Here is a 576716-nt window from a genome sequence, read left to right on the forward strand (position 1 = left end):
AATATTAATTATTACAAAACTAGCAAAACTATATTTAATAAAATTATTAATATTTTTTATATGGTATTCAGTTGGAGCTGCCTGACAGCTTAACTTGTCAAGGCTGAACCCTCGGTCTGATTTTTGCCAAGTTTCCCCTCTACCAGGACCAATACTCAGACGGACTAGGCTATGGTGCCCACATGAACACTGTTTTTTATTAGTATTGTGACGTGGTAGTTTTTGAAAAATACCCATATTCCCTTGCTTCTGAGAAAAGGAAGCATTGTGAAAATCAGCAGCTCCATCAGAATTTGTTTGAAATAGTAGTGCAGTAGTGTCATTACTAATACTGTCTACTCGAAATGATTTTGTCATTTAAGTGCTATTCTGATTACTCCTGTCTTTTACGTAAGATTAGAGTCCTAAATGTCAATTGTCGTCAAGTCTTAACAAAAATAGGCTGTTTAGTAGTAGTTCAAGTTAATTTCATTTTTTGTTGTTAAAAGTATTTATTGATCATTACGTTCATATATCCTTAAAGAAAAAAGCCACTTTTTTTTGTATGTTCAACAATTTCTCGAAACTAGCAAGTGTATCCTAATGATCGATCTCAGCGTCTTACTTTCCATAGTCATTTTTATAGTGAATATTTAAGATTAAAGTTGCCTTAGACTTCTATTACAGTCTCTTACAAGATTCACTTTTCGGTGGCAAATGCAATGCTTCACAACGCCTACTTTCTACTTGTAAATTTTGCGAAAATGAAGCTGGAATTAGATTATTTATACCGTTGTTACAAAAGAGGCATTTCTTATTATGGCAATGTAAAAACCATATTAAAATAAGGTTGTCGCCACTCATTTCTACTCAGTGAATCTACTAGTAATTTTCCTCAAAGTATTGTCGCGCGCCCACCAAACCGGAACGCGCGTGTGGGACACGCGACGTGTGACTCGTTCCCGACATAACTGTCATAATGACATGTGTTGCGCTGCATTCTTACAATGTTTACGAACACAGCGCACTATTCAAATATTAGTCGCAACGTTTGGAGATTGAGAAAAAATATATTTAAAAAATATGTTTGTCCTTATTTCTGTCGGATCCATAATAATATTCCCTACGTCGTACATGATGACGATGTTTCTCGTTAGCTAATAGTAAGAGTGGCTACGGATCATCCTGGTTAGGGGCGGTCCATTAATTACGTAAGGCAAATTTCGGGGTTTTTCAACCCCCCCTCCCCCCATGGTAAGATTTTTGTATGAAAATCAAAAATAAATTGTATGGCGCGTAAGAAATCTCAGACCCCCCCTCCCCCCATAAACCCTTACGTAATTAACGGACAGCCCCTTAGCAAAAGGCAAACTGATCGACACCAATAGTATTAATGTCTAGCCATTCCCTTGCTCAACACATGGCAAAAAAGAAAATCTTAAAATTAATCGAATGGCCCACTACAGGAAAAGATTGCTACACTTTACAAATTATAAATTTTGAAATTCTGAAATCACAACAAGCAGGCCACACTACTCCAATATGCAAAATCCCTCCACGGGCCGCACAAAACCTGGTTGAGGGCCGCAGTTTTGTGACCACTGTTTTGAACTCTTATGGGAAGTATGCACTTCAACAGAAAAGTAATCGCCTATCTCGATGCGTAGGAAATTTCTTGCAAGAAATGATCAAGAAAAGCATTTTTCTTTGATCGCAGTACGCAGTTGAAAAGAAATGTCATTTCAAATGGAGCTCACCGTAGAAAATTTCTTGACCAAATAGAAAAATCGTTCATATTATATTGTTGAAATTGTATGTCTGATTTGCTGTAAAAAATTCATTCAAATGGGTCAATAAATAACTGAGATCTGGCCTTCCATAGTTGACCATTTTGTATGGAAAATCAAACAAGTTTCAAATGTTTTGTCCAATACTGTGTAGGGCCGGATCCTATTCTTGGCACTTTTGATTCACTTCGGCAGTGGGGTTTTTTGAAAGCTACTCAGCTCATATTTGGTCACATAGGCGTCGTATTGAAGTGCTTCTAATTGCAAATTTTCAGACAAATCGGCCGAGAAAAAACCCTCGTGCCAAAGTGAATCATGGAAGTGCCCAAGTAACTCTGCACCCTACTTGGTAGAATGTTCGGAAATATGTCTTTTCCTTTACCTGATTGAAAGTTTTGTAACTAACAGGCTGAATGAATGAATAAAATTACAAAATTCTTAGATGAGTTTCAAAAGAACACCTTAAGAACTTAGGAGAAGTATTCCTTAAAACACCTTGAGAAGTATTCCTCAGTAGTAGAAGACATTACTGTGGAGTTACATGATATGTTCTAGCTATTTTGATAGGGACAGTTCTGAAGAACTGATTGTGTATTTTTACATGGACCCATCTGCACGCAGACTCCTGAGAAGATAACTCAGGGAATGTGAGGATGCCGCACAACCAACTTTGTACTCACCCAAACCCTTCCATGTATTGTAGATGTGTACCGAATACACAAACCCTAAGGAGCCTTAGCATCAGAAACTTTTCTCCTCGGAACCTCCTTGCGGTACTTATTCGGGGAGGTGCCAGCATAGACTTAAAGAGTGCCAGAGTGATGGTGCCAGTGCATATATCACTTTAACACATCCTAGCCGGGGCCTTCCTTAGCCGAGTGGTTAGAGTCCACGGCTACAAAGCAAAGCCATGTTGAAGGTGTCGGGGATCGATTTCCAGTCGGTCTAGGATCTTTTCGCAATGGGAATTTCGTTGACTTCCCTTGGCATAGAGTATCATCGTACCTGCCAAGCCAGCCACACGATATACAAATGCGAAAATAGCAACTTTGGCAAAAAAAAAGCTCTCAATTAATAACTGCGGAACTTTTCATAAGAGCACTAAGCAGAGAACCAGGCTCAGTCCCAGTGAGGACGTAATGCCAAGAAAAAGAACATTCTTGCCGTTTTAAATATTGTTATAGAGGACTAACCTCGGCAGGGCTAATCCTCTGGCATAGGCGCTGCCATTCCAGCATAATTTGAGTGTTTGTACTTACTAGATTACCATTGATTTTCACCTACTTACCTGTATCGTTATCGTTGGTTGGCTGTATTAGGGATTCACCGGATCGGGCATTCATGGATGTATTTGGTTACATTCTCCAGCTCATCCAGGTGCACAACAAAAATCCGTAGGCTTCTCTGCCATTGTACTTCCATCCTCCTGCTATGGGGAAACTTCCCCACTTCCCCCAATACCTACGTTCGGACTTGTATTCCAAATCTGTTCCTTCCATCCTGGATGTGAGTGGCACCGGAACCTTCTGCTTCCGAACGAGGAAGGTGATGGATCCGAAGAAAGTGTCCGAATTTACAGCTACTGCGACCGAGATGAGCCGTACCTGTTGAAATTGAAACGAAATATTAGTATCTTACGTGTAAAACTCGTTCTAATGAGATTTTTTCCAATAAAACTTACCAAAAGCCGCAACGAAACTCAAAACAACACGAACTGCAACGATTGCCACATCGACCGCCATGATGCGCAAAACAAACTATGGCAGTGTTGCGAGACTTACTATCGCATCAATGAGAGATGCAAAATAACATTCGAATCTGTGTAATATGACAACGTTCGTCGGAATGACTTGGTTGCAGCGGTTTGTGTGTAATATTTCTATATTTTAGATGTGAATATTACGCAAGAACCATGTAATGAGAAATGATAATCTTGTTTCCGTGTAATTTCAGGGCGATGTAATATAACATCAAAAATATGCTATTATGCATCTGATTTTTGCTGTTACATCGGATTTTCATTACATCGGATGAATTACATCGATGCAAATTACATTATTTTTTGCTGTGCATAGCGTTGTTAAATAACATGAAAATCCATTCAAATGCTCAGAAGCAACGAGTTACACACATGGTTACCAATGGCTTTTAGGGCGAGATCAGAAGTTGTGCGAGGAATTACACACTTGGTTACCAATGGCTCTTTGGGGCATTTACCTAAATTTTGCGCATTAATTTTGAAAAATCTTTTATGGAGATTGTCCCTTTTGTAATGTAAGGCGAGGTATCGTTTACAAATTATCGGCAACGGCAACACTGCACTGAAACGTCACCGTCCCGCTCGCGACAGCCAGACGCCAATCATCATCATCATCTGTCATTGCCGTGCGGAATGAACGCGAAAGTGAAAAGATTTTTGTTGCACACAGTCCGGTTTCGGGTCGCGTAAAATGCATCCCAAAAGTGCATAAAAGTAGTGAATTTTCGTACAAAAAGTGGTGCATTCTGTTTCCCGTATGCAAGTGAGTAGTTTGGAAGTGGAATTGAGCCGTTTACGGTGGGATTACGCAAGAGAAACGCATTTCAAGAGTGGGGCCCAAGCGTACTCCGTTGTGAAGGGGGATGAAAATTTTCGCTGCTTCAAACATGGAGGATTGATTACGGTTTCTGAATGCGAATGTGTTTTGTGTGCAAATCGGCAAGTGAAAAGCCGTAAAATGTTCAACTAGCGTAATAATGTGTGGTTTTGGGTGGTGCACAACAAATCGTTACTGATTTTACCTGGTGGATACGAGTGGCAAATGGAATTTGTTTAGTTTGGTCAAATTTATGTGTTCGAGGGGCTTCGCAAAGGGGCACTCAGTGAAACATAACCTTCAAAGTGTAGATAATAGCTGTGTTCAACGAGCTGCTCGAACTTGGTTGCAACCACTTGCGAGTCAGCTTTTGGTGTTCATTGAGCCACTCCAACCTACTTCGAGTCGCTCGGGTTTGTGTTCATTGAGACGAGTCCAACCAACTCCGAGTCGCTCGAAACAGGTTGGAAGCTAGAGTCCGAGCTAGTTCAACCAGCTCGCAGTAGCTCGTGTTTTTGACGTTTAAAACGTAAACATTGAGAAAAAAAGCAAAATTCCGAAGCGATACGGATTGTTAAGTGCGCGAATTTTTTTTTTTTACGTGGAATTCCGGTAAATTAGTAAAAAGAGTAAAAAGAGCGTTCATTGAGAAAGCAGCTTGGAGTTGCTCGAAGTAGCTTTGACAGTTATTTGTTGACAAAAAATACGAGCTAGTACAACCAACCACGAGCAAGTTCGATCAAAGTCATTGAACACAGCTAATAATCCTTGAGATGGAAATCTCCGATTCCAGTGTGATTGTTTAAGAAAAACTAAATATTCATCTAATAAATTAATGCTAGCACAGAAACTGAGTAAGTATTATTTTTTATGTTCTTCTAACAATATGGTATCCTTGACAGAAACATGATATTTTTGTGAAAACAGGGATGTTATGAATACAACAATATAAATATTTACAATAAACAAATTAAAAATTTTAATTATAGGTTTTATAGAAACTAAGGTAGGGTCAAAAATCGAATGATAAAATCTGCTGCATTGTGTTTGCATCGTCTTAAAACTTTTTATCTTGGTTTTGTAGGAAAAAATATGAAAACCATGAAAATACATATGTTTGTATTTATTATCGATTGAGCCACTATATTAGCACTATTTCTATATTCTATTTCTATAGTAGGACTTCACGGCGCAGGCAAAACACATATCAAAATTATAGTTGATTATCATTCTATTAAAAATGGTCAAAAGATTTCGATTGATGTTTAAGAGTTATTAAATCTTTCTTTATTCATTTTAAATCTAAATACATACTCTCCAAAACTCGATGTTCAAGAGACCATCGACTTATAGAGTTATCGAGTTATGGAATATATCAACACAAAAAATCCTGAAATCGAAGAAAAAAAAAATTGTATATTAGGGTGCCGATACCAATGGTTGTAATGTACCAGTAGATTGGACTATGGAATAAAATGTACATTTCTCGATAAAAACGACATGTGTTATTTTTGGTGGATAGATCGCCTCTAGTTTAGTCGATTTGCCAAATTTCGGCTTTTAATTCTATCAAATAGTCATATAAATAATTAAGTTTACGCAAAAAATTTGCTCCCTTGCACCAATAGTTGCCGTCGTGTTCCAGTAGTGGATCAACGGATGGAAGCAATTTTTAAAATGGATGTACTTGTACACTGAACTCAATCTCCAATTGGAATTTATGTGCAGCACCCATAGATTTTTGCAATCAAGCTTGGCATTTGCAATTAATTAGTCACGCACATAAAAAACAAAAGTTTTGTCACGCTCATTTTTAAATGCAGTGCACACATAAAGCAAATGCAGGTGCAACTTATTTCAAACGGTCACGCTAATATATTTTATCTGTGATCGCGAGTAGTAAATAAATGAATTAGTCGAAAAAATTTACGATTTTTCTTTTTGTAAAAAAATGATGATGAAAATCAAATACGCATACAGTAATACACATTTATTAAGGAGAATAAAAGTTAATACATATTCTAACGGGATCCAGTTAGAAATCCACGAAATAGTAAATTATCTGGTCGTGTTGATGTTAGCAGCTACGGGGATGATACCAACAAGAGCTTGGGAGTCTGTACGAGTGCTGCTGGAGAATGTGGGACCACTGTGTTCTTCCATTGCGTCCAGCGCATCGCATGATTTAACCAATAGTCATTGCATGAGCGGGATACATGTTCATTGGAGTTCATCGTCTTAGAATTTGATTCCGACGCGATTGCATTTTTTTGGACAGCTGTAACATAAAAAATAGCTTATTAATCTGTAATGTTTCAACCATTTTATAATACTTACAACTTATTCTTGCTATCCCAGATATAATACACTGAACATCCACATATTTGGCTGAAATGCGATGTGTATTACTGTTAATGATAATACTTTGGGAAAACTCGTACAGTAGCAGCGAAGAAATAAGATGGCGATACATTTTTGCAACCGTTGGTATACAAGTTTGTGCTCTTCAAAAATATTGGCAGCTTAAATAGGTTGTACTAATGTAACCTTTATAATGCATTGCAATGCTAGTGGTATATACATGCATAGACTTTGAAATTTATTGTCCACAAATAAAATTTAAAAGTGGCACATAAAAGATTGTTGGAGGCAGAAAACCTGCTTCTATATGGTTTTCGCACATAAATTATAATGGAGTTTTAATATCAGTGTAGGGTGCCAGTGCCATTAGTGGACTACCTAAGCTATAAAAAATCATAACAAAATAACGAAAAGCCCTAACTGAGATCTTTTGACGTTAACAGAAAGATTTCAACCTCTACTATATGGGAAAAATATAAAAAGAGTGATAAAACTTATTTTTTAACATAAAATCGCTTGAGCCACTATTGGTACACGTGTTCCAGTAGTTGCGCTATTGCTCCAGTAGTAGACGTTCGGGAATGATACAAGGAATTTTAAACAAAATAGTAAATTTTTACATAGGTTTAACATTTTTCCCTCGGAACAGTAACTAATATCTTTCGAATGAACCATTAAGATCATATCTGGGACTTTTCTTCATTTTTATACATCCATTTTAAAAACTGCTTCCAACCGTTGATCCACTACTGGAACACGACGGCTACTATTGGTGCAAGGGAGCCAATTTTTTACGTAAACTTAATTATTTATATGACTTTTTGATAAGACAAAAAGCTGAAATTTGGCAAATCGACTAAACTAGAGGCGATCTATCCACCAAAAATAGCACATGTCGTTTTTATCGAAAAATGTACGTTTTATTCCATAGTCCAATCTACTGGTACATTACAACCATTGGTACCGGCACCCTACCTACCAATACTTTTATGATCACTTCTGAAAGAATTTTAGGCTGACAAAATGGGGAACCTGACAAAATCGGGTCATTTTATTTTGTTCCTGTTTTTAAAATTTTGACGTGTTACATGGTTACATGGACTTTCCAAAGGGCGACGGACATGGACGTAGCCAGTTTTTTATCAGGGGCTCCCCCTCCCTTACATTGGTAATATCGATTTTCAACACTTAATAAAAGGTATTATCCCCTCTGGCTACGCCCATGCGTGCATGACATCAAACATCATCATCAATTTTGATGTAAACGTGGTTAAACATGACTATAACAAATTGTTGACAAATTTAAATTAGGCTGACAAAATCAGGTCAAAAAGCAAAAATCGGGGTAGACAAAATCGGGGGCTGATAAAATCGGGTCATTACTTTGTTATAAAAACTCTTATTTAAAAACTTTTTTTCAAAATGCTTAGAAAATCATGTTATTTTTACTGACAATTGATATTTTTATTTTCATGTTTTTCAACTGTTATTACAATTTACAAATAATTATTCACCTTAAGACATAATTTTGTTCAAGTTTCTCCGAATTAGAATGGCTATTAAATATATATCGAGTTATGGAGAGAAATTTACCTCTCAGGTGACATCGAGTTATGGAAATATCGACTTATAGAGCACAGTGTATGGAACTATGAAGGGACTGAAAAATCCATAGAGTTATAGACTATATCAAGTTGTGGAAGTTCGACTGTAGTTTCTTAGTAAGGATACTATACATACAAAAGGGGCTTAAATTCCAAGCAAAACTTTTTATTTCGATTATTTAGTTTTTGGACAAATTCTAGGTATGCATCAATGATACCTATATAAATAGCACCTGACCTCCATAACAAAAAATGCAATATATTTAGCAAAACAGTCGTTAATGCTACTACAGTAAACGTCCACTTTAAACGATAATTCATAAATCTTGACTTTTTTGCCTAGTGCTGTCCGTAATTTAGAAGGAAAAGGCAAGGGCTGAAAGCCTTTCTAATAAAGACTATAGAAACCAGTATTTCCCGAAAAGTCCCACTTCGGATATACAGAAGCTAGAATGGAAACATGACAAAAAAAACATGATTAAAATGTTACAGTGAACAATCCCACAATTGTTGAGAAAATGTTTTTCTCATTCGATTGGAATGTTTTATCGTTTAATGTTATGCATCAATGTAACAGATTCATAACCATTTTGTTCTTCTAGAAAACTTGTTATTTAAAACAACTAGAAAGAAAAGATGAATTCCTGAATTACTCAAATTCTCGAAAATCGAATTATAATCTTTGATTTTTATGTAGAATCGCGCGCTTATCAATACATGCGATCGTGTTTGTATGTTCGGTCAAAAATTAGCAAAATACATTTTGCCGAAGTTTAATTTTCTCTGTATCCCTGCAAGTAGCGGTCAGACAGCAAAATAATAGTGACTTTAGTGACTAGAAATATAAAAAAAGTTATTAAAAAGTGACATCATAGCTGCAAACATTAGTCCAAAATATATGTTTATAAACGAAAATATGGTACTTATTATCAGGAATTTTCCCAAATCTACATTTTATGTAAACATTAAAATAAATTTGCTAAATTTGCAAAACATATCACCAAGCCACAATAGATACGAACAATATCAAGGGACAGAGTATGCCTTGAAAAGGTCACGTAAATTTTGAGCAGGGTAAATAAAAACTAGCCATTTTTTATTCCTTGTTGGGTATTTAATTCACTGCGACCATTTAGATCTATTGTGACACAAAAAATAGGCATAAAGAGGCATTTCAGTTTTTTCACGCCCACTTTCCTCCGAAGTTTGTTATCTTGAACTTTCCAAATTAAGCCAAACTGAAGGCAATATAGGCAGCACATAGACTAAATCACGAGCAACACCTTTGCAAGGACAAGTTGGTTGAATATGTTGATCGGCATTCGGTGGAATTCGAAATGTGGTTGGATCAGGGCATAATAAAACCGGAATAGAACAGTAGCTTGAAACTTCAGATCTTAAATTCCATTCAGTAGAAAAGAATTCTTAGTAATTCCGAATTCATTAACTCCGAAGAAAGAAACTCGTGAACGCATTTATGGAAAAATAATTCATCACTATTGGCTTATTCGCCAAAATTCATTGAAGTTTTATGTATGCCATAGAATGGCAAAAAAACAAAACTGATAAAAAATCTTTGCGCTTTCCTATTGAAGTTCCAGGAGTTCGACGGTAATTAACTAAGAATTATTGTCGATATCCTCAAAAAATGTGGATAGATTTTTTAAACGTTTCTGTGGAATTCCTTGCATAATTGAGAATTTAAAAGCAGCAGAAGAGAAAATGCCAGTGAGAATGTTGAAATTATCGCTCTTTTTCCTAGGTAGCTCAGAAGCTTAGTTCGTTTCTTTTACCACGAAATAATTAAATCAGGTAAATATTATGCCATAGTAATTAGAAAATGCTAGAAAAAATCTAGTTATCGTTCATTATTTGAAGTATCTTATAACCCATATCACAAAAAACTAAAAATTAACACTTTTTTTAATTGATTCTTGTTTAACCACCCTTAACCTTTCGGTCGTCGCGCGAACTTTTGTAACGCGAGTAGTCGCGCGTTGTACTTTGTACAACACCCTTGGTTTTGCGAATATCCCAGGAGTCTGACCACTTAGAAAAATGACGTCTTGGGCAAAGTTGTTCAGTAGCTCAAGGGCTATCATCATTTTAGCCAAGAAATTTGGGATTTTGCCATTAGGCGGCGCTAGCGAGCATGAAACTTTTGTTTCGCAGATCTCAGGATCCTGACCACTTAGAAAGATGGCGTCTTCGGTAGAGTTGCTCAGTAGCTCAAATTCTTTCTTTGTTTAATCCTTAACGTTCGAGATTTTGTTAATAATGAAAGTAAATAATAATAGTTCCTGAGCTTCTAAACAACTTTGCTGAAGGTGCCTGTCTAAAAAGTCAAGATCCTGCAGTATCCGCAAAACAAAAATTTAATGCTCAATAGCACCGCCTGGTGGCAAAATATCCTATTTCTTGGCTCAAATAATGATAGTCCTTGAGCTACTGAACTACTTTGACAAAGACACTATCTTTCTAAGTGGTCAGGCTCCTGAGATATCTGCAAACAAAAGTTTCATGCACACTAGCGCCTCCTAGTGGCAAAATTTTGAATCAACTAGCTCGAACAATGATAGTCCTTAACTTACTTAACAACTTTGCCGAAGAAGCCATCCTTCTAAATGATCAGGATCCTGAAATATTTGCAAAACAAAAGTAAAACTTCCATGCCCACTAGTCGTCAAGCTCCTTATTAAATGAGGTACCATCAGATAGCGCTTCACCTCCAGAACAACTTTACTAAAGACCCCAAGTTTCTATATCATATGGATTTTGAGATATACCGATTTAAAACTGTGGTTTACTCGAACTGTACATAGTGCGTTAATTATTATGCGACTTTCATGTACATTTATTGATTTTACCGCAATATAAAGGGTCATACTGTACATAAAAACTGTCGAGTATTGTTCTTAAGAAGATTCTTGAGGAATACATTTCGGTTTGGAATCGACAGATATGTTTGTGGCAAAATGATAGCATTTAAATCACAACGGTTGTACAAAGTACAACAGCGCGACAGCCCGAAAGTTAAAGAAAAAAGTCAATTTCCTTGTCTGTTCAACAATTTCTCGAAACTAGCAAGTGTACCCCAATGATCGATCTCAGCTTCTTACTTTCCATAGTCATTTTATAGTGAATATTTAAGAGTAAAGTTACCTTAGGCTTCTATTACAGTCTCCTACAAGATTCACTTTTCGGTGGCAAATGCAATGCTTCACAACGCCTACTTTCTGCATGAAAATTTTGCGAAAATGAAGCTGGAATAAGATTATTTATACCGTTGTTACAAAAGAGGTATTTCTTATTATGACAATGTAAAAACCATATTAAAATAAGATTGGCGCCACTTATGAATCTTAGTGAATCTACTAGTAATTTTCCTCAGAGTAATATTCCCTACGTCGAATATGATAACGATGTGTCTAGCTAGCTAATAGTAAGAGTGGCTACGGATTATTCTGGTTAGCAAAAGGCAAACTGATCGTCACCAATAGTATTAATGTCCACTTCGAATAGATTAATTATTTGAAATGGGCATCAAATCTATCAATGACGCAGAATGTCCGTTGGATCACATCCGAGATATTATTGCGTCTATGCCATATAAATTATGACGCGGCTTTAAGCAAAAAATGCAAAAATGTGATACCACCACTACAGGTTACGCCTTTGGTGATCTATCTATCTGACACCCACAGGTTCTACAGGTATTCCTGCCAAGATTTTTCGACGACGGGCTTCAGGGTATTTTTCGATGATTATTCCAGAGCTATCGCAGAGTCTCCCAGTAATTTGTACTACAGAAATTCCTACAAAAGTTTCGCAAATGGTTAGTGCAATTCCAGATTTTTTTCAGGAAAGCCCTCAGAAAACCAATACCGATAGATAAAGTGTAATTTTCGACGAAAAATTTAAAACTATTTACAGTGAAACCTCCATGATTCGATATTGAAGGGACCATCGACTCATGGAAATATCGAGTCATGGAACAGCAATCCTTTGGAAAGCTGATTCTAGGGACCATCATAGTAACCATGAAGTTTTGTTTTTAGTATGGTTCCATGAGTCGATATCGAGTCATGGAACATCGACTCATGGAGGTATCACTGTATCTCAAAATCTTATAATCCTACACAAAAACTGTCTTCAGCAAACTTGTTCATCTCGTTAAAATCTACAACTTTGCTGAAAATACCATGGAGCTATTCCTTCAATTTGTTTAGTTATGTCATTTATAAAAAATCGTCAAAAAATAATTTTAGTCAAACCGTTACTGCTTTTCAATTTGTGATTGGAAAAATCACTCAAAAATATATGTTAAAATACAATTTATGTCTGATGTTCTGCCAGAATTTCATTCAAATTGGTCCATAAATAACTGAGATCTAGCTTACCAAAGTTGGTTATTATGTATGGAAAATCGAAAAAGTTTCAAATGTTTTGTCCAATACTGTATATTTCTTCGAAAATTCTGCTCGAAGTTTTTCAGGAGTTCCTTCTCAACTTATTTCACTGGGTGTCGTTTTATGATTTTTCCAATAATTGTTCAAGCAATTTATTGAGAGAACCCCCCAAGACTATCAGGTCATTGTAGAAGCTCTATCATGCATGAGTTTATCAGATATTTCCCAAGATGTTTTATCAGAGATTATATACACAGCTTTTGGATCATTTCAGGAAACATTTCCTTAGCATTTACTAAAGCAATTTTTAGAGAAATTCATTGGGAAATTCATGGAACAATCTCTGAAGGAAGCCCAGGAGTAATCTCTGGGATAATTACTGAAAATATCGTTAGAGAACTTCCTGATATCTTTCCTGAGCTCCATTGATTTTCGACGAACTTGGGACAAAACGAATCAGAAGAATACTAATAAATAATAAATAACTGATGAATTATCAATTTACTTTTGAAAACCGTCTAAAAAATTTTGAAAAATTTAGTACATTTGCAACAATGTTTTGGCAAGTAGTTTTTACAAACACGCTTTTTTCATGAAGGAATTGTCGATCAAAGTAATGGGAAAGAAAGGGATAACATCTTGAAGAATTGTTGAACGATATTCTACAGAAGAATTATTGGATACATTCCTGGGGGACTCGGGAGTTCATCAATGAATGTTTGCCCTTTACTGGAATATACCTGATTTGCTGGTATGTCTGAAACATACTTTTGGGAACTTGTAATCAGAAGACACAGTGTGTTTGCTTAACTTAGGAGTTCTTTAATCATGAACAAAATGCTAGAGTAATCTGGTGTTATTCCCTAAGAATTTCTTACTTTTTGGTTTCCATCTAGTCTCTTTTTGCTTAATTTCCCATGATTTCTCGAAGAATGCCTAAAAGAATTCCTTCACAATTTGCTTTGAAATTCTCACATGATCTCCTCTAGAAATTTCTCTTGATATTTCCTCCAGAGATTTTTCCGGTTATTCCCCTACTCATTTCTTCAGTTAACCCTCTAATACCCAAATTTTTGTTTTCGATCTAAATATAATTTTTCGTTATCTAAAGTCATTCTAAACACGGTTTGGGCAATGATTTATTTTTCTTCGCAAATTTATAAATTTTGGTTTTTGATTTTTATTATTTTTATTTTTGAACATCCCTATCCTTTTCAATTTTTCTTGAAGCCTCTTCTGGTTACTGATTTTTGACAATAATAAAAATTAGAGTTTTTACTATACTTTTGAAAATATGATTTTTTCAATTTTTTTCTGGAACATTTTTTATTTTCCGTGTAACTAACGGAAAAACAGATTTGAAATCATTTCAATACCATCAGGCTCTTCTTCTGTGATAGGTTGGTCGTAGAAAAATATAAAAGGTACGATTTTTTATAATACACGTTAAATGAATCCCAGGCATTTGAAGATTATATAAGAATACAATTTTTCAAACAATTTTCAATAATACAAAAAAGTTTCAAAAATCATAAAAAACTTTTCTTATATGCATGTTATGAGTCAAGGTTTAAGCCAAAAATAAAATCATTTCAATTTCCGAGCTACGAAAAAATACACAAAATTCCAAAGTGTACCCAGTCTAAAGGCGGGGTTGGGTATTAGAGGGTTAATGCTCCAGGGAATCTTCCAGAAATTTCTACAATATTTCTTTCAGGAAAATTCATAAACGTTAATTCAAAAGTTTTTTTAATAGATCATTTTGGGATTTTTTCCAGTAATACCTACAAGAATTCCTCCAGGTGTTTCCAGTAATTCTTCAACCATGGGAATCCCTTCAAAGAATACCACACGGATTCAAACACTTCTAACCTAAATCTGTTGTAACATTTAGCAGAGTCTTCCAAAGATTTCTCATGTTTTCTTTTGTACATTTTCATGGGTTCTTCCAAAGATCATTTATTATTTACGTCCGTAAATGCTACAGCAATTGGTCTTGTAATTTCTCCGATTACACAGCGTAACAAAAATGACATTTTCGCGTGTCTCAATGATCAAATTACATAGCGCAACAAAAACGACATTTTTGGGTGTTCAAGGATTAAATTATGTGTCTCTAGTAGATTTGGGGTCGCTGAATCTGATGCCGTTTTCTGAAATGTCCCTGCACGTCACAATTTTTAGCTACAGATCGCCAAAGTTGTATAAACACTGGTTTAATTGATGTTTACATAAAATTTAAAGTATGATTTATATTACTACTCATTTTTATAGTTTGCACTACCGTAAGAACTACACGACATTCACGAGACTTGACGGAGACAAAACATAACACTTATCGTTCTTACAAATCGTCAAAAAGTTTTAAAAATTACCTTTTCGTCGACCGGTCAGAGCAGAATATAATAATTTTCCAAACCATCAAAAATAACCTTTGAGCTTCGAAAGTATTATGAACATTGTTGATAAGTATTGTTTAACACACAAAGTTTGGATTCTGAAGCCAAATTAGCCAAATGTTTGCCTTGCCATTCAAGCTGCTAAACTTGCATGTAAGTTGGCTAAAATCGTCAAATTCTGCATTTTCCAGTGGCGACTCGTAACCTCACTTTTTACCTGTTCTACGACTCTAAAAATTACTATTTCGGCAAATTAAGATTATAAATCGAAAATTTAATTATTGAAATCGTCTTTTCTAACAAATCTCTACTCATTACATGAAAATTTGTTGCTGAAATTAAAGAATTTCTATTCGTGGAACAGGTAGATTTGAGGTTAGGGAATCGCCCCTGGCATTTTCAACAGTCAATATCTTAAAAACTAGACGTGCTACGACATTTTTGAAAACGGTAATAGTCTCAAGAACCCTAAATTAAACAAATAGCGATATGTTGATGCTTGAGACAAAAAAGTTTTATCACTATATAAAATCAATGTAGGAAATTTTTCAATAAAGTTCTGAAAAAAAAAATCCTGTAGAAAGCCCAGGAAGAATCTCTGGAATAATTCCTGTAGATCCCAAGGGAATTCTCTGGTTGAAGTTTTCAAGAAATCCTAAAAAAATGGAAATAATTCTGGAATAATACAAGGTACTGGTTGAAATTTTGAAGAAGTGCTGAACAAACATTTTTGTAGAGCATCCTAGGATAACCTGTGAGAAAAATCACTGAATGAACTTCTGGATGACTAAGGACTTTGTTTAGAAATTTCTCAAAAATATTTAGAGTTATTTCTGTAAGCATTTTCAAAAAAAGATTGTTGAATGTTTGAACGTATTCTGAACGATAATCTTTGATCAATTTTAGGGAAATCCATGGAAGAATCACTTCATACATTTCATTAAAAAATCAGCAGAGCAATGCTTGAAGCAAACTTTGGTCAAACGAATTATTTGCTGATAAAATTCCTAACGAAATGACTGAGTAATTAGAGTAATGCCTGGGAATACCCATAGAAATTCTTAAAAGTGCCCTCAAAAAATGTTTGGCTGGATACTCTGAATAGTCTTTATTTTTAAAAAAACCTAGAAGTATTCCTTGGTTCCTTTTTGGTCTCTTGTGAGGCTTATAAAGTACCTATTCCTCATCGTGTACCTTACCTGTCAAGAAATAATAATACCAGTTAGAAGAATAAAAAAATAATACTTTCTAAGTTTTATAGATCTAGCTACAGACTTACTACAGACGTATGTTTCCGTATAACTGATCACCATCATTGTTGAGGTCCGTTCTAAAAAGTTGGAAATAATTATTTTCAGGGATCCCCCAGCATAGGGTAATTGGCGTAAAATGTCGGTTCACTATAAGTTTAAAAGCGCATTAGATTTCGATACCATCACTTTCGATGGGTTGCACATTTCGGTGGCGGACCTCAAGAAGGCCATCATCCACCAGAAGCGACTCGGGAAAACGATGGATTTTGATCTCCAGATTACCAATGCGCAAACCAAGGAAGGTAAATAATCGCTCTTGAGCGTAAAGTGTGGTGATTGGGTTGGACGAAGGTGTTAACGAGATATCTGATTGTCATTCGACAGAATTCAGCGAAGAAGCTGCACTAATTCCGAAGAACACCTCATTGATCATAGCGAGAATACCGTTGAAGAATGCCCCCAAGAAGAATTGGGCTCCGAAGGATGACAGCAACCAGCAACAAGCGGTGTCTTCGAGGAAGGGTCACGATAGCGCCTCGGCGGCGGTTCAGTCCAACGTGGATCTGTCGACGATGAGCGGAACGGAGGAGGACAAGATTCGCGAAATGATGTTCCAGAGTACGGCCGAGTACGATCCAACCAAGTGAGTGATGATAGCCTAAGGATACCTAACGGAAATCTAGACTTAGAATTTGGAACAAGGCAGCAGTTTTGTCCTGGAACGGGTTCAATTTGTATATTGCAGCATTTGTTTTCTGTCATTTGGGATTAAGGTCCTCGAATAAACGTAAACTCACATTTTAACTTGCAGTTGTTCATGTAATTAATCACTTACATTCACATTTCACTTCACATGTTTTCAGACGTCTGCTTACGAAATAATCAACGCCACACATTTTTGGGGCTATCTGGTATATATCTACGTGAGACATTTTTAACTATTTCCCCACAACTTTTTGTGTCATTAGTAGACGGCCCTTGATGAGGAAAAGGTGTATATTTGTAATACAATAAACTCTCTATAACTCGATTTTGAAGGGCCCATCGAGTTAGGGAGGTATCGAGTTATAGAACACAAAGCACTGGTTTTACGATCCAAGGGACCATCGCAATAGCCATGAAAACCAACTTTTATTATGGCTCTCTAACTCGATATCAAGATACAGAATATTGAGTAAGGGAGAGTTGACTGTATATCAAAATAATATCATTACAGGGCTGGTAGCAGGTTCAAAATCTCTATTTTAATGGAAGGACTTTGAAGTCTCTTTTTTGATCAAAATGGTTTCATTTTGTCTTTTTAATTAATGCAGATGGAAATACAGTCATCTCTCCCTTACTCAATATTTCGTATCTAATTGGTAATGATTTCTCCAGAGTTTTCGTCTGGACTTCTCCAGACATCCATCCAGAAATTCCTCTAGAGATTTGATTTTTCACATATCCTTTCAGAAATTGAAGCAGAAATTCCTCCAGGGATTATTTAATGAATAATTAAAGGAATTTCTTAAGAATTTGCTCCTGGAAATCTAACACAACTACCTCCAGTAATTGCCACATGAATTGCTCGGAAAATGTTCCAAAATGTTATTCCAGGCATTCTTTTTGATTTTTCCACCGATACCTCCAGTAAGTTCCAGCAGTTTTACAAGATTCCTACAGTTCTTTTAAAATGTTGAAGAAATTCGTAAAGCAATTATTCAGAAAATTCTACAATAATCCTTCAAAGGGTTCTTACGCCGATTTTTCCAGTTATTGCTAGAGACATTTTCATATAGAGTCCTTCATGGATTAATCCAAGCTTTGTCTCAGAAATTGCTCCAAATTTTTCAAAGGATTATTCCAGGAAATCTATACAGAACTCTTCCAGGAATTCCTTCTTCTAGTATTTTCTCCAATAAAATTTATGGAATCTTCAAACACAGACAAACAGACGTAACACTCTCATCATAGTCTAACGGTCAAAATGATCTCAGCATTGTCAAACTCAGTAAGGTTATGTTTTTGGTGCAATTAAGAATTCTGATCATTCCTATACAATTATATATTCTGCAGAGATTGCGTCTCTTTTTTCTAGAAATTCCTCCAGAAAATCCTTCAGGATGTTATCCTGATATTCGATTGATTATATTTTTAATAATTATCTTAGCATTCATTTTTTCATTCAAGATACATCATTGGAATTCTAGAGATTTTTTTAAGAGGTTAATTCAACAGTGCATCTGGAATTTCTACATTTTTTTTCAGAGATTACTATAGGAATTCTTTTAGAATTCTGCGGAACACGTTTTTGTCTCCAGTATCAAACTACCTCTATTTACTAAATTAAGGGTTGCTGAATCCATTGCCGTTTACATAATTATCATAGCACGTCTGGTTTTTGAGATATTAGGTGTTGAAAATGCAAAAATTGACTATTTCAGCCAACTTGCATGCAAGGAAGGAAATTTATTTGCTTAATTTGCCACAGAATTCAAACTGTATGTGTATAACAATACTTATCATCAAAGTTCATAATACTTTTCATGCGGAAAAGTTATTTTTTGATGGTTTAGAAAAGTATTGTATTTTGCCATATAAGAGTAACGAAGAATTTTGTATGAAGACTGCAAGCATGTTGAAAAAAATCGGTTAAATCTAAATTTAATCGTGAAATTTCAACCAAAAATTATCTAAAACGAAAGTTTACGTCCTCTTTTACATGCTTGGTGGATTAGATCACAAAAAAGTTTGATAAAATATACTTTAAATTTTAGGTAAACATCAACGAAACCAATGTTTTATACAACTTTGACGACCTGTAGCTAAAAATTGTGACGTGCTGGAAAATTTCTAAAAACGGCATCAGATTCAGCAACACCAAATCTACTAGAGACACATAATTTGATTCTTGAGACACGCAAAAATGTCATTTTTGTTACGCTGTGTTACCTACTGACCGTTCTTATTTAATACATATATTATTTTACACAAAACCTTTGACTATTTTCTAGAGACATTTCTGGAAAAAACCATGGATAAATTTTTTGAATACTTCCTTGGGAAATTTCTAGAGTAATGCGGATTGATTGGCATTTCTAGAGTAGATTATCATCGATATCTTGATCAAAGTTCATAACGGAATTCATTAAAAATACTATTAAAGAATCAATAAATTATTTTTTTTGGGAATTCTTCGGAGTATCATTATTGCTAACGTTTATCTACTTAATAATTTTGGAAGAGAGAAAAGTCACTTTGAGAAATTTCCTTTCGAAATCATTCTCAAATAGACACACACCTATTTATCTTTGCTAATTCTTCGGAGAACAATACATGAAGAAATTTTTGGGCAAAACCCTGAATAAGTTTTTGATGAAATTACTGATAACAATCTTGAAAATAATGCATACGGTCAATACGAGCAATAGTACTTGTATGTTACGAATAATTAAAAGTTAAAAGTGTCCATAGAGTAATTTTTGGTTTAATTCTCTGTAAAATCTTATGAAAAGTTAAGATTCTTTTTTGGTCTCTTTGTTTTTGTTTCTGTGCGGGTTTTAATCTCTCATTTCAAGCATGGGGCCTCTATAGTTCCTATTTGTAAGAAACTCATTAGATAACAGCCCTGCATTATGACGGCTACACCAATAATCGTTTTTGTTTCAATTGATTGGGATGTAAAACTAAGCAGAAGAAAAAAAAATAGCAGGTAGTCTTATATGGGATGAGAAACTTTGTCAAAAGCATCATTATTCGAACCGTTTTCAGAAAATTTTCCTCAAGTAATTCCACCAGGGATTTCAACAGTAAATCCTCCTAGTAGTCCGTCAAGGATTAAAGGTGGTAAGCTCCATTGAAGTTAATACGCGATTGGCGTATTAACTTCGATGGAGCTTACCACCATAAGTCTTCCATTAGAAATTCCTCCAATAACTCCACCAGGGACTTCATTAGGTATCTGTCAAAGATTCTTCTAGTAATACTATCAAGGATTTCCTTTAGTGTTTACCAGGAATTCCACGCAGGATTCCTCCACAAATTCCACCAGGAAACTATGGCAATGCTATCAGGGGTTCCTCCAGGGATTTCATCAGTGATTCTACGAAGAATTTCAACATTAATTAATCCTTTAATTCTAATGAGGATTTCTCTAAGTATATTACCAAAGATTCCTCCATGGATCCCTTGAAGAAATTCACCAGGGAATCTACTATGTATTCCACAAGAGTGTGTTCCAGGAATTTCACGTGACATTCCTTTAGAAATTCCACCTGGAACTATTCCAGACATTACTTTGACATGGATTTGATTAAGTTTTTTACTAGAAATTTTTCCAACAATTTTGCACAGGATTCGTCTTGAATCTCCATCAAAGATTCTTTCAAAATTTTATCAGGTAGTTCTTGAGGTTTCCGCCAGGAATTTTACTAGGGAGTTCATTTTGATCTTTCGACATTGACGCTTGCTCCTTGGCAGTGCGTCAAGAAAGCCCGAGCAGTCGTCAGTTGTTTTCCCTCTCGGGTCGCGCGCCTATTTTCTCTGAGTGCCTTTATATAGCCGAGCAAACGAGTTAAGCTGAAAGTGGATTGTTGCTGCTCAGTCAAGGATGACGGATCAATTGGTGAGCTCATTTCATGCTACTATTTCTAATCTATAAAATATGTATGACTGTACATTTAATCGTTACAACGGTGGGACGTAAATATGATTTTTCAACAAACTATGAATGGTTCGTCACTGTGAGTGTTGACATATGAATTATTTATGTTTAATTTGTTTTTTTCAAAACATCCCTTTCTTTTTACCTTTATTTTTGTAATTAAAATAAACTTTGAATGGTTCGACACTACAAGTGTAGACTTGCGAAATGTTCACTTTATTCAACAAACTTTGGATGGTTCACCACTGTAAGTGTCGGCATAAGAGTATAAGAGTGTTCTATGATGTTCCAGCCAATCGAGTTTTTTTGTTTCTTTTCAAATGAGTAAAATATAATAACACATGCTTTCGTCCTGACAGCTGTATGAATGTTACATTTAGGTATTTGTTCAACAAACTTTGAATGGTTCGTCACCTCAAGTGTCGGCATAATTTTCCTCTACATAGAAATTGTTCACATCAAATGAAATTTTTTTTTCCTTCTTTATCATTGAGACTTTCAGCCTCTCATATAAAATGAAAATATTATATTTACATATAAACATATTTATATCTGACCAATAACTATTTATCATGGTCTAATCACTTATCAAAGTGAATCCTTTGACCCAACGATCCTCCCCATTAACAAACATCCCTCCCAGTAACCTTTGTGGAGATGCAGAGGCAACCACGGTCTCCAAATAGCAAAGGTTACACACTAACATTTCTTCCCTCAATCCCACCTGACTGCAAGGACGTGGCCGGCGTCGTTATCGACCTTGTATAAATAGAGGCACTGAATTATGCACACTGAAGAAGATTAAGGCCACTCCCAGCCGAACTTCTAGTTGATTCTTTGTGCATTTTCACTGACTTCGGTCAATCACGGAATACCAACCATTGATATGTGTAGTCAGTCTAAGCTAAGCTATTCCGCCAGGAATTCTACTAGGGTTTCCTCCCATGAGAGATTTGAAAAGATTCCCACATCTATTTCGCAATTCCACCACGGATTCCTCGGAAAATTCCACAAAAGATTGCTCCTGGAATTCCTTTCTAGAGATTCAATTTGGCATTTGACCAAAGATGCATGCAGTATTCCCACCAAGGATTCCTCCAGAAATTCTATCGAAGATTCTTTCAATGATTTCTTCAGGTATTCCACCAGAGTTTACTCCAGAAATTTCAACAAGTATTTCGCCGTAAATTTCACCAGGAATTTCTTTTTCAGTTCTACCAAGGATTCTAATACATATTTCAAAAGGAACTTTTCTCAAAAATATCTCTAGGATTTTATCTGGGATTCCTGCTCGAAATCCTTCTGGAATTCCTTCCATGATTTTTCCATGTATATCTTTAGGAAACTACAAGAATCCCTAAAGTAGTACTTCCAGAGATTCCATCTGAAATTCCTGAAGGGGTACTTGCACGATTTCTTCAAGCGATTCAGGTAGGCTATATTCCATAAACTGCTTTTAAGGTATCCTCCATTGTATTTTTCAGATATTCTTACAAACTATTCTTCAGAGATTCGTCCAGGGATTTCTCTTGACATTTCTCCAGAAATGCCTCTAAAATTACTCAAGGGATTCTTCCAGTTACTTCGTCTGGGATGTCTCTCAGAGGTTCCTTCAAGGATTTCTCCTGTGATTCTTTAAAACATCTTATTTGGTGTCGCTAGAAATTTATCTTTGAATACCTCCAAAATATTCCCCGAAAAATCATGCAGAGATTCTATGGGTTTCATGGCACCAACCAGGGCAGGGAAATATGTCTTTATACCTAGTTCCTGTATAAAATGTATGAATACGATGGTTGATATCTGCAAGTCGAGTCTAGTACATAACACTGAAGACAAGACGGCCTTACAGTGGACTTTTCTGTGTTGGTAAACATTGACACATTATCAAACACCATCCATAAAACAAATTTGGTTTTATGTTTTAAATAACTGATTAATCACGAGTTGAAAAGGTTGCAACAATGTACCACCCTGAAATTGTCATGACAATTTTGCTTTTAAGGCCGCACGGGACGTCATCATAATCACCCTATCCATTTCAAGAAGCAAATCTCAAGAACCACTCCATATATCGATGCGAAAATGTATCACTATGATTCTATATATGTAGTGCACAACCCGATAAATTTTCAGCTTCATCGGTTCACTAAAACTCGAGATTTGCTTCCACAAAGTTTTGATAATTATTGTTAGAGTGAGACGAAAGATAGGGAAATTAACACGGTCTCCCGTGTCCCCTTAATTGTATCCCTATCCGCAAAAGTTGGGACAAACGGTTGTGAGCGAGCTTGCTTTGTTGTTTGTGTTTTGTCTGTTTTAATGACAATTTGATTTACTGGAACTAAAAAAAAACCTGGGACAAGTTCATCACATAATGCTGATAGGGATTCTTCTAGAATCCTGAGCGGATTGTTCTTAAAATCTTGGTGAGATTAATATGCATAACAAAAACGTTAAAATTGTTTGTTTGGGCAGGGCTGCCTAGCTCATAGAGTATAATGCACACACCTTGAACCAAACTACAATCAGTAATTTATCTACCTCTAATGAGGGTATCCATGTATGTATGTATGTCAAAACACAAATTTTACCCGCATAAAAACGGTTAACTTTCAATCAATCCAATCCAACAACTGTTACCTTGTTACTCTAATAAATTCATGTTCACTCATTTCCTCTACTGTACGTAAAACGAATCAAAATCTAGTCATTTTGTTTATTTTATTTATCCTCTAACATTTGCCATTGCTTGGGATAAGGTTTAAACACAGGTAATTTCATCTAAATGCTTTATTGTATGCCATAAAAATGTGCCAACGGGTTTGAAAATTCCGTTCTAAATTGTAATTTCTTATTTGTGTTCACCAGCTATCAAAAAATACGAGGAGCTTCTCAATCTGGTGAGGTTCCCATCAACTACAAGTGCTTTCGGTGCAACAAACCAGGACATTGGATTAAAAATTGTCCTCTCGGTCCGCTGGTAAGATTTTTGCTTCAACTTGCTGAGTCTGAATTAGTTACAAACTTCGTTTCATTTTCTTGATTAGCCAAAAGAAGCAATGGAGGGCAAACGTAATACCGGAATCCCTCGCTCCTTCATCGAACGGGACAAGGATCCGGAGAACAACCCGATCATTCAACCATCCCAAGTTCCACCGGAGGAGAAGCAAGTTATCCCGGAAGACTTAATATGCAGTATATGTAAGGATCTGTTCACCGACGCGGTCATGATTCCCTGTTGTGGCAGTTCGTTTTGCGATGAGTGCGTTCGCACGGCTCTGCTCGAATCGGAAGATAACGAATGTCCCGATTGCAAGGAGAAAGGTTCCTCTCCGGGATCGCTTATCCCCAACCGGTTTCTGCGAAACTCGGTCAATGCCTTCCGAAACGAAACAGGCTATACGAAGACAGTGGTTCAGAAAGGTATATTACAGAAGTGCGGTAATGTAGGATTTGTGCTTATGATATTTCTCTTACAGTTGCATCAAACAAGCAAACAAAACCGGCCGAAGATCCTTCTAATGCTTCGGTTGAATCAATGAGTTCATCGACCAATATTACGTCCGTTACGGGCACATCAAGCGCAGATGTTGATGGTGAACAAAATCCGGAAGAACGGGATGATAACGAAAAGCGCGATACCGGTGATCAACTTCAGGAGAGTTATGAGGATGTATCTCAACATGGAGATATCGATTCCCCACCAACAGACGATAAAGGTTAGTTATAATGATAAATAGTAAAAAAAATAACCTAATTTTAACATATTCTATAGTATTTGACAATGAATCGGATTACGAGGATAATATAACTGTGACGGTGCCGCCCGCTCACCTTCAAAGCAGAGGAGCTTTCCGAGGACATTACAATGGACGGCAGGCTCACCATCGACACGATACTCCTCCGGTTGGTCGAGAATACCCTCCGCAGTATAGCCGAGGAAACAGCGATAGCGGTGCCAGTCGGACTACGGAACAACATGCCACGGAGGAAGCCGGTTCACGTACACCGACGGTGGAAGACAAGGAAAGCAGTTATAATGTTGTACCCCCAACCTCTACCAAACACGAGTATGACTCACGGTCTCCAGATTACCATCAGTCGGCTTCCAGAGGTCCTATGCCAATGCCGCCTCACACTCATCCTCCGCATCAACAGCCTCCCCCCATGGGTGGCCATCCACCTGCTCATCCCAACTATATGGGTCCACAGCCGCACCCAGTACCGGCTGGGCCATATCCGGGACCACCACATGGAGCACCTCATCCTTATCCAGGAGGGTATGGGATGCAGGGTGGATATCCTCCTCAGCGTCCGTATGACCATCATGGCGGAATGTACCATGGCGAACGCCCAAGAATGATGTATCCCCCTCGTGGAGGGTACGGCCCGCATCCACCACACATGAGACCTCGCCATATGGCACCTATGGGACCCGGAGGATATCCCGGTGTGCCCAACGTTGGCCCTGGGTGAGTATCTATAACATATGTGTATCTCTAGTAAATATGGGATCGCTGAATTTGATGCCGCTCTCAGAAATGATTCAGCACGACACAATTTTGAGCTATAAAATAGTGATTTTATTATGATCACTAAAAATGTAACTATTATTTATCATAATTTTTAGTGTTCTAATTTACCTATGCTGAAACTGAGTGCTTCGTGAAGCCCAAGGTGAAAGGTTCGTTTTGCGTCGCAGGAGAATTTTTTCTTTCGAGTTAGCTTAATCGTTATTCTCGTTATTCGCTAGCCGGTATGCTTTAGGTGACGAAATTGAAGTGATTTGTAGTTCCCCTGTCAACGATAGATCATTAATTCTCGAAAAATTATTCAAATAGTCTCAAGTAAAAAAGTGAACAAACTTACTTTATCGGTCCTTCGTGTTTCGCAGACGAAATTCTAAACGTTCCGCTCTTACCCAACTAGATTTTTCACTTCTAGAACGTTTAATTGCGGAATTACCGCTCCTAATTTCGCTCACTGACATTTTAAACCTATTTTGCGAAAGAAATTTTTGTTAGTTAGTATTTTGAATGATTCTACTTCAGCCATGGTTACATAACATGCAATTATGTAATCCAAAATGTATCAACAAATATGAATAAAATGGCAGTGAGCGAAATTAGGAGCGTGCGCGAAATATGGTAGCATCACGGTACAAAACGGCGTAAGTAAGAATTTCAACTTTCGCAACCCAACCGCTACTTAGACCGCTCCGTTGTATAGAGAGGCTTAGTGACTTAACCACACGAATCAAAACAAAACACTACTTGAGCTGATTCTACACTGATACAAAAACGTCGTAATTAACTGAATGAAACGGCTTATCATTTCGTTATATTATTTTTGTGGGAAATAATAGAAACTGCCTAGTTTTTGAACGAGTGCTGATTGTATGCAAAGTTTAAGCGATGTACACGGCAAAAAAAATGTTAAAAAGTTGATTAATTTTAAAACAGCTGTGATTCTTCTTAATTAATATTCTCAAAACCGCATGAAAGTTACTTACGTCGATTTGAAAAAGTAATCGAGAATTGGTGAGCTCATTTCATGCTTCTATTTCCAATGAGTGAAATATGTTTACACACATCTTTATCGTGAAAACGGTATGAATATTGCATTTACATATTTCTCGACTACTTTTTCAAATCGACGTAAATAGCTTTCATACGGTTTTGAGATTGTTAATTATGAATAATCACAACCTGGCTTCTAAAACTATTTCAAAATAAATCCCCTGTTTAACATTTTTTACTTTCGTCGTTTTGTAAATCCTGAAATTAAACGTTCTAAAAGTAAAAAATCGAGTTGGTTTAGAGCGGAACATGTAGAATTTCGTCTGCGAAACAAGTAGGATCGATAAATTAAGTTTGTAAACTTTTCTGACTTGAGTCTGTTTGAATGAGTTTTCGAGAATTATTCAAAAAACGATGATTGGTTGGACACTCCCAGTGTCGACGTACTATAATTCACATTTTACATCAGGTATCAGGAGTCACAACTATCACACACAAATGAGTCAGCACGCTGAATATTTGCCATGTGATAGTTGAGTCGGCAGTGGCCTGTCAACGCTCTGACCAAGAGACTGCAATTCTGCTTTGACAGATTTGTTAAATACTTCGCCACCCTTGGAGATGGCTCAGTAATATACAATTTTGTTTGACGACATGACTCCAAACTATTCCAATATTGCTTGTGCTGAGTTGCCGCCCAAGAGTTTATCTTAAGCTTCACCCAGCACTTCGAAATTGGAATAGCCGGCTCAGGGCCAATGAAGTCATGCGATGCTCCATCGCGAGCTAGCTCATCAGCCAATTCATTTTCAGCGATGGAAGAATGGCCAGGTACCCATACAAGGTTTACAGAGTTGACTGAATTCAGTTCCTCAATTTGAGTTCGACATGCGATAACAAGCTTCGACCTTGAGTTGGCCGAAGCAAGAGCTTCATAGCAGCCTGACTATCTGAACAGAAGTATATGACTTTACCCATTACGCGCTGTTGAAGTGCTGATTGCACTCCACACATAAGAGCAAATATTTCCGCCTGAAAAACGGTGCAGTTTCTACCAAGTGAGTAAAACTGATTCAGCCTTAGCTCACGAGAATATACTCCTGCACCAGTTCTACCTTCAAGAAGGGAGCCATCAGTGTAACATACTATATTGTTTGATATACTTCTTTCCAAATAGCCAGACGTCCACTCTTCCCGTGAAGGGAATTGTGTGGTAAATGTCCTGTAAGGAAAGTGACAAGCAATTGTGAGATCACTTGGAGCAAGGACAATTTTGTCCCAATTCACCAAAAGTGGAAACAACGAAGTGTGAGTAGATCTACGATTTACTGGATTTTTCTCCAGTAGATCCAGTACCCATAAACGGTAAGAACAAGAAAGTGATTCTTGTTTAAGATATATGTGTAGTGGCGCAACGTCGAAAATGGCCTCAAGCGCTGCTGTGGGAGTTGTAGAGAACGCACCAGACATCGCCATCAAGCACATCCTTTGGAGATGGCCCAATTTTGATTGGATTGTTCTCACTTCGCCCTTTTGCCACCACACAAGACATCCATATGCCAATATTGGTCGAACAACTGTTGTGTAAATCCATTTGATATATTTGGGTTTGAAGCCCCAAGTTTTACCAAAGGTTCGCCGGCATTGACCGAAGGCCATGCAAGCTTTTTTGACTCTGAAATCAATGTGAGGTGTCCATGAAAGTTTGGAATCTAGAATGACTCCGACATACTTTACTTGATCAGTCACATTAATCTCAGTGCCAAAAAGACTTAAAGGTCGAATTCCATCGCGGTTTCGTCTTTCCGTAAAAAGAACAATAGATGTTTTATTCGGATTAACCGAAAGGCCATATTGGCGACACCAACTCTCGACTACCTGAAGAGCACTTTGCATCAGGTCGAATAAGGTGCTTATGCACATACCAACTATCAGAGCTAGATAGTCGTCGGCAAATCCATATGTTGGAAAACCGCAATTATTGAGTTGCCTCAATAGCGTATCTGCTACGAGATTCCACAAAAGTGGTGAGAAGACTCCCCCTTGGGGGCATCCGCAGACACTCAATTTTCGAATCGCTGCTTGACGCAATGTCGAGAAGAGATGTCGGTTTTTGAGCATTTGATGAATCCAATTGGTAATCATTGTAGGTAGCCCATGGTTTCGTGCGGCTTCCAATATGGCATCGAAAGACACGTTATCAAAGGCACCCTCAATATCCAAGAAAACACCCAAGCAGGATTGTTTCTGAGCGAATGCTTTTTCGATATCGTATACAACTTTGTGTAAAAGAGTCACAGTGGACTTTCCAGATTGGTAAGCATGTTGATTCACATGAAGAGGCATGTTTGCCAAATAAACATCACGGATGTGATGATCGATAATGCGTTCCAGACATTTCAGAAGAAAAGAGGTCAGACTGATTGGTCTAAAACTCTTCGCTTCTTCATACGACGCACGTCCTCCTTTCGGGATAAACTTTACAGTAATATCACGCCAGGATCTGGGAATGTACCCGGTAGCAAAACTGCTTACAAGTAGTTTTTTCAAAACATGTTTGATAAACTCAAATCCCTTTTGGAGCAGAACAGGATAAATCCCATCCGCACCTGGAGATTTGAAAGGAGCAAAACTATTAAGTGCCCATTGAATCGATTCAGTAGTTACGATACATCCGGGGAAGTGTGTATTGAATAAACATTCTAAAACTTCTTCATCGGAAGAAGTAAAGTCACCATTAGGTAAGCGAATTTCGTTCACTTGGAAATCCTTAGATTTTGCAAGGATTTTGTTCAGCCGACTGACTTCACTCAAACTGGAAACATTTGTACAAAGGTTTTTCCAGCCGGATCGTTCAGCAGAACGAAGAGCCTTCTTGTAAGCTTGGCGAGCCGACTTGAACGACTCTGATCCAGCTGAACGGCGTCTGTTCCAACTCCTTCTACATTGTTTCCTGAGTCTAATCAGATCGGAATTCCACCATGGGGTCCCTCTTGTAGTCTTTACAGACCGCAGAGGACATGCTTCTTCAAAAGCTTCCATTATGTAGGATGTTGTAGTATCATCGGCATCATCCAGATCACTTGGATTTTCAATGGACGGATAATATCCATGAAATTTGGTCGCAACCAATTCAATATAGAGTTCCCAGTTTGTTGACCGGGGATTCCTAAAACGCAAAGTCTGCGCAGTTACATTTGAATGTTCAAAGAAGATGTAGCGATGATCAGATAATGATTCCTCATCTGATACATGCCAATTCGTCAACTCGTGACTGATTCTATTCGAGCAGTTATGTCTAACACTTCTTCTCTATTAGAAACCATGAAGGTTGGGCGATTGCCTATGTTAAGTAATCCAAGGTCTGTACTACTTAAGTATTCCATCAGACTGGAGCCTCTCAAATTAATATCTGAGCTGCCCCAGATGATGAGATGAGCATTGGCATCACTGCCCACAATCAGCGGAAGGCCTTTTGTTACGCAGTGTACGACAACTCGTTTGAAATCATCCGTTGGGGATGGTTCATCATGTGGTAAATATACCGAACAATAGACGTATTTCCTGTTGAGGTCACCAACAGAAACATCTCACAGCACATACATCCCTGGTAGTTAACTCAGAAATGAGTGTAGCAACGATTGCTTTATTAACGAGCACGCATGCGCGGGGCATGGAGCGCGAGTTTGCCATTTCAAGTTTGCTGAAAGTAGCAAAAACTGGGTCCACAAGGTTACCTAGATAGAAGTTCCCTCTACGAAAGTAGGGTTCTTGAACTAGCGCCACTTGGGCTGCACCATTTTGCATGAGTCTGCAAAGATTCATCGTAGCTGTTCTTTTATGCTGAAGATTGATCTGAGCTACCGTAGCCACTACCCAAACTAGGCAGGATTAAGCTTTTTGCAATCTCAGCACGAAAAAGACCAGCAACGAAAAAACCAGATCGGTATCTATTTAAAGTCGCCAAAGGCGAAAGAGCACAGAATACACTGTGTAAAACGCATAATGCGAATCCATATAGGTGATAATTTAAATTAAATGTGAACATATTCATAATCCCACCCTTATTTAGCCTCAGGATAGAGACTGAAGAAGGGCAGCCGATTATCTCGGAGAAACACAAGGTCACCTGCACCATTGCTCCGGGTAGTACAGGAAGGACTCAATACTGTGGAGGGCGCCCTGGTACCCCACAGGCTCCGTTAGCGGTTAGGTTTTATTTAAACCCCCCTAACCATTCATTCCTAGGCACGGTACGCATCACACCGTAAATTAGGGGTCACCTGTGAGGTGGACTTTTACCACCGGAACAGGCAGTCCGTATTGTTAATTCTTAGCCAGTTGAAACAACCGCTACCGACACTACGCGGCTATCTAGGCTGCTCGGGAAAAGGAGGTTAATATTGATGATTAACTCCTGACGTGCCCAAGCAGCCGGCAAACATTTCATGCTTCTATTTCCAATGAGTGAAATATGTTTACACACATCTTTATCGTGAAAACGGTATGAATATTGCATTTACATATTTCTCGACTACTTTTTCAAATCGACGTAAATAGCTTTCATGCGGTTTTGAGATTGTTAATTATGAATAATCACAACCTGGCTTCTAAAACTATTTCAAAATAAATCCCCTGTTTAACATTTTTTACTTTCGTCGTTTTGTAAATCCTGAAATTAAACGTTCTAAAAGTAAAAAATTGAGTTGGTTTAGAGTGGAACATGTAGAATTTCGCCTGCGAAACAAGTAGGATTGATAAATTAAGTTTGTAAACTTTTCTGACTTGAGTCTGTTTGAATTAGTTTTCGAGATTTATTCAAAAAACGATGATTGGTTGGACACTCCCAGTGTCGACGTACTTTAATTCATATTTTACATATTATATATTGATGAATAAGAATACGAGAAGAGCTATCCATGATTTTTTGCTATTATTCAGCTCCATATGGGATTTTTGCCCTTCAAACTTCTTAGAAAATGAAAAAATAAAAATAAAAGAATAAGCTCATAAAGGATTTGTTCCTTCAGCAACTTCCTTCTAGAAGGTTTGAAGAATGAGCTTTCATTATGAGATAACATGTGCTTACATTCTGTTACTAACGTGTTTGGATCATTTTTCAAAATTGGGCCACCTTCAAACACCCCCGAAAACTATGAAAATTTCACTGAACACTAATTTCATCGCCAGATATAGGACATTAGATATTCAAACATTTCTATAATTTTGAACCGCTTTATTGCTCAAGCTCTCAATTAAAACCAGTTGCGTAATGATTATCACGACATCTTATAATTAAGTGAAAGAAAGTGCCGTTTCTTGACGTGATGAAAAACAACAGTAATTGCAAAAAATGTTACATATTCGTCGGAAATAACTATGAACACATACAATTTCAATTAGGTGGCAAATTTTGCTTAAATCGCCATACAAGCTGTGGGAAAACGTAATTTGGCATACAGTAATTTGGCATAACGGTCGTTTGGCAGAAAAGTCATTAGGCATAATGGACGTTTGGCATAATCATTGAAAACGGAGTTGAGAAAATGTGTTTGAGGATACTACCTTTCTTATTTCCGCAATTTGGTGGTTTGTGCGCACCATTGATAATCTGACAATGCTGCTATGGCATTATAATTGTTAACATTTTCATAGGTGATTTTCCCTTCTTTCGATCATAGGTCGTTCTTTTTAATTACGTTGTTAAACTAGTGGTTTGCTTTGTGAGAATTAACATTTTCATTGATAGTTTTCCCGTCTGTCCTACGTACAGTGTTGACATTCTTACTGCTAACATTGCCATCGATGATTGTACCTTCTTTTGAACATAAGCTGTTCTTTTAAGTAGCTCTATTTATTTTTCTTATTTTCTTGTGTTTTATGCCAAATGTCCATTTAGCCAAATAACTTTTATGCTAAACGAATTTATGCCAAATGACTTTTTGCCAAACGGGGTAGCCCACACGCTGTAAAACGTGTATGCAAGGTAATTGAAATCGTTAAATAATGCATTTTCAACAGCTAATATTTTCAAAAAATAGACGTGCTATGATATTTCTTAAACGGCAGGAAGGATTCAGTAACCCTAAGGTCAATAGCGTTATTTTTATGCCCGAAACAAAAAAAAAGTTCCGCAGTGTATTTCTAAGCAAAAATATGTTTGTATAATCACATCCTTATTTAAATTTACTGATACACAGCGTGATTGATGATCCATTGGAGGCATTCAACCGTATCATGAGGGAAAAGGAACGCCGCAAAGAGCAGGAAGCCAAACATGCCAATCGACATCGTTCGCCTCACGTGGATCGAAATCGACGGTCCCGCTCATTCGACAACAGTGGCAGTAGCAATCGCCGGGGAAGATCAACGGAACGTGAACGGCGACGATCACCACGAAGTGGCCGTTCTCCGGATAGACGTCGAACGCCCGAGGAAAAACACGGCGACAAACGGGAACGCGAACAGGATCGTGATCGTGAACGTGAAAGAGATCGGGATCGAGAACGTGATCGTGATCGCGATCGGGAGCGCGATCGCAACGGAAGGCGTAGGAATCGTTCCAGTTCGTACAGCTCCAGCGGATCCAGATCTTATTCGAGGTGATTGATAGCGAAGCAAAAATATCCATTGTACAATGCAATAAACGTGGCTAATTTTAAGATCTAATTGTAGATCACCCGCAACAAAGCGTGGAAAGTCTCCGAAAAGGCGTTCGAGGAGCCCCTACCGAGAGCGTCGTTCGAAAAGCCGATCGAAGTCGTTCGACGACAGAAGGTAATGGGAGATTGGGATTATTTGACAAAGGACAAAGCTGTAACATTTGTCATTTTTATTTCAGACACGGTAAACACGGCAAGGACAGACGAGAGGAACGTCGCGATGAACATCGTGGCGAGTATCGTGACAACAGAGAAAGATCACCCGGATACAACTCTCATTATCAAAGGTACGTGATAAATAAATATTTTATTTTTTCAATACACACAAAAAAAATTGTGCGGTAAAAACTACCATTTTAGGGGGTTAACTTAAGCGCTCGCACCGGCAATTTTCAGCAGACTAGAAATGCGCTTGATTTTACCATGTCTGTTGTCGAAATCAGATTGTTGTAAATTATTTCTGACAAATGCACCAGTAATGTGGTGGGATGTGCCGTAAACATGGTAAATTGGTCTGAAATTCCATGGTAGTTTCAAGAATGGGCGTAGTCAGCTAAAATAGTAATTTTTACCACAGAAATTTTTCCCGTGTACTTTTCTGAGTTTATTCTGTTTTATGAAACTTGTTATGATAGTTGCATTGGTTGTTTTATCAAATTATTTGGAACAGTTAGGAGTCGTGAATGAATCGCGTAATAATAAGTAGCAATAATTTTAGGGGCTGCAGAGGGTTATCTTGCCTAACAGGCCGATTCATATATTTATTATGATTAGTTTATGGAAAAATTACCATAAGGGTGGAAGAAAGGATTTGGAAATCCAAAAAAATGAGACTGCGTGGTTTATGGACGTAACACTTAGAACAACTCACGATCAAAATCATTGTCGCGAGGACATGTACGCCCAATGCTAAAATCACTGTCTTTGGCCGATGGACAAACAGATGGCGGTAGTGTGCAAACGTCAAAAACAAACAAAAATTATGCGAGCGCTGCGGGGGCGGATTAATCACCTACCATTTATTTGAATCCACCGTTAAAAAGGTGGTCGATGGCCATTGCTGAGAGTGTGACGTATGTCTGTGGTCCAAGTGTCAGAATTCTTGAACCGAGTGAATTTAGTACACCGGTGGATAAGACCATTTGCAAATAAACTTTGGACGATCATCCAAAACCACTTGCATTTTCGGTAAAAAGCGAGATGTCATTATGTTATCCATCTTTCAATGAGTAATATTATGTTCCTGTGATGCACGTAACAGCCTAATTTTGTTTATCGTACCAATTCGGTTTAGCTAGCGTTCGTCGAAAATCGGTGGATCACTTGTGCTACCATGGAAAAGAGAGGGTTAAATGACAATTTATTCAAAACCATTTCGACTAGACAGTGCAGTAATGACCAGTGGCGCGGGAAGTGGGTAGGCCAGGTATGACATGTACTACGCACAAAAAGCCCAGATATCCCGAAAAACGATGAACGTCATATTTGAATCTTCTCCAAGGGTTTTCCCAAGAATTCCAGGACCTCCACCTGTTCATGTGAATTTCTGCAAGTGTTCATCCACGTTTCCTCCCAGGAATCCAAAATTCCCTGAGGGGTTCTTCTGACAAATTTATTATTTTTTTTATAGGATTTTACCCAGCATTTCATTCAAGTATTACTCCTGCAGTTTTTCCAAGTTTATTAAAGTTTTGACACCAGTTAATATTCTTCTTCTTCTCCGTGGCATTTACGTCCTGACTGGGACAGAGCCTGCTTCTCAGCGTAGTATTCAAAGAGCACTTCCACATTGATTAACTGAGAGCTTTCTTTGCCAAAGTTGCCATTTTCGCATTCGTGTATCGTGTGGCAGGTACGATTATACTCTGCCCAGGGAATTCAAGGAAATTTCCAATTACGAAAAGATCCTGGACCAACCGGGATTCGAACCCAGACACCTTCAGCATGGCTTTGCTTTGTAGCCGCGGACTCTAACCACTCGGCTAAGGAAGGCCCCACCAGTTAATATTACACATTTTTTTTTTTCCAAAAGTTACTCCGATCATTCGTGCGCAAATATCTTGTCATTTTATCTATGACATATTGAAGGATTTTATCTATGAAATCTACTAAAACTTCGTCAAAAGTCCAGGAGTTCTTTCAAAGATCCTTGTTCAAGAATGATGACTATAAAACTTACACTGGTTTAACCAGAAGTTGCCTTATGATTTTCTTCAGAAATTCACTACGGATTTATATTTCTGAACAAAATTTCTTGGTATTTCCCTGGCCACTCCTGGAAGTATACTTTAAATATAAACTTTTGAAACTTACTTTAGAAAATCTTATAGAATCAGTGTAGAAATTTCTGTAGAGATCTTAGAAGAAATCTCTGGAGCAATTGCTGAAAGTATCTACAGAGAAATCTTAGGTTCAAATCATAGGAAATCCCTAGAAATTTCTGGAGGCGTTTCTGAAGAAGCTGTTGATTGAATTATAGAAGATCAGAAATCTTTTAGCATATCCCAGGGAAATCGATGTATGAATCACTGGATACAATCTTGGAAGAGTCAGGACTTTCTTTAAAAAAATCTCAATGATATGTTGGAGGAATTTAGAAGATTTCTGAAATAATCTTAGGAAAAAAATCCTTTTCTGTGGTACTCCTTGGGTCAATCCAGATTGAATTCTTGAGATATCCTAAACGAAATTCTTGGAGAAAAAATGTTCGTGGAGAAATTCATTGGAAAATAATTGCTAAAATGTAGTCCTTTAGAAATTTCCGGAGTTAGATCATAACATACCTGGAATAATTGCTAGGAAAGATCATAAAAAAACACATACACAATACTAGTAGTAATACTTGTCGTAAGGTCACGAGGAATTCTCAAAAAAGGAGTCTCAGATCTTAGATAAATATGTGCTCTGATGGTAATACTTGGTAAGAATTAAACTCTTATCTCCTGACTCTTATTCTCACTGAGAAGACGTATAACTTTTTCGCAAAACTTTACATCAATTTGTCCATTTAATCCAATTGCAAAGTATATGCAATGTTTAGCTTTTCGGTAGTTCGGTAGTTGTTATTTCCATGTGTTGAAAATACCATATCAATATCAAATTAGGGTATCCGTCCTATTATGGAGGACTTAAGCACGGTCTTGAAATTTTAGTATTTTAGTGTCCAAAACTCAAATATTGTACTATTTTGCAATGTGAACTGTTAAAACTATCCTTATAAGAGTATAGTAAAGTAAAAAAATAAATTTTGGAATCAAACATACATTTCTTTAACATAAATCTGAAGCTCTTCCTTTGTCCTATTATTGCGGTATTTCGTCCTATTATTGCGGTAGTGCTGCCCTATTATTGCGATATACCAAAAATCATAGATATTATTTCATTCAGTATACAGTCAATGTCCCATAATGTTCTAGCATTGAAATTATGCTCCTTACATGTTAATGACACTTCCCGGTATTGTTAGTTTGTGTGACTTTGGACATATCTATAAAGAAAACTTATTAATTACTTTATGTCACGATTCGAAAACAAATCAACTGAATCGAATGTTTTTCTGTCGGTATCGTCTCCTCTTCCGTCGTAGCTGGACAATGTTAATATAAATAGACAAGGTTCTTCTATCTGATACCACTAGTCTCTATAGATTAAATTATTTTTTTGACTCAAATATAACCATAATTTGCTTTTAAAATATGTTTCACTAGTTTTCACCAATCCAATGCAATTTTAATAGATTGCTTCCTTGCGATCATCTTGTATCTTAATTTTTTAACGCATTTTTGGCATGTGTTCCGATTTTTAATCAGTTTACGTGATTTTTCGGTAAAACATTGTGTTTATTTGCAATATATTTGTAAATAAGAGCAACTACAGGGTAGAGATAAAAAGAAATCTGTTGTTTGACTAAATAAATGAATGAATGGCACAAAATTATGTCACAAGATAGTATCCTAATAATATAATTTATGTTTCCAGCATTTACATTTAAAATGTGATTTACAGATACCGCAATAATATGCAAAAAGCTATTTCCATTGTCCTATTATTGCGGTATATGCTTTTTCTCAAAAATACAAAACATTTATTAAAAATTCAATATCTATCATGCAACTACATCCATATTGAACTGATACAGCCGCTGCATTATAATTGTTTTGGTTCTAAACATAAAAAAATCACGCTTATGAAAACCTGTCTGTAGATAGAGGGACTGGTTAAAAATATAGGCTCTTCTTAATGAATAATTTAAAACTGTTCTTCCAACGATCAAAATCGTTTAATTTTCAAAGCATTTATCTGGAACTTTGAATTACTTTGAATTATTGGTACCTACTTTGAATTCCTTTTCCTTTTTAAAATTGTTCGTAGGTTTTAAAGCAATTAGGGGCAATGGGGCAATATGAGCCACCCCGGTTTTGACCTCAATTTAATGTCTAGTGTCATTATGATCTCCTAAGGATTGCTTCATACAGCTACCACAATAAAAACCGTAAGAATATTTGTTTTAACACTCAAGATATTTACAAAAATGTACAAAAATTGTCCTTTGTCACGAAAAGCTTATAATTTTGGCAGTTTTTAATTAAGCCTATATTACAATTATATTTATAATTATGGTAAATTTTACCAATCCATTGAAACTTCTGATCATAATGAACAGTTTGTGAGCGAAATTAGAATTGTTGGTAAACACAATTATTGAAAAACAATATACAGTCACCTCTCCACATCTCGATATCGAAGGGACCATCGATATAGGGAGAGATCGAGACAAAGAACAAATTTTTGATGAATACTAGATTGAAAAACACTCTGTTGCCAAGAAAGTAATACACAAACAGACGTCATCTTGCGCTCCTAATTTGTTTTGAATCCCAAAACTTTGGTCTAGTAACCTTCGATATTGGTCATATCGACATACGGAGAGAAAATCGAGAACAAAAAATCAACAGAAACGCATCGAGATATGGAGATATCGAGATACGGAGGATATCGAGATATGGAGAGTGAAAATGTATGCAGACTGAAGGGACTTATGAAATCATCGACATAGGGAGAGATATCGAGTTGTAGAACATCGAGATGTGGAGAGTCGACTGTATTACAGATGAAGGGGAGGGACTGTATTCAAGATGAAGGGGAGGGGCAAAATGAGCCAACTAGATTTAAGCAAAACAAACGATGTTTTGAACATAAAAATGCATTGCCTAAATATACCAGATTATTTTTTTTTTACTGCATAGTCATCTTTATGCACCATTACAAGTGGAACACTTTGTTAGAAAATACGTTGAACCAAGTATCGCAATTTAGTATGAGTATAACATGGTCTGTTCACTATGCATTATGTATCTTTAAAAAATGAGCCGCCAGAATGGGTCTACCACAAAAGGCCGAATCACAAAAGGCCGAATCACATAAGGCCGAATCACATAAGGCCGAATCACAAAAGGCCGAAAGCACAAAAGGCCGAAACATACAAAAGGCCGAATCACAAAAGGTCGAATCACGGAAGGCCGAAATTTTAAAATAAATCTTAGTGAAAGCCACAAACATTCAGCACATTTTTCTATAATATTATGAACATTTTACAGTAGGGTAAGCGGGACAAGATGCACAAGTAACATTACTAGCTGAATCAGAGTGTATGGTTAGTGTTTTTTGGGTGTGTTAGCTGGTCTATTCTTAGCTGAAATTCTATTGAAGCTTAAGTAGTCGTGCTGTTGTATTTTGTACAACATAAGTGTAAAAACCTCGCGAAAACTGGAAGGGTATACAGTGCCTGTTCGATTTTGGCAACATGCCAAAAATTTTCATGTTGCCTAAATTGAACTGTTCCTAAATTTAATGGTTGTTTTTATTAAAACTTGTATCACCGTAATAATGATCACGAATTAACTTAACCTATTTTGAATATGGTAAGCCTTAAGAAAGCCCACAGAAACATTGAAATTGACAGGACTTGTGACTGACCATGATTCATTTTTGTGTACATGGATTTCCGTGTTGCCAAATTCAAACCGAGTCAAAATCGAACGGGCACTGTACGATGAAAAGTATTCTTAGTAAACTTAGTATTCTTATGATCACTTAAACACTTGCTATACCCTATCTCAGCAATCATTCTCCTGCTTGTTGCGTAAAAGACTATGTTGGCCTTATACCGGGCAAACGCTTGCTGTGCGAACTCGCTGTCGCTCGTCGGACCTAAAAATGGAAATACATCCTCTGTTTACATTATACCGGGCAAACGCCTGGATTTGCTATTTGCATGACACCGAATAGATGAACATACACAACCTTCGGATATCGGAGACTTCGGCGCATCAGTTCCTCAATCCTCAATGCGGCTTGGCCGCATGTAAGTTTTGTACTATTTACTGACATGACTGCATTTAAGGAAGCATGGACTTGTTCTTTTCATATCCTTATTCTTTAGGTTTGTAACTTTAATTCGGCCTAATTTGGCTTTTTGCGATTCGGCCTTATGTGATTCGGCCTTATGTGATTCGGCCTTTTGTGATTCGGCCTTTTGTGATTCGGCCTTTTGTGATTCGGCCTTCTGTGCATTCGGCCTTTTGTGATTCGGCCTTCTGTGCATTCGGCCTTTTGTGGTAGGCTAGAATGTATTCGGCCTTTTGTGATTCGGCCTTCTGTGATAATCCCACCAGAATCAATAATTTTAAGCAAACCTAATATAATTTCCTTTCTAATAATGTATTCTTCACCACTAACTCTTCTCTATACTGTTTTAAATAAAAATCATTCGATTGAATGGGGTGGCTCATACTGCCCCATATGGTTGGTGACTACGTAGAAAAATATGGTTTTCCAAAAAGTTCCTAAAATAATTTTCAAGCTGACGTTAACATCACAGATAACAGATGTTCAAGTCCGATTACAAAGCTGTGTAAGACAATAAACGGTAATTTTATATGGCAATACAAGTAGCAACACTGTGGTGGCGCTGTTATGCTAAGTTCCCATGACGATGTGAGTGGTGAATATGAAATACTTCAAGATACTTATATTCACCACTGATTGACGCAATACGCTGTGTGGCGGCGCTAGTGATTTCAACGTATTGAAATTTGAATCTTTACACAGATTTCCAGACGATTTTTGTTCTAGCATAGACATCTGTTATCTGTGTTTACATTAATTATCGACGTAACATGGAAGATAATATTTTATAGTACAAGTCACTTGCAATTAAGGTGACACATCTCGGAAATCAAACATGGCAGGTACAATGGCCGGCTTGTGCCCCTACTCACGATTTCAAAGGCACTAATCTGTTGAAATAATGAACGTACAAGATCAATCTTCTTATTTTAGCTTTGTGCTAGTGCATTACCCCTCCTATAATCGGCTTCGGATTGGCTTGCACTCTTATTGCCCCACCAAACGCTGCAAAATAATCTTGAAATTATACCGGGCAAACGCAAAAAAGAAAAACTTCCTCTGTTTGCGTTATGCCGGGCAAATGTTTAGATTCGCTGTTTGTATGACACCCAATCGATGTTATGCACATCCTTCGGATATCGGAGACTTCAGCGGCCTTCTGCCGCCACCATTTATCTATCCCCAATGCGGCTTTTTACTAATATGATCGTATTTAAATAGGCGTGGATAATAATCAAGCCTTATTTTATAGGTTTGTAAATTGAACTCTAATTCGGCCTTTTGTGATTCGGACTTCTCTTCTCCAATTCGGCCATTTGTGGTAGGCTAGAATGTCTTCGGCCTTTTGTGATAGTTACATATAAGCTCCCCTTTTATTAGAATGTCTAAACATATTGGGCCTTTTGTACGTCGGTCTTTAGTGATTAGGTCCCATATCGCCCTCATGTGAGAGAACTGTTCGAAATATCTATTAGGTATGCGAAGTCAATTACACAAATAGAATATCCGAAATACATGTTCTTAGTTTTTTTAGAACTTCTAGAATTAAAGGATGTCGAATATTGTTGTGCTTAATTGTTATATCTTTTGTCCAGCAGCTACCGCGGCCGCGGAGGTAACTACAGAGGTGGTCCACGTGGTCGTGGCAGCAGCCGTGACAGTGGCTATCAGTCTCACTTCCCCCGGGGCTATGATCGTGGTCACCCGCAAGGGCCACCGGTGCAGGCACCCCAGCACGATCAATACGGCCACCCAATGGGACCGGGAGTACCGAATGAGTACCATCACCATGATCCGACACATCACGGCCATGGCGTACCACCGGGAGTGGTCGGAGCAGCCACTATGCCCCCACACGGTGTACCCCCGGCAGGGCACTATGCACCACCGCCTCAACAAGCGATGCCCCCGAGCTCGGCGGTCCCAAGCAGGTACTGTGCCTTATTTGTCTTTCATTTGTCTAGTACAACCATTATTGTCTTGTTTGCGTTTGCGTACCGCTTTTGGTGCGCTTCGATGACATTGAGGTATCTGAGCGCAAAGCAGTTGCTATCGCGCGTGATGACAATAGTACCTACATTCTTTTAGTTATTGTGTATCAATCATTATGTGGGGTGGAAGCGATGGTTTATCGCACTGGGATTTGTTGCAACACTGTTTAGCTATTCAAAGTTTAATTTTGTGCAGAATAAATAGTATATAATGTTTGTGCCATAAATTGTATACGAATCACAATAGATCGCTGCACAAAATTAGACGATGTTCTAAATGAATTTGCAAATCAATGTCTTAGTAAATTAAATGTTTACTGAAACATAACTGTCATAATGCAATAGTCGCATATCTGTATTGTACGACTCCGTATGATAAAATAAAGACAGAATTGTATTAGTGTTTAAGTTTACCAATAGACTGATAATTAACACATTTTTAGGGAAATTATTGTAATCGAGAAATTATTTATATGGTGCACGGTTGAAACGCGTTTCTTTAGGGAGCAGCTACAAATTGCTTCATTACAAGCCCCATTTTTTGAATGTTGAATGTGAAGTGTCGTAATTCTGCGAAGTGAATATGAGAAATTTAGAAGAAATTAAAAATTATACAGAGCTGTAGGTTTGTTTGTCCAACTGTAATGTATGACAGTAGGTCATTGATCTCAGAATTGTTGGCATTCGTAAAAGTTTGAACTAAATGCAAAGGATTAGGCATAGTATTTTTTTAAACACAACAAATCTTCAACTTGGAGATAACCATACAAAATTCACTGAAGCGCGCTGCTCGTCAATCTCGGCACCTTTGACAGCAACATATTGATACGGTACATAGGCTGAGCTTGAGAAACGTCATTAATCCCTCTACCGGCAGCTTCATTTTTTACCACAACAAAATATTCAAATCGCGATAGCTTTTTTGTTTTTCAATTTATAAGTTCTTCAAAAACTCTTCTAGTTTTAGAATCTGTGTCGATATTGATCATTGGTCATCTGGATCCGAAGATATCCCAAAATTTCTTGGAGGACCGACGCGTAGCCATTACTCTCGTAAATATCTCAAGCTACAGATTTTTTATTGTATTTGGATATTCACTCGTTGGCACAATATATTGATAAGAGTATTTTGTGAAAAAATGAAGCAATTTGGTGCAACCGTATTTGACTAATGAGCATTTATGTTTCTTGTACCATGCTATCTTTAAAACTTCATCCTCATATCGTAATTTTCAAATTTCTCCAAGAATACTTAACCGAATTGTATTATTTGTCCAGAGTAACTTCTTATAACCTGCCATTGTATAGCCCACATCTTATTTTTTTGATAAATTGACGTAAAACAAAATGGCCGCCAAAGACATTTTATATGGAGAATGTCGGTCCTCCAAGGGACCTTGGAATATCTTCAAAACAATATCACCAATGTTTAATATCGACACGGATTTTTAAACAAGAAGAGTTTTATAAGAACTTGTGAAAAAATGGTGCCAAAAAGTCAAGGAACAAATAAGTTATAGCGATTTCAATATTTTTTTGCGATCAAAAATGAAACTGCCGGTAGAGGGGTTAATTAGATTGAGAGCTTTATGATATTAAATTTGTTTAACCCTTTCTTTGCAACTGCTTTATTCGCAAATATAACTGCCAAATTGGCGTTGGCAATGTATTTCATGAAGTATTGACGCGACTGAGTCCATTCGAACAAGTAGTGGGACACATTACTTTATAATAATGGCGGTATTGTAATCCGGGGTAACAATGATCAGTTGTTTTGTGTATTTGCATTTTTTTCATATCTGGCATCTAAAACTCGCGAAGTAAAAATTTTTGAAAGTTTTAGCATTTTTAATAACACGTTAAATTTGGTAGTTTGGGGTAACATTTATCGCACATGCAAAGGATGTGTACCGTAAAGTACCCATATTTCGCGCGAGTGCAGTGAGCAAAATTAGGAGCGTGTCCGAAATATGCTAGCATCACGGTAGTAACATTAAAAAAATTAACCAAATTCAAGGCCTCTGAAACCGAAAATTAAGGCTAAACTTAAGTAATTTTATTCTCACGATATTTTAAAAGTCAAAACATTTTCAGCGCAATACGCCTAAAGGTTGGCATTTTCCTGAGAAATTATAGTTAAACTGCTTATAAATCAAACTTGTACTCATGTTTATATTTTGAACAAATTCAAATTTTTCCTTGCTTATATTATGTATGCAACTCATAAAATTCGGTGAAGTCATCCACAATCATGCAAATTATTGTTTTGAATAGTTATAAAATGGACGCAAAAACAAATTTCAATTTCCTTGTAATGCTTATTTTTTATAAGCTCAACATTATAATATTCAAAAGCGTCATTCATACATACAAATGTTTCAATGAAAAATGTGTATTTCGCTCATTCTGATAAATGAAAACTCGTTTTTTCGGTACCAGAATATGAAGCAAACGAAAAGTGCGGTACATACACTCCTAAGTATCCATGCTGTTGTTAGCATTCAGAATTAAATTATTTCTTCCATTTCAGCTTTAGCATTCAAATATCAATAATATACAACGTTGTGTTGTACGCACCCGTTATCAGACATGATTTTACCCAACCCGAATATTTCCCTGTAAGATACGCCTTTCAACCGATGCGCTAATGAATAGTTGATCGAACAATGTTATTGTTACTTACTATTTTATTTTCCTTGACTAGTATTAATGTGTTTAGAAATGATGTTATAAAAGTGTTATTGTAATTGTAAATCATTAAAAGTATCCTGTCGAAAACTGCATCAACTGTATTGATTCATTCAAACATAGTTTAGTAAGTTTCAAATAGTTTCACAAAACCTAATCTGTGATATAGTTAAGTGCAACAATTTTGCTAAATGATCACTCTTCTCACTCTCATGGATAATCTACCTAAAAAGATGAAAATCAATCAATGTTTACATGTCAAAATTGTCCAGAACACAAGAAAAAAAAACTTTTATACTATTTTAATTTTAAGAAAATAAGAGAGAGAGAAATAATTAAAATATGTTTGTGTTGATATGTATTTTGCTTTATGCATTATGTTTGATTATGGCTATACAGTGTATAAAGAATGGAAATTGTATGTTTTATAATATCATGAGTGTACAAATAGCCGCACATGGTCCTATTTCCGTTCACTAGTGAGAAAAACAATTTCCCATAGATAAATAAAAGAACTTGTGTATTTCCGGCAGTGTTTTACTAGGTACTTGTCATTGGGGTTTTTGTCTACCAAATCGTCTTGTGTATGACAGTAAGATGCGCTTTTATGCAGAAAACGTTAATGCAAATATTGAGAACAATAGGGTTTAGGTACGTTATGTAGGTATAAATGACGTTTGGCATTAAATACCATGTAGGAGGAGCAATTTGGAAATAGTGTCAACTCTCCATAACTTGATATTAATCGAATTAGGGTGGTATCGAGTTATGGAATACGAAACCAGTGCAATTTCGTTAAAAAAATAATAGTAGTTTACGGAACAAGATACATGATGATGATTTTTACAGCACGAGTCGTAAATTTATCCTACGAGACTTGTCGAGTAGGATAATTACGACGAGTGCTGTAAAAATCGAGTTCTGCAACGAGTTACGTACAACATTTTTTGCAATTTCGTAGAAGACCACTTGAGGGTATCAGAAATTATATCGGAATGCATCCATCATTATTTTACAATTTCTGAAAAATTGTTGTGTAATGATTCATTACGCAACCCAAAACAGTTGCGTAATGAGAAAGCGTTGTGTAATGAACCATTACAGCACTGGTTTCAGTTGCGTAATGACTATTCTCGCACTGCATACTTCAGTGCAGGAAAGTAGGCCGTTTTATGACTGATTGGCGTGATGAAAAACAGCCTATTTAGATGAGAAATTGCAAACAACATATTTCACTATGGTTCTCTAACTCGATATTAAGATACGAATTAATGAGTAAGAGAGAGGTGACTGTAATATTGGAATATAAATATGCTACTTACGGAAACTTTCAAAAAAATACACTTATCATTGGAGAAGGGAGAAGATACTTTTAAAGAAAATGTTACAGTGCATGTTTTGAGTATTGGAAAATGGGATTTAGGACATTTGGTCGAATGACGTTTGGTCGAAAGACATTTGGTCGAATGACGTTTGGTCGAATAAAGAGAACATAGATTATTTAGTAATGGTTGTTCGAAAAATCGTTCTGATCAACAGACAATGAAACAGAATCAGATTTTTTACACAATGGATGATCTTAAGTTTATTTTGGGCTGAAATTCTTTTCACAAGGAAACAATAACGAATCTATCTACATGACAATTATTACCTACGCTTTACAACATGGTTAGTATATGTGTTAGTGTCTGTATAGTATAAATTATTCTTGAACATAATATTGTTCGCCACGTTATATTTTACTCAAATTTGTAGAGGTTCAAAAGTAATGGTGTCTGTTTATTGGAAAGAAAGTTGAATTTATTCTTTCAAAATATTCTTATTCTTTGGAATATAAATATTTTCCTCGCTGAGCTCTTGGACAATTAAAGATTATTTAGTTTATTATTCTTTTATAATGTCATCGTTCTTCATATATAACTGCTGATCTTTATCCAATGACAATTTCCAGTGAGAGTGTGCGGTACGTTTGCTACCAATCAAGTTTTACAGCGTGACCGAGGGTGTGGCTTGATTTCGATTGGATAATAAGTTGATAATTATTTCCATCGAAAATAATCACACAAGGGAATTATGTTTATCCAGTGTATCGCGTGAGGTGGAACTAATCGGCTTAGTTAATAAAAGTTGACTTCAACCTACTCACAGAAGAGGCCTTAATGATGAAAACAACATCAAGTAACGTCAACAACGCAAGGGATCAATCGATTATGTGTGGGAAACATGATGATTAACTGGAATCTCAAAATATCGGTCGTACCATATTGAAGGATTAAAGATTGTTCAAGAAATAACAGTGCACCAATGCAGACTTCTTGCCCTGTATCATGCTGTCCTAGCATATGCAACCTCCAGTAATGGTACCAAACATGCTTTCCCCTTATTCAATGACTCAATCACTGTGTATTAACGTCAAAATGAAACCATTCGACCAAATGTAATATCGACTAAATGTCATTCGGCCGAACGTCATTCGACTAAATGTCATGACAGACGGAGGAGGGGTAAAAAAACACCAAAAATAATTAACGTAATTTTTTAACATTCCCATGTGATATGATTGACAAGAGCCTCAAACGTTTTATTGACTAGTCAACTATTTTAGAGTTGTACAACTAAAGTATTGTTAGTTTAAGTGCTTTGATTGAAAATTATTAAGTGTCAGCAATGCATAAATTCTTGGCGGTTGAAAAGTACCATCAGTGCACCAGTATCCGCTCATGTTCCAGTAGCCCGCTCACACCGGAAAAAGATAAGTTTAAACAAAGTAAATATGAAAACTATAGCCACTAGACGGTTCAAATCGACAAATTGAATCATACTGTGCACAATCTTTTGCGTATTTACCCAATTTACCTTACTTTTTAAACTCGTGAGCGGGCTACTGGAAGATGAGCGGGTACTGGTACGTTGACGGTATTTATCTTCAAAACCTTAAAAGTCAAATTTTTGGCCAAACTCCTCTTGCATGTAATCGTAAAAAAAAACAGTCTTAAAAATAAAGAAAGGATTGTTTATAAAAACATTATAAACTAAAATGCAAGTACAGTGTCCGTTCGATTATATCAACAGACCAAACATTTTCATGTTGCCTAAATCGAACCGTTCTTTTTATGAAATTTTTATCAACGTAATAATGACCACGAATAAAATTTACCTATTTTGAACATGGCAAGCGTCGAAAAGGCCTACAGAAATGATGATATTGACAGGACTAATTTTCTTCTGTATATTTTCGTTTTGCCAAAATCAAACGGTTATGTTGCCAAAATTCAATCGTGGCAAAATCGAATGGGCAATGTAATAAATATTTCCGTTAAGGTGAAACATCTCGAAATCAAAAAATGGCCGCCATCATGGCCGACTTGTGCCCCTACTTACGTTTTCGAATGCACTGAACTGGAGAAATAGTTAGCAAACGTTTCTGATCTTCTTATTTTAAGGTTTCTGTTAGTTCACAAAGCTAAAATAAGAAGTGGACTTCATGAGATTTGTGCCTTTGAAGTTTTAATGCAATCTTCGAAGTTGATTTCAAACTGTTTCATCTTAAAACGGTAATTTAGCGATGTGGAGCATCGCTAGCTAGCATATTATATTTTCTTATGAAGATTGACCCTGAGATAATATTGGACCGCTTAAGGAGACACGGGAGACCGTGTTATTTTACCTATCTTTTGTCTCACTCTAACAATTATCATCAAAACTTTGTAAAATCTCGAGTTTTAGTGAACCGATGAAGCTGAAAATTTATTGGGTTGTACACTACATATATAGAATCATAAGGATACATTTTCGCATCGATATATGGAGTGATTCTTGAGATTTGCTTCTTCAAATGGACAGGGTGATAATGATGACGCCCCGTGCGGCCTTAAGCATTTCGCAAAAACCAAGAAAAGTAGCCTACTTGTTTCGCATCATCTATTGCTAGAATTATGCCAATCGTCCATTATGCCTAACGTCTATTATGCCAATCGGTAATTGTTTCGAACGTACATCATGCCTAACGTCCGTATGCCTAACGTCGTGCACCCGTTTCATATTAAGTCGTCTTACCCGGTCATTATTCGTAAATATTTTGTTATCATTTGGATCACAATAATATATAAAGCTTTTTTTCTTGGGTTTCTGCTCTTGTTACAACTCACACAGAATATTGCATAATATTTGAACATTTTGCCAGTTTAAGTATGCTGTCTCCCAGCGAGGTAGTAATTATTACAATAGGTTACGAAACCTGAAATACAGTTTTTTAATGCTATAATCTTAAAAATCATCAAAAATTTTTAACCTGAGCGGAAATAGGAACACTTAGAGGCATTATTAATTACAATAACATCATTTTCTTAGAAGTTTTCTAAATCTATTTCAATTGGCCACTGTGTGATATGAAGATAATTGAAATTCACGAAACAGTTATAAATTGACAAATATTTGATCACAAAATGTGTCTTGAATGAGCAATATTTGGTACGCTGATATTGAAGCAGTTTTTTTTTAATATTTTTAATGTAACTACTGCAGTTGGGCAAAGCGTGAAACATAAATACTTAACTGTGTTTGATTGATCAAATGTCATTACATTGTTAAATCAATATTTTTATTAAGTGAAAAAAAGTTGCATATTTTTCTCTTTAAGATAAATAGATGTTTACAACATCAAAACTGCTACTCTTCGTATAAACGTCCCATGTATATAGAACATCTCATGAAGTACATGGGACGACAGTATAGTACAGTAATAATTTAAAAGTACAGTGATGAACACTATTTCCTTTCCATCTTTAGTTTATCGAAATCAATATGTTGAAATCAATCTTCCCATGGACAAAACCGATGTTCAACTTTGGTTCAAACCTTGCTACTTGCGTTGACTCGCGAACCTCGAACGTCTCTGTACCAGTGTACCCGGTTAAACTACAGTGAATCTATTAGAGTGAATAGAGTGACTGTAGGTTAAACCCGGTACATTTGTAGTTCGGTTGAAATATCGGTTCAAACTTTGATGCAAATAATGGCACAAAACAGACAGACCGAAAACTGTTATCCATACTATCCATGCGGATAAATTTCTACTAACATTATATGGAATTTCTTGGTAAAAATCGCAAGAACCTTGAGGCTTGAATAATTGTCTTACTTAAGCAGATCAACTAAAATCAATATTTTAGGTAAATTTAGCGCTAACTTTATGAAAAAATGAAGGATTTAACTAGACCATACAACAAGACACGATAAGTAGAAATTGATAATCGTGTATTTCAACTGTTTTCTGTCTGTCTGTTTTGTGCTATCGTTCTCAACCCCGGATGCAAACCAATTTGTATCAAAATTTGGATCGCGATTGCAAACGAGGTACAAATGAACCGGAATTCGAACCGGTGTTTACCTTATGTTTGGGTTTAGGTTCAGGTTCGATTGTTTGAACACGAGAACAGAGTACAAGGAGAGTACGAAACCACCTGAACCAACGTGTTCGATGTTCATTAGGGAAGAATGATTGAAATAAGTTTAGTGGCCGACGGAATTATTTTTTTTTTTTTTCAAATATCCGGGAAACAAAGTAATGAGTTAAATTGAAACAAACCAGGAACAAAATATTTGTTATTAAAATTTTAATCTTAATAGTTATTGTATATTTGAAGTTTTTGAGGTAAAACAAAGCTATTCATTGTAAGAGCGATTTATAAAATGTTTTCACATTACTTGAAATAAAAAAAAAAAAAACAAGAAAATATTGTATGATTCATTATACCTGTATATTAACAAAGTTTCCATCGTAATGATAAGGGTTCCAACAATAGACTGAATGTATGTTCACAGGTATAAAATTGTACCAAAAAGATATTTAACTGAGCTAAATATGTATAAGTGATCGATATAAGTGAGAATTGTAAAATTTACCACCTTTGTACATCAAGTAACGGAAAAAAATTGTATCATAGAGAGAGTTTAAAAGTTTACCTCCCTTCATTACAATTGTCCAAGTATCCACTTTCTCATGTTGTTAAAGGGATATTCCTAGGTATGTGTGCAGAATATTTCAAACTTCAAACGCAATTTCAAACTTCACACTACATTCTTCGTCTTGGAATTACGTCCTCACTGCTTTTCAGCTTCCACAGTTATCAACTGAGAGGTTTCTTTGACAAAGTTGCCATTTTCGCATTCGTGTGGCAGGTACGATGATACTCTATGCCCAGGGAAGTCAAGGAAATTTCCATCACGAAAAAAATCCTGAACCGACTGGGAATCGAACCCAGACACCTTCAGCATGACTTTGCTTTGTTGCCGCGGACTCTAAGCACTCGGCTAAGGAAGGCCCCAAACACACTACATGTTAGTGGTAGATTAAGAGCTAGCTCCGATCCTAAATATAATCCAAAACTAAAACCTATCAGATTTCAATGCCATGAAAAAAAAAAAATGAAAATTAATCGCAAAAGGTTCCCCGTTTGAAAGCAAGTTTAGGTATTACAGGTCTTATATTTCATTATGAAGAAGTATGTGCTAGGACGATATATGATTGAAATATTTATCCTTTTGTTCCTGGTTTGTAGACATAATTGGTGAATGTCAATTACAGTTAACTAGTTGAAGTATACATCGATATCGATTCATTCAAACAGGATACTTTTATAATGAATAACTAAAATGTAATTCTTTAATGAATGTTCGAATCCTCTGAGCAGAATCTCAAATAGAGAAACTTTAAAGTAGATGGAGTACCGTGTACCTTTTAATTCCGCTCCTAAATGCTTATCTTTGACAGATACGCGTATTTCGACTACCACTTGCAGTCTTCTTCAGTGTCAGTTACTCGTATCCACAGTTCAGTGTCAGAAGAAGACTGCAAGTGGTAGTCGAAATACGCGTATCTGTCAAAGATAAGCATTTAGGAGCGGAATTAAAAGGTACACGGTACTCCATCTACTTTAAAGTTTCTCTAAAATGTAATGTTCGATTGTAATCATACTCATAAAAATTCTCAATTTGATACAGTTGTTGTTAATAAAAAAGTAAAAAAAAAATACATGTAATAGTCATCATTACTGAGATACTGTTAAAATAATTTTTATTTAAACTATTTGTAGAACTATTTCAAATATGAAAAATCTGTGATATTTTTACCAAAAGTTATATACCTTAGACCTTTTTTCATCAAAATTTCTCAATATTTTACTGAATGCAAAGGAATTTGAAATAAACCATTGTTCTATAGTATTAATTACCAAAATGAGAAAGATGTTTTTCATATTGTAAATTATAAGATAAGAACTTCCACGGGGAAGAAAAACCTGTAACTTGTGATAATGTGTGATATTTATATTTAAAAACATATGTATAATGAAGAGTTGGAGAAAGCTAATGCCATAAAATATTGCTGAAAGCTACACGATCGGTGCTCCTAACGGATTGAGCGAGGAAACTATCACGTGAAAATGAGATTACTTTAACTCGAGTTGTGCTGTATTGCATCAGCAACGCATCCTCGAACCAGCTTGCTGCATGATCCAGTAAATCGTGGAGAACAAACGTTAATACATTCGACTTTCATGTAGAGCAAAAAAATGTACAACTACATATCATTGTCAATCAAAGCACTGTAATACACTGTAATGATCAGCAATAAAGGCAATCGTGTGAGCAACCACCACCAAGAGATGTTTGTCAAATGATTCTAATCTCCACGTTTAACTACTAACGATCGGCAGCTGGAAGTTAGCAATCACCGAGATGGAATCGATGGATCATCCTGAGCACGCGGAAAAGCAGAATCGACGGGACATTAATTGCTTCGACGTTCATTTATCTCGATTTCATTTGAAAATTTCACAATATGTCTCATGATTTTTCCTAGATAAATTTATCAAAAGAACGTCGAAGATAATTAATGTCATGGACAGTACCAGAAGCAGCTACATCAACTTACGACCGTTGATCCGAAAATATCCCTTTGCAATGTTGTTCGTCAAATAGGTCTGCCTCTTTTTGCCTGACACTTCTTCTCTTGTACAGTATCGTATCATCTTTCAAAATTAAAACTGCCATCGAAATTCTACATACCGATACAACTGTTTGATATCACACATGGTTTTGATCATTTGAATTGGGTTTCATGTATTTCTCCTTGACATTACGTCACTGGAAAAAAGTTGCTTCTCAACTTACTTTTCTGTGAACACTTCCACAGATAATAGCTGAGAGACCTTGAGTCATTCAGTGTTTTTACCTCCGGTAATTTCGACAGCAATTGCTCTAAAAAAATTCTCATGGGCTATCTTACGATTTTCCCAACAGATTTTTTTCACTGGCGTTTCACTAATTTCTGCAGTATTTAGTCTAGGAGATCTTCCAAAGATTTTGACAGAAGAATCCACAATGATTTATCACAAAGTTTTAGAAGGGATTTCCGGAGCTCCTACGCTGATTTTTTTCAGTTATTCTACCACCAATTTCAATATGGACAGCTTCAGTTTCTTTCAAGATTGCTCCAATAAATTCCAGAGAATATTCTATGAAATCTATTTAGAACGCTTCCGGAAACTTCTCAATAAATTCTCTCAGGAACTTCTCTCAAAGTGTCTTTTCTAATTTTTCTAGATATGTGTTTAACATTTCATTCAAGAATTATTCCTGCAGTTTTTTGTTTTCAAATATTTTTCGAGTAATTTTTCAATCAAAATGTCCATAGTTTCTTCTAAAGTTCAATTAAGGTTTCATAGCAGCAATACAACAATTATTCAAGTTATTCATCCTATATTACCTTAATGAATTGTAACAAACTAGCCAAGGACAAAAAGCGACTATTTTCTCAGGGATTCTATCCTATGTTTTTCAAGGTATTCCTTTATATTATTTCATGCATGTACACCCTATAAACATTTTGAAACTAAATCAAAACTTCCTCTCTTGTAGGAGTTCATCAGGAATTTCTACAGAAACTTCATCAAAGATTACTTCGGGACTATATTAAGAAATACCATTTCCTTGACTATTCCAGATGCAACTCTGAAACATTTCCTGGATAAATTCTTTGAGAATTTCCTAAAGATATTTCTTCAAGAATTCTGAAACTATCTTTGAAAAAAAAATCTGGTAGAAATCTCAAAGAGGTCCAAAATGAAAGTTTTTGGAGGAAATCCTAACAAATTCTTGGAGGCGTTACTGATTTGAATTTTTGAAGCTGCCTTGAACTAAACCGGACCCAGATAGCCGTGGGTACGAATCCCATAGGTCGAGGAGGTTTTTTTTTTACTTTATTTGTGTGAATTTTAACTCATCCGGCGAGTTCTTCACTCAATTTCCGGAGTAATTTCTGAAGGTATTCTTACGAAATTTGGTAATTCAAATCTTAAAGAAATCCAAAACGATAGTTTTGGAGGAAATCCTATGCAATCCTTGGATACATTTCTGGAAAAAATATTGTCTGGAATCTTGAAAATGTCTTGAAAGAAAATTTTAAATGAAACACTAGGAAAATCGATAGAAGAATCAATGGATGAACTCCTAGAGGATTTAATACTTTTTTGAGAAATTTCTGTAAAAATATTTAGAGGAATTCCTGGAGGCATGTCTGAGGTATTTTCTAGAAATTTCTTGGATTGAATTGAAACTTTGGAGGAATTTCTGAGGATCTCCGTAAAAGAATCACTAAATGAACTCCTGAGACAATCTTCAAGTATCACACCATCCCTGAATAGTTTCAAAAATAACCCCAACACAGTTTCAGGAATAACTCCAACAACAAATTGTCCCCTTAATGCTACAACTAGGTAACGCGAAATTTGAAATTTTTGACTTCAAAACATTATTCTCAATTAGATCTGCAAAGCAAAATATCCACAACTCATAAGCGTTTGATTCAAAATACATAAATTGAAGTTTATTTTTCAATCAAATTCTTTACGATTAACCAGCACCTTGTAAAACGGTCATATTTTCAAAGTTTCACATCTCAAAATTGTGATTGCAAGCTTCCAAAAATTTCTCCAAGATTTTTCAAAGGAAATATTACAGAGAATTATCAAACATCTAGGAGGAGCTCCCAAGCAAGTTTCTTTCGGATATTTTTCCTTGGATTCCATTAGCTATTTCTGCAGAGACTGCTTCAAGATTTATTGCAGAAATTACATCATTAGGTATTCCTGGAGTTAGTGCAACGATTACTCCAAAGACATCTCTAGTGAAAAAGGATTGGACGTTACTTCTAACCCTTTTCATAAATGTAGATTTTCTCTACAAAATTACTTGAAACTTTCGTCCAGACATCTTCCAATTTTTTTTTATAAAAACTACTCTGAGCACAAACAGTAAGTTCCCTAAGAAATCTTTCAGAAGTTAGTTCACAGATTATTAAGATTTTTCCTGAGAAAGTAACTCGGGGAGTGTGGGAAAGCCGCCGGAACCATCCTACGATATTACTTTGGGGCACTTTAACACATGTAGTACACATGTTTATTGTTGGAGTTATTCTACGAGTGGCGTGGGTTTATTGTACGAGTGGCGTGAGGTAAGAATTGTCGTTGTCGTAGCGAGGGGACAATTCTCGACTCTAATGAAGTGACTCGCCATGTAAATCAAATGAAGGTCACTTCACTCGAGTCGAGAATTGTCACCTCGCTATACGACACCGACAATTCTCGCCTCACGCCACTTGAAGAATAAACACAAATGGTAGAGCTAGAGACTAGAGGGGACCAGCTTCGGCAGGGCAAAATCTGGTCGACTGCAGATGATTAGCCCTGCCGAAGCTGATTCCACCATAATGTTAGTTACAGCCGTAGTTACTGCATTCCAGAATAACTCGGCACTCGCACAAATTCTCTTGATTATTTTGTCCGGGGACGTGTCCCTTCTCATGTGCGCGGAAACACCAACACAATTGGGCACGCAGGAGATTAACAACTGGCGTTTCATGCTTGTGCAAATGCAAATTTGTATCGTGGCAATGTTTCACGTGGTCTGAATCGATATTAGGACCCCTGGAAGTTCTAACATCGATGACATCGGAAAAATGTCGGCCGTCCACCAGAGCATGGTCGATTTGGTTGCAAATTTCGCCGTTTGGGGTTTGCCAGGTGTGCTTGCGGATATCCTTGCGTGCGAAGTACCGTTTTGTCTCAAATTCCGAACAGACTCATATTCCGAACACTCGGTTTTTGTATGGCGATGTGGTTGAAATGTTTCACTGAAATATGTCACCACATAACAAGAAAATGGCAGTCAATTGCAATTCAATTATAACGTCTCAAATATAATTTATACCGCAGGAGTAGTTATGATGCTCTAGTTAAACTAAGTTTGAAACCAGTAGAGCAAGCTCAGATAAATTTATTTGCGAAATTATTCATTTGAATTCGATTTATTCGTGCTGTTCGGAATTTGAATCAAGGTGTTCGGAATATGAGCCAGAATGAACACGGTGTTCGGCATTTGAATCAAAATGTTGTTCCATACTTTTACGTAAAAACAATACTTAAACTAATTGAATCAACATTATTATCGATACACCCAACAACTATCAGTTAGACTTTTCGAAGAAATTGATATTCACACGAATATCAGCCAATTTATGCCAATCAGATGCATTTGAAGTCGCTGTTATACGCATAATTGTCCCATGTTACTTTTTGTGCATTTTGACTTTTTGTCATTAAACAGTTTATTTTTACGTATAGTTTTAGAAAACACACACCAATAATTTACTTTGTTCGGAAACTCAATGAAAAGCAAGCCAAATCTATTTGTCCCATTGTTGAATTTCTACGCATAACTGTCCCACTACTGTATTTCTACGCATAACTGTCACACTATACAATTCGCTGCGCTGATCTCGAACAAAATAGTCAGTAGGCAGTTTTGAATTAGCTGGTGTTTGGGAAAATCGTTTTGAACACCTTCTTACGTTTGCTTTACATCCCATGTGGAACACAACCTGTTTTATTTTTTATTTTCGAGTCCATGGCTTGCGACAAATCAACTTCATGATTTAGCGAACCAAGTCTAAATAAAAATAGTTCGAATGTTTTTGGATGACTTGGCCACATGCTGGGTTGTTCCGAATACCGGTTCATTGGTGGAAGTGGCCATATTTTATTGGCGAATCTGAAACCTGGCTTGCGACATATCAATTTTCATGAATTTGCAAATCATGTCTAAAGGTGGTTCAAATATATTTGAATAACTTGACCACATGTCGGATTGTTCCGAATTCCCGGTTCCCTGGGGGAAATAACCTCTAAACCATCGGTTCTGAAACCTAGCTGGCAAAATCAAACTACATAAATTCCCAAATCAAGGCTAAATAAGGGTAATTCAAAGGTTCTTGGATAACTTGATAACATGCCAGGTTGTTTAGAGTACCCTGTTCTCCAGAAGAGGTGGTTATTATATTGGCGATTCTGAGACCTATCTTGCGACACATCAAACTTGATGAAGTCAAGAAGAAGTCAAAGTCATGTCAAAAGAAGAATAGTTCAAGAGGTTTTGGGTGACCTGGCCACATACTGGGTTATTCTGGGTAATTGGTTCTTCGATGCAAGTGGCAAATATGTTGATGGTTCTGAAGCTTTATTTGCGATGTATCAAAAATCATGATTTTGCAAACCAAGTCCAAAGAAATGTCAAATCGTGTGAAGATTTATGTCGTGAATTTTGAGTTAAATATTTACTCCGCAAAATAACCTTAAATTCACAGATGAGTTTCTGTCAAGCCTGCAGCTGGAAGAGTCGATATATTAATTTATAACATCTTATAAACTCTCTAACTTACTCATCCACTCTTTCTCTCACTAACTCATACATTGTCTCATTATCACACATACAGAAAACTATGCTTACCATCCCAAACTATAAAATCGTATTTCTTCACTTCCCCACACGTGGCTCCGTTTGGCACATGTCACTTGAGCCGTCATTAGGTGACTTAAGATAGTCTTGAGGATATACGTACGCTACACTCGGTACAATCCATACCGTAAGAACGGTCATCTACAGCATTACGACTAGCACATAGTTGGTCACTAATATCAGTGGGACTGTTATGCGTAGAAATTCACCAAAAACCCCGTATTTCTAGGCATAACAGTCCCACTTTGAATTTCGTAGCTAAATTTACTTTATTCCCATAATAAAAACTCTTGACTCTAATGAACACGCTATTCTTTATACTGTTGTAAAGATTTTAATTTAATTCACCACACACCTGGTCAATACGAGGCCTAAATGTGTTAAAATCTTTAAACGCGTTTTTCTCGATTGCATATTTTGGAACATGGGACGATTATGCGTAGAACGGCAGTGTTGGCCTTAAGTGTTCGGAATATGAGTCAAAACGGTACGTGCTACTGATGGCAGCAAAGTTCACTAAACGTAGGCCGTTTTTGTTGGTAACAGAGTGAAGACTCTCCGTACCAATGTCCTCTCTTCTGACCTGCGCATTAGCGTCGCCGATGGCAAATTTCACGTCGTGTTTTGGGCATTCGCCATAGGTCTTGTCGAGACATTCGTAAAACGCGTCCTTCACGTCATCGGGTTTGTCGTTAGTCGGTGCATAGACGTTGATCAGGTAGTTGAAGAACTTGTCCGAATCCTCAATACGCAGATCCGTCGTTGATCGGCTTCCACCTAATAAGGCGCTTCATCTGTTTCCCGATCACTATGAAGCCGACACCGTGTACAGCTTTATCGCCACCGCTATGGTAGATGTTGTATTTGAATGTGGTGTTAGCGACAGAGTCTACCATTCTGAATTCACGTTCTCCAGATCTCAGTCAACAAACTTCCTGAATAACAGCCAAGCACACGCCTACTTTTCGCAATTCACGAGCCAAAAGGCTCACACATCAATACGTAAACAATTTATTAGTTTTATTTTGTTCCTATGTTATGCGTAAGCCGAGTAAATTTAAATTTAGAGAAAATTTATCTCTCCCCGGAACCACCTTACGGTATTTCTTAAAGGAGACCCTCTTGATTACCTTAGAACCTCATAAAGGATGTTTCAATTAGCCACAAGCGTTAAAACCGTGCAAATATCTGATTCTTTACTTGATATATTCACGAAAATATGAAAATGTGTTGATCCTTCGGAAATCTTATAATCTTTCTACAGGATTATATGGAAATTACTATACAGACATTTTGAATGATGTTCCAAACACGCTAACACTATAATGTAAGTACAAACTTATCTTCTCAAAGTTGTAAACTCATTGTTCAAACCATAATAAATAAAGTTTCCGAAGGGAAATTCTGTCCGAAGGATGGAGGAAGATCAATTAGATTATTTCATTTAATGTGAAATTACGCTTCAGTAAACATCTGCCAAATTCACAAACAAGATTCGCTCAAACATGTTTTTTTTTCTTCAGCAACTTTCTTGGTTATGGTTTCGAGAATGAGTATTTACTATAAAATGATAAAATTGAAATTATATTACAGTTTTGACATATTTAAAACGTTGAATAAAAATTCTTCATATTAATTTTTATATATTGCAATTTTAGAGAAAACTTTCCGTTTTACGGTCCAACGAAAAGCTACCGCAGCTGTCACATCACTGATTTGTACTGGTAAATCATCAGTAGGCTTCAACGATACCTTGGATACCGTCTTGATGATTGCTTCTTCTTCTTGGCATTAACGTCCTCACTGGGACAGAGCCTTCTTCTCACCTTAGTGTTCTTATGAGCACTTCCACAGTTATTAAAAAGCTCTCAGTTCTGTGCCAAAGTTGCCATTTTCGCATTCGTATATCGTGTGGCAGGTACGATGATACTCTATGCCCAGAGAAGTCCATTACGAAAAAATCCTGGACCGACCGGGAATAGAACCCAGACACCTTCAGCATGGCTTTGCTTTGTAGCCGCGGACTCTAACCACTCGGCTAAGGAAGAATGATTGCTGTTTGTTGCTATTTTCCATACCGTTGTTTCTTTCAAGCATACTATGATTGAATTGTTTGCTTTAATGATAGAATGATTTCGAAGCCTGCGGTAGAACTCGGCGGCTACCCAAAACCTGAAAATTTTCTTAATAACCGAAGATCTACATTGGGCGGTATGAATAAAAAGCGTTGAACTTTACTACATGTAGCATCTACTCAAAAACAAAATCCACGAAGTTTACTACATTTTTGGTATGAATAAAAAACCTTTCGAACATATAGTACTTACTTCTTTCGAACATGAGCAGTGACTGATGCTGCACGTTAAGAAGATTCCATTCAGAGTGCAGAGTGATGCTGCACGTTAAGAGTATTCGTTCAGAGTGACACTAAAAATCAATAAAATCATGCATATATGCAAAATTTGTCGCTTATTTACACGACAAATGATGTGAAAATATGAATATTACTACATTCCCGCTTATGCATCGCGTAATTGATTATGAACACAAATTCATGTAGGTTATGTAATTTTACACGATTTGGAGTATAAATTTGCAATAACCATTCCCTTTATGTGCATGTGAGTTTTATAATGATATGACAACAAGGATTTTTCTGAGAATTTTGGAATTTTAGCTAGAAATCTGTATCCTATGAAGGAATCTTTTACAGCAATTGTGAAATTATAAAGTTCCTAACATTTTCAAGATTCCAGTATTTGATGAAATAGCGGTAGAATTTTGAGCTTCATCTGTGAATTAAAATAAAACAGCATGTTGAACTCCGATGATGGATATTGATTTCTTAGTATTTCTGTGGTATTATCGTTATTTCGGAAGGTTTCCTGGTAGTAGCCCTGGAATTCTTAGAAATAAAAATTAATTTTCACAATAGTGGTTGAATTAAGGATTTTCTTTTACATTTTTACATTCAGACATTCAAAGGTTTATCCAGCTTTTTACGAGCGCTAATAGCTGCCGCAAATAGGCTCGCTTTCTGGTAGGGATTGGTCGATATGACGTTTGGCTTAGGTCCGTTCAATATAAAACGACCCAAGCCAAACGTCAAATCGCCTAATTCCCACCAGAAAGCGAGCCTATTTGCGGCAGCCATTAGCGCTTTTAAAAAGCTGGATACTATAATAGAAGATTTCATTTGAAATCTCAACGGAACTGGAAATCAAAGGGATCTAAAATTTACAAGAATTTCAAAAATTCGGACCAGAGTTTGTAGGAATCTCACTGCAATCTCAGAGATTCTTACAGAAATACCGTCTTGAAGATACCCGAATAATTTCAAAAGATTAATAGCCAGATCAAATACCGGATTTACAATATTCCCAAAAGAATCCCAGAATGGCTTTCAGAATTCCAGAATTGTTATAACAAATCTAGAATGCCTATCGAAAACCCATAATTACTATAGGGATTCCAGAATTCCAAAGAAAATCAAAGAATCTGGGATGTCAGAATTCTTACATAAATTAAGAATTACTTTATAATAACCTGAAACCCATCCGACATCCGAGAATTCTAAAGAAGCAACATAATTGTCGTAATGTCAGATTGAACAATAATCGTAATGAGTATCTTCGTACCTGCCACACGATGTTCACATGCAAAATGGTCAGTTGACATTGAAAGCTCTCAGTTAATAACTGTGTAAGTACTCATAAAACACTAAGCTGAGATTTAGGCTCTGTCCCAGTTGGGACGTAACGCCAGAAAGAATAACAGATCTCTCACATAATTTCAAAACTCATTACTCAATTATTTTCGAAATATCAAAATTTATACGGAAATCTCAAAAAACCTTTCGAAATATCAAAGCTGACAACGTTTTCCCATGATATTTACTCAAATTTTAATTATACCATTCATTTCAACAATCTCAATGCATGAGTAGCAACCTCTTATGTTAACTACCAGTAGCTTTGTAGTAAATGCTACCTTTATTATTAGCAACGCGTTGTTTGTAGTAAGTTCGAAAGGTGTAGAAAGAGAAATGACAAAAACTCAAAATCTCTTCCTTAGAGAGTCCAAAATACGACCGGTACCCTATAGTTTAGGCCAAGAAAAAAACCCTGTCGAAGTTTCAACTCAATCCACCAGCTGATGCATTTCATTTAAAGTTTGTATGGGATATTTGCTACGAACGCATTGCAAATTGACCGTTTCGATACGCATGTTAGTTGATTGCGTTCAGTTGAGCTCAGATTGACAAACGTTCTATTTAGTACTCTAATGAATATAATTGTAGATGGTTGTAAAAGGATTAATTTTCATTGCTATTTCATTAAACAATAGTGAATTGTTTGATGATCGCTGCTATAACCATTATCGACGCGATATGATAATATTTAGATTATCAATTCTGCTCGGGTATCCATACCCACTGAAATAATCCGCTTTATGATCCTACAGTTGTCTATGATCTATGCTATGTTAGGGTTGATATAGTCCTTCCTGGGATCCCAGTGTGCTCGAAACACTCAATGTGACCAGGATCTTACTGATGTACCGGTTGTTAGTTTGAGTTAGGGCGCAGCTCGCTTTGACAGAGTTGCTTCTGGATTAGTGTGGTTTTTATGGCAGTTCGTCAGGGTCCACTGTGAACACATCATGAGCAACTTCGTAACTAAGAGAGCCCCGGAGGGAGGGGGTTCATTAAGCCCCAAGACTTTCGACTCTGATGTCCTCTGGTCGTGTTGTATGAATAAAACAACCAATGCGTAGTCCGTATATTAGTCTGTTTGTACTATAATATATCCGAGGAATTCTTAATGGAACTTTACAGATTCATTAATATATCAGCAATTTTCACAAAGGTTGCTACAAAAATCCCATTTGCCCAGGATTCCAGTGAATTAAAAGAAAATTTCTCCTGAGTTTTCTCTAGGAATTTCTTTAACATTCCATCCAGGTATTACTTCAGAAGACTTCTCTATTTTTCAAGTAAACTTTCCACGTATTCGTCAAACAGTTCATTTAAGGTTTCCACTAGAAAATCAAAGATCCTTGCAGTAGTCCTTTCCTAATGAATTTCATCACATATTTGTCAAGAAAATACATCAACAATTATTTTAGAGAAAAAAGCAGTTCGTTTCTTCATCAAATTTTGAGCAGAAAACTTGGAAAAAAACCCATGGAAGAATGGAAACTTATTGTTGACTTTTTTTTAAATAATTTCTAGAAGAATCCCTGACGAAATTTGTGTACTAAAACTTTGCAGCAAAAACTAGGAAAATATTATATACACGGGTAGAAATCAGAATGCAAAAACAAGATTCTAACTCATGATACCGTGATGCTACCATATTTCGCGCACGCTCCTAATTTCGCTCACTGCCATTTTATTCATATTTGTTGATACATTTTGGACTACATAATTGCATGTTATGTAACCATGGCTGAAGTAGAATCATTCAAAATACTAACCAACAAAAAATTCTTTTGCAAAATATGTTTAAAATGTCAGTGAGCGAAATTAGGAGCGTGCGCGAAATATGGGTAATTTACGGTATCATGATTCTAGTGTGTTTTCATCTGATGAAAATACACCATGATTTGGACTCATGATATCATGAGTCAGATTGCCGTAACGCAACACACGCGTTAGGTTTTTGATGCTGATTGCTCAGAATCATGATTCAAATGCCAAAAATGCTGAGTCGCGCATCCGTTTATGACCGACAAAATAAAAAAAGTTAAAAATAGCATACACTGAGATTCGAGCCAAGAACCTTCCGATTGTAAGCCACGTACTGTACCACTCAACCGCTTCGTCATCTTGGATTAAGAGTGATCGATACGAATGAGATGAAAGTGCGCCGCTTAGTGTTTTCACACTGGATGTTACGCTTATGAGGAATCATGATTATGACTCCAGGAACCATGATTTGTGATCCTGATATTATGACCTACCCAATTTGTAAATCATGGTGTGGGGATCAGATTTTTATCCGTGTACTGGTTGAAAGTCTGAAGTTCTGAAAAAGAGAATTCTTGAAAACAACGGAATTTGGAAAGGTATCCTGCACGAAAATTTTGGAAACAATTCTGTCATCCTGCATACATTTCGACTTTTCCTCACAACGGTTTTGGTACTTCTCGTTTTGGTACCCATTTTCTGGTCGGGTTGCCCTAACTTGCACCTGATTTTCGAGTAAACGGCTCATGTGCTGCTAGTGCTTGTTTCTGGCAATTAAATATTTTGCGTTTAAACGTCGAATTTGATGACGCTTTTCCTCTTTTCGACATTTCGTTGAATGTTTTTCACATTAGTGAGGTATCATTGATGTCCCCCATCCAAAAAATCACCTGTTTTGTCAGTCCCAAAAAAATCAAAACAAAGACACTGGACGCCATGTTGAATCAATGTTGGGTAGCTAATTATTGGCTCATTTCACCACCCTGATATGAGTACCTTTTACCTTTTAATTCCGCCATAATAGCTTATCTTTGACAGATGCGCGTATTTCTGGTAGTCTTGTAACCTTCTTCAGTTACTTACAGGCTACAAGTGGTAGTCAAAATAAGCGTATCTATCAAAGATAAGTAATTAGGGTGGAATTAAAAGATACATGGTACCCAAATCTAGAGTTTCTCTATTGAGATTCTGCTCAGAGGGTTCAAATAAGCATAAGTATAAGCATAGATGACCGCATACTTCGTAGGTGCTATTCCGTGATTGACCAGAACAATCGAAGTTGTACAGAGATTAAATGAATGGGGCTTGGGATTAACTTACCATTCTCAATGTGCACAAATCGAGAGCTCAAAATCTAAAAGTCAATGACGACGCCAGTCACGTTCTTACGGTCATCGGGGAAGGGAACGTATGTTAGTTAGACAACCGTTGTTACTAGAGACCGAGATCACCTCTGAATCTCCACAGTTGTCATGGAAAGGATATTGGGTTAGTGCAAGGCTGGTAGCGAGTCACTTTTTAGTGACTTGGTCACTTTTTTGAGGCCAGTCACTTTAAAGTCTCTTTTTTTAAGCCAATCCAACTAAAGTCACTTTTTTCATCAAAAAGTCACTTTTTTCAACTATTTTGAGCTAATTTTTTGGGAGAAAATTTTGAATCGGCCTTCTTAATTTAGGCTAAGTTTGAAGTTAGCAGGGTGTCTACTACCTGAAAAATCCTGGAATACCTGGAATTATCAGGGAATTTTCATCAACCTGAAAAAAAAAACCTGGAATTATCAGAGGATCTTGGATATACGCAGGAAAAAAAACCTCGAACCAGTAATTATTATGGCAGAATATGTCCTTTTTGTAACACAACGCTGTTACAACTTGAGGTATTAAGTCAATGCACTTTAAGTTATTTTTAATATTCCGAATAACTTGTTTAAATAAGGAAGTAGGACTTATGATTGCTAAAATGGGAAAGGCAAATACGATTCCCAGTTCTAGTTGGGTATCTTTCATGAGCATAAAGGCTTGGATACTATTTCAATGCATATCTCTAAAAAGTGTTTATTGTTAGTTAAGGTCTCTAAAGACATTATAATCAATATGGTATCTAAAGTCACTTTTTTGCCATAACCCTCTCTTTCCCATGGTAGCTCCAGAGCTCAATTTTTTTGACGAACTTAAGGCAAACCGAACCAGAGGAATACTATGCATTAATTTCTACAGTCAACTCTCCATAACTCGATATTGAAGGGGCCATCGAGTAAGAGAGGTATCGAATTATGGAACACAAAACCAGTGCAAATGCGATCCGAGGGACCATCGCAGTAGCCATGAAAACCAACTTTTACTGTGGTTCTCTAACTCGATATCGAGATACGAAATATCGAGTAAAGGAGAGTTAACAGTAGATTATGATTCTATTCTTATCAGATTAATCTAAAAGTCAACTAACTTTTTGAATAGTAAAACTATTGGCAAGCAATCAGTTTACTATTGTAAAACAACCAACAAATTTTAAACTGATTTTGAAAAAAAAAACCCTTTGAAATATTGTTTTTTGAATTACTTTTTATAAAAACGCTTTTTCATAAAGCAACTGTCGATTAAAGTCGTCGGAAATAGATGGTTAATCTGCTTGCAATGAATTCTGGTGCAACATTCAAGAGGCTCCAGAGAAACCTTCAGAGACTATTACGTAACTATTTATCCAGAGATTCCTTCTGGAATACTTTCAAGAACTCCACCAGGAATGCCACCAGCAATTTTTCAATGGAAGTTCAGAGGAATTTCTTCTCAATTTTATACTAAAAATTTTAGAGCATTCCTACGCTACTACCTCCCGTAATTTTCACAGAGATTACTCTGAAGAAAAAATCTCAGTATTTCCTCCAGATCACTGATTCTTTCACAGATTTCTTCAATCGCTACTTCTTGGATTCTTCCCACGTGCCCTACAGAAGTTTTTCCCCAAAGGTTTATTATAGAGTTTTCGAAAAAAATCGACATTTTTATAAGAAACCCTACAATAATTTATAATTTTTATAAGGATTCTCTCAAAAATTCATCCATAATTACTCTCCGGAATTTCTCAAAACTTACTTAAGGTATTATTGGATAAAATATTTTCCAAGAATTGCTCGATGAATTGCATCTGGGATTCCTCTAGAAATTTCTCCAGCATTTCTTCAAAATATTATTACTGCGGCTCAAACACTTCACTGATATTTTTTCAAATACAGTTTCCAGACCTGCATAGATACTTTAAAATTTCATTCAAGGTTCCACACTAGTTAATACTACAGCAATTATTACAGTTATTGCTCCGACCATTGAAGGATTAATATGCTTTTATTATCATAGCAATTTATCAAGAAATATATTCATCAAGAATTCGTAAGATCCAGTGATCCTCATAGGTATTCATCATTATAACTCACACAAGTTTCATCAGAAATTACACTAAGATTTGTTTAAAAAATTCCTCGTGGATTTTTCAAAATATTTCACAAAAAAATTGAATAATTTTTAAGTTTGTTTTTTTTTGTTCGTGGTTTTTCTTTAAAAGGAAAACAGATAGAATACATGAAGGTATATAAACGATTCTAAGAAAAATTACATAAAAAGTTCGTAAAAATCACAAATCAAACTCCTGAAGAGATCTTCGGAGTATTAAGAAATTTACGGCGAAACGAAAATTTACTTGTCGTAATTTCACGAGGAAGTCTTAGAATGTGAATACCTTCCATTAAACTTACTGATGGAAAATTTATTTCTTAGTCGGCGTTTAAAGGACGCGGTTTAAGCAGTATTCCAATCAAATTCGATCTTCTGTCATCATTTTTTATTTCAAATATCGATTAATGCATAAAAATATTGACCTTATTAGGAGTTAAAATGGAAATGTGAAATGACAAATATTTTAATTTTACAAATGTTTCAAATTCTTATTAAAATTTACAATATAAAATACTTTGGTAATATAAAAGACACAAAACTTTGAAAATATTGAAAATCTACTAAAAAAGGATTATTAACGTAAATATAAACTACCCTGTTTGAAAAAATTCTAGGCGATATCTTGTAAATTTGAAAGCACAATAAAAATATCTTAATATGGTACTCAACTAGACCTACTACCTGCAGAAGATCACATGGAATATTCCCTATCATAATTGATATTGATCGTAAAACAGTATACTAGAATTGAAATAAAATTGATTACGGCTTGCTTTTCAAGTCACTTTTAGTCACTTTTTCGAGAATAGAAAGTCACTTTTTAGTCACTTATTTCTCAAATTTGGTCACTAAAATAACTTTTTTCGGTACCAATTCTTGCTACCAGCCCTGTTAGTGGGATAACGTAGATATCTGGAAGTCACCAATGTTTGGTGATGCGTTCCATGATATAATCACGCCTAACCGGTTCGCGATATAATTCAATAATCGCATTGTACGCCAAACAAGTGTTTATCACTCGCCCCAGCAAGAGCAAGTGACACGATCAATAGATCAAACACTAGGGTTTCGTTCTACTTCGTCGTTAGAGCTATTATTCGTCGTATCAAACTTTAAATGTTCCATTACGGCGGGTTTTCCAACTTACCTGCAACATAGATTCATTTTCCGAATGTAATTTTGTGAAAACTTTTATGATTCGTCCACCTGTACACCAAAAATGCGATGAAACTACTGTATTTCGATAAATAACTTCAGTTCAATTATCCACTTTGCACTTTTTCACCGAAATCGCATGGACGAACACGATTTGAGAGAAATGCTAAGCGATCGACATCAGTCACACCACTTTCGAACACAAGTTTCTTCCCGCCCCCGTGGGTGACTTACTTCGCCGGGCACTTATTTTCACTATGGAAAACCTTCGTACTTCTTCACTGAAGGATTTCATTCCAATCACACGCCGTAAAACTTCAATTAATCACCAAACTTCACGAAATTTCCTCAACCGCCGCGTATAATTGAGAATGTAAACAAAGTTCAATCCGTCGTACTGAGAAAAAAAAAGCTTGTGCGCATCAATGTGTGCGCGACGCTCGACGTAAAAATACGGTTCCTTTGATTGTGTTGTTTTCGCTGTACTGTGAGCAAATGCCATAATTGTACGGTCAAAAGCAATTGTGTTCATATGTTTGGGCTGAATTTTGATGACGAACAATGAATTTTAAAGGAAATTAGTATATTCCATCATGCTGAAGGAATGGAGGGAGATGCCCGTAGATCTATATATTCTAGTAAAACATTTTATTATAGCGTTGATATATTGTGTTTTAACCACTCAATACATCACAGTGAGCCGTAAGTTGTGGGACGAATCTGGAAACTGATTGCGACGGAGTTGAAAACGATACGACGGATTGAGAATACGATAAGATGCATTTTCTTTGCATTATTTCCAAAAACAGATCAAGATTTATCAAAATGTTATTGTACAATGCTAAAGCCGTTTTGAGAAAAATTGTTTGGCATCGGTTTGTATCAGCATCATTCACTGCAGTACTGGGAAAATTGCAGCAGTCACTGATCAATGCTTAATACGATGGATACTAGCACATCACCCTACTGACACTCGAGGCACTTTTTCATTTAACTACGCAAACGACGCGCGACATGTTCACTCCTGCCCTCATTGCCCGCCCCGCAGGGGAAAGCAACATGGTCGGAGGCTCAAACACTACTCATGCTGCTCAGAGGGTTCGAATACATTAATGACCCTCTTCATTAAATGAATTCCTGAAATGCTGTATTCGGCGATTTAGAGGATCTGACAAAATTACTTGTTGAATTTTCTAGCTCTAATCGAAATGCTTTGAATAGTGGTTCAAATGCTACTCAAGAAAGTGTTCACTTTTTTCCTCTTCATCCTTGCAGTGGATTCTTAAGGAAAAGCTTCAAGAAGTCTTCTTGTGATTTCTTCATTGACTCCTCTGGGCATCCATCGAAGTGATTTAATGATTCATTTCTCTCAGGAATTCAAGCAGTGATTTTTCAAGGTATTTCCACTGAATTTTCTCCAGGCAATCCAACGCAACTACCTTCAGTAATTTTCACCGATATTACCTTCAGTGCACCAATATCCGCTCATGCCCCTATTCCCGCTCACCAGTGTAAAAATTGATTTTTAGTGTCAAAACCAACATTTTTCGCACGGATATATTCCAGCAATATTAACAACGTTCAAATGAAGTTGTCTTACATTATTTTCATTTGATAAAATAATTCTTTATAATGAAGACACAAGACCTCGTGAGCGGTTATTGGGCCAATAGGTATTTTTGTGTGTTCCAATAACCACTAATGCAAAAATTAAACAAAATTTTAATGAAATTTCGATTTTAATTACAGTTTGCTTTATTGCAGTAGTAGCTATGGGTTGACTATAACAAATATCAGGATAATTGTTAACATTTCTTTACAAACAAAACTTGATATTGACAATGCTCTTGAAAGTTTAACAAATTCCATTTTTGAAGCCAGGAGCATTGCAATTCCAAAATGTGAAGTTAAATTTGAATCCGTGATTATAGACGATGATCCTAAACTTTTGATCCGCCTTAAAAACGTGAGGAGAAAGCAATTTCAATGCAGTCGCGATCCTGCTATGAAAATTATATGGCAGGATTTGCAGAAAGAAATCGAGGAACGCTTTGCACAATTAAGAAACAAAAATTTTGAAAATAAGATTTCTCAATTGGACCCTGGCTCTAAGCCCTTTTGGAAATTATCTAAAATTTTGAAAAAACCTCAGAAGCCAATACCGGCATTGAAAGAGGAAAACAAATTATTACTAACCAATTGCGAAAAAGCTCAATAACTTGGTATGCAGTTTGAAAGCGCGTTAAATTGAAAATCAAGTTACTCAGGACTTCGAAAATATTCTCAATCAAGAGAACGTTTTCGAAAATGCCTGGGAGACTGATTTGGAAGAAGTGAGAACTATGTATTATTAAAAAAAAATCAAAAATATGAAAGCTCCTGACGATGATGGAATTTGCTACATTCTCATCAAGGAATTTCGAGAAAGTAGCCTATCATTTTTAATTGATATATTTAACAAATGTTTTCAATTAGCATATTTTCCTGACAAATGGAAAAATGCTAAGGTTGTTCCAATTTTAATACCAGATAAAAATCCTGCAGAAGCTTCTAGCTATCGTCCAATCAGTTTGTTTTCCTCCATCAGTAAACTATTTGAAAAGGTCATTTTGAACAGAATGATGGCCCACATCAACGTAAATTCAATTTTTGCCAATGAACAGTTCGGATTCAGCCATGGACATTCGACCACTCATCAACTCTTACGTGTAACAAATTTGATCCGTTCCAACAGATCCGAAAGCTATTCTACTGGTCTTGCTCTTGCTCGGCAAAATCGCTTCCTCTTTGCCTCGCAGAGGAGTTTCAATCAAGCCTGGCTGCATCTTCCTCGCTCATTTTTCTTTGCCTCTCTGCTTAGCATTTTTTCGCTCCCTGGTCTTGCTCTTCTAGACATAGAAAAAGCATTCGACAGTGTTTGGCATGAATGTTTGATCGTAAAATTAAAAAAAACTTTAATTTTCCAACATACATTGTTAGAATAACACAGCGCAACAAAAATTACATTTTTACGTGTCTCAAGAATCAAATTATGTGTCTCTAGTAGATTTGGGGTTGCTGAATCTGATGCCGTTCTCAGAAACTTCCCAGCACGTCACAATTTTTAGCTACAGGTCGTCAAAGTTGTATAAAACATTGGTTTTATTGATGTTTACCTAAAAATTGAAGTATATTTTATCAAACTTTTTTGTGATCTTATCCACCAAGCATGCAAAAGAGGACTTAAAATTTCGTTTTAGATATTTTTTGGTTGAAATTTCATGATCTAATATAGATTAAACCTTTAATTGAATAAATAGAGGTATTTTGATGCTGGAGACAAAAACGTGTTCCACAGTGTAATTCAAAGTTATCTGTCAAATCGCACGCTTTAGGTTAATTATCAGAACTCCAGATCTGAAAGACTTCCTGTGAGAGCTGGTGTTCCCTAAGGCAGCATTTTGGGACCAATATTATACAATATGTTCACATCTGACTTACCTGAGTTACCTCTGGGGTGTCAAAAATCCTTGTTTGCGGATGACACAGGCCTCTCCGTCAAAGGACGAAGTCTGCGTGTCATCTGTAGTCGATTGCAAAAAAGTTTGGATATTTTTTCTTCATAATTGCAAAAATGGAAGATTTCTCCTAATGCTTCCAAAACTCAACAAATAATATTCCCACATAAACCAAAAGTTCTTTATTTGAAACCTTCAAGTAGACTTGCTGTCACGATGAGAGGGGTTCCAATAAATTGGTCAGATGAAATTAAGTATCTAGGGTTCATGCTAGATAAGAATTTAACTTTCAAAAATCACATTGAGGACATTCAAGCCAAATGTAATAAATATGTAAAATGTCTCTATCCCCTTATTAATAGAAAATCAAAACTTTGTCTTAAGAACAAGCTTTTGATATTCAAACAAATTTTCAGGCCAGCCATGTTGTATGCTGTACCAATATGGTCTAGCTGTTGTAATACCAGGAAGAAAGCTCTGCAGAGAATTCAAAATAAAATTTTGAAAATGATTCTGAAGCTTTCTCTCTGGTATAGTACCAATGAGTTACATAGAATATCCAATGTTGAAACACTGGAACAAATGTGAAATAAAATAATTAATAATTTCAGACAAAAATCGTTACAATCTTCTATTGCCACGATTAATGCGTTATATGTTTAGGTTAAGTTAGGTTAAGTAAATTGAAAAGGTTTTTTTTTTCTCTTATAAGCAGGTGAAATTAACTCACCTGTAAAAAATCTGAACTGCTACGGCAAATGAAATGTGTTGTCTAACAACTCAGAACACCTAGGTATAGAAATTAATGTATTGTTTGGAAATAAACTAATAAGATAAGTAATTAAAAAAAATATCAGGATAAAAAATATAATTCGAAACAATGCATTTTTTAGTAAGTTCGTCACGAAATCTTAGATGTAGTAACAAATGCGATTAAATATTTTTTATGAAAGTTTTTCAAATTCTTTTTATTTTGTCACTGATTACCTATGCTATGAGCCATACTGTGACATAAAAATTGATTGACATAAGTATTGATTGACACAATAGTTATTTTATAATATACATTTGAACACATAACTTCCCTTAAATTAGCGGAATCTGGTGCACTAATGCACTATGGCCTCTTATGTCTAAAACAGCAGATTATAAAGATCGAATGTACTTCGGAGTTTTTCCCTCTAGATATCAGTATTTGGGCTATATTTTCATAATCGAAAGGTTTCAAAATATTCTATCGGTGAAATTTTTCCAATACATTTTGTATGAGCTGAAATGTGTAGGAAAACGTAATTTCCGTTGATTTTCATAGGCTGTATATGAAAAAAATAGATAAAACATAGAAAAAAAATCAAAATTTCACCGATGGAATATTTTAAAACTTTCTGATTGTGAAAACATAACCCAATTACTTAACTTTAGCGGAAAAAAATCCGAGGTACATTCGATTTGCTTAATCTGCTGGTTTAGACATAGCGTGTGATGGTACTCTGAGACTATTACAAGATTTCCCTCAGGGAGTTTTCTACTTATTTTCTCATAGATTTCTTCAAAGATTCCTATGTGAGTTCTTTCAATTATTCTACAGGTATTAATCCAGGAAATCTTTTAGGGAAATATTAAGAACTTTTGAAGGAATTTCTAAATAAATTCGACAGGTTACATTATACATGGTTACTTCTGCAATATTTCCATACATTTCTCAAACAATTTCTAAAGTAAAAAGCTATGGATTCTCCGAAACTTTATTTAAGGTTTCACACCAGCAAATACCACAACAGTTTTTCCTGTAACTTCCCCGATAATGCCTTCATAATTTTTTTCAATCATTTCGTTCGATTTTTTTCAAAGAATTCCTTTAAAAACTCCCGGTGGATATATTCCAGGAATTCAATTTATTAGTTTTTTTTATTCTTTTTTAGTTTCAGATTCTCTGAAAATTCAAATCTCTCTGTTTCTGTTTGGATTACTTTTGTTTTCTTGGTTCCTGAATGGTATATTTTTGATTCCTGTTTGAAGTATTCCTGTCACGAACCATTAGCTAGTTTTATCTTTTCGATTGCTTTTCGAAAATTTTGATTATTCAACTGAGATCGAACATTTGACCCATTTTCAATGTATTTTATGAATTTGTAAATTTGTTTCGAGCTAAACCAAACATCGCGAACAATGTTTCCTGATTGTGACAATAACAAGTTATTTCGCTAAAGTCAAAGAAGAATATCATGAAATCGTCATAGTCGGCAGTCGGCATACATTATTGAACAACATTGCATTTGGGAAATTACCAAAAACGTCTTTGAATCTTCCGCTCGTCGTCGTCCTCTCCTGCCTTTTTAGAGCTGATGGATACCTACCGATGATGCAAGGTAATAATGATACAGTTTAGCTCTAATAAAACTACAACTGAAGTACTGCTGGCAAATCCTGCGCAAGATTTGAAACACTACTGGATTTGAGTTCACGTCACTCTATTTTTTTTTTATTCATTCCTTACATCTGCTCTAACCTAATTCACTCTTGCTAAGTTGGTCCTTTTCTTTTTGTTTTCTTTTGTCTATTTCGTTCTACTTCTTTAGGTATCCACCACGTGAGGCTTCTCGCCCATATATGGGACATCCAGTCAAAACAGATGCCATGGGTTATTACGAGCAACCTCCTCAACCAGTTCCGATCCAACAGCCGACTCCTTTGGTCAGCTCAGAGCCTCCCCCACCAGGATTTGAAGAGCAAGATAGCTGGTCCGGTAAACAGGAAACAGAATACAGAGCACCAACTACCACAGTCCCAGTTGTCAAAGCACCGGAGGAAACTACCTATGATTACCATAATACGCCAAAAAGTCATGACCATGAAAGGGCCCATACTCCTGTCATACGTGACGACAGACACGAACACACTACTCGATCGCATTCTAGGGATAAAGAAAGTAAGAAAAAGACCCGCGACGAAAGCACTGATCATCACCGTAGGGAAGAAAGGCGAGCTAGGTCAAAAACGCCGGACCGCCATGAAAAGGAAAAACTATCCAAACGCGGTGAGCACGAGAAAGAGAAAGAGAAGGATAAGAAACGCAGTGAAGCAAAACGGTTGTTAGAGAAAGAACGAGAGCGTGAACGGGAAAGAGAAAAGGAACGGGAGAAAGAGCGCGAAAAAGAAGCGAAACGCAAGCAAAGAGATTCTAGTGAGGAGGATAAGAAAGATAAGAAGAAGGAAAAAGAGAAGAAAAAGAGGAAGAAGGAAAAGGAAGCAGAGAAAAAGAAACACAAGAAAGAACGGAAAGAGAAGGAAAAGGAAAGTCGATCGAAGGAGAAGAAGAAGGAGAGAAAAACGGTTGAAAAGGAGGAGGCAGACAGTTCACAACAACCAGCCACGCCGAAACATGCTCCAAAGCATCACTTCGATGATAACGCAGCACCTTCGCCACACGAGAGGCGACAACCAGAAGTTGATACAACCCAAGAATATATCGGTCAAGAGTTTGAAGATACCTTTGTCGAGCCAGATCGGTCTCAGAACATTAGTAAAACGACTTCTGAAGGCGACGATGCTGCCTACCGCGAGGAACCTTCCAGTAGTCATAATCAACAAGATGAAATGCATTCGCCACAGGTTGATAATAACCACGATCACAGTGATCTGTACTCGGATATTCCAGACAAATATGAAGAAGATCAACTGGAAAAATCGGTGCTCGAGAGCCACATTGGAGACGAGGACATTGAGCTGGTTAACAGTACTGGCGTAGGCAGTACGGAAGACCATCTACCGGAAGATATCAAGCGATCGGATTCGATTTTGGATCTCCATGCTAATGTGGACTTCGAAGCCGACTTGGAAGAAGGTGAGCACATGTCTCCGCCAAAGTTCATCGGAATTCCGGAACTTTCCAAATGGGAAATGGAAGAAGATGGAGCCGTCATCTCCAGTTCGGAACGGAAAACTTCTTTGGATGACCATGGCATTAGTGTCAAATCGGAAGAGCCATCCGGTAAGGTGACGAACGAGGTGCTGAAGCGAGCTGAGAATGCTATTTTCACCCGTGCGATTGCCGCTATTCGACCGATTGAAATCAAGAAGATCAGCGTAGATCGACAGAAACTGTACTCGAATGATATTGCGTTGGATGAGGAGAAACCGACGCTGGAAGTCAAAGTTGAGAAGCAGCAGGATGAGCTTAAGCGATTCCAGGTAAGTGATGGATCATTTTTTATTACAACATTCATAACATCATACAAAATATAGGCATTGAGCTACATTATTCCTCATTTCTCATGTCCGTAATTATCCTCTCCATTTCCGCCGTAGGGGCTTGCTTTATAGTTAAATGCAGTTTTATGATAGTCCTGGATTGTACGGAAACATTGATTATTCGCAATAGATATATGAAACTTTATTACTTACGGTGATGAATGGTCTGGGCGGATGAAGCGAGCCCTGTCTAGTGTGTAGAATGCCATAAGCAAAATTGTCATACTCGCGATGGTGCTGTAAACCATGTTATGATTTTCCTTTTCGTATTCGCTGAAATACAGCACGGCGGCATCAAGGACATAGCGAACCGCAACTGTGGCTACCACAGTTTGAAACGTTGAAAAAAAGTTAGCCTTCATGACTAGCTAGTACAAAATAAAGAGTGATGACAGCATTCAGAAAAAAAACAGTGAATACTTGATGTGGCATGCAAATAATGAAATGCAAAACGGTACTTTTCAGTGCTACTAAAACAGTACTATTTTGTCTACTATTGATCCCTTTAAATCCCTTGTTTGGACCCGTGCCTTTGATTTTTCGTTGGACCCGTTGACGAAAGCTAGCTGTGGTAATCCTTCTTGGACACCGTCTTGAGAGAAAACCTTTTGGCAGGTCTCGACTTCTTTCGTTTATTCACTAAACATGGTTGCAACTACAAACAAAAGGAAGGGTGAATCTCTGAATTCACAACTTCTTTCCAAAAAAGTGGGATTTGAAACTGTCATTAAACGTGGCAAGAATGAAAGAAAGGACGTTTCTCCGGAATGCGAACTTTTTTCCAAGGGTGAAATGGATAATCTTGATAATTGCATCGAAATGAGCAATCAGTTCGATGCTCTAAATAAATTTTTCGAACACTAAATCGAAGCAGTCTCTAGCCCAGGCTCTTAGCTTCAAGTGAGGAAGCAAAGAGTGCCGCCTATCGTGGTCAGTTGTTCCGAAATTGGGTGATTTAGGCAGGAGATCTTGAACTCTATTAGGGGAATAAAGGTTTCCTTCCAAATCGCAAAGGAAGGAGACTGTCGCGTTTTGTCGGAAACTCTTGAAGATCGCGAACTTCTTCTCAAACATCTTGAAGAGAAGAAGCACATTTTTTTACTTTTGACGAAAAAACTGAATGTTTGTTCAAAGTCTTCTTTTTTATTTATCGTAACGATCGACTTGATGGGACATGTAGGGGAGTTGCAATCATCATTCATAGGCGTACAAAACATCAACTGTTTTCGTCATTTGAAACTAAAGTTTTTGAAACTTCAGGTGTTTCAGTTGAAACACAGCTTGGTAAATATACTTTCATAGCTGCCTATTTGCCTTATCAATGCTCTGGACATCAAGTTAATTTGCTCCAAACTGACTTGCGAAAATTGACTCGCAATGAGTCAAAATGTGTTATCATTGGTGAATTTAATGCCAAACATCAGTCATGGAATAATTCTCAAAGTAATTCCAACGGCAGAATTTTATTTGATGAGTGCTCTTCAGGATATTTCTCAATTCAATACCCTGATAGCATTACATGTTTTTCCTCTTCTAGAAATCCATCTACGATTGATTTGGTCTTAACCGACTCTAGCCATCTTGTAGCCACTTAGTAACTCATGCTGATTTTGATTCTGATCATGTCCCTGTTACGTTTCAAATATCCCATGAAGCGATTCTCAATCCTATCAGCTCCACTTTTAATTATTTTCGAGCCGACTGGAATATATATGAAACATATATTGACTCTGATCTTGATGTTAACATTTCTTTACAAACAAAACTTGATATTGACAATGCTCTTGAAACTTTAACAAATTCCATTGTTGAAGTCAGGAGCATTGCAATTCCAAAATTTGAATTCGTGATTATAGACGATGATCTAAAACTCTTGATCCGTCTTAAAAATGTGAGAAGGCAATTTCAACGCAGTCGCGATCCTGCTATGAAAATTATATGGCAGGATTTGCAGAAGAAATCAAAAAACGTTTTTCGCAATTAGGAAACAAAAATTTTGAAAATAAAATTTCTGAATTGGACCCTGGCTTTAAGACCTTTTGGAAATCATCTAAAATTATGAAAAAAAAACCTCAGAATAGCGGCATTGAAAGAGGAAAACAAATTATTACTAACCAATTGCGAAAAAGTTCAAAAACTTGCTATGCAGTTTGAAAGCGCGCACAATTCAAGTTACTCAGGATCATCGCAACAAAATCAAGTTACTCAGGACTTCGAAAATATTCTCAATGAAGAGAACATTTTCGAAGATTCCTGGGAGACTGATTTGGAAGAAGTGAGGACTATTATTAAAAAAATCAAAAATATGAAAGCTCCTGGCAATGATGGAATTTTCTACATTCTCATCTAGAAACTTTCAGAAAGTAGCTTATCATTTTTAGTTGATATATAAAACAAATGTTTTCAATTAGCATATTTTCCTGACAAATTGAAAAATGCTAAGGTTGCACCAATATTAAACCCAGACAAAAATCCTGCATAAGCTTCTAGCTATCGTCCAATCAGTTTGCTTTCCTCCATCAGTAAACTTTTAGAAAAGGTCATTTTGAACAGAATGATGGCCCACATCAACGAAAATTCATTTTTTGCCAATGAACAGTTCGGATTCCGCCATGGACATTCGACCACTCATCAACTTTTTCGTGTAACAAATTTAATCTGTTCCAACAAATGTGAAGGCTATTCTACTGGTCTTCCTCTTCTAGACATAGAAAAAGCATTCGACAGTGTTTGGCATGAAGGTTTGATCGTAAAACTAAAAAACTTTAATTTTCCGACATACATTGTTAGAATAATTCAGGTTAATTACCAAAACTCTAGATCTGAAAGACTTCCTGTAAGAGCTTTGTTCCTCAAGGCATCATTTTGGTACCAATATTATACAATATTTTCACATCTGACTTACCTGAGTCATCTGTAGTCGACTGCAAAAAAGTTTGGATATTTTTTCTTCATACTTACAAAAATGGAAGATTTCTCCTAATGTCTACAAAACTCAACAAATAATATTCCCACATAAACCAAAAGCTCTTTATTTGAAACCTTCAAGTAGACATGTTGTCACGATGAGAGGGGTTCCAATAAATTGGTCAGATGAAGTTAAGTATCTAGGTCTCATGCTAAATAAGAATCAAACCTTCAAAAATTACATTGAGGGCATTCAAGCCAAATGTAATAAATATGTAAAATGTCTCTATCCCCTTATTAATAGAAAATCAAAACTTTGTGTTAAGAACAAGTTTTTGATATTCAAACAAATTTTCAGGCCACCCATGTTGTATGCTGTACCAATATGGACTAGCTGTTGTAATACCAGGAAGAAAGCTCTGCAAATTATTAATTATTTTATTTGACGTTTGTTCCAATGTTTCAACATTGGATAATCTATGTAACTCATTGGTACTATACGCGGGAGGAAGCTTTGGAATCATTTTCAAAATTTTATTTTGAATTCTTTGTAGAGCTTTCTTCTTCTTCTTGGCATTAAGTCCTCACTGGGACAGAGCCTGCTTCTCAGTTTAGTGTTCTTATGAGCACTTACACAGTTATTAACTGAGAGCTTTCTCTATGCCCAGGGAAGTCAAGGAAATTTCCATTACGAAAAAATCCTGGACCGACCGGGAATCGAACCCAGGCACCTTCAGCATGGTTTTGCTTTGTAGCCGCGGACTCTAACCACTCGGCTATGGAAGGAAGGAATGCAGAGGACTCCTCGGGTTCTATAAAGCAAGTAACACGTCAACATTTCCCTCCCATTCCCAAATTGACCTGCATTCGAACGCAGCCAGCTCCGGTATTGTTTGTTATAATAATGAGAGCACCTGTATTTACACAATGAGGATGCTACTGATTCCAAGTAGCGTCTGTTGATTCCCTGGTGTAAGTACAGCTGTTGTTGCAATAACGGAATAGCATCTGCGGGCGGTCAATCATGCTCATGCTCATGCTCATTTGTGTTCCATGTCTCGATATTGCTTTCAATATCCACTAATTGAGGAATGAATGTTAAAAATAACGTTTCATAACCTCTGTGTAGAATAAGGAACATAATTAAAAAAGGGTTCCTTATTATGCGCAAAAATATAAAAATAAGAAGAAAAATAAGCTACAATACTTTACCAATTATGATACAAATAAACTTGCGTCTACGTACCAAAAAACTCAAATATTTTGAAATTAGCTCCAGCTGAAATTGATGCTCCAAATTCTGAGATGATCCAATTTGTGATTCAGTTGGATTGTGATTGGTCTTTTTAAAATAACGTTTGTTCAAACTGGATAGAATTTTACGCAGCGAACTGGACTATCAAAATTATCACATTTTGCCTTATGAAAGGTGGAACGATTATTGCCATACGAACGCTTTATGTGTCTATTTAGCATTATCCCACATCAAGGCGTCGATATGTGCGTGGTGTACGCACGGGCCTATCGATCGCAAGGTCCTTGGTTCGATTCCAGGTTGCCGCGAAAACGTTTTTTTGCTTTAGAATTCTGGTTCCAAAGGCACATTTATGAATTTCAACCCGATTTCTCTTTTCATAAGGGGTTTCTAAGTATTTCGATTTTCCTCAGTGTTCAGTTTTGGCTATCAAATAGTGCCACGGGAAAAAATTCTGTGGTAAAAATAACTATTTTAGCTGACTACGCCCATTCTTAAAACTACCATGGAAATTCAGACCAATTTACTATGTTTACGGTACTCCCCACCGTATTACTGATATATTTGACACAAGTAATTTACAACAATCTGATTCCAACTACAGACATGGTAAAATCAAGCGCATTTCTGGTCTGCTGAAAATTGCCGGTGCGGGCGCTTAAGTTAACCCCCTAAAATGGTAGTTTTTACCGCACAATTTTTTTGCGTGTGAACAAAGCAATGAAATAAAATTAAACTAATTACGCATAAAAAATTTCATACGAAACTTTCAACCGATCATCTCTAACAAGTGTCAAGTATAAAATAGTTTTCACGGTTAATCAAACTTAAAGGCTGGTTTGCTACTGACAAGAAAAGGAATCGCCTATCTCGATGCGTGGAAAATTTCTTCCAAGAAATGGTCAAGAAAATCACATTTTTCTGATCGCAGTACGCAGTTGAGAAGAAATGTCACTTCAAAGGGAACTCTCTGTAGGAAATTTCTTGACCCATTCAGTCAAGGAATTTCTTTACTTTTCTTGAGCAAAACAGCATACTTAGCTTAAAAGATAAGTACTTATAATCAAGCTGCTATGATGTATTATCACCCTCACTCTTGTTTACGGCGTATCTAACTTTCGATCGAATCCTATTCGTTAGAATCCACAGCTTACTTGATTTTGCTGGCGTAAACGAGAATGAAAAACAGTTTTCGAGAACGTAAACAAGAATAGGGGTGTATATTTCCTTATTTTCACAATTTCAAATCGACTTATTCCGAATTAAAAAAAAAAATAAAAATTATCAATGGCAGTTCATTCGGGTCTACCACAAAAGGCCGAATCACAAAAGGCCGAATCACATAAGGCCGAATCACAAAAGGCCGAAAGCACAAAAGGCCGAAACATACAAAAGGCCGAATCACAGAAGGCCGAATCACAGAAGGCCGAATCACAGAAGGCCGAATCACAAAAGGCCGAATCACAAAAGGCCGAATCACAAAAGGCCGAATCACAAAAGGCCGAATCACAAAAGGCCGAATCACAGAAGGCCGAATCACAAAAGGCCGAATCACGGAAGGCCGAAATTTTAAAATAAATTTTAGTGAAAGCCACAAACATTCAGCACATTTTTCTACAATATTATGGACATTTTTACAGTAGGGTTAGCGGGACAAGACGCACAAGTAACATTACTAGCTGAATAAGAGTGTATGGTTAGTGTTTTTTGGGTGTGTCAACTGGTCTATTCTTAGTTGACACACCCAAAATAAATTTTATAATGGAAGCTTAAGTAGTCGCGCTGTTGTATTTTGTACAACATAAGTGTAAAAACCTCGCGAAAACTGGAAGGGTATACAGTGCCTATTCGATTTGGCAACATGTCAAAAAATTTCATGTTGCCAAAGTTGAACCGTTCCAAAATTTAATAATTGTTTTTATTAAAACTTGTATCGCCGTAATAATGACCACAAATTAAATTTCTTCTTCTTCTTCTTGGCATTACGTCCTCACAGGGACAAAGCCTGCTTCTCAGCTTAGTGTTCAATGAGCAATTCCACAGTTGTTACCTGAGAGCTTTATTTGCCAAAGTTGCCATTTTCGCATTCGTATATCGTGTGGCAGGTACGATGATACTTTATGCCCAGGGAAGTCAAGGAAATTTCCATTACGAAAAGATCCTGGACCGACCGGGAATCGAACCCAGACACCTTCAGCATGGCTTTGCTTTGTAGCCGCGGACTCTAACCACTCGGCTAAGAGGTTCCTTCCAAATTAAATTTACCTATTTTGAATATGGTAAGCCTTAAGAAGGCCCACAGAAACATTGAGATTGACATGATTTGTGACTGACCATGATCCATTTTTGTGTACATAGATTTCCGTGTTGCCAAATTCGAACCGAGTCAAAATCGAACGGTTAAAAGTATTCTTTGTAAACTTAGTATTCTTATGATCACTTAAACACTTGTTATACCCTATCTCAGCAATCATTCTCCTACTTGTTGCGTAAAAGACTATGTTGGCATTATACCGGGCAAACGCTTGCTGTCCGAACTCGCTGTCGCTCGTCGGACCTAAAAATGGAAAAACATCCTCTGTTTGCATTATACCGGGCAAACGCCTGGATTTGCTATTTGCATGACACCGAATAGATGCTATACACAACCATCGGATATCGGAGACTTCGGCGGCCTTCTGCCGCCTCAGTTCCTCTATCCTCAATGTGGCTTCGCCGCATGTAAGTTTTGCACTGTTTACTTACATGACTGCATTTAACAAAGCATGGACTTGTTCTTTTCATATCCAAGCTTTATTTTGTGATTCGGCCTTTTGTGATTCGGCCTTTTGTGATTCGGCCTTTTGTGATTCGGCCTTTTGTGATTCGGCCTTTTGTGATTCGGCCTTTTGTGATTCGGCCTTCTGTGATTCGGCCTTCTGTGATTCGGCCTTCTGTGATTCGGCCTTTTGTGATTCGGCCTTCTGTGCATTCGGCCTTTTGTGGTAGGCTAGAAGGTATTCGGCCTTTTGTGATTCGGCCTTCTGTGATTCGGCCTTTTGTGATTCGGCCTTCTGTGATAATCCCGTTCATTCAACGGGTCTAATATAAAAAGAATTATTTTAATCTTAGTGGGCCACACAAAATGAAGGCACACCTGATGTGGCCCGCGGGCCGTACGATGAGCAGTCCTGTCTTAGGGTGTCCTTCTTGCCTCAGCCCCCTAGACCTGTAATCCTGTATATAAATCCTAATTTGTTTCAATCGTTTCTCCTCTCAGGTCACGGTTCCTACCAACAACGATAATGCAGAGCGTTCCGTTGAACTCAAACCGGACGTTGGTAAACTGGAGAGCCGTGCTTCACCGATACGGGCTTCCATCAAGGAACGGCTCGGAAGCAAAATCACCGAAATTCGCGGCAGCAGTTCGAGTACGTATTCCCGGTCTCGCACGCCACCGCCCTCCCGAAAGGTAAAAGCTTCGTCTTCAACTATCGCCACCTCCATGACTAAGGTAGAACAGTCGAGAAAGCGTACCCGAAGCCGGTCTGCAGAACGTGCCGGAAGCGGCAGTAGGAAGCCTCGCAATGATCGCGAGGACCGCCATCGGGAGGAGATTCGTATCAGTAGCAGCAGGCGACAGGATTCCGGAAGGCGTGTGGTTGTAGCGGTACGTGAGCCGAGCGCAGAAAAGCGGCGGGAGCATGAACGTAAAGATCGAACCGATAAAAGTGATAGGAGGAGCAAAGATCGAACAACTAAAGATGCAAGTGAAAAGATTGCGAGGAGAAGCCGTGAACGAAGTCGTGACCGGCGACGAGATAGATCCAAAACGCCACCCAAGCGAGAACGTGAGAAAGATCATGAACGGGATCGCGAAAAGGATCGTAGAAGGGAGCGAAAAGAAGACGACGAGCGGCATAAGAAAATCGAAAGCCGACCCGACAAAACTGGTAGCCACAGTCACAAGGAAGAAAGGAAACCTCACCCTGATCGCAAACGATCCGAAATGGAAGTTGACCGCCGGCATCACGATGTCCCTTCAGATGATAGAGTTCGTCGAGATGAAGGTTCCTCCAGAAGGGAAGAACCGCGTAAACGGTTACCAGAGGAACTTACGGAAAAAGCTTTGGAAGTACCGGTCAAGAAAGCGAAATCAGACAAAGTGCCCAAAGCTATGCGAGATGTGGCCAGTTCGAGTGACAGTAGCAGTTCGGATTCCGAATCGTCCTCATCGGACTCGAGCAGCGAATCGGAGGGTGAAGTGTCCAAAAAGCGTAAGAAGCGAAAGCACAAGAAAGAGCGCAAGCGTGCCAAGCGATCGGCCTCAACCGATTCGGATGAGTCTGCCAGTAAGAAGAAGAAAAAGAGCAAAAAATCTAAATCAAGCAAAAAGAAGAAGAAGGACCGGAAACACCGGAAGGAGTAAGGTGCCACAGTATTTCATTTTGGTGTGAATTGTACAGGAGAAAAGGCACAGCTTGGTTTAGGATCTGCATCAGTCAGGAAACATTTCGTTAGGAACAACTGTGTGGACTTAACACCTAGACTTATCTAAGTTATTTCGCTTTTGATCATCGTAAGTGTCCAGGAGTTGCTGAAATCAATGAGATAGAATAAACTGAATTCGATTTCGTGTACATGTTAAAACATCCTGTAAAAGCAGTTTCGTTGAGTAAGGAATAAAAATTCTAGAACTGAATTGAAGTTGATTTCTTTCTTTGATTTGAAGAATTCATGTTGTTGAATATAGTGCATTTGTCTTTTGGACTTTTATTTGAAGCAGTATTTCTTTTTACAATAGAGTATAGCTCGGTTCTGGTAAGCCTACATATGTAAAGATATTCACAATTTTGCTATTTAACACGATACATCGTTATCTCAATCACGTTTTTGTTACCCCATCATATGTCGCAATATTTTTTTAATGAATGCCAATCGTTACTATATCATTTTGTTTTGTCTTTAGTCATAAGTATTTTTTTTTCAATCTTGTTACATATTGATTCTAGCTATATCTCGCACTTTTGTATTCTGTAGATGTAATTCTGCACAATTTGTTGAGGTTATTAGTAAATTAAAGCAAAGAATTCCAACGTGGTAAGTAAAAAAGTATTCCTTGAAACAGTGCATAAAAAGCGCATCTTGGATACTAGAAACAGAGGACCAAATCCCACTTTCGTCATCTGCATTCTAAGAAGGATTCTTCCGTGACTTTGGACTTGCAATCTTACTGAAATATTCCGTGACAACTGTACTGCCCATACTCACATAAGAGTCCCATATTCTATGGGATTTCCTATATAAATGGGACTGTTATGCGAGTATGGGAAGTGTATTGCCATATGATATATGAATGCAAAAACGGTAACTTCGGCAATGAAAGCTCCCAATCAATAACCGTGGAAAAACACACAGATGTTATCCTAGTAAAGCACACATAATAAAACATCTATGAATATTGGAAAAAATCTAAGAGTATTCCATGAAGATTCATACAAACATTTCTCTTGAGAAATCGAGATGGAATGCTTGTAAAATCTCGTGAAGCATCTTAGTTGGCTCTGGAAATTCCTACGTGTCTCCTCCACAAGGTATGGACCAGTGCATGAGTTCAATATTTGACGTTTGAGCGGTGCCGTGGTATTTATGTGGCCATGGTAACGAGTGAATTTGGCACCGCTCAAACGTCAAATTAGTGAACTCGTGCATCGGTCCATTCATGAACTGCTTCGCAGAATGGACCAATGCACGAGTTCACGAATTTGACGTTTGAGCGGTGCCGAATTCATTCGTTTCCTTGGTCACATAAATAACACGGCACCGCTCAAACGTCAAATAGTGAACTCGTGCATTGGTTCATGGATCAATGTACGAGTTCACGATTTTGACATTTGAGCGGTGCCGAATTCTCTCGTTTCCATGGTAATCAAATAACAAGGCACCGCTAAAACGTCAAATGGACCGATGCACGAGTTCACTATGGACCTATGCAAGGGTTCACTATTTGACGTTTTAGCAGCGGTGCCGTATTATTTATGTGACCATGGAGACCAGTGAATAGGGTCTGTGAAGCTTCTTCGTTGACAGCTTTAATGATAATAATTAGCACCAGAGACACGGCCTGCTTATTAACATCCAGATCTACCACATCTCCTTTTGTTTAACACAAGTTATGCTTTTCCCGTATTAATCAAAGCAATTAATTCATCAGATAATTAAAGCAACAATAGTTCACTTACCGTCGGACGGTATATACAACATTGGTCAACTGTGTTCAATATCTTTTGCGCTACTTGGCCCAAATAGATCGCATCGCAATGTATTTCAGGAAGTTACTAAACTTTTGAGTCAACTCATTCACTTATATTGTCATCCTTTTGTTTCTGGGCCCAAACGATTGCATCCGCTGCTACGAAAGATTTTCCCAAGATCCAATCGTTCTGATTATATTTGTCTACGTCTCTACGTGAGGCGAGCGTTCACATTTTCGCCGAATACTACGGATCGTACCCGTCGCCCTTGTAGGCGAGCATTAGACTTTCCACCGGATCCAACAGTTCGAAACTGTTGCTTCGGTTGCTCCCTTCTAAGGCAAGCATTCCAGATTCCTCTGAGCCCAACAGATTGTATTCGTTGCTGCTGCTTCCTTCTAAGGCAAGCATTTCCGCCGGACCCGACAGTTCGAAACTGTCGCTGCGGCAACTCCCTTCTAAGGCGAGCATTTCAATATTGACCGGACTCAACGGATCGTATCCGCCCCGGTTGCCCCCTTCTAAGGCGAGCACTCTGTTTCCTTTTCTGCCGGACCCGACAGTTCGTAACTGTCGCTATGGCTGCTCCCTTCTAAGGCGAGCCATTTATTGCTATAAGTTCCCTTTTAAGGTGAACTTATTTTATGACAGCCTGACCCGACGGATCGAATCCGCCGCTTAGGCAACTTCCCTTCTAAGGTGAAGTTTTCAATTTTTACTTACATATAACGTCTTTTTCCTTTGAAGCAAACATCATACTAGAAGAATTTGGTGTCGTCAAATTAAGGAATTCTCGTTTGCAATATACATCGTAATGGTCCAAACTGCTGCTGTTTTCTTCACTTACTTCCTTCCTCGCTGTATAAACCACGATATAATCCAAAATCTGATGGCCATTGCAAACGAAACTGGGTTCACTCGTCGCCAATGTGAAGCTTCTTCGTTGACAGCTTTAATGATAATAATTAGCACCAGAGACACGGCCTGCTTATTAACATCCAGATCTACCACAGGGTCCTAAAGCCCTGTCCCGATTTTAGTGCCAAACGCTCAAGTTTAGGCCAAAAACACATGTTTACTCAATTTTCCAATGTTTTCCGTTGGTTCAAGTCCGAAAAACACTTTTTTATGTTTTTTTTAGATTTTGTCACACCCCTTGGCTTAAACTCAAATGTTGTATGAATTTTGTTTTCCGTGTCCCTTCCGAAATGTCAGATAGGAACAACCCCAGTGTTAAAACTAAAACCCCTGTGGTGTTTTTGTCCACTAAGCGAACGTCAAACATGATCTCAAGTGTCAAGGTTCATTTATGGACCCAATTTTAAAATTAATGTTTAAACATGATATAGCCGTTATTTGAGCGGGAAAAATTGCTAAAGTAGTTGAAGTAACATGCTCTTTCGTGTTGTTGAATAAAAACAAGATTTTATCAAACATTTTAGGACCCAATTCGGCACCGCCCAAACGTCAAATTCGTGAACTCGTGCATCGGTCCATTTGACATTTGAGCGGTGCCGTGTTATTTATGTGACCATGGAAACGAATGAATTCAGCACCACTCAAACGTCAAATTAGTGAACTCGTGCATCGGTCCATAGTGAACTCGTGCATTGGTCCATTCTCAAAGAAAGCCTTCAAGAGTTCTCCCAGAGATTCATCGACGATGTGATTCACCAGTGATTCCTTCAAAAATTTGTCTAGAGATTCTCTCTCAAGGATTCGTCCAGCAACTCTTTTAGTGATTTACAAACCATTGCATTGACACGTCCAGTAGTTTGTATCTGACTGCAGAGAAAACTTGACTGATCAGGTAGAAATCTTGCACAAAACTGATTGATTGCTATGCTAACATCCCCCTTACTCGTAAAGTTATGAAACCTCAAGCCTCTTCCTATCTTCAATGTGATTCGGACCATTTAATGCTTTGGTAAGAATGTCCCCCGTTGTTGAAGTTAGGAAGCCAAAACTTAATGGTTTTGTCTTCGATTTGCACTCGAACGTTGTGATGCCTGATATCAATGTATTTGCTACGTGCCGAGTAGCCAACTTCAGGTTCCTCCAGGTTTACAGCACTCTTGTTGTCGCTATGGATTACCAGAGCACCGTTCGCCTCGTGAAATTCGCGAAAAAATCCTCTCTATCACATGGCCTTTTGTGTCGCTGTAGACAGAGCCATGTACTCCGCTTCGGTTGTCAAAACTGCAACGGTAGATTGCCTTTTCAAATTCCAGCTTACAAGGCCACCACTTTCCAGGGATGTGTACCCGCTCACAGATCGCTGTGTATCGGGATCGCTACCCCACTCTGCGAAACTGTACCCATGGGAATTCGTCTCTTCGGTCTTTGTATACGTCAGCCTCTCGTGCTTCGTATCCTTTAAGTAGCGCTGTCCAATGCGCAGGTTCAGGGTTGCTACAAAAGCTGCTGATCAGACATACCGCATGACTGATGTTTGCCCTGATACACTGCGCAACGAACTGTAATTCTCCTACGAGCTCTCTGCAGGGAATGTTCTTCATGTTCTTCTCTTCTTCAGTTACAGGGCACATTTCCTTGGTAAGGGGCTGTCCATTTATTACGTAAGACATTTTTCGGGGTTGCTAACAACAATAATGGTGTTCTTTTGTCCTTGGGTACATACTAGAGTGGTTCAAAAAATCGTTTTTGCTCCACACCGCTCATTCGATTCTAGATCAAATTTGAGTGTCCTCCCAAAATTTTCATTTGCATGAAAACTGAGACGGCACAAGCCCTTCAAAGTTTATATGGAAATTACTATGGGAGCTCTTGATGATTAGAGCTACGTTGAAATCGTGAAATACATTCATCAGCTACAACTTTGCCGAAGACCATTTTCAAATCGGACGCCTCATTCATAAGTTATTGATTTATATCCATACACAAATTCTTCAGCAGTGCTCATTTAACTTCTGAACAGGCAACATTGCTGCACTTGGCGCGAAAGATAGCACGCACAAATCATGGCTACTATGTTTTACTGCATATAATCAGTGATGCCTCCACAACAGCCCAATAATTATAGCCAAAGTTTTACAACTCATTCAAAAACCAATAACTAATTACTGGGGCGTCTGATTTAAAAACGGTATTCGGCAAAGTTGTAGCTGACTATTGTATCTTACAGTATCAACGTAGTTCTAATCCCCAAGAGCACATGTGCAAATACTATGACCGATTGAATGAATTGTTTGCTTTTCCCATAGTAATTCCCATATAAACTTACAAGGGCTTGTGCAGTCTCAGTTTTCATCCGAATGAGCTCAAATTTTGGGAGGACACTCAGAATTTGATCTAGAATCGAATGAGCGGTGTGGAGCAAAAACGATTTTTTGAACCACTCTAGTACATACGCTATCACTTTTCAATCAAATACTCGGAGATGGGATAGATCTGGCTTCTTGCCTGAAAACGTATCAAGCGTGTTGCTGGACTGCCCTTCGTTGGAGATCGGATCGCTAGCTAAACTGCCGTGGATGCAGCATCTACCCAAAACCATTTTTCAAGCCCCGAATCCGCCAACAAACAACGTGCCTTCTCCTAAATCGTACGATTTATCCTCTCTGATGATCCGTTCTGCTGTGGGTTGTACGGTACCGTCCTCTCGTGCCGTATTCCGCTCTTATTCAAGAAATCTTGAAATGCTTTTCCAGATACCGTTTTGTCTCAAATTCCGAACGGACTCATATTCCGAACACTCGCTTTTTGTATGGAGATTTGGTTGAAATGTTTCGCTGAAATATGTCACCAAATAACAAGGAAATGGCAGTCAATTGCAATTCAATTTTACCGTCTCCAATATAATTTATACCGCGGGAGTAGGGATAATTCTCTAGTTTGAGACCAGTAGAACGAGCTCAGATAAATAAATTTGCGAAATTATTCATTTGAATACGATTTATTCGTGCTGTTCGGAATTTGAATCAAGGTGTTCGGAATATGAGAAAGACTGAACACAGTGTTCGGCATTTGAATCAAAATGTTGTTCCATACTTTCACGTGAAAACAATACTGAAACTAATTAATTTAACATTATTATTGGTACACCCAATAGCTAAGAGTTAGACTTTGAGAGGAAACTGAAATTTACACAAATATCAGCCAATTTATGCCAATCAGATGCATTTGAAGTCACTGTTGGCCTTAAGTGTTCGGAATATGAGTCAAAACGGTACTCCTGTTCGTTATCCGTTCAAAAACAATTGATTTTCTTCACCGTCTGGTTCTCCAAGTAGGCCTTGAACTTTTCAAATGCAGTGAACGCACCCGCTTTGGATTTCAAAAAATACAAAAACGTCATCCTGGTAGCATCGTCGATGAACGTGATTCAATACTTGCAACAGCCTTGTGATGCTTTCTAGATTGGTCCCCACAGGTCCGAATGGATTACCTCCAGCATTTCCTTCGCTCGAACATCACTTGACTTGAACGGAAGCTTTCGGTGCTTGCCTTCCGCGCATGGTAGGGGAAGGGGTGGTAAAATGAACACCTTAAGGAAATCATCTTGTTTCTGATAGAAAAACGAGAAATTTGTATAGTTCTATCGCATAACATAAAAAATAGGGATGTAATCTATAGCAGCGACATGGATTCAGAAAAAAATAACTTAATTTTCACATATTTTCATCGTTATCAAAAAGCGATACAAATGTTCATTTTACCTGCACTATGTGGGTAAAATGAACAACGGTAGGTGGTAAAATGAACACCATGCAAAAAACGTGAGCAAAACAAATATTTCTCGATTACTTTTTCAAATCGACGTAAGTAACTTTCATATGGTTTTGAGCAAATTAATTCAGAAGAATCACAACCTGTCTTTTAAAACTGTTTTAAAATTAATCAACTTTTTAATTTTTTTTCGCCGTGTACATCGCTTAAATTTTGCATACATTAAGCTCGCGTTCAAAAACTAGGGAGTTCCTGTTATTTCCCACAAAAAAAATATTACAAAATGATAAGCCGATTTATTCAGTTACTTTCGACGTTTTTCTACCAGTGTAAAATCGGCTCAAGTAGTGTTTTGTTTTGATTCGTGGTTAAGTCACTTTGTCTCTCCATACAGCGGGGCGGCGAAAGTAGTGGTTAGGTTGCGAAAGTTGAGAATCTTACTTTCGTCGTTTTGTAAATCCGGAAATTAAACGTTTTAAAAGTGAAAAATCGAATTTTTTCAGAGCGCAACGTGTAGAATTTCGTCTATGAAACACGTAGAATCGATAAAGTAAGTTTGTATACTTTTTTGACTTGAGTCTGTTAGAATAAGTTTTCGAGATTTCTGAAATTTTTCATTGCCCCACCGAACATACATCTATTAATGATTGTAACCCACTTAAAAAGAATTCTAAAGGTATCAGATTTGACATCATATCATAACGATATTCATCTCACTGAAAAACTTCAAGTCTTCCGAGCTAAAAGTTACGTCAGTTCTAATTACCAAACGTGGTTTTCTAAAATCTTAGTTTTCGTTGATATTTTCACTTCAATTGACCTACGTATCCACTCGAACACTCAGATTTATGCTCTAAATCTTCCATGCGTGATAAAAAATCATCGAAATCTGTTTTTTCTCGGTAACAGTCACGGTGTTCATTTTACCACCCCTGTTCATTTTACCACCACTTCCCCTACACAAATCTACATAGTGGTACCACTGATTTCACCATCGTAGTCAACCGCTTGACACTGTCAACGTTGAGATGCGCCAGACGTCGATGACACAGTTCCAAATTGGCTCATGGTTTTGCGACAAACGATTTGTTCCGTGCAGAGGCTCGTGCGCCACTACACATGCCTTCTAAGTGTAGATTTCACTCACGGACAACAGGTTAATCGCAAGGTCGTACCTTCCATGTCGGCTTGCAGCTGCACGTTTCCAATAGTCGCCACGGGAATCTCTTAAGCAGGGTTGCGATGGATCTTCTTCGCCAAAATTCACTTTTCATTTTTGCGTCACGAAGAGCATCGCAAAAAGCGAACGGATGCAACGTCGAAGAAGCAAAATGAACACACCGATAAGTGGTTCGCGAAGCCTCTCCCCTCGTAGGATTCATTTATCCACGTGCTGTTCATTCTCGTGATTCATTGCAAGGTTGCTTCTTCTCGTAAAGTCAAGCAAACACTCCACGTTAAGCCAGCTCCACGCAGCGCATGTGTTAAAACTACACAGAATGAGGCAACCAATGCAGAACTGGCTGACTGAGTGAAAATTCTGAGTAGGTCGCACTAATTAAGTGAGTTGCCGACGTTATCGCTTTCGGCTGTCCGAGATCGATGGAAAGGGAACTGTCAATGATATCCCGCGTGGCAGCAAACAGTTGGCCGTTGGTAAGATGGGGAGCTTTCTGAGATGTTTTCTAGCGAAAAGCCGGAAGGTGGTCGCAAATGCGAAAGTTTTTTCCCCATTTACTGCCGCTTCGGCTATTCAAATAAAAAAAATCTCTGAAAATCTTTAAAATTGGAATGTTTTTTTTTAATGTTTTCAGAAGCAAAACAAAAATGGAAACGAATTCCGCATTCCAAGCGTTCCTCCTCTGTGCGAAATTCACTCATTCAGTTTTGTTTACCACCGTTTGCACAAAACTGTGTACCGCCTCTTTGCACAGAATCTGTGCAGCACGAAAAGAGGCCAATTTTGTGCGCTCGGCACTCATTTTTGAGCGCAGCAAGTTTAGCGTGATTGTTGCAAGCCCACATGAAGATGATCGAAATCTCGATTACTTTTTCAAATCGACGTAAGTAACTTTCATATGGTTTTGAGCAAATTAATTCAGAAGAATCACAACCTGTCTTTTAAAACTGTTTTAAAATTAATCAACTTTTTAATTTTTTTTCGCCGTGTACATCGCTTAAATTTTGCATACATTAAGCTCGCGTTCAAAAACTAGGGAGTTCCTGTTATTTCCCACAAAAAAAATATTACAAAATGATAAGCCGATTTATTCAGTTACTTTCGACGTTTTTCTACCAGTGTAAAATCGGCTCAAGTAGTGTTTTGTTTTGATTCGTGGTTAAGTCACTTTGTCTCTCCATACAGCGGGGCGGCGAAAGTAGTGGTTAGGTTGCGAAAGTTGAGAATCTTACTTTCGTCGTTTTGTAAATCCGGAAATTAAACGTTTTAAAAGTGAAAAATCGAATTTTTTCAGAGCGCAACGTGTAGAATTTCGTCTATGAAACACGTAGAATCGATAAAGTAAGTTTGTATACTTTTTTGACTTGAGTCTGTTAGAATAAGTTTTCGAGAAATGAATATTTTTCTGTTCTTCGCGAAGAGCAGGCGGCGTGGATCGTACCGTTCACATTACCAAGCGATGGAAAATCACCCGATGATAGCGTCGGGAGAAACAGCGATCCGAAAATGAAACACGAACGAATGAAGCGCCCGAACGGTTGTTTGTGTTTATTCACAGATTCTGTTTTGATGCCTACGAAAATTCATCGTGCCTCGCGTTTCCAATCGTTGTTCAGCAACATTGTATTTCCCACGTGAATGCATGCGGATGGAAGCCGCTTGAGGTTCGCTTGGGATCTGCACATATGTCGCCCTCTTCAGAGTCCAGGATGCAGTCTTCTTTCTGATGTACCGGCTTGTGCAACACTAGCAACGCCGCCTGCTTATGACACTCAAAACCTGAGAGAGACTCGCGAAGAGGAAAAATATCAACGTCATATGCAGCCCAGATTCCGCTGTCACGAAACGTCAAATGCAGCCCGTCGTTTTTAAGGCTGAAAAAGTGAAAAGTTTTGTATTCAAAATAAACTGCTATTCAAATCCTCAGTCAGCGGTGCAGTTCTTCCAAAGATGCTGATAAATGTAACCACAAGGCTTGCTATTTCTAATGTCTGCTACGTTTGCTGGCATGGAATTTCACTCAAAAGGCGCAACGCAATATTTTTTTGCTGCGATGTTCATGTGAGAGTTTGAACGGCTTGCGCATGATTGATGAAAACACAGAGTGGAATAAGAAAAAAACTCAGCAATCGTAGAAAAAGAAGACCGTCTCCGCGAGTCTCGTCTCAGCTCAAAACCTCCGACTGCCTTGGATTTTTACTGACATTCAGATGCGAAATGTCCTAGCTTGAAACATCGAACGCTGGACTTATCCTGCTTGCCGATGCTCTTCTTGTTGTTGACTACCAGCAACGCTCCGCTAGAATCATCGCATCTTGCATCTTGATCACTGATGCCTGACGCGTCGAGCCCCATGCTCAGGGGTTCATATCGCCTTGGTAGCCCCATAAGCAAAACCAGCGAAAGCCACTCGTCGTTTAACTTGAATCCGATTTCTCCGAGCTTGTGGCAAAGTGGACATTATCGTTCATGTACTCCTATACTCGACGAACAATTTTCAAGTTCCAACCGAGTTCTTCTGCACTTCTGGAAAGCTGTCTTCAGGGTTGACCATGCTTATTTTGCTGTTTTCGCCTTCTGCACCAAGCTGTAGTGGTACGATGCAATACTGAGGCAAAGATCCAAATCCACCTGGGTGCCCTCCGAAGCTCCAAATCAACCTGCCCGCCACGTTCCATCGCGGTTCATTACCATACGCATGGCAAACGCCCACAAAACGTAATTATCCTGTCTGTTCAATTTTTGGACCGAGTGGAGTGACATACCACCACCATCCGTTTGTCCGCCCCCGGTTTGAATGTCTCCACCACCGCCGATTTGATTTCCAGAACCAGCTGGATTTCCTTTTCTACCGTTGTTATGTCTCACTCCGCCCATTTTCTCTTGATTTACAATTCAAATCTTGAAGGGAAAAATGCTTTAAGTGGAAAAATACTTGCGGCTTGTTTATTGGCCGTTACTATGGCTACTTCGCTAGCTGCCCATAACCTGAAAGCAGAGAAAACTTGGCTGGTCAGATAGAAAGCTTACAGAAGAATGATTTATTGTAAATTATGAAACGCAACGCTTACTAAGCTAACAATATCCTTCAGGAAAACCCTCCAAGTTTAACTAAAAGGTTTTTGGAGAAATTTGTCCCAGGAAATCCTACTAAAATTCCTCCATAAGTGCCCACGTTGATTTTTTCCAGTAATTCTTCAACCCATTTCGGTTAGAATTCCTCAAAAAATTTCCCAAAGATTACCTCTGGAATTACTCTAAAAATTCCTCCAGAGAGTATTCTAAGAAATCACCTACAAAACCTTTCGACTTACTTAATAACCACTCCTGGGATTCCTTCCAATGATCTTCTAGGGTATCTACGGAAGTAATAAATTTATCCAGAGATCTCCCACGGAGGTTTAGGAATTTCATTTATAGTTTTCTCTAATGAATCATTGATTTTTCAACCATGGATTACTGCAGCAGAGTCTTCAAATATTTCTCCAGTACTTTTTGAAGTAAATTTCCTATTGCATCTTCAAAAAAGTTCATTTAGGATCTCCAGCAGAAAGTGTTACAGTATTTATTGTTGTGATTATCCATAAGCAAATTTCTGCAGGGATTTCGTGAGATTTCGTGAGATGGCTTTCAGGGATTACTCCAGGACACCTTGCATTACACAGAGGAGCATTTCTCTACATTTTGGCATGGTAATTGACTTGGTAACGCTGTGTAAATAATTAATTGGTACAACCCAAAATCACTTTTTTTGAGGGTCCAAAATATGACCGTTACCCTAATAATATACCGTCGGCATTGAGAATAAGAAATTGAAAAACAGAACGTCTTCAAAGAATGTTACGGATGCTTTTCATAATCCTTTTCCAACCAATAAGAACCTAAGGCTGAAATTTGCAGCTAATATTGGCTTTTATATTTGATAGATTGGCGCATCAGTCAAGAGTTGCCTCTTCGATCACATCCATGTTGGGAAATGAGAAATGTTGTCTTCTTCTTTGTCTTGGCGTTACGTCCCACCTGAGACAGATGCTGCTTCTCAGTTAATGACCACTTTCACGATTATTAAGTATGTAAGAACTTTCTGAGCCTATTGACCATTTTTACCTGTGTATATCGTGGGGCAAGCACGGAGATACTCTATGCTCTGGAATGACTAGAAAATTTAAAACCTGAAAAGATCCTTGACCAGCTGGTTTCAAACACGAAACCTACAGATTGGCTGCGCTATTACGCTGCAATAACCCAGGTATATGCAAATATTCCTTAACATTCGCAATTTATGTGGTGAATTTGTGCAAAAACTTCCTAGTTTTTCAACTGACGATTGTGTTCGGTAACTTTTCATTGATGTTACGCATTCGTTTTATAATTATATTTTTTTTGATTATATCTCCTGATTTTTCATCTATCGATAGGGGTGTATGAAATCAGATTTCAATATAAAAGCAACTATTTTTTGGTTGTGACATGGCTACAAAAAATCATACTGCTGGTTGATAATCGTGTTACTGGTAATGATTACAAAGCAAAGCTACAAGACTAGATAGTTATTGTTTTTCGTTAATCCTGGCACCTTATGTGCCTTTGTGTCTGCGTGTGTATGATTGTATTTTAATATATTTATTCGCTGCCGTTCACTTGCAATTTCTACTTGTTAAAGTTTGTGTACTAATATAGTAACTTATGTAGCATATCAGTTAAAAAGTTTGAAATTCAATTTCCGTAACATTAAAATAACAGCATTAGTATCTATATAGTTCTGCAATAAATAGACTTAGCTAGGTGTTTCTTCCCATTAAATGAGGTCATTCAAAGCCTAGTGACCTTCAGAACTAACTAAAAACTAAGCGAATATCCTACATATAGATTCCATTATGTGTACGTGGTGCCTAAACTAAGTAAAATAAAGCTTGATCTGATTCACTGTCATGCTGCCCGTAAGGTTTTTGAAACTGTCTTCATATCACTGCTGGAATGTTCCATTTTATCGATTCGTTTCGTAGTTTGTCCTACCCATACGAATTAATCTACGGCCAATGCACACTTTTCATGGTCCAAATGGCCGATGCACTCGATCGATGGATGATGTCCCGAATCCCACATTCCTGGTCCGCACCTTTTACACAATCCAGACAGCGTGCAGGGAATTTTGAGGAATTGTCGGAACTGATGCAGCAAACCACGGGCCTTACGCAGAATCAGCTGTCCGTCCATGTACATAGCTGGAAATAGATAAAAGTGTGAAGTTATGAAATTTACCTCCTTCCTATCAAAAAGCAACTCTCACCTAAAGAACTAAAATGCAATAGCATCTCGTCAGTTCGCAGGTCTTGAGCAATTACGTCGTCGGCATAGACCGCGATGATAGCCAGACAGAGGAACAGGTGGAAGTAGTCGGTCAAATAGTTGGACCAACAGGCTTCCCACATGCGGATCGCCACGGCCTCGGTGAACTCACGTTTGAAGCATCTGTAATTTGAAATAATGAAAATTATATGATGAATTCATGATGTAAAACTACAATTCCACTTTACTTACAATAAGATCCAACGATGGCAAAATAGTAATTCCGTGGCATCGGTATGTTTTTGTAGGTGTTTGTAGAAACTAGGAACCATAAGTCGTATCAATTCCCTCAAATAACACTGCAAGAAACGACAAAATGTACAACAAATTAGTTACGCTCGATGATCTTTTCAATAATAAGTAACGATTAGTTCAAAACTTCTTTTTCAACAGATCCCGTCAATTTGTTTGTTTCGCGCATGATATAAGACCGGTAGTACGGACACCAAAATGGACTATGGCCGAGGATTTGCAAGCACTTATTGTGTTTGGACGTCATTTTTATGTTTTTAATCATTTTTAAATATACCTCATGTATTATATTACTATGATCCTTAATTGGAATTGAACTAAAATTTAAATTTGCTTGACTTTTATGATGTCAAATTGGCTAAAGTCAAAAAATAGAAAAATGTAACAATGAAATAAAGTTCAAAGTTCATATTTAAGGAACGCAATATGTCCCAAAAGTTATGCACCATCTGAAAGCTTATGGTGCAACACTTTTATCAAGCATGAGGATGGAAAAAAATATTTGGTTGAAGTTTTATTACTATTCAATATTAAACTTTAGTAATTTTGATAATTTTGAACATGAAAAACAACTCTTGTCGCGTCATGTCACCGCCATTTCAAATATTGCACATCAAAAAGCATCCTTAGATCTAACAAAAAACGTTTATTTTTTTTTCAGAATTTTGCTGATTTCAAGTTAGAGCTATTTTAATAATTCAATATTTTACATTGCACGATTTTTTGCACGATATTCTCCGTACAAAATTATTTTAAAATATGTTTAACCACTCTTCATACACATTTGATACACAGTTTGATTAACTCGGTCAAATACAAACAAAATTTGCGCTTTCAGCCAAATTTTATGGCATATAGAAATATTTCTAAGAAAAAAATATTGTTTAAAAAAAAAGTTACGTAACATTCGAAAAACCCCTTCTGAAACAATAAAAACGCCAAATAGCATATCCAGATTACATATTTCATCAAATAAGGCGATAAAACTAGTTTTGGCCAAACTTTATTTTTTTCCGACAATTGTGCACTGGTTGATACAAGAAAGCGTAGAGCGTATCGATGTAGGCTAAGTGTAGGACCAAGTAGGGGGACATGGGGCAAGAAGGACACCCGGGGCAAAAGTGCCACCTCTAATTTCACGTAGTTCAAATTAATTTTTTGATGTTTAACGCAGGACAAGAATACATTGAGTACTAATTGTGGGTTGTGTAAATATTACAGTTAAAAATGTTTAGTACAAAAAATTAGAAAAATGTGTTAGACTCACCAACGAGAAAAATGCGAAATATTATAAGAATGTAAGACTGGAAAACAAGGATTGACACTCAATGAAGACAAAACATATTGATTTTACCGCACAGTATCGATGATTTACAATTGTTTAATATAGCTGTGAGGAATTTTTTTCGAAAAAAATCTTTTGACATTAAGTTTAACATATATAAAAACAGTTTGTCTTATGGGGCAAGAAGGACACCGCTATTATCTCATATAAAATCGAATGAACTTTTATTTTTCTTGTTTAATATTGCATTAAATCAATGTTTCCTACTAAATAAAATCAAAACAAACCATCTTGGACATTCAAATTGGTTTCTGATTATTTTTACTATTATTGTTACAGTCAAATGAGATGAGAACTAAATTAATTTCGTAAAATTACTGTTTAACTATAAGTCAACTTTTATCCCTCAGTTTTTATCTTTACTTACTCTAGAATGTATCGTTTAGGCGGGGGAATAATAATATACAAAATTTGTGGCATTTTGCTCTGGTGGTCTTCTTGCCCCATACGAGTGGCACTCTTGCCCCGTGCCTCGTCGAAAAACCTCATAAGAAGGGACATTTTCAAAAATCTAAAATCAACATGTGTTTCTTATATTTTTGAAATCTATGGATAACATCATTTAGAACAAGTGGTGAATTTGCCCCTACCCTGGAATAATCTTCAAAAACTGTGCTAATCAACCATGATTTGAACCTATATATCTTAAGGTGTCCTTCTTGCCCCCAGCCCCCCTACACAATGATTTGGTGATACGGAATATGAAATCTGGGAATTACTCCAGGAATCTCTCCAGTTTGCTGACATACTCAAAAAGGATTTCTTCCAGAAATTCGTTCTTTTTCTTCTAAGCTGTACGCTATTTTTTGCTGTTTAACCCTCAAAAGACCGAGACGAACCTTGATTTTTTAAATGACTGCAATTCGCAGAATAGCTGATCAATTAAATTGAAATAAATTTTGGAATGCAATTAATTTGTCTTCCAATCCTTGGATGAGATATTCCCCTGGCCCCTCCCCATTTTATATGTGATGAAAAGCGTGGATACGAGGGATCCAAAATTGGCGTCAAACGGTTATCTCAACATCCAAATGAGCTAGAAAGCCGGTGTTCCAAATGAGCTAGAAGGTTGGTATCTTAGACAAAGTTATTCATCAGATCAAGGGCTGTCTGGCTACGAAAAATCTAGTTAAGAATTCATCCGCTAGGTGGCGCTAGTGACAAATTTTCATCAATGGTCTGTATCTTAAGATCTTTATCAGCTAGAGGGTTGGTGTCTTCAGCAGAGCTGTTCAACAGACTAAGAGCTATCTGGCGGTTAAAAGTCTTGGGGATTTTGGGATTTTGGGCGCTGAAAAAAAAACTTCGATCATCTCTATCTCAAAGTGTCTTCGGCAAAGATATTCAATTCCAACCTTCTAGCTGATAAGGATCTTAAGCAACAAAATTGTTGCACATTGTTGCTGATTTGCTACGGGTATGTGTCCAATCAGGATTTGAAGTAATTTCAAATTTTATCAGCGTTTTTAGGTAGTCAGCTTTTGGCACACCTCTTAGTTGTTTAACGCATTGGTAATAATTTCTTGTCGGCCATACATTGGCGCAAAGTCTAAAAAAGGAACCAGGAGATAAAAGGTTGCTGTAAGTATTTTTCAATGGTTTTCTAAAGGAATTTCAAGTAGGGGAACTGTGGGTAAAATGAACAGGGGGGGGGGGGGGTAAAATGAACAGGTTTGTGTTCTACGGTTATTATTCTATAAATCTATGCAAAACATAGCACCATCCTTAATACTCAGATTAAGAATCTATTTCGACAACTCAAGCACGATCTAGAACTGTCAAAAGCTGGATAAGTAAACAAAAACAAAGTACGCCTCTTGGTTTTCTCATGTGATGTAAATTTTCACTCTTGGAATTTAAGGTTTTTATAACTAAAATCATCAAAAATCTATTGGACTGCGTAGCACATGATATCTTTAAGGTTTTAATGATAAGTAGACGGAAATTGAAAGTATTTTTATCTTTTAAATTCTTAGAACAAATGATTTGAATATGTTGATTCTTTAGGGGTAAAATGAACAACTAGAGATGGAGGTAATATGAACTACATGGCAGGGCGAATATTACCGGATTTTATTTCAGATGCCGAGAGTTTTCCGGAGAAAATACAAAGACAGACATCGGCAGCCATCGAAATGGTCGCAGCTAAACGTTCCATTGATTCCAGAATGTCTGTGAGATATGCATTGTTCATGTACCAGATGCCGAGAATTATACCGCAACCCGTTCAAATTAAATGGTGTTCATTTTACCCCCACTGCATGCTCATTTTACCCCCAGCATGTGTCCATTTTACCCCCAGTATATGTTCATATTACGCCCATTGTATGTTCATTTCACCCCCAAGTATATGTTCATATTACCCCCGTTACATGTTCATTTTACCCACATGTTTGGAACATTGACTCTATGGAAAGAAATTTTCAAAACTCTAATAATGTTGATAACATTCTATTTCCATCACAATATTTCAACTTGTTACATGGCATAAACATCCTTCTTCAATTCTGAGCTATTGAAAAAGAATCTGACAGCTTCATAAGCAAGAAAACATGAGAATTGCTTAGGGTGTTCATTTTACCCCCAGTTCCCATATTTGCTCAAAGATTCAGATATTACTCCGAAGATTGTTTCAGGGTAGGATATATGGATAGATTTCTTTATTTGAAAGATTTGCAGCACGAGGCTAGCTCATTGCTTAAATTTCTTCAGTAGTTCATTTAGTGTTTATTTCTCATGGAATCCCTTCAAGATTTTTTACGGAATTCACCAAATAATTTTGTTTCGGATTTCTCAAGAACACAACCTGGTTTTTTGGAAAAAAAAAACACGGAAAGTAACTCAGAGATCAACAGGAATTTCTTTAAAGGTTCTTTCATATGTTTTCCAAGAAAGCCCTAAATCCTCCATGATTCTTCTGGTAATTGTCCAAAGTTGCCTCCAGGGTTTTTCTTAAAAATTGTACTTAAGAATTTCATTAAAGATTTCAACTAGGAATTTCTTAAAGGATTGTTACTAGGAATTTCTCTAAGGATATCTCCAGGAATTACTCAGAGATGTTCAAAATGTTCGAAAAAGTTCGTGAGGTATTTTTAAAGTAAATATTTATAACCTCTGTAAGTTGTGTAAGTTTTTAAGTCACCCTTCATGAATAAGGGTTACTAGAAAAACTCATAGACTCTTGGGGAAATTTTAGAAGAGTTTCTAGTTAAATTGTTAGGATAATTGAAAAAAACGAATCAATTAAAATTCTGGATAATATCCTACAGCATTTTCTGAAGGAACATCGAATAGAATCCCTTAAAAAAAGGGTAGGATTTTCCAGAAAAATGCTGCAGTCTCAATTAGTATGAAAGCTAAAATACACTTTTGTAAACTCCATGGGATTTTTTGAAAAATGTTTGAAAGAACTGCAGTTGTAGTTCTTTGATGAAATTCTGGAGAAAATCCGAGAAAACAAAACCCAGAGAAATTCAATGATGAAACACAGGATCGAATTTTAGGAATACTTCGGAGAGTTCTAAACAGATTTTTTGGAGAACCTCTTTAGAGTTTCCGTGGATAAAATGACATAGAAATTCCTGACAGTATTCTTGGCAAAAAATCTCTGAACATTTTTGTATTTAAAAACTCTGGAATCAATTTTTGTGGATTTTTCTGGAACAAAATTTTGTAAAAACCTTTGGAAGAAGAGTAACAACTGGAAAATTCGGTTGAAGGATTAATGGAAAAATAAAATGGAAGTTCCAAGATAGTGCTTGGAAATCATTTTCAAAGTAATTCCTAAGCAAATTACTGGAGATAGTAACGTTGAAGTTCTCGAGAATTTCCTGGAGCAAATTCTGGAAAAAAATTCAAGATATTCATTGAAAAATCGCGTGAAAAATATCTGATAGAATTGGTAGAGGAATATCTGGAGAGATCCCTGTAGAAGTCCCTGCAAGTATTCCAGATGAAATCTCTGGAGAAACCACTAGGAAATCGAAGGAACAAATTTCTGTATTTCCAATTCATATATGATTGTTTGTAAGAAAGCAATATTATTTTGTTGATAGTATTTAACAAACTATTGCTTGAAAACTTGTTGTTCGAAAAATCACGTTATTTTTATTGACAATATTTTCATGTTTGTCAACTTTTATTACAACTTGCCAGTATTATTCACCTCCAAACAAGAATTAGGCCAAGTTTCTCCAAATCAGAATGATTTTAAAATAGATATCGAGTTATGGAGAGAAATTTACCTCTCCCGTGACATCGACTAGAGGAGATATAGAGTTATAGAAATATCGACTTATGGAGAGAACGATGTATGGAAATTTGAAGGTTTCAAAAATACCATCGAGTTGCGGTATTTGAAGAATTAGTTGAAAAACATATATGAAAAGTCTCGTAACAGTCTCTGAAGGTTTCTCTGGAGCCTGCATAATTTTGCATCAGAATTCACCGCAAAATATGGAAAAAGAGACTTTAGATATCATTTTCGCTAAAAACTAGAGACTTTATCAAAAAAAGTGACTTGCATTAAAATAGAGACCAAGTCTCTAAAAAGAGACCTGCAACCAATCCTTAAATTAATAAATTGATTTTTTTACATTTTACAAAGAAAGTTGTTTAAATTCCAGATTGTTTGGGAGTTTTGACGCGAAAATCCTTGGTCATGAACTTATTTTACCATGAATTACTGGCTCAAAGAAATTTTCTTAATTGTTATCAAAATTCCCTGAGAATTCCAGGTTTAATAAAATTCCCTGATAATTCCAGGTTTTCCTGGTAGTAGACACCCTGCACCAATCTCCTAGCTGATAAGGATCTCGAGGTAGACAAGATTGGAGTTTTCGTTTTAGTAGCATCACCTAGCTGATGAATTCCCAATCAGACTCTTTACCGTCAGGTAGACCTTGAGCTGCTGAACAACTTCGCCGAAGACAAGTATGGATATTGAGATATCCGTTTGAGGTCAATTTTGGTTCCCTCATTTCCACGCTTTTTCCGTTGCCTAGAAAAAAGAGGAGGGGTGAGGGGGATGTTTCAGTGAACATTGTTTCACCCAAGGATTGTAAGACCAACTAAACGCTTCTTCTTTTCTTCTTGGCATTGCGTTCCAATGGGACAGAGCCTGCTTCTCAGCTAAGTGTTCAATGAGCACTTCCACAGTTAATAACTTAGATTCTTTGCCAAAGATGCCATTTACGCATTAGTATATCGTGTGGCAGGTACGATGATACTTTTTGCTCAGCGACGTCAAGGAAATTTCCATTACGAAAAGATCCTGTACCGACTGGGAATCGAACCCAGGCATCTTCAGCATGACTTCGCTTTGTAGCCGCGGTCTCTTACCACTCGGCTAAGGAAGGCCCCAACTAACTAAACGCATTTACTTCAAAATTTATTTTAAATTAGTTGATCTACTGGTCTCCGAATGGTGGCCATTTAAAAATTCAAGGTTCGACTCGTTCTTTTAATGGTTAAACAATGAATTTAAGAAAAAATGCATGTTATCTGAGTGCTTGTGAACTTCCTGGAGGAATCAAGAGAATACTACTTCGAGTAATCTAGGTTCAATTTTCTGGAAACATTCTTGTATAAATTTAAAAAAATACAAAAATACAATACCATAAATTAAAATCTATGGTGAGTTTTTTTTTTTTGAATCTCTAGTTCTTAGATGTCCCCAGTGCAGTGCAACTCTGGTTGAAATTTCAAAAATAATTGATGACCTGCCTACTTTCATGGTTAGTTTGCTTCTTCTTCTTTCTGGCGTTATGTCCTCACTGGGACAGAGCCTGCTTCTCAGCTTAGTGTTCTTATGAGCACTTCCACAGTTATTAACTAAGAGCTTACTATGCCAATGACCATTTTTGCATGCGTATATCGTGTGGCAGGAACGAAGATACTCTATGCCCTGGGAAGTCGAGAAAATTTCCAACCCGAAAAGATCCTCGACCGGTGGGATTCGAACCCACGACCCTCAGCATGGTCTTGCTGAATAGCTGCGCGTTTACCGCTACGGCTATCTGGGCCCCTGGTTAGTTTGCTGTAAAGGCTGATTTTTTGTTGAAAGAGAATTGTTCAAGAAATTTCCTCTCGTACCCATGAAGAACTTTTCTACAGTAACAACCATTTGAATGAACATATCTTTCCATCTACGTACTGTGACATATAAAAAACGATTTCTTAGATGAACCCTTGCCTGAATTTTCCAATCATCAAGATAGGCCAAACATTAATAACAAACATCTTTGTATTGTTTCATAAATCTTACCAAATTCCTGTCGATGTCGTTGTCAGTTGGCGTGCAGACGAAAATAGCTCGTTGCATAAGTCCCACGAAGCACCAGAAGGTCTCCGATTCGTTTTTTATCTCGCACAGAACGGGAGCCAGTAGATCGCTCATGCCTTGGGTATACCTGCGTGGTACAGTAAACATTTAGAACTGACCGTAAACCAATTTATAACTGTCACTTACGACATTCCGGGATTGTAGAAAGCATAGTTCAGCAGGATATTCTTCATGGTATCGATGTTGGGGTTGTCATCTCCAGCAAAGAATGGATTTCCACGATCTGTCCGAACTACGTCCTTCTCGATCACACATTGTACCGTGCGCCAGAATTGCGCCTGAGCTTCCGGTGACATCGAGTACAGCCGTCGTCTGGTAATTTCCTCGTACTCTTGACGCCGAATTTCCGCCAGTGCAGCTCGATCTTCAAATGTCGAGTTAGTGCTGTAGCAGTGCAACAGGAAAGGCCAAACCGTTTTGCGTAGACTCTTTTCCAGTCCACCAAAGAACACGCATTTCCGTAACTGTAGATCATCCTCTATTTGGCCTTTCTCATTCAGCAGCGTCCCGTAGAAATAGTCTGTTGTGATTTTGTTGACCTTCCCTTCCTCGGGGTGCAGTTCGGCTTTTCGCACTTCCGGTCGACATACCATAAACTGTCGATAAGGAAGGTTCGGTTCATCCTGGCCTGGAGCCAGCTTGATGTTGTGCAACAGGCAGTGCCACTGGTGTAAGACTTGTGCTAGGTGATCCAGGCCACCATGGTGAAAATGAAGGATCTTGTACTGGGACTCCCTGGATGCGATCACCAACTGGCCGGATGTGCAGTTCTCATCGTTGAAGAACAATCGAAGAGCACGCATCTGACTCAGGTCTACGGAAAATCTGAAATCATCAAAATGAGAAATGTTGTACAGACATGGTTGAAGTAATTCGATATATCATAATTGTGACGTTGGATAACGTCTTACGGCAACATACTGGGGTACAATTTCGAAAAACGAAAATCGCTCGCGCCACGTAAAGTGGTTAGATTTGGAGTGTTAATAACTTACACAGTTAAAAATAATGAAGATTACACGTCATGTAAACTTCATTTCTGCCATGTAAACACAACGTCATGTAAATTTAATTCTGAAATCATGTAAAAGTGTGTTATATGTCATGTAATCACTCAGGATCCTGCTGGATTACATGACATGTAATTGAAGTTTACATGACATATCATGTAAATATCCATTATATTCCACGCTCCAATTATGTGCATTATATGTCTCAGAAATTTACACGTTTCGTTCGAACTGTGTACTAAGGCCCGGATAGATTTTCAAGATTCTTGCACCAATCTATTGGAAATTTTTCTACGAATCGACTCCAATAATGAAAACTATTGATTGTCATGATTAAACTATTGAAACATTGATAAATAGCCAGGCATGTTATATTTTTCATAAACTTTTTTTTGTGTATTTCTAACACAGACATCATTGAGCGATATCTTAGCCACTTTTGTCATGCAAAGGGAAACGCCCCTTTCGGTCTTCTTCTTACTCTATCCCCTATCGGAATCAATTTTTCACATTCGTCGCTGCTGCGGGATCCGTGAAATCGCTCATCATGGCCATGGGTATCCAGTTAGCCCTTCGAATTCGTGGAGAACGCGTCCAGAAACCTTGAAAATTGCTATCGGAGGAGTGAGCGAAAACAATGACGGACAAGGGAGTACAAAATTACCGATCGCATTTTAAAGTAATCGTTTTCGGTAAGCTTTTGGTGTGTTTCTGTCTAAGAATGGAATGAAAACCAGGTTTGATCGACGGTGACTAACCCCAACCGTCCTTTTCAGGACGAATATTTTCATTTTGAATGAGAGTTATGAGATTTTTCCACCGTGAACATTACTGGATGTTGGATGTGATTGATACAGATTCCGGTCAGTCATTTGCATGGAATCACTCATCACGGCCAAATAATGCTTTTCGAGAATCACAGTGCCAAGCAATAAATTTATCATCGTACGCGCGCGGGGCAATCGTCGACAGTGTGTGCATGAGTCGGATAAATTGCAAACGGCATCAGAATGAAGATCCCGGTTCGTCTCGCATTTAGCGATTATTGAATCGTCGCTACCTCTATGCATTCAAGAGAGATCAGTATCAACTTGTCGAACAAAGCGCACAAAACCGGACCTCCTTGGCAAACCACTTCCCTGCGACGGTTAAAAACGTTTAAAAAAGCTGCCTTGCGGCGGTTTACTAAACACCGCACAGTTCCACTAAGAATTGCTTATGTTAGGCTCAATCATAAGTATAAATATGCCAGTCAGCGGTGCTTCTCCAGATATCAGCACAATATCCAGCGAAATTTGAAGTCAAACCCAAAGCGCTTCTGGAAGTTCGTCAATGAGCAACGAAAAGTATCGGGACTACCATCTGCTATGAGGTTCAACAGCATCGAAGGCACGACTCCACGCGAAATTTGCGACATGTTTTCGGAAAAGTTTGCAAGTGTGTTCTCAAGAGAAGATTTAACTGCGGATCAAGTTGAGCTCGCCGTCAGCAACGTTCCCCGGTCATCTCATGCGATTGGAAGTTTTGATATCGATGAAACTATAATTACCAAGGCCTCATCTCATATGAAATCATCTTTCAACCCCGGACCGGATGGATTTCCTTCAGTTCTTCTAAAAAAGCACATTGACGTTCTAGTTACTCCGCTTCTTTTCATCTTTCGGGCATCGATTAGCAGCGGTGTTTTCCCATCTTGCTGGAAGATTGCTCACATGTACCCAGTGTACAAAAAGGGCGATAAACGTGACGTCAATAATTACCGTGGAATCACATCCCTATGTGCCGTCTCGAAGCTGTTTGAATTGGTTATTATGGAACCCCTGAAGGCTCATTGTCAGCAGCAACTGAGCGAGGATCAACACGGATTTATGCCAGGGCGATCAACTGCATCCAACCTTATTTGCCTTACTTCCTATATAATGGATAGTATGGTTCGCCGTAATCAAACAGATGTGATATACACGGACCTAACTGCAGCCTTTGATATGGTGAACCATGACATAGCAATCGCCAAACTAGACAGGTTTGGAATCAATGGCAGGTTTTTGCAATGGTTTCGATCTTATCTGACAGGTCGAGAATTGAAGGTCGTTATTGGTGATTGTCAGACTGCTTCGTTCATGTCTACGTCAGGAATCCCTCAAGGAAGCCACTTGGGGCCTTTAATTTTTCTGCTTTTCTTCAATTATGTCAGATAAAGGTCCCCCGGTTGTCTTATGCAGACGATCTTAAGATTTTTCTTGAAATCCACTCTATCGAGGATTGCGACCTTCTCCAACAACAACTCTCTAGTTTTGCAGATTGGTGTACTATCAATCGCATGATTGTTAATCCCACGAAGTGCTCTGTGATCACTTTTTCCAGAAAGAGAAGTCCAATCCATTTCAGTTATCAGCTCATGGGTGCAGAAATCGAACGTGTCGACCACGTGAAGGATTTGGGAGTGGTCTTAGACACGACCTTAACTTTTAATCAACATGTGTCTTACGTGGTTGGTAAGGCGTCACGTGTTCTAGGATGCATTTTTAGGATAGCTAAAAACTTTACTGATGTGTATTGTCTTAAATCACTGTACTGTTCCTTGTCACGTTCTGTTCTAGAATACTGCTCGGAGGTTTGGAGTCCAAACTACTCCAATGGAGTCGAGCGTATCGAGTCTGAGCAACGGCGATTCTTACGCTTCGCCCTCCGTAGGCTACCGTGGAGAGACCCTTTCCGCCTCCCCAGCTACGAGAACCGTTGCCGATTGATCGATCTTGAACCCTTGCACGTTAGACGCAATACTGCCAGAGCTTTGTTTATCGCTGACTCTCTTCAAGGTCGACTTGATTGCCCCACTATTTTGGAGCAAATCAACATAAATGTTGCACCCCGTACACTGCGCAACAACCTCATGCTCCGCTTACCGTTGAGACGAACCAATTATAGTATGCACGGAGCTATTAATGGTCTGCAAAGAACATTTAATCGGATAGCCTCAGAATTTGACTTTGGCACTCCCCGACGCACACTTCGCCGACGTTTTTCAAGTTTTTTTGCAAACGCCGCTGGTGATAGTTGAATGTTTTGTGTAGTATTGACTTGTGTTCACTTTAAGTTTAATTTGACCTTTTGTTAGTATTAAGACTAGAATTAAGTTGACATCATTGGGGCTGTTGATTGCCTGTTGATGTATTAAAGAATAAAGAATAAAGAATAAAGAGCTGAAACTAATCAACAACAGCTTTGTTGATGGTTTGATTTGGTTAAAAATTGTCGATCGAATCGAAATACGCCCACAGAGAAGACTGCAAAAAAGCTACCGCTGCCCCACCCGAGCGACGGAAACCTTGGTAAAACTTTTTTTTGCCATTTCTCGCCGTTGAAAACTAATCATACGAAATTATAATTGATACCTAAATAAATAAATTAAATAATTATTTAATACTAATAAATGAAATGTCTGCTTGTAGCTCTTTTACGTGGAATGCATTGTTGTGGCCCTGAGAAGGGCCGTTTTGTTTGAAATTGTGCTCAATTCAATTTAAGCGCGTACGTCACGGATACGACGAGCCAGCTGGATGTTCTTCGGAATGATGGTGACATCGCTTGGCGTGAATCGCGCACAGGTTGGTATCCTCAAACAGACCGACCAGATAGGCCTCGCTCGCTCCCTACAGGGCCGAGCTCTGGAATCGCAGATCGGTCTTGAAGCCCTCTGAGTAATTTCATGGACCAGGCGCTGGAATGGAGAACATGGAGTTCGCGGACTTTATGGCGAAGTAGCTCCACCTCAAACTGGCTTCGGATTCAACTAAAGCAACCAATCTTAGTGGATCATGCGTGAACCTAACGTTCACCCGGAATATTTGTTTGCAGAATAAGAGTCACCGCTCATGCTTCTCCTTCCATCGACCGGTTCTATCCGGTCTGGTGTTGAAGTGTTAACCGAAGCAACCAACCAACAAACCAAACGGCCCTTAAAGGGAAAAAAAGTCAATGGAAAAGAATTATTTTGAATTAATTTCTCCAAATTTACAAGCACAATGTATACACTTAAACATAATTTCTTCAATTCAAATTCCTAAGCTTCTGAATACATGTAAAGTGATTATTTTGAATTAACACCAAATAATAACACACAATGTCAATAGAATTGACATGCAACATACACCGGGTTCCCCCGTTGGTTTGACCACTTTTAATCTGAATACTTTTTAATTTGTACCCCGCTAATTTGCACATCGTTCAGATTGAAAATCTTTCATACGTCATTTAGCTCATGGAACGGAGTAAAGTTAAAAGGAACACTGTCGAACGGAACGCAGAACCAAATCAAAACAGTGAAAGAGGTAACCAGAAACACGTTTCTAGGGTGACTACACGCAAACAAATTCGGTATAATCTACCGAATCCATGGTAAATTTAAGAACTGCACCAACGATTTTCAACCGACTACAAAAATCTGTTAAGTTTACTATAATCTGATGAAAATCACTGAGCAGTGCAGTAAATGTGACTATGTCCATAGTAACTTTGACTACACAGCATTGTATTTCGATCCGTGACGCCCACCGTACAACACAGTGTGGTCAAAAGTATAATGCCAAGCTTGTCAAATCTAGAATGTTTCTAGTCATAAATACTACAACTGTGGTCAAACAAACAGAATTAATTTTCTTGTTTAGTGATGTTGACTATGTTTTGGTAGAGTTAACAGATTAATGTAGTCGGTTGAAAATCGTTGGTGCAGTTCTTAATTTTACCATGGATTCATTAGTTTGTACAATAAAATTCATTTCAGTGTAGATGTTCAAATTAAAAATGAACCTCGATGGATTGCATGAGGTACCGTTCAAATTAGCGGGGGTGTACGGTAGTGTGAAAATTAATTGGATTTTTAGCAGTAGAAATATTTGATAAGTTCGTGACGGTTTCAAGCCAGGAAATTCAGTTGCTATCCGTCTCTCATCCAGACAACACGTTTTTATCAGTTCGCTCATTCGATTCTTTTGTAGTTTATTATTTCTGCAACCATGCCAGTGACAAGGAAAAATTGCATTGTGCTGGACACTTCGGTTCTACCAAAACGACCTAGCGTCGCCGATATAAAGCAGTTTTTAGACTGCGAGTTGAAACTGGACATGACGGTGGTGAAAAGCATCCAAATGCACAACGTGAAGCACGTAGTTTATTTGGCCATACAAAGTGAGGAGGCAGCCGCCAACATCGCTTCAAATCAACACTTGAAACGTTTCATGAGTTGCGAGGGGAAACGGCTCGCAATCCCGTTGCCGATTTACATCGATAGCTGCGCTGTCGATGTCCGTCTGCATGATCTCCCGGAGGAGATCGAAAATCATCTCATTGTCAGTTTTATGCAACAGTATGGTGAAGTGATATCTATACGAAACGACGTCTGGAGAAGCTACTTCCCGGGCCTCAGCAACGGCGTGCGTATAGTATGCATGAAACTAACCGTACCAATCCCGTCGTACATCACTGTGTGCGAAGAAACGACACATGTGTCGTATTTTTCGCAGACACGCACCTGCCGGAACTGTGGAGCTAAGAACATCCAAAGCTACGGTGTTCTGAAGCGGCAACATCTAATAGTCACAAACAGCAGTCCAATAAAATGAACAATCGTCAAAGCCAGCCACCGCTTACCGAAAAACAATGGCCATCTCTATCCAAGCCGGAGACTGTGGGTAAAAGTAGTACGAAACAGATCAACAATAAGCAGGAGCCAAAACGACAGAGATCAGTTGACTCGGATACAATCAGCACCAATGCCCCGAAACGTGGCGCGCCGCCTATCACCCTCTCCAGCGAAAGTGATAGCAACGAGGCTGTTTCTGATGTCCCCCCCGCTGCCCGACGAACTGGCTTGCGACGTGGTTCATACTCGCATATTGATGACCCTGTTCTTCGGCAGCAATACATCGAGGAGGAAAATCAAAGGATAGAGGAATTATATAGGCAAGGATATACAATTTAATTATAATTTTTATTAAATTGATTTGATTATTCGGCTCCGTTATGCCTAGTGCGCTTGAGCCTGCCAAATAAAGAAATGAAAAAAAAGCCAGGAAATAGAAGAAGCTAACGTTATCCAACGTCAACTTTTGTGAAAGACAATTTACACCGTCTTCAGCCAAAGGCTGCACAGACTGAACATTCACGAACATTAGGCAACGGACAACACGGAACACCCAGTAGTCCAGTGATGAATTTTTCGTTTGACGAAAAGTTTCCACCGACTGGAGCGGGAATCGAACCCACGCTTCGTGGCACTCACAATACGCCTAAACGACTGACGCTGCTAACCGCACGGCCACGAAGCCCACAAAACTTGGCGGTCGTATCTCGGAAACAACCTCTTACTTTTTTTCACCGTCCTCAGCAAATCGGACTGTCGAGATCCAATAACTGGGATATCGGTATAATTGTAAATTCCGAATCTCGATACTATATTTTCCGAGATTTCGTCGAATGTAACTTATGGTATGCGTCAAAACGTGGAACAATACAGTAGTGTAGTTACTGTACCGTTCTCAAGAAACGCGGAAGTTCTACCAGAAACTGACAGCTGTCCGTAAAGGCTGCGTCCAGCGAGCCGATTATGCCGGATGTGAGGGATCGAAAGGTGGAAGCAACACTACGAGGAGCACCTGAATGGTGCATAGAGCACAGGCACGAGGGACACCCATTTAACAAGGCCGCTGGCAAGGATGGTATCAGAGCCAAACTCATGATGGGCCCGGAGAGGTTGGCTTCTTGCCTGCGTTAGCTGATAGTCAGAAATCGTAAGAAGACGAAACAATTAACGGAAGAATGGAAGCAAGGGGTCATAAACCACTGTTATGCAGCCCTGCAGCTGTTTTGACAGTCAGTCTCGGAAACGAAGACTGACGTGGTATTCCTATCGGACCCAAACCGGATATATCAGCCAACAGCGGGAACTGGGTGGCGGATAGGTCTCAACAGCTAGCAGCTATAGGGACGACAGGATGATACTCAATCCAAGAAGTAGTCTCTACATATCTCGAATGACGGTTTTGCGATAGCAAAAATCAACGGCGTGTTTTATTACAGTTGCTACGCGTCTTTAAGGTGGTCGATTGAGGAATTTTCCCACATGGTCGACAAGATGATGGCCGAATTAGATGATCAGTGATAGCTGGTGACTTTAATGCATGGGCAGTGGAGTGGAGTAGCCGCTGCAAGAAACCAAAGAGGCCAACTATTGTTGGAATCCCTGGCCACGTTAAATGTAGAGCTGGCAAATGTGGGTACAGTGAGTAACTTCCGCTGAAATGGTGCAGAATCGATTAGCGACGTGACGTTCTGTAGTCCTAACCTTTTAGCTACCATGAACTGGCGCGTTGATGACAGTTATACTCATAGCAATCATCAATCGATTGGCTATAGTATAAAACCAGGCGGGTGGAGGGCAGTGCGATGTAACTCGATCCAAGCCCGAGGTTGGAAAACAGCGCACTTCGACGGCGAAGCATTCACTGAAGCCCTGAGGCGCGAACGGAACACTCTGGACCTTAACGGTGATGGTTGCTGTGATATCTGGAGCGTGTGATGCTTCCATGCCGAGAAAGGCCCCTCCTAGAGAGAACAGGCCGCCGCTGTAGTGGTGGTGCGAATCAATTGCAAATCTTCGATCAACCTGCATTCGGGCTAGACGAATGCAACGCGCACGCACAGAAGCACAAAGAGAAGAACGCGGCGCAGCATTCAGAGAGGCAATGTAAGCTCTCAGAAAGGTAATCGAGAGTCGAAAACGGGCATGCTTTGATAGTCTATGCCAGAGTGCAACTTCGAGTCCATGGGGCGACGCCTCCATAGTGGTAATGGCTAAGACCAAAGGTGCCATAGCACCCTAAGAGAAGTCGCCTGAGTTGCTTCGATCGATAATCAATGTACTCTTCCCGCATCATCCCACAAGCCCATGGCCCCCAGCGCCGTATGCGGCAGATGAAGGAGAAGAAGTTGCGAGAGTGACAAACATTGAGCTGGCCTAAGTCGTGAAATCATTCGTGTCAAACAAGGCACCGGGACCCACTGGTATCCCGAATGTTCCTTAAAAGCGGCAGTGAATGCGGATCCGAACATGTTCAGAACCACGTTGCAACGCTGCATTGATCAAGGAATCTTCCCGGACGTATGGAAGCGACAGAAATTGGTGCTACTATTAAAGGCTGGGCAAACAACCAGATGAACCGCCGGCGTATAAACCTATATGTCTACTAATTACGACGGGCAAGTTGTTGAAGAGGTTGATCCTCAACAGCTAGCCAAGTACACGGTAAATGCGGACGGCCTATCCAACAACCAGTTTGGATTCAGGAACAACAAATCTACTCTGGACGCTATCAAGTCGGTCGTTCAGACAGCTGAGGTGGAAATCAAGCATAAAAGGAGCTGCATCCGTTCCTGCGCGGTTGTCACAGTGGATTTAAAAAATGCGTTCAACAGCGCAAGCTGGGAAGCAATAGCTCGCGCACTTCACCGCCTCAAGATACCGGTGCAGTTGTGTAAGCTTCTAGAAAGCTATTTTGATGGTAGGATTCTACTGTATGGCACAGAGGAGGGGAAGAAAAGCGTTCGAATTACCGCGGGAGTACCTCAGGGTTCAATCCTGGGCCCGCTGTTATGGATTGCGATGTACGATGACGTTCTGAGGCTGCCCCTTCCGACGGGTGTCAAAATTGTTGGCTTTGCCGACGATATCACTCTAGTGGTCTATGGCGAAACGATGAAGGAAGTAGAGTTGACAGCAGCGCACTCTATTTCCATAGTTGAGGAATGAATGAAGCCTAGGAAACTCGTCACAAGACTGAGGTGATGACCGCAAGTTCGAGCAACGTGCACTTATCTCGATAGGCGATTGCACCATAGAGTCCAAGCGATCTATTAGGCATCTTAGAGTATGATCGATGACATGCTTGTTTCATGCTGTGACACGTTGAATATGCCTGAACTAGAGCATCTACAGCTATAGCGGTGCTATCGAGAGTGATGTCTAACAGCTCTGCTATAATTGCCAGCAAACGAAAGCTCCTGGCAAGCGTGACGCTATCCATACTAAGATGGTTAAAAGCGCTTAGAACGAGCAGAAACCTCAAGCGGTTGGAAAGCACGTACATGACATGTGCTTAAGAGTAGCAATGTGCATACCGGACGGTATCCAAAGAGGCCGGTGCAGCATAGCCGGGATGACGCCCATCGGGCTCATCATCAAGGAAGATATTCAATGCCTCAACCAAAGAGGTACCAGTAAAGTTCGCATCGCGTGTAAACAGGCAACGCGCAGAGATTGTCAGCAGGAATGGGATAACTGCACTAAAGGTAGATGTACCCATCGGGTAATAAAAAATGGAAAAAAAATATTGTACAATATTTTGTGCCTACTGTTAAGTACTGTGCTTGAAGGTGTCTTGGGGAAAGACGGACTAGTTAGTCGAGATACCCACGATTTTAAAAAGGTTCGATAAGTTCGTTTGTTCGCAAACGGCATGGATATTATTGAAAGAAAATTGAAAATGGTACCTGAAGCGCGACATGATTCATCTAAGAAGCAGTGAAACGTTTGAGAGCGATACATTCCAGGTGGGGGATGAGTTCGTCTACTTCGGATCCTTGTTGGCGACTTACAACAACGTTAGTAAAAAAATGCGAAGACGCATTATCGGTGGAAGTAGTACCTATTTACTATGAATTAAAAAAAACTAAAATGTCACATGCACAAAGCGATAATAAGACCGATAGTCCTATGCGGCCATGAGACTTGCACCATGCTGGAGGAGGAACTGCAAGTCTTTGAGCAACGAGTGCTATGAATTATCTTTGACCGTGTGCAGGAGAACGGTGTAAGGTGGTAAAGAATGAATCACATATTCGCCTAACTATACGGCGAACCCAATATCCTGAAGGTGATTAAAGCCGGAAGGATGTGCAGGGTAGGACATATTGTAAGAATACCGGACTACAACTCTGTAAAAACATGTTTGCTTGAAATCCAGTCAGAACAATAAGACTTGAGGTGCAGTGGTTAGGTGGATTGACACAGATGCACCAGGACCTGAAGTGAGGCGGCCATGAACCGAGTTAACCTTGCATTAAGGTGAAACATCTCGGAATCCAAAGATGGCCGGCACAATGACCGCCTTGTGCCCCTACTCACGTTTTCAAAAGCACTAAACTGGAGAAATAGTTGACAAACGTTTCTGATCTTCTTATTTTGAGCTTTCTGGTAGTGCACAAAGCCAAAATAAAAAGTGCACTGCTGTTGAATCCTTTCTTCGCGAGATTTGTGCCTTTGAAGGTTTGGTGCAATCTTAGAAGTTGATTCCGAACTGTTTCACCTTAAGGGAAAGTTACACATAGTGCATTCAGGGTCAAAAACGACATGGGTTACATCCATTTATATGAAAGATATGGAACTTTAGAATGGTCATAATCATTATCAGCAGTTCATACACATTTATATAACGAAGGTTCAAAATTCATATTTTTTTCATTCCGATTTACAAGAGCACCAAGAGGACCAACATTTAGATTTGGCCGGATTATTCCGGAACCGGTTCCGGTAGGGTGTGATGTGGACATTTTCAGACCATTATATAGTTCCATAATGCGACGGCTCAAAATACACAATTTTTCATCAAGATGTAAATGAACACCATACCAAACATCTGGCGTTAGCGGAATTTGGGGCACGTGTGCCACCTTAAGCAAATTGATCTCTAACTTTGCCTAAAGCTTATAAAATGCACCAATTTAGCCTCATGAGGTTAGTTTCACATCTTTTCATAACCACTGTGCCATTTAAAAAAAAAAACAATTTCAAAAAGTATTAGTTTTGGAGCTTCTCAAATATCATCCAAAATAACCTATTTTTCGACATTATGGGGCAAGTGTGCCACCCATATGGGGCAAGACGGCCACCGAATGAACATCGCATGTAGAATTAAAGAATTGTTATGAAATTTCCTTTATTTCCTATTAATATTACTTAAAAAACAGACGCTAATCGATAATTTAAAAAATAATTTTAAGTTTACCGTAATAAGGGGAGGCTTCATAACAAGGTTCAAAACATGCGTAACTCCCTATTTCTCAATTCGAATTACTAAAATGGTTATTTTTGTCTCCATTCAATACAATATATGTATTACCCTTATATTATGGCGAATATGTATAATATTAAACTAGATCAGCACTAAATAATGGTAAAACAATGATGTAGATATGAAAAACGGTACTTAATAAGCCGAATAACATGTTATTATTGAATATTTTGAGAAAAAATCGCTTCGGGGGGCAAAAATGTCAGTTATTCCCCTACTATACTGCAGAAACTACTACTGGTGCCTCATTTTAGTTTATTATTATGATTTTGTTGATATTGTTTACATTTTTATATATTTCACTCCAATAATTTATGTTTATCAAATAGGTGGCACACTTGCCCCAATAAGTATACATTTCAACCAAACTGGATTTCGTGTGTAAAACTTAATACTTTTTTCGTTCAAATGCCACAATAAGTTACACATTTGAATAGTTTCACGATGTACAGTACGTTATAAAAATCTGTTAATAATTTATCTTTCACCATGCTATTTAGAAACAACGAAATCTTATAAAAATCCACTCAAATTTGGTTGTCTTTGCTCAAGTAGATGTAAATACGTGAAAAATAGAGCAATTTTCATCATATTTTGATCATTGTATTGTGAACTATAAGGGAACATATTGTTAAGCTCAAAGATAAAATATGTATTGTAGTTTTTATAAAAAGCAGGGGTGGCACACTTGCCCCAAAGTCCGCTACGTCCCAACTGTAACAGAGCCTGCTGCTCAGCTTATTCTTGTTATGGGTATTTCTACACTTATTATTGAAGAGCTTGAAGAGTTTAGAGATTTCACAAGGAACTCCTGCAGCAATGTCTATAGTGATTCCTTCATATATTCCTCCAGTAAAATTTATACTGGGGTTCCAGGAATTTCTCCCAGAAACATTCAAGATCTGTTTCGGGAGTTCTTTCAGGAAAGCTCCGAAATTTCTCCAAAGATTTTTCAAGCGATTTCTTCTGGTCGTCCTTCAGAGACTCCTCTAGAAAATTATCCAAGGACTCATGCAGAGATATTGTCAAGGTTTTCTCCAGGAATTTCTCCAGAAGTTAGACTAGGACAATTTATTTAAGGATTACTCAAGATATTCCTCTAGTGATTTCTACGGAATTTACTCTGAGGATTGCACCACGGAAACATATAAAGATATCCTCAAGTAGTCCGCTCAAGATTCTTCCAGGAATTATTCCGGAGATTTCTTCCGGGATTCCTCCCCGTCTATTTATGAAGGTTTCAACAGGTATACCTGTCATGTCGTGGTGAAAAATAGAAAAGGGATAATAATAACTACACTAATCCCTACCGAATTGGCTGTGTAATGCGTACGTACTTAAAATCTGAAATGTTTTCTGTTTATTTTGCTTGAAATGTTATCAATCTTTTAGCAGTTACTAACGAAGAGTCGCTTATGGCATTAATTTTATTAAACTAAACAGCATTAGGAACTGCGCATAATAAAGGGCGATTACGCTTAAATTTGTTTTACCAAATTAGGATGGTAGTGTTGTCTAATAACACAGAACACCTAGATATAAGAAATGAATGTAATGTTTTAAATGATACAATTAAAGGAATTAGAAAAAAGAAAAAAAGGGCGATTACGGTACCCAAACTTCCCAGGCAACATCGCAAGCTGAATAACAGCTTATTAAGCTGAAAGGAGGCTGTATAAACCGCATTTTAGCTGAATAAGCTGTTATTCAGCTGTCATTGTTACTTGGGTTGAACCACGGACGTTGCACACTGGGTCAGAATCGAAAAAAACGCGGAAACAACCTGTAATTCTTCGGAATGAAGAGATAGACGTTTGGTGTCTTCAGCGAAAATGGTCCTTTTAATGAGACCGATTTTTTTTAGATAAAGTCATCTATTTTTGTATTATTCGCATAAATGGCTCATATGCCATTTCGGTCAAATGGCATTTTAGGTGTATGGTTTCTTCGGCAAAGTTGTTCATTGTTTTATGCTGAAAATTATTGCTGAAGACGTCACATTTCCAAGGCCTACTGTTTTTAAAATATAGACATTTTTTCTGAAAATGGTGCTAAAAACCGTAATATTTGAGTTTTGTTTATATTTTTTCACATAAAATGCCATATTTCGCCTATGACTATGAAATGTATTGGCATAAAGCAGGTCTGGTACAAATTTGGTGGTAAAAATAAAATTTTGTTTGATTTTTCAAAGAATATTTCCAAAAAACAGAGATTTTGCGAATAGGCCATTCTTGCGATCGGGCAATTCCGGGCAGGTGTTTTCATCGCCATCCACTTACGAAAGGTCAGAGCATTATTGTCTATTATTTTCTAGGATATGATATTCGATATATTTTTTCTAAGCGATCTGGAAGTATACTAAGCTTATAAAAAGTTTCAAAATTATTATAGCAGTTTGCCAATGAAAACAAAAGTTCATAATAATAATTAACATCTTTGCGGTTTACTGGTGGTTACATTAACTTAAATATTTATTACATACATTGATTATGTATTTTCTATTCGCAAAAATGCCATAAGCGCCAGATTCATTATGTCAAACAATGTCGTTCGATTCTATATAAAGTTAGCTATATTTTTTTTCTGAAAAGTTTATCGTTATTTTATCCTGAAAATAATTGCTAAAGATATCAAATTTCCGAAGCCTACTATTTTTGACAAACAGACAAAATTTTAAGAAATTTTGTACAAAATATTAATTGTTTTGCTTGTAATTTTTCAGTTTTAATACCACATATCAGCTAGGCCTATGTCTTTTCTTGGCATGAAATAGAGCTCTTTGTTTGTTTGATTATTTTACGGAAGTTTCAATAAAAAAACAGGGTCATTGTGTATAGGCTACAGGGTGTCCGAAAATTATCCGAACAGCAAAATTTAGGGAAAGATGATCTCGCATTTGAAACAATGAAAAATCAATGTCCATGTACCTTTTATAATACATCTACATGCTAACACAAAATACAACTTTAAATCATTTTGAAATGAGTGCTTGTTACTGAGAAACATAAGTTTAAATTTTTCGGGGACGATTTTCCTGAGGGCCGCTAGTCATACTGGAGATGTGTTATCCCTAAAATCTAAAAAAGACGAATCCAAATGTCCTATTATCATTTGAAGTAACCTACAGTTTAGTGGCTTCAAGTTTGACTGGAAATAGAAAATTATACGGTTCAAATTCAATGAGTTCTATGGACATTTCTCTTCCGTCATAAAGCTCGAAAAACAACTCTTTTTAAGACACCTCAACACATTTGGCTTGGTTTGACAAATATTTGAATTCGTAAATGTGTCAAACTTACACCTTAAGGATATAATAAGCTAATGGTTGAAACCATGCAAGGATATTGAATTTATCATGCTTGATTGTATAGAGACAGGTCTTCAAAGTTTGTACGGATAATTTGCGGACACCCTGTATTCTTGCGATCAGTCAAGTTTGGGCCGGTGTTTTTATCGCTATCCACATATCCATTTTCGCCAAGGGCATAATGTTTAATATATTTTTTCAATGCTATCTGGAAGTTGACTAAGCTATAAACATGCTTGAAGTAGAAGTTTTCCAATCAAAAAAGCTCCAAATAATGATGAATATTCTTAACTATGTCAAACCTTGCACAGCTTTTCTATGTTGGACAGTTATTCATACCGCGTGCTCGTAGCATATTGGATTTCAGCCAATGATTCCAAAACGAAAACTTATCGCACAGATGCATTCACTCTAATCAAAGACGAAATAAAGACTATCATTTCGCTTCCATTTGCCTAAAATTTGATGGCAGGTTAGGTAATATACAAACATATAAAATACTGAGAGTGTAACAAACAAACGAGTGCAAGTGTAACACAAGCTTGCCAAACTTCGGTACTGAGCGTAGTAGGGAGAAACAGAATATAGTACTCAAAACAATTTTATCAGTTTTTCAAAAAATAGTGGGCTTTGGAAATTTTACATCTTTAGCAATTAATGTCATAAAATAACGATCAAATTTGCCGAAGAAATCATATACATACCTTAATTGTCATTCGACCGAAATGGTTTGATATGAGTCTGGCGCTTAGGTCATTTTTGCGAATAGAGCAATGTAAAGGCATTGTATATAACACATATTTGATTAAATTTAGCTACCAGTGAACCGCAAGAATGTAATTATTATTTTGAAATTTTGTTTTCATTGGAAAACTGCTTCATTGTGATGTAGAATAATTTTTAACCTTTTTATAAGCTTAGCATACTTTCAGATCGCATAGAAAAAATATATTAAATATTATATCCTAGAAATTAAAAGACAATAATGCTCTGACCTTTCGTAAGTGGATAACGATGAAAATAACTGCCCGAACTTGCCCGATCGCAAGAATGGCCTATACGCAGTATCCCTGTTTTTGGAAATATTCTTTGAAAAATCAAACAAAATTTTATTTTTAACATCCAATTTTTACCAGACCTGCTTGATGCCAATAAATGACATAGTCATAGGCGATATATGGCATTTAAATTGAAAAAAATACATGCCAAACTCAAATATTACGTTTTTGAGCACCATTTTCTCAAAAATTGTCTATATTTTAAAAATAGTAGGCCTTGGAAATTTGACGTCTTCAGCAATAATTTTCAGCATAAAACAATGAACAACTTTGCCGAATAAACCATACATCTAAAATGTCATTTGACCGAAATGGCATATGAGCCATTTATGCGAATAATACAAAAATATATGACTTTATGTCAAAAAATCGGTCTCATTGAAAGGACCATTTTCGCTGAAGACGCCAAACCTCTATCTCTTCATTCCGAAGAACTACAGGTTGTTTCCGCGTTTTTTTCGATTCTGCCCCAGTGTGCGTTGGGAACACCAGCCGCTAACTCTATACACCACACCATCAGTTTTAGTGAATGAACATATGGAAAATGCACCATGATAGTAGCTCAAGTTACATGTTATTTAATTGCGTAGAGAGTTGCAGGACCCTCAAATGTAACTTAATTGAACCAATATTTTAGGAAACAGCTTGAATTGAATTGAAATTGAAGTTACAATTTTCAAACGTTTCCTTCCCTTAAAGCATAGAGTAATTTATAGCTCATTGACACATATCCTGCATACCTTCTACATTTCACTGGCGCCTTCCGGTTCACGATCGGCGATGCCGATGCACTTTCCGGAAAAGCCAGATTGTGCTTGTACGCCAACAGCTCCGGAGACATCCAGTTGGGATTGTTCTCATCATTCGACGATATCGACAGCGAACGCATGAACCGCTCGTTGTGGGGCATTGCCGCTTCCGGTGGTGAAATATCCACGTTCTGTATGTGAGGACTCGCGATCGTAATGTTCACCGAGGTGACCGAGGCTTGCGAGGCCAGTACTTTTACTACGGTGGTTGTTTTCGATTCGTCCGATTCGATCAATGGCTGAAGTTCAGTTTTCAATTCCTGCTCTTCGGCCGTTTCCTCTACAACACTGGCATGCGTCTCGGAAGTAATAATTCCTTCATCTTCGTCATCATCGTGAACATCTTCACGGCTGTATTCGTTGCTATTGCACAGACTGGCCTTATCTGAGTTTGAACTAATACTGATGGTTTCCGAGTAATCCGAACAGTTCATAGATTTGGTATCACTTGACGCTTGCGCCAGAGTTTCGTTATAGGGCTCGAGAAAAGGATTAGTGTTGGCAATTTTTATGGTAGTTGTAAATGGATTTCCATCAGATTTCTCTGGATGATACTGGACCGTATCAGGTTTCTGTGGCTGAGCATCTTTTTGTGAATGCTGCTGAAGTTGCTGGTGTTGCTTCAGTTTGTTCTCGTTAAAACTGTTCGTTCGAAAGAAACCACAATTTTCTACTGTTGAAGGACATTTGCGTAAGGTAGAATTTGGAATCCATGTAAGAAACAGTGTAGGTCTCTTGGCATTGTTATACTGATCGATGAAGGTTTTAGTAGTAACAGTCAAATATCCGGGGTAATGTAAGATGTCAGACTCCTGGCGAACGACCGCTGGAGGATGGACGCAAATGTTGTTCTTACAGAAGAGAACTTCATTGTCTTCGTAAACGAGTTCATTACTTTCCTCGCCATCATCATCACTACCCATGATGTAGCTTGACGCACGCTTCAGTATGTTGACAATCGGCATCTTGGAATTTTACTCTGAAAATAAAGAAGAGGAATATTGTAAAATAGTTGTAAAATATTAATAGCATGCATAGTAGACTGGTTCTTAAATAAAAATTGTAAATTTCAATGGGGTACCCCCTAGATATGTGCCTTAGGGTAAGAAAAAAGCTCGCTCAAAATTTCAACTAGGTTGGTTACTCTACCAGCTGGCGCATTCAATTCGAATTTTGTATGGGATATCCGTCACAAATATATTGGAAATTGACCCTATGTCACTGTTTCGTTCCGTGTGGTTGATCGCGTTCAATTGACCTCAGAATGGTAAATTCACTAGTTGATACCCTAATGAACGTAATTGCAGAAGGTTGTATCTTAATTTAAGCTCATTTTCATTTACATTTCAGTTGTTGAAAGTTAGGCTTAGATCAGCATTACCGTACAATCGTATGCGCCTTGTGCAGCAGCTCGCCCGTCGGCATAGGTGGCTATGATGCGCTTAGTAGCTGTGTTGAATAAATACAGAGCTGTATTTCATAAGTTTTGCAAATCTACATCAGATGATTAAAACAGCAACTTTCTCAATTTTAATCATGATAGAAGATGCTACAATATTGTTCGCTATCGTTAATCATTAATCACAAAAAATCAAAAGTTAATCATTAATCACTAATCATAATCATTGCAATTTTATGTTTTAATCATTAATCATTAACCCCTCTACCGGCAGCTTCATTTTTTACCGCTAAAAAAATATTGAAATCGCGATAACTTTTTTGTTTCTCGATATTTCTGCACCATTTTTTCACAAGCTCTCAAAAAACTCTTCTATTTTTAGAATATGTGTCGATACTGATCATTGGTCATCTGGATCCGAAGGTATTTCAAAATTCCTTGGGGGACCGACGCGTAGCCATAACCCACGTAAATATCTCAGGCTACAGAATTTTTATCGTATTCGGATATTCACTCCTCGGAATGATACATTAATGCGAGTATGTTGTGAAAAAATGAAGTAATTTGATGCAGCCGTCTTTGAGTAATAAGCATTTATGTTTCTGGTACCACGCTGAACAAATAAAGATCTTGAAAACTCTATAAAACCTCATATCGTAATTTACAGATTACTCCAAGAATACTAAACTGATTTGTATGATTTTTTGACAGTGGCTCCTTATTACCTGACATTGTATAGCACACATTTTAGTTTTTTGATAAATTGACCAAAAACAAAATGGCCGCCAAAGACATTTTATATGGAGAATGTCGGTCCCCCAAGGAACATCCGAATATCTTGAAAACTAGACCACCAATGATTAATATCGACACGGATTCTTAAACTAGAAGAGTTTTTTGACGTCTTGTGAAAAAATGGTATAAAAATATTGAAAAACAAAAAAGTTATCGCGATTTGAATATTTATTTAGCGGTAAAAAATGAAGCTGCCGGTAGAGGGGTTAATCATAATCATAAAGATCGTTAATTTTATTCAGTAATCATAATCTTAATCATAAGTCAAACATTTAATCAATCATCAAACAAATATTGAACAAATTTTAACATATTTTACAACATTGCCTTCTAATGTATAAATAAATTTTGCATTTCTTATATCTTGTGGCACGAACAATGAGAATTTATGCCCAAAGAACGTCGAAATCCAATCAAGTACAGCACGGCTTTGCTTTGTATCCGAAGACCCTTAAATATTTCCTCCATGTAAGACGGTGCATTTCTTAGTTGTATATGATCCGAATCCGAAGACGCGGTTGGAAGGTTGTGAGTTGCTGTTTATAGGGGCAGATCAGAATATTTCGACCTAGCACTAGTTTTTTGGCCGTTCATAAGATTGCTGTGTACTTTGTTTGAAAATCCCAAAAATTGGCACAACATTTTCAAATCAAAAATTAGTTCTTTTCCCCTAGTAGGTGGTATTTCTGTCAATACTTCCTCGCTGTTTTTGTTCACGTTTGATGTTTGCAATCTAACATCGCCTGCAGAAATCCACTGAATGTAGCAGTTTTCTTCAATAATGAGTAAAGCCATTCATTTTCATGTTTATGGCTCATTTGTTACACACGTCAAGGCGTGTATGTAGCATCCATTCATTACGTAGCCCTAAAAATTGAGTTCAAGGAAAATGCTCTTTGTATGAACATTTTCAAAATTTTGTTTGAGTCGCACTGTATGAGCCTACCCCCTCTCCTTTCGAGCATTACGTGATTTGTTGACGGTGCCTTAAGAAGATGCCATTTAATTATTACTTTTATTAATAATCATTGATTAATCACTCAAAAGCTAATGATTAATCATTCAAATGCTAAAGTATGCTCTAAACGCCTTGCAGTATGCAACAAACAAGTTATACATTATATAATGATGATATAATTTTTCCCTCGATTAGCAATAAATCTGATATAAAATCTTTTGAACTTCGTTACAGCAATAATATTAATCGCAAACCATTTTTACTAAAAAAATATTGATTCAAATCAAGGAAGGGCGAAAATTTCTTTAAAACAATGTTTGAAATTTTTTTTCAGTTTTTCATAAAGATCTCGTTAGGAAATTCCTAGCAAATGTTCAAACTGATTTCGCCCAATATTTCTCCAAGAATTGGGTTGTTTAGTGATAAAATATTTGTAGTGTTTTGTAGCCTGTTCGAAAGATCACATTTTCTAAGTATATCAAGTATATCGAAAAAGATTGCAATTCATAGATATTTTAATTTAAACAATGACAGCTCGCGCGAAGCTAAATTTGCCGGGGGTGATTCAAAAGTGATTTCCATACTAATATCGAACGCGTTATTAAAATAGTTTCAGGGCACGGACAATTTTGAAATTTTGGGTTCTGGTTCAAACTTTAATGTAGATTCAGAAAATACAAAAAAAAACTGGATACTCCTAAAAAAGCCAATTCTTCCGAAAAATCTAATATGAAATATTTTAATAATTCCCTTGAGAATTAATTCAATAGCTTGGTTTGCAAAATTCATGAAGTTTAATATATGGAAAGCTAGGTTACAGAACTACCAATATAGTGCTTCACTTTCATTTTGGAGGAATTTTTGGAGTATGAATAAACAACTTATTGAATTTTTATATTTCGCTTTTCAAAAAGAATACCAAAGGCGAACAAATACCATTAAACTTTTATATGTATAATTATAATATAATCACTTGATTAGCAGTACATTAGTGTATACCGGGGTTTGCTTGCCTTACTAATGATTTTTTTCAACACCAATATGTTGAATACTTTCCCCGGGAAATCGACAATCCTTAACAATCCTTATTCAAGTTTATCATTAACGCCTGAAACTTCCGCTTAAAGCTCAATAATTCATGAAGTTGGATTTGTCATGGTGGTAAATGACTGGACAATGCGTACCATTGGTACTTCGCGTACCTGCAGGTATAAAATAGACCCCATTTGTGGTCCTTAGCCTCTTGTCCAGTAACTCCTATCCCTACCTCCCCGTGGTGCCGCCTGGGATACGAGTAACCGTAGGGAAGATCGGGTAACCAACCCTGGTGGAACCTTGGTCGTATGCTGACAGGGAAGGGGGGCTCCTCTCTTCTGAGGGTGTAGCTTATCAGAGCGTCTGTTCTCCATGTTAGGGGCGACTCAAAACAGCGTCAGTTCTCCATGTTAGGAGCGGCTGATCATCGTCCTAGTGCCAGCGTGGGACTCTAAACAGTGCTGTGCACGATGATCCTCCGGCGAGACAGGGGGTTGGTGCAGGCCTTACAAGCCAGCCGTAAAAATCATCAGTACAGGAAGCATACAATGTAAATTCGCACCGGAACAATCGGCATAGACCCAGGTATCGAAAACGGACTAACGATTGGAAACTCGGATCATGGAACTGTAAGTCTCTCAATTTCTTGGGAAGTACCCGCATTCTTTCCGAATTATTGAGGGTCCGCAAGTTCGACATCGTAGCGTTGCAGGAGGTTTGCTGGAAAGGGTCGACGGTACATACGTACAGGGATGGTTATACCATCTACCAGAGCTGCGGCAATAGACATGAGCTGGGCACAGCTTTTATCGTGATGGGCGAAATGCCGAGGCACGTGATTGGGTGGTGGCCAATCGACAACAGAATGTGCAAGTTGAGGATCAAAGGCCGTTTCTTCAATATCAGCATAATCAACGTGCACAGCCCTACCTAGCAAGTGACGATGACGATAAGGACGCTTTCTACGCGCAGCTGGAACGTGAATACGACGGCTGCCCAAGCCATGATGTCAAAATCGTTATCGGAGATCTCAACGCTCAGGTTGGCCAGGAGGAGGAATTTAGACCGATTATAGGGAAGTTCAGCGCTCACCAACTTACGAACGAAAACGGCCTTAGACTGATTGATTTCGCCGCCTCCAAAAACATGGCCATACGTAGTACCTACTTCCAGCACAGCCTCCCGTATCGGTACACCTGGAGATCACCCCAACAGACTGAATCACAAATCGACCACGTTTTATTTATTTATTTATTTATTTATTTATTTATATATTTAATCGCAAACATCGATTCGGACCACTACCTTGTGACGGTTAAAGTGCGCCAACGACTCTCCGTTGTGAACAACATTCGGTACCGACGCCCGCCCCGGTACAATCTGGACCGACTCAAGCAACCCGAAGTCGCAACTGAATACGCGCAAAGCCTTGAGGCAGCGTTGCCGGAAGAGGGAGAGCTCACCGAAGCCCCTCTTGAGGACTGCTGGAGTAGTCTCAAAGCAGCCATAAACAACGCAGCGGAAGGTGCCATTGGGTTCGTGGAAGCAAATCGACGGAACGGTTGGTTCGACGAGGAGTGTCAGACGATTTTGGACGAGAAGAATGCAGCGCGGGCGATGATGCTGCAGCAAGGCACCCGTCAAAACGTGGAACGATACAAACAGAAGCGAAGACAGCAAACCCATCTATTCCGGGATAAAAACCGCCGCCTGGAAAAGTTGGAGTGCGAAGAGATGGAGCAGTTGTATCGTTCTCAAGAAACACGTAAGTTCTACAAGAAACTAAATGCATCCCGCAAAGGCTTTGTGCCGCGAGCCGAAATGTGCCGGGATAAGGATGGAGGTATCTTGACGGACGAACGTGAGGTGATTGAAAGGTGGAAGCAGCACTACGATGAACACCTAAACGGCGCAGAGGAGGAAGATCAAGACAGCAGGAGGAATGGCTTCATCAGTACGGCGGATGAGGGAGACGTGCCAACTCCCACAATAGGTGAAGTTAAGGATGCTATCAAACAGCTCAAGAACAACAAAGCAGCTGGAAAGGATGGTATTGGAGCGGAACTTATTAAAATGGGCCCGGACAGGTTGGCCACTTGTCTGCACCGATCGATAGCCAGGATCTGGGATACAGAACAGCTACCGGAGGAGTGGAAGGAGGGAATAATATACCCAATATACAAAAAGGGTGACAAGTTAGAATGTGAGAACTATCGAGCAATCACCATTCTTAATGCAGCCTATAAAGTGCTTTCCCAGATCATCTTCCGCCGTCTATCGCCACTGGCAAGCAGATTTGTTGGAAGTTATCAAGCCGGATTTGTGGACGGGCGATCGACGACAGACCAAATCTTTATGTTGCGGCAGATCCTCCAAAAGTGTCGCGAATATCAAGTCCCTACGCACCACCTATTCATCGATTTCAAAGCGGCCTATGATACCATCGATCGCGAAGAGCTATGGAAGATTATGGACGAGAACGGTTTTCCCGGGAAACTGACTAGACTGATCAAAGCAACGATGGATAGTGTACAGTGCTTTGTGAAGATATCGGGTGCTTTATCGGACACGTTGAAACACGCAAAGGACTTCGACAAGGCGATGGTCTTTCCTGCCTCCTGTTCAATATTGCGCTAGAAGGTGTTATGAAACGGGCGGGCTTCAACATGCGGGGCACGATCTTCAATAAATCCAGCCAGTTCATTTGTTTCGCTGACGACGTGGACATTGTCGGAAGAACGTTCCAGGTGGTTGCTGAACAGTATACCAGGCTGAAACGTGAAGCAGATCGGGTTGGATTGAAGGTAAATACGTCGAAGACGAAATATCTGCTGGCTGGAGGAACCGAGCACGATAGAGTTCGCATAGGCAGACGCGTGACGATCGACGGGGATGAGTTCGAGGTGGTGGACGAATTTGTCTACCTCGGATCATTGATAACGTCGGATAACAACTGCAGCAGAGAAATTCGAAGACGTATCATTGCCGGAAGTCGTGCTTACTATGGACTCCACAAGACCTTGCGGTCTGGTAAACTTCACTTCCGTACTAAGTGTACCATGTACAAGACGCTAATAAGACCGGTACCGTAAATTCGGGTGTAATTGATCATTAGGGTGAAATTGATCACCATGTCACGCGATTTTATTTCTTACTAATAGTGCACCAAGCTCATTACAACTTATAGGAAATGAAAAATGTTTGTCTTAAATAATGACTAATTGTGTATAGTGAAGTTTTTTGTGCCACAGAATGTTTATTTCTATGAAAATAATTTAAAATTCTAGAATAAGGTTTAGTGTGAAATTGATCATCATCTATAAACTTCTAGCTCTAAACAAGGATTTGGACATGGTGTAAACCTGAAAGTTTGTGAGGATGCTAACAATATATCTCCAAAACAGATTTTACTATCAAAACTCTTACCAATTTGATCGTTTTGTTGAAAAATTCAATTTTCTGCAACAAAGTAGGGAAATCCTTTGGAAATTGCCTACATTTAGGCGTTTTTTGCGGTATTCCTGAAATTTAATTATTGATTACTTCCATAAATATTGTCTTGTTAAGAATTTGGCAAGCAGATTTGAATTCAGGAGGCCCAAATTAAGTATGTAAAGTTGATTTCGAAACTAACAATAATCACATTGACAAGTAATCAATTTCACCCCGAAATGGGATTCCCCGATTTTTAATTTTAGACCAGATTTTTGGCACTAACATCACATTTGTTGAAAAATTTCGGTACATGAGCCAATGAGGTTCACCGTCGTACTTGCTTTCCTGCATTTAGTTGTATGATATTGATAACAGTTTAGAAAGCATACCAAGAAAACAGTGAAAAATGATCAATTTCACCCGAAATTACGGTAGTCCTCTACGGGCATGAGACGTGGACAATGCTCGAAGAGGACCTGCAAGCGCTAGGAGTTTTTGAACGACGTGTGCTTCGGACGATCTTCGGCGGAGTATGTGAGAACGGCGTATGGAGGAGAAGAATGAACCACGAGCTTGCGCAACTCTACGGTGATCCCAGTATCACGAAAGTCGCCAAAGCTGGAAGGGTACGATGGGCGGGACACGTTGTGAGAATGCCGGACAACAATCCCGCAAAAATGGTGTTCAACTCAAATCCGGCCGGTACAAGACGAAGGGGAGTGCAACGAGCTAGGTGGTTTGACCAAGTGGAGCAAGATCTTGGAAGTGTGGGGCGATCGAGAAATTGGAGGTTAGCAGCCATGGACCGAGTTAGTTGGCGTAACATTGTGACGCAGGTCATGTCTTGAAGGACGTAGAGCCTGCAAAAGTAAAAGTAAGTAATGGATTTGTCACAAGCTACGCTTCACAGAGCCGATATATTGAACACTACCTCTAGGATACTGGCTCTTGAATCAGAGAAATTAATCACGATTTGTGATTGAAAACTGTGATTAATTTGCCATAACGAAGTTCAAAAGATTTTTATATAGGATTGTTTGTTAATCATGAGTAATATTCATCATTATCTAGTGTAAGTATATAACCCACTGGTTGCACACTTCAAGTTGTTTAGTGCATATTTTCGGGTGTTTAAACATTGAATGATTAATGATTAATCAAAGATTAATCATAAAAATAATAATTAAATGACATGACATGCCCAAAACACCTTTAAGTATGCAACGAATGCATCACACTCTTTAAAATTTATCGGTACACTTATGATTAAAAACTGAATCAAATAGCTCTCATCATGAATTCGTAACTATCGTAATTTACGAATCGATACCCGCAAAGACAAACTGCAATCCTGCAACATTACATATACTTCGCATATGGATTATGTTTTAAACATGATGTGAAATTTGCGATAAAATTACACGCCTTCTCGGTGAGAATCGAACTCACGACTCCCTGTTCACTAGATAGCGGTGTCCACATTATAAAATGAACAGTCCTAAATGTAACTTTTGTCAGAATACTTCTAATTATTCGTAGCCGGGACTTCTAATATGGGTTACCATACCACGATTCTAATTCTTCTAACTAATATGGGATCACGATTTAAGTTTTTGAAATTTTTTTCTCTATTATTTTATATATCTTTGCAGATTTTATATATTTTCCACATTAAATTCGTGATTTCGAGCCAATTCATCAATAACATTGTCTCTTTTTGTTGATCTCATAACTAATGCTATGGCATTCTGTTCTTTTTTTTGCATTCCAAAAGTTGTACGAGCCACAGCTTCATAGGGGGCGGTCATAAATACAAAATTCGATAAAATGATCATAAATTCTTGAAATTTTATACGTATTCGTGTTCTACATGCAAAATAATTCATCAGCTAAGAAAGGGATGGATTAATATGTACACACTAGTGTAGGACAAAATTTAGATTCTCGCTCCAGTCCACTTTTTGATTTGCATTTAGGTCCCATAACAACTGTGCAAAATTTCAGCTCTATCGGTGAAAGTATATTTACGCGCCAGCCGTTCAAAGTTTGTATGGGATTTACTATGGGAAAACTTACTTTTGCAAAGAAAAATCGCCACAGGTCGCCCATTGATCTCTATAAAAATTCTGGACGCAAATCTCGATAGGTATTTCTACGATGAAAAACCTTGCCGAAGACAATGTAATACGTAAGACAATTAATTAACTTTTTTTTAGCGTGACGAAATCATAACTGTACATTTCTAGGCACACTCAGATTGTTTTTACGAAAATTGATTGACAGCAGCCTGGATGCTTGTTTCTATCTAGTTCGCTTCCTCCAGGTTTACAACTACAATTTGTTATGAATCAAGTGTTCTGGTAAATTGGATATACGTCACTTAGGTGGCTACCACCAATCTGGTCGCAAACGGTCGCAGCTGCATTTATGTGCAAAATGTAATGTGACTATATAGGTAACATTCATAAAAGAACGCATGAAGGGATTCGGAGGGGAAATTTATATTATTTTTTCGGCTCAGTACATGTTTGTAGAATTTCGAGTTTATTGAATAAGGGTTGTAGGGGAAAAGCACTAGTACTACAAGTAATCTGTGCCAATTTTCGGATTTCCATACAAAGTAGACGCAATGGGTCGAAAATTAGGGCTAGATCTTTTAGGGCTAGAGGTACTTTTCCCCTATATAAGTTATCTTATTTCCAAAAAAAATTACTTATTTTCAATGTAGTTTTTCTTAGACATCGACTGAAATCTTATTGAAAACCATTGTTATTGATAACGTACTTGTAAAGCATCGTATACATTTCTGACAGGGTTATGAAAGTGTTGAAAATATTTTGATGTTTATGATTCATATCTGCACTTAACTTGTCTCACCAAAACAATCCTTATCGAAACGTAAAAGCAATAATTCGGCTCAAATGATTATTGAACCTTGTTTTACAAGTATTTAAGATTATATAGTTGAACAAATATCATGAATTCGTTGAATTCCAATTTTCAGATTTATGTCCTATGGGGGAACCACTGTGGAGCGATTTTATTCGATTGCTTCGAATCGATATGTACGTCTTTACATTTTAAAGTAAGTCTTCGTAAGCTAGTGGAATGTATTTACATCTTCTTCTTGGCATTACGTTCTCATTGAGACAGAGCTCAGCTTCTCAGCTTAATGTTTAACGAGCACTTCCACAGTTGTTAACTGAGAGCTTTCGTTGTCGAAGTTTCCATTTTCGCATTCAACGCAAGTCAACAAAATTTCCATTACGAAAGGATCCTGAACTGACCGGGAATCGAACCCAGACACCTTCAGCATCGAATTGCTTTGTAGACGCGGACTCTAACCACTCGGCTAAGGAAGGTTGATCCCTCAAATAATCATGTACTCAAATACGTACTCAAAGCTAAAAATCGATGATTTATCAATCATATTACTGCAATGGTTGACATACTGTTGTAGATTAACGCAGGAAACTGGATGGAACCCACTAGCCCGTTTAGCAAGATGGCTGCGTCTAATAGCTCTATAGCTCATTTAACAACTTTTTTTCTAAGATTTTCACCATTTCGACATATTGAAATTTGAAAATAATATTGAACAAATTGTTTGAACTATCGTTTTTTAGGTCCCACTTGCCTCGGGATACCTTACTTTTGTGCCATGAATATCTTTTACTAACCGTAAAGTGATGTTTGACTAAAAATTCACACTAGATGTTAATCAGATGTTTGCCCATAACATGGTTAATTGTAATGTACTCGAATAGAACAATTATTTGCAAAGGTAAAATGTGTAAGCTTTTTTTTAGATAATATAGAGCTGGAACTTTCGTTCCACTATGGTCAAAAATTGGTTTCCAAACCTCCGAACCTGTACAGAGGGTTCGAATATGTGAAAGCGCTTATTGAAGTTTTTTCATGTTAAAAATGTTTTATATGCTTGCCATCACTTACTGAAATAATGACCCCTGAAGTCAAACATAAAGACCAAACTCTTAAAAATTATTTGCTTTTTAAATTACTTTAGATTTAAAAACACCTTGAATCACGGAATACTCCTAAAGGTAGCCTATTTCATTAGGAAACACTGCATTCTTCATAATAATTCAATTTCACTGAACTAGAAATACCTACTTGAAATGTTTATAAATTTACGCATGAACAAAAAACTTTTTTATTAGCTCATAAATACATGAAAGCGAAGAACTATTCGTGCATTGAAAATATACTATCAATGAATGTTGATTCGAGCTTCTTTATAGGAGGGACATTCCAATATATGTTAACCCACGTTTTACGATATGAGACAACAAAGAATTTTCTGAAAAATGAAAATGAAGTTTTGAACATGATTCTCAAGTTAACTTCCTGGTATAGAACTGATGAACTATAGAAAAAAAATCCAGTCCAGTCAACTCTCTATAACTCATTATTAAGGGATCATCAAGTTAGGAAGGTATCGAGTTATAGAACACGAAACCAGTGCAAACAGAGATGCATTTTGAACAAATTACTTGAACAGAACATGAGCAGCGAGCTGAAAAATTTAGATATCAATGGCATCTAGATTCAAAATTATACACGTTGCAATCAAGCATGCTAAATTAGCATCAATAAATTGATAACGTGTTTCCATATTTGTGTGATTTCTGCATGTAGTAAACTAAAGCCAATGTGAACTTTGCCTACGCGTTCAATGGCTCAGAACTAGAGTTACATATTTCTCAGGAGCATATAGGGTAGGTGTACCAGTTATGGCCACAACTTTCACAACTTTGATACCGATGGCGAGCCGTAGCGCCGAGCAGCGCATGAGACGAGTCTCCCGAGAGCACATCACCTAGCGCGCGCTTTTAGAATTTTCGTGAGCCTACTTCTAGCGCAGCACACTATTTAGGATTCCGATGAGCTGAGAGCAGTGTCTGCATATTTCAATATACAGTCAGCATCGCCGATCCTCAGTAGGATCCGTCATCGTTGAATTCTTCTTTGTGTGAATGTTTTTTTGACAATACATGCACGAATCTGGTAGAACGTGCATTCAGTTTTTCAATTACTTTTTCCCCACTGATTCTCATCCACCTACTGACAGCAAATTCAATTCCGCTAGTGAAAAATATCATTTCCTTCAGAATACCCCATAAAAACATTCGCAAATTGCAAAAGTTGTATTTTTTATTAAAAGACAATCATGATTCATCAACTGGAGGCATCACATTGCCGTTTTCTTGAACCAGTAATATAAAATTCATTTGTATTTTTTTTATTCAATTTTCAATTTCAGTGCCTCTAGGTGAAATTGAATTTTGAAATGACACCAAAAGTGGGTGAAACTGAATGTGTGCGTGTGTTGCACCCACTCTCTTTCTCGTCGCATTCGCACTCGAAGTCAGGTTGGCTTCTTGCTAGCGGAGTTTGTTTTTGTTCGTTTTCGCACTGATCGGGTATCATTCGGCTGAATTTTTACGACACTGGGTGTCTAAAGGGCCTACATGATATGGTCGTAGACTTGCGATCCAAAAGTTACAATTACGATCCTCGTTGAAAACTTTTATAATCACTTCAATTATTGCGCTGAATTTTAAACAGCACATGTGACGGAGCGCATGAGACCGCAGTGAGACACATCTCAAGAAGGCGCATCAGAAAAGGCCTCACAATGTACAGAGCGCCCGTGCGCTTGCAAGCAGTGAGGCTCCTGCAACTAAGGCTACAGCACGTGCACAGTAACTCTACTAGGAACATGAAATTGAACAGATCATGAGCAAGAGCATGAGCAAATCACGGTGTCTCTGGTAGAAAACATTAATATAAAAAAATCAGTATCGCTGAAACACCCACCAAATGAAAGCTTAGGCTTTCCCCTTTCATTTGAGACCGGTTTGAAAATGTTCTATCGGGGGGTCCTGAACATTTTTTTTTTATTTTAGTAAGAGACACGTACCATAGGTGATCTTCTTCCACCAATAGTATGATACAATGAATCCCTTGTACCATATGACAACTCAATCGAACCAAAGAAGGCCATGACAAATATTTCTGAACAAACATTTGAAAAGGGCTGGAGAGGTCTTGAGCTTTTTTTCAGAAACGTTGCTGTTCAGCCCTTTTTAGCTCGCCCATGCAAACTAACACCACTATCGGAAAGATTAGTGTTAGCTCTTCCTGATAGTAGTATTGGTGAGCGTGATCGAGTTGAATTAGGCTCAACAGCATCTTACAAAGCCATTGTTTACCAATGTCGATGTGCCCTTTTAAAATTTTTGTTCAGAATTCCATAGAACAAGCTTGTTTTTGTTTTGGCAGTGTTGCTTTTCAGTTGATTTTAAATTCAGTAAATAGTAAAATTGTATATTTTTTTTATCAAAATTTATTTATTTATACAAACTGGTTAGTTGTAAATAGTATAAATAACTTTAAATAAAGTTATTAATACTATTTACAACCAACCAGTTTTGTATAAATAACCCGGTCCCGGTAACCCGGTTGTATGGACCCGGTCGGTCTAGGATCTTTTCGTAAAGGAAATTTCCTTAACTTCCCTGGGCATAGAGTATAATCGTACCTGCCACACGATATACGAATGCAAAAATGGCAACTTTGGCAATGAAAGCTCTCATTTAATAACTGTGGAAGTGCTCATAAGAACACTACGCTGAGAAGCAGGCTCTGTCCCAGTGAGGACGTAATGCCAAGATGAAAGAAGAAAGAACTTTAAATAAAAAAAAAATGTTTAGAGATTTAAAAGATTTTCAATATTTAGATTTAATTGTATGCTATTGTCTTAACATTCAAATATATTTTCATAAGATATTGCTTTTTACGATTAGTAATGAACAAAGCGTTTGAGAAAACATTTACTCATGGATCATTACATTACAAATGGTTTCACAGATTGCACAAACAACTAAATTGGCATCAATGCACGGAGAGAATGGAAAATTCTATTTAATATATTTTATATGCGCTTGAACTCTTTTGTATTTTTTATTCATTTCAATGCTTTAAAAACCGATTAATTATAAGCTTTTCTATGCATAATTTAGCAATATTATTTGCCGATCATATTGATCGTATGGTTTTGCTCTGAGGACTTGGTAAAATTTGCACGTTGCACACTTTCACTCGCTTACCAGCAACATTGTGAAAATTTCCTCTCTTGAACGGGTCAAGTGTTAACGCGGTTTTGCTGTATCAAATAAACAGAAAAAAACATACTTGGTAAGTTGATTCTCCAGACTGCACTTTCCTGATGTGAAACCATATATTACTTCCTGCACCATCCCTTTTCCTCAGAATATGATCCCGTTCTTCTGGAATTCTTGGAGATAAACCATCGTTCACAAACGCAAAAACTTATCCAGGAACGCCACCAATTGCATCCGCACTACTTCGTGGGAGGATCCACCATTTATCAAGCATAACTTCCGATAACGATCTTCAACCTACAACGGTTTTCTTCGCACCGTGATTGCGAAACATGAGAATAAAACTAGTTCAATATGGGAATGCGGGAAATGGATCTCGACAAAAATGAAAAAAACACCAAAAACAGACAAAACTACACATGATTTATATGAAAATAAATGCGCTTCATGCGAAAATTCACATTATTTAGTTTTTCTGGACTTTGTTTACCATGATTAAGGAAAATGGCTTTTTTATTCATAACACATGATTTTAGAACTTTAATCTTGAAATACATAATTTACGAATAATCTTTCACCAATATAAAACCCGTTTATACTAGCCAAGCATAATTCGCTAAAATGCATCGCAATGAGTGAATAGACCGAATAGGGTTTTAGAATGGTATTTATGCCATCTAGTATAATATTTTCTTAGCGTGTGGTAGGGAAATCGGCGCTGCGTTATAACGCTGCATTGCTTAAGTTGTCGCGTTTTAAGGTGGTATAGCGAAAAATTGGTGCTTGGGTCGCGTGCTTGGTCGCGTAATAAGTTTTTAAATTCATTGTTTTGGGTCAACATTTTGGTTTGCTGATTAGAGGTATGCCCGTTAATAATTACAATAAATATATCCCAATTTCACACCTATAAATAAATATATATGTACACTACACTCTGTCAGAAGACCTGGAACATGAAACTGAAAAGCCACGAAGACAATCGTTCGAAGATTTGCGTATTGTGTTTAAATAATTTGTGTCTGCAACCGTTATCAGCAATAGTGGTTGATATTAGTGAACAGCACATTCTTTACAACATCAGGATTAAAGTCTGGTATTGTCCTACAAAAATATGTCGAGCTTGCACGTTTATTCGTTCAGTAACCAATTTAAACTTTTGAATATAGCACTGTATAAATATAAATACAAATTAAAACCTACCACTCGAAGCATGTAATGATATGAGAATAACAATCTCACCAAAACTGAAGGGAAAACGTGGTAGACACAGTAATGCAAAAAGTAAATGCCAATTGAATTGGTTAGTTGGCGAATCTACATGGTTTACCACCCAAAGTGCAACATAAAAAAAACATTTGTTCGCTGATTACTTGTTTTTGATTAAAAAAAAAATGTGATTTGAGCACCAGATGAACGTTGCAGTTGAGCAGCTGTCTAAGGAGTTTGGATGCTGCAATCGCCCCAAACATCGCTTTCAAAATCATTAGACTTAACTAATCAGTTAAGGGGTTTTTAGAGGTAACACATCTGCACTTTGATTTGAACGATAATTAAAACTGGAATATATTGTAATAACCTGAATTAAAACCTGTAATATACTGTAATAACATTCAGGTATTAGTTGATTATGTGACGTCCAAACAGGGGGGTTGCCCTGGGCAGTTCGATCAGCAAGCGATGGAGAAGGGTCCTTTAAGGTTACCCTCTCGATTATCGAGCATAATTCCGACGTCATCGGGAGTCAAGGCCGATGTAAGGATAATGGCGTAAAAATACTGTTGCTGCTTGCTGTTGCTTCTGGCGTTCCAGAAAATATGGCAATATTGGGAAAATTTGGAAGACACTGTTGCTTTTGAATAATTTTGGCTGCTTCATTGCTGGAGATTTGAGAATCATCAATCTGTTTTGCGTAATAATGGGAGATAGTTCAACATTTCCTTGCCCATACTGTACCACACAAAAGATCTATCCAATGTAGCTGCTCATCCACAAATATTGTCGGGCGGTAGAAAGCTAGAAACGATTTCTCACCGAAGTTGGATTTTTCTCTAAATCTATGCAAGATACCTAACTTCGGAAGTGGTGCATTCGGATACACTCAATTCCGCCCTACTTCCGAAGTAGGGTATCTCGCATAGATTCAGTGAAAAATCCAACATCGGCGAATTGCATTTTCTAATGATTGACCGAATTTACAATACTTGGTCACATACGCGTCCGCGAAATGGAAAAGTCTCGGCTCGGACCATAAACTGGCGGAGCAGTTCTTCAATTATATTTACTATCCACTGTTCCACCCGACGAACAAATTGCCCACCACCTTTCTTGCATATAACACTAGGTGTTGTAAATCCAATAGGGATTGAATCCTGAGAAAATTGAGAGAATCTCTCACGTATCGTATACTGCTACAACTTTGATCAGTTCGGGGGGATAGTAGTGCATGATAAAACCCCTCTAAACATGCTCCAAGCCTGGGGGACACTATTGCTATTGGAAGTTCGTGGATTGTTTATCGTGCCAGTAAAGAAAAACACCTATCCCCAACGGTAAACAAGCGAGAAAAATGGATTTTATCATCGCGCTCTCTTTGGGGCTCTCGCTCGCTGCTTCCATTTATCAGACTTGTTACACCTTGCGATACAATGACGATCGTAGACCGCAACAGATGGGATGTTTTTCTTTGCTTGCTTTGATCGTGCTTCATACTCAAATGAGAGCGAATTCTGCAATGCTTGTCCAATTGACAAAAAAGTATAATACATTGATCCAAATAATGTCGAAGAATGGGTAAGCATCAGCAGTTTGATTGTGTGATTCAGAAAGATGACCTTAAAATTAATTATTTTATCACAGCTGTGATAATGTGCACAGGTGAGGATCATCAGTTGCCAACGCCACAGCAAACGTGGCATCACCAGCTGAAACTGTCAGAAGCTTTTGAAAAATCGGCATGTTTTGGAAGTGAAATGGGATCCAAGCTTGCTAGAAATTGTAATTAATCGTACTGTTCTGTAAATTATCTCTTTTCAATGAAAAAATGTATTTCAGGCGCTTGATCATTTTGATCAGGTACATAAAAGTTGTTTTCAAATGAGTCTGGATGACGATTTTGCAGAAAAGGTTGAGAACTTTTCAAAAACGTGGATTGCTTACCCAATAACTCGAAGTTCACAGGAAGTGGTTTGAGCGAATACGAGAAACAAGCCTGTAAACCGTGCATTTTGATCTTCAAGTTACTTGGAATCATGTTAAGGTTCCGGAGAACTCCGAAGCATATGATCGACAGCTTCTTTGAGCTGTAGTAATGTACAATAGTGAGCATTTGTAGGCCGTAATAACCGTATTTACTTTATCGATATGTCGTGTTTGTAATTGGTTTAAATAGAATGGTATAATGCTAAATCCTTCTAATTAATTGTTTAACTATTCGTAGTAAAATGTCTCATGGCTACCTAGATAAACATGAAAGAAAATGCCTGTGTGAACCATAATTTAGAAAACAGTACAGAAAAAACGGCATTGTACTGTTTTGAAAAAAATGTTCAGGACCCCCCGATAGAACATTTCCAAACAGGTCTCAAATGAAAGGGGAAAGCCTAAGCTTTCATTTGGTGGATGTTTTAGCGATACTGATTTTTTTATATTAATGTTGTTCTACCAGAGACACCGTGAAATGCGATCCAAGATCCAAGTAGCTCTGAAAACCAACTTTTTTAGTGTTTAAAAAATGAGATGACACTTGATCCTCCTTTAAAAACATGTACTAACGTGAAAGTAACTGAAATCGTTAAAATACAATAAAACTGTGGTTTTATACAATCAAGGCCTTAAATTAAAGAAGTCTATTAAAAAATATGACATTGGCTAAATTTATCTAGTAAATAGATTTTGTTTTTAATTTAGAGAACTTAATCCCTCTTTTGCTGAAGCCAAACGAATTAATTTTTATATAACACATTTTATCATTGCTTCTTGCATTGATACAAACTGCTCCTCAAACATTAGATCATCTAATGGATTTTCAGCTCTGACATTTTCTTTCGTAAAGACGAATATTCCATAAAATTACTTTCAGTAAGACGGTTTTAGATTCCGAAAAAATAGGGTGGAAAATATTTTGAAAAGAAAATTAAAATCGCAAAATTCTTCATAATAACTGATTATTCTTTATTGATACTAAACATTTCTTTGCTGATTATACCACCGCATAGACGTGCTAATAATAAGCTTTACTAGTTTATGCGAATAGCAAAACAAATTCCAGCATATAAATGCGCGTAAAATCAATACACGATAACATCGAACGGCACCCAGGCAAATACATTTCTACCAGCTCAAGGTCGGTCAAGTGGGAGAAATTTTCAGGTTTATGATTTGATGCTTGATTGTTTGACGATATTCAACGTTTGCTAGTTGGTTCTATTGTACATAAATTCGCATATATCGATATTTAATGACAATCAACCTCACTACCATCAAAACTCAGATATTATCCTCTCTAGGAAGTATAAGTTTTATATGTGGGACGGGGGATACAATTTTCACTTTGGATGTATTTGCTAACTAGTTAAATTTACATCATGCATTGATGCAAAACTCGCAAAAATCACATATACACGTTTTTTGCAAACAAACAATAGAAGATGAATTTTTACTGCTCAAACTAGTATCTATTCGGATGCCAAAAGCAATGGTGATTTGTAATAAATGTTATCGTTTTCATGATATCGTGTCATAATATACTTTTTCTATACACACCTTAGAACATTATCGTGCCAACATTGACTTACCTTATGGTTAGATATACAGTTGACTGATCTTTATGGTTGGATGTTCTGCTGTTTAATCCACAGGTTTGGCATACAAGCGGACAAATTAACACTTTAGGACGAATGTTGCTTTAAAATTAATAATTTTTAGCTCCTCATTTCATAGTAATTGTCACACTTCTGAGAAGGTTATATTAGCCACTACTATGGCTGGTATACAGACAAACTACACAGGGCTTATGTGGCCTTTGCTCGCTAGAATAAATTCAATCTCGTTTGCATTTTCTTCTTTCACATTCTCGTCGAACTGAGCTTACGCTGCATAATCAACCTTCAAATATCTCAAACACAATACAAACCGATCAATCTTCAATTGGCAGGGTTTCAAAACTACAGCCCGTTTTTGCTCACGCGATTATTGATTAATTTTTCATGTTCACTTTCGTCACTTTGCATTCTCTTCTCGTCCCGGGTGAAGCGAACGGCAGCAATTGGGACATCTATGGTGCAAGATGATAGGCATTCCACTCTGACTGCCACTTAGTGCATCATATCCTTTGACATTTGACCGTATGAAATACAATGCGCATGCCCCACAACTGTCTGGTGTAAATTTCATACAATGATAGGAATGTCTTGATTTCAATGCGATTTTGAGATAAAATTAAGTTGTAATAGAAGTGAAAGCCGATTTTCATACAAAATGCTCAACTTTGTCGTGCTAGAACTTTGGTTCCCTATATTATCGATATGAAAATTTGACACAGAACCACAAATAATGCTCAATTTCATTATCACAAAATTTTTGAAACAACTGTTTAAAAAATTAAGCACCATTCGCTCGAAATAACAGTAGTTTGATTAATTAAAATGTTTGCGGTATTTTTAGTTTTGATTATTTTCCTTGCTCATTGTTTTAACTATTTCCACCCAAGATGCGAATGTGAACAAGCCAATTTTTTACATGTTTGTAGCTAAAAAGTTTTTTTTTTAACAGAAACTAATATTATTTTGAGCGATTTCACCTTAACAGCTGCATCGAAAAATTTCAAATTTTGTTATAGGGGGATGTACCAGTATTCGTTACTCTAATGTTTCCTTTGTCTATAAATAAATCAAACGACTTTATCTTACTGTAAAAACGTTAAACGAAAGCTCTCAATCCATTTTCAACAGGAAAAATATAAAAATCTCAGAAACTTTGTTTTGTATTGAACATTGGGATGGCGAATACTGGACCATTTGCACCAGGATTCGCCACGTTAAACTCGGTTCCTGAATTCGTCACCTTGATTTCTTATGAAGGGTTATGAATCAGGAACACTATGGCAAAACAAGGAGCAAACATTTTATGGAAAATGATTTTTTTCCTATTGTTTTCTGAGCAAATTTTGAGGTTTCTAAGAATGTTTCCGTATCATATAAAAGCAATTTAACGAACACTAAACAATTGGCAACCACTTGTGTCGTAAAACGGTATATAATCCGGGGTGGCGAATACTGGTACAGTCACCCCACACAGTTGAATCACCCACAATTTATGAATCAGCTGAATTATGTTTGTTGCCAATGAGGATGTGTTTTTAGTCAATTTCGTAAGAACCACGCCTGTAGACGGCTATTTAGAAGCGATGTTTTGAAAGGTTAATACTGCTAGAACTTGATGAATTTTAAATGTTATACCTGTACAAAATCAATTTTCAAAATCAGATTTTGTGATGGGAGTTCGAAAAGTGCATGACATGGCTTGGGGGCCGTTCATAAATCACGAATATCAGACAAAGTAGTACAATTCCGTAAAGGTGAATAAATTGTTGTAGTCAGTGTAGTTGTTCTGAAGAATTAATGGCGTACTTGATATGCGCCTTCTTTTTCTTATTGTTTCTGGCGTTACGTCCCAACTCTTCTTCAACTTGCTTCTCAAATGATTATCAACTAAATTCTTCTACAGTTATCAACTGACAGCATTATTTTATTATTGATCATTGATCTAAAATTGCCTTTTTCCAACTCGAAAACATCCTAGACCGGCGGATATCAAACGCACGACCCTCAGCATGGTCATGATAAATTGCTACGGCTATTGGGCTCTTCCAGGTGCTACCTGATCTTGTTTGCTTCTGCAGAAGGACCAGGGGCCCATTCACAAATTTCATACCGCTGATGGGGGTGGGTGGGTGTATTCGTGATGTTACGGCCCATACAAAATTTGTAGAATATTCATACAAAAAGCGTTACGAAGGGGTGGGTGGGTGTTTAAAATTACCATTTTTAGCGTTATGAAATTTGTGAATAAACCCCATAGCTATCCAGTTAAAAAAGCACCGGTCTGCATACCTTCTGATTCGTATTGATATCAGGTGTATGTCATAACTTTTTGCGATCGAATTTGTTACACGTAAGGTGATTGAGGGCATAATGATCACACGGCGCGAAATTGACACCCCCTTATTCTCCAAGAATTTGCATAATTTATCAAATTTTCGTCCAATTTTTCAGTTTCAAATTGGTTTATAAGCAAGGTGGTTTAAGAATCTGTATTTTGAGAACAGTAACCAACCTAGAACATTTTTTATTGCCAATGTGAAAGAGGTGGAGCTCTTCTGCATATCATAACGTTTGCCACTAATTTATTATATCTTCTTCTTTTTTTCTTCTTCTTCTTCTTCTTCTCCTTCTTCTTCTTGGCATTAACGTCCTCAATGGGACAGAGCCTGCTTTTCAACTTAGTTTTCTTATGAGCACTTCCACAGTTATTAACTGAGAGCTTTCTTTGCCAAAGTTGCCATTTTCACATTCGTGTATCGTGTGGCAGATACAATGATACTCTAAGCCCAGGGAAGTCAAGGAAATTTCCATTACGAAAAGATCCTGGACCGACTGGGTATCGAACCCAGACACCTTCAGCATAGCTTTGGTTTGTATCATCCAACAACAGTGCACTGGTTCCGGGTCATTTGGCCGAATGCCGTTTGGCCAAAATTGAAAATAATTGACGATAGATAATAGTTAACATGAATTTTTAATGAATTTCAAAGAACAATTTATTCTTAAAGAAGGATAAATCAGCTCTTTAGTATTAGTTCAAGAAATAGTCAATGCTGAAAGAAGAGCCAGCGTTTTAGCTTAGTGTTTAATGAGTAGGTACTTCCACAGTTATTTATTAACTGTGAGAGATCGCATGCTCGCTACATACGAAGGGGACACGTCCCCGGATAACATAATCCAAAGAATGTGTGCGGATGCCGAGTGCTGGAATGCAGTAACAACGGCTGTCACATTACGCGCCGACCAAGAGTTCGCTGCAGAGGATTAGCCTTGCCTAGGCTGGTCTTTTGTAACATTGTTTAAGTCGATTAAGAGAACCATTTGCCTAGGCTAATTCTGCTAGAAAAACCCTAAGGTGGTTCCGGAGAGAAAAGGGTCTGAGGATAATGGTAATGTCTGTGCTTTCAGAGCCTGGGCTGGCACACTCCCCGAGTTATCTTCTCAGCGGTATTTCTGAAGGCTTCTTCATTCTGGTGTTACGTCCCCACTGGGACAGAGCCTGCTCCTCAGCTTAGTTTTCTTATGAGCACTTCCACAGTTATTAACTGAGAGCTTACTATGCCAATGACCATTTTTCCATTTTTTGCATGCGTATATCGTGTGGCAGGTACGAAGATACTCTATGCCCTGGGAAGTCGAGAAAATTTCCAACCCGAAAAGATCCTCGACCGGTGGGATTCAAACCCACGACCCTCAGCTTGGGGGTCATGCACAAATTACGTTACGCTCCAAGGGGGGGGGGAGGTGGTCAAACCAAGCGTGACAAGCCTTACAAAATTTTCGAAGGACTCATACAAAAACGTGACAAAGGGGGTTTGGAGGTGTCTAAAAAGTCGAAATTTAGCGTGACATAATTTGTGTACCATCCCTTGGTCATGCTGAATAGCTGCGCGTTTACCGCTACAGCTATCTGGGCCCCAAGGCCTGAAGGCTTCTCCCTTGTAAAAAAATGCTGAGGGTCGTAGGTTCGATTCTGCGTTTATGTCGGGGTCATGACATAGAACTTATTGTGGGGACTTCGGCGTATTTTCGGCATTTTTGTTCTCGTCAGAGGGAGTTTTATCCAGAGCGTTAATGATTAACGGATCGCAATGATTAATTAAATGATTAATGATTAAATTCAACTTAATCTTGATTAATGATTATGATTCATGATTAAAATTTTCGAAGTCATGATTCATGATTGTGATTGATGATTAAGCCGATGTATGATTAATGAATATGATTATTGATTAAATTAAAATTTTAGATGATTAATGATTATGATTAATGATTAAACTCAGTATGAATAGTGATTATGATTAATGATTATGATAAACACTTACGTGCCTAATGTCAAATTTGATCAAAATTTTCAATTTTAAAATAATACTTTTTTTAATCATCATCTATCTTATTTATACTTAGAACGTCGCGACCCATTGTGAGCCCGCACTATACAAATCTCGTCCAGCATGTGTGTGGTCTTTCTATACCTAATAACTAACGCGCTCTCGGCTACTAGGCATTCGATGATAGAAAGCGTTGTGTTTGGATGAGCATCTTATTTTTCCGAAAGAGGTTCACTTCGCGAAAGAGTACCACGTGATTATTGAGTTGAAATAGAATTCAGGATAATTTCTCAGTCCATGAGTTCTCTCGTGGTGTAGGTGTAACGCGCCCTATCTAGTGAACAGGGAGTCGTGAGTTCGATTTTCGCCCAGAAGACATGTAACTTTATCGCAAATTTCACATCAGTCATTGGGTTTTCCCATTTAACCCAATTGCGAAATATATATATAATGTTAAGTTTTACTACAGTTGTTCAAAATTTCAATTTGTTTTTCAGTCGGCTTCTAACGAAATTCCGTAAATATCAGTCTTGCTGTTTGTCTTTAGAACATGATGAGAGCTATTTGATTCAGGTTTTTTAATCATATGTGTACCAATAATTTTTCAAGAGTGTGATCCATTCGTTGCATACTTAAAGGTGTTCAGGGCATCTCATATAATCTAATTATTGTTTTTTTATTACTCTTTGATTAATCATTAATCATTCATTAATTCATTAGCTTGCGACAAATCGTTTTAAATGGATGTTTCAAGCGTTATTAGTAAACTTGAACATACGACGGTATGTCAGGTTTGTCGATTTCCCGGGGAAAGTATTTAAAATATTGGTAAAAAACTAGTTGAATTTCAATACTTAACTTTATAGAAGAAAGAACAGTGTAAAATTAGTAAGGCGAGCAAACCCCGGTAAACTCTAATATGTTGCTTATCTTGAGATAATATGTTTATTGTACATATAAAAGATGAATGGCATTTTCATGCCTTTCTAGTGATTTTCTATTTTTTTTTTTTGTTAAGTGAAATATTTAAATTAAATTAGTTGTTTAATCATACTCCAATAATTCCTTCAAAGTGAAAGTGAAGCACTATATTGGTAGTTCTGAAACCTAGCTCTCCATATATTAAACTTCGTGAGTTTTGCAAACCTAGCCATTGAACTCATTCTCAAGGGAATTAATGAAGTAGATATTTGATTTTATGGAAAAATTGGCTTGTTTAGGCGTATTCAGACTTTTTTTTGTATATTCTGAATCTACGTTATAGTTTGAATCAGAATCCAAGAATTTTCCATGCCCTAGAACTATTTTAAACTGTTTAAATAAATTGTGATGTAGTTAGAAAAATATGATCTTCCGAATAAGCTTCAAAACACTGTAAATATTTAATCACCAAACAACCCAATTCTTTGAGAAATGCTGGGCGAAATCAATTTGAACATTTGGTAGGAATTTTCTAACGAGATCTTTATGAAAAACTGGAAAAATATTTTTTCAAACAATGTTTCAAAGGAATTTCCGCCCTTCCTTGATTTCAATTTAGATATCAATGAAAACGGTTTGAGATTAAAAATTGGGTGTAACGAAGCTCAAACGATTCTTATATCAGATTTATTACTTTCTGTCATTTAAGGTGAAGATGAATCGAAGCCAAAGTTCAAATTTTCAAGAACACGGATCTGGAGAACCAAACATCCGTTTGAGCTGAAAACTTAATCGATTGGTCACTAGCTGGTGGTGACCAATCGATTAGGTTTTCAGCTCAAACAAATGTTTGGTTCTCCAGATCCGTGCTCTTGAAAATTTGAACTTTGGCTTCGATTTACCTTCACCTTAATCATTGGCCTTTGAATAAATAACCATTAATCAATGATTATTAATCAAAATTATGATTAAATGGCATCTCCCTAAGGCACCGTCCACAAATCACGTAATGCTCGAAGGAGGAGGGCTTCGTGAACAGCGAGGAACTATTAACAGAAATACCATCTACTAGGGAAAAAAGACTTATTTTCAATTTTCATACAAAGTATACAGAAATCTTATGAACGGCTAAAAACCTAGGTTGAATTTTGGTGATCTGCCCCTATAAACAGAAATTCCTCATGTAGAATGGTACCACTCACATGCTTCCAACCGGGTTTTCGAATTCGGATCAACTACAACTGAGCAAGACGGTGCTTCTTACATGGAGGAAATATTTAAGGGTCTTTTTTAACTCGTATGGTAATGTCCTTGGATACAAATCAAAGCCATTCTGTGCTTGGTTGGATTTGGAACTTCCTTGGGCATAAACTATAATTCTCGCGTTCAGTATCATAAGGGCGTAACTGCAATGATCGATTTCTCTTAATCGATTTTGTCTTTAGCAAATTACTCGGCTGGGCAACTGACATGTTAAATCGAAAAATGTTACCAATATCGATTGACTTTTGTGTAGTAGTCCAAAGAGAGAATCGACGAAGAGACATCGATCACTGCAGATACGCCTATATGATACTAAACGCAAGAATTGTTCTTGTCACACGATATAAGAAATGCAAAATGTATTTATACATTAAAAAGCAATGTTGTAAAATTTGTTAAATTTTGTTCAATGATTGATTGATGATTGATTAAATGTTTGACTTATGATTAAGATTATGATTACTGAATAAAATTAGCGATCTTTATGATTATGATTAGTGATTAATGATTAAAACATAATATTGCAATGATTATGATTAGTGATTAATGATTAATTCTTGATTTGTTGTGATTAATGATTAACATTTTTGATTAATCTTAATCATTAATCATGATTAAATTAATGATTAATCATTAACGCTCTGGTTTTATCGGTCAAACCATTTACATGTTCAATAACGCAAAAATGATCATTTTCGACACCCACCCACTCATTCGTAATTCCTTAAGCAGTATGAAATTTGTGAATGGGTCCAAACTGTAAATATAGTTTTAGAAAAACAGCCATGACGAAAAGAACAAAGCTTCCGCAAATACAAGGCACCCTATTCAATCGTATTGTATAAAGCCGATGTTGAAACTGAAATAACAAGTATTTAAATACTATTCTTACAAAATTTCTTCTGGCAGTCCCTCTATATTTTGAATTACTATTGAAGAAACTGGAGAGGGCTTCCTTTTTTTGTGAGATTGTTTATCATTTCAGAATATTTATTAATTTTTTACTTAGAGTGTTGACAAATTTGCTGAATATTTAAAAATATTTAGTTTGGAACCTCCAACTAATAAATATTATATTTTTTGTCAATTACTTGATAAATGTAACGCTATTTGAAATCATTTTGAAAGCAATTTAAGGTAAAGATGCATCGAGGCTAAACCTCAAATTTTTAAGAGCACAAATCAAGAGATTCAGACAGCGATTTGAGCTGAAAACTCAATCGATTGGTCACACACTGGTGGAGACCATTCGATCAAATTTTCAGCTTGAACGGCTGTTTGGTTCTCTAGATTTGTGCTCTTGAAAATTTGAGGTTGGGCTTCGATGCATCTTAACCTTATAAAAAGTGTAAGCTAATGAGTTTTGATTTTTTGTTAGTTTCTTTATTAGTATCATTTTATACGTCACATTTATTCCTTATATCTAGATGCAGTGCCGGATTTGGGCGTCGGGGGGCCCGGGTCAGATCTATTGACGGGAGCCCTTAGCACAAAATGAGTGGGAACGCTAAGCATAGGAAAATTAAGTATTGTGAAAATAGAATATCCGGAAACTCCAAACAATTTTAATATGTATTACTCGAATTTGACTGTACCCATATCACTCCGTGAATATTGCATAAAATAAATCCTCTGTATAAAATACTTGAAAAATCGCATATAGCACATGATTAGATTAATTTTTGACTGAATCGTTCTCAACCAAGTTCAATGGATGTTCCACTTGAAATCAAGACTTATGATTAATTGAGACTTGGATAACAATAGCAAATATTACATTCATATTTTTTTCTATTATACTGCAGATATTTCCAATAAATGCGATTAAACGACAGTCAATATTGAAGCAATAAGTAAATTGTTTAACTATTTTATTTTATTGTGTAGAAATTTACTGACTTCCTACATTTAATGTTAAAAATGATCCTATCGCGTTTGTATTGAACAGTATGCTTTGAAATGCTCAATTTGATTTTCATAACAGGAAAGGAACACACGATTGTCTAACTTTAATAGTCAGATATTTTACTAGTACTAGTGGACAAGGAGCAATTGCTTTTAAGAAGCACATAGGTTTCACTCTCGGTCAACTAACAACTTCCAGAATTAGCTAGTATGAGCTTTTTCCAAGGCTCATGTCCTAGTCCCTTGCTTTATAATTTCAATGTTCCAGATATTCACAAAAGTTTTGAAGAACTATGCACGCTTCGACAAATTGCAGATGATGCTATAGTTTCTGTAATTATTTAATTTCTGTAGATTTTGTTCAAATTTATGGTATATTTGAAGCACAAAGCCATGAAAATATTCAAACAATATCAGAAAAAATCTGTCACAAATGGAAAAAAGGCCAGTAAAATATGAAAATATCGAATTTCTGGTATAATTTCAGGTGTGTTTGATAGAATAGTAATTTCAGTATCCCGATGGTAAAATCAAGAAAATGTATGAATTAGCGAGTATCTTTATCTTATCAAGATCATTCCAGGACATAGAGCACTGTTATTTTGACAATATCGGTTAAGAAAGCTGTATATTAACCCGAGAAGAGTATTAATCGGGGGGCCCGGGGCATTTGCCCCCTCGGCACCCCCCCAAATCAGGGCCTGTCTAGAAGTTCTGTGTTAGGCAACATATTACATTTAATCCGCCGTAGAAATTCACCATATGAAATTGAACACGTCGTTGATTTTTTTTTAAAATAGTTCAAACTAGTTTTACCAAATTAGAATAATAGTGTTGCCTAATACAGACTTCTGGAAATGATATACGATACATGGAAGCTCTGGAAGGATTTAAACATTATTCTACTGTTTATTATGTTATTTATATTTCAGTATGTTTAAAACTCCCTGGATTTAAGATTATATTATCCAAGGAGTGGTGTTTTTTTTCATATTTAATTATATTATAATTTATTCCAAAACTTTTTGAATCAATTATAAATAAAAATGTGTTTAGCCAAATAAAACATAGAATAACGAATACAAAACATGGTTTCTATAAAGGTCGTTCTACTACAACAAACCTTTTGGAATTTGTAAATTACACTTTGAATGCAATGGATAGAGGTAACCACGTCGAAGCACTTTACACCGATTTTAGTAAGGCATTTGACAGACTAGACATTCCTATGTTGATTTTCAAGCTCAATAAAATGGGAATTGCGATGAGACTCCTCAACTGGATTGAATCTTATTTAACAGATCGCCAGCAAATAGTTAGATTTGAGGGAAAATTGTCTAAACCTGTTCACGTTACATCAGGAGTTCCCCAAGGTTCGCATTTAGGTCCATTGTTATTTATATTATTTGTTAACGATATTTCATATGTGCTTAAACATCTTAAAATTCTTATTTATGCCGACGATATGAAACTTTATATGGAAATCAATAGCAACAAAGACAGGGACATTTATCTGAAAAAAATAAGTATATTTGATGTATGGTGTAGCAAAAGCTTACTTCAATTAAACGTCAAAAAATGTAATTTAATCACATATAGCAGAAAACGGAATACACAACAGATTACTGTCTCATTAGGAAATCAAATTGTTCAAAAGTGCGATAAGATTAGAGATTTAGGTGTCATATTAGATTCTAAACTTACCTTCACTGATCATTATAATACGATTATCCATAAAGCTACCAATATGTTGAGCTTTATTAAGCGTTTTAGCTACAATTTTCGGGATCCATATACGATTAAAACCTTGTACATTGCTTATGTAAGATAAGTTCTAGAATATTGTAGTATTGTGTGGTCCCCACATATAAAAACACATGGTGATAAAATCGAATCAATTCCTTAAGATATGATACAACATAGAATTAAGCAAACATGTAGTCTACTATTGATTGACGAAAATAAATAAATATTATATTGAAATTTTAATCAGAAAACATTTTAAAATGACTTCCAGCACTTGAGAGATGAAAGGGGGTTGTACGAAACTGTGACAGGGCATGAATTAGGTATTGGAAAATGCGTGACAGGACAGAGGAGGAGCAAGGTCTAGAAATTCCGAAAAACAATAGCTGTCATTTTTTTTTTAATTTTCCCTCATTGTATATTGTAACAGCACAGAGCAAATGTTTAAAACAGCATAATAATTTATATGTTTAAGTTTACAATGGAACAATGTTTTGAAATTATAATTACCATTAATTTATTAATACAGCCATTAATAAACGAAGTTATAACTATTGGAGGTTTCCAGCACAGTGAGATCTGTAGCAACTAGGGCGACTTGTTTCATTTTCGGCAGCTTTGTTCTCTTCTCCATGAGTGACTTTCTAGAGTTATGAGCACAGACAAACAAACGTAGCACTTAGTACGAAGAGCATTAAATTTACGCCCAATTTACACCATAATCCTTTGCTGAGCATGTTGCACGAAACACTGTTACACATCCTTATTGGGATAAAATCTGCTTTTCTGCTGTATATTTTGTGAGCACTTCATTGTTTATTATGTACCTGTAAATCGTGTGCCAAGCACGAAGATATAGATAAACATACTATTTGTAAGGCCTTTGGCCCTGGTATATATACCATGGTACAAGTTGTCAGAAAATTATTCCAAGGCTCTCTTGAGTGAAGACAATTATCAGTATTAAACTCATTTCAAGATAAGTGTACCATGGTACGTATACCACAAAAGTGTCATAAGTTTAAGGTTGATCAAACTTCAACCCTAATAAAATTTAAACCATAGCTGTGCAGTGCTGGTAGCGAGTCACTTTTTGGTGATATGGTTACTATTTTTGACCTGGTCAATGAAAAGTCACTATTTTCATCATAAAGTCCCTAAAGTCATTATTTTTACAAAACCTAACGCTTAAGTCACTACTTCCGTGATTTGAAGATAATTATATTTATATTAAGCTTTACAGCTACTATAGTCTTGTTTCACTGAAACAGCAAGACGTAACGATTTTCCTTAGTCGAAGGATAAACATTATTTTTAGACTTGATATCTAAAATTCAAGAAAAGGAAACATTCCTGGCGATTTGTCTGAAATTTGTTTGTCGAGGTTCAGGCGAAATTTTTGGTGAAAACACAGGTAAAATTTGAGGAATATGGTAAATTGCCTATTATTGCGCAGTTAAGGAAGCAGCTTCAGTAATTTGGCTGTCAAATGTGTCAGAACCCCTTAAACTTAAACTGAATTTCACTCAAAACCAGAAAATATAATTGGCAATCAGATTTTCCATCGAATTATGTGCTTTTTAATTGATTTGATATTCTTTTTTTTCACATTCACCCTTCCCAAAAACCTATTTTTGAAAACTTATTGAAACAGACTCAAGTTAGAAAAGTGAACAAACTTACTTTATCAATCATATGTGCTTTGCAGACGAAATTCTACATATTCCGCTCTAAACCAACTCGATTTTTCACTTTTGGAACGAATTTACAAAACGGCGTTAGTAAGATTTTCAACTTTCGCAACCTAACCATTACTTTTACCGCTCCGTTGTATGGAGAGACAAAGTGACTTAACCACGAATCAAAACAAAACACTACTTGAGTCAATTTTACACTGGTACAAAAACGTCGTAAGGCGGCGTCCATTTATTACGTAACGCTAAAATTGGAAATTTTTGACCCCCTCCCCCCCCCCCCTCCGTAACGCTTTTTGTATGAAAATTTTTAAATTTTTGTATGACCCGTAACGCTTCTGCCTACTCCCCCCTCCCCCTAGAGCGTTACGTAATTTGTGGATGCCGCCTAAGTACGTTGAACGCGAACTGATTGCATGCAAAATTTAAGTGATGTACACGGTGAAAAAACGTTAAACAGAGAATTCGTTTTAAAACAGTTTTAGAAGGCAGGTGGTGATTTTTCCTAATTGATTTTCTCAAAATCGTATGAAAGTTACTTACGTCGATTTTGAAAAGAAATCGAGTATTGTTGCACACTTCTAAAGCATTCGCATCCTATTATTGCATGTTTAACATAAATAATTAAAAGTCCATAAGAGTTTGTTTCAGCAATCACTCGAAGAATTTCTCGTAGTATTCCTCCAAAGATTTGGTCTGAAATTTCCTTTCAAGATTTGTCAAGGAATTTTTCTCAGGTTTTTTTTTCTGAAATTTCTCTCAGAACCCTTCCAGATTTTTCTCCAGTATTTGTTTCAAGAAAAAAAGATTTTCTGACTATATAAGATTTTACCAGTAATTTATCTCCAAGCCTTCCTTCAGCATTTCATGCTAAGATTGTTTTCCCGAATATACTCCTGAGGTTCTTCCATTACTTTTTCAAGATTCTTTCCAGAAATATGGCTAGTGATTGTATTTGTATTTCCTACGAAGGTTTTCCAAAAATTATATTCACGAGTTTTTTTTTCCCTAGGATTTCTTCTAATAACTTTGAAGGAATTCTTCCAGACATTAATCTAACAAAACTCAGTTTTCTCAGAGCTTTCTGCGATTTTTAACAGTACTTCCAGAAGTTTCTGGAGATACCATTAGAGAACATTGGAAGTACAGTAGAAAATTTCAGAAGAATCCTTGGAAAATCTCCTAGAAAAACTCATGGATGAATGCAGAGGCGCGTCCACGTTCGAAACCATGGGTAGGACAAATGTTGGCAAATATTTTGAGCACAGTGAGCTAAATAATATATTTTACCCTGGACTGGAAATTGAAAGTTACTATATTTGAGAGGCTCAAACGCAAAGAGACATTTTGGTCGGTTTGGAATTAAGTTGAGTTAAAAATCTACTATTTGCAAGTGAAATTATCAGTCAATTTTTCCACTCAACAGAAACAAAAATTGTTACAAGATGGACATGTTTTTCTTCTATACAATTTGTATAGAATGAAAAATTCCTGAAATAATTTTCAAGTAGATTTTATCAAAACTAGGTTTTTTCACTGACATCACTTTGCTTCTAACCTCCTCATTTTCATTTAGTGGTTATTTCCAAAGGAATTTCTCCACGAATTTCCTAGGGATTTTCTCCAATAATTTTGTTTGGAACGTTTTAAGAATTTAACAATTTCTCCAAAGATTATTTCAGAAATCATCTGTAATCATCCAAATATTTTGTGAGCAGAAAGTGCTTATTCCTCCAAGATTTTAACCAGCAATTCATTCAACGATTTTCTTGGGACATCTTCCAAGATTCCACATCTTCTAAAATTCAATCAATAACTTCTCCAGAAATTTCTAGGGTTTCCCTTTAAAATTGCCTTTAGAAATTTATAGAAGAAAACCAGGGATTTCTCTAAAGATAACTTCAGCAATTACTCCAGAGATTCTTTCTACAATTCCTCCAGTAATTATTTGAGAAAGTTTTTTTTTCATGTATTCTTTCATTATGTGTCTCCTGGGAAATGCCAAGGATTTTTTTTCTGAATAAGCTAATACAATCGAAAAAAATCAATCGAGTCTCGGAATAGTATTTTGCAGGATTTTTTCAGAAATTTTTCGAAAAACTCTGAACAGAATATCTATGGAAATTTGTGCAGGAATTACTGAAAAAAATTGCTGTAATATAAACTGGTGTGAAAACTTAAATAAATTAAAGCATGGTAATTTTTAGAGAAACTAAAAAAAAACTGCGGGGTGTGGAGTGGATGAAATGATGACAAAATTCCTAAAACAAAATAGATTTGTTCGAAGCATTGAGGGGTGGCAAATTTTGATTTTTGGGAGAAACTGTGGATGAATTCTTGAAGAAATCCACATGAACAGGCGAAAGAATTCTTGCAGTGTTTCTTAAGAAAACACCGTTCTCAAAAATCTGAGACATTTTTTTTTTCAAGAGCCTGTTGAACTCTTTATGGTCTCTGAAGGTTTCTTCGGAGTTTCTATAATTTTGCAGCAGGATGCAAGGCAAGCACCATTTTGGTTAAAATAAATACTTTAGAGACCCTCAAAAATAGAGACTTTTCAAAAACTTGCATTAAAATAGAGACCAAGTCTCTGTAAAGAACCCTAGTCCTGTCTTTAGGATCATTCATTGAATCAACTTTTGTTATCATTAGGGTCAGTGTTCCCTTAGTAGACAGTCCCCTCTATAGTCGCACTAGTGGCTTTTTACGGCCGTTTTTGCTATAAATCATTTCAAAATATTTTTTGAGCTGAAGGTCAGGAGCTATTTATTTATGTACCATTGATACACAGCTTGATTTTGTTCAAAAAATGATCGAAATAATTAGTTTTGCTTAAAATTTGAGATCTTATGCGCCTATAGTAAACCTATTGTTCCTATAGTAGCACTACTGAGAGAAACTATTTTTTATTATACGAAATAGTTGAAGAATTAAGAACTTTTTTGAATTAAGCTTTTGATCTACACTTTAAAGGAAAAATATAGAAGTTTTGTGAAAACACGGTTTGGATTTGTATTTGCCAACGCCGTGATGCTAGTGCTACTATAGATACAGATGATGCAAATATCAAGACGCTAGCATTAGCGTAGTACATGTCCTACCTGTCCTACCCACTGCCCGCGCCACTGGAAGAATGAATACCTGGATGAACTCCTGGAGGAATCCCTTGTGAAACTTCTGAATGTCCTGAAAGAAAACCTGGAGGAATTTTCAGGAACTCTCAAAGAAGAAAATCCCTGGAGAGACTCTTGGAGAAGTCCATAGATGAGATCTTGAAGAAATATCTGGAGCCCTGTAGAAATCCCTGGAGAAACTTCTAGAGGAATCCAAGAAGGATCGCCCGGAGGAACCCTAGGAGAAAACACTGAAAAAAACCCTGGAGACCCTTCTGAAGAAATCCCTTAATGAACTCATACAGGAATCACAGAAGAAACTTCTAGAGGAATCTTTGGACACATTCCTTGCGTCCTGGAGATTCTTGAAAGAAATCACGGAGAATCTTCTAGAGGAACTCCCTTGTCTTAGAGGAATCTCTAAAGAAACTCCTAGAGTTATTACTGAAGAATCTCATGGAGGCCTTGAGAAATCCTTGGAAAAGTGCCTGGTGAAATCCCTGGATGAACGCCAGTAGAATTCTCTGTGAGAACTTCATGAGGAATATAAGAAAAAAAAACTCCTGAAGAGACTCCTAGAGACCTGGAGGAACTCCTAGAGGAATTCCTCAAACAATTCTTACAGGATCCCTGAATGGGCTTTCGGGGGAATTCTTGAAAAAACTCTTGAACACTGCTCCGAAAGCACTTCAAGGGGATTCCCTGAAAAAAAAAAAAACTCCTAGGGGATCTCGGATCTCTATGAGCAATCTCCTGGCGTGCTAAACAATTCCTGAAAAAACTCAACGAACTCCTGCTGGACCCGCTGGAGTAGTTTCTGGAGGAATCTTCGTAGAATCTTTTTATGGAATCCGTGGAGAAATATCTGGAAGCATTCCTGCAGGATCCCTGAAGGAATTGATGAAGGAACTCCCGTAATAATCACGGGAGGAAATTTTGGAGGAATTCCTTGAAAAAAAAATACACCTGAAGGAATCCCTAAATTAATCTCTACAGACACTCCTGAATGTCAGGAGGAACTTCTGGATGAATCGCTTAGAGGTTTGGAGGAATCCCTGAACGAACTCCTGGAGAAATCCCTGAAAGAATCCGTGGAAAACATCTGAAGGAATCTTTGAAAGAATTCTTAAAGAGACTCCTTAAGAAATGTCAGGATCAGCTCCTGGCAAAATCTCTGGATGAACTCCTTGAGGAATTCTTTGAGAAACTCATGGAGCTCTGGAGGAATCCCTGAAAGAACTCCAGAAGAAATCCTAGGATGAGCCTTTGAAGAAATCCTTAGATGAACTCCTGGAGAAATCCCTGGAAAAACTACTGAAGGAATTCCTTGAAGATTCCTGTGAGAATTCAATCAGAATTTCCTCCAGACAGTTTTTGAAACATTCCTAAATCCAGGGATTCTTCCAGAAGTGTATCCTAATGGGAAGTATGCACTCCAACAGAAAAGTAATCGCCTATCTCGATGCATGGTAAATTTCTTGCAAGAAATGCTTTAGAAAAGCATTTTTTTTATCACATAATGCAGTTGAAAAGAAATGTCAATTCAAATGGAGCTCACTGTAAAAAAATTCTTGAGCATTTCTTCCGCAGATTTTTTTACTTTTCTTGAGCGGAATAGCATACCTAGCTGAAAGGAATTTTTCAGAGATTCCACCAGAAATTCCTCTTGAGATTTAAAAGGAATTCTTCTCGTTGTTTTTCAACAAACTGCTCTTCTGCCCATAACTGCATGAGAGTAACTTTTGAATTTGTCTATTTGGAGATAATACCGCTGTAACCCTCAGCGTAAGTACATTTGGCCGCCATAATAAAATTTACAAGTTTGTTCTGGAAATTAAAAAAAAGTCCTTTTTCCGCACTATGAAATGTAGCAACATAACAGTCACACTGGGAATGTGGACGGTCTTCATTAGGAATTTGTACAGAAGTTACTTTAGTTTTTTTTCGGAAATATCAGAGATATTCCTGGAATAATTCCTGGATGAATTGTTTGAAAAAATCTTAAAAGGAATTGTTGGAATCTCAAAGAAACCCATAACAAAAATTCCATAGGAAGAAAACAGAAATTCTTCTATAAAATCAGTAAACAGTAATCTTTGAAATGATATTTGAAAAAGAATTACTCCAAAAAAATCTTGGAAGAAATCCTAGGAACATCGACGGATTTTAGATTTGTTTATGAAGTTAATGGAGGATTTCCTGAAGAAATTCCTGATGTTAAATTTGTGGAATTTTAACTAAAAGCTTTCTTTTCTTTGTATGACAGGTACGAAGAGACTCTATGCCCTGGGAAGTCAAAAAATTACCACCACGAAAAGATCCTGGACCGACTGGGAATCGAGCCCAGTTACCATCCGCATGGCTTTGCCTGGCAGCTGGGACATCATGACTAATCTAAAGAAGAATCTCAATTCTTAAAGGTAGCTTGAATCAAAATCTTGAAGGAATTTCTAGGGAGCTCTGTAAAAATACTAAATGAGCACCTTAAGAAATCTTCGAAGTAATATCTGAAAAAATATAGAGCAGATACCTGAGTTAATTTCTGTAAAATTTCTGAGATGTCAGAAGGAATTCATAAAAAACTCTTGGAAACATCTTCAGAGAAATGTCTGGTCAAATTAACAGATAAATATTTATAAGAACATTTATATCTACTTTTTTTGGTTTCTGCTCATTTATTCGATTCTTGTATGCTCTCGATTTGGTCATTTTTTCAAAGCATGTTTTTATTTTCTTATTGTAAAAACACTTAGTCACTTAGACACTAAAAAGGAATTCTCTGAAGAATTCCTGTACAAATTTTATGGATTTCTGGAATGTATTCTCGCAGGATTTATACAACAGCTTCTTATAAATTTATAAAAGCGTTAAGTAATTTCGTAAGATTTAAAAAAAATAGTATACTATAGGAAATGCAAAAAATACAATCAAGAATTCGTGGAACAACTCTTGTAAATTTTGAACAGAAACTTTTGAATAAAATTCCATAAAAAATCAGGACTCTTTGAATCTATCCTTTTGGAATCCCCAAGACAATTTCGAGGATCATCTTCAAATTCTTGGAATTACGTCCTCACTGGGGCAGAACAAGTTTTTCAACTCAGTGGTCAATGCGCACTTCCACAGTTATTAACTGAGAGATTTTTTTGCCAAAGTTAGAGATAGTCAAAGATAGTCAAAGAAATTTCCATTATGAAATGATCCTAGACTCATCAGTAATCGAACCCAGACACCTTCAGTATGGCTTTGCTTTGTAGCCGAGGACTCTAACCACTGAAAGGTAAAAACAAATCATTGAAATCTTGAAAAAAAAAACTCAAATAAAATTTTCAGCGCTTTTGTAACGAACGCAGAGAAAACTTCACAAGGAATTTTATAAGTTACTAAAGGAGAAATTCATATATGAGTGTTAGGATTCAAGTAATAACTCCAGAAGCTATTTCCTAATAAATATCAAAAGTAGCCTATGGAGCAATTTCGTAAGAAACATTAAGATAAAACTTACAATAAACCTTTGAACAAATTTATCAGAAGATTTGTAGTAACACCAGAAGGAACCCTGGGAATTTAAAGAAAAAAAACTTGTTGAAGTTTATAAGCAGTTCTACATCGAGCTTCAGGAAATCTGAATGTGTGTGTAAATAGAAAAATGAAGGATTGCGAAAATCCCTTATCAATTTTCCAAGCGAATATTCAAGAGAAACTTCTTGAGTACTTCATAAGGAACTCTTAAAAGAATTCCAGAAGGTTATTTCTAATAAACTTCAAGAAGAAATCTTAAAGAAACTTAAAGCTTAAAGAATACATAACTACAAAATCATGTCTTAAGACTTCCCAAAATGATCTTCTACAGAAAGAAACTGGAGCAACAACAGAAATGCAAATTAATAAAAAAATATATGCAGTGAATTCGTGAAATTTCCTCATGGAGGAATTGATAAGAAGCTACTGATGGAACATCTGGAAGGAATTTTGAAAAAATTGCAAGCAGAACTTGAAAGTAAATATTGGAGAAAAAAATTAGGGAATTCCAAAATGCCAGAAATAATTTCTTAAGTAATTTTTAAAAAGCTCATGACAAAAATCGGAAGGATCTCCCAAAAAAACATAGTTCTCAAAGAAATCCAAAAACAAAACATTTGCAATAAATACAACAAAAACTTCAGGAATACTTTCATAAGGTACTTCTCGGGGAAATTTATCAAGATCTCTGGAACAAACTTGGAAAGGAACTTCTCAAATAATTACAGAAGGAATAGGAAGAGGAGAGTTCTAATTTCATTGATTCATAGAGGTATACATTTCTGAATCAGTATAACCACAGTATCTGTATTTTGTAATAGCCTCTGAAGATTAGGAGTTGTCCATAAACCACGCGGTCATATTTTTTTTTTTGATTTTCAAACAACAAACCATGTTTCTTTTTCTGATGAGAAGTAATAATGTTTGAAATTATTTTAATAATTTATTTTAAAACCGACACATAATTTGACCACTGTCTTTTACACGAGTTCTGTAACTCGACCTCTCCCCAAAATCGATAAAACGAGTAGTTCTTCCAAACTTGCATACTTTGATTCCTCTGTATGTCGATACCTTTCTTACTCGATGTTCTTTAAATCGATACTATTTCAGTTTCGTAACAAGTTATCCTCTCTAACTCGATATTTTTATGAAAAGTTTCAGATCTTATCCAATGTGTAATAAATTCCATAAATCTGAACATTATGATTATGATGATATTATTAATAATAATATGATGGTTGATTACCTTTTTCAGGGCTACAAAATTGAAATTTTTTGAAGTTTGTTCTAGAAGTGTCACGTAAATAAATGTGTTTAAATTTTACTATTTTTTGTGGTAACATTACTTTTATCGATGCGTTTTGTCAAAATAATGTCAAGTTCGAAAATTGGAAATATATTTTTTTTATCTCTATACCACCCTAACTCAATGGTCCCATAAATATAGAGTTAGAAAAAAATACTGTATTATGTGAATCACTTAATATAATCATTTGAACATGAAGAAGAATCTGCTATAGAATTATCGAAGCACCTTGCTAGTGAAATAAGCTTGAAAACCTTGCAATTTCTACAGGACGACCAGCAGAGAAATTCCTTTGTGAAATGCTTGCAATAATTTCTAAACGAGGAATCTAGAAATTATAGAAGATCTTGAAAATTAACATTCCTGTTAAATATTTGAATAGAACTTTCGTTTAACATAACAATACTTTCTCGAATATTTACCATCATATCGATCTTTTAATCTAGAATACTAAAATTCTAGATATGTACCCAAGTATGTACCAATATAATATTTTCTTCAATATTTTCTTTTCTTTTAGATCGGTACGAAAAACATGAACGAGCTCCATGAATCAATTTGCTGAGGGAATCTAAATACATCATCGAGTGCATTCAGGCTTGCATTTGGAATGGTCCACTGCGGTTCCTCGGATTTGTCAATTGAAAGTTGTTCAATACAACAACAAAAATTTATTAAACGATGTAATAAAAAAAAACTTGATGATTCAAATGATTTAAATGTAATATTATTCTATTCGAAACATATTTTATCTTTTCATCATCAAATTTTGTTCAATGGTTGATTAAATTGCTTTGATTAATTTATTAATTCAATCTGCATTGGTATCACTCGATTTCAAATCATAAATATGACATAAAATCTAAAAAGGATAGAAAAGCAATTTTATCAACCATTGAGCAAAATTTGTGATCGCTTTTTTCTCTTAAATCGCTTAGATTACATACTGCTTATATTACATCGCATCGATTACATCGTATTATGTACGTTGAAACTATTACATCGGAAAAATTACATTGGTCGCATTTATTACACCAGTAGGCCGCGAGTACGTCGGGCTGTGTAATATAACACGATCAAGGGAATGACTTGGTTGCAGCGGTTTCGATGTAATATTCAACAACTTTTTTTGCTGTGTAGGGCAAACCTCGGCAAGGGATCGCCGTATACTGTACGCAGTATAGGCAGCGCGCGCAAACAATAGAGATAGAAAACTTTTATATCCGTTATTTAAGGTGAAACATCTCGGAATCCAAAGATGGCCGGCACAATGGCCGACTTCTCCCCCTACTCACGTTTTCGAAGGCACAAAACTGGAGAAAAAGTTGGCAAACGTTCCTGATCTTCTTATTTTAAGCTTTCTGCTAGTGCACAAAGCCAAAATAAAAAATGCACTGTTGTGGGATGCTTTATCCGCGAGATTTGTGCCTTTGAAATTTTAGTGCAATCTTAGAAGTTGATTCCAAACTGTTTCACCTTAAGTTATTAAAGAAATTATTTTAACTAAGATCAACTGTCGGATGGTATAAATAAGGGAACTAGATGTTACTCGTATGTAAGTTAACAGTAAAAGAGATCGAGCCTCTGCTCGCAGCTTCCTTTATTCGGACTCACAAAAATCTCAACAATAGTACATGTGTTTGTGTGTACAACTAATATTCGATGTTGCAATTGCAACCTATCGTTTTAAGGGGAGCATACACCACCAAAAACTATAGAGAACGGATGTCGCTGGTGCTCCCTTTGTTATTGAAAAATGGTGCAGTTTTTGAAAAATGTGTCTATAATTCAAATAAGTTGGTTTATTTTGCACACGTTCTGTTGAGAAGTGCTTCGTTGAAGCCCAAGCAGAAAAATTGTTTTATCGTCGTTGAAGTGTTTAGTTTTTTTTAGTTTGCACGTGTTTGTGAAATGAGCATACTGATTGAAGTAGAGTTTCGGATGGTGAAACGGCTGGTTTCAGAAAAAATGCGTCTATAGCAGAAATAAGCTCTGCATGCATTCTGCTGGGCAGTTATAGTTAAAGCCCAAGTAGAAGGTGAAGATGCAACGACGCCGGACCTCAGATTTTCGGGAGCACGAGTCTAGAGGGCCGGACAGCGGATTGGACCGGGGGCTGGATCGATTGATCACTCGCTGGTGGTGACCAATCGGTCAAGTTTACAGCTTGAGCCGCTGATTTGTGCTCTTGAGGGTTTGTTTTTGTTTTTGCGTCGTTTTTGCACGCGTTCTGAGTGCAATCGAGTTCAGGTTTTCGCGTTGCCAGAGTGAAATTTTGATTTTGGGAAATGAGCAGGATCCAAAGATGGCCATCACAATGGCCGACTTGTGCTCCTACTCATGTTTTCAAACACACTAAACTGGAGAAATAGTACGCAAACGTTCCTGATCTTCTTATTTTAAGCTTTCTGATTGTGCACAAAGCCAAAATAAAAAGTGCACTGTTTTTAGATGCTTCCTTCGCGAGATTTGATGTTTCAGTGCAATCTTGGAAGTGTTATTCAAAACTGTTACACCTTAAGGGGAAGATAAATCGAAGCCAAACTTCAAATTTTCAAGGGCACAAATCTGGAGAACCGAACACCCGTTTGAGCTGAAAACTTAATCGATTGGTCACCCCCAGCTAGTGATCAATCGATTAAGTTTTCAGCTTAAACGGATATTGGTTCTCCAGATTTGTGCTCTTGAAGATTTGAGATTAACCTTAAACCTTAAAGTAGCTTACAGCTGCTCAATCAAGGATGGATGATCAATTTGGTGAGCTCGTTTCATGCTTTTATTTTAAATGTAGGGGAAGTGGTGGCAAAATGAACAGGGGTGGTAAAATGAAAATCATGCCATTTGCCGAGAAAAAACAAATTTGATTGAATTTTTATCACGCACGGACGATTTAGAGCATAAATCGGTGTGTTTGGGTTGATACGGAGGTCAATTGAAGTGAAAATAACAACGAAAGCTAAGATTTTAGAAAACAGACAGAAACGCGTTTTTTGCAGTCGAGTCTAGTACACGTATAGGCCTTTTCATGTGACAGGTCCGTCTATGCATTTGTGTACATCGGTAGAGGACCGGTGCTAACACGGGCCTGTTATTTTCATAGAAGAACTGTCAAAGAGCTTCTGGATCAGCTGGTAGAAAACGTCATGTGAAAAGGCCTATAGTACTAAATTCAGGTTTTCATTAGTAATCCTTTATGAGAGAGATTCGGGGAAGCTGACATTTCTGTCAAAGTGTGAGCCAATCGAGCAGCGAGAACTGTCAAAGCGTGAGCCAAACGAACATACGTTATGTTTGTTTTGAATTTTTCTTGAGGAGTAATGTAATCCTCTTGAAATTATTTCGGTTAAAGTTGTTTTGCATAGAGCAAACACATGAAATATTTTATGTTTTTGTGTTTTTGTCAATACAATATTTAGTTGGTGATTTTTTCTGCTGCTAGTTAGTTTAAAAATGTATTTTTAAGATCTAGAACGGAACAAAATGCACTTTTTAGCAATGAGGAAGTCATGTCCGTGTTATAATAATATTCTCGACGCCGAGCAAACTCAGCACTGATGGTCTGTTGCCAAATCATTCCATTTTACTTCCGCTTATCTCTTTATAAAGGATCACTAGTTTTCATCTACTCATTTCATGAATTTCTCATCGAATCCCTTTCATTTCTCAGGAGATTTATTTTAATTAAATGCATGTAAACGTTTGTCCAGAGATACATCTGCACGAGAAAAAATCCTGTGGTAAAAATTACTATTTTAGCTGACCATGCCCGTTCTTAAAACTACCATGGAATTTCAGAACAAATTACTATGTTTATGGTACATTCTACCATATCACTAGTACATTTGACAGAAATAATTTCTATAAATCAGATTTCGAAAACAGAAATAGTAAAATCAAGCGCATTTGTGGTCTGTTCAAAATTGTCGTTGTGAGCGCTTTAGTTAACCCCCTAAAATGGAAGTTTTTACCACACATTTGTTTGCGTGTGAGAACACATCTAAGAGTTCAATTAGAGTGTCCTTCTTGGATCATTTCAGAATTAACATTAGCAACTTCTTCAGTAATATAAATACATAAGCTAAATCCTAACAGTAATTTTATCAGAAGCTTCTGCTTCCATCATTCTTCCAGAAATTCCATTGGATCATGGAAAAATATACATCATAAATTCACAGGGATATCATTGGATATATTTTAAATTAACTCATTACGTGTGGTAAAGATGGATAAATTATGGGTGAAGTAATGAAAAAACCCACGTGCTCAGCTAGGATTTTATCCTAGGACTCTTGTATGTTAGACGAGCGCTTTACCAACTAAGCTACCGAGCAACTTGGTGACCCAATAACTTAGAAGGTTACAAGTCTCGAATTCAAATCCCCACAGATCACGCAGACCCTTCTTTTCATAACCCATATCCATCTTTCTCATGTATACTACACACGCAAGCAGAGCGAGTGCGATTTGTTTATTGTTCAAACTGTTTGCCTATCATACCTACTGGATATAGATTTGAAGGAATCGCTGCAAATATAAAACGAAAAATGTGTATATTTATTAGGGACATTGTTCAAAATTCCTCAGGAGAATTGGTTTGTTAAGGAGTATCGAGTCTATTGCATATTCTGATTCTACGTTAAAAGAGCCAGAATCCAAAAAGTTTCAACATTTTCCGTGCCCGGAACTATTTTCAAAACCCGATTGAAATTAGTATGGATACCACATTTGAATCACCCCTCGGTGAATTTTACTACGGGACGAACTGTAATTATGTAAATTGAAATGTCATTGAGATTGAAATATTTATTAATCATTTATAATATCAAAATCTAAATATTAAAGCGCAATAAAATAGTGTTATAATTAGAAAAATGTACTCTTTCGATCAAGCTACAAAAAAATAACTTTTTAAGCTAAACAACCCAATTGCAGGAAACAATTTTAGATGAAACTATTCTTAAAACTTTGACGGAATTGTTAATAATGTTGATCGCTCTCGCTCCGCAGTCGGCGTCATCATAGCAGGCTATTTTTCATCCAGGCAATGAAGCGTGTGCAGAGTAGCCCATTCATCTACGCATAGTAAACAGCCCAATACGATTGTCATGGCTAAAGTAGGCACCGTGAAGCTAGACTGTGGCGCGCTTTGTGGAAAGAAGAATGAATCATCACCCTGCTATTCAATGTATATTTAGTGTGCTTATCATATCCCTCACCGAGCAGGAACACTGCCTCGGTGGGAGAAATAAATCGTCAACAGTAGTAAACAGCGTGTTCTTTCTCGTCACCCGGAGTCCAATCGGATTAATATAAAACACACACTGAGACGGAATTCAACTCAATTTTGGGTTGTTTCAATGCAATTCCGTAGTTGAGCCCAATAACTCAATTTTGGCTAAATTTCCAAGGTCCCCACTAGGTAGTTTGGCTTTAATTCCATTAGAAAAATATACTCAATTTTGGGTTGATTTAACGCAAAATTGAGTTCTTTCGACCCCGCGTTGAAAATGTATCCCATTGGTCACCACCAGCAAACAAGTAATTTGATTGATTTTCAACGCGAACTATTGTCAGATTCTCCAGTCTTGTGCTCTTGAAAATTCAAAGTTTGGCTTCATTATACAATCACCTTAAGCAAAACTAAATATCCATATTAATATGATTTTCTACCTGAGCCAACTTCCAGGGAATTTTTTTTTTTAATATGAATCATAAAGATTGCTAAAATAAATCAAACAACATCTCTTGTATAGCCATATGAATATTAACATAAATCAGTCTCTTAAGGTGAAACATCTCACTGTTGTTGGATGCTTTCTTCGCGAGATTTGTGCCTTTGAAGTTTCAGTGCAATCTTGGAAGTTGATTCCAAACTGTGTCACCTTAAGCAGAGGTCGAAACAGTACTTTAATATTTTTTATGGAAAATGTAATAATTTGCTACACGCATGATAGGTTTCTAAATTAACTGCTACAAAATTGTGACTATTGTAAAAGTCTTTCTTTGCGGAAGTTTATCGTCCAAATTGTTCCCTGTATCGGGAACATGTATTTTTTGTGATTAATTACTGTAGTTTCATGTTTTAGAGTAGTGTTTGATCCTTCGACCTTGACGCTTGCTCCTACGGGGCGGCGATGAGGGCAAGATCTCGGGTCGCGCGCCTGAGTGCTTTTATATTGCCGAGTGGAGCTGAAAGAGGATTGTTGCTGCTCAGTCAAGGATGACGGATCAATTGGTGAGCTCGTTTCATTTCTAATTTCTATTTACATTTACAACTATTTCTAATCTATAAAATGAGTATGACTGCACATTTAATCGTAAATATGATTTTTCAACAAACTATGAATGGTTCGTCACTGTGAGTGTCGACATAAACTCTGATTCATGAATTATTATTAAAAAATTTACCTAAAATTTTACCTTTATTTTTGTAATTAAAAAAAAACTTTGAATGGTTCGAGACCACAAGTGTAGACTTGTGAAAGGTTCACTCTATTCAACCATCTTTGGATAGTTTGTCACTGTAAGTGTCGGCATAAGAATAAGAGTGTTAGGAATGTTACATTTAGGTATTTGTTCAACAAACTTTGAATGGTTCGTCACCTCAAGTGTCGGCATAATTTTCCTCTACGTAAAAATTGTTCATATCAAACGAAAATATAATATTTACATATAATCATGTTTATATCTCACAAATAATTATTTATGATGGTCTAATCGCTTATCAAAGCGAATCCTGTGACCCAACGATTATGGCCAATCCCAGCCGAACTTCTAGTTGATTCTTTGTGCATTTTCACTGACTTCGATCAATCACGGAATGGCAACCACTGATATGTGTAGTCAGTCTAAGCTAAGCTAAGCTAAGCTAAGCTAAGCTTAATTACTGTAGTTTCATGTTTTATACAAATCAATGATTCAATACATTTTGGGGCACAAACATTTGACAATTCTGGGAACAATATTTTAATCAACCCAACATATTGATAAAATACGAAAAAAATCTAGAACGTTTGTCAATTCTTATTGCACTTTGAAACAACGGATTTTTTTTTCAAGGTAAAGATTGAAGCCTTGAAGTTTTCAAATGACAATCACCTATTTCTGTATGTCTAGTTTTGAAAAGGAAAAAAATATAATTTGAATAGTATTCTGTCAAAGCTTTAATTTTTTTTTATAATATAAAAACTAAATGCATGGAACTTAATCCATTTTATGAGAAATCATCAATTTATGTCCATCATTATTAAGAATTAGGCTTTAACATACAAGTAATGCATGTAGATCTTCCTTAAGGTGAAGATGAATCGAAGCCAAAGTTCAAATTTCCAAGAGCACGGAGCTGAAGAACCAAACATCCGTTTGAGCTGAAAACCTAATCGATTGGTCACCACCAGCTAGTGATCAATCGATTAAGTTTTCAGCTTAAACAGATGTTTGGTTCTTAAGATCCGTGCTCTTGAAAATTTGAACTTTGGCTTCGATTCATCTTCACCTTAATGATTAAGTTTGTCATGAGTCATTGTTTCCAATCAATTCAAAATAGCGTATCTTTCAAAAGATTAGCGATTGAGGCGGAATTAAAAAGTACAATACCCAAATACACTTATTTGATTTCTTTAAGAAGTACTCGTTTAAGTTCATGAGAAAAAGTATTACCTCGACATTTGTGGGGCCCTTTCTCATTTTAAACCACCATCAGTTGTAGCTATACAGTAATGCTAGGATGTAAGTACACCGTTTATATGCAGAAATTGTAGCTTCAGTACCGTTCTGATTCAAATACCAGACAGCTTCAAATTCCGGACACTCGACTTTGTAAGATGATTGATACCAATTGAGCAGAGTGTTACGTTTGTTTGTCTGTGGATGAGTGTTTCCTTAACTAGCAAGGAATTGGGATAGGTACACATTTCTAGACGATGGACTATTTTCCAAAGGTTACAAGAAAATGTACTATCGTTGAGAAAGTTGAATAAAACAATTTAAACGTTAGCGTAGGAGAAGTTTTTCACTATTACAAATAATGTTGTTTAAAGCTAAGTATGCTGTTCCGCTCAAGAAAAGTAAAAATTTCTGCGCAAGAAATGGTCAAGAAATTGTCTACAGTGAGCTCCATTTGAATTGACATTTCTTTTGTACTGCGATCAAAGAAAAATGCTTTTCTTGAGCATTTCTCGCAAGAAATTTCCCACGCATCGAGATAGGCGATTACTTTTCTGTTGAAGTGCATACTTCGCTTAAATCGTTAATTTGCAACTTGTTGCACGAGCAACTAATTCCAATTTGAAGTATTTTTGTGCACCCCTAACGCAAAGATAAATAATACACCACCTATTTTACTTCCGTAAATATTGCGTAGACAGGCGTTGGCTTATTTTTTGCACAAGGACACAATTTCCGCATATTACAAACAGGACACATTTTTTTCGTTACATTTTATTTTTTCTACATTTAAAATAAATTCCAATCACAAAATAAGCTCTGGCACAAGTCATTAGGAAGCAATAAAATACACTTTAGCATAAACCGCAAGTATCACTCATCCTCCATCCACTAACATGGCATCGTATCGTATCTAATCTAGGGCGAAATGTTCATTGAAATGACTTTGGTTATTGGTGCGGTCGATGTCTCACTCAATCACTCATCGGTCACGGTATATCACTGACTTATCATTCGGCCAAATTCTACGAATACATAAAGGTTGAATTATTATAGTTCAGTAATGTAAATTTCAATTATGCACAAAAAAGATAAGCGCTTACTTGTTAGCGTATTGACTATTATGAATACACCTTTGGTGATAATATAGATTGTGGCCGCCGGTAGTTTCACTAAAATTGTAAGCTGGTCGATCAACGATCGGGCTGGACGGGTGACCACATCCAACATTGTCAGCTTTCACGTGTGCGGTTGTGCCTCAGTAGGACTATACTGCTATATCCCGGCTGTGGATGCGGGACTGTGCTTGAACTTGAACTATAGGCGGCAGTGGTGATTGACTAACTAGTATGTCATACTGTGGGCACCAAACCGTCTTATTTGACACTGGATAAAATAGAACCAGCCCACAAATGGGGATTGACCTTCGCCGTAAAAGGTTTTGATAAGCGATAATGCGGGTGCTGAGCTCAGTTTGGAAGGTGATAGCAAACTGAATCGTAATCTTACTTTTTCAAGATTCGATATCTGCTGTAATGTACTGCGTTGCAAAAATATTGCTTTGGGGTTTTAATGTAATGGATCGGTAATCAACTGAAAGCTTTTCGTGGTTCTGAAAACCATGGATTAGGGGGCTTGTATTTGTTCGACTGCCATAGGATTTGGTGTATGGAAAACGTTCATAAATATTATGAAACAAAATATACCGACTATCAATCGTTTCGGATCAGATATTTGAATTAAACTAGAAACTAGTTAAGCAAGAGCATGGACAGAGATGACCGTAGATTTCGTCGTTGCTACTCCGTGGTTGAACAGAACAAACAAAGTTGCACAAAGATTCAATGAATGGGGCTTGGGATTAGCTCACCATTCTCAATGTGCACAAATCGAGAGATCAAAATTAAAAAGCCAATAAGGGCTCCGGCCACGTCCTTAGGGTCATCAGAGAAGAGAAAGAATGTTAATTAGACAACTATTGTTACTAGTTACCATCGAGGGATCCCGAACATTTTTTTATTTTTTATTTCTATTCTTTAGAGTACATTACATTATATTTTAATGTAATCATTGTGAAATAAAATAAAATAATATAATAATAACAATAATAATAATAACAAAATAAATAAATATTAGGTTATATTTTGTAAAAAAAAAACAAAACTGTCCTATGTGATTTTGAGGATTTAATTAGCCATAGTACACGTTTTTGATTGGTCGACTGTTCGACACTTATCAGTACTGTGGAAGTGTATTGAGCCGAACACTGTTTCCTTTCATGGTTAGAATACATTAAATTTCTTCTTCTTTTTCTTCTTCTGTCTGGCATTACACCTCTGCTGGGATATAGCTTGCTTCCCAGCTTAGAGTTCGTCGAGCACTTAGTTATTAATTGATAGTTTTCCATGACAATCAATCATTAGTGCACACGCTATGTCTAAACCAGCAGATTATGCAAATCGAATGTACCTCGCTAGAGTTCAGTATTTGGTCTATAATTTCATAATCGTTAGGTTACAAAATATTCTATCGGTGAAATATTTTCCATACATTTTGTATGGGCTGAAATGTGTAGGAAAACGTGATTTGCATTAATTTACATAGTCTGTATATGAAAAAATAGCTAAAAAGTGGAAAAAATCAAAATTTCACCGATGGAATATTTTATACCTACCGCTTATAAAAATATTACCCAATTACTGAACTATAGCGAAAAAAAATCCGAGGTACATTCGATTTGCATATTCTGCTGGTTTAGACATAGCGTGTGCATTTGTATTTTGTGTATAGGAACCAATGAACCATATGAGTGCGATCTTGTCAGGTTATTTTTGTACTGGAATGAGTTGTCTGCGAATTCCCCCGGAAATCGTCTTACACGATAAAACAAAGACCCAAAACGATAATTTTAGTAACAAAGGTTTTTTTTATAAATTACTGTCTGTATTGGTTTATTATGTGGTTCATAAAAAGTAGAATTGATCAACATTACAAAAGCGAAAGGAAAAGGAATATGCCTAAACGCCCTATACCCCAAGCCTTAGAAAAAACTTCAAAATTCCTCATTATTGAGGCACCCTAGAGCAAGTGACAATCCTAGGACTTTTTTTAATAGTATTGAAATGATTTTGATGTTTTCAATTTAGAATTTCAAAATTTAACAAGAATGTAGTGGAAGGCATTTCCTGTTCAATCAAGCTTTAAAAATAATTTCATCGTGAAAGTGGTTTTCTGAAAAATACAACAGCAATATTACAATCTTCACAATTACTGCAGTAATAGAGTCCTAAAGTCCTGTCCTAATTTTAGTACAAAACGCTAGAGCTTATGCCAGAAACACGTGTTTACTGAATTTTTGAAAGCTTTTCGTTGGTTTACTGCCAAAAACTTTTTTTTCTGATTTATGAGACTTTGTCAAACCCCTTGTTATAAACTCAAATTTAGGGTGTATTTTGTTTTCCTTGTCCCTTCTAAAATGTCAAATAGGAACCACTCCAGTTTTAAAAAGTTGAGCGCCTGTGGCGTTTTTGTCTTCTTAGTGAATGTCAAACAAAATCAAAAGTGTCAAGGTTCAAATTTGGACCAATTTATTAAATTGAATTTTAATTTTGATATAGCTGTTATATGAACAGCGGTTATATGGGGGCCTTTCTTAGCCGAGTGGTTAGAGTCCGCGGCTACAAAGAAAAGCCATGCTGAAGGTAGACACGGACGTCAAAATGTTTCACTCGCGTTTTTTTCTGCTGATGTTGATAATTGGTTTTTGCAATTTCTCATCGTAGGAATAGGCTGTATTCCAGCACGCCAATCAATCATGAAACGGCTTACTTTCCTGCACTGAAGCACGGTAGACAGAAGAAGGTAGGCTATTCCCACGTGTAAACAACGATTTTCCATCAAAACATGTGTCGTCATTCCTATCGTCAAGCATGAGCCCTTGAGGATAGTAAAGGAGAGCAGGCCTTGCTTTCTTTTGCACTCGTTCGAGTTTGCGATAGGAATGACGTCACTGCCAAATGTCATTTTTCGGAGTATAATACCTCGCTTCTTTTTACAGTGCACTGAAGTATGCAGTACGGGAATAGTCATTACGCAACTGAAACCAGTGCTGTAATGATTCATTACAGCACTGGTTTCAGTTTCAACGCTTTCTCATTACAACTGTTTTGAGTTGCGTAATGAATCATTACACAACAGTTTTTCAGAAATTGTAAAACGATGGTGAATGCATTCCGATGTAATTTCTGATACCCTCATGCGGTCTTCTACGAAATTGTAAAAAATGTTGTACTTAACTCGTTGCAGAACTCGATTTTTCAGTACTCGTCGTAATTAGCCTCGTAGAATGGACGACTGTAAAAATCATCATTCTGCAACTTGTTCCGTAAGCTACTATTAGTGAATTTAGGCTGATTGTGATTCGGAGTGCGTTTTAGTCCTTTGCATTCCTAATAAGATTTACGTCCGGAAAAGAGTTGTTCTTGAAGCCCAAAATAAGCGAGGTCGGGTTTTAGCGTTGTCGGAGTGAATTTTTGTGTGTGTTTCGCTTATGGCTGCCACGGATAGATAATTAATTTGGTGAGTTCGTTACATACGTTTATATTAATGGTTAATTACTATGAAACAAATTTGCATCATGAAAACGATAGGAATGTCACCCTTTATGTATTTAAACAACAAAATATGAATGGTTCGTCACTATAAATGTCGACAAAAACTCTTGTTCATTACAGAAACAACTTTGAATGGTTCTACATTAAAAATGTCGACTTACAATAGGTTCACGTTGTCTTTAATGTCTTATGAGTGACTTTTTGAACTGAGGCTGCATGAATCGTATCACTTACTACCAAAATGAATCCTGATTATGTAGCTTTTAAACCCTCCCCACTAACTTCTTCCTGTGACAACCATGGAGATGCAGAGGTGATCTCGGTCTCTAGTAACAATGGATGTCACACTCATAATCTTTCCTTTCTCCGGTGACCGTAAGGACGTGGCCGGCGCCGTTATTGACATTATAATTCTTAGGATTCTCGAAAGTGTACATTGAAGATGGAAAGCTACTTCCAAGCTACATCTGTTGGTTGTTGCACAAGGAATTGATAATTCTGGTCAATAACGGAGTAGAAACTACGAATTGTACGGTCATTAATGCTTAAGATTATGCTTAAATAAGCGATCGATGGAAATTTCGTCATTACGTCTGTTTGTACGTGATAAAAAAAAATGAAGAATCCGTCATCGTAATCATCGAAACTTTAAAAGCAGTTTTTCTGTTCAAAATTGAAAATTATTCGATGAAAATGGTTTACTGTGTTTCACTTTGAGAACAGAATACAGTGAAAAACCGCTTTTTTTGAAATCAATGACAATTTAAGGGGGCAGGGCCTTAAATCAAGGGTAGACGGCGGGGCATAGTGAGCTTAATTTGTTGAATTTTATGATGTCAAGTTTGTTGCTATAGTTCCAAGAGAATGATAAAATCAACCCGTTAATTCAGGACGAAGTTGTGAACTCCACATATCACCTCAAGAGCCTCAACAACGGTGTGCTAGGGTTTCAAATGTATTTAATGATTTCATCAAAAATTTATCCTTCTTTTAAACATAAGCTATTCTTCTATTCTATTCAGAGTTTGAACGGAAGGCATCGGGATTCACGATTTGTGGTTTTGTGCATTTTAAAGCAAGCTTGAAAATAAGAAAACATAATTTCAATAGAAATAATTCTGGATAAATCCTTTACGAAATGCAATTACCTGTAAAATCCACGAAGCAAAACTTGAAACACCACGCTGCTGCCACCATATATTTTCGGTAAACATTTCAAGAGTAATTTGACGTTTAGGATCGTTAGTTTTCCGTATGATATTTCAGTCGATAGTTGAATGATTTTTGATTAGGGGCATGGTATAAAACAAAATCCGTCAATTATTGGATGTTACTCATTTCTGGTGTCTTAATTCAACTGTCTACTTATTGTCATACGGAATCACAGTAAAAGTCATTTCAGGATTGGATGATTTTTGTTCAGTAGTCGGTGAATGTGTCATATTCTTCAATAGTCATTCAAAATAAGGAATATGAATATTTACGACCATGTGTATTACAAATCATTCAATATAAGGAAGAAGCTTTCGTTCAGTGTAGTGTAGTGTACTTTGTTGTAAAACTAAGTTCGTAGTTAAAATTCTTTCTACAGACAAGTTTGAAATTAACTTTTCTTTAATCTTTCTAAGATTGAAAATTTGGTTTAAATTGTTTGAAAATAACATTTCAGAAGAGTTTTGAAGTTATGGCATAACAATTTTCTAAACTCAAGGGGGATAAAAACTTTTTATGATTTCTGTAAACTAAATAAATTTTAACCAAAACTCCGTCAGTGCTCGAAAATATATTTTTTAGATTGAATCCTGCAACAAAAATGAACGCTATTGTTAGAACAATTGAATTTTATAGAAAAAAACATTGAAAAACTAGTATTTTTAATCATTTCACCTGAACAACGTAATATAGCACTTGAGCAATCAAACAGAGCATTAAAATTCAGTTTTGAATGTTGTATGTTTGAATTTTGATAGGTGTATGAATATGGGATTGGGTGAATTTTAGACACAAATTCAATACTTTTCCATTAATCCAAAGATGAATGTAAATGGAAACATTTTATGACTGTGAAATAATAGATGACACCTATGGCCATCAATATAGATAAAGCAACTCAATATACCCTGGGAGGGAGGCACCAATACTACACACGAAATGTAGAACAACGTTTGTTTGAACTGCAAGATAACTCCAGCTTGCCAACAACAATCAAGGCAGGCTTGGGGAAAACCGCTAGTTTTCTTTTGTTGTGTACTTTCGATCTTTCCTGACAAACATGGAGAAAGGGCCACAGTTTTCTATGCAATAAATAATAATTTTCATTGGAAAAAGTAAAACGATGCGTTTTTTAATGCTTTATATTCAATCAGTTGGAAGGTGCTCACGTGACATTACTTACATTTTGTGTATGAATTGATTTTCATTCAATTTTTGTCACTTTTGATGAAATGCGAAAATGTGTTTTAATCAGTTACGCGCTTTTCCCACGTAAGTCCAATGTTTGAGATCTGGGCTCACAGTGACAGTTCGTGACAGCGGAATCTCGGCTCACTATTTTTTTTTTCTTCTTTCACTCTTTCCTACTCTTTTACTCTCACACCGAGCAGGTAGGAGGGAGCTCTGCTGTTAGTGAGGCTAGCGCCTGCGAAGAGGGTCAGTTTGTCTCAGTCACCATCTGATACTGACCAACCCCCTGAAGAAAGCGCTAGTTCTTGAAGCCTACCACCATCTGTGTGGCGCTAGTGCTGGAGTAAACAAATTTAGGCTTTGCCCTCATCAAACCCCGTGCGGAAGCGACAAATGTCGTATGAGAAAAACATTATACTATTGATAATCGTTTTTCGTTGTGCCTAATAAAATGTGGCTAAGGGGTCTATTTTATAAGTCGAGTCGATCAAAATGACTCGACTGGAGTCACTGTCGACCAAAAATTTCACTCGACACGGCCCTGTCACTCGAGTTTTTCGACAGTTGTCACTTTATGTGACTGGATTACTATGGGAGTCGACGGGTGACATCTGAAATATGCATGCTTGCTTTGATCGAAAATGAATACAGACGAGTCACATGAATCTGCTCGATTTACAAAATAGGCCCCTAAATTACCTAGCAATTACAGAAAAGCTGGATAAAGTAATACGCACTCAACACAAGATTCATAGGTAAAATATCAATGTCGCATTCGAAAACGAGTGTGTCTCGTGCCTAAAACGGTATTTTTGGTCGAGCTGTCAAATCAGCACCTTCTCCAGCACCAAATTTTTGGCTTCACTTCAGTTGTTCGTGGATGACAGCCGTTTCAGTCCTGTGATACTGACGGAGGATGGATGTGCTCCCCAAAGCACAATCCTCCGTGAAGCGTCTTCTGGTGACTGGACGGGTTTTTTGTGGAGGGGCTGGGAATCGAATCCATGACCTTCCGCTTATGAAGCGAAAGCGTAACCTCAAGGCTACAGACCCCCCGACTCGGCTCACTATGACGTACAGAAATTTTGTATTGGTTTCTCCCTCCCAGAATATACCTATCATTTAATAGTTTTTGACTTACTTGATGTGACGCAAGTGTCCTGTACGAATATGAAATTGGGCCACTGTAATTTACTCAGTATAGTTTGAGATTTTATCAAACATGTCTTATCGAACCCATAATGGCGTTGTTTTGGTTTGGACTGGATAGATTATTTTAGATATGTGAGGATGGGGAGAAGAATATTGCTTTTACCTTAAATTTTAATTTTCGATGAAAAATCCACCTGAATTTTTTTTTCTAATTTAGATGTCAGTATTATTATTTTGTATTTGAGTGATTCCAAGCAACAGCACCAAAATTTGGTAAATTTTTTAATTCATTTTTTTCTATTGAGCTGAAACTTTGCACAGTTTTCCAGTTCCATCTAAATCGTCATTTTCCGATATCAAATCTTCAAGTTGAGTCACGACTAACTTTTCAAAAGGGTGTATGTGAAAATGGTTCAAAAATATTCAAAAAGCTGCACAGCAAAAACGGTTCGTTCGATTGTTAGACAACTAAAGAAACAAAGTTAGACAACTAAATAAAGATTCCAAAAAAATACACACAGTAAAAAAATTTTTTTTGCATTAAAAAACATAATTTTTGACACAAAAACTCAAATATCTCAAAACCCTATCGGAATACCAACGTAATTTTTTGAGGGAAAACGGTCCATTATATTAGCTATCTACCATAAAAATTTGGTGATGGTAAACCAATAAAAAGTTATGACATTTCGAACATGTCACAATTTTCACATTTCTGGACAAACATTTGAAAAGGGCCCAAGAGGTCTTGAGCCTTTTTTTAGAAACGTTGCTGTTGAGCCCTTCTTAGCCCGCCCACGCAAACTAACACCACTATCAGAAAGATTGGCGTTAGCTCTTCCTGATACTGGTATTGGTGAGCGTGATCGAGTTGAATTGGGCTCAACAGCGTCTTGCAAAGCCAATGTTTACCAATGTCGATGTGCCCTTTTGAAATGTTTGTCCAGATTTAGTAGAAAAATATTTTTTTTTTCGGTGTAAATTATTACGGGAACCGCAGTTTGTTGCTGATTTTATTGTTAAGGGCCTTGCGTGAATTAAACAAGTCGTTTTCATGTATTCATTAGTATTATGTATATTATATGTATAAATATTATGTATATGTATAAATATTATGTATATGTATAAATATTATATGTATATGTATATATGTATAAATTAAAATGAATTAAATAATTTTTTTTTTACCAGGATATTTTTTTTTAGAGTATGATCGATGAGTTTCTAAATGTTATATATAAACTTTAAAAGTTTTGGATTTGGGTATGCGTTATGAGATCATGAAAACATTTTATTAATACTTATTTATTTATTTATTGTTATTCAATTTTTTTACAATATCGAACACTTTTGCATCATTATCAGTACAGTTCGAGTGTAGTTTTGCTTTAATTTTATTTTCTGACAATGGAATGAAACAGTGAAATTTTTGGGTTCCTTGGATCGTTTTCGCGTTATTATATTGCTCGCTGAGCTCTGATGCCGTTAATTCGTGCTCTTCAGTAGTAGTAAAACAAAATGATAATTTTGTTAAATCTTCTTCTTTTCTACGATTCGCCCAATCAAATAGTTCTTTTGCAGTTTTAATTGGATGCTCACGTTCTTTGGTTAAACTTGCTCTTGGGGCCATGCGCTTTATGGTTCCTCCAATAGCATCACAAGGACCTTTGCCATGTGACGTAGCAAAGAAATGCCATTCTGCATCAATTCCGTACTTTGATTTAAATTGACATAGGCTCGAAAAATTCTTACGGTTTTTGTACTGCGATGCTGCTCCATCAGACATGAAATATATCTTTCTGATTTCTTTATCCTTATCAACACGTAAAAAGTTAATCATTTTGGCAATGAACAAATTTACAGATACTGAGTCGTGTCTTAAATCTTCGGAAATTACAATAAAACTAAAATGTTCAATTTGCGTACTTCCATTGAAATAAATAACGAATGGATGAATTGTAGCTTGTTGTACGTTCCAGTGATGGGACTGCACTTCATCTTGCAATACAAAGCTATAGTTTTCAGAAAAATCACAAATGACTAAAATTCACCATCTTGTAATGTATTTTTCGTATTTTTTAAAAAGCGGGATTGCTCTGTTTCAATAAAATCGTGAGGAATTAAACTTTCTAATTTCAAGCAAAATAAATGACACAAACTCATCTACAGGTTTTACAATAGTTTCTAGGTCACACCTATCCGTGGTCACCCATTGCTCAAATGATAACTGATCAATATAATTTTCTTCAAACTCAGCGAATAAAGTATTTTCCAATGATGAAGAATCTGGACAATCCGAACAAGATCGTAGATAGCAATTTGATGTTGTATTTTCACACAAAAGACTACACGGGAAAAATTTCTGTGGTAAAAATTACTATTTTAGCTGACTACGCCCATTCTTGAAACTACCATGGAATTTCAGACCAATTTACCATGTTTACGGCACATCCCACCACATTACTGGTGCATTTGTCAGAAATAATTTACAACAATCTGATTTCGACAACAGACATGGTAAAATCAAGCGCATTTCTAGTCTGCTGAAAATTGCCGGTGCGAGCGCTTAAGTTAACCCCCTAAAATGGTAGTTTTTACCGCACAATTTTTTTGCGTGTACCAGTTAACATTTTAATATCCTTTGATTCTTTTCAAACTATGTAAGATTAGGTTAATATTTTTGTGTGTTGTGCACACACAAACATTATGTGTTCCTGAATTGGATAGAAGCTTGCATTGCCTTGGACGAAGGCTTGCAAATGAGGTAAAACCTACCTTAATATTTTCGTTAATTTCCTTGAAGCGTGTATACGCTTCTTTCAAAGTAGTCATCATTAATCGTTTTTGGATTGCTTGACGCTTTCCATCTTTTTTTACAGATACATAATCTTTTTGGCCAGGCATAGCTCTACTTACTTCATCGTCTTCAAAATATTGAATTATTTTTTCTTTTGTCTCATCTGTTAATGAAGTACTCGACCTAGCATTTTTGGTTGCAAGACAGTTATTTTTGAATTGTTTTGCCTCTTTTGCTGTATTTCTATTGGTTTTGAACTCATCAATGGCGTCTTGAATAGACCACGAGCTTGGCAGCATCGACAAAATCAATAATTTTTCTTTCCTTGTCGTGGCTAGATTCGAGAACCTTTCCTTCATATTCATAATTACCTCATCGTAGTCTGTATTTTCCACATCCTCAGGTCCTAATTTGAAGAGGTTTCTTCGTACAGCTTCGTTGATTTCACGGTATTTTTTCTCGGGATAATTGACGTAACCCATCTTCGTCCATTTAATCGGAGTCACTTTTATTCCAGCTATCCCTTCGTTGAAGCGTTCGATGTTGACCTTCTGGATGCACTCATCTTCTGATTGATTTGTTGAAACAGATGTCGCTGATGGTACCGTGGCAAGACTATCTGCACTTGGTACTTCTGGTAACTCCTCAGTTGTTGTCGGTGCATCTAGTAATTCCTCAGTTGTTGTTGTTTTCGAACTTCCTGCAATCTGATCCACCGATGATGTACAGATTGCCCGTTTGTCAACGTTTAAACGGCAGGACGTACAAATGCGTAAATTTGTATTCAATGTAGACATTGGAGCATAACCAGCCGCTTTCAGTTTATCTATGGTGCTTTCGGTGAGATTTCGTAGCTCTTTCGAACACTTTTTTTCTGCAAACGGCCTGCAACAGTTGAGAAAGCGACTACTCATGTTGCTCGTTAGATTTTAATAAACAAAATCACTTTTAAGTTTTTACTGACTAGTTTGGTGTCGTTTGCTTGACTGAAGAAAAATTTTACAATTAAATCTTTTATAACCATAGTGGTAGTATATTTTTAGCTTTTTCGTGAGTTCATGTTTTTGATGTTGTTGAAGTTACTCGCTTTCTCCCAAATATGATAAACAAAGTCTATTCTCTACCAAGGCGGGTCTATACCCAGGTGTAATCAGATTTTAACTTTCTGGAGAAAACCAGCGCCGAGAAAACCGACCTGCTTTACGTATACTAGATCACCTGGGTATAGACCCGCCTTGTTCTCTACGAGGTAAACTTTTTGCAGGTAAACTAGTCGTATACCTGTATAGAAAACTTTTTTTGTAGCTTTTGTCTTCAATATTAGATTTCTTATAGGTTTCTTTTATCAAAAGGTTTCAACACTATTGAGAGAATTTTTCTTCAGTTACGTACAATAAAAAATATAACACTATCAAGACTTTAGATCACAACACTGGATCGCGTCTAACTTTCTAATAGATGCTATAATAGTTATGAATAATTAAATAAAATATCATGAAAACAACTTGTTAACCTCATGTGGTACCCTAAACAAAAAATTCAGCAACAAACTGCGGTCCTAAAAAAAATTAACAATGAAAAAAAAAATTTTTTTTACTTAGTGTCAAATTTGTGAAATATTTGAAATGTCATAACTTTTTTGTTTATTGGCTTACCATCACCAAATTTTTATGGTAGATAGCTAATATAATGGACCGTTTTCCCTCAAAAAATTACGTTGGTATTCCGATAGCGTTTTTTAATGCAAAAAAAAAAATTTTTTTACTGTGTGTATTTTTTTTGGAATCTTTATTTAGTTGTCTAACTTTGTTTCTTTAGTTGTCTAACAATCGAACGAACCGTTTTTGCTGTGCAGCTTTTTGAATATTTTTGAACCATTTTCACATACACCCTTTTGAAAAGTTAGTCGTGACTCAACTTGAAGATTTGATATCGGAAAATGACGATTTAGATGGAACTGAAAAACTGTGCAAAGTTTCAGATATTTTTGAAATGGTCGATCAGAATCGACTTGCATGCCTCCGTGGAATCCCTCATTTCTGTTTATTTGCTGTCAACTCATCTAACAGTGAACAGTGCTCTTCAAATTAGCAAAATGGAAATAAGGAATATATGATTGATGATTTATAATTATTCATTATTGTAATTGTTGAAAAATCTAAGTGTTGTAATATGTCAGTATCAGAGATACTTAAAAGAGAGATTTTTGTTCATATTCAAATGCCATTTCGATCGAGAACAGTTTTTCATTTATGCCAGCAATACCAAGTACCGTAATCCGGGGGCAAATTGATCACTAGGGTGAATTTGATCAACTCGGTACGGATTCTTAATACTTCGTTGGCATCACATACATTCAATGTTTTCTAATTTATAGATGTCTAATGATGATTTTAAACTACTTTATTTTTATTATGGTCAGTTTTGCATAGAAATATTCACAGTTTTTGAAGGTGTAATCAATACTGTTGGAAATGTTGGTACTAAACAATCTGCTGGTGCTAAGCCTGCATGAAAACTTTGAGTGTTAAAAATGTTGTGAAAGCTTCAGTGTGAACTGCTGAAATCATTTATAGTATAACAAGAATAGTTAGAAAAAAGACACCCACACGTTAATGCTTCCAGTGGGCATTTTGCCCTTTGGAGGAAGCACCACACTAGACAACGGACTAGCATGCTCATAAACCCGTTTATTGTTGAATAACGTGCTTATTTCAAAGGAAATTGCATACATTTAGGCGTATTATGCAGATTTACTAAGTTTAATTTTGCAATAATATGATGATATTTACAAGTTGTAAGAAATTGGAAACGGTTTTCGATTCAGGAGACCCAAATGTAGTAGAAAAGGAAGTTTTACTTTCTAAAATATGCTTTATTATATAGTGATCAATTTCGCCCCAATGTGACATTTTCAATTTTTGATATTACAACTAATTTTATGATATGTTAAATTTTATTTCATAAAAAATCGATTACATAAACTGATAGAGATCATTGAAGTACTGATTCTACCAAAATAAATTTGACAATTTGAATTCCAAAGGATAATATTTAAAAAAGTTGTGAAATAATGATCAATTTGCCCCCGGATTACGGTACACATTCTTTCACCACATTTAATGATAAAGGATGTTCTGAAGTAGTTATCAACTGGAGAAAGCAATAAAATAATTTAGAAAACAAAAATACTGAATAACAGTTTATCAATAAATCAGTTGTAATTATGACAGAAGGAGCGAATGAAATAGGGAGAGAAAAATAACTCAAAAGTAAGTTAAAAATACTCAAATATGGGTTTTCCGTTTTCTCCGTGTAGGCCACTGCACTGTTTTGATTTTGCATGGGATTTTTACTTTTACTGGCCTTGTTGTTTACAAATCTCATGTAACAGTGAAACAGAGTTTATGAATGGAGAGTTGCGCGAAGAGTGATACCAAATCTACCTATCGAACTGTCAAACCGTCTACCTATCGAGCAGACCAGCAAAACAGATAGGGGCTGTTTTCGAAGACGAAGAAGAACAACCATTCAAAGAAGTCTCTTCGCGCAACTCTCCATTCATAGACTCTGCAGTGAAAGAGATAGGAAGATTTTTATGCAGAGCGGGGACGGATCTGGTGTAGGGGTTAGAACACACGCCTCTCACGCCGAGGACCTGGGATCGAATCCCATCCCCGAGATAGTCACAAAAAAAATTCTGTAACGACTTCCTTCGGAAGGGAAGTAAAGCCGTTGGTCCCGAGATAAACTAGCCCAGGGCTAAAAATCTCGTTAATAAAGATAGAAAAAAAATATGCAGAGCCCCAAAGGCCGTTTTAGTTACTGTCAAAAGCTGACTACAAACGCAAAACGAAAACCTCTGCTGCTATCAGCGCTACACTGAGGCAAAAATACTTAGGTTTTCCATACATCAAAACTTATGAACCAGCCAAATTATGGTTTCATTGCACGCTTAAACATTTCGAAAATGGGATCATAACTTTCATAAGTGAGAGCTTTGAATTTTTTAATAACAATTACTTGAAATAATTATCATAGCAATCGCTAGAAGAACAACTTCGCTTTCGATGTTGGCTACAAGTTAATCGTTAACTGATCACATGTTATCAAAACATGTCGATTTTTGAGCACGCCTGAAGTAAAAGGCGAATAATATTATCGATTGATAATTCGAATTAAGTCATTATCATTGCGTTTATTACCGAATTTCATTGATTGACTTATGAAATTTATTACTGAAATTCTTCACCAAAATCATAAGTAAAACTTAAAAATTTCAACAGTAATCGTTGTGGCGCCAAATCATAATTATTCCTTAAGAAATTATTATGTTTTTTTGCCTCAGTGTAGCAGAGAAGTGAATAGGGGTGATCGGGGCAATATGGGCCGCCTAAGGAAAACGTCATGGAATGCATAGAAAAAACAGCAAAAATTATGGTTTAAATGCAAGTGACTTGTACTATAAAATGTTATCTTTCATGTTACGTCGATAATTAATGTTAACATTAACTTGCAAATTATTTCAGGAAGTTTTTGCAACACCATGTTTTTCTACGTGGTCACCAACCATATGGGGCATTATGAGCCACCCTACGGGGCAGTATGAGCCACCTCATTCAATCGAATGATTTTTATTTAAAACAGTATAGAGAAGAGTTAGTGGTGAAGAGTACAATATTGGAAAGGAAATTATATTGGCTTTGCTTGAAATTATTGATTCTAGCAGCTTATTTTTTAAAGATACTTAATACATAGTAAACAGACCATGCTATACTAGTACTAAATTGCGATACCCCGGTCAACCAGTCAGTGATTTTCGATAGCGATCGATATAGATTCGTTTTGAACCGTTAGCGATCGCCATCGTTGGTCAAAGATCTATAAATAATTATGAAGACTGGTTGGTCGGGACTTGATTCAACATATTTTCTAGCAAAGTGTTCCACTTGTAATGGTGCATAAAGATGACTATGCAGTAAAAAAATAATCTGGTATATTTAGGCAATGCATTTTTAGGTTCAAAACATCGTTTGTTCTGCTTCAATCTAGGTGGCTCATTTTGCCCCGCCCCTTCATCTTGAAAATAATATATTGTTTTCCAATAATTTTGTTTACGAACAAATCTAATTTCGCTCACGAACTGTTCATTATGATCAGAAGTTTCAATGGATTGGTAAAATTTACCAGAATTATAAATATAATTGTCTTATAGACTTAATTAGAAACTGCCAAAATTATAAGCTTTTCATGACGAAGGACAAATTTGTGCATTTTTGTAAATATCTTGAGTGTTCAAATGAATATTCTTACGGTTTTTATTGTGGTGGCTATTTGAGGCATCCTTTAGCAGATCATAATGACACTAGACATTTAAACACTGTTTATGAGGTCAAAACCGGGGTGGCTCATATTGCCCCGTATGTTCATATTACCCCCATTGCCCCTAATTGCTTACATTTACACTGAGGCAAAAATACTTAGGTTTTCCATACATCAAAACTTATGAACCAGCCAAATTATGGTTTCATTGCACGCTTAAACATTTCGAAAATGGGATCATAACTTTCATAAGTGAGAGCTTTGAATTTTTTAATAACAATTACTTGAAATAATTATCATAGCAATCGCTAGAAGAACAACTTCGCTTTCGATGTTGGCTACAAGTTAATCGTTAACTGATCACATGTTAGCAAAACATGTCGATTTTTGAGCACGCCTGAAGTAAAAGGCGAATAATATTATCGATTGATAATTCGAATTAAGTCATTATCATTGCGTTTATTACCGAATTTCATTGATTGACTTATGAAATTTATTACTGAAATTCTTCACCAAAATCATAAGTAAAACTTAAAAATTTCAACAGTAATCGTTGTGGCGCCAAATCATAATTATTCCTTAAGAAATTATTAAGTTTTTTTGCCTCAGTGTAGGAAATTCTTCAGTCAGTGCTGAAGACTGTTTCTTTAACTACCGCTAATGAGCTAATTATTTGTATATCAGTTGATTTATCATTCTTAAAGAAAGTTGCTTCAATATTAATGTGTATTTCGATAAATAAATAAGTTGGTGTGAAAAGCGGGGAATTAGGAAATGCATTAGGAAGGGTACTTTAAGGTAAATAACGACTATGAAGACTTTCAGATTTTTTTTTTATAAATTACTATTTTTTAGCGTAGAGCCAGCATATGGCCAATGAATACTTTTTTGCAGAAAGCAAACACGTCTTTCGTTTTAAATCTTATCATTCATTGAGAGCATTGATTCTACGGTTTATGGACACCGGAAGGGTAGCCCAAAGAAATGCCAGATGGACATCTTGCAAAAAGGGGTCTCACCAGCGTCGGATTTAATAATTAAAATGTGTATTATGGTCTTGCCCCGCCTACCCTCATGTCAGTCCGTTTTGCTTTTATAATATTTTTGAACAAATTAAGTGCTCTCGTATCGGCGTTTACTAAGATTATGCGAAAAAAGGCAGCGTAATCAGAGTGTCTACTCGTTTACTGAAATGAAATTCCCTGATATTTCCAGGTTTTTTCCAGGTCTTAAGAAATGATTCCAGGCTCAAGAAAAACTTTTAAATTCTGATGGTTATTGAATTATAAATTTTGAATAAATTTGAATTCATTTCTAACAATAGGTCTTAAATGGCTTCAAAACACTAAAAACAACTAAAAACAAAGATTTCTTTAGTTCTTTAGTGATTATTTTCCAAGGAATTCCCCCTACAATTTCATTTTAGAAACCTCAAGAATAGAATATGGATTTTTTGAAGAAGAACCACAGAAAACACCTCAGAGATTTCATTGGGAATTCCTCCAAAGATTCCCCAACAAAGACTTAAGTTCTCAAGACAACGATTCTTCCATCGCTTTCTTTTGGGCACTCTCAAAAATACCCGTTTGGAACATCTAAAAACAGTATCTTCTCCAGAAAGCAGGTTTTTCTTAGAATCACCTACAACATTGATTTTCAGGAATATCTTTGACATTTCAACTTGAAATTTCTCTGTGGATACTTTCTGAATGTACCCTAGAGATTCCTTCTAAGATTTCTTAAGAAATTACTCCAGTAATCCTTTGAGATATTTCCCAAGTAAGTCTTCGAATATTTTTTCAGGCATTTTTAAAAGAATATCTCTAAAGAAATTGCATGCAAATTTTTCAGAAATTATTAGTTAAATGTTTGATAAACACCTGGACGAGTAATATTTTAGAAGAAAACCTAAAGTAAACTCCAATGAAGCTTGTGTAAGGTTCAAAGTACATAACTCTTGATGAACAAGGATCCCCGAAAGAGCTCCTAGACACTTGAGGAAGTTTGAGAAGATTTCCTAGATCAATCGTTAAGATATTGAAAACAAAAATCAATCGAATAGCTTATCCTGTAGGATTTTCAGAATTCTAATTCCTTGAATAACATAGGAAGGAATTTCCAAAGAAGTTTGTATGAGAATGATCGGAGTAATTATTGGAAAATTTGCAGTGGTGTTAACTGGTGTAGAACCTTGAATGAACTTTAGAAGATCTCAAAGGTATTTTATTCGAGAAATTCATTGGAAAATGTTGCGATGAAATTCTGAAGAAACTCCTAGAAAAAAAATCAATAGGAGCATTTTGATGAATCGACGATCCAGTTTATTGGGAAGTCCTTCCTTTCTGATAGTTTTCCTCGAATAACCCCTCGAGAAACTGTTGGAACGATTCCTGGACAGTGAATCAATTGTCACCCAACACGCAGAAACAAAGACATTGTCACCTCCTATTCTTGTTGCAACAATTATTCCGCAACATGAGTTTATCATCACTTGAACAGAATATGACAAAGATCGATCACCACGTGCGCAGCGATTTTCTGGGCTTCGCATTGCAATTTTCGAGAACTTTCTCCGAGTTGGTAAACATTGACACATTATCAAACAGCATCCACAAAACAAATTTGGTTTTGTGTTTAAAATAACTGATGGATCGCGAGTTGAAAAGATTGCAACAATGTTGCGCTCTGTGATTGTCATGACAATTATGCTTTTGTTTGTGTCCTTTTCCGCAACAGTTGCGACAAACGGTTGTGAGCGAGCTTGCTTTCTTGTTTATTTTTCGTCTATTTTGATGATAATTTGATTCACTGTTCCTGGAAGTAACCATAAATGAACTCTAAAGGAATTAACATGAAAAAGCGTAGGAATTCTTGTGCGATTTCTTGGTAAAATATCTAAAGCATAAGCATAAGCATTGATGACCGTACAATTCGTAGTTGCTACTCCGTGATTGACCAGAATAATCGAAGTTGCACAAGGAACCAAGAGACCAGTGGCGATTCCCCAACTTCAAATCTACCTGCCGATTTTATACAACCAATTTGCGTCTATTAAGTGAAGATTTGCTAGAAAGGAAGATTCCGATCATTTACTATTGGCTTTATGATCTCAATTTGTCGAAAAAGGCATTTTTAGATGCGTAGAACACGTAAAAAGTGAGGTTACGAGTCGCTTATGCAAGAGATGTAGCTTGGGAGTAGCTTTCCATCTTCAATGTACACTTGCGAGAACTCCAAAAATTGAAAAGTCAATAACGGTGCCGGCCACGTCCTTACGGTCATCGGAGAAGGGAAGGAATGTTAGTGTGACATCCATTGTTACTAGAAACCGAGATCACCTCTGCATTTCCATGGTTGTCACGAGAAGGAGTTTTGTTAGTGGGGAGGGATCATAGCTGCATGATCAGGATTCACCTTGGTAAGTGATGCGATTCATGCAACCTCTGTTCAAAAAATCACCTATATAGCACTATAAAGGCAACGTAAACATATGGTAAGTCGACACTTTTAGCGTCGAACCATTCAAAGGTTATTTTTTATAATGATAAAATCAAATAAAAGGAAAGGTTTGGGATTTTTAATGTTAATGTACAAGAGTCTATGTCGACAGTTACTATGAGGAACTGTTCATATTTTGTTAAAACAAGTTATTTAAGTAACATTTCCATCGTTTTCATGCTAAATATAAGTTTTTTTTTTCAATATATTGTACATTTAAAATGAAAGCATGAAACGAACTCACCAAATTGATCATCAGTCCTTGATTGAGCAGCTATAAGCTACTTAAATCAGCATGGTCATTTCACAATAGCAAAATATCACTCCGGCGATGCGAAAACGTGAACTCGATTTGAACTCAAAACGTGTGCAAACCAATAAAAGAAAAGAAAAATCGACGACACAAAAATAAACGATTTTTCTGGTGAAGATGAAACGAAGCCAAAACTCAAGCGGTTCAAGCTGAAAACCCAATCGATCAAGTCCCCAGGCCGATCCGCTGTCCGGCTCTCCAGATTCGCGCTCCCGAAAATCTGATGTTCGGCGTCGATGCATCTTCACCTTCCGCTTGGCCTTTAACACTTCAGTCGTCGCGCTGTTGTATTTTGTACAACACTGTTGAAAAAACCTCGCTTTTCGTTCACAACTGCAGCGTGGTGGTTTTGACGGTGGAAAACCGCGCGACGACTGGAAGGTTAACAAACCACTGCCCAGCAAAACGCATGCAGAATAATCCGTTTTATTTCCGCTATAAGCACTTTTTATCAAAAACTGCACCAGCCGTTTCACCAGACGAATTCAATAATTTTCTCTTGTGCGATTCCTTGGTAAAATATCTAAGCGAATTTCTTCAAAACTATGGTGGGTTTTCTTGAAGAAATTTCTGTATATGAATGTTTGGAAAATTCTTTAGAGCAACAACTGGAGGAATCGATTTAAGAATTAGTGCATAGTTTGGGATAATTTTCGAAAAAATAAATCAAAGAAATAAATTAAAAAATTACGGGAGCACAATCTGGAGAAATTCCTCTAAACATCCTTCGAAAATTCGGTGGATGAATTTCTGGGATAATTGGTAGAGAGAACTCTATAAAAAAAATCTCGAGAACATCTTTGAAAGTATTCCAGATCAAATCTTTTGGAATTACTGGGATATTTCTTGAAGCTTTTCCTTGAGGGATCTGAGAAAAAATCTAGATGAGCCTATTGAATATTCGCATTATAGTCTCTGAATGTTACTGTGTAAAATTATGCATCAGGATTAATTGCAAGCAATATAATGAATATAGTGACTTAAGAGACAATTTTGTTCAAAACATAGACTTTAGAGATCTTCCTTCAAAAGAAGAAATTTTTTCGACTTGCATTATTGCGGGGAAATTTAAAAATTTGGATTGCCTCGCGGAAATAACGCGCAGCAAGCAATCCCCGCACAGTGCAAATGAACCACAGCAAGCATTGCAATTCTGGACATGCTTTTTTGATTCGTTGACATCATAAAGGTTTGCAATATAACGATAGCTAATGTGCAGCCCATCATTTAGGCCAACATGTTTCCATTAGCATGTTGATCGTATTTATAACTGTAAAGGCCCGAAATTACTCAAACTATCAGACTCAAAATATTCAAATCCAACAACATATATTAATTTTTCAGCTATGGGCTCCTTGCATGTGGTTCAACCCTGAGAGAGACTCGCGAAGAGGAAAAATATCAACGTCATATGCAGCCCAGATTCCCCTCTCACGAAACGTCAAATGCAGCCCACCGTTTTTATGGCTGCAAAAGTGAAAAGTATTGTGTTCAAAGTAAACTGTTATTAAAAACCTCGGTCGGCGGAGCAGTTTTTTCGAAAGTTGCTGATAAATCTAAGCAGAAGATTAATTATTTCTAATGTCTGCTACGTTTGCTGGCATGAAATTTCACTCAAATGGCTATTTATGATTCGATGTGATGCAAACTTAATAATTTTTTGCTGAGAGGTTCATGTGAGGATTTGAACAGCATGCGCATAATTGGTATGCGCATGCGCATAATTGGTATGCACAAAGTGGAATAAGAAAAAAACTCAGCAAACACAGAAAAAGAAGACCGTCTTCGCGAGTCTCGTCTCAGGTTCAACCGTGAGTTCAACATAACTATCGCGGTTTCTATGTTAGACGGTCTTCACAGTTTGCCGTAGTTTATGGGATCAGAACTGCTTCCCATGTTAAATTGTGGGCAATCTTGTATCTCCATCATTAACATTTCTTTGAACGTAGTAGTAATGGCAGGAGTTCCATGATGTTGATCCGATAATTCGAAATCCAATATGCTATGGGTACGCGGTGTACGGTTTTGTAGATTTCCCAGATGCTACAAGTCTCCATGTGTATAATTTTAATCTAAGTGACGCCCATCAGCGTCTCACATGTAGAGATTGTTGACTCAATCCAATGCCTGGAATTTTTCGTCAAGGTTTCGAACGGAATCTGTTGAAACCATCAAATTTATCCTGACAGCTAAAGTAGCATAAACAAAATTATTGCATTTCTTAGTCAGCGGTAACTATGATGATTTTAACGGAAAATTTAGCGATCAACAACTGAGGATTTTCCAGGAATCAATTTTTTTCTTGCAACGCGTAATAAAATAGACACCAAATATCTTAAAAGAGAGGTTTACCAACACTGCAAAGGAAATAAAATGATTTTTTTTGTATTTCATTAGAATTTCTACAAGAAACAGGAATGCTTAAAATATATTCTGAGATCGGGCTGAGATCTGACGAAAAAGGTCTATTCAGAAGTTCCATTAAAAAGTATTCATTTTACTGGTGTATGCGTGAATCTTTTACATTAATCAAAAAACACTGCGGAACATTTTCTTTGTTTCAAGCATCAATATACTGCTATTTACTTAAATTATAGTTACAGAAACCATGGTCATTCTCAAAAATATTTTCTAGTTTTTGAGATATTGAAATGCATTGTTTAACGACTACAGTCAACTTACATGCAAGAACCAGCTTATATGAAGATTTATTTGCTTAGTTTACTACAGAATTCAAAGTTGATGTGCAAGAGAATACTTTTCTACGAGTTTCATGATACTTTCAAAGTTTAGAATTTATTCGTTGATGTATTAGAAAAGTATGGTATCTTGCCATATATGCCATATAATAGGAACGAATAATTTTGTGTGACGATGGCGGCATGTTGAAAAAATCGATTTATTCAACATTTATTCGTGCATTCAAACCAAATCCTACATAATCCTATTCTGGTGATTATTGGTGGGATAGATCACTATATACCAATCATAGTTTAACTTTCAACATTAAAAAACAGCATTTTATACTACTTTGAGGATCAGTAGCTCAAAATTGTAATGTGCTGGAACATTTTCATTTGATCTTTGAGACACGCAAAAATGTTATCTTTGTTAAGCTGCGTCATATTGAAATCTTTAATCATGCAGATTCATATCCTGCAACAAACAGACATTTTTTTCCGGAACTACGAATAATCGATGATTATAGTACTTTATGACAAATATATGGTGCATTATTTGAGAGCATTTCACGGAAAACATCCAAGTTTATTAATGAACAGAATCGTTCAAGTAGCATTTTGAAGAGGCGCAGCCGATATTTTTTATATTAAAATAAGTGTGCAAAAATAGTTTCGAAATAGTTAATCGTGAACATATTCAACCATGAATTACTGTTTCAAAATTATTTCCCTGAGTGTGGCCAAAATTCCCTGAGAAATCCAGGTTTTTTCCAGGTTGAATAAAATTCCCTGAGAGTTCCAGGTTTTCCAGGTTTTTCCAGGTAGTAGACACCCTGGTAATCCTTAAAAGTTATAGGGCAAAGCCAAAATTTGTCAGAGAATCGACCAAGAAAAAAATGAACTGATTTAATTTCTTGGAAAGGAGTTTCGGATGTGATCACTAAAAACAATAAACATTTTAAAACTGAACTCATAAGTAGGTTCAACTACTTTGTTGAACGGAATACCTTTATACAATCGATACAAATATACATATTCGATGAGAAAAAAAAACTAACATCTTGCGATCCGCTTGATCTGCATAAGTTTGAATTGTACAATAAAATCTATGCAGCACTCATGTTTGCTATCCATTTTGTTGTGTTGAACACTAGTTACTAAGAATTAAAAAAAAGACAAAAGGAATATTGCCAGGTGCTCTGCTCAGTCTCCCTTTTATAACATAAATAACAATTAATAAGACGGTTTCAAAGCCCAAACAGCTTAAATTAGTTAATGGTTGAAAGATTCATCTTCAAGCTCACAATGGCGCGGACATTGTTGTGTGTGTTTGTGTGTGCTTTAAAACCATACAAATCCAATAAACTTAATTTGTTCTGTACATTACACGACCTCATTAAAACAATTATTCAATTTATATGTGTGATTGTAATTCATTGTGAGTGCAGGTGATCAAAACCATTCCATTTCAGCCATGTGGGCATGGATAATCCTTTAGAAGTGGATTCAATGCCGACAACTACAACAATATTGTCTCTCTTTGTGTTCGTGTAGTGTGAAGTGATAAAAAGTGTATCAACGAAACATTCGGAACTATTGCACAGCCGAATCAGTAGCCATCCAACGGTTCTATACCGTGTTCTTCTTGTTGGTGTTGTATTAGCCCCCTATCGCTGAGAAACGTGGCCTCACACAAGTGACACTGCAGCACTCGAACATCTCCGTGGGTATTCCTGTGCGCTTTCAAACTGTCCGATCGGGTAAAGCTCTTTCCACAAACGTCACATTCGTAAGGTCGTTCACCGGTATGCGTTCGCAGATGGATTTTAAGCGACTTTGGCCAAGCGAACTCTTTCTTGCAAATGTGACATCGATGCTTCGATTTGGGGTCCGATGGTTCCGAACCAACACCACTTCCTATCACTCGAGATATGTTGTCTTCGTCATGCTCATAGCTGTTGTTGTTTTCGTGCTCTTCGCCATCCTGATCTCGTTTGTGGCCACCCGGTTCCTCCTCACTAAAGTAAAAGGAGTAAAATATTAGATGCAATTCCGATGTATTTAAGAGGTTTCCAACTGAATTTATGACTTATAATTCCTATACGCTAGGAGAAGTTGTTCACTTACATTGAGGATACTTCGCCTCAGATTTTCATACGACCGTTTTTATGAAATAGATTTTGAAAGAGAACTCTTATGAAAACCATACAATCTTATTATTATTATTATTATTATTCGGTAGCGATAGGGGTAGTACTGGCACTCTTAATCTGCCCTAAGCTCCTTCCCAGCATTTGCTTTTATAAGCCTCTATTGCGTTCATCACACAGACGTTCCTAAGCAATGTTGCTCAAATGGTCACTGTGTACCCTAGCAGCAATCAGCCCTTACCGTAGTTTTGCAGTCTAGTAGTTCAGACAACTATTAAACTATGATAAGGCCTGAAATGCTACTAGAGTGGTTAAAGTGAAGAACAAAATAGTTTTATTAAAAGGTCCTCATTCCCCATTTCATTTCGCCACTCACTATCGTCACTTTTATTTTCGACACTATCGCGTTTATCACCGATTATCACTCATCAACTTTCGTAATACACTTCAGATATACTTTCCATTATATCACTTTTCACATCACAGCATTTTCATATAAATTCATTGTTATTAGCATTTACCATCTGTTAGCATTACTAAGTAATTAAAAGATATTCAATTTAAATGACTCATTATTTTTGTTGCTGTAGAGTCATTACTATTCAAACTACAATTTAGCACTATCAACAAAGTTACAGTAAAACAAAATCACTTCGATCCATTTTTCTGCGCTCGCTGTCATTATTAACACTTTTATCATGCATGTTTGAAGAACTAGACAATAATGTTTATATTCAGAGAAATGATTGCAAAATGTATTATGGCCTTTATTAAATTAGTAAAGTTCACATCATTATACTATCAGAATCACTTCCAATTTTATTTTCAAATTTTTATCACCCTAGATTTTATTATAAACACACTATTAGCACCAACACAATCACTAAATTTAATAACAATAAGTGTTACGCGCAGTTCCACCAAACACCCATTCTTATGTTGCATTATAAAACGATTGATCACACGTTAGCTTCGAAACTTAACAACCATTACTGATTAGTACAAAGGATGCTACAGCTCCTCGTGATAAACGAACTGAGTCATCAACAACCAGCACTGGTTTATAAGTAACGAATGAGCCCTGGCGGTCCCTCCGTTCGAAGAGGACCTGATAATATGCCGAAACATATTAACAGATCCTCCGCCTGAATGCAGCCGTTTCATAAATCATGAACCGTTAGAGGTGTGCCAAAGTATTGGGAAGGTGATATGTTTCACAGACGGGTATTATTATGGTGCACCTTCTACTTTGGCACCGTCAAACCCTGTGATCGTGGCCAGGGAAAAACCATACAATGAACCATTATGGTCAAGAATCAACTACTTAATTGGCGTTAATGGACGAGTAAGTAAACTACGCGCTCTCCGCCCTAGACCTTCGCGGTTCGATACCAGGTCGCGACTTTTTTTTTCAATTTTAAGTAAATATTTCATACGATGTGTACGTGTATTTTCATATCATGCAATTCAAAACTTTTTCTATTTGATAAAATGTTATAGTAGATTCATATGATTTTCGAATTTGGAGTACCCTCGGTGTAGAATCAACTTATCGTTGAGAAAAAGTAGATTTTGTATGAAAATTGCCAAGTATTTGAATGACAAGTGAATTCTAGCCTATAGAAATTACTCTGAGCAATGATGATCATTGATAATTCAAGACACGGATGTAAGTGAAATTATGGTCAGTTTTCAGTTGATTATACAACATCTACTTTTTCCTAGCTTTTCATACCTATTTTCCGATATTTTAATGTAATTTTCACATAATTCGTATAAATTTGGCTTGTTTCTGAAAAACTTCAAAGTCGATTGTTTCAAAACTATTTTTTTTGTCACTTACACCTCTTATTTTTTGATTATCTTAAGATTGACTAATGATAGACGGGGCAATATGAGCACCCCAACGGATGAGCTCGATTTAAGATGATTATAGAACGAAGCCAAACCTCGAATCTTCAAGAGCACAAGTCTAGAGAACCAAACCGCGCTTTGCGTTGAAAATTTGATGGATTGGTCACCACCAGCAATCGATCCAATTTGTAACGCAATCGGTCGTTGTCAGATTCGCCAGATTTGTGCACTTGAAAATTCAAAGTTTTAGACCTGGGTCATAGTGTCTAGGAAACCAATTAACCTGAAATTCGAACTACAAAGGGAAAGTGGTGTAAAATTGAACAGGGCTGGTAAAATAAACGCCGCGCCTCTTATCGAGGAAACCCAAATTTCAATGAACTTTTATCGCACACGAATGATTTAGACTTTGAAGCAAAAAATCAACGAGCACGAAGATTTTAGAAAACCACGTTTGAAAATTGAAACACTGATGTAAATTTTAGCTTGGAGATCTTGAGGTTTTTCAGTGAGGATCTCTGTAATATGATGTCAAATTGGATACTACTAGATTTCTTTTTGAATGGATTATAATCATATTATGGAGGTCTTTTTGTAAATGCAATGGAAATTCAATAAAAAAAAATGCTTTGCTCACGTATTTTGTACGATGTCAATTTTCTCACCAATTGTTGTTCATTTTACTCACATAGTGCAGGTAAAATGAACATTTTCCATCGTTTTTTGCTAACGATAGAAATGTGTAAAAATTTAGCTATTTTAGTCTGGATTCGTGTCGCTGCTTTAGACAACATTATAAATTTGTTATGCAACAAAATAATCACTTCAAAATGGTTTAATCTGATGAATTATTTTTTTTGGATTACATTTACGTAGTAATTTGATTTGTTAGTTGAAATTTTGGCCGTCATATATTTTTTTTTGTTATTTATCATAATTCCAAACAATTTATTTGAAAACATTGATGAGAACGCCAAACAAAGCGTGCTTGACTTGCCCCGCTTATTCCTACACTCAAAATAATCCAAACGTCAAAGCTACGTGAAAAATCACGTAGATTCGTCTTTTTTTGTCTTTTTATTATATGGCTCATTCTGTGTTATGATGGCGTCAGTCAACAACAAACTTCAAGAGTAAGCGGAGTCAGCTATTTTATATATTATTAATTATATTAATCTAAAGGTAAATTTTGTTCTTGTCGCTGATAATCTAATATTGAAGAAAATTGTATTGTTTTAAGATAACAATTGCATCGCACCTACCGACATGGATCGAAATTGAACTGACAAGCGCAGTGATGAGAAAAGTACTGGAGCAAACATTTACCGCCTCTACATTTACATCTTTCTACACGACCATCAAAATCCAAAGCAAACCATGACCGTTCAAAACCAAAAAATGTCACGGCTCTTCAAAACTGTAATCTTCTTCTTCCTAACGTTTTTCAACCCCGAATGCGAAATGACTCGAGCACAGTGGTGACACGATTTTTGCGGTTTTCGGGGTTTTGCATTTTTGCTCGATAAAGGTAGCATGAAATTGAACTTGTTTATATGTATCGCAACGGAATGATTGTGCTCTTGCTGTTAGAGCCAATAGATTTCAATTAGTTGAAAACACTAGCGAAATATTATTGATTGAATGATTTAACACTTTTTTCAATCATTCACCTTGGAATGGCTGCCCGAAAACGGTCATAGTGGAGAGACAAAAACAGTCAAGCAGTGTGTGAACCGTTGGCAGCGCAACGCCTGATGGTATTGATGCTGCTGCTGCTTTGTGTTTTGGTTGAATGACAGAATCGATGAACTGTGGTGAATTGTGGTCACAATTCCCAAGACTGGACAAGCGGCTTTGGTAGTCTGGAGTTAGACGAGGATGTTTTCCTCGCCGAAAGTCAAACGTGTGTAAATCATCCATCTATGCGTTTTTATTATTGATTTACTTCATTTGTCACATTCTTTCATTGATACTGGAAGGACACCTATAAACATCTGGCAGAAGAATTCATTCTCGAAATTCCCGAAATTCGCACCCAACTATCAATTTCTATAGCAGTGACATGAAAACTCAGTGTTCCGTAACGAGAATGTTTGATCTCTTTCGATCAGCTAATAAAAGTTGCATATTATTCACTTTAGTTCCATATCGTTTTATTGCAAAATTATGCATCTTCAGAAAACAGTGCAAAGCTAAGCAGATTACATCTATACCGATTTCAGTTGAATTGTACTGGAAGTTTTATTTAGCTTCCATCAATTCCTTTGGTGAATCATACGAAAATTTCACGTAGCTCTTACGCGGCTCTCTGATAGAACGAGACTAGTTCATGGGTTCATCATTTCATTCTGTGTCACCTATGATTCACGTAAGAGGTACGTGAAAAGTGCGATGGAAAAAACCACGTATGTTTCCACGTAACAATGACGTTTGGATTATTTTGAGTGTACTGATTACTTGATTATTTGAAGGAATTAAGAGCAGGGCTCGTAACGTTTGACCTTATACTTGAAAATAGAGGCCGACAAGGAATAAAAAAGAGACCGTAAGGGAACTAAATAATACCATACACATTGAAAAACTTTACACAAGAATCAGGATAGTTTCCATAATATTTTTCAAAATCCGGTCAGACATTTTTCTATGATTATTTTTTTAGGAGTTACAAGTATTAGGGTGCCGGTGTAAATAGTGGATTACCTAATCAAAAAAAAAATCTTAAAGTCATAACGACAAGTCTTAAAAGAAATCTCGTCAGTAGATTTCAACCTATACTATATGGGAAAAATATAAAATGAAAGACAAAATCAATTGTTGAGCATAAAATCACTTGAGCCACTATTGGTAGACGTGTTCCAGTAGTTGCGCTAGTGCTCAAGTAGTAGCGTTCGGTAATGATGTAAGGATTTTCAGACAAAATAATTGATTTTTACATATGCCTCACATTTTTCCCTCAAAGCAGCAACTGAAATCTTTAAAAAAAGCATGAAGATCATCTCTGGGACTTTTTATACATAAGTTTAAAAAACTGCTTCCATCAGTTGGGCGAGTACTGAAACACGAAGACAACATACTACTGGTGCAAGGGAGCGAAATATTTGCGAAAACTTAATTATCTATATGACTAAGATAAAAACCTGAAAATTGGCAAATCGACTAAACTAACGGCGATCTATCGACAATAAAATATTTTTTTTTCCGGGAATTTCATCAGCAGCTAATGTAGGTATTCGCCTGAAGAATTCAATTATCGATTCTATAGCGGATTTTTAAAGAAATTCCCCTATAAAATTAGCTCAAGATACTTTTAAGAATTCAATCTGGATATTTTAAGGATAACCCAAGTAATTACTCCTGCGACTACGCTATAAATTTCTTCAGGAATTCCTCCAAACAAAATTTGTTTATTTATTTATTTGAAACACATCAAAAGGCAAATTGTAGCCCCAATGATGCCTAAAATATATATAAAACAATCAGAAGACAAAAACTTAACAAAATCACTAACAGTCAAGAGATAAAACTTAAACTAAACTCTTCGTTCTTCAAAAAATGATAAAAACCTTCGGCGAAGCATCTCTCGGGTGGAATTGAAGTCGAACAATGATGCGACTTTATTGAACACTCGCTGCAGAGCCCTAAGTGCTATGTGAAGTCGGTAGTTTGTTCGAGTTAGAGGCAATCTCAGCATGACGCTGTTCCGAAGGGAGCGTGGACGGGTATTTAGATGGACTCGCTCCAGGATTGTCCCACAGTCGATACGACCCAGTAAAACGTCTACAATAGTTAAAGCTCTGATTGTATCCCTTCTGTTCCGGAGGAGGTCCAAGGCTATCAATTGGCATCGACTCTCATAGCTCGGCAAGCGGAATGGATCTCTCCAAGGTAGCTTACGGAGTGCGAATCGAAGAAACCGGCGTTGAACAGATTCGATCTTTTCTGCGCCATTATTATAAATAGGACTCCAAACAGCGGAACCATATTCCAACGTGGAACGCACGAGAGAACAATAGAGTGATTTTAAACAGTAAATGTCGGAGAAATTCTTGGCGATTCTAAAGATGAATCCCAAAGTCTTTGACGCTTTACTGACGGTATACGAGATATGCTGTTTATACGTTAATTGTGAATCATGGAACACGCCCAAATCCTTGATGTGATTCAAGCGTTCAATTTTCGTGCCAAGCAAACTATAATCGAACGTGATTGGTTGTTTTTTCTGGAAAACGTGATGATGGGGTACTTGTTAGGGTTAACCATCATTCCATTCAGCGAGCACCAACTGGCGAAACGATCGAGTTGCTGCTGTAGGTATAAACAGTCGGCAACATAACATATCCGTAAAAATATTCTAAGATCATCTGCATTGCATACGATAAGCGGGGGCCTTTGATAACGATATGAACGTCGTTGACGTAAAGTAGAACAATCAGTGGTCCCAGGTACTTCCTTGTGGTATACCGGATGTAGCGTGAAAACTGTCTGAACTGCAATCGCCTATCATAACTCTTAGCTGACGATTGGTTAGGTAAGAGCCGAACCAGCTCAGAAGATTACCACAGACGCCGAATCTGTCATGTTTGGCAATAGCAATATCGTGATCCAGCTTGTCAAAAGCGGCCGACAGGTCAGTATAAATAGCGTCAGTCTGCACTCGAGCGATCATACTGTCGGTAATGAAAGTGGCGAAGCACGGTAGTTAGTGGTGGTTGAGCGGCTGGCGGTAAAGCCGTGTTGATCGGAATCGAGCAGGAGCTTGCAGTGAGAGAGCAACGGTTTCATTGCAACAAGTTCGAATAACTTCGAAACAGCACTCAAGGACGTATTACCACGGTAATTATCTACGTCGCGTTTCCTTCCTTTTTTATGCACCGGGAACATGTTTGCCACTTTGCAACAGGAAGGAAAAAAACCCGGTAGAAAGAGATAATCGCAATAAACAGCAGAGCGGCGCAAGCAAGTTTCCGATATGCTCCTTGAGAAATGCTGAGGGAACTCCATCTGGTCCAGCATGGCTGGACGATTTCAACTGCGAAGCGGCCCTAGATACAGCATTGACTATACTCTCCCCGCTGAATATTCCATTCCATTCCATCAAAGAAGGATAGTCCGATTCTTTGCGCTGCTCATTTACGTACTTTCAGAACGATTTTGGTATGCGTTTAAATTACAGTTCTGTGCTTCGCTGGTACAGCAAAAAACAGTGGCGACTGATACTCGTAGTTGACTCTCAGATAGTAGCTTTGCAATGAAGATGTCCGATACTGTGTATACCTCCTTAGAGCTGCTCTCCTACTGATTTCAATATTCGCAATTCGCAAGTTTGCCTTGGAGGGCAGGAGACCTGATGGAGAACTCTCTTCGGCACGTGTCTATCTATGACGTATGTCAAGATGTGAGAAAAAGTTATCGCAGAAGTATTAATGTCTCTGAGATCGAGAACGTTATCCCAATTGATGTCGGCCAATACAGCTGCTATGCTACGGTGATCCGCCTAAGAAAAGTCATATGACACACAAGCAGGACAGTTGTCGAAATCATGGGCCTGGTTATTCTCAACGGCAATAATCAACAGAGGATGATGCGGTACTGCTTTTATAAGCTCACAGCCTGAAAACCTGGTCTTGCACAGAAACAAAATAAAGATCCAGACAACGATTATTTTCGTTGACCACGTAGTTGATTTGTGCTAGTGTGGCTGCGCTGTAACTGTCTAGACGACTGACTACACAATCATGCATAGAAGAGTGTACAGGGTTTGGATAGAAGAAGCCGCTGTGAGATGATATCTACGAACTGCCTGGTAGAATGAAGTCGCCCAAGATGAAAATATCGTCGACGGGATTGGCGGCTTCCATTGCAGTGATGACTAAGTCACAGTGCGCCTTGTTCGATAAACTTCGCTTTCAATCTGGAACGAACAGCTACGAGTACGCCGCCTCTCGTGAGCTTCCTGCTGATGTTAGGATTACGATCGCAGCGGAACACTTCGTAATCAGTTCCGAACACCTGACTAGATAGCGTTCGCGAGTCAAGCCAAGTTTCTGTCAGGACGATAATGTCGAAGCAGGAATCCGACACGGCCATTCGGTAGTCGTTTACGCGCGAGTTCCAAAGATTCTTTCACAAATTTTCCTAGATATGCCTGGAGTTTATCTAGTGATTCTACAATCGATTCCGCTAGGAGTTCGTCCAAATATCAGTTGAGAACATTTTGAAGAACTTACTTGCAGAGATGTCTCCACTGATTTCTGAGGATTTCCCTCAGAATTATGGTTAAGTTTTTTCAAAGATTCGACCTCTCTATGGATACCTTCAGAAATTACTTCAAAGATTCCTCAAAGGATTTCTTCAAAAAGTCCAGCGGAAATTCTCTGAGAGTGCCACAGATATTTCTTTCCAAGGACAATGTTTATGACATCATTGGAGAATTTTCTGAAAAAATCCTGAACGTGTTGCTATAACAAATACTCTAGTAATCTCTGATAAAACTTCTGATGAACTCTTACAAGGATCTACCTAACTTTTGAGGAAGTCTTGAAGGTTTCTGTAGATGAATTGATAAGATAATTATTGAACAGCAATCAATGAACAGAGTCCCTGATAAAACTTGTGTAGATATTTCCGAAATGATTGGTGCAGTATTTGCTAGTGTGTAAGCTCAAAAATAATTTTGAAGAATCCATGGAGTTTTCACTAGGAATATTACACGAGAAATGTTTGAAAGTTTGCAGGAATGTTGAAGAAATTTCTAGATAAACTTCTAGTAATAAGTTGGTGATTCACTAGTCGAGTTGAATTGAAGAATTCCTAAAAAGCTCTTAATCGATTTCCAGTAATAATCTTTTGAAAAGTTTAGCAATTCCTAAGATAACCTGTAAATGAATTCACGAAAGAATGCATTTGAAAATGGCTGGTGAGTTAATTGATAAATCAGCTTAGAAACTTTGCATCAAACCCTTGGTGATTATATTGAAAAAACTTCCATGTTGCTTCTACTTCTCCGACGTTTCGGCGTATATTTCGCCTTCTTCAAGGGTTAAGACACCAATTTTCGCTGCCTCCAAGACTGATAGGGCCGATAAAACTTCAGAAAGAAATTTTCTATTAAGTCTAAAAAGGCATGTGAGGGTAATCATTCATTGCTTCTGACTCAAATGTTTGTTGGAAACCCCTTGGATGTTTTCAAATATGATCTTACCCTTCCTGTCCATCCTCTTCACCTTCGCCGTCGTCCTCGTCGTCATCAGAGTATTCTTCTTTCACCATCACTTCAATGACCTGAAAATACGAAACATATGGTCAGATTTCTCAATTGGCTAACAATCATAATTTCAACATTGAAATTCAACCACTGAAACACCCCTGTTTGGATGCCGAACATTACCACTGCTCACCTGTTCATCCTCACTCTCTTCGTCTTCCTCTTCTTCTTCGACTTCCTCTTGCTGTTCCTCTTCGCCATCTTCTTCGCCCTCTTCCATCACCGTTCCACCGATATCCATGCCCGCTTCGTTCTTCATATTTAAAAGCCCCTTGAAACTCGCCGATGGTTCCACCTGTTGCATAAGACCATCGTTCGATCCCTCGTCTGACGAGAAGTGACCATCTCCCGTGACTTGCCGTTGTCTCATGAAGGCTTCTTGTCGATGGATCTTTTCATGTGTTTTCAAATAGTCCGATCGTATAAATGCCGCGCTGCACATATTACATTTGTACGGTTTCTCTCCGGTATGTAACCGTAAATGCATCTTCAACGTCACGGCAGTTACGAAGGTCTTATCACACTCAGTACATTTGTATCGGCCATCATCGGTTCGCTGAAATTCCAACCTTTCCGCAAGGGCATTCGTCATTGGGCTGATGGGCGATTTGGTTTTGGCCATCCTACTGGAGTAGCTCATATCAGTAGTAGAGTCGTCATCGTCATCCAGAACCTCACCATTCGCTTCGGCCAACGCCTGCCGGTGGCGTTTAGATTTGAAGTGTTCTTTCAGATAGTCGACCCTATTGAACGAACGATCACAAATGTCACAAAAGAAAGGTTTTTCCTCTGTGTGCGTAAGGGCATGCTTTCGCAGTGAATCACTGTGGGTGAATACTTGATCACAGATCTTACATGCATACTGACCATCGCCAGCGTCCACAAAGTGGTAGTTCTCTGGCGTCAAACCTGCCCGACCAATTGTGGGTTTTTGCGGACTTGTGGAGTCGCTGCTATCGGACATCCCGATGCCTGAGAAGGAACCCTTCATCACGACTGGTGGCATTACCATCGGAGCGCCGCCATCTTTCCAATGGATTTTCATGTGCCTCTCAAGGTAATCCGACCGGATGAACGATTCCGAACAATGGGGACATTTGTAGGGTTTCTCATTGGTATGTATCCGATAGTGGATGCGAACCGTTTGCTGATGGGAGAACACTCGTTCGCAGGCAGTGCACATAAACTTCCCGTCGTCGGTACGGATGCAATATTCCTGTTGGTCTGGGGGTTTCCTCTCCTCTGGCGGTTTGAGCAGTGAGATTCCAGTGGACTGTGGACGCGCACTCAATGGTTTAAGCAGAGATATCGAAGGCGGCACCGAAGTGCTGGCCGTGCTGGCGAACGTTGGTGCGTTGAACGACAGGTTGGACGTATCGATGGCTCCCGGTGCACCCGGATCTTCCCCGTTGTCCTCGATGTGCTTCTTAAGATGGTTCTTCAGGAAGTCCTGTCGCATGAATGCCAGGCTGCACAGGGGGCACTTGAACGGGGTGATCCCTAGCAAATGAGGTGAAATATAAGAATTAGACTTTATAACGGTACATTGAGTAGTGAAGGGAAACCTTATGTTACAGAACAGTCTTTCAGCAGAAAATGACCTAATTTGCCCCTTTCCCAATTATACTTTGATTGTACGTAAGCCTCTCTTTCTCATAGCTCCAGAGTAGACCTGTTCATATTTGAAAAAGTTTCTGTAAATCTCCCGGTCAAGTAGTATTCTGAATTATCATGCTAAGAACATCGTCTAGTCAAATTTTCAGTTCATTTGATGAAGATTACGGTATGCTTCAAGTTAAAAATGTGTTTTTGGGCTTATTTCAAGGTTTGAAAAATCATAACTGGCTTGTGGAAAATCAAGACCACTTGCTATTACCACTATTTGAAAGCTTATTTTATTATGTTAAAGTTTGTCGAAGACGCTAATAAGATTAAATTGAGTTTTAACATTATTTGATCCAGATTTGTTCGCCACAGTACCCAAAAATCACAGTTTTCTCAATTTATATGGAATAAAAACACACATTGACATTATTTCTTCAAGTCATAGTCAACGGGAATCAAACATAATAAGCCTATGAATTCATTGACCATCAACTGCTTACATGTTGCTTGAGGCAATAAATTACAAAAAATGCCCAAAGATCGAGCAGAGCATCGCAACCTGATGAAATTTAAATCGTGCGTGACACATGTACCGACGAATGAATGAATTGAACAAGTTAGCATTGCTTTTTCTTTCCAATTGATGATTGTTTTGATCGCATTTCACCGACCATTTAGAACGATTCGAAAACAATCATCATCATCGACTGAAAAAAGGCAGTGCTAACGTGTTCATTTTTTATGTTCTTTGAAGCTCACGGTGGTGCTTTTGGCTCACTCTCAGCGGATTTACAAATGATCTTCATAATTATCTATTTTTTACAATTTATTTTCGTAAGATAAATGGTAACTTTGAACGGGATTGACTTTTAGATGTGCATAGTCATCATGTCTGGAAATTTAAAATCTGAAGTTTTCATACAGGTATGCTTTCCAGAGAAAACACTCCCCGAAAATAGAGATTTTCAAGAACCTCGAGACACAAACCTCAACCAAACTATGTTAAAACATGCTCCAATCATAAAACCGTGTTCGACAAAAGTTCGTAGAATTCGATAAACTACTGTGTACAGGTATTTCCGATAAGGTTTGGTGTGTCTTTCGGTAGTTATGATTTTTTATAGCTTAAAAATAGCCCAAAAACACATAATTGATTTGAAGCACACCTAAATTTACTCTAAATTGAATGAAATTTCGACCAGAAGTTCATTCCGACTTGTAAAATTGAAGTATTGGTTGACTGGGGAGTTTCCAGACATTTTTCAAAAGATGAATAGGTCTACTCCAGAGCTACATCAATTTTCGACCAATTCGGAACAAACTGAATCAGATGAATATTGTGCATCCCGATGAAATTCAGAAAAAGAACTTCGCTTAATTTCCTCTTCTTTACAAACGAACTTAAGCTAACACACGATAGACTCATCTTGGCATCCAAAGAAAATATTTCTGTTTTTATTTTGGACACACCAATACATTTTGGACCCTCAAAGTATATATTTTGGACCCCCGGTGTTTTTTATCGTTTGGCGACAAAGTCCACGACACTGGTTGTATAATATGCTTGCCCATAGTCTAATCAATCGATTGACAATGGAAACCCGAAGAAATTCTACGCCTTTAGTCCAGAAATTTGAAAAAAGTTTTTGTTTACATTTAAAAAATTTCTGACGGCTTTAATTTCTGTGTGTAACGTGTTGTAACGGTTGTATGGATGAACCGATCAAATCCAATTAATTTCAAATAAAACAAACACATTTTCTATGTACAAGCGGTTGATTCAAGTACGGAATAGTCCTATCTTTCCATATGGCATGTGAATTGAGTTGGTATTTCGAATTAAACTTGGAAATTTGCAAGAAAATGGACCAGGGGGTCCAAAATATACAGGGGTCCAAATTATATTGGTTACCCTATGCAATTATTGCTAGCAAATGATCTCATATTGACTTCTGCGTACTCTGCGTACTAAGGGCTTTTCAAATTTCAAACAGCTGTAATTAATTGAAAACAAAACACAATACTCTGAAATTTTGGGAGCAAATACTTATTGATCTTATGAATAAGGAAAAATATAAAAGCCTCACTTAGTATTTTTATTGCATTTTTTTATTTTTTCTCAAGGGTGTCCGTGTTCCTAACTCTGCGCACTCATTTTTGCAATGCTCCTTATTCTGCGCATTTAAGTTCCTAACTCTGCGCACTCGATAAATTCTTTATAACAGTATTTTACTAAAAGCATTACTAGCATTCAAACTTTGAATTAATCTTCATTTTCTTTTTTTTTTTCAATTCGTTTATTTAAAGGCTCACACGCCGTACCCAGCTTAACAGAGCCGATTACTGTTTTCTAAAGGTTCAGAACCTCTATGATCAGATTATGCTTTTTTCACCAGAAGATGAACCGATTTCCGTAAGACCAGTGTTTGGGAAACACTGATCAGCGCAAGTCTTTTTCGTTCCACAAACTTTGTTCGCCCGCCTCGATCGCCGTCGCTTGTTTGTCGTTTTATTGTTCTCGGTGGATGAGCTCGATGTATTGTCATCATCAGTCCATTCGTCGTTGTTCGTTTGGTTTTCTTCATCTGGTCCGTCCACGTCAACAAGAGTTGGTGACGTTTGCCGATCATCGTTTATCGGTGGGAAATCATCCTGCGTAAACAACCCGTCGGAAGATTTCGATGATGTTGCTGGTGTGTTGTTGGTTTGGAATGTTATTGGTGATGTTGCTGTTGTGGAAACCGGACATTTCCTGCCGGGATGAGGCGTTTGGCCGCATGAGTGGCAGGATTTTGGCTGGTTGATGTAAGACACCATTGTTGTCTCATTTCCAATGGTAATGACTGAAGGAACATGGCGAAGTAAATTCATCCTCAAGACTCGCACTCCATTTGATAGTCCGGGAAAATAGTGCTTCCACTTTTCATTCCTGATGGAAATCACCTCACCATACTTCAGCATATGATCGGCGATTTCGACGTGGCTCATTGACGGTGGGAGGTCATGGACTCGAACCGTCACCGCGTCACAATCCACGAAGATAGGAATCCGAAACTTTGTGTCTCCACAAAGCATTGTTCGCTTCCAATTATGTTCTGATTGGTAGCGAACGACGATTTCATGAGACTTCATTTCAATGAGCACACAGTTACGTAAGTGATGCAACTGTATGCTCTTGATATCCGCATATTGGAGCTTTAAATCGTTCTCCAAAAATTGTTGCACTTTGGCCACTTCAGGGCGCACTGGGAGAACACTGAAGTCGACTACTAAGGTGTTTTTTCGTGCACCGGGCATTTTCGCGAGACTGCAAACTAGAGTGGAAAAGGCAAAGAATACGTCTGACGCGCGCGGTGTCTGGCTGGCAACTGCTTCATTTTCTTGATTTATACGGCTTTACGTCCCCAGTGGAGCGTGGAATGTCTCTAACATAGAAGTTTACTAAGTGAAGTGATTTTTTACTATAATTATTCAATCCATGATTATTACTGTTACTGAACGCCATTAAGAGCAACTGTCAAAATAATCGAAATCATCATATGATCTCCAAAACATGTAATTAACTTATGACGTTCTCGTTTATTGCTGGGGCGAACCTAGTTTCGCTCTAGATCCGCTCTAACAGCTATGAATACGTTTTTTTTATTGGGTCGGGTAGAACCCGGATCCGCCCAGGTTCGACCCAAACACAACGAAGTTCGCTCTGCCGATTTTTTGTAGCCTGAGAAATTAACGGGGGTTCTGGTTACGGGTCGGTCCCCCAAGGAATTTTGGAATATCTTCAAAACCAGATGACCAATGATCAATATCGGCACAGATCCTAAAACTAGAAGAGTTTTTTGAGAACTTGTGAAAAAATGGTGTAAAAATATTAAAAAACAAAAAAGTTATAACGATTTGAATTTGAACTTTGCGGTGAAAAATTAAGCTGCCGGTAGAGGGGTTAATAGAGAACAGTCTGGCGAACTTTTTGAGCGTTTTTGAAGATTTTTTCAGTGCTATTTCAAAATTTTAATAAGGATTATATTGAAATTTTTAGTCAAAAATTTCAAATCATGATTTTTTGAGATTCCTCCTAGGGTTTTTTTACAATGGTCCAGAGGTGCAGAATGACTAGGGCTGGTAGCAAAAAGTGGTGCCGACAAAAGTTATTTTAGTGACCAGATTTGAGAAATAAGTGACTAAATAGTGACTTCTGATTCTCGAAATAGTGACTAAAAGTGATTTGAAAATCAAAATGTAATTAGTTATATTCCAGTTCTACCACACTGCTTTACGATGGAGAAGGGAATATCCTATATGATCTACTGCGGGTAGTAGGTCGTCTAGTTGAGAACCAAATTTGGAAATGTATATTTTACTTCTAAATTTTCAAGATATTTCCAACAATGTTTTTAAACAGAAAAGTTGGCATTTACACAAACAATCCTTTTTCAGCAGATTTCCAACCTTATCAAAATTTTTGTCATTTCACATTTTCATTCAAACTCCCAACATATCACATCTTAAAAACTGTTAAAATTGAATTCATTGTAAATTGTGTAGATCCAAAATATATTACGTTGCTTCCATCGATAAGAATTTAAGATTTAGTCTACAAAATATATCAGCGTACAGATGAAGTTTGATCATATATAATTTTTACAGGAGGATACTTTCTATTGTGTAACTAGATCATAGCTTTATAGAAAAAGCAATAAGCTATATTTTCTGCGTCTGACAGTTTTTCCTCGTTTTAGGAGAGAAAATTTTCAAAAAATTCAAGAATCGTTTAATTTTTGATGGAAAGTGGCTGTGCAAGCTTGAGGCACTTGAGGTTTTGTGACGTCTGTTGTGTGATTTCCAGACGATTTATTCAAGATTTCTGAAAGCTGTTTCTATTGGAGATTCAAGCCGCAGGGAAAAGACTTTTCCGGGAGAAAATAACTTGACACGTGTTCTAGTTAATGGTCGAACTACTAATGAAAATTTATTATAGGTTCATATTCTACAAGGGTGGTTGCTATGGAATGTACATAGCAACGGAATGATGTTGAATATATCAATGATTGCTTCGATTGCTTCAACACTCCTCCTCAACATCATGTGGTAGAATCCCTATGGCTTCTCGCAGTTGCTGTAGCTTCACCGCTCCCAAAGGCTTGGTAAGAAGATCCGCTTCCATCTGCTCCGTAGGACAGTACCGAATTGATACGATACCAGCCGACGCCAAATCCTTCACAAAGCAGTACTTGGTGTCGATGTGTTTTGATTTCCGAGAGATCCTATCCGCTGCTACGAGTGCAATGCAGCTCTGGTTGTCTTCATTGACCACTATGGGCAACGCCAGTTGCTCGCCCAAGTCGTCTACCAGTCGACGTACCCACTGCAGCTCTTGCAAGCATTCCGCTAGAGCGATGTACTCCGCTTCAGTGCTGGACAGGGACACGCACGTTTGCTTCCTGCTTCCCCAGCCAACGAGTCCGCCACCGAACTTGAAAATATAGCCAGTGTTGGACTTCCTGTTGTCTACTTCGCCAGCCCAGTCTGCATCCACGAAGCACTCCACTTGAAGGTTATCACCACCACCCAGATGGAGCTCGTAATTCTCGGTGCCTTTGAGGTAACGTAGCACCCGCTTTGCCTCGTTCCAATCCGCCGTGGTTGGTTTCGTAACCCGACGCCCGAGTATCGAAGTCGAGATTGCAATGTCCGGGCGCGTATTGACAGCGATGTACAACAAAGCACCGATCAAACTTTGGTACTGTTGTCCATCTGCCAATGAGTCGCTATCCTCCTCCTTTTGTTGAACAAATCCGCTGGCCATCGGAACCCGGGACGCTTTGCAGTTCACCATGTTGAACCGCGATAGAAGCTTCCTCACGTACGACTTCTGATTAAGGAAGAATCGGTCAGCATCGCGTCGAACGTGGATTCCCAGAAAGAACGTCAAGTCACCTAACTCGACAATCTTGAAGCTCTTGCTCAAAAACGTGACCAGCTTCTGGTATTCTTGTTCCGTTCTGCACACGACAACGATATCGTCCACATAGATCAATATGTACGAGTACATGCCATTCACGATCCGCAAATAGAGGCACGGATCAGCCGAAGATTGATGGAATCCCATGCTCTTCAACGCCGCATCGATCCGCTGGTTCCATACCCGTGCAGCCTGCTTGAGTCCGTAGAGGCTTCGTTTCAAGAGACACACGGTATTCGGATCACCATTCGAGTACCCAGGAGGCTGCTTCATGTGGATCTCCTCCTGCAGCACGCCATACAGATACGCGGTCTTGATATCAATGTGCTTGACGAGCATTTGCCGTTTGCTTGCTATTGTCAGCACAGTACGGAATGTGATTTGCTTCACCACCGGAGCAAACACCTGATCGTAATCAGTTCCGTATTTTTGGGAAAAACCCTGTGCGACCAACCTGGCCTTGTATCGTACAGTTTTCCCCGATTCGTCCGGTTTACACTTGAATACCCACTTGCAGCCAACAACGTTGCCTCGTTGGGGTGCCTTTGTAAGGGTCCACGTCTCGTTGTCTCGTAGAGATGCCATCTCCTCGTCCATGGCTGCTTTCCACTTTTCGCTGTCCTGGCTCTCAATCGCTTCTCGATATGTACTTGGCTCAGTACACGTGTTCACAGCCAGGCCAATTGTATCGGTATACCGCCCTGGGGGTACACCGAAATTTTCCCTCTGCGAGCGCCGCAGATGATCACGAGTAACTGGAACGGCAACGCGCTCCTCCTGTACTGGTACTGCCTCGTTGGGGTCATCGTTGTCTTCATCGAATCCGAAAAATTCTTCTTCATCTTGAGAATCATCGCCTCTTCCTGCATTCTGGCCACAATCGTACAGTCGAACTGCAACCTGTTCGTCTTCGGTCGGGCACTCACCTGGTAGACTACGGACGGTTCCATCCTTCACGTTCTTGTCCTCATCGTCGAGCTCCAAGAAACGCACGTCACGGCTGATGACTATTTGGCCAGTAGAGGTATTCAGCAAACGATAAGCCTTGCTGTCCGACGCGTATCCGACGAAGGTCATTTTTGTCGCCTTCTCTTCAAACTTCTTCCTCTTTTGTGGCGGAGTCCACACGTAGGCACTGCAACCGAACACCTTCAGATGTTGCAAATCCGGTTTTGTACCGAACCAGATCTCGTGCGGAGTCGATCCGATCGCTGATGACGGCAACCGGTTCTGAAGATAAGCAGCGGTGTTCACTGCTTCCGCCCAGAAACGACGAGGTAAGCCAGCATCCAACAGCATACACAGACCCATTTCATTTAACGTTCTGTTTCTCCTTTCAGCCACGCCGTTCTGCTGTGGAGCGTAACCAGCGGTGAATTCTGCCTTGATTCCTTCCTCTGCGTAAAACTTACGCAACGCATTGCTGGTGTACTCGCCACCCCGGTCTGAACGGATGACCTTCGGCTTCCTTCCGAATTGAGTTTCGGTGAACCTGACATACTCACGTATCTTTTCGATGACCTCAGACTTCTCCTTCAAAAAATAGACGACTGTATAGCGGCTGTGGTCGTCAATCATCGTCATATAATATCGGCACCCGCCCGGCGATGTCGTCATAGGACCGCATACATCACTGTGAACGATATCTAGCACCGCCTTCGACTTCTTCTCGGCTGCTTGTGGAAACGGCGGACGTGCCATCTTCCCTTCGACGCAACTCTCACAAGTCATCCGGATACCACATGGCTTGATTTTCATTCCAGAAGCCAAACCACGCCGCTCAACTTCGCCAATCGCATCTGGATCTCGGTGGCCTAGTCGTCGATGCCACGTGTGCAAACAATCCGTGTTGTGCTGCTTATCACTCACCAACAACGATTTTTCGACCACATTCAGACGGTACAGGCCGCTTACGCGATCAGCCGTCGCAATCACTGACCCATCGTACACCAACCGACATTGATCCGCATCGAATTCCGCGCGCACACCTTTCTCTGCCAGCTTTGGCACCGAAATCAAATTGCCTTCGAGTCCCGGGGCAAAAATCACACCGGTCAACGTAATCGACACTTTTTCGTTGCGACCATTTACGCATTCGATTTCACAGTCCCCGACACCTGCCGTACGCAGTACTTTACCATCGGCGGTCGAAATCTCCGGACGCACACTCTCATCGAGACGCACAAACGAATTGCGGTTTTTCGCCAAATGTGACGTCGCGCCCGAATCGATCACCCACGCACTCGCATCTTGCTTACCGGACCGCACCATAAACGTGAACGACTTTGCGTCGTTTTCGCGCACTGTTTTGGCCTTAGCCTTTTCTCTCTTCGGATCCGCATTTCCGCCACACTCTGCCAGGTACGCCTTACAATTTCGCTTCCGGTGCCCTGGCTTGCCGCAGTGATAGCAGACGACACTTTTCTGCGACGCACTCGCTCCGCCGGTTCGCAGCACTTGCTCGTCGGAACCGGATCGTTTCCGAAGCTTCTCCGCTTCATCCAGCAGCTTTACCTTCACGAGGTCCAAGGTGAGCTCATCTTCGTTTCGCGCTTCCAGTGCCGTCGTCAGGGGATTGAACGACTCCGGAAGTCCCCGCAGTATCAGCGCCACCTTGAGGCACTCTTGCATCTCAAAACCGGAATTTTCGAGACGCGCATACTGCTTCTCAATTACCGCCAGGTAGGCCTCCATATTGTCACCTACCTTGAAATTCTGGTTCGTGATTTGACGGAGTAGGGTCACCCGTTGCCCCAACGTGGTCCTCTCGTGATGAGCTTTCAGAGCCGCCCACGTGTCCTTCGCCGTCGTCTTGTCACGAATCAACGCGTATTGGCTCTCATCCACCATCAAGTGAATCGTGGCCAACGTCCTCTCATCGCTATCGTTCCATGCGTCCGTTATCGGTTCCGGAGGAGTACCTGGTTCCACGTGCTTCCACAGCTGCTCCCTCCGCAGTAACGCTTTCACGGAGAACGACCATGCTTGGTAGTTCGAATTGTTCAATTTCACAATTTTCGCCCACTCCATCGCTTCGAGAAAAAACAGCAAACTCTTCACGCTTCAATTTTCCGATCACGAGTTTCCGGCTGGGCCAATAACCTATTGGAGATTCAAGCCGCAGGGAAAAGACTTTTCCGGGAGAAAATAACTTGACACGTGTTCTAGTTAATGGTCGAACTACTAATGAAAATTTATTATAGGTTCATATTCTACAAGGGTGGTTGCTATGGAATGTACATAGCAACGGAATGATGTTGAATATATCAATGATTGCTTCGATTGCTTCAACAGTTTCTGATACGATTTTCTGCGGAATTCAATTGGCGGATTTTCTGTCAACGGCGATTACATCTTATCAACCTTCAAGCTAGATTGAAATGGTGAGTTCGTTTTATGCTTGTGAAAACACATTTATATCGTGGCAATGTTTCATTTTTTGTTAAAAAAAAACTATGAATGGTTCGCCACTTCAAGTGTTGTAAAGTTTTGTAAAACAAATCTACACGTACATATCCTTTTATTTATTTGTCGCAGTTACTAAAAGACCCTTTGAAAAATTCGACATTACTAATGTTGACGCAGGGGATGCAGAGGTGATCTCGGTCTCTAGAAGCAATGGACGTCACACTATCATTCCTTCCCTTCCCCGATGACCGTAAGAACGTGGCCAGCGCCGTTATTGACATTACTAGTTTGGAGTTCTCGGAATTGTACATTAAAAATGATATGTTACTCCCAAGCTGCATCTGTTGGTTCCCTGTACAATTTTGATTATTCCAGTCTAGCACGGAATAGCAACTACGAATTGTGTAACTAGATCAAGATTACGAAAAAAAAATGTAATATTTGGCCATTAGTCAATATTTCAAATTAAAAATTATGATATAAGATCGAATATGATTCTTAAGATCAATGTATTATAGAATGTATTCGAACGCCGACTTAGGGAGAACAATTAATTGAATCGAGCCTGACTGCAATTGAAGCTTTCCACCAGCAAGTTTAATGGGAGGTATGTTTGGCCGAATGGACATTTAGCATAAAGACGATTGGCTTAATAGGTCGTTCATCTGCGTTATGCTTTTAAAGTAGTTATTGGCTTATAATATTTCAATCAAAATTACTAAAACACTTTCATGATTCACTAGGTAAACTATGAAACCAAAAATACTTTAATACTGCCCATATTCTTGTCAAATATGAACTCCGTGGATTTATAAAAACCTTCTGCCGATGTGAATCAAATGTGCCAAGAAGAGTGGTCCGAATCCCAACATATCTTTGAAGAAAGCATGCATGATTTTATGAGCGATCCAATGAAAACGATAAATTCTGTGAAGCATTTCTGTATTATGTATTAATCCATGTATATGGCATTCTCAAAATCTATGTATATGGCATTCTCAAAAAGCTTCGAAAGAGGTTCCTTCAAAAAAGGAAGTATGCTCTACCCAAGGTCTATCCGGCCATTTTTAAAGGTTTGGTTTGCAAATTAAGACTGTCCTAAGAAGTATGATATGTTTTTATTCTCAAATAAAACATTAAATAATTTTTCTTTGTTTTGCGTTTTAGTGGTAAATACCTATACCTATTATAGATTTTGCAAAATTTTAAAGAGCTTATGTGCTTTATACAAGGATGGTTTGGTTAGTAAAACGAATGTCAAAGACAAAGAGAATAATTAGGATGCATATTTTAAAACGTAGAGTTCGACAATAGAAGACAAACATCTAATACTACACCACCTGTTTTAAAAATTCTTTTAAATGAGAATGGTCGAGATTTTCAAAAAGAATAAGGTACCGCGAGGTAAGTGGGTAAATGGGGTAAGTGAAAACAATTGATATATTTTACTGAATATGTGAATTAACTTTTCAAACTCATGCGTAAACCTTTGAGGCCATTCAGAACATTACGATGGGTAAGAGATTTCTGAGATTTTTCAGCCATTTTTGCATAGGTAATAGAGCGAAAAATTTTTAACCTGTCAACTGTTACTCCGTAACAAGTAGGCGGCATACAATCTTATTTTAATATTTCCAGTGGAAAAAAGTTGCGGAAAATAATTTCCTGTATCACTTCTTAGCTGTCCTCTGTGACAGTTTCAAACTGCAATAAAAAAAGTTTTAGAATTAATTCGACGTAGACCTAAAAATAACTAAATTTAAACACCGTCAATTTTCTTATCAGGTGGGGCAAGTGAAAAGTTTATTATTAGAGATTAAATTTGAGTTTTCGTACTTAAGTAGCCATAAGTAAACATGGTTCGCAATTATCATAGAAAAACATAACGTGCTGATAATTTAAGAAACACTATACTCAAGCGTTAAAAGCTATTAGAAATCATGGAACTTCTCTAAAAGATGTTGTCAAACATTACAATATTAATATGTCTACTTCGGGCAGCCAATTAAAAGGAAGACGTTGACTGAAAAGTTGCAATATAAGAGAACATACGGAAACCTAGTGGAATGTCTATGTAAGCTAGTTCAAAACATAAAAATGGGGTATAGGTCTATCCACATAAAAAAGATTCTAAATACGTTATTGAAGGATTCCGTTTGATTTCTCCCGAAGATAGCGACGTCATATTCGACTTTCTCAAAAACAAATAACGAGCGGTGGAAATTCCACAGAGCAGAAATGCAATTGCTGCCCTATAATGAAAGAACTAACATTGGAAATGTTGCAGTTATAATGTTGTCGAATCGTTTCAACTAACAAAACTGAACAGAAGAAAATTCAAGTGAAAAAAATTACATTTTCTTTGTTTACATGTTACTTGTGTTATTGTTCATTGGGAAGCCTTAACAAATGATAAAGCTAATAGAAATCGTGAATATAACTGTTTGTTTTTGAAATTATTGTTCAAAACGGCAAAACGGTAAGGAGACATTTTTCAAAAACTTTTTCTTCATTTTTTTCTTCAATTTTTCATAAAAATTAATTTCAGCATGCTGCTTATATTTAGTGGGAGTCAAGCTAAAAATTATACACGACCTCATTTGTTTCAATTTAAAGTCTCTAGAATTTGAAGAATCTCAACTATGCGAATTCCATTACCCACTTGCCCCACGGTACCTTACTAAACATTTAAACCTTTAGTTTACAACAATGAACTTACACCATACTAATAATAACTTAGATATTTACTATAACAAATAAATTGGAACTATGTGAAAGATTAACTATTTTTACAAGAAAACCATGAACCAAAGTTTTGATGCTGACATGAAGTTTAAACAAAACTTAGCCTAAATTTAAAGAAGGCAGATTTTTTCTCTCTAAAATTAAGCTCAAAATAGTTAAAGAGTGACTTTTTGACGAAAAAGATGATTTTAGTAGAAATGGCTTCAAAAAAGAGATTTCAAAGTGACTGGTTTAAAAAAAGTGACCAAGTCACTAAAAAGTGACTTGCTACCAGCCTTGAGAATGACCTCAGGAATCGAGCCCTGTGCTCAGATTTGATGGACAATTTTGTTGCATAATAACGGTATGTCGGGGCACCGTGGGTAACTGTATTGACACATCGCCAAATTATTAACTCAACTTAGAAATGTCGCGGTTTTTAAAGTATTTCGAGCAATATAAAATTACCTTCGATATGCATTATTATTATTTATCTTTATTAGAGTGGCTTTTCGCCCTTGGCGAGTTCACCACTTTCGATATGCATTTGAATATAAGCAAATAAGAATAAAGGGACTTGATTCTTATTTGTTTGCAATATTTCCTAATTTTTCAAATTAATGGTTTTTTGTGCTAGTGTTAAGAATCAGATCCGAAACTTGTCTAAAATTAAATAGGTACTTGTTCGCTCTTTGTTAATATATGTGCTCAAAGAACAAAAAGCTGTGCTCACAGAGATTTTGATCTACTAATTACAAGGTGCAATTCAAACTAGTTTCCATCTGCAGTAAGAATTCCTATCTGATCAATACTTATGAATCAAGATTTTAGAATCCAACAGAGACGATGATATCCGAAAGATTTAAAAGAAAGAGCTCAACGTGTGTACTTTCTATCGTACCTACATGTCGTGAGGAAATGCCTTATCAACGCTAGATATACTTTTCCGGATGTAAACTATCAAATAGTTCTACATACCTGTATGCAGCCGCAGATGCACCCTCAAGGTCGTCTCTTGCGTGAACGTTTTCTCGCACCGTGGGCACCGAAACCGGTCGTCGTCCGTCTTGGTCACCTCCGCCAGCAACGCAACGATCATACTCTTCTGCTCCTCGGTCTCCTCTGGCAGATTCTGGCTCGGTGGCTCATCTTCACTCTCGGACGAACTGGCCCTGGCCTCGTCTTCATCCGACTCATCGGACAATGGCCGCGAACCGGAGTTGATCTGGGCGAGTTCTTCGAACTTTTTCAAACTGATTCGCGGTCGTTTGGAGGGCGATTCTAGGGAGAAGTTGTTCTGCTTGAAGTCCAGGGCTTTCAGGTGGTTGGACCGGTGGCATTGGAGGAAGTCCTGTCGAATGAACGACTTCGGGCAGAGGTCGCACTTGAATGGTTTTTCGCCCAAGTGGCGCTTCATGTGATGGATTAGCGGTTCGGAGGCTTCGTAATATTCGTCACAATAGGTGCAGGCAAATTTGCCTTTCTCGTCCACTTCGCCGTGGGACTCGGAGTCCGAGTGGTCCGCTGGAGGGGAGGGGAAATAGATCTTGCGATCGGCATTACCGCCATGCTCGGTGCGAATGTGCCTCAGGAGACCTCGATTCGTGGCAAACACCCCGGAACAAGCCGTGCAGGTAAAAACCTGTTCCGTCGTTTCGTGGGATTTCATGATGTGGTATTTGAGATAATCGGACCGCACAAAAGACCTGTCGCAGAGCTCGCACTTGTACGGTTTTACGTTGGTGTGAGTGCGAAGATGCACCGTAAGGGACTTGAGCCAGGTGAAGGTTTTGCTGCAATACTGGCAGTGATAAATCTGCTGCTGCGTTCGTTCCGCCGTTCTGGATAAAATCGATTCCGCAGCGGCCATGACGTCTTCTTCATCGTCTTCCTCTTCCAGACGTTCTCGTTTCACCCTTTGAGCACCATCCACTTCCGGAAGGCCATCCAGTGAATCGTCTCCTCCGGACGCCATACTGGTTAGAAAATTAATATGGTCCTCGTCGATTCCGACCACTATCTCCTGATCGGATCCAGCGCCATTTTCATCGCCCGCAGCTCGAAACTCACCCAAATCCGCATTCCGTTCCCGTTTCGCATTGCCTTCGTCCATTACGTAGCCTCTTGATTGAATCGAACTCGAAAAAATTCCGTCGTCACCGTGCTGAACCTTCTTTCTCTTCTTCTTCGTCTTTGCTTTCGCTTTCCAACTTCCTCCGAGAAAAAAATGTTGCTCAATCGCTGTCTTTTTCGTTGGAAAAATCCGTAACTCCGTAGCAAATCAAAACATTGCTGCCTTTGGTGCACAGAAAATCCAAATTCTCATCACATCCTCTAGGAGGGGATCACTTCCGGTCCCAGAAATTACAACCGAACGAAAATCTCTCGAACTTTTAGCGAAAACACGCCCGACTGAATGGTGGTGACAAGGTTACTGCGATTCCTGTTCACACGCTACGCTGCCCCGAAATGTGTTCCGTCCGTCCGTTCGTCGTTGTCGTCGTCGTAACAGAAACCCGTCGTGGTAAATCTCGTCAGCATCTTCAGTAGCTGAAGGCGATTCTCGCACACATAAATAAACCCGTAAAAAATAAAACACAACACAACCACTCTGGCGAGCTCCGCAAGACAAGAGGAAACGTCAAAAACGCGCTTTCTGTTTTGACAGGAAAAACCGAGAGCCCGGGGTTTTTTTCGGGAATTGGTAACCATAGGCCTATTCACATGACGTCTCAAATCAGCTGATCGGGAAGCACTTTGACAGTTCTTCTATGAAAATGACAGACCCGTGTTAGCACCGGTCCTCCAGCGATGTAAACAAATGCATAGACGGATCTGTCACATGAAAAGGCTTATTACCTAGAACACCATTACCAGCGCTGCCAGATGATTTGATAGAAAATCTGTATTGCGAATCTTTACTTAGGGCTTGTTCACAAATTTCATAACGCTGAAGGGGGTGGGTGGGTGTGCTGCTGGTGTTACGGTTCATACAAAATTTGTGGAATATTCATACAAAAAGCGTTACGAGGGGGTGGGTGGGTGTCAAAAATTGCCATTTTTAGCGTTATGAAATATGTGAATGAACCCTTAAATCCGCAGACTGTCCAACAAGTTGCGCACCGGTAGAGGTTCATTCAAATATTACGTAACGCAAAATTTCCCAATTTTAAACCTCCTCGCTCCCCCAGCGAGTGTATAACTCCTTGTTTCTAAGCAAATGAATGAACCAGGATGAAAACTATCACCACTGGGGGATAGAGAAGTGTCTTCTCTTCATCGTACCATTGTTGAATAACTTGTAAATTTATTCGTTTGCTCGGTAATAACATGCTATACACCCGCATAAAGATTGACCGTACTTGACACGGTGTCGAACATAACGCGAATACAGATACTAAGGTAACCCATCAGCGGTATGGTCGCAATACTTTCCATTTAAAATGGTCGAATAATAGCATTGGCATTATTTTTAAGGTTACCACAATGGGTATGGTCTTCGCACATTGAAACAATTCAAGCTCTGTGTAACTGTTTACAAACATATTGGTACCGTATTGGTTGATGTGCCTGTCGGAAGGTAAATAAAAAGCGCAGGTTTGCAAAGCGTTGCTCTTCAAAAGAATTTCTTCGCGATTTTCCGCAAACAATTCTCGCGTAACTTTTCAAAACGTCCTAAGTAACAAATGTAAACAAATCGAGATTATCATTGCAAATCATTTGCGTTGCACTACTTAGCTACACACTAGAACACTTGTTCTAATATATTAACAACAAATTAATCTATTCAAAGCTTAACAAAATGACCAATGTTCAAAACTGCATCGCTTTTAATCAATTGTTACATTGGACCTTTGATCAGAAAACCAACCACATGTCCTATGTAACATTTATGAATAAACACGATTCTAATGTTACATTGGATATTCCTGAATAAAGCTTTGGAGTGGAGTTTAAATGGTAGAATTATTTGTAGAAGCGTGTCTGAGACACTACTTAGATGCATAGAATGCCATAATAACTGCTTCTCAATCATTTCAGTCGATATTTTCAGAGTCGCACTGCCTCGCAAAATTGAAAACGCTCAAGTGACAAAAAGAGAATGAGTTACACAAAACTGTATTTTGGTCTTTTTGCCAAACCATGTTTTACCGTTTCGCTGGATTGGATCAGCTGCAACATCTCTTTTCATATTATTAACGCATTGCGTGCATATAGGGGAATGATATTGAGCATCATGATGTCATTGTATCAATCTGATTCAGATGCATGGTCGATCAAGCATATAAATATGCTTCCCGGCAGCAACACGAGCAACGTACATGCGCGACTTGCTCACACATATTTGCAGAGCGATCAATCACCGAAGAGAGGAGAAGCTGTATGTATTTGTTAGACGTGGGCTCCTTTCTCGAGTTCCTACAACAAGATGGACGGCGTCGTCATCGTCATCATTCCTCCCCACCGCAATTTCTTGTTTCAACCGATGGCTGGTGCTGATTGCAACACAGCCGTCACCACCACCACGTCATGCAGTGGGAAACTCTCGCATGATCATGTGGGCGAAACTGTCATAAAAACGGGGGGAAAATTGAGGGAGAATCAGTGAGAGAGCAAAATATCCTACATACAGCTCAACGTTTCCCCTTCTTGTGTTGTTACATAGGACACATAGACGGATGGGAAGAAGTGACGTCGTGGGATTGAATGAATCAAAACAAAGCACAGCTGGTGTCTCCGATTAGCACACCGCAACAAAATGTCGATTATCAGCGTATTGAGTGCATGTAGGAAAATGATATTCAGCATCATGATTTTATTGTATCAATCCGATTCAGATCCATGGTCGGTGAAGCATATACATATGCTTCACGGCAACAACACGAGCAACGTGTTTAAATACCCTCCAAACACTAGCGATTTTGCGGTGGGATGTTGACGTTTGATGACGAATCAGCGTTGTTCTAACCCTCATGAGCACGTGGGCAAATATTTATGACCGATTGAACGAATTGCTTGCCCTTTTCACAGTAATTCCCGTACAAACTTTAAAAGGCTTCTGCAGTCTCAGTTTTCAACCAAATGGGCTCAAATTTTTGGAGGACACTCAGAATTTAATCGAATGAGCGGTGTGGAGCAAAAACGATTTTTTGAACCATCTTTATGTGCAGTTGCTTCTGTTTCGCCTAATCAAATGCATAATTTCCTTAAGGGATCAATTCATTCGCAATTGACCCGGTTTTGCGTCTTTACACAAATTTTGAAATGCCGCGACGTTTTCTGCGGTGGGTTTACACTTTAAGAAACTTGATTTTTGTGTAGACTTTTTTTACCGCGCGGGATTTCTAAATCCCACTGCCATTCAAAACACATGGGGGACGAAATCTCGTTTCCGAACTGTAAACCGGCCTTTACTTCTTATTCCATCACCATGGTAAAAAAGACGACAAATTTTGATTGAAATAAATGCAGTGGGTAGTCTGCAGCAGTGGTGCTGTGCATTTATTTCAAGCTATCAACATTGGGGTTCATTCACAATTTTTTAACGCCAAAATGGGCTTTTTGATACCCACCCTCCCCCTCATAACACTTCATTTAAGAATGTTTTACAATTGTAGCTGTAACATTTTAAGGACACCCACCCACCCCTTCAGCGTTATGAAATTTGTGAACAGGCCCTTATAATTTTTACCGCAAGTAAGCGATGCTAGAAGAAACAACGATCTGAGGTTTGGCTCTTTTGAAAAGTTGCGCGAGATTTGTGATTCCGTGAAAAAGATTCTGAACAGGTCTATTTCGATACAATGTTTTGGTAGCGTAAGTTTGGTAGCAACACGCACACTAATAAAATCGAACGTCAAAAAGTCGAGTCCCGCTCGTACTTTGCTGTTTGTTTTCAAATTTTCATTCGTCGCCACAAAGCCCAACACATTCGTCGTACAGGTCGCATCGCCAACGGAAATTCTGGGACTGAGAAGACAGCCATCTGCTCTTTTATTTCGGATTTTGTTAAATTTTCTATCGTTTCCGCTGTATCGACGTCGTTGAGTTGGAATTCCGGAGCAGCTGGTGAATATAAAGGACACTCTACCGATATGACGAGAACCAAAACACGACGCTTGGTCAGCCAAAAGCGGGGCTCCGCAGACGAACGGACCCGCATCGAAAACAAAATGCGCGACTTCGAAGTCAATGGTAAGTTTGTCTCGAATTTTAATTAATAGGTATAACACTTTAAGACCATACCTTGGGTCTTCTTGTTAGGCTTGTAGGTACTTTTCCCCGTTATGATGCATCATTTATATTGTTATTCGATGACCTGATTTGGTTCAATGTTCAATTTTGTCACTAAGTCACTATTATTTTACTGTTCGACCACTACCAGCCCAACCAGGACAATAAGAATTATTCTTAGGAAAAATACATATTGGAATCGTTGAAAACTTTTTTAACAAATCATTGGGGTAGTTTGTAGATGACAAATCTTTGCAAATTCATAAACTCATGCCTTTTGTCAACATAAAATTGATAGTTCTTGAAAAAATCTTGAAGAGTGCAAAGCATCCGGAGGGATCGCTGAAAAAAATCCTGGAAGAATTTCTATTTTTAATTTGTATTTTGCCCTTCTTTAGAATTCAAAGAAGAAATAATATTCATCTCTACTTTTTTTAAATGTTGAAAAAAGCATGTTAGACCTATATTCTAAAAAATAAACTCTAGTGGTTAACGATTCTCAGTTTTGCAATGAATATTATTTGTTGAACCATTTCTTTCAGTTGAATGTGAGCTGGCAAATCTTGAGCTTAAATTCCGCGATGAAATGGATCGGGTGCAACGGTTGGTCGATGCTCTCAAAACACGAATCCCGAAGAAGTTTCTCTGCATGACTATTGACCAGATCAGAGAATATGTAAGTAACTATACAATTTATTGTGAACTATGTAAATTGAACAGTATTCTTAATAATTATTTCTTTCAGAACGAAGAAGCCGAAAAGATTGATGCTTCTTTCTACGGAGACCGCACTGCCGCTTTGGCCAATTTGAGTATCATGTTGGAAAAGTCCGTTCGTAAGAAATCCAAGGATGACGGTAAGTGATACATCGTTGCTTTCAATGGGGTCGCAATAGCTTGGACGCAATCAATGTTCTTCATTCTTTCTTTATTCGCACGTAATATTGCTTGTACCTAATTCAATTTCTGCAAATTTGTCTATCTCTGGTTCTTTGCTGTTTGTAATTAATGCACAATCACGGTGGTTGGGTGTGTCCTTTTTCGGATATGGTCATTATCCTGCAGGTTACCTTACAGAAGAAAGCGAACATGATCGACTTTCAACCATTTCGTCGACATCCAAACGCATGGGACCACTTATGTCTGCTAAATATCGTCGCCGGAGCAAATCAACGGGTGCCATCAACACTTCCGTCGTCAGCAAAAGCCTTTTCCACAGCACATCCACCGTGGTGGACCGATCCATACTGGGAAAGACTTTGGGTACCAGTCTGGTCGCAAAAGATCGCACTTCAAGGTGATCATCATTATAGTAGATAATTGTAGTATAATTCAAGAATCCTAAATCTCATTCCATTTCAGAGCCAAGATTCGCACTCCAATGACAAATGCTCGCAAAGCTATCAGTGTCGATAGAATCTATGGGGCGATTACTCCAAAAGTACAGCCCAACGCACCGTTGGCCCTTATCCGCCATGCTCGTCTGGGTGAACCAGTGTACTCCATTACCGGAAGTCCTGTTATCACATCGAAGTACGTTCAATAAAATTATCAAACTTTAAGTTTAAGATTCTTACAGCAACTTTCTCTTTTTCAGCATACTCGAAGCAACGGCAAACGTGAATATTCCGATCGAGAATGGAATGCTCTCGATTCGCCCAACGGAAATGGATTCCGTCGATCCTACTCTGGTGCGGAAGATTGATCCCAATGTATTAGCTGAACTGAAGCAGTTGCAGGACAATCTCAACGTTATTATGAGATCTCTAAAACTGTAAGGAATTCTACATCTTACCCAACAGTAGTCATTATATTTTGGATTTATTTAGTTGACAATGGTAAGATAATTTCTTTTTTACATATTATTTTTAATAACGATTTTGTATGATTTATTTCAATATGTATCGCATTTTTGTTATACGAACAAATTTAATAAATACTCTTTTGAAACAAAGGATCTTTATGTAATGTTTAATAATGATATCAGCCAATACCAGGGGAAGGTGGGCCTATTGAGCAGTAAATTTTCAACTAAAATAGTCTCTAAGGTTCACTAGTTTCCTATTTATCCTTGCAGTGAAAACTTATGCAAAATTTTAGAGTTTTCAGAGAAATGCTAAGAGACTCTTACGTGATTTTTCTCCAGGATAGTCTTTGGGGCCTTCATTAGCCGAGTGGTTAGAGTCCGCGGCTACAAAGTAAAGCCATGCTGAAGGTGTCTGGGTTCGAATCCCGGCCGGTCCAGGATCTTTTCGTAATGGAAATTTCCTTGACTTCCCTGGGCATAGAGTATAATCGTACCTGCCACACGATATACGAATGCAAAAATGGCAACATTGGCAAAGAAAGCTCTCAGTTAATAACTGTGGAAGTGCTCATAACAACATTAAGCTGAGAAGCAGGCTCTGGCCCAGCGAGGACGTTAATGCCAAGAAGAAGAAGAAGAAGTTTTCACAGATTCCTTGTGGAAAAGGTTTAAACAGTTTTCTAGTGATAACATCCGTTTTTTTATGGAAAACATTCAGCGACTCCTGCAGGTATCCCTCCAAAGATTTCCCACAAGTTCTCCCAGGAATTGAAAATGGGGTCTCACCACATTCGAGACAAGTATTGACACCTCGCTATATGACACCGAGATGTCTCACTTCACCCCACTCGTAGAATATACCCCATTGTTCTAGCCATTTTAATATTGATGCTTTCATAAATTCATCCACGATTTGTCACATGAATTGGTCCAAAACTCCCCCAGGGATTAATTCAGAAAATCTATTAAGAACTATTATATTAATTTCACTATAAAATCAACCAGAGACTCCTCATTACGTTTCTCCAGAAATTTTTCTTGGAATTTCTTCAACATTGTATCCACCAATGTAGTTTTTTCATGTGAATTTTTTCTGGGTCCTTCAGACTTTCTCGTATGAAACCAGCAAATACTACTAACGTAACGGAGGAAAATTGATCACTGGGGTGAATTTGATCAGACCGGTACCAAATAGCATTTTCTGCCAATGATGCTTAAAAGGGCAGAATCCGCCATTGATTTCGGAATTTTCAAAAGCAGTTTTTTCATTCAAGATCAAGAAAATTTACAGGAAAATGTGTTCACTGTATTCTGATCTCCAACCGAAACACAGTGAACACATTTTCAAAGAGTAATTTTTAGTTTTGAACAGAAAAACTGCTTTTAAATTTTTGATTATGACGATGATTACGATGACGGAGCGTTGATCGTTAATGTTTCGTTGACATCACAGCCATTCCATGTTTTCTAGTTTATGGATGTCTAATAATTAATTTGAACAATTTCATTGTTGTTTAGGGTAGTTTTTCATAGAAATAATCTTTTTGAAGGTGTTAGTAATACTGGTGGGAAAGTCGGTACCTAATACACAATCCGTTAGTACTAAGCCTATATGCAAACATTTTAACTGAGTATTTAAATGTTGTGTAAGCTTAAATGAAAATTTTTGAGATCATATTGCAATACAAGCATAGTTTTTTTGCTCATAATAACGTACGTATTTCAAGGGAAATTTACTACATTTGGGCGTATTATGCAGATTTACCGTGCGAGCTCCATATTATAGACAGTTCCATATTCCGAACTGTTTACGACAAACTCAATGATTTCAATCTTCTAATCCAATTTTTTGCACAAAAACTTATATAACTTACATCAGCTACATATTTTCTTATCGTATATCCGAGGCACAGATTTATTTTGGCAATATTTCACGCGATTTGACGAAAAATAAAGTTGGGACTTTGACAAACGTGACCGCTAAGCCTGTGCACTAAGACGCCGGTCAAAACATTTGCTTAATCTTGGGTTGACAATATAATCAAATTTCAATCGTAGCTGCTGGAAACTGATTGGGGAGAATATATCTTTATATTATTTACAAATATTTGGAGCTACTGCGTGCAATCTTTAATTAATCAAATGTTCAAAGATTGGCACCAAATGTTGTTGATTGATCCTTATTATAAACAGATATGCCGCGGCAAAAAAGAATCACCGTACACGACCCGTGGGAGCTGGGGAGGACTATTACTATTGTCATGAAGGGGTTTTTCGACTAGAAGCACGCCAGGTCTATACGGAATTGCTGTCAGTTTTCTCTACTCCAAGGTGAAAAATCTACTATACATAAACGTCCAGGAAAACCAACCATATTGTCGGAAGAAGATGAGGATCGCATATCGGATTATATAGTCCGGTCAGCTAAATCTGGCTTCCCCATCGGCACAAGCCGCTTAAGAATATCGGTAGGTCAGTACATGGTTTTTTACGGAAAATCTGATTTTCCAAATAACATTCCGGGAAGAAAATGGATTCAGTTGTTTTTGCACAGACATCCGGATATTTCGAGACGGATCCAGATCTAAACAGCAAAGAAAGCGATCAGGTCCGCTAAAAAGCTCTGGAGAATTACTAATAGATTGCCTCTTTGAATTGCTGTTGTAAACCATTGATAAATATCATTGCTTTTGTTTGATACACATGGATTTATTGCTGTTTATAATTAGGAACACTTTTGTCCATTATTAGGGACACTTCCTTGTTGACTGTTCAGAATAAGGAACATGGATACGGGGTTTCAAAAATAAATCGTCTGACTGATCCCTTATGATTATGCAACCAATATCAAGCCATAGGTTAAATTATATATTTAGCACATGCGAAGGTAGTCAATACCGACGACTAAAAAGAAAACCTCCGCTTCTAATTAAGCCATTATCTTCAGATTTTCTTAAGCGTTCAGAATATGGTGCCGGCACGGTACATAAATTACATAGAATTTTAAAATTCATTGATCAAATATGCGTGTTGTAAAAGATTTGACATCATTTTTGTATTCAGGACACCCTTATTTAGTAGATAGGGAGATGTTTTATTCCTAAACCCTTGTAAACAATTTCATTCTATGTGTCATTTTTTATTTTTGATATTAAAACTAGTTCTATGATTTGTAAAACAATATTGCATAAAAAATCTATTACATAAACTGATAAAGATCAGTGAAGTATTGATTTTGTCGGAATTTCTTCGACAATATTTGAAGTAAAATGGACAATATAATAAAAAGTTGTAAAATACTGATTAATTTGCCCTCGGATTACGGTACATATTATTACTATCATTCCTACACAAATTCCTTCATGGATACCCGATGTTTAACGAAGAACTTCTTCAGAAAATCATACAGGATGTTACCCTGGGATTGGATTGTTGTTTTCAATAATTATCTTAGCAATTTAAGCAGAAAATCTACCAAGATTTCTTCAAAAGTTGTGGAGATTTTTTAGAGATGATTATTTGTTTTGAAACACCTCCAAGAATTTCTGCAATAATTTCTAAAAAAATATGATTGCCAATCTCTTGAAAAATATTTCAACTATTATTTTAGGGTATTTCTCAAAGACATTTTGAATGACTTATAGAAATAATCTTAGGAGTTCTGGAGCATTTTTAGATTAGAAATTCTTGAAGACAATTTTAGAGGAAATTTATTGGAAAAATCTCTGGAGAAATTAACAATTGAATTCTTGAAGATGCCCTGAATGAAAATCTTGAAAAGTCGATGGGAAGAATCACTGGATGAATTCCTGAAAAACTTTCTTTGAGGAATCAGAGAAGGAATCTTTGGAGAAATTTCTGAAGACATTCATGGTAATCTGTGGAGTATTTTCTAGAGATATCGTTAAAAAAATCTTGGTTGTATTCTTGGAAGCATGTCGAACGAAATTCATGGAGGAATTCCTCAAGACAACCGATAAGAAATCAATAAATGAATTGCTAAAGAAATCTTTTGAACAACACCTGAAACAAATTTTTAGGCAAACATTTGAATTAGTTTCTGATTAAATTTCTGGAGAAACTTAAAAAAAATGAACAATACAATACGTGCAATTGAAATTTGGAATGTCGTAAATAATACTTTTAGTAATTCAAAAAACATGAGAATGGCCTTAGAGAAAAGTCTGGCCAAAACGAATAACGGGCTACTTAGCCTTAAAGAAAATCAGTTGGTATTGAACTGATGCATCTGAATAAGAATCAGCATACTTTTTGCATGTCAGCGCATATAGTGATACTTTTCCGGATCAATATGATCTGAGATTTATCGCTTTGAAATTGTGAGCTGCTATGTAAACATGACTGCCAAAACGAATGACGAGCTACTTGGCCTTAAGTGTATCTTTGAAGTGAATTTTCTCAATTTGCAAAAATTACGTTCTAACAGTCTTTACGGCAGTTGCCTATTATATGGCCTTTCGAATACCGCTTGAAGAAAAATTTTATTGACCCAACTCCATTAGTTATGGGTAAATAAAAAGATGTCATAGTTTTTCACTTAAATTTGCTTAGAACTTCAAAATCACAACAATTACAAACTTACGATATTCAGCAAAAATGGGTATCACTTCCTCTGCAACTCTTCTGAAGACCACACTCACGTAAAACTGAAATTAAAAAAGTTAGACCAAAATAACTAATTTTTGGTGGACAAGAGTTAAGTTAAAACTTTCAAAATCAATTTACTGAGCTCAAATGAAGAGTTAGATCAAAAATGTCTTCGACAAAAGTTGTTCAAAAAGACGTTTTCTAAAAGTTTGCAGGAGAGCGCAGCCACAAATTTTATCAAACAAAACAAGTTTGAGACAAAATTAAAACTTAAATAAGGGCCATCCTCCGAGATGAGCCAGCCTAAAGCTGCAAATCTCGTTAATAACGATAATATGTAATAATAAAGGGTCATCCTATTCAATTTTTTTCTTATGAGTTGCAAAACTCAATAATGAATTATTTCTCTGAAGACACTGAACGTCTAAAATCGACGAGAACGGTCCATTGGACAATGGTTTTTAGGGCGTTATAATAAATTATGCTAGATTTGGATCGTGTTCAGGAAGACACAGGAGTCCATTCCCTGCTTAAGTGACCCATCTTTTCCCGCTTGACCCTACCTACTGTAGCTAGTTTCTTCTATTATGTTTAATTTTAACAATAAAATCGCACAAAACTAAGATTGAGAAATATACTGCAGGCGATTCAATTTATTGTATCTAGATTTATATGAATCACAAGCTTCTAATCTATTATTCTGAGGAATATTGGGAAATAGATTTCTTAATCAAAGTATATTAAGTTCAATAACCTATTTTATCCCCCTGATAGTATTCAGTACTTTTGTCATCGATAGGATATAGGCAATGCAAATACAGTTCCGTTTCAGAGTGAGAACTAACCTTTAGCGGTCAAATTGAATTGGATAAAGAAATAAGAAAAAAAAAAACAATATTTGATTGCATTAAGACACAATTGGAATTACATTTATTGAGTGAAAAGTAACTAATACATAAAAAAGAACAGTCTACTGATTCAAAATTTTAAAGCTCATAAACGTGAATGAAAAAATTACATCTGCTGGAAATTGTTTCCCTCGGCCATCTGCATGATCTTATTCAGATTCATCTGTAGCTTTTTCAGGTGCTCCAAAGTGTCCGAATCGATTTTCTGCACCAACCCCGTATCGATCGAGTCCATCTCGGTCGGCCGAAGCGACAGTATGCCGTTCTGGATCGGAATGTTAACGTTGGCCATTTCTTCCACCATCGCAGCGGTGATGACCGGACTTCCGGTAATGGAATAGATGCTTTCACCGAGCCGAGCATGGCGCATAATGGCCATCGGTGTGTTGGGTTGTACTTTGGGAGTGATCATGGTCATACCACGATCGGCACTTACGGTTTGCTTCAGTCTGCTGCCCGGCACCGGGGTTCGGAATTTGGATCGCGACAGGCGATTACTTTCAGCGAACAGCGATTGAGAACCGCCGAAAGTTTTCTTCGATTTGATCCCGAACAGGACCGACGAATGGTGCTTGGAGGGAGTGGAATTCGATGAAACAGATTTACTTCGTCGTCTATTTTTCATGGCCGATGCCAGGGGACCGTAGGGCCGTCCCTTGGCTGACGATAGCAGGTCGGAGTTTCTGTTGCTGGTTGCACTATCCTCTGTAAGATATCCTTTTGGTTAAGGAAATGCGAAAAGATGAATGTTAGCCGATGATTATCCCCAGATGAATGCTAAATGGTTGTACTGTTAATTTCACCATGATGTACCGGCGAATGATAATTTTCGAACACTTGTTTTTTTTTATTCAGATGAGGCAAATGAGATGAGACGGATACAACGAGTCTTCTAAGATTTCCCCAAGATTTCTACCAGAAATTCTTTAAGACATTTCCAATGGAAGTCCTCGAAAAATTTTTCCAGATTTTCTTCCAGGGATGTTTTTGCCAAGGGATTTTTTTTTTAGAAATTATAGGAGTAATTCCAGAAAAAATCTAGGAGGTATTTCTTAAGAATATAATCAAGTAAAGCCCGTACATTTCTGAAAAAAAAATCTTGATGAATGATTCCTGTACTATTAAGGAAGTTTTCGAGACTTGCAAAAATAATAAATCAAATTCCTGGAAAATATCCAGTAGGATTTTCATTGAAAAACATAGAATGAAATCTTCGAAAACAATTATGAATGATAGTGGGAACAACTGGAAAATTTGTTGTATATCACAATATGGTATTTGCTAGTATGAAACATAATATGAACTTTTGAGGAATCCATGGAGATTTGACTTGATAAATTACTTATGAGAAGTTTGGAAAAAACTGCAGGATTCCTGGAAAAGTTCTTAATAGATTTCCTCGAAAAATCTCTCAAGCAATTTTTGGAGCAATTTCTGGGAGTAACCGTAGGTGAATCCTCGGAGAAATTGATATGAAAATGCCTGGAAGAGTGACGGGAAAGAGTGCCCTTGGAATTCTGGTAGGGTTTCGTGGACAGGGTGTCAACTCAATTTTGAGAATAAAATTATGCTGGCCTTTCTCCGATTTGTTGTTTGAAACCTAATAAAACTGTGTTCCGAATAATAGTAATGACAACTTTTTTTTCATAAGAAATGCTCAACTTATACTTGCTTTACTCAATTCCTCTACGAGTACTTGTCATGCAATTTCTACGGAGAACTACAAGTCGGGACTACAAATACAGTCGAATTTCGTTCGTTGTACTATCTTTAAGTGGGCTACGTTTTAATTGGGCTCCCGTTAGTTGGGCTATAGCCCACATAAAACGAAGGCAAACGTCATTTTCTGACACAAGACGCAATTTATCAATGTTGGTAGCTCTGTTTTTCTTTTGTTTTACGTTATTTGACAGCTCGAAACTCAGCCTGATTAGTGAAAGTCTTTCACTAAGTGGGCTACAGGTTTAGTGCAACGAACGAAAGTTGACTGTACTGTTATTGAAAAATTGGTGGAAACACATCCTCAATGGTTAAGCGGCGTGTGAATCCGCTTAAAATAAACGTAGACTAAAAATAAAAAATAAAAATTATTTCAACTTTTGCTATTTAAACATTTTCTTTTACTTATCATTTTGACAATTTCAACCTAGGCGACAAATAAATAAACAAGCTTTTTTCAAAATTGACGTGGACCAAACATTTTAGAAATCACAACTACTATTATTATGAGAGGTTACACGTGGGACTATTTTGAAAAAGAATAATGATGAATGATGAAAAAGATTTATGACAAAACCATGTTTGTTATGTTCTGTCGAACTTTGTGAATTACTCATAGTAGCACCAAAGAGATTTTTATTATTGAAATCGACCTTAACTACTATAATTATGAACAAAATCATTAGTCTGATTTCTAGAAGAAGATATAATATTGACAATTTGCATTATATACTTTAAACATTTAAACTGCGAATTAATATTCGAAAGCAAAATAAGACCCAAACGGGCTAGAAAATCGAGAAAATCAGTCACTAATTGAATTTTACGGGAATCGACTGGGTTTTCCAAAAATGAAACGCTTTTCAGGGTAGTACCGAAATAGCTCATATTCCAAACACTTAGTTTTGCATGATTTTTTCTAAAATATTTTTATGGAACATTTCATAACATATTCAGAATATGCGGTTGATTATAATCCTGTCGGAATTTCTTCTAGGCTTTTTCAAGGCTGGTTCATTGTACTCTGTAGCCAGAGGGACTGAACCCGCCTTGGGCTTTTTAGACACTGGAAAGCGAAACTGCTTTTCTGTTCAAGGCTGGTGAAATTAACAAGAAAAGTAAAACCGATGACTAGGAAGAGCCGTAAATTCTTAACATTATCTACATATATCAGTCAATTCATAAATTTTAAGTTACTGAAAACTACTGAAATATGAGAGGAAATGTCAGTCTAAAAATATGATTGGCTTCATCATTCTACCGTGTTAGTAATTATTATCCTTGACGTTCAAGTAAAATTCCAGCTCGAAAGTTAAATTCCGTGACGTTTTTGACCTCCCAGGTTTTCTGTTTTGACGTAGTCGACGTCGTGTTGCAGTAGTCGTCAAGTGAATTGAAAAAGCGCTGAAAGAATTGATGAAGGAATTTCAGAAGTGATCCCTGGAGAAGTCTGAAAGTATTCCAGAGCCAATCTGTAGCGAAATCACTAGAAGAATTCCTAAAGCCTTTCCTCCAGTGATCTGAGAGGAAATTTCTGAAAAACCTGCGGAAAAGTCGGGTGATGATCTCTGAAGGTTTATCTGGAGCTTCTAGTATTTCGTAGCATCCGTAGGTTCAAAAATTTTGTCGATCGCACAATTTTTGACCGAGATACAGCAGGGTGTATTTAGAATACTGATTGGCTGGGAGGTCTTGTTGTCCGTGCGATATTAACGCTACTGAATCACGCCAGTCTAGGGAAAACTGAACAGCACTATAAACATGAAATTCACACAAAATCTAATAAACATGATGGCTCAAAGATCATTGAAAGAAAATGGAAAATCGTTTAACAGGTCGCTGAGAACCAGCTGCTTGAATATTTAGTTCCCACTTTTTTGATCAATTCTCTAAACAGGGCTGGTAGCGGTTGAGTGTCTTAGATATAGGAAAAGAGCCTTAAAAAGGGACCAAATAGAGACCGAATATGAAATCAAAAAGAGACCAAACAAGAACCAAGGAAACAGAAGCACATCTTCAAGAATAAATGCAGTTTTTTCTCCGGAGATGTCTACACGGATTTCTTAGGAATTCCTCCAAAGTTGTTGTTCAGCACTTCTTTAAAATTTGAAATCGGAATTGTCTTCAGAAATCACTCCAGAGAATCCTTCAGGGAGTTCTCCAGTAATTCTTTGGCAATTCCAATTGAGTAACAGCTTAGACAGTATATTATAGTATTAGTATATTTTAGCTGTATATATAGTATTAGTATATTTTAGCTGAATCAACTGTTATTCAGCTGAAAATGCTACTTTGGAATGTCTCCAGGGAATTTTCAAAGTTATTTTTGTAGAAATTATAGCAGGAATTATTGATAGATTTTTCTAAAACAAACCGTATAGTAATTTTTGATGAAGCTTCTGTAGAAATGCATGATGAAGTCTTACAAAGATTTCAGAAAAATCCATAACTCCTGAGGAAGTCTTGGTGGTTTTTCTATTTAAATTGCTAAGATAATTATTGGAAAAATAATCAAGAAATTTCTTGAAGAATAACAAACAGAAACTTGCGAAGGGACGATAGTAATATTTGAAGACGTGAAACCTTAAACCACAGAGGCCTTAGTGAAATAAAAAATGCTAGAACTTCACCATTCAGCAAATACTTAACGGATTCCAACAACGCAAATAGGCTGCCTGACAGCTCCCGATAGGGCGGGATTACATTCAGCCATTCCGAAATTGTCTACGACCTGTTTCACATGAGCCTGCTGCGAATGCTGAAAAGTTTCTCGATTACACGTCGACATACAGCTTGATGTCCTCAAAGTCCACGCCATGACGTTGCACTTGAATCTCGATGGGGGCCTTCAACGTGCAAGTTTCTGAAAACAATACCGCTTCATTCACGAAATGGTTGCTTGCTGCTTAATCGAGTTTGAAGACCACCTTTCCGCTTTGGAATTTTTGAGCCTTGCCACTTGCAATGAAATTCACAGTATTCCGCTGTCTCGTGGGTCTGCCGAATTAGCTTTACTGCCTTTCTATGGGCAGTCCTGAGTCCTCGTAACGTTCGGTTCCCTTGAGCTCTTCAGCTAGTAAGCACTGCTTCACAACTTCCAAACTCAGCTCTTTCTCAGGGATATTGTCAAGGGCCGTTACCGAAGGGTCGTATGAAACAGCGAAATGACCAGATCAGCTTCTTCAATATTTGCGCCAGCGGTCTTAAATTGCCTGATCGAATCTTCAATAACCAGTAAATGTGTCCTCTGTCTTCCTCGCATCGCCGTCTCGTAGCTTCAAACGATTGAGCTGCTTCCTCATAAGGCTTGAGTGCTGATCGACCGCTTCGCAAAAAAAAATTTTCAAGCGCCTTCCACATTTCTTTATCTTTCCTTTTTTTTCGCACACGATAGCCAGGCATTTTTTTTTTTGCAAGAACACTAACGATGTGATTCTTGGCCTTCCGATCAGTTTCTCCAAACTTATACTTCTCAGCGGCAGCTTCCGCTGCGTCTTCTGTTGAGGTGAAGATGAATCGAAGCCAAACATCAAATTTTCAAAAGCACAAATCTGGAGAACCAACCCTCCGTTTAAGCTGAAAACTTAATCGATTGGTCACTAGCTGGTGATGGTAGATACTAGTGATCCTTTATAAGAGAGATTCGCGGATGCTGACATTTCTGTCAAAAGTGTGAGCCAATCGAGCAGCGATAGCTGTCAAAGCGTGGACCAAACGAACATGCGTTATGTTCGTTTTGAACTTTTCATGAGGATTAATGTAATCCGCTTGAAATTATTTCGGTAAAAGTTGTTTTTCAAAGAGCGAACAATATGAAATATTTTCCTTTTTTGAATTTTTGTCAATGTGATATTAAGTTGTTGATTTTTTTCTGCTGTTTATTAGTTTGGAAATGTGGCACTTGTTAGCAATGAGGAAGTCATGTCCGTGTTACAATATTATTCTCGATGCCGAGAAAACAGCGCTGCTGGTCTGTTGCCAAATCATTTCATTTTACTTCCGCTTATCTCTCATATAAAGAATCACTAGTTCGAACCTGAGACGAGACTCGCGAAGACGGTCTTTTTTTTTCTGTGTTCAAACTCTCACATGGACCTCTCAGCAAAAAAATGATTGCGTTTGTATCACTCCGAATCATAAATAGCCTTTTGAGTAAAATGTCATGGCAGCAAACGTAGCAGACTTTAGAAATAATTAACCTTGTGTTTATATTTATCAACAACTTTGGAAACAACTGCTCCACCGACTGAGGTTTTTAATAAAAGTTTATTGCGCATACAATGCTTTTCACTTTTGCAGCCATAAAAACTGCGGGCTGCATTTGAAGTTTCGTGACAGCGGAATCTGGGCTGAATATGACGTTGATATTTTTCCTCTTCGCGAGTCTCTCTCAGGTACAAACATTTCGTTTACTTCTAAGACTTTTTCTATGCCTCGTGACATTATTACAAGTGTAACTGCTTGTTTTGCAGTAAATTTCTTTCACATTTCACAATTTGATTTGGATTTTTTGATTTTTTATACGTATCAGGTATCCTTCCTAAGTTCGTTTCATTTTTCAAAATTCCTTCAGGAATTCTTCCAATTCAAAAAAAAAACCGAGCAAGTCTTCAAAGATTTTCTTCTAATCCTTCATCATCAGGGGATGTCTCCAGAATTTAGGAAAAAATCCGCGAAGAAATTCCTTGAAGAAATTCGAACAGAATTCTTGAAATTGCTATATTATCAATTGGTGTAAGATCTTGAGTTAAATTGTATTGTTATTGAGAGGCCCCCTGTCATTACATTCGGTGGTCCAATTCGTTAGCCATTCATGGTCAGCATAGTCGTCATCGATCGAGTATTGGTTAAAAAGTCCTTCGTTGGTCGTTGGTTGGTCGGAGAGTGTTAGCGTGGTCATCGCGTATCGTTCAGTAGTTTTAAATTTAGTTCTTGTTGTGATAATATTTGTCAAATTTTGTTGTAAAGTCCGCATCCTTGATAACAGATATTTTTGCTGCTTCGCTATTGTAAAAAATCCATGGAAATTTGGAAATTTTATTTGATTTTTTTGTTCGAGAAATGTATCAAAAAATGCTGGAGAAATACCTAGAGAAATTTGTGGAGAGGCTTAATGAGGAATTTAGTGACGAACTCTTGGAAAAAAATATAAAAGATTTCATCGGATAATGCCTGAAGAAATTTTTAGATCAATTCCTGAGAGTAATCTTGGATGAATATTTAAAATAATCCTTATGAAAATACCTGAAATAGATTAAATAATCGGCGTGGAATTACTGTAGGGTTTTTTGGAAAAAATATCGAAACGATTTTTTTTGTCGGCATATCTGGAATGCACCTTTATGGAAGAACTCCTGTAGGACCTGTTGGCACTCTTCTAGAAGTAACAACTGGACAAATCGGTACAAGCACCAGTGAAAACTCATCTAGAGGAAATCCTAGAGTAATCGCTAGGATTTTTTTCGTTCAGAGTAATCTCTGTGAAAATTATAGGTGATAATAGCGATGGAGAGCTCTAGGATTTTTGGATCGAATTCTACAGAAATTCCTTTCAGCATCCCTTGAAAAATCGCTAAGGGTATCCCTGAACGAGTACCTGAACGATACCCAACTGGGAACTGAACTTACCATTTCGTGGTGTACCGTTTCGCGGTTTGTATCGAGATGCTTCATCTATCTTAACAGTGCAACTTCAAAGACTATGCTTGTGTTAAAAAGAAGGGTAAATCACAGATGAAAAAGTTATTAGTGATAATGCCAACAATTCTCAGTGCAATTCGTAAGAAAACTCACACCGCGAAATGGTACTACCCGCAAAACGGTAAACCGCAAAATGATACAAACCGCGAAATGGTTGACCGCGGAATGGATTACCGCGAAATGTCGGACAACCCTAATGAATATGCTTGTCTCTGATTAAACTTGTGTCAGTTCTAAAGTAACCCTTGATGGACAAGGATATCAGAGAAAACTCCTGGACCTTTGAGGAAGTCATAAATGCTTTCTGGATGAATTGCTAAGATAATTGGAAAGCTAAAATCAATCGAATCTCTGGATAATATCCCGCAGGATTTTCTGAAGGAATTCCTTGAAAAAATATAGAATGGAATCCCTAAAGAAATTTGTGAAGATATGATCGGAGGAATTACTGGAAAAATTGCTATAGTTTTAATCCATAAGAATTTTGAACATACTCCTAAATATTTCACAGGGATTTGTTTTTGAGAAATTCCCTGAGAAATATTTGGAAGCACTGCAGGAGTAATCGTTGGATGAAATGCTAGAGGAACTTAATAATGAATTCCAGGTCGAATTTATTGAGGAATCCATAGAATAATTCATAAAAGATTTTTTGAAAGATACCCCTCGAGTAATTTTTGAAATAACTCCTGGGGTGGTGATGATTTTTTAAGGAAATCCACATGAAAAGACGTAGGATTTATTAAACAAATCCAAAATGCATGTGTCAAAAATTCTGGAATAAACCTTTGTGAATTTTCTTGGAAGCATTTCTCTAGGAATCTTTGGAATATCCCCTAGAGTAACAACTAAAAAAATCGTTTGATGAATTAGAGGAAACAAATCTGGAGAAAATCCTAGGATAGTCTGGAAGCATTTTCAAAGAAATCTAAGATCGGTCCAGATCTTTTTGTAATGGACATTTCTTCGACTTCATTGGACATAATGTATAACCGTGCCTGCTATATGATATAATGAATGCGAAAACTAGGGCGGAGATAGCTCTCAGTTGATAACTGTGGAAGTACTCATTGAACACTAAGCTGAGAAGCATGTTTTGTCCCATTGGAGATGTAATACCAAAAAGAAAAAATACCGTTGAAGTGCTCATTCGATTTTCTGAAAAAGGGACCTGTTACCAGCCCTGTCTGTTTAACTTTTGTTTTTCAAAACAAAATGACAAGAAATCAGAAAAATATTCCAAGAATTTTTTATATAAATCGAAGGAATGATGTGAGCGAGCATGCATATGAATGTGATACACGAAAGCTGTAGATACATCCGAAACCAATTGAATACCCTCCTTACCTTCATCGGCGCGCGATTGTTTCTTCTCGCCCTTGGATCCCGTATTGTAGCTGCTGGAAAGCTGGCTCGATCCCAACGAACTCATGCCATCGCAAGCCGGTGGTTCCAGCGTAATTTTATCCAGATCGGCAAAGGTGCTGGCCCCTATCAGCCGGAGATCGCCCATCCGCATCTGGAGAACATGTTTGGGGAAACGAGTCTTCTCCATTTTGAATGCCAGCGACAGCTCTTCGAGTTTGTCATTGAAAATTGATTCCAGATTTGCTACTAAACTATCGGCTGGAAAATACAATGGCAGAAATTAATAGATCAAAAAGGGTTAAGTTCTGGGCTGGACCTACCCAAAATATCGTAATCTCTTAATTTAGCGTTGACTTTTTCTTCCTGGTAGCTGGTGCGGTTCCGTTTGGAATTTCCATTGCGGGAAGTCTTCGGACGGACCATTTTGTGGCCGGCTAAACACTAATGGCGATTCTGAGAACACGATGGAAAGGCAGTTTGAATTACGATTATCACTGGAATACAAAATTGATATGAAAGGATATAATCACAAGTAATTTAAATTCAATATTTACCAGCTTGAAGCGTCACAAGTTTATTGCTTTTACAAAACTTAATGCATTTGAAAAAGTGCTATTAAACCTACAATTTTTAGGAAAAACTAAAATTAAATTTAAGAAATCTGTTGAGCAAAATAACGAAGCAGAAAAATGCGCTTCGCGAAAAATGACAGCCAGCTGTTTGGAGAGAATTTGAATCTCGGCTGCTGCGGCTGCTTGCTGCTGTGTAGACTCCACGCTAACCTGAAACTACCCAGCGTAGGTACCGTTCTGATATGAAATTTCGGACAGCTTCAAAAGTTGGGCACTCTTCTTTGAGAAAATGTTCCACTCAAGCCACAGCGAACTGGATAGTCCATTTTACGAACTGACAACACTGATGATATTGCTGTTACTTTTACACTTTACGACACCACTTCTTGTCAAAATTCCATTCATAAAATAGGCGATCAGCTGTTCAAAATCGTCTCGTAAAATGTACTATGGACCAAGGTGTGTGCATTTTACACTGTAGCCAGAGTAAGGTGTTATCACTTGGCGAAAGTGGCTAGGAGGCCATCTTTAACTTGCTGGCCGTTTTGTTTACAAACATTACTGCCTAGCATGGATGATGCTGAAACTGAGACTAACCGTGCTGCCAATAGTGCGGACAAAATTGTAAAAAGAGAAAGAAAGGAGTAGAGCACACAAGGAGCAGGGGCGATCAGAGTAGAATAATTCTTGACAACACTGTTTCTCCAACCAATCAGGAGTCAATCTTTCGACTATCTGTCCCAGATGTTTGTAAACAAAACGGCTAGCCCTTCCTCACCTACCCTTTCTGGTTTTCTCCACAAAGTGAGCATAATGGGACACCTTAGAGAATTAGACCCGCCTTGCTATGGACCGATGCACGAGTTCATTATTTGACGTTTGAGCGGTGCCGTGTTATTTATGTGACCGTGGCAACGAGTGAATTCGGCACCGCTCAAACGTCAAATAAGTGAACTCGTGTGTGTCCATGGACCAATGCACGAGTTCACGAATTTGACGTTTGGGCGGTGCCGAATTCATTCGTTGCCATGGTCACGTAAATAACACGGCACCGCTAAAACGTCAACGATTGAACGCGTGCATTGGTCCATAGGCCAGGAGAAGTGGTTCACCCAGAGTGCATTTATAGCAAAGGGGTCATGCACAAATTACGTCACGCTGCAAGGGGGGGGGGTCAAGCCAAGCGTGACAAGCCTTACAAATTTTTCAGAGGGCTTATACAAAAAACGTGACATAGGGGAGGGGGTCGAAAAAGTTGAAATTTAGCGTGACATAATTTGTGTACCATCCCAAAGAAAAAGTAGATTTTGTATGAAAATTTACAGGAAAATGAATGACAAGTTCATCACTATCTGACGTTTGAGCGGTGCCATGTTATTACGTGGCAACGAGTGAATTCGGCACTGAATGAACCGCACGAAAATTTTGACTTTTAAGCGGTGCCGTGTTTACTACAGTCGACTCTCCACATCTCGAAGTTCTATAAATCTCGATATCTCTCCCTATGTCGATGATTGCTTCGGTCCCTTCATTCTGCATAGAGTTACTGTGCACGTGCTGTAGCCTTAGGTGCAGGAGCCTCATTGCTTGTAAGCGCACGGGAGCACTGTACATCGTGAGACCTTTTTTGGTGCGCCTCATTTTTCTTGAGATGTGTCTCACTGCGGTCTCATGCGCTCCGTCACATGTGCTGTTTAAAATTCAGCGCAATAATTGAAGTGCTCACAAAAGTTTTCAACGAGGATCGAAATTGTAACTTTTGAATCGCGAGTCTTCGATCATATCATGTAGGCCATCTAGACACCTGCATAATGAGGCGAAAATAGCTGTAGAGGCTCTTCGTTACTAAGCAGCTGTTTCACAACTTGGATACCGATGGCGAGCCATAGCGCCGAGCAGCGCATGTGACGAGTCTCCCCGAGAGCACATCACCTAGCGCGCGCTTTTAGAATTTTCGTGAGCCTTCATCTAGCGCAGCACACTAGGATTCCGATGAGCTGAGAGACGGTTTGGTTGGAGGCTCGTCAGTACATTTCTGTGCTCCTGAGAAATATGTAACTTTAATTCTGCATACGATTTCGCTCTCCATATCTCGATATCCTCCTTATCTCGATATCTCCATATCTCGATGTATTCCTGTTGATTTTTGTTCCCAATTTTCTCTCTATATGTCGATATGAACAATATCAAAGGTTACTAGACTAGATTTAAGCGATTCAGAACCATTTGCAAACTTGATATGAAGTTTGTTTGTTTATTTTTTTCCTATTAACGGAGGGATTTCCAATCTAGTGTTCATTTAATTAATGTTCTTTGTCTCGATCTCTTTCTATCTCGATGTTCCCTTCGATATCGAGATGTGGAGAGGCGACTGTACGATGAACTTCGCTTTTCGTGCAGTTTTCCATGAAAACCAACAGTAAGCGACGCCGCCATCTTTTCGAATCCAACATGTTCGTAGCAACCGTTGGATACTCAAATGCATTTCAATGTGGATACTCAATTGATCTTGACTGCTGTCAAATCCATTAGGTGGGATTGGGGTTGCCATATACGTTAAAAAGCTGTTATAAGTTTTCACCGCGATCGTGATAAGATCGTCTGGGTCGTTTCGGTATGAGCCTCTGTACGAGCCATAAATTCTTTTGTTCTTTTGACTTTTACTGTGCGCCGTGTGTTGGTGCTGTCTCGCTCTCTCCCACGGGCAACTTGAAAACAGGGCGCACAGTAAAAGTCAAACGTTTTATGACATGCATAGGCTCATTGATTAGAAAATCCATCTGCTTGTGTTGGTACATGAAAGAGACCCGTGTCATATGGGATTTGATCTACCATGCGTTTCCATTGATGGTTTCTCGATGAGCTAGCATGGTCGTTGCTGCAATGTAATCCCCAACTGATCAACGACCTACTTCATCTACACGGAGAAAACGGAAAACTCTAGTGAGCATAATATATATTACATTTTTAACTTAACTCAGTTTTATCCATTGCAACGAATAAAAGATATGCTTTGCCAAAATAATTTTATGCATTTGGAAGCATATTGAAAATTTATTTGTTTGTATGCGTATTGTGTACTTGTTTTCACTCTGAGGACTTTATCAAATCAGCAATGAAATTTAATTCAGACATTTTCTTTTTGCGTGTCCTCGTGTCCTCAAACCAAGTGATCGTAACTCACAAAACCCAATAATTGTTTAAAAAAATACGTGATTAACGATTCCGTGTTAGCTGTAATGTTACGGTAAGTTTTTACTGCACGGTGCCCCGACAGACCGTTATTATGCAAAAAAATTGTCCATCAAATCTGAGCACAGGGCTCGATTCCTGAGATCATTTTGCACCTCTGGGCCAATTTTTAAAAAAATCCTTAGGAGGAATCTCGAGAAATCTCGATTTGAAGCTTTTGACTTAAAAATTCAATATAATCCATATTAAAATTTTTCAAAAGCATAGCATTTAGCAGTTCCGTGATTGCACCTATAGCAATATTTTTGTTAATTTAGAAATCCGTTCGAAGCTGCCGGACATTGGATTTGGAGTTCAGTGACATTGGATTGTTGCTGTTCTTGAAACGAAGCGGTAAAATCTTCTCAGCAAGCAGAACCTTGAGAAGATCCTGGCAGATTGTGTGAATGGTGCGGAATCATTTAATTTAGCTCGTGTCCATTGAGATCATGTGAGCAAGAGCAAAAGTTGAACCGGTGTCTCTTTACTTTTTTGCCGTGGCTAAAAAGTACAAATCTAAGTTATTATTCACACAGATGAAAACCGGAATTTTTGACACGCGAAAAACGGATTTTCTCCAAACCTATGCGTCGGAGCTACGTCGGGCAAGGTGCGCTGGGTAGTCCACCAGATCCGCTGTCCAGCGCACTATGCCCGACGTTAGGTTCAACGCATAGATTTTGAGAAAAATCGATTGTCGCGTGTCGATGATTCCGGCTTCCAACTGGAGTCGCGATAACTAATATCACTTGCGACACGACGTGAGGCAACGAAAGCCAATTAGAAGGTGATTAAGAATCTATATTTGAATAAAAACATTGTTTTCTCTTAATTTTGTTTGTTTTGTTGTTTTTTTTTCTAATTCGGGTAAAACCTTCTTTTTAACTGATTTATTAAATAATTATCTTTTATCCATCGAAAGGATTATGCTTATGATATGCACGATCAAAGATAATAACCGTTTATACCAGCAATTAATTCATTCCAATGAGTGAATAAGCCATTTTACGAGACGTTCGAATGACGTTTTCTGGCGGGCCGCTCATTGTTGTTGTTCAAAAAACTAGCATGATATGTGGCTGGCGCTGGTCACATTTTTGTTGGCGATGACGTCCCCGTCTCTTTCAGCGCATGTTTCTACCAGGTTTACATGAATTACAGGTAACGTAGATGAAAAATATCTTCCCTGCCTACTGATTTAAATTTTACATGCGAAAATCAAAAACTTTGTTTCATTGCCACCAGCGCCATTGATGAATATGCTCCTTCCAAATGTAGCGCTAGAAGAAACGTAAATAAATCGGCCCGCCAGAAACTTTCAAAGCTGGTAAACAAAAGGAAACCATATGATTCGAAACGTCTCATAAAATGGCTTATAGACCAAATATGGTTTTAGAATGGTATTTAACTTATCTAGTATTTTATTTCTTAGCGTGTACGCGGTTTCCATGTAGGACAAAAACCACTTAGATGAAGTATCCGTAGCTTAGCTGTGAATAGTGTCATAATCCACCTTGGTGGAACCAATTAACCGAGATCCCATACGCTACGTGGCCCCCCATGTAGGAAAGCTGTATTTTCCAAAACTCCATATGCTACGGTTCCCCATGAACGAGTCTTGTTGTTGTTGTTTGTGAGGGACTTTAACCCGAAGGTCATTCGTCCCTTTGTGAACGAGTCTAATTTTTCGCGTTCCCATATGGAGGCTGATTATGCTTATGAATTCAAATACAGCCTATGTGTTTTGCTACTAAAAAGGAATCGCTAAAGAAATTTCTCGTCGATTCCTTGCAGAAATTTTCTACAGCGACTACCATTTGAACTGACATTTCTTTTCAACTGAGTACTGCGTTCAGAAAAAAGCGTATTCTTGAGCGAATCCTTGCAGAAATTTCCCATGCATCAAGATAGGCCGAGAAATTACTTGTCAGCAGCGAATCAGGCTTCAGGATTCAAAAAGGATTTCAACCCTAAAAATAAAGTAATTTGTAGCAAACACTTTGTTTCCGATAAGTATTATATTATTCAATTTATAAGCGAAGTATGCACTTCAACAGAAAAGTAATCGCCTATCTCGATGCGTGGGAAATTTCTTGCAAGAAATGCTCAAGAAAAGCATTTTTCTTTGATCGCAGTACCCAGTTGAAAAGAAATGTCATTTCAAACGGAGCTCACTGTAGGAAATTTCTTGACCATTTCTTGAGCAGAAATTTTTACTTTTCTTGAGCGGAACAGCATACTTATGTATAATAGTAATAGGAAAAAAACATTAATTTACAAAATATTCTGCTGTTGTCAGAATAAGCGAAAGTAAAACATTCAGTTACGCTGTCCATCCAACATTTAGAACAAATTCGAAAATTTCATCTTCCCAAAATGCAGTGAAAATTATCAACTATAATAGAGCGCCTGTATCAATGGTTATGGATGTACCACAAGCTTCTAGCCCGGAAGCCTCTTGCTTGAACGCCAGTAGTCCAGATGTTACAATAGTCCAAATGCCACTAGGCAGAATGATGAACATAATCTTTTTTTTTATTTTGTGAAAATGTGTATCATATCCAGCGGACCAGCCAATACACAATCAGTTTAGTAAATTTATGAAATTGAGGCTTTCTGACCAAAAAGTCGAAAGTACATTATTGGATTTTCGAAAAAAAAAACCTTTCTGTAACCAGTTGTATAATAATGGTGGAAACAATATTTTAAATATAACTATCGAAATAAAAAAAGTCCTAAAGATATGACAGTTTAAATTGTGGTCGATTGAAATTTTGTGGGTGTTACGTCTGTAATTTCACGTATAATTGCCTCCCTCTTATCGAGTTTCTACTGCACTGTAAGACATTGCTTTATAAAATCGGGATCCGATATCTTTTCTGATTTTTGAATGCTTAACCTGTTAAGGGTGTTCAAAAATGTTACGTTTCATGTTTGCGGATTTGAACTAACAACTTCAACCAAATCTACAATTTTGTATACTCAAAACTATGAGGCTTAAATATGGCTAATCCCGACTAGTGTATTACAACAAAATTGTATCACAAATATATCAAAAATGGTTTAATCTATCTATCTATATAAATAAAAATGGAATGGTGTTTGTATGTCACGAAATAGCTTGAAAAGAGGCTATCGGAATTTGAAAATTTGAATTTTGAAAATTAAAAAAAAATGTTTTAACTACTGACTGACCAATGTTATAACATATTTTGTTAGAAAGTAACAAACTCTGTAACAATGCTGTTGTAATCCACTGGTCGAGATGTTTTCTGAATTCACTTAAAACTCCAGGTTTGACTAGATTAGGTTGCTCAGAGATTAGAGATCTCAGTGGAGATATTTCAAGTTTTATAAAATTATATTGGTCACCTAGTGGTTTGTAACACTTTCCTGAATTTCAGGATAAGAAGGCAGTTCAATCAATTGATACAGTTGAGCCATTACTTTTACTTTTGCTGGCTCTACGTCCTTCAAGACATGACCTGCGCCACAATGTTACGCCAACTAACTCGATCCATGGCTGCTAACCTCCAATAGGGTAATGACTGTTTACTTTGTTCTCAAACGCTAACAGTTGGCGCCAGCGGCAAAAAGTACAGGCAACAACCTTTCGAACATTCAGTTTCTTTCACTGACCGCCGAGTGACGACACTGTTGTTTGTATTTCACCCACTGATCACGCTACGCTGGATTCTCAAATTTCTCAAACTTTCAACACAAGCGCATGGAAGAATGGTAGTTGGAGAACTGTCAAAACGTATGGAAAATGATGAAAAACGTAAATTACTTGCAATTAGGAAACTGTATCAAAAAAGTAGTGATTAGAAATCAAGTGTAAAGTGAATACATAACTTTTTGTGTTTAGTTCATCTTCCGTGGTGCTTTCTTTGCTTCAGGATTTCGTTTTTACTACCATTGAAAAAGAGCCATCTATTGCCTTTTCAGTTTTGAATATCGCCCTATTCCTCGATCGCCCCACACTTCCAAGATCCTGCTCCACTTGGTCAAACCACCTAGCTCGTTGCGCTCCCCTTCGTCTTGTGCCGGCCGGATTTGAGTTGAACACCATTTTTGCGGGATTGTTGTCCGGCATTCTCACAACGTGTCCCGCCCATCGTACCCTTCCAGCTTTGGCGACTTTCGTGATACTGGGTTCACCGTAGAGTTGCGCAAGCTCGTGGTTCATTCTTCTCCTCCATACGCCGTTCTCACAAACTCCGCCGAAGATCGTCCTAAGCACACGTCGTTCAAAAACTCCTAGCGCTTGCAGGTCCTCTTCGAGCATTGTCCACGTCTCATGCCCGTAGAGGACTACCGGTCTTATTAGCGTCTTGTACATGGTACACTTAGTAAGGAAGTGAAGTTTACCAGACCGCAAGGTCTTGTGGAGTCCATAGTAAGCACGACTTCCGGCGATGATACGTCTTCGAATTTCTCTGCTGCAGTTGTTATCCGACGTTATCAATGATCCGAGGTAGACGAATTCGTCGACCACCTCGAACTCATCCCCGTCGATCGTCACGCGTCTGCCTATGCGAGCTCTATCGCGCTCGGTTCCTCCAGCTAGCAGATATTTCGTCTTCGACGTATTTACCTTCAATCCAACCCGATCTGCTTCACGTTTCAGCCTGGTATACTGTTCAGCAACCACCTGGAACGTTCTTCCGACAATGTCAACGTCGTCAGCGAAACAAATGAACTGGCTGGATTGATTGAAGATCATGCCCCGCATGTTGAAGCCCGCCCGTTTCATAACACCTTCTAGCGCAATATTGAACAGGAGGCAGGAAAGACCATCGCCTTGTCGAAGTCCTTTGCGTGTTTCAAACGGGTCCCATAAAGCACCCGATATCTTCACACAGCACTGTACACTATCCATCGTTACTTTGATCAGTCTAGTCAGTTTCCCGGGAAAACCATTCTCGTCCATAATCTTCCATGGCTCTTCGCGGTCGATGGTATCATAGGCCGCTTTGAAATCGATAAATAGGTGGTGCGTAGGGACTTGATATTCGCGACACTTTTGGATGATCTGCCGCAACATAAAGATTTGGTCTGTCGTCGATCGCCCGTCCACAAATCCGGCTTGATAACTTCCAACAAATCTGCTAGCCAGTGGCGATAGACGGCGGAAGATGATCTGGGAAAGCACTTTATAGGCTGCATTAAGAATGGTGATCGCTCGATAGTTCTCACATTCTAACTTGTCACCCTTTTTGTATAGGGTAAAAGCACCGGTTTTGGCCAGCCTAAGAGAAAATGTCAATAAAAAATGAATGGGAAGTCGTATTTATACTACAGATGTGTCAAATGCAAGCTTTCAATCCATATTATGCGTGTAAATATCAAAACTGAGCTTAAACCATTTTTTCGCTTTGAAAATCCCGTTGGTTAATATAGGCCAACGGAACCAGTTTCGGCCAGAGATTTAACTTCGGTTCCTTAATTGGCCAATTGGATTGATTTCTAATGAGAGTGGCCAAATTAGGAGTGCCCTGGCCAAATTAGGTGTATGGGGGTTAAAATTGTAAGGAAAATGAATTGTTTTTCTTATGTTTTGAATAAATTTGGACGAGTAAATGAATGTAGCTCTATCATATGAATGTTATCTTCTGAACACAAAAGGTTTTATGCTGATTGGCTTTGTAAAACAGTGTAAAATTCACTATGGCTACAACTGGCGTATGGCCAAAACCGGTGCTTCTACCCTATTGGGTATATTATTCCCTCCTCCCACTCCTCCGGTAGTTGTTCTGTATCCCAGATCCTGGCTATCAATCGGTGCAGACAAGTGGCCAACCTGTGAGCCATGCGGCATATAAAAATTACTAAAATTTATTTATTTAGTGTATTTATTTAGGGATAGTACACAAATTATGTCTCGCTAAAATCTAGACCCCCTACCCCTTTGTCACGTTTTTGACGTTGGATAACGTCTTACGGCAACATACTGGGGTACAATTTCGAAAAACAAAAATCGCTCGCGTCACGAAAAGTGGTTAGATTTTGACTGTTAATAAATTACTAATGCCCGCATAGATTTTAAAGATGTTTGCATCAATCGATTGGAAATGTTTCTACGAATTTATTCCAATAATGAAAACTATTGATTTTTATGACTAAACTATTGAAAAATGGGTAAATATAGAGGCATGTCTTATTTTCCATAGAAGAGCACATTTTTCTTGCTGTTATAAGGTTTTGACGTCTTTGTACCCTAACTTCTGGTAAAATTGATCATTTTTCATGGTTTTTCTTGTCCGTTTTCAATAATTTTAAAATGTCAAACAACTGAATGCAAGAAAACACGTACGACGGTCAGCCTCTTTGGCTCATGTGCCAAAATTTTCTAACAAATGTGTTTTTAGTGCTAAAAATCATCCTTTAAATGACAAATCGGGGAATCCCATTTCGGGGTAAAATTGATCACTTGTCAATGCGATTATTGTTATATTTTGAAATGACTCTACATAATGAATATGAGCTCCCTGAATCCGAAAATGCTTGCTAAATGCATCTTTATAATGCAATATTTGAAGAAATAATGAATAAATAATTTCAAGATAATAAATCTTCGAGCTGTTTAGTAGAATACCTTTAAGTAGATGAAAAAACCGAATTTAGTACTATACCATTTTATTCCACTAGAGTTTGTATCCTTTGACAGATACGCGTATTTCGACCTCAACTGTAACGGCAATCTAGACACTGAAAACGGCCTTCAGTTAGAGTTTGTATTCTAGTGGAATTAAATGGTATAGTACTAAATTCGGTTTTTTCATCTACTTAATTTCAAGAATTGCGATGAAAACGCCTAAATTTAGGCAATTTCCCAAGGAAATCACTGATACCGTAATTCCAGGTGAAATTGTTAACTTTTCACGGTTTTTCTTGTCTGATTTCCATAATGTTGACAATGCCAAGTAACTGAATGCAGGAAAACAAGTATGAAGGTGAGCCTCATTGACCGTAATTTTCTAACAAATGTAATTTTAGTGCTAAATACTATGTCCAAAATAAAAATCGGGAGTTCTCATTTCGGGGTGATACTGATCACTTATCAATGCCATAATTGTTAGTTTTCAAAACAACTTTACATAATAAATTTGAGCTCCCTGAATCCGAATATGCTTGCCAAATGCTTAACAATACAATAATTATAGAAATAATGAATGTTTAAATATCAAGAATAACGCAGAAAGAAATGTATGCAATTCCCTAGGGAATTTCCTGATGAATAACAGAAATTCAATTATTTCAACCAAATCAACGAATTGGTACGAGTTTTGATCTTAAGTATCCTCACAAACTTTCAGGATTATTGCATGTCCAAATCCTTGTCTAGAACTACAAGTTTATTGATGTTTGTGAACACTGCACCGTACAAGATTTTGAAATTTTACATTATTTTCAAAGAAATGAACATTTTTGAGCGCAAAAAAACTTCACAACACACAATTTGGACATACTTACGACAAACAACGTTCATTCACTGCAGGTTACATTGATATTTGTGCTCCATTAGGAAGAAATAAAATCGAGTGACACAGTGATAAATTTCACCCTACTGATCAATTTTTACCGGAATTTACGGTACCTAACAGAAATTTAATTATTTCAACCATATGAGCTAATTGGTATCAGTTTAGAAGATGAAATCGGGCTCGAGGATATATTTTAAGCATCCATACAAACATCACTTACTATGAATAGTGCCGTTGTCGTCGCTACCTACATGTAAATGCACACATAGAAGACTGCAAAAATGCTACCGCCGCCCAACCCGAACGACGGGAACCTAAACTTTGTTTGTCATTGATCTCCGTTGAAAACTAATCAATTATAATTGATAAATAAATAAATTTATTAATCAATTTATAGTAATAGATGAAGTGTCTCTGGTTGTAACTCTTTTACGTCGAATGCATTGTTGTGACCCTGAAAAGAACCGTTTTGTTTGAAATGCTGCAATTTATTTTAAGCGCGGTCTCCACGGGTACGACGAGTCAGCTGGATGTCCTTCGGCATGATGCTGACACGCTTGGCGTGGATCGCGTTCAGATTGGTATCCTCAAACAAACCGATCAGTTAGGCCACTCGCAGGACGCCGCCTGCATGACCATGACGGCTGAGCTCTAGAATCGGTTTGGCTCTACATTTCCCCGGATACCTCGACAAAGCAGAATAAGTTCTTCATGGTGCGGAACTTCTTCGAGTATCAAAAAGAGATCATGCCAATCATCGTGACTAGCAACTTTAACATCGTTTTGAGTAAAGAGGAGAACATGGAGCTCGCGGACTTCATGGAGAAGTACCTCAACCTCAAACTGGCTTCGGAACCCACTAAAGGAACTAATCTTGGTGGATCATGCGTGGACCTAACGTTCGACCGAACTATTTGTTTGGGAAGCAAGGGTTACCGCTCATGCTTCTTCCTCCATCGACCGATTCTATCGGTGTTGAAGTGTTAACCGAACAAACCAAATAATAACACACAATGTCCATAATAGATCAGAATGACATGCAACAAATAGTAAAAAAAAATGATTGGATTTTTATCCGTAGAAACCTTTCATAAGTTCGTGACGGTATCAAGCCAGGAAATAGAAGAATCTAACGTTATCCAACGTCAACTTGGCGGTTGTATCTCGGAAACAACCTCTTACTTTTTGTATGAGTTCTCCGAATTTTTTGTAAGGATTGTCACGCTTGGCTTGATCCCCTCCCACCCCTAGAAGCGGCTTGATCCCCTCCCATCCCTCGAAGCGTGACGCAATTTGTGCATGATCCTTTATGACTTTAATCAAAACCCAAAGAGCCTCTTATCAGCTTCTTGTAGGGCAAAAGGTTTATTCAGCAGTCATTACCTGGGAAGGAGAAACCAATACAAAATTTATGTACGTCATAGTGAGCCGGAATTCCGCTGTCACGAACTGTCACTTTGAGCCCAGATCTCAAACATTAGACTAACATGGAAAAAGCGCGTAACTGATTAAAACACATTTTCGCATTTCATCAAAAGTGACACAAATCGAATGAAAATCATTTCATGCACACAATGCAAGTAATGTCACGTGAGCACCTTTTAATCTGATTGAATATAAAGCATTGAAAAACGCATCGTTTTACTTTTTCCAATGAAAATGAATATTTAGTGCATAGAAAACTGTGGCCCTTTTTCCATGTTTGTCAGGAAAGATCGAAAGTACACAACAATAGAAAACTAGCGATTTTCCCCAAGCCTGATGCCTTGATTGTTGTTGGCAAGCTGGAGTTATCTTGCAGTTCAAACAAACGTTGTTCTATATTTCGTGTGTAGTATCTGTGCCTCCCTCCCAGGTCATTACCATTATTAAACTATAATCAAACATGCACGCTTATTTGTGGCTTTAAATTGTTAGTTGGGTAGACAACAGTTTAAAAAGCTCTCATTTTCTAAAACTTCGTACTGTGAAATGTAATTATTGAAACATATTTTCATCTTAAAAAATGACTTGATTAAGAACAAAACAATTTCTTCCTTCTGCAATCTACGTCCCTTCTGCAGAAGAGCAGATAATAATTTGAACTGTTTCCTAAGAACAACATTCTCTTAATTGACCGATAACATGCTGCTTTATTGCCCTTATTGCCTCTCATCTTCCCTTACTTCCTTCGTTAATATTGATAAATTTGACATATTTAAGCCCCCGGAATCATCTACTTACTCGTATTTAACATTATGCACACTTTCCAAATTTCTCGGAAAAGACTCCTGCTGAGATTGACCTTTTCCGAATTCGTTTGTTCGGTCATTCTTCCGATCGGTACCTATATGGAGTCGATGCATTCCCAAAATTCGTCCGTTCTTTATTCGTAACGACTCTGCGGAGCGTGATAATCTTCTCGGCTTGTCTCGTTTCCCGTGTATCGCTTGAGGCGTATCCAGGCCATGTGATTGGTAACTGTAATTGGCACAATGCATGTTATGACACAACGTGACAACTTCGACACATCCCGCTTGTTATAGCCTGGACGATGATGACGATCGTCATTTATTCTGCTGAAGTTCTCAACCGAAAAGATCGTGCTGGTATTTGCGGGTTACTCCATTTCCAATTTGATATCAGAAGTTTGTCCAAGTTGATCGACTGCGTGCTCTCTCGTCTCGGCGATCGCGCCTTGTTCGATTTCTCCTCTCTGTTTTGGGATGTTGCATGGATTGGCATTGGTCAGGTACGAACTGATATGTTTTGTTGTGTACCACATTAAACACGCGCCACTTTGTAGATCGGCTGCCGAGAGGAGGATGGACGTTCTCCGCCCGTTCTGCTTTTGTATCTATACAGCTATTCCTCGGTGTAGGACGGTAATTGGTACCGCGTTGACGAAGACCCAAAGCATAAAGGATGGTGCGTAATTGGTTTCTCTTTTTACGTAATGGGTTGTAGGTACGTTAAAAGATTTTTTGTTACGTAAATGGAATTCAAGACCGCGAGAGAGTGATTTTGCCAAAGGGTTATAATTTAAAAAAAATATCACAAACTTTGAATAATTCGTCATTATGAGTCTCGGCAGAAACTCTTATTCATAAATTATTTATGTTTACATATCTTTATTTTTTTAACACCCCTTTACTTTTCTTTCCCTTTTACTTTTTTTTATAAATAAAAAAAAATTAATGATTCATAAGAGTTTTTTTTTATGATGGTGAAGGCAATCGATTTTTTTTCTTTTCATTAAGTAAAATATGAAAACACATGCTTTCGACCTGATAGCTGTAGGAATGTTGCGTTTAACTGTTCAATAAACTTTGAATGGTTCGTCACTTCAAGCGTCGACTTTATTTTATCCTACTTGGAAATTTTTCATGTCAATTAAAAATATTATATTTGTAACTATGTTAATAACTCACAAATAATTGTTTATCATGGTTTATTCGCTTATCAAAGTGAATCCTGTGAAGTGCGCATCGTACCACAGATAATTTCTAACCTGATCTGATCGTACCTTCATGCTGTGCGTACACAAATTCTCGCAGGTTTTTAAATTATCTAAAGCAATAAAACAGTGCCTTTCAGTACTATTTTACTACCATTGATCCCTTTACCTATCCTAGTTAGGACCCGTGACTTCGATTTTTCGTAATACCCGGTAATGAAAACTGGCACCGTCTTGGGGAAAAAAAAACTCCATAGTAGGTCTTTTCTTCTTTCGTTTATTCACTGAACATGGTTGCAACCACGAACAAAAGAATGGGCGATTCTTCGAATTTACAACTTCCTCACAAAAAAGCGGGATTTAAAAATGTCACTAAACGTGACAAAAATGGAAGAAAAGACATTTCTTTGATATGCGCGCTTTCTTCCAAGGGTGAAATGGTTAATGCTGATAATTGCATCGAAATGAGCAATCAGCTCGATACTTTAGACAAATCGAAACAGACTCTAATCCAGGATCTTTGATTCAAGTGAGGAAACAAAGAATGCCGCCTATTGTGGTCAGTTGTTCTGAATTTGAAGGATTTGGGCAGGAGATCTTGAACTGCATTAGGGGAATTAAGGTTTTCTTCCAAAACTTTTAATAATTGCGAACTTCTTGTTGTCTTGAAAGGTTTCTCAAGTGACTATAAGTCACCTGAAGAAATCAAAAATGGAATAAATGATGTACTTGGATTTTCCCCAGTCCAAGTAATCATTATGAAAAAGAGAACTCAATCTGGCATTCTTTGGAAAGGGCTTTCTCAAGAATATTATTTAATTCACTTTAACAAAAGTGATCTAATTAATATTAAAACATAAAAAAAACAAGACTTATATTCGATGCCCATCTGACAGGGTAACAATTCCAGAAACCTGGAGGAAATTTCCAGAACCCCACTCAGTGCCGTCGGTGCCAAAAGTGAGGTCATGATACAAAACATTGCCGCATGGTTGCTGAATGCATGATTTACAGAGGATCTTCTCACGCTAATGACGTCTGTCCTGTGAAGGAGAATACCACAAAGTTTGTATGTTTTTCGTTTCCGGAATTTTCCTGGTAGGGTTTCGAACAATGCTCATTTTTTCCAGATAACGATAGTGCCAAACATCGCACATGGAATAATTCGCAAAGTAACTCCAATGGCAGAATTTTATTTGATGAGTGCTCTTCAGGATATCTCTCAATTGTACATCCTTATAGTCCTACTTGATTTTACTTTTCTAGAAACCCTTCTACGATTGACTTGGTCTTAACCGACTCTAGTCACCTTCGTAGCCAACTGATTACTCATGCTGATTTTGATTCTGATCATGTCCCTGTTACGTTTTAAATATTCCATGAAGCGGTTCTCAATCCTATCAGCTCCACTTTCAATTATTTTCAAGCCGACTGGAATACATATATATGAAACATATATTGACTCTAATCTTGATGTTAACATTTCTTTACAATAAAAACTTGATATTGACAATGCTCTTGAAACTTTAACAAAATCCATTGTTGAAGCCAGGAACACTGCAATTCCAAAATGTGAAGTAAAATTTGGATCCGTGATTATAGACGATGATCTTAAATTCTTGATCCGACTTAAAAACGTGAGGAGAAAGCAATTTCAACGCCTTCGAGATCCCGCTATGAAAATTATATGGCAGGATTTGCAGAAAGAAAAAAATCCTCAATTGGGCCCTGGCTCTAAGCCCTTTTAGAAATTATCTATAATTTTGAAAAAAACTTCAGAAGCCAATACTGGCATTGAAAGAGGAAAACAAATTACTACTAATTAATTGTGAAAAAGCTCAAAAACTTGCTATGCTGTTTAAAGGCGCGAACAATTTTAATTTAGGACTTATTAGACCAATAGAAGAAGAAACTTCCTGAAAGAAGCTTATTGGTTCATATATTTAACAAATGTTTTCAGTTGGCATTTTCCAGACAAATGGAAAAATGCCAAAGTTGTACCAATTTTAAAACCAGACAAAAATCCTACAGAAGCTTCTAGCTATCGTCCAATCAGTATGCTTTCCTCCATAAGTAAACTTTTTAAAAATATCATTTTGAACAGAATGATGGTCCACATAAATGAAAATTCAATTTTTGACAATGAACAGTTCGGATTCCGCCATGGACATTGGACCACTCACCAACTTTTACGTGTAACAAATTTGATACGTTCCAACAAATCTGCAGGCTATTCTACTGGTCTTGCTCTTCTAGACATAGAAAAGCATTCGACAGTCAGTGCCGTAGCGTGCGGTTGGCCAGGTTGGCACCCGCCAAGGGCGCCAGCCCGAAGGGGGCGCCAAAAAGCGTAAAACACTTGGTAAAATTTTGAAAGATGCGCATTAAATTAAGACTTCTTTTTAGTTACAATATCAAAACGGTTTTAACAAAATAAATAAAAAATTATATTTTTTTAAATTGAAAAAAAAACATAAATTAAGTTTTTAAATGAGCAGAAACAATTATTTTAATTTTCCCAATTTGTATGTTTAAAATTACAAGAAACTCGATCCCACGTACGAATCTTTGAGAAGTTTACAAGTAAAATTGAAATTGTACTGAGCTTAAATAAAGCTTGTTGCACTAAAATTATATTCGTTGAACATGATTACTGAATTTCAAGCTTGATCATAATAAAAATTGTCATTGAATACTGAACATGCATCAAACACTATAATGGGTGGGATCCACGAAACTCTAGGCAGGGTTTCAACAGAAAATTGGGCAAGTTTTCAACAAAATCAAGGAAAGGATACCGATAACTTTGACCATTATCGGTTGATGGATTTTTCACAGAGTTTTCAAAATTTTCAAATAATTTAAACCAGGCCAAAAGTTCTCCCAGCATAGCTTTAGAATCTGTGACACATTTTTAATAACATGAAAAAATGTTCTACAGAAGCTGAAACTCGTTTGGTTTTACGAAGATTTTTGAAGTAGTGTCGTTGTAACTATTCATACAACCTAGTTTTCAATATTTGACTATCTTTCAAAAAGTTTGCCTGGTCGAGATTTTTCTTATTCATCTTGTGGTTTTTAGGTAGGTCTTCGAGCAAATATGTGAGGAAATTACATTTAATAGATCCTTGACAAAATTTCTCTCCCACCGTGAAGTGAAATTTTATTTTAATGTTCTTAAAAACAGCTTTTGAAACATTTGTAATTATTCATAACTTCTGATAACTGACTGTACAAAAAGATTTAATTTTAATTTAACAACAATTCCTTGAAAATTAATTGAAACCCATTTAATATATTTAATCATTTTTTTTATTGATTAACGACAAAATATAAGATTTAGCTCCAGCATGCTGTTTTGCAATTAAATTTCTGGAGAATATCTTGAATAAATCTATGCAAATTTTATAAAAAAAAATGTCTCATTGAAATCTAGGACAATTTTTTATATTTCTCCAAGAGTTTCCTGACAGATGAAACAAATTTTAATTTCCGAAGAATCTAAATCACTCTCATCTTCCCTTCACAATTACAATGATGAAACAAAGTTTTAATGAAACATTCTTAAGGAATCACGGCTTTCAAATTCTGTTTCAATTTAATTCTTTTCTTATAATCCGAACAAACATAGTAAAAACTACCTAAAACAAATGATTTGGAGATGTTAGGAGAATTTCTTTAAAAAATTGTATTTCACCTAAATTCACAACGAAAAAAAAAATTTTTTTATGCATCCAGTAGATTCTATAGATTTGTTTTAAGCCATATGAACTGTATATTACCTCAGAGTTGTTCAAAGTACCTTTCAGATAACATTATATAGTTATATATAATATATATCCTTGCAGGAATTAAGTCAATAATTAAATGTGTTCTAAACTTCAGAAGATTAGGCTATTTATGATACTATTGATGACTTTCATAAAAAATCTTGTAAAAGCACCTTTAGAATTTCAGAAACAATTCTAATTATATGTTAGGGGCCGTCCATAAATTACGCAAGGAGTTATGGGAGGATGGGCATTTGAGATTTCTTATGCGCCATAAAAGATATTTAAATTGTCATACATCTTACGATGTGGGGAAGGGGTGCCGAAAAGTCGCCAAAACTGTCTAACGTTATTTATGGATAGCTCCTTAGCTTTGATTAGGGGGCGCTCAAATTGAGATTCGCCAAGGGCGCCATGAGGTCACGCTACGGCTCTGTCGACAGTGTTTGGCATGAAGGCTTGATAGTAAAATAAAAAAAAAACTTTAATTTCCCAATATACAATGTTAGAATAACCCAAAGTTATCTGTCAAATCGTACACTTCAGGTTAATTATCAGAACTCCAAGTCTGAAAGACTTCCTGGGAGAGAATTGTGTTCCTCAAGGCAGCATTTTGAGATCAACATCATATAATATTTTCACATCTGTCTTATTTGAGTTACCTCAGGGATGTCAAAAATATTTGTTTGTGGATGACACAGGCCTCTCCGCCAAAGGACGAAGCCTGCGTGACATCTGTTGTTGACGCTGCAGTCAACGTTGGTTACCCTATGAAATCGTTGGATCAATAGAAAGGTTTAAAACAATAGATAACTTCGCAGTTAAATTAGGAGTTTTGTCAGTGAACAATATTGTCAAATCTAGAAGATACAAAATTTCTTGAAGTGAGTGGAAAGAAGCATTGAAAATTGTATGTATAATAAATAAATTATGTGATGTGAATATAACTAAATAAAACCTCTTGCAGTTTAAGCAGATCACCATAAAACCAGTGCAACGATTAAATCGTCACCACAACATCTGTAGCAGATTGCAAAAAAAAAAATTGGTAATTTTTTCTTTATACTTGCAAAAATGAAAGATTTCTCCTAATGCTTCCAAAACTCAACTTATAATATTCTCACATAAACCAAAAACTCTTTATTTGAAACATCCAAGTACACATGTTGTCACGCTGAGAGGGGTTCCAATAAATTATTCAAATGAAGTTAAGTATCTAGGGCTCATCTATTATCTATATAAATAAAAATGAAATGGTGTTTGTATGTCACGAAATGGCTTACGAACGAATCAACGGATTTGAATAATTCTTTCTCCGTTTTGTTCGTCAAGGGTTCCGACGTGTTCGTGTGTTTAAAAATCTCAAGATATTCATCGGGAAAGTTGTAAAAACGAGCATGAACGGAACTATAATTTTGTATGGGACAATCAGTAGCGTTTTTCAACAGCCTACTTGATGGCAAGACGAAGTTTGCTGGGACCACTAGTGCTAAATAAAAATATAACTTTCGAAAATCATATTATTAGAAAATGAAAACTTTGTCTTAAGAACAAGCTTTTGATATTCAAACAAATTTTCAGGTCAGCCATGTTGTATGCTGTGTCAATATGGACTAGCTGTTGTAATACCAGGAAGAAAGCTCTGCAGAGAATTCCAAATAAAATTTTAAACATGATTCTGAAGCTTTTTTCCTGGTATAGTACCAATGAGTTACATAGAATATCCAATGTTGAAACATTGGAACAAATGTCAAATAAAATAAATTATAATTTCAGGCAAAAATCGTTACAGTCTTCTATTGCCACGATTAATGCGTTATATATTTATGTTAAGTTAGGTTAAGTAAATTGAAAACGTTTTTTTTTCTCCTATAAGCAGGTGAAATCAACTCACCTGTAAATAATCTGAACTTCTACGGCAAATGAAATGTCCTATATGTTGTTAACAAAATGTTAATAAAATCTTAAATTTATTTTACGGAATAAGGATGATAGTGTTGTCTTATAACACAAAACACCTAGATATAAGAAATGAATGTAATGTTTGGAATGATACTAATAAAGGAATAAAAAAAAAAGAAAACCCATAAGTTAAGGATCTTAATCTAGGGGTACCGGGGGCAGTATGGAAACCCCCTGTATTTTTGCATAGGCGAATACTTTTACACTTTCAATGCAAACAATATTTCAAACAATTTTAAATCGAAAAATTGAGCATGATTTTATTTGGTTCGAAAATTATAACATTCACACCTCACTAAATAAGGTTTCAGAAGCAAATGACTGCAAGTTGACCGATAATGTAGCTCTTGATTGAATCTTCAATTAATTATGCTATATTCAAAAATATAGTAGATTTTTTTCTGGTACTTTAAGACATTGAAAAACTTATATGGAAATTTCTTATACTGTTGGGGCAATATGGACACCGGGTGGCAAAGTAGAGCTGACACTTTAAAGAGGAAGAAATATAACTTCAAACACAAAATTATCCAAAAATATTTAGCATTCAATGCAATAATTATGAAGTGGAACCACAAATCGATTGAAAATCGTCAATTCTTGATTAAAACTAACCTGGAGGCAATATTGAAAGCATAATTACGAAAAATGTCGTAAATTGATTTTAATCATATTTTCAGTGGCACAGTGACCTGTCACTATGGTTTCCTGAATATGTACTTCATTATCCGAGGTTTTGAGAACGATCGCAGCAAAATTTTCCTATAAACATTGAGGTGTCCATACTGCCCCATGGGGGTGTCCACTTTGCCCCGCTAGCTTGATAGCGACTACCAAATATAAGCTTTTTTTAAACCTTTTTTTTGAAAACAAAATATTTTTTTCCTGATTATGTATCCATGTTTAACAAATGCTCAAGAACTTTAAAAAGCAGACTGCACATAAAAAAACAGTATAATATTCATGTTTTTACAGTCAAAATAGGAAAATTCCTTAGGGTGTCCATACTGCCCCGTGTCCCCCTACATGGCTCCGTGTTCCGTCCTACATTGAAACCGCGTAAATGATGTACGCCGTAGATCGGGGGATAGCTGTAAGCGTACGCGTTCGCGATCGACGACCACCTTGCGCTCAATCACTCATTTGCTTGTAAAGGAAGATGCGATGCGAGCTCGGAGTAGCCCCAAAGATAGCTAGAACTTCTTCACTTGTCCGGCCGGTTGCCTTTGGGGGTCCACTTAAAACTCGAAGAGGGTCGAGAATGATGATGCCAATGTCGATGATTGCGATGATGCTGATGATGATGATCGTGTCTCTTCATCGAGGTGGAGAACATTTTTCCCATTCCCAATGTCCAGGCTCTATTAGTTCGGTTCGGTCGGTGCTGGTGAGTGGAAGCAGTTTTTAGGGCTTTTGCTCGTGCGGTGATAACTCCGGAAGAATAGGACTACAAAAGGGTGGCCGTGTTATTTGTAATTGTGATCGAATTATTGTTTGCGCGTTGAATGGCGTGGGAATTTTAGTGTCGGTTCGTTCGTTCATTGACTAGTGATTCGTAACGTCGATTTGTGGAATCTGAAGGTTTTTGATGATCGCCAATTAGATTGTGTGGTAATAAGGATATGGTTGTTATGAATTGGATGGTTCGGATATTTGTGTGGAAGATGTTTGATCGTTATATAAATTAGTATTCAAGGATTCAGTTCCGATTTAATTTAGTTTTGTGTATTATGTTGCGTATAAAACAGCTCAGGAATACTAAAACAGATCACCAATTAAAAATCCGAACAGTGATTAAAATTATTAGGACATTCAACATTTAAAAACGACTCGTTCGTTAATATGGAGTAACCGAACTCGTAATGAATTTATCTCTAAGTACCTTATTATGTTAATATTTCGTGAAAAAATATACATATGTGGATTATATATAACTAGTAGATCAGGGCCGGATTTACAAATGGTGGGGCCCAGGGGCCACACTATTCTGATACTATAGAACGGACTAAAGATAGTTTTCCTTATAACTTTGGGTTAGGTTAGCATTACTTCTTATTTTATTATTTCGCCGTCACTTCAAAGATCGTGCTGTATGTTTAGAGTAGTATTAAGGTTAGAATATGGTTTTATTTGCTAAACGATCGTACTCACGATTGGTTCTAACTGTACTTATTCGTCTTCAAGAGATTATGTGGCCAACAGTAGGCTTTTGGTTTAACTACACGTACAGGTTAATACCCAAATAATATAAACTTATTGGTTTACTACCGCATGATATGTTACCTGTGTACGTATCAATTATCATTTATAATAAGGCAATCAACTAATTTTACTATAGACCGAAGTACGCCCAGAAAGAAATTCAAATTTTAGTTTAACTGTGAATTCGCTTAACTTTTAGAATAGTTAGTAACTGATTTTGAGTCACGATTTCAATTGGACTTTATAAATACGAGATCAATTCAATTCTTATCATTTTTGCAGTGTCGTTGTGTAGTCTTCGCGATGACCGTTTTCTGCATTGATTTTAGAACAACCGCGACAACCTTAAAAGCCCTTATTAATATAACTTTGGTTAAAAGTATGTTATATTGATGTGTTTGAAGGTTAGGTATGATTTTAAACATCCAAGATTACCCATTGTTTTGTTTAAAAATTTCTTTGCTTTCCGCTACATCAAGCTTCCGAAGGTTTGAAATATGTCGTAAGAGTTTATAATTTTTTGTGTTTAGAAAATACTGTTCATTGTTAATATGTTCTGCAACTTTTGATTTGAAATGGTGTACAAGTCTTTTTTTTCTGTGTTTGTGTGCTTCAGTAACTTCTGCTACGTGTTCTTTAAACCTATGTAACAGTGATGGCATGTGATTTTGTAAACACCTGAACCTAGGAGAGTTTGGAGTTGGTTCTTTCTACTAGGCTATATGTTTCAGTGTTGGTTGTTCTTGTATCAGAGTAGTAAGTGAACGGCTGTATTGTTCTCGTGGTTTTTTGTCAATGAGTTATTGTATTGTTTGTCTTGTGTAATCGTTTAATTGTACTGTTTCAAAAATGTTGTCAAGTTGCTTTGTTCTACCAGTTTCAGTTAGGGGTATTGTCAGCATCCTCAGTGATTGAAATAAGACATTTTGTGTTGGTGTGAGTGATTTGAAGTAGTTGGAATAATACAGTCAGTGACATAAGTTAGTAACCAAATGCTGTTTTTCCATACAAAATGCCCAAGTTTGGGATGCTGTATCTCCGCTTCTGGTAGTCAGAATTGGCTGAAATTTGGATGACGAACTACAAATAACTTGAAATTTTGCCTGTAAGGGAATTATTAAATTGCAGTCATTTTACATAGAGTTTCAGAGGGTTGTTCAAAGACAAAAGTAAGTAACCGAGAGACTTTTTAATTTAATTCTAAAACGGTTAGTTGTGGGTGGTTAGTCTGTTCCACAAAGTTGTTCAATTTCAGAAGTCACACAAATTTGCAGAACACACCAACTTTCCACGACTTACCGTTTTCGAATTAAATTTAAAAGTCTCTCGGTTACTTACTTTTGTCTATGAACAACCCTCTGAAACTCTATGTAAAATGACTGCAATGTAATAATTCCCTTACAGGCAAAATTTCAAGTTATTTGTAGTTCGTCATCCAAATTTCAGCCAATTTGGACAACCAGAAGCTGAGATACAGCACCCCAAACTTGGACATTTTGTATGGAAAAACAGCATTTGGTTACTAACTTATGTCACTGACTGTACGTTGAGTGTTAGTTGGTTTTCTGTAGATTTCAAATGTGAGTGATGATTGTTCCTTTACAATTCATAAGTCCAAGAATGGCAATTTGTTATCATATTCAACATCGTTAGTAAATTCAATGTTTTTGTGAGCATTATTAATTGTATCCAAACTTTAGAATAAGATATGTTTTTTAACTATACTGAAAACATCATAAACGTACCTCCACCATATTTCAAGGAGCTGATTTTTATCTTTTAAACGTTTCTCTAAATTTGCCATTAAAATCTTACTTAAAATGGAGAAAGAGGATTTCCCATTGGGGTTCCATTTAGCTGTTTATAAGTTTCATCTTTAAGGTGATTATAAAACGAAGCCAAACTTCGAATTTTAAAGTGCACAAGACGAGAGTATCTGACAACAGTTCGCGTTGAAAGCTAATCAAATTGCTTGCTTGCTGATGCTGACCAATGGGATAGGTTTTCAACGCCGAGCGCTGTTTGGTTCTCAAGTCTTGTGCTTTGAAAATTTGAGGTGTGGCTTCGTTTGATAATCACCTTAAAGGAAAAATACTTCTCTTTCATGCAAAGTTTAGTTAATCTGATGTATGTACGTATTTGTTTTATCCAATCTGTGCCTTCATTTTGACTAAGCAGCCAATCTTCTAATAGGCTTATGGCTTCTTTAACAGGAATGCTGGGGATTAAAGATTTAGCATCAAAAGAAACCAAAACTTCATCATCGGCTATTTTTAGATTTTCAATTATTGCGGCGCTCATTTTAAATCTAAAGCCAGCGGCGGCAGTAACGCGCAGAAGATATGCGCGCAATTCAAACGCAACATCAAAATTCAAGTAGGCTTGGGTTTTTTCGTTCTTCAAGGACGCATATGTTTTAAATTGGCTAAATCTGAAACATTTGGTGATTTTTATTATCACTACGACGGAATATCGAAAGTTTCGAATCATCGCATTACGTGGATTTGTCTTTCAGATCACAATACCTCTGTAAAATGTTCGGAATACTAACTGTTTTACTATGAAACTTTTTTGGCAGATTTTGGAATTTCTGGACTAAATACTTTATGTTCAAGTTTAATCAATAGTAAATTTCATGTTAGTATGCAAACAAATTAAATTTTTCAAAAACTGCCTGGAAATCAACTATACTTATTTGAAGCAAAAATTGTGTACAGCTCACATCGCATATTGGGTGAATAGACAGAAAAAAATTGTCAGAAATTTCAAAACTACTACATTATGAGGCCCATGTATGTCAATGTGACTGTTATGCAATTATATTAAGCAATGTGACAAAACAAATTGCTATTTTTTCGCAGTATCTAGAACATTATCACATCTTTTATTAAGTTGATCGAAAGTATTAATGATTTCATGACGTTCCACTGTATTAACTCAAAATCGTTAAAAATGTCGAATGTGAGGAATATGCAGTTATGGGCAGCATAGTCTTAATGTAATACTAAATTATTATTTTGAATTTAGACAGTTGTTGTTATTGTAATAATTTTAGAAGTTTGCAGACTTTTTTTAAGATGTTCTACTGTTCTACTGCACACCACTGACAATTTTAAACAATAGTTTAGATTTCAAGCAAGAAGCTACTTTTCCCCGAATATTATTTCCCCGAATGTCATTTCCCCGTACGCCAGTTCCCCGAATATCCTGTTTCCTCGAATAGCCCAGTTCCCCGAAAAGCTTTCAAAACTCATTATTGGCATAGCTTTTTGCATTTCAAGGTGGTAAACGAACCGATGATCGGTTATGCACCCTTCTTCATTTGATTGGCGATTCTTTCGACACTTGTTTAAATAATTATGATCGTGGTTTACGGCTAACCAGCCGAGTTGAAGTTTAACAACTACCGTAAAACTAAACATTCCATTGCAATCGGATTAAATGGATAAATTGATGTGAAATTCGCGAAAAAGTTTCACGTCTTCTCGGTGAGAATCGAACTCACGACTCTTTTTTATCTAGATAGGGCGCGTTATCCCTACGTCACGAGAGGACTCATGGACGCAGAAGTTAACCTGAATTCGATTTAAGCTCAATAATCACGTGGTCCTCTTTTGGAAGAATTAGATGCCCATCCAAACTCAACGCTTTCTATTTATATCCAATACGTGAGCGCATTATTTATTACACACTTTAAAAATATCACCGACTCCGGTAATTTTTTTTACCGAAAAATAAACCGCTGAGCGCTCGGTAATGCTTCCGGTAAAGTTAAGAATTACCGAACAATCTGTAATGTTAATCGACACGCAGCTGTCAAAAAATTACAATGCACTCGTGAATTATTACCGAGCGGATTGTAAAATAGATTACCGAACGCATTGATCGAAAAAAGAAAAAAAAAAATGAATTCCATATTGATATCAAATGTTTGGTTGATTGCTTTATTTCGTGTTTTCATTTCTAAATCGTTTGGACATGTTTGCATTATTATGTTTGTCTGTTGAACACCATCAGCGACATCACCAACAACTCGAATGCGCGCTTCAAATCTAGCACTATAGGAATAAACCAACCCAGTTATGCCAATCCTGGCTTCTTTGCATCTGTTCACCATTTTGAGCAAAACCACCACCGATTCCGTCGTGGGTGGTTATACTCGTAACCGACGATGCGACGATGTCATCCGGAAATATAATTTGCCTACAACGAAAACATTTCATTTCATCTTAAGAATTAGCTTTTTAATGAAAATTCTCAGGTCATACTTACGGAAAAGTAGTACCGGGCGCTCATACCATTTGTTCGGTAAAGCATTGAAGCAATATGAACTGAAGTACGGTAAAAAATTACAGTCTACGGCGAATCTAAACGATTTACACTTTTTTCGGTAAATAAAACGACTATTTCGGTAAAAGTAGTCAATCATTGTTTTGATTTTTTTTATGTATTCACGGGTGTTCGGTAAATCTCGTTTCTAATACCGAAACTTCAGTTAAATATTTATTTACAGTACGTTTCCGGTAAAAAATACTACCGAACAACGAGAAAAAATCTAAGTGTGTAGGTATTGAAATAACACACTCTAATTTCCACAAAAATATTTTCTGAACTAAAACAGACACTTATCAACAATCTTTTGACCTGAAAATTTTGCTCTAAGCTCTTTAAGTCGCCTTGGACTGCGTTGAAATCAGCTACTGAAAAAAGAATCTATTGAAACAGGATCTGTTGATAAATGTAGTAATGAAATAATGCTAGGAATGCTGTAGGTAAAACAGAGTTAGATACATTGAATAGGATGACGGTCAAACATCTACCAAAATTCCATTGACTTTTAAGATCATATTATTATTACCAGCAAAGCATTTCAATTCATAACGCCGTGAGCCATTAATTTTTAAACCAACCTTTTTAGAACAGAAATGAAAATATACCGCAGCTGCTCGATTCCACAAAAATCCTAATTGCCCTAGATTCTAGATTGTTTTTCCATTATTGCTGCTTCGGAGAGCCGGTTCTTCGAACGGGTTAAACAAACTCAGTGCTCTCACTGTGGTCTCCCGGCCGAGTGCTACTACAATTCTAATAAAGTTGAAGATCAACAAGCGACCGAGCGATAAAAAGAAATCGCTCTCACCATCAAGAATTCAAATGAGATGCAAATTCCGTCAGTGATAATGCGATTATTAGTGATTTTAAGCGCTACGCTGGTGACCGCCTCTGTACGAGCTGGCACTCTGGTGTCCCGATCCGATTCCGATGCTGTAACGGCGTCGTTGTTGTCGTCGTCTTCATCGCCGGTTGTTGGCGGAGGAACCGGAAGTGTTGTTGGAGGCGGTGGAGGTGCAGTGTTGTTTTTGAGGCGGCCCTCGGGAGTGGCGGCGCCCAGCAACGTGGGATTGCCGCGGCAAAGGTCGATACAGGATGGCAACTTGTCGCTTGGAGCACAGTCTACAACTGGTGGGCATCCTTCGATGTCTGCTGGAGCAGTGCCGGAGAAAAACGTCTACCGAACGAAGCTGTCCAAGCTGAAGCTGATTCTGTTGGCCGACATGCTGAACGATATTGTGAGTATATGCATAACGCGAGATTATTTCCTTTCAGGTTAGTCAAATATAATATTCATTGGACTAGCAAATCATGGTATAATTAAAATTTATATTATGTCGAAATGTGGCATAGAAAAGTGTGTAAATATGCTCTATTATATGTTAGCATTGCTCAGATTTTGAAATTTATTCATATAGAATTATGTTCTTAGTGTCCCTTGCTACTGTTATAAGCATTTTTTTTTCAATTCCTTCAATAGTATCATTTATTGTTTGAAATATCTACACTGTTATCCTAATTTGTTAAAATAATTAAGCATATATTAACATTTTCTAACATCATATTACATTTCATTTGCTGTAGCAGTTCAGATTTTTTGCATGTGATTTTATTGCACCTGCTTATAAGAGAAAAAAAAAACTTTTAATTAGTATAATCTATTTTTTTGTATTATATTCAGTTATAGCTGCCTGACAGCTTAAATTGTCAAGACTGAACCCTCACTCTGGCTTTTGCCAAGTTTCTCCTCTACCAGTCTGACCAATACTCAGACGGACTATGGCTATGGTGCCCACAAGAACACTGTTTTTTTATTAGTATTGTGACGTGTTATTTTTTGAATAATACCCATATTCCCTTGCTTGTGAGAAAAAGAAGCATTGTGAAAATCAGCAGCTTCATCAGAATTTGTTTGAAATAGTAGTGTAGTAGTGTCATTACTAATACTGTCTAGTCAAAATGGTTTTGAATAATTTGTCATTTAAGTGCTATTCTGATTACTCCTGACTTTTACATAAGATTAAAGGCTTAAATGTCAATTGTCTTCACTTCACTTAACAAAATTAGGCTGTTTAGTAGTAGTTCTAGTTAATTTCATTTTTTATTGGTAAAAGTATTTATTGGTCATTACGTTCATATATCCTTGAAGAAAAAAGTCACTTTCCTTGTCTGTTCAACAATTTCTCGAACCTAGCAAGTGAACCCTAATGATCGATCTCAGCGTCTTACTTTCCATAGTCATTTTTATAGTGAATATTTAAGAGTAAAGTTACCTTAGGCTTCTACAACAGTCTCCTACAAGATTCACTTATCGGTGGCAAATGCAATGCTTCACAATGCATACTTTCTACTTGTAAATTTTGCGAAAATGAAGCTGGAATTAGATTTATATCGTTGTTACAAAAGAGGTATTTCTTATTATGGCAATGTAAGAACCATATTAAAATAGGATTGTCGCCACTTATTTGTACTCAGTGAGTCTACTAGTCATTTTCCTCAGTGTAATATTCCCTACGTCGTACATGATAACGATGTGTTTAGCTAGCTAACAGTAAGAGTGGCTACTTGATCATTCTGGTTAGCAAAAGGCAAACTGATCGTCGCCCATAGTATTAATGTACACTTCGAATAGATTAATTATTTGAAATGGGCATCAATTCTATGAATGACGCAGAATATCCGTTGGATCACATCCGAGATATTAGTGCGTCTATGCCATATGAATTATGAAGCGGCTTTAAGCAAAAAAAAAAAAAATGCCAAAATGTGATACCACCACTACAGGTTACGCCTTTGGTTTCCATCATATGGGCTTATGGATTACGCCCTCCCATCACGGCAAGGTCGCATAACCAAGGAAAGGGTTTTAATTAGTTTAATCTAAATTGCCCTAAATATAAACGCTTCCAATGTTTCAAAATTGGATACTCTGTTACTCATTAGTACTATACCATTGACGGAGCTTCAGAATCATATTCAAATATTTATAACTGCTCTGCAGAGCTTACTAAAAAGCTGGTCTATATTGGTACAGCATACAACATGGCTGGCCTGAAAATTCATTTGAAGGTCAAAAGCTTGTTCTTAAGACAAAGTTTCTTTTGGAAGCATTTGAAGAAATCTTCCATTTTTGCAAGTACGGAAAAACCTTACCAAAATTTTTTGCAATCTTTGACACGCAGGTTTTGTCATTTGGCGGAGTGGCCTGTGTCATCCGAAAACAAAGATTTTTGTCATCCTTGAGGTAACTCAGGTACCGTAATCCGGGGTAACATTGATCATTTAATTCGTTTGAAAATGCGAATATTTCAAATTTTATATTTTTAAAACAAGTACTGCCACCCATAGCTCGACACTATATACTGTATTTCGTTTATTGAAAGATTTTAGCTTGTTTAAAAAAATGTTTTAGGCGATTTTTTGATTTAGTTGATATGGGGTAACAGTATTACCGAGCATTGCCTACATAGATGATCAACTATGTAGGCAATGCTCGGTAATACTAAAATGTCGCTACTTACTTAAATCAGGGCCTCTGAAGCCGAATATAAAGGCCAAACGTTTACAAATCATTTACTTTTTGAGTTATTTTAAAATTAAAAACATCTCGAGCCACGGAATACGCTCAAAGGTAGGCAATTTCCTAAGGAAATTTTACATTCTTAACAGTAATTCGGTAATGTTGCCTAATTGAGCATGCTTATAAAAGTTTTGACAACGGAATCGTTTTCGGCGATGCTATTTTTAATAAGAAGAACATTTTCGTTGCTAATATCGTTTGCAGACCTTACGTGACAAATAAAATCATTGTTTTGTAAAGTTGACAAATTGTTGCATAAGGTAAACGCAATTTTCGCAAAAATATCAGATTTCATTAGCTCATGAATATAAGAAAGAGAAGCATCATTCATGATTTGGAAATGTTTCATCAATAAATGATAATACGAACATTTGATGAGATGAATCAGTACGATCAATGTTACCCCGCTGATCAATGATACCCCGGATTACGGTAATAAATATTGCGTCATATTGGAGACCAGTACACAGAGCCGTAGTGTGCCCTCATGGCGCCCTTGGCGAACCTTTCTATGGGCGCCCCTTATCCAAAGCCTTATTTCGTTTTATTTGGCAAAATACCTACAGGTTTGTAGGAAACACAAGTTCACAAGGTTTGTAGGAAACACAATTGTATCCAAGCATTTATGCAAAAACTAATACACCTAAAAGCATCCTTATGATAGGCCTAGAAACGCCCTTACACAAAATATTGGAAAAGATTGTATCTTTATTTGATTCTATGCAACGAATGTTTGGTTAAAAATTACAATATTGACGTCAAAAAACAACTAATAGTCATAACTTTTCCAAATCTCAATCGATTTTTATGATATTTGGAGTGAAAGTTTCTTTCTTGAATAGCGTTCGAACAACCATGACGTTTATAAGTTTTGTTTTGAATTGAGCTAGAACAGTGTCGTGAAAAACTCAATTTCTCACAACTCACGCTTGAGATTTTTCATGCGTGAGTTGTAAATCATGCAACTCAGCAGTCAAAAAATCATGGATGAGTTAGCTCACCTTTTTAACTCATTGCATTTAGTCGCGTTTCGGAGCCCGATTTTCTCACTGTGCATTGTCTCGTATTTCCACACTCTTAAAAATAATGAGAATTACGGGTGACGTAAACCTCTTTACACTTAAATGTTTTGTGTCTTAAACTTAAAAACGATTGAAATGTATGTGTCTTCTGACGTATTATAATATTCCAATGCAATCAATCAATAACCTAGTTTTACAAATTTATTTAAAAATGAAGACCCCTTTTCAAAACCAGGTGTTTTTGCTATGAAAATTTAAAGCACAACTGATATTTATGTTCATTTAATCGTAATTTTACATGAAAGTACATGGCCGGTACACGACGTCGGGAGTGAGTTCGTTTGAAATTGTTTTGGAAAGTTTCCATTTCACATAATTTTCAATTGCAATTTCACAATCGGTGATGGTATAATGTTATTAACAGCAGTGCGTGATCATTTTACGAGTGCAGTAGTGATGAAGATGACCACAAAAATACGGATATGGAACCAAATCCAATGTTTTGATCTTCTGGCTTTTGTTTATGCTGCCATACAGTTCTTGCTAAGAATGCCGGTGGAGAATTGTTCAAAACCTATTCTAAGTGAATGGTTCAAACGAATCAAAACTAATAATCAAAGTGTATCTGCTGTTTTCATCCTCTTAGTGAAATGAATAATTGGTATAACGGCATCCAGAAGGACTAATTATTCCCGACTTGGGCCAAGTTTATGTGAATAGCAATTTGAAAGTGAGGTGCTCCTAAGCTATTAATCTATGGTCGAAGATGTCAGTCCGTTTCGAAAATGAATCTTGCTGAATAGCGAATGTACAGTGTGATAAGTAAGTGAGAATTTCTGTAGATTCTGATAAGAGGGTAAGTGTTTCAGTTCCTTTTCGCCTAGAGAAAAACAAATCCCACGGCATGACGCGAAAACTGTAAAGGTTTACTTTTACGTCATGATGTAAAAGTAAATCATTATAGATTTCACGTCATGCCATTTTTTTTTGTTCTGTTGGTATCTTGTAATTTTAAGAATGGACGTAAATTTAAATCATATGATTCGCTTCTTTTATGTGCATCTATGAAGACTTAAATTAACATGATATTTTCGAAGTGTGCACAGTTTACTTACACACGGCAATAATTTCTTGTAATTCTGGTAAAATTATGTTAATCCTTTCTAACGTAAACAACAACATTCGGATTTCACGAGTTTTTGCCGGGTTTTGCAACTGAATCATTTTTTACGGTTTGAGTTGATTCAGTTGATTTTGCATCAAAATCTCAAGCATGAGATTTGCGAAGCAGATCTCTAATGAGTTTGCTCTCACGGGAGAGCGTATTGATTGAGATTTTGAGTGTGAGTCTATCAACACTGAGCTAGAAATCTCAAAAAGAAACTCTTGCCCCACTTTACTCTAACAAATGAGTCGTTTATGTTTGAGTTAGATACTGGCACTTAGATTCTTGTGATTGTAAAAACAAAAGCCAAAACGATGAATTTATGGAAAGATTTTGCCATGCCATAAGACGATTTGTGTTCATAAATCTATACAAACTTTATAAATGAGAACTGCGCTCTACTAGAGTTGATCGGGACGCAGTTTAAACTACTACTCTCAATTTGTGAATTAGCGGGAGTGTTTAGAAAAAATAACAATTAAATGCAACATTATCATCGTATATCACTAGCTTAACCCACTACTGGTAGCATCTTTTTTACCACAAAAAATATTTGAATCACAATAACTTTTTTGTTTGTTTTTTTTCAAAAACTATGTCAGGTATTTAGGGATATTCCACAGCTGCAAAGTACTGTGCAAAAAGATAGGACAAGAAACGGTCAAGGAATATTTCCGCTACCAAAATTACTTGAGCTGTACGCTGCTGAGAAGTAGAGCTAACGTCATAGCGTCGTTAAAGTATGCTGTGCAAATCAAACGGAGCAGTCACTTTTTCGTATGGAAAAATGTGCCGCTTAATTATTATAATACGTATACGCAAGTAAAAGTGACATTTCGCTCATACTGAATCAGCTGTCATAATTACTTTGGTAAAAAGGAGAAATTTTACTTGAGCGCTTTACGTTTCAGGTGCATACCATTTTTTTGTGCCGAAAAATGTTTCGTTCAATCATTCAGGGAAGTACGGACTTGAAAAGTAAAGCACTCAAGTGAAATTTCTCATGTTTATGCGTGGGTGAGCGAAGTGTCACTTTTACTTGCGGAATAATCGGAATAATTGAGCGGCACATTTTTCCGCACGGAAAAGTGACAGCTCCATTTGATTTGTATGGTAGGCGTTACCGACGTTATGAAATCAGCTCTACTTCTCAGCAGCGTACAGCTCAAGTAATTTCGGTTGCGGAATCATTCCTTGACCGTTTCTTCTCAATTTGTTTCTTATCCCGCAATTTGAGCATACAAACTTTTCGGTATCTTCCTTCACAGGACATACGTTCTAAGCGTGAGGAGAACCTCCGCAAATCATGCTTTTAGCATCCATGCGGCAATGTTTTGTACCATGACTCCACTTTTGGCATCGACGGCACTGAGTGGAGTTCTGAAAATTCCCTCCATGTTTCTGGAATTGTTCTCATGTCACACGGACATCGAGTAAGTCTGGCTTTTCTAAAGCTTCAATATTTTCTAGATCACTTTTGTTAAAGTGAACTGAATAATATTCTTGAGGCGTTTAACGCTATAAGGAAATTTTTGACTTAGATTACAAAAATGGTCCCAGTTTGTAAAAATGGTTTTCGCTAAGAGATTTGAGACCGAATTCATGTTATACTATAACTAGGCTATCATGGGTAAGTGACGAACTCATTATGACTTTATCAAATAGTGGTCGTAGAACAGATTGTTTGTAAGCGTTGCAAAAATGCTAAAATCTTGCAAATTTTTAATATTTGCATAAAAATCCTCAAATGCACTTGATTTCAACGAAAATAGCTTTGACATGAAGTGTCATATTAATACTCTTTACTTTTGCATTCGTTTTTCTTAACTAATTAACAAAAACTTCGTTATTTCGTTCAGTATGTTGGGGGTCTCGCACTATCAAAGTTACCCGCATTATCAAAGTTACCCCGTTTTACGGTACTACTTAATAATGTACTAAAAGCACAATTTTTAAAAATTTCTGAGAGCAGCTAGAATTTGTGTACGCACAGCATGAAGGTACGATGCGCATTGAAGCGAATTTAATTCGTTTCTTCTTTTAATGCTTCAAGCGTCTAAGCTATTTGATTGTATTACTACAAAATTATGGGATGATTCACTAGAAAGAAAAACGACTTCATATATACAATTATGATGCAACACAACACCTTAAATTCGTTACCCAATTATACCCAATTATCGGCTAAGCCTAAGATAGTTGGTAAACCAACCCTTCGTTAGCAAAGAACAGAAGCAATTGAGAATTTTTTTCTCGCTAGATTCGGCAAATTTTCTTGCGTACTCTAGGCACACAATGATCTGCACTTCTTAAGTCAAGTGGTTTGAACTACCTTATTCGAACTCCAAAAACCAACCGACCGGGATTGAAAGGAGAAGACAAGTTTCAGATCAAAATATCTTCTCAGCAGCACCATTGGCAGCGCCGCTAAGGGAAAGCAACATTGCATTTGAAGATAGAGGCGGGTGGGCGCAAGGGGTCAGATTTTTATGATTCCTCCTGCAACCTGTTTTCGCGCAAGAACTGCCAGCTACATAGTAGGGCAAAAATACCATTAGTGGTGCACCTAAGGGAATACAGCAGAAATATGCTGATCTGGCATTGCAGAATTCGTTCTCAATTGGCTTGTTTAGATACCCCAGTTTTTTACATATTCTGAATCTACGTTACAAATTGAATAATAATACAAAGTTTCACAATTTTCCGTGGCCTGGAAGCATTTTTAAAACACGTTTGAAATTAGTATGGAAACCACTTTTGAATCAGCCCTTGGCAAATATTACTTCGGGACTGTCATTATGTAAATTGAAATGTCATTGAGTCGACGGATTGAAATCGTTTTTAGATATTTATAATATCAACTTATTGATACTGAAGTGCAACAAAATTGTGATATACTTAGAAAAATGTGCTTTTTCGATCAAGCTACAAAAAAAAACTGTGAATTTTTCTTCACTAAACAACCGAAGCACGATCAAAGTAAGTGAAGAAATATCCTCTCCTCTTCTTGGCATTAACGTCCCCACTGGGACAGAGCCTGCTTCTCAGCTTAGTGTTCTTATGAGCACTTCCAAAGTTATTAACTGAGAGCTTACTGTGCCAATGACCATTTTTGCATGCGTATATCGTGTGGCAGGTAAGAAGATACTCTATGCCCTGGGAAGTCGAGAAAATTTCCAACCCGAAAAGATCCTCGACCGGTGGGATTCGAACCCACGACCCTCAGCTTGGTCTTGCTGAATAGCTGCGCGTTTACCGCTACGGCTATCTGGGCCCCTGAAGCGAAGAAATATATCGAATCTGTATCGGTCCATGATCGGAAATGCTCCGAAAGTTGTAACAAGCTTGATAAATAGCAGCAGCGAAAGAGAACCACAAAGAGAGAGCGATTATAAAACACATTTTCAGAATTCAACCCCTGATGCTGATAAACTCAAGAAATATGCGATTTTAACGTATAAGTAGGTAGAATCCTTCTATCACTCAAATGTATGAAAATCACGATTTATTCAAAATGTGCCTACTATATTAGGAATACTGTTCCTTTATTGGGGGTGTGGTTTTAGCATGGTTCCTTTAATAACGTAATCCATTGAATTCTTATGAGACTCCTTCCTATGGGTACTGATCATTCATTTGAGGTGCAAACAAGTAAATTTTTTAAGCAAAATGTTCGAATGTAAAGCTAACATATAAATTTCATGGATGTTTTTCGATTGCTTCTATCATTTTCGGATCGCAAATCATAGAAAAATATCACATTGTTATTTATTAGTGCGTCAAATGTCAAAACTCACTACCTGTACTAAGAGAGCATTTACCCTACAACTTCTCCTTTATAGTCCATGTGCGCGGTGTTTTTTCGGGTGGAGCAAGTCGTCCAAAGCAAAACAATAAAAGGAGAAAATCTTCGCGGGACCCCCGGGCTGCCACGGTTTTCAGCATTTATTGAGTTCATCAATCATCGAAGTAAGGCAAAAAAAAAGAACTCAGAAGGTCCGAAACAGGGTTCAGGCGATGATGTCGGTAGAACCAAAACTGATCGGGAATCGGTTACATAAAAGGCGCTAATTGTGTATTTCGAGAGTTGCAATTTTTGGCAAAGTTGAATTCTTTCGTTTCAACAAGCTGCGCGTGGTCATTTGGCTTTCAACAGATTGCCTGGGAGCCTACATAAGTGAAGGCCGACGGTGTGATGCGTATAGGGAGTGTTTATAACACCTTTTTTGCCCTCGCTCTCCAAGAACGTTGTCTTTAGGGTATCATTAAATTCTTCATCGTTGTGTCTGTCATGATCGATTGATCATCAGTGTATGCCTCCCATATGAAGCTTTGGACTGTTTTATCTTTGAGCCATAGTAATTGTTGATTGAGGATCATTGACTCTATGCAATACCACAAAAGACAACTATTACATAATTGAATAAACAATGTTGGAATTATTTTATACTATGTATTTTTTCATTTTATTCATATCCTGTAACCTCTTGTTTGTTTACATTTTTGAACTATTTTTTCTCCATTTGAGGTTTAAGTTATACTTCAGATAAATCGTTTATTCACATAGATTCAGAAAGTAAGTAAGGGAAAGTAGAATGATGATACAGCACGAGAAGTAAATTTATCCTACGAGGCTTGCCGCGTAGGATAATTACGACGAGTGCTGTAAAAATGGAGTTCTGAAACGAGTTCCATACAAAACTTTTTGCAATTTCGTAAAAGACCTCTTGAGGGTATCAGAAATTATATAGGAATGCATTCACCATAATTTTATAATTTCTAAAATATTGTTGTGTAATGATCCATTACGCAACTCAAAACAGTTGCGTAATGAGAAAGCGTTGCGTAATGAATTATTACTGCACTGGTTCCAGTTCCGTAATGACTGTTCGCGCCAACGCGAAGTTTATGATGAGTTTGTCTATGAGTCCTTCCCCCTCCAGTCGAGCTATCGGTCCTGTGCCCTGTTGCTCCCGGCAACAGGTGGACGGAAGATCAACAGATCTTTCCGTTCCCGCTCACCCGAGCCAAAGTCCCAGTTGCACGCCGCAACATATGGTCCAATCGAGCCGGATAGAGGAGCCAGTTCCTTGAAGGCTGCAACAGCAGCAGAGTCAGTCGTCAATCAACAGATTGAGACAAATCCATTCCAATTGCTATCGCCGATAGCAATCAGCTTTCCTACCAAAGGATTGCTGTTGTTCCTGCCCGGTAGCTCGACACAAGAGCGAAAAGAATATTCCTGGTTTCCATTGGCGGAGAGGAGACGAAATTCTCCAAGTGAAGTGAACAGAGACAGTGAAAAAGTCCCGAAGTCCGAATCATTTCCACCCCGAAAGTAAGTCGCGCGCGTGTGAAGTGGTTCCAGAATGGCCGAAGTGAAAAGGCTGTTCGCCCAACGTAGCCTCGTCGAGGCAAAAGTGAAGCGGCTCCAAGAACAGTTGGTTGACAGGGATGGTACCAACCGACCAAGCTTTGCACGAGTGAAGCTTTATGTAAGTGAGCTCCAGTTTCTGTACCAAGAATACCAGAGAGTGTATGGCGAGTTGCTGTCTGCATTCCCAGCCGAGCGGTATGCAGATCTTGACGAGAATTATGAGCGCTTCGAGGACCTCCATTTTGATGCCTGCTTACTGGTGGAAACGTTGTTGCTATCCTTTCCGACCACCGGTAACAGGTACCAGCACAGTAAAGCGTTATCATCCAACTATTTCGCTGCGACCACTGCGCCACGCTGGCGCACCCCGATCATACGAAGCCGATCACCGAGCCCAATGACGGAACAATCCGTTCCGATTGCAGACGTGATGAAGGAGCCAAACACGTCGCCACCGAAAGAGTTGTCCCCAGAGCAGCTGTTCCCAGCCCAAGCGAACGAGTTGAAGGTGAGCCAGTTTGCCCTCAACCCAATCCACTCCTTGCAGCCACCAAGCGCTGAAACTTCAGCCATGAAGTTAATTCCTGTGTGTGGAGCAGCCCTGGTCCGTTCCGAAGGCGATCTCGCCGAGGTCATCAAGAGCAAGTCGGCACCAATGCCGATTGTCCCGCCTTCTGTTGCTCCAATAGCTCAGAAGTGCCATCGTGAAGAAGATTCCACCCACCGTGGAAAAATGTCAACAACGTGTGAAGAGGTGACAACCGTTGCCTACGAAGACGAGTCGAACCCTCCGTGCAAGCAGACAGTTCATCAAGCGACGAACCCGATTCCAGTTCCAATCAACCTGGTTCGAACCCATCCGAAGCTGACGTCGTTCCAAAGTGCTACCGGATTTGTGCCCAAGAATCCAGTAGCAAGTTCCCAATCGTTCCATTGCGCAACCAGTTCCCGTCCGGTGCTCCAGCGGTTCCCTTGTGTGAGTGGATTCCGCACAATTCCCATCAAGTTCCCGAGTGTGATCGGATTGTGTCCGGTTGCAAAGCGATTCCCATGTAGAACCAGATTCCGTCCAGCGATTCCATCCCGGTTGGCCGGATTCCATCCAACGCCGCAGCGATTCCCGTGTGTGGCCGGATCCATTCCGGCATTGAAGCATTCCTCCAACTTGACCGAATCCAATTCGGTAGTGAAGCCTTTCCAGCGTGTGTTCCCGGATGTGGCCGGATTCCCTCTGGTTATGAAGCAGCCGTCCAGTGTAATCGGATACCAGCCGATGTCCCAGAGATTTCCAGCTGCAAGCGTGTTCCATTTGGTGGCCAAGAAGTTCCAATGTTTGGCCAGCATCCATCTGATTCGTGAGCAGCCATCTTGTGCGACCGGACCTCGTTCGGTTCTGAAACAATTCCCGCCTAGTGTCGGATCCCATCCGGTACCAGAGAAGCCTCCAGATGTGACCGGTATCCCTCCTCCGGTTCCCAAGCCTCCAGGTGTGACCGGTATCCCTCCGGTATCCAAGCTAGCCATGCCGTCTACAGAAATGCCTGCGAGATTCAAGCCGATTCGGATGTCAGCCGGCATCCCTCCGATCAGCAAGCCAATCCTGAAGATGAGCGAGATATGTCCAGCAAAGCACCCGTGTCCAGTGTCAACCGGAAGCCATGCGGTATCCAAGTGGTTGCGGTGTTCAACCACGATTTGACCGATAGCGATGCCATTCCTAACAACAGCCGGAATCCATCCGGTAAAGGAGTCAACCCCGATGCCCACCGGAAAACGTCCGGTATTAAGCGAAGCCCGAAACCAGAGATTGACCAAGAAGATGATGCCGCCGGTCAACCCGACTGGTGATTCCAAGCAACCCCTTACCAAGTCCAGGCCGGAGAAACCACCAGATGAAGCCCCCATGCGACGTCGAGCCAGCGAAGCCATCCCGGAGTGCGTGTCCCGAGCGCATCCACCCAAAGATGTTCATCAAGTGGTAAGCAAGCTTTCGATTTGTGGTGTGTGCCTATTCCCTATCCTGGCTCAAAGTGGTTTCCCCAGTCCACCTTTGAAGAATCCCATAGAAACATTAGTGTTGTTGAGTTTCCATTGCCAACTTGAAGTTTTGTTCCATTGAGTAAGATGTGTATCCATGTAAGATTTCCACCCACAATACAGTCCACTTGACGAGTCCTACAAGAAATGATAATTCCATCAAACGATCTTTCAAGTTTTGTGCCTTACCGAGTTTGTTTCCCTTAGGTTGATTCCTTATCCTAATATGAGTATCTAGTATTGCAACAAGTAACATACGAATCCCTGTGAAGTGTTTGCCCATTAATTCCAAATTCCAAGATATGATTATTGTGATCCGTGAGTCCAAGTGAATTTTCCTCCCATTGAGTTTTTTATCGTTGAATCCTTCCCTACCAAGTTGTATGATGTATGATACCGTGCCCACTAAGAGAGTGTAGCCGATTCCCTCAAGTTACTAGTGTTCCATTTCGTGACAGTTAGATAGCGTCGTAACCAACCTTTTATCCAACCATGAATTTTACATCTGAAAGTTGTGTCCTCCTTATTTTGCCTCGATTCCTTATCCAGTGTTTGTTTAGCCCTTTCACCGAGTCAAGATAGTTCGCCAATCCTTATTGAAGCTTATGTACCCACAATGCCTAATAGTATCCAGTTATCCAAATACAGTCCACAAGTATTGATACATCCGTGTAAATCCCAACATTTGAGTTAGTATGGCAGTCTACCATAAACTGCCCACCAATGTTTTCTTCAACACCTGTGCCCTTTGTGTAATTAAAGGTTCCTTGCAGTGCCTTAAGTACAATTCCCTTTTATCTCGATTATTTCCCTTTGTGACATACAACCACCAAAGTTGACCTATTCCAGAAGTGTGGAAAGAGTTTCTTCTGCCGCAAGTGTGTCGCCAGTTGATGATTCCGTTTTGTGATCTCCTGTGAAACAAGCAGTTCCTTCCGCATGTAAGTCCGTAGTTCCTTCCATCCCTTTGAGATTATATGTTAAATCGTAGAAAGCTATTGTTTCCACCCTGACAGTCCTTATGAGTAGAGTCCCTGAGTTCCCCATCACCGTGAATTTTTGTCGTCATACCAAGTCCTCCATTGAATCCATCCCTTTACCTCTTTTGGCCGGGGAGTATGTTCGCGCCAACGCGAAGTTTATGATGAGTTTGTCTATGAGTCCTTCCCCCTCCAGTCGAGCTATCGGTTCTGTGGTGGACGGAAGATCAACAGATCTTTCCGTTCCCGCTCACCCGAGCCAAAGTCCCAGTTGCACGCCGCAACAATGACTATTGCCGCACTACATACTTCAATGCAGGAAAGTAGGCCGTTTCATGACAGACTGACGTAATGAAAAACAGCCTTTTACGATGAGAAATTGCAAAAACATAAATTCAGGTGTATCAATCAATGATGTAGTCTTGTTTAGCCTTGTAGATCCACTAAAAATTTATTTCGTTATTTATAACGGCTCTACAGCTTGTAGATTGAAGCGCCCATCTAGCGAATAAGGAGTCGTGGGTTCGATCCGCACCAGAGCACGTGGTTTCTTTTCGCAGTTTCAATTTAAATTTGTACATTTGACACGTGTTTCGCCATGTACATGTAAAATTCAAAATTTCAAAGCCTTCACGCTAAGCCTGCTCAACGCAGCGCATGTGTAAAAACTACACAGAATGAGGCAACCAAAGCAGGACTCTCTGGCTGAGTGAAAATTCTGTGTAAGTCGCACTCATGCTGTGTGTAGCCGATGTGTTGGCCTTCGGCTGTGCGGGGATCGATGGAAATCGAACTGTCAATCTCTCCTGCGTGGCAGCAAACAGTTGGCCGTTGGTAAGATGGGGAGTTTTCTGTGATTTTTTCAGGCGAAAAGCCGGAAGATGGTCGCAAATGTGGAAGTTTTTTCCCATTTGCTTCCGCTTCGGCTATTCGAATGAAAAAAATCTCTGAAAACTTGAAAATTTGAATGCTTTTTTAATGTTTTCAGAAGCAAAACAAAAATGGAAGCGAATTCCGCATTCCAAGCGTTCTTCCTCTGTGCGCATTTCACTCATTCGGTTTACCACCGTTTGCTCAAAACTGTGTACAGCCCTCTTTGCACAGAATCTGTGCTGCATGAAGAGAGGCTGATTTTGTGTACTCGGCACTCATTTCTGAGCGTGACAAATTTAGCGTGTTATAACAGCAAAATTCCTCAGGCTGGAATTGCCTAGAACTTGACTATTAATTAAGGTGAAATAGTTTGGAATCAACTTCTAAGATTGCTCTTAAACTTCAAAGGCACAAATGGTCGGGGTTCTGCTAAACCGCACCAAGTGCCATTTTTTCCCAAATTGAGTTTTTTACACCAAAGGACTTAAATAATCATAACCTCTCTACCATAAAAATATCGAGTGATTTGAACGATCCCTTGTAATCTTAGATCATAAATTTTGTTTGGAAGGACACGTAAAACTGTAATTTTGTTCAGCCAGAGTGAACCATAAACCAACGCACGTCATCAGAGGGAATTCATTTTTCAGATATAAAGCTATGTTTTTCCAATTTCCTTTTATATTCTTACAATTTATCCATTCCAAGCAACTCATAGAAACAGAGGCCAGTGAAATTGGGCAGCAATTGATTAATCAAAATTAAATTTTGTCTCGGTGGCGTTGATCTATTTTCTTTGAAATTTTATCCAGCCACACCGCACTAAGTACTGTTTATCTGAAAATCACATTTAGACATGAAGTAAAGGCATTTACATACTATAAATACTTGCATTTGCTTGTTATATAACATGTTTATCAATCCACACAGAAGCCGTAATGAAAAAATGAAATAATTCAATCTGTTACTGTGTGAACAATTCAGATGGACTTGGTGCGCTTTAGTTGTTCAGAAACTGGCATATTCGCCATCAAACCCCGTCAGATAAAGTGCACATTACTTGATTCTAGTTTATCACCATTCCTTCAAGAAGTGAAGATGACCTAGTGGTAGCACACTAGATTACCACTCAGAAGGCACGAGTTCGAATCCCGATGAAACTTTTTTTTTTCTGATGTTCTATTCGATGGTGATGGAAATCAAACAACTTTTAGATTCTGTGGTTATTTTTATATTGCAGTAAAATCAGCAGGTCAATGTACATCTGAAATGGTGGTCATTCCTGGTGAACACTTCACGCATTGAACTGTAAACTTGATCAGCAAAGGTGCACCAAATGGGAGCAACTTGGTGCGCTTTAGCAGAGCGAATTCATGGTTTTCTTCGATCCTTAGGATTTATGTATGAACACGTGAGAACCTTGATTCAATACATACGAATCCTTCCCATAAACACTTGTGACAAGGATTCCAACATGCACGGTGATGATAAGCATCATTTGTCTCCAATTTTACTTGTGTTGTTGAAAACTGTGAAACACACCCAACCATACCGAACCAAAAACCATATTTTTCAATTTTTGTTCAGCCAGAGTGAACTGAGTGCATCATATTGTTTAACGAAATCCAATTACATCGTTAATTTTGGATGATTTACTAGTATATTTAATCTCGGTGTACTTCTTGAACACTGTTAATCGCATGTGAGCGATAGAAAAATCAAAATTATCGTCCACGATAAACTAGTACAGAAAAAGACTTTAAAGTAAAATATCTCGGAATAAAGATTTTGGCACTTGGTGCGGTTTAGCAGAACCCCGACCAAATCTCGTGAAGAAAGTATCGAACAACAGTACACTTTTTATTTTGGCTTGCACTAGCAGAAAGCTTAAAATAAGAAGATCAGAAACGTTTGCCAACTATTATCGGTCGACTAACAATCATTTATCGTTCTCTGTAAGAATCATGAACCACTACATATCATGAGAGTCTGTTTATCATCTACTGCTAGAGCTCTGATTATATCGGGGGGCTAACAGTGCATGATAAAATCCATTAAAACAAGCTCCAAACCGGGCGGATTGCTATTGCTATCAGATGTTCGGGAATTGTTTATCATACCAGTAGAGTAGAACACCTACCCCCAACGGTCAATAAGCGAGAAAAATGGTTTATCTTCGCTCTCTCTTTGAGGCTCTTCCTCGCTGCTAATATTTATCAGGCTTGTTAAACTTGTGAAACATTGTCGATCATGAACCGATACAGATGCGATGTTTTTCTTCGCTTGTTTTGATTGTGCTTCGAAATCAATTGAGAACAATTTCTAAAATGCTTGTACCAGGGTTTAAATCCGGGTGGAGCTTTTACATCTTTTTGTTAGGGGGCAGGATCCGTCATTTTCAAAAGCAGTGCTGCCTTTCTACGCATATTTGTCCCGCGGTCCTTAAGGTTTAAAAGAACATAGGCGTAGAAGGGCAGAGTATTTTCGTTTAAAATCAAGAAAAAAAAATTACAGGAAACTGCGTTCACTGTATTTTTTTCTCCAACTGAAACACAGTGGACACATTTTCTAATTTTTAGTTTTGAACAGAAAAACTGCTTTTGAAGTTATGATGATGACGATGACTTCTCATACCGATCACAGGTATACCTCGATTTAGTAGACATTGCGATTTCAAAATTGTCCATAAAACTGAACTATACATAAAATCGAAGCAAAATTTTTGTATTTTTTGGCTTGATTTAACAAATTCTTGATGCAATCAGTCCGTCTTTGAAGTATTGCGCTCTTATACAAATCATACATAAATAATAAATAAATTATATAATAATAAATAAAATAAAAAAAAAAAAATAATAAATAATACAAATTATATATGTTTTTCAAAAAGAATACTGCTAAATAAACGACAAAAACTGATTTTAATATGTTTTACTTAATTTTTATTTTCAAAGGCCGAACACATTTTAAGTTTTATTACAATTCTTTACACAGCATAACCAAAATAACATTTCTGTGCTTCTCAAGGATCCAATCATATGTCTCCGGTTAATTTGGTGTTACTGAATCTGATGTCGCTCTCAGAAGTGTTAAAGCACGTCACAATTTTGAAATATAAGTTGCACGACAAAAACGATTATTGGATTGACAAACATGTCAAACTGAGTGACACCAATCATGGTTGTAGAACCATCGAATAGTCGAGTTGAATTCAACAAAAATATGAGTAAGCCCTAAGAGTTTCACCCATTTCATTGTTGACCGTACAATCTACTATGCGTGTACACACTTCGAAAAAATCATGTGATTTTACGTCTTTCGGATGCACATAAAAGAAGCGAGCCGAATGACGTGGATTTATGTCACATTTCAAATACCATAGCGTCTGATTCGGGAAATGCCGTTTATAGTACCATCGTTTTCGTGTCCATTAACGTGTAAAATTACATTTTTTATTCAATACATCTTCAAGGACACATTTTTGTGTCGTTTTATCATTTACATCATGTGTCATTCAGTCATACTATGAATTACGTCCACAGTAATTTCCATTATTTTTAAGAGTGTATGATTCATCAAACTTATCACTAACAAGTCGGTGACAAAAGTTAGTAACCAAATGCTGTTTTTCCATACAAAATGCCCATGTTTGGGGATCTGTATCACAGTTTTTGGTAGACCGAATTGGCTGAAATTTGGATGACGCACTACAGTTTTGTGTATATTGAGCTCATTGAATTTAAATCGTTTTCCGAGGAGTTTCCAAGGGTTGGTCAAATAGAAAAGTAAGTAACCGAGAGATTTTTCGATTTAATTAAAAAGCGATGAGCTGTCAGTGGTTGGTGGGTTCTGCAAGTTTGTGTAACTTCCAAAAGTGCACAACTTTGCCGAGGAAACCAACCAACCAAAACTTAGCATGTTTGAATTAAATCGAACAATCTGTCGATTACTTACTTTTCTCTTTGACCAGCCTTCTGATACTTCTCGAAAAATTACTTAAACTTTGTGAGTTCAGTATACTCAAAACATCAGGTTATTTTTAGTTCGTCATCCGAATTTCAGCCAATTCGGACTACCATAAGCTGAGAAACAGATCCCCAAGCTTGGGTATTTTGTATGGAAAACATCATTTGTTTACTAACTTTTGTCACTGACTGTAGTTTGCTAAAAAATGCACGATTCAATTTTGATTCAATCGATTTCATCAACCTGCTCCTGCTTGCTGTCTCCATACCAAATTCTTCGTTTCTTCTATATTGTAAGATGCAAAACGTTTCAAAAACATCAAAAATATATATTTTTCAGTAACTCTAAGTTAAGTAAAAAAAACTTTATACTTTTTAACATATTGCAACAAAACATGACCCAACCCCACTAAAAGCTTAGCGTTAACCTCTTACATTGTTTTAGTTTACATAACGCATGTTTAAATTTGGATAAACATCAACAAATAAAACATGAAATTTGAAAATGTACATAAATCGAAGTACATATAAACGAGGGTCCACTAAATTGAGGTGTACCTGTATGTTGATTACAAGACTCCCATTTTCAGCAATCGTTAGCTGGTTTTATACGTTGTAATTGCACACCATATTTGCGACGGGGCTAATGTGCAATGGTAGTACAATTTATTCTTTCTTTGATTTTTCGATGGCAATAATATATTTAAAAGTGTATTATAGCACGAATTTCATCGCTCAGGCATTTACCAAGCAGTTTATTAAATCGGAGTTTTCATTATGCAATTCATTTGCATTACATAAGGTTATTAAAATGAATAATGTCCATGAATGAGTTGCATAATTGAGACAAAGTAAGACGCATTCTGTAGAATATATTAATGAATTCCATTAGATTAAAAATAAGATGTGATTAGCAATACAAATGTAATTGAAATTACATTGTGTCTGGTCACTTTCAACTTTTTGTTAACTAATGACATCTTGGAATCAAAATTGTATTCACGCAAGTGCTTCATGTTTACAATTGATTCCAGTTGAACATTTGGGAACAACAATGCTTTTCTCACAATTAATCTAAATATTGCAAAGGAAAAATAAATGCCAATCAATTTTTCAATCGTTCACATGGCAAACAACGCATTGCACTATTTGCATTATATCCCGAGTTGAAGGATAGATGAACAGGGGGAGATCTTCTAGTAGGTACACCAAATCCGATAAATTCACAATTCTTTTTTTTTTATTTTGTTCGACCTACACGTTTATGATGAATAATCATTTTTGCTCAGTAAAAAATCTACCGTAAAACGGGGTAACTTTCATAATGCGGGTAACTTTGATAGTGCGAGACCCCCAACATAGTAAACGAAATATCGAAGTTTCTGTCAATCAGTTAAGGAAATCGAATGCAAAAGTAAAGAGTATTAGTATGACACTTCATGTCAAAGCTATTTTCGTTGAAATCAAGTGCACTTGAGGATTTTTATGCAAATATTAAAAATTTATAAGATTTTAGCATTTTTGCAACGCTTACAAACAATCTGTTCTACGACCACTATTTGATAAAGTCATAATGAGTTCGTCACTTACCCATGACAGCCTAGTTATAGTAAAACATGAATTCGGTCTCAAATCTCTTAGCGAAAACCATTTTTACAAACTGGGACCATTTTTGTAATCTAAGTCAGAAATTTCCATATAGCGTTAAACGCCTAAAGGTATGCAACGCCCTATAAATGTTCCGTGATTCATTCAATCTTGTTCGATTTATACTCCATTATCAAAGTTACCCCAAAACAGAAAACCGACTTTCGATTATATGAAAAATTATATATACATTCAGAATAAATCTTTTGGCAATCTATCAAGTGCAATCGATAGCTAGGATGTCAGTACTTGTTTTAAAAATATAAAATATAATTCTTTGCTACAGAATGCATAAATATTGAAATTTTCTTCGAAAAAACTATCAAAGTTACCCCGTTTTACGGTACTTGAAAATAAATTGATTTTTGAAATCAAATTTTGATTATATTTTAAGTATCAATTTAATCCATTTTTAAAGGTGGCCTCTAATACAAAGTACAATCTAGAAAAGTCTCGTTTGAAAAAAAAAACTTGTTGGTGATCGGATGCGACTCCCAATTGCTAGACCAGAGTTCAAATACTTGTAACATTTTTACATGTTTTTCACAATAATTCAAATCGGTCTATCGATTGCTCATCATCATCATATATTGTTATTACAATAAAACCGCGTCAACAATAGGGTCCTAAAGCCCTTTTCCAATTTTAGTACCATACGCTCAAGCTTAGACTAGAAACACATGTTCACTCAATTTTCAAGTGTTTTCCTTGATTTAAGCCCAACAAATATTTTTTTTCTGGTTTTTGAGGTTCTGTCACACCCCTTAGTTTAAACTCAAATTTTGGGTGCATTTTCTTTTTCGTGTCCCTCACGATCAAAAGTGTCCAATCCAACAATTTTTAAATTTAAAGTTTAATATGATAAAGCCGTTATTTGAACGGGAAAATTTGCCAAAGTAGTAGCAAGGAAGAACGTGTCCTTGCTACTACTTTGGCAAATTTTTCCCGTTCAAATAACGGCCTTATCACAGTTAAACTTTAAATTAAAAAAAAGGTCCAAATTGAACCTTGACACTTTTGATCGTGTTTGACATTCACTTCATCGACAAATATGCCCCAGTGGATTAACTTTGTAAAAAATGTCGTGTTATTTAATATAATGAAAACTTTATAATTTTATAACTAATGCTTATGAATGTTTTTTTTACAGTCGGCAAATAATTATTTATATAATAAATAATATATTTATATTGTGTTTATCTTCACCCCAAATTGGACTATCATACAAGATGTAGAGAACAGAAAAAGTGTTCCTTGAATTACAAGGAACTAGTGCACTGAATACACTATTAGGATTTGACATAACACGTATTACACATTTGTGCCGGTGCAACTTGAGGTGAAATCAGTAGAGTAAAATGGGGCTGCGTGTTGGGTGACAATTGATTCACTGCCCTGGACTAGCGAGTGTATGTCGCGGCTGCAAACTCTCGACTTCCTCACCTCGCTGATAGAAGTGAGTTCCGTTTGCTACAAGTAATGAGTTGCTATTCGTAATCGGTTTTTTGGCAGTTTTGTCGATTGAATCCGATTTAGTTTTGAGCGGAATATTGTAATAAAATGGATATAATCGAATACACTTACGTCTGATTGTTTATACATAGCGCGAAATTACGTCGACCTATATAAATTTATTCTATGCTTTTAAGTGTATTGATTTTATTGCAAAATAATCTGTAAGTTTATGGGACTTAATTTATAATAATAAAATAGATTTGATAGCTGGTACGGATTGATTCGACATAGGTACTTTGTACGTGTATACGGGATGAAAAGAAATGTACGAATTCACTCAAGAAGTAGCGTTTTATGCAAGGAAACGCGTATAGAGTTTCGTTCTACTTCGTCGTAAGTGCTATTATTCGTCGTATCAAACTTAAAATGTTCCACTACGGCGGATATTCCAACTTACCTGCAACATAGATTCATTTTCCAAGTGTAATTTTGTGAAAGTTGTTATGGTTCGTATACTTCCTGCATAATTTCTGAACTCGCCCTAAAAGCCATTGGTAACCAAGTGTGTAGCTTGTTGTTACTGAGCAAACGAATGGATTCACATGTTATTTAACAATGCTACGATGAAGAGAAGGTCCTCCTCTATCGCCCAGTGATGATAGTTTGTACTTTGGTCCATTCCTTTACACTAGAACAACGAGCTACACACTCGGTTACTCGGGCTTTTAGGGCGATATCAGAAATTATGCGAGACTTGTACACCAAAAATGCAATAAAACTACTGTTTTTCGATAAATAACTTCAGTTCAATTATCCACTTTGCACTTTTTCGCCGATATCGCATGGACGAACACGATTTGAGAGAAATGCTTGGCGATTGACACCAGGCACACCACTTTATGATACAAGTTTCTTATAACTATACGACGAATTGAGAATACGGCAAGATGCAGTTTCATTGCATTATTTCCAATAAGACGATCAAGATTTATCAAAATCTTATCGTACAATGCAAAAGCCGTTTTGAGAAAGAATTGTTTGACATCGGTTCATTCACTGCAATACTGGGAAAATTGCAGGTTTTCACTGATCCAACCTTAATACGATGAATACTAGCACATCACCCTAACAAACGTTTTATCCACTATGTAGAGCGGGTGTGAGGTAATTCGTTTGATTAAATGACTTATTTCGGTAACTCTTATACGAATTTTAATTGTCTGTTTTATCAGTATGATTCTGAAATAAAATATGGTTTCCACTCTAAGCAATATCACAACTTGAAAACTTAACGAGGTATTACAGCTCAGTTTGATACGCGTTTGTTATTGACCTGTTATTCTATTCTGATAGGGACCGAATTAGCAACGAGAGAAAATATGAGTCAGAAAATGGTACCATGACAACTCAGTTCCCAAAGCGACGCATAAAATAAAACATCGCAATTTCTATCGCCGATGATAAATGATAAAATAGAATCAACCAACAGTTTTAGCAAATCAACAATGCAGCACAGGAAAAAAAACTGCTGCTCTAAAATTCATCTCGCATCCGAATCTGCTGAAACAGTAGAAAAAGAAGAACGCTGCTCCCAGAGTGGGTTGTTAACATTGAGATAGAAACAAACTGGAGTGGAACGCATTCAGGCTTTCGATATTCCAATGGGGGATAGAAATTGATAGAATTTTTAACAAGGTCCAAAGAGAGTTCCGAACTGCAGAGGGAAATATGCACAGGTAAATTTGTCAAATTTCCTAAATCGAACGAAGCCGGCATCGGTTCGTGTATGCATATAAATTTTGATCTGAAATTTAAACTGATTGGAGTGTGAAAGCTTTTTTTGCTCTCCCGGATTTCAAGTCTTCTTTCTTCACAACCCCTTCTACATTTCATGAACAAGAATGATTTTGGGATTCATTTGGGTTCAGCTCACGAGAAGCAGTTTAGAACGCGCTCGCGCACGCCGGCGAATAACGGAAATTGGAGAATTTATATGCAGCGTCCCGAAGGCTTTGGAAAGTCGTTTAGACTATCGGACTTGTGCATTCCCAATTAGTGGCAGAACCCGAAAGAAAATGAGACAAACATTCTTCGGTGATTCATGGGCGGTTTGTGCTGGAAGAACATACAGTGACTCAATCTCATTTTCGTACGGGGCACTGTTTTCATATCAAGTTGGTATAAAACTATTAAATGGTGCATGGACTTCGATATACTTTATCAATAATGAAGGTTATAGGTGTCATCTATTGTTTGGCAATGACAAACTGTATTCATTTGCTTAAATCTTTGGAATAATGGAAAAGTATTGAGATTTTGTCTATAAATGACCCAATTCCATATTCGTACACCTAACAAAAAAGAAATATACAGCATTCAAAACTAATTTTTAATGGACTAGATTATTACTTACGCTCTTCGTTGTGTTGTTCAGATGCAGTAGGGTACATTTGAAAAAATTAAAAGCTGACATATTTGAAACTTAAGTAAATTTAAGAAAAATACCAGTTTTCCCATGTTTTTCGCTAAAATATTCGTAAGTCGAACAATAAATTGCATTTTTTTCAACATCACTTCCTTAAGAATGATAACTGTGAATATTGCACAAGTTTCAAAAAATTATAATCAGTTTTAGAGTAGCTAGGAGTGGATATCGACAACTTACAGTTTTGAATCTTAGGTAGTATAACATTTATAACAAATCCAAAACCAAAAATTTTAGTCAATTTCTTTATGTTTGGCTCCTGAATGTATATACATAATCCATAGTTAATGTTCCTATCAAAACATTGCGTAATTATCATTTTTAATTAACATTTTACTACCAAACATGATTATAGAGATTTAAAGAATAAATATTATTGCCATAACCGCAACACAAACGTTTTTTACAATGATGAAAACAACAGGATATATTCTATTAAATAGTATATCAATGCTCTCTGCTCATTCAAGTTATTTTGTATTTTTCTTATAAAATCAATAAATTGCAAAATAGGGTGCTATTTTGAATATAATTTGAATATTATTTCAAAGATAATTGAATATTACGATGACATCAATTATGTGGAGGTATGTACAGCGAGGTTTAGGGTACTTTATTGTAAAACGAAGTTCGTAGTTCAAATTATTTTTACAGACAAATTCAAAATTAACATTTACCTGTTGTTTAGAATGAAAATTTGGTTTACATTGATTAAAAATATCATTTTAAAAGAGTGGCACTTATGGCACAACAATTTTCTGAACTCAAAAGGGATAAAAACTGTTTATGATTTCTGTAAACTATTAATATATTTCAACTAAATTTCTATCAGAGCTTACGAGTATAATCTTTAGATTGGATCCAATGACAAAAATAAACGTTATTGTTCGAATTATAGGATTTAATAGCAAAAATCATTGGAAAACTGGCATTTCTCATAACTTTACCTAAATTTCATATATGTCCACTAATAAATTAACCAAATGTATTTCACTACATCTGAACGTCATAATAAAGCATTTCAGTAATCAAATAGAGCTTCTAAATTTAGTTTTGAACGTTGTGCGTATGAATTTTGGTAGGTGTACGAATATGGAATTGGGTGAATTTTAGACATCAATTCAATACTTTTCTATTAATCCAAAGATGAATGTAAATGGAAACATTTTGTGATTGGCAAACAATAGATGACACCTGTTACCTTCAATGTGGATAAAGTATTTGTAGCTCAATACTTCATTTAATAGTTTTTTACTAACTTGATGTGGAAACAGTATCCTGTACGAATATGAAATTGGGCCACTGTACACACTATGGCCTCTATTTATGCCTGTTATAAAGGGAGTCGTAAAAATAGTCTGTCGTAAAAAATGGGTTTTTATAATGTTTTTGAAAAATGCTACGACTAGATGTTAGAATATTGATCCGAGATATCCTTAAATAGTTCGAGAATTTCTTCTTCTTCTTGGCATTACGTCCTCACTGGGACAGAGCCTGCTTCTCAACTTAGTGTTCTTATGAGCACTTCCACAGTTATGAACTGAGAGTTTTCATTACCAAATTTGCCATTTTTGCATTCGTATATCATGTGGCAGGTACGATTACACTCTATGCCCAGGGAAGTCAAGGTAATTTCCATCATGAAAAGATCCTGGAGCGACCGAGAATCGAACCCAGACATCTTCGAAATGGCTTTGAGCCGCGAACCCTAACCACTCTGCTATGGAATGTCTTTCTATCTAATAAAATATAATGCTGAAAACCATTTCAAGTGTAGACTTAAAGTTCGAAACTTGCTCATATTTCGGACCTTACTTTGAAACGTTCATATAGTTAATTTATTTTGAGTATTGGTTTACTTGTCAAGTAAGATTCTATGTTTAACACCCTTAACCATCTCTGGAACCTATTTTTCATACTTAATTCAATACCACCATCAACACGTTTCATCATCCAATTCTCATTTCTTCCAATTTGCACAACACTTGTCAAGTTTAAATTACATGTTCTGCAACCGCATCGTCCCCAACGGCTCGGAAGTGACACCTACAATACCTGCCTTCGGGCTAGTAACTTGCTAGTGGAACTTCGTCTCCATGCCACCAAGAACTGCAGCAACTGCACTCTTAACAAAACCAGAAGTGAAAATTAAACCCGTCATCAGCAGCAATAACTTAGTTTTAAAACGAAATAAAACTTGGTCCTCCCAACATCGTCTTCGCGTTATCTTTCAACGGCTTCTTGTGTCGCTTGCTTGCTTCCTTCCCCGCCGTAGGTAAGTATTCCTCCAACACTATAATAGAGAATCAACTTTTTTTTGTGGTTTACGGTAATTCCACCTTTCCGACAGATCGTCATTCCTTGGAGCTTGTGGTGTATATACCTGCAAAGGTACGTGCTTCCAACGCGGTGTCGGAAACTAGAACATCTTATAGTTTCTAGAGCAGGGTTTCACAACCGGTTGACGGCATCTCCTGGCACAAATCCTGCGCAGAAGCTTCAAGCTATCGTCCAATCAGATAGCTTTCTTCCATCAGTGAACTTTTTAAATCAGTAAACTTTTTGAACAGAATGATGGTCAACATCAACGAAAATTCATTTTTTGCCAATGAACAGTTCGGATTCCGTCATGGACGTTCAACCATTCATCAACTTTTAAGTGTATTAAATTTGATTCGCTCCAACAAAGGCTGTTTTACTGGTCTTGCTCTTCTTGACATAGAAAAAGCATTCGACAGTGTTTGGCATTGTAGCATACCAGTTGGATCCATAACCCAAAATAAAACCCATGTTGTAAAATAACACACACTAACCATCCTAGCACCAAAGCAATGACCAGGCAATTATGCAATCACAAACGGCACATATGGAAGTCATTAACCACCGAGGTGCATCGTTGTATCGGCTCACCTTACCTCCCTCGGTGAGGTCCGGAGCTGGTTGCGGGCAACTCGGAGGAGTCAAATAACAAGCCAAGCCAAAGTGATCGCGACAAATAACCGATATTGCTTAGCATGCAAAGATGAACTTTTTGGTCACATTGTCAATCCAGTTGTCTCACCTACGCAACAAATTACTCTTTCTATCATACACACTTTAGCAAACTGTTCCAGACCTTGAAAATGTATAAAAACCTTTGAACTGCAATAAACGTGACGATTCTGATACATTAGCTCGACCCAATTGGACGTGTCCAAATTTGGCCATCGACCACTAATTGAAGAACCCTTGAGCGACCCAACTGACAGACGTCAGGATGGCTATCGTTTAGCAAGTTAAGTCAAGTTCGTCGCGATTCAATTAAGAACAGCGAGGTTCGCAAAACCACGTTGTACCGCGGCGTACCAGTGATCGCGGCGTACCAGTGATAAGTGACCTAAAAGTGATAAGTGACCTAAAAGTGATAAGTAACTTAAATGGCGACCGGACTAGTGAACCTGTAAAAAGTATTCAAGGTTGAAAATAAAGATGAACTCAGAAGAAAGCAAACAGTTTTGGAGTGAAATTGATGCGCAAGCGCGCCAAGATTATAAAAAATGCGTAGAAAGTGCAGAAAAACACAGAATTGGGCAATGTGAAAATAACGGATGCTACAACTGGCTGGTGAACTATTGGCGAAGAAATTACCCGAAATTACAAATTACAAAAAGTGGAGATGTGTATTTTGGTGATGAAGTTAAATATCATCAAAAAAATTAAATGAGAAGACTACAAACAAAAATCATGTCAACAATAAGTGAACCCTAAGAAAATTTGGTGAAGAAAGTGATTAACAAAATATGAAAAAATAAATGTAGAATTGGTGGACAAATAATTGGATTTGTGTTTTAAAAGTGTTCTAGAAAATTAAAATGGGTAATGAAGTCACAACACTAGCCCCACCAAGGGTGCCGGAAGAAATTATCAAAATTGTGAATACTAACGTACAACAAACAGCTCACTTAGAAAGATCAGCTGACGCAACGACGAAACTGGTGTATATTGGAACTGCAGTTTTAGTGCTTGTGTTTCTATACGTTATTTATCATATCATCATCAAGCTCGAACGACTGCGAACCCAGGAAGCTATAAAGCGAGCAGTTTCGCTTGCCTCCGTAACAGCAATCAAGTAAGAGCAATGACATTTCAAGTGCGACGCAGTGACAGTGAAATCAACATGAGAATCAACGGTCCATCCTTACTGCTGTTTTGTGCGATGTTAATGGTGTTGCTGCTAAAATACATGTACAACTGGCTGTGCGAGGAACTGCGAGACTGGAAGGAAAATATACAGATGGCGAGGAACGCAATACGGTGACGTAAACGGCATTGAAGTGAGTTCGTTCCATACGGAATTTATTTTTTTTTCAATACATTTTTATATTATATTTTGATTCTAATTTATTTGATATGAAAACACACGAAAATAGAATAATCATCAATGAAGGTATCAATCATTTGAATAATATCCTGAGAAATCTTAACAAAGCTCCGAACAGAAAATACCGAAAAATTACTTTAGAGCAAAAATTAATTAACGCAAAATTAACTTATGGTAAAGTTACGGACGCATTAGCTATAATTGAAACCGAGATCAAAGAATCAGAATTGTTTTTTTTAACAAATGCTATTAGACAAGTTTATAGCAACGTACACATATTAATATTATCTAAACTTGAAAGGGCTGCAATTCATAAAATAAGCCTGTTCACATTATCATACGCAATTCTCTTTATTAATAAATTGTTAAACAAGATAAAATCAAAAATGGCAAAAGTAAACATTAAAACTGGTGCCACACTAATCAATATGTATGACGGTAACCCGAAGAATCTTGACGCATTTCTAGATTCCGTTGCACTATTCGTCGATATAGTTAATAACGAAAACGCGGCTGCTTCACAGGCTGCCAAAGACGCAGCAAAAGCCACCACTCTTAGATTTATCAAAACGCGACTTACAGAAACCGCTAGACAATCAATACCTGAAAACGCAAATCTTGATCAGTTAATTGATGCATTGAAGACAAATTGCTCATCAAAAACCACCGCTGAGAATGTTTTAGCGAAACTTAAAAATACAAAACAAACGTCTTCCACAGAAGATTTCTGTACTGAAGTGGAAAAGCTCACACAAGAGCTGAAGTCCATCTACATACGAAACAGAATACCAGGTGATGTAGCGTTACAAATGGCCACCAAGTGCGGGGTCGACGCATTAATTGCTGGGACGAAAAATTCAGAAACTAAAACAATACTGCGCGCTGGAACATTTACCAGGCTGAACGATGCTATCCAAAAACTACAAGAGAATGACGCGGTACAAAAAGCTCAAGAAGATAAACATAAAAACGCAAATGCCATGCAAGCTCAGGTTTTCATGGCCAACAGGAATCAATATAATAGAGGCCGTGGACGAAGTAGTAGTTTTAATTACCAACGAGGGAATCGCAACCCTCATAACAGGTTGGGACGAAATTGGCAAAATTCCAATCAATCCTTCTACCATAATAACCAACCTCGTTTTCAAAACCAGAGAAGTGAATGGAATACACGAGGACATGGAAATCCAAGAGGACATTACAGTCAAAGAGGACGACCAACTATTTATTTCATGCAACCTGGATTGCAAGCGACAAATCAACATAGCCAACAGCAGGCTCTAGCACTACCAATGCAACAACATCAGCAAAATCAACAAATTCCGATGGTGAATAGCCAGAACTTTACAGGCTCCCAACAAATAATGCCAAATCCAAATTTTTTAGGCGCACAGTTTGGACAGCATGCACGATAAATGCATCAGTTTCCAACTATGTAAACCTGACACTAGATTTGTCTGATACCCGTTGTACTTTCTTAGTGGACACTGGTGCTGATATATCTATCATAAAAGCAAACATAGTAAAACCTACACAAATATATTATCCCGACGAGAAATGCTTTATTTCTGGAATCGGACATAATGGTATTTCGTCACTTGGTAGCACTTATGCTAATATAATAGTAGATGGCACATCGGTGAACCAAAAATTTCAAATAGTGGAAAACGATTTTCCAATACCAACCGATGGCATTATTGGAAGAGACTTTTTAAGTGTGAACCAATGTAAAATAGATTATGAGCCTTGGTTGTTGTCGTTTAAAGTAAAGCAGCAAGAAATTTCAATCCCAATTGAAGACAATTTTCAGAGAAAACTTTTTCTACCTCCCCGCCATGAAGTCACTCGATACATACCAGGATTAGAGTTACAAGAAGATATGGTGGTCTATTCACAAGAAGTTGAACCTGGAATTTTTTGTGGTAACACAATAATATCGGCCAAAGAGCCCATATTCAAATTTATAAATACAACAAATGACGAAGTTTATATCGCTTATGCTAATTTCAGACCAAAAATGGAACCGCTCAGAAACTTTCATATCTGCAAAACTCAAAATTCTAGCAAATCTAACTCGGAGCGACGTGCAAAGATTTTGAAAGGAGTCAATATACAACAAATTCCCACTTATGCGAAAAATGATTTCGAAAAACTAGTTACTGACTATGAAGACATTTTTTGTTTACCTGATGAGAAGTTGACATTTAACAATTTTTTCACACAGAACATTAACTTAAACAATAATGTTCCTGTGTACATTCCCAACTACAAAACAATTTATTCGCAAGGAGAAGAAATTGAAAACCAAGTGCAAAAGATGCTACAAGAAGACATTATAGAGCCTTCAGTTTCATCTTATAATTCACCAATACTACTAGTCCCAAAGAAATCAGAAGATAACAACAAAAAATGGCGTTTGGTAATAGACTTTCGTCAGCTAAACAAAAGAATATTACCAGATAAATTCCCCTTGCCAAGAATTGATAGCATTTTGGATCAACTTGGTAGAGCGAAATATTTTAGTACACTGGATTTGATGTCAGGTTTCCATCAAATCCCCTTAGAAGAAAACTCAAAAAAGTTCACAGCATTCTCAACAAATTCTGGTCATTACCAATTTAAACGACTACCATTCGGATTGAACATTAGTCCGAATAGTTTTCAGCGAATGATGACCATCGCTATGGCTGGATTAACCCCAGAACGTGCATTTGTCTATATTGACGATATTGTGGTTATTGGATGTTCTTTAAAACATCATTTGCAAAATTTAAGAACTGTTTTCGAAAGATTAAGAAAATACGAATTAAAATTGAACATTTCAAAATGCACATTTTTTAGAACGGAGGTCACATATTTGGGCCATAAGTTAACGGATAAAGGAATATTACCTGACGAAGCAAAGTATGCAACAATCAAGAATTATCCTGTTCCTAAAAATGTCGACGATGTGCGAAGGTTCGTTGCTTTCTGCAATTACTATCGCAAATTTGTCGAAAATTTTTCACAAATCGCCAATCCTTTGAATAAACTTCTTAAAAAGAATACTAAATTTATTTGGACATCGGAATGCCAACATGCATTCAACCTCTTACGACATAATTTGATGTCTCCTAGGATTCTACAATATCCAGATTTTTCAAAATCATTTACATTAACGACAGACGCATCTGATATTGGATGTGAAGCCGTCTTGTCACAAACCACAGAAACAGGAGAGCAACCAATAGCTTTTGCAAGCAAAACCTTCATTCCGGCAGAGAAAAATAAACCGACTATACTCAAAGAATTGTTAGCTATACACTGGGCGATAAATTACTTTAAACCGTACCTGTATGGCAAACGATTCACTGTAAGAACCGATCATAGACCACTAGTGTATCTTTTTGGGATGAAAAATCCTACATCAAAGTTAACCAGAATCCGAATCGAATTAGAAGAATTTGACTTCGATGTTGTATATATAAAGGGTAAGGAAAACGTAGCAGCTGATGCGCTTTCGCGAATAGTTACTACGTCTGAAGAATTAAGACAATCAAATATATTATTAGTAAATACTAGGTCAATGACCCGGAAAAAGGCGCAATTAAAGAAAATACAAGAAAAAATCCAAGAAGAAATAAAAGAGATTGATCACCTCTCAGTTTATGAAACCGAACGTCCTACGGAAACGAGAAAAATGATGAAGCTGTCGACAGCCGTAGAGAACAACACAATGAAATTTATGATATGGAAAAAAGATAATAAAACACTTTTTGCACAAGTGCATCAAGATGTTCGAAATGGAAGTCATGCATTAGAGCATGCTCTTTCAGAAATTGAAAAAATTGCCAAAGGATTTAAAATACAAAAATTAGCAATGTCTGCAGACGATTATAATTTCACATTGGTACCAATGAACTTATTTAAAATAATAGCGCATAAAACTCTAAAACAATTACAAATTATAATTTATAAAGAGCCCCTCTTTGTCAATAGTAAAGATGATATTTTAACTATATTAAATAACCACCACAACACACCACTCGGAGGTCATGTTGGTCAACATCGCTTGTATCTCAGACTTCGCGAGAAATATAAGTGGAGAGGTATGAAAAATTCTATTGCCCATTTCGTTAAGGCCTGCGAATTGTGCAGAAGAAATAAGATTATCAAACATACTAAAGAACCAATGAGAATTACAACAACCCCTTCAAAAGCTTTCGAAATTATTTCCATAGATACGGTAGGACCACTACCGTTAACCATAAAAAACAATCGCTACTGTGTAACTATCCAGTGCGATTTGACTAAATACATTGTTGTTATTCCGATACAAAACAAAGAGGCTAATACCATAGCTAAAGCTTTGGTTGAAAATTTTATTCTAACTTACGGTAATTTTCTCGAAATGCGTTCCGATCAAGGTACTGAATATAATAATGAAGTCCTGAACCAAATTAGCAAATTACTTCAAATTAAACAAACCTTTTCAACGCCATATCATCCTCAATCAATCGGTTCATTGGAGAGGAATCACAGATGCCTAAATGAGTATTTGCGATCATTCACCAATGAGCACCAATCCGATTGGGATGAATGGACAAAATTTTACGAATTTTCATACAATACAACTCCTCATACAGACCATAACTTTACCCCATTCGAATTAGTTTTTGGAAAAAAAGCAACTCTCCCTCATGATACTATTCAAAACAATAATGAACCTATATACAATTACGACTCATACAAAAGTGAATTAAAATTTAAATTAAAGAAATCTCATGAGATAGCAAAACAAATTTTATTAGAACAAAAAAACCGAAGAAAGGAACAATTCGATAACAATATCAATCCTATTTCTGTTAACATTAACGACAAAATTTATTTGAAAAACGAAAACAGAAGAAAATTGGATTCATTTTATCTTGGACCATACAAAATTACAAAAATAGATGAGCCAAATTGTGAAATAGAGCATATACTTTCAGGTAAAATTGTAACAGTACACAAAAACAGAATAATTAAAGCATAACTCTAAGAATAACTTGAACTAGAGTACCACCGAGCCTAACCTCTCAAAAAAATAATAAACTCAAAAAATAAGTAAAAGATGAGGTAGGTGAAAGTTCCCAGCTATATGCTGAGGAGTGCAAAATTCGGTTAGCTACATCTAGGTTAATTTATATTTTATGAACTAAGGACAAAAAAAAAAAAAAAACGATAACTCTATCAAACAACTATGTAAGAGATAACTGGAGATACACATTCAAATTTTTCGAATCTTTTAGAATAATTTCATTACATTACATTATTCTCGTAAAGGGGGATGGTGTAGCATACCAGTTGGATCCATAACCCAAAATAAAACCCATGTTGTAAAATAACACACACCAACCATCCTAGCACCAAAGCAATGACCAGGCAATTATGCAATCACAAACGGCACATATGGAAGTCATTAACCACCGAGGTGCATCGTTGTATCGGCTCACCTTACCTCCCTCGGTGAGGTCCGGAGCTGGTTGCGGGCAACTCGGAGGAGTCAAATAACAAGCCAAGCCAAAGTGATCGCGACAAATAACCGATATTGCTTAGCATGCAAAGATGAACTTTTTGGTCACATTGTCAATCCAGTTGTCTCACCTATGCAACAAATTACTCTTTCTATCATACACACTTTAGCAAACTGTTCCAGACCTTGAAAATGTATAAAAACCTTTGAACTGCAATAAACGTGACGATTCTGATACATTAGCTCGACCCAATTGGACGTGTCCAAATTTGGCCATCGACCACTAATTGAAGAACCTTTGAGCGACCCAACTGACAGACGTCAGGATGGCTATCGTTTAGCAAGTTAAGTCAAGTTCGTCGCGATTCAATTAAGAACAGCGAGGTTCGCAAAACCACGTTGTACCGCGGCGTACCAGTGATCGCGGCGTACCAGTGATAAGTGACCTAAAAGTGATAAGTGACCTAAAAGTGATAAGTAACTTAAAGCATGATCCAAAGTTCTCTGTCAAACCGTCAAATCTAAAAGGCTTCTTACAATAAGCCTGATGTTCTTCAAGGCCAATATTATACAATATTTATACATCTGACTTACCTGATTTACCACAGGAATAAACATCTTTGTTTGCGGATGACACAGGCCTTTCCGCCAAAGGACAAAGCCTGTGTGTCATCTGTAGTAGATTGCAAAAAAGTGTGGATATTTTTTCATCATACTTGCAAAATTGGAAAATTTCTTCTTATGCTTCCAAAATTCACACTTAAACCAAAAGCTTTTCATTTGAAACCTTCAAGTAGACATGTTGTCACTTCATAAGGCTGATGATCCTTTAATTACCAGGATCATAAGGATTTTTTTTTTAGGGGGCCCAGATAGCCGTAGCGGTAAACGCGCAGCTATTCAGCAAGACCAAGCTGAGAGTCGTGGGTTCGAATCCCATCGCTCGAGGATCTTTTCGGGTTGGAAATTTTCTCGACTTCCCAGGGCATAGAGTATATTCGTACCTGCCACACGATATACGCATGCAAAAATGGTCATTGGCATAGTAAGCTCTCAGTTAATAACTGTGGAAGTGCTCATAAGAACATTAAGCTGAGAAGCAGGCTCTGTCCCAGTGGGGACGTAACGCCAGAAAGAAAAAGATAAGGACATTTTTGGGCCTTTCTTAGCCGAGTGGTTAGAGTCCGCTGCAAAGCAAAGCCATGCTGAAGGTGTCTGGATTCGATTCCCGGTCGGTCCAGCATCTTTTCGTAATGGAAATTTCCTTGACTTCCATGGGCATAGAGTATAATCGTACCTGCCATACGATGTATGAATGCGAAAATGACAACTTTGGCAAAGAAAGCTCTCAGTTAATAACTGTGGAAGTGCTCATAAGAACACTAAGCTGAGAAGCAGGCTCTGTCCCAGTGAGGACGTTAATGCCAATAAGAAGAAGAGGATCAAAAGGATTTATGATGATACATACTAAAATCTTTGGATGGCTTTCTTGAACTAAGGTTTCGAGAATGCCAGTTTTAAGAAGTTTGTCTGATGATTGTAGAACTTTAAAGAGGATCGCAGCTTCAATAGTGTTGGGAATCACTGCTCTAAAGTTTATAGATAGGCTAGACAAACCGCGCGCGGCATAAGGGGACATACACACCACACAACAGGACAGGTTTCTCGTCCACCCTTTATGGTGTACAGTTCCCCCCCAACTCCCCCTTTCTATCAGCCGGAATGGCTAATCGTTGACCATTACGAGAATGGTTCGAGCCACTACCGATGCTCGCATGCCACAGTAATAAAGAAGAGAACGTTTATAATTCACAGCTCTTCATCCGCGTGTGCGCATCGTTGTCATTGACCCTAAATTTAACCAGATATGGCTTTATACCACCTTGCAGCAGGTATCCACCGCCCGCGGATAACGATAATCATCGGAATTATGACCAGATGATGTTGTATTGCTGTGGTTATTAGCTGTCCTATTATATGCAGTGTGTACTTGACTGGATAATTCAGAAACTCTCTAGTAGGGAGTGGTTAATTTTTAAAATTTGTGTACGTGTAATTTTAGAATTTTTTTTTTCTGAATTTAAGTGTACTAGAAGTGGGTAGAACGGTACTCGAGCAGAAGCGAATTTCCAACCATCAAATTGAGATATTGACTTGTTTGATACATGAAATAAAAGATCTGAAGATAATATCAATTATTTTTCTTCGAACATCTGAGCCATGGAAAATTTGATGTTTGCTGATCTAATAAATAGCTTGCAGGTATTGGTTAGATTTTGCAAAAGTTAAATATGGTATTCTAGGAGTAAATGTCAGATTCATTTTCAAAAGTGAAAACCGCATTTCATTAAACTTATTCGTTTCTGAGCACCAGTCGATTGGAAATAAAATGTCTGACCCGGAGCTTTAAGGGTTAAATAAGTTTATAAACTACAACTCAATCGAAGACCATTTTGAATTCAAACGTCTGAGTTATTAGTTTTGATATATATCTCAATTGACAATTTCTAGCTATAATAATTAAGCTGCTCTGCGGACATCACTGTGTATCTGCCGTGAATTTATCTGTTATTAAATCTTCAATATTTGAAATAAATAAAGTCAACAAGAATATCACATTGTTTAGGCAGAAATAAGATCTCTCGTTGTTTTTACAATTCAGGATTGTTGTTTTAAAAAAATGATTTATTATTAAAACAAAAAGACAATTTTACGGCACAACCTTTTAAAATATTCTTGTTGTATCAACAATATATTTACTTTTGTTTAAACCTGGGAGGGAGAAACCGATACAAAATTTATGCTCGTCAAGGTGAGACGAGATTCTGCTGCCATCAACTGCTACTGTGAGCCGGGATCTTGAACTAAAGACAAACATGATACAAGCGCGTAATTGATCAATACATATTTTTTGCATTTCATCAAAGGTAACAAAAATCGAATGAGAATCAATCCATACTCATTCAAAAGTAATTTCACGGGAGCACATTTTATTCTAATTGAAAATAAAGTATTGAAAAAACGCATCTTTTTACTTTTTCTAATACAGGTCGGACTCGATTATCCGGAGTATCGATTTTTTTTCACTCCGGATAATCGAATCCTCCGGATAATTGAATCACTAAAAAAAAATCAACGATAAAAAAACTCAAATATCATCTTTTATACTTGTTTTATTTATATGACGCAATGGCGTAGCCAGAAATTATTTCTAGGAATGTTAGGGGGCTTGAGAAGAAAAAAAAAAAATATTTTGACCGTCATACACAAAAAAAAACCTTTTAATGCCCCTCTATTCTTACCTATGTCCAAAACTGCAAAACCATTCATATTGTGTATTGCAATACCAAATTATCTCAATTTTATTCATAAAAACTGAAAAACATGAATATCAACAACCAAATTCCGGATAATCGAGTTGCCGGATAATCGAGTTCGACCTGTAGAAATAAAAACTGTGGCCCTTCTACCATGTTTGTCTGGGAAAATGAAATGTACCAAGAACTAGAACACAACAAAAGAAAACTAGCGATTTTGATCGAGTCTGCCTTGATTGTCGTTGGCAAGTTGGAGATATCTTGCAGTTTAAAAAAACTTTTTTTCATATTTCGTGTGTAGTATCTGTGCCTGCCGCCCAGGTTTAAACAATGGACCGATGCACGAGTTCACGAATTTGACGTTTGAGCGGTGCTGAATTCACTCGTTGCCATGGTCACGCAAATAACACGGCACCGCTCAATCGTCAGATAGTGAACTCCAGCATGGACTTATCCACGGTCTTCTTTTATCCTCGACTTTCTTTTTCTTTTCTGCTCTAAATGCATCCACTTCGTGTACAACGATCATCCACTTCGTGTACAACGAAATCGTTCATTTTTTGTAAACACGGCCCGCAGTAAAGGTTTTCTTCCCGCTGGAAGTTGCAGCGTGACGTCATCGTAGATTAGTTCATTGGTCCATACTCGCATTGTTATTTGTTATTATTTATTTTATTTCCATCGCATTATGGGCCAGAGATGCAATCTGGCAGGACGAAATTAATAACTCAGTAACGAAGTTTTTTTGTAACAACGATAGTTCGTAAATCGTTCGCATCAGAGGCGCGTCCACGTTCGAAGGTTTTTCATCGAATTTGAGATGTTATGTAGTATTTTTTGCTGATAAAAATTTAACAAACATTAACTCTGGTGAAAAAAAAAAATAATGCGACGTATAAAAATAAAGAATTTATGAAAAAACTTTGAAAATAGGGCAAATTTTGAACCTTTATATCTCCAAAAGCACAAAAAATTGAAAGGCAACATAGAACAATACTAGATGGAACGGATGTCGAAATTTCAGAGAGGTATATTTGGGATATTTTTTTTATTTTTCTTAGGTTTTTTCAATAAGCGATTAATATATTCGTGACAAATATTTAAGCGTAATTTGAAATTATTGGGATAAAACATATTTCATGAAATTATTATGTCTGGCTACAGTACAAGCAGGCTTCGGATTTCATCTGGATATTCGTCTGTTACAGTTTTTGGAAGCTTTTCACTTAAGGTAATCACCGGAATTTAAACACAAATTTAAGCATAAACAACCTATCATTGAGGACTGAGCCGTAGGAATATCCAATTTACTACCTTTGATGTGAATCTACTGTTTCAAAACATTTTCCGCTATTCCTTAATTTGTATGCGTCGTTTTATAAAAATTTCTCCACTACAGTTTGTGTTTGTTGTGTTTACTCCAGCAAAAATATTACCTTAAATAATAATACTAAATTTAAAAAAAAATGACAGATTTGGTGAAAAAAAAAAAGTTTTTTCGTTAATCTGGTCTTATTTAATTTAATTTAATAATAACTCGAAAACAATAGGCTGTGGAATTTTGTCTTCTTCGAGAGAATTGTTTATTTTATCAAAATGAACAACTTTGCCGAACATGCCAAGTCTCTAGAACTAGAACCGCCTATGCGAACGATTTACGTTTATGTAAGTAAAGGGTCCTCGTTGTTACAAAAATCTGCCGAAGACACCACTAAACCGTTGAATTTTCCAAATTTTAATTCTAACAATTGGGACAATTGGGATCGGGGAAATCGTTTCTGTGTAGTCACCTCGAATCTGAGGAAATAATATTATTCTTCTAAAGTAGCTGCTAGCCCGCTAATTCGCCTTTTTGGCCTTATAGGGCTATTATACGGCCTATATCAGCCGCATGTCAGCTTTATAATAGCACTATATTGGCATGCAAGGCGAATCAAAGTGCAAATTGGTTACTTGGGTGGTTGAACATTTCCCACTGCTGAATGATGAATGCACCAACAGTTGATTAGGTATGAAGTTCTTCTGAAAATTCATCTCAAATTTCAAGTAGAAATTTCTTCCACTGTTTTGTTCATCTGGGACTCCGACTTGTTCGTATATATATTTTAAAATCACTGTCATTTAGTAAACATCCTACTACAAAGTCTTGCAAAACAGCGTTTGCTGTGTCAACAAGTAACATAATAATTCACTTAAAATTGATATTAAAACGCCCAGATTTTGAAATGAAATTACAGTTCCAAGCGAACAATGTTGTACTTCAAATGAGGGAGTAAGTAACGAAAATGTAGTTTTAAAAATCGACTTTGAAGCCTTTTGGGAAATTTTTAAACCCATATAAATTGTATGGAAGTCAAAAACAAGCCAATGTTCTACGAATTACGTAATTTTTTCTGTTGGAAAGCTTGTAAGCTGTAGAATTTTCTAGTATACTTAACTCAAAACCTACCGAAATGTCACCTACACCAATAGAAATATGCGCTGTTGTCGCAGAACAGAATTATAATATTACTACTCTTTATTGAAATTTTTGAATGTTTGTGTAGTGCCATGTTGTAGAGAATGTTTTATTTTGATTAAAAATATTGATTTGACACTTATAAACCCGGTACTCAAGCTATCAGACCGTGGAAAACTAGATGTTGGTAACACGAACAGTGGCGACATAAGCATTCTAAGGTTAATGCTTCTACATACTCTTACACCCCTTTGAGTTTGGGCCCCTTAACTGTCAAAAGATTGTTTTGTGACTTAAGAAAATTTATCGTTAATTCGGTGATGTACTGTCTTTTTATCGTTGTTCATACTAAAGAAAATTGATGGCATGACAGAGGGTCTACATCTTGCCTCATATTCTCCCAGCGCTAAGCTGAGAACCAAGTTCTATCCCACTAGGGATAATAATGACATGGCATAATTATATTATTTCGAAGTGATTACTTACACCTAATTGATTGATAAATTTCCATCCGCTAGTGCTAACCATTTTCAGCATGAGCAGCCTAGTGTTACGATCTGGAAATAGGAAAGAAGCACCGCACCGCATCATCGAAAATTAAACACCTGCATTCAAATCAGAACGTCATTTTCATTGCGCTAAATTGGATCATGGTCATGGATTAATAATTCTCGCGCTGTTGCTGACTTGTCATCTAATGTCTCCTATTATGTTCGACAATTGAATGAGTATTTCGAGACTGATGTTTCACAGCTGTGTTATTAAATTTTCAATGTAAAATATTTTGAAAATTCAATTGTTTTATTACTTAATTGCAAGAATTCCTCAACTATAGACAATTTCACTACACATTTGATACATCATATTGATAGATATTTCGTTAAAGGTGTTTTAATTTGACTTTTCAAAGAAACCCCTATCAAGTTCAGCCATTGCACGCGCCATTGGACGCGATTGAACAAAGCAAGTCCGAGAATAATCTGTTTGTAGGCGACATCGAAACAAATGGAAATGATTCATACACTTTTTTCTTCTTGTAGGCTACAAGTTGTAGCTCACTCCTAGCTCTATGACGGTTTGCTGTCGAGTCGGAATATGGTCAATTCCAGATGACTTCTATGTTCTATCTAGATTCTTCGAAATTAAAAATGGAAATGCACTCATAATAAAATTAAACACCCACCTCAGTAGCCAGGTGGAGACATAGAATGGCTTTCCTACAATATTGGACGGACAGCAGCCAGAGATCCCGCTTCATCCGACACATGGTTCTCACCTACCTAGCAGAGTCTAGGGAAGAAGCACTGGTTTTGGTCAGCCCAAGAGAAAATGTTTGTAAAAAAATATGGGAAATCCTACATGTTATGCAAATACGTCAATTAAAAGTATTCAATCCATGACATGTGTGGAAAACATCGGAACTGGACAAAAACTTGTCAATATTGTTGGTCAATATGGGCCACCAGAACCAGTATAAGCAAAATAATTTTTAAGATTAGGTATAGAGAAGTTGAACTTAAACAGAAATTATTGAATTTTTGAATTGAATTATTTATATTACTTGTTGAATAATGTCGGTCGAGTAACTGAATGTAACTTCTTCTACTTCTTCTTGGCATTACGTCCTCACTGGGACAGAGTCAGCTTCTTAGCTTAAAGTTCTTATGAGCACTTCCACAGTTATTAACTAAGAGCTTTCCTTGCCAAAATTGCCATTTTCGCATTCGTATATCGTGTGGCAGGTACGATGATACTCTATGTCCAGGGCCAGAGAAGGCCCTAAATAAATGTAACTCTATCGTGTGAATGTGGTCTATTGGACACGAAATGTTTCATGATGTTTTGCTTTGTAAAACTTTGTATGTATAATCCACTGTATCTACGATACACGATATAGCCAAAACCGGTGCTGAAACCCTACTGCTGTTCGGTGTATGATTGGAATATGCCACAATTTCCTTCGAAGTGCTTGCTTCTGTCGAGTCGATCTCCCTGCGGGAAGCAGTGACCGTTTGGTATTTGCTGTCGGTGCTGATTGGTGCTTACGGCGAATCTACAAACATTGCTTTTCCAAGGGGAATGATGGACAATCAGGGTTGAATTAATTGTCGCCTCAGTGTTACAAAGATGTTGCTCCACTGATAATTTATTATTAAAAATTTGTTGTAATTTTAAAAATTTGTTTGAAAACACTAACATCTGGAATCATAACTTGAAGTTTATTCACAATTGAAGGGCCCAACCACAAAGGGTGTAAGTGACAATTTGATCAGATCAGTTTGAGTTAAGTATACTAAAAAAATCAAATGTTTTCAAGTTATAATAAGAAACTCACCCTATGTGGTTAGGAAATTGAAGGTGTTTTTATATAGTTATTTTGAGGTTCACGACAAATTAATTTTAAAAGTTCTTTTAATTCAGTTTGTAACTGTTAGAGAGGACAACTTAGAAGTGGTACAGAAAATTATTTTCCGCACCTTTTTTCCACTGAATAATTTAAAATAAGATGGCACGCCGCCATCTTGTTCCGGAGTAATAGTTGACAGATCAACAATCTTTCGCTATATTATGCAATAATCGTTGAAAAATCTCAGGAATCTCTTGCCAATCGTAATATTCTAAATGGGCTCAATTAGACATGAGTTTAAAACATTCATATGTGGATTGAGTATGATTCAGTAAAATATACAAATTATTTTTACTTACCCCATTTACCCACTTGTCCCGCGGAACCGTGAGGTAGTATGAACATATATTGGGAGTAAAATAAACACTATTCAAATTGAACCAGTTGCGGTATAAAGTACTTCTCGGCCAACTTATATGTTAACATATCTTTTATAGTAAAGGGTGTACGGAATCAAATTGCGAAACACACAAATATTTGGCGAAATTCGCACGTGCAACCAATCATCTTCAATCTTTCAGGGAGTAAAATAAAACATGTTATGAATATTTTCTCATTTTTGGTTTATTCAATTTCAATTCCATATCCAAAGGCACGAACTTTGCTTTTCACAATGGGCATAAGGCCATGTGCAACACTTGGATCATCTTTTGTTTTTGCGTTGTAGTTTATTTTTTCTTCCTCAGATTCCTTAGGATGCTTCCGAAGTGCTTGCTTCATGATGGCTCAATCCGCAGTTCTGGTGCGTTCTAGGGTTTGAGATGCTTCGGCACGAAATTAACCTCCTTAGCCATATAGCACTCCAAAACCTCTTTCTAGTAATGGTACGAGGCCAAATCCAGTCAGAAAATCGTAGGAACATCGTGTGACATCAGAAGTGGAAGTAGACCTTGTCACCTCCCCAGGGGAAAGGTCGCATGAGACGGAGACAAAGATGGTAGAAAGGAGAAGCAGAGACATTGGTTCCTAAACCCATGAACCAATCAACCTTACTACCGGGTTCGAATACAGGGAAACCCGCTGAAATCATTACGAGTCATTCCATGGCAAAATCAAAGCATAAATTTAACATAGTAAAATTAGTGATGGTTTTATTACTTACGGTTAGGGTGTGTACTTAAACCTAGGTGAAGTGAGCGTCAGTATTCGGTGTATCCCTCGGCGACCGTAGAACCAGGAGCTTGTCCGGACAAACCGTATTGCCGGTAGGACAGCAACCACTCCGCGACAAAGCCCACTATGACCGTCTGGGATGCCCAAGCACTGAGCCAGGCTGATGGCCACCACCACCATCGATTTAGGGGTTGAAAAGAAAGGCCTGAATAGAGGTAGTTGAGGAGGGGAGCACATAAGTCTCGGCTTAGAAGCACAATTCGGGATATGCCATAGAATTAATTTCTTCCACGCTTACCGATCTCAATACGTATCCGAACTACTCCATCATGGCATGCATCGACATGCAGCTAACTTGGGTGTTCTGGGCATTTAGGCGGCTGTAAAAATTAAGCACTTATGTATCCTACTGCAGAACTTCATCAGCGAGTTTTACCTTCCAGCCCGCACTTCTGTATGTTCTCACCACAGAATCACTTAATACGCACTCACTAAAGGTCACAAAATGCCAGTCAGGCGCAATGGTAATTGTAAGACTTTGCCTAGGACTTGCCAGCTTTGGGATTAACTGGCTACTGATCGAGACACTGCGGTTCAAGACCATATATGAGCGTAGCTAGACAATAGTTCGGTAATCTGTTGGCTGTGTGGTGATAGCCAAACAAGAATCGGGCTCGGATGCTGTGCTCTCCCTTACCTCTACACAGATCAGTCAGTGGTGTTGAAGTCCAGAGGAGACGGAGATCATGATCAACTATGGTCAAATATAGCTGATCGGAAGATGTGTTGTGTTGTTCTGTTGTGAGTGTGATGAGGTTTTGAACATGGTAAGATAATTTTTGCTCTCATTTATTGTGGTAGACCTTGAGTTCCATAGGTACTCACGCGACACAACAGTGACGGTCATGTGTAAGGTTACAATACCCCCACACCAGACTGCAATACAAGGATTGAATCATTGTATAGCAGTGGTCTTTTCTTACCATGAGCAAATCCACTCATACGATCGACAAATATCGACATAGTAAAGTAGTGTAAGGTGTCGTCAAGTTTTATCTGTTTTCCAACACGAAGATCATTCTTGTCTGAGCAAAATTTTTAACTCTCATATGTTAAAGGATGTTTGTTTACTAGATGTATATGCTTTATATTGATATGCTTATTTTTACTGGCTCGATTTCAGCTCAACTTCTCTTTTAAGAACAGGGACTTATTTGGTCCAAGAGCAGATCAACGATCATTCGCGATGAACTGCTGTATGTACAAAGAGTTTGTTTATATTCCAATTAATTTTGTTTTGCACAGACAACTGAAGGTGGTTCTGGCTTAGCTGAGGAGCTTCAAACATTGGGCAAAGAAAATTATTAAGAATACAAATCGTGCAAGCAACTCTAACATTCATTGATCATAACTATCCACACATTTTCCCTATCAATACATTATAACACAACAAATTCAAACACGGTCATACAATCTAATTGAGTTTCACTCAAACATATACTCTCAGTAACATTTACGCAAATAACAGTTCAACTCAAATTAACCTTCCTCAAACACTGTCTTAAATCTACGCGAAATCTCGTTCACGCTTACGCAAATATCTTATTGACTCAAACTCTCAAATACGAACTTTCTATGCTTAGGCTACGCGAACTCTCGGTTTATTCTACGCAAATATTCTTTCAATTCAAACTTCTACACATACACGAACTTTTTATGCTTAAACTACGCAAACTCTCGGTGATCACCAATTCCTCGAGCATCCTCTACCAATGTTTCTCAATTATTCAAACGCACGCGATTTCATTTGTACCAACTATTCAACGATTTCTCGGACATTACACGATCTAACATACTAATTTCAGTAAGACATACTTCTCGAACTTATTCTCATACAATCTATTCAGGAATCAAATCTTGTGCCGCAAACACACCTAAATTCCTTCCTTCCTCATCTTCTAGCTCATATGATGTTGCTCCTCTTCTAGCTATAATTTTACAAGGGACATAAACGGGGCCAAGTTTGGCTGAATAGTGATCAACAGCACTTGAAATTTTGAAATTCTTCTTGTAAACTTTTTGACCAATGTTAAAAGTGGGTGGCAGACCTTTGTGCTTGCTGTCATAGTTCTTTTTATACTTTTCAAACTGTTTTTTATTGTTTTTAACTACTTCTTCATACACGGTGCCCATAACTTCAGTCCTGCGTTGGATGAATTGATCTGATGATGGATCAGAAGTGTACCTATCCTGGAGATGGTCCCTTCCATCAACTATCGACTCATAGCCATGCACCAGGAAAAAAGGTGTGAATCCCGTCGATGAATGTTTGGTATTATTGATCGCGAATTCTATTTCAGGGATCCGAGAGTCCCAAATACGGTGATCATTTTGGCAATATGTTCGAATACACGCCAGAATGACTCTGTTTACTCGCTCAACAGGATTGTTTTGACAATGTCTCCTGCTATTTTTAAAATGATGAACATGAAACTTAGACAACAAATCTTGAAACTTATTAGCTAAAAACGTTACAGCGTTATCTGAAATTAACACTTGTGGAGCCCCAAATTTCAAAAACCAATCACACTTAATCAACCGAGTCAAACTTTCAACACTAATCTTTTTAACAGGGAACAGACGAACATATTTAGTGAACACATCCAGACAAACTAACAAATCACTATTTCCAGACTTACTACGCACAAAACCACTAATATAATCCATAGCAATCATTTGAAATGGACGCGTAGCATCCTTTTGCTCCCCCATTGGAGGAACAGTAGCAATCGTCGAATGCTTAGATTGCTTACAAATGCCACACTTAGATAAAATCCTTTTGACATCAGATTTCATCTTAGGCCAATAATATTTTAATTTTATTCGCTCAAGGGTTTTATCTGCTCCAAGATGCATTAGTTTGGCATGTTCCTCATCCACTAGTTGTGTCATTTTGTCAGGTGGCACAACCACTTTCCATTCCAGTCTGCCCATGTCAAGAGAAGATCTGGAAGTGACAAACTTGTACAAGTCGCCATTTTCAATTTTAAAATTCTGGTATTTTTCTGGTGTGTTGCTCACTTTACTTTTCAACTCATTGTACCATTTTGAAGTCGAGTCATCAAAGATGGCACAAACAGCACGACTAAGGGCATCGCAAACTACATTGTCCCGTCCCTTTCTATGCTTGATGGTCATGTCGAATTCTTGTAATTTAACTGACCATCGTGACAATCGTGAACTAGGACGCCACTTCGAATTGCAGATGAACGTCACTGCAGAGCAGTCCGTTACCAGCGTAAAGTGTGCACCCTCCACATAACTTCTGAAATGCTCGATTGCTTCGAGTGCAGCTAAACCTTCCTTGTCGGTGGGCCCATACTTCTTTTCACAAGAGCTCAGCTTCCGTGAAAAATAGGCAATAATGTGCTCTTTACCATCCAACTCCTGCGTCAGTATGCCAGCTATTGCCACATCACTGGCATCGGTTTGAATAGTAAATTCTTTTGCCCAGTCTGGGTTGGCTAAGACCGGTTCCGAGATCAAACATTCTTTTAGTTTGATAAATGCCTGTTCTGCTTTATCATTCCACCTAATCTTCTTGGGCTTGCCTTTTAACAAGTCAGAGATAGGGGCTGATATACCGCTAAAATTCGGGATGAAGTTGCGGTAGTATCCCGCCATCCCTAAGAATCTGCGAATCTCCTTTAGAGTTTGCGGTCGAGCAAACTTGGAGATCGCAGTAACTCTTTCAGGGTTCGGCTGGTAGCCATTCTCTGAAAGAATAAAACCTAAATATTTTATTCTTTTCAGGCAGAATTTACACTTAGCCAAATTCACAGAGAGGTTAGCTTCTCGTAAGCAATCAGCGACAATTTTTAGATATTTTATGTGATCCTTGAATGTTCTGGTTGCAATTATAATATCATCAAGATAGGAAAATATGAAAGGTTCGTACAGCCCTTCTTTCAAAACTCTGTCAAGGATACGAGACATGGTAGCACTGCTGTTGATTAAACCAAAGGGAAGTCTTTTGTATTGAAAGAGACCCCTGCCAATTATTTTAAAGCTTGTATATTTCTTGGAGTCTTCGGCAAGCTTTACCTGAAGAAACGATTCTTTCAAGTCCAGCACCGAAAAGTAGCGATTTTTGCCTAAGTTGTTCAAGATTCTCATGGAACTTGCCAAAGGATATGCGTCTCTAACAGTTTTAGCATTTAACTTGCGAGCATCTAAACAAAGCCTCATATCACCATTTTCTTTGGTAACTGGTACAACTTGCAAGGCCCAATTTGAGTTTGAGGGTTCAATTATGTCTAAGTCCAATAATCGATTTATTTCTTCATTGACTTTCTTTTGAATTGTGGGCGACCATGGATGAGGATTCAAATGAATGGCATTATTATCTGTAAGTTCAATGCTATGCTTCATAACATTGCAAGCTTCTAGAGTGCCAGGCTCTGATATTTTGAAAGTACTTTTAACGGATTCTAGTAATTCAGTCTCTTCTGCATCAAGGAGATGAGAGGCTGGCTGAATTTCATTGTTTAATTCCACATTATAGTTAGCCAACGTATCAAACACTTCAACATCTTCGAAAGTAAGCTTAATATTAAATAATTTGAAAAAGTCCATCCCTAGAATGCATCGAGCACCAAGTTCAGGCACAACTAAACAAGGTAAAATTCTAGTGGTTTGCTTGATTGTAAATGGAACGTGAACAAATCCTTTGATCTGCATTGGTTCACCACTGGCAGTTGAGATTTTAACGTTTTTGTTCAGATCTTGAATTTGTAAAAAGTTGGTTAAATTTCCAAAGTGTTCTCCAACTAATGACACATTACTCCCACTATCCAATAATCCATGCAGCTGCAATCCTAAAACACTAAATTTCAAAAAATATCTTGCATCGTTATTTAAATTAACAAAAACTGTTTCAATTTGATGAAAATAACCAACATAATTTGTTATATCATCAGTTTCGTGTTTCTCAATGGTACAATCTGTATCCTGGAATTCTGAAACGATTTGTTGAAATGCATTTATGATTTGAGGGTTACGACTCAAATCTGGAGGAATTTCTGAGGTTGGGGAAACCACCTCCTTTAATCTCCCCTTCTCTGGTTTTTTGCCTCACAGAATGGACATTCCTCGTAATGAAATTCCGGAAGTCCACAGCAAAATACATTGCGCCTTGAGAAACATTTAGTGAAATGATGACCAAATTTTCTACAATTAAAACAAATTCTGCGATCTGGAACTTTATAGTGCCTCAGAATATCATCCAACGACAACTCCCTCCATCCACAATCTGGTTGGTATTCTTGCTGAATATTTTGATTATTGTTATAATTAGAATTGTTCCTTGGTCTATTGCCTTGCGGGTTAAAATTTTGATTTGAGTTGCTTTGGTTATTTCTACTATTATTTTGATTATGTTGTTGAACTCGTTGTTGATTGGTTTGATTACTATTGTTCGATTGTGGTCCGACAATGGAATGAAGATTAGCTCTAGGATTGCTATTAAAATTGATTTCATTAATTTTTTGATTTTCGAATGAGAGAACAAACTTATTCATGATTGATTCATTATTGTTATCAATTCTAGTGCAAAGTTGTTCAAGAGTGTGTATATCTTTCACGTCCACTAAGGCCAATCGGTCTCGGTAGATGGGCCTCATCGTGTGCCACATTATGTCGAATTTGTCTTCTTCAGACATTGGAGTGGTTCTGCACAAAAAGAACTGTTCCATGCGAACCAAAAAGTTCGAAAATAATTCTGCTTTCGCCTGAAACATTGAAAATGAACGCACTTTGATGTAGTGGTCAATGTTGCTTGGCAAAAACTGGTGTCTCAAGGCTTGGATAAAATAATCCCAGTTCTTGTTGCGTAAAATCGGCCATTTCGCAACAAACCAGTCTTGAGCAGGCCCTACTAAAAGAAAATGGGCTGATTCAAACAATTCTTCTTTTGACATCTTTTCAGATTGTGCAAAGAATTCAACTCTTCGAAGGAAAAGATTCAAACCGATTCCATTGTCATTACCTGCGTACTTGATCGGCCATTGAGAAACCGGAAGCGATTTTCTGTTTTGTGAGCTTCTATTTGGAAGGTTGAAAAATAGGGGATTGTTCGAAAAAGCTGGATTTGAAAACTGAGAAGTAATGTTGAAACCCGGTGGAAGAAATTCAACCGAATCCTTCTGGTCTTCAACTAAAATCACTTCAGGATTGAAATTCAAATCTAAATCAGGAGCACCATTTTGTTCCTGAACTACCGACGAAGTCTTCTTCTTAGTACCCGTGTACTTGTCACCTGCTATTATTGGTTCGCGAATGCTATTTAAATTTTCACCGCGCGTAACTTTTTCACGCTGCATTTCCGGTGGCGGCGGGGGAGGAACAATTTGCCTCTCATTATCCGGATTTTTCTCGCGCTCGCGTTTATCCCGTTGATTTTCCACAACCGAATCCGCAGTTTGCTTCGCTTTATTCTCATAAACCTCGTTTAATCTGTCCCGAAATGTGGGAGAGATTGTGAGTCTACGAACTTGCCGCTGACTCATTTTATTTATATTCATCACCGGACTAGTTTCACTATCAAAATCGACTAAATTATCCGCGATATCTTCATTTCCTATGCTATGCGCCATTAGTGTCCTTTCACTTTAATTTCACTTTAATTCAATTAACGACAAAACGATTACTTTTGAGATCGGCCAATCTCTTCATTATCCTAAAAACTGAAACTGTGTTAAAATATGGAAAAATGTATGGAAATTCAATGAAACGTAAATAAAAATGGGAAAAAGTACTTATAAATTCTCCACTAAATTTAATTCAATATACTAATTCTATTCATTAATACTAATTATCTATTTACATATTTACAACTCCTTGCCAAAACTCCAAAAATGCAAGGCAAAATTCAAATTTATTTATTAATTCCTTTTAAGAAACTCAACACAAGTTCAAAAGGTTTAATTCAAAGAAAATTATTCTAAATGTATTTACAAAAGCCATCCACCATTGCACATGAAAATTCAAAACCTGCTTTGTTATAAGCGAATGACTCCATAATTGAAAAACTTCGTCAAGAGGGTAATCCACTGTACAGTTACATTTACGTTGGGCGCCATTTGTCACCTCCCCAGGGGAAAGGTCGCATGAGACGGAGACAAAGATGGTAGAAAGGAGAAGCAGAGACATTGGTTCCTAAACCCATGAACCAATCAACCTTACTACCGGGTTCGAATACAGGGAAACCCGCTGAAATCATTACGAGTCATTCCATGGCAAAATCAAAGCATAAATTTAACATAGTAAAATTAGTGATGGTTTTATTACTTACGGTTAGGGTGTGTACTTAAACCTAGGTGAAGTGAGCGTCAGTATTCGGTGTATCCCTCGGCGACCGTAGAACCAGGAGCTTGTCCGGACAAACCGTATTGCCGGTAGGACAGCAACCACTCCGCGACAAAGCCCACTATGACCGTCTGGGATGCCCAAGCACTGAGCCAGGCTGATGGCCACCACCACCATCGATTTAGGGGTTGAAAAGAAAGGCCTGAATAGAGGTAGTTGAGGAGGGGAGCACATAAGTCTCGGCTTAGAAGCACAATTCGGGATATGCCATAGAATTAATTTCTTCCACGCTTACCGATCTCAATACGTATCCGAACTACTCCATCATGGCATGCATCGACATGCAGCTAACTTGGGTGTTCTGGGCATTTAGGCGGCTGTAAAAATTAAGCACTTATGTATCCTACTGCAGAACTTCATCAGCGAGTTTTACCTTCCAGCCCGCACTTCTGTATGTTCTCACCACAGAATCACTTAATACGCACTCACTAAAGGTCACAAAATGCCAGTCAGGCGCAATGGTAATTGTAAGACTTTGCCTAGGACTTGCCAGCTTTGGGATTAACTGGCTACTGATCGAGACACTGCGGTTCAAGACCATATATGAGCGTAGCTAGACAATAGTTCGGTAATCTGTTGGCTGTGTGGTGATAGCCAAACAAGAATCGGGCTCGGATGCTGTGCTCTCCCTTACCTCTACACAGATCAGTCAGTGGTGTTGAAGTCCAGAGGAGACGGAGATCATGATCAACTATGGTCAAATATAGCTGATCGGAAGATGTGTTGTGTTGTTCTGTTGTGAGTGTGATGAGGTTTTGAACATGGTAAGATAATTTTTGCTCTCATTTATTGTGGTAGACCTTGAGTTCCATAGGTACTCACGCGACACAACAGTGACGGTCATGTGTAAGGTTACAACCTTTTGGAGGCATTCTTTTAGGAACACCTGCCCATTGTGTTCATCGCGATTAAGTGCATTTTCGATTTCGTACTTATGTAGTCCTTCAAGTTTTTTTCGAATCTTGCACGAAAGTTATGGATAGATTCAGTTTCTTAGCCACATCTCAAACTGAACTGTTGGGATTCCTCTTGAAAGCTTGAACTACCCGATTGTGATCCTTAACCTATACGGAGATCCATTTTTGCCAATTTTTACTTTCCGATCGATGGTCAAACGTTCGTGGTACCGATTCAAAACACAAGGCACCGTAGAATGTAACATTCCCAGCTTTCTGCTGATGGCACGATGAGATAGATTCGGATTTTCGAGACACGTGCGCAAAATTTCTTGTCGCCGTTGCTGTTCTTCTGACTCCATCTTCATATTGCACATCTGCTTGTGAAACTTACACAGCGTAAACAAATATATATTGAACAAATTACACCCAGAACTTCAATAGAAAATACCCAACGGATAAAAAGTTACATCCATTTAAAAGTGGTGCAATTTGATTCCGTACACCCTTCAATCCCATAGAAGCGTGATTTCAAATCCAGGGTGCTCTTCACCAGTTCGTTTTGCTGTTCCACGGAAAATACGAATTTATTTGAACCTCATCCTTTTATCATCAGTGGCGATTTCAAGCATCTTCTGGCCAGAATGATTTTCGAAATCCGGTGCATGATCACTGTAGATCTTACGATAACACATTCAGCCGCGGTTATTTGGATGGCTGCCTTTGTGTTTTTCTCCGACAAACTCTCGGCATCTGAAATATAATCAAGTATGATAATAAATCTTCGAGCTGTTTAGTGGAATACCTATAAGTAGATGAAAAACCGAATTTAATGCTATACCATTTAATTCCACTAGAGTTTGTATCCTTCGACAGATACGCGTATTTCGACCTCAACTGTAAGGCCGTCTTCGTCGTGTACTAGACACAACTCTAGTCTCTATAGTACACGACACTGAAGACGGCCTTACAGTTGAGGTCGAAATACGCGTATCTGTCAGAGGATACAAAATCAAATGTTGAACTATAAATACAGTACACGGAGAAATCAGACTACCCAAAGAATAAGTTCTTCAAACTCAAATTTGGGTAAACTGCATTTAGTTTTTACCCACGGTTGGGTTGTTTTGCCTCTCTCGTAACAGCAATGTTGTCAAAAACAGAGAGAGACGCATCGACCCAGCGTCGAAGTTCAATGGAATAAGCCAAGTTTGGGTTCTTTCGAGTTTACCCAATTTTAAGTTGTTTTAACCCACTACGGAGACTTCAAAAGTTAACGATGGGCAGATTTTTTGTTGCACTGGGTTGTTTTTTCGTTGTTGTCAAACGAAATCTACCTAATGATAGGTATATGTCAGTTACCCAAATTTGAGTTATCCCACGGAAGAGCCAAATTGCGTCAATAGAAGTCAAAGTTGAGTTGATTTGTTGCTCCGTGTAGTATTGGGTCGTGAAAAACTTGGAAATAATCAATGTCTCCCGGGAATCCGTTACCGAGATCGATAATTCTCTATTTTTTTAATGTCTGCAAATTCTGACACCAATCCCTCATATTCCATCTCGCATCTTTACGAATACAATGTATTGGCTATTCCCTAGAATGTTGTAAACCCTATAAAATATATTGATAAATCTATGAAATCAATGATTGATGAAACAATACACAAAATTGCTGCTACAACCCTTTGCATCTATATCTGATTCGTTGACAGAACACAAACTTAACGCAAACCGGCAGCAATTGTGAAAACCGGACCTCTTCTCCCAACCCCTAAAACGCAGTTCTTCATGTTTCCGTCGTTTGCCAGTCGTTCGATAAAACATGTGACGCGTAGTCTCGCTCTTCTGCCGTTTTGGGGTGATGTGGACATTTTAGCAAACGACAACCTCAGGATCCACAACAACAGAAGCAGAAAAAAACCGCCCTGGCAGCATTGTGAACAATTGCGTGAAATAGAAATAATCGTCATGGAGCAAATCCATATAGGCGGAAGCCTGGCAGAACTCTAACAGCAGTCAAATGTTCTGATGTTCGGTTGTGCGGACATACACCGCCGCTCCTATATGTATGCATTTGGTCTGGCAATGAATACTTGGCGAGGATTTTTGGCGGATAAGCAAACAACAAACAAACACAAAATCCTGAGCTGATTGCATTCGACCGAAACTGGTCCGGCATGCAGACGACCACCAGGCGGACCGAGTTCGTCCACTGTCCGACAAACATGGTACCGTAGTCCGGGGTTAGTTTGAACAGTCCTGAACGTAACTGCAGTTCTTTTTGAGGATTCTGAGCGTTTCATTAGCATGACACGCGGTATTTAAATCTCTGTTTTACGACAATAGTCTCATTACTTGTAAAAAAAAGGCGTATTCCTAAGAAAATTGCTTCTCTTCAGGTTCATAATGCAGTTTTAAAAGTTTATTCTTGCAATAATGTTCCAAATTTTTAGTTGAAAGAATTTTATCAGCTCTTTCAGATTCAGGAGACCCAAGTTTAGTTTTTATCTTTTTATTGCTTAATCCCTAAAAAAAATGCTTTAGGTTGTGATCAGTTTTGGCTCAGAGTGTAGTTTTCGAATTTTGATTTTTAGGTTTATTTTATGGGTTTTTATATGTTGTTCTGTAAAAAATCAGCTACGTAGCCTCATGAGGATCAACGAAGTACTGATTTAGTTTAAATTAGTTTGGCAATATCTCAATTCATTAAAGGATATTAACAGAAAGTTATTCTGATCTGATCTGCTGATCAGTTTGCCCCAGGTTTACCTACCTTTTACCTTGTAATGGAACTTTGCGTATCGTCATGTCATTGCCAGGCGTATTGTGGAGCACTATCTTCGTCGATCTTGGAAGATATTTCTTCAGTTGTTCCGAACGTTTAGGGTCGCCATTGCGTTCAGCCAGCGTATTCATGGTGTACCACGAAGTTTCTCTGCTGAACATTATTTCCGCCATTTTTTCTTCCGACAGTCGCACTAAGTCATTAGTCCACTGAAGTATGTCGTATTTCACACGCTTAATAATATTCGCATCTTTATACACTTTATACAACTCGTGATTCGTGTGTGCGTCTGCATCACACATCATTTTCTACTTTCCCATCGTGTATTGTCCGCAGGACTCAAAAATACCGGCTTTCCGGTATGTCTCTTTCAACGTCAACGCTCCGTGCCTGTAGAGAGCTACCGGCAGAATCAATTTTTTTTATAGAGCAAATTTTGTTTCCGTTTGCAAGTTGCGGGACCTAAACCGGTAACGTAATCCTTAAAAGGCCTTATTTACAGTCGCAATTCGTGTTTTCGCTTCGCAGGAAACATCATTGTCATACGTCACAAGTGTTCTAAGGTAACGAATTCTTCACAAACTTAAAACACATCCCCATCAAACACTATCTCAGCACCAACACCACTAGGCCTACCTTTATCTCTATCTGCAACCATATATTTCATTTTGGTAGTATTAATGGTGAGGCCTATCCTCGCTGCCTCCTTTTTCAAAAATTTGCTCTAGATAACATGAACAATAAGAGCTTTGTGGCGACGGACCCCTCGTTGCGGCGGCGCTTGTAGAATGCTTCGCTGCAGAACGTTGATGATGGCACCTGTCAACGACGATCACGCCTGCATTTTTGAGACAACAAAACCTAATGGAAGTTAATCGTCTAAAGTTAAAATCAAATTGTTATAAAAATTCTCCACGTTTGCACTTAAAAAATAGTTTCAGTTGGATTGATGAATTATTTCTTGGATTGGCTTAGCTACTATAGTAAAAGTAAGATGTTTGCTTAAATACTAGCTTAAAAGAATGAATTAATCATATCTTAACCTAAATTTAGCCTTAACATACAACGTACATTAAAAAACCTGTCGACTCATCAGCCGTAACACTAGCGGTTTACCAAAATTGTAAGTGTAGTTACCTTATATCGAAACTTATAATAAACTAATTGAATTATTATAGCTTAAAGCTAACAGCACCACACAACAGCGTTTGCTCATTTAGAGTTGGAAAATCCAATCGCGTACACCCGAACAAGCTTCATTCTACACGAATCGTTTTGCAATCTTTCAACATCATTTCATAACTAAAAAACTTGTTCTTATGTTGAAAATATAAAATAGAAACCCTGAAGACAGAGCGCCGAAATAATAAAACTTTAATAAAAAAGCTATCAAAGCTAATCCGTTGTACGGTACCCCAGAAAGCTTTACATTCACCAGTCAGCTAGCGATCTAAGAACGCTAAAAGTTATCTACAGCATTTCGAGAAAAATGGATTGCCAAAAAAGGCTGCAGTCCGCTGATTTATTGTGAATAAAATATATATAGAAATAAAATTGGACGTGAATAAAAATGTTAATAGAAGCTGTTCGAGAGCTCCTCCGGTGCAGTGAGTTTCGGAATCTATCTATCTAGATATGGACTAGGCCAGTTTCTAGTCCGATTTTGCCCGTTGCCCGATGGCACCTGGTAGGATTTTTTCGTCCATCACGGCTTTGTTCTAATCTATTTTACATGAACATGGCGTGGCTCTAAAACTATAAAACGGCGACAAATGGGATAGCGCCATTCATGGTAAAAGAGGTCACCGCCGTTCGTTCGGCCGTAGATGGGGATATGTTTTATGGAAATTTCCGCTCTGTTAAAGTGTTTTCTACGATGTGTGATGTATTCATGAATATAGTAAACTTGACATGGCTTTCGTTTTATTTACGGTTTATGGTGCACTTAGAATATATGGTTGGAAGCAAAAGAATGGAAGAAAGTGATATAATTTGATAGTGTTGCTTATTTATCAGATATTCAAATGGAATGTGATTTTCATTTATTGTAGGTTTTTTCTTCGTTATGCCACTTATGAATGGGACAAAGATTACTTCTGGGTTGTTTTTTATGATTTTATCTTGTCTCATTTGACAACGCTTACTTCTTTCTGGCATTACGTCTCAACATGGCCAGAGACTGCTTTGTGTTCATAAGAAATTGTCCAAGAAATTCTTCCACAGTTTTTTTTTTTCCAAACGTCTCCTACGATTTTTTTTTTTAAATATTCAATAATTCTTCGAAGCATACCTCATTTTTTTTATAATTCATCTATAACTTTCTTTTAACATTCTTGACAAAACGGTTACAGGTATTCCGCCTGGAATGCATCTAATCATTATGCGCAGAATATTTTGGACACATTTGAATCTTGTCATTCATTCAATTTTGTTCTTGCAGTCATTCTTCAAAACTTTATAATGCCTGAGCAATTTTCATGGGATTCTCAATAAAATGAATAAAATAATTTCTACAAAAAAACATCCTTCTCAACTCTTCCTACAGAAACTGAAGTTGATATCAAAGAGAAGTTTCTAAAGATTTCCTTTGAGGAATTCCTAGTAGAACCAAGTTTTCTAGGTTCGTGGCAAATAGAGTAGCTAGACCGATCTCTGCAGAAATGTATCAAGCAATTCCAGGAAATGTTTTTTATTTGATTTGTGACCACATTTATTGCTGTATATTTAGGTTAGTTTACTTTTTTTATAAAATGAGCACGGTTTTACGTTCAGTTTACATTACACGAAAACAATAAGAAAATAAAGAGAAAATTTTAAAAATGTTTTTCGAACACTTTTTTGTTTGTCTAACTTACTTCTCGTGCACTTCGAAGAAAGCAAAAAAAACCGTCAGATTTAGATCCTCAACTCTTGTGTATTCTTCAATTCGATGCAAATTTTTATCACTTTTACCACATTATTCATACAAGGTGCTCTGCAGTCTACATATTCCATAAATAACCAGCTTTTCCTTGGTAGAAATGACATAATCCAATAATAAGAACATATTTGATAAGATGCATAAGTAATTACTAGTAGTAATTTACTACTCAAACTTTTTCACACAGTCGCCCAATTAACTGCTGGATGATCGTTTCTAGCCTACACAGATATATTTAAATAAATCAAGAAGAGCCTCTACAAATTCTTTGTTGATTCACAATGTGATGTTCCCTTAACTTCTTTTGCGACTGGCAATCATTCTTTATCGTTTCTGGTAAATCGACCACTGTTCACGTATCCTTACCAGTACTGATCTTGATCATCATCATCATCATCATCGAAATTTCAATATTTAGAGCTATCACTGCCTGAAGATTGAGAGATTTGAAGAAATCCGTACAATGATACAATATCCTATTTTGTAGAGAAAAGAAAGAAATTCTTGTAATAAGTATCACGGAGAAACGCGGAGTAACTTCTGATTAAATCTGAGAAGAATATCTAGATAAATTCATTTGAGGTTAAATAGCCCGTCATTTGCTGTAGCAGCCATGTTGGAGTTACAGCTCACAATTTCAAAGTAATAATCAAATTCAAAGTCAATCCTCATAGTTTTTTCAGCAATGTCAGTGTAAAACCAACCAAGTCTCTTTGATTCGAAAGCGTGGTATAAATTATCAACAATCATCAATTACGCGTACATATTTCAATAACGGCCTACTTAGCCTTAAAAGTTTGTTTTTTTGTAATGACTCTTGATAGAATTACTGTAAGAATTTCTCAAGGGATAATTTGAGTAATTTTTAGAAATATAATTAAAATATTTGCTTATTGAAATCTTAGAGAAATCATAGAATATTACTAGTAAGACTTCATAGATAATTTTCAGGAAGTGAATTCCTGTAGAAATCTCACCTGCATAATTTGGGAAAATTCCTGAATAATTTTTTGCAGTAATTTTTGGTGCAATTTTAGGAGACAATCAAGACAGAATGCTTGATCGAATACTAGTGCAATTTCAGATAGAAAATTCCCAGAGGACCATGTAAATCCGTTGATGTTTATGGTAAGAGAACTTTTAAGAACCTTTTTAACCTTTGGGCTGTCGTGCTGTTGTACTGTGTGATTTATATGCTATCATTTTACAACAAAGATATCTATCGACACCAAATCAAAATGTATTCCTCAAGAATCTTCTTAAGAACAATACTCAACAGTTTTTGTTTACAGTATGACCCTTTATAAGGCGGTAAAATCAACAAATGTACATAAAAGTCGCATAATAATGAATGAAAGCACTTTATACGGACCCTGACTACTTAGAAAGAGGGCGTCTTCGGCAAAGGTGTTCTGTAGCTCATTGGCTGTCATTATTCTAGGCAAGAGATTCGAGATTTTGTCACCAGGCGGTGCTAGTGGGCATGACACTTTTGTTTTCCGGATATTTTAGGATCCACTTAGAAAGATGGCGTCTTCGACAAAGTTGTTCAGTCGCTCAAGGGCTCATTATTCTAGCCAAAAGATTTGAGATTTTGCCAACATGCGGCGCTAGTGAGCATGAATTCCCGATCAGTGCGAAAACGAACAAAAACAAATTTCGCTAGCACGATTACAATCTGACTATGAGAGCGAATGCGTCGAGAAACAGGGTGGTGTAAGAAAACGGCAATGTTCCAGTAGCATCAATACATACCTTTTGTAGATTCTGTAAATCATATTTGTTATTTCGACAATATTTCACCAAAGACAAACAGCTGGCTGTTCAGAGTATTTTTTTTCTCTTTTTAGAAACAATAAAAATGTTTATGTTGAGCTAATTTAATGAACTAAAAAAATGTTGCTGGTAAGCCGTCAGTCAACAATAAAATTTGTTAACTCTACACGGAATTCTTTTGCCATTTTTTTTTTCTCTGCGTGTAGGTCATGATTTCCGATATCAAACACGTGAAGAATTGCAATTTCAGAGAAAATTCAAGATTTTTTTACATTGAAATGCAACTGAACTGCCACATGGGAAGTTGTGGGTGTTTTCAATGAAACCCAATTGAAACAGTTTTTGAAAAACATTATTTTGAAATATGTTGCACGTGCTGCTTGGGCTTGTCAACAACATCAGACCTAGCGGACCAGACCTCGTAGTATGCTTTGGTAGAATTCGTTCCTTTAATGCTACAACTAGATAACTCTAAATTTGAATTTTTCGAGTTCAATTTGTCGAAACATAAATCTTAATCACACAGATAAAAATATTTAAATTTCAATGTAGCGTAAACAACAGTCATCTTGACATTTCAGTTTATTTTGATCCAAATATGTGCATGAAAATAAAGTGAAATTTACAACATATTTTTAACTGTGCAAATCTGCCAGATATTCACAGATCATACGCGTGTGATTCAAAGTAAACAAGTCAAAGATTACTTTTCAATCATATTCTCTGTGATTAACCATCACCCTGTGAAACGACTAAACTTTCAATGTTGAATAGCTCAAAATTTAAATCTTTGAATTATCTAGTTGATGCATGAAGGGGACGAATTAATGGTTAGACCTATTCTCGCTATTACCCTTTTCAAAAGAACGGCGGCCTCCTCCACGGAGCTGTTATCTATTCCAGTGGTTTGAAATCGTTCGCAAAGCCTAGGAACATATGCGATCATGTGATGATAGTGTCGTTTCTCTGCACGCCAATTCTCATAATCGCACTGTCGAGTTCGTCGCTGAACAATCAATCCGAAAGTGCGTCTTCTTGCTTCAAACGCCACAAACGAGATTAACACCAGGTCTGCAACCCAAACACTCGATTTCGAATCATCCAGCGTTGCACGTATCAGCCTTATTAGCTTCTTCGGAAAACCATGTGTAGAAATTATCTGCCACTTTTACTAAATCATCTGCCTATTTACTAAATCATACATTGGCTTGAAATCAATAAACAGATGATGAGTTTACAAGATATTTATTTTATTATTTATGCTGTTATACATGTAGAGTAAGGAATTCTCCTTTTTTAATTCTGCAATTAGGTTGATTATCAAGTTCATGATATTTTAGTGATTCATACTTAACTAATCTTTACTCGTTTTATTTCTAATTCCTTGTTGCAAATCATGCCGTAACCTCTCTACGAAAATATTGAAAATTTCTTAGAGATTTAATTGCGGGTGTAAGTTGGTTCCAATGGACAATGGCGCGTACAAAGAAAGTGTCACCATAGTGCGAAGTATTGTAGTGAATTAATATGAAATTTCTATGACGCGTACCATGAAAAGGTTGTAGTTTTTGAAACAAATAGGGTGTTTTTTATTATTTTTATTTTGAACAGCACAAGATAGGAGCGTAATTCAAAAAAGTTATAAAATGAGCATCCAAGAAGTTGGTTGTGGTGCTGTGTTACCCTGGAGAATTTTGAAAGGTTAAAAATCCATCTTATGCAGCAATTTACAGCTACTCGCAATCTGTCATTTAAAAGAAGTTCACATCCATAAGAAAAATGTGGCAGTAGTAGAGATTTGAACAGCTTTAGTTTGACATCACAAGGTAACATATTAGCAGTGATTCTAAGAGTGCGAAGTCTGTTATAAATCTTACTGCATTGCAAATTGACATGACCTTCCCGTTCTAAATCATTATACCTAGACTTAAAAACTTATTTACATATTCTAGTTCTGCATTCCCAAGTTTAATCGTAGGTAAATTAGGAGGATGGTGTGGTCGGGAAATGAATATAGCACGTAATTTTGGAGCATTTAGAGGCAATAGATTGCGTTCTGACCAGCCAAAAATATTAGAAAAATCCGAATTGATTTGGCTTGCCATTTCTTGAAAAGATATTATCATAACCATATTGATGAGTTCGATGTATCTTGTGGAAGAAATTTTTCGAAGTATTTGCGTGTTTAACAGTGGAATGTCCGTGGAATATATGATATGAGTAAGTTTGATAATATTATGTTGTCTATTGATCACTTTGTGGTACCTATTGACGTTATAATACTGGGAGAAACGTGGATCAAGGCCGATAATACTGGATCATATAAAATAAATGATTACAACAGCATTTTTTCTAGTCGGGAACATTCGTCGCTGTGTATATTAGAGACACCATAAAATATAACGTTATTGAAAATCTATCTAGTGGAGGATTTCATCATATATCTGTTGAACTTAAAATGAATGGGGAAAAATATGAAATTCATGGTGTTTATCGACCACCATCATTTGACTTCAATGTGTTTTATGAATTCATTGAATGCTGGCTCAATAAGAGTAATAGTCACACTTGTTTCATCTTTAGCGATGTTAATGTACCTGTTAACTAATAAATAACAATATTGTGCTTAAATACAAATATATTTTGCAAACTTATAACTTTTTATGTTCAAATTCATTTGTTACCAGTCCAGCCAGTTCCAATGTTCTAGACCATGTTATATGTAAAATGTCTGATGCCCATCGCTTATATAACCATACTATTTTACATTATGTTAATGACCATTCTCTCATATTGTCAGAATTAGGTTTACGTTTCAGTTCAGATAGAGTTGTGCTGTCGAAAAAAATAGTTAATCACGATAAATTGCATGAAAATTTCAAGTCTTTTATCGATACCATCGGAGTTATAGACAATGTTGACACTTGTTTGAGCAATATCATTGCTAAATATAATACGCTTTTGAAAAACCGTACTAGAACAATGTCCAAAACAGTTAATATTAAAGGTACGCATTGTCCTTGGATAAATTTAGAATTGTGGTCTTTGATCAAACTTTAAAAAACAACTATTTGAAAAAATGTCGTAAATATCCAAATGATTCTCACCTAGCTGAACTTCTAAAACATATTGAAAAGCAAACAAAAAAGAGGTATTATGAGAACTTGTTGAATAACATCACCCATTTAAAATTGTGGAAAAATATCTACTCTATCTAAGGAAAATCGAAAACCAATACCGAATTGACACTAAATGTGAATGGTCAATACACTTCTGATGCAAAAATGGTATGCGAAGCCTTTAATGAGCTGTTCAATTGGCTGTAAATTGGCCCAACAAATTCCATCTACACTTGAAAACCCATTGCAGTAGATAAATCCGATTTCGGAATCATGTTTTCTACAGCCTGCTTCTAAAAAATGAGGTTGCACTTCTTATCAACGACTTGAATTCGAACAAAAGTTCTGGCCCACATTGCATACCGGTCAAAATAATCAAAACAATGTTGTAGCCTTTACTCGTATACTTGCTGATTCTTTTGACTTAATAATTGAAACAGGTTTATATCCTGAATGCCTCAAGGTGGCTAAAGTCATACCAATTTTTAAATCAGGAGATCGCTGTTTATCAGATAATTATCGGCCTATATCCACTTTATCTGCATTTAACAAAATATTTGAAAAGCTTTTGGTGACACGTTTAATGAAGTTTTTTTTACAGCATGCAATACGGTTTTTGCTCTGGGTGCAGTAGTTCAATAGCCATAACAGAACTAGTCGAAAAGATTCTTGGAGAAACTGATTCTAAAGAGTTTGTCGGTGCTCTGTTTTTTTACTTGAAAAAGGCATTTTCCCTAATATAAATCCCGAACTAACAACAACAAATATGTGTGAAGATCTGGGCCTCAAAATTATCTTCAATTTACCAATCCTGTTTTTAACTGACCGTTTGTTTAGTTACTGAGCTACCCCATCGCGCTTTACCAATTTTAGGGATCTGCGAACAGCAAACGCTGCAAATGGTTCATAATGTTCTCCACAATCCGATATTACATCATAACATAACCCTCAACATTGCCCTTCGTATTCATTATACTAGGCAATTCAATACTGTCTCTCGATCTAGAGCCCATTCCAATTTTGGTCAAAAACGTTTTTCCTTCCTTGGTCCTTCGAAACTATGTCGTAAAAACAAAAAATTGCTAATATATCCAAACAATTAGTTTAACTGCTAAATAATAATAATTCGTATTTAATATAAAACTTTATTTGTAGTGTAAAATTTTCTTTTTCATATGTACTTCTTTAAAGGACTTACAATCCACTAGAAGCACTTAGCTTAGTTATTTTTGTTTCAAGCTCCCTGTTGTTGTCATTTTTGATTATTCTCAGCCTCTTATAAATATTTGTTTTCTTAATTTAGTGTTGCCTGTGCCTGTGGCTGAGAATTGAGTGTACAGGGAGCTCGTCATGAGCTTTTTGGTATGGGGGAGAGCGGAGAGTCAACCAAAAAAAAAGGGATATTATGTGTAGCTTATTAGTATCAGGGAGGGAGCTTCAGAATCACTTTCAAAAATTTATTTTGAATCCTCTGCAGGGCTTTTTTCCTGGTATTACAAAGCTAGTCCATATTGGTACAGCGTACAATATGGCGAACGAAAATTTGTTTGAAGATCAAAAGCTCGTTCTTAAGACAAAGTTTCGATTTTCTGTTAATAAGTGGATAAAGACATTTCACATAGTTGTTACACTTGGCCTTGATTGTTCTATATGTGATTTTTGAAAGTTAAATTTTTATCTAGCATGAGCCCTAGATACTACACTTCATCTGACCAAATGTATTGGAACCCCTTCAATCGTGACAACATGTCTACTTGAAGGTTTCAAGTATAGAGCTTTTAGTTTATATTAGTTGAGTTTTGGAAGCATTAGGAGAAATCTTCCATTTTTGCAAGTATGAAGAAAAAATATCTCTGTTTCAAACCACTACAGATGACACGCAGGCTTCTTCCTTCGGAGGAGAGGCCTGTGTCATCCGCAAACAAAGATTTTTGACATTCCTGAGGTAACTCAGGTAAGTCAGATAGAATATCAGTTGAAATGTTTCATGCAAATCCTTATATTATCCAGAGTAAATTTTAACATCTACCGAAGTGAATCTCTACGTTGCACTTTGTATTTCCTATTTATCTACCATTATTGCGAATCCTATAATCCACCTGATTGACACTAGAAGGTTTTTTTTCGCTTAATCGACTTAACAAAAGTACATTACCGTATAATGATGGCATGAGTTACAATCCGGAAACATCACCAGCTGAATCTTCCTCGATAAAATGTCGATCCGTTGTCACAACATGAAAAAAAGCGCACTTCATTGTGTAACACAATGTAGCGTACTGATTTGTGTATGTATCTCTCTCTCTCATTTAAAAAAATAAAGCAGCATCGGCAGCCATCATCGCGGGGGAAATTGTTCTGTTCACCGACGACGACAGCTTGAAATTGAAAACGGAAAAATGACCTTCACGGAGAATCAATTATCCCTTGTACAGACAGATTATTTACTATAGTCATTATTTATAACAACTGTTCGAACAGGGACGACGACATGCAGTGACAGGCAGGGGATTCGTTTTCGTATAGCTTTTTTCTGTTAAACATGATGGAGCTGGTATGAATGGATGATAGTCCTCCTGCTGACAATGTGAATAGTCGGTGGCGTACTTAGCAAGTACTCTGGAACAACTGTGCGAGTGAGGTCTATGCTCTAAAGCGGTGCTGATGGTAATTTGCAGTCCCCTTGCTACAGCAGTGATTACAGAACAGAAAGTCTGTAGGATATTACGGGATAGTGACAGCGAGAGTGTTTCAATCAGCTTCCTGTCATGCACGTCGTTTTGAGGCTAGGATGTGGTCAACTTTTTTTTTGCCCAGCTCATACGATGGTGAAGAGAAATTGAAATGTAAAATTAATTGTTCGGTCTTCGGATGATTCGAACTTTTTTATTGTGATGAAAAGGTTGAACTCATTTCACATTTTTTTTAAAAGATTCATTGCTATCAATTGACCAGTGGAACATTTGTAGAATTTTGAGAGGATTTCTTCCCCAGAAGGATGAGTGAACCGCAAGTTCACTAAATTTAGAAATCCCTGATAATGCTAATGGCCTTCATGGTTTTGCGGGGTTAGACCTGTGAGCCGGAATATTTTCAACTGGCGGCGGCGTCAGGTGTAGTGTCCTGAAGAGGAAGAACACTGGTGAGAATTCCTACAGAAAATCATAAAGTAAACTCAGGAGGAACCTCTGCATTTTTTTTGGGGAAGTTTTTTAAGGTTTTGTTTGAGTAATTTTTAGAAAAAAGTCTTAAGGACTCTTGTAAAATACCTGTAATAATCTCTACAAAGAAGTGTAAGAACATTTTCTGGAAGGATGTTTTAAAAAATCATGAAAATTGAATTCTGTTTCAACTCAAATGTTGCATTGCATATATATATATATATATATATATATATATATATATATATATATATATATATATATATATATATATATATATATATATATATATATATATATATATATATATATATATATATATATATATATATATATATATATATATATATATATATATATATATATATATATATATATATATATATATATATATATATTTTTTTTTTTTTTTTTTTTTTTTTTTTTACCCGTCACTTTTCCCCACACCAAAAAGCTCACGTGTAGCTTCCTGGTAGTGGACGCAACTATCTCAGCTCACTCTGTGCAGCACGTGAACAATAAAAAACTAATGAAAAAACAAGCAAAACATGAGCTGAGATTGAAATTAACGTTAAACTAGATTTTAATTAATTTAAATAGAATTACATGGCGTGACGTCCCAGTGGAACAAATGTTCCTTTTAAGGGACCCACTTATGATATAATTACTAATTAACTTTAAACAAAAAAAGAAAGATATTTAAGAAAAAAAAAAAAAAAGAATTTTATTAACCTATGATTGGTTTCTGGTAGTTGACATATTGCTCAAAATACGAATATTACTTTTTATCCAAGAATGTCGTGAAGATTTAGTTTTAAGTATTGCTTTAGCTTTTTTTTGAAACTATTTCGATCGCTTATTTGTTTCAAGTAATCCGGTAATTGATTGTACAGATTAGGACCAATGATTGAAATTCTTTTATGACCAAACATTGTAAGTGCTCTATTTTGATGCAAATTATGTGTACGTCTTGTACGATAGCCATGGGATATTGAAGGTAGTTGAATATTATGATGAAAAAGATTATTGTGCAGAGTGTCATGAACAAATATTAGAGTCTGAATTTTACAGAGACTGTGAATTGGAAGGAGAGACATCAGAGTAAAGTTGAAGAGTGGGAAATAAAAACGGTTTGCTAAATATCGTTTTCAAACATCTATTCTGGAGAGTTTGGAGCTTTTTCAAAGAAGACTTCGAGGCACGACCCCATGCTATAATTAGATAGCTCAGGCGTGAGTGAATATGAGCAAAATAGAAGTTTAAAAGTATTCTGCGCGATACAAAATGACTTACTCTTCGCATAATTCCACATAGCGATGATACCTTTTTTTCTACATTTTTAATGTGATTTGCCCAGCTTAGGGTAGAATCCAGCATCAAACCTAAGTATTTAAATGATGATACTTGTTCAATACAGGAAGAGTTGAGTAAGACTTGGTTTCGTTGTTGAAAAATCTTTCTAGATGAGTGAAACATCATATATTTGGTTTTCATTACATTTAAAGAAAGTAAATTAGAAGAAAAATATTGCGACAGAATACTCAAATCTTCGGTCATATGCTCCACTATTGTATCTGCATCTAAGTGCGGATAGAACAGAGCTGTGTCATCAGCAAATAAACGTGGTGTTCCCTTTAATTGCAACCTATTTAGGTCGTTCACGTACAACAGAAACAATAATGGACCAATATTGCTACCTTGAGGTACACCTACCCCTAAGGACTTTAACGAACTCTGTGAGTCACCAATTGTGACGAACTGTTTTCTATCTTGCAAATAGCTGCGCACAATTTCATTTGCTATACCTCTAATTCCGTAGGCTTCCAATTTATCTAAGAGTATTGCATGGTTCAATGTGTCAAAAGCCTTGCGTCAAGAGTGCACCGACGATTTGCTTTTCATCAATCCCCTTTATTATATCGTCAAGCAATTCAACAGTCGCCGTAGCTGTACTGCTGCCTTGACGAAAACCATATTGAAAACTGTACAACACGTTGTGCTGTTTAAGAAAAGGAATAAACCTGTTAATAAGCAATTTTTCTAATATTTTATTAGATATGGATAGTGTTGAGATCGGTCGGTAGTTGCTTGTATCACATACATTACCAGATTTTAAAATAGGAATGACTCTAGCAATTTTTAAACAGTTGGGATATGAGCCAGTTTCAATATATATTTTTTTTTTTTTTTTTTTTTTTTTACCCGTCACTTTTCCCCACACCAAAAAGCTCACGTGTAGCTTCCTGGTAGTGGACGCAACTATCTCAGCTCACTCTGTGCAGCACGTGAACAATAAAAAACTAATGAAAAAACAAGCAAAACATGAGCTGAGATTGAAATTAACGTTAAACTAGATTTTAATTAATTTAAATAGAATTACATGGCGTGACGTCCCAGTGGAACAAATGTTCCTTTTAAGGGACCCACTTATGATATAATTACTAATTAACTTTAAACAAAAAAAGAAAGATATTTAAGAAAAAAAAAAAAAAAGAATTTTATTAACCTATGATTGGTTTCTGGTAGTTGACATATTGCTCAAAATACGAATATTACTTTTTATCCAAGAATGTCGTGAAGATTTAGTTTTAAGTATTGCTTTAGCTTTTTTTTGAAACTATTTCGATCGCTTATTTGTTTCAAGTAATCCGGTAATTGATTGTACAGATTAGGACCAATGATTGAAATTCTTTTATGACCAAACATTGTAAGTGCTCTATTTTGATGCAAATTATGTGTACGTCTTGTACGATAGCCATGGGATATTGAAGGTAGTTGAATATTATGATGAAAAAGATTATTGTGCAGAGTGTCATGAACAAATATTAGAGTCTGAATTTTACAGAGACTGTGAATTGGAAGGAGAGACATCAGAGTAAAGTTGAAGAGTGGGAAATAAAAACGGTTTGCTAAATATCGTTTTCAAACATCTATTCTGGAGAGTTTGGAGCTTTTTCAAAGAAGACTTCGAGGCACGACCCCATGCTATAATTAGATAGCTCAGGCGTGAGTGAATATGAGCAAAATAGAAGTTTAAAAGTATTCTGCGCGATACAAAATGACTTACTCTTCGCATAATTCCACATAGCGATGATACCTTTTTTTCTACATTTTTAATGTGATTTGCCCAGCTTAGGGTAGAATCCAGCATCAAACCTAAGTATTTAAATGATGATACTTGTTCAATACAGGAAGAGTTGAGTAAGACTTGGTTTCGTTGTTGAAAAATCTTTCTAGATGAGTGAAACATCATATATTTGGTTTTCATTACATTTAAAGAAAGTAAATTAGAAGAAAAATATTGCGACAGAATACTCAAATCTTCGGTCATATGCTCCACTATTGTATCTGCATCTAAGTGCGGATAGAACAGAGCTGTGTCATCAGCAAATAAACGTGGTGTTCCCTTTAATTGCAACCTATTTAGGTCGTTCACGTACAACAGAAACAATAATGGACCAATATTGCTACCTTGAGGTACACCTACCCCTAAGGACTTTAACGAACTCTGTGAGTCACCAATTGTGACGAACTGTTTTCTATCTTGCAAATAGCTGCGCACAATTTCATTTGCTATACCTCTAATTCCGTAGGCTTCCAATTTATCTAAGAGTATTGCATGGTTCAATGTGTCAAAAGCCTTGCGTCAAGAGTGCACCGACGATTTGCTTTTCATCAATCCCCTTTATTATATCGTCAAGCAATTCAACAGTCGCCGTAGCTGTACTGCTGCCTTGACGAAAACCATATTGAAAACTGTACAACACGTTGTGCTGTTTAAGAAAAGGAATAAACCTGTTAATAAGCAATTTTTCTAATATTTTATTTGATATGGATAGTGTTGAGATCGGTCGGTAGTTGCTTGTATCACATACATTACCAGATTTTAAAATAGGAATGACTCTAGCAATTTTTAAACAGTTGGGATATGAGCCAGTTTCAATAATTCTATTGAAACAATCAGATAGTATTCTGGAAAAGTGATCAGAATTGCTTTTGATGAGATCAACATTGATTTTATCGGGCCCCGGACTTTTTTTACGCTCCAAATCATTAATAATCATTGTCACTTCATTAGCTGTAGCTGGATTCAAAAATATAGAACTAGACACACGTCTTACATTTGAAAGTGGGTTCACTCCAGCATCCACCTGAATGCTATCGGCTGATTTTTGGCCTATGCTCGAAAAATAATTGTTGAATATTTCACTAATTTGTTGATCGTCAGTGATTTTTGCACCATCTTCAATTAAGGTAATTTTATCAGTTTACTTCAGAGGAGAATTAAAAAAAATCATCCATATTTCGAAGTAATTTTCGAACAATTTGTGAAATACTGTTTATAGCGCCACTACCATTCGCCTTTAGCTTCTTCTTCATAATAGCATAAAATCTCTCAAACAGTCTGAATTTGTCTCATTTAGTTGGGTTAAGAGCTCACGAAGATTTCATCATTCATAAGGAAAAACAATTAATTTTCGTTAACACTTGATCATACAAATGACACATTCCAGCGTAACGCGACACCACGAGGAACCGACTTTCATTATCAAATGAGGCCTGTTTTCGGAAATATGCCTAGTGACCATGTGATTAAACAGCCTTTATATTTTGCATATTAAATGTACTTGATGTTGTGACATTCATTTCGAAACATAACACTGTATGTATGGTAACTAAAAGCAGTTGCATTTCGTAACGCGACACCATCGCTGAAATGCACTTTTTTAAACATCATTCTATAATCGCCTATATCTGCTCTGCTATAATTTTTACAATCCGGGTTTGTTCTAGGAAATCCTTCTATGTATTGATAAGAATCAGAATGTGACTTCAAATTGGAAGAAAATATTGAATAATTGCAGAAATCATTGATTTCATTTTATGAGCGCTGCGTTACGTTTATCTTCCAACAGGGTTCTGCAAATGGTGTCGCGTTACGCAAAAAGCATTTTTTATTTTTATTGATAAAATCGGTAATGTTGCTTTCAGGTTTCAGAAAAAATGTATATCTAGTATTGTTATTTGTTCAATACATTCGACATTCTGCCTCACAGTGGGGTAATTTGATCCGACACTGGTTAAAATTTATTTAATGTTTCTGTGAAACCCTTTGTAAAAGCGTAGATGTGGTCACCATATAAATTTGACTAAATTCTTTGCAGTAATATTTAGATATTTCTTGAAAATGATTTTTTTTAATGTTTCCGGTACAGTGCTTTCCGATGGCGGCGTGAATAATCTTGAGCATGTATCAAAATGTTAGAATGATTGAATTTGATTGTAAAATGAAATTATGTAAACCTTTCAACGATGTACTTTTAAAAGTATGTTTTCGGCAAAGTCGACAAGCACACGTTTATGGTTGTCGTGTCGTAACTACCCGAAATTCAATAACACAGTGGAGTTAATGGATCTGATAAATGGGTAAAATTATGAAAAAGATTCAATAAATTATTTTAAGAATATTGTTTCAGAAATTTGTAGACGACCATAAAAGCTTCTTAATGATCGGACGAAAAATATGTAGAGCTGCTGTACAGTGGGGTAATTGCACTTATTTTGGGTTAAATTTTTAAACCGTTCCTTTGATATTTTTTGAAGATGATGAAAATATCCGATGTACATTCGATTTTTATAATCTGCTGGTTCAGACATAGCGTGTGCAGGTGTTTATGATTTATTAATGGTGGTCTGAAAGATACAGAATTTTGTGGCACAGTGGTGTAATTGAACCAGATATTGGGTCAATACAATATCAACGTAGCCATGTAGTATTTTAAGGATCATCTTTTAGCAAAATTGTTAAGGTCGTTTATGGTCTCAAAATAGTGATCTGAATATCATGGAATTCTGCCGCACAGAAGAGTTATTAAATCAGATTATTAGGCAAAATTGTGAATACATTTTAACTCATAAAATTCAGTTCCTCAATTATTCAACCGATTGTTTGAGCTTTCATTGAAAGGAAATAGTTGTACCAGATTTAAGCGTTGGCGCAATTCTTCTGAAACCTTTCACGTTTTTGTGAGAGGTAAATACCTATGTTTATTTTTTTCTTTTTTGCACAGAGCTAATCAAATAGCTTTGGTTTTAGGTCTGGTTGTAAGAAGCGACCCAAATCTTATCAGAAAGGTGCCGGTCAGTGAAAAGATAGTCTCACACATCTTGGGGACTGCTTGGCTTCAATGGTAAACAACCTGGATCACTGGAAAATCCGCAATATTCATAAAAATTATCAATTTATAAAATCATCCAATCAAGACTGCCCATGGACAACTACAACTCCCTTGGAAAGATTCGCAAAACTGGGCGTAAAAAATAATCCTAGACCATTGTGCGTTTTTTTTAACACATAAAAAATCATAATTATAGAACTTATAAAATTTATAATACACGTATAATTGGGGGCCTTTCTTAGCCGAGTGGTTAGAGTCCGCGGCTGCAAAACGAAACCATGCTGAAGGTGTCTGGAAGTGGTATTTGAAAATGGCAACGTTAGCAAAGAAAGCTCTCAGTTAATAACTGTGGAAGAACTCGTAAGAACACTAAACTGAGAAGCAGGCTCTGTCCAAGTGAGGACGTAACGCCAGGAAGAAGAAGAAGAAGTTAATTTGTATTGACATTAAAGACCACCTTGATCACCGAAGTGCAAAATTAATCAAATTCATTATTATACAACGTAAAGGATGAATGTCACATAGATAAATGTCATGACAAGACATCCAGAAGATTTGAAAAAAAAAACTACGTTACTAAGTTGATTTTTACGAGATGACCATTATTTACGGTTGCTCCAGATCCTCCTAAGAGCTTTATAGTGGCCACCCATATTCAAGAACAATCCAATCATCCGTTATGTTTAGTAATTGATTTCTGATATGTTTTGAAAAAAAAGCGCAGTGATCTAGGATGATTTGCACAAAATGACCATTTATACGGATGTTCCGGATATTCCGAGGCCATTATTGCGACCACCTAGGTGCATGAACAATTCAAATAACCTATTGCGTTTTATAATAAGGAGTTCTGATGAGTTTGCAAAAAAAAACTGTCTTGGATTATTTTCATGAATTGACCATTTTTACGGATATTCCGGATTATCCGCTAGAGAACCACGTTGTTTACCATCGAAGCCAAGTATTCCACAACATGTGAGAGACTATTCCTGCACTAAACGGCACCTGTCTGATAAGATTTGGGTCACTAGTCAACGAGTTCATTACAAACCAGAGCTACTTGATCAGATTTCAGTGAAAAACAAGAGAAAACAGACATACCCACATTTTGCAAAAACGGGGAGGGTTTTAGTGGGGTGGCACCAACGCTGAAAGCTAGTATAACTGTTTCCATCTACTAAAAATCAAAAATTTCGAAAATCGGTTGTAGCATTGCTGAGAACGAGCATTTTGAAATTTGTAGTTTCATCCTGAAAATTTACGGTTAAAATTAACGTAACGCGACACCAAAACTTTGCACCTAGTGTAACTTTTCGAAGAATGGTCCGATTTTAAATCTTTTTTTATGGAAACACGTATCTTGACGAGTAGGAAGAGAATCCAAAATATAAGAGTTCTATAAGAAGTATTTATTTTACAATATCAAAAATAAGGCAATTTTCGTAACGCGACACCATAATAATGTGACTATTTGAAAAAAATACGTTTTCAAAGAACCAATAATTCGTTTGAAGAAACTAAACCCGCACATAACAATTTCATCTAATACCCTTCTAGTTAACGGATAAGACAATCATATTACACTTGATAAACTATGATACAGGGCTTTTATAAAAAAAGTTGTTTAATATCTCCTTTTCTCACCAATAAATTATATAAACTTTATTTAACTGTTCAGGTATGTTTTTCACTGTATTTTCAATCAAATTTATGTTTTTTATACAATTCAACATATTGTCTTTCATGTTCTGCATAGCTTTGGAAATATTTCAGAGTTTGAATTTTTGATATTTTGGCGTAGATGTGCGTGGAATGTGTCAAATACAATCTGGTTTGCTCCATTTTTGGTTGAATGTAGACATAATATGACCGAAGGCTTCAGTATCCGGAGTCGAATCCGTTGCACGGTACTGCGCGGTGTATCGAACTTTTTGATTCGATGATCCTGATAATTTTAATCCGCAGCTGACGATGCACAGTAACTTCCTAACACTTGCTTTGTTGCTTACGATCCGTCGGTTTTCCAAGAAATACTGTGTGGCGTGTACTGAATAAATATGAAGAAACTATTTCGTACTCATTCAGTACATGCCACACAGTATATCTTGGAAAACCAAACACTTTCGCAATTTTTATTCCTGATCAAAATGAGTTTTCCAAATTTTTGGACACAATCATTTTGCTTCTTTCTTCTTCCATGGTAATTTTTTTTGAAGTACTTTCGTACTAACATTATAGTTATAGAGTACACATAGACGATTAATCTTCTTAGTACACATATACGATTCGACTACTAGAGCCACTGTAAGAACCAAACATTTTTGTTCTAATTACACAGCGTAACAAAAATGACATTTTTGTGTGTCTCAAGGATCAAATTATGTGTCTCTAGTAGATTTGGGGTGGCTGAATCTGATACCATTCAAAGAAATGTTCCAGCACGTCACAATTTTTAGCTACAGGTCGTCAAAGTTGTATAAAACACTGGTTTCATTGATGTTCACATAAAATTTAAGGTATAATTTATCAAACTTTTTTGTCATCTAATCTACTAAGCATACAAAATAGGTCTTGAACTTTCATTTTAGATATAATTTGGTTGAAATTGCAGGATTAAATTTAGATTAAATTGATTTTTTCAACGTGCTTGCTATCTCCATACAAAATTCTTCATTTCTTCTATATGGCAAAATACAATACTTTTTTAAACTATCAAAAAATAACTTTTCCGCATTGAAAGTATTATAAACTTTGTTGATAAGTATTGTTATACGCATAAAGTTTGAATTCTGTGGCAAATTAAGCAAATGAATTGCCTTACAAGCTGGAAAACTTGCATGCAAGTTGGATCAAATTGTCATATTTTCATTTTCAACAACCAGTATCTCAAAAACTAGACGTGCTATGATATTTTTGAAAGCGGCAATAGATTGAGCAACACTTAACTGATTGAATAGAGGTGTTTTGATGCTTGAGACAAAAGCTTGTTCCGCAGTGTTATAAGTGGTCCACACCTTATATGCAAAAGTTGCCTTTTTTCGCATGTGTATACCGAGTGGCGGGCACGATAATACTCTCGGTTTTTAATTTTCAGATCGTGCTCCCTGCAGCAAAACAAAAAAGAAGGGACAAAGGTCGAAAATATTATTTCAAAGATCCCGCCAAACAAATCGCGTTTGTCCTTTCAACCTTTTGTCTTTCGACCTTTTGTCCATAAACCCCCCGAACCAAGGGCTCTGCGAAGCCTTGACAGGTGCTCCGCGACATATCTGAGATATATCAAATTTTTGCTGGGAAATTGATTTTAATCTACCATCGTGCGGGGTGACATTGGTCCATAAGGGTGACTATGGTGACAAAATTTTTACAGCAAGCTAACGCCAGAAAAATGATGGTTGGTTTGACTTTATTAACGAGATTTTTAGCCCTGGGCTAGTTCATCTCGGGACCAACGGCTTTACTTCCCTTCCGAAGGAAGTCGTCACTATAACTTTTAACGTCATAAGTGACTATGTCGGGGATGGGATTCGATCCCAGGTCCTCGGCGTGAGAGGCGAGTGTTCTAACCACTACACCAGGTCCGTCCCCCAGAAAAATGATAACAAGGTGTCTAGATCAAGGAATACGTTAAAAATAGCCAATAGATGGTCTTACATTAGTTTTTTGGCGTTCATACTAGCCATGAGATGCATCGAAAAAGGTGGTCAAAGTCACCACCTAGGTCAAATGTCAACCAGCGGCAGTACGTAAAACATGCGATTTTTTGATTTTGTAATAAATTGTTGAATACTGAAGTGCACAAATATAGAGAACGAATTGGTTGTTTACGAAGAAAATTTGTTTGATTGATTACTCGCTAGTTATGAACAATCTGTCAAATTTTCAATTCAAAGTGCTGATTAGTTTTCTAGACTCATGCTTTTGAAAATTTGATGGCAGCTTAAGATGAATTTAAAGGTTAAAAACTAAATTTTAAATTTGATTCGATGAATCAGTAGGGGGAGATCACCCAGTACCGGACACCTAAGCCGCTAAAATAATTATTCAGAAACTATAGATCTTATGTGGTCTTGGTGCCCATTTATGATAAATATAATAATTTTTGTAGCATACAAAAATAAATTTGAAAACATAAATATGAATTTTAACATTGTATTTTGATGATGTATTTTAGTATCAAATTGACCCATAAAGGTGGCCTTTCATACCGGACACGATCTGGAAATGCTTCGAATTCTGAAAATTTGTATATCATTGAATGTTTTTACTCCAGGCATAGTATTTTATTGTCAATTCAATGCATTTGCAACATTCGTAAGAGTAATTTGAGCTTTACTAAGTCTGCAAGTTGGTGATCAAAAAACCTCTTTCATATATGATGAAATTTCATTCTTTTTATTTTTATTTCATCTTTGATACCATAATCGATGAAATCCATGAAAAATGAATGTATTTTGAGACACTGGTGCCAAAACTACAAAGATATCATGTAACAAATCAAGTTGTCCGAAACTGGGGACAGGAGGTGCTACACCAAAATTGAAGTTTAGTTTAAATATGGTACAAAACATATTCATACTCTCAAATTATTTTTATATATGATCATGCTTGCGTGATTTAAATTATTTTGCCATATTCAAAATAATTACTAATTAGGCTCAAATTTAGGGCGATACGTCAAACTTTTAACAATTTTCAAACATCTCAATATTTTTGAAAAGTCGTGCATATTTCAAGGATGTGTTATTCTACGAAACATTACTCTCCATAATAGCTTCCTTTTCTTCTTATACACCATCTTGATTGGATCATGATTTCTCAATTTTTCGACTTAGGTGCTGTCCGGCACTGGGGGATCTCCCCCTATACGTTTGACGTTGATTATTAATTAAACTGTCAATAGGGTCTTAAAGCCCCATCTGAACACCCTTAAGTTTAGTCCAGAAACACATGTTTACTAAATTTCTAAATGGTTTTCGTTGGTTTGAGCCCAAAAAAAAATATTTTTTCTTGTTATTGAGATTGTGTAACATCCTTTTGTTTAAACTCAAGTTTTGGTAATATATTGTGTTTTCCGTGTCCCTTCTGAAATATCAGATAGGAACAACCCCAGTGTTAAAAAGTTAAACCTTTGCGGCGTTTTTGTCGACTAAGAGAACGTCAAACATGATCAAAAGTGTCCAGGTTCAAATTTGGATCCATTTTTTAAAAATTAAAGTTTAAATATGATATGGTATGATATTGTCGTTACTTGAGCGGAAAAATTCGCCAAAGTTGTAGCAAGAATACGATCCACAGTGGGACGAAACTGAAAATTGACGGTCAAAACCTCTTAGAGGCGTTTTAGCACATAGGTGTCTTCGGGATATTGTTTTGAATCAGGTGATGGTGGGGAATGAGATTAGAAAAGTCAATTGACCGCTGATCATGGAAGCGAAACGGACGTCGTGAGAAATGTCGAATGTTTACCGCACTGATTCGAACTTGTGGAAAATTACACATGGAACGCTCTTGAAACTGCGCATAAAATGTTCAAACAAATAGAAAAAAAAAACTTACGCAAGTACTTTTGATCGATCAATGGACCAATGCGTGAGTTCACTAGTTGACATTTGAGCGGTGCCGTGTTATTTACGTGACCATGGCAACGAGTGAATTGGGCACCGCTCAAAGGTCAAATTAGTGAACACGTGCAAAGGTCCATAGAGCGCACTGTGGGACGAAACTGAAAATTGACGGTCTTAAACTCTTAGAAGCGTTTTAGCCGGGGGTGACCCATTTCGCATAAAGACGTTTCGCATAATGATTGGCATAATGGACGTTTCGCATAAAGCAGTTTCATACAAGAACAGGTAGCGTTTCAAAGAAGGCATATATTTCAGCTTATGCCAAACGTCCGTATGCGAAAGGTCCTTATGCGAAATGTCCCACCCCCGTTTTAGCCCATAGGTGTCTTCGGGACATTGCTTTGAATTAGCATCCCGAGTAATGATAAAACATATTTTTTTACATTAGACTGAATAGGGCACCCGAGCAAAATATATAATATTGAAAAACGGGACGAGTACCTGAGAGAAGCATCCCTGGTAAAACTACTAGATAAACTTCTGCAGCATTAGAACATTTTTTGAAAAAATCCCTGAAGTTATGTTCTAAGGATCCCTGGAAATTTCCTGGAACCAATTAGGAATTATCTAAAACACATTGAATTGCTGGAAGATTTCCTTTCATATAAAACCCTTGAAATCCAAGGGGGTCCCCCGAAATCAAAGTAGAAACTGGACAAATCTACCAGAAATGTCTAAAAAAATCCGCAAAAGTACTTGGAAGAGTTGCTGTGGGGATTACGAAGGGATCCCATGAACAATTCTAAAGGAACCCTCGGAAAGCTCTTAGCAGAAACACTGGATACATTCTTGGATCACATGAAGGATTACTTATGGGATCCCAGGATGTACAAACTTAATTTCGACTCATCCGTTCGGTATTTGATGAAAGTAGATTAGTACGATTTCGGTAAGTTCAGCAATGAATTTCGCCGAGATTCAAACTATTGCCAAGAAATGCTTGGAATAAGTTCCTGAGTATAAACCTTATGATGTTCTTAGAGGAATTCAAAGAGAAACTTGTACACGAATACCTGAAAAAGACGAGAGCACGTTAAATTTTCCAGTGGAAGATTTGTCTTATGAAGAACTCTACACAGAAAGTAAAATCGATGTAAATTTCAGCGTAAAATGATGCACATAAAGGGAATGTCAGATTTGTTGTATATTTACTTAGGCATTCCTTTCATGTATATACGCTGAAATTTACATGGATTTTTCTTTCTGTGTATGCTCAAACGGTGCCAATTGTAATGAAAATTCTTCTGCCAATATTTGAAATGAAAACTGTCCGCTAACTCCTCGTTATAACAAACATTGAAAAAGAGCATTAGCATGAGCATGATTGACTGCACACAGTTGCTACTCCGCTATAACAAGAACAATTGTACTCACGTCAGGAACCTACAGACGCTACTTAGGATCAGTAGTGTCTTCAACGTGTAAGTACTGGTGTTCACATTATTATTACAAACAATAACGGCGCCGGCTGCTTCAGAATGCGGGCTAATTCGGAGATGGGAGGGAAATTTTGACGTGTTGCTTGCTTTACGTAAGCCAAGGAGTCCTCTGCACTTGCATAGGGAAATACTGGGAGTTTGTACATGGGAACGGATTAGTTTTAGTAAACAAAAATATATAATTTTAAATGAATACGTCAGCATATACACGAATGAACGTTTGTCTCGGAAGCTACAAAATTTGCACCAATTTTAGTACCAAACGCTTAAGTTTAGGCCAGAAACACATGTTTACCCAATTTTTAAATGTTATTCGCTGGTTTAAGTCCAAAAAACATTGTCTTCTGATTTTTGAGATTTTGTCACACCTCTTGGTTTGAACTTAAATTTTGTGTATATTTTGTGTATATTTTGTTTTCCGTGTCCCTTGCGAAATGTCAGGTAGGAACAACCCCAGTGGAAATTTGTCGGCGAAGTAAACGTCAAACATGATCAACAGTGTCAAGGTTAAAATTTAGACCCATTTTTTAAATTCAAGTTCAAATATGATAGAGTCGTTATTAGAGTGGGATTTTTTGCCACAGTACCCAAGTAACCATGGAGCATTATATTATTGCATATATAATGCAGCTGCATTGCCGTAAGCCTACCATTAAAGTAGTTTAAAAGTGGAAAAGGGCCCTTTTACAGTTGCACTAATGCAAAAACGACGATAAAGCAATGAAGCAATTTATAAAGTAACATTAGTGCAGCAGTGCAATTTATAAAGTGATATTAGTGCATTGATACGTTCGTAATGTAGAGTTAATGCTTTATTGCTTGACAGCTCTTGAAATATGTCGAATAAAGGCAATAGTACATCAATGTTGTTGATATGCAGTAGAAAACGTGCAATGTTATAATGCTTGTGGTTACTTGGGTAGTAGCAAGGATACGTTTTGTCGTACTTTTAAATAAAAACAAGAGTTTATTAAAAAATATAAAACCCTATTGCTCGTGAAATGCATATAGATAAGTAAGCAATGCAGAAATTCGCGGATGAACCGCTGGAGAAATTCCTAAACGATCTGCTGGGGAAGGAATATGAGAATGCATTTTTAGAATTATTGATAGTGGTGTTGGAGTGCACAAGTTATAGTGGTTCTCGATTTCACCTTACGTATTAATTTAAATGTTTCAACAGTTCGAAAGGTTCTCTGTAAGATGTAGGATATATCATGATGGTAAAATATTCAAATATAATAAAACTGTGAAAGTAATGGAAATTTTACATATGGCCAAATAGGGAGACACTAAGGACTGTTCATTTAAGATAGTGGACACGTGTTTTTTACAGTAAACTGTTTATTTTCGAACAAATTCATGAGTTTACCTAAAATACATGGAAATCAACGTAATTACGATCAAATTCACATAAATTTGAACATTTATTGAGCATTGCTGGAGAATGCTCTTACTTTACTTTTGATACCTCCCATAAAATTCTGCACAACTTTTTTCGGAACTTTTCGAACTGCTTTTTGAACTGCTGACCACATTTTCTTGAAAAAATCGATGGAGCTTGCCTCTCTTCCATCCTTCTTAAGATGCCGTTTGATTATTGCCCAATATGTTTCAATGAGGCGTAGTTCTGAGCAATTTGATGGATTCGATCATTTTTCTACAAATTCGACTTATTCCTTCGTGAGCATCTCCAAAGTAGCTGAAGCATAGTGAGCCGATGCTAGGTCTGGCAAAAACAATGGAGGCATGGTATGCTTTCAGTAGATGGGCAGAAGCCATTTTTTAATGCATTCAGTTCTGTAATTTTCGCCATAACTGGTATCCTTTCACTTTTGGATGAACTCCTGGAATGCATAATGATCTTCTCCGAACAAATTCCTATAAGAAGCACTGTATGTGCTAATTGTACACTGTTCATGGATTACTTTAGATTGAATCTATGGATTACTGTAGGTATTTCAGGATGAGTCGCGAATCTGGAAATTGTCGCGCTCATATTCATATAACAGTCCCATTTATATAGGAAATCCCAAAGACCATGAGACTGTTATGCGAGTACGGGCAGTTCAGGAGTCATCGTCGGAAAAATCTCTAGAAGTTTTCTCATTTTTCTCAAAGTTTTTAAAGGAATGTTTGCAGAACCCTCTGTATTATGCCATGGAGAAATAACTAGACGAATTACTGTAAGAATCTGTAAGAATTCGTGTAGGAATTCCTGAAGCAAAGCGGCGCACAGGTCTGTTCGTAGCCGAAGCGTACACGTGAACGAACAGCTTCTCGTCAGCTGCAGTAGGGACCCCTGTCATGTACCAAGAAATCAATACAATTAAAAAAACATCGCCAAATGAACGCAAATAATGATCAGCCAGCAGAGTCGAGCGAGGAATACATAATTGATTGCTGATGATTTTTTTTCTCTTCTGGTTTCATTTCATGCTCTGACCATCAATTCTCGTCGTGTATGGGACGTTCTCATCCGATAATCATCTGCCGGACAAACGAACGGTTTCCTCATTGCTGGGCGCTGGGCGACATCACGATCCAATGGATCCCTGGTCAACTGGTCAACCGACGACGATGGAAACTGTGGTGTGATTCCTATCGGATTGTTGGTTCGGGTCGTGACGACAGCCACCGCCGCTGGAATTAATCACTTGCCTGGCGAACTCATCCGCGCTCAACGTTACCACCAAGCACTGCGCTTGCGAGACGTATTCTTGTAAAGATTTGCTGACTTCATCGTCGAGTTCGTCACCTTTCAACTCGGTCAATCAGAGGTAGGTGTTGTGTCAATATTGATGGTCGTGTGAAAGGATATGGAAGATATTTAAACTTTTTTTTTATCTATTTATGCACTTGGGAACTGATTAATAATCAGAAGCTAAATTTGTGTTTGAAATTTCAATTTTGCAGAAATATCAGAAGGAATCTCTGAGGAATATAATGAATAATTTATTAGTGAAGCTTTGGCGTTTTTTCTGTTTAAATTTATGGATGGATATCGCACGATTTAATTTTCATGTTATATCAACCAATCTTCTCACTCGTTACTCACTTTCACTCTGAGTATAGGTATTGCGTTCACCAAAAAAAAAGTAAATAATTTTTTCATAATAGTTAATAGCTGTGGAAGTGCTCATTGGACACTAAGCTGAGAAGCAGGCTCTGTCCCAGTGAGGACGTTAACGCCAGGAAGAAGACCTCACTCTTAATTTCATTGCATAGACTTTTGATGAATTGATTAATTTTGAACTTTTTGTTTAAACCGAAGTCATTTTTAAGAAAACATTAATAAATTGAGTAAATGAAAACCAAATTTAGTACACCAGAGTATGCATCCTTTGACAGATACGCTTATTTCGACCTAAACTGTAGGGCTGTTTTTCCGTGTCGTGTACTTGAATTCGAAATACGCGTATCTATCGAAGAATGACGTCATCGAAGTGGCGTAACCGCGTAAATATTTTTATAAAATAACATCCAAAAGAAATCTTTTTGGGCATAAGTCTTAGCCACTGAGTAAGTAATAAAAACGACTCACACACTCGCTGATTACCAACGTCAAATGAAGCCTACCCACTTGAATCACAACTCCTCGGTGCAATTAATCCACCCCGTAGAAGTAATAAAGCTAATGGCTCCGCAAAAGATCAATGGCCCCAGCTTACCAAAGGATTTAACTCCAATTACTTCTAACTCATTAACTTGTAAATGCACCCGTAGATTTACACAAACATGATGTTAATGGGGTGGTGTACGTGTTCCTGATGCGTGTCTAATAGCGCATACAGCATGCGTATTTACGTATGGGCCCTCTGCGTAGTGCATATATTCATAACCAACGCCAACGGGTCAATCCATCGTATCCTGCAAAGAGAATCTGGTTCCGGACTGGTCGTGTTGGATGCTGCAGTGCTCTTGACACTCGAAGCAAAGCTTTGCACACCTTCCTCCTCCGGGTTGGTTCCGTGTTTCGCTCTAATCCGGGACTATAATTCACTCAGAAGCTTCTCGTTTGGTGATAGATTCCCAACAACTGACTGATGATTTCCACTTGGTCTCGCCATCTTCATACTGTGATGCACTGACACACAACTCATGATTCTGGTTTCGAAAGGATGTTCTATTCTGCTTATGACCCTCGCTATGTTTAAAGGGGGTTATTATGCTTTTTCGTTTATTTCAGGTTTTTTTGCACTTTTTTTTCGTTTATATAAGAAACAAGCTGGCATACTATAGCTTTGGTTTTTAGAGAAATCGTCTCTTGATTTATTTTTGAAGAAGGAAAATCGCATAAGCGAAATGTAGCTTCATACCACAATGGGTTCAAATAGCGCTCTAAAAAGCATAAGTCTCGCGGAACATTACTAAAGGACCTATCTAACATTGAGAGGCTCTCTTTGTTTACTTTCTCTTTCATTAATAACTGTGTCACATTAACCTCTTCTGTTGCGTTTTTTGTATGAAACGCTAGTCAAGGAAATTGACTTTCGATCTATAGTGAAAAACTTCCCAAAATCTTTAGTATTCCACTGTTATAATCGAAAGAGAACGAGAGAGAAGAGAATCTCTCATTTGTACATAGGTCCTTTAGTAATGTTCCGCGAGAAGTGTGAAGAGAACTATATCTATAGCTCATTAAGGGGCTGTCCACTAATTACGTAAGACAACCCCCACTCCCCCCATGGTACGATTTTTTGTATAAAAATCAAAAATAAATTGTATGGCGCATAAGAAATCTCAAGACCCCCCTCCTCCCATAATCTTCTTCTTTCTGGCGTTACGTCCCCACTGGGACAGAGCCTGCTTCTCAGCTTAGTGTTCTTATGAGCACTTCCACAGTTGTTCACTGAGAGCTTACTATCCCAGTGACCATTTTTGCATGTGTATATCGTGTGGCAGGTACGAAGATACTCTATGCCCTGGGAAGTCGAGAAAATTTCCAACCCGAAAAGATCCTCGACCGGTGGGATTCGAACCCACGATCCTCAGCTTGGTCATGCTGAATAGCTGCGCGTTTATCGCTACGGCTAATAACAGAATGTCCTGAAGATTCAGGCTCAGTTTCACTTAATAAGTGTTTTTCAAGTACACAATTGGAATCGCAGTTGCGCGAAAACTGGGCAGTTACACATTGAATGATGCGAATTTTCATAATCAGAATCACAACTATCACAAACAAAAGAGTCAGCATGTTGAATATTTGCCTAAGGTTGCCACTACATTTTGAAAATGTTGGGCGTATTCAAAATCAAAGGTCTGGCAGGCGTCATTGATCGTAATTTTGGTGATCCGAATTTCGACTGTCACAAGCAAAAAAAAAATACAACAAACACAAATTAACTGAAAAAAATATTTTTTGGAAATTTGACATGAACGTGAACAAATTGGTTTAAGAAGTTAAAAAAAATCTGTAGAAAAAAACTACCGTTTTGACTCATATTCCGAACACTTAAGGCCAACAGTGACTTCAAATGCATCGAATTGGCAAAAATTAGCTGATATTTGTGTAAATTTTGATTTCTTCGCAAAGCCTAACTGTTAGCTGTTGGATGTACCGATAATAATGTTGATTTTATTAGTTTTAGTATTGTTTTTACGCAAAATAATGGAACAACATTTTGATTCAAATGCCGAACACTGTGTTAATTGTGTCTCATATTCCGAACACCTTGATTCAAATTCCGAACAGCACGAATAAATCGTATTCAAATGAATAATTTCGCAAATAAATTTATCTGAGCTTGTTCCACTGGTCTCAAACAAAAGAATCATCACTACTCCGGCGGTATAAATTATATTGGAGACGGTAAAATTGAATTGTAATTGTCTGCCATTTCCTTGTTATTTGGTGACATATTTCAGCGAAACATTTCAACCAAATCGCCATACAGAAACCGAGTGTTCGGAATATGAGTCTGTTCGGAATTTGAGACAAAACGGTACAGTAGGCAAGCGTAAGAAATCACAGTCAGCGAAGCCAGTGAAACTCACGACTATCGCTGCAGTAGGCAAAATGCCTTGAAAGTAGCAAAACTTCCGTTGCTAAGAGCAACCCAAAAATACTGTAGAAAAATGTTCTATTTCCCACTGCATTTCCCGCATTTAAAGCCTTCAATGACACTACTGATTGAGAAAATTCATGCACCAAAAATAGATTACCGTTTTGTCTCAAATTCCGAACAGACTCATATTCCGAACACTCGGTTTTTGTATGGCGATAAGGTTGAAATGTTTCGCTGAAATATGTCATCAAAGTACACGGAAATGGCAGTCAATTCCAATTCATTTTTAACGTCTTACAATCTATTTTATAACTTAGGAGCAGTGATGATTCTCTAGTTCCACACCAGTAGAAGTAGCTCAGATACATTTATTTGCGAAATTACTCTTTTGAATACGAATTATTCGTGCTGTTCGGAATTTGGATCAAGGTGTTCGGAATATGAGACAGAATAAACACAGTGTTCGGCATTTGAATCAAAATGTTGTTGCATACTTTTATGTAAAAATAATACTAAAATCAATCAAATCAACATTATTATCGGCACACCCAACAGCTAACAGTTAAGTTTTGTGTATTAAATGAGATTTTCACAAATGTCAGCTAATTTATGCAAATCAGATTCATTTGAAGTCACTGTTGACCTTAAGTGTTCGGAATATGAGTAAAAACGGTACTTGATGAGACTCACAAATTTTTTAGCTACAGTAGTGAGAGTACCACGTGATTTTCGCAAAATTCAAGCCTACAACTATTACCATTCCCAGCCCTGCTGGCTAGTCAACGTTCTGACCAAGAGACTATAATTCTGCTTTGACAGATTTGTTAAATAATGCATCACCCTTGGAGATGGCTCAGTAATGTACAATTTTGTTTGACGATACGATATTCTAATATTGCTTATACTTTTTTTTTATCGTATTAACGACACTTTACACTAGAAGGGTGCATTCGTGTCAGCATCGGGTTTGAGTTTACATTCTATTAGTAAATTCAGTTCTCTTCAATCTACATTACAATTGCTTGTACAAATTTGTAAAGTGCAAAAAAAACAGGTTTTTTCTTTTCATTTCTTCATTTTCGAGCACACTTTGTAGACTTGTTGCATCGATGTCGTTCTCTCGTCGTTCTTTTTCGTATTTTCGGCACTCTAAAAGGACGTGCTGCACGCATACTGCCGTTCCACAGTATTTACAGATGAGTGAAGATTCTTTTTCAAAAGAAAAGTGTGCGAGAGCCACGTGTGGCCAATTCTAAGCCGCGTTAGTACACGCTGATCGGCTGCGCTACTCTGGTCTGTCCACCGAAGCGTTTCGTCTTTCACTTCCCTCAACTTCGCATCACGGGTTTCGTACCATTGTCTATCCCATTGGTAACATAATAATAATTATTATTATCTATTGTTTTCTTAATGGTTCTCATTGCGTCATTGCGTCGCCAGGTAGATTGATCTCGATGACCGGATGCCTTCTAGTCTCGTTGGTTTGGTCCTCGCTACACACTGAATCTCCTGGATCCAAGGGTGTTTGGAGTTACCTGCTTCAAGGGCCCGCTTGCTGAGTCCGTCAGTATAACAATTTCATGATGCACATTGGGTATCGAAACTGCCATCTTAATAGCGTAAGCCTCCGCAGAAAACACACTTTTGGAAGTCTCCACAGTGTCGCACTCACAACTGTGGACCCATCGGAAACGGCGGTTGGTCGATGAAAACGGATTGATAGCAACAACGAGACAAACTTTTTTCGGAGGATAACCGGCTCGAATATTTCTTTTTACATCCCATATTATAGACGGGTTTCGTTCATGCCACACACGGTCGCTCGTTCTATTAAGATGACCGACTTCAGGGAGCGCTGCTCTTGTTAGTTAGTTCAGACGATCTGAAGTTCGCCGAATAAAGGGCAGATTGTTATTTTCTCGAGTTGCCGACGCTATTTGAATGTTGATTGTGCTGCTAAGAATTCGAAAGGAAGTGTGCCTGCTTCAGCCATTGCCGAATTTATCGGATTGGTGACGAACGCTCCGGAAGCCAACCGGATCATCTTGTTGTACGCTGGGACAAGGGTCTGCAGAGATGCTGGTCCTCCTCGGCTCTCTAATCCGATCCCGTACATCAGCTTCGAAGTGAGCAGTGCCGATCCAACTTACAGCAAAGTAGTACGATTGCCACGGGGAAGTTTGGAGCCGATCATTTGTAGTATCCACAATCGCGACTCAAACGCTTTCTTTCCCGCCTGGCAGTGGGGCTTGAATGTAAGCGTTCGATCCAGAGTTAGAGCAAGGATCCTCCAACGGTTGATTTTCGGAACGGCGGTTCCGGTGACCTTTTTTTGCCGGCTGTCGGCTTGCATTCGGGCTGCAACAGTTCGACTTCGTCACAGATATAGCGAAACCCACACTTTTTGCTCACTTGTCAACCGCTTTCACGGTGACTTGAAGTTTTTGGTACAGCCCTTCGTTTTTCGGCCAACGTACAACAAAGAGGATTTCTCGGCGTACAAAAGAACTTCTACTCCAGCCGATATGATTCGGAAAATGGGTTGCATCGCGTCGAGGAAGAGTGTTACTGATAACACGGATCACGGATCCCTGTGGCACCTCATTATCGAGTTGATGTTAGAGGGACAGTTGTCCTCATACAGCCCCTTAAACGTTCGTTCCGAGAGGAAGCTTTGCAGCACGTTGATCATTCGACCACGTGTTTGTCAAGACTTTAAGGTACGCAATATCCCTTGTCGCCAGGTCATGTTATACGCCTTCGACTAATCTAAAGAGGCCATGAGGTAATGCTCGTCGATGTTTGGCAGCGATCTCTCCAGCTCGCCAGAGTATGTGTCGGTACCATGTCCCGCACGAAAAGCGTGTTAGCGCTTATCAAGGAGTCCACTCGACTCTAGCTCCATAATCAAACGGCGGTTGATGATGCGCTCGAACACCTTCGCCATGCAACTGGTGAGCGAGATTGGCCGGAAAGCAGCTGGTCCGGAATCCTGGCAATTCGGTTTCGGGGTGGGTACAACAAATTATGTTGAGTAGCTCAAGAAGCGTCATCTTCAGTAGAGACTCCTCGCCCTTTGTCGAGAGAAGTTCGGCTAGTGTGATTTCGGTGTTATACACATCGCCGGTGTTAGGCGTAAATTTCATGGACCTTCCTTTAGCTGCCGATTTCGTCTCCTGAAAAGATGGAGAGTAGGTTGATGTCGCTGATCTTTCGCGTACTACAGTTCTCCCACTACTTCTTCTGAATTTTCTGTAAATCCATTTGCCTTCTTGAGTACCACCGATTGCTGTTGCCGCTTGCCACGCAGTGTGTTGACCGTGCGCCACAGTTCAGTCGTCGTGCTGCTTGGTGATATTTTCGCTACGAATTATACCCATGACTGCAGCTTTGCTTGGATGACCGCTTTTTTCGCCGTCACTTTAGCTTCCTAGAAGTTCGCCAATTCTTCGGGTTGGTTCGGATCGCGTTGTTGAAGACGTTGAAGAGATCGCAAATACTTTCTTCGCCGACAAATTGCCGCTTTTACTTCAGTGCCCACCACGGGATCGATTTCGGTTCAATATGGCCATTACTCCGTGGTATGGACCTCTTTGCTCCTGCTATTATCTTCACAGTGAAGCTCTCTACGTCCCACTCGACATCTGGGCTAATGGTTTCCGCTGTGAGGCGTTCGTACAACGACCAATCAGCTTGGTCGTACGACCATTTCTGTCGTGTCGTTCGATGATTGGACAATCCTGGTATGGACGCTGTTATCGGAAAGTGGTCACTGTTGTGTGTGTCCGACAAGGTCCACCAGGTGAACCTTCGCGATAGACTCTTAGAACAGATGGACACGTCGATTGCTAATGTGTTGCTTATTGCCGGGTCGATACGAGTAGGGGAGCCGTCGTTGAAGATCACCAGTTGTTTGTCCAACGTTGCTTCGGCAATGAATCGACCAAGCGCGTTTGACTGGTGAGGCCCCCACGCGAGATGATGCACTTTAAAGTCCATCAGAAGAAGAACCGGACCTTCTAGCTGCTCAAACAGTTCTCCCAAAGCGGTTTGTCATTGGATTGCACTCGGCGGGATATACACCGAAACCGCGGTCTCATGGATAGGTGCGAAGACACGTGCAGCGACGAGGTGCAGGGTGGCGTCGATCTGTACATGCTCGAAGGGTATACCTTCACGGATACCAAGTCCTACCCCATGTTGCCAGTAGTATACGATGTTCGATGCTAGTAACAGTGTGTATTGCTTGCTAATGAAGTCGGGAGGTACGCCGTGTTGACTGACCTTGGTTTCTTGTACAGCTATCACGCAAGGTTTGAGGTTGGCGATATGGAACTTCAGTTCACTGATGTTGGCCCTAAGACGTTGCCCCACAGTGCCAGCCGCTGTCGAAACCATTACACTAGTTCTACCAATACCGACAACAGCCGGCACTGGGGAAGAGCGTTGTGTAATGTTGACTCGATGGATACCGGAAGAACCTTCTCCGGGAGACAGAAGTAACGTCGGATGACCTGGAAGAATATCAGACGCGGCGGTATTCGTTCGTGGTTGCTGTATCTGAGAACTGATCTCTGGGACGTCTTGCCCACAGTGCCAGCCGTTGCCGAAACTACTACACGATCCATGTGATAACAAGCCTCCATCCTGAGTTGGCCGAAGTAAGATCTTTTATAGCAGCCTGACTATCTGAACAGAAGTATACGACTTTAATCATTACGCGCTGTTGAAGTGCTGATTGTACTCCACACATAAGCGTAAATACTTCTGTCTGAAAAACGGTGCGGTGCCTATCAAGTGAGTAATGCAGATTCAGCCGTCGCTCACGAAAATATACACCAGCACCAGCTCTACATTCAAGAAGGGAGCCATCCGTATAACAATAACATACAATATTGTTTGATATACTTCTTTTTTTTCCCGTGGAGGGAATTGTGTGGTAAACGTTCTATAATGAAAGTTACTAGCAATTGTGAGATCACTTGAAGCAAGGACAATTAAGCTGATACTGATGTACTTAATGTGATCAATTAATTTTAGTGCCAAAAAACGTTAAAGTTGAATTCCATCGGGGTTCCGTTTTTCCGCAAAGAGAACAATAGATGTTTTATTTGAGTTAACCGAAAGGCCATATTGGCGACACCAACTCTCGACTACCTGAAGAGCACTATGCATCAGATCGAAACGGGTGCTTATGCACATACCAACTATCGAAGCTAGATAGTCGTTGGCAAATCCTTAAGTTGGACAACAATTATTATTGAGTTGCCTTAATACTATTGAGTCAACAGCATGTCTGCTACAAGATTCCACAAAAGTTGTGATAAGAGTCCCACTTGGGGGCATCCACAAACACTCAATTTCCGAATCGCGGCTTGACGCAATGTCGAGAAGAGATGTCGGTTTTTGAGCATTTGGTAAATCCAAATGATAAACAGTGTAGGCAGCCCATGGTTTCGAGCAGTTTCCAATATGGCATCGAGAGACACGTTAGCATAGGCACCCTCAATATCTAAGAAGAAACCTAAGCAGGATTGCTTCCGAATGTTTCAGAAGAAAATAAGTCAGACTGATTGGTCTAAAACTCTTCGCTTCTTCATACGACGCACGTCCTCCTTTTGGTATAAACTTTACAGTAATATCACGCCAGGATCTTGGGATATACCTAGTACCAAAATTGATTACAAATCGCTTTTTCAAAACATGTTTGATAAACTTAAATCCCTTCAGTGGCTGAACAGGATAAATCCCATCTGCTACTGCAGATTGAAAGGAACAAAACTATTAAGTGCCCTTTAAACAGCTCATAACTTCATATTTGTCACATTCGACAATTTTGGGTTAATACCGGGAGAGTCATCAAATGACAAATACTTACTGAAATCTGTGAGATTGTTCTAAAAAATTCGAAAAAATACCGAGTTGTTTTGTCACATTGGCAATTGTAACCGCATAACAGTCACATTGAGATTATACAGGGGTCTTGTAATGTAGTACACAGAAAAAAAATCCGTTCTCGTATCCGTGAACAGTAGGCGTGAACTCGTCAACAAGCAAAAATACACCGTGAACTAGATCATATATACGAGATCATTCATGGTAGTTCACGGTGTATTTTTGACAGTTCACGTTTTCCAGAACGCTTTTTCGAGCGTGTATCAATGAAATTTCTATCAGAATTATTTTTTGACTATTCATCCAATATAGAATATTAGTTGTACAACATTTCAGCCTAAAATAAGCACTTTTGAGTTCTCAGTGATTTTTAGAAATTTTAGTTTTCTCCCATACAGCAATAAAATGCATACTTGAAATCCCATTTACTCAATGCCTACTTTTGTCGAATGTTACAAAATATGCAGTTATGGGCAGTAAACCCATTCAGTAATAACGAAACTGCGAGCCGAAGCCGGATACTCGTAGCTACCGTTTTGACTCATATTCCGAACACTTAAGGCCAACAGTGATTTCAAATGCATCTGTCAGGCATAAATTAGCTGATACAGGTCGGACTCGATTATCCGGAGACTCGATTATCCGGGAACTCGATTATCCGGGATTCGATTATCCGGAATTTGATTTTAAATGTTCTTGTTTTTTAACATTTGTGCATAAATATGATATAATTTGGTATTGCAATATAAAATATGAATGGTTTTGCAGTTTAGAACGTATTTAACAAAAGGGAGGTTTGAAAAAGTGTTTTTTTTTGCGTATGCTGGTCAAAGTTTTGTTTTCTTGTGATACCCCCACTGTTACTAGAAAAAAATTTCTGGCTACCCCACCGCATCATATAAATAAAATAACGAAAGTACTTTTATCACAGATTTAAATTTTTTTCTTAGTGATTCGATTATCCGGAGTGAAAAAAAAAATCGATACTCCGGATAATAGTATTTGTGAAAATTTGAATTTCTTCGCAAAGCCTAACAGTTAACTGTGTGGTGTGTGGAGTAAAAGTAGAGAACAACATTTAGACTCAAATGCCGAACACTGCGTTCATCCTGTCTCATATTCCGAACACCTTGATTCAAATTCCAAACAGCACGAATCAATTGAATTCAAACGAATAATTTCGCAAATCAATTTATCTGAGCTAGGATTACTGACCTCGAACTAGAGAATCATCACTGCAAGGATTTTGTTCAGCCAAAGACTTCACTCAAAGTGGAAACATGTGTACAAAGGTTTTTCCAGCCGGATCGTTTTAGAACGAAGATCCTTCTTGTACGCCTTACGAGTCGACTTGAACGACTCTTATTCAGCTGAACGGCGTCTATTCAAACTCCTTCTACATTGTTTCCTGAGTCTAATCAGATCAGTGTTCCATCTTCCCTCTTGTAGCCTTCACAGACCGCAGAGCACATGCTTCTTCAAAAGCTTCCGTAATGTAAGATGTTTTAGTACCAACAGAATCATCCAATTCACTTGGATTTTCCATGGACGGAGATTATCCATGAAATTTGGACGCAACCAATTCAATATATAGTTCCCAGTTTGCTGAGCGGGGATTCCTAAAACGCAAGTCTGCGCAGTTACGTTCGAATGTTAGAAAAATATGATATGATAATGATCCTAATCTGATAGGGACCTGGATCCTATTCTTGGCACTTTTGATTCACTGCGGCGTGGGGTATTTGGAAGGCACTTAGCTTATATTTGTCCATAATATGCGTCGTATTGAAGCGCTTCTTATTGTAAAGTTTTAGACAATTCGGCTGGAAAAAAACCCATGCCAAAGTGAATCATGGAAGTGCCTAAGTAGCTCTGCACCTACTTGCCAATTCGTGACTGATACTGTTCTAGCAGAGCCTTATGTCTAACACTTCTTCTCTGATAGATACCTTGAAGGATGAGCGATTGCCTTTGGTAATCCAAGATCTATAGAACTTAAGTATTCAATCAGACTGAAACTTCTCAAATTAATATCTGAGCTGCCTTAGATGTTGTGATGAGCATGGGCATCACCACCCACAATCAGCGGAAATCCTTTTGCTATACAGTATACGACAACTTGTTTGAAATAGTACGCTGGAGATGGGTTATCTTGTAGTAAATAAACCGAACAATAGACGTATTTTCTATGGACCGATGCACGAGTTCACTATTTGACGTTTGAGCGGCGCCATGTTATTTACGTGACCATGGCAACTAGTGAATTCGGCACCGCTCAAACGTCAAATTAGTGAACCCGTGTATCGGTCCATGGACCAATGCACGAGTTCACTAATTTGACGTTTGAGCGGTGCCGAATTCACTCGTTGCCATGATCACGTAAATAACACGGCACCGCTCAAACGTCAGATAGTGAACTCGTGCATCGGTCCATTGAGGTTACCGGCTCCTGCTCCTGTGACAGCACATTCATCTCTGGTTGTTCACTCAGAATTGGTCGGGGTTCTGCTAAACCGCACCAAGTGCCATTTTTTCCCAAATTGAGTTTTTTACACCAAAGGACTTCAATAATCATAACCTCTCTACTATAAAAATATCGAGCGATTTGAACAATCCTTTGTAATCTCAGATCACAAATTTTGTTTGGAAGGACACGTAAAACTGTAATTTTGTTCAGCCAGAGTGAACCATAAACCAACGCACGTCATCAGAGGGAATTCATTTTTCAGATATAAAGCTATATTTTTTCCAATTTCCTTCTATATTCTTACAATTTATCCATTCCAAGCAACTCATAGAAACATAGGCCAGTGAAATTGGGCAGCAATTGATTAATTAAAATTAAATATTGTTTCGGTGGCGTTGATCTCTTTTCTTTGAAATTTGTTTCAGCCACACCGCACTAAGTACTGTATATCTGAAAATCACATTTAGACATGAAGTAAAAGCATTTACATGCAATAAATACTTGCATTTGCTTGGTATATAACATGAATATCAATCCACACAGAAGCCGTAATGAAAAAACGAATAAATTTAATATAATACTGTGTGAACAACTCAGGTGGACTTGGTGCGCTTTAGTTGTTCAGAAAATGGCATTATCGCCATCACACCCCGTCAGACTAAGTGCACATTACTTGATTCAAGTTTATCACCATTCCTTCAAGAAGCGAACATAACCTAGTGGTAGCAAACTAGATAACCACTCAGAAGGCACGAGTTTGAATCCCGATGAAACTTTTTTTCTGATGTCCTATCCGATGGTGTAGAAATCAAACTACTGAGGGATTCCACGGAGGCATGCAAGTCGATTCTGATCGACCATTTCAAAAATATCTGAAACTTTGCACAGTTTTTCAGTTCCATCTAAATCGTCATTTTCCGATATCAAATCTTCAAGTTGAGTCACGACTAACTTTTCAAAAGGGTGTATGTGAAAATGGTTCAAAAATATTCAAAAAGCTGCACAGCAAAAACGGTTCGTTCGATTGTTAGACAACTAAAGAAACAAAGTTAGACAACTAAATAAAGATTCCAAAAAAAAATACACACAGTAAAAAAATAATTTTTTTTTGCATTAAAAAACATCATTTTTGACACAAAAACTCAAATATCTCAAAACCCTATCAGAATACCAACGTTATTTTTTGAGCGAAAACGGTCCATTATATTAGCTATCTACCATAAAAATTTGGTGATGGTAAGCCAATAAACAAAAAAGTTATGACATTTCAAATATTTCACAAATTTGACACTTAGTGAAATTTTTTTTTTTTCATTTTTAATTTTTTTTAGGACCGCAGTTTGTTGCTGGATTTTTTGTTAAGGGTACCACATGAGGTTAACAAGTTGTTTTCATTTTTATTTAATTATTCATAACTATTATAGCATCTATTAGAAAGTTAGACGCGATCCAGTGTTGTGATCTAAAGTCTTGATAGTGTCATATTTTTTATTGTACGTAACTGAAGAAAAATTCTCTCAATAGTGTTGAAACCTTTTGATAAAAGAAACCTATAAGAAATCTAATATTGAAGACAAAAGCTACAAAAAAAGTTTTCTATACCGGTATACGACTAGTTTACCTGCAAAAAGTTTACCTGCAAAAAGTTTACCTCGTAGAGAACAAGGCGGGTCTATACCCAGGTGATCTAGTATACGTAAAGCAGGTCGGTTTTCTCGGCGCTGGTTTTCTCCACAAAGTTAAAAAACATGATAGGTACATACCATGAACATACTCACGAAAAAGCTAAAAATATACTACCACTATGGTTATAAAAGATTTAATTGTAAAATTTTTCTTCAGTCAAGCAAACGACACCAAACTAGTCAGTAAAAACTTAAAAGTGATTTTGTTTATTAAAATCTAACGAGCAACATGAGTAGTCGCTTTCTCAACTGTTGCAGGCCGTTTGCAGAAAAAAAGTGTTCGAAAGAGCTACGAAATCTCACCGAAAGCACCATAGATAAACTGAAAGCGGCTGGTTATGCTCCAATGTCTACATTGAATACAAATTTACGCATTTGTACGTCCTGCCGTTTAAACGTTGACAAACGGGCAATCTGTACATCATCGGTGGATCAGGTTGCAGGAAGTTCGAAAACAACAACAACTGAGGAATTACTAGATGCACCGACAACAACTGAGGAGTTACCAGAAGTACCAAGTGCAGATAGTCTTGCCACGGTACCATCAGCGACATCTGTTTCAACAAATCAATCAGAAGATGAGTGCATCCAGAAGGTCAACATCGAACGCTTCAACGAAGGGATAGCTGGAATAAAAGTGACTCCGATTAAATGGACGAAGATGGGTTACGTCAATTATCCCGAGAAAAAATACCGTGAAATCAACGAAGCTGTACGAAGAAACCTCTTCAAATTAGGACCTGAGGATGTGGAAAATACAGACTACGATGAGGTAATTATGAATATGAAGGAAAGGTTCTCGAATCTAGCCACGACAAGGAAAGAAAAATTGTTGATTTTGTCGATGCTGCCAAGCTCGTGGTCTATTCAAGACGCCATTGATGAGTTCAAAACCAATAGAAATACAGCAAAAGAGGCAAAACAATTCAAAAATAACTGTCTTGCAACCAAAAATGCTAGGTCGAGTACTTCATTAACAGATGAGACAAAAGAAAAAATAATTCAATATTTTGAAGACGATGATGTAAGTAGAGCTATGCCTGGCCAAAAAGATTATGTATCTGTAAAAAAAGATGGAAAGCGTCAAGCAATCCAAAAACGATTAATGATGACTACTTTGAAAGAAGCGTATACACGCTTCAAGGAAATTAACGAAAATATTAAGGTAGGTTTTTCCTCATTTGCAAGCCTTCGTCCAAGGCAATGCAAGCTTCTATCCAATTCAGGAACACATAATGTTTGTGTGTGCACAACACACGAAAATATTAACCTAATCTTACATAGTTTGAAAAGAATCAATTTATCAAAGGATATTAAAATGTTAACTGGTAGTCTTTTGTGTGAAAATACAACATCAAATTGCTATCTACGATCTTGTTCGGATTGTCCAGATTCTTCATCATTGGAAAATACTTTATTCGCTGAGTTTGAAGAAAATTATATTGATCAGTTATCATTTGAGCAATGGGTGACCACGGATAGGTGTGACCTAGAAACTATTGTAAAACCTGTAGATGAGTTTGTGTCATTTTTTTGCTTGAAATTGGAAAGTTTAATTCCTCACGACTTTATTAAAACAGAGCAATCCCGCTTTTTAAAAAATACGAAAAATACATTACAAGATGGTGAATTTTTAGTCATTTGTGATTTTTCTGAAAACTATAGCTTTGTATTGCAAGATGAAGTGCAGTCCCATCACTGGAACGTACAACAAGCTACAATTCATCCATTCGTTATTTATTTCAATGGAAGTACGCAAATTGAACATTTTAGTTTTATTGTAATTTCCGAAGATTTAAGACACGACTCAGTATCTGTAAATTTGTTCATTGCCAAAATGATTAACTTTTTACGCGTTGATAAAGATAAAGAAATCAGAAAGATATATTTCATGTCTGATGAAGCAGCATCGCAGTACAAAAACCGTAAGAATTTTTCGAGCCTATGTCAATTTAAATCAAAGTACGGAATTGATGCAGAATGGCATTTCTTTGCTACGTCACATGGCAAAGGTCCTTGTGATGCTATTGGAGGAACCATAAAGCGCATGGCCACAAGAGCAAGTTTAGCCAAAGAACGTGAGCATCCAATTAAAACTGCAAAAGAACTATTTGATTGGGCGAATCGCAGAAAAGAAGAAGATTTAACAAAATTATCATTTTGTTTTACTACTACTGAAGAGTACGAATTAACGGCATCAGAGCTCAGCGAGCAATATAATAACGCGAAAACGATCCAAGCAACCCAAAAATTTCACTGTTTCATTCCATTGTCAGAAAATAAAATTAAAGCAAAACTATACTCGAACTGTACTGATAATGATGTAAAAGTGTTCGATATTGTAAAAAAATTGAATAACAATAAATAAATAAATAAGTATTAATAAAATGTTTTCATGATCTCATAACGCATACCCAAATCCAAAACTTTTAAAGTTTATATATAACATTTAGAAACTCATCGATCATACTCTAAAAAAAAATATCCTGGTAAAAAAAAAATATTTTCGTGTAATCTGTTAATTTATTTTAATTTATACATATATACATATACATATAATATTTATACATATACATAATATTTATACATATAATATACATAATACTAATGAATACATGAAAACGACTTATTTAATTCACGCAAGGCCCTTAACAATAAAATCAGCAACAAACTGCGGTTCCCGTAATAATTTACACCGAAAAAAAATTTTTTTTCTACTAAATGTGAAAATTGTGACATGTTTGAAATGTCATAACTTTTTTGTTTATTGGTTTACCATCACCAAATTTTTATGGTAGATAGCTAATATAATGGACCGTTTTCCCTCAAAAAATTACGTTGGTATTCCGATAGGGTTTTGAGATATTTGAGTTTTTGTGTCAAAAATTATGTTTTTTAATGCAAAAAAAAATTTTTTTTTACTGTGTGTATTTTTTTTTGGAATCTTTATTTAGTTGTCTAACTTTGTTTCTTTAGTTGTCTAACAATCGAACGAACCGTTTTTGCTGTGCAGCTTTTTGAATATTTTTGAACCATGTGAACACTATGTGAACACTATGTGAACACCCTTTTGAAAAGTTAGTCGTGACTCAACATGAAGATTTGATATCGGAAAATGACGATTTAGATGGAACTGGAAAACTGTGCAAAGTTTCAGCTCAATAGAAAAAAATGAATTAAAAAATTTACCAAATTTTGGTGCTGTTGCTTGGAATCACTCTACTTTCTACTACTACATCTACTACTACATCTGAAATGATGGTCATTCCTGGTGAACACTTCACGCATTGAACTGTGAACATGATCAGCAAAGGTGCACCAAATTGGCGCAACTTGGTGCGCTATGGCAGAGCGAATTCATGGGTTTCTTCGATCATTAGGATCTATGTATGAACACGTGAGAACCTGGATTCAATACATGCGAATCCTTCCCATAAACACTTGTGACATAGATTCCAACATGCACGGTGATGATAAACATCGTTTGTCTCCAATTTTACTTGTGTTGTTGAAAATTGTGAAACACATCCAACCATACCGAACCAAGAAACATATTTTTCAATTTTTGTTCAGCCAGAGTGAACTGAGTGCTTCATATTGTTTAGTGAAATCCAATTACATCGTTAATTTTTGATGATTTACTAGTATATTTAATCTCGGTGTACTTATTGCACTCTGTTAATCGCATGTAAGCGATAAAAATATTAAAATTATTGTCCGCGATAAACTAGCACAGGAAAAGACTTTAAAGTAAAATATCTCGGAATAAAGATTTTGGCACTTGGTGCGGTTTAGCAGAACCCCGACCAATTGAGTGTAGCAACGATTGCGTTAGTAACGAGTACGCATGCACGAGGCTGGGAATGGTAATAGTAGTAGGCTTGAATTTCGCGAAAATCACGTGGCTCTCTCACTACAGTAGTTTAAAATCGTGAATCTCATCAAGTAGCCTACCGTTTTGATTCATATTACGGACAGCTTCAAATTCCGGACATTCTACTTTGTATGGGAAACATTTCACGCGAAATGTTTCAATTTTTGCTGTTCAAAAGTTCTCAATTTCAAGGCTCGTTTTAGTAAACTTTTTCCATAAATATCTTTGAAAATTTATAATGCTCAACTACCTTAGATGTCTCTTTGGTGGTTTAACGATTTCGATTGATGATTTGACTGTTCCATTAATGATTATCATGAGCTGTCCGGAATTCGATTCAAAGTGTCCGGAATATGAGGCAAAAGTGAGGAAGCGTCCGGAATAAGAATCATGAAAAGGTCACACATTTTGATTTATTTAAAATTATTGAAATTGCGGAAGCGTATTCTTCACCCACCGTTCGAAAGTGAAGGGCTTCCGACGCTCGATAGCGCTAAGGAATCATACAGAATGATTTATTTTGTATGCTCTATGCTGGGTTATATTTCCCTGAGTCCTTAAGTGTCCGTAATATGAATCAAAACGGTATATTGGGTACATGAATTTCTCTTAATCAGTAGTGTCATTGAAGGCTCTAAATGCGGGAAATGCAGCGGGAAATAGAACATTTTTCTACAGTAATTTTGGGTTGCCCTTAGCAACGGGTGTTTTGCAATTTTCAAGGCTTTTTGCCTACAGCAGCGATGGGCGTGAGTTTCACTGGCTTCGCTGACTGTGATTGGCTTCGTTTGACTACTGTAGAGTGAATTTCAGATTTTTTCCCAACCCTGCATGGCAGGCAAGTTCGTCATTTCGGCATTCCATGTTTACCGAAAGTAGCAAAAACTGGGTCCACAAGGTTACCTAGATAGAAGTTCCCTTTACGGAAGTAAGGTTCTTGAATTAGCGCTACTTGGGCTGTACCATTTTGCATGAGTCTGCAAAGATTGATTCTAGATGTTCTTTTATGCTGAAGATTGATCTGAGCTATCCTCATCGTAGCCAATACCCAAACTAGGCAGCAGTCTTCCCAAACGAACACCGAACACGATGGTCCAGGCGGTTTTGTACTCTCCTTGTACTCGGTTCTCGTGTGCAAACCGAAACGCTCAAACCTGAACCTAAGCCTGAACATATGTAAAGTGAATTTCGGTTCAAACGCCGGTTCTAAAATCGGTCAATTTGTAACTCGATTGCAACCGCGGTTCAAATTTTGGTGCAAATCTTCGGTTGCATTCGAGGTTCAGAATGATGGTACAAACAGACAGACAGAAAAGAGTTGATATCCACGCTAATCAATTTCTACTTATCCTGTCTTGTTGTGTGATATAGTGAAATGTTTTTTTTTTCATAAAGTTATCGCTAAATGTTTTTTTAAGTATTGATCTTAGTTGCTCTGCTTGAATAAACATTTATTCAAGCAACAAGGGTTTTGAGATTTGAACCAAGAAGTTCCATATTTGATCGTAGAAATTTATTCGCGTGGATTTCAACCGTTCTTTTTTTGTCTGCTTTGTGTCATTATTTGAATAAGGCTATCGACATGGTTGGAGACACCATTTTCTATGGTGACAGAGAGCTCGATTGGCTTGTCAGATGGATCGGGCCTGGCGAATCGCTGCAGTTCCCGACTATGGGTACAAAACAAAATTATATCAGCTTATGTTATTATGAAGATTTTATCGAACATAGGTTGTTACAATTTTGATGCAAGATGTTGTTAAAACAACTAAATTTATAACAAAAAGTTCTATGAATTGTACCATTAATATAACAAAATGTGTTTTTAATCTATCAAAAACATTTCAAGTCCAGTTATAATTTTTTGACACAAAGTATCAAAATTATAATATTGTATAATATACGGGGTAACTCATTAAGTTACGAGCAGCGTAAAATTCTAACAAAACATGATATTCCGTGCAATAGTCAGAAACATATATGGTTATAACTAGTTTTTTTTATCAATTACATATATGAAAATTCTAATAAAACTACATATTCGGTGCAATAGACAAAAACTGTTTTGATATAAAACAAGCACTTTGAAGTCGCAACAAGTCACTTTTCAATCACTTGACATTAGTTAATAATTAATTTAAGATCATAAATTTTGTTAATTAATTTTGTTTGTTATTTGTTTTAAAACCAGCCAAGCGGTTTTACAAACCCAAGAGATTTTTCTTCCATTCTTCTCAAATAAAAAATATATATTTCGCTTGATTCAAAAACTCAAGTTGATTAAAATGCACAGATGTGCATTTAATTTTATTATAAAATTGTTAAGAATAAACAAAAAGAAATATGTTCAAAATAAAAATAACACGATTTGATATATTTTTGTTTCAATATTCTCTGTGGATAACGGTGTCTAACAAAATTATATCATAATAAGATATGCATATCATATTCTGATAATTTTTGTTATGTAGTCGGGTTCATATAGGGCTTGTCCATAGTCTGATTTGAACCTAAATTTGAACCGAAGTACACATGTACCGGGTTCGGTTTGATACACTGGTACACAGACGAAGCACGTTTGTGGTTCAACACAAGTGGCAAGGTTCAAATCAAAGTTGCACATCGGTTCTGTTCATGGGAAGACTGCTAGACAGGATTAAGCGTTTTGCAATCTCAGTACGACAAAGACCAGTAACAAAAAAAGGAAATCGGTATCTATTAATGAATGATTACGGGGTCTTAATAAAACCTAAAACCCCTAAAACTTGAATTAGGAGTTAACTGTGAGGTGGACTTTTACCACCGGAACAGGCAGTCCATAGTGTAAATTCTTAGCACATTTAAACAATCGCTACTGACATTACGCGACTATCTATGCTGCTCGGGAAAATATTGACCTCATTGATGATTAATCCCTGTCGTGCCCAAGCAGTTGTTTTGGAGCATTGCTTCGATTTTAAGCGAGAAAGCTTACTTATTTTCCTCTGAAAGAAATTCTGTGATACATGAAAGTTACATAACAACCCCTTTCGGACATAGCGTGCGTCCATCGGGTCGAACTGGACGGCCAGTCTTTTAGCCTTTCTGCCTGACTATATTAGCATTACCATAAATCACTTTAAAACCCTTTCGAGGAGAAGGCCCTCTCTCACCTGAGCAATAGCCCGCCCCGAAACAGGACCAAACGCCCGGTATTGATGTGTGGATGTCGGAAACGTGTTTTGCTTTCGACGGAAAGTGGCCTCACCGGATGGCAATGTGTTCCTTTACTTGCACTCAGCATGATAGGTTAGGGTGGTTTAAAAGTTTGTTTTTGATGCGCACCGATCATTCGATTCTAGGTCTGTAGGTCATCAAATTTTGAGTGTAATCCCAAAGTTTGAGACCATTTCGATAAAAATTGAGACTGAACAAGCCCTTCAATGTTTGTATGGGAAAACCAAGTAAATCGTTCAATCGGTTAAAGTGTTTGCCCTTTTGCCTTTTAGGATTACTACTATGGTGACACTGTTTGATATATTTATCAGCTACAAGTTTGCCGAAGACCATTTTCAAATCAGACGTGTTATTTATTACTAATAATAATTTATTAGTAATTAATTTCTATCCAAACGAAAAATCTTCAGCAGTGCTGATTTATCCTCTAAATCGGCTACATTGCTGCTTCTGGTGCGAAGGATAGCACCTACAAATCATTATTACTGAGTTTTACTGCAGTATTGCAGTGATGCCAGCACATCAACTCAATTATCATAGCCAAAGATGTTCAATTCAGATAAAAATCAACATCTAATTATTCGAAGACGGTTTTCGGCAAAGTTTTTGGAATACATGTATCATCATAATACTAACTCTTAACGGCATATGGCCTATTGTGTGATTGAATTAAACAATTTACTTGGTTTTCTCTTAGTAATGAAAACTTCGAAAGGCTCGTGCAGTTGCAGATTTCATCCAAATGAGCTTTTGGGAGCTCACTCAGAATTTAACTCAGAATCGAAAGAGCGGTGTGGAGTAAAGCGATATTTTGTACCACCCTAATGCTAGGTAGCACTAGCAGCAACGTCACAGCCAATCATTGGATGGAGTTCTGCGTTCTCGAGAGCCGAGCTAAATCATTCATTTATTCATCAAACATCACAGGAAAAACTTCAGCCACAGGCTCACAATGTTGAAAAGGATTTCAAGCGGATAAGCACCACCCTCTCGGAAAGGCTCTTACACACTGCCCTGTGCCAATCTGCGGTTTTGCATTTCCTGGATTGGTAGGTACCGCGTGCAGAACGAGGATGAATGTGCGTGTCAAATCAAATCCGGTCACAGCACCTGAATCATCGTTTCAATCATCAGCCTACGGTTGAGCTGCAGCTTTCCGAAGCATGAGAGTCGACAAATTTTCTGTCTTCCTTCGGAGGGAGGTTGTACCCTGGCTATAGCTGTGAGAATCAACTGGCCTATATACGGGGGAAGGCATGCTAACAGTTTTTACCCTTGCTATGGCAAGCAAATATTATGTGTTAGTATCAATTGCATTTAAAAAAAAAGAAAAAACAAAGCTCAGAACTAAAATTGGAGGATATAGCCCCCTCTAAGATGTTAAATCACCTTAACACAAGCTTCAATATTCCGAATATGCAATACATTCATAACTATGTGCCAAATTAAAGCTGCGTTGCCTTAAATTCTCTGTAAAAGCCATCTGCGTAATATTACGTAAATGGAATTTTTCGAAATGGATGTTTCAGTGTAGTCCATAGGCTTAACTCAAAATAATTTTAAGACTGAAAAAATTGATCTTTCGTTAATGACGAATTTACCACTTGTTCTTGTCACACATCTCTTTAAAATTACTTAAAAATTCTAAGAAGAAAATACAAAGGAATTTGTTAGAAAGCATTGAACTTTTGTTTGAAGTTTTACCAACAATCTTTGCCAGTGTTCCAGAAATTATTCCCAAAGAAATTCAAGAAGTAGTAGGAACAATTTTTAGAAGTGTTCCCTAATGTATAGATGACTACAGTCGACTCTCCATAACTCGATATTCAAGGGACCATCGACTTATAGAATTATCGAGTTATAGAATATACCGACGCAAAAAATCCGAAAATCTATGGAACAAATTTTTATATTTCCAATACATATATGATCACTTCTGTAAGAAAGCAATATTATTTTGTTAATAGTTTCTTACAAACTATTTTTTGGTAACTTTTTTCGAAATGCTCGAAAAATCACGGTATTTTTACTAACATTTTTTTCAAATATTTTAATGTTTTTAAACTTTTATCACAACTTGCAAGTATGTATTCACATCCAAACAAGAAGTAGTCTTAGTTTCCCCGAATAAGAAGGATTTAAAAATGGATATCGAGTTATGGAGGGAAAATATATGGAGGAAGAGTATATCGAGTTATAGAATATCGAGTTATGGAGAGTCGACTGTAGTAGAATTCGTTGAGCGATTTTAGTTAAACAGGAGTCTGATTCCATGGTTAACTCCAAGAATTCTCGAAAACGTTTCAGTACAGAATGAACTTAGTAAATAGTGCATTGTTAAACCTTCAAAAGGCGTACTAAGTAAGAACCAAATTTGAAGGAATCCAGAGCGAAATTTTTGAATTTTTATTTGAAGTTTTATCAAACATATTTGGCAGTGTTCCATCCCGAAAATAGTTCTAGTAAAAGTGAAAATAATCCAGTCGACGTGGTTGGATCTCCTGGATTAATAATTAAGCAGACTCTACCCCAATTTGATATTAATATTCAGAAGTGAAAATAAAATAAAAAGAAGAAAATCGATTGAAAAGATTAAAATTTGAAGATAAATCAATTAAAGAAGAAGAATATTAGGCAAAAGGAGAATAAGAAGATAAGTATGAAGAAGTTTAGGAAGAAGAAGAATTATTAAGAAGAAAAAAGCTAAACAGAATAACAAGTTGTCGAAACAAGATTCTGAAGAAGCGAAATCGTAGATTTGTATTTGTTACAAGATAAATACTTTATAGAAAACTAAAGTGTGTATGTACATATGTTAAATTCAAACATTGAGCGAAATGGCGTGTAATTACAGGTACTTTCTTCCTCTCAATTTCTTGTATTATGAGAGATACATTTAAGTCCCTCTCCAAAGTCTAAAGTTCAATACGTGTTGAAATATTTCAATATGGCACACATAGAGAGTCATAGAGAAGCAAAACTGACAAAAGGAGCTTCCTTTTCAATTAGATTGATCCCAACATCCATATTGAATGGCAACACACTGAGATGAAACCACGTCGCTCCTACAGTCAATTTTATGCCTCACAGATGACAGCGTACCTTTATGAGGGGTTGTTCATAAACCACGTCCCAAAATTGATGGATTAATGAAGATGTTGAAATCTACGTTATCCTTGAACACATTGTCTGAAGCACACATTTTGACTAGATCTCCACACTACGTAGAAATCATTGTTTGGGAAAGTACTATTAAAGCCTATCCCTGCAAGAGGAACTTAAAACACGCCATCCACACATGCTCACTTTAGATTTTGTGTGACAGAGTTAATTGCATCAACGTCCTATGCATTGATCTACTGCCGCCCGAAGTATAAGCTCTGTCACATTCTACGGCCCAACCCGGCAGAACGCACTTGATTTTGTACAAATATCAATTTAATTAAATCATAAATAATAAATCAGTTCCATTGAACTACGGGCAGCCAGCAGCGAGTGGCTCAAAGGCTTTCACTCACACGAGCTCGGAGCAAGCATAGCTCTACTAGGGAAACCCCTTTTCATTAGACAAAATGTGCTTTCCATAGCGCGCTCCGGTGGTTCTTTTGTATCGTGCGTTTGTGCGTTTACATATAGGTAACATGGGAGTAGCTAGAGGGACACAAAGGTGTGTGTACAATTCGTAGTTGCTACTCCGTGATTGACCAGAGCAATCGAGTTTGTTCAGAGATTTGATGAATGGAGCTTGAGATTAGCCTAACATTCTCAATGTGCACAAATCGAAGGCTCAAAATTTAAAAGTCAATAACGGCGCCAGCCACGTCATTACGGTCATCTGGGGAAGGGAAGTAATGTTAGTTAGACAACCATTGTTACCAGAAACCGAAGAATCTTTTGCATCTCCACAGTTGTCATGAAAAGGATATTGGGTTAGTGAGATAAGGTAAAGATCTGGGAGTCATCAATGTTTAGTGATGCGATCCATGATATAATCACTTATTGTATAGTATACAAGTATAACTCCTAGATATTTAACATTGGAAGAATATGATGCAGAGCTACTTGGGCACTTCCATGATTCACTTTGGCATGGGGGGTTTTTCTCGGCCGAATTGTATGAAACTTTGCATAAAGCAGCAGCTTTCAAAAAACTCCACTGCCGAAGTGAATCAAAAGTGTCAAGAATAGGATCCGGCTCCTTATTGTAAAATAGATCCATTTATAGTCAAATTTTCTAAAGTAATCTTTTTTTTCTGCGAGGCAACGGTACCAACTGTTTTTGGTGGGTTAATGTTCAATAATTCATTTTTACACCACTTTCAAGTACAGTTTAATGCTGATTGCATTCTGTCTGTGATTATATAATCAAACTTACCACGCACTATAATTACCACATCATCAACGACAAGCAACCATAACAGAAGGGATACTTAATACACCTTCTTGAGGACATGAGGAGTTACTTTAGACATTTTATTTTTACTGAACGTAAAAATACGTAGATATTTTTATTGACTGTGACTAGATTTATAGGGTAGATTAGCAAATTACTTACTAAGAATATTTACTTGTAAGTACACGGTGCTCCCCTGACCGTTATTATCAGAAAAGAATCTCCATCAAATCTGTGCTCACCAGTCGATTTCTATAGCTAAGCTGCATGTCTGGGCAAAATTTAAAAAAAAATCGTGGTGCCCGTTATGAAGTTACGCCCTTTTGAATATGTAAGTCCACTAGTTCAAAGGAAATCTGAGATATTTAAACGCGTTTTCTTTGGCCGTGATTATCCGAATAGATATAATATTAAAATGTGAATCAAAGTTGGTTTATTTAGTTATTTGTAACTTCTGGGACGAGTTTTGAATGAGAATATGGACGAAATTTGGAGTTACAGTGAGAGGCAAAATAAAGTGCCCACCTTACCAGTTTTCGAATTTCTCTCATTGATTTGGTTCAAATTAAAGTTAACACACCTAAATCTTTTGTGATATTTTATTTTTGATGTTCTTTTAAAGTTGCACTTACGAAATTTTGATTAAAAAAAGAATTTTACTTAAAGAAAAAGAAAATCAATTTGTATTGAAAAAAAAAGTAGTGACAAAAATAAGTGCCCACTTCCTTCTTGGCCCCAGAAAAGATGATTTAAGAAAAATAAAAAGCAATTTAATAGTTAATGTGTCCTCCTTTGGCCTTAAGGACTTGCTGGAGGCTCTTCGGCATGCTTTTCACCAGGTTTTGTAGGTGTTGTGGATCTAGTTCTTCCCAGGCGCGCTCCAAGGCTTCAAAATAATTATTTTTGTTGGTAACACCAGTTTTTTCAACCCTGGCATCGAGAATCGCCCACAAATTCTCGATGGGGTTGAGGTCTGGGCTTTGTGGAGGCCATTCCAGCGGTTTAATCCGACAAGACCGGAAAAAAGACTTGGTCTTCTTTCCAGTATGCTTCGGGTCGTTGTTCTAGAGAAATATGAATTTCTCTTCAAGGCCCGTCTGGATCAGCGAAACCTCCAGATTTTCCAGCAAGATGTTAATGTAGGAATCTGCCATCATTATTCCGTCGATTTTCACGAGGTTTTCTACTCCACTCCATGAAAAACACCCCCAGACCATCACATTTCCTCCTCCATGCTTCACCGTTCCTTGGATGTGGTGCTCTGCATCACACACGAGCCCGCCGCTCTCGGTTAGACAGCTCGAGCTTCAGGAGCGCCACATCCAAGGAACGGTGACGCATGGAAGTGTGATGTGATGAAATGTGATGGTCTGGGGGTGTTTTTCATGGAGTGGAGTAGGAAGCGTCGTGAAAATCGTCGGAATAATGACGGCAGATTCCTACATTAACATCTTGCTGGAAAATCTGGAGGTTTCGCTGATCCAGACGGGCCTTGAAGAGAAATTCATATTTCTCTAGAACAACGACCCGAAGCATACTGGAAAGAAGACCAAGTCTTTCTTCCGGTCTTGTCGGATTAAACCGCTGGAATGGCCTCCACAAAGCCCAGACCTCAACCCCATCGAGAATTTGTGGGCGATTCTCGATGCTAGGGTTGAAAAAACTGGTGTTACCAACAAAAATAATTATTTTGAAGCCTTGGAGCGCGCCTGGGAAGAACTAGATCCACAACACCTACAAAACCTGGTGAAAAGCATGCCGAAGAGCCTCCAGCAAGTCCTTAAGGCCAAAGGAGAACACATTAACTATTAAATTGCTTTTTATTTTTCTTAAATCATCTTTTCTGGGGCCAAGAAGGAAGTGGGCACTTATTTTTGTCACTACTTTTTTTTCAATACAAATTGATTTTCTTTTTCTTTAAGTAAAATTCTTTTTTTAATCAAAATTTCGTAAGTGCAACTTTAAAAGAACATCAAAAATAAAATATCACAAAAGATTTAGGTGTGTTAACTTTAATTTGAACCAAATCAATGAGAGAAATTCGAAAACTGGTAAGGTGGGCACTTTATTTTGCCTCTCACTGTACGTCCTTTTGAAAGCGTAATCATTGAACAAACTTATTTCCAAAAGATTAATTAGGCGTTCTTATACCTTTGAGCATATTCAAATGTTTTCAATGGCACATTGCACTTAATGCCGCCAAAGTATTTCACAATCAACTGATTTTACATAGGCTCAAGTGTTTTAAGGCATTACTAATTTCATCGTGTAACCAAATTAGTTCTTGTAGCACAATATTCTGGCTAGTTTGGTGAACTCATGTTATCAGATTATTTGACATGCAATTGATTGTTATCTGTTGTACATCGAGGCGATACGTCAAGGAATACTTTAAGAGTTTTCGGTTATAAGTAGCAGTGTATGGAATAAAATAAAATAAACAACGTTGAAAGCAGCGATACAAAATGGAAGAAAACAATGCAAAGTTTAGAACATCCATTGTTATTTTGTTTAATGGAGTTCAAAATTGTAGCATTTACAGAGCTTAATTTTAAATGTTTGTCTTTGTCAATTTGTGAAACTTTGTGACGCTCCCAATGTATGATTTTTTTTCGTTTGTGATGAGTCATAGCAGCTGATGTGTCTTTACTTCACAAGCACAGTCTGCGATCGAAAACAAATAGAAGTTTACATGGAAATCTTCAGTTTGTGTAGGATTGAAACCATATTCTGGTAGGTAGACCAGCAGGTCATCAACAGGGCCACAATTTACGATTTTCCGGTAATCATAACACTGGGCGATCAGGTGGCCAATAATCGAAGAAAATACTTGTTCTGATAGGTTTTTCATGTACATCATTTCATGGTCAACAGATATTCCTGGAATATAAGGGCAAGATCTTTTATAGTTTAATTGATACAGTACGTCAAACTTGGAGTTTATAAGAAAAATAAAATATTCAGTGTTAACACAAGGTTCACATTGAATACAATACACTGCATAATCTTAATATTTTATACAGATCTTTATACACTATTGAAAAGCTTATTCAAATAAGAATAATAAAATAAAATAAAAATTCGTACCTTAGGTCGGAAAAATGCGGGGTGTGCACTGAAAAAAATATATTTGATTTTTTATCGAAACTTTACACATCCCATACTTTTTTGTCCCAAGTTGTCCCAGGCTAAAATTTATTTACAAAGGTATTTTGAGATGTAAACTAAAGGATCGTGAAAAATTTAGCTGCACAAAATTGCACTTTTTTAATTTAGAGCTTTTTGAATTTTTCCAACATTTTGACCCATTTTTTATTAAAAATAGCTAAAAAATAATTCAGAGGAAAACTGATTATCGCCAAATCATTCATATCATCATTTCTATGTAAGTTCTAATATTTTTAATGGTGTGCACAACGTTAATCGCATAAATGGCTTATATGCATCATTAGTAACAAAATGTTGTATTTTGCTATAGGCCCCATTCAAAAGTTAGTCTCGAAAACTTGTTTTTGAAAATAAAACATCAAATTTGTATCACAAAACTCATAAATACGACATGAGATGGAAAAAATATTTTTGGCCGCCAGTCTGTATGGAAACCGCCCATAGTGCATAACAGGAATTTACGTAAAATCCATGAACAACTCTGTTTTAACCATATTTTATATATCTTTTCAAAATTTTACCCCTTGACTTTGAATTCCATTACTCCGACTACCCGAAAACCATCTTCGCAAATCCCAGTTTCTAGAATGGCATTATTTCGAATTCCATTATCACGGGACAATGTCATACAAGGTAATTATATATTCGGGACAATAGCATTCAGTGTAATAGTGCGTTCAGGGTGATGACACTCGGGTTAATGAAATTCGGAGTTAAGGTATAGAATCTTCTCAAGAGAGTTTGATTTTCAATGGAGACATGTAACATAAAGCTCAGAAAGTGTTATGATTTTAAATTAAATGAAAGCAAATAATAACGATTTTTTCTTACTTTTCTTAAGCATATTTCAAGTACTGAGGCTTTCTTTTCACGAGTTAGCATGAGAATGGGTTGATTGATTTATACAATTATTTCACTATTGCAATTAAAGTTTATGTTCTGAGGCAGTGAAAAATTAGCCCTAATAGCCTGTAGCTTCTGCTTCTTCTTATTGGCATAACGTCCACACTGGGACAGAGCTTCTCTACTTAGTGTTCGATGAGCACTTCAACAATTATTAACTGAGAGCTTTCTTTGCCAAAGTTGCCATTTTCGCATCGTATATCGTGTGACAGGTACGATTATACTCTATGCCCAGGGAAGTCAAGCAAATTTCCATTACGAAAAGATCTTGGACCGACCGGGAATGGATCCCAAACACCTCCAGCATGGCTTTGCTTTGTAGCCGTGGACTCTAACCACTCGGCTAAGGAAGGCCCAAGGCTAGTTGGGCCATAACAATATTTTATGAATAATAATAATGACACAAAAATTGCTCCGTAATGCCTTACAGCGATTGAGCCTTTGAAAAAAAAAATCAATTGTGAAAGACTTTGGCGACATGTAAGTGCAGTTTGTCATTGAAAACATTTGAACATGCTTAACGGAATGCCTGCTTAAAAGAATGCCTAATAAATCTATTGGAAATAAGTGTTTTCAATGGGTACGCTTCCAAAAGGACGTAACTCCAAATTTCGTCTATCTTCTCATTCAAAACTCCTCTCAGAAGTTACAAATAACTGTATAAACCAACTTCGATTCAAATTTTAATATTATATCTATTCTGATAATCACGGCAAATGAAAACTCGTTTAAATATCTAAGATTTTCTTTGAATTAATGGACTTACACATTCAAAAGGGCGTAACTTCAAAACGGGCCCTACGATTTTTTTTTAAATTTTGCCCAGACATGCAGCTTAGCTATAGAAATCGACTGGTGAGCACAGATTTGATGGAGATTTTTTTCTGATAATAACGGTTAGGGGAGCACCGTGAAGTAGGGATTCAATGCTAGTAATGGACCCCTTAGTAGTTGAAATTCATTCTCGACGCTTTTCCGCAATGATATCTCAGACGCATATGCGTTTTGTAGAGTCTAACAACAAATTCAATGTCTTTACTTCATAGTACGCCTATGAAACATACAAAACCATTCGATTTTTCAGCGAAATATGCATTTGAAAAACTGTTGTCCGAATGCCTATTATGGACCCCGGGAGGGTCGTCTAACGTTTGTTTAAAAAACTTTTTTAGTACTAAGCAAAATTTTTCTTTAAAAGCAATATTCGTTTATGAAGGAATTCAGACGAACGGAAAAAAGTGAATTTTAAAACCTTGCTTGTGGAATAAAAATCTTAATGTCTTTAATTTATGTTTTGCTAAAGACTTGTTAACCCTTTCCCAATACCGAGCTATTATTATTTTTTTAACAGTTTGACCCTTAGGTCTTTTTTTTTTTATTTTTGATGAGACAAATTTGAATACAAAATTATTTGAACGGTCTTCAAAAATTGAAAATTATCACTCTCGAGTGGGTAGCAAGCCGTTATCTAACTGTCAACATAATCATAAGGAAATTTATTCCCATTAGGTGGATATTTGTACCTTTTAATGAAAATATCGAGTTAGAAAAGTTTACTTGCATAGGCATCGATTTAGAGAGGTACCGATTTACAGATGAATGAAAGTATGCTAGACTGAAGGGAATATTGAGATACAACACATCAGGTAAGGGAGAGTTTACTGTATTTGATAAATAGTTTTACCTTTTTCCAACTTCAAAGGAGATAAATGAACACATAAATTCAGTCTAATAATTATTGAGATTTGGTACTATATTTCGAATCAGCCAGTATTTGTCGATAATCGTTGGATCACTTGTATACAGCGGGGATTCACTGGTTGGAACACGACTGCCTTCCATCTAACGAATCCGACCCGTTAGTTAGAACGACTGACAGCTGGTGAAAATGCTCCAGACTAACGCATCTGGAGCGCAAATCATCACGAAACGCACATATACACACACATTTGTTCTATATGTGGAGATTTCAATGCGGCGGTAGTCAGACGTCAAAGTTAGTTTGACATCTTCTCCTGACATTCGAGTGCTTTTTAGTAGGATTTTTTTCCAACCAGCGAACATCCAACCATCGAGTCATTCCATGTAGCGGACTTCCAACGAGCGAATCCCAACTGTATCATGTGTAAGAGGGTAATTTGATTTTTTTTGCAGATTACTTGATTTGTAAGGAATTATCAATCATCTGGAAAAGAGTACACTTGAGCCTGTTTAGCAAAAAAGAAAAGTACACAAATTTTTTAGGCAAAAAAGAGTACATGTACTCTAAAAAGAGTACGTCTGGTAACCCTATAAATGTCTATATACAATTGATGTCAAGTTCGATAAACGTGAAACATTCAATGCAGAATATTATTAATTAACAGCTTATTTTACGACTTTCATGCTAAGTGACCAGCCCACCAAAGTTTGCCATATTTATTTTGCTTAATAAAAATTGCTTTTTGTACATTTGGTACTACTCTTGATGTTTACGTCAAGTTTTCACCGAGTATTGCCCTCAGCACTTTACAAAAAAAATGTTTTGTTCAACATTCTCAACCACAACAGGATTATAACTACACGAGAAACATGATTGTCATATGGTCGGTGTCCAGACTGAATGAACCAAGTGTTTTTTAATGGTTTCAGGAAAACGTACCCCAAGAACTCGGTATAAGTATAATAAAATATGTGCATTATTTGCTGTAAGAAGGGAACTTAACTATTTAAAGAAACATCTGTTTAAAAATACAATTGGAAATATTGTAATTGATGGAGTCCTTGACTTATCTTTGCAAGGCCAAAATGTCATCTAGTCAGATCTGTCTGAACACCGACCATATGTAGCAAGTGTTTGACGAATAACAACTTCAAACAAATTCTCAATAAGTACTATTTAACTTCACCTGCAACCCTTCACTTCGTTTTATTTTGTTCGCGTTTGACTCAGTAACAAAAAAACAGCTGTTGCAGGCAATATCAAAGACTCAAAAATAAGACTTAAAGCTGATTAAGCTGACAAATACAATCAGGTATAAGAATTATAGACGAGGAGCTTATTATTTTTTTGTAAAATTACATGGAATAAGAAAAGATGAGTTCCTGAATTTACTGTTCAATATTGCGTTTTGTCGCATATACTCCTTGATTTTGCAGACCATGACTTTATTAGAATCGATCGCAGTTCAGTAAAGAAGGGTTTCACTATTTAATAGATGCACAACTAGGATAGGCTTGTAATGCAATTTACTCTACCCAAACGTATATGGTTGCATGTAGAGAAAGAAGCAGGTTCAGATGTGTTGGTGCTGAAGCAGTGCTTAATTGATATGTGAATGAATTTGTTGAAGAGCCATGTAACACTTGTGACGTATGATAATAATGTTCCCTTTACGGATTACGTAACCGAGGTAAACGAAATTTCTAAACTGTTGCTTGAAAAAGGCTTATCTGACTTCATTGATCCTTTATTTCATTGACAACTTCGCCAAAACACCTCGCGATCCTTTATTGTACATTACTGAAAAGTGTTTCGAAAACCTAATCAGTTTACAATAATAATGCAAAGAGACCAACGATGAATGTAAGCCTAAAAGTTTGTGTTAAATTGCTATGTATAAAACGCCTATTCTTGGCTTCTAACAACATTGTTAATTATTGATTTATTTGATTTATTTTACCATTCATCTTCACCTTAAGGAATGGATTAAGTTATACCAGTTGTAAATATTTCTAATTTTAACAATGGTAACAATTGTATACTGGTTGAGAACAGTTTGGCCATCTTTTTGAGCGGTTTTGTAGTTTTTTCAGTGCTATTTTTTAATATTAATATGGATTATATTGAATTTATAAGTAAAAAACTTCAAATCAAGATTTCTTGAGATTCCTCCTAGGATTTTTTTTTTAAAATTGACCTAGAGGTGCAGAATAACCTCATTAATCGAACCCTGTGCTCAGATTTGATGGACATTTTTTAACATAATAACGGTCTGTCGGGGCACCATGGGTACCGTTCAAATTAGCGGGGGTGCACGGTACTTGATTTTGGGTGAAGTCAACTCAAAAATTACATAAACTTTTTTTTTCTTTTTTGAGGTGGCGGTTGTGTGTTGCAATATTTATTGTTTGTCGCCAACGATAGAGTGTCAAGAAAGCGTTTTAAGACCTCCAGTTATTATTTTTGGCACGCCAGTGTTCCCCGAAGTGATTTGTTTTTTTTTTGTTTTGCTCGCGTATTAATGGGTATGCAAATGTACATGCAATCGAGTTCGTTTATCGTTTCAAAGTGATTATGTACATCAGCTTGTGCGTTTAGTATTGATGAAATTGAAAAAAAGTTTGTGGCTGCATAGTGGATTGTATTTGATAATATTTCTAGTATTATATGCATTTTGGGTTAGGTGGAACCATCAGGGCACCTAATTCAAGCGAGAGGGACAGAAAGAGTTAAACTGTCAACTTTCTATCGGAAACATTTCGTGGAAAAAGGGCGGGCTATTGTTCCCATCCTGAGTCTTTCCGGCAAAAAAAGGGCTTGATTGTACGACTGTTTGTGTGACCTTACCTGCTGGGAGGAGAACGAAAGGCAGATCCGTAAGCAGAGACACTTACGCGAAACCCGCAAGAGAAAAAGACTTGCGGGTTTCACGTAAGTGTCTCTGCTTTATGGATCTACCTTTTGTTTTTGGCCCTCCATATCTTGAACAAATTGTTTTTTTAGAACATGCCAATGCCATTGAATGAAATTTTTGAAGGATTTGCCGTATAGTAAAGATCTGGTCCGTAGGTAGCTGTTCTGTTTCACAGATTGTGCCTATCAGCCGATGCAGACAAATGGCCAGCCTCTCCGGGCCCATTTTTACGAGTTCAGCTCCGATACCATCCTTACCAGCAGCTTTATTGTTCTTGAGCTGGTGAATGGCATCCTTAACCTTCCTCAAAGTGGGGGCTGGTTGGTTTCCATCGCCTGCAGTACTGACGAAGGCATTTCCTCCGCTGTCCCGTCCTTCATTGCCTATGCTGTTGCCTAAGTGAATTCGGTGAGTGGTAGATGGAGTGCACGTAGTCTGTTTGTGCAGTAGCAAATACATTAATTTTGCCGTGTTTAATTGCACAAAAATACACCAAAACTTCAGCAGTGAAAGCCTTTGCAGTGTGGAGCGTAGTAGTAGTGCTATTTACACCATCAATACTCTATTAGAACGTTAAAAACCTGTTTTAAAACAAAAGTGAAGAAAGCAAAAACAATCTCCATCACTATTGGCACAAGAAGTTTATCGAGCAGTTTGTGCGTTCAATTCAGTTCAACAATGTCTGATGATGAACTCACCAAGCGAGCCAAGTTACGCAGTAACTCCACTCGCACTGCAAGTCCACTCGCATCGAAAGAGATGAGCGTAGCTGAGCTTGCAAATTTAATGACGACACAACTAAACTCTCTCCGACAAAACACGAAAGAGGATATCAACAAGCTCGGAGAACAACTGACCACCCAAATGGAAAACATGAAGGCAGATCTATCCATGGATATAGAAAAACTAAGAGAGGAGTGCAATCGATCAGTGAGTGACTTAACCGCTAAAGTTGCAAAAAACAAGGTCGATGTTTCTCATGCGCTAGAAATTGTGACCAGAGCCGATGATTTAATCGTGAATGGAGTGCCCTTTACTACCGGTGAAAACCTAACGATGTACTTCCATGCGTGGTGTCAAGCGTTGGGATATAAGGAGACTGAATATCCCCTTGTCGTCATTCGGCGGTTATCATCGAAGAAGCTAGAGAACGGGACTGTTGCGATCATCCTCATACAGTTCGCGTTCACCGTACATAGGAACGAATTTTACTCTCGTTATATGCGTACACGAAAACTCTCACTGTCCATGATCGGTTTCTCTGTTGACAAACGCATATTTGATCATTCCTTGCTTAGCGCTTGTACGAGTCGGTTGACTGATTCCCGGTCTCATCGCACGGCACTCTTGCAAAGTATTTTAGGCCTTTTTCTCCCACCGCCCGCGTGGGTTTTTGGTTCAATTTGTGCTCACAATCAATATTAAATTAGTGCAATTGTGTGCTTAGGCGATCGCGCTTCGCGAAGGAAGCGAGCTAGTGAAACTAGCATCGTTCCACCATAAGGAAAGTCATCACCAACTGCATCAACGGTGATTGATTTTTTTCTCCCCGCACCAAGAGCATCAACAAGGCAGAAGGCAAATCGGTCGTTCTGCTACCTACGGTGCGTGGACGAGCTGCTGTATACGGATAAGTATCAATTTGGATATCTATTGAATTGCTTTTACTTCTCCGAACAAACAGTGCTGAGTTCAAGGTTGTTTTCGCTTCTCCTCTGTCTCTCTCCCGGTGCGATTCTTTGACCGAATTGGGGAGTTGGGTACAAAATAGCCCACTGATTGGATAAGTTTTTTTTTTCTTTTTCTTTTTTTTTCTTTGTAATTTTGCTTTGCTCATTTAGGGGAGGTGTGTACAAAATAGTCCACTGATAGGTTAATTTTTTTTCTGCATATTTTTTTTTTGTTTTTTTTTTATTATTATTATTTTTATTATTTTTTTTTTTTTTATTTGGTTGCGGTTGATTTTTATCCCGCATGGACGATTCGGATGGAGGCAATACGCCTCCAAAAGATCTCGTTGCTCGAACGCGGTTTTACCAACCGTCTTCGGCTGGGCCTTGGGTTGTCTATTTCCGGCGCAAAAATAAGATTTTGAATGTGCTCTCGATCTCTCGAGAGCTGACGCGTAAATATCCAGGGACCGTTATTCACCAAGTGAAGCAATCCAAGCTGCGTGTAACTGCACCTAGTTACAAAGCAGCGAACGAGATTGCTCAGCATGAGGCTTTTGCTGTGGAATACTTTACCTATATTCCGGCACGAGAAGTCGAGGTGGAAGGGAAAATCATCGACGCGAGTCTGACATGTGAAGACATTAAGACTGGCAAAGGTGTTTTTGATAACCGGTCAATTCCTGATGTGGCTATACTGGATTGCAAACAATTGCAATCAGTTTCCATGGAAGGAAATAAGAAAGTTTTTTCGCCGTCAGCCTCGTTTCGAGTGACTTTTCCTGGTTCCGTCCTCCCGAAATTTGTTTGCATTGATAGTGTTTTTTACCCAGTGCGTCTTTACGTGCCGAAGGTATTCAATTGTACCAACTGCAAGCAGCTTGGCCACAGTGCTAGCTTTTGCGACAACAAGCCCCGTTGTGGCAAATGCAACCAAGCTCATTCAGAAGATGCTTGCACACAGGAAGCTGAAAAATGCAGCTACTGTAGCAAGGATCTGCATGACTTGCAGAAATGCCCGGCATACAAAAAGCGCATTCGAAATGAGAGTCGCTCAATTGTGAAGCGCTCCAAGAAGACGTATGCGGAAATGGTGAAAGCTTTGAATCCGCCTGCAAAAGAGTCTTCATCAGCCATCCCAGTTGGTAACTCTTTTCAAGAGTTGTCTTCCGATGAAGCGAACGACGACGAAACCGATGGGGGAGATTCTTCGGAGGTACACGCACCCGGTAAAAGAAAGTCTCCATCTTCTCCGGGACTGCGCCGTAAGGTATTGAAATCTTCCCTCAGAAGTTTGCCTAATTCCAAAGGAGGTGGGGCAAATTTGAAAAACCCGAAGAAACAGGTCTTTGATGCTTCCGTTCCGTGTTGCAGCAAAGATCTGCCGCCCCCGCCTCCACAGATAAAATACACTTCGAAAAGAAGCTCTAGACAAGAAAGCAAAAGAAATGCTACTGAAGTCCCTCGCTCTTCCTCGAAAACTCCCCGGGCTAAGCGAGGACTGATAACTTTTACGGCCCTTGTGGATCGCATATGTAATGCTCTCGGAGTTTCAGACTCATTCAGAGGCATACTCGATCTTTTTCTCCCCGCAATAGAAGGATATCTCAGGGAATTGACTATCTCGTGGCCCCTCCTTGCTTCGATCATATCTTTCGATGGATAATTCATCGAGTGAGGTACAAGATATGATCACTGTGTTACAGTGGAACTGTCATAGTCTAAAACCTAAATTAGACACATTTAAGTTTTTGCTTCACAATTCAGATTGTGATATATTTGCACTTTGTGAAACATGGCTTTCTTCTGAAGATGATCTTAACTTCTACGATTTTAACATTATACGCCAGGATCGAGATGATAATTACGGGGGTGTGCTTTTAGGGATCAAAAAGTGCCATTCATTCTACAGAATCCCCATTCCGACTCATCCAGGCATAGAAATCGTTGCTTGCCAAATAAACGTAAAGGGTAAAGATCTTTGCGTAGCTTCTGTTTATATTCCTCCAAGAGTTTCAATAAACCGCCGTCATCTTTGGAATGCAGTCTCCATGCTGTCATCTCCAGTTTTAATACTGGGTGATATGAACTCACATGGTACTGGATGGGGCGAATCTTATGACGATTATAGAGCGGCTATTTTCTATGACTTATGCGACGATTTCAACTTGAACATTTTGAACACAGGTGAAGTGATACGTATTTCATCCGACGGCAAAGAAAGCCGCCTTGACCTGTCTCTGGGTTCAAGTTCACTATCATTCGATTGCATGTGGAAGGTTATCGATGATCCCCATGGTAGTGATCACTTGCCCATAATAACCTCTATCAAAAATAATTGTGAAAGGTCAGAACAGTCAATTCAGGTTCCTTTTGACCTCACTAGGAATATAGATTGGCAAAAATTTGCATCAGCGGTAACTTTCGGTATCGAATCATTCAACACTCTCCCACCGTTGGATGAGTATCGATTCCTAACAGAATTGATTTATAAAAGTGCATTAGAATCCCAAAAGCAACGAGTTCCAAGTGCATCCTTCAAAAGACGACCAGCCACACCTGGTTGGGATGATGAATGCACTCAGTTGTATCGAGAAAAATCTAATGCCTTTAAAGCTTTTCGTAGATATGGTACCTCAGAACTTTATTTAGAGTACTCGAAGCTCGAAAAAAGACTGAAGAATCTTATTAAAGCGAAGAAGCGTAGCTATTGGCGACGTTTCATCGATGGCCTCTCACGAGAAACTTCAATGACGACGCTTTGGAGAGTGGCTCGCAACATGCGAAACCGCTCATCCTCAAATGAGAGTGACGAATACTCCAATCGTTGGATATTCAACTTCGCAAAAAAGGTCTGTCCAGACTCAGTTCCAGCTCATCCGCCTTTTTGGGAAACCCAGAGAGACGATGCGTTGGACAGACCATTCACTATGCTGGAATTTTCTATGGCTCTTCTTTCATCAAACAACTCCTCTCCGGGACGCGATATGATTAAGTTCAATCTTCTTAAAAATCTCCCTGATATCGCTAAAAGACGGTTGCTTGACCTGTTCAACTCATTCATGAAACACAACATTGTTCCACCTGAATGGAGACAGGTCAAAGTAATAGCTATTCAAAAGCCTGGGAAACCAGCGTCTGATCATAATTCGTACCGCCCGATCGCTATGTTATCATGTTTAAGGAAATTGTTAGAAAAAATGATCCTATCCCGACTCGATCACTGGGTCGAATCAAACAACATGTTTTCCAGTACACAATTTGGCTTTCGCAAGGGCAAAGGAACAAACGATTGTTTAGCGTTGCTTTCATCAGATATTCAACTAGCCTTTGCAGACAAGGAGCAATTGGCTTCGGTTTTCTTGGACATTAAGGGCGCTTTTGATTCAGTTTCCATAGAAATATTGTCAGAAAGCCTGCACAATAGTGGACTACCTGGAATGTTAAATAATTTCTTGTACAATTTGTTGTCAGAAAAACACATGTGCTTCACTCTCGGTCAACTGACAACTTCCAGAATTAGCTATATGGGTCTTCCCCAAGGCTCATGTCTAAGTCCCTTGCTTTATAATTTTTATGTTAAAGATATTGACAACTGTTTGGAAGAACCATGCACGCTTAGACAACTTGCAGATGATGCTGTGGTCTCTATGAAGGGCCCACGAGCGGAAATCTTGCAAAGACCATTGCAAAATTCCCTTGATAATCTATCCACTTGGGCTAGAAATTTAGGGATCGAGTTTGCGCCGCAAAAAACTCAACTGGTTGTATTTTCTAGGAAGCGGAATCCAGCCCAACTAAAGCTTAAGCTATTGGGAACAGACATCGACCAGTCTTTGACTTCAAAATACCTTGGGGTCTGGTTTGATTCAAAAGGCACTTGGCGAACCCATACTAGGTATTTAACGGAAAAATGCCAACAAAGGATCAATTTTCTACGAACAATTACCGGAACATGGTGGGGTGCTCACCCGGAAGACCTCATAAAACTCTATAAAACAACAATTCTCTCTGTTCTAGAGTATGGCTCTTTCTGTTTTCTCTCAGCAGCAAACAGCCACCTTATTAAATTGGAACGAATTCAATATCGTTGTTTGCGTATCGCCTTAGGTTGTATGCATTCGACTCACAATGCGAGCCTGGAGGTGCTGGCAGGGGTTTTACCACTACAGAACCGATTCTGGGAGCTCTCGCTAAGAATACTTATTAAGTGTGGGGTGAGCAACACACTCGTTATCGAAAACTTCGAAGAAATGCTCAAACTGAATACTCGGTCAAAATTCATGAGAGTTTATCTCTACTACATGTCATCTGACATAAGTCTTCCATGTTATAACGCTCCACGTGTACACTTCACCAATGACAGTTCCTCTGTTGAATACGATCTGTCCATGAAACAAGCTATTCATGGAATCCCAGATCAACTTCGATGTATAACGATTCCACGTATTTTTAACGCAAAGTATCAGAATGTCGATTCCTACAGGAGATATTTCACTGACGGGTCCCGCATCAATGGATCCACTGGCTTCGGTGTCTTCAATGAAAACTCTTCCGCCTTCCGAAAACTTCAGGAACCTTGCACGGTTTATGTTGCTGAGCTGGCAGCAATCAACTTCGCTTTGGGGATGATCTCTAACATGCCCGCAGACCACTTCTTCATCTTTTCGGATAGCCTCAGTTCTATTGAGGCACTTCGATCGATGAAACCTGTAAAGCATGCATCTTACTTTCTTACAAAAATAAGAGAGCAGATGTGTGCACTGGTCGAAAGATCATATAAGATTACCTTTGTATGGGTCCCCTCACATTGCTTAATTTATGGCAATGAGAAGGCGGACTCTCTCGCAAAGGTGGGCGCTGAGGAAGGTGAGATTTATGATAGAAGAATTTCACACGATGAATTTTTTCATTTAGTACGTCAAAGTTCTCTTCACGGTTGGCAAAGCGATTGGCTAAATGGCCAACTGGGACGGTGGTTACACTCCATAATTCCTAAAGTTTCCTTGCGAGCGTGGTGGAAAGGTTTGGATGTAAGTCGAGATTTCATTCGCGTGATGTCAAGACTTATGTCCAACCATTACTCGCTAGGTACACATTTGCACAGAATTAACCTCGCGCTGAGCAATATTTGTAATAGGTGTGGTTCAGGTTATGATGACATCGATCATGTAGTTTGGAAATGCCCGGATATGGACGCCTCCAGAGCGCAACTTTTGGATACCCTTGCGGCCCGAGGTAGACAACCCTATGTTCCAGTTAGAGATGTGTTGGGCACCCGCGATCTTATTTATATGGTCGCAATTTACGATTTTCTTCGCTTGTCCAGTATAAAAGTTTAATTCTTCTGTGTTCTCTTCTCCAGTTTTTTTTTCTGTGTTTTGTCCCTTGTATGTTGGATTGAGGATCCTGGCCATCCGGCAGACGAATACCGGCAAGAAATTGGTACCAACGCCACTACACGTTAATCGCGATACCACGATATACCTCCCGGATGTGCTGCAGAAAACCCTAAACCCAATCCTCACCATGTCCTTCCTTCCAAAAAATGTGACCATTAACCTCGAGTTGCCACGAGTACCCTGGCTCCTTCCCATACTAATCTTAGTACAAAAAAGTGAATGATTTGTAAACAATACAAAAAATGAATTTCGGCTCCGTAAAGCGTTAAACGCGATTGAGCCTCAAATAAATGAACTAGAAAAAAAAAAAACGCATATTTGTTAATGAGAACCTAGGTCCATCTGCGAGGGAGATTCGAACGAAGGCTTTGAAGCTGAGAAGAGAAGGAAAACTTCGGAGCGTATTCACCAAAAATGGCACGGTATACATTAAGAAGAGCCTAGATGATCCCGAGGTTGCTGTAACATCTATCAACGATTTCGATCAATTTCATCAATAACCTTTCCTATGAAACTTTCTCTTATCCTTCCAATCCGATCCATACTTTCCCTTGCTTCCGTCCTAAAAGTCATTGGATCGCTTCATGGTCATCGCTTGTTGCTGCTGGTGCTGGAGCTGCTGCTGCTGGTTATGCTGTTGATTATGCTTGTACTGGATTGCTGTTGAATTGGTGGTTTTTCGTTTATCTCTTTAAGTATGAATATTAATGTATTTGTGTAGCTGGTTTCGAAGAATTGTAATGAAAGTTGTAAGATGTTTGATGTTAAAGTTTTGTTTAGATAAAGTGCTCGATTATGGTTTCCTTCTAATTGCAGTTTTCCAAATTTATGATAATGGCTAACACTACGAGCAATAGCAACGCCTCTGAGCAATGGTGTAAGGCTGGAATTGTCATGAAATCTGCTCTCTGCCCTGGAAAGCTCTCAATATGTTGTGCTAATAGCCAAAGCATTTGTGCCCGAAGATTGAGCAAACTCCATGAGTTGAAGCAAGTTCTCGCTATTTCTGAAGTTGACGTTGCATGTATATCCGAAACATGGTTGAATGAACGTATTGACAGCAATGTCTTAAAGATTGATGGTTACCACATTGTAAGAAATGATAGAACTGCCAGTATGGGTGGGGGCATAATCATGTATATCAAACAAACAATCAATTTCCGTATAATCAATAAGTCAACGAATAACACGAACATTGAAACGGAATTTGTAATGATAGAACTGTCGATCGATGGATCGAAAATTTTATTAGCTGCTTTTTACAATCCACCAAGAGTCGATGCTTCCAATTTGCTAGATACACTACTTCAGGAGTATGGACCATTGTACAATCACATCTATTTTCTTGGAGATTTCAACACAAACTTGTTGAACACAGGAATCACACCAACAAAACGATTAAATGATGTTATTTCAAGTTATCAAATGCAAAGCATTGGCACTGAGCCAACATTTTTCTATAATGGAGGATCTTCTCAGCTTGATCTAATTTTAACTAACAGTGTTTCCCGAGTTTTGCGTTTCAACCAAGTTGACATACCAGTCCTTTCAAATCATGACCTTTTATTTGTTTCATTAGATTTTAACTGTTCAGTCCAACCAAACATAGTTCAATATCGTGATTATAAAAATATTAATGTGGATGATCTAAGAAATGCGTTTGACATGTGCGACTGGGCGTATTTTTATTCCCAAAATGATCCTGACGTTTTAGCAAACTTTTTTAATTCATCAATTTTGTATTTACATGATCAATATGTTCCAATAAAAACGTTTACTTCAAAAACCAACATGAACCCATGGTTTAATAATGATATTGCCAAGGCTATAGTCGATCGCGATTTAGCATATAGACAATGGAAAATTTCTAATGATGACAATCATCGCACTTTGTTCAAAAGATTACGTAATAAGGTCACGGACCTAGTGCACAAGTCTAAAGAACGTTATTATGCTACCCAGCTTAATCCAGATCTCACGTCAAAACTTTTGTGGAAACGATTAAACAATATAGGTATTGGAAAATCGTCTACTTCTGACGTTAATAATTACAGTGCAAATGATGTTAATGAATATTTTGTCAGTAATTATTTAGAACCAGATGATCATTGTCCATTTGTGCCTTACTCAACTCTGCGTTCTTTCAATTTTGATGAAATCAGTGAAGTTGATGTAGTGAATGCTTTGTTTGAAATTACATCTCATGCTGTTGGTCTAGATAACATTTCCCCTAGATTTTTGAAAATTATTTTGCCTTTGTGTTTAAATCAAGTGACCTTTTTGTTCAATAACATCATCAGAACACACAAATTTCCGTCTTCATGGAAATATTCCAAAATTATTCCTATAAAGAAAAAACCAACTGGTAATTCAATCGAAAATTTTCGTCCTATAAGCATATTGAGTGTTCTTTCAAAAGCTTTCGAACGTATTATCAAAAACCAAATATGTAGCTATGTTCTCGAAAACAAACTGCTGAACGATTTTCAATCTGGATATCGACCGAACCATGGAACCAAAACTGCAATGCTTAAGGTTCTAGACGATATAGGAATAATTATGGATGGTGGTAAGCCTGTTGTTTTAATACTGCTAGATTTCTCTAAGGCGTTTGATACCGTTTCGCATAGTCGACTATGTAAGAAACTTGCATTGAATTTTGGGTTTTCGAACAATGCTGTTCAACTTGTCCACTCTTACCTGGTGGATCGTTCTCAAGCAGTGTGTTGCAACGGTAGCATGTCGACGTTTTTACCAATTAGCTCAGGAGTACCTCAAGGCTCCGTCTTAGGACCAATTCTATTTTCGTTGTATATAAACGACTTGCCTAATGTACTGAAATATTGCAGAATTCACTTGTATGCTGATGATGTACAACTATACTTTGATTGTTCCGAATTGAATGATTCTGAAATCACGTTACGTGTAAATGAAGACTTAGATCGTATATTTACGTGGTCAATAACAAATCGATTGTCTTTGAACGTCAATAAGTCGTATGCAATTTTTATAGCGGAACATACAAATCTCATCAGAAAACCGAATTTATTATTGAATGGTTCTAGTTTGCCGTTTGTTAACTCGGCATCTAGCTTGGGAGTGAAAATCCAGGAAAATTGCGAATGGGACTATTACTTGAGTGAGCAGTGTGGTAAAATATATGGCAAGCTTCGAACACTGCATCTTTGTGCCAGTTTTTTGCACACTGAAACTAAACTGAAATTATTCAAAGCGTTAATTCTTCCTCATCTTATTTCGTGTGATTTTTTATTAACACAAGCTTCGTCTGTGTCTTATAACAAGTTGAAAGTTGCTTTAAATTCATGCGTTCGATTTGTCTTCAACTTGACAAGGTTTCAACATGTTTCGCATCTACAAGCAAAATTAATAGGATGTCCGTTTAAAAATTTTGGGAAAATGAGATGTTGTTTGCTAATCTATCAGATTCTTAAATCTCAAGAGCCTCACTATTTATTAAGCAAATTGAGACCTTTGCGGAGCATTCGTTGTCGGAAATTCTCTATACCACGTTATCGTACTGCCAAACGCGGAAATTCATTCTTTATCAGAGGCGTTGCAATTTGGAACTCATTACCTAATAGTTTAACACTTCAAACATCAGAAGCTGCGTTTAGGAGGGAATGTATTGAGCACTTTAATAGTAATAATTTTTGAAAAACAGTTTTTAATCGTATCATTTGTTATTTGTAAATTGTGTTGAGCTATCTACCATCAATATTTCTGCATCAATGTAACATTTAAAAAGGCAGATGCCTTAAGTTGCGTAATAAATGATTAATAATAATAATAATAATATGCTCTCAGCGCCATTAAGGTATTCGTCGAAGTGCTGCTTCCACCTTTCGGTTACCTCACGCTCGTCCGTCAAAATGCTCCTATCCTTATCCCTGCACATCTCGGCTCGCGGCACGAAGCCGTTAGGGGATGCGTTGAGCTTCTGTTAGAACTTACGTGTTTTTTTTAGACCGGCACAGCTGTTCCATCTTCTCGCACTTCTCCTCCAGGCGGCGTTTTTTCTCCCTAAAGAGGCGGGTCTGCTGTTGCCATTTCCGTCTATAACGTTCCACGTTCTGTCGGGTCCCTTGCTGCAGCATGACCGCCCGCGCTGCATTCTTCTTATCTAGAATCTGAGTACATTCCTAGTCGAACCAATCGTTCCATCGACTCCATCCCACGTATCTGCTCTGCTCTGGTAGATGGTATGATTATCTCCAAACGTTCGCACCATTGATTCCTTCAAACATACTTCCTGCTCCGCAACGATGCCGAATCCGCGGTCCGTCAGCACGTTGGCGAGTATGCGTGTGATCCCGATGAAGTTGAGAGATTTACAGCTCCACGTATCGAGCTTCCAATCGCTAGTCCCTTTACGTCGCAGTGATCTTCGCCGATTGTCCCGGTTTGTATTTTCTCGTTGATTATTCGTTGCTTGATTTTTTTTTATGGCTGGCTTGCAGGGCCTGACACCAACCCCCTAGATTTCCGGAGGACCATTCCCCCTAAATGTTCGGAAGACCATAGTGCGCAGCTTACAGTCCTTCTCTGGCACTCGGACGATGATCAGCCGACCCTGAAATGGGGAATAGACGCTGTTGTGAGCCGCTCCAGGTATGCAGAAGCAAAAGCAATTTCCTGCTTCCCTGTCAGCATACGACCAGAGTTCTCACCGGGGTTGGTTAAGTGATCTTCTATAAGGTTACTTGTACCCCGGGCAATACCGCGAGAAGGTAGGGATAGGAGTTGCTGGACAAGTGGCTAAGGACCACACAAAGGGGTCTATTTTATTCCTGCAGGTACGCGAGGTACCAATGGTACGCCATCCCCAGCCATTTACCGTGCCATAATAAAGGTTTATTTGTATAAATTTAGAACCTTCGACAGAGTTTTATGCATCCTGTAGAAATCAAGAGCAACACTTAATTTAAAATTTTTGTTTTCTCGGGTCACGAGTGTCGCAGCTAATATGTCAATAGTGCGCTGTGCTCATAAAAATCGTAAAAATGCAGCACCACACCAAAAAACTGATTTCAAAATGCGGCGAGTTGAGGCGCGTCGCGAGTCTTGCTGGCATGATCTGGTTTGGTGGCGGCGCGACAATATTCCAAATGCACCCTTAGCATGATGAAGGTTTATTTGTATAAATTTAGAATTAGAAGACATTTTGAACGCTCATAGTTGTTATTCAATTGATCGGGTCCTTTGTGGGCCCAGAGGAATTGTTTGTGTTTTAGTTACACGCTGGTTTTTACGAAGCCCAGATGTATTTCGATCCCTTACCAGCCCATAAGTATTCTGTTTCATTCGAGGCCCGGAATGATGTTGGTATATTAGAATCCTAAAACTCTAACTCGACGGCGCACAGCTGCTTTGTTGCTTTAATGGCCCACAGCTGCTTTGGCCTTTTGATGGCTCAAAGCTGTTATTTCCTTTTAGATAGCCGTAGCGGTAAACGCGCAGCTATTCAGCAAGACTAAGCTGAGGGTCGTGGGTTCGAATCCCACCGGTCGAGGATCTTTTCGGGTTGGAAATTTTCTCGACTTCCCAGGGCATAAAGTATGATCGTACCTGCCACACGATATACACATGCAAAAATGGTCAATTGGCATAGAAAGCTCTCAGTTAATAACTGTGGAAGTGCTCATAAGAACACTAAGCTGAGAAGCAGGCTTTGTCCTAGTTGGGACGTAACGCCAGAAAGAAGAAGAAGAAGGGGCCAGAGATTGTTTGGTCATTTGAATATCCAGAACTGCCTTGGTCCTTCGTCGGCCCAGAACGGTTTTGGTCCTTTGGAAGCTCAAAGAGAAATTTATCCTCTGGAAGCCCAGATTGATGCCCGGAGGCATTGTTTTTTTACCCTTGGTGATTGTTTACAACTTGTTGTGTCTAGTTATGATCCATTGAAGATTCTACCTTTGACGGATTCATATATTTCGCTTGTTCTCACACTGTACTCACAGAACTTTCCGGTTCCTGGTCAAAAATGTCTATCGTAATTAAAAGACAGTCAAATTTCAGTGACGACTTCCTTCGGAAGGGAAGTGAAGCCGTTGGTCCCGAGATGAACTAGCCCAGGGCTAAAAATCTCGTTAATAAAGATAGAAAAAATAAGGACAGTCCCTCACAAATTCTGATTTTTGCATACTTTAAGACATAAGATTTGTCTTTAATATTCTAAGAATATTATTTTATGCAATATAATATTTAAGATTTTTAAGGTAGTCGTAGGATCCCTTTTGAGGGATTTTACTTTATGTTTCATAAATTTGTGCAGGGACTTCCTATAGAATTCCACTAGAGGGTTTCCAAGCGTTGTTTTTTTTAATTGCTCCAAGACTTACTACAGATAATGTTCCAGGAATCTGCCTAGATAAAAAAAAAACGATATTCAATATTTCTTTCTGACCTTCTCTCTAGCAATTTGATATGAATTTCTAATAAGATGTCGCTTGAATGTTTTCCAGTCGTCCGAGAATACGTATTCCTGAGGAATACTTGAAAATTTTTCTTGAGCAACTATTGAAGAGATAGCATTACGAACCTCATAGAAAATCCTGTGGAAAAGGGATAACAGGAAATCAAGATGGAAATTATTTGGTGTTGAATGGCAAAATTCAGAGGAATTACTGGTTGACTGGAGGTGGAAATCATATTAAACGTTGGATTGCATGAAATTTATACTGAAAAACGTTCTACGTACCACAAAAACGGTAGAAATATGTAATTCAAGGAATTCGCTAACAGTTACAGTACTTAGTAGAGTACTAATTGACAATATAAAAGTTTTGATAATTTGATGTTTAAACACTATAAAAATTCAAAAAAGTTTTTGACTACCCTTGTGGGGTAACTTGCAACAGCTATTTTGATCTCAATTGTTTGATATTTCTTGCCTTGTATTATCGAAAACACATGAAAAGGCCAAATTGAACATAAATTTGTTCAGTAACATTAAAATTTTTGTACCGCAATTAATTCAATACACGTTTGGTACTAAATATTGAAAATTTACATGAATCGCATTATTATTAGAATTAGATTTATTTTATTCATGAAAATAATGAAAAAAAAAAAAAGAAAATCTGTATTAAAACTAACTTGCAGATCTGCCATTGGGAACTTTCTGCATGAAGTATGATAAAAGTTGTTTTAGAACACCAACAGAGACCATTTTAAAACATACATATCAATATGAGGTACGTCGCTTTGATTTGAATTTGTATAAGCAATAAGTTATGTGACGCATAACCTAAATTACAATTGTATTTGTAGAAAAGTTGCATTAAATCGTTTTAATGGCTTTCCAATTACTGTCAAGACTTATAATATGCTAGAATTTCCCCGTGCGAACACCCTATGCAATACTAATGATGTTTTCAATCGATTTGATGATTATTATGAATAATTCAATCAATAATAATTAGTTTTCTAAGAGTACAGTAGCTGTTTCTAATTATCGACATTCTTTTATTGCAGAAAATTATTAAATGATCATAATAACACGATATAGGTTAAGTTTACAATAGTGTACTTCAGGTGCAATGTGTGTTGCATGTTACCCCACATCAGGGGTAGCATGAAAAATGTATATTTTTCGTCTCTCCTGATCCCAGGAATCCAAATTCTGATAAAATTTATATCGCGTGGTATTCTTCACGTGGCGATTAGGATACTAGATGGTTTTTGTCTCATCGGAATCCTCAAATTTTTCATCCATATAGCTTTGAAGTTGAAAATTGTTGCAAGTTACCCCGTTTGACGGTATTCAAAAATTCAAGAACGTCTTAAAAACTCCGAGCGAAATTCTGGTTATAATTTGTCTTCATAAATTCAGGAAAAAACATCAAAGAATAACTAATCAAAACAATGCGTGAAGTATCGAAAACAGTAATTTTGTGATACATCGATAACAAATTGTCTTGGAGATCATTCGACTCCCGATCGAAATCCTGGCTACACCCACGGGCAGGCATTCAACGGTTCATTCATCGACGAGAGGAGCGTAAATAGAAAGTTTTCCCGCACATGATGACAGCGCCGCCGCTGGGCAGGGAAGGGTTCGGGTAGAAATTGCATATTGGATTTATGTGATGAATTTCCACTAAAGCCGTACGCAAACTTCCGGTGACGATTGAATTTCTGGTAAATTGCGAATGCTGCCGAGCGGAACCTATTGCCAGGGGGGGGTGGATGATCCATTGGAAAGCATTGGAATGAGTGTATAGGTGGGAAGTAGTAATTCAAAGCGCTGCCGCGGAGATCCGGTTGTGTTTGATGTAATTTATGTAATGGCACGGATGCGACACAGTTTATTGGATTGCCACCTGTACTCCCAAAGTGCTCTTCCTCACTAGGAAAGCGGTTCGCGGATCGATTGAAGGGTAATGAATCGTGATATTAGTTTTCTGGGAAATAAAACTTGAGTTGATTTGGTAAATATGTTTGATCGGTAACACTTATCTGAGATGATCGGTAGTACTCCATTGAATTAGGTATTTACGATTTTTCGAATATCACCTAGTCGCAGACAAAACAGGCCTCTTGTATAAGATAGCAAAATATTTGAATAATCAACATCAAATTTACTTTTTGTAGTGAGTTTTAGCTATTTTCATTTTCCCTTTCCAGTATGAATCCGTTGGCGTAACCAGGGCGCCTTCGGATTAAGGTTCATACTCAATAAGATTCGAGAACCTAACTATTTGAGCATGCATGGGAATTATTATAGCTCGCAAGGTTCCAATGCCACGCATTATACTATGTGTCGTTGTTGTCAAATCTTGGTAGAGTATAATTATATTAGCTAATATAGGTATCAATCTCGTTCATAATCCATAATGTCACTGGTGTAGCTTGCAGATCTGGAGGCCTGTATTCAAAGAAGTCCTTGTATAACCTTCAATGGTCTTTCCACTCAAAGCTTGAAAAAAAAAAAACTGGAGCTGAGGAGAACTACAAGGTAGTCGAAATATGTGTATCTGTCAAATGAGGGCGGAATTTTAAGGTATAATACTCAAATCTACTTTTTGACTCTCTTTCCGATGAAGGTCTATCAGGCTTCTTGGCACTTCAAGATAGTGTCCGATACTGGATGCCACTATTATCAAAATATTAAGCTAAAACTTGCAATTACATTTAGGAGTCTATTACTTTAGGCATAAAACTTCATACCAAGTGATCGATGCGTTATTTTTATATATCAGCGCGGTAATTGCTCCAATCAAACGTGTGTCTGCTGTCATTATCGACTACTAGTAGAGACATTCCGTCTGATTAGTAGTAATGACAGCGTAAGGTGCTAATGGTGACAGGTAAAAGACTCGTTGCTTGTAAGCATCACATCCGTCACTTCTACTCTTTGTCACGAACAAGAGTGGAAAAGTTTGCTTGAAAGCCATTTGCAAAGCGATGGAGTTATGCTTCGTTTCATCACTCTTCATTTCTAACCGACACCGTTGGCAGACGATCGTCTATAGAAGAAGCAGTAAATAATAATTATATAGGTAATGGTTCATGAACGGTCGACACTAGTTAAATGCCACCGCATTATTAGCGTGATTATTATTTTAAATGATACCCCGTGAAGATAACTATTAACTTATTTATGTCCTTCAGTTCGATTCTTCACAGCCAGTCAGTGGACATCTTTCTGATTGCTCATTTACCCTTATATTTTTACAGAAAAATACACACATCGTGTCGTGACTATTGTTGTCGGAAGAAGAAATTCAACCGTTCGATCGACCCTTCGGTGCAGAATGCCGTGGCCGCGACGTTCCGTCAAAAAGCAACCACGTCTTCGTCTTCGGATAAATTCGCAACCAATGGCGAAGGGAAGGCGACATCCCCGTCCATGAGCTCTCCATCGCCAGTGCAAGTGTCTCAACCGGTGGAACGCCAATCATCTGCACGGCGAAGATGCGAAGGTAGCACCGTTAATGTACGTATGACACAGCACAAACAAAAAATCGTAATCACTATTGTAAAACGCCGTTGTTCTTCGCACGGTTATAGAAAGCACTAGGGTAGAAGCACCTGTTCAGGCCATAGTACCAGTCGTAGCCATAGTGGAATGTACACCGTTTTATAAGGCAAATCAGCATGAAACATTTCATATTCTATACATCAGCTCTCATGATATAGCTGCTTTTTACTTTTCCGATTTTATAAGAAAACCAAGAGAACTGGTTCAATTCCCTTATAAGTGCATCTGGTTAGAGTATTCATAATTTGGCCACTCTCATAAGAAATCAATGTGATTGACCAATTTAGGAATCAAACTAAATATTTTGCCGAAACTGGTTCTAGTGGCCTATACTGCGAAAAAAAGGTTTCCATATAGTTCCAATATTTTTCATGCGAAATATGGGTTGGAAGCTTTCATTTGAAGTAGCACTAAGGATTTCCATACATTTTTCAAAAACGCCCATGAGAAAAAGTCTGACCAAAACCGGTACCTCTACTCTTATTATCTATCTACAAGAGTTTGAAATCATTTTCGGAATTGCCACACAAAATAGGCCGTAGGAATGGGTAGAAAACTGATGATATGATAATCTCAACTAAGATACGGTTGACATGCATTTTTATTCTTGAAGTGAGCTATTTGTTGTTGTTTAGACTTACCCATCAGTAAAATGAATTCTTCCTGTCCAAGAATTTTGACTCTTGAGTGGGGCTTGAACACGTGGGGAGCATTCAGAAGCGTGTCCGCTCAAATATCGAAATTCTTTAACCCAGTGAATTTTGTTCACATGTGAATAAGTCAATTCTTGCGTAACTTTTCAAATTACCTATCTATCATTGATTGGCTCTTTTTTACCCTCTCTTTAATCAATAACTGTGTTACATCAACCTATTCTGTTTTGAATTCCGAACATGAATAATGTTCGGAACACTCGACTTTTTATAGTGGGTTTCAAGAAACTCAAATTTCTTCACTGGGTGATGAATCCTGCTATGATTCAAGTCTTCTACATTTGAAAGTTCTGAAAATATGATTTTTTACCTTTGAAGTTGGCACTGTTCGGAATTTGAGACAAAACGGTATGTCCTTTTGGGTTTATGCCTAAATCGCAATATTATCTTCGCAGCACTAATCCGGAGTCGCGAGTTGACCCTCTCATGGGAAGATTCATACGAAGTTAGATGCGAACTATCTGTCAACGCTGAATGACAACCATCCGATGACTTCTTGAATGGACAAAGTGTCACACAGTAAATAAACAAACTGAACCGAATTCGACTTTGTTCGCTAGTTTTCAAAAGTTGCAAAAAGATCTTGATATTTTTCATTGAATTTGAAAAAAAAAACTTTGAGATGAACAACGTAATAACAAGTAACGTCCGCCGGAAGTACGCTAGCTCAAATACAGTTTACCACGCCATGTATGGGTATTATTTCTTGGGAATTGCAAGGAAAGATTTAGCGGTGATTTACGGAAAATCGTTGTCTTCAATTTGCGAATGGATCTCCAGATATGAAAAGATGGGATATTTCTCTCGAAAGCAGCAAGAACAAGTGTACAAGAAGTTCAGCACAATTATGCGCCAATGGATTATTGATTTGTACCTGGAGGAACCAGTTTTGTTTTTGGAAGAAACTAAGCAAACATTTCAGCTTCATTTTCATCAAACAATCAGTGTTTCATCGATTTGGGACATCCTGCATAAAGGGATATTCGTGGAAATCAATTGAACGTCGTGCAATTCAGATCCGTAATGACGAAATAATCCGTTTTGTTAAGGAAGTGATGTCCATTCCCTGGGACATATACAATCTCGTATTCCTTGATGAGGTTGCATTTGACAACCGTGATATGTTGAGGAATAAGGGATATGGAGTTGTGGGGGAAAAAAATAATTTACAAAGGGGAGTTTTGTAGAAAACCACGCATTTCATTTTTATGCTTTTTGGGCTTGAACGGAATTGTGGAAAGTTTCTGGACTGAAGGAACTTTCAACAGGGTGAAATTTTTCGACTGTTGCAAGAAATTCGCATTGAATAACATTCATGTTCAGCGATATCCTGGATTTCATTCCATATGGATCATGGACGGAGCTAGGATCCACTGCGATCCGAACACAATCCGTTATTTGCGCTCTATTGGAATAATTCCTATTTTTCTCCCTCCATACTGTCCGTTTTTTTAACCCGGTAGAAATTGCATTTGGTTTGATGAAGCAATTCTTGAGACAACATAATCACGAAAATTCACCTATTTTGAGAGATATTTGTTCGACAGTTGCTAAATTCCAAAACTTTTCAGCCAAGGGCATTTTTGAGCATTGTGGATACTATTCCCGGGGGTTTTCTTGCCTGAAAAAGGATTGGATCAGGACGTGAAAGGAATGGATTTCAACATAACTCCACTTTGATGTGAAGCAGCCATTTATTGATAAAACAATCGAATAAAAATGTATTATGGTTTAAAATTAAAATACGTTTCAACGTTTTGTTTTCAAAAAGAAAATTTTGAAGAAAATCTCGAGTTCAATTCGTTCAAATCCTTACGCATGATCAGTGTCCTCACAATCCGTCACCCGTGATGAAAGGTTACAACTTAGCTCTGATTCTTCAGGCCGTAGGCTTGATTCCATTGTGTCGAACAGTTCTGATCCAGCAGCTCCTTCAGCTTTCATTGCACTCAACTTGTTGGCAACACCTTGGATGATGGAAAGGGCCAATGATACATCCTTTTCGAGGTCTGCAACATCTCTTGCCCATCCGGTGTTGACAACATTGGCCACTATCATCCCACGATGCATCGCCTGCAATCTAGCCGATTCTGACACTGCAGCCCATCGAAAGTATTTTTCTATTTCGAGAGGGGATGCACTTTCGTTTTTCAAGCGATCTTTTTCATGCGCTGGTGAAGAATTTACATAATTCGCCCATAACAGCCATGAACTATAATGGCCTTCGATGTGCGGGTGAGATGAACGTAGTTCTTCTGCAAGTGCTGAATCATCGCGACTGGATGTCGCCCCCGATCGGTCGGGGTTTTGCGGAGAAATCAAAACTTTTTGGAGCTTCTGATGGTGCGCGTTTGTTTCCACATTCAATGAATACACAAACACGGAAATTTTCATCTCCTGGCTTCTCCATGTACGTAGCACTCGAGGTGTTATGTTGGCTATTGCGACCTTCTTTTTTGATTTATTCTGCAACATCACAAACTCGCCAATGTCCTCGAAATCAGGCAGCTCTTTTTCGCTCCACGACGGCACACCATCACGAAATTCCACCTTCCGATTCACATGATGCTTGGCTGTATTCCAAATACACCGAAGGATGTCATCGAGGTTGTTCCCAACGATATCTTTGGAACAAATTTGTCCTGGGCATAGCTGGCTTCGATACAGTTTGCGACAGAATGTTCCTTTGAACCAGAAAATGTAGCTCTCGGGTGCACCATCCGGGGCAAAATCTTCGCCAAGTGCTTCAGGCTCGGTTGTAGTTTCGGGAGCAGAATCGATGGAATCGTTGTAGTTTTGGGAGCAGAATCGATGGAATCGTCCAAAATAGTGTCTAACTCGGGCAAGGGCAGTCCCTGTTGGTTTTCGTCCAAAGGGTCGTCTTCTAGCCGAGAAACTCATCACTGCCGTAAGATCTGATATTGAAATTTAATTATGTTCATTTCGAAATTCAACTACTTCCCGGTCCATTTCTGCAATGATTATCCTTTTACTATCGCAATAAGTTTTTTTTTCTCGAAAAACAAGCTCGATGAACAAATATTTACCTCGCCGAAAACAGATGATTGGATGAAATCAAAACATTGGGGCTGTGGATCTGACGTTTGTTTTTACACGCAAGGGTGAGGGTGCGCATATTGGATCTAATTATTACACAATATCTAATCGAGCTGTTTTTTCTTTATTTTACGAACATAAATTTCAAAACATGGCATTTTTATGTGATTTTTGGCAAACGATAATGGAAGATAATGAAATTAGCTTAATAATTTCTTATTCAAATAAACTCAAGCGGTACATAAGGAAAAAACTGTTTAACCCCTGAAAAGTCTTTTTATTTTACTGTGCAAGGAAAAGTTCGTACCTTGCAAATAGAGTTACGATTGCATTTTGAGTTTAATAAAAAAAAGTCAATATATTTCCACAGTCTACCTAAACACAGCATTATTAAACTAAGGTTAAACCAGCATCAATCATCTGATAACTAAAGTTGTAAAGATTAAGTTTAGTAAAACTATTATTATCGACTAAAGTAGTAAATCAAGGTTGAGAGCATCAAAGTGCGGTGCAAATATAAATAAACCCAGATGTACACTCAGAAATAATGAAATTCATAAATTTACTTTATTTTATTCATTTGGTAGCTTAACAAAATTTATTCGTTGCGAATGCTTCAATTTTATGCATTTAAGGTCTATTTTTCATATTCAATTTTACTATAATGAGTAAAGCGACAAAATGAGTACATTTTAGATTGACAATGCAAACCAGAAAGTCGGGCCATTGTATCAAGTGTTCCACAATAATAAAAATGTGTTTGATGATTGTTAATCATTTATATATTTGATAATCACCACTTAATTGCGAGAAAATGGTAAGGAATAGTTATAATCCGTCAAGATAGTGAAGTTTCTTATCAATAATATTGTTTATTTTCCTGAAATCCAGAGTCAGCATCTTCGAAGCAGTTAACAATTCTTCCCAATCGTCGGTACGCCAATTAGTTACATAAACCGGAATCTCACCAACGTAAATTTATGGACATTATAGTGACTAGCGCAGATGTCTATGGAGGAAATGCCGGGGTTATGTCAACTATGTTGCTGGAAAACTGGAACTGGCTACAGCAAATAAAACGACGAGAACTTAATAAATTAATATATTTTGTAATAAATATAATAATTAATAAAAATAAAGTTTTGCATATCGATTGCTCAACGTAAAGAGCTGCTAATTTAAATTTAGCAATTATAATTTCATTAATAATCATTCTAAAGCAGATCAAAAATAGTCTTAAAATGCATAAAAACTATGCATTTTCGAATGGATGACAAATCTACATTTAAGATTAAAAATAACTAAAAAATAGTCTTTGGTAAACTAAACTGCATAAAGTTCACTCTGTCTTCTCGCATTTTAGATATTTTATGCATGAACCCAGGCAAACTGGGATTATGCATGAAAAATAGTCATAAATGACTTCATTTATTTGTGAGTGTAACCGATTTTAGCCATATCGTCAACAATGGATCCACCATAAAGCAAGTTTTGTGGGATATAACGAAACTATTAAAAAGATGAGCATTTGTGAGTCATGTCGTGGTTGTGCAAATATCGATGTTAACGATAATATCGATATAATCGATTCTAATTTAACTATGGACCCAATATTTTTTCGATATCGATAAATCTATTAAATTTCTATAATTACCCAAAATGCATAAACCTTTTTTTTGGAATTTAACGGATTCAAAAAATACTGTACAATTGCTGAGTAGAGCATGTATGGAAAGAAAAATGGCAATGTAAGAAATCCATGTTGCAACAATTGGTCTTGAAGACAACTATTAACCAAAAATTGGCGTTTCACTTTCAACTCATGTATGTTCTCGCGATGTATGGACGGTTGGTAGTAGACACATCGTGAGACAATGGGCGGTATGAATAAAATGTAGTAAAGTTGAGTTCACTACATTCTCGGTAGTAAATGCTACATGTTGAACACGAGTGGAACATGTTTGTGTAATTCTACTTCACTACACATTTCAAACAAACTACAAACAACGCGTTGGTATGAATAAAAGTAGCATTGACTACAAAGCTACTGGTAGTTAGATTCAGAGGTTGCTACTCATGCTTTAAGATTGTTGAAATGAATGGATTAATTAAAATTTGAGTAAATATCATGTGGAAACGATGTCAGCTTTGAGATTTCTAGCTAAAATTCCAAAATTCTCAGAAAAATCCTTGTTGTCAAATCATTATAAAATTCACATGCACATAAAGGGAATTGTTATCGCAAATTTACACTTCAAGTCGTGTAAAGTTACATAACCTACATGAATTTGTTTTCATGATCGATTACGCGACGCATAGCGGGAATGTAGTAATATTCATATTTTCACATGATTTGTCGTGTGAATAAGTGACAAATTTGGCATCCCCTTTATATGCATGAATTTATTGATTTTACGCTGCACTCTGAATGGACTTTTTTTTAACAAGCAGCATCAGTCACTTGTTGAGATTGTTGAATTGAATGGAATCATGTGAGTTAAAATCATGGACAATTATGTGAGCAGTGATATTTCGAAAGAGAATAGCCAGCCATGATGTATGGCAGACATTTTTGTAATCGGGCAATTTTCATTATAATTTAGTTAATTCGTTACGAAAACGTGAAAATTCGGATACTATAATTTTGAGAATTGTAACATCCAAGATTCTCGGATTTCCTTGGGAATTTCAGATTTGTTTTATGAAATTCTGGGATTCCGATGCATTTTAGATTTCATTTCTAGATACCTAATAATTCTGGGACTTTTTAAGGCTTTCTGGAATTCTTGTGGCAATATTAAAAGTCCGAAATCTGATTCGATTATTGATCTTTTGAAATAATTTTGGTATCTTTAAGAAGGTATTTCTGATATTTTCAGATTTTACATCAAAATCTCAGTACTGGAATTCAAAAAAGTCTAGTAATTTCATAATTTTATGTTGCTGTAATCTCAAGATCTCTTTTTAGGACACAGATTTTTAGGATTCCAAAATTCTCAGTAAAATCTTTGTGATCAAATTCACATGCACAAAAAGGGAATGCTAGATTTATCGCAAATGTGTACCAGTTTTGGCCATAGTGGTTCCCTATTTGGCCATACGGGAAATTTCGATAACTTTCACATTTTAAATCTTTTTGAATGTTTAAACATATAGATATATCTTATATGTTACTACTACAACACAAACAATCTTTCAAAATGTGAAAACATTCAAATAATTCCGTTTGACGAAATAGGGAACCACTATGTCCATAACTGGTACACCTACCCATGATTTTATTGATTTTAAGTGTCACTCTGAATGGAACTTTCTTAACGTGCAGCATCACTCTGCACTCTGAATAGAATTTTCTTAACGTGCAGCATCAGTCACTGCTCATGTTCGAAAGTAGTAGTACCTATATGTTCGAAAGGTTTTTATTCATACCAAAAGTGTAGTAAACTTTGTGGATTTTGTTTTTGAGTAGATGCTACATGTAGTAAAGTTCAACGCTTTTTTTCATACCGCCATTATAATCGATCCCTCTGGTTACGCCCATGCGTGCATGATATCGAACGTCATCATCAGTATTATTGTGAACGTGGTAAAACATGACGAAGACAATTTTTTGATATTATTAATATAGGCTGACAAAATCGAGGGCTGACAAAATACAGTACTGTATTGAAAATGCTCTTGCCAGGAGCATTGCAATTCCAAAATGTGAAGTAAAATTTGAATCCTTGATTATAGACGATAATCATAATCTCTTGATCCGTCTTAAAAACGTGAGGATAAGGTAATTTCAACGCACTCGCGATCCTGCTATGAAAATTATATGGCAGGATTTGCAGAAAGAAACCAAAAAACGTTTTGCAAAATAAAATATCTCAATTGGACCCTGGCTCTAAGCCCTTTTAGAAATTATCTAAAATTTTGAAAAACCCTCAGAAACCAATACCGGCATTGAAAGAGGAAAACAAACTATTACTTATTACGTAAAATAAACGGGTCACAGTCTTTTCAGCGAATTTCGTATTTATTCGGCAATAGCGCTTTAAAACTAAAATATAAATTTTTGGCCACCTTTCCTACAGTTCCTAATTATGTCTATTTTTATTCACATTCTATCTATATTCACATTCACAATATGCAACGTCTACGTCGTTGTTACCGTCCTGTACTTTATATAGTCAGTATCGACTGACCTCGAGACCTATGCGTAATATAGATTCTGTTTAAGTCAGTTTTAAAGTCTTAGTCTTGAGCCATTCATTCAGATTTACACACTGTTGCATGGTTTTAGGAAGTATTTTAAGTGCTATATAAATTTTGATTCATTGTCGTAAGATTAATTATCATTATCCTTGTTAGTTTGAACCATCTTCTGCAAAACAATGATGAAATGGATTTTTCCTAACCACCCTTGTAGCTTATGTTACGTGAAACCACTTTGCCCTTTGATGTTCCCCTGACTAATGATGCCTCGAGGGCCAAAAGTCAGGATATGAACATTTTCATCAGTAATTCCACTCTCAAATCGGAACACCTACAACACTTCTCATCGTTGCAGGATCATACGGATATAGGATGCTTTTTAGTACAATCGCTCCACAGTGGCGCAGGGCTGGACATAACTTTAATTTGTCGAAGAACCGTTTCAAAACTAGGATTAAGAATATAGGTTAGTCATTTAGCCTGTACGATATTATTATCGAAGATGACCATACAATAAACAATAAACAATAACTTATGTTCCCAAAATCACTTGGTAACACATCTTTGTAGATTTTCCTATCAATAAGTGGCAGTTTCTCGATATTTGAGATTGATCATTTTTTTGGATCTTGAGTATGAAAAAATCAGCAAAATTTGACTGCTTTAAACACATCATGTGTAGTTTCCCTTGCAAACCTTAAACAGTTGCATTTCAACGAAATCATAATCGATTTTAGCTTAATAGGCTTCATATGACATCGAAGTTCTAATCCTTAAATTAGAAAAGAACTCTTTGTTTAAATTTTAATTTAATTTTTAATCCTTTTTCGTTTTACGTGTGTTTCTGGAAAATGACTCCCACACTATTAAGCAGCAGATAACACAGCATTACAAAAATTACATTTTTGTGTGTCTCGAAGATCAAATCATGAGTCTCTAGTCAATTTTGGGATCCTGAATTTGAAGTAGCATTCAGAAATTTTCCAGCACGTCACAATTTTGAGCTACAGCTCACCAAATTTGTATAGAATACTAGTTTTTATTGGATGTTTAAATTATGCAAATTTTAATTATGTAATATCAAACTTTTTTGTGGTCTAATCCTTCAAGTAAGCAGAATAGGACTTATATTTTCATATAGGATAGCGTACAATACAAAATAAACAAATTTCAATAAGAAAATGATTGGTACAGTATTATAATATTTTGTTTTCCATTGTAGATTGAGTTTTATTATGAAATTGGTTACATACATGCTATGTAACTGTTTCTTTGCGGCAAATAACGAGTGATTTCGTAGTTCAAACTAACGTTTTTGTTATATAAAACGAATTATATTTCCAGTGTAGATAACCATTTTCAATAGATTTGACCTATGTGAGGTTTTTTTCGAACTTTGTATGCAGGCGCGCCACTGTGCGTCCTAAGTGATGACACCGGACGGTTCGCAATAACCAGGTTCAGGTCGTCAGTGAAAAAACATTCACCGGGTTAGCGGCAGTTAGTGCGGTGGTCGGTGGTATTTTGCCGAGTAGCGTAGCATAAGTAGCAATAGTAATGAAGGTTGCGCTCAGATCCGGTGGAAATAAACGTGGAATGCTAATTTATATCCGTTCTTTCTGTTGTTTCTTTTTCATTTTGTTCAGCAAATTGCAATTTCGAGCAACGAGATCTACAGCATCGGAGACCCAACCGGATCCAACCAAGCTCATCCGGTACGGCAGCCGCATCAGCAGCAGCAAAATCTTCCCTGGCTCTACCGGGTGATTTTAATTGAAAAGGGACTCACAATTTGCGCCGGCACGTTAATCCACCCGAGCGTGTTGCTAACCACTGCAGTCTGCGTAATAAAGTAAGTGTTATTTGGAATTCTTTCATGGGAAGACCTTGTGTCATTTGTGCATATAGAGTTTCTCTGCGTTGAGGTGAAGTTTGCACGGCAGTTTGAATGGGCGTAGCAAAGGGGGTATTTCTTTCAAATGTTTTCTCCGTTCTTCAACTCAATCAAATTATAGCTTCATGGGAATATATTTTTAGTACACAAAGTCCTTCAAAGATCTAACCTGAAATTATCCAAAATATTGCTAGTAATCCACTACGGAACTTACACAGAGTTTGCCAAATTACGTTATAGGGTAGAAGCTCCGGTTTTGGCCATACGCCAGTTGTAGCCATAGGAGATAATACATTGTTTTACATAGCCAAAACATTACCACAATAGATCAACTTAATGGTCGCAGTGGTTCAAATCCCAACAAAAAAAAATAGCCGAAACATAAGAAAAACAACCCATTTTTCTTATAATTTTAACTCCCATACACCTAATTTGGCCAGGGCACTCCTATTTTGGCCACTCTCATGAGAAATCAATGCGATTGACCAATTCAGGAACCGAAGATAAATCTCTGGCCGAAACTGGTTCCGTTGGCCTATATTGACCAACGCGATTTTAAAAGCGAAAAAATGGTCGTAGCTCAGTTTTGATATTTTACACACATAATATGGATTGAAAGCTTGCATTCAACATATTTGTAGTATAAATACGGCTTCCCATTTATTTTTTATTGACATTTTTTTAGGCTAGCCAAAACCGGTGCTTTTACCCTATGTCTCCTCAAGTTTCTGCAAAGATATTGACAGAAAAAACTAGTTATTTAAAAAAATCTATGCATGAACTTTGCGAGGAATTCGTCCAAGAGAATCTTCAAGAAATTCTTCGAAGATAGCTTCTGGTATTTCTCTTGAACTATTTGTAGGTATATTTTCAAGAACTGTTTGGACAATTATTTTAGAAAGTATACTGTGAAGTATTGTGATTTGCAATGGTTCTCTGGCTATGAATTAAAGAGATAATTAACATTATCTTCTGCCAAAGACTGTACCGTAAATTCGGGTGAAATTGATCAGTAGGGTGAAATTGATCACCGTGTCACACGATTCTATTTCATCCCAAAGGAGCACAAATATCGAAGTAACCTGCAGTGAATGAATGTTGTTTGTCGTAACTATTGTCAAATTGTGTGCTCCGAAGTTTTTTGCATCAAAGAACGTTTATTTCTAAGAAAATAATGTACAATTTCAAAATCACGTGCAGTGTATCATTGACAAACATCCATAAACTTCTAGTTCTAAGCAAGAATTTGAGCATGGTATAAACCTGAAAGTTTGTGAGAATGCTCGAAATGTATCCCCAAACCAGATTTTATCGCCAAAACTCGTACCAATTGGCTCATTTGGTTGAAATATTTGATTTTCTGTTAAATATCAGAAAATCCCTGAGGAAATTGCAAACATTTAGGCGTTTTCCTCGTAATTCTTGAAATTTAACTATTCATTATTTTTATAAATTTTGTATTGTAAAGAATTTAGTAAGCATATTCGGATTCAGGGAGCTCTAATTTATTATATAGAGTCGTTTTAAAAACTTACAATGATCGCAATGACAAGTGATCAATTTCACCCCGAAATAAGATTCCCCGATTTTTTATTTTCGAGATATTTTTAGCACTAAAATGACATTCGTAAGAAAATGTCGGTACATGAGCCAATGAGGCTCACCTTCGTACTTGTTTTCCTGCATTCAGTTGTTTGGCATTATCAATATTATGGAAAACAGATAAGAAAAACCGTGAAAAATGATCAATTTCACCCGAAATTACGGTACATCATTTATACAGAATATTACTAACATTTGACAATAGACTCACACATTATTTGTTTGATAAATACTCAATACACCTTCGTAACTGACGCTGCACGTCACGAAATAATTGTACCTCGAATTTGTAAGAGTTGTTGGGCATTTCATAAATTCCATTGATAATGAGTAGTGTTTGATCCTTCGACCTTGACGCTTGCACCTACGCTTCGGGCAGTATCAAACATGTCGCGCGTAGTTCGCGTAGTTAAAAAGAAAAGCGCCGCGGAACGTTAGTAGTGTTTGATCTATTGATCGCGCCGATTGCTCTTGCGGGGACAAGTGATGAACACTTGGTTGTCGTACAATGCGCGAATCCGATTAGGCGTAATTATATAATGGATCGCATCACCAAACATTGGTGACTCTCAGATCTCTACCTTCTCCCACTAACCCATTATCCTTACCATGACAACTTTGGAGATGCAAAGGTATACTCGGTCTCTAGTAACAACGGTTGTCTAACTAACATTCCTTCCTTTCCCCGATGACCGTAAGGACGAGGCCGGTACTTTTCAATTTTGAGCTCTTGATTTGTGCACATTGAGAATGGTAAGCTAGACCCAAGCCCCATTCATTAAATCTCTGTACAACTTCGATTGTTCTGGTCAATCAGCCAAATTGTTCCAATTGTTCAGAAAGTAAAATTATGCAATAGTTCACAGTAATTAATTTAGATTAGTAAATTTCACCTTCTTTCTAACATGAGTTGTTCTTTTGAGAAAATCATAACTTTATACCAAAGCCAATCTTTGCAAGCCTTTAATTTGCTGCACTACAAGCTAAAAATAACAGCTTATGTTTGAAAGAAGGTAAAATTTTAATAGAGTTATTTGCCAATTGCTGAAAGGCTAAAATGTTCGCTAATTGTGCAACACTTCATAAGGAATACACGGACAGTTCAGCAAAAGGCCAGATTTTAGCCGTTCAATAATAGGCGAATTACCCTACTGTACTATTAACCGTGTGATTGTACCCCGTCTGGCATAAAGTCGTTTGATATAATGGTCGTTTGGCATAACGACCGTTCGACAAAATGAGAGATTTAGAATAAATATCAGCATTTTTTAAGCTTTTACCGAGAGATTGGACGCAAAAAATATTGCGGCATATTAAGAAGAAAGGACATTAAAAATTACGTTCAGAATCATTGGAGTAAGTGCAGTAATCGATTGTTCTTTTCGCTGATAGCTTGAGCTGATCAATGTTATCGATTGCCGCCCTTAGTTGGAAACAAAAATGTCTAAAAAATATAGCCTCAAAGAGCAGCCTATGTTTGAAAGAAGGTGAAATTTATTTAAATTTTAAATCAACAGTTTTTATACCTATAATTATGGTTACATCATATTTAGAAAAAAAAAAAACATCTAATGTTTGAAAGAAGGGTAAATTTGTGCCAAATATATCAAAATCTTCAGTTCAAAAATTTATTCCAACAGCGGAACTCAAAAGAAGAATTAATGTTCGAAAGAAAGGTAATTTCTGTAGAAATAATAAAATACTATTGGCAATAACTTTTCTAATATGCTTAAGGTACCGCGGGGCAAGTGGGAACGAAAAAAACGATAGTTTAAACAAATTGTTCAATAAAATTTTCAAATGTCAATATTTTTCAAATCCAACAACACAATCACGTTTTGGCAACATATTTGCTGGTGTGTTCATGAAACAAATCGAATAATTTCGAAATTGTTAAAACCTTGGAAGAAAGTTTTAGAATGATCCAATGGACGCAGTTACCTCGCTAAGCGGGGCAAGTGGGACACATCCAGTTTCATGCGTCAATCCACATCAGTAAGTCAACCATTACAATAATAGGATTGATAAGTCAAAGACTTTTAATTTTAAGTACATATTTGATGTACATAAGGGATCAACCATAAAATACGTTACGTTTTAGGAAGAAACCCTTTATTTAATAGTATGTCACCTCAATTTTAATATTAACTCAAAATTCCTCAATAAAAGCGTAAAGAGGAATTAAACATGTTCAAAATATATCATTTGTAAGTTGTTAATTAAAATGTAGCGCATAAACAATCAATAATTGACGAAATTATAAATATGTTTTGTTATTATTTATATGCATGGCAGAAAACCACCTTATGGGATGGAATTGTTTTCCATCACTACTTAATTTGGTAGAAATAACAAATAAAGTTCAAATAACATAGAAAAGTAATCGTTCTCATGATGCATTTCAAATTTCAGCTGTGTGTTTGTTCAATTTTGAAGTCGTGTTTCAAAAATAAAAAATTGATTAAAAATAAAGAATAATATCACTTTTCTTCTTCCTCTTATGCAATTACGTAATTAGAGGTTGATCTTTTTTGATAAAAATCATTTGATTGAATGTTTTAGTGCTACTCTCTAGCAAAATGTATGAAACGTGTACGAAAAGTTTTGATTCTGGTTTTTGTTTTGATAGGTCCCACTTACCCCAGGTACAAATATATTTTGGGGTAGGACAGACCATCGAAAATTTCATATGAAATGAAAACAAAATACTGGTTTATCGTTAGTAGCTTGTAACAATACTAAAAATTATAGCTTACTGATGGAAATTCGATTTAAAACACATTTATTTTTTGCGAGACAATGCAAGACGTGAAACGTGTCACAATTTGTCATGCAAGTTTAAAATGGCGCTGAACTGACAACTGTTACATGAACCACATGGTAATAAAAATAACAATATGTTTAGTACTAAATACATTCCTTGTCATTGTATCTTCAACTTTCTAGAAGAATACCCCCATGAAAAACTTTTCCTAGTTGAGCTATAACGAAACGCCCCACTTACTCCGGATTCTCACTTGCCCCGGGGTACCTTATTCAAGAGCATATGTTTGTTGAATAAAGTGACATTTTTGTATCAATTGACTCCAAAACAAGCCTGATGTCGTCAGAGGGATTCAATAGAAGCGTAACATTTAATGTCATTTTAAGAAATTCTTGGTTTCAGACTCATTATACCAATCAACTATTATACCAAACAACCATTACGTCAAACGACCATTATGACAAAAGACTTTATGCCAAACGGCTTTATGTCAAATGACTTTATGCCAAACGACTTTATGCCAAATGACCTACCATCCTCAAAAGATACCCTTGGTTTCAAACTCATTATGCCAAAGGACTATTACGCCAAACGACCATTATGCCAAACGACTTTATGCCAATTCTGTTGTATAGAGTCGAATATCATAGATTTGATTCAAACAAATCATAACGGAGTCCAAAGTTGAGAAAAGTAATATGCCAAATGGATAGAGCCTCCTTATCTGTATAACACCAGTAATTTTCAAAGTTTGCTCTACGGCGGGGGTTTTCAGCCTTTTCGGATTGCAGAGTACATTCTGGAAAAAAATGTTGCGCAGGGAACCGTTCTTCAGCGGAGTGATGTTAACGGGTAAGTTTTAAATCTGGATATTGTTACACGCTTAAGGCTAAGTAGCCTGTCATTCGTTTTGGCAACTGTTGCGACGCACAGCAAGCCCCTCGGCCGAACGGATCAAAGTGGTTACAACAGGGCATCTGTATAGGATAGGGAGTAGGTCATAACGTACCTATCACAAACGGAGATGAGGAGAATTTGATATGTCAAATGCGATGATTGGCAGAATTGAGAAGTTGAATAATTGAGCTGTTTTCTTTATTGGATTTCCATTGTTAAAATCACTTTTTCTAAAAGTTGAATTATATTTCTATACTATATTTCCCCACGGTAAGAAATAATATGTCTGTACCTAGATATTTACTTATTATTTGCGTTGATTTGAACTTAGGACTAGTCGCACCGAGCGATTATATTGGCGCTGTCAATTCGATCAGATTCACCGTTAACTACCTTTTCATGAAAACACGTAAGGGGTCGTCCATTAATTAGGTAAGGGTTTATGGGGGGAGGGGGGGTTTGAGATTTCTTACGCGCCATACAAATTATTTTTAATTTTTATACAAAAAATCTTACTATGGGGGGAGGGGGGGTCTAAAAACCGCCAAAATTGTCTTACGTAATTAATGGATCGCCCCTAAGTTCGTTTATTATTTCTATGATATAATGCTATTGTATAACTAAAAACCGTTACTGAAATAACTGTATATATTATAGCCCTAAATAGGACTCTTTCGTTGCATTAGTGCGTTATAACTAGCTAGCCTTGCGGTAGAACACTAAAACTGTAAGTTAGCCTTATTCTTTGTAATGATCCCATCTAATAAAATGAACTCGTTCTAGCTTAAAGCGATTAACAACCAACTGCTCCGTGTTTCGCTCTAAAGATTTGGTGATTCTCCGAACAGCAACAATGATGACTTTTCAGCTTGCATTTTAAAGTGATAAAACTCAGTCGTGATAGTTTATATTGACTTGAAAATGTATCACTGTACGTGCTAACATGCATAAAGTATGCTGATACTTTTTCAGCTGTGTCAGTGCAAAACCAACTGATTTTCTTTAATTCGAAATCGTGAGATGAATTAGCAACAATCATCAACAACGCGTAAAAATTTCAATGACGGCCTACTTCGCCTTAAGGCCCTATAATTCCTACGAAAATCGTGAAGTAAAGTTTATGTTGGTCAATCTTTTATTAATTTTGATTTTAATTCTAATTTAAAAACATTTGTTTTATTCAATTGAGCAAACCTTTTTTTTATTTCAAGGTTAAACTGTGACAATTACGTATTTATATGAAATGATATTCAGTTTTTCGTCAAATATTTGAAAATTCGTGGCTTGACATCGGCAGAATTGCTTTGGTTGGGAAATTTTCCGAATTTTTTGTTAGGGTGATATGCTAGTATCCATCGTATTAAGCTTTGATCAGTGAAAACCTGCATTTTTTCCAGTATCGCAGTGAATTATGCTTTTACGAACCTATGCCAAACATATTTTTTTTATTTGTAACAAATTTCCCAAAACGGTTTTTGTATTGTACCAATACGATTTCAATAAGTTTTGATCGTCTTTTGGGAAATAATGCAATTCGTCGTATCGTTTTCATTTCTGTCGCAATCAGTTTTCAGATTCGCCTCACAACTTACGGTCCACTGTGATATAGTGAGTGGTCAAAATACAACATACCAACGCCAGTGCCGTAGCGTGCGGTTGGCCAGGTTGGTACCCGCCAAGGGCGCCAGGTTTAAAGGGGCGCCAAAATGCGTGATGCATATTATTTTTTTGAAATACATGTTAATAAGGCGATACCTAGGAAAACAATCATAGACATAAACGAATAGTGATAGAGGGCTAATGTTGCGTCACACACTAAATTTCACCATTCCTCTTATATACTAGACAGTTTCACAAAAATAAAATTTTCTGGGATTCAACCAGTCACCATCAAGTCCTAGTTGCAATACTAAAACAAACTACCAGACAAATTTTCATCCAATTTGGAGAAGATTAGGAGGTGCCTCAAGTCGAAATTGTGTTTTTTGGCTATTTTTTACATTCAAAAAATTCTACCGAGAATTTTGAAAAATGAAAATCAAAATAAATTCCACTGGTTGAACGTATTATTAGTACTTTACAACTTTTGAGAACACTATATGCCGATAAGAGATGGTTTTGACCTCATAAAATTGATTTCTGTTCATTAAAGTACCTGTAACACATACATTTCTCTACAGTTTTTGTTCTACGAGATTCTTAACCTCATGCCTAATCATAAAAGTTCAATCGTAGTATCATTCCTTTATCATTTCTGAACATTATTGTAGTACATCATTTTTGTATCCGAATTACAGATAAATTGTAAAAAATTGTCGGAAATACGACATTCCTCATTCCCCTGCTGCCAAATGGCGCAATTGCTGACATGTTTAAAAATTGAACATAGTAGCTTTGCTTTTTCAATGATGGATGATGATTGAAGAAAACATCTATCAAATGTCATCAACGCAGTCGTGTTTCAAACAACATTCTCATTTGATGCCAAGCAATTACATATGTGATATAGCCCCGAAGTCAAGCTTCTCGACTACCGATCTTGAGGATCAGAGTTTGTTTACGGGAGTTCATTTAGAGTGTTTTTTATCCAATGGACCACCTGGTTCCTACTTTAAAAATACATCCACATCCACAAAACGAACATATGGATTCTACCAATTTTTAGATTCTACTAAGGCTGATACAAATATTAATTTTCTTTTATGTCACCCCCCCCCCTCAAAAATCCGAAAAATTTGAAAGGAGAAAAAAAATGATTCATCATTGTTTTGACATCAGTTAGGTTTTTTTTTTTTTTAGAGTAAAAACCAGGTAAAATAATGATCCAGATGACGATTGGGAAAAGTTTAATAACTATCGTTAAAAATAAAAATTTGAAAGAAATAATTTTATTTTTAGTTTTCATTTTTTGTTCCTTATTTATTTTTATCCCTCCCCCCTCGTACCTTCCAAGTGGTCTCGGACATAAAAGAAAATTAATATTTGTATTAGCCTAACTGGTAGTTAAAACAGTATGTTTCCACAGAATAGCTAGAAGGATTTTCACACAACTCGGCACATAATTTTCACAAGAAATAAATTATAAATAACTCTTAAATAATAAATATTATAAAAAAATGCTGAGCGAAATTAACGTAGAATCCCGAGAAGGGTTATCAGATAATTATATAACATTGAAATACGAACATAAGTGAAACACGGGAGCTGGTCAATTTGTATGAAAAACAGTTATGCCAAATGATCATTATACCAAATGACCTTACGCCAAAAGGCTTTATGCCAAATTACCCAGACCCGTGAAAAACAATGGAATAGGGTATTTTGTTTCTCCTAGATACTTCTCCGAACTTACTGATAAATGTTTGAATTTGTGCAAAACTTTGTGTTCCATATATTTTATTGAAACTTTTATAAAGGCACATAAAGCACGTGACGCCAAGTTCTGGCCAGTGAATCCAGTAGTTTCTTTCGTCTCTGGTCGTGTAAAAAAAAAATTCAGTTCAAAATTCCGAAAACCGTGTAAAATAAGTAGGGTAGATGTACCAATAGTGGAGGTACTAAGCACGATTAAACTTCATTCAATCGCCTAAATTGAAGAAGCGCAATAAATGCATACGTTAACGATCAACGCTCCGTCATCGTAGTCATCGTCATCATCGAAACTTGAATAGCAGTTTTTCTGTTCAAAACTAAAAATTATTCGATGAAAATGTGTTCACTGTGTTTCGGTAGGGGAACAGAATACAATGAACACATTTTCCTTTAAATTTTCTTGATTTTGAACGAAAAAACTGCTTTTGAAAATTTCGAAATCAATGACGGATCCTGCCCCCTTAATGTTGCAACGGGTAGTAACGATCATTGACTTAATGAGAAAAATGATTTCATCGCAGTAATCCACGGCATGTTAGTGAAAAATAATACCTCCACTATTGGTACACTGTTCCTTTAGTTGCGGTATATTTTTAATTTGTGTTCCTATAGTTGCGGTATCTGTTGTTTTCTTATGGGATCCTCCACTATAGGAACACTTTACCACAACTATTGGTACAAGGCAGAAAAGTTTTAGTAATTTTAGTGATACTTCATCAGTTTTGAAGCAATTTGAACGCTCTTTTCAACTATTCTGTGTATCAACAAGCCAATACGTCGATTGGCAGTGTCGGTTCAGTGGCAAATGTAATGAAATCAGTGAAAACGGCACTACCGCAACTATAGGAACACCCACAACTAAGGGAACACTTACCCTAACACTATTTGTCGACGTTTCATGCAAAAATAAGGGTTTGGCGGAAAAAAATGTATGGAAAAAGAATCGGGTGTAAACATTAATTTTATTAAAAATCCTTCAAAAATCTTCAAGAACTCTGGTTATTCAGACAATTTACCTTTAAAAGAGATTTGAATAATTTTGTATGACTTCTTGCACAAGCCTTACCAAAGTAAGCTTATGTTTAAGTATTACTTGAGCTTTATAATAAAGGGCGCTCAAATCACGGTTCGCCAAGAGCGCCATGGGGTCACGCTACGGCTCTGACCAACGCTATAATGAAATGTTTTACTACGAGCATCTCACTCCATTCCTTCAGCATGATGAAATATATTAATTTCCTTTAAAATTTATTGTTTACCATAAAAGTTCAGCTCAAACATATATAAACAAAATTCATTTCGATCGAACAATCATGACATTTGCTCACAGTGCAGCGAAAACAAGACAATCAATGGAAACGTTTTTTACGCCGAGCATCACGCACACATTGATGCGCACAAGCTTTTTTTTCTCAGTACGACGGATTGAACTTTGTTTACATTCTCAATTATACGCGGTGGTTGAAAAAAAAAATGCTATAAAATTTCGTGAATTATAGAACATTTACGGCGTGTAATTGGAGTTCAGTGGAGAAGCACGATGGTTTTCCATTGTAAGAATAAGTGCCCGGCGTAGAAAGTCACACAGGGGGCGGGAAGAAACTTGCATCATATAGTGGAGTGACTGGTGTTGATCGCTAATGCGATTTTGGTGAAAAAGTGCAAAGCGAATGACTGAACTGATTAATTTATCGAAATACAATAGTTTTATTGCATTGTTGGTGTACAAGTGTACGAACCATAACAGCTTCCACATAATTACATTTGAAAAATGAATCTATGTTGCAGGTAAGTCGGAATATCCGCAGTAGTGGAACATTTTGAGTTTGATACGACGAATAATAGCGCTTACGTCGATGTAGAACGAAGCTCTAGTTCGAATAACTAAGTTAAGACATGCTGAAGGTGTCTGGGTTCAATTCCCGGTCGTTCCAGGATCTTTTTGCAATGGAAATTTCCTTGACTTCCCTGGGCATAGAATATGCCTGCCACACGATATACGAAAGCGAAATGGCAACTTTGACAAAGAAAGCTCTCAGTCAATAACTGTGGAAGTGCTCATAAGAAAACTACACAGAAATTTTTTTTTAATTTTCAATGTGATGTAAACTGAAGTCTAATGCAAAAATAAATCAAATTCGTGTGTTGTTACAGCATCATGTAAATTTAAATGAATAAACATTCAATTTTCAACTAAAAATGGTTGAATATTACATGATCTTGTAAATTTAAAGTGAATTCGATTGAAAAATAATGGATTGGTTTTTGAAATTTAGGTTTATTTTGATGCTCCAAATATGTGCATGAAAATAAACTTAAATTTACAATATATTTTTAGCTGTGTAAGCTGAGAAGCAGGCTCTGTCCCTGTGAGGACGTAATGTTAAGAAGAAGAAATGTTTCTGAATGGGTTAACCACTGGTGCAGTACTCTCGAAAGATTCATAATTTTGATGAAACTCGTGAAATATTCCTAATTTTGTAGCACGGTGGTATCAAATTTAGATAATCGAAGCTTCATGTACCTCAGATTTTTTTCACGAGGATAAGTATCCTAACAAATCTTTCACAAGTTTTAACATATTCTGTTGGGGTGAAAAATTCTTTCTTAAGGGTTGTTTTTTATATAAAATTCAAGAAAACATTCTTTTGCAGCTAAAACTGTCGCATACAAAATGTTAGTGGAAGTTTTCACTGACAATATCTTTTTTACCTTCCAATAACAAAATCATAGCCCAAATGCTGGTCGTTTTCGTGAAAATATCCGAGGTACGTGCAGGTTTAAATATGGCGGCTTTTGAATTTAAACTCTTGACAATTCTAGATATGGCTGGGTTTGGTATAATTAAAAGCGAATTTTTAAGCAAAGTGTTTAGATATTTCGAGGCATTGGTACACATTTTCAAAACTGTCGCGGAACACCTGCCAAGGTTTCGCGGAGCACCGCAGTGCACGATATGAAATCCGCTGCTGTAAGGAATTTGCCTACAATTCGTTCCTGGGATTTCTGCCCGAGTTAATTCAGCGACTCGATGAAATTCTTTAAAATTTCTCAAGACTCCTCTAAGAGTTTAGCAAGAAATTACAAGAAAAGCACTTCAAGGAATAAATCCAATGAATTTCTCAATAGATTCTTAAAGGATTTGTCTTATATCTCTGTGGACACTTAAGAAATCCTACTGCGAATTTTCATAGAAACTCACGTAACGATTTCTCTAAAACATATGCAGAAGTTTCCCAAGAAATTACTACTGATATAGGCGCCAACTTGTGACGTTATTTGGAGTAAGGAGTCCTACATTTTAATTAGATGTGTAATCACAGAAATATGGACAAAGCTTACTGGGCTGACCCCAAACTTTCGAATGACAGTGTATCTGTAGATAAGTCTACAAGAAAAACTTTCGAATACTAAAACCAAATTGTAGTACAAATCGCACGGCAAAGTTTGTCAAATTTGACTTAGACCGTGCCAACCTGAACTGCGATAGATTTCCCAGAGTACTTATAGGAATACCAAGAAGAATTATTGAAAAGATGCCTACAATGATTAAAAAAAAAAGTTACACAGGATAGATTTCGTTTTAGTGTTGAATATGTAAAAAGTTATGTTTAGACAGCATTGGTGTCCAATATAATCATTTTTGCGAGGAATTAATTACCTCCAAGATAGAAAACCTGGCTACGCCAAGGCTTAGACGAAGACTTGTATTGCAAGTGATATAGATATGGTAGACCGCAAAGTGTTCAAAAAATACTGTGTCTCAGATGAAAGTCATACATCTAACGCATGTGGAACAGCAGAAGGCACTCCAATTGCAAATTGACACCGGTAGGTAGTGTTCGAGCGTAGACAAACTTTTAAATTGAAACCTATTGCTTATAAACCACTTCGCCAACGGCTTCGTTTGGATGAGTTTCCCAAAAATACCGAATTCGGTAAAACACTCGTTTGCAATTGCGTGTGGTCACAAATACCGCTCAGCAAAAAGGCGATACATCTGTGCTTCTGCTTTTGGAAAACTTTTCACCTGAGTATCAGCAAGAGATACCAAACAGGGGGAGATATCACCCATTCGCAAACGTGCAAAAGATCCCATCGGTAGTGCACCATATGAATGCATTAATTTAAATTTCAAAATAAATGAGACTTTCGGTTATTCCCTCGAGGTGCAGAAAGGTGCAAATGGGCAAAAGATCGTTACTGGCGCTTTAGGAGAAAAATGGGTTCCTCTGCACTTGCGGAATGGGGCTTAGGGAAGAAAAGCCATTATTACTTTCCGGTTCGTAACTTTTTCCCCAAAAGGATCCTGATGCTGTGAGTTTTAAATTTCCATTCCAAAGCTGGAGAGAAGGTGGCATAACAAAAGGTCCATTATACGTGCATTTATGGAATACCACAAAGTCACATAGACTCTGACAACAATAATTGCCGGGGAAGGGCCGAAAACAATGCAATCAAATCTTCCGGTCCCTGGAATGTCCTCTCGAGTGGGGACTGGACTGCCGCCGTCATTTGATTCCCAGAACCAAACATATGTGGGTGGTGTGTCGGTGCACTCATCGTCCTCTGGACCAGACGTTCGGGAAATTTGCTCAAAACGAGTCAGTTCCGCTGTTTTGTCGCCGTTACAGATATAGGGTTAGCAAACTGGGGAGAGGAATCAAAATTAAAATTTAACTTGTCTCGTCGTTTTTTGTTTGACTTGGGAAGGGAGTATTCACGTGTTGGCAACGAGTACCTTGAGTATTTTAATTATTTGTTGTCGTTTGCTGAGGTGCCTATCGTTGTTTTCACGGCTGAAATTTTACAAGTATTTGTGAATAGTATCGCATGTGGAAGTCTCGTCCGTATTAAAATGAGTTTTGTGCAGCAAAGCCTAAAGGCTGACTAATAGTAAATTTGTACACCCAAAAAGGCGTGTAGTGCGTGAACTGCAAAAATTCATTACCGCTAAAAAATATTCAAATCGCGATAACTTATTTGTTTCTCAATATTTTTCCACAAGAATTCAAAAAACTCTTTGAATTTTAGAGTCGGTATTAATCATTGGTGATTTAGTTTTGAAGATATTCCTATGTTCCTTGGGGGACCGACATTCTCCATATAAAATGTCTTTGTCCATTTTGTTTTTGGTCAATTGATCAAAGAAAAAATAATATTTGTACTAAATAATGCCAGGTAATAAGGAGCTATTCTGAAAAAATCACGCAAATCGATTAAGTATTTTTGGGAAAATCTAAAAACTACGATATGAGGTTTTTTAGAGTTTTCAAGATCTTTATTTGTCCAGTGTGGTACCAGAAACATAAATGATCATTACTCAAAGACGACTGCACCAAATTGCTTCATTTTTTCACAACATATTCACATCAATGCATCATTCCGAGGAGTGAATATCCGAATACGATAAAATTATGTAGTCTAAGATATTTACGCGGGTTATGGCTACGCGTCGGTCCCCCAAGGCATTTTGGAATATCTTCGGATCCAGATGACCAATGATTAGTATCGACACATATTCTGAAACTAGAAGAGTTTTTGGAGAGCTTGTGAAAAAAATATTCAAAAATATCGAGAAACAAAAAAGTTATCGCGAGTTGCATATTTTTTCAGTGGTAAGAAATGAAGTTGCCGGTAGAGGGGTTAATGGTTGCTGTACAGTGCATCATTACATTTTCCTAGTTCAAATTGAATCTGGTACCCTTCTCATCAGCATCCACACTGTGAAAACGGACATGGAATCAGCGTATTTTTTTATTTTTTCCATTGTATCTGACTACTCTACAGCATTGGAAATGTTAAGTATTTTCCGATTGGCCGAAATTCCAAATAATTTGGAGGATTCAGTGGCTTGGGGATAAAATTGATCTTTTTGCTGCTGAGTTTTCAATCCCGGGAAGAATTTCCAGGCAAATGCGATTTCCCGGGATTCCCGATTCACGGGGAATAATATTCTGTTGCCTGAAATTTTATGTTAATGAATATTTTACTACCTATATTCAAAGAATAGACACTATATATTTTAGTGTCTTGGTAATGTCCTTACTAGATCTCAAAATATCATACGTTTTGGATGTTTATTGAACAAAATGCTTATATTTTCGACGATGCTTTTCTATGAATGATTATATGCAAAAAATTGATCTACTAAGAATCTATTTCATAAATTGAATAAGGTAGTAAACATATGAAAAGTTCTTTTTCATATAGCAGTTACAATATCAACGTAAGTTTATCGTGGACTACAGTTCTTATTCCAGTGCTTTATATGATCACCACTCTTTGTTGTATGGCATGGCCTTTGGCTTATTTTTATAGACTGATCCGAATTTTGAACACTGTTGGTCGAGCTATGTATACATAAAATTAAAAGAAATGAAACCCTGGAAGAAATGATTCTCTGCTTTTGATTTCCAAACCTTTTATGTGCTCTATTTTTTCAAATACTGACTAAATAGTAAGTCAAAAAGTAAACGTATATGTTGAAATCAAAGTACATAATTAATGAAAAATCATCTTCAGCGCGTCCGTATTTGACAAGCATGTTTTCTTTTTTGAAGACGCAAATACGAAAAATTTTGAAGAAATTTGTAAAAATGATGAACAAAAAATGAAAAAAAAAAAAAACAACATAATGATTATAGAGTAAGGAGCTTCATTCTAAAAAAGGCCAATTTGCTTCATGGAAATTTCCTGGAAAATTACTATTATATTTCTCGTTCCCGAGAAGTCAATTCCCCCAAATTGGACCTACAGCTTCGTATTAGTAGAAAAACAATAATGATCAGACTTATCCGCTTTAGAGGCGTAATCCCGCGTAGTAGCGAAGTGCTGAACCTAAAAACGTGATATTGATTTGATTGACATAAGAGATAAAAAATCCGAATGTAATACCTCAATTTTATTCCTGAAACTTTTACGCCATAGCAAAATTTTGATGTTTGCAGATCGTATGAATTGCTCGCTGTAATTGGTTAGATCTTACAGATGTTAAATATGATATGCTTATGGTTTTCCAGAAATTAATTGAAAATATTTTTTTGTAGATATTTTATGTCTTATATCTGTCAAGTTAATATCGCTTTTAGAAATCTAAGCTTCTTTCATCTACTGGGGAAGGTCTCATCCACTACTCTGTAATACATGGAACCGGAAAGAAAATTATTATGCTGATATGTGAAACGTGACTAGATTAGGTAATTCGTATTTTCCCAAATAAGGTGTTCAGTTTGTAAAACCTCGGTTGTGGCGTTTAACGTATTGAAGCAAGGAAATGCACTCGAGGAAGTGATTAGGAGATCTGGCGTGCAATAGAAAGACTACGACGATTCTTAAGCTGTAAAAGACGTGGTTTGGCTGCCAAACGGTCTGCGTAACAAACTTAGGTCCCGCAATATGCATATAGAATCAAAATTTATGAAGAGCGGTTATAAAACGTTGATACTATCGTGGCTCTCTACAGGCAACACCGTGTGCTAGAAAACACATATTATCGAACTTGCATGAACCTCCGATCTTTTGTCACTAAAAGTTAGCCTTATTAGTCAAAATAAGCTTACGGCATAATAAAAAATCTTTCATCGGCATAAATTAAAAAAAGTCGATTTTTGTATTTTTGCTCTTTTCTCATATATGGGTCCATAAGAGAATATTAGAGTATAAGAGTTAGACTGATTTTGTTGAATTTTAACAGCTTGAAGACCAGTTTCACATTGAACAAGAATGAATATCAGATGTTTCCAATTGTGTGTAATTTCTACGGACAATCACACAATATGTCCAGCCCATCATGGTTTGCCATTTTTTATCGGCCTCTCTTATTGGCATAACCTTATATAAATTTGTAGTTATACTACGATACTTCAATCTAATTAATGTTCCCAATTCTACTGATTAATTCGAATCATTGGAATTCGTTATTGAGCATGAAGTTTTCTTAAGACAGTAAAAAGTTGATAGATATATACAATTACATACAGCTATAAAAATAAACATCTTCATAATTATATAGGGCACTGCATTATTTAGATCAGTGGTTCTCAACCTTTTCGAAGCCGCGACCCACTTTGAAGTTTTACAAACGTCCCTAGGGGTCCGCGGACCAGCAGTTGAGAAACCTTGGTTTAGACTTTGTATGGCATTTTGACACTTCCTGACCCTGTTTACTGTTTACAATTGTTTTGAAAGAATGAAAGATAAAGAAAGTTTTTACGAAGAGGCATAATATACGATAGGCAATGCCTATTAGGCATACATCCGAAACTAGAAGTTATACAAATATTGTATATACAGAAAATGTAAGATTTCAAAACAAGAAATGTATGTATAAATATTTTAAAAGTTTTCTGCAGAATGTATTGGTTGGGTGCAGTCTTAGCTACCTAAAACTAAATCTGTGTCTGTTTCGCAAACTGTTGTCTGTGAAGTCGTAAATAAAAGTGTAGAGTAGATCAGTAAATGCTCAGAATTTGTACTATGTTGAGTTTGAAATCATATTAAGACTATATAAAACATTCATATTGTTTTGGAGGAATTTTCTGTGAAACTGGCAACACTGAACAATATTCGAAGATAGTGTAGATGCAGAATTTGCAGCAAATAGTATCTGTCGGTGGGAGTTTAAACCTTTGAAAAATATGGATATGCGCACTAATATGTAAGTTAATGTGTAATTTAGAATAGTGTTATAGAATAATAAATAAATGAATTTTACAGCATTGAAGCTGCGCAACGAAAAAGCTGCTGTCAATAGGTGTTTCGTCCGTACAAAGGTGTCTCCCCCAACAAACTTCAATGATATTATCATCTGCTGAATAGTTTGTCATGGAGACTACAATACGTAGCCTCAAATTGTTGGAGGAGCAGGGAAGACTATGGCGCCAGGAATATGAGGAAAAAGAAAGGCGTTTAGAAGAGGAGTTTCAGCGAGGGTTAGCGGAAATTGGAGAAGCTTATAAGAAGGCTGCTAAGCAAATAGAGCTGGAATTTGCTTCGAAAAGGAATGAGGTGTAAAAACAATTCGGTGCTGAAGACGCTAGTAAGGATTCACGAACGGAACAACATCCAAATAATGATGCTAGCGTATCTTCACCAGTTTGCAATAGACCAGGCCGCCATCGGCACCCATCGTTAGAATTCCAATTTTATGTCACTGATCGCTAGTTTTCGATAAAACTTAAGGGTGGTCCTTTCTGTTTTCTCAAATTAGTGGACCCCTCGTACGCCAGCTAGCTGAACAGTTTGCGAAAAAGCCCATTTTTAGATAAATCTTGGGTATTTCTTCACGGGATATGTCTCATATTTCGCTTGGAACACATAGCAAACTTAGTGGCATCGTATAGAGAAAGGATATAGCTTTCATTTAAGTTTGAAAAAAATTTGGCGGCCATTTTGAATTTGGCCGCCATCTCGAATTTTGTTAGAAAAATCGATTTTTCACCATTAGCGCACCGCTAGTTTTGAATTCTGAGATCACCATCAGAAAGCTGAGAAAAAAATGCGTAAGATAGGCTACAGAAACTAGGTGAGCAATGGTATTTACCCTATGGTATAAACGATTTTCTAAATCATGTTCTACTATTTTGACGTATATGGCGAGTGCAATGAATGCAAACATATTTTTTTGTACAACAAAGAAACAAGTTTTCAATCGTTGGTGTATTATTTGAGACAGATGAATCCTCCTTACTCCACCATGGTGGGGTAAGTGGATCACCACTAAAAAAATCTATTCTTAAAACATATATGGTGTAATTATGTATACTCAGAATGATATTGCTCTCGTTCTTGTCATTAGTGCTAGTTATGTCATGTTTTGATGCTTTACAAATTGAAAATGTCTTTATTTTATTCTTTAAATTATTAATACATTAGTTCACACTAATTCGAACAAAAAAAAAAACATTGTAGCTAGAATTATTTGGGTAAAAATCTTCTATATAATTACATAAGTTATACTGAAGTATTGTAGGATTATTCCTAACGATGTTTTCGAAAAACACTGGAAGTTTAAAAATATTAGTTACATTTATTTTTGTGTAACAAACTGAAATTTCCTTCCTTATTTATGAATGGATTTCTATCATCTGTTCACAACAATTTATATGGTCAAATAAGGTACGATAACATGTTTTCAATTGGAAAATTAGTATATTTTGCTCTTTTGCAACTCTGCTTTAATAAACCACGAAAAGTTTAGTTTGAATTTTGCAATATTCATTCTTTTATATTTTCTAGTACCGGAAATATTAAAATACATTTTGGGCGGATTAATTCAAGTTTTCTATAGTTAATTACACAAATTTAAGCTAGTAATGGGAAAAAGTTAAACAAAACAATATATGCGAGTACTTAAACTTCTTCAAATTATCGTAAGCAGTCTGTCAATAAATGATAATAATACTTGATCCACTTACCCCACCCCATTAAAAAGTGGGGGTAAGTGTACCATGTCCAATATATCTATACATATTTATAAAAATCATATATTTTTCATTGTGATTCATTAAAATAGAATCGAAATGTTCACCAGGCGTTAAAAAAATAGTAGAATTTGATTTGAGGCAGAGATACAATGGATTTGTATTGACGGAAACCAATTTTGAAAATAATTGATATTTGCAGCCAACAAGTTTGCTTGTGTTAGTGTACGTGTAGAACCAGTTTTGCACTAGTATCAGTGTGAACGTAAGAACATAACATAAAACGATGCAATGGTGCGAAAACATTCAACATATTCAAGCATTTATGCTCAATATGGACAAATGATCCACTTACCCCACTGATACACTTCCCCCACTGTACCTTATAAAATGCGGCAAACCACCATAGGCAGGTCGTTTTGTGTGAGTGTACGTAAAAATGTCATTCAACTTGATGCCTGATAATTCATTTGTGTTCAAGATATGTCAAATTGAACTATAAATCAGACATCATGTATACGTGCTTCACATCAAGAGCTTGAGATCAGCTTGCCATGAGCGCACAAAAATAACCGCGCGCTTGAGCACGTGCTTTTGTGAGACGCATTCTTGTTAGATCTCATATAGCAATGTGCTAGCTCAAACGATCACATCTGCACTGGCTCATGCGTCGTCTCATGAGGAAATCTCAATGTGACAGTGCATTTGAGACTCGCAGGCGAAGGTTTCAAAGGTAATGAAAAGGGATTAAATTATGGGTTGAACTGCCTGTAGTTTGAAAGGACTGATGCGGTTCAACGCGGTTGAGTTTCTAGTATTTTAATTGAAACACTTGTGCTGGCCACCGAAGAAGCATAGGCATAGACCAAAGCCGTATGCTTCCATGGGGTAATTGTATTAGGCAAACATAACTGCATAAAAGTACTCTTAGGAAGCGCATGTGACGAGCCTCACGAGATGTCTCATGAGACTCGCTCACTAAGATGGATTTTGTACGTATCTGCATCTTGTGTCTCACATAATCTGTGAGCTGCGATATGGGATATCGCATGGCACACTAGCCCATTTAGGTATACATGAGAAATACGAAACTCTGCTATAAATTGTTGAAATTTATCAAAATGAGTATATCTCTAATATTCTCCTATGAACCCATATATGAAGAAAGGTCAAAAATACAAAAAAAAAACGACTTTTTTTGATGAAAGATTTTTTAATAGACCGCAAGCTTTTTTTGACTACCAAAGCTAACTTTTAGTGAAAAAAGTTCGGAGGTTCATGCAAGTTCGATAATATATGTGTTCCAGCACACCGTGAGGCACAAAGCGAGGACATTGGAAGAGTCGGACTGGAAAGTTTTCGATATTATTGAGCCTTTTTCTTCTTCTTCTTGGAATTAACGTCCCCACTAGGAATAAGCTGGCTACTCAGCGTAGTGTTCTAAGAGCACTTCCACAGTTAATAACTGAAAGCTTTCTTTGCCCTTAATTGCCATTTACGCATTCGTATATCGTGTGCAAGGTACGATGATACTCCATGCCCAGGGAAGTCAAGGAAATTTCCATTACGAAAAGATCCTGGACTGACCGGGGATCGAACCCAGACATCTTCAGCATGGCTTTGCTTTGTAGCCGCGGACTCTAATCACTCGGCTAATAAAGGCCCCTTGTTGAGCCTATTGCGGCCAATATACGGTAGAAAAACAAATAATGGAGTGTAGCACAGACGTATTAATCAAATTACGAGTTATATTAAGTGAAAACAATTAGGCTAGTAAAATACGAAAATTTACTGTGAGCTGGTCACTTTGTGCAAATGTCGGAAGAAAGAATTACGTAGATATCGTTGACCCTGAACGTACGGAGCAACTGGACAATTATTGCCCAAGACCGACATAGATAGAACTCTTAAAAATGCCCAGTAATAGCGTAGTGACTATAGCCAACAACCTTAGTCCCATTTCATGAAAACCTGCCGTCAAACAATGTCATGATAAACTTACTATCTCTCTTACTATGGGTCGCCTCTTCTAAGCCATTTTTCGCAAAATTTTATTAATTTACCGTAGGTTTTTTTTTCTATCAAAACTCCAAGAAATATTTTAGGATGACAGTTCCGACAATGACAAATGTACGCTTGGATTGAAAATGTGTCGACTTTTGACAGTTTGAAATATATCATTCGTATTTTACGCAAAATCATGAAACATTTAGGATAACCACAATACACAGCGATTTACGCTTTTGAGTGAATACCCCTAATATTTTTTCCACCATATCTCGCGAGTAGATCGTGTTTGTGAAAAAATATATGCAAAAAAAATAATATAAATAAAAAAAATACTAGCAGGATTTTGCAAGAATCGATAATGCAGCAAAATATAAAAATGTTTAAAATTTAGCTGTACCAAATTCTATCTTATAACGATGATAATATAAAGAACAGCCTTATTTTTACATAAGGTAAAAAACATGATAAAACGATAGAACATCAACAATTCCGTTCAGAATCATTGGAGTAACTGCAATAATCGCTTTCTCTTTTCGCTGATTACTTGGGCAGATCTATGTTATCGATTGCCGCCCTTATATCAGTTGGAAACAAAAAATATCTAAGAAAATGTAGCTCCAAATAACAGCCTATGTATAAAAGAAGGTGAAGTTTATATGAATTTGAAATCAACAGTTTATAAACCTTTAATTATGGTTACATCATATTTAAAAAGAACATCTTATGTTGCAAAAAAGGGTAAATTTGAGATGAATATATCAAGTTTTCCAACGCAAAAAGTTATTCCAATAGCGCAACTCAAAAGAAGAATTACGGGCCTATTTTATAAATCGAGTCGATCAAAAAGGGCTCGACTGAGGTCACTGTCGACCAAAAATTTCGCTCGACTCAGCTTTGTCACTCGAGTTTATCGACAGTTGTCACTCTATGTGACTGGATTAGAGTAAGGTGGGGCAAAAGTTCGACCTTAGTGGTATAATCAAAGTTTCCCGAAAAATAATAGCGTTTGAAACAGAACAAATACCATACAGTGAGCCTTCAATATATTGGCTACAATTTTGCTCAACAAACTTGTGTCAAATTTTTTACCTATTTTTAGTTATAACAGTTTCAAAATTGATTGTCTTATTCGAACTTTTGCCCCACCGGTGGGGCAAGAGTTCGAATCTAGTGTGGGGCAAAAGTTCGCTGGTTAAAACACAAAATATCGATACTTTTATGACAGGCATACTTTATACCAGTCGTAAACTTAAGTTTGCCGAAAAATACACACTAAATTTTCATCTTAAAATTGCCCAAAACAGATTCAATTGTAATATACTCAAAAATAGTAGTTTTTCGCCAAACTAAGTGGAAATGTAAAATTTTGGTGACATTTTTCGCACGATCAGGCAAATTTAGCTAAATTTGAAGATAATGTGTGGATTTTAGGCAATTTGCATTTTTTTCCGTGAGCTTATACATGGGTCGAACTTTTGCCCCGCTAATTCAAGCTTTTGCCCCACTATGGGCCAAAAATTGTTTCTAAGCATTTATGCAAAAACTGATACACCTCAATGCATCTTTATGATAGGCCTAGGAACGCCCTTACATAAAATATTGAAAAAGATTTTGTCTTCATTTGGTTCCATGCAACGAAAGTTTGACCGAAAATTACAATATTCACGTCGAAAAACAACAAATAGTCATAACTTTTCCAAATCACAATCAATTTTCATATTTGGAGTGAAAGTCTCTTACTTAAATAGAATTCGAACCGCCATGACATTTATAAGTTTTGTTTTGAATTGAGCCAGAAATCTTAAAAAGAAACTCTTGCCTCACTCAAACTTTTGCCCCACTTTACTCTACTATGGTAGCCGATGCATCTGAAATATGCATGCTTGCTTTGATCGACAGTGATTGCAGGTGAGTCACACGAAAGTGATCGATTTATTAAATATACCCCTTTATATTTGAAAGAAGGGCAATTTTTGGATAAATAATAAAATACTATTGGCAATTACTTTCCTAACATGCTTTAGTTTGTTCAATTGCATATGATTGTTGAATTAAGTGTCATTTTTGTATCAATTGACTCCAAAATAAGCCTGATGTCGTCAGAGAAATTCAATAGAAACGTCTTAAGAAATCCTTGGTTTCAGACTTATTATACTATACGACTGTTATGCCAAACAACCATTATGCCAAATGACCATTATGACAAACGAATTTATGCCAAATGGCTTTATGCTTAACGACTTCATTCCAAATGACCTACCACCGATCCTGAATTGCATTTACCCCGTAACTAATAATCTAGAATTCTATCAACTTTCAGAGTTATGAAACTCTGGGTAATGATAGATATATTCGAGGATATGGAATTCAGAGTTATAACATTCGGAGTAACGACATTCAGGGCAATGCACAGTGGTTTAAAACCCAAAAAACACGATCATCAGCTTTTTCAGTATCGAAGAGTGAAAGCATTGTCATACTTTATTCGGCAGAGGTTCTGCATTTAACATATGACAACTTTTGACATTCACAATTTATTGATTAATTTGTTCATAAGTGATATTAAATTTTTATTTTCTCTGTTTATCGTTAAAATCAATTGGTGTCTTTGAAAAAGTTGTTGGATTTGTTAAATGAAATAAAGTTATCGAAGACACTTTAACTCTTTAACTTTCATGGCTTATAATGTTCTAGGACTATGTATATATTTTCAAAATACAAAACTTTGCGTTGTTATAAATAGTTATAAATAGTACTCAGATACGCATAATCAATACTTATAAGTAATAATATTCAATTTTTCAACTGGCAGAAAAGTGGTCAAGACACGGATGAGTCCACCTGGAAAACATAGTAGAGATGTTGGTCTTTCTAATGCATGTAATTTTGTTTGCAACTTTTCGAGATATTTTAGTGTAGAAAAGGTGAATTTTCCACAATAAAATGCTTAAAACTCATAGAAAAAATGTAGATATTGTTTTGGTTTGTTCAGCAAAGTGATGTATTTTGAAAATATATACATAGTCCTAGAGCATTGTAAGCCATGAAAATCGCTGTGAAAACAGTTGGGTGAGTATTTGTACTTTTGAAGTGGTTTTTGTATTAAAATCGCTATAAATCCTTTATTTTAATAGATAGAGTTAAAGTGTCTTCGATAACTTTTCTTCATTTAGCAATTCCAACAACTTAGTAGAAGACACCAATTGCTTTTAACGACAAACAGAGAAAATAAAAACTTCATATCACTTATGAGTAAATTATTCAAAAATTAGTGAATGTCAAAAGTTGCTGCTTAACATATGCAGTAACTTTGTCGACAATAGTATGGCTATATTTTCCCAGTCAACATTTTGGCTGGTATATTTTTTGCTATACATCATTATATATGAATCAAATCACTCGTATAAAATGCATGAAAACGCTATATACACACCAAAGTGGAGGCCATATACGCACTTCTCACGACTTTTTCAGACTTTCCATGGTCAGCAATACGATGCCACAAAATTTCGATAAAAATAAAAAAAAAGTTTCCAGCGAGACTCGAACACCAGACCTTTGGATCCCTAACCCAGTACCATACCACTACACCACAGACCGCTTCATGAATGAGGAGTGATTATTTGCCAATATGAAAGGAAGTTTGCTCTACAACACACACGCTTTGTTGTTCTTTGAAGCCCACCGCCAGAAGATACCAACCTCGGGTGGTAAATTTCGCTAAGTTATTGCGATTTCATTTGATGCAAGCCTGCATTGATATATGATCTGTCAGTTTATACAACTTGACGCGATTCTAGATTATACTATTTACGGCATGGTTTGTTGTTAACAAAGTTTGTCGACAATGAATCGTAGTGGAGAATCATTTACAATTTGTGTTAACATTTATTCGTTTTGATTTGGCATATTGTGCGATTCTGATTTTTGAAGTATGAATATGAGATTTTTGGCACACATTCTTATACGATACGTGGTTCACTGGGTTCACTCTGGGAGCGGCTGGACGGACGAACGTGACGAACACCCAGTGACCAGTGAACAATTTTTCATTTGCAGATTCATTCTTCTTCTTGGCATTAACGTCCCTACTGGGACAGAACCGGCTTCTCAGCTTAGTGTTCTTATGATCACTTCCACAGTTATCAACTGAGAGCTTCTTTTGCCAAAGTTGCCATTTTCGCATTCGTATATCGTGTGACAGGCACGATGATACTCTATGCCCAGGGAAGTCAAGGAAATTTTCATTACGAAAAGATCCTGGACCGACCGGGAATTGAACCCAGACACCTTCAGCATGGCGTTGCTTTGTAGCCGCGGACTCTAACCACTCGGCTAAGGAAGGCCCCATTCATTCTACTGACCCGAATGCGTTTGTGATTCACCAAGTTAATGAATAGGGTAACTGGGGGTAAGACGCGCCCTCTAAGGAAGGAAGCGTTTTTAGCTATGAAGAACATTATTATAAGCTCTTTTTAAATCATTATCCCATAGACAAACATGTTTTCTATCTAATAGTAGAAACAGCCATCCATTTTAATTTTTCTGGAGTTAATAAATCAATTTTTATAAAATGCTTGTTTATCTGCATTTTTATTTTTTGCGGGGTAAAACGAGCCACCTGATCTCGGCTTTAGTCGTTCACTCGCACGCATGCGCAATCATGCTTGCTAATACGTTGCATACATAAGGGCGTTTGATCAGATGTTATTGTTCGATTATAGTATACATGCTGATTCGAAAAACGTGCATTTGTAAGGTTCAAATTGGCACGTAACTACAGCTTGGCATTACGTTTGCTGGAATTTGAATTCAAACGGCTGTTTTGGTGTTATGAAATAGGGGTGGCCGTTTTGCCCCACGAGTTGATTAAAGTTTAAGTCCTTCAATACGCTTTTTAAGGATAAATTCAACACTTTTTTCGCATGGAATACAAACTATGGGAGTGCACAAGTCGATTCTCGATGATAGTTTCAAAAGTTTAGTTGTTTATCGACCTGAAAATTGACCTAGAAAATAACACAAAATTACAACGAAAACAGCGAAAATCGTTTTTTCGAGTTTTTCACGATTTTTGCCAGGAAAACACTTAAAAATATATATACGTAAGCATTTTAATACATTTTCTATTATCTCGGGTGAAAAACAGCGTTCCAAAGCACGTCGTTTGTTCAAAACAAGGGTGGCGCGTTTTACCCCAATGGCGCATTTTACACCCAGTTCCCCTACTGTAAGAGCACAGCCATCTCTCTCAAGTTTCACCGAAAATCATTTCTCCCTTCCGGTTTGCTACAAGTCAAACGCCGGTAACAATCTTCCGGTTTTTGCTCCCCGATCCACCGTAACCCGTGAAGCGAACAAGTGTTATGTATGCACAGCTCTCGAAACACGAAGCCAATTTACGACTGCAACTAATGAAAAGCAAAGTAGGGGTCAATGGTGTCAAAAGGAACCTCGTATCTTTTAAGTGGATGACTATCAACGCATCACTTTTTTGATAGGTATTGAGAAGACTTGCTCATCAGTGACGAACTAATAATAAATTTATTTGAGATATTCATAAAATGAATCAGATATCGTTGGGACTAACTTTGTCCCATTTTCCTCAGCATCCCGGAGCAAATCTAACCGTTCACGGCTTTGGGATATTTTAGTTCCTACCCCCATTATCTTTTCGGTACTTTTCTGCCCTTGTACCAAAAGGACCCACCGCCCGCCATGGAAAAGTGGTGCACCGTTGAGGATAGCGCCTCATTTTTTGCCCACCGAGAGGCGAAAATAGGAAACCGGGGCAAAAAGGAAAACAATTTCGTATGCAATTTTGCAGTACGATTCACAGGTTGAGTAAAAGTAAATATAATTCTAGAGCAGCGAATCGTTGGTGTTTTTTGTTCGTTTGTTTTGTGTGAAGAGCTGCAGTTGAGAGTTCTGCGTATTTGACTGTGAGTTTTTTTTCTCCATATTTTGTGTTGAATATGGATTTGCGAATTCGTGCCCGATTCTAAAGGGCTGTTCAAACTTTTTTAATTATATCCGTCGTGGAAGACGATAAATTTTCGCTACCAGTCAGTGAGCAATAATTGGATTACTTTCCTATTTCTGGAAGTTGGTTTTTGAGTGCTGATCGTGACCGTCAGAAAAATGTGAAATATCAGTGACCTTGTATCGTTCAGTTCACAATGTTTTAAAGTAAACTCATGTCGTTTGTTGCTTTAAATGTAGAATTATATATCATTGTAGCAGTATGTTGCTGCAGTTGAGTACTTCCCTTAGGCGGCATCCACAAATTACGTAACGCTCTAGGGGGAGGGAGGGAGTAGCCTCAAGCGTTACGGCTCATACAAAAAATTAAAAAAAAATCATACAAAAAGCGTTACGTATGGGGGGGAGGGGGTCAAAAATTTCCAATTTTAGCGTTACGTAATAAATGGACGCCGCCTTAGGCAGTCAGCGGAAATCATATTTATTTTAATCAATCATTCCGAAGAACATCTTCGTTTGTTCCCATTTGTCTTCTTTCATGCCGTACTTCATGTGTATAGAATGCCAGTCGTGGTTTTGAATCCATACTTTGCTCTAGCAGGCTTTAGCTTATCTTCATTTAGATTCCCATTTATACTCCCAGATAGCGATGTTAATGCAAAATATGAAGAATGAAATGTACCGATGTTTATTTTCCATAAAAATTTAATATCAAGTACAAATGGATACAAATATGCGTTATACTACCATTCTATAATTAGACAAGTTGAACGACTTTGTGATAAGTTTTAGCTTTCGTTACATAGAAGCGTAACTCAAACGCATTCGTTTTATAATGAAAATCCTTTATAGTTATCCTATATGGTTAGTGGCTGAGTTCCAAATTATAACCACTTTTTTAGGCGAAATTAGAACTTTCTACAGCACAACCGCATTTTGATTAAAAACTTCGCATGGTGGACAATTTTTTCCTAAAATGTGAAGCATTTATAAACGATAATACCACTTACTACCAAAATAAGTCTGAGCACAGTCTGTACACGGGTAGAAATCAGAATTCAAAAACAAGATTATGGCTCATGATATCATGATTCCAGCGTGTTTTCGTCTTATGAAAATACACTATGATTTGGACTCATGATATCATGAGTCAGATTGCCGTAACGCAACACACACGTTAGGTTTTTGGAGCTGATTACTCGAAATCATGATTCGAATGCCAAAAATGCTGAGCCGCGCATCCGTTTATGATCGACAAAATAAAAAAAAGTTAAAAATGGCATACATCAAAATTCGAGCCAAGAACCTTCCGATTGTAAGCCACGTACTCTACCACTCAACCACTATGTCATCTTGAATTAGGAGTGATCGATACGAATGAGATGAAGCAAAGTGCGCCGCTTAGTGTTTTCACTCTGGATTAGAGTTACGTATTTCTCAGGAGCACAGAAATGTACTGACGAGCCTCCAACCAAACCGTCTCTCAGCTCATCGGAATCCTAGTGTGCTGCGCTAGATGGAGGCTCACGAAAATTCTAAAAGCGTGCGCTAGGTGGTGTGCTCTCGAGGAGACTCGTCTCATGCGCTGCTCGGCGCTACGGCTCGCCATCGGGATCAAAGTTGTGAAACAAATGCTTAGTAACGAAGAGCCTCTACAACTATTTTCGCCTCATTATGCAGGTGTCTAGATGGCTTACATGATATGGTCAGAGACTCGCGATTCAAGAGTTACAATTTCGATCCTCGTTGAAAACTTTTGTAATCACTTCAATTATTGCGATGAATTTTGAACAGCACATGTGACGGAGCGCATGACACCGCCGTGAGACACATCTCAAGAAAAATGAGGCGCTCCAAAAAAGGTCTCACAATGTACAGTGTACCCGTGCGCTTACAAGCAAAGAGGCACTTGCACCTAAGGCTACAGCTCGTGCACAGTAACTCTACTCTGGATGTTACGCTTATGAGGAATCATGATTATGACTCCAGGAACCATGATTTGTGATCATGATATTGTGACCTAACCAATTTATGAATTTCATGATTTGTAAATCATGGTGTGAGGATCAGATTTTTATCCGTGTATGGAGTTGTATCCAGATTTGTTGGCTAAAAGCCTGAGGCCGATTGTTAGAGTTGTATTGTTTTTCCTCATCCCCCACGGGAAAATTAAATCAACGAAGAGCGTTTCCTAGTTAGAGATTGCTTTACTCTGTTCTATTCCATTCTAGTCAATTCAGTTTATTCCGAGGGTCTTTTCCCTAGATAGACATTCTTCGATGCAGGAGTCCATTACGCCTCGCACGATGTTATCACTGAGTAAAACGAAAACAATCTTCCGCTTAATTTCTGTTAATTATTTAGCGGGGGGAGGATCGTATTACGAATTCCAATACCGTCCGCCACTGGCTGCTTGCTGAACGTCTTGTGGCAAAAAGTGGCTCCGTCGACATTGTTAGTAGGTACATAGTATGGCGTTTGTCTCATTTCGAATGCGATGCGAAGCCGAGCTATCTGATGAAAGCTTGAATTCATTGATGAGTGTGCACTAGGGTACTCTACTGTATCGTCTTTGGGCCAATCAACCACCAACCCCGACATCCCAGAGTTCGGAGGCAATGCGATTCGTACAACAACTAGGAATCTAGGGCACTAAACACGAAATGATAATTGGAAAAATTAACCTCTTCAGTTTAGCGTATGGGCTTATGTTTCTTAGCAAAATCATGGGTGTAGCCTGGGAGGAAGACACCAATACTACACACGAAATATGAAACAAATTTCAAGCTGATTCCAGCTCGTCAAAGACAATCAAGACTAGCTTGGTGAAAATCACTAGGTTTATTTTGTTGTGTACCTTCCATTCTTCCGGGCAAACATTGTAAAAGGGTTATATTTGTCTATGAATTTAATTTCTACTTTAAAAAGTAAAAGAGTAAAAAGATGCGTGTTTCACTAATGGTTTTAATTTAAATCAAAGATGCTATTGTGAAATTGCTTTTGGATGTGTAGAAATTAAATTTGATCTGCTTTTTGTTACCTTCTATAAAATGCAAACATGTTTGCAAATTGTGTTTGAAATTTGTAAGTTTTCTGTTGTGTGAAATTCATGTTATTTCTGTTGCGCGATGACGATTTCAGGTCAATCGGATTGCAATAAAGATTGTAAAAATGATACGGAAGGTTGGGGTTTGGAACTTTTTTGATATTTTAATCGCCATAGTGGACATTCCTTCATATTTTTTCAGTTATTCCTCCTGATGCTTTTTGAACTCCTTTGATGTGCTAAAAGTTCCTACCACAAGCTGTCAGATAATTTTGATAATATTGAATATAACGTCAAGGTCATCATAGGATGCTCACTGCTCAGGTTGGCCAGGAGGAGGAGTTCAGATCGACGAATGGAAAGTTCAGCGCCCACCAGCTGACGAACGAGAACGGCCTACGACTGATAGATTTTGCCGCCTAAAAGAATATGGCTATTCGTAGCAACTATATACAGCAAACCTCTCGTATCGGTACACCTGGAGTTCACCTCAGCAGACTGCCCCCAAAACTATCCGTCATCAATAATGTACAGTACCGACGCCCGCGTCGGTACAATCTAGTGCAACTGAAACAACTGGATGTCGCCAATGCGTACGCGCAGCATCTTGAGACAGCGTTGCCGGATAAGGGCGAGCTCGGACCCCTAGGGTGGTTCCGGGGTAGTGAGGGTCTGGCCAAGGGTATTGTTGGTGTACTCTGTAAAACACTTGAGCAATTCAGCGAGAATTGCTCATGTACAGCGCATTGGCTGGTTTTAGTGGGTCGTCGTTAGTGGGGTATCCCCACACTCCCTGAGTTACCTTCTCAGTCGTCTGATTACAGATTTCCCCCTTGTAAAACAAAAATCTCTCACGATGGGGAAGTTAAGGGAATCTATGACAAATGGTCGAAAGACAAAAGGTCGAAAGGACAGAAGGTCGAAGAACAAAAAAGAAGGGACAAAAGGTCGAAAATCTTTTTTCAAAGCAGGACAAAATTCCCACCAAACAAATCATGATCGTCCTTTTGTCCTTTCGACGTTCTGTCTTTCGACCTTTTGTCCATGATCCAAGTTAACGATGCCATTCAACTGCTCAACATCAACAAGGCCGCTGGCAAGGATGATATCGGAGTCAAACGCATCAAGATAGGCAACAGGTTGGCCGCTTGTCTGCATCGACTGATAGTCAGAATCTGGGAACAGCTACCAGTGGAAGCAATGCGTTATATGTCCTATCTACAATAAGAACGACAAACTAGAGTGTAAAACTTATCGTGCAATCACTATCCTAAACGCCGCTTTCAAAGAACTATTCCAGATTTTTTTTTCCGTCGTCTATCACCTATAGCAAATGAGTTCGTGGGAAGTTATCAAGCAGGTTTCATCGATGGCCGCTCAACAACGGACCAGATCTTATTCGTGCGGCAAATTCTTCCGAAATGTCGTGAATACCAGGTCCTTAAGCACCATCTGATTTTAAGGCGGCATGCGACAGTATTGACCATGAAGAAGTATGGAAAATCATGGACGAGAACAGCTTTCCCGGAGAGCTCACAAGATTGATTGAGCAACGATGGAAGGTATACAAAACTGCGTGAAGATCTCGGGCGAACACTTCAGAGTCTCAGCGGAGACTACGACAGGGCGATGGACTTTCGTGCTTCTTCTTCTTCTTTCTGGCGTTACGTTCCCACTGGGGCAAAGCCTGCTTTTAGCTTAGTGTTCTTATGAGCACTTCCACAGTTATTCACTGAGAGCTTACTATGCCAATGACCATTTTTGCATGCTTATATCGTGCGGCAGGTACGAAGATACTCTATGCCCTGGGAAGTCGAGAAAATTTCCAACCCGAAAAGATCCTCGACCGGTGGGATTCGAACCCATGACCCTCAGCTTGGTCATGCTGAATAGCTGCGCGTTAACCGCTACGGCTATCTGGGACTTTCGTGCCTGTTGTTCAATATTGCGCTTGAAGGTGTTATGCGGAGAGCCGGAATTAACAGTCGAGGCACGAATTTCCCGAGATCCGGACAATTTGTTTGCTTCGCAGACGACATGAATATTGATAAATGGATAAAATTTGAAACGGTGGCAGATTTGTTCACTATACGGCGAACCCAGTATCCAGAAGATGGCTAAAGCTGGAAGGATACGCTGGGTAGGGCATGTTGCAAGGATGCCGGACAACAGCCCTGTAAAGATGGTATTAGCATTAGCAATAAGCATTTCGCACAAATTCGTAGGTCGTACAGTCTTAGACCACTGTATGAGGGTTGCCTACTTCCCATCCGTTACCAAAGTCAGAGATTTGGGATAAACCTTTTACTCTTAGACAAGATTGACGCATCCTCCAATAATCGAGAGCTGTCCTGGCCACGTCCTTGCGAAAGCTGGGGAATGGGAAAGGATGATTGATTGAACACCTACTTAAGAAATATGTAAAGAACTTTACTACCTCTCATAGGTGTTACGGGATGTTGTGGAATCTTGATGGAAAGATGGTGTTCGCCACAAATCCGGTCGCAACAAGAAGACGTGGGGCGCAGCCCCGTGACCAGGTGCTCCAGAACCTGGAGATCGTGGGTCGCAGTCGAGGATGGAGAGAAGCGGCCATGAACCGAGTGAATTGGCGACATATGTTGGCGAGGTTTGATTAAGTTAATTGATGTTAAACCACATATATAAAATAAATTAACAATGAGAGCGTACTGGGGTACACATTGAAGATGTTACTGATCCTGAGTAGCGTCTGTTGCTTCCCTGTGTAAGTTCAGCTGTTCTTGCAATAATGAAGAAACAACTGCGGGCGGTCAATGATGCTCATTAGCTTCATTGAAGAGAAGATATATACTGAGATATGACCAGGTATTTTCTAGTGAACCATTTTATAAAAACCATCTCCTAAATAAACAACCAAAATGCTAAAAAAATAAAAATAAATTCATTGAACAATCTGCTCTTATGAAGTTTTGAAGATTTCGGTCTAATGACTCATTCGGCCTTATGACCGGACACCATTTACATGGTATGAAACTGTTTCGTTGCAGAAATCATCGAAAGATCCTTCAACGCGGAAGAACGATTTCCATCACGAGCAAAATTGTATTATTTGAAACAGGATAAGTAGGAGGCAAATTGTCTCTAATGTTTGTCCTCGTTTAATTTTGTATTTAATTTTGCCCTAGCAGCTGCTGGAGTCTGGTAACTTTTTTGTATACTGTATTGTTTCAGCTGTGTTAAGGTGATTATAAAACGAAGCTACACCTCAAATTTTCAAGAGCACGAGACTTGAGAACCAAATAGCGCTCCGCGTTGAAAATTTATCCCATCGGTCACCACCAGCAAGCAAGCAATTTGATTGATTTTCAACGCGAACTGTTGTCAGATTCTTCAGTCTTGTGCACTTGAAAATTCTTAGTTTGGCTTTGTTTTATAACCACCATGAATGCATGTTTCGTTGGGTGATAGTGTATAGGTGCTAAGCGAAATGACTGAGTCCAAGCAGTGTGGGTCCCCGGTATTAGTTTCTGACCACATGTACAGGTTGTTTGAGTGTGTACCATTAAAGTGCACACCACTGACGAAAGCTGTTGCTAAGCTTGTCAGTGAGAACAAAAATCTGTTATTCAAATGTAGTGATTGTTCATCAAGCCAGTGTTGTGGCGAGCAGAATTTAACGCTCTCGACCGTACGAACGTGCGAAGAAGATTTTTTCTATTTCTGATTCGATCAGTGGCGTTCGGGAGCAAATTGCTGCTCAGATAAACGACGCGTTAAAAACCGGGATGGATGAATTAGTGAGAAGTCTAAATAGTACCATGGATAAAGCAATTTTTGAAATGTTTAAGTCTGTGAGCAAAGAATTGGAAAGTATGAAATGGTCATTTTTTTAAATTTAACTCGAATAAGAATCAAGTTGCAATGAATGGTAATCACGGAACATCCAGTACGGCATCGGAGCCGAGCCTGAGAGTAATGCTGGGACTAAATTTAGGAATAAGAGTACAAAACAGAAAAGCACTGCGAGTGATGTAATACAGGTGACTCGTAAGGCTCGTTCGGTCATTGTGATCAAGCCAAAAGAGTCCAACCAAAGTAGCGGGGATATTCGCAGAATTTTGATTAACAAATTGGATCCAAAAAACACGTAATCAGCATCTTGACACACGGGAAAGATTGCTCTATTATTGCTGAGTGTGCAACAGGGTACAATGTTAATGTTATGAAAGATGGCATTTGAGTGAAAACCACAACGCTGTTGTTCCCTCATCGGTGCCAAGACTTTTAGTGAAGGGCATGAGCGATCAATTTTCCTCCGATGACTTCATTGGGATTTTAAAAGATCAGAATGAAAACATCGCGGTAAATAAAGTCAAAGTTTTTAGGATGTATGAAAATCCACATTTAAAGTACAAAAAATACAATGTTGTTATTGAAGTCGACAAAGAGACACATAGTTGTTTGTTTACCGCGCATCAAATGTACACTCTTAAAAATAATGAAAATTAATTTGGTTGTAATTCATGTTATGACTGAATGACACATGATGTAAGTGATGGAATGACACAAAAACATGTGCTTGAATATGTATTAAACCAAAAATGTAATTTTACATGTTTAAGGACACGAAAACGATGCCACTGTGAACGACATTTCCTAAATCAGACACTAACGTATTAAAAATACGACACAAATTTACGTCATTTGGCTCGCTTCTTTTATGTGCATCTAAAAGACGTAAAATCGCATAATTTTTTGGGAGTGTGCATGTTAAATTTGATCGGTGCCGTGTTGTTCCAGAGATTAGTGTTTTGAGATGTTTCAAATGTGGAGAATTCGGGCATATGAGAATGAATTGTAAAAATTGCGATGTATGCTGTAGGTGCAGCGGAAGTCACAAGACATCCGAATGTACATCAATTGCTTTGAAATGTATCAATAGTATAAAAAAGATTAAAGAACGTAAAATGAACTTGGACGTCATCCACGAAGCAACTCGGCCCTTGTTGTTAAGAACAATCAAGCCCTTTGGATTTTTCGGGTTCTGCTTAGGGTGGTTCATGTATTTTGGACAGTGCGTTACGCGTATATCATTTGGCCACTTCCATTTGATTTTGTCGTAAATGGCCAAATTATATACGCGTAACGGTCTGTCCAAAATACGTTGATCACCCTATAGATGGTTTGAAAGCTTTTATCTGATAGAACCCAACGGACTATATTTTCAATGATTCTGTTTCGAGCCCAGTGGTGAACAGCCTTGGCGTACCACAAGGGAGTGTATTAGGGCCTGTTTTGTTCATTATGTAAATAAATGACATGCGACAAGTTTTACGTATTTGTGACATTAATCTTTTTGCTGGTGATACCGTGATATTCATAGCGGGTAAAAATCTTGATGATGCCGTTGCACGTTCTCTGAGTAGATGGTTGAAATACAAACAGTTAAAATTCTTTTTTAAAGTAATTAACAGTTTATTGCCTCGATATTTGTGTGATCGTATTGAAAGAGGATGTGTCATTCATAGATACAGGGGATAGGCAAAATGATTGAGATAGGCAAAATTTTGCCCAAATTCAAATGCTTATAACTTTATGAAAAATGAATGAAATTGGATGCATCTGGAAGCAGTCGACGGCAAATTTGGTCCAGTTTTAGGAACTTCCTTGGCCATGCATATTGGCCACTGGACACCGGAGATGTTCCGGATTTTCTGAGGTCATGTCCAAATGTCATTTTTTCTGTCGCTTGTATTTTTGTGCGGTGTAAAGTTAGATAGATGTTTGCAATTTTCCTAGAAACTAGAACCAATAGGAAGTTGAATGCCACCGGATGCATTAAGATTGGTTGGAAATCTTCAGAAATATGACCATTTCCGTAAAACTGGTTCCGGAAAGCATGGTCAGTCATGTTTGTATTTCCAATCATGTAAATATTATCCGGAGCTATATCTGTTGGGAGATTTCGGACCTCTTAACAGAAGCTGCACTGGTGTTGTTCTGTGCCGAGTTCTTTAAGCTGGAAATAGCGTTTATTAAATGGTGTAACTTTATCGAATTCATTGCTACTCACAACTGGTCTCCTTAGTTATTTCTACTCCAACAATCTTAATACGTGTTTCCTTATAGAGAAGTCTTCTAAATTGGGGGGGATCATGTTTTAATCTTAAGCATATATCTATATGAATAGGTTAGAACCTACGATTGTAATATCGTTCTCTTGCGACCGCAGACAAAAGGATGGTAACTCCTGAGGATACTAAGCTAATCTATTTAAGAAACAAACCTATGATAATTCAATATTCAAATTGTGCAGCGAAAATATGTTCAACTTACAGAGCAAACTAGTAATTAAGTACAATCAATCGACCCGATAGGATATTCAAAAATTCAATAATATAGCACAAATTTCTTCCGTTCAACTGCTGCTGTTTACATGACTCGCAAATTATCACTCTCCCCTTATCTTGACATTTTGCACGCATCGAGCCTTGCGCACGGTCATTGTCAGTCGCTGCGTGTTAAGTCCAACCGGGGGCCTTTGTGGGTCGATTCGCAATTCAAATTCCCAGTGCTGCCAGTGTCGGCAACATCCCCCGACCCGTAACGCACTTCCGGTCTGCCTACCGCTTCTGTGTTACTATCGCCTTGCACCTGGAGTACTGCCAACTTAGTCATCGGGCGCCGGAACAATCCTTTGGTAGTCTGGACCATGGCTTGGCGAATTCGGCCATCAGCTCCCGGAATCACAGCTACTACCCGACCTCTCATCCACCCGTTACGTTGACCTTCATCCACGATTAGCACAAGATCGTTTACTTTCAGTTTCGCAGCTTCGCCAAACCATTTGCTTCTTAGAGCTATAGTCGGCAGATATTCACTGATCCATCGCCGCCAAAATTGGTCCACTAGCTGTCTAGCCATGTTCCAGTTGGTCCGCGTTACTTTTGTCGGTTCTGCCAGTTTTGTTGAAGGTTGCACAACTCCGCTTGAGCTTAGCAGGATAAAATGATTCGGCGTTAGCGCCTCCTGGCTAACGCTTTCTAGAGGGATGGTGGTTAACGGTCTAGAGTTAACTATAGACTCGGCCTCCGCCAGGACCGTTAACAAAGTCTCATCGTCCGGGTTTCGATTACCGCACAGTGAACCGAGTGCGACTTTGACGGATCTTACAAGTCGCTCCCATGATCCTCCAAAGTGCGGCGCAGAGGGTGGGTTGAAAACCCATCGTGTATTCGTATTTGTAAAGGTTTCCGCCAGTTTCTGACCAATCACCCCAATCTGATCTCGCAGTTCACGACTGACCCCCTGAAAATTGGTGCCATTATCCGATCGAATTTCGACAGGTGATCCACGACGCGCCACAAACCGACGAATTGCCATCTTGCAAGACTCCGTAGACAGGGAATGAGCCACCTCCAAGTGCACGGCTCTAACAGTGAGGCACGTAAACAGCGCGACCCATCGTTTTACACAACTACGCCCTATACGAACCTGTATAGGTCCGAAATAATCCAGCCCGACGTAGGAGAACGGCCGTTCCTTGGCTGCTAGACGTGACTCTGGAAGAGGAGCCATCCTTGGTATGGTTGGTACTGTTTTGGCGATCTTACAAGCCTGGCATTCCTTTGTGACTTGACGTATCGCGGAGCGAAGATTGGAGACGTGGAAGCGTTGATGAACTTCATTTTGTACCGTTGCGTGATTAGCGTGTAGATATCGACGATGATACCAGTCGATGACAAGCTTGGTAAGTTGATGGTTTCGTGGCAGGATGATCGGAAACTTGAAGTCGTACGTAACGTATGGGACTGCTCCGATACGACTGTCTACTCGCATGACCCCGTGCTCATCTAAGAACGGCGAGAGTTTATATACTGGACTAGTCTTATCGATATCCTTCTTCGAGATCCCGTTTCCTTGCTTTAGGGCAGCGATCTCATCTGGGTACGCTGATGACTGTACTGTGCGCCACAGGCTATTCTCTGCCTTTTGCAACTCTTTCTGCTGCAGATGCCCCATGGTCAGCTTCTCTTTCTTCCTCTTAAGCTTGCAGTTGTCAATGTAACGGTGAACGTATGCGACTGTTCTAAGTAAGCGTTCCCACTTCGAAAAATTACAGATCTTGTAGATATCCTCAAATAGTTTCTGTTGGTGTACCATGCAGGGCCTCAATTCTTCATCCGTCTCCTGCGACTGCGTCGATCTTTGCTCCGGCCACTCTATTTCTGGCTTATAGAGGAAGTCGGGTCCGCGGAACCATCGGGACATCACATCCGTGCTAGGACCCTTTCCCCACTTGGTTGCATCATCGGCTGGATTATGTTGCGTGGGAACGTATCTCCATTCGGCGGCTTCTGTCTTGCTCAAGATCTCTCCCACTCGGAAAGCCACAAACTGTCGGTAGCGATGATGTTGTGATTGAATCCACGCCAGCGTTGTCTTCGAGTCTGTCCACATAACTCGCCGGCATATTGGAAGTGTGTGGTATTCTTTCACTGCTTTGGCTAACCTTGCTCCCAGCAGTGCTCCCATCAGCTCCAGGCGAGGTACTGATAAAGACTTCAAAGGTGCTACTTTTGCCTTGGCCATCACCAGCGTAACATACACATTTCCCATTATAACTACCCGAAAGTATGCCGTACATGCGTATGCTTCCTCACTCGCATCCGTGAAAACGTGCAGCTCTACTGCACCAATCTCAGTCGCAGTGTATCCTGGAAAGTAGGCTCTGTGGAGTCTCATTCGACCGACCTTCCTAAACAGCTCCGTCCATCGAAGCCAGCGCATACGGACTGCTTCAACGACTTCGTCGTCCCATTGCGTCTGTTTGCGCCAGGTGTCCTGAATGATCATACGTCCTTGTATCGTTACGTGTGACAAGATACCTTGTGAGTCGAACAGGCTCATGACACAACGTAGGATGTTTCGCTTTGTCGGTATAATACCTTCTAGTTGCAGGTCAGTAGCAAATGCAATAGAATCTTCCTCCGGCAACCATAGGAGGCCTAGAACTCTTTCCGCTTCGCTTTCCAAATCGATGCTGATGGCCTTCGGTTGAATTCCCCTGGGTTCCCCGACCCGTCGCAGAAGGGCGTCTGAGTTGGAATGCCAATTCCGGATCTCAAATCCTCCTCTGGAGTGCACTTCCTTCACTTCAAGAGCAACCTTGATTGCCTCCGCTTCCGTGTCGAAACTGTCGAGGTAATCATCGACGTAGTGTTTCTCCACGATAGCTTCCGCTGCTTTGGGAAATTCTACTTCGTGTTCCTTCGCGTTACGATTTTTAATGTATTGGGCTTGGCAGGGAGAGCATGTGGCCCCAAAGGTACCGACGTCCATCACGAATATTTTAACCGGTTGTGATGGGTGCTCCCGGTAGAGGAACCGCTGACTGTGAGCATCTTGTTGGCGGATTCTGAACTGGTGAAACATTTGCTTCAGATCTCCGCTAACTGCTACCGGCCTTTCCCGAAATTTGCATAGCACTGAAGCTAAAGGTGTCAGCAAGTCGGGTCCTTTGAGCAGCATGGAGTTAAAAGACACACCCCCTACCTTGGCAGCAGCATCCCAAACTAGCCTAGTCTTGCCCGGCTTTTTCGGATTTCTCACGGCGCCTAGCGGCAAATACCATACCCTTCGAGGGTCTGTAGACTCCATTTCATCCCGCGTTACCTCGTGGATATAGTTGCTTTCAACATATTCGCTAATCTGTTGCTGTACGCTTGTTCGCAGCTCCGGATCCCTTTTCATCCTTCGCTCGAAGCATTCCAAACGACGCATTGCCATGGGAAAACTGTTGGGAAATTCCACAAGGTCATGGCGCCAGAGCAGTCCTATCTCGAATCTGTTTGCGATGCGCTTCGTGGTTTCTTCTAGAATCTGGCGGGCGCGTTTGTCCTCCTGCGATTCCGGCCCCTTGTCCGCTGAAACTCCGACGCTCTCGACCGTGAAGTACTGTTTGACGAGATCGTGCAGATCTTCACCAGCTTGACATTCTCGTCGACATTCGCAAACATGTAGCGTGAAGTTCATTGCCTTTTCTCCTTCAGCCGTATACCCGTATATCGACCAACCGAGTCGAGTCTTGCTGGCCAAAGGGTCACCTAGTTGACCCTCACGCAGGCTTAGCGTTGCGGTCAGGCTAGCATTGTTTGAGCCAATCAGAATGCCAGGTGTGGCTGATTCATAGCTGGTTACTGGAAGACCACGAAGGTACGTATATCGTCGGGCTAGTTCACCGTACTTCAGCGTTTGGTTCGGAAGGTTTAGGCTAGAAACTGTTCTTGCGTCCTTCAGGGAAAACTTTTCGCTTTTGCCTTCTCCGGAAATTTCCAGACAAACACGTTGAGAATCTGGTTCCTGGCGAGTCACATTGCTAGTCCAAGTTAAGCAAAGGGGGAGTGGTTCACCATCATCGATGCCTAACCGTTCTGCAATCGACTCTTCCACTAGAGTCATCTCCGATCCGTCATCCAAAAACGCAAAGGTTTCTACAGATTTCCCCTTCCAAAATAGCTTTACGGGAAGGATTCGAAATAGTGTAGATTTTTTTGTAGCATGGTGCGCATTAAGCCTCTCTCCAGGGTTATCGCTCTGCTTAACAGCTTTTTGGCCTTCTTTAGCTGGGGGTAGAAGTTTCTGACTGCTGGAGTGCAGTAACTGATGGTGTCGCTGCTGGCACCCATCTAGTCCGCAAATAACTTGTAGCTTACAAGGACGCCGTCCGTGTTTGCCTAGGCAAATGCGACACAAATGATGATCTTGAATCGCCTTCCAGCGGGTATCCGGGTCCCATCTTTTGAACGTTGCACAGTCCTTCACCTTATGGTTACGCCCGTTACAGGTCAAACACAACACTTCCTTGACGTCTGTTTTGTGTAACTCCTCTTCTTGCTTAAACGGTTTCGAATCCTTTTCACTTACGGCATGAGCATTGAGGAAATTCTTATCTTTTCCACGCTCTCCACGGCCCGATCGCGATTGCTTGGAATCCGATGTAACGGTGACGTCCGAAGCAGCTGACACTAACATAGACATAAAGCCAGCGAATGTGCGTAAATCTACTCCCGTGAACTGTTGCTTATACAATGCCCAGTTTAAACGTTGTTGTGCCGGAATCTTATCGACCAACTCTCGCAGTAAGACGGGGTTGCACATGTGCGCAACTTGCCCCGTTGCCTCGATGTGGTCACATAAATTCTGTACCGCCATTCCGAAAGTAATCAATGTCTCCAACCTATCTGATTTTGGAGCGGGAGTATCACGAACCTTTTCCAGTAATGTTTGAATGATCAGTTCCGGTCTTCCGTACAGCATGTACAAAGTAGACATGACTTGTGGGACGCAAGCCGGAAGCAGCAAACGGCTCTTTACTGCCTCGAAGGCCTTACCTTGAAGCGCACGCTGAAGTCGGGCCAAATTCTCCACATTGGTGTAGCCACATGCAGCCGTCGAATTAGTGTATGCACTAAAGAATAGCGGCCAATCTTCCGGATCCCCCCGAAACAGAGGAAGATCCCTCGGCATGACTTGTCGCGCTAACAATTGTTGCTGCGTTGGGACAACGGAAAATGGGGACGTTTGAGGCAATTGAGGAGCTTGAGGTACGTTAACCCAAGGATGCCCACCCAAGGAACTTTGTGAGGAATGGGGAAATGGTTCCATTCTGGGTATACTTGCATTCACTGACAACCCACCATAAACCGGCCCCTGCGGAATCGATGCAATGGGAACGGTTGGACAGGCAGTTACCACGTTCGTCAAATTAGCGTTGCTCAGACTCATAGTAGGAATCGTGCTAATTGGGAACGCACCGAATTGTTGAGAGGGATCTCGGACCGGCTGCGGGTAACAATATGAAGGAACAGACGGCATTGTAGTGTACTGACCTGAAGGAAAGGAGTTTGTGGAAGCTCTGGACATAATACTAGGCACTCCAAGAAGCAGCGACGATAAGGATGGATCGAATACGCTTCGGTCAGCAGAACCCACAGTTGTTGGTGTGGAGCTGTTGTTGAGTACGGATACCGACGGTGCTGTCATCCTTGTCTCCGTGCTCGCTGGTGTGAGCGACAGATTTTCCATCTCGCCGATCATTCTCCCCAGCCAGCCTCCAACGTTACTGGTCCCAACCGCAGCGGATTGCTCATTAAGGTTATTCGATGTCGCTTCCGTTATAACGCCTTGCATGGCATTGTTCGCGAGTTGCCCTAGCATGGCCTTCTTCCTCTCTAACTCCTTCTTATGACTCTCCTCCATTTGCCGCTCAAGGAATGCTCGATGCTCTTGTACCCATTGTAGACTCGCTCGTGCCTGATCCGTCAGCAGTGATTGGCCATAGTTAGTAGCGCTTATAGCCGTCGTCGTTGTAGGTAGCCAGCCGGATGGTCCAGCGATTGCAGGCGGAACTGGACCAGAAGCTGCAGTAGAAGACGTAATTGGAGATGCTGCAGTTGCTGCCAGCGGTAATCCAGCGCTAGCTGCAAGCGATATCACTGAAGAGGTTGAAGCTACGATCGACGATGATTCGGTGGCCTTCACTGACGATACAGTAACGATAGTAGCCGGGAATAGCGGATCACTTCCGTAAAGCTCGCCAATCCGTGTGGACGACGGTAAAGCCGCGCATCGTGCACACATCCAACTTTCGTTGGCCACCGCTGAGGTTACTCCCACGCACTGGTAGTGGTACCACTCCTGGCACGCCGCACAGAAGACCATATCATCTACGTTGTTCGACCTCCGACATAGTTTGCAGTCGAACAAATCTGTTTCCGGCATCCTTCCTTTCTCGTTGGTGATCGAAGCAGTTCTTAAAGCTTATTGTTGGGAGATTTCGGACCTCTTAACAGAAGCTGCACTGGTGTTGTTCTGTGCCGAGTTCTTTAAGCTGGAAATAGCGTTTATTAAATGGTGTAACTTTATCGAATTCATTGCTACTCACAACTGGTCTCCTTAGTTATTTCTACTCCAACAATCTTAATACGTGTTTCCTTATAGAGAAGTCTTCTAAATTGGGGGGGATCATGTTTTAATCTTAAGCATATATCTATATGAATAGGTTAGAACCTACGATTGTAATATCGTTCTCTTGCGACCGCAGACAAAAGGATGGTAACTCCTGAGGATACTAAGCTAATCTATTTAAGAAACAAACCTATGATAATTCAATATTCAAATTGTGCAGCGAAAATATGTTCAACTTACAGAGCAAACTAGTAATTAAGTACAATCAATCGACCCGATAGGATATTCAAAAATTCAATAATATAGCACAAATTTCTTCCGTTCAACTGCTGCTGTTTACATGACTCGCAAATTATCACTCTCCCCTTATCTTGACATTTTGCACGCATCGAGCCTTGCGCACGGTCATTGTCAGTCGCTGCGTGTTAAGTCCAACCGGGGGCCTTTGTGGGTCGATTCGCAATTCAAATTCCCAGTGCTGCCAGTGTCGGCAACAATATCCAAGTGGACATCAACCTTAAAATGATGTTTCCTGCAGCGTATTCAGAACCATTAGATTCACAGACCACTCTATAGAAGGTTCCAGGTGCCCTGGGGGAAGTGGTCAATTAGGAACATATCTGGAACTATATCAATATGGGCATCAAACTTCATGATTTTCAAAGGTTATGCTTTCCGAAGCATTTCCAGCATCACCGGCTGCCATGACCACTTTATAGTAGATTCCAGGTGCCCCGGGGATGTGGCCAATTCAAAACATGCCCGAAAACACATCAATATGGGTAAAAACATCAAGATTTTTGAAAGTGATGCTAATAGAAGTATTTACAGCGCAACTTATTTATATGACCACTGTATAGTAGGTTCCATGGGCCCTGGGGGATGAGTTTCGAGTTGGCCACATCTCTAGGAGCCCCTGGAATATACTATAGAGTGATTATTATATCTTGTGGTTCTGAAAATGCTCGCCATTTTCCAAGTCACATGGATCTTACTGTTTATGGTAGAATGTGATTCTAAACAGATGAACGGACATGTTCCGAATTGGCCACATCCCCCGGGGCACCTGGAACCTACTATAAAGTGGTTATGGCAGCCGGTGATGCTGGAAATGCTTCGGAAAGCATAACCTTTGAAAATAATGAAGTTTGATGCCCATATTGATATGGTTCCGGATATGTTCCTAATTGACCACTTCCCCCAGGGCACCTGAAACGTTCTATAGAGTGGTCTGTGCATCTAATGGTTCTGAATACGCTGCAGGAAACATCATTTTTAAGGTTGGTGTCCGCTTGGATATAGCTCCGGATAATATTTACATGATTGGAAATACAAACATGACTGACCATGCTTTCCGGAACCAGTTTTACGGAAATGGTCATAGTTCTGAAGATTTCCAACCAATCTTAATGCGTCCAGTGGCATTCAACTTCCTATTAGTTCTAGTTTCTAGGAAAATTGCAAACATCTATCTAACTTTACACCACACAAAAATACAAGCGACAGAAAAAATGACATTTGGACATGACCTCAGAAAATCCGGAACATCTCCGGTGTCCAGTGGCCAATATGCATGGCCAAGGAAGTTCCTAAAACTGGACCAAATTTGCCGTCGACTGCTTCTAGATGCATCCAATTTCATCCATTTTTCATAAAGTTATAAGCATTTGAATTTGGGCAAAATTTTGCCTATCTCAATCATTTTGCCTATCCCCTGTATAATACTAGAAACGCGACTGAATTAAGAACATCACAGGTTTTGTATGGTGGTTCTATAAACTCTTTGTTTTTTTGAAGGAATATTTTTTTTTCATTTCGATGCCTATACACATCAAACATTCTGCAACTCTTTCGCAGTTTAAGAGACTATGTATTTCACGCATCAAAGCTACATGTTAACTTTTTTTGTACTTGACTAATACTGTATCTTGACGAAGTTTTGACTAACGGATATTTTGTATTGAATGTATTGTTATATATGTTTAACAATTATTGGGGCACTAATAAACTACGATGTTCGCCTCGATGATGATAATGAATTTTTTTTAATATTGACTTAGGTATAACCTATTCCTTTTTGTGTGTAGTCTACAGAGGTTTGAGTCCCGCACACGGTTCACAGGTATAAAAAACTGTTTGATCACTTATCATTTTATTTTCTTTATTAGTATCATTCCAAAAATTACATTCAATTCTTATATCTAGGTGTTCTGTGTTAGACAACACTATCATCCTTATTTGATCAAACAAATTTAAGATTTTATTAACATTTTGTTAACAACATATTACATTTAATTTGCCGTAGCAGTTCAGATTTTTTACAGGTGAGTTGATTTCACCTGCAAATAAGAGAATAAAAAACGCTTTGAATGTACTTAACCTAATTTAACCTAAACATATAACGCATTAATCGTGGCAATAGAAGAGTGTAACGGTTTTTGCCTGAAATTATTAATTATTTCATTTGACATTTGTTCCAATGTTTCAACATTGGATATTCTATGTAACTCATTGGCACTATACTAGGGAGGAAGCTTCAGAATCATTTTTCAAAATTTTATTTTGAATTCTCTGCAGAGCTTTCTTCCTGGTATTACAACAGCTAGTCCATATTGGGATAGCATACAACATGGCTGACCTGAAAATTTGTTTGAATATCAAAAGCTTGTTTTTGAGACAAAGTTTTGGATTTCTACTAATAAAGGGATAGAGACATTTTACATATTTATTACATTTGGCTTGAATGACCTTAATGTGATTTTTGAAAGTTAAATTCTTATCTAGCATGAGCCCTAGATGTTTAACTTCATCTGATCATAATAAATCTTCGAGCTGTTTAGTAGAATACCTATAAGTAGATGAAAAAACCGAATTAAGTGCTATACCATTTAATTCCACTAGAGTTTGTATCCTTTGACAGATACGCGTATTTCGACCTCAACTGTAAGGCCGTCTTCAGTGTCGTGTACTAGACTCGACTGGAAGTCAATTTATTGGAACCCCTCTCATCGTGACAACATGTCTACTTGAAGGTTTCAAATAATGAGCTTTTGGTTTATGTGAGAATATTATTAGTTAAGTTTTGGAAGCATGAGGAAATCTTCCATTTTTACAAGTATGAAGAAAAAATCTCCAAACTTTTATGTAATTGACTACAGATGACACGCAGGCTTCGTCCTTTGGCGGAGGGGCCTGTGTCATTCGCAAACAAGGATTCTTGACATCCCTGAGGTAACTCAGGTAAGTCAGATGTGAAAATATTGTATAATATTGGTCTCAAAACAACACCAGGGGAACACCAGCTCTGACAGGAAGTCTTTCAGATCTGGAGTTCTGGTAATCAACCTGAAGTGAACGATTTGACAGATAAGTTTGAATTATTCGAACAATGTATGTTGGAAAATTAAAGTTTTTCAATTTTACAATCAAGCCTTCATACCAAACACTGTCGAATGTTTTTTCTATGTCTAGAAGAGCAAGGTTAGTAGAATAACCTTCAGATTTGTTGGAACGGATCAAATTTGTTACACGTAAAAGTTGATGAGTGGTCGAATGTCCATGGCGGAAACCGAACTGTTCATTGGCAAAGATTGAATTTTCGTTGATGTGGGCCATCATTCTGTTCGAAATGACCTTTACGAAAAGTTTACTGATGGAGGAAAGCAAACTGATTGGACGATAGCTAGAAGCTTCTGCAGGATTTTTGTCTGGTTTTAAAATTGGTACAACCGTAGCATTTTTCCATTTGTCAGGAAAACTTGCTAATCGAAAATATTTGTTAAATATATCAACTAAGAATGATAAGATACTCTCTGAAAGTTTCTTAATGAGGTTGTAGAAAATTCCATCATCGCCAGGAGCTTTCATATTTTTGATTTTTTTAATAATAGTTCTCACTTCTTCCAAATCAGTTTCCCAGGCATTTTCGAAAACGTTCTCTTGATTTAGAATATTTTCGAACTCCTGAGTAACTTGATTTTCAATTGGACTAGTAAGTCCTAAATTAAAATTGTGCGCACTTTCAAACTGCATAGCGAGTTTTTGAGCTTTTTCGTAATTAGTTAGTCATAATTTGTTTTCCTCTTTCAATGTCGGTATTGGCTTCTGAGTTTTTTTTTTTCAAAATTTTAGATAATTTCCAAAAGGGCTTAGAGCCAGGGACCAATTGAGAAATCTTATTTTCAAAATTTTTGTTTCTTAATTGAGCAAAACGTTTCTTGATTTCTTTCTGCAAATCCTGCCATATAATTTTCATAGCAGGATCACGAGTGCGTTGAAATTGCCTTCTCCTCACGTTTTTAAGACGGATCAAGAGTTTAAGATCATCGTCTATAATCATGGATTCAAATTTTACTTCACATTTTGGAATTGCAATGCTCCTGGCTTCAACAATGGAATTTGTTAAAGATTCAAGAGCATTGTCAATATCAAGTTTAGTTCGTAATGAAATGTTAACATCAAGATTAGAGTCAATATACGTTTCATATATATTCCAGTCGGCTCGAAAATAATTGAAAGTGGAGCTGATAGGATTGAGAATCGTTTCATGGGATATTTGAAATGTAACAGGGACATGATCAGAATCAAAATAAGCATGAGTAACTAAGGGCCGATATTGGTTGATGATTTGATTTGTGAAGCGGCCCTAGAAATCATGGCGTCGTCGATTTTGAGTACCTATGCTACTTCACGTGAATAAGCAAAAAAGCGTTCTCCTTTCGTACGTAAAGTCGTAGATTTCACATCATTAATACGAAATTTCAGAACCTTGACTGATAACGTCTCACTGCTTACTTTATAAACGGAATTAAGTTCTCTGTAGTGTTCCTGGTTAGAATGAGGACCAAATCAGGATGATTGTACACTTGTTTGACCAAAGGCGATAAAGCGATTGAGATTGCTAGAGCGGTATCTTGTGCACTGACGAAACATAAATCAAGAGAACGACCGTTTTCATTCGTTGTGTAATCAAGATGCTTAACTACAATATCTTATGAATACCGAGTGTCAGTCCTATGGACATGTTTATTTGCAAATTATGTACAATAATATAACAAAGCCATATAAATGAGTTCTAATTTGAACCTTATAGAAATAATGGTAAATATACAAATCACTGTAACATCAGATTTTCTCGAAGAAATTATTTCAAATTTACAGAGAAGATACTTGGATATCTTACGTTTTGAATGTTTAATGCAAAGCTGATGGTTACTTGGCTGTTTTACAAATAGATAATGATGCACCGTTGGGGAATATTTTGAAGCATGTGAATATCCCTTCAAAAATAGCTCAAAAATTTTAAATCACTATAACTTTCGATTCACTCGTTAGAATATTTTCAAATTCACGGAGAAGATGCTTGAATATTACATCTTTCGGCTTGTAGGTGCCATATTCTTAGACATTTTTTTAATAACGGTTCCTGGCACACCGTGGCCAAGTAATCATTACACGAATTCATCCAGACATTCTTCAAAGATTAAGTCAAAGAATTTGGCAAAAGAAAGCTTCACATATTGTCCAGGAATTCGACATAGGGCTCGTCTACATGTTTTGTTTTCGATTTTTCAATGAATTTCTTCAATAATCCCTCCAGGGTTTATTTTCAGAAATCACTCCTTGGTGTGAATTCCTCCAACGAATCGTCAACAATACCTTAACTGATGCCATGGGGTATCACTTAAAATCCTGAAAATATGTTCAAGAATTACTACAAAAATTGTGGTAGTATTTCTCAGCGCTGGAAAAAGCTTCCGGCAATAGTTGCTCGTGTAGGTTCTTAAAGAATGTTTGTAAGATTTCATGCAAGAATTGCAAGGTGTTGACACGAATAATCCCAAAATAATTTGCCAGGAATAGGTTCAGGAGAAATATTTTGAAGAGTAAATGGAAATCACCCAATAACAAATTGGGATGAATCTTGGTAGGAAATCTTGAATGATTTATGAACAACTTTTTGACAGTATTTCCGAAGATACTTGATGATAACAATTTTCGAGAGAGTTCAAGGAGGAACCACGGGGAGTTCTTTTTAATGTATTCAAACCCTATGAGCAGAATCTCAATAGAGAATCAAAAATTTAGATTTGAGTACCTTGTACTTTTGTATTCCGCTCTAGCTGCTTATCTTTGATAGATACGGGTATTTCGACTACCACTTGTAGCCTTCTTCAGTGTCAGTTATTCGTATCCACTCAGTGGATACATCTACATTTTTGATTCTCCACTGGGAGTTACTCGCTAAAATCTGTCAATCAATCATCAAAATACGTCCTAAGACAATATATCAGGAGAAGTACCAGACGAGGTTATAGGGGGAATTTAAAGTTGAAATTCCGGAGAAGTACCAGGAACTGTGTCTTAAGGATATGATTTTGGGTAAATAGTAGTTTTGCTATAATTGATAGATATTTTATAAAATCTATAGAAAAATCGCCGCTCTTCTAGCTACGCCAATGGCAAAGGCAACTGAAAAGCTACTATGCGAACAGTCATTCATTTGATTTCTTTCAATTCTTGAGAACAATCATGATAACAATATTTTCCTTTTTTATTGTTTTTCTTCGTTAGCAAAAATCCCGACCAGTTAATTGTACGGCGTCAGTCAACCGCAATCAACCGAATGGCCGCCGGTGACGAGCAGTCGCGTGCCATTAGAAGGATAGTCATACCGGATCAGTACGCGACGACGTTCGAACGGCTGGAAAATAATGTTGTAGGTATAGAGCGCAGTCGGTTCAGTCTGTAATGGATACAGAATTGTTCAATTGGGGAGCAATAATATGATTGACGAGATTGGAGGATTACAAAACATAATAATACCTTTCAACGAAATTGACTATCACTAATGGTCGTCAGTTAAAGATATCTGGATTAATGTAGCTGATTTATTGAGATGCAAGCAGACACGTGTGATTAGGGTGACCTAGGGCGGTTCAAAATTTAAAAATGCTTCAAAATCCAATCTCCCACATCTTTCTCACTATCCTTACCATAAAAATAGTGTTCTGTGTTTTTCAGTTTTTTCGGTAGTGATTTAAAAGTAACCCAAAGACAATGTATGTAGGTTTATATGAAAAATACCAAAGAAAAATTTTGAAAAAAAATTCAAACACGTTAGTACTGTAATTTAAGTTTAAACTTATCATCCCATAGTGAAAACTCATTCTTCAAACCATAATGAAGGATGTTGCTGAAGAAACTATTCCCTTTTGAGCTAATTTTGTCTGTTTTTTTAGATGTTTTCAACACAATAATCCCATATGAAGCTCAATAATAGCAAACAAACTCATGAATATATTTTCTTCTATCCATCGGATTCAATTTCTCTCTTCAGCAAATTTATTTATTGTGTTTTGAACATTCCACAGAACATTATTTTTATGTTTTTTTGCCATCCTAGGAATATATGGGAGAACTTCTTTAAAATTTGAACCGCCCCACAGTGCGTTGCTCCATAGACAAAAATCAAATTTAAAGTTATTTTATTCGGCGATAATAAGTATCCACAACTGTTTATAGATAACATCGGCTTTTGAAACGTGTATTTATAAGATTCATAGAGCACTAAAACGACTACAACAAGCGTCGAAAGTGACAGTTGTCGGAGTGGCAGAAAAACTTAATTTTGTCGCATGTTTTCAACATTACTTTCAACTAGTACGGAGGGTGTTGAAACCAATCCATTCAATCAAAATTTGAAAGAGAACATGTTTGAAGGTTGGTAAAGTATATTTGATGTAATAAGCACACCAATTTTAACTTTGAATATGAAAAATCGGCACGATGAGTTGGCTATAAAATCAAACTTATGAAATACTAATATGTAACTTTGGTTATAGATTCAAAAAAAGTTCCACCGAGTTCCACCCTAAGTCACTCACAGACATGTTTCCCAGAGTGCCCCCTAAGAGATCTGGAAGATACAGCTGCAACTCCCTGCAACTCTTCGAGATTTTCGACTATTTTTCGGTATACTCCTTAACCAGCACAAGTATGAAAATGAGTTGTTTGTGATAAAAAATCCGAAAATCTCGTAACGCTATGTGGTCAAAGTTGAACCAGACATTACACCAGAGCAAGTTTATGTTTAAAATAAAATATTTTTAATGAAGTTTCCAAGATTCTATTCAAATTTTATGTAAAAAACTAGAAAATTTTAAAAGTATGCGCATTTTTTGCATAAAGGCGTATAAGTCACTTTTGCAGCTATGAGTGTGAAGAGACATATTTGCAAATAACTTCTTAAATCATTTTAGGCAATAATAGTACAAATTACGAAGTTTTTCTTGGAAAATAATGGAATTGGCGCTTAGGACAGTTTTGCGATTATGCGTATACTATATGTAATTTATGCAAATTGCAGCTCTTTTCACCAGAAAAAAACTTTTCCTTTCATACCAAGGTGCTTAAATGGCTTGATCTTCCAGTTTTGATTTTTGTCCCGCATCTCCATACATTCAACGCACTGTGCGCCCTATAAAGAGGACATTAAATAGACAACTTCTAAGCAAGCTATATGACAGGAAAATAATTCGTATTGTTTTATTCCGGCCACCTGTTCACGTAATAAATAATCATAAATCGGTTCCATTAAGCTTTGCATGATTATGCAATAAACCATATATCGAACGTGTGAATATTCTATAACAGTCATTTGGATAGAAGCATACTAGAATGAAATATTCATGCTTCTATAAATCCCTCAAACAAAAGCACAATTTATGCAGCACCACATCTTAACAGATCCATAATGTAAATATTGAAGTAATAATAATCGAAACGTGCAGAAACCAAACGAGTGAATTATTAATCACTCACTCACGCATACACACACATTCGTCCTTTTAGGCCCTGCTTGTTCTGGAACAGGACAAAGGCAAACAACAAGCACCCGATGAGGAAGATAACTCGGTGTTCAAACAGACTCTCTTCCGCAACATCAGCAGAACCGCTGGCCTAGGCAACCCTATCCCTCCGGTGGCCATTGCTGCTCCGTCCATCATCCGGCGCCAGCAGGCTGTGGGAGAACCGGTTGGAAATCGAAGAAACAACTCTTCGCCGCCCCCGACACAGTATTCTTCTTCGGAGAGCTCCCATCAGTCTTCCTTCCTGGTAAATGCTGCACCGAGTAGCCAACCGGAATCGTCTTCGTATATTTGCTTATCATCAATTATAAATCTTCCTTCGCCGGAAACGTCCAATATTTGTCAAACTTACTCTTGGAGGAAACTTCGGAAAAGTACCAGGTAAGCTTAAACATGCGGTTTCCATCATTGGGATTTTCATTGGAAGTTAATTTTTCTGGTCTTGTTGATCCTACAAGGCTTTCGTGAAGTACATGTTCCTATTCATTTATTTGGTCACCTTAATCTTTTTCTTATTTTTTATTTCTTTACTCTTCCCCTATAACTTGGTTTGCTTCATTTTTTTTAATTTTTTTATTAGTATCATTCCAAACATTATATTCATTTCTTATATCTAGGTGTTCTGTGTTAGACAACACTATCATTCTTATTTGATAAAACAAATTTAAGATTTTATTAACATTTTGTTAACAACATATTACATTTCATTTGCCGTAGCAGTTCAGATTTTTTACAGGTGAGTTGATTTCACCTGCTTAAAAGAGAAAAAAACGCTTTGAATTTACTTAACCTAACTTAACCTAAACATATAACGCATTAATCGTGGCAATAAAAGGTTGTAAGGATTTTTGCCTAAAATAATTAATTATTTTATCTGACATTTGTTCCAATGTTTCGACATTGGATATTCTATGTAACTCATTGGTACTATACCAGGGAGGAAGCTTCAGAATCATTTTCAAATATTGGTACAACATGGCTAACCTAAAAATTTGTTTGAATATCAAGAGATTGTTCTTAAGACAAGGAGAAGGTATCGACCGTGATTGTTTTATATTCTATTTTGTTATGGCTATATCGGTCATGCGACTCAAAGCTAAAGGGAGTCTGTAGAAATGAATAGGTGGATAGGCGTCGCAAGGAAGCGACAAGATTTAAATTATATTAGGTGGTGAAAATTGAGCAAGCCCGGGATTTCGTCCAGGATTTTCTTCTGAAATTCTTTCGGGGATTTTTTCCACATAATTTTTAAGGAGATTTCCTCCAGGAATTTCTCTTGGGATTTAAACCAGGAACTTCTCAAGGATTTTCTCCAGGAATTCCTCCGGGGATTTCAAGGATTACTCCGGCGATATCCCCAGGAACTTCTCCGGGAGTTTTCTCCAGGAATTTCTCAGGGAATTTCCAATAGCAACTCCTCCGGATATTTCGTCCAGGGGGATTTTGTCAAGAAATTCCTCTGATGGTTTTCTTCAAAAATTCTTTCTGGGATTTTTTTAAAGATTTTTTCCTTTAGGAATTTTTCTGGGAATTTCTTCCAGGATTTCTTCTGGAAATTTCGTCCAGGAATTCCTCCAAAAACTTCTCTGGTGATATGCTCCATGTATTCCTTCCGGAGATTTCCACCAAGAACTCCTCTGCGGATTTTCTCCAGAAATTCTTCAGAGGCTCTCCAATACCAATTGCTCCGGCGATATGCTCCAGAAATTTCTCCTCTAAGAGGATTTCCAGTAGCAATTCCGTCCAGATTTCCTCCAGCATTTCCTCTGAGTATTTCTTCTAAAAAAATCATTAGGAAATTTCTCCGGGGATTTTCTCCATAAACTCTTTCGGGGATTTTTTTCAGAGATTTTATATCCAGGTAGTTCTTAAGATATTTGCAACAGGAATTTTTCCGGAGATTTCTTCCAAGCAATCTACAGCGGATTTCCTTCCGGAATGCCCCCGGGGATTTCTTCCAAGAACTCTTCTTAAGGTTTTCACAAGGATTTCCTCTGGGCTGAGGATTTCCTTCAGCGATTTCCTCCGGAGATATTCTGCAAGAAGTCTTCCGGGAATTCTTTTCGAGCTCCACCAGGAATTCCTTCGAATTTCCTTCCTAGTTTCTCCAGGAATTCGTCAAGCAATTACCCCAGAGTTGCTCCAGAAACGCCTCCAAAGTTTCTCCAGAAACACATCCAGAGTCCCTCCATGAACTACCACGTAGTTTTTCTAGGATTTCCTTTTAAAGATTTTCTAGGAATTTGTCCAGAGTTACTACAGGAATTTCTTTAAAGTTCTATGGGTATTCCTTCAGTGCTCCATTTCTTTAGGAGTGCTTTAAGCAATTCTTCTGGATTTAATCTAGCATATACATTTCCCGGAGGGAATGTAGTGAATTTTTCGAAGCAACTTCATAAGAATCCCTAGAGAAACTTTCGAGCATTTTCGAGGAGTTACAGTAAAACTTCTATGAGTCGATGTTCCATTATTCGATATCGACACATGGACCAACAAGAACCAAACAACTGTCCAAAGCATTTCTGTCCCATGAGTCGATGGGAACTTCCTAAAGGAAATCTCCGGATAAATTCTTTGAAATATCCCCGAAGGTATTTCTGGAGAAAATCCCCGGAGGAATTTCTTAATGAAATCTCTGGAAAAATCTTTGGTGGTGCTTCCAGAGTAAATCCCCGGAAGAATTTATGGATGAAATCCACAGAGGAATTCCTGGATGAAATTCCTGCTACTAGAAATCCCCTTAAAAATTCCTGGAGAATATCCCGGAGGAGTTCTTGGGGGGAAATCTCCGGACAAATTTTCTGAAACAATCTCCGGAGGATTATCAAGAGTAAATCACCATAGGAGCTTATGGATGAAATACCTGGAGGAGTTTCGGGAGGAAATCCTCAGAGGTACTTCTTAAGGATAACCCCGGAGCAATTCCTGGTGGAAATCACCGGAAGAATTTCTAGACGAAATCCCTAGATTAATAGCTATTGATAATCCCCTGAGAAAATCGTTGAGGGAATTCGTGAAGAAATTCCTGGGGATATCACCGGAAGAATTCGCAGATAAAATCCCCGGATAAATTCCTGGTTTGAATCCAAAACTTCCGGAAAAAGTCCTGGTGCAATTCCCGCAACCGAGTACCGTAAATTCGGGTGAAATTGATCAGTAGGGTGAAATTGATCACCGTGTCACTCGATTTTATTTCTTCCTAATGGAGCACAAATATCAATGTAACCTGCAATGAATGAACGTTGTTTGTCGTAAGATTGTCAAATTGTGTGTTGTAAAGTTTTTTGCGTTAGAGAATGTGTATTTCTATGAAAATTATGCAAAATTCCAAAATCATGTATGGTGCAGTATTGACAAACATCAATAAACTTCTAGTTATAGACAAGGATTTGAACATGGTATAATCCTGAAAGTTTGTGAGGATACTTAAGATATATCCTCAAACCAGATTTGATAACCAAAATTCGTATCAATTCGCTCATTTAGTTGAAATAATTGAATTTCTGTTAGATATCATGAAATTCCTTAGGAAATTGCATTCATTTAGGCGTTTTCTGCGTTATTCTTGAAATTTAACTAATAATTATTTCTATAAATATTGTATTGCTAAGAATTTGGCAAGCATATTCAGATTCAGGGAGCTCAAATTTATTATGTAGAGTTGTTTTGAAAACTAACAATAATCGCATTGATAAGTGATCAATTTCACCCCGAAATGGCAACACCCGATTTTTATTATAGAGATATTTTTTAGCACTAGAATTATTTTTGTTAGAAAATTTTGGTTCTTGAGCCAATGAGGCTCACCTTCGTACTTGTTTTTCTGCATTCAGTTATTTGGGATTGCCAACATTATAGAAATCAGACAAAAAAAACCGTGAAAAATGATCAATTTCACCCGAAATTACGGTATTGTGGCGTGAAATTGTTGATTTAGCGTTATCTGTTCAGATGCTTACTAATAAATAATAATAATCTAACCCAAATTCTGAAAAAAGTGCATGATATTTTTTAAAACACTTTGTTGTTTTTGAGTGTAAAGTAGATTTAGTTAGAGTTATCAAATTAAAATCCATTCCAGTATTTTTTCCTTGTTCTTCCAAATTTTCCATAATATCCAAATTCAAATTGCCTTCCCCCACGCCTGTCCTAGGAGGAAATTCTCATCATTGCACTTTCCCGAGAACGATCCTATTCCCGGAAGCTGGCCTTCTACTTGCTGAGTAATGTTTAACTTCGTAACTACCAAACTTTCTATATTTGGTCTTCACGCTGACGGCGTTCAATTTTCTTCGTCTCCTTGTCTGGAAATAAAAAAATTGCTTCCACTTTCTCCCCGAAGCAACTCGATGAGGTTTTTGTCGGGCCAGGGGAATACCGAAAGCAAGCAGCAGTTGGGGTTGGCCATCATTCTGCACAAGGAAGCACCAGTAGTCGCCTACGGTGATGGGCTTAACGATAATGATGCCGGGGAATAAGGTGAATTTGCATTTTTATTTCAATTTTAAAATTGTTTCACCTGGCAAAGTTTGCTGTACATCTTATTTTTGGTTCTAATTTTTGAGCGGGAACGATAACTGCCGGCGTATGAGCAAGTGCACGTTATTACCCTTCCAAGGAATCGCAGGCAGTAGTTGAAGCTGGTTGGTTAATACGGATAATTTTGACGGTGTATGCTGAAAACTTTTCCAATTTTTGAATGGTGCTAAAAAGAAGAGGTGTACATTTAATTAGACTAGACTGGTGATAGAAGTTCGCTTGATGGGCACTGTGCATGTCACATTAATTGAAATTATGAAGAGTTTAAAGCGTTATGAAAATACATTCAGGACTAATTTGATCGAATAAAATGTTTGCGCTTGTCAATTAAGATGTTACCATATTGAGTTTTCTCGAGTAAACTTGCCCGATTGATAGCATCAGAGTTTCGTCAAAATTGCATATTTGTTCTAAGTTTAAGAAGGTCTCGAAGTGAAATCCGAAGAATTCGAAAATTTCAGCTAGTTATATTGTTTACTTTCCAAAATTATGTTCAACTATCATTTTTTTTTGGTGACGTACGTATAAAATATAAATAAAAAAAAGTTTAGCTAGCATAGTCTAAATTCGTGCCATTTTCGCATTCGTATATCGTGTGGCAGGTACGATGAAACTTTATGCCCAGGGAAGTCAAGGGAATTTCCATTACAAAAAGATCCTGGACTGACTGGGAATCAAACCCAGACACCTTCAGCATGGCTTTGCTTTGTAGCTGCGGACTCTAACCACTCGGCTAAGGAAGGCTCCTACTATAATTTTTAATTTTTATGGATATGCCAAGATAAGATTCGTTTTTGAGGATATTGGACCTAAATAATTCCTAGTTTAAGTAGGCACGTAGAGCAGCGAAAGAGAAGAAATACAAACTTTCTAATATCTAAAGTAACCCACTCTCAAATTTTCCTGCATTACTATTTTACTAACATAGTTCTCTACACAAACAATCTCACACTTCCACACTTCCACTAAATGTATGACACGACTTGGCATCGTCTAACAACGGAATCGTCGCTTGCGATGATGGTATTTGCCTAAATTAAATTAAATAGTTTCACCGAAAGACCATTATTTATTCAATTATCACGTTTATCTTTTTCCGGTGGCTGTTTTTCTCCGACCGTGAAATCCGTGTGCTGCGGTTCGACTCTTTCTCCTCTGGCTGTGTGGCACAGGTCGCCAACTGGAACCGGAACTACAGGAAGCCAACGGAGGCGTCGGCAAAACCACCATCGAGGAGCAGTACGACAGCAAAACCGAGCCGTGCGACAAAACCGAACCAATGGCGGCGGTGACGATGGCGCTAATTACATAACGGCAAATATTAGCATTTTTCCGGCCAATGGAAGCGAGTGCCGCCGGGAACACCGGGACTATCTGCAACACCAGGGAAATCTGTGCGCCGGACCGGAGGATAGAAGCCGTAGCTTGCATGTGGTGAGAAAACTATTAGCATTGTTTGCTAATTTGAAATCTAAGTCGGTAGGGTTTTGCAGTGGAACGGTCTTGTAGATGAGTAAAGGTGACTTGTTGTATTTTCGGCAGCTTTGTTCTCTTCGCCCTGGATGGTTTTCTAGAACCTATTGGGCTCAAAATATGGACTTCTATTTTTAGCATATAAGCGCATCTTACTGTCGAAGTTAAGAATGTTTAGCCGAATAAACCCCCCATGACGAAAAGAACGAAACGGCCGAAAATACGTAAATAAGTATCATTCTTTGGATTATTGTAACTTTTCGATTATTTGGTTTAAAATAGGAGAAATTGCATATTTGCGGCCGTTTTGTTTTCTTAGTCATGGCAAGGTGCGCTCATATAAAAATATTGATGTACCTGTTGGGCACAGTATTTTTCAGAAAACCGCCCATAACGAAGATAACATAGCTACCGAAAATACAACAAGTCACCCACTTCATTCTAGTTGTTTTGGTATTAATTTCATTAAAATTACACAATATATTAAACATTCCTTTGCAAATGTTTGGGATCACCCTCTAAAAACATACAAATGTGTTCTATCCGTATTTCTTTGATTAAACCTCCAATTGATACTCACTCCAAAATAAATTATCCTTTGAAGGTGTTTTGAAAATAACAATTTTTGAATTTGGCATTTTTTTCTTGAAGGTGTGATATTATTTAAAAATTATAAAGCAAATATATGGCTGATTTGATCTGCATTAGATCAACCAAAATTTTTAGCATGTACGGCATAAAAGCTTATTCTCATAATCATTGATGAGTCCCGCCATATTTTTGCAAGTGCTCATCAAAAAATCTTTTGTACGGGAGTGTAGGATTTATATCAGAGGGAGCGAACGTTTTCAAAAGCTCCCACATTTTGGCGAAAACGAATGATTTTTGACAAGTACAGAGCTAAACTTCAATTTATTGGTTGGGTAACGACTCCAGTTAACAGCTTGAACCATTCACGATTAGAAACAGTCTAAAACTTCCTATTGACCGGTCAGTTAGAAACCTTATAGTACACATCAGTTGGATAATATAAGAATTACATGCAGTTCTTTTCACGAGTTCTCTAGTATAAGTAACTCCAGCGTTTATTCCATAAGTAGTCCAACCTAATTAAAAGAGCTTTTCAAAGTTTTTGTTCAAGAAAGCTGACTTGAGATCACATAGTAATTCCATAAACATTCGTTTAATTATTTCACCATTAATTGCTCGAAGCACTTCTCACTGATCTCAAGTATTTTCCAAAGATTTCAAATATTAGTCCAATAGTTTTATTTATGACACATCAAGACATGTCTCAACAGATTACTTAAGATTTTTCCTGTTTAGTTCTTTCAAGAATTATGAACATAATGTATCTTGGAAAATTATAGAAAATAGCACGGAAAAAATTAGGTATTATAGATTTGATTTATAGTTGGTTTGCAATTTTCTTGGAATCGTGGATTAACTATGTTGTTTGAAGTTCGTCCATAGCATGTCGTTTGAAGCTTACAAAATGAAAATTTTAAATTATAAATCAAATACCTGTTTCCAGGGTTCAAGAATGGTTAAAAGTTTGGTTTGGTGACCAATTTTAGAAATAAATCTTATAATTTGTTGCCCAACTTTGTGCTTTTAGGAAAAGTATTCCTAGAAGATCTCCTTAAATAGCCACGTGGTTAGCACAGTGGTCCCGAAGGATGTTGTTTTGTTCGCAACATACGCTCCTCGGTGAACCATGGGTTCAAAACTATTGGCTGTATCTAGTTGGATGATTATCTTCGATTGGCAAAATTGGATTCGACGTATCTCGTCGCACAGCTTTACGTAGTCGTTCTTGAAGAGTAGACTCGTTGCTGCTTGAAGACGGAACTATACTTCATCGGTTGTGGGTGCTGCTTCACGAATGAAGCTGAGCTCCACTCTGGGAGTTCGTTGTAGGGGATATCTTCAGGTGTCTCGATGTTGAAGACTGGCTCGTTGAGGAATGGAGGACCAGCCTACCGCAGACCTCTGGTGGCGAAGTCGATGGGAGTTCTTTCTCACGGAACAATAACAACTAGATTGGCTGATGTTTGGACATAGTTCCACTAATGGCTTTCGGTGAGACGTTGAAATCCAGCGACACGATTGCGGACGAATATTTCCAGTTGGCCGGGCTCGAGCAAAACAACTACGTTGACGGTGACTAGGAGTGGTATCGTAAAATCCTTCAACAATGGTAGCGACTGTTTCAATCTGATCCACTGTTGTTCGGTGTCGTCATCGAGTAGCTCATCTCTTCAGTGTTCGTCAAAGTTGCTCGGAGTAGATTATAAGTTTCGTCGCTAAGCGTCGTTGATTCAAGTACCTTGTTGATCGGAATGTTGCCGAAGTAGTTCTGTACTTATTTGTTCTCAGTTCCAGAACTCCTGGCGGCTTCATCAATTCTCAGGAATCGAGTGTCGACGTGATACGTCTTCTAGCTGACATCGTCGTTGGTTTTGTTTTTTTTTCCTGCAGTGACCGAGACCTTGATACTCCTAGATGATGTTGACGTACTGCGTCTTTAGGTCTGGACTTCGTTGCAACCATGTAAAAACGCTCCAATGCCATAGAATGACAGCTATCCAAATCAGCGACGTTGTTATTCATCGGTAGTCGGTAGTTGCTCGCATTGTTGCTTTTCGGGTGACATCGCGGTGACGTTCGGTACTTCTTCCACTTCCCAAAATTTGTGGATTGAATCAGCGATATCATCAATCGATTCCACTTGCGAATATCGGATGTCTTCAGATGATGACACCTGCACAAAGTGTGACTCGCGTAGTTCTGGTAGATATTCGAAGATGACAATGCGCTCTGGCTTCAGAAGTCGGAAGAACAGCTCTGCTCCGAAAAGCATATCAATTCTTTCAATGCTATCGGCTCGGAAGAATTTTGGATCGGATACCAACAGGAATGTTCCAATTTGATGTGTCGATAAACTTGCTACGCTCACCTCGATCTTGTCACGGGCAGTCATGGATGTTGTTCGGGCTGTCTTCGGATGCCAAGAGAATTGGCCATCTTCTCGCTAATGAAATTCACCTGGGAGCCACTGTCCAGGAGAAAGCGGCACTTCTGCTGTTGTCCGTTTTCGTAACTCACCAAGATGGATGGGATGGGTAACAAAATTTCGGTGACTGCATTCCCTGACACGAGCAACTGGTGGACAGGGATTGCTCGCTTTTCGGCATTCCCATTGGATTCAAGGCGGATGGAACAGGCACACTAGCCTGCTTCGCCTAGTTGGGAATCGTTGAAACTGTATTCGGGTTGGGCTTCGTCGTTACGTTGGTGTTATGAAGTTGAGTGTAGTGTCGTCGCTGACACTTCCAACAGGTTTACAACGACGGACAATTCTTTGAACGATGTCCTTTGCACAGGCAATTGAGGCAAACGCCAGCAGCCTTCACCTTCTCCATTCGCTCTTTGGCGGGCAGTGAGTTCAGCTTGTTGCCTTGGAAGTTCAAATGAGATTCACTGCAAAAATCGCACCAGTCTTTCGTTTCCTGTCTCGATGTCGCTGCTGCATGTGCTTGCTGGCTTACTTGCTTCGGTTTCGTTTGTTTCGTAATGGCGTTCGTGGTGACGACAACCAATCATTGTGATTTGAGGAAGTCTACCGGTTCTTTGTATTTCGGCAGGTCGGTCGTCGTCGCAAGAGAATGCTCCTATTGCAACCTCGTTGAGTCGTCAAGGGCTGCTGTGACTAGGTACACCAGCACCGGCTCGGACACTCCTGTTAGTGGCTGGTTTTGGTATTCCAAACTTTCTACGTGCTACGTTTATTCGTCGACCAGTAGTTAAAGTTGCTTGCTGGATCGCGATGCAATCTTTTTCAGCGATAGGAGACCACGGATGTGCGTCTCAACTACCATTAATTGATTCTCGTAGTGGTCGGTTAGGATTCGCCATGCGTGGGCGTAATCTCCTTCGTTCAGCGTCTTCGCGTCGAGTACTCCAGCAACTGCTTCTATTAGTTCATGGTACAGCTTCAATGCATCTGACTCACGAGAAAGCGCAATGACGTCTTGAAACATATCCTTGAATTTTAGCCAGTTCGCGTAGTCGCTATCGAAAGTCGGAATTTGCGCTTTCAGCTGATGGCTGACCACTTGCGGAGCAAGATTGGCTTCTCGATCCTTAATACGCTTCTTCTCTCCGGCGAACGTTAGGTTGTACATAGCTCCGAATCGTTCATAAGCTCCTTCTTACTGTTCCGGGATGTTCGCTATTATATGGCTGTGGAAGCCAGAGAACTCCGTGTATGCTGACTGCAAATTGCATAGCGAACCTTCCTGTTTCGACAACCCGAGTTGACGAGCTTAAAATACCACGATGCGGAACACTTTATTCAGCATGATGTCTTTGGCGTGAATCGCACCATAATTTCACTGTCGGCAGCAATCTCCATTTGGTGCACGTTGGAATTGCTCTCACTTTGCTGCTGTCGTTGCACTCAAAAATTCACAACGGGGGCAGGATCGGTCGTCCCTTTCGCAGGAGAATGTTCTAGCGGCATTTTCGTTTTGGGTTTCTACACTTACTGTCTTCCGAGAGGCTCGATATTTCTAGGCTTCTTTCGCGCACTTTTCTGCTTCAATCCTTGGGTGATCGGCTAAATGAATTAGATCAATTCACTTCTCTTCTCTCGTTGTTGGTTGTTCTAATGTTTGAAAAATATTGATGCGGCTGCTCCTTTGTTCGTTCTTTTTATTACGTGCTGGAGTTTGTTTCGCAAGACGAGTCTCCACGCATCACTGCGGAGGTAGACTTCTGCGCGTAGTTTTGGGGAAATCATCATGCTTCTGCACGGTTTGCGCGCAGGATGATGTGTTGGCTTTGCACAGTGGTCCCGAAGGATGCTCTTGCATACGCAACACAACTTTTGGTCGATTTTCACAGATCACAAAAAAATGTTGAAAAATTTGGTCAGGGACGCAAGATTAACATCTATTTTATCCATGTGAAACACTTATTTTACCATACCGAAAACATGTGTGAAACTTAATCCAAATTATAACTGTTTCGTCCAGGGTTGACCAGGCCCTACGTTGTGTTTCTTTAAGCCCCGAAGGGGAAGACGAATGAACGAACTACTTTTACTTTTACGATAATTTATTGCCCACCACCGAGAGGCAGTGCTCCTGCTCGGTGGGGGATACTCTACGGTTACAACAACGTCTTACAACTAACATTCTACAGAAAGGGGCCTCTTTTATATCCTAGAGGTAGTACGGATGAGTGTAATGGGTTACAAAGTAACAAAGGTTTGATGCGCCGACAGCTAGCATCACGCAGCCCAACGCAAGAGCATCAAAGCAATTGGGCTGCTTGCTGCTAGCTGGGGGAGAAAGCAGAGAAATTGAATGCACACGGCTGCGCTGCTGCTGTTTACGAGTGCGCCTAGCATAAAGCGAATGGGAGATATCGTTGCGGTGAGACCGAACAATAACTATCACGTGTTAAGGATTATCGATTATGTTCGACAGTAACTTGTTTTATCAGTGGCTATGAGAATTCTCCAAGTAATTTACCAGTACGCAATTTTTTATAAATATAAATATAGTTGACATTAATCGAAAAAAAAATCAAACATGTTTGTAGAAACCACTGAATTTTGATTTTTTTTTCTATCATTTAGGGAAGCAACGCACCCTTCCTGACCTTTTCTGGCTACGCCTGTAATAAAAATTAATTTTTACTTCAATTTTAGGAGCTGAGTGGATCCCCACTGATTTGCACCGAACGAAACGACGACGGCACGGCCCAGGTGGAACTACGCGGATTACTAACCTGGTCGACGGACATCAACCGGGCACCGCATCTGTTCACCAACCTGACCACCTACCGGAGTTGGATCGAAGACGAATTGGATAAACTGGATCAGCTGGAACTGTTGCAGCAATCGTCGTAATTAGGTTTAGTTTTGCTTGCTGGCTGACTCGCGGTAATCATCGGGTTCGGTCAGAGGTGTCTTCTAGTGAGATTGATTTTTATTTTATTATCTAAGTGATACGTGATAAGTGAATTTGCGGGGCAATAAAATTGCTTTTTATTATTCGTGAATATTTGATGACGATGTTTTATTGTGGTCTGGTAATGTAACGATATTTTGATAGAAGTAGTGAGCTGAACGATTTTCTTAAGCTGGATCTTTGCCTTCAGAAAAGACGTGCTTTGTTAAATACCTCTTTTTTATTCTTTATTGAGAAATGGCCTTTTGGCGGTTGATGTTCTCGGATCTTGACGTTGTAGTCTATGAAAACAAATACGGCATAAGTGACATAAGCTTCAAGCCATGCTGACTTGTTAATTCCTCAGCATTGCTGTCCAGCTTCAGAGATAGTAGGCAAGAGTTAAGGGACAAAACGTTAAAAGGGACAAAACTTCGAAAGCCAGAAGTTTTCAATTCTCAACAACGATTTAGTATTGTATTGAGATTTATTTTTTTTTCATCGCGTTTCTTTTAAATGTGTTAATAAGGCCCATATTAGCACACATTAAATTATATATCGTTTTCGTAGAAAATCGTTCTTTCAAGAAACATTCAATTTCTTCCAATTGTCTTTTTCTCGTCTTATCCTTTTCACGTTTCTGCATTTGAGATATTAGAATTCGACGTTTTGTCACCGAACTGTGAGCAAATTTGTAGTTCCACTGCTATGTATTGAGCCCATTTTACTTGTATTCGAAGGAAAGGAAAAGGAAATATGGGAGGAAAAAAGAAAGGGAACCTGAAGTTCTGACTTAAAAGGTTGGGAATAACAGGATTACCCAAATATGCAGTTTTCTGAAGTAAGTTATACTTGAGTGTTGATCGAGGACTGGAATATCAGTCTCTCAAAAATTAGGGAGAGTTCTTCTTCTTCTTTCTGGCGTTACGTCCCCACTGGGACAAAGCCTGCTTCTCAGCTAAGTGTTCTTATGAGCACTTCCACAGTTATTAACTGAGAGCTTACTATGCCAATGACCATTTTTGCATGCGTATATCGTGTGGCATGTACGAAGATACACTATGCCCTGGGAAGTCGAGAAAATTTCCAACCCGAAAAGATCCTCGACTGGTGGGATTCGAACCCACGACCCTCAGCTTGGTCTTGCTGAATAGCTGCGCGTTTACCGCTACGGCTATCTGGGCCCCATTAGGGAGAGTTACATAGAGGAAAAAAAAACTCTAGTACAAAATATACGATACGCAGAATATTTGTCATGTGATGTGAGTTGAGTCACTAGTGATAAGACTATGCTTTGACATGTAACTTGTAGTTGGCCTGGGGATATGGAGGCTCTCTTCCGTTCCCTCTTGTTATGCCAATGTTGGTAAGAGTAAGTTGCCCTAGAGCTGCATTAGTTGAACTAAATAATTGTGTCAGAGCTTATTATAACGACATCGCAAGGGATCGTCGTAATAGAAGAAAGTCGTTATAAAGGATATTAATAATATCCAAATATTATTTCAAACGACCGACAAATTTCGCTATATTAGTTGTCATTACAACGAGCTTCTACTGTAGTTGAAGTCTTTTTAATGATTCATTCTGTATCTAGTACATCTATCTTGATGTTCTTTCCAACAGCTACCATGCAACCAGTATTGCAACATGTGACGACTACTAATGTAAAGGAAATATTTTTTTTTTTGCAAAAACCTTGAAAAAGTCATATTTTTGCTCAGACAAACAGATGATATTTGAAAATACGACTAAACTAGATATTCAACAAAAAACAGTACATTTCATTCTTAACGAAAATATACGTTTAATTCAAGTTGCGACAGTGGTATTACTAGAATATGCATAATCATTTACCATTTATGTCTTTCGATCGCACCGAAAGATATTTGTGAGTAATCAATCTTCAGCTCAATATCTCAATTTCCAGACAAATTGTTTCATTCCGAAATCTACTAAATCTAAGCAAAATCATAGCGAAATAGCATTAGTTCCTCCTACCATCCGTCACAAAAGAGGAAAGCATGTGTGTTTTTCCCATATTGGAAGGTGCTTCGCTTTGTTTCAAGCGTCTGATATTGGAAATTTTCCACATTTTCCCGAGCTTGTGTGAAAAGCTTTCCCGCAACATAACAATGCGTGAACGTCGGAGCATGTCGTCATCCAATGTGATCAGCAGCCTCAGAATATATCCCGACGCGACGCACTCTGGTGCCTCATATCGTAATGTGAAGCAGAATACTCAACCGTGTCGTTGTCATCCCGGGAGAATATGGCGGCTGGTAAGTAGGTACCGTAGAACGGGGTATCTTTGATAGTGCGAGATCAACAAAATACTAAACGAAACAACATACCGTTTAGATTCATATTTCATACCGTTTAGATTCACATTTCACACGAAATGTTTCAAATTTTGTTGTCCAAAAGTCATTTTGATAAACATTTTTCATGGATATCTTTGAAAAATCATAATGCCCAACTGTCTTACACGTCTATTGATTGCACTCGCCATATACGTCAAAATCGTATAACATGATTTAGGAAATCGTTCATTTGATAGGGTAAATACCATTGTTCACCTAGTTTCTGTAGCCTATCTTACGCAATTTTTCCTCAGCTTACTGATGGTGATCTCAGAATTCAGAACTAGCGGTGCGCTAATGCTGAAAAAACGATTTTCTAACAAAATTCAAGATGGTGGCCAAATTCAAAATGGCCGCCAAAAATTTTTCAAGTTTAAATTAAAGCTATATCCTTTCTCTATACGATGCCACTAAGTTTGCTATGTGTTCCGAGCGAAATATGAGACATATCACGTGAAGAAATACCCAAGATTTATCAAAAAATGGGCTTTTTCTAAAATTGTTCAGCTAGCTGGCGTACGAGGGGTCTACCAATTTGAGAAAACAGCCACCAACAGAAAACACCCTTAAGTTTTATCGAAAACTAGCGATCAGTGACATAAAATTAGAATTCTAAGGATAGGTGCCAATGGCGGCCTGGTTGCAGCGAGAATTGCTCATTTATGATTTTCATGAGCTGTCCGGAAATCGAATTAAAATGCCCGGAATATAACGCAAAAGTAAGGAAGCGTCCGGAATCGGAATATTAATCAAAATGGTATTTCCTGTTAATCAGTTATGTGAAATAAATGCAAAAGTAAAGATTTTTAGTATGAGACATCATGTCAGAGCCATTTTTTTTAGATAACGATGACATTTAAGACTTCATTTTGAAACACTCACTGTTTGATGAAGTTATGAATAGTTCGTTCCTTATTCTTGACAGCTAAGTTATACCTACCTTGTACCTTGATGGCTATAGCGTAGCATCACATCATTGCAGGCGTATTGTAGAGCTTCATCTTCGTCGGTCTTGGGTGATACTTCTCCTGTTGCCCCGAACCTTTAGGGTCGCCAGATTTTCATCCACTGCGTACAGCCAGCGTTATCGTGATCTTCCACGAATTCGCCTACCTCTACCTGGATCCCTGAAATAACTTTCATTTTCGCATTTTTTTTCTTTCGACAATCGCACTAAATGACCAGCCCACTGAAGTCTGCCATATTTTATTCGCTTAGAAATATTCGCATCTTTATACGCTTGATATAACTCGTGATTCATGCGTCTGCTCCACACACCATTTTCGAGTTTCCCACTGATTATTGTCCGCAGCACTTCAGGCTCGAAAACTTTGAAGGCTTTTCAGTCTGCTTTGTTCAATGTCCTTGCTTCGTGCTTGTAGAATGCCACCGGAAGAATGAATATTTTATACACGACGAATTTTGTATGCAAGTTATTTGGTCTGTGAGTCACGCAAAAATTTTATATTTGTCACGTTGTGCAATTGGTAGGCAATTGAAGCTCTAAACTTTACATTTGCCAAAATTATACAGAACCAGAAAAACGGGAAACAGACAAGTTAAAAAAAGTTCAAAAGTAGGAAAAATAATTATTTTCAGACAGATAACGCGACTAGTTTTCCAGTCGAAAAAAAAATCTACAACAGTTTGTGCATTACATAAATCTCGAAAACTTATTCAAACCGACTCAAGTCAAAAAAGTATACAAAATTACTTTATCGATTATACCTGTTTCGCATACGAAATTCTACACATTTCGCTCTGAACCAATTCAATTTTTCACTTTTAGAACGTTTAATTCCCGGATTTACAAAACGACAAAAGTAAGATTTTCAACTTTCAACGAATCAAAACAAAACACTACTTGAGTCGATTTTACACTGGTACAAAAACGTCGCAAGTAATTGAATAAATCGGCTTATCATTTTTTATTAAAAATTTTGTGAGAAATAATACGAACTCCCTAGGTTTTGATCGCGAGCTAATTGTATGCAAAATTAAGGCAATGTACACGGCGGAAAAGTGTAAAAAAGGCGATTCATTTTAAAATAGTTTTAGAAAACAGGTTGTGATTCTTCTGAACTGATTTTCTCCAAATCGTATGGAAGTTACTTACGTCAATTTGAAAAAGTTATCGAGAAATGTCTCTAATGTTCCACATCTTTGGCATGTTATCATAGATTGAGCGGAAGGATTTCCTTCACTACCGAAAAGCTTGTGAAAGTTTCGAAAAAAAAATGTTGGTTTCGTTGCAAATGAGCATAAAATTATGTTACATGGGGTTTGTACGATGTTTAGCAAATGTTTAGTAAATGCACTCTGAAGCGTATTTTGAAACTATAATAAAATTTGCAGGATGAAACCTAAGCTATTAAAAAGATACAGGGCTCAGAAATTTTCGATAACTAAGATTCCAGTTTTTTTTGTTCAAAAATATAATATTAATATTTGTTAGAAGGAATGCAGAAATACCCAAACTTTCTTCAAAAATCTATCAAAGTTACCCCACTACACGGTACATATGAACCACGAGAAAAGCGGAAGAGACACGGTATAGAAATTTGCATAATTTACTGCCTGGCATCAAGGCCTCTCCGCCGGTTGATGATGATACGAGGCAACTACGGCTTGCTAGTCTCTGTAGTGTGGTAGGAATCTTGTGAAGAAATTTTCTTTTCCGGTGGGTTTTGTCGTGATGTGGGAGGAAAAAACGTACCTCTGTTCAGTGCTACCGTCATCATCATCGCTATAGGGATATGGCGCACATTCTGAGGGAGATTCTGAACGAGTGCGAAACAATCACGTTAATTTATAGTCTTTATTGTTTTATAATTTTTCATTTTCATACCCGTCTCAGCCGGTTGCCGACAGAATGGGAGTCTGGAAATCAGTGGCCTGAGGCTTCCAGTTTTCGAAGTCGGTAGCTGGCGCTGTGCGGAAATCAGTTGAGAATAACAATGAGAACGGAAGATAACAGGCTGCTGTGTTCTTATAGGCTGATGGTAGGAAATTGAGCTGTTGAATAGGGATAGTGGGAGTCTTCACGATATAATTTCAAATAATATCATATTTAGTATAAATTACTTAGTTCAGTGCTATAGTTTGGTACGATACATATGCAGATAAGGTGATATGCAGAGGCGTGTGATCGGGTAGTGGCTTATCAATGAGAGAATGTGCAAGTTGAGGATCAAAGATCGAAGCTCTTCAAGTTCGGCATTATAAACGTGCAACACCCCTCACTTCAGAAAGATTGATGATGATTAGGACGCTTTTTACGCGCAGCTCGAACGCGAGTACGACTGCTGCCCAAGCCACGACGTCAAAATCAACATCGCTCAGGTCGGCCAGGAGGAAGAGTTGAGACCGACTATTGAAAAAAAAACAGCGCTCATCGGCTGACGAGCGAAAACGGCTTGAGACTTATTGATTCCGCCGCCTCCAAGAATATGGCCATTCGTAGTACCTAGAGCGTCTTGTTTTCCGGACTCAAAAAAATCCCGGGATTCGGGATTTAATTTTTAAAAATCCCGGGATTTCCAGGGATCCCGGGACAAAAATCAAATGATTCCAAAACGACTATAGAATGACTGAAGTGGGTATTGAAGCAACGTTTAGTTTTATAGAGTATGATGGACATTTGCATCGCAGTGTCATTATAACCGAACCTGGTTGGGAAGGTTTAAGTCGAATTAAAATAGATAAAACAATGCTATCTTAGATTTTATTCAGCAATATTTCACCTATTTGCAGTTGAAGTCAATGGGTATTTATTGAAGTTAATTTGAAACGAAATTCAAACCTGAAACATAAGGTGTAGGTGATACCAATCACTTTCAAATTTTAGCAAAATTATTTACATTCTTGTGTCACATGAAATCTTCATGCTTTTGAATTATTGGCATGACAGCCACAGGTATGTAAGTCCTAGAAAAGTGTAAGGTACGCCAGGCAAACTAAAACGGTTACGGGAAGATAAAGTGGCATTGATAAAATTTTAATATGATTAAAAATTCAACCACCAAAGCATTTTTTAACAAACGGGAAAAAAACTTATAGAAACCTGCTATAGATTATTGAAAATTACGTTACTAGCATACCAGATAAAAAAGTATAAGTATAAATGGCCTTAAATCTTAATTGAAACGCTTATTAAGTAAGCTAAATACAATAACTAAAATGCATTCTTGCATCAAAGTCACCATAAAAACTTGCAGCTTGTTTTGCATAAAATTTGAAAAATCCCGGGATCCCGAGACAAGCAAAATATTTTTCTATATTTCATCTCTGTTTTGGACAATTACGACTTATGTTCGACCTCACTGTCCAAACATTCTCCACCAAACTATCGACTTCTCTTCGAAGTCGTTCAACAAGGGCTTTTCGAATTTTCCTGCAAAGTGCTTTATCGGGAAAGAATCCGAACGAACAAGTGTGCTCTTTGCTCTTGCGCTGCACCGGAAGTGAACTCTATATGGCGAAAATCTGTCGACATTCTTCTTAAAAGCCTTACCGGTAGCTCGCTTGCCGGCATCGATGTTACGGCTCCGAAGATAGATAAAGTAGTAGAAACCCTACAATATATGAGAATCGAGATATCAGGAGGCTAAAAGCTTGGAAAACAATAGAAATTAAATATTGAAATGCCTGCCAAAGACATATTGTCTCTTCCGTTGTCGTCGTAGCGTCTCCGTGTGTTCATAGAGAGCAATAAGACAAAAACTCGTTAAATTTTTCACTGCTGCTCGTTTGGGAAACATCGTTGGCGCCGCTCTACGTGGACAAGACTGAACCGACAATGACAGTGAAAGAGTTGTTAGGTTAGTACAAAAAAAAAGTCAAACATGGAGCCCAAAGGCTTCCTCGTACAATATCTATGCAAATTTATTAATTAAAATTCTAATTAACTTCATAAATAATTATACCACCACTTCATCAAAGTTGTAATTAAATTATACATATTTTGCTTGCTTCCTTCACCGATTCCGCTCTCTTGAACAACTTCCGCATGGGGTACGCCACTTTTCCTTCGGTCGGCAACATTATGGGCGCTGCAATCGCTCGAGAGCATAGTTCTGAACGACGCCGGTTAGCGAAGAAAATGGTTAAACCATACCTATCGCCATTGGCGTAGGTACCGATAGGGAATGGGGGCCCCCCATTTCAAGGTATTTTGCACAAGATCGCGAAAAATTTATTGATAGACGAGGTATACTAGATTCCAAACAATACAAATTCTTCAATTTTTGAAATTATTCTTGGACGTTCACAATTTTCCATAATAAAAATTGAAATTTAAGAAAATAATTTTGAATATGCATATAGAAGTGAAAAAAACGAGATTCACGGAAATCACAAAAAGTAGGTACAGTTAGCCAACATTCACAGAAACTATGAAGTTCTAAATAATGATTGTTGCTTTCGATATCGTAGCTCTGACACCAGAATATATTAGGCAGGTTCCCTCCACAAAAAAAATCAACTACGTCCATGTCTACCACCTTTCGGAATAAAGACGAAAAATGCTTATCTCTTGTTTCTCTAACGAGACGACAATGCAAGGAGCATCAGCCGACCAAAGTCTGACGGGCGAATGAAGATGGTCGTTGTTGTGCTGTAGGGATTATTTTTTTCTGCGCTCACTTAGAACTTGGCCGTTTAAGAGTTTTGCTAGCTGGCCGCCATTGCATTGTGTTCAGCGCACCGGGAGGGATTTCTGGCTTTCACCTCAGCTTTGACAGGCGATAAAGGTAAGGTAAAAGTTTTCACAGGATTTTTTGTCCTGACACCATTCAGGCGTTAATTAAATTAAGCTCGGATTATCAGGATATAAAAGTGAGAAAAGTCGAAACGCATAATCGGTTTGTGGTTGAGGGAACAAAGCAATTCTTGAAAGAGTTGGATGATGGGCGGTAATAGGAAGTCAAGCAAGGTGCTGGTAAGTGGTTGTTTATCATTTAATTAGGTGGGTGTTTTCTAGTTTATCAGCTTCAATCTGTTTGGAAATACCATCACCCCACCGTTATGGATTCAAACTTTTTTATTTATCGAAATGATCGCCTGGATGGAGCATGCCGTGGAGTTGCTATCATCATTCATAGACGTTAAAACATCAACTCTCAATTACTTTTCCAAATCGACGTAAGTCACTTCCATACGGTTTAGAGAAAATTAATTACAGTCGCCTCTCCACATCTCGATATTGAAGGTACCATTGAGATAGGGAGAGATCGACACAAGGCACGTATAGTTAATGAATACTAGATTGAAAACTACTCCTTTACCAGGAAAATAATAAACAAGCAGACGTCATTTCATGTTCCTGAACAGTTTTTGATCAATGAAATCGGGTCTAGTAATAATTGATAATGCGCATATCGACATATGGAAATAAAACCGAGAACGAAAATCAACCAGGAATACATCGAGATAGGAAGATAGGATAGAGGATATCGAGATACGGAGTGTGAGAATGTATGCAGAATGAAGGGACCGAAGAAATCATAGACATAGGGAGAGATATCGAGATATAGAACATTGAGATGGGGAGAGTCGACTGTTAGAAGAATCACAACCATTTTCTAAAACTGTTTTAAAAAAATCTTTTTACAACTTTTCGCCGTGTACATCGGTTAAATTTTGCATAAAAACAGCTCGCATACAAAAACTAGATAGTTTCTATTTTTTGTTCCCACAAAAAAATTATTACAAAATGATTAAGCCGTTTTACTCAGCTACTTGCGACGTTCTTGTACCAGTGAAAAATCGACTCAATTAGTGCTTTGTTTTGATTTGTGGTAGTCATTTTGTCTCTCCATACAACGGAGCGGTGGAAGTAGCGGATAGGTTGCGAAAGTTGAAAATCTTTGTTACGCCGTTTGTAAATCCTGAAAATAAACGTTTTGAAACTGTAAACACGAGTTGGTTTAGAGCGGAACGCGTAGAATTTTGTCTGCGAAACACGTAAAGTAAGTTTGTTCACATTTCTGACTTGAGACTGTTCGAATAAGTTTTCGAGAACATATTCGTCATTTGGATCCAAAGTTTTTGAATTTTTTGGTGTTTCTATTGAAACACAGCTAGATAAATACACTTTCATAGCTGCCTATTTGCCTATTGGCGTTCCTTAGCCGAGAGGTTAGAGTCCGCGGCTACAATGCAAAGCCATGTTGAAGGTGTCTGGGTTCGATTCCCGGTCGGTCCAGGATCTTTTCGTGATGGAAATTTTCTTGACTTCCCTGGGCACAAAGTATAATCGTACCTGCCACACGATATACGAATGCGAAAATGGAAACTTTGGCAAAGAAAGCTCTCAGTTAATAACTGTGGAAGTGCTCTCAGAACACTACGCTGAAAAGCAGGCTCTGTCTCAGTGAGGACGTAATGCCAAGAAGAAGAAGAAGAAGAAGAAGCTGCCTATTTACTTTTTCAATGCACTGGGCAGCAAGTTCATATCTTTCAAACTGACTTGCGGAAAACGACTCTCAATAAGTATTTTTTGTTCTCATTAGCGATTTTGATGCAAAATATCGCTCATAGAATAATTTTCAAAGCAGTTCCAACGGTTATGAACAGTTAGAGTTGTGCCAAAGTATTGAAAAAGTGATATGTTATACAGATGGCAATTATTTTAAGGTGCATCATCACTTTGGCATCGTCAATCCTGGCCAGGGTTTGTTTTATGATGGCTTTGCCTTATGATGCCTTGAAATTAGTGAAGAATTAGAGGTGTTTACAATAGTTTAGTCTGACCTACAATTCAAATTTAATAATTTTACAAGCTTTTTTAGTGAAGCATGTTTCAACATATTTTCTTATTTCCTTTGGCAATATACTATTGTGTTGATGGTTCTGACGCATTGCTTGCGATGATTTTGTGAACCAAGTTTACAGAAGAATAATCCAAGAGTTTTTAGATGACTTGGTAACATTTCGGATATGTTTCATAAGTGGTTCTGAAATATAGCACGCAAACCAAGTCAATCGTCCATATGCTAAACGGTGAATCATCATCTTAGAAAAATGACTAATATTTAAGTGGTTCTGAAACCTAGCTTGCTATGTATCCAACTTCTAAATGAGACTAAAAGAAAGATAATTTAAGTCAGTCTAAACATTGCTATGTACACTGGAATAGTATCCTTTATTTCTAATCCTACTTGAACACGTTTTGATTCAATGGATAATGTTGCAAGTCTTTGTTACGTTGGTAGATTGAATGATTTGAGCTTAAGGACAGTTTGAAGTACTTAGAATATCTTTGTTTACAGTACTGGCCAGAATATAGTACGCATTGGCCGTTTTTCCATCCTCAAAGATTTCGTAAAATTCTACGAAAGTTCATTACCGAAATAATGAATAGAGGAGCAAGGTATTTTTGCGTGTCTTCAAGATAAAATAATGTGTCTTTACTAAATTTGGGTTTACTGCAATGGTGCTGCTTTCAGAAATGCTCCAGTACGTCACAATGTTTTGATGGTTAAGTTTGGAGGCTTGGATCTCGGCTTCTAGAAGTCCGATTAACCTGAATTTGCTATGGTGTGTAATTCCAATGGCAGAATTTTATTTGATGAGTGCTCTTCAGGATATTTCTCAATTCAATACCCTGATAGCCCGACGTGTTTTTCCTCTTCAAGAAATCCATCTACGATTGATTTGGTCTTAACCGACTCTAGTCATCTTTGTAGTCAACTGATTACTCATGCTGATTTTGATTCTGATCATGTCTCTGGTACGTTTCAAATATCCCATGAAGCGATTCTCAATCCTATCAGCTCCACTTTCAATTATTTTCGAGCCGACTGGAATATATATGAAACGTAAAATGCTAAGGTTGCTTCTAGCTATCGTCCAATCAGTTTGCTTTCCTCCATCAGCAAACTTTTTGAAAAGGTCATTTTGAACAGAATGATGACCCACATCAACGAAAATTCAATTTTTGCCAATGAACAGTTCGGAATCCGCCATGTACATTCGACCACTCATCAACTTTTACGTGTAACAAATTTGATCCGTTCCAACAAATCTGAAGGCTATTCTACTGGTTTTGCTTTTCTAGACATAGAAAAAGCATTCGACAGTGTTTGGCATGAAGGTTTGATCGAAAAATTAAAAAACTTTATTTCTCCAACATACATTGTTAGAATAATTCAAAGTTATCTGTCAAATCGTACACTTCAGGTTAATTATCAGAACTCCAAATCTGAAAGACTTCCTGTAAGAGCTGGTGTTTCCCAAGGCAGCATTTTGGGACCAATATTATATGTACAATATTTTCACATCTGACTTACCTGAGTTACCTCAGGGATGCCAAAAATCTTTGTTTGCGGATGACACAGGCCTCTCCGCCAAAGGACGAAGCCTGCGTGTCATCTGTAGTCGATTGCAAAAAAGTTTGGATATTTTTTCTTCATTATTGCAAAAATGGAAGATTTCTCCTAATGCTTCCAAAACTCAACTAATAATATTCCCACATAAACCATATGCTCTTTATTTGAAACCTTCAAGTAGATATGTTGTCACGATGAGAGGGGTTCCAATAAATTGGTCAGATGAAGTTAAGTATCTAGGGCTCATGCTAGATAAAAATTTAACTTTCAAAAATCACATTGAGGGCATTCAAGCCAAATGTAATAAATATGTAAAATGTCTCTATCCCCTTACTAATAGAAAATCAAAACTTTGTCTTAAGAACAAACTATTGATATTCAAACAAATTTTCAGGCCAGCCATGTTGTATGCTGTACCAATATGGACTAGCTGTTTTAATAGCAGGAAGAAAGCTCTGCAGAGAATTCAAAATAAAATTTTGAAAATAATTCTGAAGCTTCCTCCCTGGTATAGTACCAATGAGTTACATAGAATATCCAATGTTGGAACAAATGTCAAATAAAATAATTAATAATTTCAGGCAAAAATCGTTGCAGTCTTCTATTGCCACGATTAATGCGTTATATGTTCAAGTTAAGTTAGGTTAAATAAATGGAAAACGTGGTTTTTTTTCTCTTATAGGCAGGTGAAATCAACTCACCTGTAAAAAATCTGAACTGCTACGGCAAATGAAATGTAATATGTTGTTTACAAAACGATAATAGAATCTTACATTTGTTTTACCAAATTAGGTTGATAGTGTTGTGTAACACAGAACACCTAGATATAAGAGATGAATGTTATGTTTGGAATGATACTAATAAAGAATTTAAAAAAATAAGAATCCGGATAAACTAATGATAAATTGATATCAAATTATGATATCAACTTGATGCTGAAAGCAAGGCCAGCTTTGTCATAGCAACGTGTGATGCCGCAGTCTACAATTACCGATTCAAATCTTTTTTTCCTATGTTGACAGCAGGTGGTCCATAGGAAACTGTTTTTTTTCTGGCTTCAGTGTTCTGAATTCTAATATCACATCAAAGTAGTCTGTGACCCAGTTTTAGGACTTTGAAACCACTTAATGGTGATTTGAGGAATTCGCTATCAATGGACCTGTGCACGTGTTCACTATTTGACGTTTGAGCGGTGCCGTGTTATTTACGTGACCATGGCAACGAGTGAATTCGGCACCGCTCAAGTGTCACATTAGTGAACTCGTGCTTCGGTCCATTTCCGTTTAGGAATTATTGTTTTTTTTCGTGCAAAGGATGCCTATTTCGATTTTGAATACATATCTCTGAATAGGGCAAATATAAATAATGTTTTTTGGCGGCATTCAAAAAACGAAAAAAAATTCTATATTGTTAAAAAATTACAAATACAAATTAAAATGTAACTCTAATAAAATGCCATAAAAATAATTTTCATCACAAGAATTGCAATTAAAAAAAAATCGTGTCTATTCATACAAAAGTTCATATTTTTAAAATAACAGTGGAAATTGAACATCACACTTTTTGTTTTACCTGGATCTCGTGAACTCTCCAGGCCCAAGCAGGACAGTTCGGTTTTGCGTCGTCCGATAGATTTAGCTCACGGTTTCGCGCTTGTTTTCGTCGCCGGAGATTTTGTTTTTTCCTGTTTTGGAGCGTCTTGCTGGGTAGTGCTTCGTGAAGCCCAAGCAGGGCAGTTCGGTTTTGCGTCGTCCGATAGAATTAGCTCACAATTTCGCGCATGTTTTCGTCGCCGCAGATTTTTTTTTTTCCTGTTTTGGAGCGTCTTGCTGGGTAGTGCTTCGTGAAGCCCAAGCAGGACAGTTTTTACATTCAGAAATGGAATAGTGAAAAGTGAAAAAGTGATTTGTTTGATTTGTGTCCTCAGTACTGTTGGTTTTTGGCTGCCCTAAGTTCACCGAACCATCCGGCAGTGACAGGCAGCACATAAATTTAGAGAATCAATCCGGTGAGTTTGTTCCAGTATGATACTTTTCCCTTCCGGATCGTTTTTGTCCGCGTCGTGGAACTTCTGATCGTTTCTTGAACGGAAAATGTTATTTTCGGAGTTTGATAATTATGTTCAGATTGCGCATTCTGTCCGGGCGGGTGTTACGCAACTAACAATCGGATGTGGATGCTTTTTAACCGTTCGATGACCCTGGAGGGATCGATTCTGCTTTTCGTATAATTTTGAGCAGAAAAACCGACTGTGTTATCCTAGGGTGTTTAGTTCGAACGCGCTTCCTTTCGTTTTTCGATTATCTGAAAATACAGTACCACCCAGTACAGTTTTTCAATGGGCACAGTTTTGCAATAGGCGTGATTTTTTTTTTTACGCGTATCGTTGTTTTATACAATCCGATGACCCTGGAGGGATCGGTTTTGCTTTTTACTGGTTATTGAGCAAAAATATTACTGCACAATCGACAAGCATTTCGCGAAATACTATTTATACTATAAATAAGCTATCGTTTTCTCTTTTGATTGCCGGCATTCAAAAGATTAATTTGAAAACGCTTAAACAACAAATATTTATGGTCTATCGCCAGCTTTCTAGGCGAATCCTGACAATATACCTTCCCCAACCTCCAACTCCGTAGCACTTATGAGGGTGTCGCTGAGTCGGTGGCCTCTCATTAAGTAAGTGCTACATCAACATTTCCTTCCCCTATCCCAAGTTACGGTAAAGATGGGCGTGGCCGGGAATAGCGATATTCATGCTTTTAGTATTCTTGTTTATGATTTGAACAAGGTATACTCCCCTGCCTTGTTCTTGAAAGTAGTCAGGATGAGATTATTAAAAAGAAACATGAATGTTGCTAGTATCCAATCTACGAAGTATACCGTAACTACGCTAACGCTAACGCTAACGCTAACGCTACCTGGATCTCGTGAACTCTCCACTCCGAACTAGTTTTATTCTTGCTGCGTGTCCGTTTCGATTCGTTTTCTAGCATTCCATCCCGAGGAGGAAAGAATAACTCGCAATAACTTATGCATACCATATTTAGGTATTGTTTAGTTGTCAATACCTCATTTTGGTATTATAATGGTATTTTAATAAATGTTTAAAACAATTAAAAATACTTCATTTTGGTATTCGATAACTGAATTGAAAAATTTTACTTTTGTATGAAAATCCATCAAGTATTATTTAGGTATCACAATACCTGATCTAGTTATCAGCTTGTTCGCGGTCTTTGCGTGTTCGTCATCAGATTCTGCTTCGCTTGTGCCGTCGGAGTCTGTCGACGAAGGTTCAGTGGCTTCGCATCGAACGCGTTGATCATCAATTTTGTTTTCAGCATTGATATCGCTGGAAGCTGTTGGTGCTCGCTGCTTTAGATCTGCACGAGCCGACTGCTTGTTTGGGTAGTTTACTACAGTTCTGTGGTTCTCGACAACAATGCATGACGGTACTGTTTTCTCCATCTGCATTCGAACGATTCGAACTCCATTCGGAACGCCCGGGAAGAAGTTTTTCCACACTTCGTTCTGGATCGAGATTACCTTACCGTACTGCTGCATGTGCTTAGTGATGGTGGCGTTAGACATATGTGGTGGAAGTTCGAGTATCCGCACTGTTGTAGTGGGACCGTCCACGTAGATAGGAACGTAGTAGTCCACTCCATCATACACGAAAGAGTGCTGCAGATGATGCTGTTTGTGCAGCCGGGGAGCTACGCCTGCGTCAAGCAATTCAATATACACGCACTTTTTCAGATTGTGTAGCTGAATGCTCTTCACATCGGCCATGTCGAGCTTGACGAATTTCTTAAGAAATTGTTCCACCTGATCCAAAGTGGGTCGCTTTGGCAAGACGCCGAAATCCACGACGAGGCTGTTTTTTCTGTACGTAGACATCTTGCAACCAGTGCAAAATTGTCTGTACAGGAATTGGGCAGAAAAAAACTTGATGAACGGGAGACTGCTTCGAAAGAGACGTGTGTCGCGCACGGAGAGCGGTTGCCAACTGTTTGCATAATCTGCTTACTGGACCACCGTGTATTGGTGAATTGAATGATTTGAGCTCAAGAACAGTGTGGAGTACCTAGAATATCTTTCTCTATGAAGTATTTGAAGATTATCGACTAGAACACAAGTTAACTTTCGAAATGGCTTTTTCAGTCTAGGGGTATCGAAAGGGATAGTTTGGATTACCCGACGTTTCGGCCGGATTTGTTTAACCGTTTCTCAGATTTTCCCCCTTATAAATGCGGTCGCCCTAGACTGAGAAAGCTAATTTATAAAGTATCATAAGCCATATTATGACATATTTTGGTTTTTCTCTAACTTTTATGATACAGTTAACTCTCCCTTACTCGATATTCCTTATATCGATATCGTGTTAGAGAACCATAGTAAAATATGGTTTTCATGGCTAACTCGATGGTCCCTTGGATCGCAAGTGCATTGGTTTTGTGTTCTGTAACTCGATACCTCCCTAACTCGATGGTTCCTTCAATATCGAGTAAGGGAGAGTTGATTGTACATTCTAAGGGAAAAATTCACGGGCCCTCCAAGCGTGTCAACCCATATATATGAACCGTGGCCAACATGATTTTAACATTTTTGGGAATTTGACGCTTTTGGGGAATCTGACAGTTTTGGATTGTTCACGTTAACTTATAACTACTCATTAACGTGGGTTTAAGCTGGGTAAGGCGCATAATGACGAAATTGATTTTAGTGTGCTGTTGCTCAAAAGTTACACGATTCCTAGAAATATGCAAGTAAATGAGTAAACAAATGTGTAAGCCACTAAATAAAGGGAGAAACTATCTTCAACGTGTTTTTATTGTAAGCTACGGTGAAATCGTCTTTTGTTGGCCCCCTGGAAAAATTCAAATCCGTACTAAAAAGGTCCAAGAAAATATAGAGCTTGAGCTTGAGCTTGATTGGCCACCCATGGATGCTACTCCAGTATCGCGAGATCAGCTGCACTTACACAAGGAACCAACCGAATGACACGCCTGCCACGTCAGAATCAAGACCAATGTGGGGAAGGGGGAGGAAATGATGTTGCACCTACACTAGCCCACTGTAGACCGTGGAGTCCGACTGCATCTACGCTAGTCAATGCGGAAGTGTATGGATTGGGGAAAAGGCATGGCAGACAGGTTTGCTTTTGTGGTTAGCAGACTGCCTATGTTTCAGGCGTAAGGACAGGCATGCGCGCGTAAAAGAATGTAAGCATTACACAGTGCGTTGAATGTATGGAGCTGCAGGACAAAAATCGAAACTAGAAGATTAAGCAGCCATTTGAGCACCTTGGTATGGAAGGGAAAGTTGTTTCTGGTGAAAATAGCTACAATTTGCATAAATGACATATAATATACGCATAATCGCAAAACTGTCCCAAGCGCCAATTCATATTTTTTCCAAGAAAAACCATGCCATTTGTACTTTTATTGCTCATAATGATGTAAGAAGTTATTTGCAAATATGTCTCTTATCACTCGTAGCTGCAAAAGTGGCTTATACGCCTTTATGCAAAAAATCGCATTTTTTTAAATTTTTCAGTTTTTCATATGAAATTTGATTAAAATCTTGGAAACTACATTTGAAATATATTATTTTAAGCATAAACTTGCTCTGGTGTAATGTCTGGTTGAGCCGAGACCACATAGTGTTGCAAGATTTTCGGATTTTCCATCACAAACAACTCATTTTCATACTTGTGCTGGTTAAGGAATACCCCTAAAAATAGTCAAAAATCTCGAAGAGTTGCAGGGAGTTGCAGCTGTATCTTTCAGACCTTTTACATGACACTCTAAAAAACATGTCTGTGAGTGATTTAGGGTGGAACTCGGTGGAACTTTTTTTGAATCGATTATCAAAGTTGCATGTTAGTATTTCATAAGTTTGATTTCATAGCCAACTCGACGTGTCGATTTCTCATATTCAAAGTCAAAATTGGTGTTATTATCCCATCAAATATACTTTACCAACCTCCAGCCATGTTCTCTTTTGGATTTTGATTAAACACATTGGTTTCAAAACTCTCCGTACTAGTTGAAAGGAATGCTGAAAACATGCGACAAAATTTAGTTTTTCTGCTACTCCGACAATGGATGCTTTCGAAGCCTGTTGTAGTAGTTTTAGTGCTTTGTATGTCTTATAAATACTTGTTTCAATAGCGGATGCTATCTATAAACACTTGTGGATACTTATTATCGCAGAATAAAATAACTTGAAATTTGATTTTTGTCTATGGAGCAACGCACTGTGCGTTAGGGAAACGGTTTCTCGTCCGTTTCTGGTTCTAGCGTTTGCTATGAACGAATAGTTTGAGTGTGATGGATTAAGAATGGAAGATAGAAGCAAGTGAGAGATATACAACTAAAAAGTACGAGGAAAGGGACGGGCCTGGGATTGAACCCATGACCTTCTGCTTGTGGAGCAGAAGCGGTAGCCATTAGACCACCAACCCCGTCTTTAAAAAGGTCCAAGAAAATATAATATAAAATCTTTTTTTATTAGCAACACTCTACACTGAAATAATGCATTCGTGTCGTAAAACATTAATTCTAACCTTTTGTCACAATCTTATTTTTTCTTGATCGGATACTGTTTTGAATCATTTTACGGACAGCTTCAAGCTCAGGACACTCTACTTTTTATGGGGAACATTTCATACGAAATGTTTCAAATTTTGCCGTTCAAAAGTTCTCTCTTTCAAAGCTAGTTTTAATAAACTTTTTCCACAAATATCTATGCAAATTAATAACGCCCAACTGCCTTAGACGTTTCTTAAGTGGTTGAATGATTTTAATTGATGATTTGCCTTTTCTAATAATAATTTTCATGAGCTGTCCAGAATACGAATCAAAGTGTCCGGAATATGAGGCAAAAATGAGGAAGCGTCCGGAATAAGAATCATGAAATGGCCATTAGACTGATGCAAATTTTGAAGTTTTTGCTCCCCTATGCTTAAACGATGTTAATTATCATGGAAATGATCCTCCCAAAATTTGAAGTGATTTGGAAGAAATTTGGTTGTGCACACGCTATTTGAAGTTTATATGGAAATTACTATGGAAAAGGCAAACCTTTTGTGTTCAGTCCTCTAACAGCTCGTCATAATAATCTATGGAAAAGTGAACACACTCATCTAATGTGGAAACTTTCCAGCTACAACTTTGCCGAAGACCACATTTTGATGGGCCGTAAGGATAATTTGTTATTATTGATACCAAAGTCTATATCACGCTGAGATGATCATTCAATTACTTTCCGAGCAACACTGCTTTTTTGCTGTAGAACATAGTAGCCTGGATTACTTTGATCTATTCTTCCCGCCAGGAGCACCACTGTTGCCTGCCGAATAGTTGGTGAAGCCTACTACATGCAAATCAACTTTATGATGATGAATAACAATTTATCCTAACGTCCAATCAAAAAGTGGTTTTCGGCAAAGTTGTAGCTGGGAAGTTTTCACATGAGCTGAGTGTGTTCACTTTTCCATAAAATATTATGACGAAGAGATAGAGAGCTGAACACAAAAGATAGGCGTTTTCCACAGAAATCTCCATATAAACTTTAAATGGTGTGTGCACAACCAAATTTCTTCCGAATCACTTCAAACTTTGGGAGAATGCTATTTACTATAATTAAAATAGTTCAAGCATAGGGGAGCTAAAATTTCAAAATTTGCATCATTCTAATGGCCATACATTTCGATTTATTTAAAACTATTCAAGTTGCAGGAGCGTATTATTTTCCCACCATTCGAAAGTTAAGGGTTTCCGACACTCGATAACGCTGAGGAATCATACAGAATGATTTTTTTGAATGCTCTATGCTGTGTTATATTTCCCTGAAGCCTTAAGTGTCCGTAGTAGTCCGATATAAAATCTTGAAAAGAAGTCTAGCTTAAGCTTAAATTATCTGCAAAGCATTTATTTAAACTGAAATACTTCCTGATAGTTCTAACGCAGCAAATTATATCTGGCTCTTGTAATCACAAAATTATATAACATTAGAGTGGTTCAAAAAATCGTTTTTGCTCCACACCACTCATTTGATTCTAGATCAAATTCTGAGTGTTCTCCCAAAATTTGAGCTCATTTGGATGAAAATTGAGACTGCACAAGCCCTTCAAAGTTTATATGGGAATTACTATGGGAAAAGCAAGCAATTCATTCAATCGGTCATAGTGTTTTCCCATGTGCTCTTGGGGATTAGAGCTACGTTGATACTGTGAGATACATTCATTAGCTACAACTTTGCCGAAGACCGTTTTTAAATCGGACGCCTCAGTAATTAGTTATTGATTTATATCCAGTCACAAATTCTTCGGCAGTGCTCATTTAACTTCTGAACAGGCAACATTGCTGCACTTGGCGCGAAAGATAGCACGCACAAATCATGGCTACTATGTTTTACTGCATATATCCAGTGATGCCTGCAGAACAGCCCAATAATTATAGCCAAAGTTTTACAACTCATTCAAAAATCATCATCGGGGCGTCCGATTTAAAAACGGTCTTCGGCAAAGTTGTAGCTGATAAATGTATCTCACAGTATCAACGTAGCTCTAATCCCCAAGAGCACATGGGAAAACACTATGACCGATTGAATGAATTGCTTGCTTTTCCCATAGTAAATCCCATATAAACTTTAATGAACTTGTGCAGTCTCAGTTTTCATCCACATGAGCTCAAATTTTGGCAGGACACTCAGAATTTGATCTTGAATCGAATGAGCGGTGTGGAGCAAAAACGATTTTTTGAACCACTCTAATATAACATGCTGTGTTGCTCATTTACTGTGTGTGTTCTTGTTTAAATTTAATTCCTTCAGCAACAAAGTCAGTCATTATTTGATTGTACAACAATTTTATGCATCGTAGACACTAATCTTTCATCATTTCCATTAGTTGCAGCATCACGTATATACTGAAATATACATCTCTAGAGAAAGCAGCACATCCATGGTAGAGCTCTTGCCAAAGTCAAAAAGTGAATCCAACCAGATTTGATTCTCGATGCACTTCCAATGTTCTTCTGTCGAGACAGGAACGAGTTGCAAGTTAGTTTCAATTCGTCTCTATAGTTTTTCATTCCCTGAGCGCTGCTCCGACGACGACGGGACAGAAAATGTTTTCTTTCCTCGCCGCCACCGCACTTCTGTCCACAATGTGGCCTCCCAATCTCATTAAACTAAATTAAGGACGAGCTGGTACTTGTGTTGCAGCATCCGGATAGCTATCTCTTTTGTGTTCCGTCTCCGCCCGTATTTCCGGTTTGGCGTGGTTCGATGATGGATGCATATTAGGGTGACCTAAAAAAAAATCAATGTTCGAAAAGTCAAAGCGATCAGTACTTTAATGAAAGACATGCATATTAATTGTATATTAGTTGAACTTATAAGCGTGTTGTAAAATTGTTGAAAGTGATATTTTTATGCAAAATTGCAAACAATAGTTTTTGACATTCCTGAGTCAGATGTAAAAATATTGTATAATATTGGTCACAAAATGCTGCCTTGACGAACACCTGTTCTGACAGGAAGTCTTTCAGATTTGGAGTTCTGATAATTTATCTAAAGTGTTTTATTTAGCAGATAAGGTTGGAATATTCTAAAAATGTTTGTGGAAACATTATTTTTTAATTGTTCAATCAAACATTTACGGTGTTTGGCGTGGAATACTTTAGCTATATCTAGAAGTGAAAAACAAGTTATATATTTTTCAGTTTTGTTTGAACGAATTGAATTTATTACACGTAAAAGTTGCTCAGTGGTCAGAATCTGAATTGTTCATTGCCAAAACTTTAATTTTCATTTATATGGACTATCATTCTGGTCAAAATGACCTTTCCCAGAAGTTTACTGATGGTTGGAAGCAAGAAGATTGGACAATAGCTAGAAGCTTCGACAGGATTTTTGTCCTTTTCCAAAATTGGTCAAGATTGTATTTTTCCATTTGAAAAATATGCCAACTGGAAATATTTTGGATATATCAACCGAGAATAATAAAAAAAACTCTCTGGATGTGTTTTTATGAGAATGTAGAAGATTCCATCATCGCCAGGGGTTTTAATATTTTTGATTTTTTCAAACTATTCCAAATCAGTCCCCTAGTTATTATCAAAAACGTTCTCGTGATTGAAAATGCTTTCGATAATCTGAGTAGCTTGATTTTCTATTGGACTAGTAAATCCTAAATTAAAATTGCGTGTTTTTTTTTTCAAGATTTGTGATGATTTCCAAAAAGCTTAGAGCTAGGGTACAATTGAGAAATTTTATTTACGAAATAATTGTTTCTCAATGAAAACATTTTTTTTACATCTTTCAAACCCATTTTTTAGTAGTTTTATTTTTTATTTTTTTAGATTCTGATATATTGTTCCATGTACAAAAATGGTAGTTCTGTTGAACACCATGAATTTTTGAACATTGATTTTTTTTCTGGGACACCCTAATGCATTTGTAGGGAATGGGTTTTCTAATGAATTGGCCTGGATGGGAACCGATGTTTGCTGACCCTGGTGGTGATGGTGGTGGACGCGTTCGGTTGTCGGGCAGGTTTGACATTAGATCAGTGTATGGTAAGAAAGAATGCTATTGTCATTATTGGCTTGATTAACTTTTTGTCGTCTATGTTATTTGAACAAGAAAATGGAGTGGCTTGGCTACAACATTTTACTTTTTTAGCAAGAATGGAAACTGGAAAAATGATCGGTTCCTTGACTGTAAAACTTTTTAGCATAGTTTTACATGGATTATACCAACATTTTTTTATATGAACAATTATTTATGACTAAAACCAACATTTCTACCGAAATTCAAAGGATGTCTGGTTTTTTCCTCCAACTAAGCAATTAATTCTACCCTTACTGTCCATAGTCCCTCTGCCACCATATATTTTGTGGTTCCACAAACATTATTTAAGTTATCAATATCAGTCATACCTGATTTATAAATTATTTCAATGTCACTGCCGAAGTATATCGTTTTAGAATCCTTTATTGATATCATTCGAAACATTACAGTAATTTCTTATACCTAGGTGTTTTGTGCTAGACAACACAATTATAATAATTTGTTAAAACTTAACTAAGCTAATATTAACATTTTGTTAACAACATATTAATTTCATCTTCTTAAAAATTCTATGTAAATCATTATACTATGTCATGAAGTAGAAGATATCAGGACACGGTGTCTCTGGTAGAACAACATTAATATAAAAAAATCAGTATCGCTCAAACATCTACCAAATGCAAATGGCTTTCCCCTTTCATTTGAGACCGGTTTGGAAATGTTCTATCGGGGGGTCCTGAACAGTTTTTTCAGTTAGTACGATGGCGTTTTTTCATTATTGATTTCTAAATTATACGCCACACAGTCATTTTCGTTCATGCTTATCTAGGTAGCCATGATAAATTTTGCTACGAATAGTTAACCAACAAATAAAAAGGACTTAGCATTAAACTATTTTTTAAATCCAAGACAATTCGGTCAATACGGTTTACAAATGCTCACTATTGTACATTACTACAGCTCTAAGAAGCTGGCGATCAAATGCTTCGGAGTTCTCCGAAACCTTACCACGATTCCAAGCAACTTGAAAATCGAAATGCACGGTTTCACTGGCTCGTTCCCCATATTTGCTCAAACCACTTCGTGTGATTTTACAAAACTCCGGGATATGATTGCGCAATATATGGAACTTCGAGCTATTGGGTAAGCCTGCTTCAATCCACGTTTTTGAAAAGTTCTCAACCTTTTCTGTAAAATCATCAGTCAAGCTCTTTTGAAAACAACTTTTTTGTACCTAATCAAATTGATCAAGCGCCTGAAATACAATTTTTCAATGAAAAGATAATTTAGAGAATTGTACGATAACTTACAGTTGCTAGCAAGCTGAGATCCCCATTCACTTCCAAAACATGCCGATTTTTCAATAGCTTCTGACAGTTTCGGCTGGAGAATCCATATTTGCTGTGGCGTTGGCAACTGCTGATCCTCACCTGTGATAAACGAATTAGTTTTAAGGTCATTTTTATGAATCACACAATCAAACTGCTGATCCTTACCCATTCCTCGGCAGTATTTAGGTCAATGGATTCTACTTTTTTGTAGATAGCATTCACAACTCCTAGCGACGGTGCAAGGATGGTGGTGGGCAAAGATTAACTATTTGTACGTCGGGTGATGTATTTAGCAGTGGCTCGTCAATACAATTGAAGAACTGCTTCGCCAGTTTATGGTCTGAGCCGAGACTTTTCCATTTCGCGGACATGACCAGCTACATTGGATAAATCGTTTTTTTGCGCGGTACAGTATGGGCAAGGAAATGTTGAGCTATGTCCCATTATTCCAAAAGCAGATTGACAATCTTCAAATCTCCAGCAGTTAAGCACTTTTTTTTCCTTCTTAGCAATGGGGGGATAATCTGCTCAACAGACTCCGGACCGAGGTCCGGGAGTGTGGGGTTGGGGACCATTTACTACATGCAAGCAGTAAACAGGACTACACCCCCGACCCACTAAACCATTTCCATTGCCGCCAAACCCTTCGTCTCTCCGGGACCATCAAGAAGGCATTGCTTCGGAGAGGGGCTATTGCACATCGCATCCTTCAGGTTAGCTGCGTAGCCATGCAGCAACGAACATCGATGACACGCTTAGGGGGGTCCACCAAGATAGCATGCTGGCGCTTTGCCAGCTTCCCAGGTGGTCCTCACCTCCCATTGTCCGCTGAAGGTGAGCAGGGTCGACCACTACGCCTGCGCCCAGCTGCACCCTAGGTATCAAGAACTGATACTGCGGGCTTCGCAATTTGACCTACTGAAGGCTCAGGCCCTATCAGCTAGCACCAGCTGGGATTGCTGACGAAGGGGCCTCCACCTGCCCCGAACAACCAGAGGCTCGTATCCGACCCAGTAGGCCGGCGCCACGACAGCAACGCTACCAGGATGTTCTCCCCGTGGCCACTTAATCGCTGTAAGGGTCGATTTCGACCGTAAGGCACCGTTATGACCTACGTAGCCGACTGCGAACCATTGGACCACCTGTTGTTTAGCGTCTGCACTAGTCACTCCTCGAGTCCACTCGCCACTTCCTTTGGAGTTCCGAGACGATGTGGGTGATAGCCGATGAAACGACATTCCAGCCAAACTCGTCTTCACACATCCTCTGCACCAAATTGTCCGGAGTCGTGTCCCGACCGCCTGTGGCAAACATGCGGTCGTGCATTGTGCGGAAACGCGGGCACACGAACAAACGTGTTCCGTGTTTCCTCTAAACCTGCACAAACTGGACATTCGGGAGAAACCGCATGACCGAAACGGTGTAGATACTGTCTAAAGCAACCATGGCCCAAAAGGACCTGTGTCAGGTGGAATGTTAGTTCCCCATGGCGCCTATTGACCCAGATATCTAACCTCGGAATCAACCTGTGAGTCCACACTCCCTTGGTGGAACTGTGCCACGCACCATATAGGCCAGTCTGGCAGTCCTGCGTATGCCTCTTGTGCCGCGCCTTTCGAAGCACTCTATGTCTTCCATGATAAGGATACCAATAGGCACCATACCGGTGATGACGCAGAGTGCATCGTGTGACACGGTACGGTACGCGCTCGCAACCCTCAGGCACATCAGTCTATAAGTACTCTCTAGCTTGCTACGGTAGCTATCGGTACTCAAAGCCGTGCCCCAAGCCGGGCCATCATACCTCAGTATGTACGAGGCGACACTGGCCAGAAGCTTACGCTTACTGGCGTACACCGCAGAGCTATTGGACATCATCCGGGACAGTGCCACAATAGCTGTGGAGGCTCTTTGCTGGCATAATCGACATGGCTACCGAAGGTAAGCTTATCGTCGATCATCACCCCCAAGTGTTTGACGGAGCGCTTCGAAGTGATCGTGCAGTCGCCTACACTGATCACCGCTTGCTGCACCGACTTTCGATTGTTGACAACAACAGCCTCAGTTTTGTGGTAAGCCAATTCCGGTTTCCTGGAGCTCATCCACTCCTCCACAATTGCGATCGAGTGGGCTGCAGTCAATTCCACTTCTTCGATCGATTCACCTTAGACCTCCAGCGTAATATCGTCGGCAAAGCCAACGATGACCACACTCACCGGGAATTTTAATCTCAACACCTCGTCGTACATGACATTCCATAACACCGAACCCAGGATGGAACCTTGCGGGACTCTTGAGGTTATGTGAAAGCCCTTCCGACCCACCTCTGTGTCATAGACTAATACCCGATTCTGGAAGTAACTTCCAAGAATCTTGTACAGGTACTCAGGTATCCCCAGACGCAGGAGCGCATCAGCAATAGCCGCCCAACTGGCACTATTAAATGCGTTCCTTACATCCAGAGTCACTACTGCGCAGTAGCGAATACCCCTCCTCTTACGCTGGAGTGCTATCTCAGCGGTTTTCTTAACCGTCAGAATAGCGTCTACGGTGGTCCTCCCTTTCCGGAAGCCGAACTGGTTGCTTGAGAGACCATTTACACCCTCGGTGTACCTCAACAGTCTGTTGAGGATGATCTTCTCGAGCACCTTCCCCACCGTGACAATCAAGCATATCTATACGCCGACGGGTCACCGGGTGATTTCCCTGCCTTTGGCCATAGGACCAGGCTCTGCCTCTTCCACACATCTGGAAATACTCCCTCGTCCAGGCATATCTGCATAGCAGATCTGAACATACCGGGAGCCTCCAAGATTGCGACTTTGAGGGCCAGGTTCGGAACTCCGTCCGGACCTGGTGCCTTCCCCATGCTTAGGGATTTTGCAATCCCTACAAGTTCCTCATCGGTTACTCTATCCTCATCGCCAGCCCCAATCCCCGGCTGTCCTACGAAAGGAGGCCATGGGCTAGGGTTGTGGCGCGGAAAGAGCCCCTCGATGATCCCCTCCAGCATCTGTGGAGATTGCTCCGTAGGAGCAATTGCACCTCTTGTCTTCGCCATAACGATCCTGTAGGCATCACCCCACGGGTTCGCGTTGGCACTCTGACAGAGTCCCTCAAAGCAGGCCTTTTTGCTTGCCCTTATCTCGGACTTCAGCGCGACTTTGGCAGCGGTGAACACCGCCCGTCGTTCTTCACGCTCCTGCTCGGTACGTGCTCGCTTCATCTGTCTCGTGGCCCGTAGGCAGGCACGGCGCAGGTTCGCAATTGCTTGAGTCCACCAGTACGTCGGTGGACTCCCATTCCTAGGGTGGACTTTTCTAGGCATGGTCGCATCGCATGCACGCGAAAGCACCGCTACCAGTTCGTCCCCGCTTAGGCCGAGTAGGTTACGCTCACGGTGGAGCGCCTTCCTAAGTACTTCGTCATTGAAGTACGATGTCTTCCACCTACGAGGGCTTGGCCGTGACCTAGCCGCTTCCTCTACGCGCTGCCTGCTGTTGTTGTAGTCGATACTGTAGCGAACCGCCAGGTGGTCGCTGTGAGTGTAGGCATTGTCTACCCTCCAGTTCGAACTACTCGTTAGGCCAGGACTACAAAAAGTAACGCCGATAATCGACTCCGCTCCGTACCAACATTAGCCAGATCGACATCTAGTACGGCCAGTGCCTCTAGCAGGATTTGACCTCGCTGCTTCCCCATTCCACGGCCCAGGCATTGAAGTCACCCGCTATTACTACTGGCCTTCGCCCTGTCAGCACGGTCGTCATACAGTCCAGCATCTGCGTGAACCGCTCGGGCGACCAACTCGGAGGCGCATAGCAGCTACAGAAGAGGACCCCGTTTACCTTGGCGATCACGAAGCCCTCGTAGGTAGTAGACACCAACTCCTGGACGGGGTATTTACCCGTCGTTCATATCGCCGCCATTTTTCCGGATCCATCCACGACCCAGTTGCCGTTGCCGGCGGATACTCGGTATGGGTCCGATATGATGGCGATGTCCGTACCCCAGTGACTGATACAGCTGTTACTGAGCTGCGTCACAATGGTTAAAGTTTAACTGCGGTACCTGCACTGTGACTTTTCGTTTATGGCTCTTTTGAAGGTCGGACACCTTGAGCCTTCCGATGGATGCTTGTTGTTCACGGACTTCCCGGAACAAATCAAGCACTTGGGAGGGTTCTTGCAGCCTAGTGTTTTATGACCTTTCTCACCACAGCGCCTACACAACTTGGTCCTATCAGGGCCTTTACAGCCCCAGGACTTGTGTCCTGGTTTCCTACACCTAAAGCAGATCATCGGTTGCTCATGTATGTTCATTGAGCATACTGACAAACCAACCTTGATCTTACCTACCTTAGCGGACTTATTTGCGTCCGCCACAGGTAGGTGTACTAAGGCCACCTGAGTACCTGCCGGATCTTTCCGTAGCTGAACGGCAGCGGTAGGCACCTGAATCTCGCACTGTTGCCGCAGTACCGTGACGAGCTCTTCTGCGTTGGTGATCTCGTCAAGGGTCATCACCTTCAGAGTCACTGACTACGTCAGAGCCCTCACCTCGACACCCTCGCCAAGGACCTCTTCCGCCAAACTTTTGTAGGCGGCGCCCTTGCGCTCCTTGTCGCGCTTGAGCTCGAGGATCATTTCACCTGTACGAGTGCGTCTGACACTGCGTACGTCGGCTCCTAGATCTGCGAGCTTCGCGACACTGCGCATCGCCTTCAGGACTTCCGAGTACTTGGACTCTTCCGTCTTGATGATGATCGCATCACCCTTTTCGCGCTTGGCACCTACCCTCCTACCTTTCTTTGGCCTGGTATCCCTGCGCTCTTGCACTTCCTGCTTCTTTTTCTTCTTCTTTCTCTCTACGGTTGTCCAGGGGGCGTACCCCCCCTGATCCGTCCTAACCTGTGGTGATTGAGGACCTCTCAAAGGTCGCAACCCCCTGTTCCCATCATTCCGTGAGGGGCCAGCCTTTTCGGGCCCACCCTTCTCGGCTTTCCGGGACGCCTGGCTGGGGTCCGATTTTACGGCACTTCTGCCGGTTTTCGGGGTTAATATCCGCCTGGCCTTGCGAGCGCCGCCGGGTAGCTCCTCCCCTGACGGCTGCCTCGCACGCTTCTGCGATTGCTTGTTGTAAGCATTCGCTTCCGCACTTTTGGGGCTACCCGCGAAAACGAAGGGCTCCGTCTGGGTAGACTTCGGCACCTTCAATTCCACGGGTTCTGCCGCTGCCACAGTCGCCATGGGTTCAGCATGGTTCTGCTTGGCCGCCAACATCGACTTACGAAGTCTGAACAGGGCCTGCTTGAGGTCTTTGCTGATGTTAGACTTCGAGGACGCAAAGTCAATGATGGAGTCAAGCTGCTCTGCAGCCACTTCCATCGCAGAGAGCCCATCTCTGCTTTTATTGATGGCCCTCATCAACAACGCTCCATCCATAACCTCACCCGATGCGTTAGCCAGGGATGAAATATGGTTTCCAGCACTGGCACTACGTGCACTGCTGCCTCCTCCTGCTTTCGCTCTCCTCAACGGAGACCTAGCTAACCCACTTCTTGCGAAGGGGTTCGCTTCCCTACTACTGCTACTATCCGCACTACTACTACTATTTTGATTTGAAATTGTACTCATTTTGGATCCCACGAGTAGCGCGGGAAAAGAGGTCCACCACGCCAGAGCCATGCATTAATGCGGTAAGGGATAAAATACTGTGAGGGGTGCCCAGGTGCCCCACAGGCTCCGTTAATGGCCGAACATCCTTTTCACCCCTTCGACCATTCATTCCTCAGCACGGTTTTTCGCTTCACACCTTGAATTGGGGTTACCCTGTTTGGTGGACTCTTACCACCGGAACGGGTTGTCCGTAGTTCTATTCTGGACGCCGGAACTACACGGCCATGATGCACTTGAAATGGTTCAAATGTAACAGTGTCGTCCAGATTTTCTCAATATTGCTATATCTTTCCGGAACGCCAGGAGCAACAGCAAGCAGCAACAGCATTTTTTGCCAGTATCCTTACATCGGCCTTGAGTCCTGGTGACGTCGGAATTATGCTCGGGTAACCTTACAAGACCCTCCCCCTCCATCGACACCAATCTTGCAGAACGAACTGCCCAGGTCAACCCCCCTTTTAGACGTCACATAATCAACCAATCCCTGAACGTTATTACAGTATATTACAGGTTTTAATACCGTTTCTGCATTATCGTTTACATGAAAGTGTAGATGTGTTACCTCAAAAAAAAAAAACCTGAACTGATTAGTTGAGTCTGCTGATTTTGAAAGCGATGTTTGGGGCGATTTCAACATCCAAACCTCTTAGACAGCTGCTCAGCTGCAACGTTCGTCTGGTGCTCATGTCACACGTTTTTTTTTTTGAATCAAAAACAAGTCATCAGCGGACAAATGGGGTTTGTTTGATTGCACAGAAGTTGGAGTCGATTTCCAATTGGATGGTAAACCGTGTAGGTTCGACAGCTGAACTTGGCCCTCTTCGTCTGTCAGTTTGTCTCATATCTTGGGCAACGGCGGATTCGGATGATGCTGACCAAGTTGCGTGACGCATGCCTTTGTGTTTCTCTGAGTAGCAGATCGAAAACATGTTCAATTGGCACTTCCTTTTTGCATTATCGTTAGTACTGGGTCTATCACGTTTTCCCTTTTGTTTTTGTTGAGATTGTTGTTCTCGCAGCATTACATATTTCACACAAACAAATGCTATTGCTTCGAGTGGAAAGTTTTAGATTGATAGAGACCACACTCGAGTCATGTGGATTTCTTATTGCGCAAATCTATAAGTAAAACACACGACCTTGACGTGTGCATTTTTTTCAGTGTAACAGACGTGTCTACACATTTTGAGAAGAAAATAGATATTGGAGGTCATCCGAATCATCCTGGAATTCAGATCCTTACGATCTACCAAATCAACTACAGTCTATATTAACCCAATTTTCTTGAATCTTTCTCGGTCCTATACATGAGGCTTCAAATGGTTCAAAGAGTGTACTGCTATGAGTATTGATCATCTCAAGGTCTTCAGAACATACTGAAGTTGTGAGCATCAATTTCTATACGCAACTTAACTTATTATTCAAATAAAATGTTTTTAACATATCCATAATTGATCACAAATCTCCGTTAAAGTTAAAAATAATTGTTTCCAAGTTAATTGGTTGTATTATGAATTTTAAATTACTCTGATGGCAATATTTACAATATCTACTGGATCTACTGGTACTGTTTCTCACTTGTTTTCGACATCTGATATCGCAGAATCTCTAAAGCCATCTTCAAAGCTTTGAAAATGTGATTCGGATGTTTCCTTTCTTTTCTGGCGTTACATCCCAATTGCGACATAAATATGGAAACTAGTATCTAAAACCAAACTGTACGTATTATTAAAATTTAATAACATATTTGAATTGAGTGGGTTGGAATCGACTGAATCATCAATTAAGTCAACTAGTGTAATTTGCATAAGAATCTTTACTTCTTCATCAAGATGAATCACAACGAAATGTTGAGAGCCGTCTCACAGTGGCGGGCCTTCCTTCAAAGGTCGAACAAAACCTCGAATACGTCCCAAATCGATTGATAATGGTTATCTATTAACTATCTTGGATGCCTGATATCGTTGAAAATAACTGTCAAATTGAAAATTCGATTTTCTAGTGAAATTTGTAAAATTTTTTTTTTTCATCATATTGAATAAAAAGGCTATTGTTACAAAAAATATATTAAAATGCAGAAATTTATGTATAAATCTGAACTAGAGATACAAAAAGTAAAAAAACAGTAAAATCAGTAAAATTTTAATCGAGTTATGATACATTATACTGAGTTGAATAATGTTATACATAAATTATAATGAAACATGAAAATGGAATTTTCACCTCTAGGGGCAAAGAGGGGCAAGAAAAACTGTTGCACCTCAGAAAGTATGAATGATTTGCTGCTTCATAGTGAGTGATTCACGAAACACCTTACATAAAACGGACGAAGCTTTGAAAATTTATCGAAACTTTGGAGAAAGTTTGCGATAAACATATGTTGCTACAAATAACAACTCAATGTGTTGAATATTATGTACCTATAGTCAAATCAAAGGCTTAAGACTACGCTTTCAAATGAAACATATTGAGCTTAAATCGATTATGATTTCGTTGAGATACTGCTGTTTGAAGTTTGATAGGTAAACCATAGTTGATGAATTTAAAGCAGACACATTCTGCTGACTCTCCCGCACTTACGATGCTGCCAAAAATCGAAAACAGAACAGATGAATCTCAAATTTTGAGAAACCGTCATTCAATGATAAGAATAACTATAAAAAATTTAAACAAGCGATTTTGAGAACATGAAATTTTGAGGTTTTGTCCGGCCATGCGCCACTGTGCGTCTGTATAATGTACTGAGAAATAATTCGTCCTCTGCCAGATGCTCGTTAGCCATCTGCACCGGCGGCTATGGCATTCGTACATAAACCATACCCGAAACCTCGCCCGAACGAACTCGAGCGGTATGCCTCCGAAGTTCCATCATTGCCAAAGTTTAACAATAAATATAAACAGAACAATTTTCTCCTCAACCCCTTCCCAAAGTCTCATTTTTCTCGTTCTGGTGAACAACTGTTCGAGAGGTTTCCCCCTTTTCCCCCTTTCCCTCGAGGCCAATATGTCTCCAAAATCTTGACTTAACGCTTTGCTCTAGGGCTAAACCTCCACTGACTTCCCCAAACCGACGCTAGTACCTCTCTTGAAAATCGAAAAAGCCACAATTCATTTTATTATTCTTCGGGAGACTGTTGTTTGCTCTTGTACCCCTCGGTTATAATGGCTTCTCGACGTAAAGTTTAACGATGTTAAAATTTCACTCCAGTAGCAGAACGAAAATTGTTGAATTGTGTTTTGTTCGGAATTGTAGAAGCACAGACGAATTTTTACGGCGTCTGCGAGAAACTTGTTTCGGTTGGCTGTTGGAGTTATTTTAACTATCTTCGTCTGAGCAGCATATGTAATGCTGCGGTTAGGTGTCACTGGCTGATATGTCATGACTGTTGCAGGATAGTTTTAATGGCAGCCAGCGCCATTATTGATGAACTTTCGAGACATAATTGAATTCGGTTGTCTGTCTGAGAACATCTCACTGAAATACCTGCTCATTTGGTCCTGAGACAAAAAAATGTCCATGCAATAGTTCGAAAACGGTGATGGTTAGTGGGATGGCTTCTTTAGAGTCTTAAAGCTTTACTTCTTCTCATAGTCTAATGGCTACCTCTTCTACTTTATAAGTAGAAAGTTATGTTTCCCCACGCTTCCGTTCCCCACATTATACTACGCTTTTTCTTACGCCTGTTGCATAGGCAGTTTGCTATCCAAAAAACAAGACCCTCTGTCATAAAATTACCTTGCCCCTTAACCTTCCCGCATGAACTGGCGTAGATGCATAGGTATATCCGGTCTAGAGTGTGCCAGTTTTTAATTTTAAACTGATCATCGGTTTTTTTTAAAAAAATCTACTATTTTGTATGGGCAGAAATGGATCACAAAATGGGAATTCTATTGATGGTAAAAAATTGCTCAACAATTCTTACTAACATGCGAGTATGGGCAGTATTGTGGTATAGAAGAAAATAAATAATATTTACAACAAACTTGCTCAAAAGTCACCTGATTTCTCCATCCATCGAAAGAAAAAAAACCCCAAAAGTCAATTTCAATCGAACTCCGCAGCCAATCAACAGCATTTGTTGGGGTGCCTGAATGTGTACGTGTATGTGAACGGATGATTACGGTCGCCGCTGTTGTGACTCTTGCTGGAAAGTTTTTAAATGACCATTTTCCGTTTCATTGGCTTTCAATCAATTCTATTTTCGCCGTCTGCAGAATTGTGCGAAGAAAGAGCCATACCTATAAGAAGAAATCAGTCGTCACAGTCGGTCGCCCGGACCTTCTCCAGTGGGTAAGCCAAAGAAAGAATCCTAAATCAAACCAGACACGTTCGTTTTCGAAGTTGGTTCTTTTCTTACCTTTGAGCTAAATGGCTCTTCATCACCTTACAGAGCGACATCGCCGCCAAGTCCAGTTCCAGTCAGCAGCTTTGAGGTAGGGTGGATGTACCTATTATGGCGATAGTTGGAACAAGATGAGATTTATTTCATTGTACCTTTAGAATATAATAGCTCATAGGTTCCCAAACTTTCCGGATGCACGACCCACCTAGCCCGTAAGCTAACTTTTCGCGACCCACCAAAATGAAACAGTAAGATAAAAGTTTTTGTAGAACAATGCTATTGTTTTTCAGCTTTTATAATGTTTCAGTGATTGACAATCGTTTCGCATGCTTTCCCAAAACAAACTAAAAATGAAATATATTAATATCAAATTGAGCTAAATAGAAATGTATATCAAAATAATATTTTAATTTGTTTATACCTTAAAGTAAAATAAGGGTCATCGATGAAAATTGAAGATTTTTTGGAGAATATTTCTAGCAACGTAATTAAATTTATTTCATTGATTCATTTTGTTTCCTATTTTTTCGAGTGATGTTATGGATGTCAACAAATCATCCGTTGAACTTCATGGAGAATAATTGATGATCTCGCTCTAAAAGCCAATGGTAATCGAGTGCGTAGCTCGCAGTTTTAAGCAAACGAATGAACTGAGATAAAAACTGTCACTATTTGGATGTAGGGGAGATCTCCTCTTCATAGCAGCATTTTTAAATAACTTGTAAATTCATTCGGTTGCCCAACAACATGCTACACACTCCGGTTGGTTACCAATGGCTTTCAGGGCGAGATCAAAAATTAAGCGAGTATTAAGATGAAATATTAAAATCCATACGCTTCCTAGCTTTGGTTTCGTTCAGATTTTTTTTTGGAAAATAGTTCACCTGGTTAAAATTTTATAACTTATCGGAAATTTTTCAAATATCGTTTGATTTATCGATTCAAATTTTATGGTGAATATTTAAGTTAACTGGAGTGTTGGAAATTTAAAACTTCTTGAGTTAGTCTATGTTTCGATAAATACTTTGGTTTCATGGAGAGTTATTGATCAACTAAAATTTTTGAGAACTATAGATAATTTTTCAAATATTAAAATCTCTCGAAAAAAAAAACTTCAAATCTTGGTAGCTGGCTTGTCCTAAACAAATATTCCATACAAACCATCAAAATAGAGTTTGTTGCAATCCTGAACGTGATGCAGAATCTTCAAATGGACTATGGCTTAAAACTTTAGCTTTCCTTCTTCAAACTCAACCTTGTGCAAAATAAAATTATTGTCTTGGTAACTTTTGTAAGACAGTTTACAAGTTTTTTAAAAGTATACGAAATGGTAGGCGAAAAAACACGAAACAAGAAATTTTTTCGCGACCCCCCTGGTAAACGCTCACGACCCCCCAGGGGGTCGCGACCCACAGTTTGGGAAACTATGTAATAGCTAATATTTACAGGAGAGATAAAACTATCGTTGGGGCCCAGATAGCCGTAGTGGTAAACACGCAGCTATTCAGCAAGACCAAGCTGAGGGTCGTGGGTTCGAATCTCACCCAGGGTTGGGAAAAAATCTGAAATTCATTCTACAGTAGCCAAACAAAGCCAATCGCAGTCAGCGAAGCCAGTGAAACTCACGCCTATCGCTGCTGTAGGCAAAGAGCCTTGAAAATCGCAAAACACCCGTTGCTAAGGGCAACCCAAAATTACTGTAGAAAAATGTTCTATTTCCCGCTGCATTTCCCGCATTTTAAGCCTTCAATGACACTAACGATTTAGAGAAAATCATGTACCCAATATAGGCTACTTGATGAGATTCACGATTTTAAACTACTGTAGTGAGAGAGCCACGTGATTTTCGCGAAATTCAAGCCTACTACTATTACCATTCCCAGCACTGATCTCACCAGTCGAGGATCTTTTCGGGTTGGAAATTTTCTAGACACCTAGGGCATAGAGTATCATCGTACCTGCCACACGATATACAAATGCAAAAATGGTCAATTGGCAAAGAAAGCTCAGTTAATAACTGTGGAAGTGCTCATAAGAACACTAAGCTGAGAAGCAGGCTTTGTCCCAGTTGGGACGTAATGTCAGAAAGAAGAAGATAAAACTATCGTTGGAAACAAGGGCTTGATAGGAATATGTATAACGTAAAACGTGGTAACATTGATCAGCGAGGTAGCATTGATTGGAATGACCCTTCTAGTTAAAAACCGCGGATCAACGTTTGTTGATGGAATATTTTTGAATGGTGTTTCTGTTTTTTACATTGATATGATCGGAAAAAATAGGTTTATGTAAAAATTGAGTTTGATTCAAGCGTAAATGTTTCCTCTTTTCGGATCAATGATTTTAATCATTATGGTTGACACTACTAAAGATTAATGTCTCATATGAGTTCTAATAATGATGGGCTGCAAAATGGTGAGTCGATGAAGAAGCTACCAACACAGACTAGTCCTTACAAGTTCCTACCTCACGCTTCCACGGGTCAAATTATGACAAATACCGCCAGCTATGGGTTGCGTACTTAGCTGGTAGTGCAGCCTGGGCACTGTTGTCTTTCTGACATCAGCTAGAGTGAGGAGTGCGGTAGACCCCGTCGCTAACACCGCATTCAAATACAACATCTACCACAGCAGTGGCGATAAAACTGAACGCGGAGTAGGCTTCATAGTGATCAGAAATCAGATGAAGCGCGTTGTTAGGTGGAAGCCGATAAACGAGCGCTTATTGAGGATTCTGGGCAAATTCTTCAACTACAGCCTGATCAACGTGTATGCACCGACAAACGGCAAACCCGATGACGTGAAGGATGCGTTTACGAGTGTTTCGACAAGACCTATGGAGAATGCCCAAAACACGACGTGAAAAATCAATCCACGGAGCGGTGAGCATAGTAGCGAGAGAAGTGGTTGGTATGAAGACCAAGGAACGGTTGGTTCGACGGGGAGTGCCAAAGAATGACGAACAAGAAGAACATGGTCAGAAGCCGGATGCTGTTGTCTGGTACCCGAAGCAGAGAAGGAAGCAAGGGCAGCCGAAAAACGGATCCATCGCAGAAAGAAAAAGGAGCATGAAGAGGCAGTAATCGCTCAGGCGCAAGAAGCTATGGAACAGAATGGCATGCGACGGTTTCATGAATCTGTCAATGGTATGCGGAGATAAACAGCGCCGTCTCCCACCATGTGCATCGACCATGAAGGAAACTTTATGACGGATAAAACAATTGTGGCCGCCTGGTGGAAAGAGTATTTAGAGTCATTGTTGAACGGAGATTATGGAAGTGGACCTGGTAGCAGAATCCAAATCGATGACGATGAACAGGCTGTGGAACCTCCAACACTAGATAAGGTAAAGAAAGCTATCAATAGGCTGAATAACAACAAGGCTGCTGGGAAGGACAAGCTCCCGGAGGAGCTTCTCAAAAACGTTAGTGAACAGCTGCACGAACTCCTTCACTGTATCATTTCGAGGATATGGGAGGAAGAAGAATAACCTATTAGTTGGTTGGATGGTCTCATTTGCCCTTTGTACAAGAAAAGGCATCGACTGGAGTGCGCCAATTACCGATGGATAACACTCCTTGATTCGGCGTACAAAATCATATTTGGAATTCTGTTCAACAGATTGAGGCCGTATGAGGAGTCCTTTGTCGGCAAACACCAAGCTGATTTTCGAGAGGGCCGATCAACGACGGATCAAATGTTTACCCTGCCTCAAATCCTAGATAAATTCCGAGAGTACAACTTGCAGACTCATTATCTGTTTGTAGATTTTGTAGATCTGTTTGTAGACGACGGGTTCGGGTCGGGTTCGGGTTTGAAAATTTTAAATTTTTCGGGTTCGGGTTCGGGTTGGGTTTGAGTCAGGTTTAGGTCGGGATTGGTGAGAATTGTAAACAGAGTAAAAACCTGAAAGCTTCCATATGCATCAGAAACGATAAATTTACCATCTTTTCAAACTCGGGTTTTACTCGGGTTTTTCTCACAAACAATTTTCGGGTTTCGGGTCGGGTTCGGGTTCACACATCGAATTTTTTTCGGGTTCGGGTCGGGTCAGGGTTTGCTTTTCAATTGTTGTCTCGGGTTCGGGTCGGGTCCGGGTTAGAAGAAATAAAATTAGTCGGGTACGGGTCGGGTTCGGGTTTGGAAAATGTGAAACCCGACCATCTCTAATATCGACATCATCGGGATTGACCGTTGGGCAGTGGATGAGGCGTTCGTGCCTTTCAAGAGGGAGACAGCAAGGATAGGGCTCACGATCAACACCACAAAAACGAAATACATAATAGCTGGTGGTCAGCGTAGGTCCGGACGTGTTAGTGGAAGCTAAATGGTGCTAGGTGTTGATAAGTTTGAAGTGATGGAAGAATTTGTGTATCTTGGAACACTAGTGACGTGCGACAATGATGTTACCCGCGAGGTGAAAAGACGTATTGCAACGAAAACATAACTCGCGTTATACAAGATACTGATCCATCCGGCTGGCCTATATGGCCATGAATCATGGACATTGAAGGAAGTTGACCGGAGAGCTTTCGGGGTGTTTGAACGTTAAGTGCTGTGAACAATAAACGGTGGTAAACTAGAAAATGGTATCTGGTGGCGTTGGCGTTGAGTTGTATCAAGTGTATAAAGAGGTGGATATAGTCAAGCGTATAAAACACGGCAGGTTGCGTTGGACTGGTCACGTTGCTCGTATGCCGGAGGAACGATATGCAAAAAAAAATTCAACAGCGAACCCGGACGAGGCCACCGCGCACACGATGGCTTTTTGCAGTTGAGGAGGACTTAAGGGAACTAACCGTTGGGGACGGACCTGGTGTAGTGGTTAGAACACACGCCTCTCACGCCGAGGACCTAGGATCGAATCCCATCCCCGAGATAGTCACTAAAAAAAAATTCAGTGACGACTTCCTTCGGAAGGGAAGTGAATCCGTTGGTCCCGAGATAAACTAGCCCAGGGCTAAAAATCTCGTTAAAACAGATAAAAAAAAAAAATAAAATAAAATAAAAAAAACTAACCGTTCAGAGCGACTGGAAGCGATTGGCCCAGGACACGGTCCAAGGAACGTTTAATCCATTAAAGCCCAATGATCTATTTTGAGATCAGAAGCCTCGAACGCCGAGTGATTTTTTTTTTGAGATCAGTTTCTTTTATGAATATAGTTTTTTTTAGACTAAATGGATGGATGGTATCTTCAGCATAGTTTTGAAAGAGCTCAAGTATAAAGGATAAAATATTTCAAGCTGTAAGAATAAAATATTTCATGTTTTAGCCATTTAGTCAGCAGCTCTTGTCAACATCAGCGTGGGCTTATGGTAAAATAGGCGCGGTTTTCAAATCAGAAATTCCTGAAATAATGTTAAATGGACCCTGTAAGCTAATGTGTATTTCGGGATTCCAGTGTGAATTCTGCAATTTCAGAATGGATCCTGGGATTTTAGTATAAATTCAAGTGCAGATTATGGGATTCTAATGTGGATGCTGGTATTTTAGTGTGGATCCCTTAATTCCAGGGCGGATATTGCGATTGTAGTGCAGATCGTAGGATTTCAGAGTGGATCCTAGAATCATAATGTGGATCGCAGAATTATCGTTTTGAACTTGGGATTCCAATATTGGTCCTTGGATTCTAGAGTGGATCCTGGAAATCTAGTGTGAATCCTGGCATTTCAGTGTGGATTCTGGGATTGTATTGTGGATCGCAGGATTTCAGTGTGGATCTTGGGATATCAGTGTGGATTACAGAACTTCATTGTGGATTTTAATATTTCAGTGGGAATCTCTTCATTCCAGTGTGATTGAATTCCTTTGGATTGAACTTTGGATCTCTGGAGTTCAGTATGGACTCCGGGACTCCAGCGTAGATCCTGGGATTTCAGTGTGGGACTTGGATTTCCAGTGTGAATCCTGAAATTCCTGTATAGATCTAGGGGTTGTAGCGTGGATCGTGGATTACGATGGGTATCGTGGGCAAGGATACTAGGTTTCCATTGTGGATTCTTAGATTCCCCATTAAATCCTTGTATTCCAGTGTAAAATTTAGGATTCCAGCATGAACCTCGTGGTATTGCAGTGTGAATTTTAGTATGCATCCAAGGAAGTCAATGTGGATTCTGAGATTCCAGTGTGGATGTTGGGTTTCCAGTGTGGATTCTGGAGTTCCAGTATGGATTCTTCTTCTTCTTTCTGGCGTTACGTCCCCACTGGGACAGAGCCTGCTTCTCAGCTTAGTGTTCTTATGAGCACTTCCACAGTTATTAACTGTGAGCTTACTATGCCAATGACCATTTTTGCATGTGTATATCGTGTGGCAGGTACGAAGATACTCTATGCCCTGGAAAGTCGAGAAAAATTCCAACCCGAAGAGATCCTCGACCGGTGGGATTCGAACCCACGACCCTCAGCTTGGTCTTGCTGAATAGCTGCGCGTTTACCGCTACGGCTATCTGGGCCTCAGTGTAGCATACCAGTTGGATCCATAACCCAAAATAAAACCTATGTTGTAAAATAACACACACCAACCATCCTAGCACCAAAGCAATGACCAGGCAATTATGCAATCACAAACGGCACATATGGAAGTCATTAACCACCGAGGTGCATCGTTCTATCGGCTCACCTTACCTCCCTCGGTGAGGTCCGGAGCTGGTTGCAGGCAACTCGGAGGAGTCAAATAACAAGCCAAGCCAAAGTGATCGCGACAAATAACCGATATTGCTTAGCATGCAAAGATGAACTTTTTGGCCACATTGTCAATCCAGTTGTCTCACCTATGCAACAAATTACTCTTTCTATCATACACACTTTAGCAAACTGTTCCAGACCTCGAAAATGTATAAAACCCTTTGAACTGCAATAAACGAAACGATTCTGATACATTAGCTCGACCCAATTGGACGTGTCCAAATTTGGCCATCGACCACTAATTGAAGAACCCTTAAGCGACCCAACTGACAGACGTCAGGATGGCCATCATTTAGCAAGTAAAGTCAAGTTCGTCGCGATTCAATTAAGAACAGCGAGGTTCGCAAAACCACGTTGTACCGCGGCGTACCAGTGATCGCGGCGTACCAGTGATAAGTGACCTAAAAGTGATAAGTAACCTAAATCAGTGTGGATTGTTCCAGTGTAAATTCTGGTTTCCAGTGTGTATGTTGAGATTCCAGCGTAAAACTTGGGATGCTAGTGTGCGTTCTGGTACCGTTTTGATTAATATTACGCACACTTAAGGCCTCAGTGACGTATAACTCGTCAAAGATCATGTACAATAAATCATCCTGAATGATTCCTCGGCTTTATCAAGCTTTGAAAACACTTTACTTTCGACCGGTGGGTAAACTTTTCGCTTCCGCAACTTGAATAATTTGAATAATTTAAACAAATTCATTCTTATGATTCTTATTCCAGACAAATCCTCACTTTTGTCTTATATTTCGGACAGCTTATAAAAATCATAAATAAAAGAATCAAATCGTTAGTTGAACTCACCAAGCTATGAGAAAGCCATCTAAGTGGACATCTGAAGCTCAAATCTGGAGACCCGTTTTAATAAAGATTTTTCATAGATATAATCCTTTTTGAAGCGGGTCTCCAATTTGGAACTTTTAGTCGGCAAACATTGAAACATTTTGTGTGATTCCAATGTAGATCTTGGATTTTCAATGTGGATCTTTCGATTTCAGTGTGGATCCTGGGATTGGAACTTGATTCCTCAGTTTCCAACGAGAATCCTGGGAACCATATGTGAATCCTAAGATTCCGGTGTGATCTTGGGATTTCATTATTTGGTAGTACTTACTGGAGTCGTTTGATACTAATGAAGTGGAGTAAAATAAAAAGAGGATAATGCGACTACTGCGGCTATGTGTAAAAACGAGTATGTGTTCTGAGTGTGATGTCATTTCAGCATCATTTGGTGGTGTAGTTTTTATAATTTTCAAACAAACCTCGTTTAGTTATTTATATTTATGGTAACATGTTATTACCGTTATATTATGTTTATCACAATACCTTGTAACTTTTGAGCGCGCCATAATACCTTCAAACATTTGCGAAAGTAATCAAGTCTCTCAGTTTTTTTCAATATTTTACGTTCAGATTACCCACTGTGTACTGTAAAAAAATGTGACCGTAGAATTCCATTTTAATGGCGGTTTTCGCATCCTCTCAAAATATTTTGATACTCCAGAATGAATCAGGTGGGTACTATGAATGTGAAATAATTCGAGCTTTTACGGGTTTTCAAATAATCCAAAAAGTAAATGACTTGTAACTGTTTAACTTTCACATTTGGCTTTAGGGATGATTTTAGAGAGTAAAGATATTTTCAATAATACCCACCATTGTTTACATGGGTGATCAATTTTACCTCTTAGGCAGCGTCCATTTATTACGTAACGCTAAAGTTGGACATTTTTGACCCCTTCTCGTCCACCGTAACGCTTTATGTATGAAAAATTTCCATTTTTTGTATAAGCCGTAACGATAAGGCCTACTCCCCCTCCCCCTAGAGCGTTACGTAATGTATGGATGCCTAAAAAATCGAATAAAACATTTTTTAAATATGTTCAAAACATTCACAAAACAAGATACAGTACATAATCACCAGCGATGAGTGTCATACAAAAAACAGATCAATGTTATCCCGGATTATGGTATTTTTTTAATATTGTAATAATTGTACCTTCTTGTAAGTTTGTTTTTGAGCTTTCTTAGCAGTTTGTTATGTAACGTTTTACGTTTTTTGTAGTTTAAAAACATTAATAATAAACAAAAAAAAAATAAAACAAAAAATGATTTTAGTTTTTATAGCGTTGAATAAAAATATTTTGTTTGCGTTCGTAAAATGCAGCGTTCCATGTAGCGTAAGCATATGTGGATTGCATTTGCCATAACGAATTATGAAAGCTTCGCAAAGCGCCATGTACACATTTTGGCGGACTACAGGCGTAATTCAGATTTGTCGCCATACCTACCACACGCCATGCAAAAGCAGTTGGCGCGATTTTCTATAATAGTTGCTTTTTGTTTGAATAGTTAGACAGTCAGAATAGGCAGTTTCTTGGCGCAAGAGTTTCTTCGACTCGATCATTTCGCTACGAAGTTGGCTGGAGAGCAGAAGTGCGCGAGTCGTGTGATAAAATTACGTTCAGTTGCAGTAAACTTTGAAAGTTGAAGTTAAATCTGGTGAATTTAAATTTGAAATCTTAGGTAAAAGTTAGTGAGTGAGTTTGAAAGTAACAAGTTGTGTTAAACGTTTTGTGTATTTCTTTCTTTAGAGGACTGAGGTCCGTGAACAATTCGCGTTTCTGCGCAAAAGGTTTTATTAAGTTTATCTCAACGGAAAAAGGTAATTATAATTAATTAATTGCATGAAGACTTAAAAACTAATGTGATTTCGCGTTGGACGTGCAGGGCTCTGCGCTTTTTCCGTACGGCTGGATTTATTTCCGTTGGTATTCGGCATCCGTCACCGCCGAACCGTGAATTGTGAGTCCGTTCATCGAGGATTTGGAAGTCCGTTCTTCGTCGAGACCCGTGTGCAGTGCAAAAGGCTCGCCTTTATCAGGTAGTCAAACGGAGGCGCGAGTGAAGTCGCTAAAGTTATTCGGTAGCGAATTTTCCCTCCTTCAAACGTCAATTACTGAAGGAGAAGGTCCAGTCACGTTATTCCTTTTTGGACCAATTTCCGAGAGTTCGGTTCGTTGTAGCGTGACGTCAATTACACGCCGCGAACCTCGATCCTAACCCAAAGAAAGGGCTGCATTACTCCCCGCTCGGATTAGCGGACAGGTACGCGAAGCCGGGTCGCTGCATACGTGCTTCTCTATTGGAAGGAGCGGATCGTCCTGGGTATTAATAGGCGAAATCGCCGTTTCACTCTCGTTTACGAAATCGGAAGCTTCCGTTCCAGCCGCCACTCCCTCCGCAACGTTATTCCGGCCATTTTGAACGCGGGTCAATCCTTCGCTGCCCGCCAATTTGCAGCACGGACAAGTCGGTGGCCACCATTTCGTTTCCGCCATCACCGAGGTTGATCGTCGCCATCCCATCGAGTCTGCGGAGTCGACATTTCGGTTCCCGTCAACGAGCCTTCATCGAGTCAACGCCAAAATCCTGCGCAGGTACGTCAAGAGCTTAATTTGTACATGGCCATGTTTGCTCTTTTCCATTCCGTACGGTCTTTTGTCCAACCCGAATGAATGGTGAATTAGATTCCTAAAATAAACCATTTTTGAAGAAAGATTAGTCACTTTTTCCGTTACGTTTAACTATGCTTTAAATAAAACTACTCCCTAACTTGCATAACGTTTCGTTCCGTTTATTAGCTCTTTTGAGTAAGCATCCTCTTCTGAATTCCATAAAACTTCAAGGCTGTGGAGGAGTAAAAGTCATTCTTGCGTTTGATTTTCTAGAGATGTTTACCAAGAACCGTTCGAAACTCTCCCAGAGAGAAAAGTCTCTAAACGTCGGGCAAATCTGAACACGACTGGCGGTCTCTCATTGAGAGTGACGCTTAAGCCACCGAGTTTGCTAATAATCTCTTGTAAAGTTTTACGAACGGTTACAGTTAAAGGACTCCGGATTTATGAAACATAAAGTTGTTTGGTTATACTACTTCAAACGAAACATGGATTTCGTTTCGTATAGTGAGATGAAATGAGTAAATTTAAATTATGAGTAATAAAATTAACAGTTTTGATTTGAAAATCATGTTACATCCAGGATGTGTTTAATGTTCACAAAGACTGTATGCTAACCCAATTACGGCGATACTCTATAGGTTGTTTGTTCACATATTTTGTTTAGTAAAATATAAGTAAAGATATTTTACGGGTGCCTTCCATGATGAGATGGTTCAACAAGGCATTATCAACAAGTTCATTATTTATGCATTGTACTATATTTTGAATTTTCATAACATTTGACTAGCGTTTGATCTTCTGACCTTGACGCTTGCTCCTGCGGGGCGGGTGATGAGGGCAGGATCAAACTTGTCGCGCGTCGGTAGTGAAGTAGTGAAAAAGTGATCGGTTCATTAGTAGTGTTTGATCCTTGGACCTTGACGCTTGCTCCTGCGGGGGCGACCGATGAGGGCAGGATCAAACTTGTCGCGCGTCGTTCGCTTAGAAAATTAAAAAGCACCGCGGATCGTTAGAAGTGTTTGATCTATTGATCGTGTCGCTTGCTCTTGCGTGGGCGAGTGACGAACACTTGATTGGCGTACAATGCGAGTATCGAATTATACATCGAATCTGGTTTGGCGTGATTATATCATGGATCGCATCACCAAACATCGGTGACTTCCAGACCTCTACCTTATCCCACTAACCCAATATTCTTTCCATGACAACCGTGGAGATGCAGAGGTGATCTCGGTCTCTAGTAACAACGGTAGTCACACTAACATTCCTTTCCTTCCCCGATGACCGTAAGGATGTGGCCGGCACCGTTATTGACTTTTAAATTTGAGCTCTCGATTTGTGCACATTGAAGAATGGTAAGCTAATCCCAAGCCCCATTCATTAATTCTCTGTGCAACTTCGATTGTTCTGGTCAATCACGGAGTAGCAACTACGAATTGTACGGTCCTCTATGCTTGTGCTTATTTTGAATTTTCATAACATTTCTGAACCTTTTCGAAAAATCATTTACTTCAATTAACCCTTTACTTTAAATTTAGTAAATATCAATTTAGCACATTTCTGGAAATTGTTATAATCAATCACTTAATTACTTATAAGCGTTACATTATGAATCTCTCCGTGCATTTCTCGCATTACTTGTGATCTCACCTTTATAGCCATTGGTAACCGAGTGTGTAGCTCGTTGATTTTGAGCAAATTAATGGATAAAGATAAAAACTTTCACCACTGGGAGATAGAGGAGGATCTTCTCTTAATCGTAGCATTGTTAAATAACGTGAAATCCATTCGTTTGCTTAGCGACAATAAGCTACACACTTGGTTACCAATGTCTTTTAGGGCAAGATTGTATGTTATGCGAGATATGTGTTTATTTGTGCAAATAATTGATAGTCCATAATTGGTACACTTTTGTGGCAAATGTCATAATTCCTATTGCCATATTTGGTTTAAAGACTACGATTTTGAAATCTAGTTTTGAAAAGCTTTAAATTAGTACCAAAACTGTTCATTTTGTTTGTTTAATGTTAATTACTAGTTTCGCAAGGTTTCAAACTAGTAATTAACAAGTCATGATGGCGTTGTAGAAACACCGCTTAAATATATTTTCTTAACAACTACCGAAAGCTAAACATTACATATATTTTGCAATTGGATTAAATGGACAAATTGATGTGAAGTTTTGCGAAAAAGTTACACGTCTCCTCAGTGAGAATCGAACTCACGACTCCCTGATCTCTAGTTAGGGCGTGTTACCACTACGCCATGAGAGGACCCATGAACGCAGACGTTAACCTGAATTCGACTTCAGCTCAATAATCACATGGTCCTCTTTCGCAAAGTGCACCTCTTTCGGAAGAATTAGATGCCCATCCAAACAACGCTTTCTATATATATCCAATGCCTAGCCCGAGAGCGCATTGTTTTTTTTAGGTATAGAAATAGCACACTACACTAGCCAGCAACTGCGCTGGCTGAGGCTTCTATTGTGTGGGCTTCCAATGGGTCGTGACGTTCTCAAACGACCGGTTACGGAACATGAGTCCGTTGCTCGATAAGTATTTAGTTACAGTACTGGACAGAATAAAGTACGCATTGGCCGTTTTTCCATACAAAATAGTCAAGTTTGGAGGCTTATATCTCGGTTTCTAGATTGACCTGAATTTTTCACCGCAGCTTGAAAGTAACCTCAAATTTGCTAGGCTAGAAATTCATAAATTTTCATTGACAAACTTTTATGTTATCGCAAATCTCAAATTTTCATAAAAATGACAAAATTTTTAAACAGAAATAATTTTTAAATGCAAATATTTAGAGCAATATGTCCTTCTGCAAAAAATTGCAATTTGATGAGACACACAAGTTTGTAGAACATCATTTTTCGGTTAAACTGATTGTTTTCAAAATATTTTCAAAATAAAATTATGCAATTTTTTGCAAATTGAGAGATTTTCAATAATTTAAAAGATTGTATTTCAAATACAGTGATATTCCAATTGAGCAAAATCTATGTTATATCTAGGCTGTGGTGAAAATTTCAGATCAATCGGACCACTAGAAGCTGAGATTCAGATCTCCAAACTTGACCATTTTGTATGGAAAAACGGCCAATGCGTACTTTATTCTGTCCAGTACTGTAGTTAGTGGCGTAGTGGTAACGCGCCCTAACTAGAGATCAGGGAGTCGTGAGTTAGATTCTCACTGAGAAGACGTGAAACTTTTTCGCAAAACTTCACATCAATTTGTCCATTTAATCCAATTGCAAAATATATGTAATGTTTAGCTTTCGGTAGTTGTTAAACTTCCACTCGGCTGGTTAGCCGTAAACCACGATTCATAATTAAAAACAAGTATATTTTTTTATTTACTTTATTAACATTTTTCATCCAATATTGATACACTTACCCTTCAGGTAAAAGTGTGATTCGAAAAGTGAGCAAAGTCCTATAAATTTCCAACAATTCGTTTTTGCTTGGACGCTGGCTGGGTTGGACTGTGGAGATCTACCCTATGCATATAAAAAAGAGACGAGAAAATGGCGTTGAGGTGAGGGTTGAAACTTTCTCGTAATAGATAAAAGCAGCCAGTATATTTACAGCTTCAGTTTGAAAGCCGAAAGTGTGCAAGAATCAAACGGACGAAAAGAAATTCTTTTGAGAAAAAAAAAAAAACTTTCCGGCTGTGACCTGGTCAACGTGCGAATATGTGTGGGTTTGACAAGGTGGACTGCGGAGGAGCAAACTCCTAAATACTTTTCTTCTCGTGTGCCATGTTAGCGAGGCTGGGATGTTTCGTTTCTTGTGCTGGTTATTTTACTGATTGGATGCAAATTCACAGAAAAATATGAAGAGATAAATGTCATTATTGGAACTATTTGTTTTACAGTCAACTCTCCATAACTCGAAATTGGAGGGACCAGTGGTATCGAATTATAGAATACAAAACCAGTGCAACTGCGATACAAGGGACCAACCAAAAACCTTTTCTCCTCAAAAGTCACCTTTACAACACCTATTTGTAGGAGTTGTCAATTTTCAATTATATCATTTTGAAACAAAAAATCGGGTGAACAGTTTGTTCCAGCTAAAAATATGTTGTCAATTTCAGTTTATTTTCATGCACATATTTGGAGCATCAAAATAAACTTAAATGTCAACGACAAATCGCTTATGTTTCAATCGAATGCAAATTGATTCGTGTAAATTGATCATGTAACATTCAAGCATCTTTAGTTGAAAATTAAACGTGATGCTGTAACAATAGATGCATTTTATTTACTTTTACTATACTCGTCTGGTTACGCTACATTGAAATTTAAATATGTTTTACCAGAGTAGTCCAAAAAATTTTTGGAAAAACTAATTATACAAAGTGGCTTAATTTGTCAAGGTCAAGACACACATAGAATTTCATTTAAAACTGAGAGGGTGCTGCTAGCTCGAATAATGAAAATATAGCAGTTAAATATGATTTCTTCTACAAGTTACCGTGCGGGATCGAGATCGGTATACCTAAGAAATGAATCAAAATACGTCCAATTAATACAAAACGGCTACAATTTGTATAGTGTACGGATTTTGAGTCTGTCCTCGTTTTCGGTTCTCCACTGTAACTATATGTCCTAATCGAATAAAATGTATTCACCAGCGCCTACTGGATTGAACAAGTTGCTCGATACAAATTCATGCATTCTCTAGGTGGATCGACCACCTGGACTTCTTTTCCCAAATGCCAATTCTGATGTATGGCGAGGCACATATCGTTTGGCAAAGTCCCCCAGTGGAGGTGCAATTTCTATAGCCCTCAGAAAGTTGGTTATTCTTCGGTCCAAGTGATGTGGGATACCACATCACTCTGGTGCGGTGCGGTGCGGACCACGTGCAACGCCAACTACCGCTACAGGGTTGGCATGCTGCTCAGCAGGAAGTCGGGTCGAAAGTAGGTTTACGACAACCGGAAGGGCCAAGTGTTGATGTCTGCTGTTGGCATAGACGCGGTTGGGGACAAAGTTCCGGATTCGATTGTGGGCGATACTTTTATTTCAGTTGTTCTTTGTATGGTGGGGGTTAAGTTTTGAATTGAATTCCGTTGATACTTTTCATTGTTACGTGTGGTGTGGAATCCTAACTTGATAATGGTTCTTGCTTCGAAATTCAATGTCATTTAATCGTGGAACCATGTGTTTGAATAATCCCTATATCTTTAAAAGATTCTTATACCGTGAAATTGACTGGAATTGATCAGTAGAGTACAATTGATCAATTTGTCATACGATTTCCACGGTGTCTTTTCAATGTAATTTTATAACAAAAAAATCGGCATGTCTCAAATTTGGATAGATGAAAGCCAAGACTTCTCTCTCTCATTTGCTGCTAAAATCCATATAATATAAGACTGTTCGACAAATTTTTTTTTTTTTGATGAATCAGGAACGCGTTTATATGGGTCTTGAAGTACAAGAAAAGTATAGAAAGAGGCCGTTTTCAATTGATTTGCAGCACACCTGGATTATTTTTTGATAAAGCTTGAAAATTTGGCATTTTTAATCACAAAAAGTGTAATAAAAAAAATATCAATATCTTTTTACCACAAACATTGAATTTGTCAAATCAATATTTTTTAGCACTGGATGACTTCAAGGAAACGTGCACCATTTCAGAAGAATATTGGCATCTATTTTGTATATGAAATTCGAATGTTAACGATCATTAAGCAAGTATGTGAGGATGTTCACCATATAAATACTACTTTATTTTCTATTTCACACATCTGGTTCATTATATAATAATTATTATAGGTACAAGAAGAAGCTTGATTAGGATTTTATTTTTTGCTCCATTAGATAAAGCAATGAGAAATGCAATCCAGTAACATTTGATTTCAACAAGGATACGACGACTACGGAAAATTTATGTGTCTGTTATACTTATATGGGCTGTTTGGTCTAATAAACTCTTTGCAGTAATACAAAATTAAGTTAGACACTGACATGTAAGTGGTCTTACATGAGCTAGTCGGTTTATCAGGAACCGATGGCGAAGTCTATGAAAAATGTGAGAATATTGTTATTTGCGACTTCCAAAGATTTTGATACGTACTCATTAAAAATAGATTACCTATCGTGAGGTCCGTTTGTTATCAGAATATCCCTAGAAATTACAGACTAACGTAAAATAGCAACCAACAATACAGTAATCAACAATTTCACCTTTGTTGTGACACCACTCGACAGCCACTCAGGCAGGCATGAGCTCTTTTTGATTCAGTTTGTGCAAAATACTAATCATTTGTGAAAACTGGTTAAGTGGTAACATGCCTGCTTCTTACTTGTTAGATGAAAAAAATTCTGGTTAAATCATTTCCAAATCTTTTTTTTTTTGGTTCTATATTTTACATAATTTTGGCAATTTTAATCAAACTTTCAAATGGAGCGTTAGTTTCTTGTTCAATGGGATGTTTTCTTCAAATGGGTTTAGTTGTAAGTATATTGGAAACATAAAGAAGTCAACCATTAAAATTAATTTTAAACTCGTTTCCCTTATGAGGCCAAACGTGTCCATTTATGAACCCCCATTCCCATATCCTCTAAATGAGTAAAAATGCTTTTCGATTAAGTGAAGAAACAATCTATCAATACATTTATGATAAACAATTTTGCGAAACTTCACGTAATGTCTGTTTTTCTTTCTTTAAATAGGAAGACATATAAAATAAGTGTTTTTTATTCATTTATATCGCAATTTTTTGTGGAATTTATTCTAAATCTGAAAATTGAAAATTTGATTAAAAATGCCGAAAAATATGTGAAATGTAGAATCAAAAAAAAAAAAAAATCGGAAATGGTTTAACCAGAAATTGTTTCATCTTACAAGTAAGAAGCAGGCATGTTACCACTAAATCAGTTTTCACAAATGATCAGCATTGTGCACAAACTGAATCATAAAGAGCTCATGCCTGTCTGAGCAGCTTTTGCAAAAAAAATGTGACAATGTTGATTACTAAATTATTTGTTGCTCACAATAAGTAAACTGTTTTTCATGAGAACCTATCGAAATATTTAGAAATCGCAAATAACAATGTTACACTCTTAAAAATAATGAAAATCACTTTGGACGTAATTCACATTATGACTGAATGAAACATGATGTAAGTGATGAAATGACGTAAAAATAGGTACTGAAAGATGTATTGAAAGAAAAATGTAATTTTACATGATGCAGGACATGAAAACGATGCCACTATGATTGACATGTCCCGAATCAAACATCATAGTATTTTAAATGTGACACAAATTCACGTCATATGGCTCGCTTCTTCTATGTGCATCCAAAAGACGTAAAATCGCATGATTTTTTCGAAGTGTGTATCACATTTTTTTACAGACATCGTCTCCTGATAAACCAGCTAGCGCATGTAAGACCACTTACATGTCAGTGTCCAACCTATATCAATTTTGTATTGTAACGTCATTTAGAACCCTATTCGTAGTTTTCGTTCTCATTGATAAAATTTGTTTGTATTTGTTATGTATACTAGAGTTCGTCGTGAATGTCGCAAACTGACAGCATAGCTTCAAGTTTAGTCCGAACACCAACCTAACAAGACGCCACCTATGTTCATTGAAACAAACTAAAGAAATATTTCGGAAATTCTAATCTATTGTGTCTTAGAGAATTGACCAATTGCCAATTTAAAAGAAAACAATAGTACAACCTTTGTACGCATTCGGGTGGAAATTTCGTTCATCTAAATTAGCTCAACCTTTTTTTAGATCTGGATCGCGATTGTTTCTTTATTCTAGTGGAGTGTGTCAAAGTGATCAGATCGTTCAATCGGAGTAATTTCAAACGTGATTAATGCTTACTTAAGTCTAAATTTGACGGCATATAACTAAACTCGAAGTAAGTTTCGGGAGTTTTCGATTTATTTAGTGTATTAATTTCAGTTTCTGTGTCTTTTATGTTGAATGTTTAGAACTCTTGAATTTGTCGAGTTGATTTGCGATTTGGTTTAAAAGTGCCTGATAATCAGTGTATTTCGGTTAATAAGAATTCAGGTTAGCCTAATTGCATTATTAAGTGAGCAAATAAGTTAGAATCCGCGTTGAACATGCCCTTCTTGCCCAATCAACGTGGGCGGCTAATCTGGGCTAGTACAAATCGGAAGCCCTCCCTCGGATACGGCTGGTACTACAATCGGCCGCCACCAAGAGGCTGTGAGTTCCCGAGAACGCCACCGATCCGAATTGTTGTGTAACTTTGGCTACCATCGTCTCGAAGCTCGTGTGACATTTCGCTCGCCAATAAGACGTCCGGCGTGAGCACCGTTCCAAAGCTCTCCACTCCACTACAAGGGGACGCCTTTACCCCTTATGCGAGAATCACATGTTGGCTTTACCTGTCGATGGAGTAAGTTTGACCCACAGCAATTGGTGAGTAAGTTACTTGAAGTTTTTCAATCGGTAAACCGCAGGGGACAACCGACGAGGGATTGTCACCGAGAAGAAAAGGTCAGATCTGACAATAGAAAATAAGAATTTGCTCAAAGATAAATTCAAAATTGAATTAAATCGTGACGTCACAGTAGAGATTAGGCTCGTTTGAATTTGAATAAATTAAATAAACGTTAAATCTAAGGAAATTTGAACTCGATAAATTTGAATTATAGTTTAGTAAATCAACTTCGGATTTTATGTTGATTTTTTTTTAATAAACTTACTTCTAGATTAGTTAGATTACTCCACTAGTTTTATTACGTCACGAATTGGTATTTGACTAGATTTAAGATTGGTGTTTGGGTTCTTTTAGTAAATAAGCATTTCTCCCATTGGTTAATTTCTGAATTTATTTTCGGTTTCGGTATTTTTTATGATTTGGAATTGGTTCTGGTTAGTTTTTGGAGACGTTTGGGTTGTTTTAGTGCGACATCGGTTCTCATTAACTAGGTGACCTGCCCTGAGAGGGTAGTTTCATGCCGGGTAATTAGAAAGAGCTAACGGTCCTTCTCATTGGAAGGTGGCGCGTAAGCCGTTTGCTTAGCGTAACAGAACGGAACGTTACAGTATTTCTGCTGAGAGTTTATTAGACCAACCAGCCCATTTAAATATAACAGACACATACATTTTCTGTAGTCGTCGTATCCTTGTTGAAATCAAATGTTACTGGATTCCATTGCTCATTGCTTTATCTAATGGAGCAAAGAATCAAATCCTAATCAAGCTTCTCCTTGAACCTATAATAATTATTATATAATTAACCAGATGTGTGAAATAGAAAAAAGTAGTATTTATATGGTGCACATCCTCACGTACTTGCTTGATGATCGTTAACATTCCAAATTCATATACAAAATAGATGCCAATATTCTTCTGAAATGGTGCACGTTTCCTTGAAGTCATCCAGTGCTAAAAAATATTGATTTGACAAATTCAATGGTTGTGGTAAAAAGATATTGATATTTTTTTTATTACACTTTTTGTAATTAAAAATGCCAAATTTTCAAGCTTTATCAAAAAATAATCCAGGTGTGCTGCAAATCATTTGGAAACGGCCTCTTTCTTGCACTTCAAGACCCATATAAACGCGTCCCTGATCCATCCAAAAAAAATTTTTTGTCGAACAGTGTAATCCATCGGGGGGACTAGTGTAACTTCTTTTTTTTTTTTTAATTTTGTGATATGAAAAATGTACAGTAAAATGAATAACTTAGGTGAGATGAACTATTTAAACTGTGAAAAAGTGAGTTTCAAAATGATGTAGGTTATTTTCAAGACCTAAAATTCGTAACAGCTAGAACAATTATTATATTTCATTGCTTACTTAGCTTGTTCTAAATTTTAACGTTTGTTTGTAACGGTAATGAGATTTTTTATTTATGTTTGAAAATGCCGGCTTTTCAAAATCTCGCGTTGAGTATCATACAGGCGTATCTGCAGTGATCGATTTCTCTTCGTCGATTTTCTCTTTGCATTACCACACGAAATTCAATCGATTTTCGAAACATTTTACGGTTCTATACAATGAAGGATGATGAATACTTTCCACTGATCAATAATGGCACTCGAAAACATATCCCAGTGAACCACGTATCGTATAAGAATGTGCATCCAAAATCACATATTGATGCGTCCAAAATCAGAATCACACAAGATGCCATATTAAGCGTTATCAAAGTCAATACAAGTTGTATATAAATCCCCAATACGATTCATAAACGACAATCTGTGTTGACAACAAAACATGTCGTAAAATTTGGCATCTGCTGACGATGGGCCTCAAAGAACAACAAAGTATGTGTCGCTGTACATGAAACATGTATTAATATTGGCAAATAATCACCCATCGGATATGTAACCCTTGGTGATACAGTGGTTAGGTGCCTGATTCCTGATCCAGAGTTCCCGCGTTCGAGACTCGCTGCGAGTTTTTTTTATTTTCATCCAAATTTTGTGGCATCGTATATCTGATCGCAGAAAGTCCGAAAAAGTCGTGCCAAGTACGCATATAGCCTCCACTTTGGTAGGTATATAGCCTTTTCGTGCATTCTATACGATTGAATTAATTCATATAGAATGATGTATAACAAAAGTTATACCAACCAAAATGTTGACTGGGATTCGCCCGGCCAAGTAGTTAGCTAAAGAGAAAATCGATGAAGAGAAATCGATCACTGCAGTTACGCCCTTATGAAACTGAACGCGAGAAATTATGTTTCATCTGGTAGTAGAACACATTCACAAACTTTTCGTAATATAGGTACCTACCTAGACTTTTGAAATTTATCCCCAAATATAATACATCATTAAAACTTATACTTATTTTTTACGGGAATGTTGCTTCTTTACACTTACCGCTGACGAACAAAGTATTGGAGATAGGCAAAGTATCGATTGGATGGTTGAATTGCCGACTAAGCGTCGCTCCGCGAATGAACAAGCAAGCTGAAAAATGATTCAAATGCCCAAGCACCGAGCAGGCGCTCGCAATGGGCCGGACATATCCAAAATGTGTTGGAATTGTGGGGGAACAGTCTATCTTGTGGAAGACTGTACGCAGAGGCCATGCTATGCTATGAAAAAAGGGCCAAAGTGCAGGCCGCATGGTGATTATTGCAGAGCAGTATCACTTTCACCCTGATAACGGCAACTGGATGGCGGATAGAACATGAACGGCTGCGATTCATGTTATAGGCAAATTCCCTACCCAGGAAGTGGCCAATATCAACAGTGTCGTTGTATGCAGTTATGCACCTCCAAGGTGGACAGTGGAGCAGTCCAGCCAGATGGTGGATCAGCTAACTGGCAAGTTGATCGGAAGGAAGCCGATATTCATTGCAGGAGACTTCAACGTCTGGGCTGTGGTGTGGGCCAGCAGAGTGGCTAACGCGAGAGGCGACATCTTGCAGGAAGCCTTAGCGAAGTTAGATGTACGATTGTGCAATGAAGGCTCCGTTAGCAGATTTTGGAGATACGGGAGGGAATCTATCATCGACGTAACTTATTGCAGTTCTGCATTGCCGGTGAATATAAACTGGAATGTTTGTGAGGCGACCATCTGTGTCGCCGTACTGTGAAGACGCAGAAGAAATCGCTGATGACCGTCAAGTGACTAACGATTAGTTTGTAGAACGGCGAAACGCCTAAAATCGAAGAAAGCCTCTGGTCTAGATGGAATACTGAGAATGTCATCCTAGCAGATCTGGACATGTTCAGGAAGATGTTGCAGAAGTGTCTTGAGAAAGGTAATTTCTCAGGAATTTGGCCCATTTGCCTGCTGGAGACGCTCGGAAAACTCCTAGAAAGAATCATCATCAACAGGCTGATGAAGTGTACGGAGCGTGAGCACGGGTTATCGAAAATGCAGTTTGGATTACGCAAAGAAGTATCAACGATAGACGCAATTCAAACAGTACTCGAGTGTGCTGAAAAGCGTCGAAGCAAAAAACGATACTGCGCCGTGGTCACAATAGGTGTGAAAAACGCATTCAACAGCGCCAACTGGGAGGCCATCGTCGCAGTACTGCACATAATGCAGGTCCCTGACTATCAGTGCAAGATCCTGAAGAGCTACTTACAGAACAGAATCTTGGTGTACGAATTAAATGAAGGGCAGAAGTCAATGCAAGTGATATTGGGCGTCCCTCAAGGTTCCATTCTCGGTGCAACTGTTTGGAACAGGATATATGATGTGGTTTGACACTGTGGCTGCCCAGGAAGATTTTGCGGATGATGTGTCACTAACGGTGATGGACGAGACGCTGGAAGAAGTGGAGATGTCGGTGATGGAAATAATTGACGCAATCGAGAGCTGGATGAGGGAGTCAAACTGCAGATAGCTCACCACAAAGCAAAGGTGTTGCTAGTCAGCAACTGAAAGGCGGTTCAGTAGATGGAGGGCAACGTCGGAAGGCATGTGATTGCCACGAAGCGCGTATTGAAGCACCTGGGAATAATGATCTACGATCGGCTACATTTTAACAGCCACATTGATTACGCATGCGAAAAGTCCGAGAAGGCAATGAATGCAATTGGAATAACCATGCCAAACTTAGGTGGTCCCAGCAGGAGTTCGAGGTGTCTGCTAGCTAATGTTTCGTCATCGATACTGAGGTATGAAGTTCCTGCTTGACTGATGACAGTGCGAGTTGTGAGTTCTTATAGAACTATATCTTCAGATGCTGTATGCGCTTTAGCCGATATGATCCCCATTTGCATTACTTTGGTGGAGGATATCTAGTGCTACCAACGAAGAGACATCAGAAACGTACGGACGATGGTCAGAGTCGAAGCACGAGTGGGGATGCGTAGAGAAAGGATGATGGACCCACCGGCTCATCCCAAACCTGTCGACGTGGATGAATAGGAAGCATGGAGAGGTGAACTTCTACCTGGCACAGTTCCTATCAGGTCATGGAAGTTGCAGAAAGTATTTCCATAGATTTGGGCACGCAGAGTCGCCACACTGTCCAGATTGTCTAAACATCAAGGAGACACCGCAACATGTAGTTTTTGACTGCGCAAGATTCGTAGAAATGCGGAACTAAAAGCTCGGAAGCAGTGACGGAGGTCTAAACCCCGACAACATCGTGCAGAAAATGTGTCAACACGTAAGTACATGGAACGCAGAGAACAGAACGATAACGCAAATTCTGTCGTCGCTGCAACAAAAATGGCGAGAAGATCAGAGGACGTCGAGTCGCGATCGGAGAAGGCTAGTTCCTCCGTCAAAGACTAGCTGAGTAGATCGCGAAACAACACCGGCAAATGGTCGTCGGGACGCCTGTGAACTGGAATCGCAGGAACGACCCCGGCATCTGCTCGGATAGCATCGGTTCGGGAGATCTTCCGACGTCGGGGTAGGCTAGCTTCACGTTGGAGTAGGCTAGCTTCACCGTCGGGAACTACGCCGAGTAGTTTGGGTCGTCGATGCACTTGCGTACCGGAAGTTACCTCTCAACCGTAATCGCAAAACCGATCTCGACATCTAACCGGTCCGTCGGAAAAGCATGACGAGCATCGCAGTGGAGTCCAGAGAACCAACAAGCACAGGAGCATCTGTCATCAAAAGACTCACATAGCCAAGGCCCAGCAAAAAAGAACTCACGAGGCAGAGACAAATTGCAGTCAGAACGAATAGAACAAAAGGTGATGAAATGGCGTAGTGGCGCCCTTAGCGCCCTGAAGTAATACCATGAGGTAGTTCCGGGGGTACTCCGGACTTGTAGCCCAATCCAAATAAAGGTGACGTGGTACAGAGTCGTTTATTCCTTTTTTATTTGTACCACACTCGAGACGTACATCCGTAATAGACCGTTGAGTGAGAACAGAGGCGCGTCCACGTTCAATACCATGGGTAGGAAGTTGGAGATGAACCTGCACACGGCAGAAAATCCCTTCAATAAAAAGTAATTCAATTCAATCCAGTTCACCACGGGTAGGACAAACGTTGGCAAATATTTTGTGTACAGTGAAGCTAAGCTAATTTTAATCCATATATAATCCTAGATTGGAACAGATGGAACCCAAATGCAAAGGGATGTAAGGGACCGTCCATAAATGACGTAGTATTTGTACAACGTCATGATTTTGTGACGAGCCATGTATTAGGTATAGGAAAATTGGCTACGATGGGGGACGGGGTTGTCAAAAATCTACCAAAAAACGCTACGTAATATATGGATGGTCCCTAGGTGGGTCGATTTTGAGTTGAAAATAAAATAATTCTACTGTTTCCAAGCTTCCCAACGATATTTTCAGATGATGTATGCGCTCAACAGAAAAAATAACATTATCCTTAGTAAACTGGAATGCATTATTGACTCCCATACAATTTATGCAGAATAAAAAAAATTGCGGGGAAAACTTCAAAGTAGCTTTTTCTAAAACTAGGGTTTTATTACCCTTTCGCTTCTTACTTCCTCTTTTTTGCAACCACCTCTCTGGTTTTATTTTATCATTTTTTTTAATAACAAATGGATAAACAGCAAAAAAAAAGGCGAATTCGTGTATTTGTGTAGTTTTATTTTTTGTTTAATAGGGCAGAAACTGCTCCAAATATTTCGCTGGAATTTCTTCAACAATTCTGCAAAAAATCTGTCAGAAAATCCTTATAATCTACTTTAAATATGTTTATGAATGAAGCCACAAAATATCAGTAGGAATTAGATGAAATTATCTTTCAGGAATCAACTAAAAAAAACTTCCAGAAATTCCTGCGGGAATTATAAATCAGCCAGGAACTTCTAGAGAGTGTGCTGTGAGAGTTCTGTGGGAAATGTTCTAATAATCGTCTAGAAATTCAGCAATGATAGATTATATGAGAAATCGTTAGCACCACCAAACTCGTGCTGTGTATGACACTTAAGCGTTAGCGTAGTTACGGTATACTTCGTAGATAGGATACTAGCAACATTCATGTATGTTTTATTCAGTGGCGCGGGAAGTGGTGAGGACAGGTAGGACATGCACTACGCACAAAAACCTGGGTAGGACAGTAAAAGTATTGAAAGCATGGAAAATAAATTAAATTATTTATCGTCTGTCCAATATTATACATAAAAAACTCGATCAACATCGTATTTATTCTTATGGAGAATGGAAGACATGATAAGGTTATTCATGTTTCCTCATGCCTAGTGAAGCGAGACATGGTTTGTGTATGGTCCCCAAAAAAAATCTGGTTCGTGTGAAGAACGATTGGGAATACATAGGTATTCCACTATAGGTGGAAATCTTGGAAAATTAACTGTAATGATTGTTACAAGAATCTTCTTTAATCGTTAGAAAACTAATGGAGCAATACTCTATGGTATTTCTGAATGAATCAATGAATGATTTCTTAAAAATATTACCAAACAACCCTGTATATATTCTGGGACAAATTCACATGAGAATTTCTGGAAGTAATTCATGAAAAGTTTCTGGAACATCCATAGAGAAATATCAGAAGATTCTTGAAGAATCTTTGGAAAAAGCAATGGATTAATCTACGACCAGTAGTATCGTGTTATACAAAGCACGAGTGTGGTGGTACTAACGATTTGTGAACGTGCGATCACTTTAGATATAATCTATCAAATAATTACTGAACCTCTTGTCGATTTTCAGAACAATTCCTATAGAACTCCCAAAGTGCCAAGAAGTTCTTCTGATTCAGAATTACCGTGGAAATTTCTTCAGAATTACCGTGGAAATTTCTTGCTCCAACAAGAGTATTAAAAGGAAATGTTGATGTAGCATTTACTTAATGAGAGGCCACCGATTCAGCGACGCCCTCATAAAAGCTACGGAGTTATAATTATGTTTCATGTGTTACTGACAGATTCTACTCAAAAATACGTAAGATCAGAATCGATTCCTCCAGGTTCATCGATAGATTTCAAAACTATATATTAGAAAAAAAAAAGAACAAAAAACTACGACAAGGAAATAAACCATCGAACCTGAATTAGAACCCGCGTTATATAGAATATTCAAAAGAAAACCGGATACGGAGGAAAGCTTCGCAAACGCATCGAGCTGCATGATGCTGACAGAACAAGAAATCACCTGAATGGTTTCATTGGTGTGTTCTGATAGAAAAATACTGTGAATTTGGTTTTTGCAATTTGGTTGCCAATAACAGTCGAATGCTTTGACTGTCCTACCTAGGCGTTTTTGTGTGTAGTACATGTCCTACCTGTCCTACCCACTTCCCGCGTCACTGAGTGAGAGCCTAAGCCCCATTAGCATCCCAGATAGATAACTAAAGAGAAAATCGATGAAAATAAAATGATCAATGGAGTTACGGCCTTATGATACTGAGCAGTGACAACGGAAAATTTTTAGTAACAACTGCATTTCTTCTGCTTATATCGTTTTCAGAACTCATGTGAGACATGCTTCTTTGAGCGTTGCATCCATGATCATGAAAATCATTATTTCTAAAAGTTGTAAAATTTGCCCATGAGAACAACTCAATTTCTGAAAAAAACCTTAATGTTTAATAGATCACGAATAGAAGGAAGGGAATCACCATTGACAAATATTGAGTTGAACTATTTACGAGGACAGTCATTGCGATCAATATTACTCCACTGGTCAATGTTACCCCCGGATTACGATACCGTAAAACGGGGTATCTTTGATAATGCGGGTCTGAGACGAAACTCGCGAAGACGGTCTTCTTTTTCTGTGATTTCTGAGTTTTTTTTTCTTATTCCACTTTGTGTTTATACCAATTATGCGCATGCTGTTCAAACCCTCACATGAACCTCTCAGCAAAAAATGATTGAGTTTGTATCACATCGAATCATAAATAGCGGTTTGAGTGAAATTCCATGCCAGCAAACGTAGCAGACATTAGAAATAATTAATCTTCTGCTTAGATTTATCAGCAATTTTGGAAAAAACTGCTCCGCTGACTGAGGTTTTCAATAACATTTTTCACTTTTTCAGCCATAAAAACGGTGGGCTGCATTTGACGTTTCGTGAGAGGGGAATCTGGGCTGCATATGGTCGGCGTTAAGTCAGAGGGGACCAAATACAAAACTTGGAAAAATTGGATTATTCTTTCATTAGATGCGAAATTACCTTACCTCCATTTCACTTTGATCAGATTTGATGAATGCTGTAAACTGCGAGAGATATGCAATAAATTTACTTTGGATGATCAATAAAAATCAAAAAAAGTATGCAGTCAGAGTGGACCAAGTGCTTATTACCATAACAGCGAAAATGATCAGTGCGCTGAAGAATGTGAGGAAATTAAAAACATTTCAAGAGATTTGTCAGTTTTTTCAACATCGAATGATTCTTCTATTTATCCATCAATAGGAATTCATATATTTTATTTCATTCGATGCACTTGATTTTGGGTTTTAACATTTGAATGGGTGGCCAGAAATTGCAACAATTTCTGTGCAGACAGAGCGGACCAAGTGTTGAAAAGCAATTAACTGATTGATTATTGCATTTTTTGAGTCAATTTCAGAGGCCGATAGAAGTTTATGGTAGTTCTATGGTGTATGTATGGAATGGCCTAGAACCCGCTTATAAGACCAGTATATTTTGGTCGATACTCAATATTTGCACTTGGTCCACTTTGACTGAATGCATATTTGAATATTTCTGGTCTTTAATGCACAAAACCTTAATTTTCAAGCTATCGTAATGCCACTGTATTCGGTATTGACGATATGGATTATTGAAGAAATTACGAAGGGTCTTGATAATCTGCTCATCGTAGAGATATGCACCCACTTTGACCATGCAAGCATTAAATGATTGATATTTTCACATTATATTGTTTGAAAGTAGAAGAAAGTTTGAGTAGAAATATTGAACCAAAATTTAAACGAGTTCAAAAATTACAGAGCGTTAGACTTTAAACCCATTTTTCTCAAAATATGAAAAATGTCACTTGGTCCACTCTGACTTAACGCCGACCATATGACGTTGATATTTTTCCTCTTCGCGAGTCTCTCTCAGATGCGGGTAACTTTGATAGTGCGGGACCTACCACATAGGTACTATACGAAATAAGACAATATCTGTTAATCAGCTAAGCAAAACAAATGCAAAAGTAGATAGCTTTCGTAAGACACTTCATATCAGAGCTATTTTCGTTGCAATTGAGAATGTTTGAGGCTTTATCACAGAGAACAGACGTTCATCTTTAATCGTCAGCGTGTGTAAAGCTTTGTATTTCAAAGTACGTCCTTATGCTTCTGTTACGCGGCGCTGTCATGAGAATATAGGAGCTTAAATTTTGCCGCTTTTTACACTTTGACGCTAGTGTCACCATCAAAAATTGTCACTTGTCGCTAGCGTTGCTTTGTGTACCAACGTCTGTCAACGTTCACTAGTGCCATCGTGTGGTCGAAACGAGTTTGTTTGTCGCGCCGTCTGCGTTGGCGGCGCTGATGGTTGACTCTAACCTTTCCACATGACTTTGACGGAATTTTGTTCGAGCCTCCATGTCTGTTTTCTGTGGCTTTATATTCATATAGGTATTGACAATCGATGAGATTTAAGCGTTACTGAAACGCTGACAAACAATCGATTCGATCATCACTATTTAATGAGGTTTTCGAATGCTCGTCACTTATCCTCGACAGCCTAGGTACAATAGAACTTCAATATGGTCTCAAATCTCTTAGCGAAATCCATTTTCACAAACTGGGACCATTTTTGTAATATAAGTCAGAAATTTCCAAATAGCGTAAAACGCCTAGAGGTATGCAATGCCCTATAAATGTTACGTAATTCATTCAATTTTGTTTCATTTAGGGCTCATTCACATATTTCATAACGCTGAAGGGGGTGGGTGGGTGTCTACAAGATGTTACAAGTCATACAAAATTCGGAAAATATTCTTACAAAATGTGTTATGAGGGGGTGGGTGGGTGTTGAAAATGGCCATTTTTGGCGTTATGAAATTTGTGAACAAACCCTTATACTTCATTATCGAAGTTATTCCAAAACAGAAAACCAACTTATATGAAAAATAATATATCCATTCAAATTAAATCTTTTGGCAATCTATCAACTGTAATCGAAAGCTAGGATGCCAGCACTTATCTCACAAATATAAATTATAATTCTTTAAAACCGCATGCATAAATATTCAAGTTTTCCTCGAAAAAACTATCAAAGTTACCTCGTTTTACGGTACTTGTTTCACAAATATGAAATAAAAATCTACGGCAAAATGTGGTAATATACTGATTCTCTTCTGAAAACCAATCAAAGTTACCCCGTTTTACGGTACCTACCTTTAGATGAGTAGCAAACAATTGGCTTTAATAACAGCTTGAATTCGCCTTAATGTATGCCAGAGCACAAGCTTAACAATGCAGCAGTTGGTTTTGCTGTGAATGCGTTGTCCGACCGGATGACCGGTTTTTAAGCCAGCCGTGTTGCCTCAGATCCCCTTCCCACCGTTTGTACAATTCTACCGAGCATCACCATTGCATTGCTGTATCGTTTTCCTATTTCCGTAGCAATGGAAAAACTCGTCTGGAGGTTGTGGCTCTCTCAGTTTTCCTACAGATTTGTTTCCACTGAAGAAACAACATCCGATGCAATGGTTAGCAATCTGCCTCTGGGTTTGCGCTCCATTCTGGGCATAACTGCAGCTGCAGTTTAGCCAAAAGGAAACAAAGAAACATAAATTTTCCAAAGCTAAGGCTCGAGACTAAAATAAAAACACGTAGCATACCTACTCGGCATCGTACTGTTTATGCCTACACGAAGATATACTGAAACTGAATGCAGTGAAACCTCCATGAGTCGATATCTGAAGGGGCCAACGACTCATGGAACAGAAACGCTATGGAAAGCTGTTTGAGGGAATCATCATAGCAACCATGACATTTTGTTTTTAGTATGGTTCCGTAAGTCGATATCGAGTCATGAGACATCGACTCCCGAAAGTTTCACTGTATATATTCTTTGCTGAACCCCGATGCTGTGGACCCATAGCTGGACGAGGCCAAAAACCTTTAATCCAACGAAGAAATTAAATGCAAATGTGTTGGATTCTCGAGGTCTTGGTGTTTTTGCTCCTGATGATGATGCCTTTCGCAATCCAATTCTGGAAGGCCCGGTCATGGGATTAAGAGGACTAACAGTTTGGAAATTGGCTGAGAAATTTACCACACTCAGAGCTCGGTGGGCATCCTTCCGTTACGAGGAGTTGGCAAAGCTGCTGTTGTTTGAGTTCGACCTAAACAGGATTTGGCTGATGAAAGGAGGAATTGATAAAATGAGAAGTGTTAATTTGATTAAAACAATTATCAGTTCTGCTCATGCAAATGGAGTGGTTTGGAGATTGTTTCTCATGGTTTGTTGTTGGACTACAACAATGCGTGAGCTTTCGATGCTTTAGGCTTTATAAATGCAGAGTCAAATTTGACGTTCATTGAAATCGTTTTGGAATTTTTCATATATGATCAAAATATTTCGCAATGTACAAGTAGTCAGGGTTGCTCCGCAATCAGGAATCCCTCCAAGTATTTATTATGGAATCTATTCTGAGATTAATATTTGGTTATTTATTAATAATACAGTCGCCTCTCCACATCTCGATATCGAAGGGACCATCGCGATAGGGAGAGATCGACACAAAGAACTCTAATTTAATGAACACTAGATTAAAAATCATTCCGTTACCCGGAAAATAATAAACAAACAAACTTCATTTCGAGTTTCCAAATTGTTCTGATTGACTTAAATCTGGTCTCTTAAGTCGACTGTAATATAATTATTATAGATCAAGACTTTCTTAACGATACACTCAGATTTTTTTCATACAAGGATTCCCCGTAAAATTTCCTAAAGGGGATTCTTCATAAAAACTTTTTCAAAGACGCGGTTTGTTGCAGTCTCTTCTTTATTGATTGGAGAACCTTTAAATCATTATGGAAAAAATCATAGGCCATATTTGTCATATATTTTGTCGATTTTCTCTTGGATTTTCTCTATACAAACTTCAAGTTCGTTTAGGCCCCTTAGATTTGACGGATTCCGTTCATATTTCATAGTTTTTGGGGATACAAATGAACAAATCTGGAGGTGGAACGTAAGATTTTTACGAAGTGGGTCACTTTTTTACATAAGTTAGGATAAATTGTATTATTAGCTTCGGCGGGGCGTATTGCCCCTATCTTCTTTAAAAATTTGTTTGCAAAGATGTTTATATTGCACATCTCTTCAAACAATATACGAGTTGCATTTTCAAGGCCTTCAACTTTTTATTTTATTCAATTCTCCTGACGAGTGTTCAAAAAGCTGTAAGTTAAAAAACACTAAATTAAAGAAGAAATAAATGCTTCTTCTGAACTTTTTTAGTCGGTTTGGTCCCGAAAAGAATAAAAAAGACCACGCTACCCTTTATCTGAAGCTAAGAACGAAAGTAAAAAAGTCGTTCAGAAAAGTCACTATCAGTTCGAAACATTCCTTTGCTTTTTGCAAAAGCCAAAAGCAATACCACGTCCACCCACAAAACAGCTAGGTATTGCTGAAAACGGCGATGCTGTCTGTGAATGGGGAATGGGAATTATTTTACACACGTTTACACTTTGATTGAGTTTTATTGACTTATAATGTTTTGCAGAACAGTGACTCGAGCGCCAAGCCTTGGGTAAAACCCGAGAAAGTTCGAATGGATACACCAACTGCGTTGGGGAAAATCACTGTTGGCAACTTTTTTTTTCTCTCTCCCGAGAAACAACCTCTATCTTCGATGCTACCAAAGTTCCCCCACACTTCAACCGCCAAATATCCACTTTCATGCATACAGTCCACGTGTGATTGCGATGGTGCACTGACGAAAACGGACGTAAGACTGTCATAAGATTTACTTATGGAATTACGACACAAGAAAAATCTTTGAAATTCATAAGACCATCGTATGATTTTCGGCAGATGTTGTTTCCATAACACACCTTGTAGGAATTTCGTAAGATGATCTTATGAACCAGCATTGACATGATAACAAAATCCATAGATAGTCTTATGAATTAACGTTCTGTTCACTGAGCCAGAAATTGCGTACGAATTTCATAAGAGAACGCTTGTGAATTGATTTCTTACTGGTTTTCTCTCTTTCATAAGAGTCTTATGAAATACAAAACGTCCGATATTCACAAGAAATTCTTGTCGTTATCATTAGAGATCTTATGAATATCTTTATTTTCCTAAATTCAAAGAGCGATTCTCTAAATACATAATGGTCGAAAAGAATTCCATAATTGATATCTATGATCCTTCATAAGAGTATCTTATGATATTATCCCCATTTATTTTATGAAAGCAATGTTCGATGGAAGTTCACAAGTTTTTCTTATGAGTCTCATTAGATGCTTCTTATGTCTTTATTCCATAAGAAATTCGTATGAAATTCTTACGTGTTTTTCGATAGGAAGTCGACTGTTTTTCACAAGTGTTAATAATAATTGTCATACGCGCGCTTATGAATCTCTATCGTGAATATTATGTTATTACCATCGCTCCACATAATTCATAAGATTTTCGTATGAAATTGCTAAGAAAATCGTATTCCATTAGGTTGTCTTATGAAAGCCAATGATCAATGCGTATGATAACCAAAAAGAGTTTCTTATGAAATTATATCTGTCTATTTAATGAGTATTGTTTCATAAGTCTGCAATGGAATTTTATAAGATTCTCGAATGAAAAACAAAATACTTCTTATGTCGGTATTCCATAAGAAAATCTTATGTACCTCATACGTTCCGTTTCCTCAGTGTTCCATTCTTGGTTTCATAAGACTATCTTGTGTAATTTGAGCTTTAAATTATAAATTTCAATATATAAATTATACTAATCCGCGTTGAAAAATAGGTTATACCAACTTGCGAAAATCAAATTTTCATCCATTTTGTCACGCCGCAACTCGATTAAAGCACTTTATTGGAAGCATAAAAATTGAGTTGCGATATACGACAAAGTGGATGAAAATTCGATTTTCTCGAGTTGGCTCACCTATTTTTAACGAGAAGCAGTATATCATAGTCACGAAAAAATATTGAGAAAAGTTGTGAAGAACGCTCCAATTGGTGCAGGTTTTACGGTAGGGGCGGTCAATGAATTACGAAGGGATTGCTGGATGAGGGGTGTTTCGGATTTCTTACGCATCATACAAATTGTCTTCAGTTTTCATACAATAATCTAACTGCTCGGATCTAATTTCACAATCTGTTCAAAATAAAGTATTAGTAACAGCGGATTTGATGACAAATAGAAAATATTTACCCTTTAATGCATTTAAAACGCAATTAGCCAGCGGAAAATCAGCAAACACGTGTCAATTTCGGAAGCCATATTGAATTTCTTATAATGAAATGCCTGTACCGAGAAAGTTTGTCTCTCGTGGTTTTTCACAATGATGAGCAATGGGGTTCATAAGCGTTCTTATGACATTGACAATTGATAGTTATGAAAACATTATACTAGTCGTATAAATCTCAATATCATCGTATGAAATACACAAGTGTCGTATGAATCAACAAAAAAAAAAATAATAAAAAACGCGTTCATTAGTGTGATCTTATGAAAATCATGCGAGATTTTTGCCTCAGTGATAGGTATCCTGTTCAACGAGTGGATATAGAGAGCTTTCGCCTGTCTTTGATGAACTATTTTCATTGTTTGACGAAGTGGGGTCTGGGAAAGACGGCAGCGAAGAAAAGTTTTATCCAGTAGCAGATGTTTGCCAGGTTGTAGTAGCTACCTCCGATACCGCCGATGTTCGACTTCATAACATTCCAGCAGGCGGTATTCTGGCACTAGTGGTGGGCAAATATTGATAAGAGTGTTCCGATGTATCACGTTTGACTGCAGCAGCAGCGATGCTGGTAGCGGTTTTTTGGCATCAGAACTCAATCAAAGAAAGTTTTCCGATTGTGTTGCGGTGAGTTGTGGAATGTAGCTATCGGTCAAAAGTTGCTATGAGGAATGTTGGAAAAGAATCTAGTGTGGCAAGCAGGTACCTAGTAAATGCTCAATTGATTCAAACAGTTTTGTTTTTTTTTCATTCTTCCATTTTTATTATTTTAAATATAAAATAATTTATTACATCGAGGTATATTGTGTTAGGCAACACTCCTTTTTTTATAAAACTTGTTCAGACTATTATTAAAATTTCGTTAGAATCAAATTTTCGTTGCATTCATATTTTTAGGTGAATTGAGTTCACCAGGCAATAATTTATAATAATTTATTATTCAACTTATATATAGTTACTTGATACTTGATGGGCGACATTTGCATGCTGTTGCGTTGAATCTACGCCGAATAAAGAAGCTTTTCCATTGAACCCCCCCCCCCTCTATTTTGACTTAAGCGTTTGCATATCCGATGACGATTTTCACGTCGTGTTTTGGGCACTCTCTATAACCTTAAAGCAAATCCTTTTGAAATTTATTGAAAGCATTTTTGAATGAATTTCTCAAGAATTCAGATAAAATGTATAAGAGCATTCATGAAGAAATCATTAGACAACATCATTAAGGCTCAAGAGTCCATCATCATTAAATTAACATCAACCATCAAAAATTAAATATCAATTTTTCGATTGGTTCAAATTTCAATTAATCCTTAAGAAAATCTATCATCGTATTTCAGGTAACATGTACAATAGACCTGTTCACATTTGAAAACATGTCGGGAAATCTTCCGGTCAAGCAATATTCTGAATTCTCATGCTAAGAACAATGTCTGGTCAAATTTTCAGCTCATTTGATAATTTTTTCAGTATGCTTCAAGTTAAAAATGTGTTTTTAGGCTTATTTTAAGGTTTGAAAAATCATAACTCAAAACTCATAAATCAAAACCACTTGCTTTTACCACCAATTGAAAGCTAATTCTATTCTGTTAAAGTTTGTCGAACACCCCAATATGATTACATGAAGTTTAAATATTGTTTGATCGAGATTTGTTCTCCACAGTACCCATAAATCACGGTTTTCCAAATATGTATGGTGTATAAAACACATATTGACATTATTTTTTCAGGCCCTAGTCAACGGGCATCAAACAAAATAGATCTATGAATTTATTAACCATTAACAGATTACATGTTGCTTTAGGCAATAAATTACAAAAAAATGCCCAAAGATCGAACAACCCATCCCAACCTGATGATATTTCTATCATGTATGACACATGTACCGAAGAATGAATGAATTGAACAAGTTAGCATTGCTTTTTCTTTCCGAGTGATGATTGTTATGATCGCATTTCACTGACTATTCAGAACTATTTGAAAACAATCATCATCATCGACTAGGAAAAAGCAGTGCTAACGTGTTCATTTTTTACATTCTTTGAAGCACATGGTGGTGTTCTTGGCTCACCCACAGCGGATTTACAAATGTGCTTCCTAATTACTTATTTTTTACAATTTATTTTCGTAAGATAAAAGGTAACTTTAATAGTGATTGGGTTTTTGATATGCTTAGACATCATGTTCTAGAAAATTGAAATCCAAAATTTTCATACAGGTATGTTTTTTAGACAGAAAACTCCCCAAAAATAGTGATTTTCAAGAACCTCGAAGCACAAATCTCAACCAAACTATGTTAAAACTTGCTCCAATCATAAATTCGTGTTCGACAAAAGTTCGTACAATTGAATGAACTACTATGTAGAGGTATTTCCGATAAGTTTTGGTGTTCCGTTCAGTAGTTATGAATTTTCAAAGCTTGGAAATAGCCCAAAAACACATAATTGACTTGAAGCATACCTAAATTTTCTCCGAATTAACTGAAATTTTGACCAGAAGTTCATTTTAACATGAAAAATCCAAATATTGGTTGACTGACGAATTTTCAGACAATTTTGAAAATATGAATAGGTCTAATGTACAATGCAATGATAGATTTTCTTGAGCATTGCATCTATTTTGAGCAAAAAAAAGTTAAACGATGATGTTTATTTCCCTCTCAAAACCAAGAAATATCATCCTAGGTTTCCCGAGGGAATGTTGCTAGACGAATACCTGTAAAAATAATTTGCGTTATTCTAGAAGAATTATTTGGGGAAGTCGTTTTTGGGGGAATCCCTGAATAATTATTTGTGATGAAAAAATCTTGCACCATTTGTTTTATTAAATGTTCCTAGAACATTCCACGAATAATTACTGGTAGAATTTGAAAAGGGCCGCTGACAGAGTTCATGAAAAATTGCCAAATAATTTATAAAAGAATCTTAAGACAAATTCCTGCTGAAACTCTGGATACATTTTGAAGGTATCGTAGACAAAATTGCTCATAGAAATCATAGTACGTTCCACTTAAAATTCTGAAGAAATTACTTGATGCGATTCTTGATCAAAGGCACAATATAATTAGAAAAATATATTTTTCTTAAGAAAATATTTTAGAAATTAAAAATTCTTGAATTCAAAATTCCTTGATATTTTTTACCGGGAGAAATTCACGAAGGAATGTTTGAACCATTTCTTGGTGGGACTCCAGGAGCATTTTCTGATGGAATTGCTAAAGGAAGATGTAATCTGTTAAGTCAATGCTGATCAAATGCTTAAAGGTACCTCTGAAATCACTTTGGAAAAAAAAGTTGATGGAATCCCTGAAACCACATAATATATATTAGGAGCGAATTCTCAGAAGCTTAATGTATTAATTTTTATTCTGAGTTTTATCTCATCTTTTTGAATGCCATGTCTAAATCAATAATAACTTACTCCGACATGGAAGCACAATGTAAGTGAAAAAGTTCGCAAGTAAATCAATCAATCAACAGTTATTGAAGTTTTCATATAAAGTTGAAATGAGTACCAGGCTTGGTTCCAGTGGGAGCGTAAATTCCACAAAGATGAAGAATAATTATTCTTTTCATACAAATCTACAGCAATGTAGAAATATTTGAATAAACATTGACCATACCGTGTTAATTCGAATTTCCCGGAAGCTTCGAATTCAGAACACCGGCCTTAATGTACCCACAAATTATTGTTTTGACAACTTTTATGCATGGTGAATGTAGAAAGCGTCTCAATCATGGCTTCTAGTTGAAAAAAAAAAACTACCGTGGAATAGGCTACTGTCCGGCTTTTGAAATAGCACGTAGCAATGTAGCTCACTCCCTAACGTTTTATGACTGTATTCAATGATAGTGAACGCATGTATTGATCAGTGGTTGAATCGTTAAGAATTTGTTTTTGTTTATAAATCACGTTTATAATAAAACTGCAAAATATAAATGGGAGCCAGAAAAAGTCACGCTATACCTACCTTGATACCTTGATGGCTACAGCGTAGCGTCACGCTATTGCCGGGCGTATTGTAGAGCTCCATCTTCGTCGGTCTTGGGCGAAACTGCTACAGTTGCCCCGAACATTTAGGGTCGCCGTTTAGGGTCCTCTTCCACTGCGTACAGCCAGCGTACGCCGACCTCTACCTGGTTCCCTGCTGAATATTATTTTCGCAATTCTTTCTTCCGACATTCGCACTAAGTGACCAGCCCACTAAAGTCTGCCGTGTTTACACGCTTGACAATACAGGTCGGACTCGATTATTTGGAGTATCGATTTTTTTTCACTTCGGATAATCGAATCCGTCGGATAATCGAAACACTAAGAAAAATATTGATATCTTTGATAAAAGAACTTAAATATTATCTTTTTTCGTTACTTCATTTATATGATGCGGTGGCATAGCCAGAATTTTTTTCTAGGAACAGTAGAAAATTCGGCTAGCATACACAAAAAACACCTTTTTAAACCCCCCTTTTCCTAAATACGTTCTAAACTGCAAAACAATTCATATTGTATATTGAAATACCAAATTATCTCAGATTTATGCATAGAAATAGAAAAACAAGAACATTAAAAATCAAATTCCGGATAATCGAGTCTAAAATTCCGGATAATCGAATTCCGGATAATCGAGTCCCCGGATAATCGAGTCTCCGGATAATCGAGTCCGACCTGTATTCACATCTTTGTACACTTGATACAACTCGTGATTCATGCGTCTGCGCCATACACCATTTTCGAGTTTCCCACCGAGTATTGTCCGCAGCACTTTACGCTCGAAAACACCGAGAGCCATCCAGTCTGACTCTTTCAACGTCCACGCTTCGTGCCCGTAGAGAGCCACCGGAAGAATCAATGTTTTATACAGGGCGAATTTTGTTTCCGTTTGCAAGCTGCGGGACCTAAGCTGGTTACATAGTCCGTAAAAGGCCCTATTTGCAGCCGCAACACGTCTTTTTACTTCGCGGGATACGTCGTTGTCACATGTCACAAGTGTTCCAAGGTAAACAAATTCTTCAACAACTTCAAACACATCCCCATCAAACACTACCTCAGCACCTACACCACCATGCCTGACTCTATCTCTACCTGCAACCATGTACTTCGTTTTGGTAGAATTGATGGTCAAGCCTACCCTCGCTGTCTCCCTCTTCAGAGGCACGAAGGCCTCTTCCACTGACCTGCGATCGATTCCAATTAGGTCTATATCGTCCGCAAAGCCAAGGAGCATGTGCGACCTTGTGATAATAGTGCCATTTCTCTGCACGCCAGATCTCCTAATAGCACCCTCGATGCAATGTTGAACAGTAAATTCGAAAGTGCGTCTCCCTGCTTCAATTCGTCTAACGTCACGAACGAGGTTGACACCTCGTCTGCGATACGAACACTTGATTTCGAACCATCCAACGTAGCACGATCAGCCTAATTAGTTTCGCCGGAAAACCATTTTCAGACATTATCTGCCAAAGCTAATTTCTTTTCACTGAGTCGTACGCCGCCTTGGAATCAATAAACAGATGGTGACTGTTCTTCAGCTCGCTGATAGCCTTTTTAACCTCTCCTATGGTCGGTGGGTCCACAGCTTGATCGTTATCATCTATGTTCATCCTGTTGCTCGCTATATTTCCATTTTCTCCGTTCAACAATTGCTGAAAGTGCTCCTTCCACCTGGCAGCCACCGCCGTTTTATCGGTCAGCAAATTCTCGATTATTGCACATGGCGGGCACTGGTACGGTATTGTGCCGCGCACCATTAACCGTTGCATAGAATCTCCGCATATCATTCCAGTTCATGCTTTCTTGAGCGTCAGCTACCACACTTTCTTCGTGCTGCCTTTTCTTTCTGCGGTGGATTCGCTTTTCTTCGGCTCTCGCTGCCCTGTACCGCTCTCTGTTCTGTCGGGTACCGGCCATAAACATATGGTTCCTGGCGACATTCTCTCATCGAACCAGTCGTTTCGTCTTCGTCGTTGACCAGTGCCGATCACTTCCCGCGCCGTTGTTGTCACAGCTTCGTGGATAGGGTCCCACAGGCTGTCGACGTCTCTAGCAACGTTGATTCTTCCCTACTGCTCGTCTAGTTGCTGACGGTACTGCGCAGCTACCCCATCAGTCGACAAGCGTTGTATATTGAAGCGCAGCCCCAAGCAGCACATATTGTTACAAGTAGCTTACAGCAACGGCTACTTCACATATTCAATAGTTACAATATGATACATTTGCAACATGAAAAGATACTGCTATGTAACCGAAAAAGCGCAAAAAGTCGAGCCTTATGTAACTTGTTTGTTCGTTACATAAGAAGTTTACAAGCGACTGCTATGTAATTTGTTGATTACGCATGGGTTTTCCTGCGACAAAATAAATGGAACGGCGTTGAAGTTGTTGTTACTTTCTGACAGTTTTGAAACCGAACAACCATTTTAGAATTGAATGTCAATAAAAGTAATATGTATGATTTTCGAACGCGTAATTATTCACAAGTACATAATAGATTTAACATGCCGATTTGAATTTGTGGTGAAATCAATCATTTTACTCGCTCAAAATTGACGCGCTCATAAAATAGATAATAATTTTATATTGAATAACACATGATACCTGGATTGTTGAGATATTATTCCATTATAACTGACACAAAAAATGGAAATTGACACTGTTACTCGATTCAGCAGTGTTTTTGATTTTCATTTAATTGTTTGTGAAGATTGTGATTCCAAAATCACGTTATTTCGTGTCCCACAGTTGGATTTTCTGGGTTGTCTATCATAAATCGCCATTTAATTTCATCTTGCTGCAGATACACTTCCGTATAACTGTTTGAGGACAGCTAATCTAAAATGATGACAACTATTGAAAAGCTGTTAGAGAGGCTGCAAATTGTTAATTCAACAATTTTAATTAATCACTGGAAAAATATCTATGAAAACAATAATTAGTCATAAAATAATAAAGTTCTTATATCAAAATTAACAATATATATGAAAACTTTTGACATGTAGTGTTAACCACTGTCAGCAAGTTACTCGTTTGTTACACATTAGTTACCCAGAAATCTTAGGTTATTTTGAAACTGATGTGTAACTATACTGAAACTGCCAATAAATTACACTGCTGTCAATAGGGGAAGGGGTATTAAAATGAACACCTAAACGATATTGTCTTTCTTTTAATGGGAAAAATGATGAATTTGCGATAAATCATCAAATAATGTGCAAAAATTCCCTAAGCCAATTGACTGGAACCTTACAAAAGTATGAAAATAAAATGCTCCGTCCCAGAAGACACATGGTTTGTGACGTGCTCAAATGGCTCAAATAGCTCGAAAGAAGGCGCAAGTCGCATGATCGATTTATCTTCATCGATCCTCTCTTCTGTGAATAAAACAAAATGCGGGTTTGTTAACATTTTTTCACTAAAATACGCTAGGAAGTAATGCAATCTTGCGTCCTGAGGTGAAACAACGAATTGAATTTAGAAATTGATCAATTTGTGCCAATATTAGGGATTGAGGGTAATATGGAATAGCGATTTAGATATGAAAAACATGCTTTTTTATTATAATCGGATATAAAAATATGTTCTCTATCAAATATTAGAAACAACATCCTCCCAGTTGAGTATTTCTAGGGTTAATAAATCAATTAAAAAATACGTGCTTATCGGTCATCCATAAACCACGTAGTCATTTATTGGGGGAAGAGAGAAATTCTTCCCAATGACCAATTGGGAAAAAATAACCGCGTTACTAATGGTAGCCCCTTGTGCATTTCTGTGCTGTCACTTCAATGGACCGATGCGCGAGTTCACTAATTTGACGTTTGAGTGGTGCCGAATCCACTAGTTGCCATGGTCACATAAATAACACGGCACCACTCAAACGTCAGATAGTGAACTCGTGCATCGGTCCATAGGGCCTAACTAACATGAGTGATTTCTTTTCATCGATTCTGCATATATAATGCATACCTACAGGCGTTTGTTCTGATGTTATTGTTCAATAATAGATACATGCTGATGCGAAAGATTTACATTTGTAAGGGTCTAATTTGCGCGTTACTTCAGCGTGGCATGACGTTTGGTAAAATTTGAATTCAACAACTGTTTTAGTGTTATGAAATAGGGGGGTGGGGGTTTTGCCCCCACGAGTTGATTAAAGTTTAGGTCCTTCGATAAGTTTTTCAAGGACAAATTTAACATATTTATTGCACGTCATACAAACTATGACAGTGCATAAGTGGACCCTGTGGGAGTTGGAATCCCAGAACAAATTTCAACAAAGAAGACAGCCACTGACTGCTTTCGTAGTTAAGCTTAACAAAACACAAACATTGACTGTTTAACGAGAAACTAGCAACGATCGACGCGCCGTGGACGGAGGGTATTAGAACTAAGTTGGAGATGTTGATTTCGATATGTTGTAGTAAACATCACCTCCAAACACTAGCGATTTTCCGGTGAAATGTTGACGTTTGATTACGAATTGTCTAGAGGATCCAAATACTTTAACGTTCAAGGATCCGTCATCGTAATCATCGAAACTTCAACAGCAATTTTTCTGTTCAAAACAGACTTTCGAAAATGTGTTCACAGTGTTCCGGTTGGAGAATAAAATACAGTGAGCACATGAATATATTCATGATTTTGAACGAAAAAACTGCTTTTGAAAATTATCGAGTTGATGATGGATCCTGACCCCTTAAACGAATTCTCGTCATTCCTTGTCATCAGCTAAAAGGGTAGTGAAGAGAACATTACAAATGTAACTCGATGTTCTGCGATATGTCTACTCGCAGAAATTGTCCTTCATTTATTAATTTGTTTATTAATTATAACTAGTTCTATCGCACAACATCAATTAACGCAGCGATACGAATTAAGACTAAGACAGCTAAATTTTCACATACTCTCATCGTCGTTAAAATATTATGGAAATGTTTATTTTATGTTGTTGGTAAAACACACGAGCAAAACAAACATTTTTTATTTTTTTTATCACAGTCCTAAAAAAACATCTATGAATGATTATAATCCCTTCGAAAACAGTTCTAAAGGTTTCTGCTTCGACATCATATCATTACGATATTCACTTCATTGAAAAAACCTCATCATCTCTGTGCCTAAAATTACATCAGTTTTAATTTCTGAACGTGGTTCTGACTTCAATTTATCTCAACAAAAACACTCTTGCTTATGCTCTAAATCATCCGTGCGTAATAAAAATTATTGAAATTTGTTGTTCATGTGTAACAAGTTCGGTGTTCATTTTACCATCCTGTTCATTTTTTCACCCCTTCCCCTATGACACATGGTAAACAAACTTAATGCTGTTACACACATGTGACTTAGCAATCTGTATGTAACCTAGCGTGTTATTTGTTTCTTTGCAACCACAGATTCAATTCCAATGTAACTTATTCATTTTGACAGCTCTAGGTTAAGTTACATGCAAGTAAAAATGCAACACCTATGTAATGTAAACAAAGCGTAAGTTACAATGTAATAGTTTAGTAACCAAGTTTGAAAATCATCAATAAGATATGCTACAAATTATCTGAAATGTAACGGCAATGTAATTTGTTTTATTTTTCTAAAATATTGCATTTGTTACCAGTGCTACTTGGGGCGTTCTGTTTGTTGTGGAACTCGTGACGCTAGATAACCGTGCCCCAATTTTAGCTACAACGAGATAATGATCCGAGTGGATATTAGGGCCTCGGAAGGTCCGGACATCCATGACATCTGAGAAATGTCGTTCATCAACCAGCACGGTCTATTTGGGAGCAGGCATCGCCACTCGTGTGTCGCCAGGTGTGTTTGCGGATATTCTTTCGTGCGAAGTAGGTACTGCTGATTGCCATCCCTCTAGCAGCAGCGAAGGTTACTAGCCGCAGGCCATTATCATTGGTAACGGAATGAAGGCTTTCCGTTCCAATGACGTTGGCGCATATATGCTGATCAGGCTGTAGTTGAAGAACTTGCCCTTCATTCTCAACACACAGATTCGGTCGCTTACCGGTTTCCACCAAATATTTCGCTTCATCTGCTTCCCAATCACTATGAAGCCAACTCCACGTTCTGCTCTGTCGCCACCACTGTAGTAGATGTGGTACTTGAATGAAGTGTTGACGATGGGATCCACCGCTCGGAATTCGCGTTCTCCGGTTCTAAGCCAGCGTATTTCCTGGATAGCTGCCACGTTCACGCCGACATTCCGCAGTTCACTAGCCAGGAGCCCAACACGCGCGGGTTCATTCAAAGTTCTCACGTTCCAAGATCCAACTTTCCAATCATTGTCCTTTATTCGTTGCCGGGTGTGTTGCCGTAAAATCAATCCGTTTGCTCTACTTTTGCCTTTCTTGATTGGTGAAGAGTCTTCGATAGGCCACCTAACCAGGGTTGCGCTACCTACATCGTGCTAGAGGGGCTGCCTCCTCGGTACTGACACGATACAGCAATGTCCGTTTGTTCTTTACATGATGACCACGGTCATAGCCATCACAACCATCCACCTTTATCAGGGCTTTGGACCTGTAGCTCTGGTTCTCAATAGTTTCAAATTCTTTCGTACATGCTATTAAGGTGAGCCGTCATGCGCTAGCGGTGTTAAAGTCACGCTATATTGAGATAAAAATTACATGATATCGAGTTACGTTATAAAAAAAAGGTTACGTTATATCGAGGTAAATCTGTAAATCTGAAGCAAATTCTCAACCTCCAATAACATATAAATAAGAAAAACAGCAATTATTCTTTTTTTTTTATTTTGTTGCTCATATAAGTATTGTTGGAAAATATTTTTTTAATTTTATAATCAAACCCTCATGCTAAACACTATCAAATGTTTTTTTTTATGTCTAATAGAGCAAGACCAGTTGAAAAGGCTTCAGATTTGTTATGACGAATCAAATTCGTTACATGTAAGAACTGATGAGTGGTAGAATGTCCATATTGGAATCCAACAACTTTTTCATGAAGTTCACTGATAGAAGTAAGCAAGCTGATTGAACAATTGCTAGAAGCAGTACAGCAGGGTTTTTATTTGGCATTGCAAATTGAACAACCTTAGTATATTACCATTTGTCATGGAGATATGCAAAATAAAAACATTTGCTTAATACGTCATTCAAGAACAATGAGCTACTTTCTGTAAATGTTGTGATGAGGATGTGCTAAATTTCACCATCGCCAGGGGTTTTCATATTTTTGATATTTTTTTAATAATAGTTTTCACTTTCTCTAAACCAGTCTCCCAAGAATAGTCGAAAATGTTCTCTTGGTAGATATTTTGTTTTCAAAATTTCAAGTAATTTGGAATTAGAATTCAATTATCCAATATTTGATTTGCCACTGTCTTTCTGATTCGCTCATGATTTACTCACAATCTACATTTCCTGGTCATCGAAGGTCATCATTTCAACGATGTCGAATGGATGGATATGATTCGGACGTCATGGCACTAAGAAACGCACCTCAAAGGCTCTCTCTCTGTTGTCACCCGTGAAGGCGTATAATATCCGGGTGCAAAAGCATTTCCCTTTCCCAGGAGAAGCAACTAATCAATGAAGAACATTAGTGTGTCAATATGCCCTGCGGGATTTTCGCACGAATGAGTCGATCATTGCCGAGCTGCCAACTCCCATGTGCTCAGCGTGAGCGTGTTTGTGGTGAGGTGCGATGCGATTTGTGCCTATCATTCACACAAGTCTCGCGTAACTTTTCAAAAAGACCTATCTTTTTGTTTGTTTGACCCTTTGTTTTGTTTGACCCTTTGTTTACTTTCTTTTTTTTTATCAATAACTGAGCCACATTAATCTCTTCGGTTGCATTGTTTATGAAACGTTAAGGACATTGTCTTTTGATCTATATAGTTTAACTATATAGTTTAAAACTTTCCAAAACTTCAGTATTGCACTGTTAAAATCGAAAGAGAGCGGGATAGGAGAGAATCTCTCATTATTACATATGTGTTTTTGTAAAGTTACGCGAGAATTCAGTAAGAACATGAAAAAATGTCCTATCTGCAAAAGAGAGAATCTCTTTAGCTATGTTCTCTTTCGCTTATCACATTGTTACAGAAACATTTCTGGTAATTTATGCGCAGCGTAGATCGAAAAGTATGTGTTTAAACTACAATCCTATGCCAAAAGAACATCTGATGTCATCGGAATAAGAAAACAATTACCGGAAGCAATATTGGACCTTATGACATGTTCGTCCTGAATTCTGATTTCGCTGTTCACTCAATGACAACCGCTTTCGTCAGCATTTTGGCATTCCAAGTGATAGCTAGGTAGATAGTTCTTCCTCCACTGATGTAGAAGTACGATACCGGATGTGGATGAATCCGATGAGTTGTTGAGTTTGGGACATCCATGCTCTATATCCCCATACAAATGGAAAAACGACGGACGATAGCATAAATAAACGATGACCAATCTGTACAATCACCACTCAAAGAGAAAGCTTTTGTGTGTCATCGAGTGGCTGAGATTAGGAGGTTTTCCTTTTTTTTTGTTGCTGCTTCCCATGAAAATCGCCCGTATTATGAAAGCATTATGTGAGAGATGTGGTCAGTGCTTTCTCAGCTAAATCACGCATTTTTTCGTTCGCGATCATGGACATGGACTGGATGGTAACAAATTAATTGGGTGGGATTTCTTGATTTTTTTTCCTGTTTCAAGAAACGTCCCAAGGCGATTAGCGTCTTGGATATTTTGAACGAAATTATCCTAATTGGATCAAGCTCATTTGTGGAAAAATTGGAAGGAAATGAAAAGCAATTTTCGCCTTAATAATGTTATCCGATATCTAGCCGAGGGTGCTATTTGTCGTTTCGGCAAGCTATTAGGAAGGAATAACTTTTTTGCCATTAATTCATCAAATTTTTGATTGACGGCAACTGCCGAAGTCTACGTCAAATCGAACTCGATTAAAATAAGTTATTTGGTAGTCATTGAAAAGATTAATGAATCAAATGGAAAATCGATTTCTCAAAGTTTGCACTGCATGATGGATAGATGTTTCAAGAGTTTAAAATGTCAGCTAAAGGAGAAACGAGTCTATCAATAATGATTGATTGAAAATATGAACGAAACTAACAATTTTTTTCATCGTGACAACATGTCTACTGAAGTGTACGATTTGACAGATAACTTTGAATAATTCTAACAATGTATGTTGGAAAATTAAAGGTTTTTAATTCTACGATCAAACCTTCTTGCCAAACACTGTCGAATGCTTTTTCTATGTCTAGAAGAGCAAGACTAGTAGAATAGCCTTCAGATTTGTTGGAACGGATCAAATTTGTTACACGTAAAAGTTGATGAGTGGTCGAATGTCCATGGCGGAAACCGAACTGTTCATTGGTAAAGATTTAATTTTCGTTGATGTGGGCCATCATTCTGCTCGAAATGACCTTAACGAAAAGTTTACTGAAGGAGGAAAGCAAACTGATTGGACGATAGTTAGAAGCTCCTGCAGGATTTTTGTCTGGTTTTAAAATTGGCGCAACCGTAGCATTTTTCCATTTGTCAGGAAAACTTGCTAATTGAAAACATTTGTTAAATATATCAACTAAGAATGATAAGCTACTTTCTGATAGTTTCTTAATGAGGATGTAGAAAATTCCATCATCGCCAAGAGCTTTCATTATTTTGAATTTTTAAATAATAGTTCTCACTTCTTCCAAATCAGTCTCCCAGGAGACTGAGAATATTTTCGAAGTCCTGAGTAACTTTATTTTCTATTGGACTAGTAAGTCATAAATTAAAATTGTGCGCGCTTTCAAACTGCATAGCAAGTTTTTGAGCTTTTTCGTAATTAGTTAGTAATAATTTGTTTTCCTCTTTCAATGCCGGTATTGGCTTCTGAGGTTTTTTTTTTCAAAATTTTAATTGATTTCCAAAAGGGCTTAGAGTCAGGGTCCAATTGAGAATTTTTATTTTAAAAATTTTTGTTTTTTTATTGTGAAAAACTTTTCTTGATTTCTTTCTGCAAATCCTGCCACATAAATTCCATAGCATGATCGCAAGTGCGTTGAAATTGCCTTCTCCTCACGTTTTTAAGACGGATCAAGAGTTCAAGATCATCGTCTATAATCACGGATTCAAATTTTCACATTTTGGAATTGCAATGCTCCTGAGCATTGTCAATATCAAGTGTTGGTTGTAAAGATATTTTAATATCAAGGTTATTGTCAATATACGTTTCATATATATTTCAGTCAGCTCGAAAATAATTGGAAGTGGAGCTGATAAGATTGAAAATCGCTTCATGGGATATTTGAAATGTGACCAAATCAATCGTAGATAGATTTCTAGAAGAGGAAAAACATGTAGGGCTATCAGGGTATTGAATTGAGAAATATCCTGAAGAGCACTCATCAAATAAAATTCTGCCGTTGGAATTATTTTGAGAATTATTTCATGACCGATGTTTGGCAATAAAGTCATCAATGACAAATTTTTTTGACTTACTGCGAGTCAATTTTCGCAAGTCAGTTTGGAGCAAATTAACTTGCTGTCCAGAGCATTGAAAAGGCAAATATGCAGCTATGAAAGTATATTTACCAAGCTGTGTTTCAACTGAAACACCTAAGGTTTCAAAAACTTTAGTTTCAAATGACAAGAACAGTTGATGTTTTATACGCCTATGAATAATGATTGCAACTCCTCCACATGACCCATCAGATCAATCATTACGATAAACACAAAATTGAGGATCTTTTTTAGTTTAGATCTAGGTTTTAAATAGATTTCAGTGATTACTGCTATATGCACGTTATTAGCTGTAAGAAAATTAAACAGCTCGTCCTCTTTACCATTCAAAGAACGAACATTCCAATTTCAAATATTTAAATTATTATTAGGATCCATTAGAAAAACGTAATCCAATAACAATTTGATTAGTAATTTTTACACCAACTTGGACTGCTTCAGTCATAGTGGTGGCTTTGAACATTGCATCAATCATTAGATTCAATTGTTCACTTAGAAAATTAAAATCAGAGGCAGACATGTCACTTAAAGTGGGTACATTATCTGATGATTTTCCGTTGAAATTTTCGGTAGACGAAGAGGCGGAGTAGAAGTTTCCTGTGGCGGCAGGGTTATATTTCATTTCATTTGAAACAATCAGAATGGGTACTCATAGTATGAATAGGGGAGGAGTTCAAATTACTTGCTACGATATCGGCAAAGGATTTTCCTTGGGTAGATACATTCGAAATTAGAAGCTTCGAACGGCTACCCGACGGATTACAATTACAGTGACTCAATCTCATTTTCGTACGGGGCAATGTTTTCATATCAAGTTGGTATAAATCTATTAAATGGTGCATGCACTTCAATATACTTTATCAATAATGAAGGTTATAGGTGTCATCTATTGTCTGGCAATGACAAACTGTATTCATTTGCTTAAATCTTTGGAATAATGGAAAAGTATTGAGATTGTGTCTTTAATTGACCCAATTCCATATTCGTACACCTAACAAAAAAGAAATATACAGCATTCAAAACTAATTTTTAATGGACTAGATGATTACTTAAACTCTTCGTTGTGTTGTTCAGATGCAGTAGAATACATTTGGAAAATTTAAAAGCGGACATATTTGAAACTTATGTAAATTTAAGAAAAATACCAGTTTTCCCATGTTTTTTGCTAAAATATTCGGTAAGTCGAGCAATAAATTGCATTTTTTTCAACATCACTTCCTTAAGAATGATAACTGCGAATATTGCACAAGTTTCAAAAAAATATAATCAGTTTTAGAGTAGCTAGGAGTGGATATCGACAACTTATACTTTTGAATCTTAGGTAGTATAACATTTATAACAAATCCAAAACCAAAAATTTTAGTCAATTTCTTTATGTTTGGCTCCTAAATATATATACATAATCCATAGTTATTGTTCCTATCAAAACATTGCGTAATTATCATTTTTAATTTACATTTTACTACCAAATATGATTATAGAGGTTTAAAGAATAAATATTATTGCCATAACCGCAACACAAACGTTTTTTAAAATGATGAAAACAACAGGATATATTCTATTAAATAGTATATCAATGCTCTCTGCTCATTCAAGTTATTTTGTATTTTTTGTATTAATTGGATATTACGATGACATCAATTATGTAGAGGTATGTACAGCGTAGTTTAGGGTACTTTATTGCAAAACGAAGTTCGTTTTTACAGACAAAATCAAAATTAGCATTTACCTGTTGTTTAGAATGAAAATTTGGTTTACACTGATTAAAAATATCATTTTAGAAGTGTTTTGAACTTATGGCACAACAATTTTCTGAACTCAAAAGTGATAAAAACTGTTTATGATTTTTATAAACTATATATATTTCAACTAAATTTTCATCAGAGCTTACGAGTATAATCTATAGATTGGATCCAATGACAAAAATAAACGTTATTGTTTGAATTATAGGATTTAATAGCAAAAATCATTGGAAAATTGGCATTTCTCATAACTTTACCTAAATTTCATATATGTCCATTAATAAATTGTCCAAATGTATTTCACTACATCTGAACATCATAATAAAGCATTTCAGTAATCAAACAGAGCTTCTAAATTTAGTTTTGAACGTTGTGCGTATGAATTTTGGTAGGTGCACGAATATGGAATTGGGTGAATTTTAGACATCAATTCAATAATTTTCTATTAATCCAAAGATGTTTCCATTTACAACATTTTGTGTTGGCAAACAATAGATGACACCTGTTACCTTCAATGTGGATAAAGTATTTGTAGCTCAATACTTCATTTAATAGTTTTTTACTAACTTGATGTGGAAACAGTATCCTGTACGAATATGAAATCGGGCCACTGTAGTTTGTGAATGAGCATGATTATGATCTACTTGATGGGTTAATAGTACTATCAAACACATAAAAAATATTGTTTTCCTTTATTTCGATTTTTTTCAAAATTTGTTATGTTTTATAAAATTATAACTTTTTTGTCCATAATTCTTCCACTATGAAACATTGTGCAATAAATCACATAAGTTGTCCCCTAAAACATGTCCAAAAATAATAAAAATCACAAATGCATTTTCATAGAAAACCAATTTTTTTTTTATTAAAAAAAATCTGTCATTATTTTTTACCGTGCATATCTTTTTTTCCAAATAGTCCTAAATAATACCTACAACAACCGCAAGATATATCAAAAAATTAAAAACATCAATGTTGCGGTTTTTAAGAACTATTAGCTTCAAATTTTCATTTGAAAATATCGTTTATATTTTTTACCGTGCACTCTTTTATCAATACTTAAGCATAAATGTTTTGATCGAACGATAAACAATTTAGCTACGATTCACTCAATCAAAATATTTTTTTTCTGGAATGGAGAAACACGAAATATGCTTAAAAAGGGCCTATTTTTCTTTTTTTATTTGAAAATTTCATATAAATATGAGTATATCTCGAAATTGATGCAACCTAGAAACAATTTACTTAAGGTGATTATAAAACGAAGCCAAACTTTGAATTTTCAGCTGCACAAGACTGGAGAATCTGACAACAGTTCGCGTTGAAAATCAATCAAATTACTTGCTTGCTGGTGGTGACTAATGGGATTAATTTACAACGCGGAGCGCTGTTTGGTTTTTAAGTCTTGTGCTCTTGAAATTTTGAGATGTGGCTTCGTTTTATAATCACCTTAAGTACTTTTCGATTGCAATTTTTCTGTACTTTCAAATAATCACATAAAAAATTATTGTTTTCCTCTATTTCGATTTTTTTTTCAAAATCTGTAATTTTTTAAAAAATCATAACTTTTTTGTCCATAATTCTTCCATTTTGAAACATTGTGCAATAAATCACATTAGTTGTCCCCTAAAACATATAAAAAAAATCGAAACTGCGTTTCTGGAGAAAATCGATTTTTAAATATTGGTTTTGAAATAAAAAATAATCTGTAACTTTGTTTTGCCGTGCATATTTTTCTCCATATAGTCCTAAGCAATACCTACAACTTTGTAGAAGATCTCAAATCGATCGGACAAACCGTTTTCGAGTTACAGTTTTTTAAAGATTTGCTATGCATTTTCCGATACGCCCTTCTCAAAAATAAGGCGAGGTTCAAAATGGCATTTTTGGTCATAAAGAATCTGTATGCAAATTTTCAGGTGATTCAAAAAATACAAAAATTAAATTTAAAAAAAAAATCGTCATGTTCGGTGGAATTGCCCAGCAGTCTCCTTTCCTTATGATTTGGAAGCAAACCTTGATTTCCCTAATGTAGTTTAATGTATCCTGCCTGAATTCCCCAAATTTGCAACAACGCACCATGATTGGCGGTACCCTTTGTTTCTTCACTCTAATTGCTTCAAGGACGCATTACTATTCATCCAAAAACTGTTAATGGTTGACTCCGAAGAGTAGTAATGAGGTGTACTAATCTCGTTGCTTCTCCCTTAAATTCGTAATGGTTCCCGGAACCCATGTAAGAATTAAACATCAGAAGTTTCGTTCGTATAATCATAAGTTCCCCACTGCAACAACACAGCACTAATGATGAAGCTGCCATTTCAAATTGCGGCAACCAATTAAACTTCGTCTGATTACAACGAGTCTGCCAATGAAAGCAAGTTCAAACCAACCGCCAAGTCAAAACGGAGAGTCACCAAATTGTACGTACCTTCATGTACCAAAAAAAAACGAAGTTCCATCTGAAAAGCAATCATTCGCAATCGTATTTGAATAGTATTTCTATGTATTTCGTTTTTTTTTGATTTCGTCTTTTCATCAAGTTCGACGTGGAAGAAAAGAAATAAACTAACTGGAACAACACGTCAAACTTTGGGAGAAATATTACGTCACAGTTTGCTCAAGTGGATCAGTTCAAGATCCACTTTGTTCGCTTTCGCGTTGGCTTTCGATCGACAGGGAGCACATCGAAGAACCAGAAGGAAATGCATAGTTAAAGTTTTAATTCTGTTTGCACATTTTCCTCCGTTCGCCCACCTCTTCTGCTTCTATTTGCAACTTTGGGATTCTTTTTATCCCTTGGCTGGTAAGGGTATGCGATATGGATTTTGTTCATAACTTAACGATACACGGAACTACCACGAAATGAAATATGGAAGTGTTCCGTGTATCTGAAATGGCACGATTTTTTTAATGTAACGAAACATACATTCTATCCTGTGAATTTTTTTTTTTTACAAAGGCAAATCCGTTGCCCCTTTTGGATACTATTTCGTGACATACAAACGCCACTCCATTTGTATTTATATAGATTTAACACAAAAATCGTTGCAATCTTTTATTACCAAGATAAATGTGATAATGTTGTCTTATCCAGAACACCTAGATATATGAAATGAATATGATGTTTGAATTGGTTCAAATGAAGGAATTAAATAACGCCATAACGCGGCTGTTGACGCCGAAGAGGGCGCATTTTACCCCATTCTCCCGTTCATCTGGATTGTACCTGCACGGATGCATTGTGGAGCCCAATCAAACCATCTATATATACATCTCTGTACACGACTGCAAGTTAAGTGATAGGTATCGCTTTCTGGGGCATTTCTCCACTGTTTCACAACAACCTATTGTTTCGTCAACAGTAGTTATAGACGTAGACGGGTAGATATCTTCTTCTTTTCTGGCGTTACGTCCCAACTGGGACAAAGCCTGCTTCTCAGATTAGTGTTCTTATGAGCACTTCCACAGTTATTAACTGAGAGCTTTCTTTGCCGATTGACCAGCGGGATTTGAACCCACGACCCTCAGCATGGTCATGCTGAATTGCTGCGCGTTTACCGCTACGGCTATCTGGGCCCGAGTAGATGTATAGATATTTTATATCGGTTGGGTTGCATGCGTTGATTAGCAGAATACCCCCCCCCCTTCCGTCTCTCATGTTCTACCACTCTACCGAGTCTCATCAATAGTAGCAGGAATATTAGAAGTTTTAGTTGCCGCCGGAATATTAGAAGTAATTACTTGACCGCCGACCACTACGGTTTATCGGCTCAGTCAAGCCGAGCCTGCGTGTGTTGATTTTCGAGGCCTTCGAAGCCCACAGACCAGGAGTATTGCATTCAATGTTATTTAGTGTACATAGTCTAAAACCTGCAATGAATGTTGAAATATTGTGAATGCTTAATTGTGTCGCTGATTTCCCATATTCGAATTGCATCCTCGGCCCAGAGCTCGACCACACATCTACGGCGTCAAAAAGGGCAATACATCCTCTTTATTTTCACACAACTGGGACTTTTTTACACTTGAATATGATCACATATCATATATATCAGCGAAACATAAAGTTGCGCATATAGTTTCCATGAAAGTATAAGCAATCAATAGAAATGTGAAACACAGTAAAACATAAGTTTTTGGATTGAAATTTTGCGTCCTATAAGCGAACCTCGCACGGGCGATCGATGACAGACCAAATCTTTATGTTGCGGCAGATCCTCCAAAAGTGTCGCGAATATCAAGTCCCTACGCACCACCTATTCATCGATTTCAAAGCGGCCTATGATACCATCGACCGCGAAGAGCTATGGAAGATTATGGACGAGAACGGTTTTCCCGGGAAACTGACTAGACTGATCAAAGCAACGATGGATAGTGTACAGTGCTGTGTGAAGATATCGGGTGCATTATCGGACCCGTTTGAAATACGCAAAGGACTTCGACAAGGCGATGGTCTTTCCTGCCTCCTGTTCAATATTGCGCTAGAAGGTGTTATGAAACGGGCGGGCTTCAACATGCGGGGCACGATCTTCAATAAATCCAGCCAGTTCATTTGTTTCGCTGACGACGTGGACATTGTCGGAAGAACGTTCCAGGTGGTTGCAGAACAGTATACCAGGCTGAAACGTGAAGCAGATCGGGTTGGATTGAAGGTAAATACGTCGAAGACGAAATATCTGCTGGCTGGAGGAACCGAGCGCGATAGAGCTCGCATAGGCAGACGCGTGACGATCGACGGGGATGAGTTCGAGGTGGTGGACGAATTCGTCTACCTCGGATCATTGATAACGGCGGATAACAACTGCAGCAGAGAAATTCGAAGACGTATCATCGCCGGAAGTCATGCTTACTATGGACTCCACAAGACCTTGCGGTGTGGTAAACTTCACTTCTGTACTAAGTGTACCATGTACAAGACTCTAATAAGACCGGTAGTCCTCTACGGGCATGAGACGTGGACAATGCTCGAAGAGGACCTGCAAGCGCTAGGAGTTTTTGAACGACATGTGCTTAGGACGATCTTAGGCGGAGTATGTGAGAACGGCGTATGGAGGAGAAGAATGAACCACGAGCTTGCGCAACTCTACGGTGAACCCAGTATCACGGAAGTCGCCAAAGCTGGAAGGGTACGATGGGCGGGACACGTTGTGAGAATGCCGGACAACAATCCCGCAAAAATGGTGTTCAACTCAAATCCGGCCGGTACAAGACGAAGGGGAGCGCAACGAGCTAGGTGGTTTGACCAAGTGGAGCAGGATCTTGGAAGTGTGGGGCGATCGAGGAATTGGAGGTTAGCAGCCATGGACCGAGTTAGTTGGCGTAACATTGTGGCGCAGGTCATGTCTTGAAGGACGTAGAGCCAGCAAAAGTAAGTAAGTAAGCGAACCTCGCTGGAAATTAAGGCTATTCTCTACTATTCTACTTAGTACAAAACTTTGTACTGGAAGATAACTGTTAATGTATCTCTTTAAGCTTAGCAGGTAGTATAATTTTTTTGAAAGCATTTCTACGATGCTATGGAACTTTTTCTATGAGAGGGGCATGCTGCCCGGGTTGTTTTGAAACGTCATGATTTGGACCTTTAACAGAAAACATCTTTTACCACTCTTAGAAGCTACCCGGTAAGAGAAAGTTGCATGCAGAGCATCACCAACTAGCTAAATAACACCTAGACATAGGAAAACTATAGGAGTAATGCATTTTTTATTGGGATAGAGAAGTTTCTTTGCTTAGGAGGGGTGCGTATTACCTTTTTACCTTATGCATGTACAGCATAATCTGCAAAACCAACTAAATCTCCTTTGTTATATAACATTGACCACAACAGAAAAAAATTGTACTATCGAAGGCTGTCCAATGAGTGTCCATAAGATAAGTGGAATTATAGACGAGTGAATTGAGAATCTGCCCACAGCCTATAATCGATAAAATGTACCCCAGAATCAATGCACAGTGGGCGCACTCCATTCAAATGCTGGCCAAAAGTAGAATTCTCACTCAAAACGTTCTAAACTACTTATCATTTGACAACATGATTTATGGAGGAAATTCGATGGAGATGGTCGCTGAAACAAACATTCGATATCTCCGGCACATACAACAGAATTGGTTGAAATATTTTTTTTTATTTAATCTTTAATACAATTTTATTTAAAGTTGATTTTTCTGGTGAAAATTTGATACGGCGGTGCTACGCCACGTGCAAATTTTCTGTGGAAACAAGTTTTTAGTGATGGATGTGTTTTTACCGGAGATTATATCTGAAGATGTCTTGTGAAGTTTTGTTCTTTACTTTTATTCGATTTGCTTGCGTTTTGCTCGAAAGTGCTCTGTAATGGCACCATCAATTAAAATCGTTTCGCGTGACTTGTTTTTTTTTATCTCCCGTGCGTGTTAATTCAAAAATTGTTCGTGGATGCTCGTGGATTTTCGAAAAAGGAATTTGGTGAGTTTGTTCTGATCAGCAGCGCATGATCACAATGCGTAAATACTAACCATTTGTCGGCCAGAACGTCTACCGAACGTATCCTATGGCACTACCCTTTCCATCAACAATCCACAACATCCCGTAACACCTATGAGAGTAGATGAAAAAACCGAATTTAGTACTATACCATTTAATTCCAAACTCTAGTGGAATTAAATGGTATAGTACTAAATTCGGTTTTTTCATCTACTTAAAGGTATTCTACTAAACAGCTCGAAGATTTATTATTATCACCTGTGAGAGGTCGTAGAGTTCTCTGCATGTTTCTTAAGTAGGTGTTCAATCAATCATCCTTTCCCGTTCCCCAGCTTTCGCAAGGACGTGACCAGGAGACCTCTCCATTATTGGAGGATACGTCTATCTTGTCTAAGAGTTGAAGGTTAATCCCAAATCTCTGACTTTAGTAACGGATGGAAAGGAGGCAACCCTCATACAATGGTCTAGGACTGTACCACCTACGAATTTGTGTGAAATGCTTAATGCTAATGCTAATGCTAATACAATTTAGTTGAAATATAATGATGTGCGTACCAATTTGAAATTGAATATGGTGGGAAAACTTTTGGTGGTTTTTGAATCCATTCGGGAGCTGATAAATGGTAATCTTCATAACAAGTATAATGAGTTTGATTCGCAGAGTAACAAAAAAAAAAAAAAATCTTGGCATGACGCAAAAAAAGCGCAAATCGTGGCAAAGTATATCGAAAACTGTGGAACATAAGCAATACATTGAGGGTTGAATGATAATTTTAGAGCGTTGCTGATATCTTACACGAATCTATGACAGAAGAACGAAAGACAAAAGGTCTAACGACAAATGGTAGAATGGACAAATCAGATTATGCTGGAATAACAGCACCTATGGTGTACCGACCGAAAGTCGACTACAGACTGTTTGCTCTGCGGAGGCTGGTCTCCTGTAATAATGTTTAAGGCGGTTAGGAGAAGCAGTTTGCCGAGGCTATTTCTGCGGCATGTGTTAAATTGCGATATGCACTGGTTCATTCTCGAAGTAATACCGTAAGGTGGTTCTGAAGAGAAATGAATCGGAGTCCAAGGGTAATGTATGTGCCTTCTGCAGACCTCAGTGGTCATCAGTAGTGCGACATCACGGGTCACATTCCTAGTCGTGCACTCTTAACGGCAACAGCACTATTTTGTTGCTCCGTTCATCGCGAAATTTTTGGATTTTTTCACCACAAAGTTGGTTTTTTTCCAGTCGTCGCGTGTGTCCCGCAGTGTACCACGGGAAGTAGTTAACCGCCAGCCTAGTCTGACGTGTTAACTATTCATCAAATTGGGACGTTCTTTTCCAAACGCCAACGGAGAAGATTACAAATCAAGGCCACCATCGAACCTGATCGCCGTTTGCTGGTGCCTTTATAGGAAGCCAACCGGCATAAACAACATCGTCATCATCATCGTCATCAACGTAGACTACGACCACACATCTCGTCGGAGTGCGAAAAACACGTTGCCTAGGCAAGGCACTCGGTCGATGCATTGTTCTGCTGTGCTGTGGACCAAAAGCACATGGTGTGATAATCTCGGCAAAGATCACCAAACATCATCGCATCGTTGCTGTGGGTAAACAAACGTCGTTTCTATTCTCTTCGCTTACCCCCTTCTCTCTCTTTATCGCTACACTACAACCAAATCACAGTGGCTCATAGCTCATTAGTTTTTGGTTTTTATTAAATACTTTGTAAATATTTTTTTTTTAATATTTTTTGTAAATATTTTTTTTGTAAGCATTTATTTTTTTTTTCTTGTATTTTTTTTTCTCAAAAAAAAAAAATTCTGCTCACCGTTCTGTTATTGGTGAAGATTATTTCTCTTTATAGTTAAAATTCTTAAGGTTTTGTTTTTGATAACTTTTCTATTGCCTTTGCTACCGTTTTTATTTTTTTTGTTCCTTATTTATTTTTGCGGCGAAATAAACATAGTCCGTCAGCAATGGAACCGAATGATAGTGGCGGGGGTTCGCCGGAATACATTTTTTCTTCGGATGATGAATCAGTTCCGGTTCAGACAACTGTTCTAACAGACCAAACCCATGATATGGAGGTAATGGAGATTACCGAAAACGACAAAGCTCCTCCCTTGCTTACCGGAGTTGGAATCGAGGTGCAAACGAGTTCTGCTCCACTCGAAGATAATCCAATTCACCCAATCGTTCAAAATACACTGCACCTATCCCAAAAGCCAATGGATACCAATTTTGGTTCACAAGCCAGTCTGAATCAATCTCCTGCTTGTTCCTCATCCTCTAGGTTTTCTTCTAACCCGGCGACCCCCCGTGCAAAAGCTTATCCACCCGGATCTAAGGGCCCCTTTCTGGTTTTCTTTCGGCCCAAAGCTAATGGAAAACCGCTAAACAAGTTACAAATCGAAAAAGATCTGTCAAAGTCGTTTCGAGGCATCCTCGAGGTAGACTCACCTAGCCGGGACAAGTTGCGTGTCACTGTTAGTGATCGCGACCAGGCGAACAAGATTGCTGCCTTTGAGCTCTTTTCTATGGAGTACAAAGTCTATATTCCTAGTCACGAGGTCGAGTGCTACGGAGTGGTCACCGAACATAACTTATCTCGAGCTGATATCATGTCTGGAGCTGGTGGATTCAAAAATCGTGCCGTTCCACTAGTTCCAGTGCTTGACGCCAGCCAAATGAACAAAGCCTATCCAGATGGCTCCAAAAAGCCGTCAAATTCTTTTCGAGTGACCTTCTCTGGATCCGCTCTACCAAGTGCACTGGTGATTGGTCGTCTTCGGTTACCTGTTCGTCTCTATGTACCAACGGTAATGCACTGCGAAAAATGCCGGCAGTTGGGCCACACTGCACTCTACTGCAGCAATAAACCTCGCTGTAGCAAGTGCGGTGATCAACACGCCGAGGGTTCCTGCAAGACGGAACCAAAATGTACAACTTGTGGTCAAGCTTTTCACGAGCTTACCGCTTGCCCGAAGTACATAGAGCGGGAGAAACATACAATTAACTCGCTAAAACAACGGTCTAGGCGATCTTATGCAGATATGCTGAAAAAGATTGCTCCGACTGTTGCTCCATCGGCCCATTCTAATACTAGTAATAATATCTTCACGTCCCTGCCGGATAATGATCAAGGATCTGACTCTGAGGGTGGAGAAGAATATACCGTAATTGAGACAGGAACGAAGAGGAAGCGAGCGGTTGCAAAACGCACTCGCAAAAGCACGCTTTACATAACGTTCCTGCTCAACAAACTCTTCAATCTCCTCTGGTAAAATTAAGAAGTGACGGAAAAAGCAAAAAAGCTTCTCCTCCAGGCTTTAAATTCTCAGCTGGAGACTTTCCGGCACTTCCAGGAACATCTAAAACCCCGGTTGTTCCAATTTCTCGCCCAGAAAATCATCAAACTCGTCAGCAGGAACAAAATGATGTTTCCGGAAAACTGACTCTTTCTGGGATAGTGGATATCATTTTCGAAACGTTGGAAATCTCACCCGCTACAAGACAGCTGATTACCATGGCACTTTCTTTGGTGAAACCTTTTTTGAAGCAACTGGCTTCCAAATGGCCGATTCTTGAATCTTTCATATCTTTCGATGGATAATTTAGCCAATGAGGTCGGAGATATGATCGAAGTGCTACAGTGGAATTGTAGAAGCATTCTTAAAAATATTGATGCGTTTAAATTTTTAATTCATAGCACACGCTGTGATGTATTTGCCCTTTGTGAAACATGGCTTACTTCGGATAAAGATGTTACTTTCCATGACTTTAATACTATTCGTCTGGATCGAGGGGATGGTTATGGAGGGGTGCTCTTGGGAATCAACAAACTCCACTCCTTTTATAGAATCGACCTTCCCCCGATGACAGGTATTGAAGTAGTTGCATGTCATATTACTGCCCGAGGTAAAGGCTTCAGTGTAGCTAGCATATACATTCCGCCAAATGCCAGAATGTCACGAAGAGACTTTGCAGTGATATGCGAAGCTATGCCTGCGCCATGGTTGATCCTAGGAGATTTCAATTCTCACGGTACAGCCTGGGGGTCACCGACAGACGACAACCGCGCAACCCTTATTTATGACCTCTGTGACTACTTCAATTTGGCAATTTTAAACACTGGGGAAGCAACGCGAATTAAACCTCCAGATCCTCCGAGCATGTTAGACCTCTCAATCTGTTCGAATTCACTATCATTGGATTGCACGTGGAAAGTAATCCAAGATCCCCATGGTAGTGATCACCTGCCTATCAAAATCTCAGTTACCAATAACTCGCGTCAGACACATCAGATCAATGTCGCGTATGACCTTACGAAACATATCGACTGGAAACTATACGCTGAGAAGATCTCCGTAGGTGAGCAATCGGTATGTACACTTCCTCCGCGAGAAGAATACCAGTTTTGGTCCGCGTTGATCATCAACAGTGCTTTACAAGCTCAGCGTAAACCGGTCCCGGGGTCTTCGGTACGAAGACGATCTCCCACTCCGTGGTGGGATGACGAATGCACCAGAGTCTATCGTGAACGATCCGTCGTGTTTAAAGAATACAGAAAACGTGGCACTCGGGATAATTTCGATCGGTATTCTTCTCTTGATCACAAATTCAAGAACCTCGTGAAAGCGAAGAAACGCGGTTACTGGAGAAATTTCGTCAACGGGTTAACACGAGAAACGTCGATGCGAACTCTCTGGACGGTCGGTAGAAGAATGCGCAACGCGGTATCGGTAAATGAGGATCGAGAAAGCTCTTCTCGATGGATTCTCGATTTCGCGAAGAAAGTTTGCCCGGACTCCGTCCAAGTGCAAACGATAAGTCGTGACCATCCACTCGAACGAAACGAAATGGACCTACCCTTTTCGATGGTGGAATTCTCACTTGCTCTTCTTTCATGTAATAATTCTGCCCCAGGAATGGACAGGATTAAGTTCAACTTGCTCAAAAACCTCCCAGACGTCGCGAAGAGGCGCTTGCTGAACTTATTCAATGCCTTCTTGGAGAGCAACATTGTTCCGGATGATTGGAGACAAGTGAGAGTTATTGCTATCCAAAAGCCAGGAAAGCCTGCATCGGACCACAACTCGTACCGTCCTATTGCGATGTTGTCATGTCTTCGAAAGTTGTTAGAGAAGATGATTCTCTTTCGACTGGAAAAATGGGTTGAATCGAAAGGCCTCCTCTCAGATACTCAATTTGGTTTCCGCAGAGGCAAGGGAACGAGCGACTGTCTTGCGCTGCTTTCTACAGAAATTCAACTGGCCTATGCTCAAAAGGAACAAATGGGTTCAGTTTTCTTGGACATTAAGGGGGCTTTTGATGCAGTTTGCATAGATGTCCTTTCAGACAAACTCCACCAATGTGGATTTTCTCCTATCCTAAATAACTACTTGTATAATTTGTTGTCTGAGAAGCAAATGAATTTCGCTCATGGATCCTCAACAACTTCAAGAATTAGCTTCATGGGTCTCCCCCAGGGCTCGTGCTTAAGCCCTCTTCTTTACAACTTTTACGTAAGAGATATTGACGATTGTCTCATGGGAAATTGCGTGCTAAGACAGCTTGCGGATGACGCCGTTGTTTCTGTTACAGGACCAGAGGCGGACGATCTGCAAGGACCATTGCAAGATACTCTGGACAATTTATCCACTTGGGCTGCGAAGCTGGGTATCGAATTCTCTCCGGAGAAAACTGAGTTGGTTGTCTTTTCTAGGAAGCGAAATCCAGCAGAGATTGAGCTTCAAATTTTGGGTAAGGAAATCACTCAAGGCCTTTCACATATGTACTTAGGGGTCTGGTTCGACTCTAAATGCACCTGGGGAAAGCATATTAAGTGTCTGTACCAGAAGTGCCAGCAACGAATCAACTTCATGCGTACGCTCACAGGAACGTGGTGGGGAGCCCATCCGGAAGATCTGATAAAGCTATATCGCACAACAATTCTCTCGGTCCTCGAATATGGTAGTTTTTGTTTTCAATCCGCCGCGAGAACACACATCATCAAACTCCAGCGTATCCAATATCGCTGTATTCGGATTGCGCTAGGCTGCATGAGCTCGACTCATACTATGAGTTTAGAGGTATTAGCAGGAGTACTGCCTTTATCAGATCGTTTCGCGGAATTGTCGTTGAGGCTTCTCATCCGCTGTGAAGTGTCGAATTCATTGGTGATTGAGAATTTTGAAAAGCTAATCGAACGTAATCCTCAAACAAGATTCATGAATCTGTACTACACGTACATGACTCTGGAGGTTAACCCTTCTTCGAATGTTCCCAATCGTAGTTGCTTCCCAGTCTTCTCCAATAACACTGTAGTTTTTGATCTGTCCATGAGGCAAGATATCCGTGGAATTCCAGATCTGCTTCGCTCGGAGCACATACCAAAAATGTTTGCAAGCAAATTCGGCCATGTCAGTTGCGAAAAAAAGTTTTACACCGACGGGTCAAAAATAAATGATTCCACTGGTTTTGGTGTATTTAATGAGGTTCATAGCGTCGCCCATAAACTTCAAAACCCTTGCTCCGTATATGTCGCAGAATTGGCGGCTATACATTACGCATTAGAGCGAATTGCCTCTCTTCCCTCTGATCAATACTTCATTTTTACAGATAGCCTCAGTTCTATAGAGGCTATTCGTTCAATGAGGCCGGTAAAGCACTCTCCGTATTTCCTTAGTGAAATACGATCTACTCTGAGTGCTTTATCGAATCAATCATATACTATCACCTTGGTATGGGTCCCTTCCCATTGTTCAATTCCGGGCAATGAGAAAGCGGACTCGCTCGCCAAGGTGGGCGCTATGGAGGGCAACATTTACGACCGACAAATCGCCTTCAACGAATTTTTTACAATTGCTCGTCAGCACGCCTTGATCAGTTGGCAACAAAAATGGGATGCAGGAGACATGGGCAGGTGGTTACATTCCATTCTCCCGCAGGTATCGAAGAAACCTTGGTTTAAGAGTTTGGACATAAGTCGAGACTTTATTAAAGTAATGTGTCGCCTCATGTCCAACCACTATTCTTTAGGCTCGTATTTCTATAGAATAGGGCTCTCAGACAGCAATCGCTGCAGCTGTGGTGAAGGCTATCAAGACGCCAATCATGTGGTTTGGGATTGTCCCGAATACGGTGTTGCCAGATCTGATTTATATGTATCCCTTAGGGCCCAAGGGAAACCAGAAAAGGAGGACATTAGAGATGTGTTGGGTAAACTTGACTTGGAATACATGAAGCTTGTGTATGATTTCATTAAACAAGCCGCAATTGCCGTTTGATTCCCCCGTCTTGTTGTTCCACTCGTCCACCTCGTGTCCCCTCGAAATCTGTTTTTTGTACCGTTACAGGTTGTTCAGTCCTCTCTACGTTAGTCCGGCAGCAAATACGCAAAAACTACACGCTGCTGACTGTTAACGTCACGCCCCGTTATCCTATCCCTTCCTGTACATTATTGTTACCCCTAACCTCGACCAAACCGCGAGTTTTACGGTTCCCCAAAGCTAACACTATAATTAAGAAGAAAACATGAAATTGTCAAAATAAATTTCAAAGAATACGGCTCCGTAATGCCTGAAGGCGCATGAGCCTTGTAAATAAATGATGAAGTAAAAAAAAAAAAAATCACGGGTCGGGTCGCAGATCTCTTCTTTGTGAAAACACGATACAGAAATGCAAAAATGATCAAATAGCAAAGAAAGTTCTCAGTCCATGCACGTGCCGCTGAGTCGAAACAAACAGTCAGATAATACTATAATTCATAACTCAAAAAAAAAAAAAAAAACAACAAAACATTAAAAGGAAAGCGAAAACCCTTTGTTGAAACATGCAAGTCAAATGTCCATAAATACTCCAAAGCACAAAGAACAGGATTTAGAACATACATACAAGAAGAAAAAATTTCAATTGATAATAATCACAGGTAAAATGTAAACTAAGATATAAAGAACTCTACGAAAACCAGCCAATGTTTAAACAAAGGAATAATCAATGTTTAAATGAAAGACAAATCTCTATTGAAATTAATCATATAAAAAACTTAAAACCACTCCAAAGCATAAACCAAAACAACAACAACCAAAGTTCAGAAAATTAATCTTTTGTTTAGAAAATACCGAATAAATAACAACAATTGCTTCGAATGGTATTTCTAAGGAACTAGTTGGTTACAATTTTGGTTACAACACGATATCCTTACGCAATTATAAAGAAAATCTCGATTGAAAATACCGCAAGTTTTCATAAATTATTGTGCTAATACTGTTTTTATTCATCAGCCATTCCGTGAAAACCCAATCTAGTGGGTCACCTAATTCCGTGAAAATTTGCTATTTTGTTCCTCATCCGAAATAAGGATACACGTGTTTTTAGGTCTTTTTGATTAGGGTGACCGTTTCCAAAATAGGATGACCAAACATAGCGACTTTGAAAAATTCTTATTTTTAAAAAAATCATAACTTTTAAACTGTTTAACCGAGCTAAAAATTTTGAATTTTCAAGAAAAATATAAAATTTCACCAAATTTGTTTTTTATGAAAAAATAATCAATAATTTCCGTTTTTTCGTGTTTTGAAGGCCTCGGGACCAAAGGGGCTATTGCTGTTCTCATTTTTTCTTGAAAGTTCAGAAAATTTTACGCTTACTGTCAAAAATTTTACGTATACTGAAAATAAAAATAAGTCATTTTTTTTCGGCACTCACTGTAGATCTCAGATTTCAACTTTTCAAAAAAAAAAAAAAAAGAACACAAAATCCTAAAAAAAGGGAAAAAATATAAAAATTTACTAAATAACTAGAAATTTTTATATATTTTCATGTAATTTTTTTTCAGTATTTTTATTTTTTCTGAAAAGTTGAAATCTTAAGCTTTTATTCCATAAAAAAGATTGGAAATCGGTTGAGCTGTTCAAAAGTTATGATTTTTTTAAATAAGGTACAGTGGGGGAAGTGTATCAGTGGGGTAAGTGGATCATTTGTCAATATAAAGCATAAATGCTTGAATATGCTGAATGTTTTCGCACCATTGCTTCGTTTTAGGTTATATTCTTATGCCCACACTGATACAATTGCAAAACTGGTACTACACGTACACTAACACAAGCAAACTTGTTAGCTGCAAAAAGTAATTAATTTCAAAATTGTTTTCCATCAATCAAAAATCCATTGTATCTCTGTCATAAATCGAATTCTATTATTTTTTTCGACACATGGTGAGCACTTCAGTTCTTATTGAATGAATCACAATGAAAAATATGTGATTTTTATAAATAAATACAAATATATTGGACATGGTACACTTACCCCTACTTTTTAATGGGGTGGGGTAAGTGGATCAAGAATTATTATCATTTATTGGCAGACTGCTTACGAAAATTTTATTAAGCTTTAATATCCGCAAATGTTGTTTTCCTTTATTTTCTTCCATTCCCAGCTTGAATTAGTCAAATTGACCATAGAAAATTTGAATTATTCCACCTAAAAGTTTTTTTAGCCTTTCTGGCATAAAAAAAAATACAAGAATAATAATTTTAAAATGTACACGAAACTTTTCGTGTTTTATTTAACTTGAGTTGTAAAAAACAAAATATACTAATTTTCCACTTGAACGCTTAGTATCGTACCTTATTTGACCATATAAATTGTTCTAGACAGATGATACACATATGTTCATAAATATAATAGAAGTATTTCAGTTTGTTATTCCAAAATAAAAGTAACTAATATTTTTATACTAAGAGTGTTTTTCGAAAATAGGAATAATCCAACATTACTTCTGTATAACTTATGCGTATAAATGGATGAATTTTCTCCAAATATTTCTAAAGTCAATGTTTTTTTATGTTAGATTTAGTATGAATTAATATATACATACTTTTTATTATATTTTGATTAAATAAAGTTACTTTTTTTAATTTTAAAGTATTATAATGTAACATTACTAGTACTAATAACAAGAACGAGAGTAATATCATTTTAATTATACATAATCACACCACATTTGTTTCGAGAACAGATTTTTTTAATTGGTGATCCACTTACCCCACCATGGTGGGACAAGTGGGTCATTTGGCGCAAATTTTTAAGTCTCTCATACTCAATACATAACAATCAGAAAAATAAAAATAAATGACGATTTGAAGTAGAATAGTCCCTCATTTGTTATCCACAGAAAAAAGTTTGAATTACATTTTTCACGTTAGCTGTACATAACAATGAAGTTAATTATTGATTTTTCTGTATCCACTTACCCCACGGTACCTTATAAAAAATCTAATGCGCTGAGACCTATAGCACAGAGAACAGACGTTCATCTTTAATCATCAGCGTGTGTAATGCTTTGTACTGGTATTTTCAAAGTATGTCGTTATGTTCCTGTTAGGAAGCGCCGTTATCAGAATACAAGCTTCAATTTTGCCGCTTTATACACTTTGGCGCTAGTGTCACCATCAAAAATTTCCACTTGTCGCTAGCGTTGCTTTGTGCGTTGACTAGTGCCATAGTGTAGTCGAAACGAGTTTGTATGTCGGACTGTCTGCCTTGGCAGCGCTGATGATTGATTCCAATCTTTACACATGCTTTTGATGATATTTTGTTCGAGCCTCAATGTTCGTTCTCTGTGCCTACAGTGTGTGCCGATAAAAATGATAGATTATTTATTTTCAAAAAAATAAATCTCAAAAACTGAAAAACATACATCGCTGAAAATTTGACAGTATACGAAAAATTTTCTGAACTTTCAAGAAAAAATAAGAACAGGAATAGCCCCTTTTGTCCTAGGGCCTTCAAAACGGATTTTTTTAATATTTTCATGTAAAACACAATTTTTGTAAAATTATGTATTTTTCATTAAAAGTCAAAATTTTTAGCTTTCATTTCGTTCAAGAAATTTGAAAATCGGTCAAGTAGTTCAAATATTATAATTTAAAAAAATACAAATTTTGCAAAGTCGCGATTTTGTTGGTTGCTGTTTATTTTTTGTTCCCAATTTTCTCTCCATATGTCAATATGAACATTATCAAAGATTGCTAGACCAGTTTTATGTGATTCAGAACAATTTGTAAACTCGAAATGAAGTTTGTTTATTTATTGTTTTCCTAGTAACGGTGTCATTTTCAATCTAGTGTTCATTAAAAATTTGTTCCTTGTCTCGATCTTTTCCTATCTAGATGGTCCCTTCGATATCGAGATGTGGAGAGGCGACTGTATAATTATGTTTTAAATTGACAATAAAAATCGAAACAGCCTTTGTTATTGTTACTGTTTTTGTTTTAATTATGTTATAATTTTCTCTATCAACTCGAAGTGCTTATAACAAAAATGAAACAAAATTTGTTATTTGTAAAAAATCCTGATTGAATTATAATATAATTCTGCTGTAATCCACTGGTCGGGAACTAATCAATGTTACACTGTGTCGAATTCAGTATTATACCGTAATTTCGGAAGAAATTGATCATTTTTCACGGTTTTTCTAGTCTGTCTTCTATAATGTTAACAATGCCAAACAACTAAATGCATGAAAACAAGTACGAAGGTGAGCCTCATTGACTTATGTATCGAAATTTTCTAACAAATGTCATTTTAGTGTTAACAAATTCCTCGAAAATAAAAAAAAATCAGAGAATCTCATTTCGGGGTGAAAATGATCACTGGTCAATGCCATTATTGTTAGTTTCCAAAACAACTCTATATGATAGATTTGAGCACCCTGAATCCAAATATGCTTGACAAATTCTTAACAATGCAATATTTATATAAATAACGAATAGTTAAATTTCAAGAATTACTTCGAAAACGCCTAAGTGTATGCAATTTCCTAAGGAATTCAATGATATCTAACAGAAATTCAATTATTTCAATCATATGAGCTAATTGGTACGAGTTTTTATTGATGAAATCTGGTTTAGGGATATATCTCAAGCACCCCCACAAACTTTCAGGTTTATACCATGTTCAATTCCTTGCTTATAAATAGAAGTTCATAGGTGTTTGTCAATACTGCATCGTGCATGATTTTGAAATTTTACATTTTTTTCATAGTAACGCAAAAAACTTCACAACACACAATTCGACAATAGTTATGACAAGCAACGTTCATTTACTGCAGCTTACATTGATATGTGTGCTCCATTACGAATAAATAAAATCGTGTGATACGATGATCAATTTCACCCTTCTGATTAATTACACCCGATTTTACGGTATTTGAGATTGGTGACGCATTGCTGCATCAAATATCGAACACGTAGTGCCAGGTCAAATAAATTGAGCAGACTCGAATGATCGCAAGAAAGCTTCGCGGTTTTGTGTGTTCTGTGGTTAGCATTCTTATTCTCTCTCCTTCACTCATAGCATTCACTGAATGCTTGCTCTGAGAAATTATCATTTGCCTCATACAAAGCAAAATCTCACGCTCCTCGTTGTTAGCACCATCTTGCTTTCTCTCACTCTTTTATTCAGTGAACGCGTTTATTGCGTTTACTTTTAGAGCTTTCCCATTATATTTAGTGGATGTGAAAATATTGCGCTACATCTTATATTTACATTTTTTTATGAACGCATTCTGCCTAAGAAAATGATTTTTTTTCTAATTTATCTTTGAAGCTAACTGTTTGGATTTGCGACAAAAAATCAACGCGGCAAACTGGGGTTTGAACTAAACTTTCGCGATTTATTGGCTCACTGATTTATTTGTACAGAATAACACAGTAGATGCTTCTTGATTTGTGGTTTATATTTTACTGACTCTATAGGCTGAAAGACCGTAAACCGAAGGAAAATTGATCAGTATTTTACTACTTTTTGTTATATTATCCTACAGAATTCACAAAATATTTAATTATTTTTGACAAAATCAGTACTTTGTAGGTTCTTATCAGTTGATGTCATCGTGCGTTATAGTCAGGCTTGATAGAAATTCCTCTGCGATGCAAATATGAGGCGATTTTGCCGTTTATCGGAGGAGAAAAAACTGAACTCAAAATTTTTAACACAAATCCTCAAGCGACTCGAGTGAGATTGCAAAAATATGCGAGGATTTTTCAGATACCGTAAAACGGGGTAACTTTGATAATGCGGGTAACTTTGATAGTGCGAGACCCCCAACATAGTAAACGAAATATCGAAGTTTCTGTCAATCAGTTAAGGAAAACGAATGCAAAAGTAAAGAGTATTAGTATGACACTTCATGTCAAAGCTATTTTCGTTGAAATCAAGTGCACTTGAGGATTTTTATGCAAATATTAAAAATTTATAAGATTTTAGCATTTTTGCAACGCTTACAAACAATCTGTTCTACGACCACTATTTGATAAAGTCATAATGAGTTCGTCACTTACCCATGACAGCCTAGTTATAGTAAAACATGAATTCGGTCTCAAATCTCTTAGCGAAAACCATTTTTACAAACTGGGACCATTTTTGTAATCTAAGTCAGAAATTTCCATATAGCGTTAAACGCCTAAAGGTATGCAACGCCCTATAAATGTTCCGTGATTCATTCAATCTTGTTCGATTTATACTCCATTATCAAAGTTACCCCAAAACAGAAAACCGACTTTCGATTATATGAAAAATTATATATTCATTCAGAATAAATCTTTTGGCAATCTATCAAGTGCAATCGATAGCTAGGATTTCAGTACTTGTTTTAAAAATATAAAATATAATTCTTTGATACAGAATGCATAAATATTGAAATTTTCTTCGAAAAAACTATCAAAGTTACCCCGTTTTACGGTACTCTCTCTTTCTTGTTGTGATGCTCACCTTTACTCACACTTCAAAAGAGCTCTTTGCGTGTGGCGCCAGAACAAGACAGTCCTCGGGGAGTTGGGGAAGCATTAATTTTTGATGGAATTTTACTCTGTTGTGTTTTGTGCTGCATCTTCCTCGCTCATTTTTCGTTGCCTCTCTGCTTAGCTTTCTTTCGCTCCCTCGCAAAAAGGGAAAGTCAGCACGCTGCTCTGGAGTATGTCACTTAACTCTGATGATGTTTAGGAGTATTATCAAGACAACCAGACAACCAAAATGCATGTGCAAAATTTCACTTAAAAGATGTCGTGAAAAGGCCTTCTACGTACAAAAGTGGAGGCGAAATACGTGCATATATTATGTGATGAATAATAGCATACAATGCGAGTGTATAAAATTTCTACCGAACTAACCGTGACCTTATGCGACATAACTTATGATAACAAATGTTGATTTGACAGCTGCTACGGATTGAATCGACTTACTTTGTACGAGTGTACGGGACGAAACAAAATGTACAAAGGAACTAAAAAAAAGCGTTTTATGCGAGAAAACTCATCAATCTGACGATTTTATCCACCGTGTTTTGCGCGACTGATGTAATTTGTATGAATTAACGAGTTGTTACGTGAACTTTTATGCGACTTCTGGCTATCAGGGATGTGGAGTTGTTTTCAAAACAAACAACACATCGCATCGACAAGTGATCAGCTTCACCCCGAAATGGGATCAACCGATTTTATACTTCAAAGATAATTTGATCATTGAATTCATATGATATAATTGGCGATACAGTCATACCTCGATTTAACGTAACCTCTTTATAACGTAACTAGGTATAACGTAACTATTTCTGTCTCCCATACATTTTTTTTTCCATATTTTTCTTATAAACTCAATTCATGAATTTAAATAAACATTCTTCGAGATTCAATTACGCACCAATGGATCGATGCACGAGTTCACTATTTGACGTTTGAGCGGTGCTCTGTTATTTACGTGACCATGGGAATGAGTGAATTTGGCACCGCTCAAACATCCAATTAGTGAGTTCGTGCATAGGTCCATACCAAATCAGAGCAATGCATAGTTTACTATCACTGAATACAGTC

The 576716-nt window shown here is 37.8% G+C and overlaps 6 protein-coding genes, 4 long non-coding RNA genes and 1 other non-coding gene across 32 annotated transcripts; 4 read left to right on the forward strand and 7 right to left on the reverse strand.

Annotated features, from left to right (window-relative positions):
• The first annotated feature begins 4115 nt into the window (after positions 1 to 4115).
• Positions 4116 to 83803, forward strand: LOC5575771 (E3 ubiquitin-protein ligase RBBP6). Of its 11 annotated transcripts, none has more exons than XM_021849104.1 (14): positions 4136 to 4288; positions 16474 to 16670; positions 16753 to 17011; positions 23773 to 23784; positions 23882 to 23993; positions 24061 to 24436; positions 24493 to 24732; positions 24789 to 25485; positions 32733 to 33134; positions 33196 to 33309; positions 33374 to 33481; positions 41198 to 41533; positions 73284 to 74895; positions 82377 to 83803. In XM_021849104.1, the coding sequence occupies exons 2-14, from the start codon at positions 16505 to 16507 to the stop codon at positions 83523 to 83525; spliced, it is 5583 nt and encodes a 1860-aa protein (XP_021704796.1). In that variant the 5' UTR covers positions 4136 to 4288; positions 16474 to 16504; the 3' UTR covers positions 83526 to 83803. The 11 variants fall into 11 exon arrangements, with proteins under 11 accessions (XP_021704806.1, XP_021704805.1, XP_021704796.1 ...); XM_021849107.1 differs by having other exon boundaries at positions 41201 to 41533; XM_021849109.1 differs by having other exon boundaries at positions 33208 to 33309.
• On the reverse strand, positions 6312 to 7049 carry LOC110677762. Its single transcript, XR_002501175.1, has 2 exons — positions 6680 to 7049; positions 6312 to 6620 (listed from the first exon to the last, which is right to left on the reverse strand). It is a non-coding gene; the product is annotated as an uncharacterized LOC110677762 (long non-coding RNA).
• On the reverse strand, positions 74897 to 75474 carry LOC110677763. Its single transcript, XR_002501176.1, has 2 exons — positions 75109 to 75474; positions 74897 to 75050 (listed from the first exon to the last, which is right to left on the reverse strand). It is a non-coding gene; the product is annotated as an uncharacterized LOC110677763 (long non-coding RNA).
• An 11772-nt stretch (positions 83804 to 95575) lies between the features above and the next one.
• LOC5575774 (TBC1 domain family member 16) lies at positions 95576 to 141916 on the reverse strand. Its single transcript, XM_021850210.1, has 7 exons — positions 141385 to 141916; positions 121753 to 122800; positions 104635 to 105333; positions 104431 to 104575; positions 96761 to 96867; positions 96510 to 96691; positions 95576 to 96444 (listed from the first exon to the last, which is right to left on the reverse strand). Exons 2-7 carry the CDS (start codon positions 122784 to 122786, stop codon positions 96245 to 96247), a joined length of 2367 nt encoding a protein of 788 aa, XP_021705902.1. The 5' UTR covers positions 122787 to 122800; positions 141385 to 141916; the 3' UTR covers positions 95576 to 96244.
• A 16786-nt stretch (positions 141917 to 158702) lies between these two features.
• On the forward strand, positions 158703 to 161929 carry LOC110678660. The gene is made up of 2 exons (XR_002501813.1): positions 158703 to 158804; positions 161736 to 161929. It is a non-coding gene; the product is annotated as an uncharacterized LOC110678660 (long non-coding RNA).
• Positions 161930 to 165474: 3545 nt separating this feature from the next.
• Positions 165475 to 165546, reverse strand: Trnav-aac. Its single transcript has one exon. It is a non-coding gene; the product is annotated as a tRNA-Val (tRNA).
• A 4092-nt stretch (positions 165547 to 169638) lies between these two features.
• On the reverse strand, positions 169639 to 170386 carry LOC110678991. Its single transcript, XR_002502115.1, has 2 exons — positions 169984 to 170386; positions 169639 to 169905 (listed from the first exon to the last, which is right to left on the reverse strand). It is a non-coding gene; the product is annotated as an uncharacterized LOC110678991 (long non-coding RNA).
• Positions 170387 to 192615: 22229 nt separating this feature from the next.
• Positions 192616 to 219248, reverse strand: LOC5574689 (zinc finger protein Xfin). The gene is made up of 4 exons (XM_021855295.1): positions 217605 to 219248; positions 203061 to 204427; positions 202865 to 202944; positions 192616 to 193677 (listed from the first exon to the last, which is right to left on the reverse strand). Exons 1-4 carry the CDS (start codon positions 218737 to 218739, stop codon positions 193269 to 193271), a joined length of 2991 nt encoding a protein of 996 aa, XP_021710987.1. The 5' UTR covers positions 218740 to 219248; the 3' UTR covers positions 192616 to 193268.
• A 3251-nt stretch (positions 219249 to 222499) lies between these two features.
• Positions 222500 to 224760, forward strand: LOC5574691 (borealin). 3 transcript variants are annotated; one of them, XM_021852613.1, is made up of 6 exons: positions 222500 to 222821; positions 223403 to 223536; positions 223606 to 223717; positions 223941 to 224157; positions 224223 to 224393; positions 224458 to 224760. In XM_021852613.1, the coding sequence occupies exons 1-6, from the start codon at positions 222722 to 222724 to the stop codon at positions 224636 to 224638; spliced, it is 915 nt and encodes a 304-aa protein (XP_021708305.1). In that variant the 5' UTR covers positions 222500 to 222721; the 3' UTR covers positions 224639 to 224760. The 3 variants fall into 3 exon arrangements, with proteins under 3 accessions (XP_021708305.1, XP_021708304.1, XP_001655256.2); XM_021852612.1 differs by having other exon boundaries at positions 222501 to 222821; positions 223926 to 224157; XM_001655206.2 differs by having other exon boundaries at positions 222504 to 222821; positions 223938 to 224157.
• Positions 224761 to 230172: 5412 nt separating this feature from the next.
• Positions 230173 to 239697, reverse strand: LOC5574688 (borealin). Of its 3 annotated transcripts, none has more exons than XM_021852207.1 (4): positions 239525 to 239697; positions 239291 to 239464; positions 238950 to 239228; positions 230173 to 230888 (listed from the first exon to the last, which is right to left on the reverse strand). In XM_021852207.1, the coding sequence occupies exons 2-4, from the start codon at positions 239391 to 239393 to the stop codon at positions 230290 to 230292; spliced, it is 981 nt and encodes a 326-aa protein (XP_021707899.1). In that variant the 5' UTR covers positions 239394 to 239464; positions 239525 to 239697; the 3' UTR covers positions 230173 to 230289. The 3 variants fall into 3 exon arrangements, with proteins under 3 accessions (XP_021707899.1, XP_001655255.1, XP_021707897.1); XM_001655205.2 differs by having other exon boundaries at positions 230173 to 230900; positions 239291 to 239423; positions 239525 to 239696; XM_021852205.1 differs by having other exon boundaries at positions 230173 to 230900; positions 239525 to 239695.
• A 21029-nt stretch (positions 239698 to 260726) lies between these two features.
• LOC5574686 lies at positions 260727 to 472192 on the forward strand. 8 transcript variants are annotated; one of them, XM_021851252.1, is made up of 9 exons: positions 260727 to 261039; positions 266549 to 267200; positions 347659 to 347804; positions 398021 to 398279; positions 407941 to 408146; positions 457810 to 457954; positions 460090 to 460487; positions 465818 to 466079; positions 471838 to 472192. In XM_021851252.1, exons 2-9 carry the CDS (start codon positions 266790 to 266792, stop codon positions 472036 to 472038), a joined length of 2028 nt encoding a protein of 675 aa, XP_021706944.1. In that variant the 5' UTR covers positions 260727 to 261039; positions 266549 to 266789; the 3' UTR covers positions 472039 to 472192. The 8 variants fall into 8 exon arrangements, with proteins under 8 accessions (XP_021706944.1, XP_021706945.1, XP_021706938.1 ...); XM_021851253.1 differs by having other exon boundaries at positions 266607 to 267200; XM_021851246.1 differs by having other exon boundaries at positions 260728 to 261039; positions 266554 to 267200.
• Positions 472193 to 576716: the final 104524 nt, after the last annotated feature.

The sequence above is a fragment of the Aedes aegypti genome, chromosome 3 (assembly GCF_002204515.2).
Source record: "Aedes aegypti strain LVP_AGWG chromosome 3, AaegL5.0 Primary Assembly, whole genome shotgun sequence".
NCBI lineage: Eukaryota > Metazoa > Arthropoda > Insecta > Diptera > Culicidae > Aedes > Aedes aegypti.

What these genes read in the sequence shown, in the direction of transcription:
- LOC5574688 (XM_001655205.2), bottom strand. Translation starts at nt 239,393, where the DNA reads ATGGTCCGTCCGAAGACTTCCCGCAATGGAAATTCCAAACGGAACCGC. An exon ending in AAGAGATTACGATATTTTGG is followed by an intron (nt 239,229 to 239,290) that starts GTAGGTCCAGCC and finishes TGTATTTTCCAG; the next exon opens with CCGATAGTTTAGTAGCAAAT. An exon ending in ACAATCGCGCGCCGATGAAG is followed by an intron (nt 230,901 to 238,949) that starts GTAAGGAGGGTA and finishes CTTAACCAAAAG; the next exon opens with GATATCTTACAGAGGATAGT.
- LOC5574689 (XM_021855295.1), bottom strand. Translation starts at nt 218,739, where the DNA reads ATGGACGAAGGCAATGCGAAACGGGAACGGAATGCGGATTTGGGTGAG. An exon ending in GCATCTGCGGCTGCATACAG is followed by an intron (nt 204,428 to 217,604) that starts GTATGTAGAACT and finishes CTCATTTGCTAG; the next exon opens with GGATCACCCCGTTCAAGTGC. An exon ending in AAGAGAGTGAGGATGAACAG is followed by an intron (nt 202,945 to 203,060) that starts GTGAGCAGTGGT and finishes TCGTATTTTCAG; the next exon opens with GTCATTGAAGTGATGGTGAA.
- LOC5574691 (XM_021852612.1), top strand. Translation starts at nt 222,722, where the DNA reads ATGACGAGAACCAAAACACGACGCTTGGTCAGCCAAAAGCGGGGCTCC. An exon ending in TAAGAAATCCAAGGATGACG is followed by an intron (nt 223,718 to 223,925) that starts GTAAGTGATACA and finishes ATTATCCTGCAG; the next exon opens with GTTACCTTACAGAAGAAAGC. An exon ending in AGTCCTGTTATCACATCGAA is followed by an intron (nt 224,394 to 224,457) that starts GTACGTTCAATA and finishes TCTCTTTTTCAG; the next exon opens with CATACTCGAAGCAACGGCAA.
- LOC5574686 (XM_021851252.1), top strand. Translation starts at nt 266,790, where the DNA reads ATGCAAATTCCGTCAGTGATAATGCGATTATTAGTGATTTTAAGCGCT. An exon ending in CCGACATGCTGAACGATATT is followed by an intron (nt 267,201 to 347,658) that starts GTGAGTATATGC and finishes TCGTGACGACAG; the next exon opens with CCACCGCCGCTGGAATTAAT. An exon ending in GAAGCCGTAGCTTGCATGTG is followed by an intron (nt 466,080 to 471,837) that starts GTGAGAAAACTA and finishes CTTCAATTTTAG; the next exon opens with GAGCTGAGTGGATCCCCACT.
- LOC5575771 (XM_021849104.1), top strand. Translation starts at nt 16,505, where the DNA reads ATGTCGGTTCACTATAAGTTTAAAAGCGCATTAGATTTCGATACCATC. An exon ending in ATTGTCCTCTCGGTCCGCTG is followed by an intron (nt 23,994 to 24,060) that starts GTAAGATTTTTG and finishes TTTCTTGATTAG; the next exon opens with CCAAAAGAAGCAATGGAGGG. An exon ending in ATGAGCTTAAGCGATTCCAG is followed by an intron (nt 74,896 to 82,376) that starts GTAAGTGATGGA and finishes TTCTCCTCTCAG; the next exon opens with GTCACGGTTCCTACCAACAA.
- LOC5575774 (XM_021850210.1), bottom strand. Translation starts at nt 122,786, where the DNA reads ATGCCGATTGTCAACATACTGAAGCGTGCGTCAAGCTACATCATGGGT. An exon ending in TTCTACAATCCCGGAATGTC is followed by an intron (nt 104,576 to 104,634) that starts GTAAGTGACAGT and finishes TGTACCACGCAG; the next exon opens with GTATACCCAAGGCATGAGCG. An exon ending in ATTGCATTTTAGTTCTTTAG is followed by an intron (nt 96,445 to 96,509) that starts GTGAGAGTTGCT and finishes ATCTATTTCCAG; the next exon opens with CTATGTACATGGACGGACAG.